Source organism: Prionailurus bengalensis, chromosome E1, assembly GCF_016509475.1.
Source record: "Prionailurus bengalensis isolate Pbe53 chromosome E1, Fcat_Pben_1.1_paternal_pri, whole genome shotgun sequence".
Classification (NCBI taxonomy): Eukaryota; Metazoa; Chordata; class Mammalia; order Carnivora; family Felidae; genus Prionailurus; species Prionailurus bengalensis.
This window is the reverse complement of record NC_057347.1, coordinates 4,013-567,899: the sequence shown is the minus strand read 5'-3', so window position 1 is coordinate 567,899 and position 563,887 is coordinate 4,013. Positions and strand designations below refer to the sequence as shown.

The window sequence follows — 563,887 nt, the reverse complement described above, 5'->3', positions numbered from 1 at the left end:
GCCCCGAGGCTCACCTGGCCGCGGCCGGACAGCGAGAAGGTGGCGTGGCTGGCGAAGCGCGCGGTGCCCAGGCGGGGCGCGCGGCTGGGGACGCCGGGCGCGGGCGGGGGGCTGGGCGAGCCGGGCGAGCCGGGAGTTCCGGGCGCGGGGGACGGCCCGGTCGCCAAGCCCAGCGCCTCCACCTGCCGCGTCAAGCGCTCGAGCTGCGCCTGCAGCCGCTGGTTGTCGCGCTGCAGCTCGGCCACCGTGCGCGCCAGCGGGCCGGCCAGGCGCAGAGCCTCCGCCACGCGCCGCTCCACGCCGCGCTGCAGCCCCTGCATGTCCTCGTGCAGCGCGCGCACCGCGCCCTCCAGCGCCGCCTCGTAGCGGCCCAGCGCCTCGCGCACCGTGCGCGCCTCCTCGGGGTCGGGGCCCTGCTCCATGGCCGAGCGGGCGCGCCGTCCGAGCGGGCAGAGAAGCCAAGCTCCGCAGCTCCGGGCCGCGACTGGCCGCCCCGGGCCGGGTTCGCCGGAGGGGCGACGGGAGGGGCGGGCGGGGGCGGGGCCGAGGGCGGTGGGCGGGGAGGGGGCGGGGCCTTTGGCGGCGGGAGGGGCGGGCACAGGGCGGGGGCGGGCCCGCGAGCCCCGCGACTGGGCGCCGCGCGGGGGCGGGGCCTCGGGGGCGGGGTCTCGGGAGGCGGGAGAGGCGGGCACCGAGAGGGGCGGGGCCTCGGTGGGGGGAGGGGCGGGGAGTCGCCGTAGGGGCAGAGCGGGGCTCTGCTGCCCGGTGGGGCGGGGCCGCAGGGGGAGCGCGGGGTCCGAGAGCCCCCTGACCCCGCCCCAGAGGAGCGACGTGCGGCCTGGAGAGAGGCTGCGGCCCCCGAGGGGACTTTACCCCGGAGACCACTGACGTGGGCTGTGGGTCACCGGGCTCTCCCCCGCAAGGCCAGGTCCCGCTGGGGGTGGGAACTCCCCCACTGGTCGGGGAGACCTGAGGGGGGGAGCAGTCCCCAGAACTGTCTGGTCCCTGCCCCCCTCCCATCACAAGAAAGGGAAGAATGAAAACAATTGTGCCTTAAGGAGGACAGGATGATGGGCAAAGATACTCTCCTGTAGTTGTAAACTGTAAACTGACTTAAATTGAGAATGGGAGGAGCGCCCGGGGTGGGGCCGGCGCTCAGCCGTTGAAGCATCCGACTTAGGCTCAGGTCATGATCTCTGTCCGGGAGTTCAAGCCCCGCTTTGGGCTCTGTGCTGACAGCATAGAGTGTCTGGAGTCTGCTTCAGATTCTGTGTCTCCCTCTCTCTGCCCCTCCCCCCCCCCCAGAATAAACATTAAAAACTTTTTTTTTACTGTTTAAAAATGGGAACATCCCACCTTTTGCACAGAAATTTTTCCTGACTAGGCTTCTCCTTACCAGGCCAGGCCCACCTGAAGGAGGCCCAGTGCCTGGGCAGGCACAACCAGATGACCTCAGGAGCACGAGGTCTGAAGGGCTTGTTCCTGTCGTGTTAGGCATTCAGACAAATCTGGAGCCACAGACCTCCTGGACTGGTCCACACTGCCCAGATGCTCAGATGCTGAGAGCCAATCCCTCCACCCCCCACCCCTCCCCGTGCTCCCCTCCACCGTGGGGACAGGAAGGAACGCTGGGTTACCTAATCCAAGGAGCCTTCCAGCAATTATTTCATGAGAAAGTCAAGTGCCAAAAGGCGTGCGTGTTGCATGTGTGTGTGAGTGTGTGTGAGTGTGTGTGAGTGTGTGTTCCAAGAAGCCGTCGGCACAGAGTGAGCCAAACCACTCCCTGCATTCTTTCTCCGGGTAGAACCTTTGATAGAGGCTGGGAGAGACACTGGCCCCTGCAGGTCTGACCACGGGAGCCTGGAGATCAGAGACACCCCGTCTCAGCCAGAAAAGCCCATTCTATTCTTCTGCAGGACCCACGGAAGAGCCATGTGGGAAGGCCTGGGAGGCGTTAGGCAGTCTGACCCCTGGCCCCACAGCCACAGTACACCTGGGCATGACCTCCCCTGGCAGCATCGTGGGGGCGGGCACGGGGAGGGGTCCAGCCTTCCGGGCCATCCTCCAGCAGGCAGGCTGGCCAGGTGTCTGGGGCTGAAACCCTACAGGAGGAGGAGACAGTAGACGGCAGAGAACCATCCCGCTCCCACCTCGGGTGTGTTATCTGCTCTGTCCCCACCCACCAGAACATTCGGAGGAACCACCGCAGGCGGGACAGGGCTCCGTCTGCCGCCGAAGTGGGGCCTCTGTCGAGGGCAGAGATGGCAGGCACTGTGGGTTCTGGGAAGGCAGACAGTACAAGAATCAGGCCTTCCCCGTTGGCTCCTCTCCCTCAGCAGTCAGACCACAGAGTGGGTAGCTGGAGATGAGCCTAGGAGAGGAAAGATACACCAGGAGCTCAAAGAAGAGGGGCGCAGGGGCAGGGAGGGGGGAAGGGGTGATTCTGGGGTGGAGGGGTGGGACCAAAGCGGGCTCTAAGACAGCCTGGGGGGGAGGGGCGCCGCTGGGCTCCAGCCCCGCCCCCCAGCTCAGCCCCCACCCTGTACCAGGCCGTGAGGGAGGCCAGCGCTGCCTAATGAACGGGGCTGAACTCCCTTCACATTCACGGGCCCTGATGTCAGCGAGCTGGTGAGGCTGACCTCCCACCAGGTCCCAGGGGCTCTGGTGCTTCCGGCTCCCCCTCACCTGGCTCTGAGCCCTGCACTGCGGGCTGGGCCCTTGATCTGCTCTTTTCCTAGGCCAGAAGCAGGCCCATCCCAGCCCCGCTGCCTGTCACTTCTCAAAATCACATCCTTGCTGGGCCAAAACCATGAAGCCAGGGAAGTCGGTCACGGAGCTGAGATGGGGAAACTGAAGCCCCAAGAGGAAGAAGGACTGGCCCCGGGCCACACAGCAAGTCAATGCAAAGACAGGACCAGAACCAGGGCCCTGTCCCCGGATCTGATACTTGTCCCAGCGTGCTGGTCCCAACACAACTCCCTGGGCAACAGCCACATCCAGCCAAGGGTGGGCAGCTCCCCACTACTCCTGGGGCTGGCTGGAGGCTCCACCCCCCTGGCATTGCTCCCCAGAGGTCTCCAGCACCCCCACCCATGGCTCTCTGGAAGTAGACCCCCAGGACCACATCCTCCTCCTCTCTCTCTTGACTCCCTCTCCCGGCCTCGCCCTCCCAGTGACCTTCCTGACTGACTGTTCTCTCCCTCATCCCTTAAACATGGTGGGCCCCGGGGTCCTGAGCAAAGCCCCTGCGCCCCTACACGCCCCCTACCCACGCCTCCCTGGGTAGACTCACTCACCCCTACAACAGTGCTGATGACTCCCACTTCTCCGCCTCCAGCCCAGCCCTGCTCTATACCCACCGGCCTCCAGCCTGCTTCCCCCCTCCCTGACACCTCAGTTCCTGAGATCGCAGGTCAAGTCAGGCTTACTGGGTGGGGGAAGGACGTAGGAAGTGGAATGGACAGCCGTCACACTCCTCTGCCCACCGGCTGGTGCCGCCCCTCCACCCCTGCACCCCAGGTTCACGTGCATGGGCACCGCGTGCACATGTACTCAGAGAGCAGGGTCTCTCTGTCTCCACCCATCTCCACTGGGATCAGCAACTGGCCTTGGAAAGTGCTCGGGAAACCCTGGGTGACTGAATGCCGGGGCAAAGAGGGCTTGCTGGTGAGCCAGCAGGGCCAGGAGGGATGATGCTAGGTGGACGGACGATGGGCAAAGGGAGGGAAGAGGGGCGAGGGTGGTCCCCTTGCTGGCTGGGTGCCTGGGGGGTAGGATGGGTCACAGAGAGGGTGTGTGGGAGGGAATGGCGAGTCCTGGGGACTTACAGGTGCGGCCCACGGCCCACGTGCTGGGTCACATCAGCCTTTGCGGCTAGGGATCCCTCCAAGCCCCTCTGTCCAGAATGGTTCAGGTGAGAGGGTCACAGGCCAGGCCAGACCTGATCGGCCCTGCACACCCTGCCTGCAGCCCTCAGCTCACAGGGCGGCTAACCGGCCTGGCCATCCAGCCTTGTGACCAGGGAGTGAGTGAAAGTGGGTCCACAGCTGCAGGCTCCCAATGGGAACCAGCTAACAAGAACCCACTCCAGGCCTGGGGCCCCTGGCAAACATCTCATCCCAAATCCTGAAGGCAGCCTCCGGCCTGGAAACCACTGCCTTGTAAGAGACCCACAGGGGTGGCAACACGGGGCTTCTGTTTCCCTCGTCCTGCCTGGTTGTCGGACCCCGGAGCCGAGCAGGGCGTTGGGACCCTGGTAGACACTGTGCAGGAACAGAAGTCCCAGGTGGGGGGGCCTTGGAGTCTTGCCTCCAGCAAGGACCCCGGAGGGGGCGCATGGGGCTCTGCCTGCTGGAAGCTGCAGCGGTGGGGGCTGATCCTGGAGCCCGGTGGCCCCTGGGAGGCTGGGAAGGGACTCCTGTCCCCGGGTCACTCCGACCAAACCTCAAACTTTATCCCTCCTTCCTAGGGGACGCTCTGCCAGCCACACAGAAGTGTGCGATGCCCATCCTAACCCCCGTACATCTGAGGGCGGGTCTGTGCACGCACCAAGCTCGCACGTACGGGTTGGGTGTGTCTGTGGAGAGGAGAGGTGTGGGCACGGCGGAGTCTGTTGTATGTGCGCACGTGCCTGCAGGGTACCGTGTCTGCAGGAGGGATTCTTGCGCATTTGCTCGTGGGTGGTGAGCATACGTTTATGCACACACGTATGTGTGTGTGCCTACAGGACACGTGCCGATGTTGACACTGGGATGTGTCCTCGGCCGCTAATGCACACATGCATATCCTTGCGTGTCCGTCCTGTGTCTACACAAGCTTGCCTAATCAGATGTGTGTGGTTGTGTGAGCTCCATCATACGTGTCCCATGCTCCCGAAAGTCGGTCTCTAGAAGGTGCAGATCCCGGGTGTCGGGGGCCACTCTGAAGACCCCAGCGCACGAAATGCCAGAGGTGCCCTGGTTTGGGGAGGCAGCCACACTGAGCAGCGCTTCCCGCCTCCGGGACCTTGCTGGGCCGCTGGGTCCCCTCCCACGGGCCTCTGCTGGGGCACGGGGCCCACAGCACAAAACACATCCGCCCTGGTGTGGAGGGGCTTGCGGTCCTGCCCACGGAGGCAGGGGCTGTGCGGGGCATGCAGTGGAGACAGCTGTCTCCCCCCTCCCCTCAACCCAGAGAAGGTAGTAGGGCTCACATTTTCTATCTCCAGGAGTCCCAGCCCCTGAGCCCCGGCCGCAAGGCCTGGAGAGGCCTCCCCGGCTCACCCTAGCTCCCTGCCCGCACTCTGGGGACTGTGGCCCCAAGAGGGGACACTGAGGTCTGGGAAGAGTCAGCATCGCTCCCCCCCCCATTGTTTGTGCTGGGCCCCTGGGTCCCTGGGGAAGTGGTGTCTAGGGCAGCGCACCCTGGAGCCCTCCCAGCTCTTGTCCCAACCCTCAGGCCTCCAGACACCCGCCCAGGAAGGCCCCTCCCTTTTATAACACGAGTCTCTGAGCGGGCACTCACTCTGCCCTGCTGACCCTGGCCGCTGCGGCCCAGGGGACCCCGTGAGGCAGAGGCCCAGCTGTTGTCATTTGGGGCAGAGCTGGGCCTCCAGCTCTGGGCTCCTCCTGCCTTCTCCCCACCCCCTCCACACCTCCCACCCGAAGGCCTGGCCCCTCCAGCCCTGTTCAGCCTGCTCCCCTCCCCCTTCCCGGACTATTTATAGAGCCTGGCTCAGTGGCCTCCAGGACAAGAGGAGCCAGAGGTCCAGGGCGACGGCTCCCGGCTCCTCGGCCTTCCCCAGGGGCCCCGCAGGCTGGCCAGTGTCCGCTTTCAGCCCAGCCAAAGGCCGCTAGCTCAGAGTGAGCAGTGGGGGTGGGGAGGCCAGGCCGAGGTGCGGGGCCTGCCCAAGCCGAAGCCGTTTGTAGACCAGCCGGCTCCCTCAGGAGCGTTCTGGAGACTCACTAGGGCCGGGGCGTCCACGGGAGATCTCAGGGCCCGCCGGCACCTCCTCGCCCCCTCCCCTGCCAGCCCCCAGAGGCCCCTTGCTCTGACAAAACCATCCCTCTGACCCACGGACCCCCTCCACCAACAGGGAACACCTTACAGTGCCATTCAAGGCCCCTCCAGTAAAATGCGCAAAACTCACTCGTGCACTGATGCCTGTCCTGGTACCTCTGCCTGAACCACCCCTTCTGCTGGCGGTCCTGTCCGGCAGACCCCCCTTCACTCTCCATTCACATCTTCAGAGCGCATCTTAAATGCCACCTCCTCTGGGAAGCCCCCCTGAGGTCCCCACTCACCTCCCCTCCCTGTCCCACTGTGCCCGTTGGAATACGTCCCCTCTCTCCTGCCCTGCCTCCCTCCTCCCAAGTGCAGCTTCTGTCTTAAGGAATGATCTCTGTTTGGGGTGTGGGCTGGGGGTTCCTGAAAGGGCAGGACCCTGACTCGCTCATCCTTCTGCCCCTGTGCCCAGCTCCATCAGCCAAAGCTACTGCAGGGGTGAAAGAGGGGGTGCACGGACCAGTGGCTGAACCGAGGTGGACACAACAAGGGAGGGGAAGGAAGCAAGAAAGACCCCCCCCCCCGCCGTGTCCCCTGAGCCCCGATTAACTGCCTGGTGTCCCTGGGGCGGGAAGGCGGCAGGGGCAGCCCAGGCCAGGTCTCAGTGGCACGGCGCGGCCCTGGGCAGCAGCCAGATTGGTCACCCTCATTCTTTCCAGATCAAAGTTCCCCCAGGGAACAGCCTGGAACCTGACACTGGCACTGGGGGGCTGGGCCAGCTGGCCCTGTCCAGGAGGAGGACGTGGGGGAGCGGGACACCTGTCTCCAGCTCCAGGGACGTCAGGCCAGCAGCCAGGGAGGGGACCAGACACACGCACGCGCACCTGCTCCGGCCCCAGCCCCACCCCCTCACGAGGGCCCAGCCCTCTGTCCCAGACCCCCAAGGATTCCAGGCCCCCAGGGGCTCAGCGCCTTGAGATGCCACCCCTGCCGGTGACCTCTCCCCTCCCCCAGAGAGACTTCCATCTCAGACGCCCTCTGGGTACATTTCTCTGTCTCTGCGCCCTGTGCGGCTGTATTTCTCTGCATTTTCTGCTCTCCCCTCATAACCCCATGTCTCTTTCCATCCTCTGTCTCTGGGAGGGGGGTAGCCATGGGGTGGTGTGTCGGCCCTTGCTTCCAAGGATGAGCGGTTGTCATGTTCCTCTCCATTGTCCAGATTTTCCCTGATGGAGGAAGAGGGGGAGAGGGGAAGAGGGCAGAACCCACCGCCCCTGCTGCAGCCAGGCCTCTTTGATGGCCTCCGGCTGCTAGTCTGAACCGGCGGGGAGGAGGTGGGCAGACCTGGTCGAGGCTCCTCTGTCCTCCGTTCTACTTCACTGTGGAAAGTCCTGCCATCTCAGAGTGTGACTTCACGCCCCTGTGTGCAAGCAAGCACGTGCAAACACATGCACACACGCACGGACATGCATGCACATAAGTGCACATGCCCACACAAGCACCCATGCATGCACACGCACGCCTGCACACACACAAATAGAGCACACACACAAGCACACACATGCACGCCTGCACACACAAGCACCCATGCATGCACACACACGCCTGCACACACGCAAATAGAGCACACACACAAGCACACACACATGCACGCCTGCACACACACAAGCACCCATGCATGCACACACACGCCTGCACACACGCAAATACGAGCGCACACACAAGCACACACACATGCACGCCTACACACACACAAGGACCCATGCATGCACACACATGCCTTCACACACACAAATACGAGTGCACACACACACGCCTGCACATACACACACACCCATGTGTGCACATGCACACCTGCACACACCCAAATACAATCATGCACATGCACACACACATGCATGCCTGCACACAAGCACACACGCACAAACAAGCGTGCACGCGCGCACATGCACATACACACATACGTGCACATGCGCGCACGCGCGCACACATGCACACGGATGCACACACGTGCACACAAGCACCCATGCATGCACGCTCACGTACGCCCGCACACACATGCACATGCATGCACACCTGCACACACACACATACAAGCGCACACACACGCGTATGCCTGCACACACACATGCGCACACATGCACACACACAAGTACGTGCACACACAAGCACCCATGTACGCACACGCACGTATGCCTGCACACACACATACATGCACACTCGTGCACACATGTGCATACACGCACACACACACGTAGACAGGACTGGCTAAGAGCCCTGGACTCTGGATCTTAGTCGTGGCTCACTACCTGTTGTACCTGTTTTCTTACTTGTAAATGGGGATTATGGTAAGACTTTCTGCATCCTAGGATTGTCTCTGTTGTAAGGCCCTTGTGTCAGGCACAGAGCATGCGTATGAGTTAAATAAGCTCAGCAAGTATGTAGCCATGCTTCAAACTTGGCTGTCAGTGAACAGGACAGCTCCTGTCCACCAACCTTTACGTCTTGGCTCCAGGCTGAGCCAGACTCGTCACCAGCAGGTCCAAACGGCCTGATGTGAGCCGTTGTGACTCGAGCCAAGGAATGACACACAGCCCACAGGTGTGATTCTGCAGATCCTCTGTGGAACCACATTCAGTCACCAGTGTCTGTGCCACACGTGGCAAGGTCGCCTTCTCCTTAAAGATGTCTAGAACCTTCTGCTACAAACCTGAGACGTGAGATTTTCGAAAGTTAATAACATGAGAGGACATGTTTGTAGATAAGAAACGGAGACCAGTTCTTCAGAGAAAGGAGACAGGAGGCAGAGGCTGGCAGTCCATGGGGGACGGGGTATGGGCCACGGCATAAGTGCTGAGCTGGACGGGGCCGCGGCCCGGCCAGCGTGGGGACCAGCACCACCTGTGAATGAAGATAAACCAGACAGGCACGTTCACCCTTCAGGGCCATGGCAAACACCAAAGGCTCAGCAGAGCCACCAGGGTCTGAGGGACTGTCCCACAGATGCATCAGTCACATGACGTGCAGGCCCACAGCAGTCACTTCTGGGGAAACCCTGATTGGGAGCCCAATGAAGGCGGCCAGCAGGTGGCCTTGGGTTTTATAGCATCTCCGAGTGACCACATGACCAGGAATCACAGAGCCCTGACGAGGCAAACAAGTCTGCCAAACGGAAGGACCACTAGCTGAGAAAACCGAGTTTTAGAGCAATTCGAAAAGCACTTTAAAGGAGACATCGGCAAGGCCCTCAAAGAAACCGAGGGGGTGGCAACCATGAAACCACAACGGGAGGACGAGGTACGAGCAGGTCAGGTAACAAAGTCCATCAGAATATGGGAAGTTAGAGTTAGAGCTGAAAAATTGAAAAGGTGGGCTATCTTCCCGGAGCAGAGCGGGACAGAGTCACCGTGGATGCCAAGACTGACCTGAGGAAACACCAAGGACGCAGCCCCAAGAGACCGAGAGAGGAGGCTGCGACAGAAAACACTAGGCACAAGGAGACAGAAACAGATGTTTCCAGAGCAAAGACATAGAAGGGCAGACGGAGAGAAACTACAGAAGAATTGACGGCAGAGGGTTTTCCAAAAACGAGGGGAAAAAAAAGTCCTTAGACCGGAAAAATTTTCATCACATGCTAAGCATAACAGACAAACAAATCCGTGGTCATTTCATGTTTTGGTGAAACTTCAGAACATCAAGGATCAAGGGGAAAAAAAAAAAAAATCCCAGACCCGGAAAACAAGATTACGACGCAGAGTCCTCATGGGCGACACTAAAAATCAGAATAAAATAACGTTTTCGAAGGAACGAAGGCAGCACGGCGAGCTTTCGCAGAGCTGTGGGCACAGCACCTTGAAAGAAATGGTAACAACTACATTTCCGGGCATCACGTGAAACGAACTGGGGGGGACAGCTTCCCCGGCAGTCAGGAGGCCTGACTCCCACCGTCCCGCGTGTCCGCCAATGCTGCAGCCGGCATCCCGTCCCTGTCCCCGTCCGTCTGTCCCTCCCTTGCCCACCACGCCCCCCCCCCTCCTGTCCCCAGGGCTGAGCTGACAGGCCCTCACTCCCAAGTGTTTCACGTTCTGCTCCGGGGCGTCCGCAGTCACTGCCTGCAGGGATGGGAGCTGGCCGCAGGTGCCTGTCCTGCCCACCCCTCAGGGCCTCACAAGGTCCCCCAGGAACTGAGCCCAGACTGCCCACAAGAGGCCTCAGGAACATACTCACAGTGGCCTTCCGGCCACCCTCCCTGTCCCGGCGGCCTTGACGGCCATGGTGCAGGTGCACGAATTCGGGGGGGGGGGGGCATCAAGCAAGGGGGGACGCGGTTTGTGACAACACCTGATGGAAGGGGGGTTTCCCGGGTCCCCAGTGCAGGACTCCAGTCAGCCCTGCACCTGACTCAGGCTGGAAGTGGGGCAGCTGAATCTGCAGAAACCGTATTAATCACGGTGCCGAGTCTTAGCCTGGATGGAGGAGCGTTGGTCTGCCCCTCCCACCTTTCCATCCCTCCCCTTCTTCCCTGGCCCCCCGCCAGACCCTCACCCCTTCCCTGCAGCCCCAGCCCAGCACCCTTCTATCCCTCAGCCCCTCTCCAGACCCCAGGCCCTTCGGGACAGTCTTCCGTATCCTCAGCACCCGTCCCACCCACGTCCCCCCCTTTCCCACTGTGTCCAGCACCCCACCCGGGACCACAGGCTGGAGACTCTATCCAGCACCCCACGCGAGACCACGAGCAGACCGCTTCCCAAGCGGCCGGATACGAGTAAAACACAAACAAAACGTGATGCCACCTCCAGCCTCCCCGAGCCCCAGTGAGGAGGAAAGGTGGGGTCCCCCAGGCCCCCTCTCTCTTTCCACCCCAAGCAGGATGACAGCAGGCTGACAGGGTGGGTGGGGGCAGGGACCGTCCTGCAGCCAGGGAGCTCTAGGTCCAGCCGGGCGAGGGTCCCAATCCCAAGGGCTGCTGCGCAGGTGCTCATGGTCAGGACCTGTTTGCGGGAGGCCTGCGATTTATCAACATGGCCAGCCCCAGCCACCAACTCCCCCAAACTCCTCTCAGCCCCCAGACCCCCCAGGACCCCCAGCCGCCCACACCTCCACCAGCAGACAGGACAAACGGCCACGACTAGGGCTGGTTACCATGTGACAGTTTCTGTTTGGGGAGATGAGCGAGGCCCAGGGGCGGTGGGGTTGGTTGCACAACGTTGTGAACCTGTTTAATGCCACCCAGCGGCACACTTTAAAATGCTCACAATGGGGGGCGCCTGGGTGGCTCAGTCGGTTGAGCTTCCGACTTCGGCTCAGGTCACGATCTCACGGTCCGTGAGTTCGAGCCCCGCGTCAGGCTCTGGGCTGACGGCTCAGAGCCTGGAGCCTGTTTCCGATTCTGTGTCTCCCTCTCTCTCTGCCCTTCCCCCGTTCATGCTCTGTCTCTCTCTGTCTCAAAAATAAATAAATGTTAAAAAAAAATTTTTTTTTAATGCTCACAATGGTAAACGCTATTTATATTTTGCCACAATTTGGACACGTTTAAAGATTTTCTCTGCAGGCACCGTTCCCTGCCCCCGCTTCGAGCCCAGCAGCCCAGCCAGCTCTCCCGTCCCTCTGATTTCCCCCAACCCTCCCAGCCCCTCCGGGCCCCCCACCCACTCAAATCACTCCCCCTGGGTCCCATCCTCTTCTCCTGGCCCCTCCCTCCCAGAGCACCCCACACTTGCCCGTCACATCTACCCCACCCCGCAGAATCTCTCCGCCGCCCCTGCTCCAGGCCCCTGATCCGGGCAAAATTTTCTGTGCATCCCAGGAGCTGAGTTTCCTCTTGGGGCTTGTAGGAGTTGGGAGACAGGAAACCTGCCTGCAGTGGTTTAAACAGGTACAACAGGATACGGGAGAAGGACTGGTCTTGTCTCCGTGCTGACTGAGACTCGGGGACAGTAGGTGCCGAGGACTCCCGCATTCCAGAGTGGGGACACCCACCAAAGCCGGAGGTGCTTGAGAAGCAGTTTTGGGACCTGAGCCGACCACCCCACCTCGAGTCACAGAAGAGGTTGGAGAAGTTGAGAGCAATTAGAAATAATCAGAGATATCACTTCTCAGGAGAGAAGCGGTTCCAACCCCTCTCAAGAGGTGGGGGCGTCCTGCACCCCCCCAGCAGAGGGAAAGAGGTGGGGGCGTCCTATTCCCCCCAAACAGAGGGAAAGAGGTGGGGCGTCCTGTCCCCCACCCCCCACCCCCGCCGATGGAAAGCAGGTTCACCGGGATCTCTGAGTCAGTCAGTAAACCGTCCGCTGATCCGGGAACGGGGGTAACTTAGAGAACACAGGACACTGGTCTCTGACCTGATCCTCAAAAATCTAGGAGGGAGGACTTCCCCTTCTGCCCCAGGAATGGCGCCCTCCTGCCGTGAGCAAGTAGAAGCCAGGAGAAAAGACAGAAAACGTACTTTCTACAGGCAGCACAGACTGTGACCCCTGTGACCCCGGGACGGGAGGACACGCAGTGTGAATGCCCTCGGCTCTGTGGCAGCGGGGCCCAAAAGCAGCCCACAGTCTCACTGAGCCAAGGCAACAGAGGCCATGTGCCCAGGAGGAAGGGGCCTCCGGAGACAGACGCAGCTGTCTGCAGGGGGGTTCCAGGAGGTTTGGGCCGAGAACTGACGGCTCACAGGTGAGAGGAAACCCCCCAAGGCTAGGGAGAGAAGCACCACGAGGCAGCCGGGCCAAGCAACATGTGGGGCTCACGCAGGGGTGGGGCCGTCCCCGCTTCCTCCGTTGGAATGGAGAGACCTCACGATACGTCGAGCATGGGGAGAGTCTTCAGAAGGGGCATGCCCTTCAGCATGAAAAGACAGAGTCGAGAATGGCAGAAAATACTTGCAAGCCACGTGCCTAACAAGGGGCTAGTGCCCAGAATATATAAGGAACTCACAGCTCAGTATCAAAGAAGGAAATAACCCATAAAAGTGGACAGAGGACCTGAATAGACGTTTTCCCGAAGCAGACATGCAAATGGCCAATAGGTACATCGAAAGGTGCTCGACATCGCTGATGAGCTGAGAAATGCAAATCAAAACCACAACGAGCTCTCACCTTACACGTCTTCGGGTGTCTACTATCAAGGGGACGTGAGGTAGGGGTGTCTGGGTGCCTCGGTCGGTTGAGTGTCTGACTGTTGACTTCAGCTCAGGTCATGATCTCATGGTTCGTGGGATAGAGCCCCATGTGAGGCTCTGAGCCCGAACAAAACCCATCATTCTTTTTAAAAATTTTTTAACGTGTATTTATTTTTGAGACAGAGAGAGACAGAGCATGAACGGGGAGGGTCAGAGAGAGAGGGAGACACAGAATCCGAAACAGTCTCCAAGCTCTGAGCTGTCAGCACAGAGCCCGACGTAGGGCTCGAGCTCACGGACTGCGAGATCATGACCTGAGCCGAAGTCAGACGCTTAACCGACTGAGCCACCCAGGCGCCCCCCATCATTCTTTTTAAAAATAGAATGCAGCACTCAACAGCATAAAATTGAGAATATTCAGCTCTACTAGAAAATCACCAGACCTGGGGCCCCTGGGTGGCTCGCTCGGTTGAGTGTCTGACTTGGGTGCAGGTCATTTCGAGCCCCACGTCGGGCTTCAAGCTGACAGTGTGGAGCCAGCTTGGGATTCTCTCTCTCTCCCTCTCTCTGCCCCTGACCCGCTTACTCTCTCTCTCTCTCTCTCTCTCTCAAAATAAATAAACTTAAAAAAAAAAAAGACAAAAAAAATCACCAGACTGACCCATACGTTGGAGAAAAACCAATTCCTAGAAACAGACCTGGAAACGCTGGGATGATGGAATCCGCAGATAAAGACTTTGCAACGGCTGTTTTAAATCTAACAGACATAACGGAGGAGGAGTTGGACGTGACGAGGAGAGAAATGGAAGACGCACCAAAGGGACTGAAGTGAAATTTCTGGAGCTGGAGAACACCACCCCCGAAATGAAAACACACTAGGTGGGGCGGGGACCAGATGAGATTTTCCTGGAGAACGGGTCTGTGGGTCTGACGGAAATGCGGTGTAGCTACCGGAAATCAACCCGGAGAGAAAGGCCGTGGAGGAAGATGTCAAGAGAGTCACCGCGGGCCGTGGGGCAGCACCAAGGGGCCCAGCATAGGCGTAGCTGCAGTCCCGGGAGGGGAGAAAGTCAGGGGACGGCAATGGAAAATTTGTCAATACATCACGGCTTAAAATTTTCCAAATGAGACGATGACAACCAACCCATAGATCCAAGAATCTCAACAAAATCCAAGCGGAGAAGCAAAGAAAGTCACACCAACCCACATCACAAATTGCTTTAAAAAAAAGGAAAATCTCAAAAGAAGTCAAGGAGATGCCACCTGTAGCCAAGACGGAATGACAGACTGAATTGTCCCTCTTACCAAAATGATCTAAACACAGACAAGACATCAAGGCACCTGGTGTCAGGTGACAAAGTACAGTGATCTCGGAAAGGCGGGGTCTTCCGCTGCCCCAGCTCATGCTTTGGGTTCCCACAAGACGTGAAATGGCACAGAGTCACCCCTACAGTGGTGACAATGGGCTGCGGCAGTCACAATGCAGTAGCACAAGCCCTAAACAATCAGGGAAACAGCAAACAAAAAGCCAGAGTCAATGATCTAACAAGAGACAAAAGTGGAATCATGAATGATATTAGTTTGACCCGGGAGAAGTCAGAAGAGGAAGTAAGGGGAGGAAGTCAAGCCTGAAATAAGCAGAAGAAAATCATCAATAGAACAGCAGAATTTAATTAAGCGGAAGACAGAAACACAGTGAAGTCAATTATGCCAGAAATTAATCCAAAAGCCGATTCCTTGAAATGACCTATAAAATGGGGGGAGAGAGGGAAACTCTAGGCAGACTGATCGGGGGGAAAAACACATGAATCGTCAGGAGTGAAACAGAGGACATCTTACAGACCCTACAGACACGAGGATGATGAGGGGATACTGCGAACTGCTTCAGGCCAATAAACTTGACTAAGTGAAGTGCATGAATCCCTCAAAAACACAAACCATCAAAACTCACTCAAAAAGGATAGCTAACCCTTCTTACTAAGAAAGCTCCAGGCATAAATTACTGATGATTTCTACCAAACATTTCAGCAGGAAAGGTTAAAAGAAACATTTAAGGGGCGCCTGGGTGGCGCAGTCGGTTAAGCGTCCGACTTCAGCCAGGTCACGATCTCGCGGTCTGTGAGTTCGAGCCCCGCGTCGGGCTCTGGGCTGATGGCTCAGAGCCTGGAGCCTGTTTCCGGTTCTGTGTCTCCCTCTCTCTCTGCCCCTCCCCCGTTCATGCTCTGTCTCTCTCTGTCCCCAAAATAAATAAACGTTGAAAAAAAATTAAAAAAAAAAATTAAAACTGACGATACCAAGTGTTACCAACTGGAATTCCCATTCCTTGCTGATGGGAATGCAAAACGGAGCAGTGACCTTGGAAGGCAGGGTGGTAGTTTCTTGAGTCAGCCATACATTTATTTGCCCTACAGCCCAGAAATCCCACTCTTAGATCCACCTAAGAGGAATGAAAACATGTGTCCCCACAAAGGCTTGCACACGATTGTTTACAGAAGCTATATTCACAATAATAAAATTTTGGAAACGATGCCATCTCTACCAATGAACGAATACATTCTAGTGTGTAGATGCAATGAACACAGCTCACCAATAAAAAATAAAAATGCTAATACATGCGACAACACGGGTGCCTCTCAAAGGCTTCTGCTAAGTGAAAGGAGTCAGATAGGAATGATTATATGTTGTATGATTCCATTGGGAATGCACAAATCCCCAAAACAGGATTCCTTTGGTAAAGGCAAACCCGTGGGGATAGAGATTAGATCGGTGGTTGCCGAGGGCCAGAGGCAAAAGGTGAGGCTGAGGGCCACAAGGAAACTTCCTGGTGACACAGATGTCCACCTTGATCGTGGTGGTGTTGGAAAACGGCCGTATACGTCAAAATCGGTAAATTTTACTTTATGGACACGACGCCTCAACAAATCTGGTTTTAAAAATGGAACGCATGGCGGACTTGCCGGCCAACGGTAGTTTTGAGAGCAAAGAGAAGACACTTAGCCGCATGGGAAGCTGGCACCCCTAAATCTCTGGGGGGAAGGGCCGGGCGCCTGCCTCCCGTGGACCAGGTGCGCGGAGACTGTCCACGCGCGCCCCCTGGCGGGAGGCGAGACCCTGACAGCCCAGCAGCCAAGCGGCAGCGGCCAGGGGGAGCGCGCGTGGTTCATCCACCTGCCACCTGCCAAGGGGGTCGTGGTGCGGGCTGCCGGGTTTGGGAAGGGCTTCGAAAGGGCCCGACTTAAACAGAGGAGTCAGCTGCAGACACACACCAAGCCCTGAGAGGCTCTGTGCTGGCCGAGGCGGAGTCTGGTGTCCATCAGAGGACCTTTCTTGCCCCTCCCCCCCCACTTCTTCCCCTCCCCCCCCTCCCTTCCCACCCTGGAGGAACAGTCTAGGGGGTGAGCTGGCGAGCAAGTCTGAGAGGAGTGAAATCAGACACACACACACCCTCCAGTCTGTCTCATGCACACGTGCACACACGCTTGTTTCCCTGTTGCACTGTCTACCCAAAACAGACGGAGAAGGTGCAAGGGAGGGGATTTTAACTCTGAGTGAACTTTTACTTTTTGTTTTGGGAGGGCGTATCCTTTTTTTTTTTTTTTTTTTTTTGCATTTTTCATTGTGGTTAAAACATAGCTAACATAAAATGTCCCGTTTTAGCCATTTTTAAATGTACAATTCAGCAGCACCAAGCAGACTTAACATTGCCGGACACCCAACCCCAGGGACTTCGCATCATCTCTACCTGCAACCCCCCCCAGCCGCGGACAGTGACTCCCCAGTACCCCTCCCCCGCCCTGGTAAACACTATTCTACCCTCTGTCTCCATGAATTTGACCATTGCATAGTTTTCTTTTTGTTGTTTTATTAAAACAATTTTTTAATGTATTTGTTTATTTTGAAAGAGAGAGAGACAGAGTGCGAGTGAGGGAGGGGCAGAGAGAGAAGGAGACGCAGAATGTGAAGCAGGCTCCAGGCTCTGAGCTGTCCGCACAGGGCCCGACGTGGGGCTCAAACTTGTGAAGTGTGAGATCACGACCTGAGCCGAAACTGATGCTTAACCAACCAAGCCCCTCGGGAGCCCCTTGTGTGGTTTTCTCAATTGCGGTTAAGAAATTAACCCTGAGGAGCCAGCGCCCCTGGGGGGTGTGGGCAAACCAAAGGACAACAGCCCCTGGCCATCCCGGCCCCTCCCGGCCGCCAGCTTGTGAGGCGCCTGATACACGTGTCTGTGAGGACTTAATCCCGGGTGTCAGGTCTCTGGGGGGCCTGACTTGGTTGGCGTTTGACTGGGGGGGGGGAGGGACACCAGGACATCTGCACCTTCACAAATTGCCGGGGTGTGATAAGCAGCGGTATCTGTATCGTAAGGAAGTGTTGAACCACCAAACTCTACACCTGAAACTAATCTTACATTGTATGTTAACTGACTGGGATTTAAATTAAAGCTTTTAAGAGAAGGAGAGGGTTGCCCCTTGCAAAAGTCGCTAGCAGAAGGCTAGGAAAGGCAGCCGTTCGCAACTGTTACTACACATCAGAACACCCGGACGACTACAAAAAAATACTGATTAATCACCAACCTAAAGATTCCGGTTTAATTAGTTAATTGGTCTGCCCAGGTATTAGGCGTTGTTAAAGCTCACCAGCAGATTCTAATGTGCAGCTAACGCTAAGAGCTCGAGTTGATGAGTCTCCAGTCCTGTACTTCAGTCCTAAAGCCGTCCGTGGAGGGGGAGGGGGGCGCTGGGGGTCTTGCTGGGTGTGAATCCTCCAGACCATTTCTGCATTGTGAGATTGAGGCCCTAAAGCAGAGAGGAAGTACATTGCTTCCTGGACCCAATTCCCATAGGGCAGGGGCGGGTTCCCACACCCAAGCCGTTCTCCTGCCCCTCCACTCCTTTCTGACCCCACGTACCCGGAAAGAGTGTCAGAGTCCACGGGCTAAGGGTTCGGTCCTACGAGACTGCCCACCCCCCCCCCCACCCCGCCCCACCGGAGGGGCCAAGTGCAAGGCCAGGCTGTCGGCTGTACTTCTGACTGACCGGCTATGGGTCAGAGGTCCCCACGGCCCCCTCCTCGGGTCCTGCCGTCCACTGGGGCGGCCTCCAGAACCCGGGGAAACACCGCACTCCCTGCCTCACCAGCTTCTTGTAAAAGTTCTCTGAGCCCCGTCCTCTGGGGTTTTCCTGGAGGCTTCGCCGAACCGCACGGCTCATCGAGTCATTGGCCACCGGCGACCGACCGGACCTCCCGCCCGCCCCTCGTGGGTCCCCAGAGGTCAGGGGGTGGGACTGGAGGTGCCAGCCTCCGGTCACGTGCGGCCTGCTCCTGGCCACGGCCCCCCCTTGGGTGGGGTCCAGATGCCACCTCCCTAACAAACAAAAGGCATCTTGAGGGCTCTCTGGCATCTAGGAGATTCCAGTGGTTTTAGGAGCTCTGGGCGGGAACAGGATGACCAAATGTGTATTTCTTACTGTAAATCACACTATCCCGGAAAGGAACCCATGTTTCTGAAGGGGCTACTTCATTCCAGGCACTGGCCTAAATGCTTTCAGTGTATTTCCTCGTTCAATTCACACCTCAGCTCTGGGAGGAGAGATGTCGTGACTCCTATTTTCAAGTGGAGTCAAGACTCCCAGCGGTCAAACCACTTGCCTGCGGTCACGTGGCAAGTCAGTGGCAGAGACGGGACTGGATCCAGGTCTCCTGAAGCCGACCCCACTCCCAGCCCCCACGGAAACAGCCTGTCAGCCCAGGGAGCCACCTGGCCTGACCACCACCCATCGCCAGAGCCTGCCTAGCATCTAACTGGAGCTTGGCTGACAGGTGTCTCGGGTGGGATGGGGTGGGGGAGCCGGGGCAGTGCTGTCCAAACCCAGAGCCTCTGGAGTGAGAAAGACCACATCAGGAAGGGTCCCGGGACCCAATCGGGGGAAGTGGGGGTCCCAAAGAGCTCGTCGGGGCCTAGTTGTAAGAGCAGAAATGTCAGTTCACAGGGGCCCAGGCTGAGGTGGAAAGGACATGGGGGCCGCACAGGCTCGGACGGTTCCCCACTGCCCCTTCTTGGGCGGGACCCATCTTCATTCTGAGATCATACCTTCCCAGAGAAAGGAGAGCCGATGGTCTTTGTGAGCGCCCCACAGCCTGGGCAAAACTGAAAGGTGGCCTCCCTCTGCCGGTATCTCCATTTGGTTAGTTGGCTTTTTATTGGCCGGAGAAATCAGACACCCCGGAAACCGGCTCCGAGTGAGCTGAGGCGAGGGAGTGGAGGCAGCCGCTGTGCGTGGTTCTTTGTAGACCGATGCTTCTCGGAGCATCGTCAAGGGATCACCTGGGCGTTTGGAAGGCAGATTCCTGGGCCCTACCCCAAACCTACAAAGTCAGAATCCCTGGGAGGGACCGGCAGTCTGATTTCACAAACCCCTTGGGTGACTCTGCAGCTCGCCAAAGGGAGAGAGCACTCCGCCTGCTGGTGAAAAGGCCCAGAGAAGGTGGGGAGTGGAGGAGAACCATGTGGGATTGAAGGATGATTTCTATGGCGGTTGTTTTAATGTAAAAAACACTTGAGCTTTAAAAAAAAAAAACTTTTGTGTTGAAATAAAACCTTCAGGAGCTTGGGGCGCTCTGGTGACTCAGTCAGTTAAACGTCCGACTCCTGATTTCCACTCGGGTCATGATCTCGCAGTGTGTGGGTTCAAACCCTGCCTCGGGCTCTGTGCTGACAGCTCAGAGCCTGGAGCCTGCTTCGGATTCTGTGTCTCCCTCTTTCTCTGCCCCTCCTCTGCTTGCACTCTGCCTTTCTCTTTCAAAAATAAATAAACATTAAAAAAAAAAAAAGAAATAAAATATGCTTCCAGAAAAATGCGTGTGTCCTGCATGGAGAACGGGATGCATCTCCCCCATCGGCACCGTTGGGTAAGCAATTGAGATTAAGAGACGGATCGTCACCAACGCCCCAGATCCCAGCGGCCCCTGTCCTGCCTCCCCCAGTCACCGCCTGCCCTGTGGTGGTCACAGCTCCTTTTATGTGTTCCTGCCCTTTATGTCATGGAAGCAGATAGAACGTGCTCCTTCATGCCGACTCTGGCCCGTCACCGTGTTTGTAAGATCCATCTGACCTATCGCATCCACCCGAAGAGCATTCAGTCCTGTGGACACACGGCTCGCTCTACCCAGAGGGCGGGTGTGACACGTCCCAGCGTGGGACTGCTGCAGTGTCTACAGTCCTTGTGCCTGTCTGTTGGAGTCTCTGTGGTCTTGACCATGTGGACACATCGAGAAGGAACCAGTGGGGAAGGTCCTGGAGCTGCAAGACAGAAAGAACCAGTGAGGAGGGGTTCTGGGGAAGCCGGAGGCAAGAGTGGGGCGCCTGGGGCCAGTCGGGGGGGTCCTGGGGCCAGTCGGGGGGGGTCAGGGGCCAGTGAGTTGGGGGTCCCGGGAAAGCCAGAGGCAAGAGTGGGGGGCCAGAACCAGAGGCAGGGCCTGGCTTTGCCATTGCAGAGGGGAGGAGAGAGCCCAGCGCAGGTGGGTTCGCAGCTGGGGTGGCTATGAGGGGCTCCTGCCGTGGGCCTGGATTTGGGTCCGTGAGGTGGGAGGCAGGGTCACCCGCTTGGGCGTGTGGGAGGGTCGGGATGTGGGGCAGGGGAGATGGAGGTCTGAAGTGGTCACGGGAGACTGGTCAGCCCAGGTGACTTGAGAGCCGAGGCTGGGGTCCACCGCACTCCCGCAGCACCTTCCGGGCCGTGCCAAGTTGCCCTGGAACAGGTGCTGGGGAACCGCCCCAAGAGGTCTGCGGTGCCACCTGCTGGGCAAGAGCCACATGACGCCCAGGGAGTCCCCTTCCCCGCCCCAGGGGCTCCTCCCCAGACAGAGAAATGCAGACCCCAGCAGACGCCAGACATGTCCACACCGGGACCCGGTCACAGGCTGAGCCCTGACCCAAGCCACACCGAGTGCTGAACAGGCCAGGGGATCCCGTGGTTGCGTCCCCAGAAAGGCAGGGGTCGGCGGGGGTCCTGGGTCTCCGGGCTGCAGCTGTGGCCCCCCCCTCACAGAGCTGCTCCCCCTGACAGGCTCCCCAGCCGCGAGAGCCCCCAGGCCCCGTGCCCTAGTGGAGCAGGCTCACACGCAGCCTCCCTGGCTCCATGCCCTGCCCAGACCTGTTCTAGAAACACACCACCCTTCCCCACGGCTGCCTCCACCTCCCACCAGCCAAGCGCAGGCGAGGCCGGGACTCAGCTGGGAAGGCCGGCAGGCAGGAGGGCTGGGGTGGCCTCCGTGGGGCCATGGAACCCACAGCAGGGCCCGTGCTGTACCGACAGCTGCAGCTCTGGGATCCAAGCTTGGAGTCCGGGCAGGAGGAGGAGGAGGAGGAGGAGGAGACCTCGGAGCTGGTCGTTCCTGATCCCCGGAGGCCCCAGGACTCCTCTAGGTGAGTCAGGGAGGGGTCTGGGCACCCGGCAACTCGGGCCTGAGGCTGGTAAGTCCCTCCCTCTGGAGCCCCTAAGGTGGGGGCAGGTGTCGGACCGCCCCACGCCTGGCTCGGCTCCAGGAAGTTTCTGGGTGAACAGGGGAGGAGCGGAGCTGCGGCCCCAGACCTGGCCTCCGAAGGGACATCTGTACGAGGCCGGCCCGGCCAGCTGCTCTGCCAAGGGCTCCCAGCCCCCACTCCTGGTGCACCTGCCAGGCAGGTTGGATCCGGGCCGCACCCAACTAGGCCCCGCTCCCCACCCAGCCAAGCCCACCTGCGGCCTCCCTCCTGCCTCTCCAACCTCCTCCCCAGGGGCTCCCTCCCTAGCTGTCCTCGGTGTCCCCAAGCTCCTTCCAGTCGCCGTGTCTCGTCCACGCCCTCTACCAGGAGGCCTTTCTCCTTGGCAAAACTGTAGTCCTCACACAAGTAAGACCAAGTTTTGGGGAAACGTCCCCTGGGTCCTCTCCGGGCTCTTGGTGGCCCTCCCGCCCCGGTCCTGGCTCAAGACACCCCTCTCTGCAGGGACGAGGCCGGTGGGCTGCCCGGGGCCTGGGCCCGCCTGGTCGCGGCCCTGCTACTCCTGGCCGTTGGCTTCTCCCTGGCGGTCAGGCAGCTCCACGCCAGCAGCGGCTCTGCGGCCCCTCCTCCCAGCGGGCACTCCCACCACCCCGGCGTGTACCACCACGGGGGCGTCGTCAGCCCTGCAGGTCAGAGCGGGGAGCCGCTGGGGGAGGGGGGACGGGCCGGGGTCACGGTCCCGGGACGGCCGCCCCCCCGACGGTCTCTTCTTGCTGCAGCCACGTGCTCCCACCTGGGCCGAGAGCTGCTCGTCGCCGGGGGCAACGTTGTGGACGCCGGAGTGGGAGCTGCTTTGTGCCTGGCGGTGGTACACCCTCACGCCACGGGGCTAGGTCAGTGACCCACAGCCCAGGTCTGCTCTTGGGCCCTGACCTTGGGGCTGCTTAGTGGCAGGACCTAGGACTCAGGCGGTAGCCCCAACCCTGGATCGTGGCCCCTGCTCCCACATCCGTGTGGTCTTGACCCCTGTCTCCAGGCCTAGTGAGCAACTCCTGACCTCAGGCCGAGTCCGTGACCCTTCACCCGGGCTACCGAGTCCCCCTGACCCCCGTGCCCTGACTCCCGTGTGACCCCTTCATCTCCTTCAGGTGCCACATTCTGGGGCCTCTTCCACAATAGCACCTCGGGCAGTTCCACTGCCCTGACGCCAGGTCCGGCCCGGACGCTGGCCCCCGGCCTGGGGCTGCCATCCGCTCTGCCGGCCCTGCGCCTGCTGCACGCACACTTCGGCCGCCTGCCCTGGCCACGCCTGCTGGTGGGCCCGGCCTCGCTGGCTCAAGACGGCTTCCTGGTGGATACAGCCCTGGCCAGGGCCCTGGCCGCCCGGAGCACGGAGGGCCTCTGTCCACTGCTCTGCCACGCCGACGGGACCCCACTGGGCCCCGGGGCCCGCGCCACCAACCCCAAACTGGCCGCCGTGCTACGTGGGGCGGCAGTGGCCCCCACCCCAGACCTTGCCGGGGACGCCCTGCTGAGTCTGCTGGCCAGAGACCTGGGGCTGCGGGGACCCTCGCCTGGGCCCGGGCCCACCCTGGAGCCAGCCCTGCAGCTACCTATGCCCCAGGGCATCCTGTCCACCACCCCCAGCCCCTCAGCTGGCCCAGAACTGCTGGCGAGGGTGGAGGCGGCCTTGCGCTCTGGAGGGCCCAGCCCTGACCCCTGCCTGTTAGTCCCACGAGCGCCCGTGACCCCCGGGAGCGGCGTCCTGGCCACCATAGACAGCAGCGGCTCTGTGCTCCTCCTCACCTCCTCACTCAACAGCTCCTTTGGCTCCGGACATCTGTCCCCAAGCACCGGGGTTCTGCTGAGCGACCTGGTGGCCGAGTCTGCAAGTGGGGGCTGGGCTTGCCCCCTCGTCCTCCATGGTGGCTCTGATGACACAGAGGCTGATGTGTTGGGGCTGGTGGCTTCAGGAAACCCCGTAGTGGCCAGAGTCACGACTCACGCCCTGCTCAGTCACCTGGCGGGGCCCCAAGCCCAGGCCCAGCAGCAGCAGCAGGGACCAACACAGAGCCCTAGCATTTGTGGTCAAGGGACCCTGCTCCAGGTAGCTGCTCATGCAGAGCATGCTCACGTCTCCAGTGTCCCCAGTGGCTGCTGCACCTTCCAGGGCTTCTAAGTGTGGGGCAGTGGCCAGCAGGGCGTGGACCGGGTGGGGGTCTCCAGCCTGGAGGCAGGGACAGAGCAGGTCCAGCAGTGATGAAGTGCACACAGAGCACACTGCCAGCTCAGGCCCACAACCTCTGGCCTGGACTGGAGTTAGTTACCTGGACTGGAGTTCTGGCTCTTTTTTTTTCAGTTAAGGAACCCAAGGACAATGAGGAAAGAGCCCCAGGCCCCGGGGCCAACCCTGAGTTCAGATCCAGCCCTGAGAAGGACAGGTAGAAAGACGCCAAGCCCCTGCCTTGGCTCCAGGCCCCACGGGCAAGGCTGGCAGAGCCCGGGGTACTGCTGGCCTCTCTGTCCTTCCCTTCAGGCCACCCTCTGCTGATCTGTGTCAACGGGGCTGGAAACAAAATAAAGATCAAGTCTCCTGGATGCCTTGTGCCATTCCTGTTCTTAGTTTCCCATCAGCCTGTGAAGTGTTCGGTGTGGCGGCTTCCCCCTTGGGCAGCACAGCTGACCTGCACCCAGACAGGCAGAGGCTGGGCCCTGCCTTTCAGCTTTCCCCTGCTCTGCTCACCTCGGGCCCCCTGGGGCACCATGTTTTCATCTCATTTTCCAAGACAGGCAGCAGGGGTTGAGAGGAGGGACAGGAGATACCCTAGGGGCCTGGGTCCAAAAGTGGCTGCAGCTGGGGTGTGGGATTTGGCTGGGGGACGGAGCGGGGTGGGGTTTCGCCCTGACATTGCCTGCCTCCCACATCCCCCCAGGGCTGGGGTCCCTCGGGACTATAACCCTCTAGAGACAGCTTCTCCAGGCCAGAAGCTGGGGAGGCCCTCTGTACTCCCGCCTGCCCTTGGAAAAGTTATGTCTGATTTTGTAGAACCCTTGATCAGCAAAGAGAATCCTCCCCCAGCTCAGTGGATGGTACCACCATCTACCCAGCTATTTTAGCCCCAAACCTGGCATCGCTCTCTTTTCTGCTCCCTCACATCCATCCCTCCTTACCAGCTCCAAATTAGCTGGAATCTGACCTCATTTCATATTACACTGCGGTCTGTCTCTAACGGTTCTTCCTGCTTCTCCCTCGGCAATCCGACAATCCATTCCCCACATAGCCACAGAACAATCTTTTAAAAATGTAAATAAGATCAAGGCTAGCCCTTGCATAAAACCCTCCAACAACTTCCCATCCACGCTCGGATTAAACCCAGTAGCGAAAGTTCCCCCCCCCACCCCGCCCCCCCCCCCCCGGGCCGGGCTGGCCCCGCCCCCAGCCGCCATAGGCCCCGCCCCTCCCAACGAGACCCCGCCCCCCCGCGGCCAGTCCAGTGCGCACGCGCGGCGACCTGACCCGGAAGAGGTCGTCTTCAGAGCCCACGTGTTCGAGGAGCATGGCGGAGATGGAGAGTCAGGACGTCGCCGAGCCCATGGCCCCCGGGGAGGCGAGCAAGAGCGGCGCCCGGCCCGCCGACCGTGAGGGCCTGCTGAAGCACAGCCGCGAGTTCCTGGACTTCTTCTGGGACATTGCGAAGCCTCAGCAGGAGACGCGGCTGGAGGCCACGGAGAAGCTGCTGGAGTACCTGCGCGCGAGGCCCCAGGTACGGTGGCGGGGCCCGGGGCAGGGGGCTGCGTGCCTGCGGCGGAGAAGCGGCGGCGGCGGCGGCGGCGGGAGCTGGGCCCGGGTGCCCTGGTGAGCGCGCCCCGAGGGGCGGGGGTGGGCCCGCGCGGGACGGCTCCACACTGGAGGATGCGCTTGGGTCCGCAGGGAGCCGAGATGAAGTACGCCCTGAAGCGCCTCATCACTGGGCTCGGGGTCGGGCGAGAGACCGCCCGGCCCTGCTACAGTCTGGCCCTGGCACAGGTGAGGCGGTGGCTCCGGGAAGGGCCCAGCCGTGCTGGTCGGAGGCTGAGGGGTGAGGAGGGCAGTGGTCTGAGCGGAAGCTGGGGGCGGGCCGGTGGGGGGGGGTGGGTGGACCGGGCAAATGTCCTCACGTGGAGGTGGAAAGTGCCTCAGCAAGGCCCGTGTACAGAGAAGCCCGGTCAGGTGGAGGAGGAGGATGGTAAGTGGGTTGTCCAGCCCCCCCCCCCCCCCCCCCGGGTGCGTCTGCTGGGCATAGTCAGCTCTGGGCTGGGTTCTGACCTGGGCAAGGCTCAGGGCTCTTTTCAGCTGCTTGTAGACCACCCCTTGAGGAACGTGGGCAATGAGCGGGTGGGGGACAGGTGCGAGGGATAAAGTTCCAGTCTTTTAGGAGGGTCGTGGGGGAGCTCAGAGCAGGCTGTGGAGACAGACTGGGAGTCTCAGGCATTCTAGGCGCCAGAGGAGGTACTTCCTGAGCCCGGGGTGGTCATGAGGCAGAGGGGCAAGATTCTGGTTCATCTGAGCAGCGGTGCTCCAGACGAGCACTCTTTTGGGGGAGGGGGTGCGGCAAGCAGTCTCAGAGGCAGCCTTGGGGTGGGGGCAGGGGCCCAGGTCCACTGGGCAGAAGTTGAAGGGAGTCGGAGAAGGCTGAGGTCTGTTGGGTGGGGCTGGACATCCCCCTGACCCCTGTCGCGACCCCCCTCTCCCGCCAGCTGTTACAGTCTTTTGAAGACATCCCCTTGTGCAGCATTTTGCAGCAGATACAAGAGAAGCACGACCTGCAGAAGGTCAAGAAGGTGAGAGTTAGCGGCTTTAGGGGGATCTCAGCCCCTGGGTGGGGACCCTGGGCCCTTCTCACTCGCACCTGAAATTCTTTTCCAGGCAACGATGAGACCTGCTCTGTTTGCGAACCTGTTTGGGGTGCTCGCCCTCTTTCAGTCAGGCAGGCTGGTGAAGGTAGGAGATTTGGCGGGGGACTGCACTGGCTGGGGAGTGACGGGGGGTTGGGGCGACAGCGGCACGCCCTCCTCATGCCCTGTCCCCTCTGTGGGCGCCAGGACTCAGAGGCGCTGATGAAGTCAGTGAAGCTGCTGCAGACCCTGGCCCAGCACCACAACCACCTGCAGGAGCAGCCCCAGAAGGCCCTGGTGGACATCCTGTCGGAGGTACGGGCTTCACAGCTGCGGGGCCTAGGGTAGCGCTCCCTGGTACCCGAGCACAGAGAGGAAGCATCAGAACGCCCTCGAACAGCATCGGCCTGCAGAATCGTGAGAGCGTGCAACTTGACGTTGATTGGGACCTGAAGTAAAGAGCGAAACGGGAGCGAGCGTAGTTTAGTGACGTGTGTTAGTGAACCTAACGTGTTTAACGTGTTTGAGCACGCCATCAGTGCAGAAGGTTGCAGAGTTATCTTACGTTCTCCATCGAGTTTCCGGAATCCAGTGTGTAGGTTATACTTAATACGCGTCTCGACTTAGGTCAGCCCGTTCTAAGAGCCCGGGGGCTGCCGTGTTGGACGGTGCGGTTCTAGAACAGTCCCTGGCACGTGGCAAGTACATTAAACGTGCTTGCCGTTGTTATTTTGGATAGAGCTGGCCCCCCAGGTCTCTGCTGCCCTGCCTGGGACGTGGAGGCGGGCTAGTCCCTGGAACTCTTTGCTCCCGAGCACAAGACAAAGACTGGCATAGTCCTGGCTCCAGAGCTAGGAGGACCAGGCTTCAAATCTCAGCTGTGTACTCAGGGCACCTTGTATAACAGATGAGCTAATCCAGAAAAAAACAAGGAACAATTAAGAGGACTCTCAATTAGCGTCAGCTGGGTAGTTGTTAAAAACCCAGTGTCCTGGGATTGGGGGTTTGAGCTTTTAAACACCTGGTACTGGTGCCGATGCCTCGTGGTGGGTCGTGGCTGCGCCACCTCAGACTGGCACTGTGTCGGGGCCTCACGGGAGCCTGGCAGGTGGAAGGGGGAGGGCAAAGGATGCTGGGAGGGGGCCCCTCCCCCAATCCGCACCTCCCGTGCCCAGGTCCCAGAGGCCACGCTGCAGGAGATCCTGCCGAAAGTCCTCAGAGCCGACCTGAATTCAGTGCTCGGCTCCCCCGAGCACCTGGAGCTCTTCCTCCTGGCCCGGCAGAAGGTGCCCCGCAAGCTGGAGGAGCTGGTGGGACCAGTCAGCCTGTTCTCGGATGAGAACGTCCCCAGGTATTGGGGTGGGGGGGCGGGCAGGCAGGGCACTGCCCCTGGCCCCGCACAGGTTGGTGGTGTGGATGGGGTGCTCCTGCCGTCTGAGTCCCCGCACCCCGTCCCCAGACTGGTGAGCGTACTGAAGATGGCCGCCGCCTCCGTGAAGAAGGAGCGGAAGCTGCCGGCTGTGGCTCTGGACCTGCTCCGCCTGGCGCTGCAGGAGGGCAAGTTCCCGCGGTTCTGGAAGGACGTGGTGGAGCAGGGGCTGCTGAAGAGGCAGTCCTGGCCAGCCAGGTGCGCGTGGTGCCCGTCCTTGCCCCCTCCCCTGCTTGCTGGCGGGGCGGGCTCGGGGCCCCACGTCCGCCAGGGCGGCTGGACTCTGACAGGCTCCGCCGTGCACCCCGCAGCTACCTGTGTTTCCGCCTGCTGGGCGCAGCCCTGCCCCTGCTGTCCGCAGAGCAGCTGCCCCTGGTGATGCGGGGGGACCTGATCCGGCATTTCGGGGAGCACATGGTCACCGCTAAGGTGGGTATCCCCCCCGGCAACCCAGCACTGTCAGCATGGGCGGGGCACCGGGGTTCCTGGTGGGGAAGAGGGGCGGGCCTCCTCTGGGATCGGCCGGCTTCTGGTTTGCTGCAACATCCAGGGGTCTTCCTGCCTCAGTGGTCTCGCTTGGGAACTGGGGTTCTCTTCCCTCTGGGTGATGGGAGCTACCTGAGTTCCCCCAGGCCTCCCCCTCTGAATGGAGTTTGGGCAGGGTCAGTTGTTCGGCCCTCAGGCCCCTCGGCAGAGGCACGTGCAGCCCTCAGCCCCCCAGGCCTCCCCCACCCCGGCTGGGGAGAGCCCTTGTCCCCCACTGGTGTGCCCCACACTAGGCCCAAGCAGTGGACGGGAGAAGCAGGTGCCGATTAGGAGTTCGGGGTCAGGAGCCAGGGTTTGTCTGCTGGCTGAGAGCAGAGGAGCCGTGTCCCCCTCTGCCGCTGTGAGGACAGTAGGGGGAAAGCCCATGGAGGTTACCGCGCCAGGTGCCCAGGAGGTGCTGCTGTGATGCAGTCCTCCCCTCCGGACCGCCAGCTTCATGCTTCTATGGGGGCGGGCCCAGCTCCAGAGCGGAGGGCGGCCCACGTCCCAGTGCAGACGGTTGTCGTGAATGTGACACGAATGTGTTGTGCACCCACGAGGGAAGTGCTCAGTTTTGAGCCCCACGGTGACAGCTGGGAGCTGGAGAGCTGGGTGTGGACCCAGGTCAGGTTGGTGGCCCAGCCTGGACTCTGCTACACCCTCGGTCCAGACTGGACAACAGCCCGTCCTGGTGCAGTGAGAGGGGGGAAGGAGGGGCCTCCTGGGGCCGGGGCCCTCGGATGGGGCCTGGCTGTGTGCGGGGAGGAGGCGTGCCAGGCCTCAGGCGCGCCTGTTGGACAAGAGCTGTGGGACCCTCCTGGCGGGTGACCCCAGTGTTGGGCCTGACTCTTGCAGCTCCCAAACCAGTTCAAGTTTGCTCCGGAGATGAACGAATACGTGGGTGCCTTCCTGGAAGGCTGCCGTGCTGACCCTGAGCGGCAGTTGGCGGTGGTGGTGGCCTTCACCTCTGTCACCAACCAGGGCCTTCCTGTCCTGCCTACCTTCTGGAGGGCCGTGCGGTTCCTGAGTCCCCCCGCCCTCAAGGGCTATGTGGCCTGGCTACGGACCATGTTTCTCCAGCCCGATCTGGACTCCTTGGTGGACTTTAGCACCAGCAACCAGAAGAAAGCCCAGGATGCTTCGCTGCACGTGTGAGTGGGCCTGCTGGGCCGGGGCCCCGGGTGGGGGCGGGGAAGAAAGGGCCGCAGCCGAGCCATGGCTCCCAAGGAAGGCCTCTGTTTCCCCTTGTTTTTCCGTGCCGGGGCGGAGCGGGGGGGGGGGGGGGGGGGGGATGTTGGTCTATCTGCGGGGAGGGGCAGAGGAGGACCGTTGTGCTGAGTGGCTCCCTGCCTGGCTCTCCCCCACCAGGCCCGAGCGCGCTGTGTCCCGGCTGCGGAAGTGGCTCATCCTGCGCCTGGTCAGCATCGTGGACACCTTGCACGTGGAGAAGGAGGAGGATGTGATTGAGGAGGTGGCCAGGTGTGAGCAGGCTCTGTCCCCAGCTCCCTGGAGGGGGACCAAGAATATGGTCTTCTGGAGCCAGAAGGCTCGGGTCAGGTCATCGGGTGGAGGCCGGCCATTCTCGCCCCTTAGGCAGAGGGGGTTTGGGGAACATCCTTGAGAGGCCCCGTAGGGAGGGAACCCAGGGAGTGTGGAGCTGTGAGGCCACAGGCGTCGGCGATGTCAGGGAAGCCCCCCGCACTGGCCTCGTCTGCCGCCTCACGCAGCCCTTGTTTGCAGAGCCCGTGCTGTGACTTACTTGGTGGGACGCAGCCGCGGGTCCGCCTCCGTTCCAAGGGCCAGATCCTGCTTCTGTTCCCAGTTCGGGCCCGGTTATGTTCAGCGGGAGGTCCAGACTTGGGAGACGTTCTCTCTGCCACCAGGCCCTGGGTGGTGCCCTCGTGGGAGGGGGCCGCTGAGACCTGTGCTCCCCCCACCCCCACAGGTTTTGCTTCTTCCACTCGTTCTTTGAAGCGAAGAAGCCCACGTCCCAGATCCCAGAGACCGAGCAGCGGTTCTCCTTTCCTCTGGAGAGTCGGACGCGGGAGGTGGTCGGCAGCGCCTTCTTCAGGTGGGCGGCTGTGGAGAGGGCAGGGCGGGCGGGTGGCCCCGAGAGCCCTCGGCCCGGCTGGTGACCCCGGCCCCTGCACTCCCCCAGCCTGCTGCAGACCCTCAGCACCCAGTGCAGGCAGGCGCCCGAGCAGACCCAGGACAGCCAGCCCTGGACCTACCGCCTGGTCCGGTTTGCAGACTCGCTGCTGAACCACAGCCGGAACGTGGCCGCCCTGACGCCCTTCACGGCGCAGCAGCGCCAGGCCTGGGACCGGTGAGGGGGTGGGGTTTCCCGGGGGGCCGGTGGGATGCCCTGGGGTCCGGAGGGCAGCGGCCTGAGAGCGTGCCCGGCTCCCCCCAGGATGCTGCAGAGTGTGCGGGAACTGGAGGCCACCTCCTCGGGGGCCGGGGCCAAGGCCGCCGCCTTCCAGCACCTGCTTCTCCTGGTGGGCATCTACCTCTTCAAGGTATGGCACTTGGGGTCTGGGGCACCACAGCTTTCCTCCCGACGGGGCGGGGGGTGGGGGGTGCTCTGGGTGGACCACAGCCCGAGAAGAGTCGCTCCGTGCACCTCATGGCCAGTTGTGTCCTGAGCTCTCTGTGCGGCGTCTCTGATCTGTGACTGACCCCCCCCCCCCGCCAACTGGTGGGGCGAGTAGCGCTCAGGCCACACACACAGCTGTTGGCGGGGGTTCAGATACCAGGTCTGACCGCACGGCCCCCCCAGGCCCCCCAGCATTGCCTCACTGAGCAGAGGTGGTGGGCGTGGAGGGGAAAGTGCCTCCTTCCCAGGAGGGCCCGACTCTGGGCAGGCCTGTCCCCAGGGGCGCTGCTGTCCTCTCTGATGCCCGAGGACAAGGTCCTGCCTGTGCTCCTGCAGCCTCTCCCGCGGGAATCCAGGGCGGCCGGTGGGGTTAGCGTGTGTTCCTGTCGCCGCCCAGCCCGCGGTCATGTGCCGCGTCGCTGTGTCCCCACGTTGGTTCTCATACGCCAGACCGAGGTGTCTCTAGATCCAGTGTTGTCTCCCTTTCGGTGCTGGCAACTCGTGACCCTCCTGCTTCCTCCGGTTTCTCAGGAGCTTTTTCTTCCCAGGCCACGGGGTGGGGTCGGGGTTCCTGCCTCTGGCTGCTGGGCTGTGGTGGTGGTGGTTTCTGCTTCCAGGCTGTAGACGCTCTGAGCGTGGCCCGTAGGCGAGTTGTGTGTGTGCGTGGTGGCCACGGTGCCCCTCGAATGCGTGGCAGCAGGGGCCCCCCCTCCCCCGCTGGTTACGGGACACGCTAGATGCCTGCCCAACCCCAGGGCCTCTTAGCTGGACGAGGAGTGAGGTGCATAAAGGGCCGGGTGTTGGGCTCTCGTCTGCCTTTCTGGTACCACAGTCACACTGACCATCTCGGGCCCCCCAACTCACTGGGCAGTGGCTGCAGTCCGGGCTTAGCCGGGCAGGTGGGGTTAAACTGGATTTGAATTCGCTCAGGTTAATGAATTTGGGTACTTTGTAACAGTGTGGAGGTAGGTGCGGGAGGAAAATCTAGCTTTGGGGATCCAGCTGGGACAGGTTTGTGGCGACCCTGAGCTGGCTGACCTCGTCAGACTCCATGGCTTCATGTGGCTCCCGGGGTCCCGGTGAGGGACTGGCTGAGGCAGGCGGGGGGGCCCATCTGACACCCAACTGCTCCCGCTTGACCAGCCCCTCCCCTGGCTCAACAAGGCCTGGAACGGGCCCGGTTTCTGATTCTGTCCTCGCCCTGCCACAGTCCCCCACAGAGAGCTGTGACCTCCTGGGTGACATCCAGACGTGCATCAAGAAGAGCCTGGGAGAGAAGACCCGCAGGACCCGCTCCAAGGCCACCAGTGGGTCACTGTCCCCGGGGCAGGGGGCGGGGCATGAACCATGGAGGTGGGGGGGGGGGGGGGTGGCAGGGCCCGCCCAGGCTCAGCCTGTCCCATCTGCAGACCCCCAGGAGCCGCCGTGGGTGGAGGTGCTGGTGGAGATCCTGCTGGCCCTCCTGGCCCAGCCCAGCCACCTGATGCGCCAGGTGGCCCGCAGTGTGTTCAGCCACATCTGTTCCCACCTGACCCCACGTGCTCTGCAGCTAATCTTGGATGTAAGTTGGGGCCTCTGGGCAAATGGGTCCCGGGATGGGGCCTTGCAAGCACCAGGCTGCATCACGGCTGCCCTTCTGTCCCGTCGGTGTCACTGTAATGTGTTCAGACCGCCACTGCACACATGGGCCGTTCCCTGGGGTGCACCGAGGGTCCCTGGGTGTGGGTGCTAGGCGCGTGGCCTTCTCTCTCGGGCCCCGTTTTCCTCCCTGAAATAGGGACCTTTTGGCCCAGACCGCACAGGGTGTGGTTGGAGGTCTGGGGAGGGTAAAGGCTCTGCGATGGGGCGGCCGTCTGGGAATCCCTGCAGGTGCTGAACCCCGAGAAGAATGCGGACGAGGACAGCGTGGTGGTCACGGACGGCTTGGAGGAGCAGCTGGAGGGCGCAGAGGTGCGTGCCAGCGTGGGGCCGGGTGGGGCGGGCGGATGTGTAGACGCGCGTGGGAGACCGGAGGTACAGCACAGTGGCCCCCGCAGGACAGGAGCTCCGACGGCGAGGACGACAGGGCCTCGGCCGGTGAAGAGGACAGTGGCGAGGACAGTGACGACGACAGTGAGGAGGAGGACCGCGATGCGGACGTGGACCAGGGCTTCCGGGAGCAGCTGATGGCGGTGCTGCGGGCGGGAAAGGCGCTGGTGAGCGGCGGGGCGGGGGAGGGGGGGGCCCGCGTCCGTACCCAGAGGCCAGCCGCTCACGGGCGTCGTGCGTCAGGGCGCGGTGGACGGTGAGGACGACGACGACGGTGACGAGCTGGGGGACGAGGCCATGATGGCCCTGGACCAGAACCTGGCCAGCCTCTTCGCCGAGCAGAAGCTGCGCATCCAGGCCCGGAGGGACGAGAAGGATAAGCTGCGGAAGGAGAAGGTTCTCCGGCGAGACTTCCAGATCCGGGTGAGCCCCAGAGCCCCCGGCGTCGCGTGGCCCGCCCTCCCCGCGACGTCCCCGCGCCCGCTGAGCCCGCCCCGTCCTGGCCGCAGGTCCTGGACCTGATCGAGGTGCTGGTGACCAAGCAGCCGGAGAGCCCGCTGGTGCTGGAGCTGCTCGAGCCCCTGCTGGACGTCATTCGGCGCAGCATGCGCACCAGCAGCACCAAGCAGGAGCAGGATCTCCTGCACAAGACAGCCCGTATCTTCACGTGAGCGCCGGCCCTCCCGCTCAGCTGTCCCGCGTCCCTCCTGGCGCCCGCTCTTTGCCAAAACCGTGGTCCTGGGGACCGCTCCCTGCCCTTGGGGTCCCCGCATGGAGGAATCAGACCGACGGTCCAGCAGTGACGCCCCGGGGCTGTGGCAGGGGGCGGGTGGGAGACCGGAGCACGGAGTGGTGGGGCCCAGGGGCCCCTCTTGAGGTACCAGGGAACCCTTGCTGGGAAAGGGGTCCTCAGGCCTGGAGGCCCCAGGCAGGGCAGGGAAGGTGGTCTCTCGACAGGAGCTGGTCACACACAGGTGGAGGAAGGCCTGGTGGCCCGGAGCCTGTCAGTGTTGGGGGTCCACGGAGCTGTTCTCGTCAGCAGGAGCTCCCGGGGGGATAGTTTGCGTTTAGGAAGGGACGATGAGTGGGTGGGTCGTCCCGGAGCAGGGGGCCCGGCAAGAGAGACGACACAGGTGGGGGGTGCAGACCTGCCTTCCGGAGCAGAGACGCGGCCTAGCTTAGATGCGAGATGCCGAGCTTAGGTCACAGAGGAATGGGGGAGAGCGGGACAGACAGTGCCCCAGGTGACGCTTCCTGGCTGTCCCTGCCACCTGTCTGGGCAGCGCTGAGCTGGTTGAGTGACCTACTTGTCTTCCCCCGAGGACACCGACCCTCACGTTAGAAAGGGCTCAGGGGCCACTGTCCCACGGGGGATGGGGGCAGACGGGAGACGTGGACCGGGTTTCCCATGGTGCAGCCTTGTCCCTGGGGGCTGGTTTCTCTGGCTCGTGCTCGGCAAATGCAGGTGGCCCTGGGCCGCCCCCTGCAGCTTTGGTCGCGTCCCTGTTCTCGGCAGGGAGGGTGGCGGAGGTGGTGACCGGCTCTTCCCCCACGTCCCCACAGACACCACCTGTGCCGCTCCCGGCACTACTGCCACGACGTGGGACGCCTCGTGGGGACCCTGTACGCCCAGGTGGAGCGGCTGGTGCAGCAGGCCGGCCGCCAGGCCGACGCCACCGTGTCCCTCTACTATTTCAACGCAGCCCTGTACCTGCTCCGCGTCCTGAAAGGCAACGCTGCCGGCAAGCCTGTGTGCAAGGCCCCCAAGAAGGAGAAGGCCGCCTCCCAGCCCAAGGGCCCCGAGGTGAGTGGGCCCCGCCCCGGAAGTCGCAGCCCACGGCGCACCCAGGCAGCCGGCCGGGGCCGCCTACCTGCTTCACAGATGGGGAGTGGAGGCCACGACTCCCGGGGACCCAGCTCTCAGCCTTCCGAAGGCGGTCCGGGCTCTGCCCCGTACCGGGGACCCTCTGCCCCGCGTCACACGGGCTCTCTCTCGGGTGGCCCAGGCTGCCGGCGGCTTGGATTTGAGCCTCGTGACCCCGATCTACTCATCGGCGCTGACCTCCTTCCTGACCAGGCGCAACAGTCCGCTCACCGTCACTATGTTCCTCAGTCTCTTTTCCCGGCACCCTGTGAGTATAGGGGCCGGCCCGCCCCCGGGGCCCCTGCTCAGCCCAGGCCCCACCTCACCGGCCTGTCACTTCCTCCATAGGTGCTGTGTAAGAGCCTGCTGCCCGTCGTGATCCAGCACGTGACGGGCCCAGCGCGGCCCCGCCATCAGGTAGGGACTTCCCAGGTCCCGGCCCCAGGCCTGATTTACCCCCCGTGACTCACCATTGGCTGGGTGTTTGTGAGGCCCAGGAAGTGCCCGGGCCAGGACGGGCCCACCCCTGCCCCTTTGACCTGGTCAGCCCCTGCCCCACCGTGTGCACAGGGTCACGGGGAAAGGGGAGGCTTTGCTCCCACCACGGCCACATCCCGTGGCCTGAACCCTCGGGCTCCTCCACACACACACTCTGACCTTTGCGGCCAAGGCCCCTAGCTGTCCCCGGGCCTGGATGGGTGGGACAGGGGCTTGTGAGCCCGGAGGAAGATGGCCCTGAGCGAGTGAGAGGGCCGGGTACTGTCCCAGCTGCCCCCTCTGTGCCACGGGGGCCGTCTCTGCTCCTGGTGGGGGCCGGGCCCAGGAGGCTGCTGAGGCCAGGGCTACAGGGCCGGGCAGGTGGGACCCGCAGCAGTGGCTTCTCAAGCTCGGGGCCTGCACGCTGAAGCCCCCGTGACCACACCCCCCTAGGCCCAGGCCTGCCTGCTGCTCCAGAAGGCCCTGCCCACACGGGAGCTGCGGGTGTGCTTTGATGACCCTGAGTGGGAGCAGCTGGTCAGCCAGATCCTGGCGAAGGTCACGGAGGTGAGGGCCACGGTGGGGGTGGGGTTGTCGCCCAGATTCCCCGTCCAGGGTGATTTTCTGGGGCTCTGAGCCTCGAGGGGAGGGGTCGGGCTGCCCTGCCCCCAACCCCGAGACCTCCCCTCCCTCGGGGTCCAGCGTCCAATGGGCAGTCCTGCAGAGCGGCTCAGCTGGCCGTCTCTTCCCCTAGAACCTGCAGACGCTGGGTGAGGCGCAGACCAAGTCGGAGCATCAGAAGGAACTGTCATCTTTGGGGCTGCTCAACACCCTCTTCAGGACCATTCACCAGGAGGTGGGTGCGGGGAGCATGGGCAGGGTCGGGGTGAGCCGAGCTCACGGGAGGATGTGAGGAGGGTCCTGGCCAGCACGTTTCTGGGCCTGGGGAGGGGTGGGCCTGCGAGCGAGGCGCTTATGGGCCGCCAGGAGCTGGGGGTGAGTGGTTCCCCAAGTCCAGCCCTGGGGGGTGGGGGGAGGGTCCAGGAGTCCTTAGCGAGGATGCTGGTCAGAGTCCACAGGCAGGGCAAGCTGGCAGGGCGTCTCGGGGAGCAGACTCCTGGGCCAAGGCTGCGCAGAGCACAGGTGCACCCGGGGGGCAGTGGGTTACAAAATTAATCTATTCGCTGCGTGGCAGGGAGGGCACAGGGGGGCTCTGGGCAGAGAGAGGCCTGAGGGGGGTCGAGGAAGGGGTGGGGCCTTCTGGCTGCGGGAGGGGGGCTCTCCTTCCCTCCCAGGTGACGGAGGCCTGATGCACAGGCAGGAGGGGTGGCAGGACGGGGACCCAGAGCCAGGCAGAGGCCCTGCCTCCCGTCACCTTTGCGGCCACCCTTTTCCCTGTCCCCGCAGAAGCTGACCGTGGACTTGACCGCCGTCCTGGGCGTGCTGCAGAGCAAGCAGCAGAGTCTGCAGCAGAGGGAGTGTGCGGCCGGGTCCAGCCGCCTCTACGACCTCTACTGGCAGGCCATGAAGGCGCTGGGAGTCCAGTACGTGCCGGGCGGGGCGGGGGGGGGGGTCCCTCCTGGGGCGTGTGCCTCAGGGTGGTCCTGGCAGGCCACAAGGGCCCTCACAGTCCAGTGGGGGCCCGCGGGACCCTCGTAGTGTGCGTTATCCCGGGGGGAGCTCTTGGGCAGCTTTTGTCCCTCCGTTCCACAGGGGTGGGTTCCCTTCTCTCATTTTGCTCCCTTGCAGGCGCCCCAAGTCAGCGAAGAAGGAGGCCAAGGAAGTCCCCAGCGTCACGCAGGACCCCGTTAGCACGAAGAGGAAGAAGAAAGGATTCTTGCCAGAAACAAAGAAGCGCAAGAAGCCTAAGTCAGAGGGTCCCGCACAAGAGGAGGGTGCCAGGCCTGCAGCTGCTGGTGAGCAGCAGCCCCCCGGCACAGGCAAGAAGAGGAGGAACAGGAGGAAGGCCACGGTGCCCGCCCAGGCCCAGGCGAAGCAGAGGCCGGCCCCGGAACCCGCTGCCGCCATCACGGGCCCCGGCACCCCCGCCAAGACCCCAAAGCTGAAGAAAAAGCGGAAGCTGTCCCAGGTGAACGGGGCCGCTCCCGTGTGCCCCGGGGAGCCTGCTGGCAAGAAGCAGCCTCAGAAGGATCTGCCCGAAAAGGGGCTCTCCGGCAAGTCACCGCAGTCCGCGCTGCCACGGAAAAAGGCCAGGTTGTCTTTGGCCAGCAGGAGCCCCAGCCTCCTCCAGAGCGGGGCCAAGAGGAAGAAAGCGCAGCTCAGGAAGGCCCGAAAGCCCTGAGCGCGGGCCCCGCCCCAGAGACCCCAGTGTTTTCGCCGTGATCTTAACGAGCCGGAGGGAGCGTGTGGTGCCCCGTGTCCCCCGCCCCCGGGCTGCTCTGCTGGGGGAGCCAGCGGGCCATGATTTAAATAGGTTTATTCCTTCATTTACAAGAGGAATATATTTGGTTTTTCTCTTAAGACTCTGAGATTCACAATCAGCAGCTCTAAAAAATAAAGGAGGAGTTTGGCTTCCGGAAGGAAGAGGAGGCGAACTTGGACCTGGTTCTTGTACAACAAGAAAACATCGCTGGGGCCCCGGTTGAGGCTGGGGTGGGAGGCGGCCAGGCTGGTCTCTGGGGGTCCCACCCCCTCGCAGGTACCCCAGAGCTGGGTGAGGAGCAGGTGCCTGCTAGCTTGCACACACTGAAGCCACGCCGGCGGGAACTACGGGGCAAAGCGTCGCCTAGGCTGGCTCTTGGGGTCTCCTCGCCACCTTGATTCCAGCCAGTGTGCGGGGAGCGTGTGTGGAGCGGGGGGGGGGGGGGGAGTGGAGGTGCCCTGGGCACCGTGGGCACAGGGTGTGCGGTCGGGTCCCTGCCTGGGTGGCCCTCACCTAGGAGACCGCCAGGCCGAGCGCCAGCCCCGGCAGCAGGGACCAGTGTCCTCCGGAGGGTCGTGCCCAGTGCCCAGCAGCGCCCCCGAGGTCAGAGCCTGAAGCTCCGCCCCGAGGCCTGGGCCGCCCCTTCTCCGTGCAGTCCAGGGTCTCCGAAGCTGCCACGTGGGAAAGTCCAGCCACCCAGGACCATGTAAGGTGGTGACGCCCCAGGCTCTCCCCACACACGCGCTGGGGGCTGCGTCCTCCCTGGGCCCCAGCGGCTGGGAGTCTGTCCGTCCGTGCGGCTCCCCCACACGCAGCCTTCCACGTCAGTTGAGGACGCGGCCTCTTGGTGCCACGGCCACTCGGCAGGCCCGCACCAGAGAGGGTGGGTGCCCAGCCTCGGGTCACATAGAAAGCTTCGCGTCAGCCCGGCAGGGCCGGGATGCCCTGGGACGCCTCCCAGGTAGGGCAGCGGCACGGTCTCTTCGCCATCCTGGGGGCACCTAGAGAGAGCGAGGCCAGGTCACGGGCGGGGCTCCCTGCCGTTTGAAGAAAGAGGCCTTTCTCAGGGCTCTGGGGGCAGCAGGGGACATGGGGGTGGTGACCCTGGATCCCGCACTGCTGGGAAGCGTGGCCCCTGGAGGCCAAGCCCAGGGTCAGCGGAACGTGCCCAGGGAAGGAGGTGCCTTTGGAGAAGCTGTTCCTGCTTCCAGAACATTCCCCAGGGCCCTGCAAGGTGCTCCCTGACCCCGCCCCACCCCCCAGGGGCCCCTCCACCCGGCTGCACTCACGGCCTCAGACTTTGACGGGTGCGGGTGGCATCACCAGCTGGTTCACCCTGGGGGAGAGACGGGCGGGGGTCAAGGTGGCGGATCAGCTGCGGCCGGGCCCGGGCACTGCTCTGGCGCATCGCATCTCGGGGGCCGGCTGGCCGGACGTGCCGGGCAGGGACCTCGTCAGCCCCAGGGGAAGGTGGGAGAGCCCAGGGGTGGGGAGAGAAGAGGCAGGAGTGAAGAGGAAAAGAGAGAGAAGTCAGAAAACTGGAGGCGGACCTGCGGGCACCCCCCCCACACACACACTCCCCCCCCGCAGCCCACCCGGCCCACTCACTGCTGCTCGGCCTTGGCGCGGTCGCCCAGGAAGAAGAGGGCCGTGGCCAGGAAGAACATGCCGCCCAGGACCACCACGAAGGGGCAGAGCATGAGGGCGTAGCCCAGGCTCAGGAACTCCCAGAGCGGGGAGTCCTTGGTGCTCTGGCGGATCAGGTCGGAGATCTGTGAGGGCGGGGACGCGTCAGGGGGCGCCTCCCGAAGCCGCCCCCACCCGGCCTCGCCCCTACTCACAAAGCCGATGAGGTAGGGGCTCCCGGCGTCCCCCAGCAGGTGCGACGTGAAGCTCTGCAGGGCCACAGCCGTGGCCCGTCTCGTGGGGATGACCACGTACTGTGCGAGAGGCAGCAGGTCAGAGGCCACATCCCCGGGGCCACCGCACCCCCTGCCCCCGCCCCGCGCCGGAGGACAGGCCGCTCGAGGTTCTGCACGGGGCTTGTGCTGGGTGCCGTGGTCCTGGGAAACTGAGGCCCAGGGCACACGGGTGACACACGGGCCGCGGCAGCGCCGGGACCAGAACCCTGGCCTTGGCTTCACGTGCCCGTGAGCTGAAGGCCACATGGGTTTCTCCCCACGAAGACCCAGCAAGGCCCAGGCTGGCAGGGGAGGGGGTGAAGCTGGTCTGCCTGGACCGGCCTCCACTCCCACCCACTGGTGCCCCCAGCTCCCCAGGCCAGAGCCCAGCTCCAAGTATGCAGGGCCCCCCTGTCCCCGCAGCGGCCACGCCCTCGGGGACCCTTGTAACAGGGCTGGGGGAAGGGCAGCTGCATCCGATGGGATCGCGTGGCCCCGTTTCCAGCACTGATTAGTCATGTGGCTGTGACACTTAATAAAATGGGACGTGATTTCCCTGGGACCCAAACCCTGCCTGCAGCTGGGGCCGCCCCTGGGGGGCGGAGGCAAGCACAGGGGTCCTGCCCAGCACCAACGGCTTCACCTCCCCCTGCCACCTGCCTGGCTCCACGCTGGGCCACGGGGCTGAGTCAGACCCCCCCTCCCCCGCGCCCCGTGTCCCCCGGCCCACCGATGGAGGTGGAACAGGACAGGCTTCCTGGAGACCTGGCAGGGCCCCCGGCACCAGGCAGACTCTGATCTCTCCGGCTGTCCCATATAGTGGCCCCAACCCCCACGTGACCCCCAGGAGGTCTGCCCTGGCGGCTCCTGGACTCTCCCCACTGTAGACCCCGCGTGCCCTTCTCCCACCCCTCCTGGCCCTGGCTGGGAGGATCCCTGGGAACAGGAGCAGCGGTCACCCTACCCCCAAACCACCACCCCTCAGAGACAGCAAGTTAGCGGGGCCGCACCCCCTCCCGGTTTCTCCAGGGACACAGCCCCCGCCACTGCTCTGACGGCCCTTTGTGCCCGGCTGGCTGGTCTGGAACCCATTGTTGGCCCTGTGAAGACGGCCTCTGTCCACCCGGCCCAGCCGCCGGCCCTCGGGCAGGCGCGCCTGGGACCCGAGCTGGGCTGGGAGGGCAGGGCCTGTGGAGCTCAGGCCAGGGGAGGGGGCTAGCCTGGCACTGCCGGCCTCCCGGCCACGCCGAGCCTGCACACGTCCCCCTCCCCGCCAGTCCCACGCCCGTCCCTCCCACTGGCCCAGCCCCCGGTTTCAGCCCCGAAGCCTGATCCCTTCCCTGCCTCCAGGCCCACCTTCCCCGCCAGCCTGGCTTCCTGCCCACCCCCCCACCAGCCCCTCTGGCCTCCCGTCCCTTCACCGCCCTCTCCAGCTGCCCCCGGAGACAAGAGGCCCGGGTTGTCACGAGGGAACTCTGCCTGCCTCACCATGAGGATGTCCGCGGTGATGGCCCAGTTAGAGAACAGCAGCGTCTCCCCAACAAAGATGCAGACCTGCCCAGGAGAGACCGGGCAGCCGTCAGGGCACCCTACCCCCACCCCCAGCAGCCCCACGCTGTCCCCAGACCTGCCCAGGAGAGACCGGGCAGATGTCAGGGCCCCCCGCCAACCCCCAGTAGCCCCATGCTGCCCCCAGACCTGCCCAGGAGAGACCGGGCAGCCGTCAGGGCACCCCACCCCCACCCCCAGCAGCCCCACGCTGTCCCCAGACCTGCCCAGGAGAGACCGGGCAGCCGTCAGGGCCCCCCGCCAACCCCCAGCAGCCCCACGCTGCCCCCAGACCTGCCCAGGAGAGACCGGGCAGCCGTCAGGGCCCCCCACCCCCAGCAGCCTCACGCTGCTCCCTGTACCCTGACAGCAGGGAGCCCCCCAAGCCCCCACACCCCCCTGGGGGCCCCGCATCTCTCAGCAGGAGAAATTCCTCAGGCTCAGAGCAGTTGACAGGGTCCAGGAGGACCCCAAGGCGTGCCGGTGGCCTGGACGGGCCCTGGAGGGAGCAGGGCAGGCAGCGGACTTGAGCCCGCCCCCCCCCCCGAGGGGAGGGGGCCCGCTCGCCCCACCACCTGCGCACCCCCGTCACACTCACGTAGGCACCCACGATGCTGCTCTTGGCAGCCACGAAGATGAGGCAGACGAAGATGGCCGAGCCCAGCATGCCCACGGCACACACCAGGGGGTCGGCCCGCTGGGTTCGCAGGCGGCACCATCGCGTGGCTCCCGCCCCCGTGACGACACCCAGGAAGCCAGTGAAGCAGGTGATGGCCCCGAAGATGAGGCTGTGGGGACAGAGGGCAGGGGCCGTGGGTTGGCCGGGAGGGGCAAGGCTGGGGGGGGGGGGGGCGGAGGGGGCGGCGCCGGGCACGGCTACCCCCCGCCCCCCCGCCCGGCCCTACCTGTCCTTGGCCCCGCACGGCGGGCTGCTGCACGTGTCTGCCGTCTTCTGCACGACCTGAGCTCGGTGCAAGTACAGCGGGATCCACATGCCCAGGGCCCCTGTGGCGAAGGACACGGCCGACGTGGCCAGGGAGGAGAAGACGTAGCTGCGGCTGGGGAGAGGCCAGGACGTCACGCGGAGCCGGCCCCCCCCCCCAACCCCCAGCAGCCCTCCCCGCTCCCCCTCAGGCTCAGGCTGCAGGGATAAGCATCAGGGGCCCCAGTGAGCACCGTGAGCAGCAGGGAGCAGGGGGGCCGTGCTGCAGGGGGGGGCCCCGCCCCTCCCCCCCACCCTGCCAGAGCCCCCCCCCCCCCCCCGGCAGTGCTCACTTGCGGATCAGGGCCTTCATGTCTCGGAGCCACGAGGTCCGCACCTTGAGCTGCCCCCCGAGCTGGTCAGCGTGGCCTCTCTTGGTGGCCGGGACCAGGATCAGGATGAGTGTTCCTGTGATCATGCCCACGATGGGGGACACCTGGTAGGGCAGGAGTAGGTCAGGCAGGTGGGGCCCCAGGGCCCAGGGGGCTGTCACTGTTTCGCCAGGAGCAAGCCCCCAGGAGGGCCGGGGTGGGAGGGGGCGGAAGGAGAGCGAACTGACCACCGGGCGGACGAACGGAACGGGTGCAAAGACAGCCTGACAGACTCTGGAATCGAGGCTGGGGCCTGGGGGCCGGGGCTCTGGCTGCCATGAAGCCCCAGCTAAGGGATCGGGTGGGTCTGCCCCGTCGTGGTCGGGAACAGAGCCGCCACGGCCCCGGGCCCTTCCGGGTGGAGGAGGACACCCTGGCGGCCCGCATTCCAAGACACCAGCCCCTCAGCCCCTCCAGCAGCTGGAGCCCAGGGAGGCCCGTCCCCACCCCCGCGAGCCCAGGGCGGAGGGAGTTCCTCCCCATGCCCCCGTCAAGAAATTCCACGGAGGCTGCTTCCTTCCTGCTTTTGAGGAAAAAACACTTTGTCTTAAGCTTCCGTTGCTCTGTGAGACTGGGGATCTCTGTTTCCTCCGATTGCACTGTCCTGGGGCCTTGGCAGACTTGCCTGAATCCTCCCTCGGGACAGGAAGGGGCTCCAGACCCCCGGGGGGCCCCACACAGAGGTCTCCTCTCAGCCCTGCCCTCACACAGCGCCAGGCTCGAGCAGGATGCGCCTTCGCGGACCTGGAACTTCCTGACACGTGGGAGAGTCCCTTGTCCCGTCCTGGGGCCCTGAGGCCGCAGGGCCACTGGGTCTGGCCCCCCAGCTCCCCGTGCGCACGGATCCACGGACCCCAGACTGGGGTGTCCTTACCCGCAAGGCCCAGCGCCAGTCTCCAGCCGCCTGCTTCACGCTGGAGCCCGTGATGTAGCCCAGGCCGCTGCAGACAAGACAGCGCGGGGGACGGTGTGCTCACCAGCCCGGGGGCAGCCGGCCGCCCAGCCCACCCCACCTGCTGGCCGCCACCGCGCGTCCGGGTCGCAGAGCGCCAACTTCGGGGACGGGGGTACCGGGACGCGCGCGGGGACCCTCACCTGCCCAGCGGGATGGCGAAGTAGAAGACGGACAGCATGAGCGTGCGCGTGTTCTTGGTGAAGAGGTCGCCGATGATGGTGGGCGCGATGGTGGAGTAGCTGGCCTCGCCGATCCCCACCAGCCCCCGCGACAGGACCAGCAGCCAGAAGTGCTGCAGGAGGCGCACAGAATGGAGGCCGCTGGCTCCTCGGCCCGACCCTCCCGGGTCCCCACGCTGGCCCGGGAGCCGACCCACGGGATGGAGCCCAACGCCGTCTCAGCAGCGAGGACACCCAGGCCCCTGGGCCCCTCCACACAAGCCCGGCACGGGGTTGGCACTGGTCTTCTGCAGGTTGACGGCTGTAAGTGTGGCCCACGCGGACACCTCCTCCGGGGGCCCTGGCCCCACCTTGGGAGCTTCAAGTCACCCCACTCACGTCCCGCCCCGGGCAGGGCAGCTGGGCTGACCCTGGCAGCACTGAGGACCCTGCGTACACGAGGAGTGGGCAGTGCCCCCCCTACCCCCGCCACACATCAAAGCGGGAAGCCCAGTTGAGCCAGGAAGGGTGGGGCCGTGCCAGCTGCCAGGGCCCTCCCCCTTTGATGTGGACCCGGGCCCTCCGGCCCCCCAGCTGCCCAGGGCCTGAGAACCCAGCCTGGCCATCTTTCCCCGGCCCCACCCTGACCACCCATCCGGCCGGCCAACGCCGCCCACAGGCTACCGTGCTCAGTCTCCCGCTTCCCTCCCTCCATCCGCCCGTCTCCGTCCGGGCCGGCCCTCTGCATCGTCGACCTGCCCGTCCAGCCCCGCGCCTCTCCTCCGCCTCTGTGCCCCCCGCCTGCTCGCCTCGGTCCCTCTCTCTGGGGGTCACCTGCCCGCGTTGCTGTTGGGTCGTCCTGTATCTGTTTCCATTAGCCTTTTACACATCACGTGTGCCGATCCTTTGTTTAATGTGACGCCTCCAGCCACCGATGGCCTCTGGACTGCACATCTCGCTCAGGCCCCATCCCCAAATGACAAAAATACGCTCTAACACGCTGTTTGCGAGACGCTGGAGGCGAGATTTCCTCCTCGGCAGGAGAGCAGGTGGACAGGACGTCCTGTGGGTCCCCGGGCCTCCCCAGGAACCCCCTCCTTGTGCGTGTGTCATGCTTCCTCCCTCCCTGTTCCCGCACACGCACGTGCCCCCGCATGCTTTCCAAACAGGGACGTAAAGGGGACGGTTCCGTGCCTCCTGCCCCGCACCTCGCCTCTGCCCTCGGTCACGCGTTGTGGAAGCGGGCCCATCGACGGCGGCTAATAAAGACCTGTTCACGCTTCTCCTGCCACGAAGACACCCCGTCTTTCCGGGCGTGCACCACACGGTCCCGCTGTCCTCTGAGACCGTCACAAACGCCCGTGTGCGCGTGTGCCGCTCCGCGTGCACGAGCCGGGGATTCTCTCTCGGGTACACACCTCGAAGTCAGAGGCCGGGCCCCGGGCCGCGCGCCCGTGGCACTCTGCAGGATCCTGCCGCTCTGCTCTCCGCAGAGGCCCCGCCAATTTGCACCGCCAGCAGCAGCTTCAGTAACACTTGGTGTCCTCACCTCCCTAATTATTGCCCATCTGATGGGTGTGAAGTGTTATCTCGTTGTCGTCTCAATTTGCATTTCCCTGCTGACTTCAGACCAACACCGGGCACCGGCTCCTCCTGGGACGGCCGGTCCTCGTCCTCCGCCCACTTTCCTACGGGCTCGTCCGGCTTTTTCTGGCCGATTTCTAGCTCCTGGTTTTTAGACTTTGCTTTTTCCCTTATTTTCGCCTGTCTGGAACTTATTTTGAAGCAGGGTTTAGCTTTCATCCAGGTGCACGGTCAATCCTCCACAAGCCCCCCGGGCACACCTGTCACCCCCACAGAAGGGACCGTTTCACCGTCGGCCTGCTGCTTTGGTTAAGCGGCCACCCCGTGATGACCAACAGGGCAGGCCACCTCCACGGCCGCTTTTCACAATGTTCCGGGACGTTTTCTCTGCCAAATGAACTTCAGGATCCCACTGCCGAGGCTCGCCAACGCCCCTCCCCCCCACGGGGCCCGGACCGGGGCGGCCGTGAGTCTACAGACTAACTGGGGCGATCCGTCTCAGTTCTGGGGCCGCCTCCGCTGGCCCGCCCTCCCTCCCACACCCCGGCACCGGCGTCGCGGTCCCCAGAAGCTTCTGGTCCAGGCCCCATTTTCGACCGTGGCCGGCAGACTCTACTGACACTCTGGCCCGACCCTCCTCCGTGAAGCCACGTTGTACCCGCAAACCTGCCTGTTCCTTCCGCCCCTGCCTCTGGCCTCTTCTGGGCCAGCGTCAACCTCCGGAGGAAGCCCAGACCCTGAAGTGCTCCACCACCTGGCCCCTGCCTTCCTTTCCAGCCAAAACACTCTCCTCCGTTGTGGACCCACCGACACGCCCACCGTTAGTGCCTCTGTGGGCTTGCTCCCCCTGCCATCCTGTCCACCAAAGGCCTCATCACCCTATTCCACCTGCCTAGCTCAAATGCCGCCTCCTCCAGGAAGTTCTCCCTGGCCCCATGGATTTCAAGAGACTGCTCTCTCTTCGGTCAGGGCTCTCGGCACTTTGCACATCTCAAAGGCTGTGAACGTGGGGTGCCTGTCACATCTTCCCGCACCCAGCCCGGGAGCCCCCAAGGACGGGGAGAGGGTCTGCTCCTTTATGCCAGAGGCCAAAAGCTCCTTGAAGACAGATCTTGGTCTTTGTTCCTTCTTCCTCTATTTCCCTCTACGGCAGCCACCATGTGATTGTCCTTCCTCCGCTCGAACACTCCTGCCGATGGGAGACTCACTACCTATCAAAGCAACATATCTCCCTTGTGGATCAGAAGAACAGAAGTGACAGTTGGTTGAATGCCGCCACGGTCCGCCGTCTGGGCACTCATCGGCTCGGCGATTTCCCACAATAAACCTTCCGGCGGGGAAACACTAGTCCCATTTTACAGATGAAGGAACCGAGGCTCAGGGAGATCTCTCCAGATCACAAGGCTGAACGGACAACAGAGTTGGGACATTCGCACCCGGACTGTGGGAGCTGAGTAAGAAACACCTTCCTCATGTTGAAATGATGTTTGCCGCCCTAGGACTCTGACCCAAGGAGTCAGCTGGTTGTTGGGCAAAGAGCAAACGGAGCGGGGCGCCCGGCCGGCTCAGTCAGTACGCGTGTGACTCTTGACCTTGGGGACACGAGTTCAAGCCCCATTTTGGGCGTAGAGTTCACTTAAAAAAAAATAAAGTAAAAGGGCGCTGGGTGGCTCACGGTCAGCTGAGTGCCCGACTCCTGACCTTGGCTCAGGTCATGATCCCAGGGTCACGGAATCAAGCCCCACATCGGGCTCTGCGCTGAGCTCGGAGTCTGCTTGGGATTCTCTCTCTCTCTCTGCTCCTCTTTCTCTCTTTGCCCCTCCCCCATTCACACTCAACCTCTCTTAAAAAAAACGAAAAGGAGGAAACCGTGCAAGGCACAGAGAGGGGCCGTGACTCACCTGGGGTCACACGGCAAGGTGCTGGCAGAGCTGGGACTAGAATAAAGGGCCCTGCCTCCTGGACCAGACTGGTTGTGCCGTTCCTTGCATCGTCCCCAAGTCAAGGCAGGCTCGGCTAGGCTCGCAGCGGGGAGGCCCTTTCCGTAGCCAGGCCAGCTTACAAAAGCAGCCACGACGCCCCCCACCCCACCCCACCTGCCCTGGGAAGACAGCGCCTGAGGCTCCAGCAGAGAGGCGGGAACGAAGCCGGGCGAGGGGGGGTGGGGGGGCGGGGCAGAGGAGCCGACGCACCTGCCGGGGGATGAAGGAGCTGGAGAAGGTGACCGCCGACCAGAAGAAGACGCCGCAGCTGAGGATCACTTTCCTGTTGAAGCGGTCACCCAGGTAGCCGAAGATGGGGGCGGCCACCATGAAACTGCAGATGAACACTGCGGGGAGAGGAGGCCGTGACACGGGGCCGGAGGCGACCCCACGACCCGCCCGCCTCCCCGCGGGCCCAGCTTGTCCAGCGGGTGACCCTCGGGGGACTTGAGCGACAGAGGACAGATTCACTGAGCGGTTGACGTGGCGGGAGCCACGTCAGGAGCTCACCACCTGGGGCCTTGTGGGTCCGTGCAAGGCCACCTCCTCGCAAAAGAGGGGAGGCGAGACTCGCCCGAGGCCCCACCGGCGGCAAAAGCCCCGCGGGGACCTGACCCCCTGTGTGTCCGACCCCGGAGCCACTGTCCTCCTACCTGTCACGCTGCTGTCCTTCTCGTATTTGGGAGAGAGGTTCAGAGAGGGGAAGGGACCCGCCCAAGGTCACACAGCAAACCGGGACGGAACAGGGCCCGGAACCCCAGTCTTCCACCTGCCAGGTCACACTCACTCCTCACTCCCCACGGGATGGACACACTGTCGTTCACTCGCTCACTCCTTCACTCGTTCAACAAACCAGGCAAAAATTCCTGCCTTCCTGGGCAGGAGAAAGAAACCATAAAATGAAAAATCGAGTACATCAGATGGCGGCAAATGCTAAGGAGGGGGAAAGGGCAGAGACGGGAGACAGGAAACGTGTGTGACACAGAGAAAGAAGGGCCAGAGAGGTGACATTTCAGTGAAGACCTGGAGGAGGTAAGGAAAAAAAAATCATGCAAATACTGGGGCAAGTGCAAAGGCCCTGAGGCAGGAGTGTGCTTAGCACATGTGAAGAATAGCACAGAGGCCAGAATGGCTGGAGCAGAAGGAAGGAGGGAGGAAGGCCGGACGAGCCAGGGCCTGTGGCCCACCGTGGGCACTGTGGCTTCTACGGCTGAGAAAGGGCACAGAGCAGGGAGTGATCTGACCTGGTTTTGTTCTAGAACGAGACAGAAGACTCCATGGGGAGCGATGGGAGGGGCCTTGGGGCCCCAGGTGGGACCTAGAGGCCCAGCAAGGCAGGGCAGGCCCTAGGGGTCAGGGAACAAGGAGCTCCCCCAGGCCTCCCCCTGCAAGGCGGTCCCACAGCTGACGGACAGATGGCCAGACAAAGGCCGAGGGTGGGCAGACGAGGTGGCCAGTTGGCCGGGCTCTGACCGCCAGGCTGAGTGTGCACACGGGCTGGGCTTCTCCCTCAGACAGAGGCGGGGAGGGGAGGGGAGGAAGGATGGACTCGGTGAAGGAGGGGAGAGGGCCGGGCCCGAGGAGAGTGACTGTCTCCCTCTTGTCCTAGTGAGCAGGACGGGGTGTGGCCGCAGGGGAAACTGGGGCTTGGGCAGCATCAGCACAGAGGGGCGCGACCTGGGCCCAAAGTGAGCTCTGATCCTTCCCAGCTGGGTGACGTTGAGGTCACCACCTCTTGTTCTCAGTTCACTGGTGTCCTGATAAACGTCCAACGACAGACTCCAATAAAGGGGGGATGGGGGCGGGGGGAGGGATGTGGTGTTTGCCAACTGTTGCCAACTGTCGAGGGATGAACACGCCCGCCGTGGCTGCGGTGTGATGTCACCGACCGGAGTCACGGGAGGTGGGTCTCGGGAGCACCTCGAAGGCAGATCGATTGCGTAAATAACCTCAGGGACACAGATAATGGTAGAATGCAGGGACCTGACTAGGGAAGGATGCGTTCTGAGTATTTACTACCTTTGTTTTTAACACAAGATGTTTAACCACAAGCGTACATAATTCAGTTGTCCCTAAGGGTCGTGTTCAGCTACGGCTCACACGATGCCTGAGAATTAACACACAGCCTCTCGAGGGCTGGTCGAGGCCGCCACCCCGCCAGCTTCCTCATCCGCCAAATGAAGATAAAAATAGCAAGGCCCCGGGTGCCGGGTGCCGAGCGCAGCGCGAGATAAAGCGCAAGGTGCTCTGCCACGCCCCGCCCGGAGCACGGCCTCTGGTCAACACCGGGTCCTTGTTTAGATTCATCCACACAGAAATTACTTCCTCGTATCTAGAAAAAGAACTTTTCCTGCTGGGCCTGCCTCACAGGACCTGCCTGAGATCAGACCAGGATGCGGGCAGAAAAGCAATGTGGATCCTTCAGGACTTACGCACATTAGGGGGAGGAGGGAGGACGGTTCCCTCTGGGCCTGTCTGCGCCAAGCGGGGAGAGGGCACAAGGAACCGGAGGAAGAGTGACCCCTGTCCGGCCGGGGGGCAGAGCCTATCCGTGGGCTGCCCAGCTCGAAGGGGCTAGGATGCCAGGAAAGCCACCGAGAGGGCCGACTCCTGCCAGGATGGTGAAGAGAGGCTTCGCAGAGGCGGCGATGTCAGAGCTGGGCATTGAAGGGTGCACGGGAGTTTGCCAGCGATGACGATGCTTAAAACCAAGAATACATACTAAAACATAAATCACAAATCTTATAAGCAATACCGTGCAACGGTTAGGGGGGCACGATGCTCACGGCTAACGAGAACCTTGGTTGTCGCTCACGGAACACTTGTAGACAGGCCCGAGCGCGCCCTGGACGTAAGCACAGGCTTCTCACTTGCCCCTCACGACTACCTTCATCCCACAGAAAGGTGCCAGAGGCCGAAAGGAGTTTGTCCAACGCCAGGGTCTAAGCCACACTAGGACACGGCATGTCTGTCCTCCTGCAGGGGTGGACGGGGCCCGGGGGGAGAGCCAGGCCGCCGTCCCCACCACCCGGCCTGCGGCAGAGCAGGAGGGTGGCCCCGACTTCGTGACCCTGGCTCCCTGCCAGCCATCTGAGTCGACCGAGTCACGGGGGACTCCGGTGGGAGCAGGTCCCCACCCTCACCGCTGGGTCCCAAGCACCCACCCGTCCCCACCATGTCGTCCCATGTTGGAGCTGGGCCACTGACAGCTGGAAGAACCTGCCCAAAACTACACAGTGACCCTCCTGCCCCCAGACGCCCTGCACCCTCAGCACTGTCCCCTTGGAGACAAGGGCGTCCAGGGTCACGAGGGAGAGCAGCCCTCCCCTCTGCTACGGACAGACAGGTAAGAGGACGTTCCCAGGCCCTCAGGTGCATCACAGGCCAGCAGAGGGGCCTCAATGCAATCAGGGCAGGGACAAGAGGAAAAATGCTCCTGGCAGAAGAAACAGCAGCGGCAAAGGCCTGGAACCTTGTCCCGGCCGGGCTAGAAACTTCCACTGCCCCCCACCCCAGCCCTGTAGTCTTTGCTGGAAGAGAGCTTTCCGGGCGGCCTGGCTGCCCCACCCAGACCTCGGTGGGGGTGGCCTTCCCAGCAGCTCCCGCACAAGGACATCCTGCAGTCAGGGCATGGGGAAGCCCTGTCTTGGCTCCCGTGTGCTGAGCCCACAGGACGGGGACAATGGGGCTGCGGGCGGGGGCGGGGGGGGGGGGGAGTGAGCCAGCCCACAGGATGGGGACAATGGGCCGCGGGCAGGGGGGGGGGAGGGGGGCAGCGTGGGAGGAGCCACCTTGCAGAACGACTTCATGTGGTGTCCCCGCCCCACAGGGATGCCCAGGGGCCTTCTCCTCTGGGGCCCTCAGAGGGTCCAGCCCCCAGAAGTCCAGAACCACCCCACTGAGGACCCTGTGACCCTCTGATCCCACCCGGGAGCTGCTCCCAGGGTGCATGTGGCCCTGTCCGATCCCAGAAGCTGGTCCCGGGGCAGGGGCAGGTGAGGCCTGAGCTGCGGGAGCCCTGGACGCCCCGTCAGTGGCCTCGGAGCTCACGTCCAGCCCCCACCTCAGCCTGGGCTGAACCAGGGCTATTTTTACAGAGTCCAGATCCGGCCGACCTGTCATTCGGGGAGATATGCCATCCTGCACCTCCCGTGGGCGGGGAGGGTGTCGCGCCGGCTCTGCCCACAGGGTGTGGACGGGACGCCCAGGCAGCCAGGCCACGGGGAGGCCCCATCGCCGCCTGTAGGGCCACCAAGCTCGGACTTCCTGTAGGAAGAAGGGGGCCGCTCCTCCCTCCCACCGCTCAGGATACAAGCCCTGGGACGGCCCCTCGGGCCTCAGGGAGACCGGTCCTAGGCCCCCCCCAGACAGGCTGGGGGAACCGCCACGGGGGCTGCCTGACTACGAAGCAGGCCACTGCAGAAGTGGGGAGGAGAGCAAGGCCAGCAGGACACTCTACCCGAAGCAGGGCCGCCGTCTGGTTTCGGTCTGAGCTGGCTCTTCCTCTGTCCTGGCACGTCCTGGCACGTCCTCGTGACCCCCCCAACCCCAGCCCTGAGCTGCCTTCCAGCGCCCTCCCCCCCCACCCGCCCCAGAGAGAGCATCCCCACGCAGACGTCTAACGGGGCCATGCCTGCCCCAAAGCCTCCTCTGGCTCCCTACTGCCCCAAGACCAAAGCCAGAGGCCCTTCACGATGTGCCCCTGTCCCCCGCCCAGCCTCCTTCCTTCTGGGGGGAGGGGGGCAAACACGAGTCCCCAGAGCCTCCAAGCTGCTCCCCTTCCGCAGACCCGGCTTCTGATCCGCTTATTCTCTCTTCGACTGGGTCTACACTGCTGACGTCCAGGGCTCACGGTTTTCACTTCCAGAATTGTGAATTCAGCTTTTCAGCCCCTGTTCTTTTCCAATAGGGTGCTATCCCTGTCTTAGAAATTCTACTCTTTCTTTGGAACCGTGGAAATGAAGCACATAGGACGTTAAAGTCTGTTAAGGCAAATCTACAGCCTGAAATGCCTCGGGAATCGGGTCGCCTGCTTTCTGGGATCCGTTGCCCCTTCCCACAAAGGCTTCCTCCTCGTGGGCTCTGCTCACGCTCAGTCTGCCTTCAGTGGGCACTGTCATCTGGGCCCCACACGGGCCCTGGGGCACAAAGGCTCCCGTCAGGAGCCGCATCTGCAGAAGGGGCCGCAAAGCCCGGGCCGCACGGAGCAGGCTCTCGGCACACAGCCAGAGCCGGGACGGAGATCTCACAGGCAGAAAAACTGCCCACGGGCCCGCGGGCACAGCCAGAAGTCAGGGGGCTTGCCCTGGGCTCGGGGTGGAAATCGCGTCACCCCCACGATGCTGGACCCCAAGCCTGCACAGGGCCGACCCTGCAAGAAACCCCCGGAGCCCGGACGCTGGGCCGGAGTGGGCGGTCGATCCCTGGATGAATCTGGGTGACAGCTTCCCGCAGCCTCGTCGCGCTAGTCTCTTTACTCTTTATGTATATTTAAAATGTTTCATCATAAAAATGTTTACACTAAAAATACCGTAACAAGCTTCTGTGACAGATACTGGTCCCCAGGCGCCCTGCACACTTGGCTTTAATGCCAGCTTCCTCTCCTGCTCCCTGGTTTAATTCCCTGGGAATCCCCCTGCCAGTCTTAACTTTCAAGCTCAGCTATGTAATTTAAGTGTTTTCTTGGCATATTTTACTCAGCATGGAGTGGGGGGGAGGGTTTCTCACATCTGCTCAATCTGACACACTGACTGTAAGCCCTATGCCCTGAACAAACTCTAACACGTCCTTCAAAGCCCCACTCAAATGTCCCCTCCTCAGGGGAGTCTGATCCACCTGCCACCAGGCAGAGCTAGGTGTGCCCTCGCTGCTGTCCCCCCAGGCTCCCACGCACCCTGGTCCCCCCCCCCCCCGCCCCCGTCATGCCTAGGTGGTGACTAGATAGGTTTTCTGTCCCCAGTGATGGGGGGAATCTACTGGAATGCAGGGACAGAGGCTATGGCAGAGCCCAGCAGGACCTGCCCCTCTGGGTGTAGGCTGTGGAGACCTGGGGCCCCGAGACACCGGGACCAGGGCTGGAGCTCTTCTGCGGGCTTTCCCAGAAGCTTCTGCAGGGGCTCGGGGGCCTGCTCGGGGCTGCCGAAGGCAGGCTCTTCCCAAGCCAGGGCTCACGGTCTGGTCCCAAGGGGAAACAGCAGAGGCAGGCCCAGGCCTGACTCTCAGCCGCACCCCCTGCCCTGTCTCCGGGCCCAGCAGCCCCTGGTGCCCACGAACGAGCAGACAGCCCGGCTCTCAGCCCTGGCCCTTTGATCTGGGCAAACACCAGCACCTGGCTGGCGCCCTCCACCTGGCTCCGACCTTATCAGGGGCTTGGGGAAGAGACAGGTGCCTGGGGCCCAGGCCAATTAGGTGATTTTCCTGGTCGCCCACTGAGTCACATCCTGGTCTAGCTGGCCTGGCTCCTTGGCTCAGGTGGCTGAGGGGTGAGGACACTCAGGGAGCCAGCCCGGCAACGCCAGGGGCAGGTGGTAGGGTGGAGGCCACGGGGTAAGGGTCCCTGAGAGACCACGGCCCAGGGGCGCCCACGCTGAGAGCACAGAGACGCCAGACGCTGAGACACGCGGCCAGGCCTTCCCTCCCCAGGTGGAGACGGCGGCACGCGTGGAGCCCCAATCCTGGGCCCGCCGGCCTCCCCGCACGCGACCCCCTGTGAGTCACCAGCAGAGCTGACCTCTGTCCCTTCATCTGGGAAGTGCAGCTGCCCAGGGAGGTTGTGGGGGCAGAACCGACCATGCTGGCGGGGGTGGGGGGGGGTGGGGTGGGGGGGGTGGTGTCCACCTCCAGCCAGGTTGCCAGGGGTCAGTAGGGGCCACCATGACTTCTCTGTCCACTAGGAAGGCGGCCAGGGACACCTTGCAATAGGGACAGCACTGCTTGGGGTGGCTGGAGGCTGGGGCGGACCCTGGACACCCCATCAGTCAGCAAGGCTGAGGCCCAGAGGGGACGGGACCAGGGGCCACAGAGGGAGGGGGCTGGAGAGCTGGGCTGTCTCCTGCCCTCTCCCCACTCCCCACATCTGGCTGAAACTCTCTTCCAGGCTGTGAGTGGCGGTCACTGTGGGCTCAGAGCCCAGGAGGCTGGGGGGGGGGGGGGAGGGCCAGGGGACAGGTTTGGGCTCCTGTGCTGGGTGAGGGATGTGGGCAGAGGCAGGGGCCGGCACCCCTCAGGGTTCTGGGTCACACAGCCTTGCCCCTGTCCCAGCTTTCTCAGCTGTCTGTTGGGGCTGCACCCTGCAGCGATCACCTCGTCTGTCTGAGCCCCAAAACCACCCTGGGAAAGGATCACAGGCCGCAGGGCCTGGCTGAGTGGCTCATGGAGGCTGGCACAGCACATTCTGGAATGCCACCTAGGCAGGTCAGGCAGGTTCCGGGACATAGCCAGCTCGCTCCACTCCTCCCTCCCAGGAGAGCCCAGGCAGGGGAAGGGGTTCACAGGCTGGAATGCAGACCACGGACTTCCTCCCACACATCTGACCGGGCCTCACAACCACACACCCTCCAGGGCCAGAAGGAATCAGAGCCAAGGAACTGGGCCCTCGGCCACACAGCAAGCATGGGGCCAGGTAGTGGGTCGGCAGGGACAATGGAGACACAGGCCCCCCTGCCCCAGCCCAGGGGGCTCTGGCCCTGCCCCTCCCCACCCCCACCAGGGAGAAAGCTTCAGGCCCAGGACTAGCCCAGGACCCAGGCATTCAGGCGCTTTCCCCGAGTTTGGAAATGGTTCCCGGACTGGCCGTGGGGATTTCCTGCTTTGACATCTCAGAGACCGTTCCCAGGCTGATGGCGACGGAGGAAATGGGGGCGCATGCCATGGAAACAGGGTCACCAAAGGCTCTGCCGCTGTCCTGCCTGGAACCTAAGGAACTCCCTTCACCAGCCTCAGGGCAGACCCTGGGCCCCTGGGCCCTGATGAGGCCCCAGGACCAAAAGAAGGGTCCCCTCTAAGGACTCGGGCCTGTGGCCTCCCAGGGCGCCGCTGGTCTGTTTGCAGGGAGAGCAGCAGAGGCTGGGGAAGCCGGTCTTCTTGAGTGAGGTCAAGAGTGAGGTCTGGACACAAAGCACATGTCCCTTCCAGTGAGTCAGGACCAGGGAGGAGACCCCGCAGGGAGACCCAGCAGGTGTGGCGGGGGCCTGGCAGGGGAGTGGGCCTCACCTGACTGCAGCAAGCCGGCGCCTCGGTCCTTGACCCCAAACTGCTGCTGGATGTCCAGAAGGACGCCTGGGAGGGAAGACAGAGGGTGCTTATGTCTGATGCCCGGGGCCCCTGTCCCCCACCCCACCTAGGAGACCCCCAGTCTAAGCCCAGGCCGCCCAACCCAGCCCCTTCCACAGAAGGCCACCTCGCCCAGTCTGGCCAGGCCACTGGGGAATCTGCAGGCCAGGCTATGCTCACCCTGGGGGCATGGGATCCTACCCCCCACTCAGGGACCACTCAGGGCCACTGCAGGGACCTGAGGACAGATGGGCGGGACTCGGGCAAACGCGTGCTCGCGCTCACTCAGCTGTCCTCGGGGTTGTAACCAGGACCCCGCTTTTCCGATGCCAGAGCTGAGACACAGAGGGAAGCGGGTAGGGCTTCTTGGGGGGAAGGGGATCCCTGGAGGTCATGCCTGTCCTCCTCCTGAGTCCCCACCATCTCTGCTCTCCCGTTAGGACTTTGCATGTTAAGAGGACTATAACCAGAGGCCACCAACAACCACGGACAGACAGAGCCACGGCTGCGTGGGGGCTGGCAACCTCCTGGACCCTCCTCACCTCTCACGGCGCCCAGCCCCCCACCCCGCAGGCCCTGGGGGCCCCCACCTCTGCTTATCTCCAAGGACAGCAGGGGGCTGGGCCACAGGCAGGAACCCCACCCCACCCCCACCCCCCCACCCCTGGCCATGACACATCTGCACCGAGAAGGGCTAGGGAGCCAGGAGGAGGAGACAGAGCAGGTTGCCCCGACAGCCCCCCACGCAGGGCACAGAAGAAGGGACCTGCCCTCGGGGGTCTCCCAGAGCTCATCAGGATATGGTGATGGCGCACATCACTGAGCAGGAACTGGGCAGACAAGGGAGCTGAGCACGAGAGGTTAAGCCTGCGCCCCAGGTCGTACAGCGGCAAGGTGGCCAAGGCGGCCCCCGGGGCCCCGGAGGAGGGTCCCGCCTGGAGACTGCCCCCTGAGCCCCAGGGCCGGGATGCTGAGCCCTCTTCCGGGATGCAGCCTGACACCGAGAGACACTGGCCTCCTCCTCGTGAGTGCCGAGTGGATTCACCCTAATTACCCATAATGAAGAGGCTGTGCGAGGCCCAGTTAATGACTTAATAACTAAGGCGGGCCGTGGTCGTGCCCCGAACGCGGAAGCCAGGGGCCTGTCCCTGTGGATGGAGGGGCCACCAAGTGGGGCCTCCGCGGGTGGCACGGTTGGGCCCAACCTTAGGGCATCACTTACACTCACCTCCCAGCCCCGCAGCCCATTTGCCCCACTTCTGAGCCAGGGCCGCCCTGCCCCTCTCTCTCCCCCAGAGTCAGCACCTCCCGTGGCTCCCCAGTGCCTCAGACGCACACTGGCCTCCACCAGGCCACAGGGCTGCAGGATCAGCCCCTCCAACCCCGCCTCTGGCCTCCCTTTCAGAACACCCCCGCCCCATGCTCTGGACCCCGACTGCCCACAGGTCCTCTACCCTGATTCCTGCCGCTCCTTCAACACTAGTTCAGGTGCCTCTTCTTCTGGGAAGTCTTCCTTGGCTTCTCCCCCTCCTGTCACCCTCAATAAGGCAGGTGCCCCCACATTCCCCTGGCACACTAGGATCAGTGACTTCTGAAGACACGTAGGGACGTGGGTAGGAGCTCGCTGGGCCCACGGTGGCTAAGAGCCACGAATTACTGCCCCCTGCTAAGTTCTAGGTACCCAGTGAGGCTCTGCAGATGCGATTTCTACCCCTGCTGCTTCGTCGCATTTTTCACTCCATTTTACATATGAGAAAACGGAGGCCCTGAGAAGTGAAGTAACTTGTCCTAGGGCAGGCAAGGGCCCCAGTGAGATTTGAAACAGGCTCTGTTGTCAAAAACCAAAAATGTTTTCTTCTGCCATGCCGCCTCTGCACGCACTTGGCTCTTGCGGGCCCCCGGCCCAGGCCCCGGCACGCAGCCAGCCCCCAGCGGCTGTTTGTGGACAGAGACGCCCCATCCCCACTGCAGTGAGAGCCCCCTCAGGGCAGCGTCGTGGCGGGGCATCTCCAGAACCCAGAACAGACGCCGTCACATGTTAGGTGATGGACAGGTGCAGGTGGGAGGTGGCAGGAGGGCGAGACGCCCCTGGGTCACTGCGCAGCGGGTGCCTGTCCACAGCCAAGAGCAGGGCACATCTGGGGAGGAAGGCCGTATCAGCGTGGTCCTCATGAGGCCAGCAGGGGTCCGCCGCGCGGAGGAAACGCCCTTGCGTCCCCTGCCCCGCCCCAGGCATCTCCTAGCCTCCAGACTGGACATGCTCCACCCCCTCCAGCACTTCAAGCCCCAGTGTTTGCCTCTGCCTCCAGGAAGCCCCCCTGACCTCCTCCGATACACAGAGCTCCTGGTAAGAGGGAAGAACATTTTTGCACCTCCAGATGGATGTCCTGGGAACTCCTGGGCAGGCCAGACCCCAAGGGCCTTAGGGGCCCTCACCCCAGCACCCTGGAGCCAGGCCTTGGGTCCACCGCCTGAGCTTCAGGCAGAACCTTCCCGGGGCCTGGGGGCAGGGCCTCACTGCAGCCTGGTAGGGGCTGTGGCCACAGGCGGGTGAGAGCCGCTGGCCGCTGGCTCGGGAAGCATGTGTCACAGCAGCTCGCCAGCCGCCTGGATGTTCCTCTAGGCTCCCGCCTGGCCTGAGCCCACGAGCCCCTCCCTTCTTCCCACCACGACCTTATTTTTAGCCTCTTTCCTGGAGGCTGAGGTTTGGTGGGTCACAGGACGGGCCTCCTGCCCGGGAGCAGCCTCCCACAGCTGAGGCCAGGCCCCTCCACCAGCACCGGGCACGCAAGGTGGGGCTCCACACACAGCCCCCAGCCGCCCACGGCCACAGCTGAGTCGAGCCTCTCCGGACCCACAGCCAGGACCACCCTCTGCCCACGGGGGTCCCCCTCCCTGGAGCAGCCCGAACATTCTGTCCCACCAACCCCCAGTTACACCTCTCTCTCTAACTCAAGCCCCCAGGGTCTCGCCTCTTGTCCCAGGCCAGCTGTCCCTCCTGCTGCCCCGGGAGCCGGCCCTGGGGCACGTCGGCTTGGGCCTCACTTCTGTCTCCTGCGCGTCAGCTCACAGACACGCGCCCCTCTCCGGCCCCTCTGCCAGCCCCTCAGATTCTCTCCCCACTCAGGCTTCCAGCCACCCAGACTCCCGTCCATGGCTCTGCCGCGTCCTCCCCGGTCCCCAAGCCGCAGCATGGCACTCCCCAGGCCAGACGGCCCTCGCCTTCCTCGGCCCCCGAGTGGGGGCCTCCAGAGAGTCTCCTTCACCCCCCGGCCCCCTCCTGGCGCCCCAGCACCCCTCCTGCAGCCTGCCTCACGGGCACTTAACCATCTTCTCCTAAGTCCTGGGCGGCGGCTCCAGAGAGCACAGCCCGTCTCTGGACTCAAGGAACAGGTGCCGCGGCCCAGAGGCTATCAACTCTGGCTGGAACTCAGAGTCAGCCAGGCCCCTGGGTCAGTAACACCCCCGACGACGACGACAATGTGGGCACTGACATGCGTTCAGGGCTTACCGCTTGCCCGACACGGTTCGCACGGTGCTACCTGGATTAGTTCACCGAGTAGGGCTGCAGTCGTGCTTTGTGGATCCCCGCTGCCATGGAGCCCAGACTTCTGGCACCGGAGGCCTCCGTGACCCAGGTCTGCACAACCACCTGGCCTCAAGGTGAGACCCAAGAGTCACTGACACGCTGCCTGGGTGACCTGAACCACCGGGCTGGCCAGTCCCAGGCCCCTGTGGTGTGTACATCACAGCCTACAGGCCTCGGAGCCTTGACTCCAGCCAGGCCCTCTTCCCAGGGAGTCTGTCTACACCGTCGCGGTCTACCGCGTCCAGGGGTCAGACCCAAGGGTGTCTACGAGGGTGTCCCCCTAACTCTCTCTCTGCAGCTCTTGTTGAAGAGGTGCCCGTAACCTCGAGAGCTGGCTGATCATGGATACTCACAGTGCCACCCCCCGCCCCCCCATCGTGGCTGGTCCGTTGGTAGATCCCAGAGAAGCCAGGTCCAGATCCTAACCTGCTGGGGTCACGCAGGCCTCACAAAGGCCACGACAGAAGAAGAAACTCACACTGACCTCGGGAGCCCCCAGCCCAGCCTCAGATGCACGGCGGAGATGACAAGACCCTGCGGTCTCTTCCTGCCCTTGTCAGCCAGGCCAGCGCACCAGCTCTCAAGTTCACGCCCTCAAACACAGGCATCATCACCCCACATTCGCCCTGCCTTTTTCGGAGCAGACAACCCAGCTGAATCCCCAAGAGCGTGGCCTCCAATACCAGACCATCTGGGTTCGACCGCACTTACCCTGCTGTGTGACCTCAGGCAAGTTACTTAACCTGTCTGTATCTGTGTCTTCCTCTGCAATGTACCTTAATTTTAAGGTCTGCTTCATATGGTTGTTGTGAGGTTTAGCTGGGTTAATCGATGTAAAGCGCTTAGGATGTTGTCTGGCACAGAGTAGGTAGTCCATAAACGTTAAAAATGTGACCACAGATCACTAAGCCGCGGGGTAGGAGCCCCAGCCATGACCGGAGGGCAATCGGAACTCCCACCTCAGTGTTCTTTTCTCTAAAATGGGGCAGATGCCTGCAAGGACAGGGCCTAGGGATCTGAACGGATGGGCCACGGGTCCCGGGGAGGCCTCAGAGCTGGCTCACTCTGGAAGGATCACCCTTCTCCGACACTCAGCCGCAGCTCCCGCCCCGGTAATTACAGGAGCCTGAGGGCCTGGCTCTGCTGACCTGGCCCTGCAGGCACCCCCCCCCCCCCCGCCTCCACCCCCCCCCCACTCCCAGCCGAAGGGGACCAGCCAGGGCGGTCCCTGAGCCAGGACCGGCTCTCAGGCACACTCACCTCTACCTGCCCCCTCCCCCAGGGACAAGCAGAGTGACCTCTGGGAGCATCTGGCTCTGCTCTGAGCCCCGGGCTGCCCGTCTGAGAGCCACAGGGTCCCCATACGCCCCACACCCACCCCGAATCCCAGTCACGTTTGTCGAACCTACACCGACCCTCCCACCGCGACGCCACCCGACAAACCTGGGTCATTAATGTCAGAGGGGCTTGGCGCTCACCTCCACAGAGATCCCGTGAGGCCCCCAGCGCCGGACCCCAGCCCCTCAGGGAGACCCCACTCCTTTTCTAGAGGGCCCGGATTCCAAGCCTGTGCCCCTAAAGAACATTGCAGCTGGGCCTGAAACACCCCTCCCTCTCCCAGGTCCTAGAGAGGAGCCCCCCACCCCCACCCGGGGCTCAGAGCCCTCCCTCCTCCCACCAAGTCTCCGTGCCCAGAGTGGGCGGGGACAGGCAGCCTGGCCTGTGTCCTGTGGTTCTAGTCTATCATTTGGGGCCAGTTTTCCTGGAACCAGACTCGGCCTTAGTAATTTGGGGGCTCTGCACAGCCGCTCCTTCCCTGGAGCAGCCCCCGCCCCACCCCTGTCCCCGGCTGTGCCCTGGCTCGGGGCCTCCCAAGACCACCAGGGCTACCCTTATCATGATCCGCAGACCCAGGATGAGGCCGGGGCGTGGGGGAGAGAAGCCCACAGACGCTCAGCTGTCCCCCTGCAAGGCCTCATGGCCAAGGCCTTGCTCCTGACCCTCAGATGGCAGACTGAGAGTCAGAGGGTGCCACTGGATAGAGGCCCCAGAGCCAGGCAGGACCTGGCCTCCAAGCCCCCAGACTGGCTTGTGTTCCCCCTTCGCCCACCAAACCACAGGAAACAGGCTGTAACCAGCCTCCTCTCAACGTCCACACCAACTGCCCTGGCGTGGATTTGAACCCTGCAACCTAGGAACGGTGAGTGACCCAGTAACACCACCCCCGGGGCCCCACACTTCACAGTCTACGAAGCTGAATCGTCCTCCTTGCTTCCCGGACCGTGTCTGGCAAATCCACGCTCGCCGGTGAAGGGACCACGAAGGCCTCACGGAGGTGCCCGTCTGCAGGGCGCAGACCCACAGGGAAGCCCCCCCCCCCCCCCCCGCGCTCCGGCTGGCGCGTCACCCCTGCTCCCGTCTTGCTCTAACATCCGTGCTTCTGCCCTTCACCCGCCGCCCCCAGGCCAGCGGGACAGAGCCAGGCCCAGAGCAGGCCAGCATCCGCAGGACACTGCTGTCCAGTGTGACCCGGGCCCCACCCAGCGCTCCAAGTGCCCTCTGCCCTCACAGCAGACCCGGCAAAGTCACCTCAGAGCCCTCCTGAACGTGCGGAAGCCGTTCTGCCCGGCGTGGGGGTGAGGAGACCCCTCCATCGGGGCTGAGGGCTGGGCACGCAGGGCCCATCCTGACCACTTTCCCAAGTCCCTCCCGGGGATGCGAGGCCCACGGCTCCCTGTGCGCCATGGTCAGGACTCAGGCCCCCGCCTCAGCATTGGGGCCTGGTCCTTCTCAGGGTCGTCTGAGCCTACCAGCGCCTCTTCCGCCCGGGAGGATGGGCTGGGGTCAGGCAGGCCGGGGTCAACCCAACCCGGCCACCCAGTCGCTCCACAAGGCCAAGCCCGGGCCAGCCCCACGTGCATGCTGAGGCGCCAATGGCCAGCGGGAAACAGCCCTGGGGAAGGCGGGTGCAGGCAGAGCTGGGGAGGGGACAGCAGACAAGAGTTCCCGGGACCAAGTGCCCCACACTAGCCTTGGGAGCAACATCCTGACCACAAAGTCACCTGTTGTGTGTCCAGGGCTCAGAGAGGGCCAGGATCTGCCTTAGGTGACAGAGCAAGTCTGGCACAGCCAGGAACAGGAAACTCAGCCTCGCTCAGGGCCCAGTAGGGAGCTGGGCCCCGGGAGCCTGAGGATCAAGCCAGGGTTCTCGGTCTCCCTGGGTCCCATCCCCCTTCTGACCTCAGGACTTCAGCAGCACCCCCCCCCCCCCGCCTCCCATACACACACACACACACACACACACACACCCAGGCGGAAACAAAAGCCACTTCCTGTCTGGGGAAGGGATGGGACACCTCTCTGAGCAGCTCAGGCCAGGCTGTAACGTGCAGCCCTCCTGCCCCTCACAAAACGGGAAACTAAGGCACGAGCTGGCCGGTCACGCCCTTGGTCCCAGACCAAAGCACTTCCTCTGACGGGTCAACAGCACGCCAGACAAGGTACCTGCAGAGACGGGCAGCCGGTGGTTTGTCATTAGGGCGCTGGCTCTCCAGGCCGGTCGGGCCTCTCACCTGGGCGCTGACCTGCCAGACAGCCACCTTGGAAGGCGGCCCTGGACGCCCCGCCCACCCGGCAGGACCGAAGTGGTGCTGACACTGCAGTGGCCAGGGCAGGGCCACCCGAGGGGACAAGGCCACTGGAGGGGGCGGGGCAGGGCTGCTGTTGGCCATCCGCATCCACCAAGGTGGCCACAGAGCTGGGAGCTTGACGTGGCCTCCACCCACCCAGGTGACCCTGTGACAGGCCCTGGGCGGACAGACTCAACCAGGCGGACACCAGAAGAGCCAAGAGCCCCAGGCAGGCAGCCCCCTCCTGCAGCCAGCTCAGGTATGCGGGGAACCCCTAGGCCTGCCGGCCCGTGTTCCCACCTGGTCCCTGTGCTCTGCTCTCCCCGGCTTTGTGTTAGTGAGCAGTTGCCATGGATACTGGTCTCAGCTTCTTTGGCAGAAAAGGGCTCCCCCAGGGCAGGGCTCTGCCTCTCCTCACCAGGCTCTGCCCCGCCCAGTGCCACCAGCTGGATCAAAGGGAAAGAGCTCAGGAAGGCACAGGTGCCCCAGAGAAGCTGGGGAGGGGGTCTCAGCTCCCAACAGCCATTCTCCATTCTCTTCCTGCTGGGCCTGGCTCCAGCCTCCGTCCTGCTCCCATTTCACAGACAGAAGAGTGGGGGCCCGGGGGCCGATGGAGCTCCGGCACCAGGAAGCAGATCGGAGGAGACGGTGCCGGAGCCCTCACCTTTCCCCTGAGCTGGCAGCCGTGACTGGGCTCCAGCCGTGGGAGCAGGGGAAGCTGTAGCAGCCTCTGCTCGGAGGTCTCGTGCCCTGGCCAGCAACAGGGCCAGGCACCCCTGCCTGCACGGAGACAGCAGTGTCCTGGGGGGTCCTGGTCCCGCTCCTCTCGGCTGCGGGAACTTGGGTGAGCACCTGTGCTCTCTGGCCTCCAGCATCCCCATCCACAGGAGGAGATGTGTGCAGGGGTAGCCCTGGGCTCCTTCCCTTCCACCCCCCTGATAAGCGCCAGAGCTGGGACTGGCCCTCCTCACCTGCTGCCTGTGCCCTCAGGGGGTTCTCAAGGGGAGGAGGGGAGGCCGTAATTGGCTGGGAATGCTGCTTGTTCCCAGGATGGAGACCCGGCCTGGTGGAGGAGGGAGGGGTCCTCAAAGGGGCCTGAAAGGGACTGACCGAAACAAAGAAACACGGGAAGGACAAGGTGGCCGGGGGCACAGCTTGCACAGAGGCGAGAAAGGGAAAGAGGCTGGCATCTGTGCGGCTCTCCTAAGGGTGCGTGAAAACACTCATTCACTCCGGCAACCCGGGAGGCACCCAGGAGGCGGTGATAACCCAGAAGGCTCAGGTGACACCCCCCAGGTCACCCAGCTGGGGGGGCTGAAGAGCCTGAACCCAGATCTGCACTGGCCACTGCAGCGGGACCCCAGCCACCGTGGCTGTGGCTGCCTGAGCCATGGCCAGTCCCGACTGACCCGCGCTGTAAACGGAGAACACACACCAGGCTGCAAAAGTTAGTATGAAAAAAAAAAAAAAGAGCAAAATATCCCATTAATAGCTTTTATGTTGATTACACGTGCAAATACATTAGAAATGTGAGGTTGAATAAAATATATGAATCGGTTTCACTTATTTCTTTTTACTTTTTCAACGTGGCTCCTAGAAGTATTTAACTTATATATGCGGCATCATATTCCTCTTGGACAGAGCTGGTTGATCTATACCATAAAGATAGAAACACACAGCACAGATTTCAAGAAAGAGAGTGGGAAATCCACTGCTGAGGGTCCCAGGAGTCAGGTGGGTCGAACATCAAAGGTGACTGAGCCGTAGAATGTCTGCCCCCTCACCCACCCCCCACCCCCACCCCCCCCAGCCAGCAGCAGGTGGACTCTGGCCTGGGATGCCCATTCCCCTGCCCTCCCCCTCCAAACACATCAGGCCATAGCAGTTGTCATAGAGACAGTAAATCTCCCTAAAAACTGGACCTGGGGCAGGGGCGTGGGGAAGCCTGCCATAACGAGAGGGAGAGGGAGCCAGGCTTATCCGGAGAGGAAATCTGTGTACGTTGTGTGTTGGGGGTGGGGCGGTGCCGGGACAGGGAGGGATGCATAGCCCAGGCGGGTGTTTGCACAGGGCTTTCCGGACCTTCCTCCCGACGGCCCCACACCCCTCTGAGCCACCGCTCCCCATCCCCCCTTACAAATTCCCTCGAATTTCCTATCTTGTTCTCCCATTCTGACTCTGGGACCCAAGTAGGATGGGAGGCAGATAAGTTCCAGACCTCCCTGATCCCACCCTCTCCCCTCAGTCCCTGGCAGGGTCAGTCTCCCTGAGGATACCAGGGAGGGGTGGGTCTGGGGCCGGGAGAAAACAAGTTGTGCAGTGTCACAATGCCAGAGACAGCACCAATCACCGTCCAGTAGAGATGTGGGAGCCCTCCCAGGCCAAGGCTTGCTGGTAGACCTACCACCTGCCTTCTCGGCACTTCCCAGGCCGTCCTGGACAAGGGGTGCCCAGGGGCCTTGGTCTCCTCCTGTGCACAGAGTCCACTTTGCACCGACCACAGATCCCCGTGCTCGCTGACCTCCCCCCACTTTATGGTGGCACCGAAGCTCCCAGGTCCCAGACAGCACAGCGTGGGGGGCCGGTGCAGCCGGGTGTTCCTGCGTCTTCCTGTTCCCCAGACCACAGTAAGAGCCTCCTGTGGATGGCCCAAGTCAGAAATGGGCGCTACTGGTTCCCAGTGCCGCACCCCCCCCCCTTTGCCGCCCCCGCAGCAGAAGGAATAGAGAGCCAAGGGCTTTTGAAAGTGGGAGAGGGGGAGGGGGAACCCATCAGAGTTCCTTCCTTCCACCTGACACAAAACCCTATTCGGCAGAGGAAGACTGAGGCCAGCAGGAGGGAAAGGGACCCAGGTGACACACGGTGGACGGTAGGGCCCACCTCTCTCCATGGCCCCACAAAGTTCTGTTTAGAGTCTGTCCAAAATTCCTCCCGCCACCTTCCCTCCCTCTCTCTCTCTCTCTGTCTCTCTCTCTCTTCAGTTGTTCCAGATTTTACTGAGCTGTGGCTAGTCAGGTTCTGGGCCAGCGTGCCATGTAGACAGCCACTGCTCTCCTCCTGCAGGGAGCCCCCCGTACCAGCCTGCCCACAGAGCTTTCATTTCAAGGTTACCCTGTTCTCACCTACAGGCAGCTCAGTCCACGGAAGGCCCTACTCACAGACCCCCCCCCCCCCGGGGAACTGGGGGAGGGGGCGGTGAGCAGCCGGAACCCAGTCCATCCCCCAGGGGCCCAGAGATTCTCCACCGCACAAACGGGAAACAGACTTAAACACGAGCTGGGACTGGCCCAAGGTCACACACCAAGCAAGTAAGGGGCAAATCTGGGACTAGAACCTGGCTGTTCCACAGACCCCCACCCGGTCCCCAAGGCTGGTTCCCAGAGACGCTCGCACGGGATGAGGCAGCCCCCTCTGCAGCCCCGGTGGTCTGCGCTCTACCCCAGGCCCCCAGCGCCACAGAGCTGGGGGAGGCGGCTTCAGGCCTCCAGCCAGGGCCAGCTGCAAACCGCATCTCGGGTCCCCAGGCGCCGCGGACCCGCCCCGCCCCTCCCTCCGCTCCCCGCAGCCCCGAGCCTTTGTCAGCCACGCGCTCACACACGGATCCGCGCCGCCCGCGCGCACACACCCGGGCTCCCCTGGCGCACACCCGCAAGGGGCGCGCGCGCTCGCCGCCCGCACGCAGGGGAGTGGAGGCGCCGGAGGAAGGAAGGAACTGACCCGCTACGGCCCGACAGACGGCCTGGGCTGGGGGAAGGGGAAGCTGGGGCCGGGGCGGGAGGGGGCGCGGAGGCGAGGACGCGGAGAGACGCGGAGGAGACTCTCGGAGAAGAGGACAACGGATGGGACGTCAGGGCTGGCGAGGACGCGCGGGCTGCTCCGCGGCTGGGGACCCCTCCAACCCCTGGCCCGGCGGGGCGGGGGCGGGGGGCAGGTCCCCGATTGGACCCGTGATTCACGGGCCGTCACTTGCCCAGCGTGCCTGAGCGGAGGGCCCTTAGACACCCCGCTTAAGGCTTGAATACAGGGGCCCTGGGACCAAAGGCTCCCCGGGGAACCTCCAGGCCGGGGGGGTTGGGGGGTGGGGGCTCCTGGCTCTCGGGCTGGGTGGGGCGCTCGCTCACCTGCTACGGTGTACCTGTCCAGGTAGTTGAGCACGTTGCCCAAGCTGAGGATGGCGGCAGCGGCCCCCCGTCCGCGGCCCAAGCTGGCCGGCTTGGGCTGCTGAGCTCCGGGGCCCTTGGCAGCGGCCGCGCAGCCGGGGGTGCCGGGGGTGCCGGGGGGTCCGGACGGCGCCCGCCTCACGCTGCCCGACAGCGTCTGCACCTCGTCGTCCGCGGCCGCGGCTCCCGCGGCGCCCACTCCCCGCGCCCCGCAGCAGCCGCCGCCTCCAGCCCCTCGCTGCGCCCCCCGGCGCCGGCGCCGCCGCTCCGCGTCCGCCTCCTCCTCCTCCGCGCCGCCCGCCGCCGCCGAGGCGCACTCCAGGCACATCATGCCGGCCGGGGCCGGGACCGGGGCGGCGGGGGGCGCGGGGGGCGCGGGGCCCAGCCCGGGCCCACTCAGAGCGTGTGCGCGCCGCGGAGCCGCCGCTGCACCATCGCGGCCGGGCCCGTCGGCTCCTGCGCTCCGGCCCGCGTTCCGCGCTGCGCCGCCGCCGCCGCGGCTCTGACAGCTGCGCCCCGGTCCCGCCCACCCGGCGGCGGCCAATCGGCGCGCGGCTCTGCCGCGGCCCCGCCCCGCACGTGCTGCCCGGGGCGGCCGGCGGGGGCGCAGTGGGCCGCGCGGGGGCGGGGGCGGGGGCCCGGGGCGCGCGGCGTCCCGGAGACGGGGCCCGGCCCGCGGCTGCTCACCGCCCGGATTTAATCAGTCCGGGGAGAGCGCGGAGTGTGACCGGCGGGGGCTTGGCGCGGACCCCCGGCCTCGGCCAGGCGCACAGGGCTGTGTGGCCCACCTCCGCAGGGAAACCCAGATCCAGCTCCTGACGGCTCCCGGCCCCTATGCCTGTGCGCGCGCCGAGACCCTACCCCCGCCTCCGCAGAGAGGCGGCCCCTGGCGGGGGAGCCGGGCTCCTGTGGGGCCCACCAGACGCAGGGCATGCCTAAGGGGCCTCCCCAAGCATCAGACTGCCAGCTGCGCCCTAGGGAGGGGGCGAAGCCCAGGATGGAAGACGGGAGGCTGGGTCGTGTGTGGCACCACCCTGGGCAGACCCCTAACTCTCTCTAGGTCCCAGTGTCTCTCCCGGGGCGGGGGTAGATCGGAGGACAGAATTCAGCCCGGAAGTCTATGAGCGGTCACTACCACCCTACCTGGGGAAGGGCGAGTCCTGTGTCCGATGGATGTGGCAGGGTCGAGTACCTTCTGTGTTCGCGGCCACAGTCACTGCCCTCGCCCATCTCAGAGGTGCCGTGGTTCCGTGCCCCGGCCCCAAACCTACCCTCTTCATCTGTCTGAGGCTTTGACTGTAACTCAAATCCTATAGAAAGTGCTGGGGACCGAATGTTAGCACTGGACATAGCCTGGGAAACCAGAATTACCCCCATGTTGCACAGACAGGGCCCAGAAAAGACCTCACCGTGGACCTGCAGATTTGGTGCTGACCCGGGGCTCTGATACCGGTCCCCTGGGGTTGGGAGCTCAGTTCCCCCAAGTGCAGGGGCAAGTGCATCCCGTGAAAGCATCGGCTACCGTGAGTCACGGCATAGCCAACGGGTGATGCCGCACGAGGCACCCCCTCCCTGCCGAGAGCAGAGTTGATCCCCAAGCTGGTGTTTCTTGGCGCCTTCGAGGTGTGTTTTAAATTCTGCAAGGTGACTAAAAATATGCTTCAGTGTGTTGGGCATGGATGGCTGTCACGGGAGGGCCAGGAAACACACTCCATTCTAAGTTCCTTGCTGCCTCTTTCCAGCTTCAAGCCGGATAAGGAAAGTTCTGCTGGCTGTCCCGGTGCTTAACAGGCCAGCACAGACCCAGGAGCTCCATGGGGTTGGGGCCGGGCCCTGGCAATGCCCCTCGCCACCATGGGGTGGTGCCAGCTAGGGGACAGTGCCCAGCGGTGGTTCTGTGTCTGGCTGTGAGGGAGACACAACCACGGCTCAGAGCCCCACCCCAACGTCCCCTTCCTACTCAACAAAATTCCTCCTCCTTTCGGCCATAGCCCTGCCCAGGGAGAGTTTTAGCTCCTGACCAGAAAGGGGGGCACTCCCTTTGCAGCCCCCACTAGCCTAGAGCAGGGGAAGATGTCAGAGTTTGGAGCCTTTCGAGTGGGGGGGGGGGGCCTCTGAGCAGCTATTCGTACAGTGTGGGTTTTTCTGGGATGTTAACTCAAAGCCACTCTCTAGAGCAAGTCTCTGGGTAGCTATGGGGCACCAAGGGCAGGGCGACAGGAAGGACTATAGCGCTTTCTGGCTGCGTAGCCCTGGCAAGTCACAGTGGTGCCGAGAGCCTCTGGCTGGACCACGAGACCACCGGCCGCAAGACTCACAGGGCCCTTATCTCCATCCCGCCAATGAAGAAACCGAGGCTCAGGGAAGAGAAGTAATGTGCTCAAGGTCGCACACCTGGTGGACACTGGGCCTTGCACTGAAGCCAGGTGCACCTGCCTCTGACGCAGCGTGCCCTCTGCTGCCCCACAGTGCTGCTCTTGGTTCCTCCAGGACTCGGTTCCGCGGCAGCACGTGGTGCCAGGCCGAACTCCTCCGTTCCTTTGTGAGGCCTAGACCACAAAACAGTGGGCCAGCATCCCCAAGGCAAGTGTATTTGGTTTCCTGACTGAGGGACTGGACTTTTCAGAGCCTTTAACCTCAGAGTGTACGCTGTGGGGCTCCCAGGCAGAGGTAGAGGCTGCGGTGTCCCCGTGTGTACTTGTCAGGTGTCCAGAGCTTTGCAGAGCACCGTCTGAGACACATGGGCTTCCCCAAGGCTGATGCCCGGGAGCTCAGCCCCTCTGCCCATCCCCCAGGACTCGGGCCTCAGTTTCTTCCCTTCTCACTGGCCGTACTCGCCCTTAGCAGGCTCTCGGCCACCATCCACATGCCCTCGGCACCCCAATCTCCATCTGTAGATGTGGCCTCATCTGCAAGCTCAAGGTCCATATGCACGCCCACCCGCCCCGTATATCCTGCAGCTCCTTAAACCCAGCACAGTCAAAACTGAACTCATCGTTCCCTTAAGCCTGCTCCATTCTGATGTCATTTCTCTCTTGGCAAATAGCACCATCGTCCTCACTGTCACTGAGCAGGACAGCGGGGGCCATCTGGGACTCCTTCTCCCTCAACTCCTACATCTAGGGCCTGTCCACTTTCTTTTCTTTAAAACCCACAGACTCAGCTCAGACCTCTCCTGCCTCACCTTTTTAAAATTCACCACACCTGCCCCAACATCCCCCTCCAGGCTTTTCTCCGTATTTCTTGCCAATGACTTTCTAAATCACCCATATGACCCCATCCGTTCCTTGCACGTAACCTTTCCATGCCTCCCCACTGCCCACAGGATAAAAATATCTAGGTTCCAAGACCCATCATGACCCTTCATGACCCATGCCAATCTCCAGCCTCAGATCCTACTGCCCGGCTCTCAAAATCGGAGTCCACCACACTGAAAACAGAGCTCCCTGAACTCGTTCAGGGCTATTACACTTCCTGGAGCCTGGAGGGGTGATGGGGATGGGGGGAGCCTATCTATAGTCCCTGCTGTCCCCTCAACGCAATGCTGTTCAGGACCACGGAGAGCGTCACGTGGGAGCCCCCCTCCCCCTGCCCCTAGTCGGGCTCTGGGCTCTGCCTCGGTGTCTACCCAGCTCACCCTCTCGACTCGCCCTCAGAACCTCGGCACAGACCATGACTTCCTCCAGAAAGCCCTCCTCAACCCACCTGAAAACTGTCATTTCCTCCTCTGGGCTACCTGAGTAGCCTGTGTGTGCCTCCCTCTCACCAAAGCCATTGTGCTCATTGTGTTTCTACATGAGTCCACCCCCCACCCTGCCCCACAACCCACTGTGAGCCTCGGGGGCCCATACCCTGTCTGATTCATCTCCACAGCCCAGTGCAGAGGCGCTCAGAGAATGTTTGTTGATTGAATGAGTAAATGACATTTAGCAGGTGCTCAGGAAGTGTGTGTTGATTTGCATCATGTATCTGTTGCTCTGAGTGACTCAGAAACCAGCCGCATTCCTCTCCTGGCTCCTCTGGAAAAGGCATTTTTCTCCCTGACCGACTCCACCCTCCCTTAGCTTCCATGTCCCATTTGCCTCCACCCTTTGATTACCTTTCCCACAAGTCGGCACCCACCGTGGGGGGAGACGGTGCCCCCTCTCTGCTCCTGCCATTGCCAACAGCGGACTTGTCAGAGCCCCTCCACCCCCCAGCCTGGGCCTGCCTTGCCAGTTTTGCTCAGAATGCTCTGTCCCTGCCTCTCTCTCCTGCTCAGAACAGATGGCTCTGAGTCCCCACTAACACAGAAGTTCCTGTTCTGTCATTTGAACATTTTTAACGCTTTCTAAATTATAGAAGATTCAGTCTCCTTTGATCATGGACTCAGACTATCAGAAACAAAGAATCCCTTGAAGGATACGGCGCCCAGCGTCTTCCCGGTCCTGCCAAGACGCTGATCTGAGAGAGCGCCAGTGGCCCGCCCAAGGGCGTCAGGATGGACGCCATCTTTGTTTGGTTTTCCTTCCATTGCTGTTCAGAGCCCATCCCCCTCCCCAGCAGCACCTGGTTTCCTGCTCTTAATGGAGCTAAAAAGCAAGGAATGACCGTGGGGTCCAACTGGACTCTCTCTCCCGGGGCTTTAAATCTCGAGTAGGGTGGCGAGAAAATAGGGAAAATTGTTTGGCGCTTTGGTGAAGGTCCCCAGTAAGACGGCCCAGGAGCCCTGGCTTCGGAATCTGCAATGTACTCATCAATTCTGTGAGCCCCTGACGCGCTTCCAACAAATCCCTTTCTTGCCTAAGTCACTCAGTTTCTTCTGCACATCACCAGACAACCCTAACCGATATAGTCACACAGGAGGAGCACGTGCGGTCACACAGCTTCCTGGTGGCCTCCTCCCGCCTGTCTCTAGAGGCCGCATTAAGCCAAAAACCCTCACAGTCCGCCTCAGACATGGCGGAAAGACAGACACTTTAGGGCATGAAACGGACAGAACGATGTCTGGTGATGCAGGGGAGCAAGCCAGCGTCGGGGTGATCATCCCAAAGCCCGTGCCCGACCCTCCGAGCCTGAGGTCAGGGTGGAAGAAGAAGCTCACCCCCGCCCACGCTCTCGCGTGCCCCACGCGGACCAGCGCACCTGTGTGCCAGGATCACACCGGGAGCTGGAAGGCAGCGGCTTGCTCGGGGAGCGGTCGGCAGGCTGAGTGGGAGGCTCGGCTTGAGCGCCTCGTCCTGCTGACCAGAAGCACATCCTCACCCGCATTCCCAACACCGAGACTCTCGGGAGTATCAGGGCCTGGGATTGCTCAGAAGTGACCTTTAGGCCAGACAGGTGTGATGGATTGACCTCCCCGGCCCCAGCGGCTGGGCTCTCACGGACCCACACCTGTGACCCCGGGGCAGTGAGGCCTGAGCAGACGCGTGGCCGGTCTCTCACTCCTGGCTCCCGCCAGCCCAGGCCCCGCCCCGCCCACCCCCACCCCCCAACCCTTCGGATGATAACACCCTGCAAACTCCAGGCTGGGCGTTCTGTCCCAAGTCCTAGCGAGCACCACCCTGCCCAGCCCAGCAACCCAAACACCAGAATGCACTGAGTCAGAAGGAACTACTCTGGATTCAGGGTTCGAGCCCCAGCGCCTCCTGGTCCCCCCAGTTTCTCCGGCCTCCCCCGTTCCCCCAAAGCATGCGTGCGCGCGCGCGCGCACACACACACACACACACACACGCTCGAGCGCGCGCGCGCCTCCGAGCCGTATCAGATACCTTTATCCGGCTCTCTCCAGGGGAGTTCTCCTGCTTTGCCCCTCCGGCCCCTCCCCGCACCTCCGCAGGGTCTCCTGGGGGACTTAACGCCCACAGGTGGCCTCACTCAGCCTGGTGCTTCTCTGTCATGGGCTGTGAGGTCCAAGGGCGGGTTTGGAGTCAGAGTCACCGCCCACAATCAAGATGGGCACCAATGATACCAACACCTGTTCCTGGAACTTGCGGGGATGTGGTCTCTGACCTCTGACCTTTCCCCCCAGCCGCTGGACTCTGGGCTGGTGGGGGGGCAGGTGGCTGTTCTGACTCATGGGAAGCCCTTGCCCGTGTTCTGGGAATGGAGCCTCACAGGGGGCCTTCTCAGGGCTGCAGGGAGGAAGGTTCAGACCCGAGAGCAGGGCATCTGTGGGTCCAGACCCAGCCAGTGAGAATCACACAAGTGTGGGCTGGAAAAGCCACATTCGACGCCCCTCTTAAACACAGCAGGGCCCCAAGGGGGGCCATGGCATCCTGGCTCCCACACAGACCAGGAGCCTCCTTCTCAGGAGAAAACAAGGGGATCCTGTGACCTACAACAGGAAATACATGTTTGGTCTTCATCCTGTTTCCCGCTAGAGCTCCTAAAACCTCTGGAATTTCCTAGATGCCAGAGAGCCCTCAAGATGCCTTTTGTTTGTTAATGAGGTGGCGTCTGGACCCCACCCAAGTTGGGGCGTGGCCAGGAGCAGGCAGCACTGTGACCAGAGGCTGGCACCTCCAGTCCCACCCCCTGACCTCTGGGGACCCACGAGGGGCGGGCGGGAGGTCCGGTCGGTCGCCGGTGGCCAATGACTCGATGAGCCGTGCGGTTCGGCGAAGCCTCCAGGAAAACCCCAGAGGACGGGGCTCAGAGAACTTTTACAAGAAGCTGGTGAGGCAGGGAGTGCGGTGTTTCCCCGGGTTCTGGAGGCCACCCCAGCGGACGGCAGGACCCGAGGAGGGGGCCGTGGGGACCTCTGACCCATAGCCGGTCAGTCAGAAGTACAGCCGACAGCCTGGCCTTGCACTTGGCCCCTCCGGTGGGGTGGGGTGGGGGGGGGTGGGCAGTCTCGTAGGACCGAACCCTTAGCCCGTGGACTCTGACACTCTTTCCGGGTACGTGGGGTCAGAAAGGAGTGGAGGGGCAGGAGAACGGCTGGTGTCTAGAATGGCTCGGGGTGTGGGAACCCCGGCATTTGCTGTAATGGGGTACAGGTCCCTTGCCAAGTAGGCTTTTTAAAAATAATTTCAGGGGCGCCTGGGTGGCGCCGTCGGTTAAGCGTCCGACTTCAGCCAGGTCACGATCTCGCGGTCCGGGAGTTCGAGCCCTGCGTCGGGCTCTGGGCTGATGGCTCAGAGCCTGGAGCCTGTTTCCGACTCTGTGTCTCCCTCTCTCTCTGCCCCTCCCCCGTTCATGCTCTGTCTCTCTCTGTCCCAAAAATAAATAAACGTTGAAAAAAAAATTAAAAATAATTTCAGGGACAGTCTGTTTTATGAGCTTCACGTGTCAAATGGTGGGTGGGTGGAGGGGCTGGCCAGCTTGGTGGTGGGCACTCCTGACAAAGGGCTGAAGAGGGGGACAGGTGTGGGCTAAGCTGGAGAGCCCAGCTCCTGGGGCTTGTCCATCCAACAGGAGGACAGGGAGGACAGCATAGGAACGCAGGGAGGGAGGGAGGTGAGTGTGAGTCTGATGGGAGGCGGGCCCGGCAGGACCAGGGGAGGGGGAGAGGAGCTCATGCTGGTGGGGCAGAGAGAACATGTGCCCCCCACTGCTGCCCACCTGGAAGCTGGCGGCCTCCCGCAGGGCCCCCTGCGCCCAGCTGCTCTGAACCCAGGGTGAGTGCAAGTCCTACAGAGCCAGCCTTCCCTGCGGGCTGTGCTGGGGTCAGAGCATGAGCCGAGGGGGGGGGGGGGGCCAGGGTGCGGACACCCCCACTGTGGCTGCAGGGCAGTGGAGTCTGTGCTCGACCCCAGCCCTCCTCCTTGGGGAGGCTTGAAGCCACATCGGCACCAGAGTGCAAAGCCCGGCCTTTTGTTCAGAGGGTGACTCAGGCCAAGGGGGTCTTGTGCCCTCCTGACCTGCAGAGTGGCGGGCCTGGGTCAGAGTGAGACGTCCGGGGTGGGGATGCCTAGGGACCCTGCAGCCCTGCACCCCCGGCCAGGGCTTCCTCTCCACCCCCTCCCAGCAGAGACACCTTGAGGCTGTAAAGAACACGCTCGTAAAAGGCCTGAAATCCACTTTTAATCGGGGCCCACAGGCAACCAACCGGGCTGAGGACCCGGGGCTGGGCGGGCGCAGGCCCAGGCCTCCCGCCGAAGGCGCTGACAGCTCAATTCCCGCCACAGGCCCTGCCAGCTCTCTGGCTGGGAGGGAAGAAATGACAGGTGCAGCTCGGCTGGGGGCCCTGAGCCACAGCCAGAGGGGGACAGGGCCCTGATGCTGCGGCGGCCAGCGGGAGGGGTGCAGGGAGGCGGGCAGGAGGGCGGGGGCCTCAGGGGTCCTCTGTGGCGGTGCCCGCGCCAGAAAGCAGGGCTCGCCTCTCCGTGTCCTCGCTGTCCGGGGTCCCTGCGGGAGGAAGGACGCTCAGCCAGCCCTCAAGGAGGCCCAGGCTCAGCTTCCGCTGGCAAAATGAACTCCAGATGCGACCCTTCCCCCAAACTTCAGTGCCGTCACCAGGGTCCTGGCCCCACTGCTTTCCCCGGTGATGGCAGGGCCTCCCGTGACCTCTCTGCCAACCCTCCAGTCTGTTCTCTTCTGCACGGTAAGACACCTCGGGGTCCATCTGTGGCAACCACACAGTGGCTCTGTCTCAGAGCTAAGGCCACGGGCCCTACAAGGCCCTCAATTGCCTGCTCTGGCCTCCTTTCTGCCACCTTTGTCCCCACCCCTGTCCCCTGTGTTCCTGCCCCAGCCACACTGGCCTCCTTGCCAGGCCTCAAACACATCAGCTACATTCCCACCTCGGGACCTTTGCACTGGCCGGTCCATCCTCCAGATAGCTGCAGGGCTCGCTGCCCCACCCCAACCCTTTGCTTCAGTGTCAGTGTCACCTGTGCAGTGGGGACCCTGACGACAACAGTTTCAACTTGCCCCACGTGTCTCTCTCTCTCCCCCACTCGCCTAGTTGGAGCTTCCCTGCGGCACTGACCACCCCGAACAGTCTCTCTCTTGTGCTTCCTGTCTGGCTCCACCTTCTAGAGCCTCAGCTGCACGAGGGCTTGGACTCCGTGTTTCCCCCCTACGTCTGGCACATAGCAGGGGCGTAATGAACGAATGAGCAAATTAAAAAACAAACAAATCAGCCGGCTCAGGGGGCGGCCAGCGCCGCTTGCCCCCCGGGAGCCCAGCCCCGCTCCTGGCGTAGGTGATCGGTGTGCAGTACAGGGTACCTGTGCCAGGCGCCCGGGCCCGGGCCTGGTCCCACTCCAGGCGCAGCGCCGTCAGCAAGAAGCAGCCCCCGCCCAGGGCAATGACAAATGCACAGCACAGGAAACTCTGCTGGAGGCTGAGGAAGGCCTGCAGGTAGGAGTCTGGGCGCCCGGCCCTCAGGGTGCTGGACACCTGCAGAGAGAGGCCGGCCTACAGGTAGGAGTCTGGGCGCCCGGCCCTCGGGGTGCTGGACACCTGCAGAGAGAGGCCGGCCTGCAGGTAGGAGTCTGGGCGCCCGGCTCTCGGGGTGCTGGACACCTGCAGAGAGAGGCCGGCCTGCAGGTAGGAGTCTGGGCGCCCGGCCCTCGGGGTGCTGGACACCCGCAGAGAGAGGCTGGCCTGCCGGCCTTGGTGGTTCCCCCCCCCACCGCCATGCCCACCGAGGAGCCACCCCTCCCCTCCACCACGCCCACCGAGAAGCCACTCCTCACCAGTCCAGTAAGGTAAGGGCTGCTGGCGTCCCCCAGGATGTGGCCCACTGTGATCTGCAAAGCCTCTGCTGTCCCCCGGCACCTGGGCACCACCACGGACTGCAAAACACAGGACACCGGGGCAGCCCCCAAGCAAGGGCAGAGTGTGAGTGCCTCTGGTCCACCCCCCCCCCCCCCGCCCCGCCAAGGACCTGCCTGGAGGGCAGCTGGGCTGGCCGAGCGAGTGGGAAGGAAGGGGGTCAGCAAAGCCCCAGCACTAGGACGTCAGGCCCCTCCGAGGGATGGGGGCGCCGAGGCCCCTGATGAGGCCTGCTCTCGAGGGTTTGTTCTTGGATGGGGCAGGGACCAGGCCTGGCTCTGACTCGTGGTGACGGGGCCGGGGCGTCCCAGCTCAGGGCCCAGGAGGCGGGCCTGCCTGGCCGGGAGAGGACGCACGGCCGGGTGTCTGTGTGCGTGGGCGCTGGGCTCAGTGGCACCAAGGGCTCAGCCCCTCTCTCGGGAAGTTCGAGCCCCGCTGGGTGGACACACAGTGGCACACAGCGTGGCTGGAGAGACCCCCGCGACTCCATGGAGGGAGGTGGGGGGTTAAGAGCGTGAATTCCGAAGTCAGGAATGTCTGGGTTCCAATCCCACTCGCTGGCTGTGTGCCTTCAGGCAAGTCACTGTGCCTTTCTGTGCCTCAGTCTCCCCATCGCCACACGGGGATGATAACTGTAGCTGCTGGAGGGATGTGCTCGTGGCCATTCTTCCTCTGGTACCGGGAGGCTTCGTGGGGATGTCAGACCGAAATAGTGCCCTTTGGCCCCAGGTGGCAGAGGGTTTCCAGACACTTGAAGGTGGTGTGGCCTCTGCCTGCCAGGCCCTCCCCGCTCAGGTCCAGCTGGAGCATCTCCACCGGTCCCTCGGGACTGAGCTCCCAGAGGTCAGAGGCCTGCCCTGAGCTCCCACAGCCCCCGAGCGCACCCCTAACTGAACACACAGCCCCCACGCTGGAAGGTTCCCCCTTCGTCCCCCCCAACACACACCCCTACGTCGTCTGGACGGCAAAGCCCCTGTCGGAGTTCTCTGGAGGTTCCTGGATTACAGCAGGGTGCCAGGCCCAGAGCAGACTACGCGAAAGTCTGCCAAGCAAACGAGTCCGGTAGAACCATCTGGAAGACCAGTCCCAGGACAAACCCAGCCAGAAGCCAGGGTGGCAGCAGGGGAGGGGAGGGGAGGGGAGGAGCAGGAGGAGGGGTCCAAGCAGAGGCCAGGCGGTCACACAGTCCTAAAGGGGAGCTCCCCACCCCAGAGCCCCATCCCCGACACCTAGCGGAGGATAACAATTAGCATTTATTGAGTGCCTCGTGCATGCATTTTATGCATCTCATGTATACATTTTACAGATCCACTCAACCACCCCACGAGCGAGGTGTGATCGTCATCCACGGGTCCCAGATGAGGAAACTCTCCGCAGGAAGGGAAGTGACCTGTCCGCGGTCACCCAGCCAGGAAACAGCAGGACAGGCATTTGAGCCTCCGGGATCTGACCTTTGACCACTTGGCTGTTAGGAGCAGGGAGAAGCCTGTCCAGCAGTGTCTGCTATGGGACACTTGGAAACGCGGAGGGACGAGGAGGGCAAGCTCACGCAGCCCTGCACGTGGGCAACTGGCAGAGAGAGCAGGGAAGGGCGTCCCAGGCGGGGAACAGAGTGAGCAGAGGTGTGAGGCAGGGGCCCAGCGCCTGGAGCCACAGGACGGGCAGGCAGGGCCAGGCAGCAGGAGTGGGTGACAACCGGCTGCCCCCGGTCACTGACACTGACACTCTGTCCAGGTGGCGAGAGAGGCTGAACCTCTAACCCTGACTGGGACCTGCCGACGGGCCAGAGAAGGAGCTGACCGTGGCTTTGCACCTTCAGGGAGTGCTTCCCCCTTGCCTGTAATTATGTGATTACCCACGGGTGGCTCTGGGGGGACAAGCAGGTGACTCCTAGAGGGTGGGCCCCGCATGTCTGGAAAAGTCCTTGCCAGCTGCTTGGACCCTCAGAGTAAGGTCCAGACAGCTGGTCCTTCCCACACCCCCCAGGAGCTCCTGGGCCCAGACCAAGACAGGTCGGTCCCCTGCCCGTTCTGGGTCCTGCTGCCTCCATGTGGGGGGGCCAAAGCTGGCCCTGCCCACAGCTGGAGAGCCCAGCAGGTAATTTTAGACGTTACAGGCTTTGGCTTCCTAAAAGTGCTCACTCTATTCTGAGACAAAGCGCCTCTGTTTCTGACTTTCCCTTCTCAGAAGAGCTGTTCCCTTTCCAGCCTGGGACATAACCAGCATCGGCCAAGGGCCCACAGAAAGTCCGAGCGGCAACCATCAGGTGCAAACTCCCTGGCAGCCTGCCTCCTGCATCCCCCCTCAGCCCTCACCCCAGACTCACGGGGGAGGGTGAGACAGACGGGTGGGCAGAGCAGGGAAGCATTGAGACAAGGGCCCAGAAGAACAGGAGGGAGATAACCCTCGAGGGGGTGGGAGAAATCTGCTGAGGAGGTGGGGGGTGCGCCTGGTGGCTGGGTTCCAGGACCACAGAGGAAGAGGCGGGGAGTTCCATTTCTGCTTGACTCCCTGCTGCCAGGGGCAGGTACCCCCGTGGGGCCCACACGGACAGGAGGCTGGGAGGGAGCTGGAGGTGCCATCAGCAGGGGGAGCTCAGCCTGGGGACGGGGGCGGACACAGGCTGGGCAGACCAGATCCAGGGGAGCAGGACCCTCTGGGCAGGGCGGGGGTGCTGGAGGCGTGTCTGGGGCCAGGGGGTGAGCTTCCCGTCCAGGGGCTTGGGATCAAGGGACCGACTGTGCCAGTCAGAGTCCCGCAGGGGTTCACAGCCTGGGGAGTCGGGCACGTTGGACCAGTGTTCTCCCAGGGTTCTCTGAGGAGCCTATGGGCACCACGGGGGGCGTCCGTTAGAAAGGCACAGCCTGGACCCCAGCATGGACCCACTGAACCAGACTCTGAGGACAAAACGTCCCCCACACCTGGTTCTCACGCTCACTGAGGTCTGAGAGCCCCTGGACCACACAGCTGCTGAGGTGTCTTCCCCGGCCTCTGGGTTGTCGTGTAGATAAGAGGGTCAGAGAGAGCACCGTCCCTCAGCGGGACTGACGTGGGGCCGGGGAGCCCACACTGACCCCCAGGAACAGGCAGGTGCGGGATGCCAGCAGAGATACGGGCCTCCTCGGTCCCGGTCCCCGGGGCCTCCTTGGGCCTCAGGAGCCAGCACCTGCCAGCAGATGGGACCTCCGTGCTCTCCCTGCCCAGAGCTCACCCCGCTGGGTCTGGACCCGTCTCCACCACCCTGCCCTGCCTGCCCCTGGGGGTGCTCCTGTCTCACCTCTGGAAAAGCATCAGCAGCTTCCAGCTACCTTCCAGCTCCCTCCCTGCCTCCCTCCCTGCCTTCTCCCCTGCCGTTCCCCCTGCCTCTGTCCCTCCCTCCCACCCCCCCACCTCCCTCCCCTCTTCCCTGCCCTCCAGCCCCTGTCACCACCCATGCCCACGCCTTGCTACACGCACCCTGTCACTCACAGCCTACTCCCCACCTGCACGTGGCCCAAGACCACTCCCTCCCGGAGCCCCTACTTTCCCTGTCGGGGACTGCGCTCCAAAGTCAGCAAAGTTGGCCCAGCTTTGGCCACTGACTGTCTAACGTCAATCCTTCACTAAGGGTTTCAGGAAGGTGGGAAGCAGGGAAGGGGGCCAGGAAAGTCTCCTGGGGTGCCGAGACTTGCTAAGCTTTGGGGCCGGAGGTCTCCAAGCCAGGGGAGGAACAGAGGGAGCCCCAGGCCACACCTAGCACAGCCCCCAGGGCAGCCCCAGCCGGCTCCCAGCAGAGCCCCAGCTGGGTCAAACCACGGCTGGCTGGCCCTGTCGCCCCTCCCCTGCCCCCAACACACACACACACACACACACACACACACACAGTGCCACAAAGAGCCTGGCTCGGCCAGGTTAATCATTCCTGCAAACACAGACACTGGGGTGCCCCGGGCACGGCCCTCACACATCTGCGGCTGCCATGTGGAAAGGGACAGTGCCCTGGGGGGCGGGTTTCAGCTCCACCCGAACGCCCAGATGTCGGGGTGGGGGGTAGTCAGGCTCCCGGTGCCTGAAAGTGGGCCACCCCCCGAAGAAGACATTTACGAGGGCTTAGCCGCCTCTGCCCCGCTCTGCCTGCCAGGCCGGACAAGGAGACTGAGGCCCAGGGCCGTTCATCCTCTCTGTGGCCGAGTCTGGGCTGGAGGGAGGGGCAGAAATGACCACCAGCCCTGCAGCTGATCCGCCCCGGGAGTCAAAGGGCAGCACGGGCTACACCTGCCGAGCCTGGGCCGTGGCGGGGGTGCAGACCATCTAGGCCATGTGTGAGCAGGCCTCGTGGGCTCGTTAAGTGATCGTGCCTCCCCACAGCCCCCTCGAAGTCGCGTGGAGGGCACAGGACTCGAGAAGGCGGAGAGGGCTCTGTGGAGCCCCGGCCAGCATCCTGCCAGAGCTTCCCTCGGTCGCTTCGTTCGCCCTCACAGGAACCACGAGTATTTCAGAGTTTTTCACCCCACTGTGCACACAGGGAAACTGAGGCTCGGACACACGGAATGACTTGCCCATGACACACACAGCTAGTAAGCGGCAGGAGTGGGGCTGAAAGCTAGGCGTCTCCTGCGTCCAGGACCAGGCCCGGCACCTGGTCACCACAGGACAGCTGTCAACCTGTCGCCAGGCTCCTGGGCTCCCCTGTGCACGGTGTCGGACTATGCCAGGCTTTCAGGGGGCAGGAGGGCTCGTAGGGGTCCCCAGGTCTGGGTCCCACAAGGGCACAGCTCACCAGTGTTCCAAGTGCTCTCATGATGGCTCCCGGAGGGAGGCAGGGAGGCTGGGCGGAGAGTGTGAGGCTCAGGGACGGCCACGCTGGACTCTGGACATAGTGGAGTCACGTGGTCGGGCCTCACTTTAGCCTGAGCCGGCCCCTGGCCTCGCAGACCGTGACATGGGAGCCGAGGCAGCCTGGACCCACCTGGCTTGTGGCTGTAACCCTGAAGTCCCACATCCCCGTCCACACACCCAGAGCCTGCTTGTGGACAAGTACAGTCAAGAAAGAGGGAGGGGAGGCGTCAAAAAAGCCTAGGCCCCTGTCCTGGCTCGGTGCCTCTGCATGCTGGGCAACTTTGGCCCGGGTGCCTGCCTCCTCTGAGCCTCCGTTGGCTCATCTGCAAAATGCAGCCAATGGTCGAAGGATATGTTTGAGAGTGTCAGGAAGGCCCCATCCAAGGAAACTGTCCAATGACTTCAGTCCCCCGCCCCATGGTCTCTGAAGCCCCTCCCAGCTTCCAGGCCACCGGACAGCAGAGACCCAGCCCCACACCTACCAGCAGGATGTCGGCAACCACCGCCCAGTTGCAGGACAGAAGCAGCTCCCCGAGGGCCAGGAGCACCTGTGGACAAGGACCCTGGTCACCGACCCTCCCTGCCTGGTCTCTTCCTGCCTGCAGAGAGAGACCGAGGCGGCACAGAGAAGGGCGCCATCAGATCTGCTGGGGGAGGCGAGGCCTGAGCTGCGTCTTCGGTTCTAGCAGCCTCCAGGGTGGGCAGACATTCCCGTCTGGGCGGGCTGGCGGCCATGACCCAGAGGAGAGCGCCAGGCCCCGGGCCTGGGAACAGCCTGCTCCCTGATGGACGGCCCCCAGGCCCAGCTGCTGAGGTCCCCCATGGGGCCCCAGGAAGAGCCAGCCAGGACTTCTGGGCCACTTGAAAGCTGGGAAAACAGACTGGAGAGGAGAGAGGCCCAGGGACTGAATAGTTTGCTCACCCCTCCTGTGTTCCCCTAAGGCCTGCATACGCTGATAAGGTACACACAGTGGGCCAGCCCACCTGCCTGGCCCGGGCACCCCATCTACAGCCCCTCCCAGGCTACCTCCTTCCCAGGCCCCTCGAGCAGCACAGGGGAGGCCAGCAAGGCCGAGAGCCGGGGGCAGGGCCAATGTTTCCCAGAGGTCACCGGCTGGCCCAGGGCAAAGCCAGCCTGGAGCGTGACTCCTGGGCCCTGGCCAGCGGCCCACCCCCTTCCCCGATACCTGTGGGGCTGGTTTAACTCTGTGTGCCCCCCTCCCTGCCCCACTGTCTGCCGGGGACCAGGGGCCACTGTGGGCCTGCCCCACCCAGCAACCTGAGTCCCTGCCTCTGCAGAGGATTGGGACAATCCTCATTCCCCTTGCTCAGGAAGAGTTTAATGAAGCGGCAAGAAGGGGAAAAAAGGCATTTCTCAGAGCTTCCAGGAGCTTATGCTGGAGTGGAATTAGTCATTCCTGGAGTCACGGGGCTGTGCTGGGGCGGCCCAGGCTCTGGTCCCCAAAGGCCCGTGACACTCAGGGCAGAGGAAGTGAGGGAGCCCGGTCACCTGCCACGTACCGGGCGCGTCCGCTCTCGCGACATCCACCCACGCCCTCAGCCACTTCGTGTGGCCCGTCCCCAGGCCCGCCTCACACATCAAGCCTCCTGCAGGTGAACCCCTCACCCCTGCGCCGGCCCTGTGCAGGTCGAGGCTGGCAGAGGAAGTCGGAGGAAAGGCCAGGATGGGGAGGGCCTGGGGGGAGGTGGCGCTGAGAGCAGGGGGGAGGCAGGATCTGCGGAGGAGCCCCCCAGGGAGGCAAGAAGCTGGGCTGCACCCACCGCCTGGCCTGGCCTCCACCCCAGCCTGGGGAGCTGTGCGGGCGGAGCAGATCCCCCCCCCCCGCCACCCCCCCCCCCCCCCCCCCCGCTGGGCCTGGGGCTGGGCCTGGTGGGAATCAGGAAGTCCCCGGGGGCGGGTCCGGGCCGCAGACCCGCATTCCAGCCTGACAGTCTTGCCAACCCGGCCTGTGGGGCCACATGAAAGCCCAGGGCGCTCTCACGCCCTCCCCTCTGCTTCTCGGTCTGGGCCTCCGCCTGGGCGGCAGTGCCCTCCTCACATCCTGCACCACGGCCGGCCGGCCGGCCGTGTCTCTCCCCTGCTGCCCCACAGCCACACGACACACGGAAATACATTCTCCTTCCTCCGGCTGCGGCAGGGTGGATCCCGACCCCAAAATAGAGCCCGCAGAGGGAGGCCGCGGCCACAGGCCGCCCCGGGATGCCAGGTTTCCTGAGACACACCTGGAAATCCTCGAGGGGCGAAGGCCGGGCCGGGAGAGGCTGGCTTCTTCCTCACCCTGTAATTACCCGGCCTCCCCAGCCTCCAGGAGGGCCGGCCCGCCCTGCCCCACCCTGTCCTGCCCGGCCACCCCAGAGGTCACCGCCCTCTGGGCCTGGGTCTCCCCGGTACCACGTGGTGAGGGCCCAGGTGCCTCCGGCACCCCCGGCCTGTGCTTCTGTGTCCCCAGCAGGCTGAGTGCAAACTCAGAGCTCAGAGGCTCCCGTGATTACATCAGACCCCGGCTCCACAGGTCAACAACCAGCCCGAAAGGGCCCTGGTTCGAGGCCAAGCCAGCAGGAGGAGGCGCCGGCCATTCAGAGCCCTGCTCCGTGGGCGCCCCAGCCCTGCAGCCCCAGACACCACCCAGACACCCTCCTGTGCCTCTCAGCGGGCCGAGTCCCCCAGCTCGAGCTGGTTCTCTCCTCTGGCCCCTGTCACCCAGCGTGGCCGAGCCAGCAGGACAGGCCCCAGCATAGACCGGCCCCCAGCAGCTCCCTCTCCTCTGGAAAAGCCTGCTGTACCCTGTCACTCGAGCAGGACACGGGGCCATGGGGCTCCTGCATCCTCAATGCCCCTCAGCCCTGCCCAGTCCTCCCGTCCTCTCCTCCTCAGCAGTTTCCCAGGCCCCACCATCCCTCCCAACGCCAGCCCTGGAGGGGACTTCCAAAAGGGAAATCGGACCCTGCCCTCGTCCCCTTTGCGCCTGTGCTGGCTTCCCTGCACGCTGACTTAGTTCCTCGGGAGAGAGGGCCTGGGAACGCTGCCCGGAGCCTGAGAAACCAGGAGCCCCTCGGCCTCTGGCCGCTTCCATTTCAGACTCAGGAGGATTTCCCCCTCGAGCTGGGGCAGCGGTGGTGAATATCCCCAGCCTTAGTCACCCCGGTCAGAGACGCACGCGCACGCTGTGACACGTGCACACGCACTCACATACACAGACCCACACACGTGCACGCTTACATAGACGCTCGTAACCTGGGACACACACACACACTCACCACAAGTACACGCATGTGCCGCGAGCAGGGATGACTCTGGAGGCGACACCACGTGCGGTAAAAGCACCCGCCGAACAGTGGCCTACGCGCTGGGACAGGCGTGCCGGGGTGAACGAGCACGCACACCTGTGTCCTTGTGGCCTCCCAACACGGACAGCAAGTTGCGCGCACACATGTGCACGTGCACACAGGCACGCCGACACCCCCCTGCTCATGCACACACGCGCACGTGGACGTGCACACACAGGTGGGCTTGGGGAAGGAGACAGTGAGGACGGAACAGCAGCCCCGTGGCAGGGAGGGCCGGTTACTGGGCTCTGAGACGCGAAGACTGGATTCTGGGCCTCGCCAGAAAGGGAAGGGAGGAATCCCCATGGGCTCAGAGGCCCAGGGCAGAGCCCAGACGCCATGCTGCCCTTTCTCGGATCAACTCCGTCCGTGCCCAGTGAGCCTGAGCCGGTCGGGACAGGCCCTGGGCACAGACGGGCCTCCAGCAAGCTGCCACGCCGCTGGCACACGTCGCCCCTGGGCCTGCCAACTGGTAATTGCAGGGACTGGCTTCGGGCACGAGGGCACCACTCGGCTCCCCAGGGCTCGCCGCAGCCCAGCAGGCAGGTGAGGCCTCGGAGCTCCGACATCCTCCGGGGTGATTCGGCAGACCGTGGCCTCCCCGGGTGGACGCTGCTTCCCACCCACCAGGAGACGCCTGCTGGGTCCAGGGACGCGTGGCCCTGAGGGGAAGGGCAGGTGGGCCTCCCCCGGGGGCGCTGGTTACTCCAGCAAAAGGTGCGAGGGGAAAAGGGGAGAGCCCCCAGAACCGGGGTGTCTGCCCAGCACATCTGGCCCCCGCAGGGGCCAGAGAGCAGGCGGCATGGCCACCCCAGAATCCTTAGCTGCCCCTGACCACAGCCATGGTGGGCACACATCCTTGCTGTCCCTGCCCGCCTCCTTGTGGGCCCCCGCCATGGGCGGTGGTGGGGCAGACACGTCTAACCCTGGTCCTTGCTCAGGAATCTTCAAGGCTGGGGAGGGTGGCGTCCACTCCCGGATGTGAAGGCCTTGGTGACAGGAAAGCTGGCTCTCATGGGGCCAGATGATCTAGTTTGGGCTGGAAGGGGCCTTAAACATCATCTGGGGCAACTTCTGTGTAAAGACAGAGAGGGTCAGGCTGTGTCACAGACTTTCCTTCCTCCCAAAAGTAAAAAGTAATAACTCAGAAAAAAGTTGTTCTTCCTCAAAGAAAAGAACAAAACCTAAGGAGATCAATGTTCCATACCGGCAGCCAAGGGAAGATGCAGACAATCTGGAGCAGAGTATGGAACTTCTCACCTCACCACCCCCCACAAGCCCCCGTATCTAGAGGAAAGTCAGCTGAGTAGGGGTCCCTTGTTCCCGCTCCTGAGAACCAGAGGGGAAGATGCTGGGAGAATCGGGGGAAAGTGGAGAAAAGCAAACAATGACCCAGTTCTGCTTCCGCTCGAGGCCAATAAGTTAAGTAGAAGGATGGCCACGCACATGAGGGAGACTCTCCGCACGCCCAGAGGACGGCCAGCCCAGGGGGGCTCACGACGTCTCCTCGCCGCCTGGCAGAGCCCTGCAAGCCTCTCGGGTGACAGAAAACCCAAAGCACAGGCTTCAGGCTGTAGCCCCTTTGAGGGGAGAATGTCCCCAGGGAAGGCTGGAGAGCCAGGGCAGAACCACCACGCGGGGGCAGGGCAAGTTCGGCACAGAAGGAACGAGAGGGAACGAGACGGATCGACAGACCTGGCTAGCGCCTTCCCAGCCCACACGCTTGAAGGCATGAGCTGCTGGATGAAAGGGGCCCACGCAGCAAGCAACAGCGGCGAGGGGCCGAGGTCCTCAGCCCGCGACGCCCCCGCATCCGAGTGAAGCCAACAAGCACTCGGTGAGCTGGGGGTGGGTCCCTGCCCGGTCGGGCCTTCAGATGAAACCACGGACCCGGCCAACACCTACCGCGGCCTGTGGAGGACCCAGCTGGGCCAGACCGTACACGTGTGTTATCTTGAACTACTACGTTTGGGGATGATTTGCTTCAATTCACGACACAGGATAACTAATACACTGGTTGAGCCGTGAATTTCAAGAATAAATAATGAAATCTCCAGGCATCCAGGTGGAAACAGTGAGTCGGCATTCAGGGCTTTTTTGAACGTGAGGCAAACTTTATTCTCCACGGCAATATTTGTGGCCAAAAGACAACAGAGCAAACGCAAAGCTACAGGGAAGTAACACGTGACCCGAGAGTCTTAGACCCAGTTAGATGATGTTCAGGTGAAGAATCAAAGGGAAGATGGCCCCACAGATGGGCGGACAGAAGACACACGATCTCTCTAGGCACAAATTACTTGACCCCAGAAACCACCCAGGTAGGGGCTGAACCCGAACAAAGACCAGGAACGGAGGGTCCCCGTGAACAGACGGTTGGTGGGTGCTGAGCCCATCCCATCTGGGACCCCTCCCAGACGACGGTGAGGGTCACGCTTGGACAGCAGGCTGTGGGGGGTGTAACTCCAGCAAAAGTGAAAAGTCACACACGCCAGGAGCCTGGGGAGAGAAGAAGGGGGCGTACGAGAAGGTAGGGGCTCCCTTCCACGGTCGGATTCACCAGTAAGTCCAAAATCTTAAAATCGATGTGAACTTAAACAATCACTTCAAGTTCTTCAGGTAAATTCATATAAACGTATTAGACATATTGTAGGATTCCATTTATAGGAAATATCCAGAATGAACAAATGTATAAAGACAGGAAGTAGATTAGTGGTTACCCACGGCTGGCCTGGGGGCAGGTTGGGGGCAAATGGGAGAGACTGATGAACAGACATAAAAATTCTTTTTGGGGTGATGAAAATGTTCCAATATTGATAGCGACGATTGTGCAGTTCTGAATATACAAAAGGCCAATGAAGTGTACATTTTGAAGGGGCGACTGGCACATCTCAATCCACCTGGTTTTAAAATTATATGACTATGGGGCACCTGGCTGGTCAGTGGGTTAAGCGTCCAACTTCGACTCAGGTCATGATCTCGCGGGTTCGTGAGTTCAAGCCCCGTGTCGGGCTCCGTGCTGACAGCTCAGAGCCCGGAACCTGCTTCAGATTCTGTGTCTCCCTCTCTCTCTCTGCCCCTCCCCCGCTCATGCTCTGTCTCTCTCCCTCAAAAATAAATAAACATTAAGAAATTTTTTTAAATAAATAAATAAAAGTAAAACAAAATAAAATTACATGACTATATGGCCTCAGTTTAATAAGAATATTTCTAGAAACATAAATGGGTGTACATATATAGAGAGACACACATGGAATGATCGTCACCTGATTAGATAACCAAAGCAGCAGGAAGTACTTAGAGTCCAGCCGTGGTTCCCACCCCCCACCCCCCACCCCCGCTCCGTCCACACACACCCCTGGCCCACCCCTCTCTGCCTCGCGGCTCTGCCCGACTGCCAACACTTCTCTCCTGAGCTTCAGACTCAGATCGCAACGTCTCCAGCTGACGTCCTAGGAGGCATCTTGAGTTTAACATGTCTAAAATCAAATTCCTAACCCACCAGTCCGAAACAAGGCCGCACCTCCCTCAGTCTCCCGGGTCAGTGAATGGCAGCTCGGCCTCTGGTGACTGGAAGAAACCCGGGGTCATTCCTGCTCCTCCCGCCCCTGCCCTGATACCGACCCACCAGGAAATCCTGTTGGTTCCACTTCCAAAACATACCGAGAATCTGACCACTTCTCCACTCGCCCCGCCCCACCCTGGTCCCAGCCAAACCAGCCCGTGCCCTTCTTAGGAAGCCTCCTAACCGGTTTCCCTGTTTCTGTGTCCTTTCTTATCCTTTCACAACACGACAGCCAGAGAGACCCCGTTCAACCACGAGGAAGATGGTGGCAAAGTGGCCCCCACATCCTCGTGCATCTCGACACCCACACCTTGCACGGCCACGGCGAACCCGGTTGGCCCGTACCTCGCTCTGGCGGGCAAGATAGGGCAGCGGGGCCGCTCCTGACCTGGGCCTCGGGAGACTTGGCCGCCTCCCCCTTGTGCCTTCCTGGAGGCTGGCGTGAGGACCCAGGAATAGACGGATGTGAGGAGGCCAGTGTGGACACCCCGTCTGCCGGGTGCAGGCTGCCACGTGAGTGGGCGCAGGCAGGACCCGCCAACCCGCTGAATCGTAAGAAACAATAAATCATCGTTGTTTGGGATGATTTGTTACACAGCAGCAGGTAACTGATACAAAGCCACGAGTCGGATCATCTCACACCTGTGCCAGAGGGCCTGAGGGATTTCCCACTTGGCTCAGGCTGGAGGCCAAGGTCTTACGCGGATAGGGCTCTACGCAGCCTGTACCCACGGGGGTCGCCTCTGATCTCGCGTCCCGTGCTCCTCCCCGGCTGGCCTGGCTCCGCCATGTTGGCCCAAACACACCAGCCATGCCTCCCGCTGGGCGTTTGCACTGGCTGCTGCCCCCGCATCAGGCTTCCCCTCACTGCACCTCGTGTCCACCCGGCTCCTTCCCTCACCACGTCTCAGCAAGGCCTCGCTGACCACCTGGCCCTGCCCCGGCCCCTCCTCGTGTCGCTTTCCCTGCTCTGTTATTCTCCCCACCTAACGTATCGTTTATCTTGCAGGGTTCGTATATCACACGCATCTCCTGCCTGATCTGTTCAACGGTGGATCCTCGGAGTCTGAAACGGTGCCGGCACACAGGAGGAGCTCAGGAAGGAGGAGCTCGGGTGACAGGAGGAGTCACCGTGAGGTGACTGAAGGTCTCTGCCCGTTCTGGCTGGGACCCGCTTCCCAGCAGCCTTGCGCCTCGGAGCCCAGCAGGGCTTTAAGGGTGAAACCCCCACCCCAGGGTTTCTCGCCTGAGCGGCCAGAAGAACAGGGCAGACCGGGGGACCCCGGGTGGCCCACACCTGCGGGGCTTCGTGGCTGCGTGCCCGGACCCCTCCCCCATGGCTGGTGGTCAACGGGACCCAGAGCACAGTGGGGGAGGAGCCCAAAACAGCCGCTGTGGTATCCCCACGTGCTTTCTCAAAAGCCCCAGAAAAGACCGAATCCCCCCCGAATTCTGAGCAAGCAGTTGTGACTGGAGCAAAGAACCCAAAGTAGGAAAGATGATGCTGTGTAACTGTCGAGGGTAGGGCACACACAGCAACACGGCGTCACCTGGCTCTCTCTGGACGCTAGTCCTCGGGGGCCGGCCACCATGTTGTGAGGAAGCCCCGGCCACGTGGAGAGGCCACGGGCAGCCGGTCCGGCCACCAGCTGCAGCCGAGGCTCAGCCGACGGCCGGCATCCAGCACCCCATCCTGACCAATTACCCTCAAGCAGAAGAGACAAGTTATCCCCAGTCCCAACCTGCCCAAACTGCAAATTCATGAGCAAAATGAGTATTTTTGTTGCTCGAAACCGCTGAGTGTCATCACATTCCCCTAGTAACCAGAACAGGCACAAAAGAAGGCTCCTCGGTGAAACCAAGAGGCCAGCTCTAGGCCCCGCGTCACAGAGAATCGGGGCTCGGCCAGGCCAGGGTCTCACCCCGGCTCACACAGCAAGTGCAGAAGCAGAAACAACATCCAGACCTCCCTGATGCCTCGAGGCTCGATGCCTGCCCACTCCCCTCCCCTGACCCCGCCCCTCCATCGGGACCCCCCTCCCCCCGGGGATGTCCTCCGGCCACGGGGCCGGCAGTGCTGGAGCCCCCGCCTTGGGCTCGGTCCGGTCCGTCGGCTGAGTACCAGACCTTCTCCTCTGAAGGGCAGTGACTCTGGGAAGGAGGCCAAGGAAGGGGGTGTGTGCCAAGCCCTGCTGTGCGTGTCTGGATCCTAATTAACAGCTGAGAAGCCCACTTCCCCTGCCAAGGACCCGGAAGGAGGGAGGGATGGAACCCTCGGTGCCTGCAGGTGGGTGTCCAGCAGCAGGGGTCCCCAGGGAAGGCCCCGGACCAGACGCCATAAGGTCAGGAAACCTCACCGCCATGAAACACACGGCACAGGCTGGTCCCAGCCTCAGGCGATGCGGGGTGGCACAAAGTGCCGCCCCGATCCCTCTCCGCTGAGCTACACTCAGCGCGTGTGCAGACGCACGTGTGCATACACGTCCGCACGGTCATCCGCTGCCCTGAGACACGTGGACGTGCACATTCACTCACAGACCCATATGCGAAACGGCACACGCAGACACGTCCCCACACATCGTGCGCGTCCAGGGAAGACACACATCTGGGCTCGTACAGAATGAACACGCGTCCATGCACGTCCAGGCCGAACACACGTACGCGCAACCAATGCACAGACCGATCGTGAAGGTGCCCGGAGATGCACACACGGAAGCACAAGCGTCCACACCCGTATTCACAGACCCGCATACATCCACCCCGAAAAGCACACTCACATGGGCACACACACCCGCATTTCCACGTGCCCTTCCCAGGAAGTCAGACTGGTCTCCCTGGATGGCAGAGGTGGTGCAGGAAGAACCAATGTGGTTTCTGGGATCTGAGAAAGTGAAGGGACACACAGCCAGTTGGAGCAGACACAGTGACTCCGGATTTTGAACAGAAGTCAATTCCTCAGTCGCCTTTGGACATCGTTTCGCTGTTGTTGTTTTAATGTTTACTCATTTTTGAGAGAGAGAGAGAGAGAGCACAAGCAGGGGAGGGGCAGAGAGAGAGAGGGAGACACAGAATCCGAAGCAGCTCCAGGCTCCGAGCTGTCGGCACAGAGCCCGACGCAGGGCTCGAACTCACAGACCATGAGATCGTGACCTGAGCCGAAGTCGGACGCTTAACCCACTGAGCCCCCCAGGCGTCCCTTGGACATCGTTTCAGACGCCGACCCTGTAACGTCCCCCAAACCTGATGATGCTCCTGCATGGTGAGCCGCAGCCATCTCCCACCCGTTAAGGTTTTAGGGGTGACGTCGTGTCCCGTGGCCCCAGACTCCATGTCTAACTCCCCACAGCCCCCTCCCCCAGGATGCCGGCCTGCTGTCACCACACCCTCCCCAAATCCACAGCTCCTGGCCAGGGTCCTCTCCCTGGTGGTGGCCGCACAGGCTGGTGTCTCAGAGGCCTCCGCACCCCCTCCTTCTCTCGCACCCCGCGTGGACTCATCGGGAAATTCCTCCGAGATGTACCTGGGATCCACCCGCTTCTTCCGCCTCCAGGGCAGCGGCACGAGCCCACACCCCGCGTCACCTGGATGGGGGCAGGGGTCTAGCCCCACCCACGCCTATGACCACAGAAGCCGGACTGATTCCACCGAACATGGTCCGATAACAGAAGAACAATAGAGAAAATCAATACAACAAAGCTGGCGGCAAAATGGATGAGGCTTTCATGACACCGACCAGGAGGAAAGCACAGAACACTCGGGTCCCCAAAACCAGCAATGGAAGAGGCACGTCCCGCCAACCTCAGGGAGCCGAGAGGGGAAAAGGGAATATACCAGGCACAACTATACCCCAACAAACCAGACACCTAGACAAAGGCACAGGTTCTCGGAAAGCCGCCAACTATCAAAAATGACATAAAAGGAAATCAAAAGCCTTAACTGATCTATAACAAGTAAATATTGAGTCAGTGATCAGAAAACTTCCCACAACAAAAAGCCCAGAACCATATGGCTTCACTGGTGAATTCTAAAAATGTCTAAAGATGAATGAACACAAGTCCTTCCCAAACTCTTCCAGAAAATCAGAGAGGAAGAAGCACTTGTCAACACGTTCCTTGGGGCCGTTATCCTGATGCCAAAACCGCAAAGACCACATTCCTCGTGAACACGCAGCAGTCAGTGCGCTGAAGCAGATTTGATGAAGGACAAAACACACGGTCGTCTCCACAGACGCAGAAAACAGGAGCCAGATGCCCCCTCCTCAGTGCAACCCCCCCAGCCCTCCGCAAAAGCTGGACCCACTCTCTGCCCCTCCCCCACTCGTTCTCACTCTCTCAGGAATATTTAACATTTGGGGCGCCTGGGGGGCTCAGTCGGTTGAGCGTCCGACTTCGGCTCAGGTCACGATCTCGCGGTTCGTGGGTTCGAGCCCCGCGTCGGGCTCTGTGCTGACAGATCAGAGCCTGGAGCCTGTTTCAGATTCTGTGTCTCCCTCTCTCTCTGCCCCTCCCCTGCTTGCACTCTGTCTCTCTCTTTCTGTCAAAATAAAAAATAAACATTAAAAAAAATTTAATAGAAAAACAAATGAATGTTTTGGGTGGCTGGTGATGCAGCCATCCACTCAGCAAGCGGTGACCCCCCCACCAAGTACCTGGCGCTGTGTTTCAGGCCGAGAGCTGAGGAAGGTGGGACCCCCCGGGCCCCTGGGCTGGGACAGGGGTCAGAGCATAAGTAACTGTGGCCTAAGGAAGACCTCACAGAGAGCAGGAGGGGGGGGGGGCAGGTGAAGCCCAGCAATTCCGGAGGGTTCCACGGAGGAGGGGCGCGGAGGGAGTCAAGGGAGGGTCGGCCGGACAGACGTGGGGACCAGGAGGGGCCCTGGCGTCAGCACTGCAGGGGACATGGCTGGTCAAGGGAGTCATGAGGGGCTTCAAGTGCCACGAGAGGAGCTGGGCTCAGTTCCAGAGGCGTCAGGGGCCCCGGAAGGTCCACGGTGTCTCTGGCAGTGGGCAGGTGAGCAGACCAGGAAGGGGATCCTGGCACCGGTCCCACAGACAGACGGCAGGAGCCGTGCCAGGCGGAGGGCCCGAATCTCAAGCCGGAACGTCAGTTAGAGGCACAGACGGAGCCATGGAAGGGCTTCTGCTCAGGAGGCCCGGAAGGTTCCGCGCTGCTCCTGGAAGGCGGGAGCCTGGCCGCTGGCTTGGTGCCGCTGGGTCCCACGCCAGGCCCACACACGAGTCACGGAGGGAGCAGCCTCCCAGCATCGGAGGGACGCGCCCCCGGCCTGCCCACCATCCGGCCCGCAGCCCCTCACCCCTGCGGCAGGCCCAGAGAAGAGTTTCTCCGACTCTGTCAGCCGGGACGCAATGTCACTTCTAGACGAGCCATCCAGCCCTGGAGATGCGCCAGGCTGCAGAGGGGGAGACAGCTGTGTCCCCTAAACACAGCCAAGGAGCCGCCTCCCAGAGCCAAACAGGACGGTGGCAGAAGCAGAACTGGCAGGGGACTAGGCCCCAGCCGATGCAGGGACGGCCTTTGACAGACCTCCGTCTGCCTGCAAGGTCAGGCCCGCTGAGCCCCAGCAGCCGGGACTCTGGCCCCGCTCAGGGAGCTGCTCCCTCGGCCCGGATGCCAGTAAGCATGTAGGCACTTATTAGCACCTACTGTGTGCCGGGCTCCGTTCCTCCCCCACGGGAGCGACAAGGGTCAGCAGGGCATGAAGGACACAGACTACGGGCTGGCTCTCGGCTCTGTCTGTCCCACTATCTGTGTTCTGTCTCCGGGCCCCGGTCTCCCAATCTGTAAGTGGGGGTGAGAAAGCCCTTCCCCCCCCCGTTAGCAGCGCTAACAGGACCCGTCTGTCCTCCGGGAATTTCGGCAGAAGCCCACCCAGACCTTCAGAGACACGCCATCCTCTCCCTCAGGACCTGGGGAGAGAAACGATGGCCCCGTGTGGCCCCCTCCCCCTGGCTTCTAGAGGGAAGGCCGCAGGCGTGGGCTGGGGAGGGTTAACCTGAAGAGTAGGGGAGCTGGCGAGGGGCTCCGAGCGACCCAGCCACAGACAGAGGACACGAGCCAGCGGAGTGCCGGGGCCGCCTGAGTGGAGCTCGCACAGGGCACCGTGGGGGCACCCCTTCGTGTCACCCAGGGGCACGAGGATGCCGGCCCCGAGCCCCTCCCCAGGGCATCCAGGGTCCGACAGACGCCAGGCAGAGGAGGCAGGCCTGGGGGTCACGAGAGGGGAGCCCCGGCGGTGGGTCCGGCAGGACCAGCTGAGCCGAGAGGAGGGAGGCCTTGGAAGACGGAGGTGACGGTGTCACCTGCACCAATAATTGGATGTTGCAAATGCCGGGGCTCCACAAAGTGCCCCCAAGAGAGCGACCCGTGCTGGTCAGCCAGCATCTGGAATCTGGCATCAGGAGGACACGGACACTCGGGGAAAACCCACTCTGGGCACGGTAACACGTGCCCCATTTCAGGCCGTCCTTCCCGCCTGCCCAGCCCGGAGCGGGGCCAGGGACCAGGGCAGAGGTGGACCGAGGAGAACCAAACGGACCGCAGATCCCTCTCGCCCCAGTGCAATATCTGGGCCTGGACAGACACTATTTGGAAGCAGGACCAACGTGTTGACTTTCCAGTTCGCGGGTGTGACAGTGGGCTCTGGGCGTGGGTAGTTCTGGTCTCAGTCTGCTCGGTGAAGCCCACCTGTGTGTCTGCGTGGGGCAGCTGTGTCCACGGTGGGGTCCCCAGGGCCTTGGGACGGGAGAGGAGGGGAGGGGAGCCCATCTGGCTGGGGCTAGGCTGGCACCAGCTTCCCAGAATCCCTGGCCCTTTCCCACTGGTGAGACCATCAGGGCTGGGGCTTTGGGGAGCAGGGGGTGTGCATACAGCCCCACCCATACACCACGGTGCCCGAGGGACCCAAACAAGCATGGAACCCAAGCGGGAACGGTGAATTCTGACAGGAGCACGGGACGGTCTGGAAAGGCTTCTGGAGACGCAGCGTTTGAGCTGGGCCTTGCAGAAGGAGCTCAAGGGGGAACCGTGCCCCTGCAGAGGGACGGGCACAGCAAAGGCCGGCAGGTGCGAGCCCGTCACTGGCACGGCCACAGGGTGGGGCACACGGAGGGGTATGACGGAATAGAGCCCGGAAGACGAGAGAGCATCCGATTGCTGCCTTTACAGCGGCGTCGGCACGGGCCGTGGCCGATCTGGGCTTCACTCCCCTCACCCGTCAGCCCATCTCTCCTGGCTCTCACAGCACATCCGAGGAACAAATGCGTCCCACCGTCTCCCATCAGAGCCTTCACCAGCAGCTCAGAGCCAGAAAGGCTCAGGCTCAAACCGCAGTTCTGTTCCTCCCTAGCGGTGCCACTCTGGGTAAGCCTCAGTTTACGCATCTGTAAAATGGGGGTAGCGGGCTGTCCCTGGACGGAGCGATAAACATAACGTACGTAAAACCTGGCCCGGCGTCGGCCCAGCGAACAAGCAGCACCCGCCCACACCACCAGCGGGCACTCACTTACATAGGAGGCCAGGAACGCGGTCGGGGCCAGGATGAGAGCCAGGTAGAGGCAGGGGGCTGCGACCAGAAGGCTGCCGGCGCAGAGGAGGGGCTCGGCCCGAGGGTTGACTTTCTTGTACCTCCTGGAAGCCTCTGCTCCCACGACAACTCCAATGATGCCAGTCACGACAGTCAGCGCCCCAAAAATCAGGCTGATGGGAAAGAGCAGAGCAGGGTTACTCGGCCAGGTGGGGGTAGCCCTGTCCTGGGGCTCGGCCCCTGCCCCGAGTGCGTGATCGGGTACCTGCGGGGAGTGTGACTGTGGGCCCCCTCCCCTCCCTCCTAACCAATGCTCCTGGGTCCTCAGGGCCCCTCCCTCCATTTTCCTTCCTGCCCCGTCCTGGGGAGGTCACTGGCCACCAGGGTGGCTGGCCCAGCAGGCCTCACTGCTCAGACAGCCCCTCCTAACTGCACTCCCTGCCCCTACTCCCGGACGCGCTTCCCCTACACCTGTCCCCCTCCTGCACCTGCTGCCTGGGGAAGGGTTCCTCAGACCGAATTCCAAGCAGGTCCCCAGAGGGTGCTTTCTAAAATACAGGTTTGAAAAAATAATAATACAGAGTGCCCACCCCCTGCCTAAAACTCCCCACCAGCTCTCAGACACCACTGGGTTTGGTGCCAACTCGTCGCGGCCCGTGTGGCCCTCCGTGGTCTGACCCTGGCTGACCTCAACCCCACCCCCCAGCTCCAACCTCTGCCCCCAGATGGGCTCTTGTCCCCACTTCATACTTTTATCCCTGCATCCGGACACTCCTCACTAGGTTTCCCACCCACTGAACTCCTACTCATCCATCAAGGCCCATCACAGGATCCCCTCTTTGGAGATGCCTTCCTCTGTCCCCTTGCTGATTCCTTCACTCCCTTCAGTTCCCAGATCTGCTTCTGTGTTTCTACCATCAAGGTCATTCACTAGCCTGCTGATTCCTGGAGGACACAAACCAGGTGCGCCTTAATCTCCCGACTACGCTGGCAACACAGAACCTGGAGTACGAGAGACAGTCCCAGAACTGCCGGGCAGACAGCCGCAGGGGGCAAGGTGGAGGAAGGATAAGGCAAGGTCACTCAGCTAATGCAGCAGCAGAGCCAGGATCTCAATGCCCACCTGCCCCCCCGCCCAGCCTCCTTTTAAAGGGGTTCAAGCGACCCTGACCTAGACGAACCATGGATGTAGTCGGGGCCTCTCCAGCGCTCGGTGGCCTCCCGTTGTCCTCGGGCCAGCTCTGCGGACCGGCCTCTGCTGCCCGTGTGGCATCTCGCCCTTCTCTCTCCACCCCCACCTCTGCACAAATGACTGTGGGTTCTCCAGACTCACCCATCTTCCGGCCCCCCTGGCCTGGAGCACCACTGCCCCACCCACCCCCTCCCGCTGCCAGCACCCCCTCCTGGCCCAAGCGTTTCCAGAAGTGCGCAGATGGCCTCCGGTATGGCGGGGTGATGACCATTCGCCAAGATGCAACACGACAGGTGCGAGACTGGGCTTACTGACAAACCGAGTCTCCCCAAAACCGCCTTTCCTCTAAACAGCTTCTGTGAAATATCCATCCCACAGGCTGAGGACGGTGGGCTAATCCCCCTGCACCACCCCCTTGGTGAACAGGAGGGAGTGTAGGGCCCAGAGAGGGCAGGGACCTGCCCCAGGTCACACAGCCCCTCACTGGCACAGCCAGGGCCTCCTGACGAAGCACGTGTTGGCCTTAGGCAGCTTAAAGGTGCCCAGCGACCCTTCCCAGGCTACAAGCTGCACAAGGTTCTGGCTCAGGCCAGTCGAGTGACCCCGAATCCTGGAAGAATGCTGTCTACCTTGGAGTCCGGGTCTGAGCTGGCCCTAGAAGGTTCTGGAGACCTTCCTGAGACTTAGGATTAATTATTCAGACAGGGCCCTCCACTGGCCCCCACAAAGGAGGTGTGGCCAGAGGACAGGTCCAGCCGCCAAGCTACCCCCAACCCACAAGACCTTCCCAGAATCGGACTCTCAGAGCCAAGAGGGTCCTTAACGTCCTGCAAGTTCATGCTGACCCTCTGTACAATAGCCCTGGCAAGCAGCTGTCCAACTCCCACTTACATGCCCTGAGGGGCGGGAAGCTCACTACCACCACACATCCCCTTCCACAGGGGCCAGCTCTGAGTGTTGGAAGTTCTCCCAGGGGCTAAGCCGGCATCCTTGTCCTGAAGCTTCCCTCCCTCGACGCACCCTCACCGTGGGGCCTACCCTAACCGCAGAGGGTGTGTTAATAGCTGAGGTCCATGCAGAACCCCAACACCAGGACCTTCTACCTACCCTGTGGCAGGCTGAGTAATGCCCCCCAAGATGTCTATGCCCAATCTCTGGAACCTTTACAAAGGTGATTGCATTAAGGGTCTTGAGAAGGGGAGATTAGCACCCATTAACCGAGGCCCTCCATTTAATCGCCAGCATCTCTATAAGAGGGAAGCGGAGGGAGACGTGAGACACAACAGGAGAAGGCAACGTGACCACAGCTGTGGAGACTGTGGACGCGGCCACAAGCCAAGGGACACCAGCAGCCCCCGGAGGTGACGAGGCAGGAAGGACCATCCCCTGGAGCCTGGTAGGGCACGTGGCCCAGTGCAACCATCTGGACGCGAGGCCTCGGGCTCTCTGACAAAGGGACTCGCTTGCCCAGGATCACACAGCCACTGAATGCTAGACACACAAGTGAGTCCCGTGTCCCACGTTTTCAAGCTGCTGCGGGACTTTCAGGGCCCAGTCTTTGTGTCCAGGGAGGTGACAGTCTGGCTGTAGCTGCAAGGCCAGCATCACAATCCGTGTGGTCCATGCATTCACTCATGCACTGCTGCCTCCTCCCGGCCCCCGCGGTGCTCCAGGAAGCGCCGCCAGGAGGTGCGCAGATGTTCAAGTCCAGCAGGAACCGGCGTCTCCAGAGGCGACAGGACGTGGCGCTAAGACCCCAGCTTTGGAGTCCGAGGGGCTTGAACCTGCCTCCGCCACGTGCTGCTGGGACAAGTCACTTAATTTTCTGAACTTCTGTCTCCTCATTTGCAGCAGGAATAATCGGGTTTGTTATTACAACACCTCTGAGGATTCTTCACGTAAAACGCTCAGCTAACGTTAAAGGTTAAGAAGTAACGATGGGAGGACGGAAGGGGACCTACGGGCAGAGGGCCCAGCTCGGGCATGGGGCATTCCGGAAATCACACGAAGCTCTCTCTGTGTCCCCAGAGAGGAGGCCAAGGAGACAGGGACAGAAGCATCGCCCCACGGGCCCTGCAGAAGCCTCACCCGCCTGCCAAGTGCCTCCCGGACCCCCACAGTGACCCAAGAGCGGGGAGACTGGGGCCCAGAGGGGACGAGGCTGCCGCCTACGGCCACCGGAGGTACAGGAGCTCAGCCAGAGTGGGAACCTGGCCTGCAGTCTGCCAGCAAGGCCCCAAGTCCCGGGGCACGTGCCCGCCCAGGGCTCCCAGCGGCCCCTCACCTGTCCTGGCTGCTGCACGGCTCCTGGAGGCAAGGGCGCTGCAGTCCATGCACCACACGGGCCTCGAACAGAAATTTGGGGGCCCAGAAGCCCAGAGCTCCAGTCACAAAGGCGATGGCAGTCACCCCAAGGGTGGACCACACAAAGCTCCAGCTGCAAGAGAAAGCGCCCTGGCTGACACCCCCAGAAAGGGCTGTGGCCGCAGGGCCCCTCTGCTCCTGTCGCTGCCCTCCCAGCTCACCCAGGCTCCGGACCCTCCCCGCCACAGCCCCCACCACACCCCCATTCTCGCTGGGCCTTCCCCCCTCCTCTCTGCAGGACCAGCTCTCCCCGTCCAGGAAGGCCCCAACCCAACAGCACGTTCTCCAGGAAGCCGCCCCCTGCCCCCACCTTCCTCCCAGCGCCCCCCCCCCCAGTCGCATGGCTCTGTATCAAAGAGAGCCGGGGCCTGTCCGCACCCCACATTCCAGTAAGTCATGAGGCCGGGAGTGCAGTGGACTGGGGCCGCCTCCCCGCCCATGCCTGGAACAGAAAGAGGATGGACGCACTCCCACGAGGTTTGCAGAGGTGAGTGATTAACTCCCAGCATCCTCCCGGCAACCCGGGGAGAATTATGTCCACTGAATAAATGAGGGGAGTGAGGTTCCAAGTCTCAGGTCACTCGGGGATAAGGCCCTGGCAGAGCTCACTCTGCCTCCCTCCCTCCCTTCCGGTCCCCATTCTGTCACAGGCAGGCAGGCAGGCGCAGGGGGCCTCCAACTGAGGGAGGGGCACCTCAGTTGGTGACTGGGAGCTCAGAGGAGGAAGAAGGCTGTGAACACTGGGACAGTCACGGAGGGCTCCCTGGAGGCGGAGAGAGGCAGGTCAGCAATGCCGGGGCAGACAGGGTTTTTGGTGACATGCAGGGAGGAGCAGGGACACTCACTTCCTCCCCAGGTATCTGACGTCCTCCCACCAGCTGCTCCTCGGGCCCCCCATGGCCACCTCCTCCTGCTTCTCAGCAGCTCCCCGGGGAGGGTCTGGAACCAGCACGATAAGCAGGACCAAGGCTACAGCTTCCAGGCAGGGCATGACCTGGGCACGGAGGACCCAGGATCTCAGGGCCACACATACACCCCTGCGACCCAGGAGATCCTGCACGTGGCTGAACCATGTGGCCCAGGCTCCGGGAGTCTCTGTGCCCTGGGAGGGGTGGGGCAGGGGGCTCATTTCCTGACTGCCCCTCACCCCTCACCCCTAGGAATGCAGCCTCTCTGGGGAGTAGGGTCCCCCTGGGACTTCCCTCCATACGGTCTGTTCAGTGATTGCTCTCTTGGGGTCTGTGAGCCCACGTGGCTGAGGACTGGCACCGACTGGGGTTCTCACCACCTCCACCTGCCAGGCCACTTCTGCCCTGGGATGTCCCCACCCTTGTCTGTCCACCTCTGAGATTCCAGGAGGCAGCACGTACTGCCCCCGCTTTGCAAGCCACTTGCTTGAGCTCACGGCCTGAGCAGACCCAGCGGCCAGCATCTGAATCCAGGGCCGTGACCTCCACAGTTCACGTTCTGTCAAACGTCTGAAGCCGCCAACGTCTGACCACCCCCCACGGCGCCAGCTACCGTGCCAAGTGGCGAAGGCCACTGGAGGCTGGAAAGTCCCTGCCTGCCCAGGGGGATCAGAGGAAGAACAGGAGGCTGGACTCACTCGGAGGGCCCAGCGCCAGTTCCCGGTCAGCTGCAACACGGCCGAGCCCAGCATGTAGCCCAGACCACTGCGGCAGAGGATGGACAAGGGGGTGGGCAGTGAGGGGGGGGGGGTGGGGCGGGGCAGTGGGGGGGAGGGGCAAGGGGATGGGCAGTGGTGGGGAGGGGAACGGGAGTGAGGGGGGAAGGGCAAGGGGATGGGCAGTGGGGGAGGCCCAGCCTGAGCCCAAGGCTGCAAGGCCAGCCTGAGCTGGGGCGCCCCACCCCAAGGGGCCGGCTCTCTGCTGCTCACAGCCCTGTCACAGGAAAAGTGAGCCACATGAGGCCCAGATGTCCACTGCCCTTGGTCAAGTCACCTGTGACCTCTGGCTTCAGGCCCGTCTCCAGCACCACTGCCCCTGCCTCCCTATCCAAGGACCCAAGGCTCAGCCCTGCCTGAGTCAGGCAATGCCAGGAAACCTGGCTCAGAGCTCTTGGGCCCGACTGCAAATCCACTCTGACCTCCCCCACCCAGGGGAGCCCGCCCCGGCCCCACACGCTTCCCCAGGCAGGCCTTCCCAAGCGTCCTACGGGGTAGGAGGCATCTTTATTCCCTCGAACCCTCAACACAGCCCAGCAGCCAGTGTTCTTGCCCCCCCCTTTACAGATGAAGAAACTGAGGCCCAGGGTGGTAAAGGGACAAAGCGAGGAAGGAGCCCTCCTGGTCTGATGCCCTCCTACCCCAGCCCAGACTATTCTGGCTCCTTTGGGCCTCAGTTTACCACCTGGGGAAGCGGGTCCTGGGTGGCACCAACCTTCCGACAGGGATAAAGATGTAGAAGATGGCCAGCACCCGGGTCCGCTGGTCCCTCACAAAGAGGTCGCCCAGAATGGTGGGCGCGATGGTGGAGTAGCTGGCCGAGCCGGTGCCCACGACTCCCCGGGACAGGAAGAACAGCCAGGAATACTGGGCAGGCAGGCACAAGACCCCAGTGAGCCCCAAGATCACCCTCGGGGTGAGGGACCTGAGCGAGTGTCAGAGGCCCAGGTCCTGGTGACAGGAGCCCCCCCCCCCCCCCGGGGTGGAGGAGGGGATCTGGGCTCACAGACGCCTGGCTACCCACCCAGCCCAGGTCCCCACATCACACGGGTGCCCCCTGCTGGCGCCTGCAGCCACTGCCTCCCCACCCACTCTCCCACCGCCCAGGGGAGCCCTTTTTCTGGGCCGTGCCTTTGCCAGCCAGGCATGGGCCCCCAGACAGTGGCTGTCACCTCCACCCGCCCGCCACAGGCAGCAGCGGGAGGTGCAGGAGAGGAAGTCTCCCGCTGAGAGAGTCTAAGGGAGTCCTCTCTCCGCCCTGGATGGCGCCCCTGCAGCCAGCCTGGAGCCCATCATGTTTTAACGGGAAGGAGCAGGTGGTGGGAGCAGGGGGCAGATCCAGGGCGCCTTGCAGGGAGGAGGGCACCCACCTGGGGGGAAATGAAGGAGCTGGAGAGGCCCGCCCCTGACCAGAGCAGGATCCCAATGCTCAGCGTAGCTTTGCGGCTGTGTCGGTCGCCCAGGTAGCCAAACACAGGTGCAGACAGCAGCAGGCAACCTATGAAGACTGGAGGGGACAGGCCGGGGCCTCATGCATTCCCCCGTGGTGGTGGGCGCGCAGACGGGCCTCCGGGCCCGCAGAAGAGGCCTGGCTCAGGTGCCGCAAAGCTGGCACCCTGGCAGTGGGTGGCGGCCACACGACCCACGGCCCCGAGTCAGGGGAACTGGGAAGGGGGTGGAGGGAGCTGGGCCGGCTCAAATCCCGGCTCTGCTGCAGGCTCGCTGTGCAGCCTGGGGTTACTAACTCCACCCCTCTGAGCGTCCCCCGAGCCGCCAGCGCTCGGTGCACGCCAGGCCCCGCGTCTCTGCGGAGCTGTCCGTCCCCTTGCCTGGCTGGGCCAGGTCCCATTTTGCCGTCACACCCCTGCTGGGGGCGGGAGGCAAGGGAGGCCTGCCCGGGCCTGCGGTGCAGAGACCTGCAGGGTTTAGACTGAGTGCAGTCGTTCTCGGAGGCTGGAAAAAGGCCTGGTTTTCCTAAGCAGGAAGAACATTCCCCTGGCACCGTCGGTTGTACTTGTTCCATTTTTTTAAAGTAAACCCTTCTGAATTGGGAGACCGGGTTAACGAACGCGTTTGCTACTCTGTGAAGACAAAGAAACTGCCGCGTTTTCGCACGACTCTGCACCCTCGCAGCTCGAGTCCCTCACCTGAAACCGTCTCCACCCTCCGAGGGGGGGGGCGTGTCCGCGGCCGCAGGTGAGCGCGGCGTCCGGACCCGCCTCCGCCCGAGGCCCCGCCCCACGCCTGGGTCCGCATTCGCTGAGCGCGCGTGATCGACATTGCCTGAGCCTAATGAGCGTCCAGAATCGTCCCAGCCCCTCCCACTCCGCCCCACCCGCTCTGGTATTGCAGAAATTAGGCCAGTTTTGACCTACAAAAAATAAGGCAATTTAAAATGGTTCGACCTAATACTCCACAGAGAATGGTCTTTGGTGCCAGGGACATTTATAATTTTAATAGCTACCTCCAAAATAGGCCTCCAAAAAAGGCTGTATCCGTTTACACTCGTGCGGAAGCGCGTATCTCAGCTCCCTTGATATGATCAGTCACTTTGTTCCTCGTAATGGTTGAGGCACAGACGGTGTCTCGCTGATGTTTTAATCTGCATTGTCCTTATGTCAGTTCCTGTGCTCACACTTTCTGCCCATTTCTCTCTTGGGCCCTTGTGGGAATTGCAAACAATTTCTCCCAGGCCTTCACGTTTAAGGATTTAAAATGCAAATTCTGGGCTCGCATCCTGACCCAATGACTGCTTAGCTGTGTGACCTTGGGCAAATTCCTTAACTCTTCTGTGCCCCTCGAATCAACTATATAATGAGATAGCATTGTGCTTCCTGTAGAAGGTTATCGAGAAGATTCAATGAAGTTAAGCATATTAAAAAGGCAGTGACTAGCTTTATGTTAATGCCTAATAAACGTCATCCATTGTTGTTACTAACTGCATTTATAGTTTCAATCATGTCGAGTTTACCTTCTTTACCTTGGTGTCCTCAAATGTGTCAATACTCCCCGTGTGGTGTTTCTTGTCTCCTTAATGCATCTCTTCTCTACCCAAAGGTTATAAAAATACTTCCCCAAAAGTTCTAATACTTTTATGAGATTCGGGGCAGGGATCCTTTATAAGATCTAAACACCTTAAACCCACAGATGCCCTGAAATGGAGAACCTTGTCCCCAAAGGAAGGCACACTCACACACACACACACACACACACACACACACTCCTTTGTTCCTATAGCATCCAATGACTTCTGTGACAAATGGGAGCGATAAAAGAGAAGCGGGTTAAGAGGACTCCACAAGAAGCTGCCTGGATTTGATCCAGCTGTGTGACCTTCAGCAAGCCCCATAGCCTCTCTGTGCCTCAGGTTCGGCATGCATAAAATGGGCATAATAACAATACCTGCCTCGTGGGTTTGTTGTAAAGATTAAATGAGTTAATATCACAAAACACTTGCGATAGTGTTGGGCACATGGTAAAGGCCACATCATTAAATGTTATTAATCGACGAACTAACTCCAACAGCCAGTCTGTCCCTTTGGAAGGGGAGGGGGTCTGACCACTGCTAACCCCCACCCTCTGCCCCACTCTTACAGCTCAGCCACGGCTGAGTCAGGGGCTCCCTCCCTCCTGCAGACACAGGGTGGGTCTCAGGCCATTTCACGACAACCCAGAAAAAGGCGAAGACTCACCCGAGGTCACCGGAGACAGCCTGGTCATCTGGTCATCAACCCCACTGCCTTCTCCACATAGCCTTTGGGCTGCTTCTGCAGAGTTGAGCCTCCCTTCACACACCCCCAGGCACACGCACATCCTCTCTACACACTCACACACATACACGCACGTACTTTCTCTCTCTCTCTCTCTCTCTCTCTCTCTGCCCCTCTCCCTCACCTGCACAAACTCCTTCCATGACATCTCATTTATCACCGCTTTGTAGTAATAATCCTGTTCACCAGGGAGAGGACCAGGGGGGCAAATATCGACTCACCTCCCATTATCTGTTTAACCTAGAAGTTGCGGGTATCGAGCTGAGATGGTCTCGCTTTGGCTACAGAAATGACTGGAGACCAGCACCGGCCTCAGCCCTGAGACAAGAGCAGTCAGAACGGACCTGGGACGGTACACGGTGGCCTGCTAACTCTTCCTCCGGTGCCTTTTAAAGACGTTTGTAGAACTACGTACCCCTTCATGCGTTTTCAGCCAACATTTACGACGTTCTCATCCTAAGTTTAAATAATTGCTAAGGATGTGATTTCCATCGTTATTGTATTTTTTTACACGATATTTTCATCTAAACCCTTGGGGCCACAGAGGGGTTCATTGCATTCGTGGGAAACGTCTGCCGTCTACAGACATCGCTTTAATGAGCAAACCGGTCTTTATTCGCCGAATCGATCCAACAAATCAGGATGATCGCCTGTGAGAAAGATACTAAATATTTCAAAGATATCTGAAATCAATGTGTTGACACCCATCCCTGAGACAACATCTTGCCTCTGAATGCTAAATTAGAGATAAATAGTAGACTGTCACGCCAGCAGGAAGACAGACAAGGCTTGGCATTTGGCCACGGGTCTGTGGCCTGGAGGAAACACCCCCAGTGGGTTTGTACTGACACCCTCTCTGCTATGCTCCCACAGCCTCGCACGGGAGCCCAGCATCTGTGAAGGGTCCCGTCTGCATGGCACCCTGGAGGCTTCCACACCCCAGGGCTGGGCGTGGAAGAAACATAGAATAGGGAAGAGGGACATTTTCCTGCTTGGAGGGGTGAGGTGGGAAAGAGGAACCAGGAGCTTTCTCTCAGGCAGGTCCATTTTAGGAAAGAAAAACACAGGCTTGAGGGTCCGTAAGCGGATTCTCTCCCAACTCTGCCCGTGTAGCCCCTGAAAGGTTTTTGTGTATCCCCAGGGGTCCCACTTGTCGCAAGACTGTTGGGGGAAGGAGGGTCCACAGAGAGGGGCACACGGGTGCCGGTTACATGTTGGGTGTGTGCACACGTGCGTATCCGGTGTCGTGACAGCGAGTGTGCCCATGGGGGCACGTGTGTGTCACCGTGGATGGAAGGTGTGGCTGGTCCCCACCGCTGGACTGTAGGCCCCGTGGGCCCAAACCCCATCTGAACACATGTGGGAAGTATGTCTGTCTGTCTGTCTGTCTGTCTGTCTGAGTTCCGGGGGCCAGATTCTTCAGGCCCACAGGGGAAAGCACGTGTCGGGATTTCTCAACCCCAGCCCGTCTCTGGCCCCGGCCGGGCTGCATAGGCACAAGAGAGCACGCCACAGTCACGATCTGAAGCTCAGGGGCCTTCTCCAGCCGTCCTCCCCGCTGCTGCAGCGTCTCCGCTCAACGCCGAAGTCTCCGCTCAGGCACCGGGCCCACCTGCTCCCTTCTCCTACCCACACTGCCCTCGCGCCCAGCACCGCCCTTCCTCAGCGTCCCCTCCTCTGTGCCGGGGGGACTCAGCGGGGCTCAGCCTGGCCCCCATTTCCCAGCAGCTGGAACGAGGTCCCTCCCCAGCATGAGCCCAGGGCCCCAGCCCCACCAGGGACTCACCCCTTACCTGTCTGAAGCAAACCAGCGCGGCTATCACTGATCTCAAAAAACTTCTGTACGTCCAGCAGCACTCCTGTGGACAGACGGACAGCGCTCAGGAAATGGGGAGTGGCCCGCAGGGCTTCTAAGGGCAGCTCCCCCTGCGTCCGGGACAGGGCCCCAGCGGGCCAGCACAGGGGGTGACTCGGGGCCCCCGGTTTCTCTTCCTCTCTGTCCCACACGCACGTACAACCACACGCGCACACAGACAGGGGAGCACGTCCGCACGCCCGGGAGCACATATCGCAGAGGCCCAAGTGTGTGTACGCGTTCGGGCACATATCGTACACCCCGGGACACAGACGCACGCGCACACTGACACGTGCACAGAGAGGCGCCCACATGTCCCACACACACGTGCCAACCTGCCACCATCGTCAGAGTGACGGGAGGCTCCCCGTGGCTGCACAGCTGCTCGCTCAGACTACCGGTGGGTATTTTTGTTTGTTTTGTTTCCTTTTAATTTGTAGAGAGAAAAAGAGCACGCAAGCAGGGGAGAGGGGCAGAGGGAGAGAGAATCGAGGGCAGGCTCCAGGCTCAGCGCAGAGCCAGACGCGGGGTTCGATCCCACGACCCTGGGCTCACCACCTGAGCTGAGAATCAAGAGTCAGACGCTCAGGCGACTGAGCCACGAGGGCCCCCCTAGACCACGGTGTTAATGGAAGTCCCTGGGACTGCAAGGCCGCAGCCCTGCTCGGGTACGCGCACCCATGCGTGAGCATAGGCGTGCAGAGACACATGTACACACGCGTGTTCTCCCAGACGCACGAGCAGACAGTCACGACAGTGCATGTGAGTGCTTCGGAGACAGGCCCCACTTAGGTCCGACCTCGGCCCGCCTCCCTGAGGGTGGCAGGCCCTCCAGGGTCTTCCTAGGCCAAGGCCGGTGCCATGGGCACTCGGCTCAACCCAGAGGGAGGAGACGGCCTGATACCAGGCTCCGATCCCCGAAAGCACAACTTCAGGAAGAGGTCGTCCAAGCGGAGGCGCCTGGTCGTCCGAGCTGTGAGGCCCTGGCCAAGTCCTTAGAAAGAAAAGCAATCGTCGGTCTCGTTGGATTATGAGTTGGCCGAGGCCCAGGCCCCTGAGCGGGGCCCTGCGCCTGTTTCCTGAGAGGCGGGGACTGTCACTGTCCCCCCCACACACACACACGGATGAGGCGCCCTCCCACCAAGTGTTGCCTGCAGAAGCGGCCACACGGTGGGGAGGAAAGCCCCACACCCACACGGCTGAGGCCCGTGGGCAGGTAAAGAAAGACCAAAGAACCAGACAAGAGAAGAGATTTTTGTAGAGACATTTGCTTTGGCCCCAGATGCACAGCGTCTGGGCACGCCACGCTGTATGTGTTTCCTTCCTTTTGATATCTTTTTTGGTTAAGTTTATTTACTGGTATTTTGAGAGCGAGAGAGCGTGCCAGCTGGGGACAGTCAGAGAGAAAGGGAGAGAGAGGATCCCAAGCGGGCTCCAGGCTGCCAGCGTAGAGCCCGACCCGGGGCTCGAACTCATGAACTGTGAGATCATGACCCGAGCCCAAACAAGAGTCTGACGTTCAACTGACTGAGCCACCCAAGCGGCCCCTCTTTTTCCCCCCTTCTTAGTATTTTTAATTACGTGAATAAGATGTATTCGTTGGGGAGAAAAACACTAATAAGTCAATAACTACACGAAAATTCTGTAGGATCACACTGGTCTCCATCTTCCAGGGTGAGGACTGGGCCCTAGTTTGGGATCCTCCCGGCCTGCTTTTCACCTTTCGGCCATCTTCCCCCAGGGCATCTGGCTGCCTTGAAAACCTCCTACCCCCCAGCAGCCCCGGGCACCTCTCCGCATGGTTTCACTTCTCCAGGCCTCCTCCGTCCGGTCCCTGAGGCCAGAGGAAGTGCCCACTAGAAAGGGGCTCCCCAGCCTGCAGGCCTGCAGGACTCCAAACCAGTGACTGACCCGCCCCCAGGCCCTGCACCCCTGCCCGGCCTCGGGCCCTCCACCCAAACCCTCAGCCCCCTTAGCCCCGGACTGGCCCCCTGTCTTGTTTGCACCAATCTGAGCATCTGAGCATAGTCCCCCCCGCACCCGACCCAAAAAATCATCCGTGGCTCCCCATTGCCTCAGCAGAAAGCCCCAGCTCCCAGCCTGGCAACCAAGGAGCCGTGATCTGGCAACAAGACTCTTCTAGAACAGTTCCCTGCGCTCCCCTCGTCAGCTCTGACCACACCACACACTTCCGCCCCGTGGGCCTTGGCCCACGCTGACCCTTCACCCAACCCCCCCCCCCCCACCCGCCGGCTCCCTGTCTTGCCGATCTGCTCGTCCTTCAAGACCCAACCCGAGTGCCCCCTCCTCTGGGTCCCGCCGGAGCCCTCAGTCACCGTCCTGGGGCCACCCTGCTGACGTCCCTCCTGCCCTGTCCGGTGCTGCCATGTCCTGTGATCCTCCGAGCTCCGCCCCCTAAGCCCCCCAGGCTGGCCTGTGAGTCCCTCTGCCTTGCAGGAGTCCCGGTGACGAGCTCCCCCCTCTGCCCCTCGAGGTGGCCATTCCGGAGCTCAGGAACCACCAGGTGGACCCCTCCCCGGGTCTCCAAGCCTGTAGTTAATGTTCCTTCAGCCAGTTGTGAATGAGTCCGTGATGCAGAGAGAAAAGGTTAGATCTTGAAGAATAAAGGAATGAATGAGTCGGTGAATGTGCCAGTAACAGGCAAAACAGGGTAGCCCCGGGGCCTCCAGGAAGGAAGTCAGAAAGTGCAAGGTTTGCACACAGCCCGCTGGCCCAGAAACCCGGCTATTCTGGGCCAGGCTGCCGGTCTGCCATCCACACCCTCACGGGGCACCCCCAGAGCCTCCGGGCCTTCGCCCTGCTGCCCTCACCCACCCACCTCCTCCCTGCACCCACAGCTGTGTGCATACACCCCGTTTGGGGCTGAATTGGGAACTCGATGCCTCCCTCCCCGGTTCGGGCCTGGCTGAAACCGCCCGCCCCTCCTCCAGGGGTGAGAGCGGCTGGGACGTCTCCACGAGAAGACAGTTTGCTGGGCGGTGGGTGCCGTGCGTCCACAGCGCCAGCAGGTGGCCGGGAGCTGTGAGTGACAGCAGGTGCAGCCCGGATGCCCTCCCCCCCCCCCCCCCCCCCCCCCCCCCCGCTCACCTGGGATGATGAACCAGTGCATGTAGTTCAGGAGGTTGACATAGCACAGCACCGCGGCGGCCGCGTGAGCTCTCCAGAGGGGCAGGCTCCAGGGGGCGGATGTGGTCCGAGGGGGGCACTGTCCCAAGCCCGAGGCCCCGGGGAGACCGCCTGGGCCCGGGGACGGCCCCTGAGGCTCCTCCGGCCCGGGCTCCCCGCACTCCGCGGACATGCCCCCAGCCTCACCCGCCTGTAGCTCCTGTCCCGGGACGAAGGCGCATCAGCTCTGCACCGACTCACTTCCTGTGGTTTCCCAGCGTCCTGACCTCAGAACAGCAGCCCCAACTGCACAGGTTCCTCCTGAGCCCACTGCGGCCTCGCTGGCGAGGTTTCACCACCCCAGACTCTGAGGCCCGCGAGGGACCCACCCTGGGGGACGGGACGTTATGGTCCCTTGACCCGGCCTGCAGCTTCGGTGGCCGCAGTGAGGAAGTGAGATGGGACAGGAAATGAGAGGACTCTCCAAAAGAGGGTCTGGCTGCCCAGACAAGACACGGGCTGCGAGTGCGGGAGGTGAACGGGGTCACATCAGGAAGGCTGGATGCCGGCCAGGCGAGAAGCCCCAGCAGGACTGTGCACGAGGCCACCACGGGCTCCGGGCTGGTGCCCCACCTGGAGAAACGAAGGTGGCGGAGGGGCGCGTACAGGAGGGCAGGCTGTATCTGTCATAGATACAAAACCCAGGGGGACGTTGTGATGAGGGGCGAGATATCAGCAGGGTCTCAAGGCGTCTCTTTACAGTTTATGAGTAGCGGGGTGCAGGGGGAGTAACCACACCGCACGGGAATCAGGCGACATCTCAACCAAGGGTCGAATTAACACCACCAACCAGGTCAGGGGTGTCGTGCTCCTCCACGTGAGGCCCCGAGCAGGCCAACGTCACCTAGGGGTGACCACATCTAATGAGGAAACGTCACACCCGAATTGAGGCACGCTCAATTTTAATTTTTAATACACTGTGTTTTAGGAAAGTTTTAGCAAAATCGAGCAGAAGGTTCAGAGGTTTCCTGTATACCCAGCCCCCACACATGCAGAGGGGGACGTCGGTCACAACTGATGAACCCACAGTGACACCATCACCCAAAATCCACCCCTTACGTTAGGGTTCACTCGATGTCGTACGTCCTGGAGTTCAGACAAATGTATGATGTGCACCCACTCTCACAGTATCACACAGAGAAGTTACATTGCCCTAAAAATCCTCTGTGCTCTGCCCCCCGCCCTGCCCACCGCTGACAACCACTACTGTGTTTACTGTCCCCATAGTCGTGCCTTTTCCAGAAAGCTGTAGAGTCAGAATCACACAGCAGGGAGGCTTTTCAGACAGGCTTCTCCACGTAGCAAAATGCATTTAAGGTGCTTTTATGTCTTTTTAGGGCTTGAGAGCTCACCCTTTTCTGTGCTGAATAATATTCCACTGTCTGGATGGGCCACGGTTCGTTTATCTGTTCGTCTACTGAAGGACATCTTGGTTGATCGCAAGGTTTGGCAATTTAAATAAAGCTGCCCAAATCATCTGTGTGCGAGTTTTTGCGGGCACTGAAGTTTCAACTCCTTTGGGTAAGGCTGGTGATTGCTGGATTGTATGCTAACTGTACGGAACACTTTGTTTTGTTTTGTTTTGTTTTTAAGGAACTGCAGTATTCAAAAGTGTCAAAGTCATAAAAGACTAAGGAAGGCGGAGGGATTGTTTCAGAGTAAAGGAGATGAAGATCAGTGCATACACGAGACTGTGTCCTGCCCTGGAGAGAAGGGCACTCGTGATCGGATACACTGTGTCCTGCCCTGGAGAGAAGGGCACATTCTTGGATCAGCTGATGAGATTGGAACTCAGAAGGCAGACCAGGAAGAAATACACCAGCATCCAATGAACTGAAGTTGGTAACCGTGCTGTGGTTACGTTTATGAAGTCCTTCTACTGAAGTGTTTAGGGGTAACGGGCCACCGTGTACGCACCTTACTATCAAGTTGTTCAGGAAAAAATTAAGAGACGGTAAGAAAGCAAATGGGACAAAATGGGTAACGACTTTGTGGGTTTTGGGGCGCCTGGGTGGCTCAGTCGGTTTAGCGTCCGACTTCAGCTCAGGTCATGATCTCGGGGTTTGTGAGTTCGAGCCCCGCGTCGGGCCCTGCGCTGACAGCTCGGAGTCTGGAGCCTGCTTCCGATTCTGTGTCTCCCTCTCTCTCTGCTCCTCCCCTGCTCGCACTCTGTCTCTCTGTCTCTCAAAAATAAATATTAAAAATAATTAAAAACTTAAAAAAAAATAGGCGGCTGACTTGAACAGGTATCTCCGAAGAAGACGTACACATGGCCAACGTGCACATGAAAAGATGCTCACTTTCACTAGTCATTAAGGAAATGCCGATCAAAACCACAATGAGGGGCACCTCGGGGGCTCAGTCGGTTAGGGTGTCCAACTCTTGATTTCGGCTCTGGCCATGATCTCACAGTTCATGAGATCAAGCCCCATGGCGGACTCTGCACTGAGAGCTCAGAGCCTGCTTGGGATTCTCTCTCTCTGTCTACCTGCCCCTCTGTCTCTCTGCCTCTCTCTCTCTCCAAATAAATAAGTAAACTTACAAAAAACCAGAATGAGAAACCAGTTCATATCCACTGAGATGACAAGAATTAAAAAAAAAAAAACCTAATTTAAAAAAAAAAAAAGAAAGAAGAGAACAAGTTTGGTGAGGATGTGGGGGAAACAAGACCCTCGTACATTGCTGGTGGGAATGGGAAATGACTCAGCCCCTGTGGAAAACAGTATTCCAAAGGTCAAACTTAGAATCACCCTATGACCAGCAGTCCTCTTCGTAGGTATAAACTCGGCAGGATCAAAACCAGGGACTCAAGCGAACGAATGTCTGTAGAAGCGCTATTCGTAATTCACAACATGCGGAAACAACCCCAACGTCCATCAGCTTACAAACGGGCGAACCGAATTTGGTGTGTGAGTGCAGCAAAGCAAAGGGTTGAGGTCCTGATCTCAGCTACCGTGCCCACCCTCGAAAACATCATGCTAAAAAAAAAAAAGGAAAAAAAAAGAAAACATCGTGCTAAGGGAAAGAAGCCAGACGCAGGAGGTCAGACGCTGTAGGATTCCATTTATACGAAATATCCTGAGTAGTTAAGTCCCCAGAAGCAGAAAGCAGACCTGTCCCTGCCAGCGGCCGGCCGGGAGAGACAGGAAATGCCTCGTGGGTTCGAAGTCTCCTCTGGGGGGTGAAACCTTTTGGAGCCAGACAGAGGTGACACCGAAAGCACCAAGTGCCACTGAAGTGTGTGCCTCGAAATGCTTAAGATGTCATGTGAATTTCGCTTCAACTTTTTAAGAGAAGTCCAAGCAGGGGCGCCTGGGTGTCTCAGGCAGTTGAGCGTCCAGCTCTTGATTTCAGCTCAGCTCATGATCCCAGGGCCGTGGGCTCAAACCCTGATCCAGGGTCTGTGCTGAGGGTGTGGAGCCTGCTTGGAATTCTGTCTCTCCCTGTGACCCTCTCCCCCGCTCACGCTCTCTCTCTCTCTCTTTCTAAAAAATAAAATTAAAAATAAAAATAAGTAAAAAATTAAAGCAAACCAAGAAAGAGCCAGTCTGGAGACATGACGAGAATGTGAGCTTTGCATCCTGAGAGGCCAGGGTTCAAATTCCAGTTTTGCTTCTTCCGAGCTGAGCCGTGTGTCTAAGGCAAGTCCTCCACCTCTCTGGGCGCTGTGTGTCTAAGGCAAGTCCTCGACCTCTCTGGGCGCTGTGTGTCTAAGGCAAGTCCTCCACCTCTCTGGGTGACAGAAGGTCAACTGAGCCCAACAACCGAGACAAGTGCAGCCTTCCCCGCGGGGCCAGGGAGGGGAGGCTGGCCTCTATTATTGCTGTCAGGGTGAGGCTCACCCTCCCGCCCCAGGGGGTGGTCCTGGGGAAACAAGGAGGGCTGGGAAGCAGGTGCTCCCGCAAGAGCTCCCACAGCCCCGCAGCTAAGGGCCTGTCCGAGCCCCGGCCATCTGTTCTTAGGCCTGACTCAGCTCTCTGTGCCTCAGTTTCCTCACCTGTAAAATGGGGTAATAACAGAACACAGCTCCTAACCTGCTATGATTGCCGTGCGGTAAACAAGGTCACGTGTGAAAAATGCCCCGAACTTTGCCTATTGAGGAAGCGCTGTGGGGTTTCCCTGGCACACGTACGGGGGACTTTGGTCCCGGCCCCGCCCTCAGAGACCAGTGGCATCCCCGGGTATGAGTGTGCGAGTACAAACGGAGGTGCACACACTCGTGCAAGGCACACAAGACCTTTGCCCCTTGTGAGCGCGAGACGGGGCTGCTCACGGTCGCCCCGCTCCAGAGTCCAGCCCTCACTAGGCAAGGCCGGGACGCCACCCCTCCAAGGACACGGGATTTGTCCCCGGGGGGTTCTGTGCCCGGAGGCCAGCAGGGCGACACAGTCACAGATGTTCGGGTAAGGCCCGGATTCCAGCACCGCGAGGTGCCACCAGGACGCGTCCCTCCTTCGTCTTCCCTATTTGGGGAAGCGCTGGGGGGTACCCCCCCGTGTGAACCCCGGTGCTCGTGGTGGTGCTCGTGGATGGCCCTGTGAACCCCGGTGCTCGTGGTGGTGCTCGTGGATGGCCCTGGAAGGTCCGCCCAGCTTCCAGGTTGGGGTGTGCGTCTGGCTCTTGGCCGGGCTGAGGCCCCTCGAGGGCAAGTCTGGAAGTGCACCCCGCATACGCTGATGCTTTGCCCCAGGACCCGCGTCCTGCTCCCAAGAACACAAACACTTCCCCACGACAGCCACATGAAATGCTGTTTTTGACGGGTGGGGCAGACAACTCTGTGACTGACCTGGAGCCCCCAGTCACAGGAGGACGCGGGCTGGGGCTGGGACCCCCCGATGGCTGCGGATCCTTCACCAGGGAGCGGGGGGGACCCCTCCCAGGCACAGCAAGAGCCAGGGTGTCTGCAAACAGAGGTTTAACATGTTCGAAATCACTTTCCCTTGAAGTAAACGTGCACCCCTGGGCACTAGCCCGCAAGACTTGGGAGAAGGGACCCCGGCAAGTACTTCACGCCCACGTTCATGGCAGCACGAGAGGCGGACACAAGCCAAAGGGCCACCAGCGAAGGAACCTACAAGAACAATGTGGCCCCTCCACACGGTGGGGGGGGGGGGTGTCATTCGGCCTCATAAAGGGAGAACGTTCCGACACCTGCTGCGACAGCACGGGTGCCCCTGCGGGACGCGACGCTGAGTGCAGTGAGCCGCCACGGAGGACAAGTACTGCGTGATCCCGCTCAGAGGAGGGACGCGGCCCAGCCACAGTCGTAGAGACACAGAAGGGACGCTGGGCGGGGGCCCGTGCTTCACGGGGACAGCGCTTCCGTGTGGGAAGGTGGAGAAGTCCTGGGGACGGACGGCCGTGGCGGTTTCGCTGGTGAATGAGCCCCATGCCCCTGAGCCGAACACCTAAAAGTGGTTCAGGTGGGAGCACCTGGGTAGCTCAGTCGGTTAAGCATCCGACTTCAGCTCAGGTCAGGATCTCACGGCTCGTGGGTTCGAGCCCCACGTGGGGCTCTGTGCTGACAGCTCGGAGCCTGCTTGGGATTCTCTCTGTCTCTCTCTCTCTGTCCCTCCCCAACTTGTGCTCTCTCTATCTCCCTCTCTCTGTGTCTCAAAAACAAATGAACTTTAAAAATGATTAAAATGGTAAGTTTTATTTTGTGTATGTTTCGCCACAATTAAAAACAGTAAATGCGGTATCACACTCTCAGAAAAAGCGGTGACATTCTAGACTCCAGGTTTCAGGGGACTGGTCAGATAAGTGATGGAGCCCCCGACAGTGCTTCCCGTCCTGTTGGTCTGCATTGATCTGAAGTGTGTTCAGGATATGGCAGCGAAGTGTCCATCAGAGACTACAAAAAGCATGTGCAGTATGACCCCGCTGGGTAAAAATTATAAAAGTGAATACAAAAAAGCCTTAGGAGTTGGCCGGTCACAATCCCCTCGGCTGTTTGTCCCCATAAACCCTGACGAATGCAGTTTATTTGGGATTATCTTCAGCACAGGCCCTTCCAGAGGGGTTCCCGTTGGAGTGTGAATTTACTGGCTGTCCCAGCTCAGAGTCTCTCCTGAGCCCAGTGAGGCGTCAGCCATCGGGACCGTAGTCATCTGCAGGCTCGACCGGGGCTGGAGGGATCACTTCCAAGGGGGCTCACTCACAGGGCTGGCAGGCTGGATCTGGTGCTTGGCTGCTCTCCCGGCAGCGTCTGAGCGTCCTCGGGCTGTGGTGTGTGTCCTCGAGTGTCACAGCGTGGTGGCCAGTGTCCTCCAGTGCCTCGCAAGACCTCTCCTCTGGGCCACCCGGGCCAGCCCGGCTTGCTGTGGGAGGGGACCGCAGAGGGCATGCATGACCACAGGAGGGACGCTCCCTGGAGACCCGCTTGCAGGCTGGTGAGCCTTTGCCTGGAGGCTGTCATCCCACTGGTAAGAAGGTTCACGCGTGTCTTTCCCCCAGGACCCACCGGCCAGGGAACCCACATGCCCCGCCCCCAGCTGCCAGAGACGCCCAGGGTGGGCAGCGTGGGGGACTGTGAGTGAGGAAGACGGGCAAGGGAAGCGGCCTGCGCGTGAGCAAGCCCCTGCCACAGCCGGCCAACCAGCACAGTGCCGCCTGAGAGGGTGGCACTCTCCCCCGGGGAAAAGGGGCGTCACTGGACCCTTCATGATCGGAGGGCTTGACAAGTGCCTGGTGTGGATTCCCCTCTGGGCCTAGCAGGTGGCAGATGCCAGCAGCTGTCCTGAGCCGAAGCCCCCAGCTAGCAGGAGGCGTGGGGACGGAGAGCCGTTGGGCACGGGAGCCCAAGCCCAGGGGCGCCTCGCTGAGCTCCACGCGGTTCAAAAAGCCCCAGGAGCCTGAGCTCCAAGCGGCTCAAAAAGCCCCAGGAGCGTGCGCCGCCCGCGGACCCGGTTTCTATAGCGACACCCTGTGGCCGCACGAGGTAACTGCGGGCACGAACGGCGCCTGCCGCGCTGGGCCCTCTAGACTCCGGGTCGCTCGGTCACTCGAGGTGGGGGGGGGGGGGGGGGGCTCTTGCTAATGAGGCAGTAGCGAGCAGGGCCTGATGGGAAACCCCGCGTCAGGACCGTGTGGGCTCGGAACCGACCACCTGCACGGCGCGTGCACACGGGGACCACCGAGGAAGGGCGCCCCCCAAGGGGTTCATCGCCCTCGTCCCAGCTCACAGAATTACAGGTGATGTTTTCCCCTTCTCCTTTCCTTTTCTTTCTTTTTTTTTTTTCTTTTCTTTTTTTTACTTTCTTTCCTTACAGCCGATAATGACATTTGCAAATACTAACATAGCACCTACCATGCGCTGGGCGCTGCAACCCCCACGGATTGGGTGTGACGATTATACGGACTTTTCAGGTGAGGACACGGGCACGAAGACTGAGTGGGGGCCCCGTCTGGCTCTAAATGTGCTCCTATCCCTGGAAATCTACCTTCTTGTCTTCTATGTACCAATGTTTCTGTAATAGCATTTAAAAAAAAGGAACGAAAAAGTAGTGGCATGCAGAGTTTTTAGAATCCCACACAAAATAACGCGATGGGTATATGTTAACTAACTTGGATTGAAATTTAAAAGTAAACTCGGGGCGCCTGGGTGGCGCAGTCGGTTAAGCGTCTGACTTCAGCCAGGTCACGATCTCGCGGTCCGGGAGTTCGAGCCCCGCGTCAGGCTCTGGGCTGATGGCTCAGAGCCTGGAGCCTGTTTCCGATTCTGTGTCTCCCTCTCTCTCTGCCCCTCCCCCATTCATGCTCTGTCTCTCTCTGTCCCAAAAATAAATAAACTTTGAAAAAAAAAAATTAAAAAAAAAAATAAATAAATAAAAGTAAACTAAAAAAAATAATGTGGGGCGCCTGGGTGGCTCAGTCGGTTGAGCGTCTGACTTCAGCACATTTATGATCTCGCAGTTTGTGGGTTCGTGGGTTCGTGGGTTCGAGCCCCGTGTCCGGCTCTGTGCTCACAGCTGGGAGTCTGGAGCCTGCTTCGGATTCTGTGTCTCCCTCTCTCTCTGCCCCTCCCCCGCTCAACTCTCTCTCTCAAGAATAAACATTAAATTTTTTTTAAAAAACAATGCAATGGAACAAAACAAATCGCGCTTGACTATGTGCTGCACCTGCCTATGGGTCACCTATGGGACACCTCCTATGGGTCACCTCCTCCAGGAAGCCTGCAGGCTTGGTTCAGTGCTTACTTTTTATCATACTTACTGCTCATTTTTGGGATTTTCTGTCTCCCCCACAGGTCAGCAAACCCTTCAAGGGAGAGGCGATGTGTGAGCCCTTTCCACCTCCCCCGGGGTCTGGCCCGGGAGACTTGACCAGAGCAGGAAGGCAGACGGACATTCTGAATGAGTGAATGAACGTTGCTTCTCAGGCCGGCAGCCGCACAGCCTGGGAGTAATGGTAGGTCTCCGTTTCCACAAAGGTGTTTTTGTCGCTCTAGCCTTGACCAGAAAAATAGCTAGAACTCTGTCGCTTTTTGAAAGCAGGACCCCACACACTTTCTCAGGGACCATGCAGAGGGAGTCCTGTTTGTGCAAGGATGTCTCCCCAGTATACTGCACTCAGGCTCTCTCTGCACACAGGGGCGTCTCTCTGTGGGTGGGGGAGGGGGGAGGGGGCGACAGCTAAAGGTCATAGGGCATGTTCTAAAGTTGACCGTGGTGATGGCTGCACATCTCTGAATAGATCAAAAAGAAAACCACCTGAATTGTACATTTTGTATATTTATTTTTGAATTCTGCATTTTATTTACTTTTTATTTTTTTAACATTTATTCATTTTTGAGAGACAGAGAGAGAGAGAGAGGGAGCATGAATGGGGGAGGGGCAGAGAGAGGGAGACACAGAATCGGAAGCGGGCTCCAGGCTCCCAGCTGTACCACCAGTGCCACAGTGCGTGGCACTCGGGCCGAGCTCAGTCACATTCCGATAGGGAAAGGGATGCATTGCTGTGTGGTTTCAGGCGGGTCAGTGCTGTTCTCTGAACCCTCTCCGTGGAATAAAGCCAATATGCCTGGGGGCGCCTGGATGTCTCGGTCAGTTAAGCCTCCGACATCAGCTCAGGTCATGATCTCCCAGTCTGTGAGTTTGAGCCCCGTGTCAGGCTCTGGGCTGACAGCTCGGAGCCTGGAGCCTGCTTCCGACTCTGTGTCTCCTTCTCTCTCTGCCCCTTCCCTGCTCATGCTCTGTCTCTCTCTCTCTCAAAAATAAAAGTAAACATAAAAAAATTAAAAAAAAAAAAAAAAGCCGTGTGCCGGGCTAAGCTCTTTGCTTCTGAAGATGAGTCAGCCTTTAAGGGGCGCTGGAGCTGGGGTGAACAGAGACCACCAGGTGTCGCCAAACACCAAGACGAGCCCCACCTTCGCCCACAGCAGTTCCCCGGGAGTCTGGACATCAACTCGCCACTGAGACAGGCTCCTCCCGGGGCCGACCCCGAAGTGGGGGGTCTCCACGGCTCCAGGGACTCCGCCAGCCAGGCAAGGACCAAAGGACTGGACCCCAGGTTATCTCTGGGCCTCCCTCAGTCTTCCCATCTGCCCGTTGGGCATAGACTTGCCATCCAGGTTCTTCTGGTTCAGACCCCTTCTCCGTGGCGGCATTGGGGCGGGATGAAGGAGCACTGGAAAGGAGAAGGGGGTCCGCCTTTGTTCCCTCTGTCTCATGGGGCAGGGACGTGTCCTTCCCGGGGGGCGTTCCTGGTGCGCTCACATTCAACGAGAAGTCGTCTCTGACAGGGCACAGCTTTGCCATTATGCCCGTGGTGGAAGCCATCACAGCCCGAGGAATCCCTCTCGGGGGAGCCAGGGAGGTCCTGGGGGAGGGGAAATGTGTTCTTCTAAAGAAGCGAATGTTAGAACCATTCTGAGCTCAGAGTTCAACCAAAACAGGCCATCGGCCATACCTGCCAACAGGCCAGAGTCTGCAGACCGACCCCCTGGGTGAGAGGAAACCCCACGACGGGCCCCTCGGGGTCCCTGGCGTCTGTTCACAGAAGAGCCTCAGAGACCTGCCCGAGGCCTTCACTGTCTCCATTCAGATAAAACACACACACGTATGTCAACAACTGGGGTGCGCGAGGTCAGGGGAGATGGGTTCGGGCTCTGGGAGACGGGGCCAGGGCCAGGGGCGAAACGCCGGGGGCTGCAGGGCGACACATCCCAAGAGCCCGAACCTTCGGTGAGAATGAACTCCACTGCGCGTGAGGATCCATCACGCCTCTTGCGAGGACCCCCACCCTCGTCCTGATCCCTCCCAGCCCCAGGAGAGAAGGGGGCCCCCTTCCAGTGGCACATTCGGACACCGGGCCAAGGAAAGACGTGGGAACACAGCCCCCCGGTCCTTGTCAAACACGGAGGGCAAGCGGACGCCCAGGCAGGATGAGACAGGTGAGTTAGTACGCATTCGCATACATCTCAGCTTATGGAAATAGAACCCACGTGCCGCACAATTTCACCCGCTGGAGTTTCATAATCAGTGCTTTTGAGTACATTCAGTTCTGCAACTCACCACAACGAACTGCAAAACACAGTATCGCTGCGGGGCCCCTGGGTGGCTCGGTGGGTTGAGTGGCTGACTTGTGTTTGGCTCAGATCATGATCTCATGGTTTGTGGGTTCAAGCCCCGTGTCCGGCTGCTCGCTGAGAGTGGAGTCCGCTTGGGATTCTCTCTCTGCCCCTCCCCTGCCCTGCTTTCTCTAAACTAAAATAATATATATATATTTTTTAATTTTTAAAATTTTTTTAATGTTTATTTATTTTTGAGAGAGAGACACAGACAGAGCGCAAGTGGGAAGGGTCATAGAGAGAGGGAGACACAGAATCCAAAGCAGACTCCAGGCTCTGAGCTGTCAGCACAGAGCCTGATGTGGGGCTTGACCCCACAAACCGTGAGATCATGACCTGAGCTGAAGTCAGACGCTCAACCAACTGAGCCACTCAGGCGCCCCTATTTAAAAATTTTTAATTAAGAATATGTCATCACTGCAAAAGCAAAAATAACCCCTCCAGCAGCCCTCCCTTCCATCCCCCCACGCCCCCCCCACCCCCGGCAGCCACCCCGTCTGCTTCCCACCTCTACAGAGTCGCCCGTTCTGGACAATTCATATAGATGGAGTCAGACAGGAAGTGGCCCCTGGTGCCTGGCTTCTCCCACCAAGCACGGTGTTTCCGAGGCTCGTGCGTGCCGATGCGTGGACCGAGACCTCGTTCTTCTGACGGCGGGACCGTCCGGATGGTGCACCGTCCGGACGGACCACAATTTGTGTATCTGCCCACCTGTTGACGGACCTTTGGGTTGTTTCCTGCTTTGGTCTATTACGAGTGATGCTGTTATGAACACTGATGCCCAAGTCGCCGGGTGAACCTGTGTTTTCAGTGACTTTGGCCTGTGCCGGGAGGTAGACCTCCATGCTCAGCGGCTGGGGACCCCCCCCCCCGGTGTTTTCCAGCGCGTCTGCGCCCTCTGTGTCCCCACGGCTGACAGCTCCAGTGCCTCTGTGTCCCTTGTCTCCTGTCTTTGGGATTCCAGCCGTCCCAGTGGGTGGGAAGTGGGACCTCAGCGTGGATGTATGCGCTTCCCTGACGGCTCATGATGCTGAACATCTTTTCAAGCCCTTCCTCAGAGAAACATCTGTTCAAATCCTCACCCATTTTAAAATGGGGTTGCCTTTTTATTGTTACGTCCGACGAGTCCTTTGTACATTCTAGATAGAAATCCCTTATCAGGCGCATGACTTGCAAACATCTTCTCCCGTGGCCAGATTCTTCTACTTTCTGGGTGTCTCCTTTACGTTTTAAGGATCCGGGATCAGGTAATACAACTTGAAAACTGTTTCCGCTTGCTAGATCATTCCTGTAACCATGATGTGGACCCTCTTGTTTTCCCTCACGAATATTTTCTGTGTTAAATAATATTTTGTTTGTTATTTATTTTTTTTTTTAATGTTTATGTTGCGGGGGCGGGGAGGAGGGGAGAGGAAGAAAGAGCACGAACAGGGGAGGGGCAGAGAGAGGGAGAGTCCCAAGCAGGCTCCGTGATGTCAGCACAGAGCCTGATGCAGGGCTCAATCCCACGAACCGTGAGATCATGACCTGAGCCGAAGTTGGACGCTTAACCAACCGAGCCACCCAGGCGCCCCTTTTGTTTGCTATTTATGGAGATACACTGGCTTTCTTTTGGTTAGTGTTTTCTATTTACTTTCAACCTTTTATATCCTTGTTTTAGGGCTTGCTTGCTTGCTTTCTCTCTTTTTCTTTCTTTCTTTCTTTCTTTCTTTCTTTCTTTCTTTTTCTTTCTTTCTTTCTTCTTTCTTTCTTTCTTTCTTTCTTTCTTTCTTTCTTTCTTTCTTTCTAGAGAGCCAGCAAGAGCAGGGGGAGGGGCAGAAGGAGAGGGTTCCAAGCAGGTTCCATGCCCAGTGTAGAGCCCAACATGGGGCTCAAAGCCACAGCCTGGGGATCATGACCTGAGCAGAAATCAAGAGTTGGACGCGTAACTGGACTGAGCCACCAGGCGCCCCTGAATCTGAACTCTTTTTAAACCCAGTCTGACAGCTGATGTGGCCCAGTTGGTGGCCTCACAATGACGGTGACTCAGGCTAATCAGCGGTGCCCACACTCCGCCAGGAGCTGGCCAGGGGGAGGGAAAAGAAACTGCTGTTTATCCACGTGTGTCCCACAGGTGGCCTTGCTCAAGGCTCACACTGTGTCTCCTGTTTCACGGAGAGAGATCAGGGCTCTGCCCAGCGAAGTCACTCAAAGTCACCCAGCTAGTAAGTGGCAGAGTCGGGGCTGTCCCTGGGCTCCAGACCCCGTCCCCACCATCTGCAGGGGCAGCCGGAGCCCTCCCAGAGTGGGCAGAAATCCAGCTGTCCCAGAGTGACAGAGAAGGAAACAGGTTTCCAGGCAAAGGGAACAGTCACAACCTGATGCCAAGGTGCGTCAAGGTCAAAGGGTGGGGCCCCTTCCCACGTAACCGAGCCACCCACAGGTGTGGAAAAACCTGTGCCCACCCGACCCCACCCCCCCTGCATTTCTCCTGCCCATGACATGCACGGTAGGGTCAGGCTGAGAGCTTCCAGAGAAATCTGGGAAACAACATGATCCGTTCCTCTCCCACTGATGTGCAGGGGGGAGGTTTAGCAGCCACTCAGTGGGAAGGGGGTCTTGGGGCTTTTGCCAATCACGTACTATGAGTACTGCCACCATGCCAAACTATCAACGTCACTAAGCACACACACTGGGAAGATGCACAGACAATCCCCTCTCACAAGGCGGGGACAGCCGACTCCGACTCCGGCCCACCACCCTGCTTCCCTGCCGGGGAAGTCTGCCAAAGGGGGGGGGGGTGGGGAATGCTGCTGGAGGCTGTGCCCTCCCACGGGGCAGACATAGTTCATGCCGCCCCTCCTCCCCAACCCCTCCTCCCCGCCTCCCCTCTCCTCCTCCCTGCCTCCCCTCCCCCAGCTCCCCTCCTCCCCTCCCCCTCCTCCCCTCCCCCTCCTCCCCTCCTCCTCCTCCTCCTCTTCCCCCTCCTTCTTCCTCCTCCTCTCCCTCCCCCTCCCCTTCCCCTCTCCCTCCTCTTCCTCCTACCCCTCTTCCCCTCCTCCCCTTCCCCCTCCTCCTTCTCCCCTCTTCCTTCCCCCTCCTCCTCCCCCTCCCCCTCTCTCCTCCCCTCCCTCTTCCCCTCCCCCCTCCTCCTCCTGTCTTTCCTTTCCCCTTCTCCCCCTCCTCCCCCTCCTCCCCCTCCCCTCCTCCTCCTCTCCCCCTCCTCCTCCTCCTGTCTTTCCCCTCCCCTTCTCCCCCTCCTCCCCCTCCCCCTCCTTCCCTCCCCTCCCCTCCCCCCTCCTCCTCCTCCCCTCCCCCTCCTCCCCTCCCACTCCTCCCCTCCTCCTCCTTCTCTTCCCCCTCCTTCTTCCTCCTCCTCTCCCTCCCCCTCCCCTTCCCCTCTCCCTCCTCTTCCTCCTACCCCTCTTCCCCTCCTCCCCTTCCCCCTCCTCCTTCTCCCCTCTTCCTTCCCCCCTCCTCCTCCCCCTCCCCCTCTCTCCTCCCCTCCCTCTTCCCCTCCCCCTCCTCCTCCTCCCCCTCCTCCCCCCTCTCCTCCTCCCCTCCCCCTCCTCCTCCTCCTGTCTTTCCCCTCCCCTTCTCCCCCTCCTCCCCCTCCCCCTCCTTCCCTCCTCCTCCTCCTTCTCCTCCCCTCCTCTCCCCCTCTTCCCCTCCCCATTCTCCCTTCCCCTTCTTTCCTTCCTCCTCCTCCCCTCCCCCTCCTCCTCCTCTCTCCTCCCCTTCCTCTCCCCTCCCTCTTCCCCTCCTCCCCTTCTCCCACCTCTGCCCCTCCCCCTCCTCATTTCCTTTGCCCTACTCCTCCCTCCTTCTCCCCCTCTTCCCTCCTCCCTTCCCCTCTCCTCCTCTTCCCCTCCTCTTTCCCCTCTTCCCCCTCCCCCTCCTCCTCTCCCTCCCTCCCCTTCCCCCCCTTTCCCCTCCCCTCCCCCTCCTCCCCTCTCCCTCCTCCCCTTCCTCCTCCCCCTCCTTCCTCCCTCCCCCTCCCCATTCCCCTCCTTCCCCTCCTCCCCTTCCCTGTGCAATGAGATCCTTCAGGTAGGGGTCTATAGATGCATCTGTCAGAGTTGGAGAAATTGAGGCTTAAAGAGAGCTTGCCCAGCCAGTGCAACCAACGCACCTGTGAGTGTCTGTGTGCACCTGTGATGCACACACAGTCCCAGGTGCTCCTGTCCGTGTCTATGCGCACTCTTCTGGGCCTAGGTGTGTATGAACACACCCATGTTTTGGGGTTGATCTCGAGGTTAAAGCAGAACACAGACCTGTAAGTGGTGAGTTTTTAAATGTGATGCTTTAAAAACATACCCATGTGTTCATTCTGTCCACCATTATGTCCTACGCTGTTCATTACGAACAGCTTTTCTCTGCCTCAGCGCTTCTGGACCCCTTCCCGCCTCTGTCCCCACGGACATGGGGGTCCCACATAGGGCCCAAGACAAACCTAGAAACCAGCCCGGGGGGCGGTGCTGGCTGAAGCGTGGTGGGTGGGTTCCGACTGGACCTTCGGGTGGGGGAGTCACGGTCAAGGAGGGCAGCGAGTGGGAGGAAGCCAGCGGGCCTGGGGCGGGCTGTCGGCAGCAGGTGGGCGAGGTCATGGCAGAGCATCCGTGGTTCGGGAGGGGGACCCTCAAGGCCGGTGGAAGCACCTTCCGGCCCTGCCTGCTGCGCCCTTGGCCCCACCGCACAGAGGCTTGTCGGAGGCAGTGGACAGACACATGTCCAAAATAGCCCAAGGGACCGGGGCCCGCCGGCTACCGGCTGACTCCATCGCTCAAAAACGGACAGCGCTTTCTTGGTTCCAAATCCGTTTGCGCTGGCCGGTGCGCGGAGCCCCAGAGGGAGGCTTGATCCTCGCTGGCCAGGGAGAGACTGACTTCCCAGAAAGGGAACCGGGGACGGCTGTGCCTCTCAGCGTCCCCAGACGGAGCTCCGCTCACCTTGTCCCCACGGCTCCCTCCCCCTCCCTGCCCAGCTGACTCCATCCACCACTGTTCAGAGTTCTCCCGGAGGATGGTTTGCATCTAGGGTCACCGTGTAAATGTGCATCTGTAGTGCAAGCACGAGTCCTGCGTGTGTCTGTCCACGTGGTGCACACTCATGCGTGGCTGGATGTGCGCGAACACACCTGTGCCTCGACCCTGCAGCCTATTTTGCTGGTTTCCATATACCGCCTACAATGCCTGTGAAAACGACCGTCCCTTCCAACTGAAAAGTCCCTTAGAAGTCATTTCTTTCAATCCTACCAGCGCCTCTCAGAGGCTTGTTCCTGTATGTGGGTGGGACAATTCTTTTTTTTTTTTTTAATGTTTTTATTTATTTTTGAGACAGGCAGAGACAGAGCATGAACAGGGAGGGTCAGAGAGAGGGAGACACAGAATCTGAAACAGGCTCCAGGCCCAGAGCCCGACGCGGGGCTCAAACTCACGGACCGTGAGATCGTGACCTGAGCCAAAGTCGGACGCTTAACCGACTGAGCCACCCAGGCGCCCCGGGGACAATTCTTGATGTAACCAAATGTAGCGTCCTTGCTCCCGAAACTCCAGCAGGCACAAAACGTCGGTGGCACCCCCTGCTGTTGTGGCCACCTGACTCCGGCCGCTAGGGGCAGTGGACCCGTGGACCTCCAGGTGAGAACACCACAGACTTTGTCAGCGGCTCAGTTTTCTCCACAGAATCTCTGGAGAGGTTCAGGCCTCTGTTCTTAAAGGCCCAGGGATTGCTGGCCGGCTACGTCCCGAAGCCTCTTGCCTGGTCTAGGTCAGCACCATCTGGGGGTAAGCCCCACCACAGTCCTACCTCCTCCCTGGGGGGACACTCGGGTGCTGACCCCACTTGCCTGGGCCGTGCTGCCAGGGGGCCAGCCTGGAGGCAGCAACTGCTGTGTGCCGGGCCTCACAAAGGTGCAGGCACGGCTGGTAGGCTGGTGGGGTCCTTGAAGACTCAGGGGGCTCCCCCGCAAAGAGAAGCAGCCCGACGCACCAGCCAGAAAGCTGCAGAAACAAAGTGCATAGCGTCCTGAGCGTGGCCACGTGGCAGCTCTCAGGCTCGAGGCTTCTGGATGCGGGTGGTGTTCCCGGATCCCGAAAGTGGTGCCTTCTCTCCTGCTGCTGCCCCCCTGCCTACTCCTCCCCCCCCCCGCCCCCACCTACCTGTCTCTCCTGCCTGCTGCTTCTCCACTCCGGCAGGCGAGCCCTGCAGCCAGCAGCTGGTGGCTGGCACCCTGTGTGGCATGAGGTGGTTGAGGGCACGAGCGAGTGGGGGACCCGGGGGGCTGCTGATGCACGCTGATGGTCCCCTGCACCCCGTTACCTTGGGTAGCTGCTGAGGAGTACGGGAGCTGGTTACGGAGCGGACTGTGTGTGGCTTTGTAGAAGCCGCCGGAGGCTTCCCAACATGGTGGTGCCGACATCCACAGCCCAGCACACTGCCCGGTGGTCCAGTGGCTCCGTGGCCTCCAGGTGCCTTTGACAGATGCGATCCAGAGGGCCGGGTCTCACTGTCCAAATTGTCCCACCCCTCACCTGGGGCAGAGCTGTCTCGCCAGATGAAGGTCCTTGACCCTGCAGTAATTAGCATTTGTGATCAAAGTGCCTGAGAGGTTTTAAGCAGACTTTATTGAGACGAAGACTTTGTCCAGAAGTTAGGTCTATGTACAAACAGCCCTCCTTCTGGCAAACAGACTAACGGTGCTTACCCAGATTCACAAAATCCAGTCTGACAATGACTAATTTTTTTTCACACCAAAAACTTCTACTCAGAGGGAATGGTCCAGTTGGATCTTTCCCAAGCCTCTCCCTTTGCAGCGGCTTAGAAGGAAAACCGGACCTGCCGCCACCCGGTGTCTTAGGCCTTAACACGGTTGCACCTGCCACAGAGCTGCTTAGAGGAGAAAACCGGGCAAGAACAAAGTCATCAAAACAGAGACAGTTTTGTGTGGGGACTGTCCATGGCCTCACTGGGCACGTGCACGTTCCTTCACAGCTTCTTAGTGAGGGTTCCTGTGGGGCCTGGAGTGCGCCCCTCCCCTCCTTAACTGGAGCACGAGCACACACACACACACACACACACACACACACACACTCAGCCGCCCTGGCCCAGAAAAACAACCGCAGGTGAGATGTTGAGGCAAAGGATCGGAAAATAAGGCTTGATTTACTTAAGTCTCATTGTGACCGCATTTCCCAGGCCTCCCCACGAATCCCTAACACGCAGTGAAGTGTCTCGCCCACTGGGGGATCACTCATCGGGGTGTCACAGGTGGAGCCGGAACCCCTCCTTAGCAGGTGGGTGGGAGCCTCTACCCCAGGAGCTGGAAGGGGATAGGGGGAAGGAGGGGGTGGGCCTGGTCTCTAGCTGGGGGGGGGGCATGACGGGATGGGGGCAGGGGGCGAGGGGGTGTGGGTGTCCACCCTTGGAGCACAGATTGGGGGGAAGGGTGCAGGTCTCTACCAGAGGTGGGAAGGGGGGCTGTGGATGGAGGAGGGGTGGAAGGCTCTACACCAGGAGCACAGATGGGGGCAGGGGGCGCAGGTCTCTACTCTGGGGTTGTCCAGGCTGCCCAGGGGTCCTGCGGCCCCAGTCCCCACCCCCACCCCCCACTGCTTCCCTGGTTATTCCGGCTGATCACGTGACACCCTCGGGTCACGGTCACAGTGGGGAGCCGCATGAGTGACCGGATCACTACCCAGAGGTTTGGGGTTCCGAACCACCTGAATGTCGCAGGTCCGAGTCCAGCCTGTTCCACGTGGGGCCTGGAGGGTTCGCCTTCCCCTCCTGCCCGAGTGGCCCTGGAAACTGTCTGTGAGGCCCCGGTCGGCCTGGGTTCCTGCCAGGAGCTTGGACTCTGGAGCCAGAGGGGCAGGGGCTCCTCAGGGGCGGCAGTGGCTCTACAGGGCGGGCCTGGGAGTGGTCAGGCGTCCAGGCTGTGTCCACCCTACGTGGGACCGCTGGCAGGGGTGCCGGATGGAGCAAATTTCAGAAGGGGATACCCAGTTACATTGAATCTCGGATAAGCAACTTTTTAAAAAATGTAACTACGTCCCATACAATATTTGGATACATTTATACTAAAAAATTATTCATTATCTGAAATAGAAACTGATGTGTCGGCCCTCACAGACTGGGAGCTTCTGGCGGTGCTCCTGCCGCCTACCGGAAGTCTTCATTTGGGCTTGGCATCTGTGGGACAGACAGGGCAACAGTGGCTGCGAGAAACACGGGCCAAAGTCAGAGAAGGATCTAGAACACAGGCCTGGAAAGGGCTAACCTGCTCTCAGGTCAGCCGGAAACACACCCTCGAAGCCTGATTGGACCCCAGTCTCCCTGTCCCCCACCTCCAGCCTGCTTCTCCTCCAGCTCCAGCTGGTCTGGCCACCAGGCCCACAGCGCACTCCCCAGGCCACACTGCCCTAGGCCCCAGGGACGGAGCAGGTGCCACGGAAGAAGCTAGACCAAAGCAGTAAATCAGGGGCACAGCTAGCTCTGCTAATTGTTCTCCAGGAAGCCAGGTGATGTCACTGCAGAGAGGCAGGAGCAGACACACCCCAGAAATGACTAACCTGCTATGGCCAGGCGTCCCTCAGTTGGACACGTGACCACTCCAGTCCCATGGCCACTGGAAGGACCTCCACCCAACAAACCTTTCCTCATCTCCTTCGTCCATCCCACAGGCAAACTCCAGCTCACCCCTCTCACCTGCCTGCCTCTCTCCCTCCCCCTCCTCCACCCCTCAGCCCTGCATGGCCACCTCTGATATACCTCAGGGTCTGTGTCCCCAGCCCCCACGGCGGGGCTCAACCGAGGCACTCACCTGAACTGCTGCACCCTCGTCGCCTCAGCTCTACTTCCCATAAAAGCCACTCCCCTGCTGCAGACCCGTGGTTTGCATCAGAGGCCAAGTCCCAGCCCTCGGGGACAGAAAAGCAGGACAGACCAGGGTGCCTGAATAAAGCCTGCCTCTTCCAGTCACCCAGGAGAAACTGTTACTCATCCCAGGTGAGGGGGCAGGGAGGAAGGCTCTGGGGAGGGTGGAGGGCGGGGCCACTCAGCCACCTGCCATCTGCTGGGGGTGGGGGGGGGCCACAGCGGTCCGGCCTGCGGCCTGCGGTGGAGGCCAGACCCCCCAGTCAGTTACAGTCTGCTCCCTGGGTTCCTATCTCAGATGCTCAGCCTCATTCAGGAAATAAGAGATGTAGAGACAAGGTACTCAGATTTGCTCGCGAAACAAGAAACAACAAAAGCTAAGCTCGCTGGCTCACCAGCACAGGCACCAGCACAGGGTGTTAGTGGGGAGACTGTTGGTACAACCCCTGTGGACGGCAATTTGGCGACATCTATCAAAAAAATTAAATAAACCGGGGCACCTGGGTGGCTCAGTCAGGTGTCTGACTTCAGCTCCGGTCATGATCTCACTGTCCATGAGTTCGAGCCCTGCGTCAGGCTCTGTGCTGACAGCTCGGAGCCTGGAGCCTGCTTCGGATTCTGTGTCTCATTCTCTTTCTGCCCCTCCCCCACTCGCACTCTGTCTCTCTCTGTCTCTGTCTCTGTCTCTCTCAAAAATAAATAAACATTAATTTTTTTTTTTAATTTGAAAAATTAAAGAAAGCAACTCAGTCCAATTCCACTTTCAGAAATTTACCCCCAGGGATCTGTGCCCAAAGACACACACCTTAAGCACCAGTGGACTCACTGACGTTTGGAACCTGAATGGGAGGCCAGTGAAATAAATGATGCTCCAGTCATGCAATTAAATACTATATATCATTAAAAAGAATAAGGCGGCAAGCCACGAAAATTAAAGGATCATAATTAACATTTGTTACGTGCAAAATCCAAGCAGAGAACAGTGAGTACAGCATACAAAGTTTCTGCTTTGAAACAAAGTGGCTGTTTGCTAGCATCGGGTGTCCCTGGAAGGATCAATAAGAAACAGCCAAGTGCAGTCAACCCTGGGGTCCTAGGTGGGTGCTGAGAGACCCAGGATAGCAGCGGGAAAGAGATCTCCTTTTCTGTGCCCTTTGAATTTTGCGGAATACTATTAAATTAACCAAAATGTTATGAAACACCTATTTCATATATGTATATGATGTACGTGTGTATATGAAATAACTTAAAAGGTAGGTCACTTTTCAGGGCGCCTGGGTGGCTCAGTCGGTTAAGCGTCTGACTTCGGCTCAGCTCACGATCTCGTGGTTCGTGGTTTCAAGCCCTGAGCTGGGCTCTTGGCTGACAGCTCAGAGCCTGCCTGGGAATCTCTCTTTCTCTCTCTCTCTGCCTCTCCCTCTTTCTCTGCCCCTTCCCTGCTCTCGTGTGTGTGTGTGTGTGTGTGTGTGTGTGTGTGTGTGTGTGTGTGAAATAATAAATAAACATTAAAGGAGAGGAGGTCACTTGTTATCACAGTGCTGCAGGACCCAGAGGGAAGCCCCATCTCCTCCCAGACCTCAGTGTTGCATCCACAGGTGGGAGTTTGGAGCCAGGAGATGATTCCTGCACAATTCCTGAACGTGACAGAGGACCAGCCAAGTGGGTGCTGGGAGACAGAATAAACCAGCACTGATGAGATCCAGACGCAGAGGGACAGGGTCACTCCTCTGGCTCCCAAGCAGGTGACCCTGGGCGAAGCTGAATCACCTTCCCAGAGGGAGAAGCCGGCCATCTCCCTCAGGTGCTCCCCAGCCTTCCCAGCGTCTTCCCTCCCATGACCTCTCTGCCCAGGAGGCCCTGGGCTGGGCTGGGAGGAGGAGGGGGAGGGGCTGCAGAGGGCACCTGACAGGTTCTGTGCAGCCAGGGAAGGTGCCACTTCCCCTTTGACTGACGACCTGGCCTCCCTTGGGTCCCTCCCTACAGGATTGGGCTCTGCCTGGGTTAAGGTCTGTCCTGGCTCCCCTCCCCTCCCCCTCAAGCCCTGGCTCCCCTCCCCTCCCCTGTCCCCCACCAACCCTGGCTCCCCTCTCCTCCTCCCCCCCCCCCAGCCCTGGCTCCCCTGCCCTCCTCCCACAGCCATTCAAAGGAGGCAGCTCTCGTGACCCACCCAGCTCCTTCCTGAACAGAGGGTGTCTGTGCGGGAGGCTGGGGACCTCAGTTGCCCGGTGCACTGAGCCTCCCTGGGAGGTACCAGGAAGCAACCTGAGCCTCCCAGTAAACTCACAGCCCACCCCACCCCCTTCCATTCTTCCCATTGCAGCCCATTGCAGCCACCTCTCTCCACAGGCTCCTGCCAGGGGCAGTACTGGGTTTCTCTTTTCTTCTCACGATGGGAGCCAAAGGGACTATGACAATAAAAATTAGACGAGTCACAGCCAGACGGGTTTCCTGCCCCTCACTCTCTCCCCTCTGCTCCCCGGTCTTCAGATTGGAGGACCTGTGTTTGTGTCCTACATCAGCCCTGGCTCCCTGACGCAGTCACTCTCCGGCCTGGGGCCTCATCGTCCCCTCCACGAACAGGGGCTCGGCTGTTCCTGATGCGGGTGGTGGGTGTCTGCGATGTGGCAGAGAGGTTTCGTCTCATATTTCTCCGGAAGGTGCCCTCAGAAGCCAAGGGTCCAACCTGGCGAGAGGGGGGCTGGGAAACTGTCTTGGCGTGTGGCACACGGGTTTTCAAAAGGTGCTGTGCGGGGTGCCTGAGCGGCTCAGTGGGTTGAGCGTCTGTCTGACTCTGGATTTGGCTCAGGTCATGGTCTCACAGTTCCTGGGTTCACGCCCTGAGTCGGGCTGCATGCTGACAGTGTGGAGCCTGCTTGGGATTCTCTAAATAAATAAATAAATAAATAAGCAAACAGACTTTTTAAAAAAGATGCTGGGTGACTGCAACATTAGCCAGTCCACCATAAACCCTCTTTGGGAGAGATTATTATTTATCACCGTTTACGGTTGAGGAGACTGAGACTCAGAGAAATTAGCCAGCTGAGCGTCACCCTGGGGTTCAGCCAAGGTCCTCCTGTGCCCATAGCTTGAGCCAGGGTAGGTGGGAGGGATGGAGAAAGTGGTGCCCCACCCTTGCTGGCCCCTGTCCCATTAAGACGTTGCTCTCTCTTTGACCCAGAGGGAAAACCCCGTAACTGTCAGGGACGGGCTAGTCCACACTGCCTGTGCAAAGTCAGCCACAGAAGTTGCAAACAGTGAGTCACGTTGTCTGTCCCATGACAGTGGGAATGTCACAGCTTTTTTATCAGAATAGAAGCTAGAAAATAAAGAAAAATCAGACTGGTGTACCTCTGGATGGAAGTCCCCAATACCACTGAAGGGGGGGGGGTCTGAACAAAATCCAACCCAACTCCGGTTAAATCTCTAGATCCGACCACCACTTCCCAGAACACGGAGGGAACAGGACGTGTGAAATGATACCCTGATGACATCATCAGTAAACTCGAGATCTCAGGAAACCATAGAGGAACAGGTGGCCAAATTTCTTCAACAAATGAACTGCAGGGAGAGACAAAAGGGACGGATTAAAAAAAGGCTTGAGAGACACATAACCAATCCAAGGACGTGGACTTTATGTAGACAATAATTTGGCAAACTGTAAACTAATAGTTTACAGTTTTAAGCAGTAATAATGAAAAACTATAAATAATGGTAATGATAATAATAACTAGGGGCTCCTGGGTGGCTCAGTCGGTTAAGCGCCCGACTTGGGCTCAGGTCATGATCTCGCCGTCCGTGGGTTCAAGCCCTGTGTCGGGTTCTGTGCCGACAGCATGGAGCCTGCTTGGGATTCTCTCTCTCTTCCTCTCTCTCCCCTTACCCCGCTCATAAGCGCTCTCTCTCTCTCTCTCTCTCTCTCTCTCAAAAATAAATATTAAAAAAATTTAGGGGCACCAGGGTGGCTCAGTGGATTGAATGCCCCACTTCGGCTCAGGTCACGATCTCGCAGTTTGTGAGTTCGAGCCCCACGTCGGGCTCTGTGCTGACAGCTCGGACCCTGGAGCCTGCTTCCGATTCTGTGTCTCCCTCTCTCTCTGCCCCTCCCCTGCTCATGCTCTGTCTCTCTCTGTCTCTCAAAAATGAATAAACATTAATATATTTTTAAAAAATAATAATGAGATAGTGATGAACACTAAATATTTGGTGATGTTAAGGAATTATTAATTTGTTAGCTGCACTGGTGATATTATGCTTATAAGAAAAAGTCCTTGGGGCGCCTGGGTGGCTCAGTCGGTTAAGCGGCCGACTTCGGCTCAGGTCATGATCTCGAGGTCCGTGAGTTTGAGCCCCACGTCGGGCTCTGTGCTGACAGCTCAGAGCTTGGAGCCTGCTTTAGATTCTGTGTCTCCCTCTCTCTCTGCCACTCCCCCGTTCATGCTCTGTCTCTCCCTGTCTCAAAAATAAATAAACGTTTAAAAAAACTAAAAAAAAAGAAAAAGTCCTTATATTTTAGAGATATTGAATACTATAGATGAAATCATATATTTGGGTTTTGCTTTAAGGTAATTTGAGGTGGAGTGGATACATGGGGCTTCATTATTCTATTCTCTCTACTTTTGTGTATGTTTGGGATTTTCCACCGTAAGAAGTTATAAACCAACAAGGAACTTCATGGTGTAGACAATGGCACCCCTACCAGGTTGCACTCAAACCTCACCCCCACTTTGGATGCAGAACCTGTCTCTGCCTGAAAGAGTCCCGATTAAGTAAAAGTAATAAAGTGTGCACCAAATTTAACCTGTAGTCCCCTTCCTCCCACGGGGCTTGTGAAGACAGCAAAAGAGATGCTTCAGAGTGTGCTGCAGGCTAAATTACTTTATGGGAGTACGAGAGAGACTCTTTCTGATACTGAGTATCAGTTGGATTTCAAGGGCCTTTGTTCATACCTGGCGTTGTGGCCCCCCCTCCCCCGGCTCCGGCTTCGTTTGGATCCTCTCAGAAGCAGACCCCGAGGCGAAGCTTTGAATGCAAGAGGTTTATTTGGCAGGATCCAGGAATACCTGTTGAGGGATGGGGGGCAGTGGGGGAGGGGCGGAAAGCAGGGCGTGAGCAACAGGGCCCGAGTCTGGCCGCTGGGGCCAGCATAGGACTGGGAGGGCTGAGGAGGGCGGGCAGAGAGCAGCTCCTGCGGGGGCCCGAGGGGCGTGTTGGGCCCTGCCTGCTGGCAAAGCCGACCCCAGCCTTGCAGTGCCTCGTCCCATGGGCCTCGCGGGCCCCGAAGAATCCGCTGCACTTCCTTTTGGAAGAAGGACCATTAAGTGTTCTGATCACACAGTTACATGCACGTACAAAACAGAGCTAAACAAGATAGCCAGATGCAATCATGCTTTTCTTTGGAGGACGGCGTGTGGGACTCTGGCGAGAGAAACAGGCGTGGGCTTGCTCCCACACAATCCAGCATGCGCCCCCTGGAGTGGCATCATGGGGGCGGTGGGGTGGGGGGACACGCTGCTCACGAGGGGTTCTGCCGAAGGACCTAGCGGACTGTGTATGGGCCAGACCCTCTCGGCCTTGGTTTTCTCCGGGGAGGATGGTCTCTCAAGGCAGGACTTAGGTCTGCGAGTACGCAGTTCTGATTGCCCCTTACCTCAAGCCTGCCCTCGTCGGCTGGCCCTGGACGAATGCGTAACGGGAGGGAGTGAATAGGCAGATGATGGTCTGGGAGGGAAAGTGAGTGTTTAACTGCGTCAGGAATATAACAGGGTCATTTCTATCGACCTCCTCTGTCCCCTTGAACATAAACCGTTTTCACAACTGGGGTCTGTTGTTTAGAAATGGTAAGTTCAGCCGGCACAGCCCTCAGGGTTTGAGCGTTTGAGAAACCAACTCACGGCCTCTTTCTCTTCCTGCGTCTCCTTTATCCGTGTGTGTTTGCAGCTGTGATGCAGGAGAGGACACTTGTGTTGGGCCCTCAGGGGCCGAGCGAGCGGGGAATCTCTGAGCACCTGTGCCGTGCCCAGCCCGTGCGGGGCTCTCCCGTTTTCCCTTCACGGAAATCCCGCCAGCTTGCACCCCTTTTATTAGATGAGAAAATGCAGCTGGCCGCCAGGGAGGAGGGGGTCGGCGTTGGGGAGCCGGCCTCTGGTCTCAGCCCGGGGCCGGGGCTGCGTACCACCGAACAGCCGGAAGCCAAACCCGGACGGGGCCTCCTCTGCCTTGGGGATGGCGGCTGTGGTTGTCACTGCGTCTTGGGCTCCTGCGGTCTGTGCAGACTCCGGGAGTTTGCATGATTTTTTAGTTCACGTGGGACGGACGTTTCTGCTCACTGCAGTCCACGGTACGTCTGTGGACCTGAGACGTCATCGCCAGTGCCCCAAGCCACGGGCCCTGGCTTTAGCCCTTCCTCCCCGCTTCAGGGTCAGAAGCCAGGGCCTCTGTGAGCCATCGGTTTCATCACCTGCTCACAGAGCTGGTCTCTGATGGAGGCTGGTGCTTTCCCGCCGCGTCCCCCACGGCGCAGGGCCTCAGAGCCACACGTGCTCCCCTGGACTTGGTTCTGGACATGAGAAAGCCATGAAGGTATATAGTAACTACCAGGCAATTTGTCAAAGGAAGCTTTGGCCAAGAATTCGTACTGGGGGGCTGGCAGAGTCGGTGGAGCGAGTGACTCTGGATCTCGGGGTCTTGAGTTCGAGCCCCACGTGGGATGTATAGATTACTAAAAAAAACAACAAAATTGTGTTGGGAGATTTACCGAGGGCAGAACGTTTTCCTCATTCACTCATGCAACTCGTGTTTAAGGAGCAAGAACCAGGCCTTGTTCCGGGCCTTGGGCTCCGTGGTGAACAGGCATGGGGACACGCTGTGCACACGGAACGTCCGCTCTTTCTCGAGGCTCACATTCCCCAGGTGATCGTCAGTGACAAACAACAGCACTTCTGGGGCGCCCGCGTGGCTCAGTCGGTTGAGCGTCCGACTCTTGATTTAGGCTCAGGTCATGATCTGGATCTGCTCGTGAGCTCGAGCCCCGAGGGGGCTCCGTGCTGGTGGTGGGGAGCCTGCGTGGGACTCTCTCTCTCTCTGCCCCTCCCTTGTTCGTGGGCTCTCTCTCTTTCCAAATGAATGCATCAACTGAAAAAAAAATGAATGAATCACAGCACTTGCTGTAATGCACTTAAACAGGAGAGGACTTCACCGAAGGTTATTTGGTAGCATGCTGGGTTCTGGGACGGCCGGAGGGTCACGCCGGGAGGCTCGAGATCCGGATCCACATTGGATCCAGTGTCCCATAGAGCAGCCACTGGCCACGCCAACACCCGAACCGTGGCCAGTTTGAACTGAGGTGTACTTTATGTATTAAATACACACTGAATTTCAAAGATTTAGTATTGGAAAGAATATAAATTATCTCATGGATTTTTTTTTTGTATGTTGAAATAATAACATTTAGGATATATTGGGTTAAATCAAATATGCTATTTGAATGATCTCATCTTTTTTAAAAATATATATATATATTAAAAAAAATTTTTTTTAACGTTTATTTTTGAGACAGAGAGAGACAGAGCATGAACGGGGGAGGGTCAGAGAGAGAGGGAGACACAGAATCGGAAACAGGCTCCAGGCTCTGAATCGTCAGCACAGAGCCCGACGTGGGGCTTGAACCCACAAACTGTGAGATCATGACCTGAGCTGAAGTCATGCTTAACTGACTGAGTCACCCAGGCACCCCACTATATATATATATATATATATATATATATATATATTTTTTTTTTTTTTTTTTAAGTAAGTGCTACACCCAACAGGGGGCTCGAACTCACAACCTCAAGATGCAGAGTCACATGCTGCCCTGACTGAGCCAGCCAGGCTCCCCTTAACATTTTTTAGCTGTGGCTATTAGGCTATGTAAAATTACTTCTGGGGCTCACTGGGCTTCTGTGGGACAGCTGGTGCTGCTGTCCCCACAGCCCTGTACCCTGAATTCAGGCCTGGGGGTGTGTGTCTGATGGCCTGTCCCCACAGCCCTGTACCCTGAATTCAGGCCTGGGGGTGTGTGTCTGATGGCCTGTCCCCACAGCCCTGTACCCTGAATTCAGGCCTGGGGGTGTGTGTCTGATGGGTGGCCAGGTTGAAACTTGGGGGTCCTTGCTGCAAAAGAGGTCCGGCAGGTGAGTCCCGGCATCTCCCTTTGGGAGGCGAGAAGTCAGCCACAGAGAATTGGGTTCAGGAGCAGTGGGTGGCTACACGGATACTCAATCCTGTGACAGGTGCCCACAACCGTTCCGAAGCAGTTCTGTGTGGCACGCGGATCGGCCGGCCGTGGAGTCCCCGCTCACGGGCACGACAGTCCTTGAAAGAACCTGGTCTGAGCTTTTCCATCAACCTGCAAGAGGCTGCTTGGGTCTGCAGTAGCACTGGCTCCCGGGGAGTCACTCCCACCCTCGGGCATGGGTCCCGCACCCTCCACATCCTCGTGTCGACCTCTGCGCAGGGGGCACCGCCGAGGGACATCTCCCAGGTGGGCGGGTGAGGGCCCTCCTGCCTGCGTCCCTGGCCAACGGTGCCCCCTGTTCTGCGTCTTATGCCACCAACACCCCATCCTCGTGCTCCCGCCTCCTGCCCCCTGCTCCCAAAGGAAGAAGTCCTCTCCTCCCTGCTTAGGGCCTCCCTGTCCATCTGTGCTGTGGCCACGCCTCCTGCCATCCCCGGGCAGCCTGCTCAGCCCACAACCCTCCTGCCCTCTCCCTCACCCACCCCTGCTCATCCCCTACTCCCTCATCCTGCAAGATAACACAGCCAAAACCCAATGACAAAAGCCTCTCCTTTGGCCCAGACTTCTCGTCACCGCCAGCCATCTTTCACCTCCTCGATGGTCGGTCGTATTTCTCAAGAAGGTCACCTGTGGTCAGTCACCCCCTGCAGCTCTGTTATCGGCATGCCTCCTGGGACAACAACACCCTCCCTGTTGCTAAGGCTGGTGAACACCTGAGACAGGTGAGGAGGGTCAGGCTTCCGGGAAGCCAGGTCTGGGACTCAGGTTCACGTTTCCGGCCACCGTGTGCTTTGTGAGGACAGCAGCAAACCTAAGCTGAGCCTGAGTTCCTCGTCTGGGCTTCTCTCTGCCCCCCTGGGAGCTCGAGAGGCCCCTTCCCCTCTCTGATGGGACCGGCAAGGTTATGGTGAGGATCCCAGCAAACCCAGAGGGTGGGTGGGTTGCTCTGCAGCCCGCAGAAAGCTTGGGGTCCCAGCAAATGTTTTCTTTGAGGGGCCCGAAGGCCCTACACTCAGCACCTTCTGCAGGCACACGGGTTCATCCCATTTTACAGATGGGAGAACGAAGGCACCAAGGGATACGTACGTTAATTAGCACTTCGGGGGACTGGGAGTGTACAGATGTTTGCATTGTTACTTAACCATGACCACAAACAAACAGAAACGTGTGAGCAGCTGGGAGGGTGGGGCCTAAGGCGGGCACGGACACAGATAACTTAAGACAAGGTCCCTGCCATCTTCAGGGCAGTGCACACATATCCCTCCCTGAGCTGCTGCCCTACCTCTTTTCTCTGTTGTGGTCAAAGAGGAGAGCCTCTTCTAAACCCCCCAGTGCCTTCCTGCTGCAAACAGAATACAGCCCACTGCTCACCTTGTCCCCCGCTCCGCCTGCGTCCCCGCCCCAAACCTTCTGCGTGATCTTATGCCAGCCTCCTTGGAACCTCTCGCGGCTGCCTGCTCTTCAGTCTCAGCTCAAATGTCACCGCCTCAGAGAAGCCCTCCGGGACTGCCTTAGCTGGGGTAATCTCCCCAGTCAGCCTTTCCTGACACCCCGTCTTATTTTCCTCGCAGCACTTCTCGGTGTCTGCGATTATCTTTTTGTTGACTGAGCTACTGACTGTCGGTCCCCGCCAGAACGTGAACTCCTTGCAGATTCTATCTTGCCTTTTCTTGTTGACCACCGACTCAGCAGTGCCTGAACCAGTACTGGCACATAGTAGGGCTTCATAAATATGTGCTGACTCCGTTCATCCACCACCGTGGCCCATTTGTCCTCGGCCTGTGCACCCCTCGCCTGGACCCGCACCGTCCCGGGACCCCGCTCTCACCAGGGGCCCCGATAGCGCTGTCACCAAGGGACAACCCATTTTTTTAACCTCTGCCCTTAACCCTCACCGCCGTCTGTTCTGGTTTTCATCCTCTTGAGTTTCTCCCGGGGCTTCCCGGACTTCCTGTCCACCTCCCCGAGGTCAGTCTTCCCGAGCGGCTCTGTGCCCTCCCTGAAGTCTGGTTTTCTCCTCTGCTCCAACCGTTTAAATGCCACCCAAGTTTCCTCCATCTGGAACGTGGGCTTTCTTCTGGCCTCCCTGAGCTGGCCAGTATCTCCAGTACAGCTGAGGGCTGTGGGCACAGCCGTCCCGTTCCCGCTCTCATGTGAGGGTGTTTCGTAGTGGCCATTTAACAGGTTAGGGAAGTTCCTACCTATTCCTCATTTATTCAGACTTTTTATAAGAAAAGGACGTCGAATTCCACCCAATGTTTGTTCTGTGCCGAGACGCCTCTCCCCGCCCTGCCCCTAATCTGTTAATGTGGCAAATTATACTGATTTCCTAACGGAAACCGAACCATACGCCCCGGACATATCCATCTCAGACGTGATGTACCAGTTTTTACGGGTCGCCGGATTCAATTTGCTAATTTCTTCTTTAAGGTTTTGCATCCATGTTCATGGTTTACACTGATCTGCAATTGTCCTTTTTCATACTGAGCTTATCAGGTCTCAATATTAAGATTATACTAGTTTTAGGGGCGCCTGGGTGGCTCAGTCGGTTAAGCGGCCGACTTCGGCTCAGGTCATGATCTCGCGGTCTGTGAGTTCGAGCCCCGCGTCGGGCTCTGTGCTGACAGCTCAGAGCCTGGAGCCTGTTTCGGATTCTGTGTCTCCTTCTTTCTCTGACCCTCCCCTGTTCATGCTCTCTCTCTCTGTCTCAAAAATAAATAAATGTTGAAAAAAATTTAAAAAAAAAGATTATACTAGTTTTATAACATGTGCCCTCTGTCCCTACTCTAGTCTGTGTGAGATTAGTATCAGTTGATCTTTGAAATTTGGTAAAACATCTCAATAAAACCATCTGGCCTATAGTTTTTCTTGTAAGAAGATATTCAACTACAAATTCCATTTGTTTAAAATAGGAATGGGATTCTTTTTATTTTTTAATGTTACTTTTTTTTTTTTACATTTTAATGTTTATTTATTTTTGAGGGCTCATGTGAGTGGGGGGGGCAGAGAGAGAGAGAGGGGAAGAGAGAATCCCAAGCAGACTCCGTACTCAGTGCAGAGTCTGATGTGGGGCTTGATCTCATGAACTGGTGGGATCGTGACCTGAGTCAAAACCAGGAGCTGACAGTTAACCGACTGAGCCACCCAGGCACCCCGACTTTTTTCCACTTTTTCACTATTATGACTAATGATGCTGTGAACATTCCTGTACGAGTGTTTTTGTGTGAACAAGTGTTTTCGGTTCTGTTGGGCATATACCTAGGAGTGGAATTGCTGAGTCATATGGAGATTCTATGTTTAACTTTCCGAGAAACTGCCAGCCTGTTTTCCACAGTGGCAGCACTATTTCACACGTAATGCCCACCACGTGGGAGGGTTCCAGTCCCCCATGTCTGTGACACTTGTTAGCATCTGTCTTCTTTATTCTCTCCGTCCTGGTGGACGTGAGGTGGCATCTCATTGTGGTTTTGATTTGCATTTCCCTGAGGTTAATGATGTTGAGCCTCTTTTCATGGGCTCACTGGCCATTTGTATGTCTCCTTGGGTGAAATGTCTATTCAGACCTTTTGCTCATTTTAAAATTGGGTTATTTGTCTTTTTACTGACTTGTGGGGGTTCTTTGCGTAGTCTAGATATGAGTCCTTTATCAGACACAGGATACGTAAAAATTTTCTCCCATGTTTAGTTTTCTTCTTACTTTCTTGTTGGTGTCCTGAGAAGCACAAAGTCTTTAATTTGGATGAGGTCTGATTTATCTACTTCTTTGGTTGCTTATGGTATCTTGTCTAGGGAACCGCCTGCCTAAAAAGATCACAAAGATTTACTTTCATGTTTTCTTTTAAGCATTTTATAGTTTCAGCCCTTATCTTTAGGTACCCGATCCATTTTCAGTTAATTTTCATCTAAGGGGTCCAGCTTCATTTATTATGACTTTTTTTTTTTTTTTTTGGTATGTGGCTATTCAGCTGTCTCGTCCCATTCTTTGCGCTTAGTTTGCTAGTCTGTTTCTAACGTTTTACAATAAATGCTTAGCTCATTCAATTTTCAGTCTTTCTTCTCTTCTTCTTCTTCTTCTTCTTCTTCTTCTTCTTCTTTAATATTTTATTTTTCTACACCCAACATGGGGCTCGAACTCATAACCCTGAGATCAAGTGTCCCGTGCTCCACCAACCGAGCCAGTCAGGCGCCCCCTTTCTTCTTTTCTAATATAAGCATTTAAAGTTATAGATTTACCTTTAAATACTTTTTACTTTTTAATCTAGAGAAAAACGAGCAAAATTAAGAATCCAGGAGAGGCTTATTCTGTAGTTTGAAGAACACATTGGCACCCCCCTGTCTGTACCACCCTCTGCCAGGTATACAAACCCACACTGAATAAGCATAGGCCTATAGTAATCTTGAAAGACTATCCAGCTATGGATTTAACAGAGTCGATGTATCCACCTGACAGATATGTATTGAGTGTTTATTGTGCAGCATCAGTATATCAAGTTCCGAGAACAGAGGAGGAAAGTCCTGCCATTCCAAATCTTACAGACAACTGAGAAGGAAAAAAAAAAAGCAATACTGTATGATGGATGCTGGGATAGGAGATGTAATACAGGCTGGAACTGGGAAACAGAAGTAAGATTAGTTTTGAGATTGAGAAAAGTTTTCTGGAGGAAACTGCTTCCTCCAAGGACCGGCAAGATGAACGAGTAGGAGTTCTCCATGTGGACAGGAGCAGAGAGTGTTAGGAAGAGGCCTGAGGTGAGAGATTCAGGATAAAGCTGGAGCCTGGGCGAGTCCCTGAAACTACACAGTGAAAGGCAGACCATAACAGGGAGCTTAGATTTTGTCCTCAAATAGGTGGGGGGGCCGCTGTGTGTTTTAAGTAGGAGTGAGACAATAGCAGGTTCGCCTTTTGAATATTTCACTGTGGCTGCAGAGAATAGCGGAGGGGAGAGAGAGTCAAGACCAGTGGCGGTGAGACCCTCATGGAGGTTTTGGCATTTGCCCAGGCTTGGGTCAGGGAGTGTCCATGGGAATGGAAAGGAGCAAACATTTAGGCCTCGGTGACAAATCAGACGTAGGCTGACCCTCCTGTTTCTGACCCGGGTGAGTGGGCACCATGGCTCATGACAGAGCAGGTCTGGGCAGGAGACACTGAGCTCCGATCAGGGTGGTGGGAGGAGCTTGTGGGCGCCCCTCCCCCTCCTGGCCTCATCTGAGGACTCAGGCATCCTCGGCCCCTCAAGGGAAGGCTGTCTTCACTCACCCTCTACCAGTCTCAGTGCTGGCACGCTTAGCATCGTCTATTTCCGTTGCTGCTTTCCAGACTTTTCTCTTTTTCCCCCTAACCCTAGCTCTTTTGAGGTTAATGCCATCTGGCTGTACCACTGAGTACTCCCCTTATCCCTACTGCCGATGGATCCATTCACCAATGGCTTTGGCTCCTGCTTCCCAGGCTTCCTATCCCACTCTGGCCCTCGTCCTTGGGGACTTAGTTGCCCATGTGGATGACCTTCCAGTACTCCTGCCTCACCTCCTTGACCGACTCCCTCCTCCCCAGCAGCCAGCCTCTCCCACATTCACGTCATAAACATATCACAGCCGAATTCTGGATTCCAAGCCACCCACCCTGACCAGCATTTCCTGTCCTTCCAGCTTGCTTGGTTTCAGTGCCTGCACCACACGATTCTTCAACCTCACCAAGATCCCATTATTTGTATCATTTTTCCACTGTCCGTCAGCCCCTTCCAATTTTCACTTCCTTCTCTGCTCGGACAAGAGTCCTCCGCTGTGGTCGCTCTCTTCGCACACCCTCGACAAACTTGCCCATTTCCATCCCCCTCTGCGCCAACTCACAGGATGCGCCCAGCTGCCAGCCTTCTCCATGTGGGCACCTGAGCAGCGGGGCGTTACCAGAAACACAGTTACTGAGCCGGACCTCGTGGGTCCACTTTCAGGTCATGCCCACAAAACGCGTGTGGGCCCTGGGTGCCGAGTCCCACGCCAGCCTTTAGCCTGCCGTGCTCCACCAAGGTGAGCAGTGGGTGCCCAGGTTCAAGTTTCAGCCCTCACCTCTCTCTTCTTCTCAGCAGCATGTGGCCGTGGACCGTTCCTTCCTCCCGGAACATGTCCTCCTATCTCCGGTTTTCTCCTTTTTGTCCACCTGTCAGCCTTCACTGCTGGTTTCTCCCCCTCTACCTGGCCTCAGATGTCTGGGTGCTTCTGGGCTCGTTTTTAGGCTTAAGGAAAAAAATCTTGGGGCGCCTGGGTGGCTCAGTTGGTTGAACGTCTGGTTCTTGATTTTGGCTCAGGTCATGATCCCAGGGTCGTGGGATTGAGCCCTGAGTCAGGCTCTGTGCTGAGCAAGGATCCTGGTTGAGATTCTCTCTCTCTCTCCCTCGCCCGCTCCCCTGTTCTCTCTCTCTCTCTCTCTCTCTGTCTCTCTCTGTCTCTCAAATAAATAAAATGAAAAAACAAAGAAAAAAATGTATCACACTCTCTCTCTAGGAAGCCTAATGCTGCTGTCTCCAAATCTGTATCTGTAGCTTTGTCCTCTTGTCTGAACCCCAGTCTTAGGTATTAATTTGGCATGTCTGCTGGGAGGTCTGATAAACAGCTGAGACATTTCTGACCCAAATAGATATTCCCCATACCAAAGCCTGTCTTCCTGCCCCCCTTTTCCAAATCAAGCCAGTCATTCCAGGGCCATAAACCAAGAGCCATGTTCCCCATGAACCCACAGTCAGTCTGTCAGCAAACCCTTGCTCTCTTACTTTCGAGATGTATCTCAGATCCATTCCGTCCCCCTTCCCACACCTGCTTCGGCATCCCTGCACCCACCCTGGTTCAAGCCACCATCATCTCTTGCCTTCTGATTGGTCTTAGACTTCTGATTGGTCTTCCAGAAAACACTTCTCTTTCCCATAGGCACCAAAGCGAACTTCAGACCACGTGGACTAGATTGCACCCCTCCTAAGGCTTCCACTGCAGCAAGGCTAAAACCCAAACTCTCTGCTGTGGTCGACAAGGCCCTTTGCAAGATGGCACCTGCCTGCCTCCATTTTGTCCTCTCTTCACCCACCCATGAGGACCTGTCTAGTCTTGGACAAGCTGTGAGCTCTCACCTACCTCGGGGCCTTAGCAGTAGTGGCTGCCTCGGCCTGGAATGCTCCTCCCCAGGATCTTCAAATGGCATCTCCTGTTTGCAATGCAGATCTCAGCCCAAATATCTTCTGTTGAGAGAGGACTTCCCTGACTACCTTATCTAGTATAGACCCTTTTTCTTGAGTTATTCGCTCACCCTATTTATTTCCATCACAACACTTATTATAATCTGATGCTGAATTGTTTAATATTTGTTTACCTTGTTACTGACTGTCCTCTCTTACTGGATATCAGTGCTATGAGAGTAGGGGCTTGATTTGCCTAGACTACTCCTGGACCCCTCGTCTTAAAAACTAACTTTAGCTCATAGTAGGTGTTCAACAAACACTTGTTAAATAAATGAATACAGAGTTAGACAGGTGAAATTGCCAATATAAGCCTCTGGTGGAAAGATCTGTGCTGGAGATAAAGATTCTGGAATTATTATAAAAAATAAATCTTAATAAGCAAGGTATAGGAGAGAACTTCCTTAATCTGTTAAAAAAAAAGATCTACAAAAAAAAAATGCAGCATAAGGCTTAAGAGTGAAACACTGAAACAGTCCCTTTAAGAGTGAATAGAGACAAGGGTCCCCACCACCACATCTTCTAGACAACTCTGCTGGAGACCCTAGGCAGCATGGTTAGGCAACAAAGAGAAATAGTGTTTCAAAAGGAATAGAAATGACATTATTTGGACACATTCTTTTTGTAGAAAATCAAAATAATCTATAGATAAGTGATTAATTTAGAGTTTAGTGAGGTTTCTAGATTAACATACAAATGTCAGTGGCTTTTTAAAATAATTTTTATAGGGGTACCTGGGTAGCTCAGTCAGTTAAGTGTCTGATTCTTGATTTTGGTTCGGGTCATGATCTCATGAGTTTGAGCCCCGTGTCGGTCTCTGTGCTGACAGTGTGGAGCCTGCTTGGGATTCTCTCTCTCCTTCTCTCTCTCTGCCCCTCCTCTGCTCTCTCTCTCTCTCTCTCTCTCAGTAAATAAATATTAAAACAAAAAAAAGAAAGAAAGAAAATAATTTTTTATATATGAGGAAAATGCAAACTATGTCATTATCCTATGTTTACCTCTCTATATAAATGAAAACGTCTCATCACAAAACTCACTGTGAGACTGTGAGCACTGAGTTAAAAAAGAGAATACACAATAGACATAGCAAGGCCTGTTATAATACCTTAAAATACCAGATGTAACAAGAAAGTCCTACAAATATCCAAGAAGAAAAAAAAAATAGGTCACCTAAAATGGAACAAGAATCAACAGCATCACTGAATGCTAGAAGACAATGAATCAATACTTTTGTATTTCTGAAGACAAATAATGATTTTAAACATAAAATTCTATACCCAGCTAAGCTGGCATTAAATTATAGATGTTTAAAACTTTGGCATTTTTGGACATATAAGGACTTGGAAATTTTGCCCTATATATATTCCTCAGAATTATCTGAGAATATGCTCCAGCAAAAGAAAGGAGTAAACAAAAAAGAATTACACTTGAGATCCAGGATGAAGTAGATTGAGCCCAGAAGAGTGGTCAAGGAGAATCCTAGAAGACTTCTATATGGCAGGCATCGCTCAATGCAACAAGCCCAGATGAGGGGGGTAATACAGTCTTCCAGAAGGGAGATTTCTAAGAAAAAGGGCTTGATAGAATAAAGTAACAAGGGGTGGGGTAGGGAAGGGAAGGGAAGGATATTGATTATAATTAAGATAGCACAAGAAAAATAAGCATAATTAGAAACCCTAGGCCACAAAAAGTCCATGTAAGGAATAAATGTAATTATAGTCCATTATAGTCAATATTCATAAACTCACAACAGTGTAAAAACTATTGATTGATATAACAATCATTGATATAAAAACTGCTCATTGATATAAATTTGATGATTTAATGATATTAGGAGAATAAAGGAATGGAAGATAGCATAAGATAATGAAATCCTCATCAGTTACAGCAAGAATAAATATATGAGGTCTAGACTGGGTAAGTCCAGAGAAAGCACTAAAGCATATTATTATTATGATTATCATTAGAGAAAGGGAGAGAGTGGGAAAGAGGGAAACAGAGAGGATCTTAGGGAGGGTCCATGCTCGGCATGGAGTCCGAATTGGGGATCATTCCCTCAACCCTGGGATCATGACCTGAGCTGAAATCAAGAGCTGGCCACTGAACCGACCGAGCCACCCAGGCACCCCTAAAGTATATTTTTTAGAGTAAATGGAGGTAACTACCAGAAGAAACTGCTAAGAGTGTTAAAAGGCATTGCATGTGGCAAGCAGGATTTAGGAGTGGGTAAGAGGTAGACGAAGAATGTTTTTCAATATAAGCCTTAATACACTGTTTGACATGAACTGTGTGCATTTATTACTTTGATAATATTAAACATTTATTTAAAAAGAAAGATTTTTTAGGGGTGCCTGGGTGGCTCAGTGGGTGAAGCATCTGACTTGGTTTCTCGGGGCATGGGGCTCTATGCTGACAGCTCAGAGCCTGGAGCCTGCTTTAGATTCTGTGTCTCTCTGTATCTTCCCTGCTCACACTCTCTCTCTGTCTCTGTCTCTCAAAAGTAAATAAACAGAAATTTAAAAAGAAAGATGTTTAGTCCAGAAAGGAGGAGTGTTTTCAGAAACTGATTTTTTTTTTTTTTTTTTTTTTTTTTTGAGCCCCTCTGAGGACTGGGATTAGTTCTGGCTCAGAGGGGGAGCCATGCTGTAACTCGGTAGCATTTCTGATCCTGTAGAGAAGGACTGATTCTCCCATCCTACAGCTCTTTACGGTTTATTTTCTCATTCTAAATAGTAAATCATCTTCAAGCCTTCCTTTTTATTCTTTTCCTTGGAGGGAGTCCTTCAAATTGGGTAAACTTCAGGCCTCACAAAACCTGGGTTAGACCCTTGGGTTTGTTGTCCTGAAGGAATTAGGATTCACTCTTAATGTTTATTTGGTCCTTTGAATTCTTTTTCCAGGGGGAGGCTGAAGACAGTTTTTTTTCAGTAGTTTTTACAATCCGGAAAACGGTATTGGAACCTGCTCCCCCTCTGGCTATTACCGGGAACTCATACTGTAAGCCTTTGGGGGGCAGGGAGAGAGCTGGACTTTTGCGTGCCTTCCGCAGTCCAGGTACAAAGTTAGTACAGGTTCAGTACTTATCTGTTCAAAACACAGATGGACTCAAGCGCCATTCGGAGAGTTTGGAGAATTTATGCGCGGAAGAAGGTTGCGGCGAAGAGGCAGGCGAAGCGGGCTGAGCACAGCTGCTTTCCTGAAACCCTAGGGCACCCTTCACTTTTGCTCAGGAGACGCCTTTCTGCACCGCAGTTTGAGTATGTCAGAGTCTGCTAATCTCAGCTGTCCTTACTCATAGATTCCTACTATCTACACTTAGTCGGTTCGTAGTAGGAGGTGTGCAACATTTTGTTTCAAGAATCTTTCTGTGCATGCTTTCTGTGGGGGGACTTAACATTCAGTCTGTTTGGGGGGTTTACTTAAAATGGGGCACACCGATAAGTCCGGCTTTGACAATGACTAATTCACACACCACGTGCGGACTGTTAGACCACTGCTGGGTGGTCGCCAACAACCGGCCGTCCACCGTTCCACGCGACCCCTGCGCTCCCAGACCACCTGCTGCAACCTCGAGGCGCAGCCCGGACACGCCGCGACCTCTCCGACATGGCGCCCGCGGGGCGTCTGCAGGCGGCGGCCCAGGAGCCAGACGCGCCAGACCTTCCCAAGATGGCGGCGGCGGCGGCGGCGGCGGCGGCGGCGGCGGCGGCAGCGGCGGCGCGCAGGGGGCGGGGTTCCGCCGCCGGGGGCGGGGCAGGCCAGCCAAGGGGTCGGGCTTGCGGGCGGGCCCCACCGAGGTGGGCAGCCCCAGCGCGCTTGCGCGGAGCGGCCCTGCGCGCAGTGAGGCAGTGGCGGGGGAAGGCACCGGCGGGGCCGACAGGAGGCTTGAAGGAGGGAAGCGGGCGAGCGGAGTCCCAGCGCGCGCCGCGGCCGCCCGGGCGCCCTCCCCTTCCGGGCGTGAGGCGCTGTGTGGAGCCGAGCGGACCCGCCGCCCCAGCCCGGCCCTGCCCCGGCTCCAGCGCTCCCGTCGCGGGGGCCCGCGTTCCTCAGCACACCCGGCTCCAGGCGCCCCCAAGAGCCTGCCCCCGGCCCTCCGAAAGCCCCGGCGCCGGCCCGGGCCCTCGGCGGGAGGATGACGGAGCTGCAGTCGGCGCTGCTACTGCGAAGACAGCTGGCAGGTGAGAGCGGGCTGGCGGCCGTGCGGCGGGCCGGGCCGGGCCGGGCCCGGGCCGCGGGGAGCCGCCGCCGCCAAGTCCTCCCTCCTCCCGGGCGGGCGGCCGCTGGCGAGCCCGGGGCGCCTGTCCGGCCGGGCCCGGCACTTGGCCGGCGTCGGGAGGGTGCCGGGGGCGGGGACGCGCCCCGCCGCGGGGACCAGGACCGGGCTCGGCGCCCGCCCCCTCCCCCACCGCCCGGTGGGACGTTGCGGGGGAGGGGCTGCGGGTCTCCGGAGGGGCGGGCCCGGGCTCAGGTGCGGCGGGGGCCTCGGGACCCCGGGGCCGGGCGGGGCGCGCGGGCTCGCGGGGGGGCCGCGGCTGCGGGTCGGGCGGGGCCCGGGAGGGCGAGGGGAGGCGGCCCCCCGGCCGCGGAGGGGAGGCGCGCAAAACTTCTGGCCGGCCGCGCGGCGCCGCGGAGTTGGGGCGGACAACAAAAGCGCCGGCCTCGGCTGTCGCGCCGCGCGGGTGCCGGAGAGGCCGGCGGGTGCGGGACGCCGCCCGGTTGCCTGCGCCTGGCACGGGCCCCGCCGCCCTCCCGCGGAGGGTGGGAGCGGGCTGGGGAGCCGCTCGCGGCCGGCCCCGGGCTTTGTGCTCCGAGCGCCGCGGCCCCGGCCTGCGGAGCCCCGGGCTGCGGCCCGCGAGCCTGGCCTGGGGCGTCGGCCGGGGCGGCCTCCCCGGAGGTGCCTGCGTCCCCCTCCCCCATTGTCCCGGCCTCCGGCCGTTTGCGGCTTCCAGGTTGACTTTTTAGGGGGTTGGCTCCGACTCCGCTAGGACTGGGCGAGCGGGGCATGCGCACTGGAGGCGGACGTGCGCGGAGTGCGCGCGGGGGGGGGGGGGGGGCGGGCTGGTGGCTTCACAATGCCGCCCCACGTGCTGCCAGATTTAAAGAGAAATGGGCCGGCGGCGAGTCCCGCGGTGCTCCGTCTGCTCCGGCGGGTCCTCTCCGCCCCCCAGGCGGCCCGCAGCGCCCGGCCCGGTGCGCCAGCCAGAGGCGGGCGTGCACGACTCCGGGCTTGACACGGGCTTCCTGGGGGGGAGTGAGGTGTTGGCTAGATCACCTTTATGGCTTCTTAAGGAAAAGGTTGTCAGGGGCTGTAACAGATTGTATAATTAGGTTTATTATTAGACCATGAGCAAGCAGGTTTGGACAAGTATTAAAGTTCTGGATGCTCAGGAGGAGTGGCGTCAAGTGAATGGAGAAGTTCTAGCGACACTTAAGATTCGCCAGGAATAATGTATCGGGAAAGCTATGAAACAGTAACCGTATTGCATCTTGTATTTGCAAACACATCTTAGTGTTTGTGTATTGTTTTGGTTTATTTTGGAAGAAGGAATTAAGATTTTTTTTTTTTTTTTTGGTCTCGCAAAGAATTCCCTGATCAGTGTGTTTCTTACGTGCTGAACTATTAAGCAGTATTGGAATACGAAGTCAGTATTAAAACAGTACTCAACTCTTACATAATGGGAAAGATAGAGATTTTAGAAGGTGTAAGTTAACGCAGTTACTAAGAAAGTGAAGTATGACTAATAACAGCAGCGTTTCAAAACTATTTTCCTGCTCAGCTCTAGATTTTGCTGGCCTCTCGGTTCAGTTTTGCACTTTTTGGCCAGTTTGTTGATAAACTGTTTTCCAAAGCTATTTATTAATGGTTGACTTTTTAAAAGATTTTATTTTTTTTTAAGTTTGTTTATCTTGGGGGAGAGAGCGCGTGTGCTAGTGAGGGAGGTACAGAGAGAGAGAGGGAGAGAATCCCAAGCAGGCTCCACACAGTCAGCGAAGAGCCTGATGTGGGCTCTGAAGTGAGGAAACCGTGAGAATATGGCCTGAGCCGAAACCAAGAGTCAGTTGCTTAACCGACTAAGCCACCCAGGCGTCCCTTAAGGTTTTATTTTTAAGTAATCTCTACACCCATGGTGGGGCTCAAACCCACAACCCTGAGAACAAGAGTCACAAGCTGCACCCACCTAGCCAGCCAGGTGCCCCAGGGGTTGACTTTCCATAAGGCACATCAAAACATGATTTAAGGTTGGAGGAGAGTATGTATTAGTTGGTAATTTTTCAAGCTCAATTATAAAGTTACTTAACTGCTGATTAATTTTTCTTGCCTTCTTGATCAGAAATAATGGACTGTTCTTAATTTCTTAAATATTTGGAGGATTTTAATTAACAAGTGCAAAATATTAGGCCAAGGCAGTGTATTGAGAGTTTAAATATCCCATTCATTGGAAAGCCTTGATAACTACTCACTAAAATAAAGGCCCTGTTTGTATGTTAGTAGTACATTGTTTGAGTTTTGTGGTTCTTCAGATATCATTTGAAAACAGGAAAGAATGGTAAACTGTAATCTCTTGAAATCATTTAGAGTGAGCTTTGAAAGGCTTAATGATTAAAAATTTTGAAATGTACTGGGGCGCCTTGGTGGCTCAGTTGGTTGAGCGTCCGACTTCAGCTCAGATCATGATCTCACAGCTTGTGGGTTCGAGCCCTGTGTCAGGCTCTGTGCTGACAGCTCAGAGCCTGGAGCCTGCTTCAGATTTTGTGTCTCCCTCTCTCTCTGCCCCTGCCCCCCCACCCCCACTCACATTCTGTCTGTCTCTCTCAAAAATAAATAAACATTGAAAAAAATTAAAATTTTTTGAAATGTATTGAATTGAGTAGACGCAACCTGTAAGCCATTCTGGCTGCTAGAATTTCAGACACTTAATAACAGTAGTCAACAATGGTTATGCATATTGAGGTCAGCCCTTAAAGGGTTTTACTTCATTACTTGAGGGGAGAATTGTGTGTGTGGGTGTGTGTGTGTGTGTGTGTGTGTGTGAGTGTTATTTGTTTTGTTGGTAATTGTAATGAAGAACCTGGTTCCTTTGGTTGAAGAGTTTCTCAGACTTGGGACTACTGACGTTTTGGATGGATATTGTGGGGGCCTGTACTGGGTATTAGAGAATGCTTAGCAGCATTCTTGGCCTCTACCCACCAGATGCCGGTAGTAGTACACCCCCTCCGTTGTGACAACCAAAAATGTCTCTGTTGCCAGTGTCCCCTGAGGGCTTAGAATCAACCTAGGTTGAAAGATTACTGGTTTAAAGGTGTTTTAGTCAAGACCATTATACTATTGTAAAGCAAGTAGGGACACCTGACTGATGAAATCAGATAGGTTGTGTGTTTCTCCCTGGATATTATTAGACTCTGACTTACTCCTTTGGATTCAGCAGCAGCGCATAATGCTACACCCTAAGAAATCTGATACACCAGAGATACTTCACAATTATTTCAATTTTGGGGAAGGTATTATAAGTCCTGGTTAAAAATACAGAGCATAAAATGGTATAGTCTTTCCACTCCCTCCAGAGAACCCCGTGTCCTTTTCTTGGAAATAGCCTGGCTATCATTGATGATTTCCTGTGTGCCTTTTCAGAGATTCAGATTATTGTATATACATTTAGTGTGTATATATTTTTATTGAGGACTAACATGTACTGGTCACTGTGCTACTTTACATATATTATCTCATTTAATCCTCCCAATAAGGAAATAGTGACTTAGGTTGAGTTACTTGCCGAAAGTCAAGTGGTAGTAAGTTGAGTGGTAACTGCTACATTCAGGTTGAGGGCCTTTTTATTTTGGAGACATTGTTTTTATTTATTTAATTTTAATTAATTAATTAGACTTTATTGTTTTAATTGCCTATATTGCCTCCCAGGAAGCAATAATTAACACAAGCGTGAAATAGCGTTTTATAAATTTAAGTATTAAGAGTTAATTTATCCAGTAACTACCAAAATGATTATGGAAATGTTCCCATCTTACTTAAATTTTTTTTTTTTTAATTTTTTTTTCAACGTTTATTTATTTTTGGGACAGAGAGAGACAGAGCATGAACGGGGGAGGGGCAGAGAGAGAGGGAGACACAGAATCGGAAACAGGCTCCAGGCTCCAAGCCATCAGCCCAGAGCCTGACGCGGGGCTCGAACTCCCGGACCGCGAGATCGTGACCTGGCTGAAGTCAGACGCTTAACCGACTGCGCCACCCAGGCGCCCCCCATCTTACTTAAATTTATCGTATAAAATATTACGTACACATTAAGATCTAAGTGACATTGTTTTTTTCTTTAATGTTTATTTTAGAGAGAGAGAGCGCGAGCATGCGCACATATGCGGGGGGGGGGGGGGGGGGGGCGGGCAGAGGATCCGGAGTGGGCTCAGCACTGACAGCAGAGAGCCCTATGTGGGGCTCAAACTCAAGAACTGTGAGATCACCACCTGAGCCAAAGTCGGACACTTCATGGCCTGAACCATCCAGGTGCCCCGATCTAAGTGGTATTCTTAAGGTAATCATAAAAAGATATTTTAGCCATTGTCAGCTTCAGGCCAGCGTCATAGGCTGAAGGAAGTGCTAAGCTTTTTGGTGTTGGTGGTTAACTATGAGAAAAATTTTGGGCTATTTGCACTTTCCCTCTTCAATCATACTAAATTTTATGGTATGACAAACATAAGGAATAAGAACATGATTTTGTTTTTAAGATCACTGGAGTTTGTTTTTTTAACTTTGAGAATATAGGTTTTCAGTAGTTAGGGTTTTATAGACACCTGTCATTCCAGAACTAGGAAGAAGAATCCTGTTATACTTTAACAATAAACTAATTGAGCTTCTTTTGCTGTCGAAATTTTGATTGTTAATTTTAAAGTAATCTGGAAAATTCCCAAATCATCTTCTCCTTGGCTACCCATGTAAGTAGGTTGTTTTGATGAGTTAGTTATGTGTGTTTCTCAGACTCAAATGTGCAAGGGAATCATTTGGGAAATACAGATTCCTGGTCTCATGCCCAAAGATTCTATACATCTTGATGCTCAAGAAAATCCACTTTTAAATTTTATTTTAGTTTTTTTATTAAAAAAATTTTTTTTAAGATTTTATTTTTAAGTAATCTCTGCACACAACATGGAGCTCTGATTCACAGCTCTGAGATCAAGAGTTGTAAGCTTGCCTTGCTGAGCCAGCCAGGTGCCCCAAGAAAATCTAATTTTTAGAGGAGTACTGTGGGTGGCTGTGAGGCCAGGGATTTGGAGCCATACTGCAGTGGGTGCTCTGAGCTGTTTCCCTGAGCCAGCTGCCCGCACTTCCTGGTTTTGTGATGTGCTGTGCTATTGGCAGCCCTGGTGTTTGTAAGATATTCAAAGAGTACACTTAAAAGGAGGAATAAGAAAGATTTAATATTTTTTGGCCTTTCTAGAATATATTGGCACACTGACATACAAATTCCATTGACAATTTTAAACCAGCAGATATAGAACAGTTGGTTATTGACAGGAATACTCTAATATTCTGGGTGATGAACATAATATTTAATATATATTTTTAATATTAAGTATTAATCTTTTTTTTAAACATTAAAAAGTTGTTTTTAAGTAATCTCTACTCCCAGCGTGGGGCTCAAACTGACAACCCTGAGATTAAGAGTTGCATGCTCCACCGACCCAGCCAGCCAGGCTTCCCTTAACCATTAATATTCTTAATAGTTGTTAACTGATGTGGAAGAAAATGTTTAAAAATATGGAAATGGAAGGAAAGTCTAACAGTAAATGTATAGTGCATCATACTACTAATTGTTTAACAGTTTGGGAGTTTTTATATCCAGAAATAATTCCTCTATTATAGCAATAATGCAACTTTTGCATATTTTACTATGTTGTCAGAAAAAAGAGCGTACGTGAAGCAAATACAATATGTGCTGAGGTTGAGGATGCAGCATCGGGTAGGTTGCATTCCCTGTGGTGGAGGAATCCTGTGTCTGATGTGTTGTATTACAGAATCTGAAGCAACCTCCTTTTGCTGTGTATATGTGTGTCAGATCATTCTGTTGTGCACCTTAAAAGTACACAATGTCATATGGCAGTGGTATCTCAATGAAACTGGGGGAGAGTCTTAATATTTTAGTGAATAAGTGAATTTTCTTAACATTAGGGCATACATGATTTTTAACTACTAATTTCTATCATTCAGTGAACCTTTTTGATAATGCAGTGAAATTTAGTTTTTTATAAATAATGGTAGTTTAATTTGCTATAAGCTACTTCAGAATGAAACATACTTTCTACATTAGTCTTTTGGTTTTTAAGTTTTTCAATTTATTTTTTATTTTAAAGTTTATTTTGAGAGACTGTGCTTGCATGTGGTGTGAGTGGGGGAGGGGCAGAGGGAGAGGGAGAATCCCAAGCAGCCTTCCTGCCATCAGCACAGAGCCTACACCATGTGATCATGACCTGAGCCAAGATCAAGAGTCGGTTGCTTAGGTCGCTTAGCAGCTTAGCCGGCTGAGCCACCCACGCGCCCTTATCGTAGTCTCTTGTAATGGTTGACTTCACTTTCTAAAATACTGCTGACTATATTAAAATATTAAAGTAAATTCTACAATTGTAGATATTAGCGTTTAGTGTAGTCTGTATTTGCCATGATGTAGTCCCAAAGTATATAGTTTTATTATGTAGTTTTCTGTGTTAATACACATTCTATTTGGTGATACGTCTGTGTGTAGTCATGAAATTAAGACGTCTTGATGATTAATAGAGTGGTATAGTGTTGGAAACCTGGAAATTCATTGACTCCCACTGTATTGTTGCTTTTTTTATTAAAGATTTTTTAATGTTTATTTAATTTTGAGGGAGAGAGAGAATATGAGCAGGGCCGGGGCAGAGAGAGAGGGAGACACAGAATCTGAAGCAGGCTCCAGGCTCCAAGCTATCAGCACAGAGCCGGACACGGGGCTTGAACTCATGAACCACGAGATCATGACCTGAACTGAAGTCAGATGCTTAACCCACTGAGCCACCCAGGTGCGCCTGTTGTTGCTTTTTGATTTCCTTTTCTTGGGTGGAGTGTTTGTTTACGTTATCAAGATGAGTTTCAATCTTTAGATTATTTGGTTTTGGGTTCCTCAGTGCAAGGTTTTTTGGGGGGGAATATACTAATTTTATGGTTAACTGTAGTGCGGATGTGTTCTTGCTTCAAACAAGTAGATACTAAGCGTTCCTTTGTTTTAATGGACTCTGTTCCATTTAGGATGAAAAATTTTGTCTTTCTTAATTACTGAGAAATATTTTTGTTAGAATTTGAAACATGAAATGACCTCCAACGTTCTATTTAATGCCATCTTTGGTTGGTTTATGGGAAGTGACTTCTCAGAGAGAAAAGCAGAGAATATGCATATGGAAATGGTCTGGCAAGGTAAACTTAGCGTAGTTACATCTGGTTGATGGCATTTCAGGTACAGAGACGTACAAATAAGAAAAAGCAAATCTTGGGGCGCCTGGGTGGCGCAGTCGGTTAGGTGTCCGACTTCAGCCAGGTCACGATCTCGCGGTCCGGGAGTTCGAGCCCCGCGTCAGGCTCTGGGCTGATGGCTCGGAGCCTGGAGCCTGTTTCCGATTCTGTGTCTCCCTCTCTCTCTGCCCCTCCCCCGTTCATGCTCTGTCTCTCTCTGTCCCAAAAATAAATAAACGTTGAAAAAAAATTTATAAAAAAAAGAAAAAGCAAATCTTTTGCAAATGGTGGTAATGAACAGATGAGAATGATAAAATGCATTTTTAGAAAATAAGATGCATGCATGTTAAAATACAGCATTATAAACTTTCCCCCTAGTGCAAGATAGTATTAGCCTTGCTCAAGCAAATTAGAAATTTTTATCAGTGCTGTTCCACTGTCAGATTCTGGCACTCACCGTAATTGTTGTTACCGTAGAGGTGTATACCTCTCCTTATGATGTGAGGGTCTAGAAAGTAAGTGAAGAGGTAGTTTATGTAAGAGAAAAACTTCACCTTTTTATTCCACCAGTGTCTAATAACTTAGCAAAACAGCTACTGTTCCTTCTTTGCCTTTTGTCTACTTCTCCATTGGTTAGGGGTCTGTTAAAAGTGTAAACAACAGAGGAGCCATTTAAATTTTTACCTGGCAGCTGTTTTTGCTTTAATCTTGTGAAGTAAGCATTGCTTTTAAAGAACAACTTACCACATTTGGGATTTTTTCCTAAATGTTCTTTATGATAGGAGACACTGTTTTGATTTGATTTTGAAAGTGCTTATATATACTCTTTGTGCTTCATTTCATCATTCTCTTATTCTTATGTGTGGTGCGCATATTAGAGTTTCTAGTTCAAGACCGTGTGGTGCTAAGTGAAGTTTTATGGAAAGCATGATGCATGGAAGGATCTGTTGGTAAACTGGGTGTCATCAGCATTGAAAAGTTATGTTTGCGAGAGACAACTGAAAAGGCAAGCTACAAACGGGAAGAATAAGAATATTTGCAATCTAAATATCTGCTGAAGGATTGATGTAGAATAAATGAAGAACTCTCAGAGTTCAATAGTATGAGAAAACGGTCCTTTTAGAAAATGAGCAAAAGATATGAACAGACATTTCAGATGGCATATAAGCAAATGAAAAAATATCCAGTGTTATTGACCGTGAGGGAAATGCAAATTTAGACCACACTAAATGATCACTACATACCTACTAGAGTAGCTATAAATAAATAAATAAAATAAAATAAAATAAAATAAATAAATAAATAAATAAATAAAACACCAAATGCTGTCCAGGGATGTGGGGGAACGTTCTCTCTCATGTGATGTTGGTGGAAAGGTGAAATGGTACAGCCAATATAGAAAACAGTTTGTAATTTCTTACAAAACTGAATAGGCACTTACCTCACAACCCATCAAGTGCACATTTGGGCATTTATTTTAGAGAAATGAATCTTATGTCTTTGTAAAAGTCTACATGTGAACGGTCAGGGTAGCTTTATTAGTAATAGCTGAAAACTGGAAGACAACCCAGGTATCCTTTTGTGGGTGAATCAACTGTGGTACATCCCTACCGTGGAGTAGACTTATCAGCGATACAAATAAACACACTGTTGATACACAGAACAACTTGGATGATCTCAAGGGAGTTATGCTGAATGAGGGGAAAGGAAAAGCTAATCTCAAAGGGTTACATACTGTACGATTCCATTTATGTGAAATTCTTTTTATTGTGATAAAAAACAAATTTGACCATCTTAGCTATTTAAAAAAATTTTTTAATGATTATTTATCTTTGAGAGGGAGACAGAGCACAAGGAGGGGAGAGATAGGGACACACAGAATCGGAAGCAGGCTCCAAGTTCTGAGCTGTCAGCACAGAGCCCCACGAGGGGCTTGAACTTGTGAACTGGGAGATCATGACCTGAGCCAAAGTCGGACACTTAACCGACTGAGCCACCCGGGCGCCTCCCCCACTTAAAAAAATTTTTTTTAATGTTTAAAAGGGGAGGGGCAGAGAGAGAGGACCATCTTAACTATTTTTAAGTGTACAATTCAGTAATGTTAAGTGCATTCACATTGTTGTGGAACATCTCCAGAACTTGAAAAACTGAAGCTGTTTACCCATCAAACAACTGTCCCTCTCCCCTCCCCCTCCCCCCTCCCCCCTCAAAACCATCATTTTGCTTTCCGTTTGTATGAGTTTGATAACTTTGCCTCCTGCAGATGGAGTCCTACAGTATTTGTCTTTTTCTGACTGGCTTATTCACTCAGTGTAACGCCCTAACGTTCACCCACATTGGAGCATGTGACAGGGTTCCTTCCTTTTTAAAGCTAGATAATGTTCCCTTGTTTGTGTCTGCCACGTTTTGTTTATCCCTTCATCCAAGATGCGCATCTGGGGCACCTCCTCCTCTGGGCTGTTGTGATTATTGCTGCCGTGAACATGGGTGTGCTGATGTCTCCTCAGAATCCTGCTTTCAGTTTTTCTGGCTGTAAATTCGGAAGTGGGATTGCTGGATCGTATGGTAGTTCTGTTTTTTTTTTTTTTTTTTTTAAGTAGAGTATTTTTAGATCAGCTTTAGGTTCACAGCAAAATTGAGCAAACAGGACAGAGATTTCTCATACACCCCCAGCACTCCCGCCACATGGTTTCCCCCATCATGAACACCCCATGAGTGGTGACTGTGTTGCAGTTGGTGAGCCTACCCTGAGCAGTTGTGTCTTGTTTTGAGGAACTTCATATTTTGCACAGTGCTGGCATTAGTTCACCCTCCTGCCAGGAGTGCAGAAGCCTTGCGAATTCTTCCCACATCCTCGCCAGCACTTGTGATGACCCATTGTTGTTGTTGTTGTTGTTGTTGTTGTTTGACTGTAGACGTCCCGATGGGTGTTAGGTGACAGCTCATGGTTTTCATATGCATTTGTCTGATGATTTGTGATGTTGAGCAACTTTTCATGTGCTCACCGCCCCTTTGAACAGTTGTCTTTGGAGAAATGTCTGTTCAAGTCCTTTACCCATTTTTGAATCAGATTATTTGATTTTTTTGTTGTTAAATTATAGGAGTTCCTTCATTAAAAGTTTTTTCAATGTTTACTTTTGGGAGGGGGCGGGTAGGGAGGGAGACAGAGTCTCAAGCAGGCTCCACGCTGTCAGTGCAGAGCCTGACCCAGTAGGGGTGGGGGGCTCGATCTCAGGAACTGTGAGATCAAGACCTGAGAGGAAATCAGGAGTTGGGTGCTCAACCAGGTGAGCCACCCAGGCGCCCTAAGGGTTCTTTTGAATGTGTGTGTGTTTTTTAAGTGGGCTCCACGCCCAACTTGAGGCTCAAACTCACCCCAAGATCAAGAGTCGCACGCACCACTGACTGAGCTAGCCAGGTGCCCCTGTCTGAGTTCTTTGTGTACTGTGGATATTAGCCCTTTATCTGGTGATACATACGATTTGGGAGCATTCTCTCCCTTCCGCAGGCTGCCTTCTCTCTCTGCTGTGTGCTCTGACGCACAGTGGGTTTTGAGTTTGATGCTCTGTGTGTCTGCGTTTGCTTTTGTTTCCTCTGCTTTCGTGTGGTGTCATCAGCCTCCTGTGTGCTCTCCTAGTAGTTTTATAGTTTAGGTCTTAGGTTTAGATCTGTTAGCCATCTTGAGTTAACTTTTGGTGCACGGTGCAATGGAAGGGTTCAACTCCAATCCTGTGCACACGGACGTCCGGTTTTCCCGTCACCATTTGTTGGAGAGGCTGCCCGTTCCCACGTGAATGGTCTTGCTACCTGCGTAGGATTCTTGAAATGACACGGTTCTGGAGATGGAAAACAGACTTGTGGTTGTCAAGGGTTAGCGGCCGCCGTGGTGTGTGGCACGAGGGTCTCGGTGGCTGTGGCACAGTTTTGTGTCTCGTGGTGGTTACACAAACCTGCAGATGTGATAACATTGCACAGAGCTGTCTGCACAGCGAGTGATGAAATAAATCTAAATTAAGCGTGTGGACTGTGTTGCTGTCGATTGCTTCGGTTTGATGTCCCGTAGTGATGAGGCTACTGACATCCTGGGCAAAGCGTATCCAGGGCCTTTCTGTGCTGTTTTTTCCGTTGAAAGTATAGATCTGTATTTCAGAATAGATAGCTTTTAGAATGTCACCTGTAGCCAAAGCATTTTTACCAATCTTTTTTCATGTAGAGAACACCCGTTTTAAACTTACTTCGTCATTACAGACAACAACATAATTGTCACATTAACACTTCCAAGGAACAGGAAATTGAAAGAGACTGGTGTAGTTTGAGATAGAAATTCCATCTTACTTTTGAATAATCCTTTTGTAGACTTGTGCTGCCATTTGGAAAGTGAACGAAAGGATCAGCATAAAAGTTGATTTATTGAGCTCTTGTGTGCCGCTGCATGAGAAATGCAGAGACAATCTAGTACTCCTACCTTGAGGTGCTGTGTTTAGTAGAGGTTGATGGGCATGTAAACAAAAGTTCAGTGCATATGATGAGTGCACACAGATGTGTGGAAGGAATGGAAGGTAGCCCCGAGAAAGGAGGGAGTAATTATGGGGGAGGGGAGCACGTGAGGTCAGGGAAGGCTTCCTAGGAAAAGGACTATATTTGAGGACATCAGAATCTCTTAAGAGCATTAGGTTATATACTTTTAAGAGATCTTTGCATTTGGGGCACCTGGGTGGCTCAGTCAGTGAAGAGTCTGACCTCGGCTCGGGTCATGATCTCATGGTTGGTGAGTTTGAGCCCTGTGTTGGGCTCTGTGCGCTGACCCTGTGGACCCTGCTTGAGATTCTCTCCTCCGTCTCTCTGCCTGTACCCCATTTGCGTGTGTGCGCGCTCTCTCAAAATAAACTTGAAGAAAATCTTTGCGTTTGTCATGTAAAGACAATAGTAATTAGAATTAGTTGATACGATGGGCAGAAATGTAAAACAAATAGATGTTTCTGAGACAGCCAACCCTGTTGAAGATTTCCAAGCAGATAGTCTGAACACAATTTTTAAGGGATGGCGGCAATTTGTAATTTAAGAAGGACCTAAAATGTATGTATGTAAGATATATAAACTGATTCAAAAGAACGAGGAGGGCAGGAAGGAAAAAAATCAGTGAGTGCTTGTAATGTACTCTTCCTGATCCTAGGACTTTCCATGTGTGGTCACACTCAGTTCTCACAGCAAATCTTTGAAGTAGATGCTACCACCTTTTTGAGATAAGGAAATTGAGGTTTACATTCGATCTGGTAATTTCCCCCAGGCTAACCCTGATGGAACTGGGTGGCAGACATAGGGCTGTCTGCTGATGAAACCTGAGCCCTTTACCGATCAGCGGTTTCTTAGGACTTTTGACAATTTAATAAGAGTTAAAGACCTTCTCCTGAGAAAATTGTACATACACAAGTTTGGGTATAATTTCAGAGAGTTTTCTGATCTCTTGAGTGAAGCTCATTTGTGTATATGTAATGCTGTCTCTTACATCCTTCATTCAACAAATTTGATACTGGTTTTGTTTTCGTGTGCTGTAGGGATGCCAAGTGAATACGGTATTGTTCTTTTGTTTCCAGTCACTTGTATTCTGTAGAAATCCCCTAAGAGGCATGCTTTAAAGTATCAGAGAAAGTCTAGGAATGGTTACTTCTTACCTGTCTGGTTCATGGGCGGTTTTGAGGAGTTGGTGGCATTTGTGCTTGACTTTAAGAGCATATGTAAACTTTGATCACATATCTAGGAACATATTTAACACTGAGGGAAAAGAACAAGCAAGACAGAAGGTTTGTACTGAAAACAATTCAATGTGGTTGGAGTATGTGATAAACTGAACTAGTGGGAAAACAATATTTGGAATGGTGGGTATTTGTGGAAAATCTTGAAAGTGTTGCAAGTGTAAAATTCTATTTGAGGAGGGGGGAAGTGGTATGATCAAAGTGCGTTGGACCTGTGCTTCTTAAGTTATCTGTGATGAAAGAGCAGCTTTTTTTTTTTTAAGATTGTATTTTTTTTAATATATATATATATATTTTTTAATTTTTTTTTCAACGTTTATTTATTTTTGGGACAGAGAGAGACAGAGCATGAACGGGGGAGGGGCAGAGAGAGGGAGACACAGAGTCGGAAACAGGCTCCAGGCTCCGAGCCATCAGCCCAGAGCCCGACGTGGGGCTCGAACTCACGGACCGCGAGATCGTGACCTGGCTGAAGTCGGACGCTCAACCGACTGCGCCACCCAGGCGCCCCTTAATATATATATTTTTTAACGTTTATTTATTTTGAGACAGAGAGAGAGCATGAACAGGGGAGGGGCAGAGAGAGAGGGAGACACAGAATCTGAAACGGGCTCCAGGCTCTGAGCTGTCAGCACAGAGCCCGACGCGGGGCCTGAACTCACAGACCGTGAGATCATGACCTGAGCCGAAGTCGGACACTTAACCGACTGAGCCACCCAGGTGCCCCTTAAGATTGTATTTTTAAGTAACCTGTACACCCAGTGTGAGCCTCAAACTTAGAACCCCGAAACTGAGAGTCCCATGTTCCACCAACTGAGCCAGCCAGACACCCTGAAAGACCCACTTAAAAAATTTCTAATTAATTATGTAATGATACTTAGAAAAACAATAAAAAATGAATTAGAGAGAAATTAAAGAGACGTAAATTTGAGCCTACTTTATAATACTAGGTTCATATGCAGTGACTGCATGAGTTTCTAAATGCTTGCTTGGCATCACGTGTCACGGACCAGTAACGGTTTTCTGGATCAGCGCCAGTTAATGGAGCATATTTTGAGTCTCACTGCTCTGGACAGGGTGGAGAATGACATTTAGATGATGTTCTCTCCATGAGGACAGAGATTATTCAAGTATAATTCACATGCAGTGTTACACTTCGGTCGTAGGATACTGTGATTCAGCAATTCTATGCGTTTCTCAGTTGCCCATTGTGCTCATCATGACAAGCGTGCCCTCAGTCCCCTTCACCTGTTTCCCCATCCCACCACCGAGGACAGAGGGTTTTGTTTTTGATTTTGACATCACAGATGCCTTAGAAAGGTGATTGAAACATAGCATAGCAGGCAACCAATAAATTATTGAATGGATTAGAACTACCTTACTGGGTCCCTGCCCCGCCCCCCCCCCCCGCCCCCCTCCCCTCCGCCCCAGGACTTCAGGACACGTGAACTAAATCTTTTAAGATAGGAAGCAAAACAGTTGGAATGCTTCCATTCAGTAAACAATTCTTTCTGTGTGCCTGGCCCTGGGGTTACATGACACAATCCCTGGCTTCCCTATCTAGTGGGGAAGGCAGAGATTTATAGACAAATATTGGTTAATAGACATTGTTGCCCTTTTTACAGGTATAGCTTTGACCAAATGACTTTTGTTGGAATGCCTTCCGGGCCTCAGCAAGGTCCTAATTTTTTCTCTCAAAGCAGTTTCTTTAATGGACAGTTCTACCTACTGTGGCTGTGGTTTTCCCAACTCTATAAATTGCCACAAAAACGAAGGTGTCCTTTCCACCACCACCCCTGGCTTTTGGCTTTTCTGTTTGCTTTTTTTTTTTTTTAAGTCTTTAAAGTTTCTCTCTGGTCCTTTACCTTAGCCACCTTAGGCTCCCTACCCAGGTGGCTGACCACATTTTCCAGAAGAGGAAACTTAAGTTTGGCTTATTCGCAATAGCAAAACCGAGACAATTAGATTTCTTTAATCTCTGAGGCTGTCTTTAATAGTATTTAAACTAGATCGACGTAGAGAATATACCAATGGGTTGATCTGGTTAGTCCTTCCTTCCTTAAGTCCTAAGGTGTCTTTGGGGTCACATGTTCCTTTGATTTTCCTTTCTGAGGGTGAGTCAAATGTATTTAGAATAAATCTTTGGTGACCCAAGTCAAGACATTCTAGAGGAAAATGGCATATGTATGGTTTAAAATAATTTTACTAATTACAGATGAACATGATTATTGTAGGTTTGAAAAAGATAAAGCATATGTAATGTAAATATCCGCCATCCCTTTGAAGCCTCTGTTAACATTTGATTCTTTTTCTTTTTGTTGTATTTTGCTTTTTTTAGGAAACTGAAGTTCTGGAAGGAAGGTCCTTTAGTGTTAAGAGATTCAGTGAAAATCTTAGTCTTTGGAGTTGAGTTCATTAAGCTTCCGGTTATATACTCATTCTCTTTCGGGAACGTAGCCCAGGATCCAGAAGCTGTTTTTCCAGATCCGTTTAGCAAGTAAATGGCAGAAATAGGTTTCCACCCAGGTCACCTTATTCCTAAGACTGTGCTAGTTATAGAATGGCTTGCTGCTTGTTAGACTGTGGGAACTTGGCGACTTCTGGAAGGGGAGCTACTGTTGCTCATGGCCTCACCTGATGTTTTGGGTTTGTCTATTTCTCATCTGTGCTGGAGCATTCTGAAACTAAAGTATCTATTTGAGGGCTTATGTAGAGAGGGATGTTATTCTGAGACCTTCCTTAATACTCTTTTGCCGGAGGTAAGTAGAGGATGATGTGTGTATTTTTATTTAACAGTGCATAGGACAGTTTATATTGTCATCATTAGAAGTCCGGGACTTCATAACATCTTTTTACAAACTGTTGTGAACATTTATGGTGTGGTCGTTCCCCTGAGAAATCTTGTATTTTTCAGTGTCCTCCCTGGTTGTTTCTATCTCTCCCTTAGGACTATACCCTTGCTGCTGCTTCTGCCCTTAGCATTTGCTGGGTGGAACAGAACCAAACTGCCATCCCGTTGGTTTATATTTAACTCTTGCAGGTGCACTGGTGGCCTGGGTGAGAGCTCTGTACTTCCTGCTGCTCTCTTTGAGGTGCAAGGCATATGGTGTGTGGCTGTTGGGGAAGCAATACCATTGTGATAAGCTTTTTTTTTTTTTTTAACTTTTAATTTTAGAACAGTTGTAGATTTATTAGAAAAAGCACAAAGATAGCATAGAGAGTTCCTATATATTCTGTACCCAGTTTCCTCTGTTTGCTAACATCTCACGTCAGTATGGCACATGTGTTACAATTAATGAGCCAGTACTTTTACAGTATTACTGTTACTTAAAAAAAATTTTTTTTAAGGTTTATTTATTTTTGAGAGAGAGCGCGTGACCAGGGGAGGGGCAGAGAGAGGGAGACACAGAATCCGAAGCGGGCTCCAGGCTCCCAGCTGTGAGCACAGAGCCCGACGCGGGGCTGGAACCCACGAACCGTGAGATGGTGACCTGAGCGGAAGTCGGACGCTCAACCGACTGAGCCACCAGGCGCCCCATTTTTACATTCGTGTTAACTAAAGTTCATACTTGAGGTTTTCGTAGTTTTTACCTGCCTTCCACTTCTGTGTCCCAGGAGCCCATCTGGGACACCACATTGTGTCTATTGTCCTGTCTTCCTAGTCTGCTTTGTTGGGTGAGTTTTCTGTTGGCAGAGTTTTATGGTTTTTCATGGCTTTTCTAGTTTTCAGGAATACTGATTAGGTAAACTGTGACTGTCTCTCAGATTGGGTTTGTCTAATGTTTTTCTCAGGATTAGACTGGGGGTATGGGTTTTCAGAAAGAATACCGCAGAGGTGAAGTTCCCTCCGCATCACGTTGACCAGTGGCCCTTAATTACCACACGACGGCATCGGTCGTGTGAACTTTGGCCACATGGTTGAGGCAGTGTTGGTCAGGTTTCTCTACTGTAAAGTGAGTTTTCCCCCTTTTCTGTCCTTTTCTTTGTAAGCTAGGTCCAGCCCCCACTCATGTGGGAAGGAGGGACTAGGTCCCACCTCCCCTCGGGGAGAGTCTTTACTTAACATTATTTGGAATTCCTCTGTAAGGAAGGCTTGTCACTTCTCCCCTATTTATTTGTTTATTCAGTGATTTATTGTGCATAGACTTTTTAAAAAATTTTAAGTAGGCTCTGTGCCCAACATGGGGCTTGAACTGAATACCCTGAGATCAAGAGTTACGTGCTCTAGTGACTGAGCCGGCCAGGAGCTCCACAGGCTTGTGTGCTGTATTTTTTACTTTGGGTTAAAATTTGTATTAGTAGGGTTCTCCAGAGAAACAGAACCCGGAAGGATGGAGATACACATATGTGGTATATATGTACGTGTATGTCGTACTTATGAATCATGGTGCGTGATTGTAGACGCTGACAAGCCCAGAATCGGTAGGGGAGCTGGCAGGCTGGAGCTCTAGGGAAGGCTTCATGTTGCAGTTCAACTCTGAAGGCAGTGTGTCGGCAGAATTTCCTTTTGGGGGGAGGTTGGTCTTTGAAAAATTAAGGCCTTCAACTGATTGGATGAGGCCCACTCACCTTATGGAGGGTAATCCGCTTTACTCGAAATTTACCGATTTAAATTATGATCTTGTCTGAAAAATACCTCCACAGAGACATCTGGAGTGCCGCTTGACCAGGTGCCTGGGTTCTGCGGCCTGTTCAGCTGGACACCTACAGTTAACCGCCGCCTGCTTTGTTCCTTTCTTCCATCGTGCATGCTGTTCCTCAGCTTCTCCGGCTCTGGTCGTTGAGAGTTCTTCGAGCGTGGCCCCAGTGTTCCTTTGACAGGCGTTCATCCTTTCAAGTTTTGAGCTCTCCCTTGTTTTCTGATGACTGGAGAATGCCAGACCTGTCTTATATTTTCTCTGTTCCGGCCCTAGGATCGGCTGGTTTTCCAAGAACTTGAAATGTGGTATCTAGAAACCAAGATCTGGGCATTGGAAGTGCTTGTGCCACTGGAATGTCACTACTTTGTGGGACGCTTACACTCTCCCAGGCCTGCATGCGTCCGTAACGTTGTGTAATCCATCTGTCTGTACAGTAAGCGACACCTCGGTTCCTCCCGGGGTTTCGGACTCTGATGCAGGTACTGGTGTTGATTCTCGCCTTCCCTTCTTGTTTTTCTGTAACTTACCTCTCTGACAGTGAGAAACGGCTCCCACCGGGTGTTTAAAAGTGGTTTCAGAATTGCTGAGCCAGACCCTTGTTGGAAACAGATTTACAGCCAGAGTACAGCAGTTAGGAGGGTTCCTTCTGTGCCTGCCTTCTCGGTTCTAGGCAGAACATGGGATTTCCAGCGTTAACTTCGGCAGCTCCTTTTCCCTGAAACCCATCAGTAAGGTTTTGTCATACATTTTTTTTCCTTTCTTTTCTTTTTTTTTTTTTTTATAAATAAGCCTTTTTAATTGATTTTTTAATGTTTATTTTTGAGAGAGAGACAGAGTGCAAGCTGGGGAGGGGCAGAGAGAGAGAGGGAGACACAGAAGCTGAAACAGGCTCCAGGCTCTGAGCCATCAGCCCAGAGCCCGACGCGGGGCTCGAACCCATGGACCGCGAGATCGTGACCTGAGCCGAAGTTGGACGCTTAACCGACTGAGCCACCCAGGCGCCCCAGGACACAATATAATTTAAAAAAATGTTTTAATATTTATTTTTCAGGGAGAGAGACAGAGACAGAGCATGAGCAGGGGAGGGGCAGAGAGCGAGGGAGACACAGAATCAGAAGGAGGCTCCAGTCTTTGAGCTGTCAGCACAGAGCCCGACGCGGGGCTCGAACTCACAGTCCGCGAGATCATGACCTGAGCCGAAGTCGGACGCTTAACCGACTGAGCCACCCAGGCGCCCCTTGTCATACATTTGTGATACAGTCAGTCATTTGTCATAGTCTTCATTCCAGCCTCGTTGATTTTTTGAAATTTATTTGCATATATTGCAGTTCATCCTGTGGGCTTTGGCAAGTGCGTGAGGTTGTGTGTCCACCACTGCCGGACCATATAGAATAGTTGCATCACCTACAGTTCCCCTGCGTGTCCCCTGTTGCAGCCAGTCCCTCCCTGCCCCACCAGTCCTGGCAGCCACCTGTCTGGTTTCTGTCTCTATAGTTTTGCCTTTTCCAGAATAACATACATAGCTCTTAGGTTCTGGCTCCTTTCACTGAGCAATATGCATTTAAAATCTATCCACGTTGCTGCATGGATCAGTGGTCTGTTCCTTTTTATCACTAAGTAGTATTCCCTTGTGTACCTTCTGCCGTATACATTCCATCGTACCACAGTTAGGGTATCTTTTCCCAGTTGAAGGATATCTTGGGATCTTGGTGTTTCCAGTTTTTAATGATTATGAATAAAGCTGTTGAAAACATTCGTGGACAGGTTTTTGTGTGAACGTGTTTTCAGTTCACTTGTATAAATACCTAGGCGTGTGAATGTGGATTGCATGGTAAGACTATGTTTAACTTGATAAGAAACTGCCAAATTATCTTCTTTTTAAATTTTTTTTAATGTTTATTAGTTTTGAGAGAGAGAGAGAGACAGCTCAAGAGTTGAGGGGCAGAGAGAGAGGGAGACAGAGAATCTGAAGCAGGCTCCAGGCTCTGAGCCGTCAGCACAGAGCCCGACGCGGGACTCGAACCCTTGAACTGCGGACCGTGAGATGATGAGCCGAAGTCTGATGCTCAGCCGACTGAGCCACCCAGGCGCCCTCCACGTTGTCTTCTCAGGTGGCTGTACTGCACATTTTATTTTAAACACATTACCGTCTTAGTGCATTATTCTTAATCTTGATTTTTCACTTAAAACAGTGTAGCCATCTTTATGTATTTGCACACACAGACTTAACATTGTTCTTTGAAACCTACACAGTATTCTACTGTATGGCTAAAACATAATTCTCTTTTTTTTCAATAAATTTATTCATTTATTCAACATATTATTTTAACATTGCATGTCCTACACTATTTATTTTTTCTTTGAATTTTATTTATTTATTTATTTATTTATTTATTTATTTATTTATTTATTTATTTATTTATTCTTCATTTACTTTTGAGAGAGACAGAGACAGAATGTGAGTGGGTTAGGGGCAGAGAGAGAGGGAGACACAGATCTGAAGCAGGCTCCAGGCTCTGAGCTGTCAGCACAGAGCCCGATGCAGGGATCGAACTCACGAGTTGTGAGATCATGACCCGAGCTGAGCCACCCAAGCGCCCCTATGTTTATTTTTATTTTTATTTAATTTTTTAAATTTACATCCAGATTAGCGTACAGTGCAACAATGATTTCAGGAGTAGATTCCTTAATGCCCCTCCCCCACCTAGCCCATCCCCCCTCCCACAACCCCTCCAGTAACCCTCTGTTTGTTGTCCATATTTATGAGTCTCTTATGTTTTGTCCCTCTCCCTGTTTTTATATTGTTTTTGTTTCCCTTCCCTTATGTTCATCTGTTTTGTCTCTTACAGTCCTCATATGAGTGAAATCATATGATACTTGTCTTTCTCTGACTGATTTCACTTAGCATAATAACTTCCAGTTCCATCCACATAGTTGCAAATGGCAAGATTTCATTCTTTTTTGATTGCCGAGTAATATCTCATTGTGTGTGTGTGTATGTATACATATATATATATATATATGTATACATACACACCACATCTTCTTTATCCATTCATCCATCGATGGACATTTGGGCTCTTTCCATACTTTGGCTATTGTCGGTAGTGCTGCTATAAACATGGGGGTGCCTGTGTCCCTTCGAAACAGCACACCTGTATCCCTTGGATAAACGCCTAGTGGTGCAGTTGCTGGGTCGTAGGGTAGTTCTGTTTTTAGTTTTTTGAGGAACCATACTGTTTTCCGGAGTGGCTGCACCAGCTTGCATTCCCACATAATTCTTTTTATTAAAACAGTTCTTTAAATTTTGAAAGTGGTGCATATTCATGGCAAAAAATGTAAGTTCTACTGAAGAGAATAGAATGAAAAGTTAAGTCTCTTACCCACACCTTACTTTTCCCACTCTCCAGAGGGAATCAAAGAGTTCATGTGCATGGTTACCACTATAATTTACATGCTACCTTTTAATTCGTGAGTTTATTTAACTTCTTATTGTGAAAGATAAAGATTTTAGTGTAATGACATCCTTTCCTAATTTTTACCACATATTTGTAGCTTTTCTGGTTGTCTTTATTTTTGTTAATGAAGTGATTTATCAACCTTACATAGGAGTCCCTGCTATATAAAAGGTAAATTAGCTCATTTCCCCTTCAGTGATTTCTCCCCCCTCCTACAGATTTTGCTAATTATATTATTTTTTATATTGTCAAGGTTTATAATATTTATATTCTCTTTATAACTGAAGTGGTCTTCAGGGCTTGTCTAGTCTCAAAAAAGGAAAACCAGAAAACAGCATTTATATGGTTGCTACTGTAATACCACGTAATGATTTTGGACCTAAAGAGGAAGTATAATTCTCATCACTGAAACTTTGTTGGCGGAGAATCTCTAAGCCCCCGAATCTTTCTTCCTTCTGCCCCCACCCACCTCCCATTTCTCTCCTTGTTATAGTATTTCTTAATTTTATGACGAGTGGGTGGCAGTTGTGAGTCCTTGCGTATTGAAGAATGCCTTTATTTTGTCCTAACATTTGATTGTTAGTTTTTTTGGGAATTGAATTCTGGCTTCAACATCTTTTCCTCACAGAACTTGGATGTCATTGTCCCATTGGCTGTGGCGCCCAGAATTCCTCAGGAGCAGATAGTAAGAGAAGAGCGACTCATGTCAGTCTAATTTTTGTTCCTGTGTAGACACTGTTTTGAAGTTCAGAGAGTTTTCTTTATACTTGGGAGTTAGAAAGTTTTACTTTCCATGTGTGTCTCTTAAGTACAACATTTTTTTCATTCATTGTTTTAGTCTCTACATGGGCTCTTTTGGGTTACAGGCTTAGTTAGGTCTGTCTTTAGCTCAGAAGTTTCCTTCTTTCACTTTTTTGTCGTCTGGATTCTCCAGCATTGTCTTTGGAGCTTCTACTGCTCGGGTGTTTGAACTCCCTAATCTCTTTTCTTTGCCCCTTTATTTTCATATTGGCTATTTTCTATCTCTTGTTAATATATTTTGGAGATTTTCTCTCCTTTTTTGCCATATTAGTAACTTGGTTTTATAATTTGGTTTGGTCACTTAATGTTTTATTTGGCAATTATATTTCTAATTTCCAAGAACTTACTCTCTCCCTTTTTCCCCTAGAACCTTATTTACTTCTTTATTTTTAAGAGTGGGGGAGGGGCAGAGGGAGAGAGAGAATGTATTAAGAAGGCTCCACGCCCAGTGCTGAGCCTGGATGGTGGGCTTGATCTCATGACACTGAGATCATGACCTGAGCCAAAATCAAGACTCGGACGCTTAACTGACTGAGCCACCCAGGCGCCCCAGAAGTTTATTTTTTAAAACAGATTTATTGAGGTTTAATTTGCCTACCATAAAATCTCCTTGGTTTAGGTGTATAATTGTGTGCTTTTTGTACATTTAGAGTTGCATCTATCATCACAGTGTCATTTTAGAACATTTCCATCACCTCAGAAAGAACCCTTGTACCTGTGAGCAGTCACTTTGCCAGCCTCAGTCAACCACTGGTTTACTCTTTGTCCCCATGAACTTGCCTTTTCTGGACATCTCCTAGAAATGTGTCTGGCTTCTTTCACTTGGCATATTATTTTTTAGGTTGATCTATGCTGTAGTACATTACATCTGTTCTAGCATTTGTGGAAAACACTGTAATTTTGCTCTGAATTATCGTAGAATTTTGTTGGAAATCTGTTGAGCAACCTGTCGTGCAGGTCTCTGTAGGGCGCTGCATTCTGTTACACCCGTCTGTGTGTCTGTCCTCCAGCCTGTGTCAGTCTCTGGACTGTTGTTATGTAGTAAGTCTCGAAATTACATAGTATAAGTCCTTCAACTTTGTTTTCCCTTTTAAAGATTGTTTTTGCTTTTTGAGGTCTTTTCAAGTCAGTTTGAGGATTTCCAAAAAAAGCCTGCTATGATTTTGAGTGGAGTTACAGTGAATTTGTAGACTGATTTGAGGAGAATGAACATTCTTAACAGTATTGAGTCTTCTGTTCTGTGAACATGGCATACCTCTTCATTTTTTTATGTCTTTTTACATTTTAGCAAAGTTTGTTGGTTCCTTTGTGTAGGTCTTACACCTGTTTTATTGAATGTATCCATCAGTATTTCATGTTTTTAAACACATTTTATTTAAATCCACGTTTGTTAACATATAATGTATAACAATGGTTTCAAGAGTAGAATTTAGGGATTCATCACTTACAGGTAATACCCGGTGCTCATCCCAACTAGTGCTCTCCTCAGTACCCATAACCGATTTTAGCCCATCTTTCCACCCAACACCCCACCAGCAACTCTCAGTTTCTTCTCTGCATTTAAGAGTCTTATGGTTTGCCCCCCTCTCTGTTTTTATCTTATTTTCCCTTCCCTTCCCCTATGTTCATTTGTTTGGTTTCTTAAATTCCACATGAGTGAAATTAGGTATTTATCTTTCTCTGACTTATTTTGCTTAGCATAATACACTCTAGTTCCATCCACATTGTTGCAAATGGAAAGATTTCATTATTTAAAAAAAAAATTTTTTTTAATGTTTATTTTTGAGAGACAGCATGAGTGGGGGAGGGGTAGAGAGAGAAGGAGACACAGAATCCGAAACAGGCTCCAGGCTCTGAGCTGTCAGCACAGAGCTCAACACGGGGCTCGAACCCATGAACTGTGAGATCATGACCTGAGCTAAAGTCGGAAATTTAATCCACTGAGCCACCCAGGTGCCCCAAGATTTCATTCTTTTTGATCACTGAGTAATATTCCACTGTGTGTATGTATATATACACATATACATACATATGTGTATATATATATATACACATATACATACATATGTGTATATATATATATATATATACACATACATGTATACACACACACCTTATACATACACACACATATATACTATATGTATATACATACACACCACATCTTCCTTATCCATTTATCAGTCAATGGATATTTGGGCTCTTTCCATAGTTTGGCTATTCTTGATAGTGCTGCTATAAAGATTGGGGTGCATGTGCCCTTTTGAATCAGTACTTTTGTATCCTTGGGATAAATACCTAGTAGTGTAATTGCTGAGTCATAGGGTAGCTTTATTTTTAACTTTTTGAGGAACCTCCATACTGTTTCCAGAGTGGCTACACCAGTTTCCATTCTCACCAGCAGTGCAAAAGTGTTCCCCTTTCTACTTATCCTTGCCCACATCTGTTGTTGCCTGAGTTGTTAATGTTAGCCATTCTCACAGGTGTAAGGTGGTGTCTCATTGTGGTTTTCATTTGTATTTCCCTGATGATGAGTGATATTGGGCATCTTTTCATGTGTCTGTTAGCCATCTTGGTGTTGTCTTTTGAGAAGTGTCTGTTCATGTCTCTTGCCCATTTCTTCACCTGAAGAAGTATGTTTTTGGGGTGTTGAGTTTGATAAGTTCTTTATGGATTTTGGATACCAACTCTTTAACCTATATGTCATTTGTAAATATCTTCTTGCATTCTGTTGGTTACCTTTTAGTTTTGCTGATTGTTTCCTTCACTGTGCAGAAGCTTTTTATCTTTATGAAGTCCTAGTAGTTGATTTTTGCTTTTGTATCCCTTGCCTCTGGAGACATGTTTAGTAAGAAGTTGCTGTGGCATGGGTCAAAGAGATCATTTTTGAAAATGTTGTCATAATTTAAATCATAAAAATTTTATTTTCCAATTCTTGCTTATGTATATGTATAGAAATAAAATATTTTTTTGTATTTTGACCTTGTATTGTGCAGTCTGGCTAAACTGAGTTAACTTTTTTTTTTTTTAATTTTTTTTAACATTTATTTTCGAGACAGGGAGAGACAGAGCATGAACAGGGGAGGGTCAGAGAGAGGGAGACACAGAATATGAAGCAGGCTCCAGGCTTTGAGCTGTCAGCACAGAGCCTGACGCGGGGCTAGAACTTACGGACCGCAAGATCACGACCTGAGCTGAAGTCGGCCGCCTAACCGACTTAGCCACCCAGGCGCCCCCAAGTTAACTTTTTGTACATTTTCTGTAGTATTTTCTGCATACACAGCGGTCTGCAAATAAACACAATTTTTGATTTGTGCACCTTTATTTTATTTTTCTTGTTACATTGGCTGTGATCTGCAGTACAGTGTTGCATACAAGTGGTGTAGTGATTTCTTCTTGGTTTCACCTTTCTGAATCCGGATAGCGGTTGCTGTACTGTTCTTGAACTCTTAGCTCCAGGGGCTGTTGGTGGGTCAGTTCTGTGTTTCTCTGGTTGTCTTCCTGGAGGTTCTTTCTCTAACTTATTCCTTTAGCCCTTCTAGTAACTTTGTAAGCATCCAGTTCCTCATTAAATTCCTTCTCCTTAAAACACCTAATCTGTTTCTGCTCTGAACTTTGACTGATACACTTTAATTTACCATATGGATCATTCTTAGGGCTCTTGGGAGACTATTTCTTTATGAGTAGAGTAATAATTAACATTAGGGTAACAAAAATGTGTTCTGGCCAGTGTCCTTTTTAATGGTTCCCTCGTGATCTGATGATACCACTTTTGAGTGGACTACATAGAAGCATTTTCTCTCTCCAGAATGGGAAGACGGCCTTATGATGAAGATGATGTGGTTATATTATCTCAGAGTGGTTTAAATAAATTACAGTGGCCCTGCCATTTAATTAAGCTGCTTCTTTCAGCCCCTTGGTGCTCTTTTTACAAATAGTTTAGTTTGGAGAGTACAGCAGAAAGTAACACTGCTCAAAGTCAGACGTTCTGTGAATGCTTTATTATGTATTTGGAAATGTTAAAAGTGGCATTTGGATTTAACTGCCTTGACAGTGTTCTCAGCTGGTACCTGAGCCACACTGTATGGGGTAGAAGTTTGGTCATTTGTGTATCAGGAGATGGTAAAATTGCCGAGGCTGATTCACTTCATCAGAGGTAGCCTCGCTCTTCAGGGACGTATTTGGGCGCTGACCTGAAGTGCAGTTGACCCTTAAACAGTTCAGGGGTTAGGGGGGCCCACCCCCTGCACAGTTGAAAATCTTCTTGTGACTTTTGACTCCCCCAAAACTTAACTAGTAACAGCCTGTTGTTTACTGGAAGCCTTACTGACAACATAAATAGTTAGCACATGTTTTGTGTGTTGTATGTATTATATACTGTATTCTGACAACAGAGTAGGCTAGAGAAAAGAAAATGTCACTAAGAAAATCGTAAGAGGGATACCATGTGACTCTTGATCTTGGAGTTGTGAGTTTAAGCCCCGTATTGGGTAAAGAGATTACTTAAAAATAAAATATTTTAAAAAATTATAAGAGAAAATACACTTACAGAACTGGAGTTTCCCAAGTCTCCAAAAAAATTTCCAGGTATATTTATTGAAGAAAAATCCATGTCTGTGTGGACCTGCACAGCTCAAACCCCTGCTGTTCAAGGGTCAGCTGTGCTGTTGGGTGTGGAAGACCTCGGAGAAAACTGCCTTTTTTTGCCCCACTCCCCGCCCCACCCCACCTGGTTCCCCGAGAAGCTGCTGCTTGTAGGAAGTGTGTCTGCTGGGCAGGAAGACAGACACGTGTAATGGCCATAAAATGTGAGGGTCGTACAGCAGGAGGAGGTGGGGAAGCATCACTGTGGAGGCGATGGCTGAGTCTAAGAGTAATCGGTAGGAACCGGCCAGATGTTTGAAGATGCCAGGACTTTGGAGGCATCTGAGAGTCCAGAGTGTTGGGGGCGATGGTGGATGTCCGGCAAGAGTGTTAAACCATCGTAGGTGATCGCTGGGACGGTCTGTGCTGGGGTTTCCCTCTATTGTCCACACAGAGGGTGCGAAACTGCACTCCGGGTATCTGGCCAGCGAGTGCAGTCAGAGATCAGTTGCTACCACACTCAATTAATTCTACTTGGATTAAACTCTCTTTTTGACAACTGACTAAGGGCTCTGCCGTCCACCCTTCTAGAGGCCTTGGATAGACATTGTAGTCTGGAATCCCTTGAAATTGTATTCAAAATTGTGCGTTTGGTGAAGGGAGGGGAGGCTCTGTCTCTTGATTTAGATTTTCATAGGGGTTTGAAACCACCTACCTGCTGAACTCCCTTAACTCCCCCTGCCCCCAGAGAGAGCTGCACACCTCCCCTATGTGGAGGGGTCTTTACTGAATTGTACTTTGGATGCCGTCACTGCTGTCTCCACCTATGGAGGTGTGCTGACAGCTTGGAGCCTGGACCCTGCTTCAGATTCTGGGTCTCCCTCTCTCTCTGCCTGCCCCCCCCCTCAAAAATAAGAAACATGAAGAAAAAGGGGGGGTACCTTCAGGATTAAATTCACTCTTTTTGTTAGCAATGCAAATAAATCCCTTTAATCTGTCAGATAATTTTTTTTTAAATCTCAGTGGCATTCAGTTTGCCTATCTGATCATACTTCCTTTTTCATATAAGCTGTTAGAAATCTTGAGTACGATGAACTAGTCATTCATCAAAAGTAAGCACCCAGTAGCTTAGAGCTGAAATTGTAGGCTGTTAACTCTGTGAATGTAGACGATTCATAGGCATTTTTGATGCATTTTCATAATGTCCATATTTTTGATTCCATTAAATGTCCCTCATTGTCTCTCTTTTTCTCATGTAATTTATTTTGTATTTTATGTATCTCTGTAATGCATACTATACTTGGGGGCAAGGTAGGATATTTAAAAATAAACCTTAAGCCATCTGTGTTTAGAGATTTCCCCTTGGGAAAAATGTTTTTCTCTTTTGTTATGTACTCCTTTTCCTATGTAACACATACTTTTTACTTGGGACTTTTCTTTTTCCTATCTCTGCTTAGAAAAATACACTCACCCTTTATGGTAAAGGACTAGTTTAAATGCTTTTGCTGCTTAGATGTCTTATCCAATACCCTGACCCTTGCAAAGTAGTTTTCAAGTCTGTTGGCATTGAGAATATGTCTAGATTAGGGCCTGACATTTTTAGTGAACTTCTTCCCTCTCTATGCAGTATTTTTTTTTTTTAATGTTTATTTATTTTTGAGAGAGAGAGAGAGAGAGAGAGATAATGCAAGCAGGGGAGGGGCAGAGAGAGAATCCGAACCAAGTAGGTTCCAGGTTCTGAGCTGTCAGCAGAGTCCCACGCGGGGTTCAAACTCATGAACTGTGAGGTCATGACCTGAGCCAAAGTCGGACGCTCAACCGACTGAGCCACCCAGGCGCCCTGTGATGTAGTGTTTTGTTTTTTTTTTATCCTTAAGGCATTTATCATTTTGTGCTTGGCTATGATTTTTATATACGTGTTTGCCCTCACCCCTTCGTGTGATCTTAACTGGTCAGTCCAGTATTAGTATCCTATTTTGTAATTCCCATCCCCTCCTCCTTCCTCAGTTGTGTGTAATCTTTGTGGTGATTCTCTTAAGACACTTGACAGGATGGCTCCTGGGAGCCAGTGGAGGCCTGGATGCACACGCAGGTGAACAGTTGTAATCGTAGTGGTGATTTGGTTGGTTCATATTAGTCATGGTGGATATTTACTGGTTTGCATCAGGGTTCCTGAACTTGATCAGAGTCCCAAAAATAGTCCCTTGGTTGAAGCCATTGCTGTATATACTAAGTTTGTAGGAATCACAGAAATTGAATAACCATTAGGTTGGTTGATAAAATCAGAATTTAGAGTTTTCTGTAGTTGGGCAGAAAATTTGCTGAAACAGCAATAGTAGTTATTTGTCTTTAAAAAATTGCCAGCATGAGGTCAGGGAAACCCAGGTTAGCAGTAGGCAGCTTGTGAGAAAAAGACCTCTATCGATCACTTTTTACATTAGAATGGGCTAGGTCATGTAGTGGTTAAACTCACATATGCGCACACGTACACACGCCTAAAGTCCCAGTGGCTTAAAATACAGAGGTATTTTCGGTATTTTATTTGTCATTGGCTCAGGTTGGCAGAGGTCTCTGCTCACGAGGGTGCTTCGTAAGAGTGCCGCTCGCACATTGCCAGAGGAAGGCCCTGTTTTTCTGGAGGCTCTTCCACCCAGGAGGAGTAAAAGCTCTGGCCAGAAGTGAATGGATGCACTCCCACTTACAAGTCATTGGCCAAATGTAGTCACATGGTGCCTCCCCAATCACAAGGGGGCTCGGAAATGTACCCTTAACTGTGCCTGCCAGCCACACTGACGACTGCTCCATCCTGTTCTAGCACGTGACTGGCTGGTTCAGCTGTACTGAACGCTCGGTACCATTCTGTTCAGTGGATGGGCCCCTGCTAACTTTGCATCTAGAGAGGGAGTTCCTTACAGATGGTGTTACGACTCGACGGTCTTTTGTTTTGGATTTCTACAGTTGTGTTTGCTTCCTCATTGATACCTTTTTTTCTGAAGCATCTTTATTATTTTCCTCCGTTTCTCCTTTCTTGACTCCTTTTGAGGGTACAAGTTGTATAAATGAGGCTGCACTGTCTTACCTGCTTTGAGGGACCATGAAATCGACTCTCTAATCCATATATTTAGGGTTGTTTTGGTTTAGGTCTGGATACAACGTTTATACTTGTTGACTAGCGTTAATATTTGATGTTCATTGGGTTAGTATCAAGAGTGATCTGCATGTAAAGCCTTCTAAGATGAGAACTAATACTGGTCTTCACAGATTGGTGGCAGTAGATGCTATTTGTATTTTAAAGGAGGTACGCTCATTTTTATGAGGATCAGAGTTGTAAGTTACGTGGCAATTTTGAATACTGTGCTAAACTCTCCTGTTGGCCGTCCTGATGTGAAACTAGTTTGAGGAGTGCAGTCCTGAATTTTTCAGTACCGTGTTTTCAAATTAGCAGAAACCATCTTGTTTTTTTTTTTTTTTTTTTTTTGCTTTTGTTGTTTTTGAATAGTACCGTAGGTTGTTTTCTTAAATAAGGTTGACTGTGTTTTTCCTCCCCCTGCTCAATTTGAGTCTCTGGAGCCTGTTCTATTTTTACTTGTGGATCCGGCAGGCTGAGGCGGTCTCTGATTTCATGCTCTGCAGATCAACAGGAGATCTCTTGTAAGATGAGAATTGTGTAGTGGGTGACTATTTGGAGAGTAAACAGCCCTTAGTAGTTGGTAAACACTTACTGAGATATGTTTTCAGTAACAGCAATTTTTAGCAATGTCTTTGGTACTGTGACTAAAGATAGTCACGAATAAATTCAGTAGTTGGCTTTTTGCTGTAAGGAATTGTTAGAAGTAATTTTTTGAAATATTGTTGAAGCTTTATCTCCTATATGTTTTATTTCTTAACTGTCTTTAAGGGATCACTGAAGGTAATTTATGTGGAATATTTACACATTCTTGGGAATAAGCCAGGACTGTTGAATTAAAAAAAAGTTTACAAAAAAGTCTTGCAAAATCATTTCATTATAAAATGAAAGTAAAACAGTACCGTTTAAAGTTCAAATCCAGCAGCATTTATTCTTCCCAGCGCATCAGAATCTGCTTGGGGCTGGGGTTGGAAAGATTATTTGATTATTGTTAGATTACCTTTGGTAAACATTGCAGACAAGGCCTAATGACACTTCCCCCCTCCGAGTGGTGGACATTTAAGCTGCTTGTTATGAGACTGGGCCTGTCTTGCATTTCTGGCTCTCTGCTGCTGGCATCTACTTGCTCCTTCCGGGTCTCTGGGTGACCTGACGGGTGTCCGATTTCAGTTTATGAGTCCATTTACTTTGCAAAACTGAGTCAAGTTTTCAGATAGTTTTGTTTTAAAGTTGAAGTCTGATCTTTTATTTCTTGGGCGGGTGAATGAACGCGGTAGAGCAGAGCTTGTTTGAATCGCAGGACATTTCTAAAGGCAGCTGGGATACTTCCCCACCGTTTTCCCACACTCTAACTCTTCCCGCTTGTACAAACTCTAAACTCTTGGTTGGTCTGTGTATTCACAGTGTATTCTCTGACATTGGTATGCCCGGTCCTTTTTTTTTTTTTTTTAAGGTATGATTTTCTTTTCCCTGCGTTTTCCCTGCTCGCCACTGCTCCTTTTTTCCTTAATCTGTGCCGAATTAGACGTACCCGACGTGGTGGAGTGCCGCATGGAACTGTGTTTGTTGGATAGACAGTTGTGTATTTATGTTGACGTTGGAGCACCAGGGTGTTGATAGGAAGAGGGGCCACAGGGTGTGATAACATATTTATTACTGTTTCTCACTAAATGGAACCAGGGCTCCATGGAGAAATGGCTGATTTGCCTGGGGTTGGAAATGTTCAGAACATCCTGTTTAGGTAACAGAAAGCAAGAAAGCAATCAAAGATCAATGGGCAGGCAGCTCTATCACTGGGCAAGGTTCCCATTGCATAGATTGCTCGGTGGGACATTTTGGGTGGATAAAATGAGTAGAAGTCACGGATTAAAACACAGAACTGTGTTAAAATCCGTGACTTCAGGGGCGCCTGGGTGGCGCAGTCGGTTAAGCATCCGACTTCAGCCAGGTCACGATCTCGCGGTCTGGGAGTTCGAGCCCCGCATCGGGCTCTGGGCTGATGGCTCAGAGCCTGGAGCCTGTTTCCGATTCTGTGTCTCCCTCTCTCTCTGCCCCTCCCCCGTTCATGCTCTGTCTCTCTCTGTCCCAAAAATAAATAAAAAACGTTGAAAAAAAATTAAAAAAAAAAAATCCGTGACTTCATAATACTAAAGCCAATAACAAACAACAGCAACAGCAGTAATAACAAAACACCTAACGGTCACCTTTGGAAGATGCTGTGCCACCAACTTATTCTGAAGGTAAGAGTAAAGAATCAAGTATTTGTCTTTCCAGATTTTCCTAGGTAACTGAAGAGTTGGTAAAGAGAAGTTTCTCTTTATACATTGCAGCTAATCAGTGAAAGAATTAGAATGTCGTCATTTTGCAGCCTGTAATGAAACAGATGTAGGCAGTGATGAGTAACCGCTACTGAAGCCACAGCGTGACACGGTGGCAGCTCCTGGACCCACACCTCATACAAAGAGGGGCCGGCCAGACAGGTGCTTCCTCGGGAGAGGCAGTGGCCCCCCGTGCCTCTTGATCTGCCAGGCTACAGGAAACACGAGGTATAGCAGAACGTGTTCAGAGACCCGGTGAGAGGACACACTCTGTAAAATCTAGACGTGAATTCTGTAGGACGGGTGTCTTGGTTTCTTCCACACATGAGTGGCCAAAGAAAAAGGCTTAGGGAACCTGTAAAGAGACTTAGTAGCCAAATGAAATGTGGGGATCTTATTTGGGTGGATCTTGATTGTAACCAGCTAATTGTGAGTCTCGTGGAGCCAAAGGGAGAACGTGAGTATAGGTGATACTAGCAAAACGTAAATCTTTCTTAGGATGTAACATTGTGGTCATGTTTTAGAGCGTATATTAAAGTTTTGACAGATGGGAGTACGACAGCTGGTGTTCCTTGTGCGCCGCGGCCCCGCGGCCACAGCCGAGAGTGCGCTCAGGCTTCAGGAGAGGCTTTGCCTCCGGTGTCTTGTGTTGTGGCAAAGAAGTCTGGTTGGACCCCGGGAGACCAGTGAAATTGCCAGTGCCTGCTCCTTCCAGTAGATTTGGAATGGGATCAGAGGTGGACTGTCCGCTCCCGGCTCAGTGCCGGAAAACCAGCTTGGGCATGTGCTCGAGTGCCCAAGAAGGTGACCTGGACCTGCACAGTGGCACGTAATTTTACTGTCCCACTTTTCTGCTGAAAATTCACTAATTTTTAAAAAAAATTTTTAAGTTTTTTTTATTTTTGAGAGAGCGTGCTGGAGCACGAGCGGGGGAAGCAGAGAGAGAGACACACACAGAATCCGAAGCAGGCTCCAGGCTCCGAGCTGTCAGCACAGAGCCTGATGCGGGGCTCGAACCCACAAACCATGAGATCATGACCTGAGCTGAAGTCAGATGCTTAACCAACTGAGCCACCCAGGCACCCTGAAAATTTGCTAAATTTTAAAAGTCATATATGTTGATGCTTTGATCCTAACTGAATTGAATAAAATTCAGCTTTGTGTGGGGAAATGTGTTTTCTCAATTGTTAAGTTTTTTATTTTGAGTTGCTTACTCAGACTAAGACCTGTAGAACTTTTGGTGATGGTATTTATGGTTTATAATTTGAATTATCTGTGAAACTTGAATTCATGCCTAATTTTTTCAAACGTAATATTAACTCTAACTTATCATCAATTCATGATTGTCTAATGGTGTGCATTTTACTAGGGTGTACCCAAAACTACAGGAAAAAACATGGTACCCCCCTGAACTACAGATTTACCGAAAGATTTAAGAAAAACCATGAATATTGAATTAAACAAGAATATATTAGAGGGTTAAAGTGAAAAATGTGCCTTAATCTTTAAGATAGAAAAGATTTGAGGGGCGCCTGGGTGGCTCAGTTGGTTAAGCATCCAACTTCGGCTCAGGTCATGATCTCACGGTTTGTGGGTTCCAGCCCTGCGTTGGGCTCTGTGCTGACAGCCTGGAGCCTGCTTCGGATTCTGTCCCCCTTGCTCTCTGCCCCTCCCCCACTGATGCTCTGTTTCTCTCTGTCTTAAAAATAAATAAATATAAAAAAATTTAAAATAAGAAAATATTTGAAAGAAATTAATGTTTGAGGATCTTCATGATTCTCTGTAGAGTTTTATTTTGTCACCTTCTTAGTTTATTTATGTGTCTCCTGGTTGGGCTAAGGATTTTTTTTTTTTTTTTTTTTTTTTTTTTTTTGAGAAAGAATGAGAGAGAGAATCCCAGGAGGGGCAGAGAGAGAGAGGAGTGGGGCTCACCCGAAGCAAGCTCAAGCTTACCTGATGTGGGACTTGAACTCACCAACGGTGAGATCATGACCTGAGCTAAAGTCAGATGCTTAATGACTGGGCCACCCAGGTGCCCGTGTTTTGTTGTTGTTGTTGTTGTTGTTGTTGTTGTTGTTGTACTATTAGGATTAAAATAACTTTTGAGACCCATTTTTTTTAATGTTTATTAAGGTTTTTTGTTGTTCTTTTGAGAGAGGAAGGGCACAAGTGAGCAAAGAAAGGCAGAGAGAGAGAGAGAGAGAGAGAGAGAGAAGCAGGGCTCACCCAATGTAGGGCTCAAACTCACAAACCATGTGATCATGACCTAAGCTGAAGCCAGATGCTTAACCAACTGAGCCACCCAGGTGACCCGAGACCCATTTCTTTTAATTAGATATTTGCTTGAGTACTAGGCAAGCTGTATTGAGAACCTTTGTTCATATATATTTTTTTAAGGTTTGTTTACTTATTTGAGAGAGAGTGCACATGCGTATGCATAGGGGAGGGTCAGAGAGAGAGGGAGAGAGGGAATCACAAGCAGGCTCTGAGCTGTCAGCACTGAGCTCCGTGTGGAGCTCAGTCTCATGAACTGTAGGGTCATGACCTGAGCCAAAATCAAGAGTCAGATGCTTAATTGACTGAGCCCCCCAGGCACCCCTTTTTTTCATAATTTTGATTGGGCTTCTTGGTTGTAAATTCTTTGAGGTACAGACCGTATGTTGTGTGCCTAGTGTTAATAGACATAACTAGCTACTCTTTATTGCTTGCTTTCCTGTTACACTGTTTATTCCTCACGCTGACTTGATTTACTGTTGAGGATAACTAACCTTGGCTCTGCCTTCAGTAAACGGGGGACTCAGTGCTGGTTTAGAAACCTGCTGGGGACCAATGAATTTGTTTGCGTCAGTATTTTTCTTGGGCTAAAAGTCTTTGCTGCGTTTTTCCAGAGGAGCCCTCGGAGCTTTAGTCCCCAGACTTTACATCTGTTGCAACTGCAGAGAAATTTACCAGTAATATACATTTTTTTCCTTTACGGAAAAAAGCTTTGAAGAAGAGTATAGTAAAATCTCTTACCCTCTTACATAGGGAAAGAGGGCTTGACCTTGTTTGAAAGTTGTATAGCTTTTCAGCCATAGGATCATGAGAATTACCTTAGATAACACTTAAAGTGCTGACATATCAGATTTAATCTTCAAATTTAATTCTGCAGTCATTTAACAAATATTTGAGCGCCCACGTCTCTAAGAGTAACACTTAACAGAATGTAAAAATCTTGCACAGAGTTTACATTCCGTGGGGGCAGATAGGTAATAAACTAGATAATTAAGTTAAAAATGTGGTGTGTTAGGTCGTGATAAGTGCCCGGGAGAGAAAATAAGGCCGAGAGAATGGCACGTCGGAGGTGGTGTCTCCGGGCTGAGGGAGCGACCTTGCGGCTCCCAGGTGCGGGGAGAGGCTGGCAGAGGGGCAGCTCGCGGCGGGTGGCGGCCCGGCCTTTACAGCAGTGAGACTTTGGTTCTGACTCTGAGGTGAGACCAGCCTGTAGAAGTTCTTCGGCAGAAGAGTGACATGATCCAGCTTACGTTTGAACAGGATCACTTGGCTTGCGGTGCGAGCATGTGGCCTGCAGGGAGATGAGCGGAAACAAACTGGTTGGTGGTTATGAGGCTTGAGTGGGAAGGCGGGTGGGCGCGATGCCTGGTGGCTCGGACCAGGATGCTGGCCGTGGAGATGATAAACGGTTGAACTCTTGGTTACATTTTCTAAGTGGAGCTGTCAGGATTTACTGGTGAATCAGATTTTTTTGGAGTGGTGCGTGTGTGCGTGTGAGAGAGAGAGTTTTCAGGGCGCCTTCAGGGTTTTTGGCCTGAGCAGCTGGAAGGGCGGACTTGGCACTGACTGGGGTGGAAGGACCGTGGGACCAGGACATTACCAGGGGCTCGTTTTGAACACACAGGGTTGGGATGCTCGTTAGACATCGATGTGGGGGAGTCATGTAGGCAGCTTATCACATATGCTCAGGAATTCCGTGAAGAGCTTTGGCTCGGAGACCTCACCGGGCAGCTGTGTGTAGATCGTATAGAAACCACGAGGCTGGCCGGGATCAGTAAGCAGGGGATCAAGGAGGAAGGTTTGGCACGCCGGCATAAGCAGAGAAATTCTCAGAAGCTCGTGATGGGGCTAGGAGGGGGCTGTGAGGAGGAGTGGTCTGGGAGATAAACGGGCAATCAGAACATGGCAGCTGTCAGCGGCCAAAGAGAGTTCCAAGGAGGGCTGGGGGCACCTGTGTTAAATGAGAGGTCAGGTAAGATAAGGACTGATAAAGGTCACTAGAGGTGATGGGTGACTTGGAGGACGGTTTCTGGGCTGTGATGGGGGCAGACGCCAGATCAGTGGGAGCCTGAGAGAGTGGGATGGGGGAAGTGGAGGCAGACACGCAGAGCAGCCCTCTGAAAAGCTGGGCTGTGAAACGGGAACAGAGATGGGGCAGTAGCTGGAATGAACTTGGCTTCCTGTTTCTTGTACCGATTGGAGAAATGATTGCATGTTTATTGATGGGATTGAATTCAGTAGAGAGGGGTGCGTTAGGACACGGAGAAGGTAGGGTGATATGGGTTGAAGTTTAGGGAAGAGGGTGGGTCTGTGTAGAGTGTGGAGAATCTTGGAACTTACCTCAGGTGTTTTTTTTTTTTAATGTTTTATTTATTTTTGAGACAGAGCATGAGCAGGGGAGGGGCAGAGGGAGACTGAGACACAGATTCCAAAGCAGGCTCCAGGCTCCGAGCTGTCAGCACAGAGCCCAACGCGGGGCTTGAACTCACAAACCGCGAGATCATGACCTGAGCCCAAGTCGGATGCTCAACCGACTGAGCCACCCAGGCACCCCTATTGATATTTTTTTAGTTCTGTTTATTTTCTAACTTGAGTTGAATGCTTAATACATTTAATTTTAATTCTTGATGAGTTGACGGTAGTTAGATTTGGATCTTTGGGAATAACTTTATTTGTGTACCGAAGACTTTTATATAGTTAGTTTCTTATAATTGCTATTTACTAGGTAATTTGTACTAATTTTTATTTCCTTTTTATTTCCTTTTTTTTTAAATTAAAAAAAAAATTTTTTTTTTCAACGTTTATTTATTTTTGGGACAGAGAGAGACAGAGCATGAATGGGGGAGGGGCAGAGAGAGAGAGGGACACACAGAATCGGAAACAGGCTCCAGGCTCTGAGCCATCAGCCCAGAGCCCGACGCGGGGCTCGAACTCACAGACCGCGAGATCGTGACCTGGCTGAAGTCGGACGCTTAATCGACTGCGCCACCCAGGTGCCCCTCCTTTTTTTTTTTTTTTTTTTTAAGTAAGGTCTGTGCCCAGCGTGGGGCTCAAACTCAGGACACCGACATCAAGAGTCGCATGCTCTCCCGACTGAGCTGGCCAGGCAGGTGCCCCTGGATTCCATCTTTGCATGGAATAATTCAGCGAGAGGTAGCACATAGATGGTCAAGTCCCCTCCCCGAAGTGGAGTAGTTTGCTGAATTTTGAGCTGTTGTGGCCTGAATAGACGATCTGCTCTCATTCTGTCATGTGTTCAGCCATTTTATTATTTTTGTCTTTTGATCTTTCAGGACTGAAACGGTGATGGCCTTCTATGTTTACTTTGCCCAGTTGTCTTGTATTTAAAGTTTTGGCTGTGAGTATATGTCTTGAAGTTTTATAGTGTACATAGTTTTATGAGCATGTCTTCCTTGTACCGTGATCTTCATCGTTATGGAAGGTGGCCCTTTGAATTGCACCGGTTTTGGGAGGGTGTTGATACTTGCCTGGTGTACTTTTGCCTCCCCTTCACTTTTAACGTTTCTGAGTATGTTTTGTTTTTGGCTGTCTCATGGAGACCCTGTGTCGTTGGATGAAGGTTAGTCTTTGCGGACCCAGTCAGTGTGAGTTGCTTTGCATTCGTTTTCGTTAGTGTTGCATGTTTGGTTTTGCGTCTGTAACACTGCTTTTTCATGCCTGTCATTTTGCTTATTTCTTCTTCCTCTTAACGTTATTTTCTTGATTTGCTGTCCCTTACCTCATTTGGTAAGTCATGTATCCTGTTTCATTACGTGTATGGTACCATTAGTGGTAAGATGGCTCGCCATCCTGATCACCACCACTGTGGTCAAGTGCTGCTGAAGAAACGCGCATGCCATCGATTGTGATACACGTGCTGATTTCAGGTACACTAAAAAGTGAAAAACGGTGCAGGGGCGCCTGGGTGGCTCAGTCGGTTGAGTGTCTGACTTTGGCTCAGGTCATGATCTTGAAGTCCGTGAGTTCGAGCCCTGCATCAGGCTCTGCGCTGACAGCTCGCAGCCTGGAGCCTGCTTTAGGTTCTGTGTCTCTCTCCCTCCGTCTCTGCCCCTCCCCTGCTTGCGCTATGTCTCCGTCTGTCTGTCTGTCTGTCTCTCTCTCAAAAATAAAAAACGTTAAAAAATGATAGAATGATCAATAAAAGATTTTTTAAAAAGGTGAAAACCGGTGCATCTTAGATGAAATAAGGTGGTTTGTTTATAGTTCTGTGGTTACTATTAAAAAGTTGTAGCTTTCATATACTTAAATCTGTTATGTTCATTAAATAGATTTTGTTTGAGGAGTGGTTTGTTGTATTCTCAGAGTTCTTGTCTGTTTAAACATGTCTGTCAGTGGCTTTCACAAGTGAAACGATATTTATTAAGAGTTTTTGAGCTACGTTACCTTCCCCTTGATACCCAGTAAACATTACTTAACTCCGTTACCTTCTGGCATCGAGGGTTACTCTAGAGAAATCTGGGGCCAGCCTGACTTTTTCCCCCTTTGTAGGTGACCTGCTTTTGCCTTGGGTGTTGGTAGACTTCTTTGTTCAGCCTGGGAGTTCAGTGACTTCGTCGGGATGAGCCTCCGTCTGGGTGTGCCTCCCTGTGACAGGGTCCTGCCACACGGTGAGCCATTTCAGTGTGTGATTCGGGGCTATTTCTGACACCCCTTTTTCTTCCGTTCTTGTTCTTGCCTCAGGGAGGATCAGCTTGGTGATTGTGGCTCTTCGTTTCCAGTCATCCGTTTATTATTTTTCCAGGTGCTTCCTTTGTGCTTTTCCTCCGTGTTCTGTGTGATTTCTTGAGATGCTTTCAGAACATTGTCTTTGTCACATCAGGTCTGCCTCTTCCTTTATATGATGTGGTTTTCACCTGGCCAGTGGCTGCAGTACATCACTCAGTCTTACCTATTTATGTCTGTGAGCAGCCCTTTCAATTTGTCTCATTTATTTCCCTCTTTTTAAAAAAGCCTTTGCTTCTTGTGGTAAGAACAGGTAAAACCACATTGTTTTTGCGAAGATGGGGAAAACCAATTGCAAAGCAGCTAATAGCAAAATACATCCTCCAAGAACACAACTAAGCGACTCGGAGGTGGTTCTACCAAGATACGTTGTTACGCTCGTTTGCAGGCTTAAAGATGTTTGTTTTTGCAGTTGGATAAACTCCTTCTTTTGTGCACGGTAGAAATCCGTTGTTGCCAGGTGTGCTTTTGTGTACGGGGAGAAGTATTCAAAGGCCTTTTCCCTATTAATTATTGAAAATCTGTTGAAGACTTTTTCGTCGTCCAGTGAGTTGTAATGTGGACTACAAAAAAGTTCACTGAAACCGTGACTGATGGGGGCGCCGGAACAGACCCGGCGTGTGAGTTTCTCCTTCCTGCCGACTTGTTCTTGTTTTATTCTGAAGAAATGAAGGTGACCGACACTGTGCCCCTTGACCTTCGTTCAGGTTGAAGGACGTAGTGAAACTGAATGTGCGCAAATTGTGGTTACTGGGAGTGAGACTTTGTGGCTTCTGCACTTTGAAGCTTGTCAGCTGCTTAGGGAATAGGTTCTCCCTTGGTTCTGTTTGTTTTCAACGGTGGTGGACACACAGCTTCCTTTTTGTTACTGTGGATGCTAACAAAGGTTGTCTTAACTGTTTTCGTGGGCTTGCACATTCAGAGTGGCACACAAGTATGCTGGCTACATACTCAGTATTGTGAAAAGCCTGAATTTACTGCTTGAGAGTCTAAACCGAAGCTTATTTCTGTAATTAAAATGATCAGCTTCCCAAGGGTTTCAGACTTAAAACTTAAACACACACTTAAGCTGTGCTCGATTGCCCGTAATGTGGCATCTTCCTAAGATACATGTATTTTTACTAATCCGTGAGTTCAGCAGATAGTTTCTGAAGGCTGTAGCACGGAACGGATGGGGTCCCTGGGGCTACACCAGTAAACAAACATCCGCACGGCCGATTCAGAGCCTTGTTCTGGTGGTGGGGGGGGTGGGGTGGAGGAGATATACAAAGTTAAGAGGAAGGTGTGGAGGGCTATGGGGGTCGTAAAACAGGGAGAGGGGATAAAACAGGGAGTGTGTAAGCACGGGGGGGGGTGTAATTTAAAATAGGGTGACGGCAACGAATCGAGTTAGGTGAGGAAGTGAACCGTGGGACGATGCAGCAAGCAGGGAGGGAGAGGCAGGAGAGCAGTGGGCGAAGGCCAGCGAAGGAGGCAGCAGGGGGAGGCTGAGGAGACGGGGGGGGGGGGGGGGGGCAAGGTCTGGAGATCGTGAGCTGAAGCCCGGGAGACCCTCACTGAGAGGGAGACAAGGCACAGGCTCAGAGTGGAGACGCGCTCCAGACTCACGTGTGAGAACAGACACCCTGACAGAGGGGTTGTACGTGGCGTCCCACGTGTGTAAGTAAACATTCGTAACTGATAGCAAAGCTTCACCAGTGCTGTCCCTGTTGTATGTTTTCTTTTTATTAGGAAAACAGATGCTGCTGGTGTCCCTCCCTGCGCATGTATGTCACGACCACATTTCTTGTGATTGAGAAACACTGCTAAACGAGATACGGCCTCTGCCATGGTGGGAAGGAAGAAAAGAGAGCGTAGGGCGTTGTGTGTTAAAGGAAAATGATTAAAGTGCGAAAATATAAAAGAATAGAAACCAATATCAAATGCACCCTTAGCTTAAAAAATAATTAAATACGAGGTCTACAAAGGCCTAATAGTGAAGAGCCTCACCCACCAGAGGCGACTATTTAAAAAATTTTTTTGGGGGGTGCCTGGGTGGCTCAGTTGGTTAAGCGCCTGACTTCTGCTCAGGTCATGATCTCACGGTCGGTGAGTTTGAGCCCCGTGTCAGGCTCTGTGCTGACAGCTCAGAGCCTGGAGCCTTCTTTGGATTCTTTCTGTCTGTCTATGTCTCTCTCCCTCTCTCCCTCTCCCCCCTCCCACCCCTCTCTCACTCACACTCTCTGTCTCTGTCTCTCTCTGTCAAAAGTATATAAACATTACAATTAAAAAAAAATATATTTCTGGGGCGCCTGGGTGGCACAGTCGGTTAAGCGTCCGACTTCAGCCAGGTCACGATCTCGCGGCCCGTGAGTTCGAGCCCCGCGTCGGGCTCTGGGCTGATGGCTCAGAGCCTGGAGCCTGTTTCCGATTCTGTGTCTCCCTCTCTCTCTCTGCCCCTCCCCCGTTCATGCTCTGTCTCTCTCTGTCCCAAAATAAATAAACGTTGGAAAAAAAAAATTTTTTTTAAAATATTTCTTTAAATTTATTTACTCAAAAGTAAATAAACATTAAAAATTAAAAAAAAAAATTTTTTTTAAATTTTTCTTATTTGAGAGAGAGAGAGAGAGCAGAGGAGGGTAGAGAGAATTGCAAGCAGGCCCCGTGTTGTCAGTGTAGAGCCTGATGGGAGGCTCGAACCCACAAACCATGAGATCATTACCTGATCCGAAACCATGATGCTTAACTGACTGAGCCACCCAGGCACCACCCCCCAAATGTTTTTTAATGTTTACTTATTTTGGGAGAGCGAGAACTAGCGGAGGAGGGCAGAGAGAGAGAGGAGGACAGAAGATCCAATGCCAGCTCTGTGCTGACAGCAGAGAGCCTGACGTGGGGCCCGAACTCATGAACTGAACCGTGAGATCGTGACCTGAGCTGAAGCCAGATGCTTAACCAACTGAGCCCCCGAGGCTCCTCAGAAACAGCTATCTTAAAAATATCTTTTTGCTGCAAATTTCTTGGGGCCCCATGTTTCTAAATAATACGCTTATAGTGTGTATTTTTTGTTTACCAACTTCAGGCATCCTCTGTTGACTTATTGCTGTGACAGATGTTCTCAGTCTCATTTCCTACTGCTGACAGGCTCTGGGGTTCTGCCCAGAACATTAGCTGCCACCTTCCCCCTTCCCCACCCCTCCCCACTCCGTTCCTCCCTGCAGCTCCTCTGTGAGTGCCCTGTGCTGCTCCCTGCACTCTGCCTGATCAGTTTGCCCTCTGCCGCCCATTTTCCATCTTTCAGAACCGTGGGCAATCTACCTGTCTTTTTTTTTTAGTGTTTGTTTATTTTGAGAGAGAGAGAGCACGCCCGCCCAGACGGGGGTGGGGAGAGTGGGGAGAGAAACCCAAGCAGGCTCCCGTGCTGTCCACACAGAGCCTGATGTGGGTCTTGATCCCACGAACCATGAGATCATGACCTGAGCTGACATCAAGAGTCGGACGCTCAACCGGCTGAACCACCCAGGCGCCCCTACCTTGTCTGTAAACAAAATATTTTCACTTAAATGGTTATTTTAAAATTTGGTTCGATAAATATTAGGAAGGAAAGGAAATGAACATGTGGGGTCACACTGGTGCCGTGAACTGGAAGATAGATTGGAGGTTGGCCAGAGCTTTTTGTTTTGTTTTGTTTTGTTTTATTTCTTTTTTTCTTTCTTTCTTTTTTTTTTTCCAAAATGTTTTTATTTATTTTTGAGACAGAGAGAGACAGAACATGAGCAGGGGAGGGGCAGAGAAAGGGGGAGACACAGAATCTGAAGCTGGCTCCAGGCTCTGAGCTGTCAGCACAAAGCCCGACGCGGGGCTCGAACTCACGGACCGTGAGATCATGACCCGAGCTGAAGTCGGACGCCCAACCAACTGAGCCACCGAGGCGCCCCTTGTTTTGTTTTAAAATGTGTGCAGTGTGTGCTTTTTTAAGAGTTAGAGATATATTTACAATACTTTATCTTTTTAAAACAAATTCTAAACGTTTCCCCGTGTCATTAAAGTACTTTGAGTAGTTGCATAGCAATTTTCCATATCCTGGTACCATAATAGTCCCCCAAATTTGACTTTCAGGTGTTTTTAAATTATAAATAATTATAAACTATTTAAATTACAGCTAATGCTTCCATGGGTTTTCCTCATGAACAATATTTACATGTTATGTTGGATTGCTTCGCTTAGGATAAATATCTAGGGGTACTCCTTGCTGCATCAGAGAAGATAAACGTTTTTTGAGGTTCATGTTTTCTTGCCGTTTTACTGAGACGCAGCTCACATGGTACACGTTTAAGGTGTGCAGCGTCCTGACTTAGACATATTGTGAACCTCCATCACTGGACAGAGCTACAAGAAAAAAGAAAAAAAACTGTGTTTGTGCTTGGTTCTGTTGTTTCCTTTTGATGAGAACTTCCAGGCTGTGCTGTCCTTGTAAGTGTCAGGTATGCCGCACGGCTGAGTTAGACACGGCCATGATGTTGTACCTGACTCACTTTATAGCTGGACGTTTGTCCTTTTTGACGTTCTGTCTCCAGTTCCCTTCTGGGAAGGCTGTGTTCTTTTATATCCCCACTCTCACTGAATTAAAATGCCACCTTTTACTGTGTTCTCATTCTTACTGCTTATCAGGGACTTCTGAAAATGTTTGATTCTGACAGGTAAGAAGAAATTTTATTTTAAAAATTCCCAGGGCGCCAGGGTAGCTCAGTCGGTTAAGTGTCTGACTTCAGCTCAGGTCATGATCTTGCCGTTCCTGAGTTTGAGCCCCGCGGTCGGGCTCTGTGCTGACGGCTCGGAGCCTGGAGCCTGGAGCCTGTTTCCGATCCTGTGTCTCCCTCTCTCTCTGCCCCTTCCCTGCTCATGCTCTGTCTCTCTCTCAAAAATAAGTAAACGTTAAAAAAAACCCCAAAACTTAAAAATTCCCGAGAAAGTTGGAACACTTCCTGACATTTTGGAAGTTTGTTGGTTGTTTTAGAGGTTCGTGACAGCAGTAACTTGCCTTTTAACTTTTTTGGGCTGTTTTGGTATGGAAATTGTTTTAGTTGTCCAATTAATTAGTCCTTCCTGTCTTTTCTTCCTTTTCTGTGACACTTAGAATGTTTCCTCTTTGTAAGATCAGATAAGACTATGGAAAATTTGAAGGTGGCTTTGAAATGGGGGGGGGGGACTTGACAGCAGTGTTTTTAAACACGGCTGGCCTTTGGTCTGTGCTGAGAGATATCCATCATACTAATTTAATTTTAGTGTGTTGCTACTCTGCCTTGTACTGTGGAGGTGTTAAATTATTACTTTATTTTTTAATTTTTTATTTTTTTAAATTACCTTCCAAGTTAGCGTGTAGTGCAATAATGTTTTCAGGAGCAGAATCCAGTGATTCATCCCCTACAAATAACACCCAGTGCTCCTCCCCTGTGTCCTCCCTAATGCCCCTCCCCCACTTAGCCCATCGCCCCTCCCACAACCCCTCCAGTTTGTTCTCCGTATTTAAGAGTCTCTTCTGTTTTGTCCCCCTCCCTGTTTTTAGATTATTTTTGTTTCCCTTCCCTTATGTTCATCTGTTTTGTCTTTTAAAGTCCTCCTGTGAGTGAAGTCGTATGATTTTTGTCTTTCTCTAATTTCACTTAGCACAAAACCCTCCAGTTCCGTCCCTATAGTTGCAGTGGCAGGGTTTCATTCTTTTTGATCGCCGAGTAGTACTCCATTGTGTGTAGATACCACATCTTCTGTATCCATTCATCCGTCGATGGACACTTGGGCTGCATCGAAGTACTTTATAACGTGTAAAGCTTTTTGGACCTATGAGGAGCTACTAGGACTGGTGGCAGGCAGCCCTGGGCAGTCTGGGCTGATAACGTAAGCTTTCTCTACTGAGTCATGGGGTGTCACCAGGGAGTCTGTCACTCTGTGGCGTAATTCCATTAGGAACTTCTGGTGACAGGTTAGTCCTTCTGGGGGAAAAATTAACTCATTTAATTTTAGACCGAGAGCGCTTTTACTGACATTTTAAGCTCTTTGTAAGTAGCAACATGGTATAAAAATGTTTTAAAAATAAGTTTTAACAAGCCTCCATGGGCAGTGGGCCAGGCGGCATAGTAAACAAGGTCATACTGAGAAGAGAGAAATTGGCTTATGAATTGACTACGGGGTATATGGGTCCCATGGACGTTTCAGTATTACTTTGAAGGGATCCTTGTTTTCTGTGGTTGAAATCCTTAACCACTGTAAAAATGTCTTGGACTTTCAACGCATTAAAATCTTTAACCTACACAAGTAAATTCCTGTTTCTGAGATGTTGATTATCAGTTGTAGAGCGAGATTTCACTTCAACACGATACTTATGGTTTTGGTGTATTTTTTTCTACAACTTTTTTTTTTTTAAGTTACACACTTTTTTTAAAAGTTTATTTCTATTAAAAAATTTTTTTTTAATCTTTATTTTTGAGAGGCAGAGAGAGAGAGAGACAGAGAGAGAGAGGACGCAGGGAAGGGGCACAGAGAGATGGAGACAACAGAATCCGAAGCAGGCTCCAGGCTCTGAGCTGTCAGCACAGAGCCTGATGTGGGGCTCGAACTCACAAGCTGTGAGATCATGACCTGAGCCGAAGTCGGATGCCCAGCCAACTGAGCCCCCCAGGGGCCCCGTTTTTATTTATTTATTGTGAGAGAGACACAGAGAGCATGAGCAGTAAGAGGGGCGGAAAGAGTAGGAGAGGGTATCCCGAGCATGCTGCGTGCTGTCAGTACAGAGCGTGGCTCAGGGCTCCCGACTCATGAACCGCGAACCGCGAGCTCGTCACCTGAGCTGAAATCGGGAGTCGGATGGATGCTCAACTGATTGAGCCCCCCAGCTGCGCCCCCAACCATTTTAATACACATTTGTTTCCACATCTTGGCATCACGTGTGTGTCACCCTCCTCAGGAAACACGCTCTGTTAGGATGCAGCCATGTCATTTCTCACTTACACTTTTTTGTAAAAGTTTTCATTGAATTCCAGTTTTTCACGTAGGTGCTCAGGTTTCCTGTGTACATTTCAGTAACTACGCAGAAAGTGTCAGAGTCTCACGGGTTCTTGGTGTGCCCAGCAGTGACGCTGGGGGCCGAGAAGCAGGCACTCGGGCCGGGCTGGGCCCCCACCACTGTCCCTCTCTCTGGTAGTCAGGGCACAGGGCCGGGAATTCTGACCAAAATCTTAGGCTTCGCTGAAATATTTGCTACTTCCTTTGACATTTATTGCATCCATTATCCACCCCCCCCCCCCCCCCGCCCCGCAGTAAATGCAAGAGCTTTTGGTATGCGTGAGGTTCTAGACTGCTTTTGCAAAAACACTTGGTATGTCAGTATTCTGAAGAGTGTGAAATAATTGCAGCTTTGTACATTTATTTAAAAAGTTAGTTTGTGAAAAGCGTATCTAGGTTTTTTTTAAGCCAACACTGGCTCTTCACGTTTTGGTTCTCAGCTGGAGGAACCAGACTGGCGGTTAATTTTCTAGTCCAGGCTGTGACTTCCTACTCTGTACAACTAAAGGCCCTCACCATGGTGGGATTTGGTATCTCTTCTAAACCTAGGCGGTCTGGGGACCCATCTGGGGTTGTTTCTGCCCTCGTGTCTTTAACAGTGACAGTGAGGACGCTGGCTTCCTTGTGCGTGGCAGGGACTCCCTCCCGTGGACGTTTTATCTCTGGAAAAGTAAAGGAGAACACAGTCCCACGTGGGAAGAGAGGGCACGTGTGTTTCAAAGGTCATGCGTATCAAGGCAAGGTTGGCGAACGTCTCATGACGTGTTTGTTTGGCTGGAGTGGCTGCTGAGCACCTGGTGAGAAACGTTGAGTTCCACGATCGGTGATCGACGGGGCCTCCCTCGTGCGGCACCCGCCACGGGCTTGACGTGAGTGGGCACAGTGGTACCTGCAGTCTGCTCTTGGCTTCCCTTTGACAGGGTCCACATTTACCTGATTTGTTTATTGGGCTTTTGTGTTGTGATGAATACATGTAACAATTTGTTAACCACAGGTGTGGAGTTCATTGGCGTTAAGCACATTCACATTGTTCTGGAACTGTCACCGCTGTCTGTATCCAGAACTTTTTCATCCTCTGTACCCATTAAACAATATGCCCCGTTCGCTCCTCCCCTGTCTCTGTGGATTTGACTAGTCGGGGTGCCCGGTGTGAGAGGCACACAGAACCTGTTCTTTTGCGTCTGACCCATTTCGCTTGCTGTAATGTCGTGCTTCCAAGGCTTGTGCGTGTTGTAGCATGTGTCAGAACTTCTTTTTAATGGCAGCGTGCTATCCCACCAGCTGTTTCTGTGTGTCGTGTGGCCCCTCCTCTGCCAGTGGACGCCGGGTGTTTCCTGTTGTTCACCGGCGGCGAATGATGCTGCTGTGGACGTGGGTGTGCCGATTATCTGTTTGAGTCTCTGCTTTTAAAACGTATTTATTTATCATGAGAGTGAGACAGCAGGAGCGAGCCGGGGTGGGGGCAGAGAGAGAGAATCCCAAGCAGGCTCTGCCCCGTCAGCGTGTGACCTGTGAGGTCAGGAGCTGAAACCAAGAGTCGGACACTTAAGCGATGGAGCCACCCAGGTACCTCTGAGTCTCTGCCTTTAATCTTTGGGGTAGGTACCCAAAAGTGTCGTTGCTGGGTCATACAATAATTGCCTTTTAAATTTTTGGAGGCACTCCTGTACACAATCTGTAATTTTGTTTAACACTCCCACTAGCAATGCGCAAGGGCTCCCAATTTCTCTACATCTTTGTTAGTAATTGTTATTTTGTTATTATTATTTTTTTAAAATGGTAGCCAGTCTAATCCGTGTGAAATGGTGTCGTCTTGTGACTTTGGTTTCCTTTTCCCTAATGGTGAGTGATGTTGAGCGTCTTTTCCGTGCTTCCCTCAGTGTGTGTTCTTTAGAGATGTGTCTGTTCAAGTCCTTGGCCCGTTTTTGAGCTTTGATGTGTGTGTGTGTGAACGTGTATAAACTTTGCACGTTCTGGACGCCAGTCCCGGGTCAGGCAGGTGATCTGCAGGTGTCCCCCGCTCTGCGAGTGCCCTTTGACGCATAGGCTTTCGTTTTGATGAGGTCTGATTGATCTTTTCCCCTTCTTTGGCACTTCTATAGAGCGCTGTCAGTGGAAGACTCTGTCCTGTCCCCAGCGAGCAGTCTTGGTCCCCTTGGCGAAAATCCTGTGGCCATTTGTGTGAGGGTTTATTTCTGGGCTTTTATTCCAATCCATTGGCCTGTGTGTCTTTTTATGCCACCACTACACTGGTTGGAGTATCACAGCTCTGTAGGAAGTTCTGAACTTAGAAAATACGAGTCTTGAGGTTTTCACCTTTGTTCTTTTTCTGGATTGTTTTGGCTACTTTGGAGTCCCTTGAGACTCCTTACGAATGTTAGGAAGGGTATATCTTCTTTTGTAAAAAGTGTTTTCAAAATTTTGATAAGGATTTTATTGAATCTGTAGATCTCTTTGGGTGGATTTTATATAATTTGAACAAAAAATTCAGTTGTTTCAAGGCCTCTTTAAAAAAAATTTTTTTTCAGTTATTTCAAGTGTTTGTCCTTTTTACTTTTATGCTGTATGTCTGTGTATATAGTGTGTGTGTGTGTGTGACACGTGGTTTTAAGAGGTACATATGATGCAGGTTGTGACTGCTACTCAGGTGAAGAAATAGTTGTGTGAAGTTTTAAAACCACCAAACTAGAGCATGGATAAGCAAATGGTTACGACTTCAGCTGAAGTCATAAAACAGGACCGTGTTACTGAGGTGCGCCGCGAAGAATGCGGCAGTAGGTGCATGTCATTAGCTGCGCCTGATCGGAGCCCTGGTGCGCGGGACGACGTTTCCTGGAGAGCCTGGTGGCGCGTCTAGAGTAGGGACCCCTGAGTGCCGAAGTCCGAAAGCACCACTCTGGACACCAGGCAAGGGTCTCAACTTGTCTGTTCTGTGCAGGATTATGAAGGAAGGGGGTTAAGAGAAGTAGCTAGAAAGCAGTGCCTGTTGAAGCCGAGTCGTATTGGGACAAGAATTAGAACTATTTTGTTCTTGATTGCCGCTCTCAGACCCCACGCTCTGCGTAATTACAGTCCAGTGTGATTGTGCACCCACTGGAACTGCCTACGTTTGTTTGTTTGTTTGTTTGTTTGTTTGTTTATTTATTTATTTATTTTTTAAAGTTTATTTATTTTTGACAGAGAGAGAGGCAGAGAATGAGCAGGGGAGAGGCAGAGAGAGATGGAGACACAGACTTGGAAGCAGACTCCAGGCTCTGAATTGTCAGCACAGAGCCTGACGCGGGGCTCGAACTCACAAACTGCAAAATCATGACCTGAGCTGAAGTCAGATGATCAACCAACTGAGCCACCCAGGCGCCCCGGAACTGCCTAGGTTTAAATGTGGCTTTGGCGAACGGCGATGTACCTAATACAGACTTTCTGTGAATCAGCAAGTGCTGTATGAAATCATGTACATAGCTTGGTTGTTTAAAGTGTGGGGTTTATGCTTGAGGGTTCAGATGTTAGAGCAGTCAGGTGACTTCTTACATGTCCACTACCCCAAATTAATGGCTCTCCTTGAGCATTTTACAATATAATTGAGTTATAAAAACAAACCTAAAGTAATTTATGTAGCCAGAATATGGCAAACTTGGTAATACACGGTGCCAGGGATCACAGCCAACAACTTAGCTTATATTCTGGGTTTGGGAAGATTTTAGGAAGCTCTGACACTTGAGGCAGCTCTTTAAGGTCTGATAAGTTTTCATGGGGCGCCTGGGTGGCTCAGTCAGTTGAGCGTCCGACTTTGGCTCGGGTCATGATCTCACGGTTTGTGGGTTCGAGCCCCGTGTCAGGCTCTGTGCTGACAGCTCGGAGCCTGGAGCCTGCTTTGGATTCTGTGTGTGTCCCCCTCTCTCTGCTCCTCCCCCACTCATGCTCTGTCTCTCTCTCTCAAAAATAAACAAACATTAAAAATAAATGAATACGCTTAAAAGAAAAAAAAGGATCCCTAGCAATTGTCTCTGGTCCCGGGTACTTTCTGGCTGCGAAGTGAAGGAATTAGGGGAATGCACAATCAGGACCGGGGAGACGTGGGGCATCCTGACCACAGCCACCCTCCCCCCTCTCCTTGGACTGGACAGTATGGGGGGTTTTAGACTCACCCATCGTTCCTGTCTGCGTCAGGTCCCCCAAACTCCGTCCCTACCTGAGAGCTGTGCCCCCAGGATGCCCGCTCCCAGGGGCACTTGGCACTGAATGGTTAGAATGGACTGAACAGCAGGTAATAGGTGTAGGGGCTGTGAGTCCCCCTACTAGGAAGCAAGGGGTTCTTGGGGCGCCTGGGTGGCTCAGTCAGTTAAGCGTGGACTTCGGCTCAGGTCACGATCTCACAGTTGCGCAGTTCCTGAGTTCGAGCCCCACGTGGGGCTCTGTGCTGACCCCTCAGAGCCTGGAGCCTGCTTCGGATTCTGCGTCTCCCTCTCTCTCTGCCCCTCCCTACTTGCGCTCTGTCTCTCTCAAAAATAAACATTAAAAAAAAAAAAAAAAGATTTGGTATGCTTTCAAAAGCAGAGGTAAGGGGCCGTTGAAGTATGAATTTGTGTTTAAGGATGGGGGTTTGGCCTGAAGAGGGAGGTCAGATCTGGTTTAAGAGGAGTTCGGTGGTGTTGGAATCATGAGCGCCCCTGGGGGTGTGTTCAGGGGTGCAGGGCAGGGGATAGGGTAAGAGATAAAGATGGAAAGATTTGTTTTGAAGTCGGTCATAGAGGACCAGAATTCTGTGTGAGCAAGAATAATCTGGTGGTGGTTTGCGGGTTGGGTCGCTGGGAAACAGACCCTGGGGGACGTCTGTGGGAGGCAGGTTGGAGGGAGGTTATAGCTGCAAGGCTGGGTGAGGGCAGGGGAGGGAGTGATGGGAAGTCAGATGGAAGAACAGTTTGGGAGGGACCAGGTTGAGCCCTGCTGAAACCCTCAGAAGTTCGGGAAAGGCACCCTTGGAACCCCCCTTCAGGAGGTAGAGCTGGAAGGCTTCGGTGTGTGTGGGTGCCCGGGGCGAGGGCAGGTGAGCAGACAGAAAAGGGCAGATGGTGGGATGTTCTGGGCTGGGCTGGCACTGGGCGGGGGGGGGGGGGGGGGGACGACCCGAAAGAAGGGGGAGGGGCTCCCAAACCTGAGGGAGGGAAGCGGGAAAGGGGGGGAGTGTAGTTCCTGAAGCCTGCCGTTGACAGCAGCAGGATGGAACTTCCTTCGTCTGAGGAACTTGGTGACCCGTCACGAGGGGAGGGGGTTTCGCCCTTTCGAAGGGCTCTGTTGAGTGGGTGTAGTCGCGGTGCGTCATTCACATCGTTGTGCGTCCACAAAGGTATTTGAGTAGGGAAAGTCTGAAGTAAAGGGCTGCTTACATAGTTTCTAGTTGGAGGATTTGATTGGACTGCCCGTTTTTTCTCTCTTACTCAAAAAGTGGCTTGTGATGGCTTGTGGGGATGCTTGGAATCCCTCAGCGTGTGCGTGCGCTCCAGGCTGCGCAGCCCCGTCCTGCTCTCCTCGCGTACACCGAGGTGCTTTTCTTCCAGAAGGCATCGCCACTTAGCAGCGCACTTTAGATTCGTTGGCCGTCTTTCCCCGCCAGAAGGAAGGACCCGTAAGACTGTTCTCTCCCGACCACAGGGAGCAGTGGCTGTTTTGCTGTTTGGTGTGTCTCCAGTATCTAGCACATACTCACATTAATTTTTGAGTAAATGAACAAGTTTAGGAAAGTTGACACCGATTATTAGAAGGGAGAGCTGTGGTTCGTGAGTTCAAGCCCTGTGTCGGGCTCTGTGCTAACAACACGGAGCCTGCTTGGGATTCTCTGTTGCCCTCTCTCTCTCTGCCCCTCCCCTGCTCACTCTCTCTCTCAAAATAAATAAATAAACATTGAAAAAAAGGTGGGGGAGAACAAAAGGGAAAAAAATGGATACAGGCATCAGGTATTCATTAGAGTTAGCTTATGATAAAAATACATACCAAACAATTCTTTGTTCTTAAATATTCCCACAGCCAAAATTTAGAGGCAGATTTGATCAGTTACACAGTTTATGGAATAGAGATGATAAGATAAGCCATATGCTCTGAAGAGTCTACGCATTCCTGAGGTCAGAAAATTACTTCTCTTGAATGCCTTCCTTCATGAAAAAAATTTTTTTAATGTTTATTTTTGAGAGAGAGCAGGGTAGGGGCAGAGAGAGAGGGGGACAGAGGATCCGAAGCAGGCTGACAGCACAGAGCCCGATGTGGGGCCTGAACTCCTCAACCATGGGATCATGACCTGAGCCGATGTTGGATGCTTAAGGAACGGACTGAGCCACCCAGGCACCCCCTGCCTCCGCCATTGAATGCCTTCCCTCATAAGGAAGGTACTATTTGAATATAATAAATACCATCCTCAAAACACATCCTTCTGGTAAATACAGAAAACAGCTTTCTGTATGGGTGGGAAACCGTTGGGATGGTTTTATTGTATTTTCGGGTTAGACCTACGCTAATGGTGTTAAATGGTAGTAATGCTGAGGTAGAGAGATGCTGGGGACAGTTGGGAAGGAGGGAGGGAGAGTCAGGCACAGGGACTAGATGGTCTTTATTTACGTGGAGCCACTGGTCCTAAATGGAAGGGATGGTCAAAGAGGAAGTCTTGAGCCTGTGTGGTTGTTTTAGGAAATGGGGAGGTTGAGAAGGGAGAGTGTGTAGGCTGAGACTAGACCCAGTACCTCTCCTGCCATGGAAATAGCTTCATTTTCTGGTTATAAAAATAAGAACATGCTTTTTAAGAGTGCCGGCCCCCCCATCCCCCCCAAAATACTAAAAAAGTATGTATAGAAAAAAATATTTTGTAACATTGTCTTAAGTGTTGTATTTTTAGAGCATACCAACAGGCTTTAGGGTAGCCTCTCTTGTAACTTTTCTGTGTGTAAGCGCTGTTAGCCTGACATTTTTTCTTATGAAATGAAAGTATAAGATGGCTTTGATTTCCAAAAAGCCTATTTTCGGGATTACAAATTTGCTTCCAGCTCTTACCATATTTATTAGTAGCTTTCTACAATTCACTGGGAAAATTGTGGTAACCTCACTGTCCGCAGAAGCTTTTCAATGATGCTTAATTTGCGTATTCTTGCACTGTTCATCAATGACCACCCGGAGCTTGCTTTGCAACGGACTTTTCTGTGGAACCCTGCTCTTCTCTGTTCTCGCCCTCACCCCTTCCAAGATACCAAATGCCTGTTGCGGTGTCCACACGGTGCTCGGTGGCGTCCCTGCTGACTCTGGTTATGCATCTGTTGTCCGGAGTCTTCCTTTACTTTTCGGAAGAGCAGTGGCCACGCCTGCCCATCTGCCTCGTCTGGCGTGGAAACAGTCTCCGCGTGGTAGAGGGAGGTTGTGGTCACCGTCACGCTCCTGTCTTGGTTCTCTTAACGCACCTTGTCGCGTCCGGGGGTTTTGTTTGAAGGTCGGTGCTCCTCTGGGCCTTTGCTCACGCTCACCTGTGTTTACACAAGACATCCTGTTATCTTAGAAGCCACTTTGCTCAGTGTGGACGTCACTGGAACGTGTGATGGGCCTTCCAGTGAAGTTCATGTTGCACCCATTCCACCCACTCCACTTCTAATGATGCAGCAGCGTTTCCTCGTCTTGCTAATATGATTACAATGAACACAAAAAGCACAGACAAATAAAGTAAAGAGTAGTTAGAATTCAAAACACATAATGTTAGTACCACCCTAGGGAAAGGTTTGAAGAGGAGTTTAAGGTATGGGGAGATGCACCAGAGAGTGAACTAATAGCAATCTATCACTGCTGTTTCCACCTGCTCACACGTGTTCTCTTCCTCTTGGGAAGAAATCTCGGCCTGGCCTGATGCGTGTGTTTCTCCCTGGGGCAGGTGGGGACCGGGCCTACTTGGGGAAGTGGTGGTAGGTGCAAGAATCAACGTTGTGTAGGGTGCGCTCGATGTAGCGTCCTGTCCTAGTTTTTACTTTGTGCGTTGCCTTTTCTTTTGGTACTTGTTACATGCACCAAAAGTACATTAAAATCTGGTCATATGTTAGTCATTTTTTTTTTTTTTTTTTTTTTTTTTGAGTAAGCTCTATGCCCAGTGTGGGGCTTGACTCACGACCCTGAGATCGAGAGTCTTATGCTCTACCAACTGAGCCAGCCAGGCACCCCTAGTAATTTTTTCTTTTTCTTTTTCTTTTTAAAGTTTATTTATTTTGAGAGAGAGTGAGGTAGGGGCAGAGAGAGGAGAGAGAGAATCCCAAACAGGCTCCACACTGTCAGTGCAGAGAGTCCTATGCGGGGCTCGAACTCACCAGCCGAGAGATCATGACCTGAGCAGAAATCAGCAGTCGGATGCTTAACTGACTGAGCCATCCAGGCGCCCCAGTCGTTTTTTTCTATTGTTTCGTTTCTATGTACACAAAGCTGTCATTCTGACTTGGTTGCACGAGTTTTGCATTTCAGGTCTTGCTTAGTCCAGCTAGAGAACAGCAACAACAACAAAAGATAAAAGATAAATTATTTAGTAAAGCTTATGTAATGTATAAATGTATAATGTGAGAAAAGTTTTGGACTTACTCCCCTCTCCCCCAGTGGACGGTTCTATAAATTCCCAAAGAGCCTGTTTTTGTCTAGCATGTTGTATTGACTGGTTTATTCTGATACTCCTCTCACTTTGTTTCAATTACTCCATCATACAAATTGTAAACCTTTCTGTTTCATTTTGAGCCTATTAATAACCCTGATAGCTAAATCTAACTGCACAGAAATACTCTGGCCCTGGGGGGTGGAGGGGATGGGCAGAGGGTGAGGAGGCGTGGGAGACACGGGCTTCCAGTCAGGGAATGAACAAGCCGCGGAAATAAAAGGCACAGCATAGGGAATACAGTCCATGATACCGTCATAGCCTTGGATGGTGACAGGTCGGAGCTACACTGGTGAACACAGCATCACGTCAGAGAGGTGAGTCACGTGTTGTGCACCCGGAACGAATGTACCATTGTGTGTCCGCTATACTCAAATGAAAACATTTATTAAAAAAGAAAAGAAGCACTCTGGACCAACCCCAGAACGGATGCCCGCATCCTCAGTAAAATCTTAACAAGCTGAACCCTGCAGAACAGTAAGTGACCAAGGGGACTCTTGTCAGGGATGCGCCCGTGATGCTTTCCTGTTACTGCTAGGACTGTGCATGAAACCCCTAAAGAACAAATACACCCATGTGATTGTGGATCCGCAGTAATACACACGGATGTCAAAAGGCATTTGAAAAAAAACCCGCTTTCGTTCTTTATCTTAAAAAAAAATTTTTTTTTAGTGTTTATTTTGAGAGCGTGCATGTAGGCACGTAGGGAGGGACAGATACCGGGAGATAGAGAATTTGAGCCGTCTCCAGGTGTCAGCCTGGAGCCCATGCAGGGCTCGATCTCATGAACCAAGAGACAAAGATCTGAGCCGAAATCAAGAGTCCAACACTTAACCAACTGCACCGTCCAGGCGTCCCTTATTCTTCACGTTTTAAAGACAAACCAAACAGCAACAACAAAAAAAAACCAATTTAGAACTGTAGGAAAAGAATAAAAATGCTTTAATCTTTAAGTAATAGTTGTTGAAAATCAGTACTAATTATATGAATATTTAAAAGTCAGGAATAACAAAAAGAAGTATGTCATATATTTTTTAAAGATTTTATTTTTTATTAAAAAAAATTTTTTTTTTTAATTTTTTTTTTCAACATTTATTTATTTTTGGGACAGAGAGACAGAGCATGAATGGGGGAGGGGCAGAGAGAGAGGGAGACACAGAATCGGAAACAGGCTCCAGGCTCTGAGCCATCAGCCCAGAGCCTGACGCGGGGCTCGAACTCCCGGACCGCGAGATCGTGACCTGGCTGAAGTCGGACGCTTAACCGACTGCGCCACCCAGGCGCCCCTATTAAAAAATTTTTTTTAATGTTCATTTATTTTTGAGAGCGAGAGAGAGAGTGCATGAGTGGGGAGGGGCAGAGAGGGGGAGACACAGAATCCGAAGCACCTCCAGGCTCTGAGCTGTCAGCACAGAGCTCGATGTAGGGCTCGAACCCACGAGCAGTGAGATCATGACCCGAGCTGAAGTCGGACGCTCAACTGACTGGGCCACCCAGGCACCCCTGTTAATCACATCTTTAAAGTAAGTTTTAGCCAATACGGGGGAAAAAAAGACAAAAAGTAAGGCACAAATAATGGAAACAAGGAAACCAAATGTGTTATCAAAGGAAGATCCATATGAAAAATCCAGGAAAATCAACTTCAAGTGAGAAATGAGGGCTAAGATGTATATCTGAATATAATATTTAAGACTTACTTATTTTGTTTATTTATTTTGACTTTATTCATTTGGAGAGAGAGGAGGAGAGAAGGAATCCCAAGTTCGTGGGGCTCAGAGTCACAACCCTAGGGTCATGAACCGAGCAGAAGTCAAGACTCGGGGACGTTTAACTGACTGAGCCACCCACCTGCCCCGATAATTTTGTTTAATAAGTTAATTAAGAAAAACGAAAATCTTAAAAAAAGGTAAATTACAGGCACTGCATGTTATTTAATTGTAAGTAGCTCATAAAATAAAGCTCACCTCACTAATCATTTAACAGTTACATTTTTGCCTACCAGATTAGCAGAATACAAAATGTTTGCAGCTGTAGTCAGTTTAAAACTGTGTAAATAGGGACTTCACTAAATAAAATTTAGCTCATATCCACAATAACTTATTTTAAACTCTGGGGTGTATTCTACACTGATATAAACACTTAGGGATGAAATGCCTGCCTACGCGTTCTCACCTTGAGGAAGGCCGTGGAAGGCCATGAAAGGACTTGCTGCTGCACCTGAGCGCTGGGTGGGTGGGTGCTGTGCAGAGTTCTCCCTGATGATTGGGAGCTGCTTATTCAGATTGATAATGTTCTAAGAAGTGGCTTACTTTGTTTCCTTTTTCTTTTCCTTTTCTTTCTTTCTTTCTTTCTTTCTTTCTTTCTTTCTTTCTTTCTTTCTTTCTTTCTTTCTTTCTTTCTTTTCTTAACAAGAAAGAGTTAAGGACACAGCAGTTGAGTTTGACGTTCTTTCTTTCTTTCTTTCTTTCTTTCTTTCTTTCTTTCTTAACAAGAAAGAGTTAAGGACACAGCAGTTGAGTTTGACTTTCTTTCTTTCTTTCTTTCTTTCTTTCTTTCTTTCTTTCTTTCTTTCTTTCTTTCTTTCTTAACAAGAAAGAGTTAAGGACACAGCAGTTGAGTTTGACTTTCTTTCTTTCTTTCTTTCTTTCTTTCTTTCTTTCTTTCTTTCTTAACAAGAAAGAGTTAAGGACACAGCAGTTGAGTTTGACTTTCTTTCTTTCTTTCTTTCTTTCTTTCTTTCTTTCTTTCTTTCTTTCTTTCTTAACAAGAAAGAGTTAAGGACACAGCAGTTGAGTTTGACGTTCTTTCTTTCTTTCTTTCTTTTCTTAACAAGAAAGAGTTAAGGACACAGCAGTTGAGTTTGACGTTCTTTCTTTCTTTCTTTCTTTCTCTTTCTTTCTTTCTTTCTTTCTTTCTTTCTTTCTTTCTTTCTTTCTTTCTTTTCTTAACAAGAAAGAGTTAAGGACACAGCAGTTGAGTTTGACAGTTCTTACATGCTGGTGTGTCAGATTTGTAAAAGTTGGCTGCCAGCTTTAGTAAACAGTGAGAGTTTGGGTGCTGTAAATGTCAGGTGCCTTTGGTCCCAAGTCCCACACCCTTCTGTAACATTGAGGGTGGAGTTTATCAAGGTGACTGGGGGTGGGGTAGGGGAGATCCCATTTGGAAGGGGACAATACATGGCTCAGTTGGTGTGTTCTCCGAACCATCTTTGTGAAACTGTCTCCCCTCACCCATTTGAAGCCAGTGGGATGTAGTTAAGGGAAACCACTGGTTAGCAGAGGAGAGAGTTCACTTTGGATGCAGCACCTCCCTAAATGCCTAAGAACTACCTGCTTTCTGTCTAGATGGTCAGCGGCCATCTGCCTCAGTCCTCAGTACCTCTTCCTGTTTTCTTTCTTTTAATTTATTTTTATTTCTATTTTATTTTTGTATACTTTAGTTTCTTTATTTCCATCTTTTTCTTTATGAAATCTGTTTGTTCCCCCCAATTGGAAATAGTTTACATGTCTGACTGTCCTATTAAATTTTTTTTTTTTTTTTTTAATTTTTGAAAAAAGAAGGGGCACCTGGGTGGCTCCGTTGGTTGAGCGTCTGACTTCAGCTAAGGTCATGATCTCGCGGTTCGTGAGTTCCAGCTCCGTGTCGGGCCCTGTGCTAACAGCTCAGAGCCTGGAGCCTGCTTCAGATTCTGTGTCTCCATCTCTCTCTACCCCTCCCCCACTAACGCTCTTTCTTTCAAAAATAAACATAAAAAATTTTAAAAAAGAATAGAGTAAATTTAAGGTGGTTTTTTTTTTTTTTTAAGTTTATTTATTTTGAGATAGAGCACAAGCGGAGGAGAGGTAGAGGCAGAGTCCCAAGCAGGCTCTGTGCCATCAGGGCTGAGCCTAACGTGGGGCTCGAACTCATGAACTGTGAGATCATGACTTGAGCTGAAACCAAGAGTTAGATGCTTAACTAACTGAGCCACCCAGGGGCCTCGTTTTAGATCTCGTTTAAAAAAGAGATCAAACGGGGCAATCTGGCTGGCTCAGACCCTTAAATAACCAACTCTTGATTTTGGCTCAGGTCACGGTCATGGGGTTCGTGGGTTGGAGCCCCATGTTGGGCTTCATGCTGACAGTGTGGAGCCTGCTCCAGATTTTCCCTCTCCCTATCCCTCTCTCTTTCTCTGTGTCTCTGCCCTGTACCTCACTTGTGTGTGCTGTGTCTCTCAACATTAAAAAAGAAGATATCATATTGCAGTAACTTCTTTGAGACTCTTTCTGAAGTCTTTCTGGATTTTATTAGGTGGTTGAAGTAAACTTGAAGTGACTTGGAATGGAGCTCCAAAAACCTCATTATTATACGAAGAGATTTTTTTCTTTTTAAAGCTTATTTTGAGAGTGAGCAAGAGGGAGAGATAGAGAATCCCAGGCAGACTCCACACTGTCTGCACAGAGCCCTATGCGGAGCTTGAACTCACAAACCGTTAGATCATGACCTGAGCCGAAATCCAGAGTTGGCTGCCTAACTGACTGAGCCACCCAGGCATCCCTATGCTAAGAGATTTAAAAAAAAATTTTTTTTTGTTTCCCTTTCCCTTTCCTTTCTCTTTCTTTCTTTCTTTCTTTCTTTCTTTCTTTCTTTCTTTCTTTCTTTTCTTTTCTTTTCTTTTCTTTTCTTTTCTTTTCTTTTCTTTTCTTTTCTTTTCTTTTCTTTTCTTTTCTTTCTATCATGTTTATTTCTGAAGGAGAGAGAGACAGAGAGTGAGCAAGGGAGAGGCAGAGAGAGAGGGAGACAGAGAATCTGAAGCAGGCTCCAGGCTCTGAGCTGTCAGCACAGAGCCTGACGCGGGGCTTGAACTCACAGACTGTGAGATCATGACCTGAGCTGAAGTTGGACCCTCATCCGACTGAGCCACTGAGGCGCCTCACTGTGAATTTCTTTATACGCAGTTGATGACAAGGAGAGATGGTAAGGAGAGGGAACCCTCCCTTTGAGGTTGCTGCGGCCACAGAGGGGTAGGTGAAGACAAAAGAGAGCAAATTCCTGTATTGATACATGAAGTAGAGTAACTTACCTGGTTTTATTGTGCAAAAGTAAGTAGATAAGGAGGCGAGACCTGTTACATATTAAGTAAAGGAAAACTTGTGCTTGAAAATTTTATACCCAGAAGCCTGGAGCAACACTTAAGAAAATCAGGATTCAGTGAAGGGTTAATGATTCTCACCCTGCGTTGGTGGTGGGAGGGACCGCCTTCCTCCTCGTCCACCTGCCCTGGCGGGTTGGGGGCAGGGGTGGTGATCATGTGTTGCTGTCCCTGACGAGAACCATCTGTGTCCCCCAAGTGATGTGGTTCAGTGTGAAAGGGAAGGGGAGGGCCGGCCCTGCCCAGCCACCTTCAGGGCGAGGGGCAGAGGCTGACACCGTCCACCGGATGCCAGCTCGGAGATACCACTTTCTGAAAGGAGAAACAAGCACCCTCTGTTGGAAGGGCTAGGAATTGAGCTAGAACAAGTGTAGGTGAGCAAGGAAATTTGACTTCCCCAAAGCTATGAAGGGCAGGAGTGGTGCCGGGGGTCGGGAGCTAGAACTCTCTTCCTGTGGCTTGGCCCTGTTCATCCACCTCCATATTGGCTGCGTTTTCTCATGCCGCCTTTCTTTGCTCCTTGAGATTGGAACTTGGCTTTCGGCAGCTCTTAGGCTTTTATGGCACAACTTCCCCTTGGGTTGGGACTCCTTTTCTTTAATTCCAGTTTGAAAAATCCTCTAGAAGATCCCATTCCCCTGGCTTGAATCGTGTTCATTCACTCATTCTTCTGGGCCCGCGTATTGGGGCCTTGCTTGACGGTTCCTACTAGAAATAAATAGGTGGCTGTGAAGTGTTGGATGGGGGGTGGGTAGTATTTCTCCAAACCGCAAAATTCTAAAGAGTGTTGACTCTTCCTTTTGTCGTCTGTGGCCCAGTGAGTGAGCAGTTTTAAAGGAAGAGAGCAGGTTTGCAGAGTATGTTGTTTGACTTGCAACACTGTCATGGATTTGACCAGGCTTAAAGATGAGGAAAATGAGACAGGGGAAGGAAAGAAGGGAGGGAGAGAGGAAGGGAAAGGAGAGGAAGAGGAAAGAAGGAGGGAAGAAAGACGGAAAGAAGGAGGGCGACAAACCGGGAGGGAGAGTGGACATCCAGCCTCGGTCTGCCGGGCGTCCTGCCACACTCGTGCCCCCAAAACTGGGTGCAGATTTTCTGTTGTGAAATGAAATTCAAAAGCCCTCCCAAATCTTGTCTGTATATATAATTTTTTGTCCCCAAACATAACAAAGTAGGTGGAGGTTTATGTGAAACCGCAGAGGGCGGAGTCAAGGCCTGACTTCGTGTCCGGTGAGGGTGGCAGATCCCGGCAGAGATGTGTGAGGCCACTGCTGTTCTTGGTCTAAGCACAAGCAGCGATCTGCTTAGGACCCCGTGTTCAAGAAAGCTCAGCTGAGTGTGTGAGGAAGATGTCGAGGGGCGGTGCTGCAGGTAGCCGAGCTTCCTCGAGTGTTGTTCCAGGAATGTGGTCCAGAATTCTCCAAGCGCATCTTTTCGGAAACACATTGGCAACATCTTTGTGAGAGATGTGATCTCAGGCTTGTTTTGCTTCTCTGCTCCCTATTCCTTGTTTTTGAAACGTGGCAAAAGAAAGTGGTTGGAAATGTTTGGGGTTAGGAAATCACCTAGCTCTGTAGCCCATGGCAGGGTGTAAAGAAAAAAAAAAATCTCATTTTAATAAGCAAACTTAGTTTGCCCAAATCTGTAAAGATGATTAACTTGATGCCTCTTAAAATCTAGACAAAACGTAAAGAAACTGTTGTAGTTTTTTGCTAATACATTACCCTTGTCAATATTGATTAACTAATGGAAACTTGGAGGAAATGAATGTTTTCTCTGTTAATTTTAAGTGACTTGGTTTGTACTGATCTAAATTTTTAAAATTAATATGGCCGTTTATTCTTATAATAAGGTCAAAACTATTTAAACAAACCATGTTGACACTTAGTATCTGGATAAAGGTTCTGTTGGTGATTTCCAAGGTTCAAAATGAAGCCAGTGTAGAAATCATCACTTCATAGAAATGCCCCTCACAGCTATGTGAGGTGTGACAGGAGCACACATTCCCTGGAGCAGGATGCCACAGCCACCCCGACTCCAAGGAGGATCCGTGCTGGGCTCTAAGTACCAGTTTGTGTTTGGCTTTGTTAGCCGTAGGGTTAGTCAACCGTTGGGCTTGGCAAAGTGGATTACCGTGAAAGCAGCACATTGCCCTGAGAGTCAAGTATAACATGTATAGTTGGGTCTTTGAATGTTGACCTCGTATTTTTGCAGAGGCTCAGTGAAGGTTTATTTTCATGTGATTGATAAAAGAAATGATAAAACATTGTTTTAGAGTACAGTAACTGCCTTTTTAGCATTTTTTTAGCTTACTAAGAGAAATTGTAAACATATATTAATGCTAAAGTAAACTGATGGGTACAGTGAATCTCCATGGACTCACATAGCCTCAACAGTTACAAGGTTGTGAGAAGTCACGTTTTATCCATCCCCCGTGATTTTGAAGCACTTCATAAACATCATACATCATTCATCATTTGTCTGTAAATATTCCATAATATATCTCTAAAAATGGGGTTTAAGGGGCTAGCAGATTACCATTACCACATTAAAAGATCAATAATTATTTAATATTATTAATGTGATAGTAATGTTTTAGTATTGTCTAATGTCCAGTTAGTCTTCAAATTTTTACTTGTTTTAAGTAAATTTGCAAATTTTTTAAAGTTTGAGTTCAGTTCTTTCGTTTCCCTCATGGTGTGTTTATTGAGTTTACAGGCCCTGCAGTGTGGTCTCTGATGGTCATGTGTGTCCTTGGGTGTCCGTAACCATATTTCTCCGTGTGTTCCGTAAATTGGTGATTGTGTCTGGGGGTGTGGACGAGCTCAGGCTGGTAAGTGAGGCGAACATTCCTGAATGGTTTGTTTATCAGGAGACACATAATATCTGGTTGTTTTTCTTTTTTCTTTTTAATTTTTTTTTAAATGTTTATTTTTGAGAGACACAGAGAGACCGAGCACGAGCAGGTGAGGGGCAGAGAGAGAGAGGGAGACACAGAATCTGAAGCAGGCTCCAGGTTCTGAGCTGTCAGCACAGAGCCTGGCATGGGGCTCTAACTCACGAACCATGAGATCATGACCTGAGCCGGAGTCGGACGCTTAACCCGCTGAGCCGCCCAGGTGCCCCTTTTTTTACTTTTTACATTTTTTTTTAATGTTTATTTTTGAGAGACAAAGAGAGACTGAGCATGAGCCAGGCGAGGGGCAGAGAGAGAGAGGAAAACATAGATTCTGAAGCAGGCTCCAGGCTCTGGGCTGTCAGCATAGAGGTTGACACAGGGCTTGAACCCATGAACCGTGAGATCATGACCTGAGCCGAAGTCGGACGCTTAACCGCCTGAGCCACCCAGGCGCCCCTTGACAGCTTCCTTTTTATTTAGTAAGTATGAGATGAACCTAGAACATGTCCCGCCCCAGACCTGAACTCAGCCGTTTCTCTGGAGATTCCCGCTCCCTGTGGGTGGTGCATCCTGTTTGGAGCCATATCCTGAGCAGTAGGGATGCACATTTGTACCGGGTTGGTCGTTTTTCCTAGACCTTTTCCGTGGACAGAACTCAGAATTTTTTTAAAGTACTGAAACTTGCAATTTGAATTCAGTACTGTAGGGTTTGCATTTGTATTTTTATTTTAATATTTATTTTACTTTGAGAGAGAGGCAGAGAGAGAATCCCAAGCAGGCCCCACGCTGTCAGCACGGAGCCCGACATGGGGCTCGAACTCACGAACCGTGAGATCCTGACCCGAGTCAAGATCAAGAGTCAGAAGCACAACTGACTGAGCAGCCAGGTGCTCCTAGAGTTTTTTAGTCTTCGTGTGCTCTCCCCATTCTCCTTTAGTTTTATCCTTGAATAATGATTCTGTCATAAAAGTCTGCTCGTGCATCAGTTCCCAGACTTCTGCCTATGCAGATCCTTTTCCCCAAAGCCTTGGTTTGCTTTTTGTTCATTTTTTTGTAGACCACTCTGGCCCACAGTGATTTCCAGACTCACCACAGGTGTACATAGCTCTCATTTAACAGCGATGGGACACTCCAGGATTTACTGAGTTTTAAAAGGTGAAGCATAGGAAAGTACATACGTACTTTGTACAGCGTGCCATTACCAGGACCCCTGAAACTCTCCCCGACTGCTACCCTCATTCCCCTTGCAAAAGAAAGAGAGAGAGAAAAAAAAAAGACAACTAGTGTCCTGATTTCAGATACTAATCATTAGTTTTTCCCGTTTTATTAGAACTTTAAAATTTTGCTTTCATATTCATGATTTGTGGGAAAGAGAGCTCTTTCCAACTCATTGTGTCCAGGTAACGTTCAGAAGGATAAATTTCCATGTTTGCCCCATTGAAAACTTCTCTGATCCAGGCAGAAACCCAACCACGGGCACTTCTGCGAAGTGTGTGTCTTCCACCAGCCAGAGTTTTGTGTTCTTAGCTGTGTCCTTCCCGCCATGTACTGGTACCCTTTGTGTGTTCCCCTTTCGTTTGTATTCGGCACATTAGCCTTTTACCTGTAATGTTGCAAATAGTCTCTCTGTTCTGGCCTGTGTATTGAGGCTTTATTGTGCTGGATTTAAAATACTTTGCGTAGTATAATTTGACTGTTGAGTTTTTTGGCCTTCCTGAGCCACCTCCAACCCAAGATTATGTAACAGAATTCTTTATTTTCTTTAAGTTTTGTTGGTTATTTATATCTTGTGGTCCATCTGGATTTGAATGTAGTGTGAAGACGTATCACTGTCCACACAGATAGGATGTTGAAACCTCTTTCTTTGGCCTTTCCCATTAAAAAGCTTGCTGGGCTTTTATCTCTGCATGGCTACTACACTTTTCCATCCACAGACTTTTGGACTTCTAGAGAAAGTTTCCACTTGTATTTTTCTCCTTCACCTTCTTTTTGTCAACTTGGTGTTGTTTGCCTGGCCCACATGCTACCATTATACTGAAACCAGTTACGCCTGAGGCACCCTTGACCTTCTTTTTACTGAACCCAGTGGATTTATTTTATTTTATTAATTTTTAATTAAAAAATATTTATTTGAGAGAGAGACAGAGAGAGACCGTGCGAGTGTGGGAGGGGCAGAGAGAGAGAGAGGGAGACACGGAATCTGAAGCAGGCTCCAGGCTCCGAGCTGTCAGCACAGAGCCTGATGCGGGGCTGGAACCCATGAATCCATGAACCCGTGAACCTGAGAACATGACCTGAGCCAAAGTCGGATGCTTAACGGACTGAGCCACTGAGGCACCCCTGGTTTAGACCTCCTGTTTCTTGTGTAGTGTGTATTTATTATGGGCAACTTTCTCCTTTGGCTTCTCTGATAAAGCTTTTTCTTGGGGTTCTTCCTACTTCTCTGTCTTCCCCTTCTTAGTCACTTTTGTGGCCTTTTTTTTTTTTTTAATCCTCACAATAGAGGTATTCAGTTAGGTCTTCTACATAGGGTTCACACTTAGGCTCACCCATGGGTGATACCATCAGTCTTATGACTTAAGTTATCAATAATATTCTGATAACCCCCAAGTCTCTCTCTTTAGCTAAGAATTAAAACAAAACAAAACATACTTGTGGCCGTATGTTTTTCAAATGAATCCTATCATCATTTCTTTCCCTCGCCCCTCAAATTAACACAACTTCCTGATGCTGGCTGGCCGATTCTGGGGGCCCAGAGGGTCCCTGGCTGCCCGGCATCAAAGTCAAACGTGAGCCGGCAGGAGGGACGGCAGAGTTTTGAAGCTACAGACAGTAGGCAGGTGCAGGCACAGTGTCTGGGAGACTCAGAAAGGAAAAGAGAGGGCATCCCGTCTTTGTTCGGGGCCTAGGGGTTGTTACTGAGGATTGTGGTCCGGTGCACGTGCCCTGTCAGGCATCCGGCAGCAGGTTGGAGCAAAGACCGGGCCCGGGTGTTACTCCCCAGAGCAGCGGCTGTGGTCTGGGGTACGCGTAGATGGCTTCCTCTGGTCGTTCTCCCCCGGTCCTTCCTTCCGTGTGACCTGTTCTGAGAAGTCCCTGACTCCTTGTCCCCTACGAGGAGGACGTACACTGCATGCTGAGGCTTGTGGAGAGAGGGGGTGCAGGTCCTAGCGGGAACAGGAGCGGGAAGAGGAACAGAAAGCGGGGTTTCACGGGTCTTCAGCGTCTCTGTCTCCTTCCTCGACGTCCCATTTCTGAGAATGAACAGACTTCTCGACCCACTTGCTCTGCAGAGAAGCCCGTTTGCCGCTTTTAAAAAGTGACGGGACGTCGGGTAACACGCAGTTAGCTGTTGTGAGGTTCAGTGTCCTCGGCGTGCTCGCAGTGCTGGTGCAGGCCGCGTCTCTCTAGCTCAGAACGGTGCTTGTGCCCCGCGAACGCCCCTCGTGCACACCCCCTGCCCCCCCCCCCCCCCCCCCGCCCCCATTCTGTTGTCTCTGTGGACCTGCCATCTCTGCCCTCGGAGCCGCGTCCGGTACGTGACCCTGGGTGTCTTGGGGTATATGACGACTCTGTGTTTAACTTTCTGAGGGGTTCCGTGTCGTTTTTGACATGTTACTTCAATCCCCACGTCACCAAGTTGGGTTGATTGATTCTTTCTGCTAAAAGCCCTGTTTTCCGTCGTTATTCCCGCCGGCATGTCCCGGCACACTTTCCAGGGTTACTTTCGTGATTTGCTTTTTGTTTGGTTTCTTTGTCACCACTACAGCCTTATTCTGGGTCATCTTTCACACTTGGCACCATTCGTTTTTGAAAATGTGAATCTTATGGTCACTTCGTTGTTTTAAAAACAAAACACACACCTTCTAATGCCTGCCTTTGCCCTCTGGCTCCAGGGCCCACGAGATCCTTCGCTGCCGAGCCTCCGACCTTCTTCTGCTCCCCGTCTGCCCCCCTTTGCTGTAGCCGTCTACCCACCTCTGGGTGTGCACGGGCCCCCCGTCTCAGCCTGCAGCCTGTGTCCCATTCGAGATGTCTCCTCTCCTTTTTGAAGCCTTTTCTGTATCTTCACGATGACCACGCGTCCTCCCTGCCCCGCGTAGTGACTGTGCCGGTCAGGCACACCTGCTGTGGTCTGCTGTGCCCGCTTACCTCCGTGGGAAGGAGGGGCTGGCGGTCGAGCGACAGGCGACGTAGTGCCGACTAAAAGTAGCATTACTGGGAACTTAGCAGAAGCCGGAAGAAGACTATTTGCTAAATTATTTAGGGAAGGCCTGGTGGAAGAAGGCAGCATTCGTAAAGGTGTGTGACAGAGCCTGTCAAATACCCATGGGTCTGGGTCCTGGAGGCCCACACTAGGGGCAGAAGCCAGGCCAGAGGTGAGACAGCGGGCCTCTTCGCCGTTGCTTCAGCCATACTCACCTGAGACAGACAGTGGACATACCCGCTCCTGTAGAAGAAAAGCGCGGAGAGAGCGTGCAGAAGAGTTTTAGAAATTGTGGTGCATTGACCGGAGTGAGAAGCAGTGATGTGCTTCATGGGACCCGAAAGCAAAGTCTCAAGGGTAATTTTGACCACATATGCTGACTTCAGAGCTTACCCACCTCCATTTATAAAACATGGAAAATGCAGCAAGAGTATGGTTTCTGGATAAACTGTAGAATCTTCCACAAGACTTGAAAACAGTGTTGAAGAAAATGGTCTGAGAAATACAGTGTTTGTCCAGGAAAAGACCGTGACTGCCCTTACCTCAGACTGTGCCCCCCCCCCCCCCCCCCCCGGCGGTCACTGCCCCAGCATGTCTGCAGCAGTGTGGACGCTCAGTGAGTGCTCACACACACAAACAAAATGCAGTTCCTGCCTCAGGCCTCTCCATTTTCAGTATCTTTCTTAAAAAAAAAAAAAAAAAAAAGCCTTAGGGGCGCCTGGGTGGCTCAGTCGGTTGAGCGTCCGACTTCAGCTCAGGTCACGATCTCACGGTTCATGAGTTCGAGCCCCGCGTCGGGCTCTGGGCTGATGGCTCAGAGCCTGGAGCCTGCTTCCGATTCTGTGTCTCCCTCTCTCTCTGCCCCTCCCCCATTCATGCTCTGTCTCTCTCTGTCTCAAAAATAAATAAACGTTAAAAAAAAAATTTAAAAAAAAGCCTTAAAATAGCTGTTTAAAAGTAAATGTACAGGGGCTCCTGGTGGCTTAGTCTGTTGAGCGTCCAACTTTGGCTCAGGGCATGATCTCACAGCTTGTGGGTTCGAGCCACACGTCGGGCTCTGTGCTGACAGCTTGGAGCCTGGAGCCCTCTTCAGACTCTGTGTCTCCCTCTCTCTCTCTGCCCCTCCCCTGCTTGCACTCTGCCTCTCTTGTCTCTCTCAAAAATAAATAAACGTTAAAAAAAAATTTTTTTTTAAAGTAAGCATGCATTTCTTTGGTTTGAGATATAGTACGATTTAAAACTTTAGATAAGTCTACTTGGCCTTTTAGGCAAAAATTTAGGCTTATGAAAAAATCTTTCAAATTTTGAGTAAATAATCGTTTTTAGAGAGGGCGAGAGTGACTGCGCTCGTGTGTGCGGGGAAGGTGCAGAGGGAGCGAGAATCTTAAGGAGGCCCCATGCTCAGCGTAGAGTTCAGCACAAAACTCAGTCCTACGACCCTGGGATCATGACCTAAGCCGAAATCAGGAGTCAGACGCCCAACTGACTGAGCCACCCAGGCACGCTATCCCTCCCCTCCCCCCCTTTTAAAGTAGGCTTCATGCCCAGCATGGAGCCCCCGTGCAGGGCTTGAACTCATGACCCTGAGATCAAGACCTGCCCTGAGATCAAGAGTTGGGCACTGAATCTATTGGGCTACCCAGGTGCCTCCATTCATATTTAAATATAAATAAAATGTGACTTTTGGCTCTGTGTTTCACTGGCGCGTTGGGGTGTTAGATCCTAGCTGTTGAAATAACACCACCTCCTTAATTCCTTCACAATTTGAGGTCTTGGTTACTGACACACTGTTCAGTCTCGTGTATAGCATTCTGGTTGTATTACGCTTTCTTTTACCATCAGGCCGAACTCTTGAGTCTGATGGCAGAACACCTGTTCAGGCCCCCAGCACATCCCTTCCCACCTGTTCTCTCATGAGGGCTTGGCTGCCACTTCTCAGAGCCAGTCCGTGCTCCCCGTCTGAGCTCTCCGTTGGTGATTTCTATATACAGTGTATGTGGATATTTACTGCCAGGATTGTGTTGACTGCTTCATAGGCATGTAGGTGTATCAGTGTGTGTCAAATTTGACAATTTATGAATGTGCATTCCTACCGAATGTCAGTTATACCTCGTTAAAGCTGTTGAAAATTCGTACATAATATATACCATCAGTAGGTCATTAGGAAGCCCGGTGTCTCCAGGAACCATCAGACTGTGGATTCCTCCTCACTTGGCCCACTGAGCTCCCTTCTTGGCCTGCGTCCTCTGGCCTCCCTAGTCCTTCGCTTCCGTCATCCTCTCTCCAGGCCAGAGCACTCTTTCTGGAAGAGAAGAATCTCACGATGCCACTGCCATTTCTGTAGGGCCCCAGCTCTTGTTGTGAGACCACTCCTGTGTGCCAGAAGTTCTGGCTGGCCAAAGGGGTGACACAAACCAGACACGTGGGGTCTTTGCTCTCTGCGTGCTGAGTCTGCTGGGCCGCAGGAATGGTGTACATGAGGGTTGGCTAAGCTCAGGGATTCCAGTGAACCGGGTGAGGTCCTCTGTTGGTGCTTCTAATAGGGCACCCTAAAGACCACAGTGGAAGCCTGATCCGGCTTCCCCCTGAGCCGGGATCCGGGAGGGTGGGCCTGGATGCCTGTGTCTTTACAAGTTCTGTCTACCACTGTAGGGTTACCCAGAGGGTGAGAACCTGGCTGGAGTCCAGGGCGGGAATAAGAGGTTTGGAAGGGGGTCATGTTTGCTTCCCTGTGGGCCTCCTTGTGCTGCAGAAATGGAAACGTTTTGGCCGTCAGGTAGCATTTTGCTGATGGATCCACGTCTATCCGTCGAATAGCGTAGAATTTGTAACGTGGTATTAACGTTCTGTGATTTATCTGTTGGGTGAAAATTGTGTGCTTAAAAGTTTTGATCAGTTTTTTTTCTTCCCCCACAGAACTCAACAAAAATCCAGTGGAAGGCTTTTCAGCAGGTTTAATAGATGACAATGACCTTTACCGATGGGAAGTCCTTATCATTGGTCCCCCTGACACACTTTAGTAAGTACCATGGAACTGACACTAAAATAGCTCTCTTAATTGAAGTATAAACTGTTTTGGCAAACTGAAGTGAAATTGTTTAGATCAGATGGAGTGGCTGTGGTTAGGTGAACTTGTTTGTATCAAGTGAGCATGTATAGGACTTACGAGTTCTGCCTGAAACTCTAGTGTCTAAAGCCTGCTGCTTTCTTAAATAGATAATAGTTTCTGAAATGTAGATGTTTTTAATACCTGGAATAAATTTATTACAGAAAAGCTATTTTTAAGGTAAAGCCTCTTATAGGTCATGTATTTTTTACTTGTTTCTCAGATATGGGGTTAATATTGGCCGGATAGGAGAAAGAAGAGAATTCTTGACTGAAATGTTTCTGCCTCTTCCTTCTGTGCCTCACCCCCAAAGGGAACCCCGTAATTTCAGAGATCAGGCTTTCCCACCCTCAGCACTTTGTCCGTTTGATTCCAGTGTCGTGATAACCTGGGAGATTTCCTTTCAGGACACAGGTCACACATCAGCGTCTTCACGTGGGAGAGAACTTTCAAAGTCATCGGTTTAGTGACTCTTCAGTTGGGTCCCCCCAGAAAACTGACCAGAGCCAAGATGTGTTGACGCTGAAATGAACCAGTGTTTACCTTTTCTCACTTTATAAAAGCGATTGTTACAGCTAATCACTTTTAGTTACTCCTTATTAACAAATGTCAGTTAGAAAACAGAATGTAGTGGTATGAAAAAAATAACGGAAAAGGAGATGAGATTTCTTAAATATTTTATGTCCTACATTTTATTTTAAGATGTTTTCTTAATGTTTATTTTTGAGAGAGAGACAGAGTGTGAGTGGGGGAGGGGCAGAGAGAGAGGGAGACACAGAATCCGAAGAGGCTCCAGGCCCCGAACTGGCAGCACAGGGCCCGATGCGGGGCTCGAACCCACGAACCGGGAGATCACGGCCTGAGGTGAAGTCAGATGCTTAACTGACTGAGCCACCCAGACGCCCCTTCTGTCCTACATTTTAGATTCAAAGACCACAGTCTTTCTGCTCTGAATGTTTGCAGACTAACTTAAAGCTACTAATATTTAATGTTTGTTTTTTATTTTTTAACAGCAGGTAAAAGTTTATTAGAGTATAAGATCAGAAAGGAAGAATAGTACGAAAGCTCTCTTTACAGAGAGGGGACATTTGAAAGTGAATGCCCATGACTGTAGGCAAGGGTCCTTGTTTTGTAAGGTTCTGGTTGTCCCGCCCCTTCCCCCTGGCTCCTCCTTGGCTTAATAGCACTGGGTGCTGGGTCATTTCCATCATGTGAGGTGTGGTCTGTGTTCACACTTAGGTCTTTTGTGAAATTCCCGAGTCCAACCTGAGGGGAGTAGGCGGGGTCTGTTACGTTCTTAGGAACCTTACCCCTGGGGTGGGGAGGGTTTGCTGTTGTCACGCACTCCCAGCATTATTCCAAAATCTGTCTTTCCCCACCCTTTCCCTCTGGTCCTACCCTTTCCCTCTCTGCCTCTCTTATCGGATCTTTTTCTACCATAGTCTTCCCACTGAACGCATGACTTCTAACTGCGTTAGGAATCGGGGGGCAACGACCGATCTTCACTCCCTCCTGCTGAAAGGAGGCATTGAGGGGCAGGTTCCGAGGTCGATCCAGAGGTCCGAGATAACGGGAGGGTGTTTGGAACATTTGGGCTAGCAGGATTTTCTTGGAGGCCTTATTTTTCTGGCATATCATCGGCTTCTACAAATGACATACATAGACTATTAGACTAACAAGCATTAATATTCCGAACGCAATGCCTCCTAGGGAGGAGACCACACCATGGGAAGGAAAGATGCATTGTAGCCATCCCAAAAGTCCCTGACATGTCTGGTCATTTTTTAAAAAATGTAACCACAAGTTTTCCTCTCTCTTCCATATTTATTTGGATCTTGTGACATTGTTGGTTAGAATAATTAAGCAAGTTAACAGTTTTTGGTTCTCGATCCTCGAATCTTCTTTGGCCATCCAGTTGCCACAGGAACAAACTCCACGAGGAGTATTTAACTTTACCTCTCCAATATCCAGGTTACTCTAAGTTCAGACAATTATTTATCCGTCCTGGAGCTAGTAGCACCGTCGTCCCTAATTCAGTCATAATGTCCCTTTCTAGCAAAGGAGTGGGGCTCTCTGACTTTATCAAAAAAGAGGGCGGAAAAAAAAGAGTCTCCCCATATGCACCCCAGGGGCTGAGAGAAAAATTTAGTCATAAGTTTTCTGGAGACGCCTCTAAGAGTTACGCGGCATTTGGATGGTTGGCCGGGGAAAGGACGGAAAAGGCAGTTGAGTGTCAAGAAGGAACTCAAGCGGTTTTCCTTCCGTTTTCCAGAGTTACCCGAGGCTCTGGGTTTCAGTGGACAGTTGGTTCAGGGGGGCCACTGTGATGAGCCCCAGGACCGATCCGTTCCCTTCAGGGACACCGGGTATCTGAGCCCTTGCAGACTGAGGTCCCCGAGGGCATCCGGATCTCCAGCGACCGTCTCCACACAAGGGGCCTGGCTCATGGGGTTTCGACTTCGGTTGTCCCCTCTGAGAACACTTGTGTTTCCAGTGCCCTGAATGGCCTCGGATATGGCACTTGGTGCCAGGACCTTGGGAAGTCTGGTTCGACATAGTATGTAAGGCCGAGACTAAGGCCTTAGATTTTTTTCTTAAGCCTCCTTTCCTGTTCCTTACTTTTCTCTTGATCTTGGTTGTCATATACCCAATTGGCAGCTTGTAAAAGCTCCTCCAGGGTCCCTTCCCAGCCAATAGCCAACTTTTGTAGTTTTCTCCAAATATCTGGGGTCGATTGAATGAATGATGAATTTGTCCTTCAGAATCATCTCTGCCTCAGGGGTCTTAGGGGAGATAGCCTTATATTTAATGAGAGCCTCCCTTAACTTTTCCAGGAAGGCCACCAGGGTTTCATCCCGTGTCTGTATAATAGTGGCTCATCTAGTATAATTTAAAGGCTTAACCTTAGTTCTTTTTAATCCTTCCCAAGTACAGGCTTGGAAATGGCAGTACCACCATTCCCAGTGTGATTATCATAGTCCCAAGTAGGATCTTGGGGTGGGACTGCCTGAGCTTCAGTAGGGAATTCTGGAAAGCCTTTATATACTTATCCAGACCATCAGAAAATGTACCTAGATATCCTTTTGCCCCTCTTAAATCTTAGAGCGAAAAAGGTACTTGTAATCTTGTCACGGTGGTGCCTCCCTGGGTTTCTCCTTCCGGCGCTCCAGCTTCTTTTAGGGGAAACACGCCTGCCATGCTACGGGGAGGGCCTGGGTAAGGTGGGCAGCAGGGAACAGAAGTGCACGTTTGAGGTCTGGGTATATGGATGGAGGACCCGAGGCAGAGGCTGAGGTAAAAGCCTTCGCTTCCTCCCTCTCTAGGTCTGCTTTGGGTACAGGCAAAGGGCCCTCAGTTGTTTACCCTCCTGATGACTGGACTTCAGAAAGGGTTGGCCTGACATCTACCTCGATTGTCTCTTAAGGCCTCCAAAACACTGAACATAGGGACTTCTCCCCATTTCCCCTCACATTTGCAGATCAAGTCCAATCGTTGGATGGCATTATAATCGGTATTTCCCTCGGGCGGCCAGGTTTCCTCCTCCAATTCGCACTGGGGCCAAGCCTCGGGGCAAAAAGAAAATGAGTTGCTTCTTCTTCAGGGTTTGTGGATCAAAGTCATCCGAGTTTTTCAGAATGCATCCCAAAGGGGTATTGGCCTTGGTTAGGGAATTGCCCATCTATAGGAAAAAGAGAAAAAGGCATCCCTTATAGCTGGCCAGGAGAAACCTCATCTTCTAATCCCACATTTTGGCTGGCTACGGGACCGGCAGCCAGAAGCCCAGTCAGTCTCTCGAGCTGCTGGGAGTAGTTGCTCTTACCCAGGCTTGACCCTACTTCCGAGAGCTGACCTGGTCTTCCCTGATTTCTCCTACCCGGGACCTTGGGAGTACGGACTGTGACCACGCAAGACTCTCCTGGTTTTGGAAACGTGTACTAATTTTATTTTGACCCAACAGTAATTTACATATTGATCATCGGTCATTGTGGGGGGCTAAAAGGGCTAAAGATGAGGTCTGTTCCCCTGCCTTTTTCAGCAGTGCGCAAATAAATATGTTCCAGCCGTGTGGGTATCCATTTTTGGCATACACTGGGCTAAGTTTAGCAAAATGGCCCACGTATCCCAGTAAAAGCCCTTTGTATATCATGGTCATCCCTCGTGTGGCACAGACGTCCATTCCTGTGCTAAATGGGCCCAACAAACATGGAGCATTTGGAGGCTGGCACCAAGGGTATCGAGGGTATCGCCGTTGTTTTCCAGTCTTTGGATCAAGGGAGGGTCAGTTTTAATCTTAACCTCGTGTACTTTTAAAATCCGTTCATTTTAACCTTAGTCCTTCTTGACCACACATAAAATTCCTTTCCAGAGATTTCCCTTCACAACCCTTCTACAACTTTCCTTTGCATTCACATTTTGTCCCAAGCCATTTCTCTCCAAATAACCAGACAAAATTACTTTATTTTGCCTTCCAATAAAAATGTATTTCCTTTCCTTATCTTTCTTACACTTCTACTTTTCTACGTACTGAGTTGCTTTCCTTATTCCCATCTGCCTTAACTACATTTAGCAGAATTTTAACTCTTCGAAACCACAGTCTCCAGTGAAAACTTGGTAACCAATTGTGAACTGTCACACCAGAATTCTTTGGATGGCAAATTCGTGAGCCACTTAAGCACAAAGCATGTCTACCAACAGACCCAAATAGCCTTAGTTTTTCTGCGATGAGAAGTCAGAAGCTCAAACCTATGTTAGGTAATCAATGCTTTAGCACTCCAGTCTGTTTGGAAAAGACCTGGACGTCCAACGAATTGAATCCCATTTATCATGCAAACAAAACTTCATACAGTTTCAGGGTACCAAAGACTGGAAGGCATCTTAACAATTACCCATGAAAACTTTGAGGCAGAGTTTACCATCATTTTAGTCATCTTTTTGCTAACAAAGTGGAATGGAGATAACATGAACCTATTTGACCTCCAGGAAACCTAGATAGAATAAAAAGTTTTATATTTAATACTGATAAACTGGTCTATCTCAAACCAACAAACTTAAAATAGCCTAAACATTGAAACTCGAATGAGTTTTCACCTGCATTCACCTAAAAGTCAATCAGTTTGTTCTCCGTTGTCAGTTTTTATCTGGGGCACCAGTGGGGAGATCTGAAGTGGGCAGTCCAAGTGGGTGCTCTTTGCTCCTTGACAGGAGGGTGAGAGGAGGAGCTGGTGGTGCCTGGGACACTGAGGATGGTATAGGAGACAGTTGGTAGGCTGCACCCAAGGAGGTGCAGAAACAGGGGGAGGGCGGGGAGGGCTGAAGAGGTGAGATTCGGCCGGGAAGCCTGGAGGCAGATAAAAGCCCAGAGGACAGACAACGAGACACCTGGTCCGAAAGCCTGTCAGCTTGGACGGATGAGTAGATGCACATTTTTTTTCCACCACTGTGGGAATGGGGAGTCCATGTCGGGCCAGAGAGGACAGGGACGTTCCCTGAAACAAGAGGAGTTTGGGCAGCTGCTAGGGAATATTCCTTCAAGTCTCTGTCCTGAGTAGACTAAGCAGAGCCAGTTGGTTCTTATTTGCATCCGCATCTTGTGGGAGCCTGCCAAATGTCTTCTCTCCCATCACCACCGTGGGCATCAGGGGCAGGAGGAGGGTGGTGAGCCCAGAAGGCGTTGAAGCAAGTCCTGCTCTCCGCTCCACAAGAGATGTTTGAAAATGAAAGGTAAAAAATGAGACCTGGGCAGTGAGCCGTGGCCGGAGTGTCGGAAGTGGAAGCAAGTAGAGGGCCACCGTCCACTGCAGTTGGGAAACCCGTGAGGGAGGACCCTTTGCAAGTCTCCCAGATCACTCCTAGGAGGATATGCGAGGGATCAGTCCTGGGCTTTTCCACTCATTTCCCAAAGGAAGAGGCTGGCCATAGAGAATTCTACCAGCTACCCAAGCGGGGCGGTGAGGGATCCGGTTTCGCCGACGGCCTTCAGGCATCCACCAGACAATAGCCTGGGTCAGGGCCCATCGTTTGCTGTTTGGTCTCCCTTGAGTCCCATGCATCCAGAGGGTTTTCTCAAAAGGAAACTGGGGCTCCACCACACCAGTGTTCCCGACTGCATTGGGGGATCAGCTGGGGGGGAGACCCAAGGAGCTTGTCAGCTGAGACTTGAGAATGGCAGTCACTCTATTCGCCCTCAACTGGCGGACGGGTGCCTGTTGTTTGGTTCGAGAACTTTATTTAGGTTGGAAAGAAAGGGGGTACCAACTGCCCTTTACTTACAGTTAGAATATGTCGATACCCCGGACGAGCCCCCAAAGAAATGTTGCAGGATTTCTTATCAGAGTACCCGGGGTTCGTTGTCTTGCTGCAAAGAATGAAGGGGTGGACACAGAATGAGGGGTGGGCAAAAGTTCATGAGGGTATAGGATCAGAAAGGGAGAATAGTAGGAAAGCTCTCTTGACAGAGAGGAGACATTCGAAAGTGAGTATTTAATGCTTTATAAGATGGATTGTGACTATCTGATGTCAGTGGCTAGTACAGGTTCCGTACTGTTTTTAGAAGTGGGGGTATTGGGACAAAATACTGTGACCTTTTGTATCTCAGAGCCATATACCTGAGGAACAGAGCCATGGGTCCGTGTCCGAGTTTCTTGGGGACTGTGCTTCCTTATTCTGCTGTGGTCCTCCATGGCTCTAAGCAGGTGGGGATTTCATTTTAGGTGTTCAAAGATGGGGACTCCTCCACCCCCTAAAACACCTGGTGGAGAAGAAAATTAGGGCTAATTGTTACCAGAGCTGGTACAGTACATACAGGGTAAGCTGTAGGCTGTAGTGTGGACTTGGGGCTTTCTGTTGTCTGGAAGAGTGATTGTTTTGTCACGATTGTTTCCGGTCAGAAATTTTACTGATGTATTTGTCAGGGCCATGTTGGGATTGGTGATCACCGCACACCGTAGGAACTCAATTCGGTCACTCCACAGGGAAAGTTCGGGTCGGTAATAGTAACCCTTGAAAAACATCTTTGAGGTGTCCCCCATTACATCCTTAATATTATTTGCAAGCAAATAAAACCATACATACAAGCCCGATGAAGTGCAGATTTTCAAACTAAATACGTTGCATGAAGCTTTACTGGGGAGACATAGTGACATTCCAATGACAGAATCTTGTACTCTGGCGATAGAGTATTTCTTCCAAATTGCTGTCTGTGTAGAGGAGTAATTAGCACCCAGGCCCCAGCTTCATCTCTGAGGACCCCACAGAGCTCTGGCCTTTTCTCTAAAGGCTCTTGGCGGGTCCATATATACATTGTATGCCTTCAGCTTTGCTAAGGGGAACCATTTGTTAATAGTCCCCGCACTAATTAATAGTCCCTTTTTTTCCCATCAATTAAAAACTCGTTCCTGGCCTTCAGTACACATTTAAACAGTGGTGGCCGCTCCTCTGGAGTGTGGGCTTCTGGATGAGACAGTTGGGCTGTAGTCTGACTTCAGTGCCACGTGCACCTTTTTTTGTTTGTTTAAGTTTATTTATTTTGAGAGAGACAGAGAGAGAGAATCCCAACAGAGAGGCTGTGCGTTGTCAGTGTGGAGCCTGACAGAGGGCTCAGTCTCATGAACCATGAGATCATGACCTGAGCTGAACTCAGGAGTCAGGCACTCAACCAACTGAACCACCAGGGGCCCCCAGAATATTACCCAAAGGACAAAGAGGGGGTAGTTTGTTTGTTTCTCTCTCTCTTTCTCTTTCTTTCTTTCTTTCTTTCTTTCTTTCTTTCTTTCTTTCTTTCTTTCTTTCTTTCTTTCTTTCTTAAAAAGATTTTTTTTTAATGTTTATTTATTTTTGAGAGAGACAGAGCACGAGCAGGGGAGGGGCAGAGAGAGAGAGAGGGAGACACAGAATCCCAAGCAGGCTCCAGGCTCCGAGCTGTCAGCACAGAGCCAGACGCGGTCACGAACTGAACTCACGAATCATGAGATCATGACCTCAGCTCAACCGCATGAGCCCTCCAGGCACCCCTGAGGGTAGTTTCCTCTTAGTTTCAGGTATTTTATATGCAGTGTAGACACTTTTTTTCCCTGGAAGCTCTCCTGCTGACTGGCTCTTGTCTCATCGGTCAGAATTAAACCACTTGCTCATTTCTTCCCAGGAGCTGGTAAGATGGGGGAGATTTTGCCGCAGTGGGTTTAGAGGAGTTCCTCTGGGCTGGAAGGGATTTCGAAGTGTTAGCAGATAGGGTAAGAATTAACTGGATGGAGAGGCTCCTGGGTGGCTCAGTCGATTGAGCATCAGACTTTGGCTCAGTTCGTGGGTTCGAGCCCCGTGTCGGGCTCTGTGCCGACAGCTCGGAGCCTGGAGCCTGCTTCGGACTCTGTGTCCCCCTCTCTGTCTGCCCCTCCCCTGCTCACGCTCTGTCTCTCTCTCAAACATAAATAAACATTAAAAAAAATTAAGAATTAACTGGGCGGATATTCTGGCAAAGGCAGAGAGAGGTGGGGTAAATGGAAGGGGAGCCACAGATGAATAATTTCGTAGGAGGAACAGAATGTAATTGGGCCTAGAAAACCAGGGGTGGGACCTGGAGTGTGGCAACAGTAGTCAAACTGAGCATATGGGACCTCAAGAAGAGGGTGGATAGACGGGGTTGAGTGCTAGGTGAAGTTTATAAACACTGCTGAAGAGTTTGGGTTTGTCTTCTGTCCTGACGACAAAACCTAACCATTGAGGGATTTTATGCCAGGAGTTACCAGTCAGGAATTTGATGCACATCCTCAAGTATAAGCCCTGAGTATCATGACTTTGGGATCGCAGATTTTATTTTCCTTCACTTTACTTGTGTTTTATTTCTGCAACAGAGATTTGTTTTTCACAGTGTTACTCTAAAAGCTTCTTTGTAGGTGGAAGAGCTGGGCTGGGAGCTGGGGCTGAGCCGGGTGGCAGTAGGGAGACGCACGGCCTTTGCCCAGGCGGTAGAGTGAGGAGGGCTGGGCAGATTAGCCAGGAAGGGGCGGGGTAAGGAGAGGAAAGTGTGTTCAGAAGTCAGCATCCTAAAATGGCACCAGGTACCGAGAATCGAGTATTTCATGTCGTGTGCTGGCTTAGCAGGAAGGAACTTAGAGGTGTCCAGCAGCTGAAGACGGTAGACGCATCTCGTGTGGGGGTGCCAGACCTCCGGTGTACATCACTGCCCACGGGGAGGGACTGAGGCTGACAGTGGGGATGTCGGGCCGGAAGTAAGTTAATGTGGGCTTAGATGGTGCCTAAACCTACCTGATGAATTCACCACCGGATAGATCATTTATGTAACGATGGGAAGAATTAACGAAGTCTTACATTTTTTAGACGCTCTCGTGTTATTTTGTGCGGCGTCATTAGCCTTCCCTTAGTCACTAGAGGGCGCTGGACCCTTCAGAGTGACGAGGGCACTCAAGATTCTGTAAGACTGAGAGTTGCCACGAGGATTAATTTAGCCGCTATATTTATCGCTCTGTTACTGCTCTGTCCATTAATGAGTCTTCCTAGTGGTGTTAAGGACAGATTGTCTCGGTGTCTTTCTGTGAAGGACACCGAGCTGGCGTGCTGTACCTGCTCTTTTCAGCCTGCCGGTTATCGGGCGTGTGGACGGCCAGCCATTTCCACGGAATGAGAGATTTCAGGGAAAGGTGGTGGCAGATTTGTGAAGGACGTTGGGAGACTCAGGGATCACCATATAACTTTAAATTGTATACGTTTGTGTTAGTGAGTGGCGAGTGTAACGTTTGACCTCTTACTCTCTCTGTCTTTCCTCAGCCACGGCTAGTCTGTTCAAAGAGCATGCTTTATTTTATTCCTCCCCACTGGCAATGGGGTGGAAACTTTGTAGGCTGTTAAGATCACGCATGCTTTGTCATCGTGGATGTAGGACCCGACGGACTCTGGTTAGTACCATTTTACAGTGAAGCATGAGCCATGTGTCCTGTGATGAGCGAACCTTGTGCTGCATGATCAGTGCAAGGCCACGTCACTGACTGTTCAGTGCTCAAGAACAGGGGCTCGGGGGCCTTTGTTTACCTCCCCACCTTGGCCTCTTTCATTGGCCATGCAACTTTGAACAATGATGCAGACTTTGTCTTAGCAGTTTCATTTTTAGGGTAAAAACCCGATGCCCAGGAAGCGTTTGGAACGTTCAGTGTTCTATTGCTTGTAATAGCAAAACAATTGGAAGCAGTCAAATACCTTATGAGTGTGATAAATTGTTGAATGTGGCAGATAAAATGAACAAGAAACCGGTAACAACAGGAGTGTTGTTTTTTTTAATCTTTATTGATTTTTGAGAGAGAGAGAGAGTGAGCAAGCGAGCAGGGGAGGAACAGAGAGAGAGGGAGACAAAGAATCCGAAGCAGGCTCCAGGCTCTGAGCTGTCAGCCCAGAGCCTGACGCAGGGCTCGAACCTGTGAACCGTGGGATCATGACCTGAGCCGAAGTCAGACTCCTAACCGACTGAGCCACCCAGACGCCCCAGGAGTGTTTTTATAAGAACAGTGTTGACCAAAATTTAAGACAACAGCATAAGCGTATCATTTATATAAAGTCAATATGGCAGAATGAAAGGATCTGACGAAATAGAATGATGGGATCCGGTCCTGGTAAGATTTTTATAACGTAGTACAAAACAGTAAGTGGGGCTAATGGAAGAAACTTCATCTAGGCTGAGAAAAGGTTCTCAGCCTTTTCAAATGGGAGGTTTGCACCCACAAGCTGGGGCCACACAACTCGGGTTTTAAAAAAACGGGTAGGATTCTATAGGTGAAAGACGTTAAGGAGTCCAGCTCTAGGAGGAAACCTAAACCGTGTTAAGGCGTAACATGGGGTTATTGGTTCAGAATGGGGAGTGATCTGTAGACAGTGAAAATTGTGTGCTTTGAACCTTTGGGGATAATTCTGTCAATAAAACCTGACGTTTTAAGGATGAAAATAATTTAAGACAGTTTTTCATGATCGGGATTCCAGTGAGCTGACATAAAGTGGGTCCAGTCAGTCAGACTTGAGGGACACGGGGAAGCTACCTTAACATTGAGGAGCAGCCTCATCGGTGGAACAAAGTGCAGGGCTTTGGGGCAGCTCTTCTGATGTCCTTTACATAGATTCTTGGCTGTTTTCTGTGTTTGCAGCTTTCAAACTGCCCCCCCCCTCCCCCCCCCGCCACAGCCCATAACCGGAAATATTTTACATGGTGACCTGATGTATACTCCTGTGCATACGTTTTAGTGAGTAGCAACATGCATGTAGGTGACTTCAGTGAAACAGACTGTTTGTGATAAGCGCCTGTGTTTTCTGTTCGATTTTGATTTGTCATAAAAGAGAACTGTTTAGCAACTCACTCGGTTGATTTTGCAGCCCCAGTTTGAAGAGGAGTGCATCCAGCTGCCAGGTGCCATGGCCGGTTCTGGCGCTGGCTCTGGCAGGTGGGGTAGCACGGGCGAGGAGGTGGCTGCCGCGCCCGTCAGGGTGGTGGGTCCGTCCCAGCAGCCGTCCCAGCCTGCTGTTTGCCCAGGTCTGCAGTTTCCCCCCTTCGAGGAGTCCTTCTGGGAGCCTCGCAGATGGAGGTCATGCAGCAGACATAAAAGTTGTCCTTTTTCTTCCTTCGTACCCTGGGTGTCTGCACTACGTTCAGTCCGGCTTTCTTCCAGTGCCAGGGAAGCGATGTTCTTTTTCTTGATTAAGCCCCCTTTCCCTTGTTTTCTCTTTCTTCCGGTCACTCAGTTACTGTTTCTCTAGTGTCCCTGGTCTTTCTGCCAGCACCTTCCCGTCTCCTTGCAGACAAATTAGTTTCGTTCCTCCTTTTAAAGCCTTTCATTTGTGCTCTTTCCCCATCTGGTTACCCCGTTCTTTAACTGTTGGGCTTTTCAAGTCGTCCTGCTCGTCACGCTTGCACCTCACCACCCCTCTCTCGTTCACCCTTCGCGGCCTCCTGTTGGCTTTTACTACAGTTGTGTTACCACGGTTGCTCTCTCTGCTGGGAGCCCGTCGGCCTTCCCTGGGTCTTTAGTATTTGGTGTTCATGATCTGCCTGTCTGTTGTTAAGCCCTTCCCCAAATCTTTTATGATCAGAAAAGGCAATACAGATTGATACTTGCTTGTGGTTAAAAATTGTCTGTATCGACATGTACAAAGCAGTGAGTAAAAGATCCTGTGTTCCAGAGTTGACCGCTGCTATGTATTGGTGTCGTGTTCTCATACAGTTTTCTATTTGTACATAAACATGTCCCCATGTTTTTCTTCTTAAGACAAATGGGCTTATAGTAGATACTTGGTTTTTTTAAAAATTTAGTTTTCGATTGCTCATGTTCCAGTAGTTAGGACGGATATTTTGCCTGATATTTTCTTCTGCCACCAAATGGTAAGTGCTGGGAAGAAAACAATGATCTCTGACGTCTTCTTCCGTTATATTACTTTACGTAGAACGGTGCCTCACGCAAATAGGTGATCAGTGTGTCTTTGTTCAGTCCCGCGTACGGAGCTGACAATTGCATTTCTCACCGATCTCAGCCAAGCATAGTCACGTGACCCTGCTCTGCCGGAGTGCGCGCTGAGCAGTAAAAGAGTCAGATGTGCCAGGGGCACACGGGTGGTTGAGGTCTGATAGTCAAAGCGAGGCCTTTGTCAGGAGGGAACGTGGCAGCCGAGCTCTAAGTGATGACAAGGGGAGAAGGTGTTTCAAACAGAGGGGTGGCCGCTACCGATGACACGGGGAGGAACTTAGTCATGTGCCCCATCAGGATGACTTGCTCTCCTTGGTTTTTGTTGTGAACATAACGGCTCGTTGTCCTGTTTTGATGGTTCTTCAGAAACAGTTTTTAAGTAAATGGCGTTGACCTAGGACCGTACTAATTCCGCAGTCACTGGCCACGTGTGCTACTCAAATTGAATAAAATTGAATAAAATTAAAAATTCAGTTCCTCAGTTGAACTGGCCGTATGTCAGGTGTTGTGGACAGTGTGACCGTGGACCAAGCCAGTGTGCAGAAAGCTGTCCTGCGCAGCGCTGTTTTGCAAAAGCCACAGAATACAGACTCCTTGGGAGACTCTATACCCTGTTCCAGCTGTTCGTGTCTGATGTGTGAAGGGCGAGGAAATACTCGTGAAACGACAAGATGAATAAAGGAGTGGAAGGTCCGCGCGTCTTTCCACACAGGGAACAACCCAGTTAATGTGTGTGAGCTCTGAGAGGGGAGGGGGCTGGTGGGGCTTGAAGAACGGCGGGAGGGCTGGCTGCCGCGGACGAGAGTGATCGCTGGAGACCCCCCCAGGCAGAGCGAACCCTTCTGGACGTGGACTTACGTGCAGCGGGCGGTGGTGGTAGGGTCGTTAGCACCGCAGTGACGGGACCTGATCAGGATGCCTGCTGTGCACCAACTGTTTCTTTGATTTTCCTCGCCTTCTGAGAGTTCAGTAGGAGGGTGGGCGTGATGGTCTATTGAACTGAGTATTGGAGTAAGTAAATTATCTGCTTGAGACCCAGGTTACGAACTCCCTTCATTTACAGTGTTAGCACTGGCACCCTTGTTTTATGTTTGTTGTAATAATTGTCTACCGATAAGCGGGAACTTATAGGCGAGAACTTGTTTTTGTTTTTCTTCCAGTGAAGGTGGTGTTTTTAAGGCTCATCTCACTTTCCCAAAAGATTACCCCCTCCGGCCTCCTAAAATGAAATTCATTACAGAAATCTGGCACCCAAATGGTAAGTTCATCCAGCTTTACTTTTACGTTTGCAAATATGACGGCCTGCCTCTGAGGTTTTCGAGGTCAAAAAGAGAGACGGTTCTCAAGGAAATCACTTTGGGATTTTTGTACTAAGCTCACTGTGTTTACTATGCACATGGCCTTGTATTAGTTCCTTTAGGACAGCAGGGGGGATGGACATCTATTTATTTGCTTAGTTTTCAGCTCTTTTCGAGACTCCTGATGTTCCGAACCAGAGGCATGGTTACTGGGTGATATTCAGCATGAGTAGAGCCCTCACAGTTGAGCAGATCACTTCCGTGGTATCGGGTGACTCATTGTCTGTTCCAGAGAGGGGTAATTAAACCTGGATTTTAAATTTCTATTTCTCTTCTTCACTCTTAGACCGTGGGCAGCTCTTAACTTTTACCTTTATTCTTTAGCTGTTGAAAAGGGAGCGTCCTACCTGCCTCGTAAGGTGACTGGTGGGGTCAGAGGAGATGTGGTGCTCTGTGTTTTCACCTTCGGAAAACATCCAGTCCTGCAGTGCCTGAAATGTGGTGACATTGGCTTTTTTACCCAAAGATGTGTCACCATTTAAAATCCACTTTGCAAGCCAGAGGTTGGGCTGGGTAAAGTATGTTTGCACACCGCCTCCCCTGAACTTGGCCTCGTTTTGGTGACGGAGCTGGCGGGTGTGTCTTCTCTAAGTTGTCGGGTTTTCATTTCTGACGACTGTGCCCGTCTGCTTCTCCTGGGACTTCGCGTCACCAGGAAGAGAAACTCCTGGGTTAGTCTAAGCAAAAGTCCGTGAGCAGAAATGAATGAATAAACGAAGGCGTTACTCCAGGGGTCTGGAGTGTGGACTCACACCCGGTGGCTTGAGAAATGGGTGGGAGTCTCTCTTGGGAGAGACTCGGGGTGGCCGACGGAAAACTTGCAGGAACCGAGGGGGCCGCTGTATTTCATCACGTCTGAGGAGGCGGTGAGCACGGGGACGCGTCACCACGTCGGTGGTGGAATGTGCCAGAGGGGGCCCCGCCTGGCGTGTGGATGCGCGAAGCGACAGCGTCTGCCCCCTGTTGTGTTGATGCCTCTCTGCTTCCTTCCTGGCGTCTGGGTCTGCCAGTGTCTCTTTCCTTCACTTGGATTATTTGGTGTAACGGGCAGTGTCCTTGCACCTGTTTCCAGAGAAGACGCAGCCAAGCTCCGAGTGCCGGCTCCACCACGGATTAGCTGTGTGGTCGCAGGTGAAACCTCTCTGAGCCTCGGTCTCCCCGTGAGAGCACACACAGGCAACACGCGGGACTTGTGAGCCGGAGGAGAGCCACGGCCCAGTGGTCTAAGAGGGCAGCCGTTGACGCGCGTGTTTCAGGTGGAAGAGACTTCATTTTGGGGCCACGAGGGGGAGGAGTTAGCGAGACGATTGAAGCATGACTGGAGAGAGGAGGGACTTTGTGAAGGAGGGCACCTGAGGATGTGGGCGGGGATGGCAGGTGTGGGGACAGAAGGTGCCAGGAAGGTGCCAGAGAGCGGCTGGGGAGGTGCGAGGAGCCCTGTGGAACCAGGTGGGGCCGGGCTGGCACTGGGGCTGGAGGTGGTGAGCGAGCCGCGGGCCCTCCTGCGGGAAGGGAGACACGGAGAGGACCGTGTTGTTGCAGGTAGAGGGGTCGGGGGTGCTTCCTAGAGATGTGGTGCTTTTTTTCTTCTTCTTCTTTTTTACTTTTTGGTTTTTTTAATGTTTATTTATTTTTTTTTGAGAGAGCACGAGTGAGCACAAGGTGGGTAGGGGCAGAGAGAGAGAGAGAGAGAGAGAGAGAGAGAGAGAGAGAGACTGAGAATCTGCTTTCAGCGCAGAGCCTGATACGGGACTTCAACTCATGAACCACGAGAACATGACCTGAGCCAAAACCAAGAATCGGACACTTAAGCAGCTGAGGCCCCCCCCCCCCCCCCCCCCCCCCAGAAGCCTGCACTAGAGAATGTGATTTTTAAAAAAATTGTTTTTATTTTTTAATTTTTTTTTCAATGTTTATTTATTTTTGGGACAGAGAGAGACAGAGCATGAACGGGGGAGGGGCAGAGAGAGAGAGGGAGACACAGAATCGGAAACAGGCTCCAGGCTCTGAGCCGTCAGCCCAGAGCCTGACGCGGGGCTCGAACTCACGGACCGCGAGATCGTGACCTGGCTGAAGTCGGACGCTTAACCGACTGCGCCACCCAGGCGCCCCAAAAATTGTTTTTTTTTTTAACATTTATTTATTTTCAAGAGACAGAGACAGAGTGCGAATGGGGGAGGGTCAGAGAGAGAGGGAGACACAAAATCTGAAGCAGGCTCCAGGCTCTGAGCTGTCAGCCCAGAGCCCTCTGCAGGGCTCGAACTCACGGACCGCGAGATCATGACCTGAGCCGAAGTCGGACGCTTAACCGACTGAGCCACCCAGGTGCCCCTAGAGAATGTGATTCTTAACAGGATTTTGAGTGCGTGCATGCCTGGCTTAACCTTTTTTCTTTAGACTTTGGGTTCTCCTTAAATTATGGTGCTTTAAAGCTGTTCGGTGGGTTCATCGTGACTGCGTGATCCAGAGGGAAGGATAGCGTCCGTGGAGGAAGGGTTGGGAGGGGAGCCAGACTGATCTTCGGGGGACGTGCAGATGATTTTATCAGTGCTTCCCGTGAGAGACCGTGAAAGCTTGAAGTGACAGTGGTTCAAGGAGGGGAAAATGGAGTTGTGGGTGGGTGGTGATTGTGAGGTCAGGGTTCGGAATCGATGGGCCACATACAGAATAACCACAGGATCAAAACCACACAGAGGTACTTTACAGCTGCTGGGATGGCTGGAATCAGAAAGGCAGATGAGGAACCAGTGTCAGTGAGGACAGCGAGAATTTCAAGCCTCGTGTACTCCTGGCGAGAACGCGAAGGGCAGCCGCTTTGGAAAACAGACTAGTCTGGTGTTCCCCAGAAGGTTCAACGTGGTCACCTCGTTCGTGGCCGTGGGATTCCATTCCTGGATGTGGAACCAAGAACGGTGGGAGTATGTCCACAAGACACTGAGGCTTGAGTGTTCGTGGCAGCATTGTTCATTAAGGGCAGAAAGTGGAAGCAGCCCAATGTCTATCGGTCGACGAGGACAAAAGCAGTATGTAACGTGTCCACGTTGTGGGATGACGCACCGGCTCGTGCTGCAACACGGAGGAACCTTAGAAACACTGAGTGAACGAAGCCCGTCACAGAAGGCCACAGAGTGTATGATTCCATTTACGCCGGACTGTCCAGACTCGGCACATCTAGAGAGAGAGAGACGGCTAGGGTAGGGGTTGCAGGGGGCTCGGGGGAAGGATGGGAGGGAATGGGGAGTGATTGCTGGTGAGCGTGCAGTTTCTTTCTGGGGTGATGGTCGTACAACTTTGTAAACATGCTGGAGACTGTTAAGTTGTGCACCTCAGCTGTGTGAATTCTAGCTCCATAACGCTGTTCTAAGCGTTATTCTGAGGTAAAAATTAGCTTCATGTGGCTTAGATGCATTCGTTTGGGTTGGTTTTTCTTGAGATCCACCCAGAGGGTCGGGTGAAAGTGGCCCATCCAAAGCTCAGCAGGGAGTGCAGGGCCTTGGAAGTTATCGGCATTGAGATGATAGTAACACCGTGACATTACCTTGTCTTGCATGGAGTTATCCGTCAGTTACAAATCAGTAAAGCGTGGGGACAAAGGTGAGGGGTAACATTGCGGTGTAAAGAATGGGTTAATGTCCCCATGGAAAAAGGTGGATGGAACGTGCTGGAGAGTGGGATGGCATCAGAAGTCAGGCTAAGGGAGGCTGGAGGGGGAGCGAACAGTTCACGAGCCTGTGGCAAAAAGTGTGTCACGGAGGCCGAAGCGGGGAGAACGTGTGCGTAGTCGTGGCCCAGCATGGGTGACTTTGAAAGCATCCAGGAGAATGTCGTTCTGGCCACCTGGTGAGCAGCCATGGCATCCTGATAAGGGGCAGAAGCCTGCCTCTCCAGTGAGGGGATGAGAGAGAGAGAGAGAGGGAGAGAGGGAGAGGGAGAGAAAGGGAGGCAGGGAGGGAGAGGGAGAGAAAGGGAGGGAGGGAGAGGGAGGGAGAGCAAGCAGGTTTGCTCATTCCAGACGCACGGCTTTAAGGGACGGGGTGGCTGGGAGGGTGCACATGGCTGGGGCTCAAGTAGTGGCTTTGTGTGGAGAGTTGGTTTAGAAAGAGGGGGACCAAAACTCCAAATGGACAAAAAGTTTCGAGTGGCTGGGGCTTGTAAATGAAGCCTGTGCCAGTGAGAGGGACGAGGTCGTCATCGGGTCTTGAAGGAAGAGGGCAAAGTAGCGGCACAGCTTGGCGTGGGGAGAATGAAGCAGTTTGGCCGAAGAAACTCGGTGGGGAAAGGGTCAGAGGGGTCATTGCACTGGAGGAGACGTGTATTTTCCGCACGTGGAAAAACTTCACCCCCAGAATCATCTAGAAAAACCGAGCTATATTTCACCTGTATTTCACGTTTTATTTTTTTTTATAAATTTTTTTTCAACGTTTTTTATTTATTTTTGGGACAGAGAGAGACAGAGCATGAACGGGGGAGGGGCATCGAGAGAGAGAGAGAGAGAGAGGGAGACACAGAATCGGAAACAGGCTCCAGGCTCTGAGCCATCAGCCCAGAGCCTGACGCGGGGCTCGAACTCACGGACCGCGAGATCGTGACCTGGCTGAAGTCGGACGCTTAACCGACTGCGCCACCCAGGCGCCCCTGTATTTCACGTTTTAAATGTAATTTGGTAATAGGTATGAAGCCTAAAATCTTTTCATTAAGAAAAAAAAAATTAAACTATTGTTAAAATGAAGTGACCCAAGTTTAAAAATGTAAAGGTGCTAGATTGTAACAGTAATCTTCAAAAGAAGGAAGATGATTAAATTGATTGTCACTGATAGAGTTTTATAGAGGCATTTAATACTTTGTGTTCGAAGACAGTGACTTGGAAAAAAATTCTTATTTGGGGAGCCCTGACTGTAGAAAAGCCCCCAGACAAGGTGTGGAAGCCCCGGCCTGGCCCGGCACGCACCCATGGTCACGGCCGCATTCCAGACACGTTTGTCCGAGTGTGGCAGTGTGAGGGTCCTGAGTTTGTAACAACATGGGAAGTGCTTCCCAAGGTAGGAGGTGGAAAGTAAGCTTTAAAATCATGCCCATCACACGTTTCTTAGACTTCAGGCAGGAAGTTAGGAATGAAAGAGATCTACATGTTGCCATTGGTTACTTACGGGATTTGGAAATTTGGTTGAAAAACTTGTTATGCCAAGAATTCTTATATTTTTCTGTGATTTCCAGCATTTTCCCAGTAAGTATACTTTTATTTTATTTTATTTTATTTTATTTTATTTTATTTTATTTTATTTTATTTTATTTTACTTTACTTTACTTTACTTTTTTACTTTTTACTTTTTACTTTTTACTTTTTACTTTACTTCACTTTTTTCAGTGGAGAAAATTACTCTGTAAAACATGAGTGATGATTTTGGTAGGTTTACTAATGAGTGTTTGTGTGATCTGAGTGAGCTGGTGGGTTAGAACTTCACCTTTGTGTTGGTCGGGAATTACTCTGTGACTTGCATTTTAAATCTCAGTTTCATAGAAAAGATGGCATCATGACTGTCATTTTATATTGATGAATTTTCACTGGTGATAGGACATGTTCTTTTGCGAATCCGAGTTCACTCCTTTCCTTGAAGATGGGATTTTGCCTTTATGTGATTTAAAAAGTATATTATGAGGTTCGTAGGAATGTCTCTGGATGTTTGACTGTCACCAATTTCAATCAGGAAGTTAGCGGGGAATCTAGGAAATTATACAGAGATTCGGTTCTGGTCTTTCAATCGTATACTTTGTACAAAAAAAGAACAGATTGATGGTATTTACTGCATATAAATGCTGGACACCACCTATGTGCCAGGTATCTTGACGTTTTGCTTCTGTTTCTGTTGTTTTGTCAAATGGATCGATCCTATTTGGTAAAAATCTGTGGTCTTCCTAACAAGTTAGCGGGTTCCATTTTGGAAATCGTCTGTATGTGTTCAGCGTTTATAGCGGACTGTGGGGGTCCGGGTCACTCCTATAATCGGTACTTTATGTGTAACCACGTTGTTTTAAATACCTTAAACAGGATTCTTACTGTCTAATTTTGCAGTTGATAAAAATGGTGATGTATGCATCTCCATTCTTCATGAGCCCGGCGAGGACAAATACGGGTACGAAAAGCCAGAGGAACGCTGGCTCCCTATTCACACTGTGGAAACCATCATGATTAGTGTCATTTCCATGCTGGCAGACCCGAACGGAGACTCCCCTGCTAACGTGGATGCTGCGGTAAGGTGGTCACGCACACACCTCCCTCCCTGTTCATTAAACTCGATCACAACCGCTGCCTGCGCGTGTGTGTGTGTGTCTCTACACTCTGTTCACGTACATTTATTTTTCTCCTGAATCTGTACAAAACTAAGTTACAGATACAGCTAAGTTTTACCTCTTACGTACTTGAACCTGCATCTCTTAAGAATAAGGATACTGTCTTACTTGGCTATAATATTACTGTCATACTTAAGAAAATTTAATATCCAGTCCCTACTAAAGTCTATGTTATTATTCCTGGGCTTTTATTTTCAAATTTTTCAGATCTACAAAAGTTGCATTAGTTAAGTAAACACTCTTCGCCTGGATTCACCAGTTGTGGAGATTTTACAGCATTTTTTTTCCTGAACTGTTTGGGACACTTTGCAGATGCCCTAACTCTCCACGTGTAGGCCCTTCAGTGGCGTCCCCTGAGAATTCAGGGTGCTTTCTCGCAAGCACAGCACAGGTGTCTTCATCGATAAGGACTGTTGGATGCGTACGCAGCTCATACGCACGGTTCCTAACATGGTTCTTTATACCTGCTCTTTTTTTTTTTTTTTTTTTTTTTTAAATCTGGGAGACCACATTTTATTTTGTGTTCATGTTTTTATTAGTCTCCTAGAATAGTCTAGTTCCTCAGCCTTCTGCTGTCCTTGGGAAAGCCTTTGGTTCTAATTTTTGTTCTTGGAACTGTTGTTAGTATGTATTGAAGCCAGGAGATTAAATTCACCTTTCTTCTTGGGTTACTTCAAACCTATAGAAAAACTTGGGCAAGGTAGTAGCATATGCAGGGAGACACCACGTCCATAAGCCCTTTCAAATGTATGGCTTTGACTTTTTGAATTTAGTAACCAAATTGAAGTAAAAACTGGCAGAAAACTGTCCTGGCCTTTTTTTTTTTTTTTTTTTTTAAAGTTTATATTTGAAGAGAGAGTGTGAGCAGGGGAGGGGCAGAGAGAATCCCAAGCAGGTTCCACATTCAGTGCCGAGTGCGACGCGGGGCTCAAACTCACAAACCGTGAGATCATGACCTGAGCCAAAATCAAGAGTCTGATGCTAACTGACTGAGCCACTCGCGTACCCCCGCCTCAGCCTTTTCTGTAGCCAAGTTTCAGTCTGAGCGGTGCAGGAGATGGTGAGGGAGAAGGGAGAGCTGTGTTTTTAAAAAATCCCGTGGAATCATTTTGAGAGGGAATTGTTTGATTCATGCTCAGCTGTAACTCTTGAATAAAACGAGAACTGACAAATTTTATTTTAATCTTCGTAAAGATAAAATTGATAATTAAGAGCAAATGCCTGAAAGTACGAATATGCAAACATTAGTAACCCTTCAAAGCAGCTGCGTCCTGAAACTGGGGGACCTACTGAGGAAGGAGAGTCATCGCCTCGAAGCCAGTGTGACTGTCAGGGTGGAAGCAGGCCTTCCCTCCAGGGCTCCATACGCCAGTGTGACCTCTGATCTGAGTCCCACAGGCCGTGTGCCATCTGTCCCGTTAACGTCTTGAAACCCACGGCTTCTTTTTATGATTTAAGCAGTTGGTCGTCTTGTATCTAAACCAGAACTTTCTCGTCCACATGTTCAGGCAGACTTTCGTATTTGCTTTGCCATTTTCATGTTTTTTGTTAGTTTGCTTCTCTGACATCTCACTCGACGGTACCTGTTCCAGGAAAACCACATTCTTCTTGGAGACCCCTCTCCTGGACCCTCCACTTTTGGCTCCTGGATTAGGGGTGGGCTCAGACCGCTGCACGCCGCCTGCCTGCTCTTCTGGGCAGGATCATCTGTTTCTGCATCCTGTTCCTTTTTTCTTGCTTGACTCCTTCCCGTGGTGCTTCATCTGAGACTCATGTTTCAGAAAGGGTTTGTGAGAATTAACATCTGGTCCTTACCTGCCTGCGAGTGTTTTCGTCTGGGCCTTATTCGTAAGTGACAGTTTGTGGAGTTCTGGGGGACACGTTCAGACTTCTACAGGATTTGTCTTTTATCATTTGTTGTTGCTGACAAGGGAGTTGATGCGAGGCTGACTCTTCACCACTTGTGGGTGACCTTTCCTTTCTTTTTCTCCCTGCTCCTTTAGGTTTTTTTCTGATTCTTGGTGTTTAAAATATCACATTGTTGTGTAAGGTGTAAGACTTTCTGTTTCTGTACAGTTGTCCCCCTTGTCGGTGAGAGGTACGTTCCAAGACCCCCGGCGGATGCCTGAAACCAGGGATAAGTACTGAACCCTTATATATATTATTTTTTTGTCCTGTATACATAGACACACGATAAAGTTTGATTTATGAATTAGGCTCAGTGAGAGACCTACAATGGTTGCTGATGATAAAGTAGGGCAGTTATAAAAGTCATGTGACTGTGGGCTCTCCCGTGTCTCAGTGGCCCGTACCTGCCCTCCTCGTGAGGATGGGAGGGGTGTGACGCGCTCGGAGGCTTCTCCTCTTGACCCTGTGATGTCACGACAGAAGGGGGGCCATCTGCGCCGCGACGGACGCGGTCGCCTGTGGCGGAGGGGCTCCCGTGGTCGATTTGCGCTTGTAGGATGTCAGTTCTGGGAAGTTTCCCATTTTCACCACGTTGAGAACGTCCCTGCGTATCGCACTCCTAATTAATTCTTCATTTGAGTGCAGCCGAGCCACAAAGTACACTCCTTCCCTGTTTGGGCTCGCGGCTGCCGCCTACGTCGTCGGTCCTTGTTTCGTCGGGGTGCCTGTGGGTGGCGACTTCCGCCACCTCCTTCCTCACTGTGGCGGTGTCGCTGTTTAATGAACTAATAGTTGTTCGGTCTTGGGCGAGTTCTAATTAGAAGTGTGTGTAAAGTTAAATTCTGAAGTCTCTTTCTCGGAGGCCCATGTTTTCTCGTGTTTCTCCTGCATCTGGGAGCCCGGGCTCTGGTGGGAGCGGCAGCGTGCGGGTCTGTGGGCACCGGCCTGACCCCGACCTCGAAGGTGAAGAGGCCGTTACGTTCAGTCCTGGTACCCACGCGAGGGGCCCTGATTCTAGCACGTAAAGTGTAGGTATCGCAGTTGGCCGTATTTCAGGAGAGTATTAGCATTTTGGGTATAGTGGGAGGAAGATGCCACATCTCTGTTTTCATCCCGCGTCTTACCGACTCTTCTCGGGCCGGACGTGTCTAACCTGCGCCCTCTGTTCAGTCGGCCCTTCCCCTCCTCTCTCTGCTCTGGTTGCAGGGAGACTTCTCGGGGCTGTGCTTTCTCTCTGCGGCACGTTTCTTACTCTGCCGTGCACTTCTGGTCTTCCAGAAAAAGTTCCCACCCACGTGGATGACTCTCTTGCCATTTCTTTGACGTGGAGAGTCTGCGCCTCACACAGATTCCAGTCTGATCGTTTCAGGAGGGTGTCAGGAGAGGAGAGGCGTGGGCACTGTGCCCCCTGCTCTGGTGGGTGCACAGGCTCTCCGTGAGGAGAATGCAGAGAGGACACAGGTGACCTGTGTGCTCGTCCCCAGTGTGGCTGGGGTAGCTTCCGCAGTGGCTTGGGGCCCGTCACGCACCAGCCCGCCCTCTGGCGGGAAGCCACCCTCATGCAGTTGTGTGCCACCGTGGCGTCTCCGGGCCTGTCCTCCTGGGACCGCCTCGCCCAGGCCCCCTACCCCCAGCCTCCGTTCTCTCAGCTCCCTGCTCTTTGGAGGAGATTCTTGTTCCTCTTGCCTGGAATGGCTCTTTTCTTTTACTTAAGACTTGATGCCGAAGCGTTTACAGGTTTTGTGACATTTTGTCCACAAGAACTTCAGACACATCCAGGGCTCTACACGTCTGTGTGTGGTTTGTCACCTAAGTTATTCTAATCACTGGCTTCCTGACGAGGGCAGAAATTTCAACTCTCCTCTGTGAGGAGGGCAAGGGTTGAAGATTTCTCGTCTTTGCCGTGACTAAAGGCTGGGCATTTTGGTGAGAATTTTCTGCTATTTACATGCTAGATAAAAGCAGCTCAATTTTCACGTGAGACCCTGCTGGTGCCACTTGTGTCTCATTGTCACCCCCCCCCCCCCCCCCCCAGCGTGCAGTGCCCTGCTCCTCTACCGGGGCGGAACCTTCCGGGGGCGGCAGGCAGGCTTCCCAGTGCTTCCCGCGCCCGAGTAGCTTGCCTGTAGGTCGCAGCTGCCTGTCCCAGTGGACAAACCGGTCCCGTCCTCCCGGATGTCTCCTTCCTCCAGGAGACCTTCCTGTGAGGTGACTGGCGGGTTCCGACGGAGGGAGTGCCTGTCCCTGGCGCGAGTGGTTTCTGACGATTCTTCTGCCTTATCAGCTTTTTAACATCGTAAAGGTGTACACGTTGCCAAAGTGTTGCATTCAAGATGAAAACTCGCATTTGAGATAAGAAGAACTTGCTGCGTTAACTCACTAAATGCTACTTTGTGTCTATAGAAAGAATGGAGGGAAGACAGAAATGGAGAATTCAAAAGGAAAGTTGCCCGCTGTGTAAGAAAAAGCCAAGAGACTGCTTTTGAGTGACATTTATTCAACAGCTGTGACTTCACGTACTTCAGGGTAAGTTCATCGTAAAATCCTACTCCCCTGTTGCTTTGTTACAAATGGCACATACGCTGTTGGAAATTGTGTGGTTTGGGAATTTGAGTCGCCCGTTCTCATTGGCTTCGTGTTTAGTGGGGAGCCCCGTGGTCAGAGACCGTGTCGCCCGCTTGAGCTTTGCTTCAGCAGGCCCCGCTGTTTCTAGATGCTCTGTGTTAGCTCGCTCTTTCTTTCCACTGGTGGTGACGTGATCACGTATGTGCTGCGGGTCCTTTCTTCCATCCTGACCACTGCTGGGCCCTGAGGTTTGTGTATCTTAAAGGATGACTGAAGTGTTCATTTCTTAATTTTTTTTTTTTTTTTTTTTACAGAGAGAGCATATTTTGTAAGAAACTGCCAAGACCATTAAACATCTACCTTCTTTGCCTTAATCAGTCTGAATCTCCCTGTTCGTTACTGCTAGGGCCAGTCGGAAAAATTTCCTTTTATTGTGTGCTGTCTGTCCACAGGCTTACCTTACATCCAGTAAGGGTCCACGATAGAAGAGGCCACATGTAGACAGTTGACCAGACGCGTGACATTCCTGTTAAGCAGTTTCTTTTTTAATTAAATGTTGGGGTGGTAAAGTTGCTTATGAAATGTGGCGTGTGAAGAATGACCTGGAACGCTCCACCTACTTGACGAAAGAGGATTGTGTCAGAACCTCTTACGCTCCCCGTACCCCTCTTCTGCCCCAGCCTTCTCTCCTGTCCTCCGGTTCACATGTACCGTTGCTTTTCTTTGTAATTTCGTCACGTTTGTGTTACCCTGGGCAACGCACTGTATGACGTTGCTCTGTGTACGTGGGATTACAACATGCACGTTCTTTTGTGACTTTTCTTGCTCCGCATTATATTCTTGAAATTTGTCTGTGTCGGGTGTAGTTAGACTCGTCTGGTTTTCGTCTGTTGTGTGGGGCTCGCTCGGTAAAGGACCTGCCTGCTCTGTGTGCTCCTTGCAGTTGTGTTGTCCTTTGGGGAGAGGGTTCGCGTTTGTTGGTTTCACTTTGTGTTGGCCGTCACAGGGAGTGTGGCGCATGTCCGTGCTGAGAGCCTCTCTGGGGCGGGTGCGTGGGAGTGTGCTTGCTGACTGGCGGGTGTGTGCCCATCATTGGACTAGAGAATGCCAGATTGTCCCCAAATGCTGCACCTGTTCATACTCTTTTGGCAGGGGCAAGGGTTCCATTCACTCCGTATCCCCCCCCCCCCCCCGCAGCGTTTGATCTTCCCGGACCTCTGTGACGTGTTCCGTCTGGAAGGGTGCGGCGCGAGCCCTTGCTCTGGTACGCGTGGCCGGTGCCACAGAGGAAACTCCTGTCTCTGGGCTGTTGTTCCGTTAGGTTCTCGATTCGTACAAAGTGCACTGTGTTCGTGGTGTCTGTGGATGAGCAGACGCTCTTAATGCAGTTGGATTCGACCTCTCCTGTATTCCTGTACGGATTTTCCTTTTTGGGGTCTAGCTTCTCCTCTGTCATCAGTCAGACAGCTCCCATTGTATCTTGTCCTGTAAAAGCTTTCATAGTTTTGCCTTTGACACGCGTGTTCAATCCCCTGAAAGTGATTGGTGTGTGGTGGGAGGCTGGAGTTCAGCTCTGCTTGCCCCCCACCCCCGCCCCCACCAACCCAGGGTAAATCCGCTGGCTGCATCCATTGTTGGCCAGCCCTTTCACCACTGACGCTCTGGGGCAGTCGTGCTAGGAGGTGACACTTCCAGTTATGTGTTGCTATGTGTCCGACCTTTTTGTGTTTTATTGGCTGGCTTGTCTTATCCCTGAACGAGCATCACATTGTCTTAATTTCTATTTATTATTTGCACAATGAAACGCATCAAACGCAAAGGTACAAATCAGAAGTGAAGCGGACTGGACCCACCACTTGTTCTGGTTCCATGTTTGATAATCTCTAGCTTTTGAAAAGACTCCTCTGTCTTTCGGATCTCCTTGTAATAACCTGAAATGCTGACAATCAGCCTTACTTCTTTCCGTTACCACCAGGAACAGCAGTGAACTTGCAGTCTTCAAGTTATTCCTGTTTTCCTCCAGTTTGCTCGTTCTGTGTTGCTTATGTTTTGTTAATAATCCTGTCCTAATTTCGTTACCATTATACCTGACCTTCTCTCCTGTCTACTCAGGGATCCTACTTTTCTCCTGTTTGGCCTCTGATTTCCACCGCCTTAAATCAAGTTCTCGCTCAGGGCCTGCTGTCTCAGTCTCCCGGGATCGGGCATCTCTCCTGCTTGCACTTCATGCATGTGCTTGTGTCCCCACCGTGTCTGTTTTCGGCTCCGCTCATTGACTGGTGCTTCCGTGGGTGTGATCGTGTCTTTAGGGGTCGCTTACCCGCACTGTTTCTCAGGCACAGAAGAGTTGGACAACGACAAAAAATTGCAGGCACTGAAGCCCAAACACATGATTTCGTCTCGTAAACAGTTCTCCGTAAATGCAGGAAATGACCGAGAGGTTTATTATATTTACCTTGGTAGTATATTGCCAGTTAGTTAAGTAAATAGTAATGATGTGTCACAAATTTTCTAACGGGATTACTTATTCTTCGCTGGTGGGATTAGAATTAATTTATAGTGGATTGTAACGTACACATGTGTTTAAAGTATACGTACCAAGACTAAAGTTCATTTATCAAGAACATGGAGGCAGAAAATACGTTGAATCAAAATGCCTCATTGTAAAGAATAGGTTAGTTGAAAAATAGTGTGAACTCCTGTGAACGATGACACTAAACTCAGAGCTTAGAGTTAAAGAGGAAGGAAGCAATAATTGGAAATCTTGACCAACACAGGCCAGCACTGTTCACACGTCGGTGACAAAACACCCTTGTCAAATGTCGCGGGTCCTCCAGGTGCATTCCACGCAGGTGGTAATGGCTTTGCACTGTTGCAGAGGCCAGGGCAGCTGCAGCCCTTGGTAGGGCGAGCACGTGAGCGGGGAGGGGGTAGAGAGAGGGAGAGAGAGAGAATAAGCAGGCTCTATGCTGTCAGGGGGGAGCCCGACAAGGGGCTCGATCCCACAAACTGTGAGATAACATCCTGAGCTGAAGTCAAGAGTCAGACTCTGAACCGTCTGAGCCTCTCAGGTGCCCCGATAGAGCAGAATTTTAATAAAATTACTACACTGCTTTTATGAATGAGGAATTGTAGTTACGATCCCTAACTTCTTACTTTACTGTTTAAGCTCAGGCTTTTGTGTAAACAAGTTGGAACCCTTGAGGTGTGTGTCTTTCGTTGATAAGAATGGAATAAAGGGATTTGTGTTTTGTTGTCACTTTGGAGCTCGTCAGAAGGACCCTTGGGCTGGCTGTGGGCAGAGACACTGTTTGGGAGACACTGATGCACGTGTCCTTCAGGCAGACCTGCCAACCCAGCACTCAAGTGCCTGGTCCCAGGTGCCGTCTCCCTCTTTGTCCCTGGGTGTCCGCTCTCTGAGGCCTTCTTCCCGGTCACGCAGCAGGTGCCTGAGGGCCAGCCGGGAGTGAGCCGGTCTCCACTTCCGGGGTCTGGAACGTGTCTCCTGTTCACTTTGCTGCTTCTGGCGACAAGGCCCATGCCCATCCCCACCCCCACCCCCCCGAAGCCTGGCAGCACGTCACCGATGAGTGTTCTCTGGCTCCTCTTGTCGCCTACGGTACATGGTGGTCGGGACCGGAACCCAGTCCTCCACCTGGATTACGCTGATAGTGACATCATTTGAAAATTGGATTTTTTAAAAGTCACATCCAAATCCATGACTTGTATTTTCTAAAAACGGAAATATTACTGTCCAAGAACTTGACCCAGACTTTATTTCACTTTTTAAAAAATGATGGTGAAACCCATGTAAGTTTGCCTTGTTAGCAGTTTTTACATACGTTTCAGTGTTCCTTGTATGCGCACCGTTGTACGGCGGGCCCTCTAGGGCTTCTTCATCCCGCGTCACTGGAAGTCACTGGAGGTCCGTGCTCCCTGGAGGATGACTCTCTGGTCCCCCCAGCCCTGGCCCTGGCGGCCACTGTTCCGCTGTGTGTGTCTAGGAGTTTGACTGCCGTGATGCCCTCTTGTTACTGGAACCATGGAGTACTTGTGTCTTTTTTTTTTTTTTAATTTTTTTTTTTTTAAGGTTTTATTTATTTTTGAGACAGAGAGAGACAGAGCATGAACGGGGGAGGGGCAGAGAGAGAGGGAGGCACAGAATCAGAAGCAGGCTCCAGGCTCCGAGCCATCAGCCCAGAGCCCGACGCGGGGCTCGAACTCACGGACCGTGAGATCGTGACCTGAGCCGAAGTCGGATGCTTAACCAACTGAGCCACCCAGGCGCCCCAGTACTTGTCTCTTTATGTCGCTTCTCCTTGGTGGTTATGCCTTGTCCTCTGTGAAGACCTCAGTGGCCTTCCCTGTCTGCCGGTTCAGGTGCGTGACGGGAGGGAGAGAGGCAGCGGGGAGAAGCGAGTCCTCCAGCCTGAGGAGCAGCGTGGCCGCGTTCTGCGCCACCAGACAGGAAAAGCCAGTCCTTGTGTTCCGTGCTAGGGCTGGTGGGATTGTTGTAGTTCTCTGGTGCTGTTACAAATCGTCTCAAATTTTGTGGCTTCAAACAACATTCGCCATCTCCTAGCTTCTAGAGCGCGGGGATCTGAGTGTGACTTAGCTGGGCCTTCTGGCCCTGGGTCCCTCACGGTACTGCAGGCAAGGTGCTGGTGTGGCACCGCGCTCGCCCGGAACCTCACCCGTGGCGGGTGGACCTGCCTCCAGGTTCACTCAGGTGGTTGCTGCAGGGTTCTGTTCCTCACTGGCCGTCGGATGGAGCCCTCCCTCAGGTTCTCTGCCACGGGGACCTCTCCGTGGGTCTGCTTGCGCTGTGGTGGTGGCTTCGTGGGAGGGAACGGGTGAGGGTAGGGGCAGGTGCGCTGGGTGTAGAGCGTGGGTGGTTGCCCTCCACCAAAAGAGGTGAATTGCTCAAGTTAGTTAGTCCCTTTCCTGGGGTTACCCACGTCCAGTGACAGGTTGGGGTGAGGGCTCGGAACACCGGCTCTCTTCTCTCGGTTTGGGAATTCTCCAAGAGGCTGTTCCGGTGCGGGATTGACTAAGGCCTTCGTTCACCTGCGTGCTGCCCTGTTAGTTCATTTCTGCTTCTGCTTAATCCCGTTTCTTTCACTCTTGTGTTTGGAAGCACTTCTCAGTAAACCTCGTACAAATAAATCCCTGCCTCCGAACCCATCTCCTAGGAGTCCTGACGCACGACTCTGGGCGTTGTACAACCCAGCACGATGCAGGAGCCCTGCTGCCTTTGCGTGGCCGCAGGCGTGCGTGTGCGGGTCCAGAGTCCTTTCTCACCGATAGGCGTCTGTGCGGCTCTGTGAATGATGCATTCTGTCTCCCCACTGCTTACTGAGACCGCATCTGGAGTAAGTGATCACCCCAAGCGGACCGCATTCAGGTCATTGAAGGACCAGCCCCCGCATCTCACCCAGGGCTTCTGAAAATGAAGGCTTCTGCCATGGTGAGCCGTTCTGATCTCTTGGGTTGCGGTAAGGTGGCCCGATCTACTACAGGGGCTCCTGTACACTGTTGCACGGTGGCACACTGCTCCAGGGCACTCTCGTCGCAGGCAGCTGCAGCGACCTTTGTTAACTGTGGTGGGGGGAGACCAGGCCGTCTCCAGTAAGTCCGAAAACAGAAGATAGAAGTATGAGAAACAAAACCATTACAGAACAAGATAAAGGAGAATAACAAGGTAGAGAAGTGTTTATTAGCACAAAAAACACACCTGGAGAAGGAAAAATCAGTAAATCTGACTATGTCAAAACTGAAAACTTAAATATTATGATAAGACAAAACCGTGGGCTGGAAAGAGATCGCTCTATATTCTGATCTTCAGGATTTGATCTAGCACCTACACCAGCTTGTGCAAATCCGCAAGAAAAACCGCACCAAGGAAAAGGATTTGCATAAATAATAAACACGAGCGGGAAGCAAGCTAGTTGTCATGCACGTGAAACATACCTGAATTTGTAATCAGAAATACAGAGCTACAGGGAGATGACGTTTCATCAATCAGGTTGTCAAAAATCAAACTGTCCGAGAGACGCAAGTGTTGGTAAGGGTTTGGGGACACGGTGTACTTGAATGCTGGCACGAGTGAAGTTGTGTCGGCACTGGGGAACAAGTTGGTAGTATCTAGTCGGGTTGGAGAAAGTCTGGGACGTGTGTACAAGGAGACCTGAAGGCAAGGCACAGCGCTGTGGGCGATTTTTAAAAGGCCCATCAGCGAGGATTGATCAGTTAGGGTTGATACACCGGAACGTTACCCAGCAACTAACTGTGCACCATAGACACATGGCGAAATCTCAGAGATGGTCTTGAGTAGGAAAGCAATGTGCAGAAACATCGAGTGTGGCGCTGCTCCCGTGAGTTAGCACAGACACTGTCCGTTCACAGCTGTGCGGCAGAGGGAGAGGTTTTTAAAGCAGAGACTTGAAGGGATACGTTAGAGGTCGTAACATCCTCAGTGGTACTTCACTTTGGGAAGGAAGAGGGGCTGGGAAGCAGAAGCCTTTGCCTTTCCCCCTAACCATCTGTTTCCAGGCACGTTTGGCTCATCTTCTTTCTGTCCTCCCCACAGTAAACTAGACCGAGGACACAGCCACAGCCACAGGCTTAGTATAGTTTTGCGTCTTGATCTCTGTGTCGTTGGACACCGTTGGCCATACCTCTGGTAGGGTCTTCTTCCTTGCCCGTGCGTGCCACGGCTCTGTCGCTGTCCCTCCTCAGCCTGCTGCTGCCTGCCTGCCTCTTTATCGCTGTCCTCCTCCCTCCTGTCCCCAAACGTCAGGGACAGAGTCTGCAACACAGAAGCCTATCTCCCTTTCCGGTGGCGGCCCCCAGTTCTGTTCCCAGAGGTGACCACTGACAGTAGCTTAATCTTCAGAAATCCGACTGCCCCTGACACACCATGTGCACACGGTGATGTGTGTCTGCTCATATAACACAAGCGTACACATGGTGTATGTTCTGCACTTTTAAAAAATCACATGGCCTTTTGATATTTTGTTCAGTGTGATTTATATCTATCAACATGATAATATAGATCAGCTTTCTTTTTAACAGTTGCTTATTGTTAAGGGTTAAGATTTGTATCTTGAAATGAGAGGTAACACCAAGAACAGGTGACCCTGAGCTCATTTCAGTTCTTGTTAATGAATACTTGTTAGTTTCCTGCCATTTACAAAGGTGGTGTTCTCTTGGGAGGTGTTGGGATAAATGTAGAGCACCATAGGTGAATTATCCTGTTCATCTGGCCAGGCAGACACATGACTCATGTTGATTGTGGAGGACAGAGGTCGGCATAGGGCTCCTGCTGAGATCGGCCGTCTCCAGGGTCTCCAGGGTAGAGATGAGGTGGGGCGGGGAGGCAGAAGGAAGAAACAGAAGCCCGAGGGCTGGTTGGTCCCAGGAGGAGAGCCAGGTGGTGGGAGGTGCTGCATCCTCAGAAAGGAATGGGGTGTGGACAGTCAGCAGTGCCACAGCACGAGAAGAAAGTGGCCCTGTGAGGGGTGCTGCTGTCTAGCAGGACACCGGGTGGCTGCCGGAGGAAGAGTGGGGCTGGGGGGACGTCGGGGCATCTGTGTGAACGGTAGTGGGAAACTTCCCGACACAGGCCGTTTCCCTCATGGTCTGCTTTCAGTGAAGAGTGGCTGAGATTATTGGAACGTTTATTCCTGAGCAAGGAATTATTTTTATTACTTTCCTCAACATCAGAAGTGTTTGTTATTTGGAAGCACGCCTGTCTGATTCGTACTTCTTAGACTTTTTAAAAAATGATTTTTAATGTTTTATTTATTTTGAGAGAGGGAGAGAGAATGAGAGCGCATGCGTGCTTGCAGCAGGGAGGGGCAGAGAGAGAGAGAGAGAGAGAGAGAGAGAGAGAGAGAGAGGAAGAGGAAGAGAGAGAGAATCCCAAACAGGCTCCGCACCATCAGCACAGAGTCCCGCTTGGGGCTTGAACCCACGAACCATGAGATCTTGACCTGAACTGAAACGAAGAGTCAGATGCTCAACCAGCTGAGCCACCCAGGTGCCCTGATTTGATTCTCATTTCAGAAATAAATACAATGAGACAGTTATGTCCTTTGGAGGTGAACCGTCTGCAGATTTGTAGGTTAAAAATCGGGAGTAATACTAAGTTTTGAGGTAAAAAACAGATACTTAAGTGATTTCATAGAGACATACAATTGATATAATTTCAGTTAATATAAAACGTGTGTGATTTTAACAAGCAGATACAGTTTCAGTTGGAAGTGAAATTTGCTTATGGAATTGGCCCCATCTGTTTGGAGCGCCATCAGCAGACTTGCTTTTCTGTGCTGAGGCTTTTTGTCTCTTTGTCTCTTTAGAATACATTTTATTCAGGGGGGCAGGGAATACATTCTTCTGTTTCTGCTGAAGAAGTCTGTGCTGTTAAAGCTGGGCTCTCGTGAATGACCCGATTGCCTGATTTCAGGTGTTTACTGACTCAGAGCAGTCGGTCCCCCGTGGAGCCTTTTTCTTTTTAAAACCTTGCACAGAAACCATTTTTAAAGGATTCTTTCATGGTCTTGAAATTTCTTGGTCACGTCCTAGGGGAACAATTACTGAATTTCTGCACCCAGGTCTCTGTCAGTTCTGAGGGATTAATTGGCCTGGGACTAAGTTGGGTGTGGTCTGGCCTTCGGAAAAACATTCCGATAACATCACCAAAAAATTACAATACCTGTTCTGTAACCACAAGTCTTGGTTTCAGTGACGTCTTTAGATTTTCCAGTACAACACGTGTGTCCGTTTGTGTGTCTGTGTGCTGGGGAGGGTGATCTACCCGTTTCGGGAGTGGCCTGCGGGAGGTGGTCTTGGTTAAGTCAGTGAGCACAGGCGGGGCCGCCGGTGGGCCCACAGCAGAGCTTGGGTACGGTCGAACGTGGGTGATTGTGAGGTCTTTCAATTCACTTGGGGCTTGAGAAGACACATGTCTGGTGTGACTTCGGTACACTTGGCTTCCTTGTTAGGGGTTTAAAATGACACCCTCGAATTTCCAGTCATCTTCCATTCAGGCTCTTCGTGCCCAGCACTGTGCTTGCCAGACAGCACAGGTCCACGGGTTTCTGGAGCAGCTGACCCGGTCCAGTAAGAATAGGTATTCTCCCTGCTCCCTCCCCTTGCTGCCCTGTGTACTCAGAGCACACGGCGACTGAAGGAAAGTCCGGTCGTTAGACTTGTTTTTTTAAAACTTGAATCTGCTGTTTTTCTCACTTTATGAGCAGGAAGCCCTGCCCCTTAGTAACTGTGTGACTTTGTCTCACTTTTCTCTGTAAAATAGCGGAAACTCCTTCATCTGGTGATTACGAACATTGCACGAGATAGGTTTGTAAACTTGCTTGGCACGTAAGTGCTGGGCGAGATGGTTGTTTTCATTTAGAGGTGGTTCTTCTAGGCTCACGGAGGGCATGGGCCCGGCAGAGACGAAATAACAGGAATGTGCCCTCGGGGGCAGCTTCACGGACAAAATGGGTTTGGATGGAACCTGCAGGGTTGGATCAAATTCAACAGGTTGAAAAGGGTGATGGTCTTAAGTTGTTTCTTTGAATATTCTTAAATATTCACAAATTTCCAAATCAGTTGGCTTGAAAGTGGTTCTTCAGTGTTTGACTTCAGATGTGATTAATATAAGTTGAAAGACATTGGGGATCTATTGAAAACAATCTAAATTAGGGAAGTATACTACGACTTTCTACGCTGATGGAAAGAAATCTTCTGTGTCTGTACTGTCATCCAGTATGGTAGTCACTAGCCATATTGAGCACTTGAACTGAATTTTAAATTTTATTTACTGTCATTTAAACTTGAAATAAAACGGCCATATGCGGCTGCCATGTTGGAGGAGCACAAAAGTGAGCTTAAAATGAAATGAAGAATTCGTTTCCAAAGAAATAGAATACAAATAAAAATTGCTAATCAGTTAATTCTTTTGTGACTTGTAAATTCATCATGTGACGCTCTTTGCTTTGTTGTAGGGTCTCCAACTGAGAAACACGGCACTGTTTCCCTGCACTCTACCCACCTATCGCTGGACTTCTGTCGTAACAAGTTGGCAGACACTGGCTGGAAGTGGGCTGCGATAGAACATGCCAGTATCAGTGCTGACACAAGAGCCTAACAAGTGCCAACTTACAGATGATTACGCATTTTGAATTCTAATGAACTGTTTTAACCTTCAGGAAGAATTGTAAAGACCTGTACATAGCACAACATGATCCGGATAATATATATACTATTCATGTACATCCACAGATACACCTTGTACCAAATAATGCTTTCTTGTAGTAGAATAAGAATCGTGTAAATTCTAAAAGATTTTAGCAGGTTTTCTTTCCCTATTCATTGTTTCTTATCAGTTTTAAAAGACTCCTTAAAGCATGTCAGATGAAAAACAATTAGGATTACAAGTTTCCATTTAATTTCCTTTAAACCATTGAGGCTTCATTAAACTCTTTTCACTTACTAAACTTTTGTATCTTCTTTGTTTTGACACACTCCCCTTTGCTTTTATCTCTTCTATCTGCCAGAAAGTTTTCGAATCATTTAGTTCCAATACTGAAATACTTAATAAGCAACTACTTGATTTTTAATGATGACTTCAGAGGAGTGGTCATCACCAGGTGCTTTGTCCTTTTGTACCCTAGTTGTACCGTCTCTTGGGTTGGTTGTAGCAATAACATGTTTTGGCTGTTGAGAGCTCTTGAACTCAGTCATTATCCCTGAGAACTAAAAAGAGTCAGTTCAGAATCCAACTTAACTGAAATTTGCCCCACATGGTGCAGAAGTCTGGTTTGGTTTTGCTTTTGCCCCCCAGTTCCCTGCCGTTAAGGTCGGGTGGATTACGGTGTGCACTGCGCAGGCTTTCTGCGTCACTTGCGGGTTCGCAAGGACAGACGCTGTTGACCCCGTGTCCCCTTCTCCTGAGCCCTTCGTGTTTCTTTGCCTCTATTCTTCTATACTGCAGGTTTTTTCTCACTTATTGTACAAAGAAATTGCGATGTATATTTTCATGTAATTTGATTTTGGAATTCTGTCACCTTATGTAGTGAGTTCTTCCAAAATACAATTTTTTTCCAATAATTGTCAAGTTGTTGGCTTTTATTGTATTGAATGAAGGTTATAATACTGAATGCCAGAGAAATGCAGTTTAGAAAAATCTCAGGTTGATTCCTTATGCAAACAGACTTATACTTGAAAATCCCATGGCCGTGGCAGTGGATGTATTGGGCTCTATCTAGGTTCTTATGCGGATCTCAAAGCACTACAGGGGTGTGAATGCTTTGCTGTTTGACATATAGATTCTGTCACTGACATAGTGCACTTGGATTTTATTAATGTTTGAGCATAAGCATATTTCATATCATGTTTTCTAAAACAGCTTCAGGAAATGATGAAGTGAACGTGTGCAGTGTTAACGGCAGGCCCAGGTTCCTCTATGTTGGGTGTGAGGTTGGGATTGGGAAGTAGTAGTTGGCTTGTAAGAGACAGAACTCGAGACGGTACCAGATGGGACACAATTCTGTGAGAATTGGTGCGTCTCTGCTCTGTGGGGCTTGGAGAGACGCTTTGGCAGAGAGTGAAGGGATCCCTATGAGTAGCTCCATCCTCTGTGGACTCTGCAGGTCCTTTTTGAAGCAGAAGTAAAATGGTTGAGGATGTAGACGCAGTAGAGAGTGATTTTTCTAAACACCTGTCTGTTCCCCACTCTGAAGCATTATAAAATCCCATACATGTGTAATTGCTGAGTGTGAAAATTGTTTGATTTGATTTACTGCAGCCAGTTTTCTTCGAGAACTTCATTTGGGACTCCCCCCCCCACCCCAAAATTCTAAAACTTGTTGCCCCAAAGTGCTGGTAGTGCACACACGCCTGGGATTTGAATGCAGTCCCTCTTACTCTTACATCAGAAACTGTCCACATGGTGGCTGCTTGTGGCAGAATGGAGTCTGAACTTTGCTCTCCCGTTGCTGTGATTCTGCTAGTGATCCGTCAAGTTAAAACCTGGGACTTGACTCTTCAGGGAGCGGCAAATGACCTAGTAACTCAGGGACAACTCTTACTGAACTTTAAGTGCCACTTAAATGCAGGTACCTTGGAGTAACCATGTGTGTTTTGGGGCTAGATCCTGGGGAGTCAAAGGGGGAGCCAGGAACGAGGGCCCCTCCCTTCCCGCTCTTTTCCACCTGGCGCCCTGGCGTGCTGCACGTGGACACACAGGCCTGGGCGGGGGAGGGTCGTGTGTGACTTCTTCTCTGCCAGGGGCATCACCTGTGCCTTTCCCTGTGTTCATCTGACAGTGTGAACTTAGCGCCTCCATATTTGATATTAAACCACTCTCAGGTGACACTGATCCAGGTGGCTTTTGCCCCACCAGTGCCTCATCACTAGTGTGAGGTGAGTCCTCTCTGTTCTAGGAAAAGGATTTTTCTCCCTAACTCTGTGCCAACTGTCAACAACATCTACACAGTCTTACGGGTTTTGGGACTGTTGGCCATTTCCTAAATTGATTCCAAGTTCTGGTAAAGGCTTCCAGATTTCAGTCTGTGCTCATACGGGATGTATGATCTCAGTGGCTTTCTGGCCTCCTTCTGTGAGTTTAAAATCCACGAGAGACTGGTTCCCTTGTCATTACGAGGCACTCTCTCTGTGAGGGTATTCCACTCGTTCTGTGATCACGTAGGTGTCCTGGTATCCCTAATGGCCTTCATTCTATTTCATATGCTCACCACCCTCTACGAATCTGCACACTTGGGGTTGTGGTGCTTGTGGATCTGTTTTTTGCCTGTCTGGTCTCCAGTCGGTGGAATTGCCTTCTTTGCACTGCCACTTCTCAGCATCTCTGAAATCTGACATAATGTTGCGTCATTCCAGTTTTTTGTTGTGGTTTTTTTTTTTTTTTTTTTTTTTTTAGTTCTGTAACTTGTTGATTGTATTTAACTATGTGAGTTCTGTTGTGATGTTTGCTGTATTGTAAAGCACCTCCATCGTGTGGTGGATGCTGTGTAAATCAATAAATGATCACTTAGAGGCTGTATCACGAGCTATTTTGGTTTTAGGATGCAGGTCTCAAAAGCAAGTTGTGGGATTCTTTCGAAACAGCACATGATACCAAAAGGTCCACAAGGGAATCTTGATAAAGGACTTTTAAAACTTCATTTCAAGAAGGAACCAGAGGGTGGGAAGTTGACTTCTGACCTGCTACAATGGTCTTAAGATTTCCAGTACGGGGCCAAGCAGCATCCTTCACCAGTCAGGTACCTGCTGATGAAGGGCCTTGAATGAAATGAGTATGTGTTAGCGTGTTTCGGGGACTTTGTCTTTAGCCTGAAGCGGCTCTATCACAGACATAAGCTAGAAGGCGGGGAACCCAGACCTGAGCGTGGACCGGAAGAGCCCACGGGCACCACCTCAATCCCACCACCTTCCCTCTTCCACACGGATGGGCGAACGTGGCCCCAAGTAGCACCAGGCTCACTTAGCAAGTTAGCGTAAAAGGGGCAAGACCGAGCACTTTTTCCCGCCCTTGAAAGGGTGTCCCTGTCTACCTTTCTACCCTGTGCCCTCACGTGGAGTTCACGTGGATTTACAGTGTGAGGTAGTGTTTGTGTTGATGAATGCTGCCAGTGGCCGCCAAGGCCTCCTCCTTGCGACCTGGGAAAAGAACAAGAAGCCAGATCTCTTAATGAGAGCTGAGTTGGAAACAAGAAGAAAATCCTCCTTGAAAGCAGTGCGGGGAAGGTTCGGGGTCATTTTCAGAGTTTAGTTTTACTGATAAAAAATTTTTCTGGAGGACTGGAAGCCCCAACAGGGTTCAGTTTGCAGAGCAAATTATTTCCAGGATAAGCTACTTTTGGTTGCTCCGTTTCAGATGTGTGCAACATGACTGCCAAGGTAGGGGTAACTTTTTTCTTTTCTGGTCTCATTTAGTCTGCATGCCCCACTGAGCCATAGTGACATGATGAAAGAATTCTGCTTCCTGTTCACACAGGTGGAATAAATCAGGAGAAGGAAGAAGCTTTCACAAAAGGCAGCAGACACAGCTTAGACCTAGGAGCTGCTCAGAGAATCCTAGGCAAGACCCTTGATATTTCCCCCTTGCCGGCAGCATCCATTAGGAGGAAGCAGGAGAGCGCTCCGTGTGCCCAGCAACACCTCGTTTGTTCCCAAGGAGCGACAGAAACCATATTCCTACTGATGGAGCTTGCACTTTATGGCAGGCTGGTGCAAGGCGCATTCTCACAAGGGTCCTCCAAAGTAGTAGTTTCTCATGAGGAAAACGGGTTCGGATCAGCGTGGCGAGACTGCAGAGCGAGTACGTTTCCAGCGAGGATTCGGTTCCAGGGCCTTGCTTCCTCGCTTCTGTGCTGGGTGCTGCTCCCTCCCTGTCAGGTGGTTCTTCCTTCCCAAGGTCACCCGGGGGCGCACGTGTTGAGGCCCGTACTGGAACCTAATTCGCTGGCCCACGGGTCCAGTGGTTCCCTCCCTTCCCCTCTCTACCAGGACCTGGCACCTCCTCCCCGGGAAGAGCCTGTGCCCTTGTGCCCTAGGCGGTCTGTGGTGACCCTTCACGCACCTTGTGTTCCCCGTCCCGGACAGCTCCACGCCGAGTTCCTCCTTATCTGAGCAAAACCCGAGTCACATCTAAAGTGAACCATGTTCAGGCGCTCAGACATCTTGCCTGACCTTGCGAGCTGCCGGGAATCCTGTTGGCTGCTGGAGTTGCCTGATGCTTTGTCTCACAGGCTCTGTAGCTCAGGGGTTTCCAGCCAGTAGGAGTCCCCTTGGAAGACAAGGGCCCAGATCAGGTCAGAGATGGAGTCCTGGTACCAGCATCTCTAGGAGGAGGGCTCTCACCTCTGAGAGAAGGCTTGGTGAGGGCAGGTCATGGTCACGACAAGGAGGCAGACAAGCCCTTGAGTTGACTAGGCCCCTTAGGGGAGCTTTCATTCGCTGCAGGCATCTAGTCCAAGCAGGCGGGAAGGGCACAGATTTGTTTCTTCCTGCATGTGTGCTGCTCTCCCTGGTTTCCATCACGTTCTCGGGTTTGTGACCCTCTGGATGTCCTGTCCCCCTGTAGAAACTGCTGTAGGACCTGAGAGGGCAGCTTGCAGGGTCCTGCCCTGATCAACACAGCAGGTCAGTTGCAGAGTCCGATGTGAACCCCGTCCCCCTGACTGCTGGTGTAGCTCGTGGCGGGAACGACTCCTCAAACATACTGAGCACCTGCTGCGTGTCACATGCCAGGGTGGTGCTGGTGGGACAAAGACACGTGGTCTGATGCAAAAGCAGGCACCGGCTGTGGCAGAGTCCCCAAGCACTTTTAGGTCATCGGTAGGGCACTCAAAGCAGACGAGCTTGGCAGGCCACACTCATGAGCCCAGTGGCCCGCCGTGCGGCACCTCTAAACCACTGTTGACAGACTAGGAGGCTCTTGAGCCATGGCAGCTCAGTAGCCTGGCAAATTCTCCCCTGCCCACGTGCCCACCCCAGCTGGACATCATGTCCCTGAGCACACCACTGACCTGACACATTCGCCCTCTCCCCTTCCATCCCCTGGGGACCTCAGGCAGAACTCCTCCCCCTTCCTCAGAACCCGAACCCTGGGACGTTGTGGACTCCACATTGCTCCTCTGCCAACCTACAGATGCTAACCCTCCGTAGCACTCAGGCTTCTCCCCCTTCGGACGCTCCCCCTCTGCTGTTCTGACCCCTCCTCTCACCCACGCTTCTTCCTCAGCTCTTGTCCCCGGTCACCACTTCCCCTGCAGTCCTGGATGCTTCTAGGAATGGGGACCATCAGCCTTCCTTGGATTCTCCTCTGTATGACAGTCTGTTTAGAAGGGTCTCCTGCTGTCTGCTTGCCATAGCCTTTAGCCCTCTCTCCTGCTGTTGGTCACCCCATGTTCCCTGAAGGCTTTGGTTCCTTGGCTCCCTACCTGTCCATCCCAATACTGAATCTGGCCGGCTTCCCTGCTTCTCGCTTTCACTGCGCTGGCGGGTTCCACGCCCCGTCCTGGGCCGTGTCAAGCCCCAGCACTACTGAACATAGGAGTCCAGTTTGCCACCCCAACAACAGGGCCCACCCGGGTCCTCGATATGGCCGAGACCCAGGTTTCAGGTTTCATGACCCCTACTACACCAGCCCCTGCGGTCTGCACCTGAGTTGCCTTCGCAACTCACTCCCCGCCTGTGTGGCAGGAGACCTCGGGCACCGGGGAACACGGTCATCTGCACTCTCAGCGCCTGCAGCCAGGCGGGGTTCTGCTCGGAGGGTGCCCGTCCACACGCACAGGAGACACGCGGGGCAGCCCCTCTGGCCCGACGCCTCTCCCAGATCACTCGGCTCTCTCCGGTCCCGTGCCACCAACTGATGTCATCGAGCGGCGTCCTGATGTCTCTCCGCCTCTTCCGTCCGTCTGCCTGCACGCTTGTCCTTGGTCCCAGGGGTTTACCCGAGTAAGCCCCTGCCCCGGGGTCCGCAGTGGGGCCCGCACGGAGGCCTGGGTGTGGTGCGCGGTGGGGTCCAGAGTGAGCTCCGCGGTGGGGCCGGGGTGGGGTTCCCGGTGGGGTCCGTGGTGGGGTCCGGGATGGGGTCCGCAGTGGGGACCACGGTAAGGTCTGGGGTGAGATCCGAGGTGAGGTCCAGAGTGAGCTCCTCGGTGTGGTCCGCGGTGGGGTCCGGGGTGGAATCCGGGGTGCAGTTCTGTGTGGGGTCCGGTGTGGGGCGTGCGGTGGGGTCCAGGTGCAGTCCGCGGTGGGGTCTGGCGTGGGATCCGGGGTGCGGTCCGGGGTAAGGTCCGCCGTGGTGTCCGGTGTGAGGTCCGCGGTGGGGTCCGCAGTGGGGTCCGCACGGAGGCCTGGGTGTGGTGCCCGGTGGGGTCCAGAGTGAGCTCCGCGGTGGGGCCGGGGTGGGGTTCCCAGTGGGGTCCGCGGTGTGGTCCGGGATGGGGTCCGCAGTGGGGATCACGGTAAGGTCTGGGGTGAGATCCGAGGTGAGGTCCAGAGTGAGCTCCTCGGTGTGGTCCGCGGTGGGGTCCGGGGTGGAATCCGGGGTGCGGTCCGCGGTGGGGTCCGCAGTGGGGTACGGGGTGCAGTCCGCGGTGGGATCCGGGGTGCAGTTCTGTGTGGGGTCCGGTGTGGGGTGCGCGGTGGGGTCCAGGTGCAGACCGCGGTGGGGTCTGGCGTGGGATCCGGGGTGCGGTCCGGGGTAAGGTCCGCCGTGGTGTCCGGTGTGAGGTCCGCGGTGGGGTCCGGGGTGGGGTCCGGGGTGGGGTCCGCGGTGGTGTTCGGGGTGGGGTCTGGGATGCGGTCCGCGGTGGGGTCAGGGGTGGGGTCCGTGGTGGGGTCCGGGATGCGGTCCAGGGTGCGGTCCAGTGTGGGGTCCAGGTGGTGTCCGGTATGGGGTCCGCGGTGGGGTGCGGGGTGGGGGCCGCGGCGCAGTGCGCAGAGGGTCTTCTGAACTCCGTCCGCGGTGGGGTCCGCATCCAGTCCCTGGCCCGGTTCCCGCCTCCTCTCCCGCAGCCTCGGCCCCTGCCCGTCGCCAACGCGCCGCGAGACCACAGAGTCACGCTCCCGACCGCCTCCCCGCCAGGTTTCTCCAAGGAGCAGGGTCCGCTCGCCGTGTGCATCCCGTCCAGGGCCCTGCCTGGGCCGCGGCCACGGTTGGCCGCCGGCGCGCACCCGCGCCTCGAAGGTGTGAGGAGCGGAGAGGCCTCCGCCCGCCGGCCGCCGCCGCCGCCGCCCGCCCGCGCTCCCTCCGCCCTCCCGCTTCCCGAGACTCTCGCGAGACCCGCGGCCTCGGCTCCGCGCCGCCCCGCTTGCGCGGCGCACTTCTCGCGAGGCTGCAGCAGGGCCGGCCCGACATGGCGGAAGGTAGGGTGTGTGGGGGGCGGCGCGGGGAGGCGCGCAGCGGTGGCGGCGCTGCAGGCCGGGGCGACGGGGCCTTGCGCGGGCCGACCGGCCGGCCGTGCTCGCAGGGGCGCGGCGGGGCTCGCGGGCCGTCCTGCCCCGCCTGTGTGAGAGAGCCGCGGAAGGGCTGGCGGGTGGGCGTCCTGAGCGCGGCTGCTGAGGCGACGCCCCTCGGGCGCCCCCCACCTCGCGGGCCGCGGCGGCTGCCGGGCGGGGGCCGGGCGGGGCGCGGCGGGCGGCCCCAGGGACTCGCCGCGCCGGCGGGGACGTCAGCTTCTCGGGAAACCGAAACTGCTGTCCTGGCACGTCCCGCATCCGGCCGGGCTGGGCTCGGTGCGCCGGCCGGGAGGCTGCCCCCAGGTGGCGGAGGGGCCGGCCAAGGTCACGCCGCGCGGACCTCCGCCCTGTCGCCTGTCCTCGGGTCCTTCCCTTCTCCTGGTGCGCTCTTTAGGGCGCTGCAGGCCGGCGGTGGGGCCTCTCTGGCGCTGCCTCCCTGAGCCGAGCAGAATCGGAGCCCTCCTTGTCAAAACCGGGTCGTGCAGGTGCAGGTGCGGGGCGAGAGGCCAAGATGGGCACCGTCGCTTCGCCCATTAGCCTCATTGTCGGAGGAAAATGCTCCTTTTGTGCTTAACGCTTATTGAGTGACCGCGGAGTGCTGGTCCTGAGCTGAGCTTTGTCTGAATCCATCTTTCCTTGGATCTTAAAATTGGGCGGCGCATGGCAGTTTGCAGGCTTTTCTCATTTTGGACTAGACTTGCGCACAACCTTGTGAAGGAGGGCTGCGCGTGTGTTACTTCCACTTCGTAGACAGAGAGACTGGGGCCAAAGCTGTGGAGACGGCCGGGACTGGCACCCGGATTTTGCCTTGGGTCTTTACCCTGTTCGACGTAGTAACTCGAGGCGAATATCGAAGGCAGAAGAGGCATAAAAAGCAGAAAGAAAGTGCAGGTATCCCACGAAGCTGGTTTTTGGGTAAATCACAGGATGTTGGGCGCAGGCAGCCAGTGGAATGGAAGGGCAGGATAGACGGCAGGAGGAAGGCCTTCGGTGGGTGCTTCTGTGCTGGAAGAGAAGTGGGGAGTGTCGGGGAGCACGTTACCAGGACTGAAGTGTGCGGCTGCAGGCTTAGCACTCAGCAGGTTTGCTGAGCACCTGCTCTCCTGTGCAGTCAGGTTCCAGCCACAGGGATCTCCTGCAGGCTGAGTGTGACGATCGGTCATCTTGCAGGCGCGTTGAGGGCCATTTAGCTAGCGGAGGATGCACCTGACCCAAAACGTCCTTTCAGGGTTACATTGGCAAAGAGATCATGGGTAGGTAAGAAGCATAGGCTTGGGGTTCTGACTTACAGCTTTTCTTGTGTTCCAGTTTGTTCTGGTTTCAGCTTTTGGCAAACAGTGTTGCAAAACTTCAGCTAGGAAGAATGAGTGAAGCATTCTAGTCCAGTTAGCCCCTTGACCTGAAGGTGTGTGTTCTGTGGAGGAGGGCAAGTGCAGCTAGAAAGGGCTTCTTCTTGTGTATTGTTGTTTAATGCTGCTTGTATCCTAATCAGAATTTGTCAGAACTGTCCACGCTTGTTCTGAAAAACTCATTTAAATGTAAACAAATAGCAAAAATCTCTGGCCTGTAACAGGTGGATTATCTGTGAGCACATCCTATGGGAACTCCCTGACAGTGGGTTTTGTTGGTGCCGCGAGTGTGTGAACACGCGGGAGATGGGGCCTCGGAATAGTAAACAGAACCTGGAGGGGCGGAGCCCACGCTTTTCTTGCAGTGTGACTCTTTGAGAAACCAACCTTTTTCCCTTCCGTCTGTCCGCGGTATTGGTTTGACCAGAAATATTTAGCTAAAATCTGTCCTGAAACTGGTTTCCATTTCCGCTCTACGCGTGTAGCTGTAGTGCTGATTTAAACTTGCTTCGTCACTCAAACAAGTCCTTCCGGCTTTGCTTTTTCTCCTCGATTGTGCTTACTCACAGCCTCCTTTTACAGCTTCCAGCGTTCCCTTTAAAACATCAGTCGGAGGGGCGCCTGGGTGGCGCAGTCGGTTAAGCGTCCGACTTCGGCCAGGTCACGATCTCGCGGTCCGTGAGTTCGAGCCCCGCGTCGGGCTCTGGACTGATGGCTCAGAGCCTGGAGCCTGCTTCCGATTCTGTGTCTCCCTCTCTCTCTGCCCCTCCCCCGTTCATGCTCTGTCTCTCTCTGTCCCAAAAATAAATAAACGTTGAAAAAAAAAATTAAAAAAAAAAAAAAAAAAAACAAACATCAGTGGGATCCCATCTCTTTCACTCCTCTCCATACACCTGCCCTGCACACCCCCTCTCCACTCCCGTGGCTCTCCATGATCTTGAAATATATTCCAGAGCCTTCCAGTGCCTGTTCCAGCAAGGTCTGCCCCCGGTTAGTAGAGCAGCCTCGTTCCCCGCGTCTTCTCAGCCACCGTGCTCCAGCCATGCCAACCCTCGCTGTTGTTTGTGCGTTCCCAGCATGCTTCTGCGTCTCCCATCTTTGTCCTTGTGGCCCCCACGGCCTGGCACGGTCTCTCAGTTTCTGCACACAGCTAACTGATCTATTTGGGTGTCTGTTCGGTTCTCACCTCTTTGGAGATCTTCCTTAGTTATTTTTTAAATTGCTTTACTAGAATATAAACCTCATGAGGGCGGGGACTTCTGTCTCGTTCACTGCTGTCTGTCCCGACTTGGAATCACGCATTGGAAGGAACCGTTGATCTATTGAGCGTCATTTACTGGACATCAAGGGAAGTTGCCTGGATACATCCTTCGTCTCTTGGCAAGGCAGCAGGCTGGTCCAGCTTTTAACGTGCTCTGAATAACATTAGTCTGCCCGGAGCTCCCTAACCTACTTCTCACCCAGCCCAGCCTGTTTAAGTTTTAGCAGTTGAAGTGTAATGCTTAGAGCTCAGTCAGCTCAGTCTGCAGTCGGACGAGGGTTTGAACCCTAGTGTCACCAAGCTGTGTCCATGGGCAAGCTACTTAACTGCTCTCGGTCTCTGTTTCCTCACCTTCAAAAGAGGGGTCATTTCTGTCTCAAAAGTAGCTGAGGGAGGATCAGAATAAATGGTGCAGAAGGACACTTGCAGCCAGTGCCTGACATTTTGACCCTGACTTACAGCCTGTTTCTTGCTCTCCTGTTAAACGGGCTCCCTTCCTTCCTCAGCAAAATGAAGGTGAAAGTTGGAAAAAAAATGTAATGGTTTATTAAACAGAAAATTGATCATGGACTTTTATTAGCTTACTGGAATTTGGTCAGGAATATATTCTTGACAACAATGCAGTTAAGGTGAAGACATTGAATATTCTGGACAATCACTGGCCAATACAGTAGTCACCAGCCACATATGACTAGTTAAGTTTGATTAAATTAAGTAAAAATAAAAATTCAGGGGCACCTGGGTGGCTCAGTTGGTTAAGCGTCCGACTTCGGCTCAGGTCATGATCTCACGGCTCGTGGGTTCGAGCCCCGTGTTGGGGGGGTGGGGGGCTCTGTGCTGACAGCTCAGAGCCTGGAGCCTGCTTCGGATTCTGTGTCACTCTCCCTGTCTCTGCCCCTCCCCTGCTCGTGCTCTGTCTCTCTCTCTCTCTGTCTCTCAAAAATAAATAAACATTAAACAAAAATTTAAAAAAAGATAAAAACTCAGTTCCATAGTCACAGTAGCCTAATTGCAGGTGCTTCATAGCCGTGTGGTTGGGGCTCCCATCCTAGCAGACGGCACAGATGAACAGGACACGTGTATCATTCCAGAAAGTGCTGTTGGCTAGCACTGTTCCAGAAAATGCTTCATCAGTATAGGCTGTAGAAATAGGGAAAGAAGAAAGTGCTCTCTTTTCAGTTTTCTAATTTTGCTTCTTGTTTTATTCATTCAGCAAGTGTCTGTCCCAGGCCTTTGACAGTGACGTAGCCTCTGGAGACCTCTCAGCCACTGTCCCTTTCTGTACCATTCCCGCCTGTTTTCTGCCTTCCCTGTTGCTTGCTTCTGTCACCAGCAGTGCCTGTTCCCTTTCTCCTTGAGCTGTGTTTTTTTTTTTTTTTCCCCCCCATGAAGAAAGTTCGGAGCTCCTGGCTGGCTCAGTCGGTAGAGTGTGTGACTCTTGGTCTTGGGGTTCTAAGTTTGAGCCCTGCATTGGGTGTAGAGATTACTTAAAAATAAAATCTTTAAAAAGAAAGAACGGAAGGAAGGAAGACCCGTTCGCTGCAGTGGCCGTGGATGTGCCGGGAGAGAGAGACAGGTTCAGTCACTGGCAAGGCAAGTTGCTGTGGTCGAGACATGGTCATGATGATTGACATCATGCCCAACAGAATGAGAGTTCCTAGGGTCAGTGTCTCTTGCTGAATGACGGTGGGCCAAGGGCCTGGGGCATTTATTGAACTCTTACCTGGCAAGGCACGGCAGGGTGGAGGATGGGATGAGTTTGGAGGGGAGGGTGGGGGGAGGGAGTGGTGGCGTTAGAAAAGAGAAGCCAGACCTAGAGCTTCTCTACAGGAGTTCTGCAGTCCAGGAGGGAGGTGAGAAGCACGCACAAGAAACTGTACTGAAGGAAGTATGGAGTGGCAGGAAGCATGTTTGGGGAGCTCAGGGCAGGCCTTAGCTGTGATTTGGAAAACAGAGCTCTCGGGGAGACGGGAGTGGGGAGCGGTCACTCTTCGTGATGGAAGGAATAGCCGGAGAAGTGTGTTGAGGGGCAGGTTATGAAGGGATTGGCTAAGTGCTTGGGTTGTACCCTGTTGGTCATGGATAGTGACAAGGTGGTGGCACCACTAGAATCCTTGGAGGCGCGTGGGCATGTCTGCAGGGTAGAGGGTGACCTGGGAGGAGGGGGCTGGTGCAGCCTGCGGCGAGTCCTACCACAGGCGGCACCGCAGCTGGCGAGAACTGATAGGAGCGACGTTTACAGAAGGCGGGAAAGACAGGACTTCTGAAACCTGTTTGCATGTTGACAAGAGACACAGTAAAGATGACTCGAGGGTTCTGGGTCTGGATGACTGGGATTACGGCTGGGCTGTTAACAGGAGGAGGAAGAGCAGGTTCGAGGACCAGCGTCTTGACCTCAGGGTTGGACATACTTCGCCGTGTCCAGCGGCTATGTCTTCGCGAGGAGTTAGAAGCGTTTGCAGTCGGCCTGGCATTTGGGTGAGAATTAGCTAGTTAGCTAGTATTTACTGAGTGTCCCTGTGATCAGGGCTGGACAGAGTGAGGTTTTGGAAGATGTATGTCATGCCACTGATTTGTGGCATTTGTGACAAGATTTCACAGAGCTGGGCTACATTCAGGGAAGTGTATCTCCTTCCTCTTGGGCGCAAGCCACTGTGCTGGGGTGACAGTCGCAGCCTTAATGGGACTGTGGAGCGGACGGGGCGGCACAGCCTCTCAGCAGCGCCTGCCTGTTGCGCCTTGCGGTCACTGATTTTCTCTTGGTTGACGACTGACGGCACCACCGTCCCGCCACATCGTCAAGCCAGTGACCTGCATTCGGTCACCAAACCTGTGCGGCTCTGACGCGTTCCTCTCTGCCGCCGCGCCTCCATCCGTGCGCACTAGTGACTGTCAACACGGAGAACCCTGTGCCCTAGAGTCCCCGGGAGCTTTTAAAGACCCAGGTTTGTGCATCACTCAGCTTCAGTGCGGAGCAACATGCCCCACAAAACATCTCTCCCAGGCTGAGGCATTATTGAATAAAACATGGTTTCATTGAATCCGTTTTTATGTTTTTATTTATTTATTAATTTTTTTTTTAATTTTTTTTTTTCAACGTTTATTTATTTTGGGGACAGAGAGAGACAGAGCATGAACGGGGGAGGGGCAGAGAGAGGGAGACACAGAATCGGAAACAGGCTCCAGGCTCTGAGCCATCAGCCCAGAGCCTGACGCGGGGCTCGAACTCCCGGACTGCGAGATCGTGACCTGGCTGAAGTCGGACGCTTAACCGACTGCGCCACCCAGGCGCCCCTGTTTTTATTTTTTTTAATGCTTCTTTATTTATTTATTTATTTGGGGTGGGGGCACAGAGAGAGAGAGAATCCCTAGCAGGCATGGAGCCCAACACGAGGCTCGATCTCGACTGTGAGACCATGACCTGAGCTAAAATCAAGAGTCGGATGCTTAGTTAGCTGACTGAGCCCCCCAGGCGCCCGTAACAGTTTACTAGATATGTATGTGTGTGTGGATCCACCTATCCATGTGGAGATACGTGGTGCGTGTGTGTGTGTGTGTGTGTGTGTGTGTGTGTGTGTACTTATAAATACATGTATATTAAGGTAATCTTTCCTACCTAAGGAGTCCTGGTTAGAAACTTTCATCTGTAACTGGAGTAAAAGGAGGTTTTATTTTATTCATTATTTAAAAAATTTTTATTTTAGTTTTTAAATGTTTATTCATTTTTGAGAGAGAGAGCGTGTGCGAGTGGGGAGGGGGCCGAGAGAGAAGGGGACAGAGGATCCGGAGTGGGCTGTGCACTGACAGCAGAGAGCCCTACGTGGGGCTCAAACTCATGAACTGCGAGATCATGACCTGAGCCAAAGTCGGACTGTCCACCGGCTGAGCCCCCCTGGAGTCCCCAAAGGAGTCTTTAAAGCAAACTTTGGTTAAATAATGGCTTTTGGCCTTTTCCAAAACGTTCAAGTTATGACTGTTACAATTGCTAGGTTTTTTTAAAGGGCAAAAAGTCAAAATATTAGATATCTCTTAGCACCATCATATTTTTGATGATATGCAGACGGTGGAAGAGAGAGAAGTAGGAAGGTGCAGACTGGAAGGGGTACTATGGCCCTGACTCTCCCTTTGTGTGCTCAGGTGGTAATGACCTCTTTGCCTTTTCCTTTCCTATAGGGTATGTTGTGAATCTGAGTTCCCAACAGTAAATACACTCACTTATTTCATATTCTCTGCTAAACAGTTGTCCTACATTTATCACTTAAAAAAAAAGTTTTTTTTTAAAAAATATTTATTTATTTTTGAGACAGAGAGAGAGAGAGAGAGAGCATGAACAGGGGAGGGTCAGAGAAAGAGGGAGACACAGAATCTGAAACAGGCTCCAGGCTCTGAGCTGTCAGCACAGAGCCCGACGCGGGGCTCGAACCCACGGACCGCAAGATCATAACCTGAGCCGAAGTCGGACGCTTAACCGACTGAGCCACCCAGGCGCCCCATTTATCACTTTTTAAATGTTTTTTATTTTTGAGAGAGTGCAAGAGACGGGGGGGGGGGTGGGGCAGAGAGAGGGGGACAAAGGATCTGAAACGGGCTCTGTGCTGACAGCAGTGAGCCCAATGTGGGGCTTGAACTCGCAAACCATGAGATCATGACCTGAGCCAAAGTCAGACACTCAACCCACTGAGCCACCCAGGTGCCCCTAATTTACCACTCTGGATTAATGAATGGCTGCTAACCCCTGTTAGAGAAAATTCCCATGTGCATTGGAACAGGTACAGAAAAGTCATAGTGGTGGTAATTTACCACCAGTGAGGAACTTATCTGTTCTAATGCCAAGAAGGACGATAGCATTTTCTGAGTTGATATTTTGATGTAGAAAACCTGAAGATACGCCTGAAACACAAATTATTCTTGAAGTCCTCAAAACAGGATGTTGCCACAGCTTTTATAATTATTTTTTCTTTTAGCTAACGGACATAAAGAGTAGAGATAAAGTCACTTAGTCATTAAAGAATTATACAAGAACACTAATTCATTGATAAAATTGAAGCTGGAGTGTAAGAACCGTAGAAGTATGATCATCGGAAATGTCAGTATTTTGTTCATCTAAAAAGACTTGATAAGCACAGTTTGGTTTATTTTATTTATTTATTTATTTTTTTAAGAATATTTATTTATTTATTATTTTTTTAATGTTTATTCACTTTTGAGAGACAGAGATAGACAGAGCATGAGCAGGGGAGGGGCAGAGAGAGAGGGAGAGACAGAATCCGAAGCAGGCTCCAGGCTCTGAGCTGTCAACACAGAGCCCGACGCGGGGCCCGAACCCATGGACCGTGAGATCATGACCTGAGCCAAAGTCGGACGCTCAACCGACTGAGCCACCCAGGCGCCCCCGCAGTTTGGTTTAGAATTGGAGTAAGCAGAGGGGCATAGAAATTGCATTTAAGATGGGGAATGGGCTGAACACATTCAATTCCTGCTTAATGAATTAATAATGTGTTTGCTTTCCTGATACTGGAGCTGAAATTAGGCAGCATGGAACAGTGGCGTGAACATTGGCTTTGGCTGAGGATCTTAAATCTTGGGTTGGCCTTTCGCTAATTGTAGAGTTTTAGGCAATCCACTTAACCTAACTGAATTCTGTTTGTTAAGGACTGTACTATTTGGGATATGTTGGTCAGACTATGAGATGATGAAGAATTAAGTGGTACAGGAAATGTCAAAAAATATCAATTCCTTCTTTTTATTGCAAAATGTTGCAACTAGATTTTGTTCACTATGTAAAACTTTGCTGTTGACATGAACGTGGCAGGAAGCTGTGAGGGCTTTGAAATCTTTTGCTGCACAGAGTCTTTTGTTTGTGAAGGTGAGTGTGTTAGTTTCCTACCGCTGCTGGAAAACATTTCCCCCAACTGGGTGGGTGGCTTGAAACAACAGAAATGTATTCTCTCGTGGTCCTGGAGGCCAGAAGTCTAAAATCAGTATCCCTGGGCTGAAAGGAAAGAGCCCCCCAGCTCGTAGTCTCCCTCTAGAAGAGAATCTTTTCCTTCTTCCTGCTCCCAGTGGCTGCCAGCATCCCTCAGCTTGTCAGTCTGCAGAGCCAGCATCCTGGAGTCTCTCTGTCCTGTCTTCATATGGCCTTTCCTCTGTGTGTCAAAGCTTTCTCGGCCCCCCCCCCCTTTTTTTTTTAATTTTTAAATTTATTTTGAGTGGCAGAGGCGCATGTGAGCAAGGGAAGGGCAGAGAGAGAGGGAGAGAGAGAGTTCCAAGCAGGCTGTGCACAGTCAGTGCAGAGCCCAACACAGGGCTCGATCCCATAAACTGAGATCATGACCTGAGCTGGAATCAAGAGTTGGACACTTAACTGACTGAGCCCCCCAGGCCCCCCTCCCTCTGCTCCTTCTTACAAGTTCATGTGTACTTGCATTTAGGTCCTGCCCGCATAATCCAGGGTAATCACTCCCGTCTCAAACTCCTCAATTCAATCACATCTGCAGAGCACGCTCCCTGCCCCCCCCCCCCTTTTTTTTTGCCAGGTAAAGGTAACATCCCAGGCTCCAGGGATTAGGACGTGGATATGAAACGGGGCATTTCTCAGCCTACCACAGTAGGCAGTGTCATGTGGTTTGCTCTATTAAGTCGTAAGATTTCTAAAATTTCTCCATTCGTGTGCGGTTTCTGAAAGCTCAGAGACCATGCCACACAGTTCAGAGTACTGCAGGATTAGTGTGAATAGCAGAGCTGTACAAAGTAGAATACAGAGATAAGCAAGACACGTCCTACCCTCCAGAAACTTCTTAGAGGAGCCGGAATGCCCCAGAGGGAAGCTTGTACCTTTGTCGCCGGTGGAGAACCGGCTGAAATTGTTGGGCTGGAAGATCGGTGGCTGTGTGTGGAGCGGTGATGAGGGAGGTGTGAGAAGGGTGGTGGTTGCGTGTGTGTGAATGGTGCAGGCCTCAGGGAAGTGTTGGTGTGATGGTGTGCAGAAAGAAGCGTGTCAGGGTGCATCCCGGAGGGAGAGTGTGGTTAGTTTTATGAAGGCATGATCGACAAATGGTAAAAGTCACCAATTTTAACTTGTCAGTGAACAGATGTTCATGGTAGTGGAAGCACACTGCCGTCATGATGCAGAACATTTCTGCAACTCGACAAAGCTCCCTTGGACTGCTTTAATCCACTCCATTCCTGGGCCTCCCGCAACCACTGGCCTGCTTTCTGTCCCTGTGGCTCGCCTTGTCTCCGCCTCCCTCTGGAATTCTGTGGCCTGTCGTCTCTGTGTCTGGCTTCTTGAACTCGGCATGCTGCTTTCGAGGTGGTGAGAGCCCGTGGTCTGCGTCTCCTTGTGGAAGCGTGGTATTCCGTTATATTTCCGTAGCGTGTTTGTGTCCATTCGCCAGCTAGACATTTGAGTTCTTCCCTGTTTGTGGGGACAGGTTCTCATTTCTCTTGGGAACTTAACCTGGGAGTGGAACTGCTGGGTCACAAGACAAGTGTATGATTAACTTTCTGAGAACCCGCGGGACTCTTGCAAAGTGGCTGTGCCGTTGTGCGTTCTCACCTCTCCCATCTCTGCCGACGCGTTCGTTGTAGCCGCCGGGTGGGTGCGCAGCAGCACGTCAGTGTGAGTTTAATGTGCGTTTCTTTCCCGACTCATGGTGCGCGTCGTTTTATGTGTGTGTTTGCCGCGTGTTTGTCTTCTTCGGTGAAGTGTTCAAATCTGTAGTCCTTTTTTATTGAGTTGTTTTGTTACAGTGGGTTGTAAGAGTTCTTCATTCACACAGTCTGAGTACAAGTCCTTTGTTGGAATACACTACCCAGGTGTCTTCTGCTGGTCTGCGGCTTTCTATTCATTTTCTGTATGTTCAAAGAACAGCGGTAAAGATGTCCTAAGTTCCAGTTTATTTTTTCTTCCATCGTTAATTCTTTTTATCCACTTTAAGAAATCCGTGCCTCATCTGAGCTCACTAATGTTACTTTTCTGTTTTTTAGTGTAGAGGTTTTATACTTTCAACCCTCGCGTTCAGGTGAGTTAACTTTTGCATAGCGTGGTGTGCAAGAGGTGTTCACTTGTTCTGAACGGATGCTCGGTTGTGGCTGTCCCGTGGCCTCTCCTCATTCCCTTTTGAAGTCCGTGGCACGGTTGTCAAACCACCTGTCCAGGCCGCCTGCTGCCCTGAATGTCCTGATGCCGGTACGATGTCCCAGCCACTGCAGGCACGTGGCAAGCCGTGAAATCAAGTCACGGAAGTGCTGCACCTGTCTTATCCCGTCCACCCCTGCAAGTTGCTTTGGCTACTCTGGGCACTTTGTGTTTCCATGCAAGTTTTAGAATCATCTTATTATGGTCGGCCAAAAAATCTGCCGAAATTTTTATTGGGATGGTGTCGGAGGGTAGATCGGTTTGGGGAGAGCTGATGTCTTAACAACACTGAACCTTCTGCTCCGTGAGCGTAGTATACCTCTCCGTTCATTCAGGGTTACTTAATTTCTGTCAGCAACGTTTTGTAGTTTTCAGTGCGCAGGTCTTGCATCTGTTTTTGTTAAATTTACCTCTAAGTAGTTTATATGCATTTATTACGCTATTATAAGTGGATTATCAGAGTTTATATGTAGATAACTCAGGGATTTCGAATCTGGATAACAGTTGAAATGGAAGTAGGAAGAGGAGTTTGATTTGAGGAAGATGTGAAGCTTGATTTGGGGCTTGCTGAATCTCTAGTACCGATAGGTTGTCTTCCAGTGGAGCTGTGGAGATATTTGGGGCCATTTACAGGGAGGTGACAGTAAAACGTGAGTGTGCATGAGACCTTTAGGAAGGAAAGTTTAGTTCTAGGTCTGAACCTTGTAGGACTGCTTCCTACAGAGTGAGTAGGTAGTCGGACTAGAAGGTAAGAAAGGTAGGGAGACGTGGAGTGCCGGGTAGGGAGCCGGAACAGAAGGGTTCCAAGAAGAATGGGCCGATTGAGAGTCGGACGCTGCAGACAGGTGGAGAACCTGGAAGGATAAGGAAGAGGTCGTTGAGATGGGTGACTCTGCCATTCTGACTGGGACCGCTTCCGTGCAGGGGTGTGTGGGTAGAAGCCGCATTTCAGAAGATTGGGGAGGTACAGGAGGAGGCAGTGAGTCAGGCAGACTCTTCAGAAATTGGCGCATTCAGTCCAGAGTGTGGCAAAGTGCGTTTGGGATGGGCTAGGAGAGTGTGTTTTCGAGGGTGGGAGGTGAGCCTGCAGAGTGGGGTGTCTTGAGAAAGGTGCCGTCATCATGGTTCAGGGCTTGGTCAGGGGAGGTTAGAGGACGTACACTTCTAGGCTTTGGGACAGATTAATGCTTTCTTCTCTTCATTTGGTTCTGGGCACCATGTTGATGTACTAATTCTTTCGAAGTCGTCTAGAACAGGGGTTGGTAAACTATGGCCTCTTTGCCAAATCTGACCTGAGATGATAGCTTTGTGGACAGCCCTTGAACTAAGAATGAATGAATGGATGAAAATGAATGAATATTTTTAATGGCTGAAGAAAAAACTCAAAAGACTATCTCATGGCATGTGAAAATTAGAGGACATTCCATTTTCAGTGTCCATAAACAAATTCAGGGAGAACAGCCATGCTTGTTCATTTGTGCTTTTATATTACAACAGCGGAGTCGAGTAATTGCCCCAGAGATCATACGGCCACAGAGCCTAACGTAGTGTCTGGTCCTTCACTGAGAGTTTGCCAAGTTCTGACTCAGAAGAAGAGTCTTACACGGACCATTGCTATTTTGTTTTCTGACTGTCCCATGACTTTACTGATTAAATACGCACGCACACGCACACACACACGCATACATATAATTATTTTAGGCTCTTCATCGTGAATGCAGATTTTTTTGTCTCAAGCATTTTTGATTAACTCAAGACTGATGAACTGTCAGAAAGCTCATCGAGATGCCTGACCTCAGACTGTACAGAGCAGATGGGTGCTTATTTTCTGGACAGAAACATAAAATTATAATGCAAGCTGCTGACAGCCTTCACCAGTACTTAGCATAGCTCCGTTGGTGAAACCATTATATGTTACGTACATTTCTAGGCTTATCTTTTGAAAGGAAAGTTGGAGGAAGAGAAGGAAGGAACTTCTCCTGAAAGCAGCCACGTGATGAATCAGAAGGAGATAGTAAACCTTTCAACCAGACACTGTTCTAGAAGATTCAGCGTGACTTGATTTCTCCTTGGCAAAACTCTGAGATACTACTATTATTCTGATTTCTACCAAGAAAACCCAAGTGCAGAGAGTAGTAACTGTCCAAGGTCACACGGCCAGCAGGTGGGCAGGCTGGGGCTGCAGCTCAGTCGTCCGTGCTCATGAGGACTGTGCTGTGGTGCCTTTCTGAGGATCGCAACAGCAGCAAAATGTTTGCTGACCACACATTGCAGGGTGGACTCATCTGGGGTCGTTACAGTGGTCACGACATACGTACAGGTAAGAATGAGGCATGTGGCTAAGGCGTCCCAAGTAGAAAGTGTGGGACCAGGTAGTCCTGCCCCAGAGCCTGTGCCCTCAACCTTGCACTGTGCTCTCTTCATCATTGCTCAGAGTGCTGATCTTCCGCTTCTTCCTGCGAGAACTCTCACGGCTTGGTGGCCTTCCGGGGACACATTTGCATCGTGTGCAGGCAGACAGTGTTCCCACGGAATGACGTCTTGGCCGTTACTAAGAAATGGTGTGCTGCTTGTGATACCACTGATGGGTGTGCTTGTGGTCTGGTGTCCCTGCAGAAGATTCTGGGCAGGGGAGCATCTGTGATTTTGCGAAGAAGAGCCCTAAGTCCCCCTGTAGCCCTTTTTTAATCTGGCCTCTTCTCTGCTGATAATCTTTATGTCTTGTGTGAGTGTCCAGGCGGCCAGGATTTTTGTGTCAACAATTCTTTTTTTTTTTTTTTTAAGTATTTATTTATTTTGGGGGGGGCTGTAAGCAGGGGAGGGGAAGAGAGAGGATCCAAAGTGGGCCCTGTGCCAACAGGCTGACAGCAGTGAGCTGGACATGGGGCTCAAACTCACGAACCATGAAATCATGACCTGAGCCGAAGTTGGACGCTCAACCGACTGAGCCACCCGGGCGTCCCTGTGTCAGCAGTTCTGGAGAGAGATTAGGGCTGTTGCTGTAGATTGTGGAATTGTGTGTGGATAACTGATACCCAAAGAAATTTACAGGGATTCCTTGAGAAAATGATTGGAGTGGAACTTTTATGACCTCCTCATCTAGGCATTAGAAAAGGAATCAGCACCTTTCTACTCTTAAAGACAGATGTCGTCATCATTCCCCCCACAGTGTCTGCATTCTTGGTGACTGATTAGTTTTTGCCCCTCTGGTCTGAGTCCCTTGTCGGTCCTCTGTCGGTGCTGCATTGTCTGGAAGAGGCACAAGTGAGACTGCCTTTCCAGAACTCTCCCAAGAGGCAGTTCCCGATGTGCTATAGTGCTTAGCACGTAGTAGGTGCTCCATCAATACTTGCAGATTGCTAGTTCAGTGAAACAGAAACACAGTTGTTTCCTGATGCCATAGTCTGGGAAGGTTGGTGCTCTTGAGGAGCGTTGGCTGGGATACTGTGTGGCAGGTGACAGGGTCCGTGCGCTCTGTGAAGGAAGAGTCAGCCGTCCGCAGGCCCAGGCCGCCCCGTCTTTCAGGCAGGTGAGATGGGACTGTAACCACCAGATGGAACTCGCAGGATGAGGTAGCCATCCTCTCCAGGGAGCTTAGGCGGAGGCTGGGGGAGCCAAGTACCCTGTCTGCCCTACAAACCTGTTGCCTGATAGTGGTTTAAAAGGAGACTCTGACCAAGAAAGTAGGAGACCGAAGCCTCTTCCTTGCATTCTCTGGACCCAGTATGCTACAGACGCTTGCAGGCTCGACTTAAAAGTAAAACACCCCTTTTCTGGGACTTCTTCCCTTGCTCTCGCTTAAGCCAGGGACTCTTGCTTCGTGATCTGCTTGTACCCCTGTCAGAGCGCCAGGACAGTGTTACCTTGGCATTGGCGCTACCTGGGCGCTTCGCCCGTCTTAACAGGTGACACACGTGACGCAGCTGTCTTATTCAGGGTGAAAATCCCCGAACAGGTCAGTGAATGATCAGAACAGTGTGATTCAGCGGGTCTTGTATCTTACCAGTAGTATTCCTAGAGCAGTCTGTGTGCGTGTGACTTGGGCAGCTGCTTGCTGGGTGCTCAACCCTCTCTCCAGGGCAGTCGCTCCCGTACGGGGGCAGCCCCCCCCCCCCCCCTATCTCCTGAGTAGTTCGAGCTCTGGCTCTTGCAGACAGCCTGGGATGATGTCATCGGGCAGAGCCTGGGAGGCGGGGTTGGTGGGCTTCTGCTGCTGGCTTTGCCACTTCTGCCCCTCATGTGTATCGTGTGGGAGCTGAATGCAAAGATGTGGTCTTTTTTTTTTTTTAATTTTTTTTTTTTTAACGTTTATTTATTTTTGAGACAGAGAGAGACAGAGCATGAACGGGGGAGGGGCAGAGAGAGAGGGAGACACAGAATCTGAAACAGGCTCCAGGCTCTGAGCTGTCAGCACAGAGCCCGATGCGGGGCTTGAACCCACGGACCGCGAGATCATGACCTGAACTGAAGTTGGATGCTTAACCGACTAAGCCACCCAGGAGCCCCTGTTTTCTGTTTCTTTTTAAATGCTGACAATCTCTGTATTTTATTTTTTAATTTTTGAAAAATTTTTAATGTTTATTTTTTGAGAGAGAGACAGAGCATGAGCAGGGGAGGAGAGAGAAAGAGGGAGACACAGAATGTAGAACAGGCTCCAGGCTCCGAGCTGTCAGCACAGAGCCCGATGCGGGGCTCGAACCCACGGACCGTGAGATCATGACCTGAGCCAAAGTCAGACGCTTAACCGACTGAGCCACCCAGGTGCCCCTCAAAGATGTGGTCTTAAGGCTCCTTCCCACCAGAAAGTTTTGTGATCTACAAAAACCCTTATCCTTGGGTATTAGGGGTACCTAATCCTTAAAATGTGCATAAAACAATATATTTTGTTTCATAAGTGTGCATAGACTTAAAACTCAAATATTACGTGATTTATAACAAAAAACAAGTTCTGGGGCACATAGGTGGCTCAGTCGGTCAAGTGTCCGGCTCTTGATTTCGGTTCAAGTCGTGATCTCATTGTTCATGGATTCGAGCCCCGAGTCAGGCTCTGCACTGACAGCACAGACCCTGCTTGGGATTCTCTGTCTCTTCCCCTCCCCTCTCGTATGCGTGCTCTCTCCCTCTCTCGCTCGCTCTCTCTCTCTCTCTCAAAAATAAGTCAACATTAAAAAAAAATAATAAGTTCTGCCCCGCAGTCCTGCTCCCCAGACTACTTTCTGCTCTCACATGTTTATCTCTAAGGGGTTGCACTTCTGCTGCTGTTTCAAGGTTGGTCCCTGTCGACCCCACTGACTTTGTACTACTGTTGCAAGTCAGGAGTTGCCTTTTTGAGAATTTTGTTTAGAGCACAGCCTAACTTGCACTTCTTCCAAGTGAACAATAGTGAGCTTTTTTTTTTTTAAGTTTATTTCTTCATTTTGAGCACACAGCACAGCAGGGGCAGAGAGAGCGAGAGTGAGAGAGAGAATCAATCAATCAATCAATCAATCAATCAGTCAATCCCAAGCACGCTCCGAGCTGTCAGCAGCACAGAGCCCAATATGGGACTTGAACTCACAAACCATGAGACCATGACCTCAGCCAAAACCGAGAGTCAGACGCTCAACCAGCTGAGCCACCCAGGCGCCCAATAGTGATGCTTTTTAAAGAATGTTAGGCTTTGCTTTTTGGTGTGGGAATCGTCAGTGCAGACTTGCTGTCTGAGGGGACACAGTATTTAAAGTAGCTCGTTGGTATTTGTCTGTGTTCAGTCGTCTGGTTTTCCTTTTGTCACTTCACGCTTCTCATGATGTCCTGTGCATTTGCCATGACTTTCGTTGATCAGTTTTAGTTCCCAGTAAAACATTTGCATTCCTTTCTGCTTTTCATGACTCAAAATACAGTGTGTAAACTGTTAAAATATTTTAAACTGTTTGTCCAGTGGTTATGTGACTGTGCAGGCGAGTGGGGACGTGTGCCAGCCACCTGCCTTGTGATTGAGTCCCTCCCCCAGCGTACGGATAGACCGAAGCTCTGAGTGATGAACTTGCCCACCGCCCCGTGGCGCGTTGCTGGAATGATTTGGACCCCTATCAGTTTGACTCCAGAACCCACTATGGGCATGTGTCAGTTCGGTTTTAACTTTTTAATTGAAACGTAGGGTATATGCGGAAAAGAGCAAATCCTGAGTGTAGAGCTCAGTGAATTCTCAAAATCAAATGTGCGTTTAACTACTAACTTGTTGAGGATGTTACCAGCACCCCAGAGGCCCCCACGTTCCCTGCAGTGACTGCCCTCCTCCTGTTCCTTCAGCGGTGACCGTACCGTGGCCTCTGACGCCATAGATTCGCGTTCTACCAGTGGTGACCGTGAACAGAATTTTCTGTGGCTCTTATTTAATGGTGCGTCCTTTTACGCTTTGTCTTAACACACCTGGAAATTCATGCCAGGTTTTCTGTTTCCTTCTCTGCAGAAAAGAGTGTAAATTCCGTACCTTACATGAAATTTAATATCTTACTGCTTTGTGCTACATACTTCCCCCTTTGAGGTAAATAATTGCAATTCTTGGTTTGTTTAGTCTAAGTCACCGTGAAGGACTCTTCAAAATCAGTGACTGTACATTTGTCACACCAGAATAAAAGTATAAAACAGAGTCCTGCCTACGCAGTTTTGTGTACTTGTAAATGCTGCTTGCTGAGATCATTGCCGTGTTGTAATAGGATCGTTGTAAGTGCCGCTTTCCTTTAGCCATTGGCTTTTAAAGCAGTATTTTGTTTAAATACGCATAGGCCAAATAATTGTAGTGTTTTGGGACGAAGTGTTATTTACAGGGACCCTCATCCGATATGTAGCTCACGCGCGCACTGAGCAGTTCAGCAGCTGGAGGCGTATTTTCATCTTGCAGGTGTCTGCTGCTTTGTTTCTCCAGGAATAGTGATCACATCTGAGACTCACACCCAGCTTTGCGACTCCAGGCATGTGTGTAAATGTGGAACTTCGGGGAGAGAAGAAAATGTTTCCTACTTTGTACGTGAAGAAGATAGTCTGTTAACATTTGTACAGATTTCTCTGAAAATACTTGCTCTAATTATGAAAGCAGAACACGTTTGTTCTAGAATACCTGAAGTGTGCGGAGGAGTGCGGTAATCCCGCGTCTCAGTGAGATCTGCTCAAATTTCGTATTGTCTTTTACTCCTCGTACGTGTGAATATTTACAATAAAAATTGGAACGATAAAATACGTTTAGTTTCAGTGCCTTTTTTCTGTTAATATATTTATCTTTGAGTATGCACATTTTGAGTTACATGTTTCTTTGAAAACATTAGCTGCATAATAACTTCAGAGTCAAGTACCACGCTTCGTTTATTTAACCACTCTTGTGTTTTTGAACCAGTTTTTGATGGTTTCCATGTTATAAAGAATTAGCTTTTAGGCAGCAGGTGGGGAAAGGATGAAGTTGAAGAGAGGAAAGGAATCCTGTTTTATAAAACTGAATTGATCAAATATTTAGTGAGCCTTTGTGTATCAGGCCCTGTAATAGGCTCTGGGATGCGGTGGTGACTCTGTTCGCATTGGAGATCAGGTACGACGAGCGAGGGCCTGAATTTAGTCATAGTGGGGGTGGGGATAGAGAGGACCTGAAGGGTTCCAGGGTCTTTCCCAGGGAAAGATGATTTTTTTTAAGTCTATTTATTATTTATTTCGAGAGAGGGGCAGAGAGAGAGAAAAAAAAACCCAAGCAGGCTCTGCACTGTTAGCTTGGAGCCTGATGTGGGGCTCGAACTCACAAACTGTGAGATCATGACCTGAGCTAAACCAAGAGTCAGATGCTTAACCGACTGAGCCACCCAGGCACCCCAGGGGGGAGCTGATTTTGGAGTTGGGGTAGGGTTGGGGCCATGTGACTGAGGGGGAGACATTTAGGATTACTCCCGCATTTCTCCTTCAGATAATAGGCTGCACAGTGGTGTTGTGATCAGTATAGGGACAGTACAAAGGCAGAGCAAATTTGCTTCGCGTTTTGTTCTGGGCATAGTTAACTGGAGGTCCCTCTGGGCCACTAGCGAGCAATGTCTGTTAGGCAGATGGACGGAGGAAGCTAAGAAGAGAACTATGGGGGTGGGTCTGTGGATCACTGGCACTTAGATTGTGGCGTCAGCCGCAGACCTTGACCTGGTGTAGCTGCCTCGGGAGGGTGTACAGTTGAGAAGAGGGTCGGGGTAGATCCCCGGGGAGCATCGGTGATCAGCGGTGGGAGGGAGGCAGAGAAGCACGGGAAAGACCGAGAACCAGAACTGGAGAGAGGGTGGGGTGTTGCAGTCACAACAGAGGTGTCGCAGAGAGGTGGGGTGTGCAGGATGAGAATCATGGCAAGTGTCTGTTGGATTTGGCAGTTAGGTCATCGGTGAGACGACGGTCAAGGGAGTGGTGGGGACAGGGCAGAATGCCTGGGGACTTGGGGTGAGGAAGTGGCGAATGGCACCTGGGGACAGAGGGCGGAGGCGGAAGGACGGCTTTGTCTTAATAGAGTCTGGCACGGGCTTCTGTGGTGAGGAGAAGGACCCAGTTGAAAGGGACTGAACTTGCAGAGAAGGGAGGTTGATGCTACAGCGGAGGGAGGATCTGAGTGCCGTGACGGGTTTGGAGTTCGTCATCGGGGGGGACCCTACTTGGGCAGGGCGGAGGTACTTCGTCCCTGGGAAGAATTGCTGGTAAAGGGCCCTCCTGAGAATGAAGTGGGCTGGGGGGACGGTGGGCTCGAGGGCAGTGTCTGGTGAGAGCAGAGGGGTGAAGGCGCCGAGGCCCAGAGAAGGGGGCCGACAGCCCTGTGGTTCCGTGGCTGAGACCCGGATTTATAGAGGTGGCGATTGGCACGGTGCTGCGAACCCCACCGAGGCTCAGAGCCAGGTAACGAAGGAGGGAGGTTTCCTGACTGTGTACTTGGTCCGAGAATCCTCCCTGCGTCCTAAGTTAAATTGGTCACAGGTTCTCACACCTCTGTTCTTTCCTTCTAGGGCTCCCTGGAGTTCTGTGCTTGATTGTTAGCATGGTCATTATGATTACAAAAGTTTACTTCCCCCAGAAACTCAAAGCTCTGAGGAAAGATGCGTGTGAATTTGCTTACCATTGCGCAGTCTTTAGGACCTGGTAGTCACTCGGCAAATATTTGTTGAGCTTAACGAATCCAGTGTGGTGGTTCTCCACCTGTTCAGTGCGCCCCAGCATGCCTATGGAGTGGGACTAGCTTCTGTCCGAACCATTATGACTGCCCCGCTTCCTTCCTGAAGGAGGGAGTGTCGGGTCGTGTGGGGGAGCGGCTAACACTGGCCCTGGGCTCTTACCCAGCCCCACATCTCACCAGCCTCAGGACCACGGGCACACTCTCAGTGTCTCTGTGACCTGTGCAGTGTGGCTTGTGACAGTGCTGCCCTCGGGGGGTGGTCCTGCAGCTTGTGTGAGAGAGCTCACGTAGAGCTTATAGAACGCGTGACATATAAAAATCAGGTTTCACTACAGTGGTTTGAAAAAGTGTCCTAGGTGATGCTGACAATCTTTCCTTGAGACCTCTGGCTTTACGGTAAAGGATTTGCAGGCCAGGTACCTGTTAGCATCTTGTGTGCGTCTGTTCCTTGTCATTTATTGGCCATTGGTCTTCAGAGAAACCGAGAAGAGAAAGCCCTGGACTGGGAGGGTCTTCCTGGCCCGGGGACACAGTGCCACCGTAAACAAAGCCATTCTGGGTCCTGAAGGAGCATCGCTAAGAAATTGTCACCTTGCTCCATCCTCTCTGTGGGGGGAGAGCTTCGTGAGTACTGTTTGCTTCGCGCCTGCCACGATAAACAGGGATCTCTGTCTCCCTTGCAGAGGAGGTGGCCAAGTTGGAGAAGCACTTGATGCTTCTCCGGCAGGAGTACGTGAAGCTGCAGAAGAAGTTGGCGGAGACGGAGAAGAGATGCACCCTCTTGGCCGCGCAGGCGAACGGCGGGAGCGGCGGTGAGTCCTTCATCAGCCGCCTGCTGGCCATCGTGGCCGACCTGTGCGAGCAGGAGCGGTACAGGTGAGCCCCTGGACACGGCCCTGCCCTGGCTTCCCCGGGCCACTGCGTCACCTCTCCTCTTCCCGACGCTCTTCCCAAGTTCGTGTCTCTCCAGCCAGGATACTAGCAAACCTCTAGTCCCTGGGATGTAAGCTCTTTGGGGAAAGATTCTGCTGCTTTTATTTCCTCCTTAGCTCTGGCGTGGAGCGTGCAAATTGCGGATATTACTGCCGATGCAGACAGGGATTAGCCTGCATGTCCGGGGGTTCTGAGGGGAAAGGTCACTTTGTCTTGGGAGAATCAAAGAAGGCGGCTTGGAACCAGCGGGCAGGGTAGCACGATGGTCGAGGGGGGACCTGGAGCCACACGGCCTGCGTTAGAAGCTCAGCTGTGTGTGACAGGCTTCAGGCTGCTAATCTGTATAATGGGCACACTGCTGCATATAGTAGTGTTGTTGCGAGGGTTCAGTTAGCGAGTACGTGTGTTAAAGCCCTCAGACCAGGTTCTGGCACCTAGTAAGCGCTCAGTTGTTAGCTGTTGTTATGAAGTAGGTTTTGGGGTAAATGTCAGAGGCTGGGCAGGACTCAGTAGATGAAGACAGTGATGTTGCTGGTCGAGGGAGCCTGAGAACAGGCGGGGACATGGCAACGTGTGCAGGATTTAGAGGACGGGGAGGGGGGTGCCGTCTAGTGTACACGTCACATGTCAGGCCCTGGAGGAGGCGGGGAAGTTGGGTTGTGTGCGCTGGGAGGCCAAGGGGAGAGACTTGGACTTGAGCCTCTAGGAAGTGAGGAGCAGGCACTTGGCTGTCGGGCCTCCAGAGCCGAGGTGGTGTTTCGGGAAGACGAACCTGGTAACATCGTGTAGAGAGAACTGTGAAGAGAAGGGCGCAGGGGTGCGGTGGGAATGTCGTGCAGACTGCAGACCAGAGATGAAGATGAGCTGGGTTGGAGTGGCGGCAGCGGGAATGGAAAACCGGATTTAGCTAAGCCTTCGGGAAATTCCAGAATAGATTAGGGCATTTAAAACTGATCAAAATCCAGAATCGCTATCTTCCGTATTACTCGTTTATAAGACAGAGAAAACCTAAATGCCGAAAAGATAGGACGTGTGTACTCTGAGGGAAGGACAGCCCTTTAAATTGAACGGATGTCACTACTTGTAAAATATCATTCGTTCATTGTGTCTTTTCTTCCCCTCTTTTTTCCGTGGACAAGACAAAGCCATGTTTCTGCTGGCACCGGGAAGCCTGACCTATTTCTGGTGCACGTGTGTGTCCCCTGCCCCGAGGCTCTTCCCTCACAACTCCCACCATTCGCTTTCTCTCACTTACCCACGGAGGGTACCACTATCCTGCGGTCCCTCTGGGAGACCGTGAGAGTGAGCCTGGTCAAGGCTCCAATGGGCCTCTCCTGGGCTTCGAAAGCCTGTCCCTTACCTGGTGCGGGCCGGATACCAGATGGGGAACAGCGCTTTCAGAAAGGACTTGAGCTTTTTTTTTTTTTTTTTTTTTTTTTATTTTTAAATTTTTTTTTTTTTTAAACATTTATTTATTTTTGAGACAGAGAGAGACAGAGCATGAACGGGGGAGGGGCAGAGAGAGAGGGAGACACAGAATCGGAAGCAGGCTCCAGGCTCTGAGCTGTCAGCCCAGAGCCCGACGCGGGGCTCGAACTCACAGACCGTGAGATCGTGACCTGAGCTGAAGTCGGACGCTCAACTGACTGAGCCACCCAGGCGCCCCAAGGACTTGAGCTTTTGAGTGGAATGCCTGAAATTGGAAAATCTGTTTCTAAAGCAGATGATGCTCTTTTACCAAAATAAGAAGAAAAAAACCCACAAAAACCCCACAAAAACTTTGTCCTATAAACAAACATTTTGTTGTATTTAAATATATATATTTTTAAAGTAGGTTTCACGCCCAGCGTGTGGAGCCCATTGCAGGCCTTCCTTGAACTCATGACCCTGAGATCAAGACCTGAGCTGAGATCCAGAGTCAGACGCTTAACCGACTGAGCCACCCAGGCACTCCCCACCCCCGCCCCCCCCACTTTGAATAGTATTGTGGTGCATCTCAGTAAGTGGAGTGATTAAAGAGTAGGTATTAACAAGTGTTTAAATTGAGAAATGTGGGAGAAATTGGTACGTTTATTTTTACTTAAGTTCAGGAGAAGGCTTTTGCCCCTGAAGATAGTTAAAAATGATCATATGTAGTTACTCACTGTACCCTTCTTTTAGATCAGGGTTACAGTTTTTTCTGTTAATGTGTTTGAGAAACTCTAGCAAGAGCTCTTTATGCCTCTTTAGTAACAACATTTGTATTTTACAAGGAAATGCACTTTGATTGGAATGAAAATTAAAAAAAAATTACTGGCCTCCTAATTGTTTCTGTGTAGGGTGCTCAGAAAGTTAGCCGTCTTCCATTTTTGAATTGCATTTTTAGAAATTGTTATTATTAGAAATTATAGTGAAATCCTTGTCTGGATTTCCCTTTGGCATGTTAGACTACAAGAGAGAAAACAATTTGACCTGATATTCATGAATATATAGAAACATTCATTTTTATAATTTTGTGGCTAAGACAGGAAACAGTCTTCATTTCAGTTAATGGAATTTAATACTTTATACATGAATTTAGAGCTTAAAAATAATTTGTGCTTTGTAAACAGCTTCCTGTTTTCATTGAATTTTAGAAATTTTATCACAGGATGTGATTTGTTGTATCTAAAAGTATTTTTTTAATGTTTATTTATTTTTGAGAGAGAGAGCACTAGCTGGGGAGGGACAGACAGAGAGGGACAGAGGATCCAAAGTTGGCTCCTCAGCTGTCAGCACAGAGCCCAACGCGGGGCTTGAACTCACGAACCGTTCGTGAGATCATGACCTGAGCTGAAGTCGGACACTCAACCGACTGAGCCTCCCAGGCGCCCCAGATCTGTTCTGTCTTAAATAAAATATCAATTCCATTTCTTTTTTATTTATTGATTAACAGTGTTTGGTGCTAACAGTAGTTTGTAATAATTTGAAATACTGAGTATCCTATTTTTCTGATCTAACGTGATGAGTTGCAGCTTGGTCTTAGAACTACAGTTGCTGACATGCTTACATCACTATAAATACGTTCTAGACACAGCGCTCATGGAGTAAACCGTCTCTGTGTCACGCATTATATAGAAACAGTATTCTGCTTGGGTTTCCTTTTAAGTGGATGCGTTCATTCCTATGATAGATATTTATTTTATTTTATTATTTTTTAGAAGACTTTTCATTCCTCATTAGTTTTGTCACTCTTTTTTTATGTTTATTTATTTTGAGAGAGCATGTACAGGTAGGGGAGGTGTGGAGGGAGAGGGAGAGAAAACCTGAAGCAGGCTCTACTTTGAGCACAGAGCCCAACTCAGGGCTCGATCTCATGAACTGTGAAATCATGACCTGAGCGGAAATCAAGACTCAGATGCTCAAGTGACTGAGCCACCCAGATGCCCTTAGATTTTTTTTTTTAAATATAGTAATTTTTGTATTTAGTTTGTAAAGATTCCCAACCTAACGCATTTTTGGAGGGGAGTATGAAAATAAAAGAACATGTGAATACACAGAATGATGATAATTAAGGACTTCGGATTGCTGCGAATGAAACCATATGGCACATTCTCGTGTCAGCCCCAGCGGGTCATCCTTAGGAATTTATTAAATGGCCAGACGCTTTCCTCCCTCAGCAGTTGACATTTCAGAGTCAGACATGTTAACTGTTTGGAAAGGCCTATTTCATGTAATGGCTCGTCATAAGTATGGAAACATGTTTGGAGAAAAGGTTTCTCCTACCCCATTTCTTTATAAATGGTTGAGTGAAAATGTCCAGTAATAGGTCTGAATGTTTCTGTGGAGGACAGGAATATAGATAGTGGGCCTCATATCCTTGACTGCTTTGTCAAAGCCAATTTGTTTGTGGTTTTGCTGCACAACCTTGATTGTGGGCTGGTGCCACACTGCGTGCAGCCCCCTGGTCTCCAGGGCTTCTGCACAGTGTTCGTGCTTTCCGTCCTTCTCTCCCTGAAGACCTGTCTTGATCTGCTCTGTGTGAAACCTCTTCTGTGTTCACCGAATATTAATGATCCTGTTTAACTGATAGGTTCACCGCCCTGAGAATCACATTAGGGAATGTCTTTGAAGCGGAACATCCCATGTGAACTGAAACCAGAAGTTAGAAATCTAAAACGTGTCTAGCAAGATAGTGTAAACATGACCCATTAGAATTCAGTGCTAACACAGAGAAATAACTTTGCTGTCACTCTTTTTGCAGATATATGTTGAGCGGTCAACACCCATACGTTTATCATTTGTGAATCCCAGCTATATGTAATTATGATGACATCTTTCTTTTTGTGTCATCAGCGATCTGAAGATAAAGGTTGGGGGCAAGCACATCAATGCTCACAAGTTCGTCCTGGCGGCCCGCAGCGACAGCTGGAGTCTGGCCAGCCTGTCTTCCACCGAGGAGCTGGACCTGTCAGGTGAGCCTCTGGCCTGCTCAGGGCTTAAAACCACCAGAACGAGAACTGTTGGCAGAAGATGATGTGTGTCATTTTGAAATAGTAGTGGTTTAATGAAAGTAGAAAACCTTTTTTTAACCACAGGGTTTTGTGGGTTTTTTTTAAGCCTTTTCATGGTTATTTTTTTATTTTGAAAGAGAGAGGGAGAGAGAGACTCCCAAGCAGGCTCCACACTGTCAGCACAGAGCCTGACACGGGGTTCTGTCTCCGGAACCTTGAGATCACGACCTGAGCCGACATCAAGGGTCGGACGTTCAACTGACGAGCCACCTCGGTGCCCTGAAAGTAGAAAACTTTTCTTATCAATTGATGGCGACCGTGAACTAGTTAAATAGTGAATCAGTGGGTTGGACTTAAATACTTCTGCTTGGGGCGCCTGGGTGGCGCAGTCGGTTAAGCGTCCGACTTCAGCCAGGTCACGATCTCGCGGTCCGTGAGTTCGAGCCCCGCGTCGGGCTCTGGGCTGATGCTTCAGAGCCTGGAGCCTGTTTCCGATTCTGTGTTTCCCTCTCTCTCTGACCCTCCCCCGTTCATGCTCTGTCTCTCTCTGTCCCAAAAATAAACGTTGGAAAAAAAAAAAAAAAACTTCTGCTTAATACTTGACTAATAAATTGTAAATATTTGAGTATCTGCAATATTCTTACAATTTATATAATATAAATATCTGTCCAGAAATTCTTTTCATATAATATTAGAAATATGGGAGTATGTGCAGAAAAATATTTTTCTCCCACTCCTAGAAAAAGTCCTGGTGTTCAGTTGCTTAAAATTTAATCATTGTTGCCAAGTACTTTTCCTGATGTTCAGGAATTGGACTCAGAATTAAGAGTCACTCCAGAAAACAGGGGTTGTCTTTCTCTAACACTGAAGGGTGACCATTAGGCTTCAGAATTTGAACAGGTGCACTGAGCTTTTTAATGTTCGATTTCATTGTTTTATGCCACATTACGTTGCTTAGAATTTCGGTACATGTGGTGGTGAGTAGACTTTAAAAAAATCATTTTCAGAAGTTTACTTCAGAATTGCATTTTCATTTAGTATTTACCTAACTGCTTTAAAAAAAAAAAAAGGAAATTTTACATTTCAGTCTGTTATTAATAGTCATGAGAATTATAACACATGGTAAGGAGATACCCAGGCAGTAAGATGATGAATCACTTGCAGAAGTGATTGGCCGTGTGAAAATTCTGAATTACGTCTTCGTTTGCCGGTTCAGAAGGTACTGTTTGCCCAGCAGTGCCAGAACACTGAGATGGTTGTAACAGAGTCCTCGTCCTGTGGAAATGGATCGTTCGAGGCCAGGGCAGGGTGTTAATTGCTTTGTCTGAGGTAGAGAAGACCAGCGCGGGCCGACAAGGAAGGTGTCCGAGGGGCTGACACGTGAGCAGTGCTCAGAGGTTAAGTGGACATTTACATCAAGGGTTTAGGGGAGCAGGTGCTCGTGCTTCTCCACTGTGAGTGAACTCTGTCTCTGCAGGGCCATTTCTAGCGTTTAATCTGAGGTCCGTAGTTCAGAGTTGCAGACACACACAGATCTGTGCGTGTGTACACATGGCCGTGTGCATCTGTGCCTATGACAACACGTCTGCTTGGGAAATGGTCTTCGCTGGAAGGACCATGCGATTGAAATCTCTGCGCAGAGAGCTTTTCTCTGAGGCCATAGCTCTTTGATCCCATATATAACAGAGCTGTGGATAACTTTTAAAGCCCATTAGATCATGAAGTGTTCTTTACAAGATGCATGATAGGATCTTAATCACATGACCCGATAATTTACAAAGACCAGAAGAAAGTATATGATATGGGAAATACTCAACTTGGGTAGAAGAAAAGTTCAGAATAAGTTGCCATCTTTTGGTATCTATCAAAACATTATCAAAACTTGATGATCCCGGTAGCTTGAGCTTGTGAAATTGGTACCCTTGCACATGGCCAGTCACATTATAAACGACTCTGATAGTTTTGGAAAACAGCTGAGCTGTAGAACAGTCTTACTTTCTTTTAACCTCATCATCTGACTTTGTCAGATGGATTCTGCCTTCGGTAATTCAGACCGCGTAAGTGTTTATCGTAGTTTCACGTGTCATCATGAAGTGCCGAATGGAACCAAATGAGTAAGCATGGGAAAATGAGATATGACTGCTTTCCAGAACAAACAAAACTATGTAAAAACGCAGAAAATTGCATTAAGTTATAAGGAGCCTAATGCAAACTTTTAAAATTTAAATTTTAAATTTCAAATAAAATTTTACGTTTAAAATTTTGCTTTTCCTTTTTTAGTACATCGTAACATTTAAGAGCAGCTGTAACTCAGCGACTGACCACAAGATTGCATCACTGAGAATCAGGAGGTTAGAAGAGGTTTAGTAAATGTCCCTGGACTCCTTCCTTCCTGTTATAAACCGTAAGCCTAGTTTGGTCCCTGCTATGCAGTCAGCTGTCAAGAGCTTTGGTAGATGAGGCACTTGCCAGGACAGCTGACAGTTAAGCCTGTGTCATCGTGACTTTCTACACACGGTTTATCCATGAAGCGTGTCCTGGGGGCGGGTTCCAAGGAGGTGGAGGTGTGGGTGGACTGGTTCGTGTTCATGTGTGTGTTTTGCCCAGCAGTCCTGCTGCGTGGCCTGGGCGGGGCATGGGTTCGGTCGCCCGAATCAGGTTATAGGCAGCAGCCAGTGCCCCCGAAGCCTGTGTGTTGTGCGGTACCTGAGGTGCTAACCCTGTGCGGCTGGCCGGCAGTTTGAGGGAGACTGGGCGTAGGCTCTTGTAAACACGTGCGTGAATAGCATGCAGGCAGTGTTTTTGTGGCTGAACTTTTCCACACTAAAGGAGTTGATAAAATCATTTTACGAACTTACTGGTGTTTTGTTTCTTCAAAATGATTTCATCCGTATCACAGAGGGCAGACACTTTTCAAGGTGCTAGGGATACAGCAGTGAACAAAACTAAATTCGTACTCATCACGGAACGGACGTTCTTAGGTGGACTTTCCGAGCTCACATTTTCTTTGGAAGTGCTTGTGTAATTGGTAGTTCTTAAAATTCAAGGCAAGCACTTGACTTGTGTGAATCACTGTAAGAATTTCAGCACGTGTTGGTGAAGATACAGTCGGGCATTAAATGCTAAGTACTTAAAACATGTTTGGATATATGAGAGTTTTCTTGACTCATGCCTTGTTCCAAAGAGCACAAGGTTTTGTGCCTGCCACGATGTGCTGATAAAGGCACAGTGATTTCTGTAGGATTTGCCGTAAACACATAACCTCAGTGTAACTGTGAGAGAGTATCAGACAAACCCAAGTTGAGGAACATTCCACAAAATAACTGGCCCGCGTACCTCAAATCTGTTAAGGTGATGAAAGACAAGGTAAGAATCTGTTACAGATTGGAGGACAGGGAGACAATGAAATGCAGTGTGGATTCTGAACCATAAAAAGGACACTAGTGGGGAAATTGGCAAGATTTGTAAAGGTCTGTAATTAGGTAACAATATTGTATCATTCCTAATTACCTGGTTTGGATTATTGTACTATGAGTCATAAGATGTCAGCACAAGGGGAAGACGGGCAAAGTGTGTCCGCGAACTCTGTAACTTTTCTGTTAGTCCGAAATTATGTCAAAATACAAAGATAAAAGGGTACAAATTTACTTCTTCTTTCTTTATTATTTGAAGTATAAAGATGCTGACTTGGTAAAGGTACTGATTGATCAGCTCGAAAGAGAAAGACTAACCAGTAGCTAACATGGTGTAACGAATCTCAGGACCAGGAGGAAGAGCTTTGCGAAGTAAAATGGTTTGTTTCTGGCAAAGCGACTGGTTCGCAGCCGCTCGGCTCACACTGTGAGAGGCCCCAGTGCATTGGATCGGCCGTTTTGAAGACAGAGTTTCCTGCGTGCTTTCTGTAGCAATGACCTTGTGTTTCCCTAGCGTCAGTGTTTATGGGGAGTCGCTCAGCTGGCCTGGGGTGTGTCCAGGGTCACAAGCCGTCCAGAAACCAGAAGGCATCCTCCTCCCTCCCGTTCGGTCTGGCTGGGCGAGCTGGGCGGGAGGCGGCCCGTGCAGTGGCGCGTGCACCGGGCCCCAGGCTCTGCGCGAGGCTCGCGGGGGCCCTCAGCCGACCCCCAGGGCCCCGCGTGCCGGTCTGTTTCAGGAGAAGGACGGCAGGGCTTAGCATGTGCTGGACACCCTGTGAACGACAGTCTCCTTCCTGGTGGCTCTGTCGCAGTGTTAGGGCACTCCTTCAGACCATACCCATGGTGGTTATAAAGTATGGCCATAAATTATTTGATATTCCTCCCTTGAGAAGCGGCGTCCGGGGCGCCAGGCCGGCGGGGCCAGCGGAGCAGGTGAGGCCTGATTGCGGGGTTGTGTCGTGCCACACGTTGGGTGTAGAGATGACTTCAAAATAAAATTTTAAAAATTAAAAAAAAAAAAAAGGTGGGGTCCTAATTCCCCTCCCCCTGGTTTAGGCTGACCAAGGTAAATGGTAGGTTGTGGCAAAGTGACAACACGTTACTTGAGAGACAGGCTTGGGGAAGGCGTCCTGACTTCCTCTTGGGTCTTTCAGAGAAATTAGCTGCTGTGTGGGCAGGAGAGCACACGGCCTGGCGGGCTCTTGCCAGAGATCTCTTAGAGCCTCAGAAAATCTGTTTTATCTGTGGTTATATCCCGTTACCCAACCCTAGTGTTGCTTTTGTGTTTTTCTAACTCTTGGTTCTGCTAACTTTGTGTGTTTGTTTCAAATAGTCTTTTTTTTTTTTTTTTTGTAATAATTAAAGTGAACCTTTTTATTCTTCCTGTAGTTTTTCAGCAAATTTTGCTCCTCTCAGTAGCATTTAAAAAAAAATTTTTTTTTTTTTAACATTTATTTATTTTTGAGACAGAGAGAGACAGAGCATGAACAGGGAGGGGCAGAGAGAGAGGGAGACACAGAATCGGAAACAGGCTCCAGGCTCCGAGCCATTAGCCCAGAGACTGACGTGGGGCTTGAACTCACGGACCGTGAGATCGTGACCTGAGCTGAAGTCGGACGCTTAACCGACTGAGCCACCCAGGCGCCCCTCTCAGTAGCATTTTTAAAGACATAATTAAAATCATAAATGGCACAAACCTGGCTTTTTAAATTATTTTATGACGTCATGTCAGGAATGCATAGCACTGTCCTTGTTCTTTATGCATTTTCCATTTGGGGGTGAGGGCTGTTCCCTGAGGGGAGACGTCTTGTTCCCTCACCCATCGTCAGGTAGACTCAGATACACTGGCCCTTCCTGGTTCTAGTCCCTGTGAATAGGGCTTTTTTTTTTTTTTTTTTTTTTTTTTTTTTTAATTTACATCCAAGTTAGTTAGCATATGGTGCAACAGTGGTTTCAGGAGTAGATTCCTAGATGCCCCTCCCCCATTTAGCCCATCCCCCCTCCCACAACCCCTCCAGTCACCCTCAGTTTGTTCTCCATATTTATGAGTCTCTTCTGTTTTGTCCCCCTCTCTGTTTTTAGATTATTTTTGTTTCCCTTCCCTTATGTTCATCTGTTTTGTCTCTTAAAGTCCTCCTATGAGTGAAGTCGTATGATATTTGTCTTTCTCTGACCGACTCATTTCACTTAGCATAATACCTTCCAGTTCCATCCACGTAGTTGCAAATGGCAATATTTCATTCTTTCTGATTGCTGAGTAATACTCCATTGTATATATATATATACGACACCTTCTTTATCCATCATCCATCGGTGGACGTTTGGGCTCTTTCCAGACTTTGGCTCTTGTCAACAGTGCTGCTGTAAACATTGGGGTGCATGTGCCCCTTCGAAGCAGCACACCTGTAGCCCTTGCATAAATACCTCAATGTAATTGCTGGGTCGTAGGGTAGTTCTGCTTTGAACTTTTTGAGGAGCCTCCGTACTGCGCTCCAGAGCGGCTCCACCAGCTCGCACTCCCAACAAATAGTCTCCGTGTCACCACAGCAGCACTGAGGTGTAGTGACTACTGTGTGGGAGTAGAGCCCCTCGCGTCCGGCCCGTATTCGCGCCCTTACCTGCGGGGTGGCATTGTGGGTGAGCACCGTCGTGTGCCTGCGTCTCACAGACAGAAACCGAAGCACGGCGACGCTGAGCAACGCACACCAGCCGCACGGCAGTTAAGTGTGCAGGCCGCGGGTGGAAACCCATTCGGCCTGGCTCAGAATCCACACCAGTAACCACAGTGCCTTGCCGCCTCTCACTTTGGCTTTCTTTTGCTTCCAACTTCATGGAGGTGTAAAGGGCGTGAAATAAACTGCCCACCTTAAAAGTGTACAGGGTGATTACTTTTGATACAATTGTGAAACTGTCAGCAACGGAACGACAAACATTTTCACCTCCCTGAAAGTTCTTCTTGTGTCTTTTTAATTCATCCCTTTTCCATCCACATCCCCAGCCGACCACCTATTGGCTTCCATTCATTGTAGATTAGCTTGCATTTTCTTTTCTTTCCTTTTTTTTTTTTTATGTTTGTTTATTTTTGAGAGAGAGAGAGAGAGACCAAGAGCTCATGCTGGGGAGGAGCAGGGTGGGAGGGGGACAGAGAATCCAAAGCAGGATCTGGAGCAGGCTCCATACTGACAGCAGAGAGCCCTATTTGGGGCTGGAATTCGTGAACCGTGAGATCATAAGCGGAGCCAAAGTCAGACTCGCAACCAACTGAGCCACCCAGGCACTGCGATTGGCTTGCGTTTTCTAAACTTTTGTAAAAACAGAATGGAATATATAGGACCTTTTTTTTTTTTAAGTTTATTTATTTATCTTGAGAGTGCGCGGGCACACACATGAGCAGGGGAGGGGCTGAGAGAGAGGGAGAATCCCAAGCAGGCTCCACGCGGGCAGCGTCGAGCCAGATGCAGGGCTCATTCTCATGAACCTCAAGATCATGACCTGAGTGAAAATCAAGAGTCAGGTGGCTTCATTCCCTCAGCTTAAAGATTGAGAGATTCGTCCAGAATCTCCGTATGTTATGGTTTCCATTGTTTGTTCCTTATCACTGCTGAATAGTATTCCATGTGTGCACACACCACAATGTGTTGTTCGATTTACCTACGTTTGGCTGTTACAAAGATCAGTATGCTCAATTGTGTGTCTTTGTGTAGGCACGCGTTTTTGTCCCTCTTGGGCAGATACTTAGGAGTGACTGTTTGATTTTAGGAAACAACCCACCCATTCTGGGAACGGACGTTTCGTTCACACCCCATCGGCATTGTGTGTAAGAGTTCTGGTGGCTCCAAGTCCTTACTGACCCTTAGGCAGGTTGTTTCTTGTTTATAATGTTCACCACACAAAGGGATGTGGAGTGCATCGTGGTTTTATTTTACATTTCTCTGAGGACATTATCTCACGTGTTATTGACCATTTGTGTGTCTTCTTTGTCAGTTTGATTCACATCTTTGGCCCTTTTATTTTATTTTTATTAAAAAATACAGTTTTAGGGGCACCTGGCTGGCTCAGTTGGTTAAGCGTCCGACTTCGGCTCAGGTCACGATCTCACTGTCCATGGGTTCGAGCCCCGCGTCGGGCTCTGTGCCGACGGCTCGGAGCATGGAGCCTGTTTCAGATTCTGTGTCTCCCTCTCTCTCTGCCCCTCCCCCGTTCATGCTCTGTCTCAAAAATAAATAAATGTTAAAAAATAAAAATAAAAAAAAATATAGTTTTAGTGTTTATTTCCGAGACAGAGCGTGAATGGGGGAAGGGCAGAGAGAGAGGGAGGCACAGAATCAGAAGCAGCTCCAGGCTCCGAGCTGTCAGCACAGAGCCTGACGCGGGGCTGGAACTCACGAACTGTGAGATCATGACCTGAGCCGAAGTCGGACGCTCAACCGACTGAGCCACCTAGGTGCCCCTCTTTTGCCCTTTTAGAAATTGGGTTGTCTTCTCAGTTTTGAATTGTAAGCATTCTGTATGTAATCTGGATACAAGTTATTTGCCTGGAAGCGAGCATTCTTGCCTTGTTTCTGATCTCAGAGGGAAGCAATGAAGTCTTTCATCGCTGCATGTAACTTAATTGTTGGGTTTTCATAGATGTGCTTTATAAATTTGAGGATTCCTAGTGGTTTGAGATATTCTAGGACTTGGATTTGAATTTTGTGACTTTTTTTTTTTTTTTTTTTTTTTTTTTGTATCTACTGAAATGATTCTATAGTTTTTCTCCTTTATGCAGTTAATGTAGCAAACTTGCATCCCTGGTCCACATCCCTTGTAGTCCCTGTACTGTCGTCCAAGTTGTGGACTTTGCAGCTTTCTCTTCTTATCCTCTTAATGTGGATAGCAGTGGTGACTGGTTTCGTTGCTGGTATTGGTGATTTATGTTCTCTCCATTTTTTTTCCTTGATCAGTCTATTTAGAAGTCTGCCAGTTTATTGATCTTTTCACAGAATCAACTTTTTTGGCTTCATTAATTTTCTCTTTTGTCTGTTTCCTGTATTTTTAATTTTTGCCTTTTCCTTCCTTCTACATACTCTGGATTTACTTTATTCTTTTTTTCTTTCCCCCTAGTTTCTTAAGGTAGAGCCTTAGATCATTTATTTTTTATCTCTTTTCTGATGTAAGGGTTTAAAAGCTCCACGGTTCCCTCTAAGCACCGTTCTAGCTGCGTTCTGCAAATTCTGATACATTGTGATTTAGTTCAGGCTGTGTTCTCATTTTCTTTGTGATTTTTTTTTTTTTTGACCTGTGAGTTATTTGGAAGTATGTTGTTTAATTTGCAGATATTTGGGTTTTCCTACATACTTCATCATGACTGATTTCTAATTCTGTTATTGTCAGATAACATACTTGATTTTGATCCTTTTAAACTTATTGAGACTTGTTTTATGGCTCAGCACATGGGCTGTGTGCTGAATATAAGTGAACTTGAGCAGGAATTGTACTCTGAGATGGTGGTACATAGTGGTTTGCACGTGTCTGTTAGATCGGGGTGTTTGAGAATACTGTTCAGACGTTCTGTATGTTTTCTTTTTTCTTTTGTGTCTGCTTCTGTCTGTCCCTAGAAGGCGGGTGCTAACACCTATAATTTCAGGGTTGTCGAGGTCTCCCTTCAGTTCTGTCCATTTTTTCTTCATATATTTTGGGCCTTGTCACCATACACATGGACGTTTCTAATTATAGTGACTTCCTGATGAAATGTGGCTTTTATCATGAAATGATAATTTTTATTTCTGGTGATGCTCTATGTCATGAGATCTATTTCTGATGTGAAATGGTCCCTCCGGTCTCCTTACACTTACTGTTCACATGGTGTATCTTTTTGTATTTGTTTTGCTTTAACCTCGTCTGTGTCTTTATATTTCCATGTGTCCTCTGGACAGCATCTAATGAGGGCTTGCCTTTTTATCTCTGCTTTTTAAGTGGAGTGCTTAGACCACTAATATTAATGTCATTATTTTTATGAAGAAGGCTACCATTTGATTCGTTTTGTTTGTCCCATCTTTTTTCCTGTTCTCCGGGTTCTCATTTTCTTGCTTCTTGTGGATAATTTGGACATTTAGTATTCGATTCAAATTTGTTGACTTCTTGACTGCCTCTCTTTGTATTGTTGTTTAGCGATTGATCTAGGGCAGAGTTCCTCAGCCTCAGCATTATTGAGATTTGGGGCTGTTTAAGTCTTTGTTGTGGCAGTTTTCCTGTGCATTGTGGGATAGTTAGTAGGACCCTTGGTCTCTACCCCCTTCATGCCAGTTCTGCTCCCCCAGTTTTGATAACCAGAAATACCACTGGATGCTGTGAGACATCCCTCGGAGGGCAGACTCGGCCCTGGTTGAGAACTCCTGCAGGGCTCACATACGCCCCTCACTTTGTGTGGAGGATTTATAGTCTGTTTGTACTGCATCAGGTAAAGTGTGAAACTTGTGCGACCATACAGGTCCCATTAATGCCTTTACCACGGGCCTTTACTTATAGCTGTCACACGTGTCCTGTGGGCAAGCATTGAAAATCCCACTGTGAACAGTGGTATGTTTTTCAGCAGACTTAGGAGTAACAAGTTTATATTTGCTCAGATATTTCCATTTCTTTACTTCTTCCTTCATTCATCAAGATCCATGTTTCCATCTGGGATCATGTCCCTTCAGCCTCAAGAATTTCCTTTAACATTTCTTCCAGACCAGGTCCGTCAGTGAGACTCTTCCCTCATCCGAGGATATCTCTCCTTTGCTTTCATTTCTTTTTTTTTTTTTTTTTTTTTTTGAGTTTATTTATTTGAGAGAGAGAAAGAGCACAAGCAGGGATGGGGCAAAGAGAGAGGGAGAGAGCATCCCAAGCAGACTCCGTGCTGTCAGTGCAGAGCCCAGCACGTGGCTGGAACCCACAAACCTGGAGATCATGACTGGAGCCGAAGTTGGACGCCCAACCGACTGAGCCAAACAGGTGCCCCTGGAGTTTCTTGATTTCAAATGTAAAACCTCATATCTGTCACTGAATTTGGAATAGTCTTTTTTTTTTTTTGGAATATTCTTGACCATCATTTATTCAAACATTTTTCTTCCTTCATCTCTTCATTCTCTCCTGAGGCTCCAGTGACAGACACACGAGACCAGGTCTCCTCGATGCTCTTTTTTTCCCCTCCCAATTTTATTTTTCTCTGTTCTTCAGACAGGATAATTTCTGTTGGTCTGTGTTCAAGTTTGCTGACTTTTCTGTTGCCATTTTCATTCTGCTGTTGAGGACATTGAGTTTTCAATTAAATATGTGTGTTTCTCATCCTGTAATTTCCATTTGTTCTTTTTATAGTTTATATGCTGAAAATTTCTAAGATTTTTAAGTGTGTTTTCCTTTACCTTCTGGAGCATAGTTATCCCAGATATTTTCATGTCTTTGGTAAATTCAGTATCTGGGTCATCTTGGGGTTAGAATATGTTGTCTCTTCCCTTGAGAAATGGTCATATTTTCTTGATTTTTTTTTTCCTATATCAAATGATTTGGATTGTATCCCAGACATTGTGGTTATATTTTGTAGGCTCTGGGTCCTGCCTGGTCATTGTGACTATATTTTGTAGGCTCTGGGTCCTGTATCGTCCTCTGGAAAATACTGGCTCTCCTTAGCTGCAGACTGAAAGTCGCCCCACCTTTTGTGGGTAGTGGCTCAAATCTCACTTCAGTTCTTGAAGCTGGGCTGGGCCATCCGTGCTCCCAGGGGAGCCCAAGGCCGTGTGCATTCATATGCAGGACTAGATCTCCCTTACTCCCCTGCTCCCCTGGGCCTCTTTTCCGACTGCATCTGGCCAGAAAGAGGGTGTTTGTGATAGAGGGTTAGGGGTCCACATGCTCACCGCACCAGTGTTGATCTCTGACTGGGGTCTGTCCTCAAGGCAAAACCACAGGGAAGGCATGGGGACACTCATCCAGTGCGGTTGCCTCTTCACGTTTGGCCTCTCTCTACAATTGTACAGTTTTGTGTGCTTTTCCGAATCCTCAGGTGACTGTTTTCTGGTGCTCTGTCTAGAGTTTTTAGCTATAATCAGTTAAAATAGGACAGGTTGTTACCCTGCCATGACAGAACTAGGACGTGTAAACTTTTGCTCCTTTTGACACAGGGATTATTTACAAGTGTGGTTTGGAGTTTATTTCCAAGAAATTATAGTTAAGCGTATATGGTTAAAGTGACTAAAGAGGATGCTTTTACTGGGGCACCTTGGTGCCTCAATCGGTTAAGCGTCTGACCTTGGCCCAGGTCATGATCTCACAGTTCGTGAGTTCGAGCCCCGCGTCAGGCTCTGTGCTGACAGCTCGGAGCCTGGAGCCTGCTTCGGATTCTGTGTCTCTGTCTCTCTTTCTGCACCTCCCCAGCTCGTGCTCATACTCTGTCTCTGTCAAAAATAAATAAACTTAAAAAATTTTTTTTAAAGAGGATGCTTTTACTGATGAAAGATGCAATCTATCACAATTTTGTAATTTTATGAATCAAAAACTTGGGTAAAGTAAATGAAGTAAAAATAGTTGGCAAGTTGAAGACAGTTCAGTTGGAGTCATAGGAGGATATTCAAAACACTTGGCAGTTTTTTTTAAGTTTATTTTGAGAGATGGAGAGAGCTTGGGTGTGGGAGCGGGGGAGGGAGAGAGAGAATCCCAAGGAGGCTCCACACTGTCAGCACAATCGGCCGCGGGGCTCAAACTCACGGAATGATCTGTGAGATCATGACCTGAGCCGAAATTGAGAGTCTGCCGCGGAATGGACTGAGCCGCCCGGGAGCCCCAGTTTTTTACAGATTAAATACCGGATTTAAGTAACGAAATTAATTCCCTCAGTATGCTTCATTTAATGGCTAATTGCCTACTGACAAGTTTATTCCCATTCTTTTCAAATGTCTTCTAAAACATTTATTTAAAATCAAATCAAAACAAAAAAACGGGGCCACATAGAAAATCTCCAGTTCTCTACAAAGTTGGCTCTGCGCCTGGACTGCCGTGAGGTCAGAAGTTTCGTGCGTGCGGTCACCGTTTCAGCAATCTGTGTGCTGGGCCTGCCCAGGGGTGAGTGGCTCTAGGGGCAGGTTTGCCGTGCGGGTCGCAGAGCGCATCCCGCACCACTGCTGCTCTGTCCCAGCCTCAGCGTGGATCTGTTTCCAGTGTAGTTTGCAGACTGAGGAAAGAGTCAGGGCCGGAGTGGGAACACTCGGAGATCACTTGAACTTTACTTCATGTGAAATTTTGAGGGCGCCCAGGAAATGCCTGCTGATTGTGGGTTTTAAGAAAATCGTTTGGGTTTTGGTTCATCAACTGTCAGGTTTATTGGTTCGGACGATTGAGGGAGGGTTATTAAAGGAAACCAGCCAAACTTCAAAGCAGAATCGAATTACCACAGGGAGGCTCGAGGCTGTGTTTGGGCCCTGGTCGGTAGGCTGAGCTGTCGTGTGCAGCGAGGGGGCACACGACACTGTGTGAAGGCCGTGGGGATGCAGTTCCAGCATGCTGGTGACTCTCGACAGGTCGCATGGCCCACACGTCTTTCCTTGAAGAGCCCACCGACCCATTAAGCCCAGTTTACGAAGCCAGCCTAGAAGCTGATGCTGCTTCTGAATACTTTAGACATAGTTGAAGGACTTCTTCAAGGAGATTAAGTAAATCTAATTAGATTTTCATGTGATTTAAAAATGTTTTTTTCTCCCAAAACATCTTAAAAGTGCTATTATTCCTTTACCAGGTACGAGAGAAAGGCAAAAATAAACTGTAACGTAACCATGGTTAGAATTTTGGCATGTTTTTTCTTTTTTTTTTTTTTTAAACATTTATTTCTTTTTGAGAGAGAGAGACAGAACGCACATGTGAGTTGGGGAGGGACAGAGAGAGGAGACAGAATCTGAAGCAGGCTCCAGCTCAGAGTCCAGCACGGGGCTTGGACCCACGAACCGTGAGATCATGACCTGAGCTGAAGTCGGACACTTAACCGACTGAGCCACCCAGGTGCCCCTCTTTTTTTTTTTTTTGTAAGATTTTATTTTTTTAAGTAATCTTTACACCCAGCATAGGGCTCGAAGCTACGACCCTGTGATCATGAGTCACACACCCCACAAGCTGAGCCAGCCAGGTGCCCCGGGGTGTATTTTCTTTCAGATTTTTTTTTTCTTTTTAAATTCTTTTTTTTTTTTTTAATTTTTTAGTGTTTATTTATTCTGGGATAGGAAGAGAGAGCATGAGAGCATGTACGCATGTACGAGAAGGGGAGGAAGAGAGAGAGGGGGAGAGAATCCCAAGCAGGCTCCGTGCTGTCAGTGCAGAGCCCGTTGTGGGGCTCGATCCCACGAAACTGCGAGCTCATGACATGAGCTGAAATCAAGAGTTGGGACGCTTAACCATCTGAGCCACGCAGGTGCCCCACAGTGTTTTTTCATTATGCCTTTTTTTTTTTTTTCCTTTCCATATCAGGCTGTTTTAGGGAATGATGGGTAAATCAGTGTGGAGCAAATAAGTCAGGAGCCTCTGGCCACCCAGAGCCACCCAGGCATTACCCCCTTCAGCCCTCTCCTCCTGTATTTGGAAGAGAAGGGGTTAATAAGCGCTAATCATTTGTTGCCTAATTACCAAGTTAATAAGAGGTTCCTGGCTTTTGCTGCGCCTTTCCTAGACAATCAAGAACCGAGCTCTGATTCCTTAACCTTTAGCCAGCCAGAACCACACGGAGGAGGACGTGTTAAATAAAAGCCAGATGCCGCCCCTCCCCAGAGTTTCCGGTTCAGCAGGTCTGGGCAGGGCCCAGGAGCTTCCGGCAAGTTCACGGGTAGTGCTGATTCTGCTAGCTGAGGACCACCATGATTTTAATGACCTCTCATCTCCACTGCCCTTACTCTAATCAAGGCTTGCCTCTAGTGGAAATCATAGTTTTAGATATTTTATACTATAGTTTTCATCCCAGGAGTTTCCCCAAGTTTCTGTAGAGTCTTTTATTTTAACTTAAAAAATTATACAAGTAATGCATGTTCATTAAAAATCAGGAAAATGAAAAATAATCTCAAAGAAAAGCTAGTCATAGGTTCTACCAGGGTTATCTTAGTCTGTCGTTCTGTTGTCTCAGTAGATAGACACCTGGCCAGCTCAGTCGGTGCAGTGTGTGATTCTTGACCTTGGAGTTGTGAGTTCAAGCCCCACATTGGGGGGTAGAGATTACTTTAAGAAAATAGGTTGATAGTCTGTTTATGGCCATACCTCCCTGGATGTCCTCAGTCTTGTCTGACCTTAGAGGGTGAGTGGGCTTGGACCTGGTTAGCATGAGCGGGCGAGCCCCAAAGCCGCATGTGTATGTGTATGTGTATATGCATACTCATACACATATACACACACAAATATATTGCAAAAAAAATGAGATTTACTACATGTATTTTTAGCTTTCTTTTTTATTTTTATTTTTATTTTTTACATTTATTTATTATTTTTGAGAGACAGAGTGAGACAGAGCACAAGCAGGGCAGGGGCAGAGTAAGAAGGAGACACAGAATCTGAAGGAGGCTCTAGGCCTCAAGCAAGTGTGCGGCACAGAGCCTGACACGGGGCTCGAACCTACGAAATGTGAGGTCATGACCTGAGTCAAAGCCAGTCACTTAACCGACTGAGGCACCCAGGCACCCCTTTAGCCTTCTTTTTTAAACCAATATAGTGAGTATTTTTTTTAGGTTGAATACAGATCTAAGTAATTTTAATTGATGCAAAATTTTCCGTTTTGAGTATTAATACCATAATGATTAGCTTTCCAGTGTTGGACTCTTCAGATTCTTGTTCCAGTTTTTTGCTATTAAAAATAATACTGTGTTGACTGTCTTATTGCATATATTTCTCTGTATTTGCTCAGTTATTAGGATTATCCTAACCTATGTGTATAATTCCTGTGTAACAGTTTACACATTTTTAAGAATCTTTGCTTGCTGAGAGATGGAAAAAATGTATTGTAGTTTAAATTTGTGTTTGTAGTTACTGGTAAGGTTTACTGAGCATTTTTATTTATCTTTGTGAATTACCACTTCTATCCATTGCCCATTTTCCTGTTGGTTGTCCATCCTTCCATGTTTTTTTTTAATTACTTATTTATTTTGAGGGGTGGGGGTGACAGGGAGAGGGATCATCCCAAGCAGGCTCCGCACTGTCGGCGCGGAGCCTGACGCGGGGTTTGATCCCACAAAACATGAGATCATGAGATCATGACCTGCAGCGAAATCAAGAGTCGGACACTCAACTGACTGAGCCACCCAGGCACCCCCATCTTTTCGTGTTTATTTGTAAGATCTTTCTTGGAATGTAAACTCTTTGTGATGTGTTTAAAATACGTTCCCCAACTTATTTGACTTACATCTTTAGTAGTTCACGTCTCCTACTTCCTTCCCTTTGCAAAACAACATTTTTCTGGAGTCAGATGCTTCCCAGAATGCTTAATTGCCATTTTTGATGGCGGCATGATAATTATTTGAGTGGAGGGTACCAGCATTTGCCTTATTTGCTTCATTAGCCTCAAGGTTTAGGGACCCTCCTTTAGTAGGCTTAAGGCTTCAGTGCGCCATCGGTGTGTCGTATTTCAGCCTCTCTCTTTCCCTCCCCAGATGCTAACCCTGAGGTGACCAGGACGATGCTCCGCTGGGTCTACACGGACGAGCTGGAGTTCGGAGACGACGACGTGTTCCTCACTGAGCTAATGAAACTGGCTAATCGCTTTCAGCTGCAGCTCCTCAGAGAGAGGCAAGTCCCGGCTGAGCTGGTCACGCGCCTCCGGTGGTGGTGGCTGAGCTTGAATTATGTGCCAAGCTCTGCTAATGTAAATAACTTTTGCAAGGTGTTCCTCTGAAAGCAGTAGTGGAGAGAGGACTTTACCTCCCTTGCTTTGTGTTCTTGTAAGCGAAATTCTGCCAAAGCTTTAGGTATTCTCTTTCCTTTCACTGATTTTTTTTTTTTAACCTGAGATTACATAATTGTGTGTATATTATGTAAAGAATATAAGAGAGATTACGGTGTCCAAATGCTCAGCTTTCCCTCCCGTATGTCCGTGTGTCCACTTCCTGTGACATTTATTCTACTTTGTAATAATGTAGGACCTTGGGTGAAGTTCTTGGTCATGTTCCTTGTGTTAGAAACACATTAGCGCCTAAGTCGGGGTGCCCGGGTGGCTGGCTCAGTCTGTTGAGCGTCCAACTTCGGCTCAGGTCACGATCTCGCAGTTTGTGAGTCCGAGCCCCACGTCAGGCTCTGTGCTGCCAGCGCAGAGCCGGCTTCAGATCTCTGTCCCCCTCTTTCTGCCCCTCCCCTGCTCACGTGTGTGTGTGTGTGTGTGTGTGTGTGTGTGTGTGTGTGCGCGTGCGCACGCGTTCGCGAGCTCTCACTTTCTCTCTCAAAAACAAATAAAAACATTAAAAAAAAAAAAAGAAACACATTAATGCCTAAGTTAATACACAAGTGTACCGTTCAGGCGGTTTCGTAGCCAGTGTTTTTGGGCTCTTCATTTAGGTTCCCAAGGAGGTAGTCTGTGTTTTTTATATTGCATTTTCTCTGCTGCTCTCCCAAGTTGGCCTTCTCGAGCAACGGGAAACAAATGTCACCCCAAGTGATGTCAGGCAAAATGCCCTTTAGTTTTAGTTTCTGTTGGGGGTGTGCCCCTTGGTGGTCAGTTTGGCTGGTGGAGTGTCTTTTATACCATTTAGTGAGCTTGTGTATTCTCTTGGGGATTGCAGGAATGGCTTTTCTCCCGGGTGAGCGAGGCCCTGGTTTTAGCTGACAGCCTGCTGTTTGCCCTGCGGGGCTGGTGCTCCGGGCCCACCTGCCCATGCGAATTGGTGCACAGGTTCCTCCTAACCCTGGGTGCCTGAGGTCAGCTTACGTGCATTCTAATGTCTAAGTCCAGTTACTAGAAACCCCAAACAGGTCTGGGCTTTGTAGGCACGTGCGGTGTTAGGTCAGCGAAGCCAGCCTGACCGTGGGGGCCTCGCGAAGAGCTGTTCCGTTTGTCGGCATGTTGCAGCGTCTCAGGGGGACCTGGGAATGGTTTTAAGTAGACCAAATGTGATTTGTATCCTTTTTTTTTGTTTTCTAGATCTCCTGAGCTTTTTTCCATTGATCTTGTCAAACTTGCTTGTAAATTAAATTGCATTGATAAAAATGCCCTGGGGTTGGAGTAGTGTAGACAACTGTAATCAGTGTAATGGATTCTTTAATTAAAATATTTGTTGCTAATTGACTGGCTTAGGTTTCTTTACCATCAGTATTACCAGATGCTCAATTTTGTATTGTTGGATGTGGGCATTGAGTTTTATCTGTCGTGGCTTTGTGGAGGGCTGGGCTGCTAGACTCCCAAGCGTGGGGTCCAGCGTGGGCTCTTAAAAGGTCGCAGAGCGCCCACTGCTGTGCGCAGGGGAAATCACACGTCCCAGGTAGTGCAGGGATTGGGATGTCACAAATGTGTGCAGTTCCGTTTGGGGCGGCGGTTGCTTGGTTTTGTAACGTAGGGATCTTGGAGGGTTGGGAATGCTGTCACGCATTTGATGAACAGGAAGTTTTGGGGGGAAGTGTTATCAGAAAGATACTTTTTTAAAGGAAGAATTCGTAGTATATGCCAAAAATTGACAGTTAATGTAATCATTGTTTTCCTGACTGAATACAAGCTCAGTGTGTGTCGTTTGGGAAATGCAGAAGTCGCCTGTAACTCCACCAGGTAGTGCTTTGTTGTTCCTCCTGTCAGTACGTTTTCCACGTCTCCTGTTCGTGCGTGTGGGAGTGGCGCTGAAACTAGACAGGAGTCTGTGAGATGCTGGAGTACATGCTTGATTTTGTACTTTAAAAATAGTCTGCTTTTCTGCATCTATATCCTTTTCTGTGCTGTAAAAGGAAAAACACGTATTAACAACCACAAAATTCCTCCGGAGGAAAGTTTGTCTCAGTACTTTTGCAAGAGAAGACATGCATTGAGGATCTGAATTTTTAAGTAAGATAACATGGTCTTCAGCTGTGTAAATCATGTCAGTTACTAGCTCTAGGCCATCCAAATAGTGGCTGGCTTTCTGGAGATCCCAGAGGTAGGCGGAAATGAAGCGTCTGCCAGTTGTAAGGAAACGTCAGTGTCCACGAGACGCATTTGAGTCCCGGATACAAATGTCATTTGGCAGTAGAAAGCAGGAGAGTGGGATTTTCAGACTCAGCATTTGTCTGTGAAAGTGCTTTGCAAAGGGCTCTGAAAACGCGTGTGCTCCCTGAGGTTGAGCGTTAGAGCGGCCGTCCGGGGTGCTTGCGGCCGTAAAATCGAGAGGTTCCATACGTGCGCCACAGAGGACTTTGCCCCCGGGGCACTCTGATTTCACGGCCAGGTCAGACCTTGCTGAGGTGTGACGGGCACGGGCAGACACGGCACAGACGGTGGCTAGCGGCTCACAGAGAAGCGTGGTTGCTCATCGCGGTAACTTGTTTAGGTGCCGTGACAGTTGGGCTTACAAAGTGCCCGGGTGCCTGGAGGGCGGATGCTTCTTTACACCAAGTCATCCTGTCTCTTGGAAACAAAGGACTCGAGCGCTGGTCTTGGAACGAAACAGGCGCCTGCGTCGACTACTGGATGGAGGACTGCGAGATCGTTCCTCATTCCTTCCTCCTTCCTTCAGTACACAGTGTGTACTGTGTACTGTGTGTGTACCGTGTGTGTACCGCGTGTGTACGGCGTGTATACTGCGTGTGTACTGTGTGTGCTGCATGTGTATTGGGTGTACTGTATACTGTGTGTACTGTGTGTGGGCTGCGTGTGCTGTGTGTGTACTGTGTACTGTGTGTACTACGGGTGCAATGTGTGTGTACTGGGTGTATTCTTTGTGTACTGTGTATGTACTGGGTGTACTCTGTGTGTGCTGCATGTGTATTGGATGTACTCTGGAAGTACTGTGTGTACTGCATGTGTACCATGTGTGTACTCTGTACTGCATATGTACTGTGTGTACTGGGTGTGTACTGTGTGTACTATGGGTGTACTCTGGGTGTGCTGTGTGTACCGCGTGTGTAGTATATACTGTGTATACTGGGTGTGTACTGCATGTATACTGCGTGTGTTCTCTGTACTACATATACACTGTGTGTACCACATGTGTACTGCATGTGTCCTGTGGGTATACTGTGTGTGAACCGCGTGTGTACTGTGTGTATAATATGGGTGTATCGTGTGTATACTGCAGTGTTCTGTGGGTGGACTAGGTTGTACTTGATGAAACTCAGTTGTCTACATACATGATCCATTTGTGTGTGTGTGTGTGTGTGTGTGTGTGTGTGTGTGTGTTGTGTGTGTGTATTTATTTTTGGGAGAGAGAGAGAGTGCACGTGCGTGGGGGTAGGAAGGGTAAAGAGAGAGAATCCCAAGCAGGGTCTGCACCTGCAGTGTGGAACCTGACCTGGGGCTCAAACTCAAAACCCATGAGATCATGACCTGAGCTGAAATCAAGAGCTGGATGCCTAACCCACTGAGCCTCCCAGGTGCCCCTGCGGGATCCATTTGGTAAGTGGGGTTGTAAAAAGCAGCTTTATCGAGGGGCGCCTGGGTGGCTCAGTCGGTTGAGCGTCCAGCCTCGGCTCAGGTCACAATCTCACGGTCCCTGAGTTTGAGCCCTGCATCGGGCTCTGCGCTGACAGCTCGGAGCCTGGAGCCCGCTTCGGATTCTGTCTCTCCCTCTCTCTCTGCCCCTCCCCCACTCACACTGTCTCTGCCTCTCGAAAATCAGTAAATGTTAAAAAAAACTTTTTTTAAAGCAGCTTTATCGAGTGATACTTCACGTACCATATAGTTCACCTCTGGGAGGGGGGACTTCCAGGAGATCCTTATTGAGGCCTAGAGCTCATGTCTGCAGCTAATCGATTACTAAGCCTTGCTGGTTGTGTAATGGAGATGTGCTGGTGGGAACTGCACGCAGGTCCACACCACACAGTTACATACCAAAGGAGCGAATCTGACCCATCGAGTGTGTGATGTTGCAGGTGCCTGTGTATGATCAGTGAGTTCCATGGCATTACTTTCGAGGCAGTTGGGGGGCTGGGGTTGACCATTTAGAGGTTATTTTGATTCTGACCAGAACGGTCAATGTGATACAATGAGATGCTGGTACTTCTAACACACGGCACCTCTGCTGGAACCGATCCATCACTCCTCTGCTTCTCCCTGTGCTTCAGGGTCATTGGACACGGCTGGCCAGGACTCAGATCGCAGCTTTGGTTGATTAACTTGTGACTCTCTTTGTCCCAATGACACCGTTCATCACTAACATTCTCTCGTAGATGTGAGAAGGGTGTTATGTCTCTGGTGAACGTCAGGAACTGTATTCGCTTCTATCAGACCGCGGAGGAACTGGGTGCCGGCACGCTGATGAACTACTGTGCGGAAATTATCGCCAGCCACTGGGTGGGTGAGAGATGGAGGGCTGTGAGCAAAGCACCCTCGCGGCAAGTCAGAACGTCTTGTTGTTGCTGTTGGTCTGCTGGGTCCGTTCTGCTTTTCACTGGCCTTCTGTCCTCAGGACGACCTACGGAAGGAGGACTTCAGCAGCATGAGTGCCCAGTTGTTGTACAAAATGATCAAATCCAAGACTGAGTACCCGTTGCATAAGGCTATCAAAGTAGAGAGAGAGGACGTGGTCTTCCTCTATCTGATTGAAATGGACTCACAGGTACTGTAGCCGCTTTTTCCGTTTTTCCTACCTTCTCTGAAAACCATGCGTCGCTTGTTTTTCTCTGAGTGTCCCCTGCTCCCTCCGAGCCCTCACCGGCGCGCTCTCTGATGTGCACGTGTCTCCCGGGAGTCCCTCCCTCCAGCACAGTCTGCGCTTTTTCCGCTACGCTCCTGCGAGATCTTCCAGCCTCTGCCCGTGCCCACGTGTAGAGCCACGTCCACACGTTGAGGTAGTGGCTGCAGCGGTAGCTGGCTTCCTTCCCGGCACCCACATCCACCTTTGTTTTCTTTTGCTGCTCTAGGCAATTGCCACAAGCTAGTGGCTAACAGTACAGATGTGTTACCCTACAGGTGTTGCAGGTTGGAAGCCCGGCCCAGGCATCGCCTGTCTCAAACCCGGCTGTCGGCAGGAGGCTCTAGGGGAGGGTCCCATTTCCTGATTGTTTGGGGTATTGACAGGATTCACTTCCTTGTGGTTGTAGGACCAGCTGGCTTAACCTGGGGCTCTCTTGACTTCTGGAGGCCACCACATCCCTCCCGTCTCAGAGCCAGGGGCAGCACAGCCAGTCCTCCTGTCACCTCTGTCTCGTCTGCCCTTCCGCTCCCCCCTTTTCACTTTTAAGGACACATGGGGTCTGACGGGTAGTCCAGGATGTGGTCCCCGCTCCGGGGTCCTCAATCTTAGTGACATCTGCAGAGTCGCTTTTGTTGCGGACGGTGATGCAGGTTCCAGGGGTCGGGACGTGGACGTCTCTAGGGGCTGTGACTGTGCGGACTGCGCTGCCCGGTGAAGAAGTGAAGGTGGCAGTGAGGGGTGCTGGCTCGTGGGTGTCCCGTGTCTGCGAGGGGCGTTCCATGTGGAGCCGTAGTCTTTGCGAGCACGTCAGCTGTTCCCATCCTCTCTGCCCTCTGCCCTGGCCTTTGTGCTGCTCCCGCACCGTGCTCCTTTCCCTGTTGGCCCCGCGTTGCCTTCCATGGTGTTGTGTCCGCTCTGTGACCCCCACTAATTCTGTGCTCCCTGAAAGGCGTGTGCCCTTCAGAGGCCAGGCAGAAGGTGGTCAGTTCAGTGGAATTTGTCGAGCGAACAGTTAGCGGCATTACAATTTGGCATCTATGTGAGAGAGGGTGTGTAAGGGTCCGGTGGGGAGACGTCAAAATCGCTTGTATGGTCTGCCAGCTGGGTGCTGATTTACAAACCTACCTGTGCAGCTCCCTGGGAAGCTGAACGAAGTGGATCACAACGGACACCTCCCCTTGGACCTGGCCCTGTCACGGCGACTGGAGAGCATTGCCGCCACGCTGGTTAGTCACGGAGCCGATGTGGACATGGTGGACAGGAATGGCTGGAGCCTGTTACACAAAGGAATCCAAAGAGGTAGGAAGAAGCATGTCCCCCTGCAAGCGAGTTTACTTTAACCCAAGTAACTCTTGAAGCCTCTGCCCCTGTTGCACACATTCCGAAATGCTGCTTCAGCCTGCTCGTGACGTCGAGTCTGTGGTCGGTGGGGAGGAGAAGCTGCTGCTGCGCCTTGTCTCTCGGGCTCTCCTGGTGTCGGCCCTGCCGCAGAGGACCCTTCCTTGTAGGCACGGGACGTGTTCGCATCTTCAGTGTATCGTTTCTCCAGGGTGGCGTTAGTGGCGCTTGTGTTTGCGGCTGGAAGAGAGGGAGAGCATCAGAACCACACATGTTTAAACATAGTCTTGGATTCGGAGTTTTCACTTGTTCAGCTTAGACTTCTTTCATGGCAAAGGGATAAAGTTTCCTTCGGTCGTAGGAAGGTTAGTTGGAATCGTAGCTATATCTTGAGCCTATTGTTGTTAATAGTGGGAAGAATATGGAAGTGATAGAATGAAGGTCAAAACACTTTACTCTTAATTAAATTACAAGAGAAAAAGAACATTCGTCTTTTTTGTTTTATTTTTCCCATGGTGTCATCAATCGTTAAGTCCCAAATGGATCCTGCTTGACTCTCCTTTGCGGTAATTGTTTTTGACAGAATGAGAAGCTGTCTAGGGGCAGAGTTCCCGCCCCTGGAATGAGAGCTTTCAAAAATGCCAAGTCTTAATTTTGTAGAGGGATAGATGACTTGGCTGAAGTACTTGGCCATGGCTGTTTTTATGTTTACATGCAGACGTCAAAGGCAGGATGTACCGGGGCACCTGGGGGGGGGCTCAGTCGGTTAAGTGTCCGACTTCAGCTCAGGTCATGATCTCATGGTTCATGAGTTGTAGCCCTGTACCTGGCTGACAGGCCAAGAGCCTGCTTTGGATTCTGTATCTCCTCTCTCCGCCCCTCTCCTACTCACACTCTGTCTCTCTCTATCCCTCAAAATAAATAAACATTAAAAAAAAAAAAAAAAAAAAAGACAACGTACTGATTTCCCCACATCTTAATCCTGTGTATTCACCCTTCCGACTATGCAGCCATTTTTATCATTATGCCTTGTTGCTCTACTATTATCGTACTGGTGCACTGTCACTCCTTTATTTACTCTCATTGTTACACTGTCGCCATGTGTACACTCACTCATTCACAGGTTGCTCCTGGTTGGTGGAACTGGTTTCTTCAAATACAGTCCTGTAGGCAGCCGTGGCTTTGCTCTTTTTGGGCAAAGGTTTTAACCTAAATCTCCCTCAAAGCCCTGCATTAGGGCGTCAAGCTTGCTGGCTGATGGAGAGGAAAATGCTGCTAGTGGTCGGGAAGGAACTCTTGGGATTATGTCCGCGTCCAGGGCAGATGCATTTCCCAGGCGCCACCCTGTGCTGTGCAAAGCCGTTAGCACACTGGGTGTGTGTACAGTGGGAAGAGTTCCCACTGCGTGGGGAGTTAGCTTTTCCTGGCGTCTAGTGTCTGAGATGTTTATTTTGGAAACAAATCTACTTCTTACCTTAAAAGAAAAAAGTCTCAAGAATTATGTTTCTTAAGGAGTTAAATTCTTACGTGCGACGAGAAAACATCTTTGACGAGTTATTGAATACTTTGGTGATTGCTTAGTTGTGAGAGTTCCGACGAATTGGCAGTGCATTTTCGATGCTTGTTTTCAGGCAACGAACCTTCCACTCTGAGTCGGTCGGTTGCCTGCAAGTCTGTGCAGTGTGGGTGTGAGGGTCTACACTGCTGCCGGCCCTGGGCGGTGGGACGGCGTGGTAGGCGGAGCGCTGACGTCGGGGCTTGGGTGGGCCAGGCTTTCAGTCCTGGCTCGTGCGCTCATTCAGTGCCTTGGACGGGCCACTTGGTCCCCTCTGGGTGTCCTTTCCCTCACGTGCAGGGTGGGAGTCCTTCTGCTTTCCAGTGTTCCCAGCACGCGCGGCACCGTCCTGCCAGGGTGCGCACTGGCGCGCCGGGACCAGCTCCAGTTCCCGAGGGAGGGCTGTCCCTGTCCCTTCTTCAGCTCCAGCTGTCGTCCATGGACCTTCCCAAGTGGTTGAACTGAGCAACGTAGTTAAATTCAACTGTCAACCTTACTCTAAGTTCACTGTCATCTGCCTGAAGAGCTTTGCTGTGTGAGATGGGGGTCTGGTTCCGGACACCCGCTGGAATGTGTGCGGTCAGTTCTGTGAAGAATGAAATGGGCAGCCAGTGTCTGTGGACGAGGCCACAGGAGGCACACGTGTGGCCGGAGAGCGGCCGCCTCCTCCGACGAGCCGGGTCTGGGCCAGAAGGTGAATCCTTGCTGTTGAACATCAGCATCGACCTTCGGAGAGTCAGTGCCGGTCAGCGGGCTTCTGAGTGGGCCCTCCTGTCTCCCTGCCTGTAGTCCGTGCACCGTGGGGCCTCTCCCGGGAGCAGCGTGAGGCCGTCCGTGGGAACACTGCAAGCTTGTGGGACCTCCTCCCTGCACGTGGCTCCGTGTGAGTACCCCAAGGGCCTGGGGCCCCCTCCCTGCGCACACGGCTCCAGCCGGGAAGCTGCACTGAAGGAGACACTGATGTGGATTTTAGTTTGGTGTTGGTGTTGTTGGGAGGACGCTCGTGTGGACGTCAGCGCAGTGACTCCTTGTGCGCCGGGCGATGCAGCCGAGCCAGGTTGTAGGAATAACCAGCTCGTAAGCACCAAACGGTTTTTACTTTAAATGTTTTTGATGGAAATCTTTCTAAAATGTTTTGGATGTTTTCTTACTGACAGAAACTGTAAGTGGTGCTGTTGGTGTTTCCTACCCCCTCCTTTGTTCTGCTCCTTCGTTGTCCTTTTCCCTCTAGGCTGTGTGCCCAGGGGCTGACTTTCTTTTCATGTAAAACATCACCGATTTTCAATTTCCAATAATTCCTAAATAACTTTGGGGGGGAGCAGGGGTGCATGTATTTATGTGCATATATTTGTCTAAGTAAAAAAAAAAATCTCTGGCTCTTATTAATAAATTAATTTAAAAGCTATAATTCTTTTAAGAGGGCTTAAGGATATAAAGTTCTGGTGTCTTTTTTATCCATCCCTGTCCAGCTGTTGATCGGCAGTCCTGGACCCTTGTTTCAGGGGGCATGCTTGCCCGGTTTGTATTCCCCCGTGTATTGTAAGTTTTGTATCAGCCTGTGGGGTCTTAGCTTTACTGTGCTTCTCTCTTCGTTTGGAATCTGTGCTGAGCTCAAAGGTGTGAAAACGCCACACTTCTCCCCCAGCATCGTGTACATCGGTCTTTTCGTTTCAGGTCTCTCTGTCCCAGCAGTCCCGAATTTTCTTTCCACTTCCAGAATATAGGTGGCTTTCTCTAGGATATTGTATTCTGTTGTTAATATTTGTATACATTCTGTCTTAGACTGAATCCCTGTGGGGGCTGCTCCCCCTGTCAGAGCCTACCAGAAGCCCACTGTGTATATGTATCTATAAACAGCAAAGTCCGACCCAGTCTCCCCCCTGATATGCAAATTAGTTGCTTTCACACCTCTACCAGTATCCTGTTGTGAAGAAATCTGATTTGTGGTCCTTTTTGTGTGTGACTTTGGTAAAGATTGCACTTTCCTCTAGATGCCAGGAAAAAAAAAAGAAGGGGCTGGTTAGAGAAATCTTAAGTTAACCTGAAGTCATAATTGATGGGAATCAGAGCCAGTCGATTGGTTTTCTTCCCAAACATTTCCCTGGTGCCTGTTTTGTAGAAGACAGTGGCAGTTGCAAGGATAAATCAGACATGGACCGGTGAGCATCTCAGGGGCCTGTGGGGGCCTGACCACCTCCACACCAGCACTCACATTCTTCAGCAAATTGGGTCCTTGGAAGAAGGTACAGAACAGATGAGAGGTGCTGAAAACGAGCTGATTTTGAAATTCCATGTCCGCTGAAGACCAGAGGAAACCCCTACCTGCAGATGAAAAAGAACTTAGGAACACAGATAACAGACATGAGAGCTTTGCCACTCCAGAAATGCCAACCCCCATGCTAGATGTTGAGACGCAGAAGTACAGTTGAAGTCGATGGATGATGTTGCCGGATATCAAAGAAAACTTTTCATGAGTGACTTTGTAAGAGAAAATCGTCACGTAGAAGTTGTGATTCAAAGGAGCCCACATCTGCAGCACTAACAGATTCAGGCACAGGTGCACGTGTCTGGCTGCAAAGATAAAAACAGGTCAGCTGTGGAAAGAGCACCATCGCCAATGATGTGTATAGTGAAGAAGTTCCATAACGCCTTCCACAGCCTGGTGTCCAACCCAAGACTGCCAGCAGACTCCAGTACTGCAGGCCGTCACGGCACCAGATGAACCTGGGGGGTTGTTGTACGTTTTGGGGATCTTCCAGCTGAAGAAGGATGTGATTTGTACGAAATTCATCCTGTAGACCTTGAATGGAGACAGAGTCTACAGAAAGTACCTCTGAATCCTTGGCATGACTTAGCTAAGTGCTGCGGCACACCCGGAAGTTAGGTCTGGCCTGTCCCGGGAGGGGTTGGCTCATGGGCGCACTGCCTGCAGACCCCAGAAGAAACCACCGCCTCCCACTGCAGCTAGACAGAAGCCTCCGTGCGAGCACAGTGCATTTGTAACTGGGTGATTCCTCTATTCACAGTTCATTACCTTAGGATGCATTGCTCTTTGTGCCTTATTTTCTTAAGGAATGTTAATTTTATGTATCGGAACTGTTTTTGCATGTTTTAAGATGTAAGTGGAACTAAATCCAAGGTGAATTGAACTTTAAGTAACCTTCTATGACACATTTAATTAATCCCTATCACCTTCCAAGTTAGACAAGTCTGCTTCAACTGGTTTTCCACAAGTATTTTTAACATTAAATTGCCACTTGTCAGATTGCTTGGTTCTGAAGGTCCCCATGTATTTTCAGAATTGTATACCTTTAATATCTTTACGTAAACTTAACTCTTGGCCTTTTGTCAGGATGTCAGAGTAGTTTCTGTTTTTCCTCCCACCGAGCGCTGCATAGTCAGAGACAGTAAGCAGTTGGAGCTGTTGAACTTGCTGGATTCTGCAGAAGTTATTCAGACTTCGTTTGGGACTTGTACGTTGCTCTAGGCAGACTTCCCTGCCTATAAATTCTCCAAGAATTAAGGTGATGGAGGGGACTTAGGAAGAAGTTTTGTTTTTACAACCGTTTAGGTTACCAAGTGAAGTTCTTATAAATAGCAATGTGTGCAGATTATTTGTCCAGATATTTAGTTGAAAACTTGTTGAGACTGTTATGTGTGTATGTCACAAATTGAGAAGATTTTAAAAACGTGTGTGGTAGCAGTCAGCGAGGTGTGGTCCTACTCTGGACAGGAACCTGTGCGCGAGTACAGCACGCTGGCGGTAAGACTGTGCTCAGGAGATAAGGGAGCGACACGGATCGTGTTGAGGCATCTAGAAACCCTGTCCGAGAGGTGGTGATCAGGAGTGGCCTCTGTGCCTGGAAGCCTGGAGTACTGGGGTGGTGGTGAGAGGTAGGGGGCCGCAGGTGACAGCGGGTCCGCAGGAATTCAAGCAGGTGACTTTGTGATCTTGAAGGTTCTGCGTAGACATGCCCGGTGGTCCCTCTTCTTTGTCTGCGGTTCCTGACTTTCCGAGGAGTGTTGGCCAGAGTAGGTCGCCCTGGCGTTGTCGTGTGTAACCATTTTTTCTGTTGTTTCTTTTCAAGGAGATCTCTTTGCCGCCACCTTCCTCATTAAGAACGGGGCCCTGGTCAATGCCGCCACGTTGGGTGCCCAGGAGACACCGTTGCACCTCGTGGCGTTGTACAGTTCAAAGAAACACTCCGCGGACGTGATGTCGGAGATGGCCCAGATCGCAGAGGCCCTTCTGCAGGCCGGTGCCAACCCCAACATGCAAGACAGCAAGGGCAGGTTAGTGGGGTCACCGGGCTGCTCTTAGCGCTGTTTCCAGAACAGTGTCTTATGGTGGCACGTGACGAGCAGACGGGCTCGCTATTTAATCTGGTGTTCGTGGAAGTCCCAGACGTTGGTGTATTAGGCAGATGAGAGGCTTGACAAAGCCCAGAGGCGTCTGGGGACATTGTTTCCGTGCTGGGAACCGAGGCCCATGGATTTGCAGGGGTCACTGGTCCAGCTCCTCCATGGGCACCCTTTGCTGGCACCTGGGTCAGAACTGGCGGGGGCGCTCGGAGGGGGATGCGCCCCATCTCACAGCCGTCCCCAGTGTTTCCGGGAGGTCACATTGTGGGGTTTTCCCCTCTGGTGCGTGTATCTGCCTCATGCAGCGTGGCACACAGCAGAACAGGAAAATGCGTGTGACGGATCTCACACTCAAGTAACGTGGGTCTCGTGAACTCTCAGCATCGTTTGATAACTACTCTGTTTCCCCAGATGACTGCATCCTTTTTTTCTTGTGTTGATTCTTTACGTTGACTTTCCCCAGGCGCGGTGAGTCTGGTGGCCGGGCCTCTGGGACAGGTGCCAGCAGCGGGTCCCCTTCGGGGCACTCGAGGGCTAAAAAGAAGCCGCTTTAATCTGTCCTGGCCTGGGATTCCAGCCTGTTGCTGCTCTGACTGTGCTTGTGTAGAACAGAGTTACAGGAAGAAAGGCATTTCTTTTCAGAATTGTGGAGGCTAGGTGGGGAAAACACGCGTACGTGTGCTAGAAACTGCTGGTGTGAGAACACGGGTAGTGAGTGAGCGTCAGCGTTTAACGGGACAATGTTTTCTGTCTCTTCCTTCTGTCGATTCTTGTCCTTCTGGCTGCTGACTGAATGATGACAAAGAAACAGAACCATTTTCGTCCTCTGACATTTAGTCGTGATTTTGGAAGGCCGTTTGCCGAGGCGCAAAGGCACGCTGTTGGAGGAATGTGGGGTTCCTGCTGGTGGTGGTCCGGCCTGGGGTTCTCCTGCACGGAGCCCGTTTCTGCGTTAACCCCTCTCCTTTCCCCCCGTAGGACCCCCTTACACCTGTGCATCATGGCGAGGAACGAACTCGTATTCAGTCAGTTGCTGCAGTGCAAACGGTACGCATCAACGGCATCGAGAAGACGGTGGGGCGGGGGGGGGGCGTCGTGAGGGGAAGGAATTCCCTTCAAGCGTCTTCGCCGTCGAGCGTTGTGCATTTCAATAAGTAAAAGCAGAGTAAAAAATTGTCATTCGAGATGTGCGTGAGGAGAGAACGAGGCTGTTGGCAGCGCGGTGTCGGGCGGAGGCGACGTTTGTCGTCACATCGCTTCCCTCTTCCAGGCTGGACCTGGAGCTGAAGGACCACGAGGGCAGCACCGCCCTGTGGCTCGCGGTGCAGTACGTCACGGTGTCTCCCGACCACTCGGTGAACCCCTTCGAGGACCTCCCGGTGCTGAATGGGACGTCGTTTGATGAAAACAGCTTTGCGGCGAGACTCATCCAGCGCGGCAGCAACACCAACGCACCCGACGCCGCGACAGGTAGAGCGTGGGCCCCAGGGCTGGGCTCGGGGCTGGAGGGGCCACGAGGCGTCACGCCAGCCCTTCCGCCAGACACTGAGCAGCCGAATGGCGTGCTGGTGCGAGTGAGGCTGTGCTTGCAACCCCAGCAAAGGCCCAGGTTTTCGTGTCATCTTATGCTTTAAGAAGTTTAGCCAGGGGGCGCCTGGGTGGCTCAGTCGGTTAAGCGGCCGACTCTGGCTCAGACCATGGTCTCACGGTTTCATGAGTTCGAGCCCTGCGTCGGGCTCTGTGCTGACAGCTCAGAGCCTGGAGCCTGTCTCAGATTCTGTGTCTCCCTCTCTCTGACCCTCCCCCGTTCATGCTTTGTTTCTCTCTGTCTCAAAAATAAATAAACGTTAAAAAATTAAAAAAAAAAAAAAGTTTAGCCAGGGGGCGCCTTCGGCTCAGGTCATGATCTCAGGGTTCGTGGGTTCGATCCCCGCATCAATCCCTGTGCTGACAGCTCGGAGCCTGGAGCCTGCTTCAGATTATGGGTCTCCCTCTCTCTCTCTCTCTTCCCCTCCTCTGCTTACGCTCTGTCTCTCCCTCTCTCTCTCCCTCTCTCTCTCTCTCTCGCTCTCTCTCTCGCTCTCTGTAAATAAATAAATAAACATTAAAAAATAAAATAATAAAATAAAAGAAGTTTAGCCAGACTGCAGGTCGGTTAAGCAGAAACACTTCCATTTGTTTGGTCCGGTGAGTCTCAGAACTGCTTTTACACTCTTAGAAATTAGAGCCCAAGAGCTTTGGTTTCAGTGGGTTGTAGCTTTGATATTTAACATGCTAGAATTAAAACTGAGAAATTTTTAAAAGGTGTATTAAGTTAGAAAGTAACAAACTATTGTATGTTTAGCATATAGCATTTTTTATGAAGGATAATGTTCAAAAGAAAACAGTGACTGGCTTCTTACATCTGCATCGTTGCAGCCTTTTGACGTGTGTTGTTTGGGTTAAAGTGTGTGAAGAAAACATACCCTCCCACAGTTAACGTAGGTGGAGAAGGGTGGCGTGTTTTGGAGCCTTCTCAGATCATTGCGGACGGATTTCTTTACTTCTACAGCCAGCAGAGATCCCCAGTGAGTGTGAAGTTAACTGCAGTGTAGAATCTGAAACCAGATCAATGAACTTTTCTGACTCTTAAGTTAAAATCCATGGTTCACTTGTGCTTTGGATGGACCTTTTCTCCATATGTGATTTTATAAACGTCATGATTGAATTATTTGAAAAATTCTGGTTTGCTGACTTGAGCAGATCTTCCAAATCTTTATTTTAGAATCACATTTACTAATATCACTATCGATCTCATCAGGAAGGTATTCCAGTGTTGAGAAGCTGTCAAAGTAGCAGTTTTGGATAAAAGGTTTCCAAAATTCTAATATTCACTTGCAAGGTCAACTTTTATCATTTGGTACAAATACTGCCAATTGTTTCCTTAAAGAGAAAAGCACACTTCGTTCGTTTTCAGCAAAACGTCCGATACTCCTGTTTGGGTAAGCATGGTTTGCCAATCAGTCATTCTTTCACAAAGCTGGTGTAGCCTGAGGAAAACTTTAGTGTTGCAGCCCAGGCAGTGGCTCTGGGCTTTTCCTCGAGGCTCCTGTACTTCATCACACGGGGCCGGATGCAACTCCCTGCACCCTCATGATTTTGTCACAGGGATTGCGAACAGGCACTCATTGTTGAAATTGAAGAACTTTAGTAATTTTTACTGCTTTGTCAAGGGCCACCCTGAGTGAAGGTGCTCTCGTTTTGATGGGGTCTGTGGTAGTCACCCAGGGACTGCTGCTACATTTGGGGCCCCTCCTTTATTTGTGTTCGGGTCCAGTTTGACCATGAGCAGTGCAGATGTCAGTGCAGGGTGACAAGCAAATATCAGGGGTGGTTGTTACAGAAATAATTTTGACCTCACGGACCCCCCGGAAGACGCGCAGGAACCCCTAGGAACCCTGAGATCACACTCTGAGAACCACTGTTTTAATGTCAATACTTCCTTGATTTGACTACATAAATTGTGGGGATTTTTAAGGAGAAGGATCCCACTGTGATCAGTATTGCAATGTATAAAGCGTGTGTAGATGCCACCGATGAGGGAAACTGGCCAAGAAAAGATGGATGTTAAACAGCCCTTTCCCTGAAAGAAGTTAATAATTTAACTAAAGGTCAAATTAAAGATTTTTTTTTTAAGTTTATTTATTTTTGAGAGAGAGGGAGAGAGAAAGCGTGCACATCCACGACCAGGGGGAGAGGCAGAAAGAGAGGGAGACACAGAATCCAAAGCAGGCTCCAGGCTCCAAGCCATCGGCACAGAGCCCGACCCCACGAACCGTGAGATCGTGACTTGAGCCGAAGTCGGACGCTTAACTGACTGAGCCCCCCAGGCATCCTACTGATTTCTGATTTAATCGGAGCATCACATTATATAAGAAATTGGTTCTTTGATATTTAGGACTTGAACGTTAGGTTCTTACAGATCTGGTTTTTACAGAAGCGTGACATGTACTTGGAAAGAGGCATCTTTTCATTGTGGGTGCACCGTGCTCTGTTTATGTGCGTGCATCGGGCTTGTTCATCACGCTGTGTGAATCATACACAGTAACTGACTAACTTTTGGACTGCTTGACCTATCAGTTTTGGGAATATATTAAAATTCTTCATCGTGATTATGGGTTTATCTGTTGTCTTGCTAGTTCTGTCAATACTTTATTCTTTGAGTTTTAGTACAAGTTCAGGGTTATTTTTCCTTTGTTCCATTTTTCAGTATGCGTAGAATGGCTGGCCTTAGTGCACTGTTCCTCAGCATTTCTTTTGTGTCCGCCGTCGAAGGTCATCTTTGCTCGATAGGGAGGCCACGTTTACGTCTGGTGTGTGCCAGAAGGACCACAGGGCGCTTGTTAGGGTCTCTGGGTCAGGATGGCTCATGCCTGGGGTGGAGTCACACTCTCCCTGAGAGAGAAGGGAAAACAGTATGAAAACAGTGTTTGTCCCATTTCTTTACCTATTTTTAGGACTGGAGTTTAATTTGAGTTTTCAAATAGCATAGCTGGGGACACCTGAGCGGCTCAGTTGGTTAAGCGTCTGACCTCAGCTCGGGTCATGATCTCACAGTCTGTGTGTTCGAGCACCGCATTGGGCTCACTGCTGTAGGCACAGAGCCTGGAACCTGCTTCAGATCCTCTGTCTCCCTCTCTCTCTCTGCCCCTCCCCCACTCGCGCTCTCCCTGTCCCTTTCTCTCTCAAAAATAAATACATATTAAAAAAAAAAAATTCAAAGAGCATAGCTGTAGAACATGATATTTTGTATTTATCCAAAAAGGAAGAGGATTTTAATAGAGAGACACTGCCTTGGGGCTAAAACCATTTCACGAGGGAAAGAAGAAGAGAATTTTGCTTCTTTCTAAGATTCTTGTTTATAAGACAATGCTAAACAAAACATTTCTAAGCCAAGAACAAATACGTTTAGGACCTTAGGAATGAAAGGCCTTAGGCATGATGTTCTGGTAGAACATCAGCTCACAAGGTCTTCAGAGTGGTCATTCTAAGCCCAGAGGTTCTCAGACAGCTGCCCCCCTCTCCCCCAGACATTTGGCGACATCTGTGGACGTGTTTGCCTATTACGGCAAGGTCGGGGATGCCGTTGGCATCTAGTTGTCGTACAGTGTGCCGGACAGACCCCTGACAACAAAGAGCTCTACCTGGCCCGAAACGTCAGGAGCGTTGCTATTGAGACCTTGGCGGGAGACGTAGCTTCCCTCCGGTCCTGGTGGCGTCTGGAGGACAGCTCTGGGAAGAGTGAACGTCTCCTGACGGCCAGACCAAGCCTCTGCTCCTCCCAGGCCCATGCAGTGTCTGCGTCCACCTGTAGGGAGGGCCTGTGTGGACTTCCCACGTGGGCTCGTCAGTTGTGGAAGGTGGCGAGGAAGGGCTTGTGTCTCTGCCCGTTGTCTCCCAGGGAACTGCTTACTACAGCGGGCGTCCGAAGCAGGGAACGAGGCAGCTGCTCTTTTCCTGGCAACCAGCGGAGCCCACGTCAACCACAGAAACAAGTGGGTAAGTGTGACGCTGCAGCCCTGTGGTCTGCGGAAGGAGTGGCAGTGGTGGATGTGCAGGGAAAAAAAGCTTCTGTTTTTTAGTTTGTGTTACATGCCCTTGGTGCAAAAGCCAGGGTGAAACAGGTGTTTTATCCCCAAATATTGGCTGGTTGATTCATTCAGCAGCCGTTTGCTAAGCATTTGTGGAACGTCGGGTCCTAGAGTAGATCCTGTGGACCTGGTGGTCTAGTAGAGAGTAACAGACACGTGCACAGAAACTGGCCACAAATGCATCTCCGTGATTTACGCGCTTTGCGTTTGGAGTCTGCTCTGTGAGTGCGGGTTTAGTCTGTGTCTCGGGGTGGGACCGCACGCTCTGCTCGCAACAGGGCCTCAGGGTGAGGCCCCTTCTCATCTTGCCCTGCGTGATCTTAGGCTTTGCGAGCTTCTGTTTCCTCATTTGTGAGGTGGGCTTCATGCTGATGTCACGGGGTGCGGATTAGCACGCTCTCTGGGACGCTGGAGACCACGTGATGTTGTTTTCACTTTGCCATTTTCATGTAGGGAGGCTGTGCTTCTCCGTGAGGTCACATTCATTTCGTGTCTGCTTTGTGTTAAGAGCTTTGGGGATATCAGCCCTTTTAACCTGAGAGTGGATCTGGACGTTTTTGGCACCCACAAATCCCTCATTTCAGGGCAGAGAACATTGAGGTTCCAAGAGGCTCCGTGGCTCTCGACAACGGAGCCGGTATTAAGACTCGGGTCCAGGGTGGAAGGGTGCATGTGGTCTCAGCTGCGCCGGAAGGCAACGGGCAGTCGGCCTGAATGGGAGACCCACCGAGGTGTCTCGAAGCACAGGGAGATGGCAGCCCGCTCCCCCCACCATTAAACCTGCTCACCTCTGTGCCCCTGCATCTGCGCACAGCCTGCTCTCCAGCCGCATGGCGTGTCCGAGTGCAGTGGTGGCCTTCTTGACTTTGCTTCTGCCATCATGTGTCTCTGTGTCTCTGTCTCTTCCTGCGTCGTCATGTGCCTGCTGTCCACTCCTGATAGCGCACAGTCATGCCCTGTGCCCCAGCTTTACAAAATCCTTTCTGGAGCTCACACGGTCTGCCAGCTGTCCCTTGTCTGGTGCCCTTCGTAGCAAAACCGGGAGAACCCTAAGATGCGCCAGGAGAGACCCGCCTTGAAAGCAAGTGAGCGTGACATCGGAGAAGGGTCTGGAACGCTGGTTGAGTTCTTTGGGCTTAATCCTGAGGGAAGAGAAGACCCACGTGAAGGGTTTTGAGTAGACTGGCGGTGTGGTCATTTGAGTTGAGAGAGCCTACTGGGAAGCTGGCGGGCCGGGCGCACCGCTGAAGTCGAGGCCGGGGCGGGGCCCCTGAGAGTCATCTGGACCAGGAACGACCTGTCCTGACCTCAGACGCTGAACCTGGCGGCGCAGAGACCGCGTGCAGAGGAGTTGCAGAATTGCACTCCTACCGGCTGTGGCTTTCAGAAGCAGGGGCCGCAGAGGTGGGGAAGCTCTTGGGCCCACAGAGGGAGAGAGGATTTTGCCAGGAGGAGGGACTGCCTTGGGGACAGTGATTTCCGTGACGTTCTTTAGGGGGGGATAGTTGGGCAGTGGGGGCAGGGCACGAGAGGAAACTTGTCACATACGTTCCTGTCCTTTTGAATATGGAATCAAGTATGTGTAAGGCCAACCTGAAATGTTTTTAATTTTAAGAAGTGCGAGAAGGAGGTCTTGATGAGAGTTCAAGATGGGGCTGACGTGAGCCGGTCAGAAAACCCGGTGGGGAAGGGGGGGCCACGGGGCGTGGTGGTCAGACTGGTGGCTCTGTCACCGCAGGGCTGTGGTTCCGGCTCTTCCAGCCTCCGTGGGGCTTATTTCCGTGGCGCTTGGAGGTCGTCTGTTGCTGTCGTTTAATTAGTTGTGTCTATAATTAGCAAGATAGTTACAAACACAAAGTGAAGGGTGGCTAATTAAGAAGGTCCTCGGACAACAGGAAGCACAAGGCTGTGTGGAGGGCACAGGGGAAGACATTAAAGAAACAAAGGGTGATGGCACAGGGATGGGAGGGACAGACCAGGCGTGTGACGAGTCACAGCTGGTGACAGACAGGGTGGGCCCGGGGCTGTGGCTGCCCCGGGGACCTGGGTCTCGGCACACAGGCTGTCCTCAGCCCTCTGACGGAAACCCCCGGCACGAGTGTGCCCTGAGTGGGCCGTTTGCTTCCGTCCAGGGAGAAACCCCGTTGCACACGGCCTGTCGGCACGGGCTGGCCAGCCTCACCGCGGAGCTCCTGCAGCAGGGGGCCAACCCCAACCTGCAGACCGAGGAGGCCGCGTCCCCGGCCGGCTCAGGGGACGGCGTCTACCTGCAGACCCCATTGCACATGGCGATTGCCTACAACCATCCGGACGTGGTGTCTGTCATCCTGGAGCAGAAAGGTAGGCAGCTGGGGACTGCCTCTCTCCTTGACCTTGAACAGTAGGTGTCGAGTCGTCAGTTGCGGAGTTGATGTTCCTTCCAGCTGTGAGTTTTCTTACTGCAGATCCTCTCAGGTCAAACCGGAGAAGCGCGCAGTCCGGCTCCCGATGGCTGTGTTTCCCCGTGTGCGTTTTCGGGATGGGGCCTGCCCGTTCCGGCTCTTAGGTTATGGTGTTAGAGCCTTGGACTGCTTTCTCTCTAATGTTGGGTGTTTTCCCAAAGCTTTGCCTCGGCGTGAGCAGTGTCCAGGGACGCCCCGGCCGCAGGTCCCGCACGAGCTGGTTGGTGCTCCGTGTGCCTCAGTCTCCCTGGCAGGCGGGCCAGGGGAGCCCCTGGACGGGGAGGCCCGCTTCCCTCAGGAGGTCATCCCCAGGTTCTCCTCTTTCCTGCCCCGAAACCTGTCTTACTCTTGCCTGCGTCCTTGTCAAGGCCAGCAGTTTTTAGCCGCGTGCTTGTGGACAGAAGTGGGACTCTGGATAGAATGTACTTTTTTCTTAGTCCTCCCAGCAGTTGTAAGGTGGTAGGAGTTACGCGTCAGGGGAACGTTGCTGGGTGTTGTTCTGAGCCTCTTGTCAGCAGTCAGGTAGCACGTGTGTGTTTTCATAGCAGCGTTTTCCTTTTGAGAAGGTACAGTATTTTAAGCTTTAAAACCCTTATTTTCCCGTAAGCTTTGCTCGAAAACACCAGGTTTCTGGCTTCCACTCCCCAGCAGATTTATGAATTCTCTTTGTGGACAGGTGATTGTGTTACAGCCAGTCAGTCAGCTGGAAAGTGAACTCTTACTGTCTTGAGTTCTTCAAATGTGATCCGTGGGATGGTGAAATCCAGTGTTCTTTTCCTTTAAACATTTTAGCTAATGCGCTTCATGCTACCAACAACTTGCAAATCATTCCGGATTTCAGCCTCAAGGATTCCCGAGACCAGACTGTGCTGGGCCTGGCATTATGGACCGGTAAGGGGAATCAGAGCTGCCCAACTCTGGGCAGAGGGGAGGGGCGGGGAGCGTGAGGGCTGAGCCTGTACCACCTGGTGGAAAACCGGCCTTGAGAAGTCGAGGGGGCGTGTTCGTTGCAGGGACACGTTGAGGGAGTGGGAGGCGCTGAGCCTGGGTCCGTTGGGGCCTGTCTGTTTCCCAGGCATGCACACGATCGCAGCCCAGCTGCTGGGTTCCGGCGCTTGCATCAACGACGCCATGTCGGACGGGCAGACCTTGCTGCACATGGCCATGCAGCGGCAGGACAGCCGGAGCGCGCTCTTCCTCCTGGAGCACCAGGCAGACATAAACGTCAGGTGGGTTGGGACTGCCCTCTCTGCCGCAGCACCCCAGCCATCTCGTTGACCCCCTCCTGCACCTATTGCACAAAGCTCATTAAAAGAACAGTCTAGAAGCAGTTGTTCAGATGGGGATTTCGTATATAACCGAGAACATTCAAACACATGAGCTGTCAAAAAGGCTTGCGGGGAAAATGCGGAGTTAAGTTGGTGTTGGTTGTGTGTTCTCAAAAGGAACGTATCTTTATCTCCAACGTCAGGTGACCCTGAATGACTGAGTGGTAAAAGAAGGGTTTTGTCACGTGGGCAGCCGGGGTGGCGTTTTATTGAGATGCTGCTGGGAGCAGCTGTGTGCTCGAGAGGTTTCAGCACCCTTGGGAGGGGGTGGTCAGCTATCTTCCTGGTGCAAGAAGGGGCGTGGCTCTACTTCCTAAGAGGCAGGCGGGGCAGATGCTGCCGACAGGCCGAATTGCCGTGAAAGCACATTCACGTGAGTGAAGGGGTTTGAGGGACCCAGCGGGTTCTGGCGTCTGGGACGCCCACAGGGACAGGGTTCTCATCCGAGTCCAGCTACAGACGTGCGTCTAGGCGTGCATGTCCTCGCAGGACTCAGGATGGGGAGACGGCCCTTCAGCTGGCCATCAGGAACCAGCTCCCACTCGTCGTGGACGCCATATGCACGCGTGGAGCGGACATGTCCGTGCCAGATGAGAAGGGGAACCCCCCGCTGTGGCTCGCGCTGGCGAACCATCTGGAGGACATCGCATCCACCCTGGTGAGACCAGCTCAACTTTAGCCTCTGTTTACAAGTGGGGACGTTTCGTGTCAGAGACTCGTTTGGTGTCTGCAGAGCGGTGGCAGAGCGAGAGGTCTGCGAGCCGCAACCTGGGTCGGGGGCGAGCGGTTGAAAGTCCCGTGTAAGACACTGGGGAGTTCGGCATCCTCTTGGCCAGCGCTGGTTTTTAGGCTGTCTTTGTGGGAACTGCCTCCAAGCAGCCAGAGAGCGGAGGCGTCTCCCCAGGAGTCTTCTCCTGAGAGGGTACCTGGTGTGGGCTGCCCTTGCTCTCACCACGGCGATAAGTCCCCAGACCTCTGGTTTGCCTCCCTTGCTCAGAGGACAGGCCCCAGGAAGGCCTCACTGAGCTTTTCTGGGATGACGTTAAGGGATCGTGCACCTGTCACGGGAGGACCTTTTCATTGCAGGTGTGTTGCCAGGGGCGGGGTAGCTGGTGTTTTCTGTCCCTCCTGGGACACGGCTCTCGAGGACACTGATAAACCTATCTGTCTCGTATTTCCCAAACCCGTCTCACAGGACCTGCTGTAAGAACTTTCACAGAGCACGTTTTAATGAGTGTTTGTAGGACTAACGAATGATACAGATTAAAGTCATCGGCAGCCAATTATCCACTGTATCGTGCCTGAAACAATGCATGTGATGGGGTACATAGAGAGTTCAGAGATGGTAATAATTTACTGGCAGTCTTCGTGAGTAACGTGTGTTTTCTGCAGGTCAGACACGGTTGTGATGCCACGTGCTGGGGCCCAGGGCCGGGCGGCTGCCTTCAGACACTCCTGCACAGGGCCATCGACGAGAACAACGAGTCTACTGCCTGCTTTCTTATTCGCAGGTCTGAGAGGCCCACATGTCCCTTCGTGCCTTCTTACTGCGGCCAGCCCTCCTCTCATTTCATCCGGCTGCAGTCCTGGCAGGCCCGGCAGGCCTTGGCTGGTCTGACTTTCCCCAGCTAAGGCTGTCAGGGGTCACTGCCCTGTCAAGCCAGCCGGTTAAGGGAACTTGAGTCCCTTGCGAGGAGAGGGGCTTGTGTGCCCATATAACAGACAGGAAGTTGAGCCAGCTTCCTGCTCGGGGGGCCACAGAGGCTCCCGTAGTCCAGTCAGACCAGTTGACACAGTGCAGCCAGGAGGCCGGGGTGGAGGAAACCAGATGGCCTCTGCAGGACCCCACCTAGTGCATGAACCCCGGGAGGCCCATGGCTCACCCAGAGTGAAGCATGTGTGGAAGGGACCTTTAGAGCAGTGCTTCTCAAAGGTTATTGATGTTTTACTTTTTCACTTTAATTTTTTGAGAGAGAGCGCAAGCATGAGTGGGGGGAGAGGAGTAGCGGGAGAGAGAGAAAATCTTAAGTGGGCTTGATCCCACAGCCCTGGGATCACGACCTGAGCTGAATCAAGAGTCAGACGCTCAACTGACTGAGCCCTCCCCCCCCCTCCCCCCCCCCCCCCGGCACCCGTTTCTCAAATTTTAAATGCATACGAATCTCCTGGGGAGCTTTTAGGAGTTCTGTTGCCCAGGCTGCCCCCAAGACCGAAAAGGAAATCCAGGGGGGTGGGGCCCAGCATTCAGTATCTGGGGGCAGCAGCGTGTCTGTTGGATTGTGTGAGGCCGCTGCTGTGACATTTATCAGCTTGCCCTCGGCTGCCTCGGGAGCCTGCTCTTGAAGCCTGCCTTTCATCCCCCTGCTTTCAGCGGCTGCGACGTGAACAGTCCCAGACAGCCCGGTGCTGATGGAGAAGGGGAGGAGGAGGCCAGAGACGGGCAAACGCCCTTGCATTTGGCAGCTTCCTGGGGGCTGGAAGAGACGGTGCAGTGTCTTCTGGAATTTGGTGCCAGCGTAAACACGCAGGTACGGAGAGTTTCCTTCTCGGGAGGTAGATGCTGAGCCCAGAATTTGGGAAATCTCCGAAGGCCGGGGGTCTCGCAGACTCTGGGTCCTGGGCCTCGGCCTGGCCACGGGTGGGGCTAAGGGACACACGGTGGGGGCAACTTCCTCTGGGTCGTGCAGCCTGCTCAGGGTTTCAGGTAAGGGTTTCAGGTGAAGACTCCCACTTTGTGCCTTTGTTCTTTCTATAGCACGAGAAGGGTTTCTTCAGTCAGCTTTTCTTTGCCTTTTATCTCCGTCGGTCATATGTTTCCGTTGAGTTTGTCCTAGTCTCCCGCTGAGCACTGTGTTTAGGAGAATGTTCCAGTAGCTCAGTTGAGCCCCCGTGAGTTACGTGTCCTGGCCTGTGGGGGATGACATTTGCTGCCCTGCAGCCAGAGAGGAAGTGGGGTAACTTAGAGGCGGGCTGACCACGCGTCTTCTAAACGAAGTGTGTCTGTGCCCCGGGTCACTGGAGCATGGGGTCGTGACAGCGGCCTGCAGTCTTCTCTGGGCCTGGCCTCTTCGAAAGTTCATTTCCAACACAAGGTGGCAGCATTGAATCCCAGAACCCAGTTCCGTCCGAAAGTTCTTCTCCTTCGTGCTTCTCCCAGGTCCCCTTTCGTTTGTGCCTTGTCCCCACAGGATGCGGAAGGAAGGGCACCTGTCCACGTGGCCATCAGCAACCAGCACAGTGTCATCATTCAGTTGCTGATCTCCCACCCTGACGTCCGCCTCAGTGTCCGCGACAGACAGGGGCTGACCCCCTTTGCCTGCGCCATGACGTACAAGAACAACCGGGCGGCCGAGGCCATCCTGAAGCGAGAGCCTGGGGCTGCCGAGCAGGTGAGGGACCCGCACCCAGTGCCCTGCCTGGCGCCCGAGCTCAGCAGGACCTGTTACGTGGAGACCAAACAGAAGCCCCCTGCCACACGGGCCCTTCACACGTGAAGACCTTTGTGTTGAAATTACACTCCCTTCCCTTGAGGTCTGGCCGTTCAGACGGCCTGTCAGTACCTGTGAGATTTGGTGCTCTGCCCTGTGTGCCTGCCACGTGGTGGTGCCACACGCACGGGGAGGTTGCAGGTGGCCCTGTCCTGGCCGAGGAATTCTGTGGTGTCGTACGTGACGTCGTGCGTGCCTCTGCCTGGTCTCAGGGCCCTAGGAGTGAGTGTCTTGCCAAGATCTGAACGGGGCTCGGGCTGTTGCTGTGACGTCGCGGCAGCTCTCTGGGGGGAAGGTGTCTGAGGACTTGTCATCGTCCGGCTGAGCAGGCTTGGGCCTGACCTTGTCGGTGGGTCTCCAGCGGGTGCTGGGCCTGGCTGGTGACCTGCTGCCCTGGGGGTGGGGCGGGTGGGACGTGGCCCCTCCGCCCCAGCCCCTGGCAGGTCCGAGGCGGGACTGGGGTCTCTGTTGGCCTGGAGAGCACCGCCAAGTTCACGAGTAAGCCCCCGATGACAGTGATGTGGAACCAAGCGAAACCGTCTCCAGCACCGGTGTCTGCTTGGGACGGACCTGTGTGGCTGCTGGCCTCACCCCTGCTCGGGTGGTGTTGGGTGCTCTCTCGTGCCCCGTGTGACACGGGCCCCGTAGCTGAGTCCTTGGGAGACATGCTGCTTGTGTTGGTCAGCAGCCCGTGCTGGGGTCACACGTGTGTGAGGCGTGGGCGTGGGGTGCTGCTGCCCCTCACGGTGCCCCGCGTGCTCACACTGACCCACAGCTCCTGTCTGCCCCGTGTCTGCGGAGCAAAGTCTGTAGCATACGGCTGGCCTGTCCCCCATAGTGTGTCATCTCCTGCAGCTCCGTGAACAGGAAACTTTCCAAAACCGCTCAGCGGTCAGGCTGGTGTTGCAGTTGTGGCTCTAGGGTGCCGGGTGCTTGTCCTACCAGAGCGGGGGGGGGGGGGGGGGGGGGGGAGGGGCTCCCAAGGCGGGTCTCTGCCTTTGCCCCTCCTGGAGCACCCCTTCCTCCTTCCGTCCCGCACGTGGTCTCTTTCTTAACTTTCCGAATCCATACTTTCTGCTGCCGGAAGATGCCAGGGCTCCCTGTCCCCTGCCAGGGGGGGTGTGGCCATGCACACATAGTCGGGCACACGCGTGTGCAGACAGGGTCTGTCGTGTGTGTGTGTGGTGTGTGTGCCGTGTTGGGTATTGGGAGGGAGCCTCCTGGAGCTGAGGGGTGGCCACACTGGCACGTCTCCTGTGGCCAGCACAGCTCGCAGGTGCTCAGCAGGCTCCCGCTTGTTGCCTTAGGTGGATAACAAGGGCCGGAATTTTCTTCACGTGGCAGTCCAGAACTCTGATATTGAAAGCGTCCTGTTCCTGATCAGCGTCCAGGCTAATGTGAATTCCAGAGTCCAGGACGCCTCCAAGCTGACCCCTTTGCACCTTGCTGTCCAAGCAGGTTCAGAGATTATCGTCCGCAACCTGGTAAGTGTCCCCGAAACGTTGCATGCAACACGTGGACCGCACGTGTCGTGGTGCGTGCGGAAGCTCTCGTCACAGGTGTTTGGCCAGGTTTTGTGAGAGGCCAGCACGGCTTTGGGGAACTAAGCCAGTGCCCTCGGGGAGAGCAGCTGTGTCGGTGGGCAGAGTGTCCTCAGAGCCCAGCAGGCAGCTTGTGCAGGCAGGTGTTGGCGTGAGGCCTCGATGGAAGGCAGGACTTGGGTGGCCGCAGGCGGGCTGCGGCATGGGCTGGGGGCCGGGCAGTGAGGGGCGGGGCTGCAGGACCGGCCTGAAGTGGACGGGCCGTCGGTGCACCCTGGAGTGTCCCAGCTGTGCAGTGCGAGGTGGGGTTCCGGTCCCCAGACTCCGGAGGCGGCTCCCTCTCGCGGAGGTCAGAAGCAGGCCCAGATGGTCAAAGTTAAGGTGGTGGCTGGGTTGGTTGGCTGGTTTGTGTGACAGAAAAGGTGTTTTAAAGCTTTTTTACAGTATATGCAGTAAGCTTTCTTCTCTATCAAAAAAAAAAACAACAGTGTTTTTCCTTTGGATGAACACGTAGACGTGGAATTACTGGATCGGATAGTTATTCTGCCTCTAACGTGTGGAGGAGCCTCCACACTGTTCTCCAGTTTGCGTTCCCAGCAGCAGCACATGACGGTCCCTGCCCACGTCCTCGCTCACGGTCAGACTTTCTCGTGTTGTGGGTTCAGTCATTTTGAGGTGACAGCTAACCGTGGTTTTGGTTTGCGCTTCCCTGGTGATGAGCGATGGGGAGCATCTCTGTTCGCCTGTCTGTCGGCCGTCCGTGTGTCCTCTCTGGAGGAATGTCTGTCCAGTTCTGCCTGTTTTTAAGTTGTATTTGGTGGGGTTTTTTGCTGTTGAAATGTATAGAGAGAGAGATTGAGAGAGAGAGAGAGAGAGAGAGAGAGAGAGAGAGCGTGTGCGGGCGCATACAAGCATGGGAGGGGGAGAGAGAGAAGCCCAAGCAGGCTCCACGCTCTGCACAGAGCCCAGTGCAGGGCTTGATCCCACAACCTTGGGATCACGACCTGATCTGAAATCAAGAGCCGCATGCCTAACCGACTGAGCCCCCAAGTGCCTCTGTTTTTTGTTTCTGTTTTTGTTTGCTATTGAGTTGCAGTGAATTGTGTATTTTGGATATTAGCCCCTTACCAGATACATGATTTGCAAATATTTTCTTCCATTCAGCAGATTGTGCCTTTTCATTTGTTAATGGTTCCTTTCTTGTGCAGAAGCTTTCTAGTTTGTGGCCCCACTTGCTTATTTTTGCTATTGGAGTCAGATCCAAAAAATCACCACCGATGCTGATGTCAAGGAGCTTACCACTCTTAATTCTCAAAAGCAGAAAGGTGTAGGAAAGTTTTTACATTTTACAAAGGAGAAGATGTAAGGTCAGAAAGAACCCCCCCCCCGCCAAGACTGTGAGGGAGTCGGTAGCGTGGCTGGGATTTTAGCCACTTGTGCCTGACTCCAGAGCCTGCCTTTTCCCAGAGGACACGCTGCCACCGGGCAGGGGAGCGGTCTGAGCCAGGATGCGGAGCCTGGACAGTGCGTGTGGTGTGCTTTCACCAGAAAAGTGGTTGAAATTTGGGGAGAGTGTAGGAGATGTGGTTGGAGAGGCGGGTCGGGACCAGATTGTAGAGGGTGGCATTTCAGAGCAAGAACAGGGAGCAGCCTTTATCCTTTCAGCAGCGGAGAAGCCAGAGCGTGTCCAGAGCTATGGGCCTGGCGTCACCTGGGTGGCTCCTAAATGCTGTGGTTGCTGGTGTCTCCTGTCAGCCCCAGGACGTGCTGCACAGCTAGCCTTCAGGGCGCTTGACCTATTAGATAATATTTATTTATTAAATAAATAAGAATTTGGGGCGCCTGGGTGGCGCAGTCAGTCAAGCGTCCGACTTCAGCCAGGTCACGATCTCGCGGTCCGTGAGTTCGAGCCCCGCGTCGGGCTCTGGGCTGATGGCTCAGAGCCTGGAGCCTGTTTCCGATTCTGTGTCTCCCTCTCTCTCTGCCCCTCCCCCGTTCATGCTCTGTCTCTCTCTGTCCCAAAAATAAATAAAAAACGTTGAAAAATAAATAAATAAATAAATAAATAAATAAATAAATAAATAAGAATTTATTATTTTTTATTTTTATTTATCTTTATTTTTTAATTTTATTTATTTATTTATTTATTTATTTATTTATTTTTAAGTGTTTATTTTTGAGAGAGAGCAATGGAGGGGCAGAGGGAGAGGGAGACACAGAATCCGAAGAGGCTCCAGGCTCTGAGCTGTCAGCACAGAGCCCGACACGGGGCCCGAACTCACACACTGAGATCATGACCTGAACCGAAGTCGGACACTTAACTGACTGAGCCCCCCAGGTGCCCCTATTTTGTATTAGGAAAGCTCTCTGCCCAACGGTGGGGGGGGGGCTTGAGCCCCCAACCCCATGGCCGAGAGTCCACGCGCTAGTGATTGAGCCGTCCAGGTGCCCCTCTGCCATTTTTGTTTTTGAAAAGTACTTTTTCAGAAACCTTCATGACTTGTTACGTGTTAGAGCTGAGAGAACATTGACCTTTGTGGTGGGGAGTGAAGGCATGGGCAGGGTCACCGGCGCAGGGGCCGAGGGGAGGCAGTGGCCGTGAGGTGGGTCGTAGAATGATTGGGTGGGGGTGGCGGGGGGGCCTGGTGGCACCAGGCACAGACTGGGTGTGGGGACCAGCCAAGGAGGTAGACGTGGGCCTCGGAGTAGTGGGGAGTCGGGCCACGTGTCCATCTGTCCAAGAGCCGGGAGGTGAGAGGGTCACGGCCTCTTCACCAAGGCTCTGCCGCTGCGTCACGAAGGCTTGAGCTCGCGGAGGGTAGGAGTCCCTAGAAACAGCTGGCCTTGCCAATAATGGCCATGCGGTTTAGTGTTGGAGCCGGGTCGTGTCGAAACAGCACCTTCACCCAGACTCCCCTGCCTGCCGGTTAGCCATCTTCAAGGTTAGCTATGATCCCCAGCACACGCAGCAACCTCGTGCCCACGAGCACCCTCCGCATGTGCTCCTGGATCTGTGTGTGGTTTCAGTGGGCGCCCCGGGGTCTGGGGAGGCTGGGACCTGGAAGTCAGGGTGTGAACCAGAGCAGCTGACCAGTGCCTCCACTCTCCCAGGTGGCCTCAGGCCTCGGGAGAGGCACAGACTAGATTCTGTCCTGTAGCAGCTGTCTCGGAGCTCTGTCAGAAAGGGGAAGGTTAATGAGGCGGCAGGACCATGTCTGAGGGGCCTTTCTGCTTTTGGTTCTGTAATTCTCCGGTTAATTTCTGTCTTCTAAAAAGCAAAATAGAAATAGCACATGCTTATTGTGGAAAAACCGTACGTGCGTAAGGGTATAAAGCTGGTGGTGTCTCCCTTTCACCCCCAACTGGAGTGAGTGTGGTGTAGACGCTTTCACACGCCTTCAGGGAGTGTGTGTGTGTGCACACGTTTCTCTCTCTCTGCAGAGGAATCACACTATCATGCCGTCTGCTAACTCGCCTGTTTTTGACTTACTGTGTCACAGACATCCTTCCACGTGAAACCACACATGTCTGTCATCCCAGTGGCCACCTGTTGTGTTGTTTGGTTGCAGTAGTTTTCATGACTGAACCCTTCCGGCAACCCGGTTTTACTACCGTAAGCAGTGGACGTCTGCATGTGGAACAGTGAACTCACTGCAGCCCCGCGTAGTTTCATGTCCTGAATCTTAGAAGTAGAGTTCCTGTGTCCTGAGGAATGGATTTCTGACATCCTGCTGATTGCTGGTTTCGGCCTGGGACGGGTTTTGCTGTCTCCTGCCCCCCCCGGGAGTGTGTGTGAGACTGTGCTGCTCCCGGCCCTGCCGGCCAGGCAGACGCGTGGGTGTCAGGAGGCAGGCAGGCTCGGGCCCCGTAAGTGGGACCGTTGCTGGTTGTGCAGGGAGGCTGCTCACGTAATGAGCCTCAACAGCTTCTTGCAGGAGCCAAAGTGAACGAATTAACCAAGCACCGCCAGACTGCCCTGCATCTCGCCGCCCAGCAGGACCTGCCCACCATCTGCTCCGTCCTCCTGGAGAATGCGGTGGACTTTGCTGCTCTGGACGAGAATGGAAATAACGGTAGCTGCCAGGCATTCCCCTGTGCCCCGTGCCGAGTGCCCTGAGCAGGCCCCCCAGTCCGGAGGTGGAGGTGCCCTGCACCCGCGGGCCTGCTTCCCTCAGGGAGGCTGGCTCTCGCAGCAGCAGAGCTGTGGCAGGGAATGCTCTGGGCGGGGCATCTGTCCTGCCACCGACCATCCCCAGGCAGCCTCCCATCTTCGTGGTACCCCTAGGAGCCTACAGCGGTTTCCCGTAAAACCAGGAAGTCTCACCTTGGGGTAGCCGTGGAAAAAGGAAGCAAAGTGTTACGAGGTTGCGTTAACGACTGAGTCTTGGGGGGTGGTGAAGACCGGACGGGATGGCTCTGTGAGTGGACAGTGGCTGCTCTGGCTGTGTCCTGTTTAGAGGGAGGTCCGTGAGCACTTGAGATTTCCCACGTGGGCTTCTGGGCTTGCACAGTAAGAGGGTTTACTCTCCAGCTCTTCACCTCGCGGTCATGCACGGTCGGCTCAACAACATCCGGGTCCTCCTGACCGAGTGCACCGTGGACGCCGAAGCCTTCAATCTACGGTGAGCGCCGGTGTTCCGGAGCAGAGGCCTGGGCTCCGCGTCACCTAGTGTGACCCTTAGGGCTGGAGGTCACTGCGCCTCGCAACAGCCCCAGGTGCATGCAATACAGCTAACCGGCCACTAGGGCACTGGACCAGCTTCGGTACCTTGGACGTTTTCATTTTGGAAAATGCTCTGTAGGAAACCTTTTATGACCTGTTTGTTACGTGTCCTTGACTGTGTCCGGCATCACAGGTCCAGAGATCGCGTCTTTTGTGCGTGGTGACCGTGGCGGGTCTGTACCTAACTTGTCCACCTTGCTCCCTCAGAGGCCAGTCGCCGCTGCACATCCTGGGTCAGTACGGCAAAGAGAACGCAGCCACCATCTTTGAGCTCTTCCTGGAGTGCATGCCTCAGTACCCTCTGGACAAGCCGGACGCGGAAGGAAACACGGGTGTGTGATACGGTGCTCGCGTGTCCTGGAGACACAAGAGCTGGGCACACGGCCACAATTGAAGGGCACTCTGTGGGTGCACGTGGCAGGTTCTGTGAGCAGCTGTCACCGCTGCCTGGGGTGGAGTCTGGCAGTGTCTGATTCGGGGCACGCGTGCGTCTAAGTGTCCCTGGTGCTGCAGAGCCGTGCCCGGGTCCAAGCAGGCCTGCCCGTCTCTTCTTTTTTTTTAATTTTTTTTAATTTTTTAAATTTATTTTTGGGACAGAGAGAGACAGAGCATGAACGGGGGAGGGGCAGAGAGAGAGGGAGACACAGAATCGGAAACAGGCCCCAGGCTCTGAGCCATCAGCCCAGAGCCCGACGCGGGGCTCGAACTCACGGACCGCAAGATTGTGACCTGGCCGAAGTCGGACGCTTAACTGACTGCACCACCCAGGCGCCCCCTGCCCGTCTCTTCTGACAGCCCTCCTCTCTCTGCTGTGCACCCTGCAGATGCTCCAGAAGGGGGAAGTGTGTTGTGCGTGTGTTGACGGGCTGTGAAAAAGTGGCAGGTGACAAACAGACGAGGCCCCTGTCCTGGTGCTGCTCTAGCTACCCGGTCACTGTGCTAATTTGTATGGCTTCAAGTCATTTTGTACACGTACTTCTGCATTTGTGTTCTTGTTGGATGCGCACAGCCACCCAGAAAGTTAAGCGGTGTGGGCAGTGCGTCCCGAGTTTTCACGTAAGGAACCAGCGGTGAGGCCCCGTGCTGCCGCCATGTTCCCGGTCCCCCCCCTCCTGCCACACAGAGCCTCCTTGGCCTGTGGCAGAAGCGTTGTTACCAAGGAACGTCCTGAACCTTAGCACAGGACTGAACATTTTATCGTTAGTTCTTGGCTTCAGTACATGAATGTGTTGTTAAGCTGGCAGTGACGAGCCTGAGCTGGAGGGAGTCGGCCCAGGAGTGAGCTGGGGGCCCAGCACACCCTCCGGCCGCTGTCCGGGAGGCGGGAGGCCGACGAGCAGGCGCGTCACGTCTGTGCTTCTGAGTTGCACAGACCTGGTTCCGATCGCCTAGCTCTGTCCAGTTCCAGCAGGCGACCCTGGGTTCGTAACCTCTCTGTGCCCCTTTGCTCATCTGAAATAATAACCCTCGTCCGCCTGGACTGTTTGGAAAGTCATGAGAAGGAGTTGAAGTGTGGGGCCCAGGAGAGGGAAGCAGAAGGGCTGCCGTGGGCGTAGCGGGCGGCAGGCGGGAGGGCCTGGCCGGAGCCGGGCGCCCACGGGGTTCCCTGGGTGGGCCTCCAGATTGAGTTAGGTCACGCGACAGGGGCTTGGGCCGGCCAGGCTTGTGCTGGAGGAAGGCAGGTGGGACGGCGCGTTTTTCCTTCAGTGTCTGGTCCCTGCTCTGTGGCTCTGGAGCGTGTCCTGGAGCTGGGGCCGCCCTGCGCCCCCCGTGGCGGTCAGCGGGGCTCCGCTGACGCACGTCCTGCCGCCTTCCGGCGGCGGCAGTCAGGGCTCAGGTGGAAGGAGCCCTCCCGTGCTTTTGTTTTCCAGTGCTGCTGTTGGCTTACATGAAGGGGAATGCCAACCTGTGCCGTGCCGTCGTCCGCTCGGGAGCTCGCCTCGGGGTCAACAACAACCAAGGGGTGAACATTTTCAACTACCAGGTTGCCACCAAGCAGCTTCTGTTTAGACTGTTAGGTGAGTGGCTACTTGCTGCTCATCCAGCGCAGACACGGGCACGGTGTCGGTCGTTCACGTGCCCCGGTGACCTCTGAACCCAGAATGACCCGAGCCGGCCGCTTTCCAGGGTGCTCCAGGGCCCCTGTCAGCCCTACGTCCCGGTCCTACCGGAGGCCCATAAAGGCACCCGCGCATCGGCTCGTGGGGGGGGCGGTCACCCCTCCACGGCTCTGGCCGCTCATCTGTCTGCACGTCCTTTGTGCTTCCGTGGATCCGGGTTCTCCGCATTCTTGCGAGCGGCCTTCTGCTCCAGCCCCTGCCGGCTCCCCCTCTGTTCCCTTGTGGCGAGGAGAGTGGCACCTTGGTGGCTTGCTATTTGCAAGTGCCCTCCCTTACCCTCGAGGTGGCCGCAGAGTGGGCTTCTCAGCCCCGTGGTCTGGGCAGAGGAGCGAGCTCTGCGATGTTGGCGTGGGTGACATGCCCGGCGTCGCTTGGCGGACGGTCTGTAGCCCAGCCGGTGCCTGCGTGCGGCGCTTCTGTGGCGCCAGCTGGAGCCGCCCGCGGGCCAGCGTGGCGGGCGCTGGGCAGACACCGGCTACGTGCCGCCTCCTCCCCGCGAGCTCGGGCGACTTGCGTGGGCGCGGCTCTCAGAGCCGTGCGGGCAGAGCTGGCGTTCAGCGAACGGAGCCAACGGTTCCCGGCCCGAACGCGCCACGCTTCCACGAGCCCCGCCACGGCCCCTCGCGCTGTGCTCTCCCCCATGTCCCTGCTGCTGGCGCCCACACCACAGACCCAGCCGGCCACGGCGCCACTTCGCCCCTTGCTCTCGCCCTGCTCGTCCTGTCCCGCCCTGCCCGCTCCCCCGCCGTCCCCTTGCCCTTCGGCCCCTGACGGTCCTCTTGGCCGCCCTGACCGCCCGTGTCCCCTGCAGACGTGGTGCCGTCTCCCCAGCTACCGCTGCCACCCCCGCCCCTCCCGGCCCCGGTCTGCCTGGCACGGTCACTCTGACGGGCCCTTCTCTCTGCCCGTGTTACAGACATGCTGTCCAAGGAGCCTCCGTGGTGCGACGGCTCCACCTGCTATGAGTGTGCGGCCAAGTTCGGAGTCACGACGCGCAAACATCACTGGTAAGGCCCCGACGTCGTCTGCGGGGTCGGGGGGTGGCTCGCCGCTCCTGCCTTCTCCCGTGACCAGCGGGAACCCGCCAGCGCCCCGCGCGCACGCTGGCCAGGTGTGGGGTTGCGTGCCTGTAGCGGGGGGGGGGGGGGGTTGCTGGGGGCCCAGGCTCCCTGCCCTCGCCGGTGGTGCGCGTCTCCCCCCCCTCCCAGCACCGCGGAGCTGGGCTGTTACAGCCAGACTCCCCCGGCAGCAGCCAATGCCTGGGTCTCCATGGACTCAAACGACGCACATGTCGGTGCCACGTGGCGGCCACTGCACACCCGGCCCGGCCCTGCCCCGGCCCTGCCCTGGGAGGCGGCTGCCCCTCGGGGCCCCCCTCACGCCCCCCGCTTTGCCTCCACAGCCGTCACTGCGGACGCCTTCTGTGCCATAAATGCTCGACCAAGGAGATCCCTATTATAAAATTTGATCTGAACAAGCCCGTGCGAGTTTGCAACATTTGCTTTGATGTGCTGACTCTGGGGGGCGTCTCTTAGTGAGCCCCCCGGCCGCACCCCGGTCGCCTCCCGGGGGCCGCTCCTCGTGCCAGCCTCACCCACCCAGAGCAGGGCTGGCCCTCCCGTCTTCCTGCGGCAACAGACTGAACCATTAAGGACCCGCTGTGATCAGTCCCGTTCCAAGGATTCCGCGTGGTTGTTGGCGTGTCAGACTGTGGTCAGGGCCACCGGACGCCTCCCACCTTAGACCAGGCCGTGTGCCTCGTGGCCCCTGCGATGGGCATCGGGCCCCACTCTGCTTGCAGCACAAGGACCCTGGGAAAACCCTCCCCCTGCGGCAGCGTAGTGCCCGCCGGGAGTGCGCCCGCAGCGGGAAGCTGGCCTCACTCGAGGGTAAGTGGCTGTGGACTTCTGTGCGCAGTTTTCATAAAGATTATAGGATCCTCTGGCCCAAAGTCTTTTTTTTGTTTTGTTTTGTTTTGTTTGAAAAGCTAAGCTGTGTTTTAGGGAGCTAGCCCTTTAAAAAAGGCGAAATCTTTCTAAACAGGGTTCAAAGATGAGAGCTGAAAAATCGTGGCCTTAACTGAAAGCTTTACCGTATCCCTACGACTGGGTGTCGGGAGGGCAGTGTCCCGTTCTCTGTCCTGCCACATCCTGTCTGCAGAGGCCTCGGTCACTCTGCCGCTGGGGCGTGGTGGCGGAGACGCGCTCTTACCGCGACGCGCTGTTCCAGACGGCTGCGCTGCCCACGTTCAGAAACGCCCCCGCCTCCAGCAGCCCTGGTTCTGATGGCCAGCTTGCATCGGAGCTCAGCGCACACTTCCTGCGAAGAGTCCTTCCCCGGGAGGGACACCGTCACTAGGCCTGGTGACGGGAGGGGCAGCGTGCGGCCTCGGGCCGGTGGCTGCCGGGTCGGCCCGCGTGTGCGAGCCTGCGGGGAAGATGCTGGGCCGTGAGCGGAGTGAGGTCCTCGAACTGACCGGGCCTCAGTCGCTGCTCGTGTGCGTGCTGACCCCGCAGCGCTGAGCTTCTTTTGAAGGTTTGGCCGGTTTAAAAAAAACAAAAACAAAAATGTACATTTAAAGAGAAACTTCCACCACTGCTTTAAGAAAACTAACTCTGAGGTCAACACAAGCGTTCACGAGTTTTTCTCAGAGATCGACCGTCTTAATCGTAATACCGATTTCTTCTGACGTTTGATAACCACTGCATTGTTTTTGCGTTAATGAAAATGGATATGTGTGTAAAGGGACTAAGTATTTTTTTGCAACAGCCTGGTTGTTTTGGTTTGTTTCTTCGGATAGTGGTATGTCCTCTCTGTTGCTGTAGGTTTATACATTCTCTTGCCTACATATGTGTGTAACATGAGCTGATAAACCAGAGTGCTACTTTTTAATATTTCTGTGATTTATGAAATATATATGCTTTCTATGTTAATAGGAGCTTGTGCACAATGTTTAAAAGAAAAAATTAATTACAAGAGTTTTCCTGTCCCCTAAAGTCTGTGACATATTTCATGCAGAACCTTTAGGGAGAAGCACCTGGTCTTGGCAGACGCCTGCCCACGTGAGGCCTGTGGTCGGTTTCCACGTGCGGGTGCCTGGACTGGGCCCCGAGGAAGTGGGGCGTAGGCAGGTGGCTTGACTCCTTAGTTGGAAAGTAAGATAGTTATGCTTCCGATGCGAGTCGAGGTGCTCGGTACGTTTACACCTGCTCTTTCCACGTTCACGGTGGAGAGTCAGTCGGGGTGTGGCCGGTTGTCTCGCCCCCGCCCTACCGTTCCCAGTCCCAGTAACAGTCTCGCCTCCGATTGCACATAAAATCTTAAAGTTGTGCCGAAAATGTGCGACGTGAAGCTTCCATTCCTGCACAGAGTCCAGGGGCGGCTGTGGTGCTGAGCAGAGACGTGGGGGGACGCTTGGGGAGTCCTGCACTGGCTTCAGGGGCGTCCTCGCGTGGTACACAGGGGCGGCCTGCCCACAGTGTCGGGGTGCTCGCTGGCCGCATGCAGTACGTCCCGTGGTGGCTGGCCGTGGGACGCCCTCGTCACTGCCCAGGCTGGGACCTCACACGCTACAGAACTGCCTAGCTCTTCGTGACAGTTTCACCCATAGCTTAAATGCTAGTAGCAAAGTCTCAATTTTACCCATTCAGAAAATTGCCAACTGTAAACAGTAGAGTGGGAAGAATAAACCTCATGAAATACAATTTGTGCATCAGTGAATTAGCTCTAACTGCTTCCTGCTCATCGCCAGGCTTCCCGGACTGTGCACTCGTAGCCGTCTTTCCCTTTTTTAAATCCTTCCCTGTGCAGTACAAGCCATGCGCTGTGTGCAAGGCCAACGGCTAAACTGACTTGCTGTGATCCTCTAACGTGGGAGTTCCCCACCAAACTTAAGTGCCTACACCTAGGAGTTTTTAGCTCTCTGTGATTTGTAGTGGTGTCTCACAGAATGATGGACTAGAACACGAGTTCCGTTTGCAGTTTGCTGCCCGCACTCGGTCAACCCCAGTCCCCAGGCTGGTTGAGGCTGGACCAGACCGCTCAGGTCGCCTGCCGAACCCTCTCCAGGAGTGGGGGTCCCCGTGACCGCCCGCCCTCTACCTCAGCCCTGGCCGTGCCCACTCCTCTCCCTGCCCGGGGGCCCTGCGAGGAGCCCAGTGGGCCGGTGCGTTCACGACCACCGCACACTCGTGCCCCCTGCCTGTTACGCCGAACGGAGTTGTGCTGACCTTGTCCAGAGGCGTGGAGTGGGGGAGAGCCTAGGGAGGGGAGGGCTGTCATCTCCATCTGGGCCGCTCGACGGGAGAGAAAGAACACTGTCGACGACGTAAATGCTCAGGCCTGAGAGGCGCACCGGGCCCCTAGGTGACAGGAGCCAACGCAGGTGAGTGTGACGCCGTCACGACGGGGACCGAAGGAGCCCCTGGCACAGCTTCTCCCACGACTGGGATTGCTGCCCTCAGGACGAGCCCCAGGAGGACTGGGCACGGGACCCCCTAATCTGAAGCACCCCCGGCTGCGGAGACGTTCCTGTCGTGTGGGAGCAGTTCGGCGAAGAGCGGATTGCTTGCCGAGACGCGCTCAGCACGTGCTAAATTACCCGGGGTCGTCAGATGCCTGAGAGACTGTCTTTGGAAGCTCATCGCCTGTACGGTGCCTCTTCTGTGTGGCGTAAATAACGTGCGGCCTGTCGCGACAACGTTGGCTTTCCGTAGCGAGGGGGGGTCTAAACCGCTTGACCCCGTGACTTGTCCTCTTTGGGCAGGTGTGTGCGGCTGGCTGTTCCCGTGACACCCGTGTGACACCAAGGGAGGGGCGGAGGCTGGAGGTGCACGTTTGGGCTGGAGGTGCGCCTCGGTTTCCAGGCCGTTCGGGGTGGCACTCAGTGTGGGAGGACGGCTCCGTGTGTGGGACCATGACACTCCCATCCGCAGCCCGTGTGATGGAATGTATGTCTCGAATACCGGTATTGGCATTTTCTGTAACAATTCCTCATAACAAGGTAAAGTTGTGCATTTAACGTGGAAACTTTAATGAGACGATTGTAGTTACTTTTTAACGCGGAGGTACCAATAAGCATTAAAAGCAACCTTTTCAAACTCTTGATATGTGAACATATTTCTGTAACAGCTCACCTTCTAGGAGAGTTTGACTCGCCAGCAACACTTTCCAGAAGCATGTTGTCGACAGCAGTCCAAGAGTAGCTATTGTGGCGTAGCCGCCCGGCTCCTCCCTGGGATCCGGCCCCGGCGAGGTCTCTCGGGAGCTGACCTGGCCCTCGCACGCTCTGGGACCCGCAGCCCCCTTCCTCTGTCTTCCAGCTTGCTCTCCCTGGTGCACAGGCACCGCTGAGTGCCGCCACAGGACAGTCCCAAGTAATCCCAGCAGCTGTCCTTGCGGGGCACGCCAGCCAGAGCCCGTGGGCACACACAAGGACTGGGCATGGGCACACTCCAACACGGTTGCCAGGGAAGCACACTGGGTTTTTGTGCTTTGTTACTGATTAGCGGACGGTATTGGGCCAGTTTCCTAACGTCTGTGCCTTAGTTTCTGCGCCTGTCACACGGGAGTGCTGACCACGGCCCCTCCTGGCTCCCGCACGTCCCGAGGAAGGTGATCGGAGGCAGGGAGTAGGCCCTTCCTCTCCTGCGAGGACACCGATGGCGGTGTGCATGCTGAGAGTCCCCTCCAGGGAGGGCTGATGGGAGCGCTGTGTGTGGTTTTCCTGCAGGAGTGAGTCTAGGGGCTCTGGTGGTGGGAGGGCTCTCAAGGCAGGGGTTCGGTTTGTCCACTGCCAATTTCTGAACAGACACAGCCCCAGGCTGTGTGTGGGGTCTCTCTGGTCACAGCTGTCCCACAACTGAGCGAGGGATGGGGCGTGGCCCCTCTGACCCCAGGCTGTCCACTCTGGGGGGGCAGCTGCCCAGCCTGGTCAACACAGCCCTGCTCACGAGGCTGGCGGAAAGCAGACGGTGGCCGCTGTACCCCTTTGCTGGACTCTCTCGAGGCCACAGAAGCCCCCTGCCCAGCATCCTTTCCGACTGCCAGCACATCTTACCTGCCTGGGCCGCACCGCGTGTGGCATCCATCACCAGGGACCCGCCTCCCTCCGCCATAGGTCTGCCCGGGCCACCTCTGCTGGAGGGGGAAGGATGGGGATTTCTCCAGTGACCACTGGCTTCTTCATGGCGGAGCCCTTCAGCCCATTAAGCTGACAGCCTTCTCTCAGCGGAGCCGTTTGAAGATTTGCCTGGGGCCCCACCACGAGGAGGCTGTTCACGGTAAAGTACGTGCTTGGTGTCAAAGAGGACGTGAATTCTTTTTGAGCAGGAAGTGAGTGAGCAGCCTGCAGGCAGAGAGTGGGCGCCCAGGGCCCTCTCTGGCCACACTTGGCTGGGGTGACAGTAAGGGGGCCTGGTTTTGCTTCTTTCCATTTTCAGTTTGTTTTGGAGGGGTCTGAACTCCTGTGGACCCGGCACCCACCCTGGGCCTCGTTCCCATCCCGAGGATGGCCTCTGGGGCTCTAGCTGGCCTCCTGCCCCACACTGTTAATCCCCGAGGTCAGGAGCCTCGCTTGCCCCCATCCCACCCCATGGTACACAGGTGCCCGTAGACAGCTGCTGACCACGGGGGGCCAGATCAGTGGCTGTTCCCACCAGCAAGGACAGCAGGCATGCAGCCCAAGGGCCGCGTGGGTCTCAGGATAGGAACCTGGAGTTCGAGGCCCAGCTCCACTGCTCTGTGCCCTTATTAGACTCTGAGCGCCTGAGTTGCCTCATCTACAAACTCAGGGCTAACTCTGTGCACCTACTATGTATGCACTGGATACTGTGGGTGTGGGACACGAAGCTGGGTAACTTCGGTCTCTGTCCAGGGAGGAAGGCGGACAGGAAACTCATGAGTAAGAAAGAAGGCGGCTGTCACGGGCCACATTAGCACAGGCTCCCAAAAGGTGCTGACTTAGCAGAGCTGTGGAGAGGTCAGAGGTGGACAAGCTCAGCACAGGAGGAAGCACAGCCTGGTGCAGGCCCCGCAGGCACCTGCAGCTAGGAGGAGGCCGGAGGGAGCCGTGCACGAAGTGATGGTAGGAGAGCCACGGCTGGAGGGTCCCAGTGGCCAAGGAGTGGACGTGGGGGCCACCCTGGTCATCCAGGGGGACTGCTCGCAGCAACGCGGAGGGCGGGGAAACCAGGGACCTGGGGGTTGGGTGGGAGGAGCAGAGCAGCAGAGGAAGGCATCCTGGATGGCTGCTGGGGTCCTCACTTGCTGTGACTGGGTGTGCACGGCCACGGGGACATCACCAGGGAGGAGAGGAGACTGAATGCCGGAAATGTGGAGTCTGGGTGCCTCGGAAGTGCTCTGGGGAGCCTATGGGCCGAGAGGGGCTCCTGGGGGAGAAAAGGGAATCAGGCAAGCACTAAGGGAGGGTTCCACTGAGGCCCTCAAGTGTGACGGGTCCGGGAAGGCTGTGGCTGTGGGATTTGCCAAGTGCAGAATTTGCCCTGCTGTCGAGCTGGCGACTGATGCGGGGTGAGCGGGGCTGAGAAGCAGGGGCGGCTTTCAAGGCTGCGGCGGGAAGTAGCTCAGTGCTACAGAGTGGTGTTTCCTTCGTGACTGGAGGGAAGCCGGGGTTTACCGCACGCTCGGGAAGAGCCGAGGCAGGAGGGGGCAGCGAGGGTGGTCGTGGGGTGTCCAGGTGCCCCCTACTGCCAGGGGAGGGGAGGCAGCCTCCGCTTTCTAGTGGGCGGGTCTGGAGAGCTAGCGAGTTAATGACGAAGGACGGCGAACGTTTAGGAAGAGCTGGGGGGACCAGGAGACCCGGGAAGAGAGACATGAATCTGGGACAGCACCAGGCTCCATGGCCTCGCCTGAAGGTGGGAATCTCCTCCCCCACCGGCTCGACCGGGGTACGAAGCTCGTCGGGTCGGCCCAGGAATTACAGGTCGCCCTGGACGCACAACCCCCTGGGAAAGGCGTCCGGGGTGGGAAACCACTTTTTACGCAGGTGTGGGCGTCTCCCACACCTAAGCGTTTAAAAGAGAATATCCTCCCTTCAAATTGTTGCTTTGTTCAGAGGCCTCTGGATTTACTGCCTCCGTATAAGCAAAAGCCCGTCCACTTCCAGAACCAGCCTCCCTGGTTTTATTGTCCTGTCTCGTGGTACTGACTGGGCTCAGACCAGTGGCTCAGACTTGTGGCTGTGGCTCCGGGCAGGGGTCTCAGACATACAAAAAGTGGTTAAGAGTCAGGGGTCACAAGCTTAACCAGTGGGGAACACTGGGAGTTACGCTGACGTGTTAATTTACATGGCTTCTCTGGACCTGTGTGCCTGTCTGAGTCACAAAGGGAAGATGTGTCCCCTCTTCTGCAGTGCCCCCAGCGCCCTCACCGGCCGCGGGGAAGGATGCTGTTGGAGCCCAGAGCCTGTTTCCTGGCCTGGCAGTCCCATTAGTTTTGAGGTTGGTTGGCCTCTGAGGGCTCTGACGAAGGCGGCAGGCGGGTCTGGGGGAGAAGTGGCACGGACGGGCAGGCGGGCCGCCACGCCGGGTCCCAGGCACAGAAGTGTGGGCAGATGCTTCCAGGCGCTCCGCTTCGTGTCGGGAGCCACGAGTGAGTGCAGCAGGCAGGGCTGTCTGTGACTAGCCCGGTGGGAAGGAGCAGGTGACGGCCAGTGGGGGGCAGCCTGCATACTCCTCCAGGTTGGGGTGATCCAAGTCCCCACGGTTTGTGTGCACAGGGAGGCCCTGAGCCTGGTCGCTGGGGGGTCCGCTGGTTCTCACGCACACACAGTGGGGCTCCTTGGCACCTGGCTTATACAGCTTCCTGGGGACACCGGTCCAGTCTCTGCTCACACCTCCGCTAGGGACAGAAGGACAGGGGACTCTTAGCGTGAATGCGGGATCTCTGCGGAGGGGGAAGGAGTGATGTGGCGTCTTCCCAAGGTGGTGGTCTGCAGCCTGTGTCCCCCGGCCCTTCACACTCTCCCAGTTCCTCCAGCATCCCCTGCCGTGGGCAGAGTCCGCCATCCAGTCCCGTGCCTTCCCAGGGGCAGGTGTTCCCCCACTGGCCTGGGAACTTTCCAGAAGCAGTGTCTGGACCTGATTCTCTTCTCCACTCCCCGCTGCAATCCTAGCACAAGGCCGTGTCTCCATCTTAGGGTCTGGGGCTCATGGCTGAAGGTGGGCAACCGAGGCTACGACCCAAGGCTAACGGGTCACACCCTGCGAGAGGCCCCATCCTAGGTGTCACCGGGCTTCAGAGGTGGAGCATTGCGCTCTGGCCCAGCGTGGGCCGGTCCCCGTGGGCTCACAAGGAAGGTGAGAGTCTGGACCTGGTGCCCCGTGTACATCCCAGTGTCTGGGACCAGGACCTGGTTAGAAACCACCCTGCTAGTGGCTCCCCCAAGAACAGGCTGTCAGGGCTCGGAGATGCCCTCCTTCCAGCCTCCTTCCTCCCAGGGACCCTTACTTCACACCCAGTCCCTATATGAACAGATGGGGCCGAGGCACAGGCGTGGGGAAGGCACTAGGGCAAGAAGGGGCCACAAAGACAGGGCTGGGCGGGGGAGGCAGCCTCCCAGGGGACCACTGCTCTCTGGGACCCCTGCGTTCAGGCCCCCGTGTCCCAGCCTGTCCCCTCAGGTGGGCAGGCCGTGTCTCTTCAGAACTGGACGGCGGGAACTTTCCTTTGGCCACGGTGCCTCTGCCTCCGGTGAACTGAGCCGGCCCGGGCCCAGGGTAAGCGGGTGGCTTTGGCTGTCTGCTCTCTGCACAAGGAGTCGGCCGTAAGCAGGGCAAGAAGGCCTCTTCCCGCAGAAGAGAGGGAATCTACACGGTTAGCACTCCGGGAAGTGGCTTCCCTACCCTTCCCAGGGAGAGCTGGGCTCCTACTGGGAGGCCCTTGAGGCTGGGTGCGTGGGGGATGCCTCTTCCGCACCGCAGCCGAGGGGGCTGATGGCTGCAAGTGCATTTATGTCCAGGCTGGCCTGATAATCAGAGCAGAAAAAGACGTTTTGTCTCCTGCTCCTCAAACAACCCGGGATAATCCCCGCGGCATCTACCCGAAGCGGGCTCACCTCACGTTATTCCTGCGGGAAAGGCTGCACTTCCTCGAGTCACTCAGAGGTTGTAGCGTCTTTAAGACGGCATCTCAGGTCATTGCCGCCAGGGGCCGTCCCCCACCGCTTCACCCCTGTCTCCTGTAGGCAGGAGTGAAGTGTGCGGAGGAAACGGAAGGAGGCCCTCGCTCGGATGGGTCGACAGGCCAAAGCGAGCAATGGCACTCGGGCCTTCCCACGCCCAGGCCAGGGTGTCTGGGGAGCTCAAACAGAACACAGGCCCAGGTCCCAGCCGTCCCTCACGGTCAGCGATGTCGGTCCTCAGGAGGCTCCAGCACGGAGCCGGCATCGAGGATTGCTACCCAGAGCGTGTGGACTTTGAAAAGTCCCCCTGGGGGAACAGCTGGGTCACGGCTTCACCGAGTCCCAGCAAGACGACCTGGAGGGAGGCGGAGAGGGCACGAGGGGAGCCTGCTTACCTCTCTGGGGAGCACCAGAGCCGGCTGCCCCTGCTGGAGCTCCACTCGGCGTTGCACGGCGGGAACTTGCGCTTCTCCTCCAGCGCCCGCCGGCCTGCCTCCGCGCCCCGGGTGATCACGGCTTCCACCTGGGCCAGTTCTGGGGTCGGGAGGCCATCCTCTCCGTAGAACCTTCCTATCACCCTTCCTGCGGTGACGGGAGAGTGGAGGTCAGAGTCACGCGGGAGGGACGCACGAGTAAACGCCTCACCTCCGTGGTGCAGTGTAAGTCCCCAGGGTTTCTGGGTTGCGGACTGAGAACTCCTTAGTGTCTGGTGAGACCCCTGCTCTAGCTGCGGACGCCTCTAGCAGGGAGGCCGTTGGCTTCGCCTCACGTGCTGACGCCGCTTCTCCGAGGGCGGCGCTGCGAGTGACCCATCCTTCCGTGCCCCGCAGTGCCCGAGGCGCCTGTCAGACAAGCGGCTGGCTGGTCAGGTAACATTTCTGTGGCTCGGTTCTTCCCCACGTTCAATTATTTTGTCCGGGAGAACTACGAACAAGTCATTTATTGAGCATTTACTCCGTGTCGGGCGCTGTGCTCACACTGCCACCGTTCTGCGAATCCTCTTAAGCACCTATGGGAGAGGAGCTGGGGTCCCCACTCCCAGAAGAGACACGGGAGGCTGAGTGGCTGGGGGGCCCGTGAAGCTAGGGCTCACGTTCTCCACCCACCACCCTCTTCCCGCTCGGTCTCAGTCCTTGGTGCACTTTTAGATTCTTTCAGAAGAGCCAGCGAGTGGTGCGTGGGCCTGTGGGCCTGAGCCCGAGCAGTCAGTTGTCCTTCGGGGCAGGGGCTTTCTCGAGTCCCGCCGTCCTGCACCAAGGACAAGCAGCAGAAAGTACTCTCAAAGGGATGACCTGCCCCCGCTGTGCCCGGACTCCAGTGGCAGCTGTGTGCCGCGTGCCCAGCGTTCGGGCCACCCCTCGGGTCCACTCAGCCCGACTTCGGTTCTGTTCACGTCACTTTTGTGACCTGGCTTAGGAGCCGCCACTCCGTTCCAATACAGCACGTACTTCCCTCTGCTCGTGTCCGACCTCTAAAAGACACGGCGATTCTGCCCGTCCCGTTTCCACTGCCCCCAGCCTCACCCGAACTGTGGACCCCAGCGGTGGCCTCCCACCTGCTCCGTCCACTTCGGTCCATGCCTCCCGACTGTTCTTCCTGCACAAAGCAACCGAGCCATCTTCATAAAACACGAGTCACGTCCTGTCACCTCCATGCCTGGTCTGGCCCTCCAGTGGCTTCTGGGAGCACATGGATCAAACACAGACTTCTTGTCAAGGCCTCCAAGGCTACACATCCGTCCCTTCCCCCCTCGTGTGCTGCAAGCTCCGGCACACGGGCTTCTTTCTCTTCGCGGACCATGCCTTGGCACCGCCGTTTGCTCAGCCTAGAACGTTCTCTCTCCAGACCTCAGTGTGACTGCCCCTCACTCCCAGCCCCTCCTAGAGGCCTCCCCGACCGTCTGCTCTAAAGGTGCCACAGGCCCCTCCCCCATCACACTGGTTTTAGTCGTACACAGCCCTATCTGGAAACGCGTCATCGGTTTCCTTATTTACGGCACGTCTCTCCCACCGGTGAAACCCCAGCACTCACAACAGCTTCGTAGGGAACGTTCATCTTAAACGCTTACTAGAACAAACGGAGGGTCGGGACCAGGCTTGCAGCCTAGGAGTCGGCCTAGCAGAAAACTTTCTCCTAGAGGGTCTCCGTGCAAGGCGACCAGCCCGTCGTGGTGGGTTTTAGAAGTGAGACCCCAACAGAGAGCAACAGTAATAGAGGCAACAGAGAAAGACTTGTGGGAGCCGTGTCCTGGGAATGGTGGTCACCACCGGCTGGGTCTCCACACCAGTGCTGTATCCAGAACACAAAGAAAAGAGATCTCATCTGCTCGTGCAGCTGGGCCACGTGGCTGCCAAGGTGGCTTCCCGTCTTCACTTCCGTGCGCGCAGCACAGAGTGAACCTTCATCCTCTGACGTGGCCTGAGGGTTTCTGGGCCCCTAAAGAGCCTAACACGGCCCACGGCCCATCGAGCGAGCTAACAGCACAGGAGCTGCACCAACTCATCGCTGGCCCAGCTCCCACCAGGACGGAGCACAGCTTATCCATCGTAGGTATTCAGATAGACGCCGACTGTAGCTAAAATCTATCTGAAGCCTCTCGAGACCACATCCCTCCCCTGCCCTCACACGCACACTAACACTCTTCAGACAAGGCTGGTTCGCTCATGTACACAAACACATCAGTTTGCTCCCCAAATGTCAGGATGACGTGTTTGCTCTGGCACCCTTTGCCCACTCTCAGAGCTCTGTCTTTATTGTTTTGTGTTGAGATTTCTTGTCCTTATTAACCAAAATGTTTCCACCAGCCTCCTGAAGGTCTGCAGGGAGGTCAGTTCCTTCAGTGGAACAGAGGCCAGACACGGTTGTGGCGTCGGGAATGACCCGGGGCAGACTGGGTGACAATAAAGAAGGGGTCTGCGGGCTGGGAGGACAAGAGCCCACCAAGAGTGTGGGGTGGGGACTGGAAACAGAAAGAATGTGGATGGTATGAAGAAAGGCCTGATCAGTCAGCTGTGGAGGGAGCAGAGGAGTTAGTACAGATGGCAAGGTTCTCAGAAGAGGTGACCCGGGTAGTAATGACAGAGCACATATTCAGAGGTATTAGGGGCAGAGAAAGAATGCCTCCAACTGAGACCCGTCCTGGTGGTGAGGTGACACCGATGTCCCTCAGGAGCTCAGCTGCGTCCAAGGTGGGTTACAGTGAGAGGTCAGGGCTGCAGGGGACGAAAAGAGCCCAACCCCCCAATGTCCAGTGTTTACAAAGCCATCTAGTGTTTAGAGTCTAACATTTCTTTAGGACACCATTGGTTGTCTGTTTAAAAGGTGATTCCCTCAAGCATCACAAGTAGCAAGTGCGGTGCCCTATGTGACCGGCTTTAACAAACGTGGGATTAGCCTGACCTCTACCCGGGAGACGGGTCCTTCAGGATGGACACAGACTAATGTTTGTCTGTCTCCTTACAGAAGAAAATAAAACAGTATTTGTCAAAATGGAATACAAACTGAGGCTTCAAGCCTTCCTGACGGACGGGGTGCTGAAGCCCGACGCCTGGGGCACAGCGAGGCGCCTGGAGCTGGCTGTTCAAGGGTGGTGCAGGCAGTCACTAGCTCCGGGGCAAACAGAAGCCAAACTGAATGGCTGTGCCATCTTCTCCCAAGATTAAGAGTGAGGGAAACCGGTGTCCCAGCCACGTCCTTCTGGGACGCATTGCCACACTAACCACCAGAGTTTAAGGTGAAAGATCCATGGGTATTTTACGGATTTTAACCTCGAGTCCAGTCCCCTGAACTCCAACCCTTTAGAAAACTGCAAGCCCATTCGTTGAAGAGAATCTACGGAAATGGCCTGTGGGATACCTACCAACGAACTCGTAATTCTTCTCGTAGAACGACAGCCAGTTTTGAAGCGTCAGCAGCTCTGAAAACGACAAGTCGGACACATCGTCCACCAGGCCTGCTGCAGAGTGGTCCCCTGTCACAAACGCCCTGGACGCGTCTCGGCCTGCAGGAGAGAGGGGCCCACATAGATCAACCTGCAGATCACTGGCACCGCAGCGACTCCAGAACCTATCTTCTGAGAAACACCCGACAACCGCCACTCTGCATCTCCAAGAAAAGCTCGTCTCCCCTCCTCTGGGACACATGCTCCCGGATCTTGGACACGTATTTTGGCGCTCATCATCTTCTCTGTTTACCTTCAGCGGCATTAACGTGTCTTCTGGCTTCCGTGACACTACATTCCTGGCCTTCCTCCTCCCTCTCTAGCTTATTTCCTACCAGCCGTAGGGATCAATTCTTGCCTCCTCCTCTGCTGTCCACTCCTGTGGTTTCACAACCACCTCTACGCCAAGGATTGCCAGACTTCTCCTCAGCCCTAGACCGGTGTATCCAATTGTCTACTCAATGCCCCTTAGATGTTTTACAAGTGTCACGAGTTCAAATGTCCACACTACACCAACGAGCACCCCCACCCCAGGAAACCTGCAGCCATTCGAGTGTTTCCTATCTCGGTAAATGTCAAACAGTTCCTCAGTGCAGAAATGCAGTCTGCAACACCTCCTTTATCCCTCACGTCCTTGAGTGTCTTCCTTTTTTTTTTAAATGTTTGTTTATTTTTGAAGGAGAGAGAGACAGAGTGAGAGTGGGGGAGGGGCAGAGAGAGAGGGAGACACAGAATCGGAAGCAGGCTCCGGGCTCTGAGCTGTCCGCACAGAGCCCGACGCGGGGCTCGGACCCACGAACTGTGAGATCATGACCTGAGCCGAAGTCGGACGCTCAACCGAGCCACCCAGGCGCCCCCTTGAGTGTCTTCCTAAGTGGTTCTTCTATCCGTGTGTCTTTCTCTGTGTGCCACTAAGCTGGCCCAAGTGGCCACTGTCGCTCATCCGAACTACTACAGTAAACCCCTAGCAGCTCTCCCTACGTTTGTTCCTTCCCTACTGTTTTTCATACATCATTTACACTGGTATTTTAAACATGAACCGATGTCATTCTCTTGATTAAAAACCCTCAGGGGCTACTGGGGCACCCGGGTGGCTCAGTCGGTGGAGCGTCTGCCTCTTGATTTTAGCTCAGGTCGTGATCTCACGGTTCCTGGGATCAAGCCCCATGTCGGGCTCAGCGCTGACAATGCAGGGCCTGCTTGGGATTCTGTCTCTGCCCCACTCCCGCTCATGGTCTCTCAAAATAAACAAACTTTAAAAAATTGAAAAAAAAATCCTCAGCGGCTTCCTTTTAGCCTAGAACTATATCCAGATTCCTTAACACAGTACTCAGGGCGCTACACTGGCAGCCACCAATCCTGCCTTGCCCACTGTGCTCTCTTCCTCTCTCTCCTCCCCGTTAGGTTAGGGCCTCTGGTAATACAAGTGTGTTTTCCCTTTAACATTGTCACAAAAATAATTAATTGTTTACGTGATAACTATTTAATGTCTGTCTTTTCTACTAGTCTGCAAGTTTTATCAGGGAAGAGAACATACCAAACTCAGGATTGATTCCCCAGTGTCTGGTAGGGCCTAATCTTTAGTAATTATCAATAAATATTGGCTATCTGAAACCCATGCATTTATAATCAATTTTCAATAAGTCAGTTATCAATAATTATTTTCAATAATTCAGGGGAGGAAAGAAGTTATTTTTTTAATGTTTATTTATTTATTTGGTTAGAGAAAGCCTGTGTGCACGCAGCCAGGAGAGGGGCCCAGGAGAGTGAGAGAGAGAACCCTAGCCTGGAACCTAGACCTCAGGGCTGTGAGATCGTCATCTAAGCTGTAATCAAGAGGATACTTAACGGACTGAACCACCCAAGTGCCCCAGGGGAAAGAAGAGTCTTTTCAACAAATGGTGCTTGGACAACTGGATAGCGAGATGCAAAAGAACACATCATATATAAAGTCAACTCAAAACGTAGCAAGGACCTGAATATATGGGCTAAAGTATAAACTCTTAGAAGAAAACATAGGTATAAATCTTTGTGATCTTGTATTAGGTGATGGTTACTTAGATGAGACACAAAAGGCACAAGCTACCAAAAAATAAACGGACTAGACTTGATCAAAAATTTAAAATTTTGTGCATTAAAGTAAACAATCAAGAAATGAAAAGCCAACCCATGACATGGGAGAAAATATCTGCAAATCATGGTCTGATAAAGGTCTAGTATCCAGGGTTTATAAAGAACTCTCACAACTCAATAAGAAAAAAAACTCAATTAAAAAATGGACAAAGGATTTGAGCAGACATTTCTCCATGAAAATAAACAAATGGTCAGCAAGCACAGAGAAAGATGTTTGACGCCTTTAGTTATTCAGGAAATGCAAATAAAACTACGATGAACTATGACATCAAAGCCACTGACTATGATAAAAAAAAAGACAATATAAAAGACAAATTTGGCGAGAATGTGGAAAAACTGGAAGTCTAATACACCAGTGGTGGGGATATAGCCACTTGAGAAAACCACGTGGCAGTTTCTCAAACCGTGAAACACAAGAGTCACCACATGACCCAGGAATTTTACTCTCAGGTATACACCCAAGAGAACTGAAAACATGTCCACACGAGTGTGTCCACGTATGTTCACAGCAGTGCTCTTCATAACAGGCAAAAAATGGAAACCCAAACGTCCAACAAATTATGAACAAATAAACAACATGTGGTACATACATAAAATGGAGTATCATTTGGTCATAAAGCAGAATGCAGTACTGATACATGACGATACAAGCGGAACTTTGAGAACACTGTGCTAAGTGAAGGAAGCCAGACACAAAAGGCCATGCGTATAATTCCACTCACGTGAAACGTCCACACAGAAAGTAGACAGTGGTTGCCAGAGGCTGGGGGGTAGGAGTGGGGACTGCCAGTGGATATGGGGGTTTCCTTTGGGGGGAATAAAAACGTCTGGAATTAGATTGGGAAGATGTTTGCACAGCTTTCTGACTATATTAAAAACGACGAGTGCCTGGGGGGCTCAGTCGGTTAAGCTCAGGTCGTCATGACCTCACGGTTCGTGGGTTCGAGCCCCGCGTCGGGCTCTGTGGTGACAGCTCAGAGCCTGGGAGCCTGCTTCGGATTCTGTCTCCCTTTCTGTCTGGCCCTTCCCTGCTCATACTCTGTCTCTGTCTCTCTCAAAAATAAACATTAAGAGGGGCGCCTGGGTGGCTCAGTCGGTTAAGCGGCCGACTTCAGCTCAGGTCATGATCTCTCGGTCCCTGAGTTCGAGCCCTGCGTCGGGCTCTGTGCCGACAGCTCGGAGCCTGGAGCCTGCTTCGGATTCTGTGTCTCCCTCTCTCTCTCTGCCCCTTCCCTTGCTTGCGTTCTAGAGTGCGCACTCTCTCTCTCCCTCTCTCGAAAATAAATATTAAAAAAAAAAATTAAAAACTACTGAGTTGTATGGTGTAAAAGGGTGGATTTTGTATTATGTGATTATATCTTCACATAATAAAAATATTGACTGGACGAACAAATGAATAAAGGAACATATCTGCTAGACCCTCCCAGACTGTGTGGGTGGTGGGGAACGTTAAGTTAATTTGATTCCTCGGCACCCGGCACGAGGCGGGCTGCACAGTAGTGGTCAAGGAAGGGATGTTGGACGAGTAACGGGCACAAAGGAACTCAGCAGACTGTAGACACATTGCAAGGGGAAAACCACCCCAGAGACGAAAGGGTCTATGCTCACACTTGTGCTTCCCACCAGGGCAGCTGCAACAGGGGTGTGACGGGGCCCGGCGCCACCAACTGCCCCTCCCCTGACAGCAAGTGAACCCTGACTCCAGTACCAGCTCTGCTTCTAGGTCACGGGGCGGCTCTGGGGAAGTCCCTTCCCTGCCTGGCAACACCGACTGACCCCAATTCCTGCTCGGTGGATGCTTCCGGTTCCCGGAGTTCTCCCTAGAGACACGGAAGTCACTTGTATTTAAGCACCAGACGCGGCTTCCCCATTCCCCAAGACTATGACAAATGGAAATGCTTACTTAATACCAGCCGTCAGTGGCCTTAAGCTCAGCATTTTTTCTCCTCCTTAATCTGGGAGGCGGTTATCCCTCTGGGCTGGGGGGACAGCATCTCTCAGAGAAAGAGGCTGGAGATCCTGGCCCAAGGCCTGTCAGCACTTAGTTGTGGGGGCTTCAGGCAAATTCGTCAATCCCCTCAACTGTAAAACAATACATTTCATCCGACAAACGTTCCAGGCCTAACATATACGCAGCTCTGTTGAAGAGCTGTGAAGCTGAGCAGACCCGTGCCGTGCGTTCCTACCTCATAACCTTTAACGGAGACAAGCGCACCTGTACTAGAAGCGAGAACAACTTACTATTTTCAGGGGGAACTTGGGAGTGGGAGCAAAGAAAGGTTCCTTGGGATAGGAGGCGGCTGGAATGGGTCGGGGAACTCTGAGGGCAGGGACAGGTCTCACTCATCTCTGCCCTGAGTCACGCAGTGTGGCACAAAGCAGGTGTTCGGAGGCTGCGGCCGGTAGGCAACTGGAGAGGCAGGAGGCCTGCTTCTCGAACCTACGCCGCTAAGAACGGATGGGACAGACGGGGGTGGGGGTGGGGGTGGGGGGTAGGTACAGGCTGGTGACAGTCGGCCACGGCCCCGACCGGGCCAAAGAGACCAGAGAGACGATGCAGCGGAGCACGGCCCCCGCACCGGTGTGAGGAACGTGGGGACACCAAGGCCGGGGAATGGATGAACGAACGAACGAACGAGTGCACGAGCGAACGGCGCAGAGGCGGCTACGGGCCCGCGTCGCAGCAGAAAAAGGCGTGAGCCGCCTCGCTGATACCTGCGAAGCCGCTATAGTGGGCCCCAGGCTCGTAGTGCCTCCGGCCGGGGGACACGTCGTAGACGCGCCCGAGCAACGCCAAGTAAAGGCCCGGGTCCCCGGCGCCGCCGCGGTAGCGGGCCAGCTCCTCGGGAACGAAAAGGCGAAGGCCGGCGCGGCCGCTCCACCAGCCCAGCCACCGCGCCGCCGCCGCCGTTGCCGCCACCGCCGCCGCCAGGCCCAGCCAGAGCCCTCGCCCGCCGAGCCCCGGCATCCAGGCCGCCGCAGGGCCCCGGCTCCTCGCCAGCGGCCGCCCAGCCATCCGCGGTCAAGATGGCGGCGACGCAATTGCGACGTCACCGGCGCGACGCCCTCTCGCCCCCGTCCGCGTCACCAAAGGGACAACGGGGGACTGAAGGGGAAAAGGCTGTGGCGAAAGGTCACTCCCTGCCTCCGATGCCTTTCAGTCATTTTTCAGCGTAGCCAGCGAACGTGGAGAGACACCGAGTAAGGAAGCTGAGGAGGGCCTGGCCGCGCCGGGCGCCGCCCCCAACAAAAATGGCGGCAGAGGCGGCTGCGGCATGACGTAGACGCGAGGACGCACTCGCCCTCTCGGAAATCGGGGCTCCACCCTCTGTCCTCCGCGTGCTGTCTGTCGGCATCTGGTAGAATCCGCTTGACGGCGCCTTTGCGACGGCAGTCCTCGCTTGACGGCGACGAAGCCGGAAGCTCCAGCCGCCGCCGTCGTCGTCCCCTCCCTGTCCCCGCCCGCCGGGTGCCGCCGGAGGTTGACAGGTCGAGGCGGGGAGGCGGCGGCGGCGGCGGCAGAGCCGGACGCCCGAGACGGAGACCCCATGGGGAACGCTCCGAGTCACAGCAGTGAAGACGAAGCCGCCGCCGCCGGTGGCGAGGGCTGGGGCCCGCACCAGGAGTGGGCCGCAGACTCGGGCACGATCCCCGGCCCGGGCCCCGCGGCGCCCGCGCTGCCGCCCGCCGCGGCGCTGCTGGAGCCGGCCCGGCTGCGGGAGGCGGCGGCGGCGTTGCGGCCCGCGCCGCCCTGCGAGTCTCTGGTGTCTAGGCACCACGGCGCGCTGCTGCGCTGGCTGGAAGAGCGGCTGGGCCGCGGCGAAGAGTCCGTCACCTTGGAGCAGTTCCGGGAGCTGCTGGAGGCTCGTGGCGCCGGCTGCTCGGGCGAGCAGTTCGAGGAGGTCAGGCCCGGCTGGCGACCGCGGGGGCGGGGGCAGGGCGGTCGCCCTCTAGGGCGTGAAGAGGTGGGCGGTGCGGCTCTAGACGGGCCAGGCAGGAACCCACAAGGTCCGCAAGTTCGGAGGATGGGAGCAAGGGGCGCTCGCTTCCAGCCTGGACACTCCGGGGGACGGCTGCGAATCTCTTTAACCTTTACTAGAGGTGCGGAAAGCCCAGACTAGGCCGTTCGTGCTTGGAAGAACTGGACGAGCCAAGCCCAGATGTCTTTGCATGTGGTAGTACAGACATTTGTGCCCTGGCCTGACGCTGGATCGGTTGCTCTCTGGATCTCCCTTATCAGGCTCCGGGACAGTGTAAGGGAAGGGAGGCGTATAGGGATCGAGGGAGTGGCAGTGAACACAGAAAACCATTCTGTTTTATTGACCAGAGCACCTTCCGAATCCAGTGTGGGCGCCTAACAAATGTGGGAGGAAACTGACACCCAGTGGAAAATCTCACATTCCAGCAGCCATTCTCGTCGCACAAAAACTAGCGTTTCCAAAGTACACGTTTGTTTCCAGATAGTTGAAGAACCGTATTTTAGACTCAAGCCTCCGCGTAACCTGAAACTGATAGACAAATGTCAGGTTTCCTGTAGATACTTGTAATTATACAGCCTTTGGCCTAAGTCACCAACATCATCTCTAGTAAACGGTTAACAGCCAATTGATACGGCAACAATGTTGTTTCTTCAAAGAGAGTTTAGGAATCACCTGTACCGTTTCATTGTGGAGTTAAAAAGAACTGAGCCAGGGTCGTGCACTGAGTCATTGGCAACCTATCACTCAGATCCCTTGATTTTTCTGGTTTCTTTGTCTTACGTCCCACTGCCTTCTTCTTGGGACCCTATTTCTTTAACTCCACAGCGCTATGACAAAAAGATGCTCATTTTGTGAAAATGAGTAAGCCATGTAAAATCTTCAGTGTCGGTGAAGGGTGAGTATATAAAGCAGTAAACCGACAGCTAGTTGTAATGACGTTAAAAAGTGATGTATGCTTTACAACAAGAGGCTCTTAAAGTATTTTGAGAACGTTTACTGTGTGTAGTCAGAATTCAGATACTGTGGTTTGTGTGTTTTTTACATTTTCTTTCAGAAGGTACCTGTAAGATATCTCAGTTCTTGACAATGTGATCATATTAGTTAGTGAAGGGTCTCCATGTATATATTTTCTTAATTTCAAGAGTTCACATAATACTTTCCACTCTGGCTCTCGGCGTGTTAAGAGAAAATGAAGTGGTCCCAGAAAGGGCCGTGCAGATCAGTTGAAGGAGTTGGCACATTTCGGAATCGTCCAGAAGGGAATGGAGGGAGAGTATTTACATTGAGAGTGACAGGAGTAGAGCTGTGAGTGGAGCTGGCAGGAGCCCTGTAATGTAAGGTCAAGAAATCCTCAGGGTGTTGTCCAGAGGTCACTCGAGGGCTGTGGCATTGTTCACCGAGCAAATGTTTGTTGAACGTGTGCTGAGTGCCAGGCTGCTGGATGACTGTGGAAAAAGCAGGTACTTGCTCTGAAAGGGTGTTTAGCGCCGAAGGAGACACACGTGAGCCCAGCAATTACAGGTGTGGTGAGTATTAGCCAAAGGAAAGTGCAGGGAAAAAAAATAGCAAGAGTATTTAATCTCCTCTGGGAAGCCAAGGAAAACTCATGTGGAGGGTGACATCTCAGCTCAGAGTCGAAGGGCGAAAGCAGGCAAGGATCAGAAGAAGGGTTAACAGTGTTTCAGGCAGAGGGAATCACGTGCACCAAAGTCCAGAGAATGGAGAGTCTGGAAGAATAGGGTGACGAATGAGGCTTAGGCAAAACTGCTTCAAGGGACAGAGAAGCCCGTGCGTTGGTGGTTTAAATAGTAAACAGGCTTCGTATGGAAAAGTCCAGGTGGGTAGTCCAGCTTTGACGTGGCAATTTCAGTCATCGGGGACCTGGCTCCGTCCATCTTCCTGTGCTGTCATCATCCACAGGCACCTTTTACTTAGTGACCCAAGTGATGCCTTCCGCTGTCACTTTGCACATTATGCCAGCAGGAAAGGGAAAAGGGAAGGAGAGGGCCATATCTCCTTTCTTAAGGGCAGGGCTCACATCCCCTTGGCTCAAGCCCAGTGACATGGCCACGCTTAGCTGCAAGGGAGGCTGGGAATGGGCGAGATTTTTATTTCATGGCCATGTAATTTGCTGAAAAATAAGTATGTAATTACTGTGAAAGAGGAGAGCAGATATCACATGATAATTGGTAGTCTTTGACTCATGTGGCTCGGTTCCTGAAGGCTGAAGGAGAGAGCAAGGCTAGAGGAGTAGGCAGGAATCAGCCCATGGGGAGTCCTTTGCAGCCTCTGTGAAACGGGAGTTTGGAAACGAGTTTTAAGCAGGGTGCGTGATGGTTGTGGCTTCCTTGTGTAGAGCTGCTTGGAGAAGTGGATCCAAGCAGATCAGCTGGAGGCCGTGGTGAACACTTTTGAGAGGTGTGCAGGAAGTAGGACAGGCAGTCCTGAGTCCGAGTGGAGGGTTAGAAGGAGAAAGGAATCAAGGATGGCCCCAGCATTACTGGCTTAAGCAGTCAGAAAAGTGACAGTGCTGTTTATTGACAACAGAAACCTTTTCAGGAGGGGACGATCCGAGACAAGATGAGTTTGGTTTGGCCATGCTGAGCTCAGTGTGTCCATGGGGCAGCTAAGTGGAGGTGTGTCTTAGCCTGTTGGGCGTTGGCGTCTGGAGAGTCCTGGGAGAGAAGACCTGCCTGAGATACAGGGTCATCTCCTTGTTCCAGTGAGGAAATTGCCGCATTGTTGCCTCCTAGTCTGATGTATGTGATGTCTTTTCTTTCTTTTACTTTCCGTGACTGAAAGTCAAAAATATTATGCTCGATGAGGACTTAGATCCCTTCGAGGTGATCCATGGACCATTGAGCATAGTTAAATCCGGAGGTCACTCCGCCCCTGTAACTGAAGAAATACCCGGGAGGAAAAACCGAATGGTGGTACCTTCCTGTTATGAAACACAAAGTCCCAGTAGTCACCTATGTGGCAAAAATAAACATTAAGGAGCTGTAAGCACAGCAGTAAGAACTGGTGACTTGTAAAATGTTGCAAGTTCTCGTTTTTGTAAAAATCCCGGGTACCATCTAGGGCCGTGGCATAGAGCATTGAGTGTCCGTAGACCGAAGTCACAAGATACGTGTCGGGAAGTCTTCGTTCACCTCTGTGTAACTGTCTCCCTCCTTGTCTACAATGTATTCAAACACTTGGTATCTGGTGACTTTGGCCAGCCGTGCAGGGCCGGTGGGTGACAGCAGCCACCACACTGAGGAGGAGACTGAAGACTCTGCAGGGTTCAGGGACTCACCTAAGAAGATTGGAAGTTATGTTTGGGTAGTGACACTCAAGTGTGAGTCTTCTGTCGCTGAAGCCTGTGCCCTTTCTCCTTCAAGGACCTGCTTCTCTGTGATTGTTATTCTGTAGTCTCATCATTCCTCTTAAGCTTTAATTCTTTTTTTGTTTTAATGTTGCATTTATTTTTGAGAGACAGTGTGAGCAGGGGAGGGGCAGAGAGAGGGGGGCCGGGGGACTCTGCGATGACAGCGGCGAGCCCGATGCTGGGTTCGAACTCACGAGCTGTGAGATCGCGACCTGAGTCAAAGTCAGACGCTCAGCCAAGTGAGCCACCTAGGTGCCCCTAGCCTTAATTCTTTAATTCTCCCCTATGTGCTAAGGGAGGCCTGGCAAGGATAATTCAAATTTGAGAAAAAGCATGGTGTATTTTTCTTGAAGTCTATTTAGCTGTATTAGATTGGGTGTGGGGATAGTTGGGGCTTTGCTTGATACTAAAATCTGGTGACTTTCCCTCTGTACTGGTTAGCACTGGTTAGTGAAAGAGAGCAGGTCTGACTCTATGTGAAGGCTTATTCAGATTGGGGGGTGCCCTGGTGGCTCAGACCTACTTTGGCTCAGGTCAGGATCTCGCAGTTCGTGGCTTCCAGCCCCGCGTCAGGCTCTGTGCTGACTGCTTGGAGCCTGGAACCTGCTTTGGATTCTGTGTCCCCCTCTCTCTGCCTCTCCTCCACTCACGCTCAGTCTCTCACTCTCAAAAATAAAAAAAATAAAATAAAAACCTGACTGGGATAAGCTCACAGTGGTTGTTCTGTCCATAAGTACAGGGTAATTGTATTAGTAATATCCCAAGAGTTACGTGTTAGCCACGTATGTGATTCTGTGCTTTAAGGTGAGTCTGTCCTTTGAATTGAGTGTGGAGACATTTCTGTGTCTTAGTTAATTCTCCCCTTAAGCTGGTGAAAATGTATTCTGATACTTCCATACAAGTGTAAGGGTTTTTGTGAAAGAATAATAAAATGTCTTTGTGGTAGCAACTAAAATGATGAGTTATTTCTCTTCCTCGAGCACAGTGGAGCAGGTTCATTGGCATACGTTCCTATCACACGGCTGAGTTGCCGAGCTGTGTATTTGCTCTTGGGCTCCAAGTCTGCATTGCCGTCTGCATCCACCCAGGTGCCTTGCCTTCACATTCCCACGACCTTGGTTGCTTGAGGTGGTGTCCTAGAGAAGTTGCTGGAACTGTATTACAGACCAAAGTCTGAAGCGTTATCATTTTACAGTGTGACATACCTTTTCTCGTGGTAGGTGTGGTCCATGGGGAAGGATTCGGTCTGTTCTAGGGAGCGGTATCTAGTTGACTTCTATGCAGAAGAGCGGTAGAGTTAAAATTAAATGTCTGTTTGACATCAGAGATTAGAGATGACGAGTTTGTGCTCTCGGCATGATAGGCTTGCAGAAGATCGCGTAGAGTCCAGGGCAGGAAGAGGTGCTGAACACAGAATGGCAGCAGTCGGCTGTTAGGGGGGAATTGAGATGAATGGGTCTTACTGTATTAATTTGACATACTCACTTTGGTGCTTTGGGAAATTCATTGGGCTGTAAATCTGAGGGAAGGACCGGTTTTATTTACTTATCATTTTAGCACGGCCCCGGCTCACAGCCAGGGCTCAGTGGGTGTTCTCCCCTGTAGGGACCTCACGTTGAGTCAACAGATTCAATATGGTGCTGCCCTCATTCTCCAGCCTTGTGTTTTATCTTCAATCTGTCACCTTACGGTGATGTATTTTTTGATGTTTGAGGAAACAGTTAAATATAGCTTTAGTGAAAACTTAAAAAGGTTCTTAGTCACTGCTGGGTTTTAGAGGAAATTTAGAGAAAAATACCATTTGTCATTGTGTCAACAGTATTAATCAGCTAATTGAGAGTGGCCCTGAGCCCACGAAGTATGCGGACAGAACTGTGCAGATGTCATTCTCTACCCTTTCAGGGCACAGAGGGTTAGATTCTTGTGGCCGCACCGTGAAGATGAAGCAGGCTGCGGGCACCACTGACCCTTAGCTCAGAGCCTGCAGGGACTCCCTACTGCCTGAAAAGTCAGGTGCATATTCCTCGGAGCGGGTTGGAGCCCACAGGCCAGCCCGTCTGCCCTTACCTGCGCGAGCCCTGTGCCCTAGCCGGTGGGACACCCACCTTGTCCTGTGTGTGGACCTTGCTTCTCTCAGTTCTTCGAGATTCCCTGCCTTGGCCCTGTCACCTGGTCAGGACCAAGCTTTTCTTGTGACATGATACAAATGTCTTTTGTGTCCTTCTGATTCAGCCCCGCCCTTGAGGCCCTTGTTTCCTGTTCTGTACACGTCGTTGGGCACTTAGGAGCTCACTGCCTGGCCTCGTTCAGCAGTTAGGCTGCGAGGCCCCCACCCACCTGCCTTTGCTGCTGCAGCACCCAGGAAGCCTTCCGTTAGCGATGGCCATGGGTGGTGAAGAGGCAGTGCGGCAGGGGAGGGTGCTGGCAGAATTGGAGGTTATTTTGGCGCTGTGTGCTTTTCTGGGTCGGGGATGATGGCGTTGGCTTCTTCCGGAGAAATTCTTGGTCTCAGAGAGCTATATGGAGGAGCTCTGTTTTAATTTCCCGGATTTCTGAAATGCCACTTCATCGGGTGCTGTCTTACTGTAGAAATTTCAGTGGCTCCCCATTGCTTTCACAATCAAATGTTGGGCTAACCTTTAGGTCTTCGTACCTTTCCACGCTCATCTCCTGGTATTTTCAGCCAGACAAGCCCATTCACAGTTTCTCGTATGTGTGGGGATTTTGTCCTCTGCTCCCGTCGACCCCTGTAGCCCTCTGCCCCACCCTGAGCAGTCTTTCAGGATCCACAGAGGAGCATTTAACAGCAGCATGGAGTTTGGGAAAGGCTTCACCAAACCAAGGCTTGAGAGGCCGGAAGAATTTGCCTGGCAAAGGAAGGAAGGGATAGAGTGGAAAGTTGTGGCATGTGCAGATAAATTCGCGTGGGAGAGTGTGGCCGAGTTTGGGAGTGACGCTCCTTTGGCATCTAGTCTAGAGTCGGGGGGCAGGGTGGCTTAGTAGCCTTTGCATGCAACCTGTCCCCTCCCCTTCCCCAGTAAAGGGGTCCCTTCTGTAACACCCTGGACAGATGTGTAGTGAGTCCACTAATGGCGTCAGTGAGCTTGCTGTTCTGTAAGTCCGCCCGTTCCACTGCCCTGAGCTTCAGACTTGGGCCCTGGGGTCAGCCTGCGCACGGGCAAGTCCTGGTCCCACCACGCCTAAGCCGTGTGACTCACACGAGCACCCTGCGTCTCAGCTGCCGGTCCTGTATCTCCCTTATCTAGTAACCCTGAGGGTTAAATGAATTAGTTCCCGCAGAGCGCCTGGAACAGTGCCTGGCACGTGCTTGCTGCTGTTTCTGGTGTCACTTTTCTCTGGTCCCAGCTCTGCACTAGGACCGTGTGCTCCGTCTTCTGTGGACTAAGCCTTTGAGTACTTCACTTAGACGCGGCTGCAGCACTGTCCCACGGATGGGCAAAGGGAGGCTTCAAGTGAGAGGTGAGCCTCTCAGCCAGCAGGTGGCAGTACTGAGACCAGATCCAGAACTCTGATGCAAGCATGTTTCTCCCAAATGGAACCAGTGTGCCACCTTTGTGTGGAGCCTGACGTGTGCCCTCTGGTCCTTGCCCCGGTTCTGGTCTGCTGTGTGTACCATGGTCTTGATCCCACTGCTGGTTCAGGCGGTTAAACAGGATCGGTCTGAGCCCCGTCCCGTGTTGCCCTAGGCCAGGGCAGATGGATAGAAACGTGCAGCCGGCCAGTGCACTCTCGTGTCTCTCGTCTGCGAGGTGGGTACTAGATTGTAGTGACAGTTCTCTGCACTTTGCCAGGCGTGGTTTTGTTCCTGAAACCTTTGGATCCTCATGGCAAGCTCTGAGGACAGGCTGAGCAGGAAGAGGGGTTGAGACTTCGGGGCCCAGAGTTTTGTCCCAGGCTCACGGAGGAGAGGCGGCGAGTCTGGCGCCATTCGTGACTCCAGACTTCCTCTTAGTCTCACTGTGTTGCCCTCGTTGTTTCTCACACGCTGCGTGGCCCAGGGCCTGTACTCGGGTGCTGCCTGGGCGGTTACGTTGTGGCTGGCGGAGCAGGGCGGGTGTGGTAGGAGGAGGCCTGACGCGGGGGAGGAGGACGGGGAGACTGCGGGCCGCGTCCCCGACCGCCTGGAGATGGGTGTTGGCCCCTGGAAGTAGGGGGCACTGCTCCGTTTTTAGATCAAAGTGGACTCATCCCCTTTGCACAGCTAGGGCCAGACCTAGTGTACCCACTTGGGTTTTGGGCCCCACGTTCCAGGGCGTAGAGTTTCAAACCGCTAGAAATTTGGTGAGTGTCTAGTGAGTGTTAATTTGCATATTAAACGTTAAACAGATCAGAATGGAGTAGGAAAGATCAGAGCACCTTGTATCTGATCAGAGAAAGTATTCCATCGTTTCATGATACTTTTGTGTCAACATTATGGACACGGGGGCGTGACATGAAACGTGCTTCATCCAGCGGCTCGGCCAGTGAGACTTCAGAAGCTCCGCTCTGAGGTCATGTTGAACTGGAGGGTCCCCCAGGGGACAGGCAGCGTGGCAATGAGACGAAAGCCGTACGAGATAGAAAACTGGCTGAGGGAGACTCGGTGCCAGACGATCACTGTTTTCAGTGGTCCGTGGGCCGTTTGGGGGCACAGGGCTCGCGTACGTTCCGCACGCCCACAGGTGGTGACGTGAAGGCGGCGCGTTCCCTTTCGTTCTGTGGAGAAGAGAGTCGTTGCTGTCAGAACCGGCCAGAAGACAGGAGTTTCCCATCCCCAGTGTGTGTCCCAGAGACACTGGAGAAGGGGTTCCAGCTGTACAGAGGCACATCTTCTAAGAGATTTGTCAGTCCGTTCCAGTTCGAGCGCTGACAGAGATCGGGAATGACTGGCTCCCTCCACCCTCGATATTCTCCGGCGGCCTCGTGGTCCCCTTACCGTGAGATTGAGCTCTTCAGCCTAATGCGCCCGGCTCTCTCCATCCTGACCTCCGTCCGGCTCTTCCTCTGCCTGCCTCGGTTGCAGCCACACCAAGCACGTTGTCGTCCTCTTGGTTTTCCCTGCACTCTGTCTGTGCTCACACTCCGTCCCCTCTACCTGGCATGGCTGCCCCGTCGTCATACGCTTACAGATTCCTAGGTATTCGTCAAGGCCTAGTGCAAGGGTTGTTTCCTCGGGGCCGTTTTCCCCGATCGTCCCTCCCGCTCTGGTGCTTCTGGTCTCTGAGTGTCTGTTAGCTCACGGCACAGCCGTTCCTAGTGTGGGGTCCCAAATCTTAATAGGGTTCAAATCCAAGCAGCGTTATTTACTGCCACTCATCATGTGGACTTGAACCAAATACGTAACCTCTCTGTTGCTCATTAGTGAGAAGGTAGTACCTACGTTTGGGGCTGTTGTGGAAAATGCGAGTCGACGCACGTTAGGGCCTTAGAGCTCTGCCTGGTGCTTAGTAAATGCTCAGTAACTGTTAGGTACGCGGTTGTTCATCTGTAATTTCGCTGTTACAGTGCTCACACACCACGTTGCTGCCGTGGGTTTACAGTCTGCTCTAAGGCTGCGAGGGTTTTAGAGGGCAAGGCTGTGCCCTGTTTATTTTCGTATGTGTAGAGACGAGCGCAAGTTGTCGGGTGTAGTGGCTGCTTATCAGAGAGTGTTGAGCAAGCGCACGAGCAAACAGATTCCGCGAAGTCCTGTGAGACAGACGAGGCGTTACTGTTCGGTTTGAAAACCTGTACGTTTCTTCTTCTCCTTTTTAATGTGATTCCCTCACCTTCGGTCTTTTTTTTTTTAATTAAATTTGATTAATTAGTTAATTATTGTTATTTTTTCATTTACATCCAGATTAGTTAGCGTATAGTGCAACAGTGATTTCAGGAGCAGATTCCTTAATGTCCCTTTCCCATTGAGCCCATCCCCCCCCCCCCCCCCCCCCCCAGTAACCCTCTGTTTCTTCTCCATATTTAAGAGTCCCTTGTGTTTTGTCCTCCTCCCTGTTTTTATATTATTTTTGTTTCCCTTCCCTTCTGTTCATCTGTTTTGTCTCTTAAAGTCTTCATGACTGAAGTCATATGATTTTTGCCTTTCTCTGACTAATTTCACTTAGCATAATACCCTCCAGTTCCATCCACGTAGTTGCCAATGGCAAGATTTCATTCTTTTTGATTGCCGAGTAATACTCCATTGTATGTATATACCACATTTTCTTTGTCCATTCATCCATCGATGGACATTTGGGCTCTTTCCATACTTTGGCTATTGTCTATAGTGCTGCTATAAACATGGGGGTGCATGTGTCCCTTCGAAACAGCACACCTGTATCCCTTGGGTAAATACCTAGTAGTGCACTTGCTGGGTCGTAGGGTAGTTCTATTTTTAATTTTCTGAGGAACCTCCATACTGTTTTCCAGAGTGGCTGAGCCAGTTTGCATTCCCACCAACAATGCAAAAGAGATCCTCTTTCTCCGCATCCTCGCCAACATCTGTTGTTGCCTGAGTTAATGTCAGCCATTCTGACAGGTGTAAGGTGGTTTCTCATTGTTGTTTTGATTTGTATTGCCCTGATGATGAGTGATGTTGAATATTTTTTCCTGTGTCGGTTGGCCATCTGGATGTCTTCTTTGGAGAAATGTCTATTCATGTCTTTTGCCCATTTCTTCACTGGATTATTTGTTTTTTGGGTGTTGAGTTTGATAAGATCTTTATAGATTTTGGATACTAACCCTTTATCTGATATGTCGTTTACAAATATCTTCTCCCATTCCATCGGTTGCCTTTTAGTTTTGCTGATTGTTTCCTTCGCTGTGCGGAAGCTTTTTGTTTTGATGGGATCCCAATAGTTCATTTTTGCTTTTGTTTCCCTTGCCTCTGGAGATGTGTTGAGTAAAAAATTGCTGTGGCCAAGATCAAAGAGGTTTTTGCCTGCTTTCTCCTCAAGGATTTTGATGGCTTCCTGTCTTACATTGAGGTCTTTTATCCATTTTGAGTTTATTTTTGTGTCTGGTGTAAGAAAGTGGTCCAGGTTCATTCTTTTCTACATGTCGCTGTCCAGTTTTCCCAGCACCACTTGCTGAAGAGATTGTCTTTATTCCATTGGATATTCTTTCCTGCTTTGTCAAAGATTAGTTGACCATACGTTTGTGGGTCCATTCCTGGGTTCTGTATTCTGTTCCATTGCTCTGAGAGTCTTTTTTGTGCCAGAAAACCTGTACGTTTCTTTGAGGACAGTTTCCGAGTGTTAGGAAATGACTTATTTATTTGGTGAAGCTGTTAGTCATGCTGTTCTGATTTTTTCTCTCTCACCCAAAATGTCTTTGTTTTTGTTTGTTTCAAAATTCTTCTTGTTGTATTCATTAACTATTGACAGACCAACAGAATCTATGAGGAATAGCAAAACTGTCGTCGTTTTTATAACCTTACTTCTATGGGATTTTTTTTTTGTCTGTCATCAGCACAGGAGTTGGGAAGCAGAGAGCACTGGAGATGCAAGAAACAAGGAGGAAGCCAAGAGCTTTAGTGGATGTAGGACTTGAGTGCCATCTTGAGGTTTAGAGAAAGCGCGTCTCAGGTTTAAGGCTAATTCTGAGTAAACGTGGGCATGAGGTGCTGTTGGGGAAAGAGAAGGGCTCAAAGAGATTTTACGTCCTCAGTTTCCAGACTGCAAGAGCCCTGGGCCTTCTCTGAGCAAAGGAAGGAGAACACAGTCTTGAAGAACTAAGTCTGGAGTCTCGGATTCCAGTACTAGCTGTGTGACCTCAGGCAAGTTATCTGACCTCTCCGTGCATCTACAAAGTGGGGCAGTTAATACTAAGTGCTACTGCTGCCGTTACGAGGGATAAGTGGTGTTACGCAAAGTGCCTGGAGTTTAGGGATGCTCAGATGTTCGTTTGGAGCTTCCCAAAGCATATGTCCTTCCCCGTGGGACGGGCTGCAGTTGTGCTGATGCCCTCAGACCTCGAGTCCTTATTGTGCCCTGCCGGGGCCAAGTGGGGAAGGGCTGTGCGCGCTGTGGTTGTCACACGGTGGGGTCTTGGGGCAGACGGAGGCTGTGCTTCTGTTCTGTCTCCCTCCACGCCCATTGGCTCCGATTTTTATATCAGGCTTGTGTTCTCATTTCCTGATATTTAAAAACCCCCCTCGATGCAGATCGTCATGTTACTGCCATTAGCAAACACTTATGCTTTCAGGTCTTATTTTGCACACACACGTGTGTTTTCATATTTGTGTGTCTGGGGCTTTGTACTAATGTGCAAAGTGTGTATATTTGGTTTTTTAAAACTATCGTGAGACTGCTCTCTGATATTCTTTCGTAGCCTACTTTTCCAGTCCGTGGCCTTCACCTTTCCATGTCAGTTCATGTCTGTGTCATCTGATGTCCATATTCACGCCTTTCCGGTTGTCCCAGAACTCTTATTTGTGGTTGATATATCCAGTGTTTACAGAGGAGGAATATCATGTGACTGAAAAAGCTGTAAAACCACTGATGCAGTCTATCCTGTGCCTGAAGCAGACACTCAGAAGTTTTGATTTCCCTTGTCATCACTCACGCGGCATCGAGCCCACGGGTCGTCCACGCCCCTGCGCAGTGTCTCACTGTCCCCGAGTTGTCACTTGGCCCCTGCAGCTGGTGCTGGTAGGTCCCCGAGAGTCACCAGATGTCATGTTTACATTACTTTATGAGTTGTCAGTTTTTAGGCCATCTTATTCCCCCCACAGAGCACGCGTCCTTAGTTGTCCTTTGCCGTCCTGTCCTCCCCCACACCCACACACCTGTCCCCCGGCAGAGTGTGTCTGCTGTGTTTAGTTCGCTCTCGGTGTGTGTGTTATTAAGGCGACATGAATCGTGTGTGTCGCTGAGCCGTTTATTCCGCTGCTGCTTTTCCTCGTACGTCTTTCCTCCCACGTTAACAGCTGAATTGGTGCTTTTTGGTCCCTGTCATTAATTTAGCTCCAGATTCTCTGCCGGTTTCCTGAATGTCTTCTCACACGTTCAGTGTGTTCAAGCACACAGGAAGGAGTTGCATAGACTCATCTTCTCCAGAGCTTTCCGACCTGCCTCATTCTGGACGTGTGCTGTGCAGCACCCCAGGGACTCGTCCACTCTCTCGGTTGGACCCCATTCTTCCTCTTTCTCCGTGTGGTCTTTATTCAGGTGACCACACCCTCTGGTCGCTTTCTGACTAAGGGAGCATGAACTAGTGTGTGTTTTGAGAGCCTTGTGTGTGGAAGAATGTCTTTTTCCGCTCTTTCACAGTTGGTGGTATTTTGGCTACATGCTGACTTTGGGGTTAGAGAGGACCTCCCCCCCCCCCCCCCCCCCCATATGTGGAGGGCCCAGCTCCCATCGCCTTCCATCTCCCGGCATACCTGCGGAATTAGCCTCTGGTTCCCGGCCTCTGATACGGACGCTGTGTCTCCTCCCTGCAAGTAGGAACTTCTCTCTGCTCAGCGGTGTGAAATCTCAGCACCGTGTGCCTTTATCCACCTGTAGGGTATTCAGCCTCTTCTGTTTCAAAAGTCACATCCTTCAGTTTGGGGAAATCACCTCGAATCGTAACGATTGTCCTTTCTCTCCCTGTGCTGTCTGTGCCCCTTTCTTCCGGAACTCCGAGTGTTTGGATAGTGGGCTCCTGGACTGGCCTCCTGGTTGTTTTCCTCTTTTCTTTCCCAGTTTCCGTCATTCTGTCTTTTTGCTGTACTCTCTGGGCACCTCAGTCAACTGAACTTCCAGCCGCTTGAGATTTCTCTTCCAAAATCTATTAAGATTTTCGTTTTGCTGTGATATGTTAACTTTCAGGAGCTTATGAAAACATTCTGAATAGACTGGCTTTAATAGTAGTCTCCTGTTCTTTCATGATGACACAGCGTCTTTTTTATTAGCTGGTGGTGGCTGCTGATATATGGTGGCTCTGAATATACTAGAACCCACTAGGTTGTGCACTTTAAAAGGGTGAGTTTGACGGTATGTGAGTTACACCTTAGTAAAAGTGGTATTGAAAATATCTTTTTTTTTTTTTAAAATTTTTTTTTTCAACGTTTTTTTATTTATTTTTGGGACAGAGAGAGACAGAGCATGAACGGGTGAGGGGCAGAGAGAGAGGGAGACACAGAATCGGAAACAGGCTCCAGGCTCTGAGCAGTCAGCACAGAGCCCGACGCGGGGCTCGAACTCCCGGACCGGGAGATCGTGACCTGGCTGAAGTCGGACGCTTAACCGACTGCGCCACCCAGGCGCCCCGAAAATATCTTTTTTTAAATATTTGTCTGAAGATACTGATGATCACCTTTCTGACGGTCTTGTCTCCTTCTCCTTTCTTTTCTCCAAGTTGCTTGCTCTGTGTTTCATATTAAGCCGTTCCTCAAACGTCAGTGGTCCTGGGCTGCCCCCACTCACGTTAAAGAGCAGGGTACTAAAGAGGTGGGGGCTCCATGCGTCTGGCTTACTGACAGCTGAGCCTCACTGGAAGGTGCTGGGCCCTTGCGGGGGGCGCCCTCCAGTGCCAGTGTCTCCAGGTCTGTCCTCAGGGGCTTGTCCAGCACCCCCAGAGAAGAGCCCCCCAGTGTCTTGCCCGGAGAGTGTGAAACTGGCTGCCAGCACTCGGAGAGCCCTAGAGGAGGGGTGAGTCTTACAGACCTTGACCCTTGGGCATTAGTGCCCCGTTTTCAGTACAGTATTGACCCTTTCAGCCGCGCCTGGTATTTCCTAGTCCGGAGACTCTGTGCCACGCTCTGGAGGAAATCAGCCCCGCACCCCAGCTTCTGACTGGGGAGAGGATCTGGAGACCTGTTACGTTTGTATGTTCGTTTGCTTTAAACCTGAGAAAACAGAGGTAAGAGTAGAATAGAATGAACTCTCACAGACCTGTTCACCAGCGCCAACAGCTACCAACTCAAGGCCAGTTTTACTCTAGACTCCACCTGCTTCTCCTCCAAATTATTTTGAAGCAAATCTTTCCCGCCACAAATATTTCATTGATTAATCTTTCATTATGTATCTTTAAAAGGTAAGAACTCTGGAAAAAAACACACAATCTCACTGTCACGCTTTTCCCTTAAAAAGAAACCCACGGTGATTCCTTAAGATCGGCGTCTATCCAGTCTGCTTTAACTGCTTTCCGAAACAGACCTCCCACGGGTTTCCCTCCACCTTCGGCAGCACCCGCTGCTGCTGGGTCCTAAGAAGGCTTTGGGCCCCTCAGCGCGAAGCAGCCTGTGTCTCCGCTTGCCCGCTCCCGGCTCAGGGGCCTCTTTCTGGCAGACAGTGGCGTTCACTAGGCGTCTGTTTGTTTCTCAGCTTCCACAGTTTTGTTGCTATTGCATCATACGATATTTGCTTCTGTCTTTGTGCTTTAGGAAAACATCCCCGTGTGATGTTGTCTTGGTGGGATTTCGGGAGGAAGTGGAGGTAAATGCCTTTGTTGGGACACTCGTGGTGGCTGCTTGTGGTTTGCTCGGAAGCCTGGAGGCCTGGGCCTTCCTTCCCGGAGGCCCTCAGCCGTCTTTATACCCCACGGGCAACCGACGAGTCCGTCTTCGTGAGGAGCTTTTCCCTCTGACTCTTATCTCACGACCTTAATCCTCGCTGACCCTTCTTGTGACAGCACGTTGCAGGCACCTGTTCTGCACCCTGAAGACCATGGTCCTGCATCTGCCCTCACAGGCAGTGTCTTCTGTCCATCACGGTCTCTTTCCTCTCATCCCTTCCATTCCTTTCCCTTTTGGGGTGGAGCTTCCGTAGTAAGCTATGGGTCTAATCAGAAAAGAAAAAGGTATTTTCTTCTGTTGAACATTGTTTCTTCATTACTGTAGTCTTTGATCCTGTTAACTTTTTGGATAATCTGGCGAGGTTGAGGAAAGGCCAAGAGAATGCGGCAGCTTTCTCTCACACTTGGCTCCGAACTGTCCCCCGTCCTGCACTGAATGCCCATGGTTTTTAGACATGAACACTGGGATTTGTTACGTCCCTGTGAAACACTGCATCGTTTAGAGGTCCGTGACAGCAGTGGGTACTTGTATCAGTCATGAAACCTCAGTGGGAAATCTCCACATTTCATGACGGAGGGAAATAAGGAAAAGGCAGGAGTTTGAAGGAAGGGAGAGAAAGACCTGGAAAAGAAGGTGGGGAGACTCTCAAAGTATTTCATGGTGAGGGATGTCTGTGCGTGGTGTATCGTCAGGAAGAGGGAAGCCGCTCATGCGGCGGAGATTGAGTTCTGGGGAGCTGGGACAGTCGCTAGGTGAGGGGAGTCTTGTAGAATGTGAGAGGGAGTGGTGTCAGGGACACAGAGGGAATGACAGTGCAGGTTAGGAAGGAGAAGGAGACACTTTGCACTCTGATATGCTTTCACTGTGTTGGACTCTGTTCAAATGTTACTTAATCCAGACGGCAGCCTGTGAGTTTGGTAATATTTGCTGCATTTTTCAGATCAAGGAGGTAAGGCTTTTGGAGATAAAGGAATGTGTGGACAGTCACATAGCTGGTTAGTGACAGAGCAGGATTCAGACCAAATCCCACATTGTACCCAGTTCCCCAGATGGCCCGACAAGGGCAGGGAGCAAGTGAGAATACGGTCAAAGGTTAGTGAAAACAGGACTGTGGAGTTGATAAATCAAGTTGGGTCTTGCGTCCAAAGAGCGTTTGAAAAGAAAAGCCCGGCTGACCCAAGGTGTTGCTCTAAGCCAAGTCTCTGATTCTAGCTTTGTGTTTGGCACTTTGTAACCAGTTGGAAAATGCTGCACAGGTTGCTTTCTGCAATTGTTTGGGAAAAGGGGGTTAATCCCATGAAAAAGATGAGAGGGTAACCTTGTGTGTGCACGTAGTATACTTCTATACATGGTGCCTTACTATCCCGAATTTATTTGGTCTTTGAATGATGTCAGTGGACTCTTCCTGCAACCACAACAGTGTCACCAGCGGCAAAGTATCCATGATTTGGAACAGACGTGATTTTATTATATCTCTTGTGTTGTAGGCCTTTGCCCAGTTTGACGCCGAGGGTGATGGTACAGTGGATGCCGAGAACATGCTGGAGGCCCTCAAGAACTCCAGTGGGGCTAACCTCCAGGGGGAGCTAGGCCACATCATCAGGCAACTGCAGGCCTGCTCTCTGGTCCCAGGTAAGGCTGTCATCTGAGTGCTGAAGGCCGGAGGGTGCTTTTGCTGTCCTGTGGGTTGTCATGAGGCAGGCTGAGGGTGCCATGGAATAAACGTGCTTTTCCAGTCGTGTCTGTTAAGCCCACGGTTGGAGTCCGTGTTCTGTGTAATCATCCCTCTGGGTCCCCAGTACAGCGATGCTTGAGCAGATCTGCCGTTTTTAGGAACTTTTGTCGTGAGCCTGCCTTCCTTAGTGGGTATCTATTTCACTCTCTCCAGAAGCCGTCCCTGGCCCCACGTGTGTGTTCTTGGTATCCTGCCTTTGTCTTTGCCTCATGTCAGCGCTGTGATTAATTAATTAATCGTTCATTTATCTGTAAATGTCTGTCTTTATTCTTATACTCTGAGCTCCGTGAGGACAGGGACCTTCTATTTCTGCTGTGCCCTCACATTTAACGTATCTTTGGTAGATGGTCGGTGCCCAGTGTTTGTTTGTTTTTGAAAGCTACCACTCTGAAATTTAAGTAGTAATAAAAACAGCATGAAAGTAAGCAATACTTCTTCTAGATTGTCCCTCGGAAAAAACTTTGTGTTTTTGTATGGTTTCTTCTAGGGACTCCGAAGACAGAATCAAAATTAAGTTACCCTCTTTTTTCTCCAGTGAGAAAACAGTTGAGTTGCAAAGGAATAAAACTTTGCTTATTGTCCTTGTGCCCTCAGCTTGTCTCAGAACTTTTCCTACTCTGCTCGCGGTGTCCTAACATGTAGCGCAGAGCCTGGCGGGAGCAGCGGTGGAGGCGGGTAGACTTGGTAGACGCACCGATGTAAATGGGATTGCCCTTGACCTCTCTGACTTACCGCGGAGGGCGTGCTGAGCTGGGAAAGGACGACGTGTGTATATTGATGAAGAATGCAGCTTTCCGTTCTTCCTCAAGTTGTCTTCAATTGTATAATCTTGGATTTAAAAAAATGTTTATTTTTGAGAGAGAGAGAGAGTGAGAGAGTATGAGCAGGGGAGGGGCAGAGAGAGGGGGAGAGAGAGTCCCAAGAAGGCTCCACGCCGTCAGTGCGGAGCCCGACGTGGGCTCAGTCTCATGAACCGGAATTCATGACCTGAGCTGAAATCAAGAGTCGGACACTTAACCAACTGAGCCACCCATGCGCCCCTAATTGCGTCATCTTTATAGCGTCGTAGGTAGTCCATACATGTTAACTTTTTTCCTACTCTCATGGCAGTTAAAAGTGTGCTTTGAATTACGTTTCGCTAAGTCATATCTCGGCATTTCCGTATCACTGCCACGTGTGCGTTACCAGCACCGGTAACATCGGGAGCTGTATGTGGACGCCTCGAGCAGCTGTTGGGGAGGGGAGGAAGGGGCGAAGACCAGGGAACCCACCTGAAATAATACTCAGTGCACCGTTGTTCTGGGGGAGGGGAGATAGAATTAGAAAGACTCGGGGCTCGGAGCCCAACGTGCTTACGTAGCAGGGTGGTGACTAGGACTTTTTACTCAAAATTTTCTATCAACCTCCAGTGTACAAAAATTATTTTCTCACAGTGTTAGGACAAACCCTGGTAAGCTGGACTCACCTGTTGTGGGATTTGTTCCTTGTCGCTCTTTCTGACCAAGATCGGAACTTGTCCCTTTCACATCTCACTGTGCTGGCACTAAGCGTTTGCCACGTCCGCTGCCTGTTTCCGCGTGTCGAAGAATGTCCCCATTGCCAGAGTCTGGGTGCGGAGCACGTGGGTGTGGCACCAGCAGTGTCATCACGTGAGGGTGGTGCTGCCGTGGAGTCTGCCCAGGGAACAGACACTGTACAAGGGGGGCAGGGGCGGCACGGGCTGGTGAGTCTTGGGAAATGGAGCCCGTGTCTCCAGGGTTTGTGTGGAGGGCGCAGTCAAAATCGGCCACTTCCAGCACATAAGTTCTCGTCAGTCTCGTGTCTTCTCTTAAAAATTAGTGCAGAGTTTCATTCTTGAATGTAACCTGTTTGTTTGTTCAATTTATTATTATTTTTTAATTTTTTAAATGTTTGTTTATTTTGAGAGAGAGGCAGAGTGCGAGCGGGGGAGGGGCAGGGAGCGAGGGAGACACAGAATCCGAAGCAGGTTCCGGGCTCTGAGCCGTCAGCACAGAACCTGACGTGGGACTCGAACCCGTGAACTGTAAGATCATGACCTGAGCCAAAGTTGGTCGCTTAACAGACTGAGCCCCCCAGGTGCCCCTAACCTGTTTGTTTTACACTTAAATAATTTCTGCTAAGACTTTTGGGGTCTTGCGCTCGGTGCTGCATACGTGGGGTGTTCAGTTTGTGAAAGTTCATCAGTCAGTACACTTGTAACATAGGTACTTTTTGTCATGTCCAGTTATGATTCATTGGAAAGTAAAAAGAAAAGAAATTTCCCCCAAGCCCACGAGTGTATCTGAGCTCTGGGAAGAGGTGCCGTGTTTATCCTCTCTCCACTTATTACTGGGTTATGGACACCTGTGTTCACTGTAGGTTATGCGGAGCCATGGGAGGATGTTAAACAGGGGTAGACATTGTGTGACTTGTGTGTTTGTAAGATTGCTTGGGTTAATGCCAGACAGAGGACGGCTGGGAGAGCCGCTCAGGAAACGTGGGTGGGTCAGCACGAATGGGAGATTTTGAGGCCAGAGGGATGGACGGAGTGGGCAGACTCCAGGGAGCTGCACTGGAGAGAGCACTGGAGTGGGGGCCAGAGCCTGCACGCCGTGAGATGCCACCGGGAATCGTGGTCAGGGTGGTGGCTGCACCGTCGTCGTCATGGTGTCCTGTAGTTTCTTATAAAAACAGTTACTCTTTCACTCGCAGAGACGATAAACTTTATCCTGAGCCCACGTTCTGTCTATACAACACGTTTAAGAACTTCTGGTTGGGGCGCCTGGGTGGCGCAGTCGGTTAAGCGTCCGACTTCAGCCAGGTCACGATCTCGCGGCCCGTGAGTTCGAGCCCCACGTCAGGCTCTGGGCTGATGGCTCAGAGCCTGGAGCCTGCTTCGGATTCTGTGTCTCCCTCTCTCTCTGCCCCTCCCCCGTTCATGCTCTGTCTCTCTCTGTCCCAAAAATAAATAAATGTTGAAAAAAAAAATTAAAAAAAAAAAAAAAAGAACTTCTGGTTAGTATTTTGGTGCTTATACCTTTTTAAAGTTTGGATTGAAACAGATAATCATTATTCAAAGTCTTCTAAAATTTTATTAAACGAAAGGAATTTTTTTTTTTAATTTTATTTTTGAGTGATCTCTACACCCAACACGGGGCTCGAACTCACAATCCCGAGGTGAAGAGGCACGTGCTCCACCACCTGAGCCGGCCAGGCGTCCCATGAAATTAATTTTTAAGTTGAGATTACCACTGGTTCATTTCTTAAAAGTTGCTTAGATTTTTAAATGATCAAAACTTAGAGTATCAGTAAAGACCCATAATGGCTGCTTTTCACTCAGCCAGTCGAGGTAGGCCACCGGCGGGGGTGTGGGAACACTGTTGTGGCGCATTCCTGAATCACCCAAACTGGGTTTTGTCTGCCTAGGTTTTATAGACATATTTTCAGAGTCCAAGGAGGGCCTGGGTGTTCACGCGTCCCTGATCCTGCGTTTCCTGCATCGCAACCGGCTCTCCGGCATGGCCGTCCCCTGCCCCATGTTGGACCACTGCAATAACATGTGCTCCATGAGGGTTTCGGTTCTGAAGGAGTCCCTGGACCAGCTGGTACAGAAGGACAAGGGTACGTGCACGTGTGTGGTGGGGGCTGTGGGACCGCGTTCTGTCGTCATTTCTTCCAGATGCACTGTGAGCAGACCCTCCTCCCTGCCTTCTCTTCCGAAAACTAGAACAGCAGCCAGTCTGTAGCATAAGAATGTGGTCTGCTGGCTTTCTCTGTCTCTCCCCTCCCTCCCTCCCTCCCTCCCTCCCTCCCTCCCTCCCTTCTTAGCACAACTGGCTTCTCATTCATGTCTCTGTTCAGATGTGACCTCGGGGAAGGCTTTCCTCATTACCCCATCTAATTTAATGCCCCCCCGACCCGTACCATTCCCCACCTTCTAGTCACCGTCACCTTTGTCGGTTTAATGGTCTAAGTGGCACTTACTACCTGAAGCTGCAGCGTTATTATTTCTTTGCATTTTGTCTGCCTCATTTGTGTCATTATCCTTAACACCGGGCACTGTGCCTGCCACATGGTAGATAGTCTGTGAGTAGTAGTTGAGTACATGCGGAAGGCCACCCCGGACTCCCTCCGTGACACCGGCAGTTTGACAGTGTGGACAGACAGGTCCGTGGAACACGATAGAGTCAGGAAGTAGCCCCAAGTACGTGTGGGAATATGGTACCAGGTACAGTCAGCATTGCTTTGTACAAGGTAGAGAGGCGAATCGGTCAACAAGCGGGGTGGGGGCAACTGGCCAGCCATTTGGAGAAGTAAATAAAGCTAGATTCTCATCCATTCCGTTCACTGAAACAAATTTCAGGTAGATCAAACAGTTCAGCTGTAAAGAAACCGTAAAGGGGCGCCTGGGTGGCGCAGTCAGTTAAGCGTCCGACTTCAGCCAGGTCACGATCTCGCGGTCCGGGAGTTCGAGCCCTGCGTCGGGCTCTGGGCTGACGGCTCAGAGCCTGGAGCCTGCTTCCGATTCTGTGTCTCCCTCTCTCTCTGCCCCTCCCCCATTCATGCTCTGTCTCTCTCTGTCCCCCCCCCCCCCAAAAAAAAAATAAATAAACGTTGAAAAAGAAACCGTAAAGTGCTAGAGGCAAGTAGTCCTGCTCTGTACAAACGCTTGACATGGGACACCTTGCTAAGCAAGATGTGAAACTCAAACTACAAAAGAAGAGATTAATAAATTAGACTTTATGCAGATTTAAAGTTCTGTACAGCAGAAAATATAAGCAGAGTCGAAAGACGAATGATATTCAGGGAATAAAAATGTATTTTGTAACACATCGTGACAGACCTAATATTTTACTGGCTCTGACCTTGGGCGGTTACTTACTCTCTGAGCCTTAGATTCCTCATTGGTAAACCGAATTAGAACATAGACAATCTATAGAAAAGTGGCGCACAGGGAACACTCAGTAAACATCACCTGTTCTGTGCGTGTGCGTGCGCGTGCATGCGGGCACATCATATAACATACAAACTGGTGAGAAGACTTGTGCTCCACAGAAAATAGTTGAAGGGAGGACCAGGCCTCACTCAGAAACACAGGTGGCTTACAAATGAGTGGGTTAAAAAATCTCACGCACAATTAAGGAAACGTGAGTTCAGACTGTAAGGTTCCATTTTCCGCCCTCAGCGTGGTTCTGCTCATGTCTCTGGGGCTGCACTGCAGTGGCTCACGGAGCAGTGTGGCCAATTCCTGCTTTTATGTTGGTACTTCGGAAGAAGATTTTAAGGAACGCTTATTTTTCGAGGACCAAGGTACCAAGCATATTTGTGTTAGGTATTTTAAATGATCCTTTTTTCCCTTTGTGAAAGAGATGTCATGTGATGGAATCTGATTTTCCCTGCAGAGAGCCCTGGAGACCTAACTAGGAGCCCTGAGATGGATAAACTCAAGTCGGTGGCAAAGTGCTACGCTTACATAGAAACGTCCTCCAACCCCGCGGACATCGACAAGATGACAAATGGAGACACGGCGTCATACTGGCAGTCGGACGGCAGTGCCCGCTCACACTGGATCCGGTGGGTGGCGCCACACCAGCTGCTGGGCGACCCGCGTGCCCATCTCATCAGTGCGCTCAAAATTACCTTCCATGCCATAAGAATCAAGTCCAGGGGCTCCTGGGCTCATCTGTCCGTAAACACGGATAATCCCTTTACTTGGAATTTGGGGGGAGAAAATAGTATTTGACTAATATCTTGTGATACTGATTTCAGATCTTTTTCGCTAGTTTCTCAGGAAAATTAATATCACAAGGGGCAAGTACTTAGATGCGATTTTACATTTTAAGATCCTCTCTGTGCATTTAATAAACCCGTATGCACCTATCTTGCCGCTGAGGAAGCGAGGGGATGGGATGAGCAGGGACCCGGGGGTGGAATTGACGACTATCAGCTGGGACGCTTCTGGTTCTCAAGTTTCTCCTGTCTCTTCAGAGGATGGGCTCCTTTCAGTTGGTGCAATAGAAATAATCGTCTTGTTTTCTCATAGGGAGTATATGTGACCTTTAGCCGTCTAACTTACAGCCGAGGGAGTATATTCAGTTCTTTGGATGCAGTTTAGAACTTGTTTCTCAGGTAAAGCGATGTTTTTTAGGATGTTCGTATTGTACTTTCCTGCCTGTATTAGTAGCTTAAGAGGAAACGTAAGATTAATCTTGACCCGAGAGGAATTTTTGAGATGAGAGGCCATAAGGACTTTGAAACTAATAGCGTTTCAAGTTGGTTGCTTTTAGGACAGTGAGTCTTTGGTGACATCAAAGACCAGGTCTTGGAGATGGGACTTGTGAATGCTGCCGCTTCTGACCTGTGTAAACATTTGCAGTTTCTGCTCCCGTGTTTTCCAGCTTAAAAATGAAGCCAGATGTTGTGCTTAGACACTTGTCCATCGCAGTGGCTGCCACAGACCAGAGCTACATGCCGCAGCAGGTGACCGTGGCTGTGGGGAGGAGTGTCGGTGAGCTCCAGGATGTCCGCGACGTGCACATCCCCAGCAATGTCACCGGCTACGTGACGCTGCTGGAAAATGCCAACATCAGCCAGCTCTGTGAGTCAGCCAGGGTGCACCTTGCCCTTCTAATTAAGGGGTTTGGGATGGAGGGAAGAAGGAATATTTTTTAGCGGGAAGACTTCTAAAGTGGAGAAACCGTTAGATTCTCTCTGTAGGTTTGATTGGCTACTCGTGATGCGCGTGAAAGTCACATTATTTCATCCATTTGGTGTTTTTAAAGTTATAGAAGCCTTTTTTTAATTAGAAATATTCTTGTTTCCTTACCGTAAAACTACAAAATATAAGCAAAAATTACTCAAAATCCCACCACCCAGGGATAATCACTGTGAATGTGTTAGTGTGGAACCTTCCAGATCTTTTCTTGTGTGTGTGTGCATGTGCGCGTGTGTGTGCGTGTGTAAACATGTGTGTACACACGCGCACACACACACCTTTTAAAAATAAAACATAGGGTTGTGGGTGCATATTTACAAAAATGGTGATACGCTTTCCACGCTGGTTTGTAATTCTTTAGCGCGTTGTCCTACCGCGTGTTTTTGCACACCTTTATTTAGCGTTGTAAGAATTTGCCTTAGTTTTATCCAGCTCTTTATTCTTGGACATTTAGGTTGTTTCCATTTTTATAATATTATAACCTTGTGTCACAGCTAGCATTTTGGAAATAATCACAATTCTGTGATTTCTTTCCAGGCTTTTTTCATTCAGGGAGCCGGAATGCTTCATGCTTTGTCTCATTTCTTCTAATGCTCTCCTGGGCCAAAAGAAGTGTTCTTACTTTGCTCAAAGGAACTGAGGCCTAGGGAGGTAGAGTCTTTGTGTCTTGCCCGTAGGCAGAGCGGTAGTTCAGCTCCTGGAGTAGACGCTTCCTGTCTCACTGTGCTGGGCTTTTCTCTAAGTTGTGTCCCTTTTAACTTCTCACCTCCTCCTCTCCAACCCAAATAAGAAATTGTGACACCTCTTAAAAGTGAGTCATGCCTGCGTCCCCTGTTTGGACTTGATTATCAGAAATAAATTCTCACAACTGCTGTGAGCAAGCTCCTGTTTTTAACTCAATTGAAATTTCAGAACCCTAGCTGTAGAAGTTTTCTTACCATGGATTTAGTCAGGATTTAAAAAACGATCTTTGTGTTAGTTTTCAAGACACGTAAATTTCTAAGAAACTTTGCAATGGAAAGATTTTAAGCCGCCCTTAAATTTACCCATTGTTCTTATGACTCCTTAATTTGGTTGATGCTTTTTTGACGAGTTTATTGTATGCTAGCTGCATTGTACACATTATTTCTGGTATCAGAGTTATTTCAGAATTTTCTTTTCAAAATGTGAATTGCTATTTTGCTTTTAGTTGGGAGCCTAGCATTTGCTGAACTAAAGAACTTAATCCAATACTGAATTTGTTGTTTGCGCTTGACAGATGTCCAGATTAACATAAAACGTTGTCTTAGCGATGGATGTGACACTAGAATTCATGGTCTGAGGGCTGTTGGCTTTCAGAGAGTTAAGAAGTCTGGGGTCTCAGTGTCAGATGCTTCTGCAATCTGGTACTGGTCTCTGCTGACATCTCTGGTGACGGCGTCCATGGAGACAAACCCCGCCTTCGTCCAGACAGTGCTGCACAATACTCAGTAAGTCACCCCCTCTGCTTTCCAACCCTCCGCGGCCCCTGTCGTCCCCTCCCCCTGCAGAGCATGGCACTTAGCAGCCCTCAGTCACTGAGACTCAGCGTCTCTGCCTCGGGTGCCCCGGTGTTTCCTGTTGGTGCTGTCAGCTCCCGGCTGCTCTGCCCCTTGCCCGTCGGTGGCAGTTGGTCACACTTATGTAGCGCTTGAGATCAGATAAGCTCCTTCAGGTGCTGTGTGTCATTTACCTCCTCGTACTGTGAAATGTACACGTAAAACTTCTCCCCAGGTGACAGGTGAGGACCCCGTGGCGTTCCCCAGGGCCCATCGCTGGGCAGGGATGTGTCAGGTAGGGTCTAGGCCTCTGGACTCCAGGTTGAGGGCTCTTTTCGCTCCTGATGGAAATCTGTTCAAGGGTGCTAAATGAATTCAGTTTGAAATGTAGAGCACCTTTGAAAATTAAAATGGAAAAAGTAAAGGTAAATTAAAATTGAATTAAAAGTTAAAATTAAACAATTAAAATTGAATCACATTTAAATTAAGAAAATTAAAAGTTAAAAAGTTAAAAAAAAACCTGTGAGGGCACAAAGTCCCAGCCGTAACATACAAGGCAGAAAGTGGTGAGTGACGTGCAGCCTTAGGAGCAGTGAAGTGTCAGAGCCCTGCGTTTAAGTTCAGTGACTGATAACAAGAGACTGTTGGTAGATGTCCTCTCGAAGTCTTTTGAGATTGTTGGTTATTGCTGTTGAATAAAACTGCTCAGCCAGTAACACTGCGGGCAGTGCCAGATGTGAAGGGCAGTATTTGGCCATACTCCTGTCTTGCTTCCTGTTTAAAGTTTTTTTTAGAAAAACGGTCTGTGACTTAGAGTATATTTCAAGTGCAATGCAAAGAACTTTTATTTCCTTCTGAGGTGTCGGAGAGAAATTTGCAAACCTGGTGCCCCATTGTCCCTAATACATTGGCGTGTATATCCTGTGAATAAGAACACTGTGCTACAGCCATCAGGCCCAGGGGATTGACGGGCACTTACGGCACCATCCTTTCGGGGCTTGTGAGTTGGCCCAGTAGTGTCCTGTGTGGCACAGCGATCCAGGCCAGAATCATACTTTATTTTGTTGCCGCGTCTCTTCGGTCTCCGTCAGAGTGGACCAGTTCCTCAGTCTTCCCTTGACTGTACGGCTTTGACACGTTTGAAAATTACAGGTCAGTTATTTGCAAGAGTGTCGTTCGGTTTTGGTTTATCTGATGTCTCATGATTAAGTGTAGGTGTTGTATCTTTAGCGGGAGCATCACAGAAGTGATGACGCGCTCTGGTTTCACCCCGTCAGCTGACACCCCACCTTAGGTTGTCCGGTTACTGGTGCTGTTCAGGTCAACATCGATCCCTGGATGGAAGGGTGGTCTCTTAGATTTTTCCATTGTAAAGGGACTTTTTTTTTTTTTTTTTCCTGGTAATTAGTATTTTGTGAGGAGATGCTCTGAGACAACATATCCCATTCCTCCTCAAACTTGGTATTGGTGTGGACGCGTGATTCTTAACGTTGTTCGCTGGGTTATAACTGATCACGGTGTTGATGTTTGCATTGGCCCAGGCTTGGCCTGTGGGAACTCCTTCAGTCTGGTTCATGGGTCCTTTGACATGTCTTCATTAACTTGGAACACTTCCTTACTTTCCAGAACAACAAAATACTCCAGGCCTGTCTTGAATGCTCCCTGCCTTCGTCCTGCAGTGAGCCATTTTTTCTGCAGAGTCATCGTCCCTTTTAGTGGAGAATTTAGGAAGTGAACACGCAAGGGATGCCTGGGTGGCGCGGTCAGTTAAGCGTCCGACTCTCGATCTCGGCTCAGGTTGTCATCTCACAGTTTGTGGGTTCATCTGTGCTGATGGCGTGGAGCCTTCTGGGGATTCTGTCTCCGCCCCTCCCCCACTCGTGTGCACGCACACACGCGCACATTCTCTCTCAAAATAAATAAATAAATGTAAAAAATTTTTTAAAAAGAGGGGCTCCTGGGTGGTTCAGTCGGTTGAGCGTCCGACTTCGACTCAGGTCATGATCTCGCGGTGTGTGGGTTCGAGCCCCGCGTCGGGCTCTGCTCTGACAGCTCAGAGCCTGGAGCCTGCTTCGGATTCTGTGTCTCCTTCTCTCTCTGCCCCTCCCCTGCTTGCACTCTGCACTCTGCCTCTCTCTAAAATAAATAAACATCAAAAAAATTTTTTTAAAGGAGAGGAAGAAGAAAGAGAACACACTGAACTCATTGCAGGTGGGGTGTGACTTCTCTCCTCTGTCTCCATGGGCCCCACTGGGAAATACGTGTTTGCACGGAAGTGACGTGCACGTGTGTGTACATTGTGCACGTTTACACGCATGCTCATTTCTGTGAGCTCCCTTCCGCGCTCACTTCTGACCCCGTGTACAGACGACCCTGCCTCTGGTTGTCGCCCTCGGTTTGTGCTTCCCTTATCTGACGCTGAGAAACCTGCCGCCCGTCCTCCCACGTGACCAGGCTCCCGTCTCCTGCCCTCATCCGGACCCTGCCCTCACCCCACTCCCGCCCCAGCATCTTTTGCAAGGCCACTGCTGTGACCATCCCCACTCCAGAACCCCATTGTGGGCCACCGTGGTGCCTGTCCTCCTGCCCAAGCACAGCCCTGCTTTAGGGACTAAATTTTCAGGAAAGAGAAGAAGGGCTTTCTACCTAATTTTTGTGAAGATAAGCCAAGTGGTTGACAAGTGGAGATAATTTTGTTAAATTTAAATTCAAGTTAGTTAACATACTGTGTAGTACTGGTTTCAGGAGCAGAACCCGGTGATTCATCACTTCCATACGACACCCAGGGCTCATGCCAGCAAGTGTCCTCCTAATGCCCATCACCCATGTAACCCCCCCCCCCCCCGCCATCAACCCTCAGCTTGTTCTCTGCAGTTAAGAGTCTCATGGTTTGCCTTCCTCTCTACTTTTATTTTTCCTTTCCTTCCCCTGTGTTCATCTGTTTTGTTTCTTAAATACCACATATAAGAGAAATCGTGCCATATTTATCTTTCTCTGACTTATTGCACTTCGCATAATACACTCTGGTTCCACCCATGTTGTTGCAAATGGCAAGATTTCAAGGAATGGATATATTTAAAGCTTATATTTCTAAGAAGCTGTAATTATTAATCTGCAATTACATTTCCACTCCTAATGTTTACATGTCAGTGATCTAAAACTCCTATAAAATTTTTTGGAAAAATCAATGAAAATCAATGAGGAAAATAAAAAGTATCATGAAACAAAGTGTTTGCTTGTGCTGCATCCGCGTGTGTGACCTCGGTGGCCTCCTGCATTTGCAGCTCTGTGTAGAGAGAGGGCGAGAGCTGAGGGCACAGTGGGAGCTGACAGAATATTAGCTCTACCGTGCTGTCTCTATTTTGAAACGTAGAAATAAAGTTGTTTCGGAGCTTCTCATTACTGCTGCCGTAAGATGATGGTCAGTTGCAGAATCTTGAGTTATTTTTTGCACACCTTCAAGTTGCACACGTAGCACGATTGCTGGTGCAGAGGAGGACCCAGTAGTTTTGGGTTGTATCGGTTTGTTGGGTAACTACTAGTTTGGAGGAGATAAAGCTTCGGAGGGGTTTCAGAAAGATAAACGTTAGTGGAGACGAGAAAAGAGAAACATTGAAGCAGGCATGAAGGTAGAAAGGCTAGAATAGCATATTTTAGGAACACGGGCGAGAATAGAAACGGTGATGGGTGCTGGTACGTTTAGGAGAAAAGAAAATTCGTGGCACGTCTTTAGATACCGTAGACCTAAGATCGGATGTGTGAACCGAACCGTTTCCTGGGCCCCAAGCTGCTCTCCCTCCGGGGTCGGGTTTTGTACAAAGTCTGGGGTTTTTCTGGAGAGTACGTGTGTCTTTTGCCCACTCTGCGTAGAATGAGTACTTGATCCCAAAGAGTGTGGAATGAGCCTTTGCAGAGGGCAAGGGAACTCTTGAAAGAAGAACTAAACAAGAAAGCAACCCCACGACAGGACCTGGCACCATGACTCCGGGGGAAGCAGATGTCACGCTGTGTGTCAGGCTCTCCGTAGGAACGCTGTTCGCTCAGGAGGGATCAATCCAAACGAGCTTCTAGGCGTTCAGTTTTTGTTTCGTGTTCGTGAACTGATGTGTCCGCCTGGCCACAGGCGCTGTTCTGACCTCCACCTCCCACTTTCAGGAAGGCGCTGCAGCACATGCCTCCACTTTCCCTCTCACCAGGATCCACGGGTTTCTCGACTTTCCTGTCTCCCAACGTTCTTGAAGAAGTGGACAGCTTCCTCATAAGAATAACGAGGTAAAATCAGGGTTGATGAGGTGGGGCTTGTAGGGCGTAGAGGGCATCTGTGCTTGTTAAGTCTTCCTTAAAAAACTTTTTTTATCTTTCATGGATTACCACTAAAAACAGCTCATGGTTCATGATTGAAGAAGAAATGACGCAGTCATTCACCTGTGTCAACTCCATTATCTTGGGATGCTACCTGACCTTAGGAGGTGGGGGTGGGTGGGGGGTTCTCTGCTGCAGCCAGAACCGGTGTCCCTCCGTCCCTCTGCTTACGTGGTGGCCTTGGGCGGCATCCGCTTGCCTGCCTGTACAGCCGCTGGTCCACAGGCCTGGCCGAGGCCCCGTAGTAGCTTGTCGGCGGTCTTGCTTGCCCTGGCACACTCGCTCTCTTCGCTCTGTCTCTCTCAAAAATAAACAAATAAACATTTAACAGGAAGCAGTTTGTACGTGATGTGTTTAAAATGACCGAGAAGCATACGGTTCAGTACGTCTAAAATACCCTGTTGGTGTTGGAGGACTGAGCTCCCAACCCAGTCCTCACCCAGTCGTCATTCTTAGAGCAGCGGCTTCTTGTAGGAGCTTCTTTATTTGTGGTTTATTTACTTATTGTTTGATTTGTTAAAGTTGATACTGTTAGTGTTGTTTAATGCTTACAGATTAAGGAGACAGAGGTGAGCATTTAATTTCCTAGTCCTCTAGGTTGATTTAATTTTTCTTCAGGTTATCTTGAGGATTTTGAGAAAGTATTTCTGGTAAACGTATAGAAAGCACACCATGGGTCGGTTTTACTTCTGGGGTCAATTACGTGGGGTTCGGGCTACCTTGATGTGCTCATGTTTTTAAGAAGTGAAAAGTTTTTTGTTCTTTGCTCATAGCTGCTGTTCGACTCCAGAGGTGGAGCTGACCCTTCTGGCTTTTGCACTAGCAAGAGGAAGTGTCGCCAAAGTGCTGAGCTCTCTGTGTGCCATCACTGACCACCTGGACACACGCTACGAAGCCTCGTCCCTCATCTCCTCCATGGCATCAGTCAGGCAGAACCTGCTCCTTAAATACGGTAAGTGACGCAGGCTCCCGGGACGGACAAGCCAGAAAACCACTGTTACCGAGGGGCGCATGGGGGGCTCAGTCGGTTGAGCGTCTGACTCTTGATTTCTGCTCCCGTCTTGATCCCAGGGTCATAGGATCGACCTCTCCATCGATTCTTGGGATTCTCTCTCTCCGTCAGTCTGTGCCCCTCTCTCCGTCTGCCCCTCTCACGCATGCTCTCTCTCTCTAAAATAAAACAATAGCAAAAAAAACCCCATCATTAACGTGGGACTTCCTGGCATCTTATGTCCTCCGGTAGTTTGTGGATCAGGTCACTGTAGTTACACCGCGTGTGTAGACCAAGAGGGTTGGGAAGTTGGACTGTCTCCCCTGTGGAGGAGGAGAGAACCGGATCCTCGTCTTAGACGGCATCCCTCTGCCTCCCGTGAGCTCCACAGGCCTGCCACCGCTTTGCCCACCTGGGCCTGTCGTGACATTGTCTGCCGACCCTTCTCAGTTGGGCTGTGAGGAACAACTTCTTTGCCATCCTGGCTTCTGGTGCTGCAGTTTCTGTCTGCAAAGTAGAGTAGTGGATCCCATCCCTGTAGTAATGGGCAAACTGTGCTGTTTCTGTCATGATCTTTGTACTTTTGCCTTAATACGACCTAATAATTTATTTTATGTTTAATTTTTAAAGGCAGACAATTAATGTGTTATAAATCCATTTCCCCCCCTAAATTTTCAAAGATAATTTTTTGGTTGGGTAGGGGGCCCATAGCAGGCACAGCTGGATGAGGGGGGGATATGTAGTGTCTGGGAAATACTCTCCAGGACGCTTTTCAGTTCAGATGAGCAGTTGTTTAGGTAGGGAACGCTGGGTGGGGGCGTAAAACGTGAGGGAATGTTTATTATCGGCAGTGTTCTAGTTCTGGGTTGGAGTACAGGTTAGTGGGTTCTCACTACAGTATTCTTTAAATTGTAAAAAAAAAAATTTTTTTTTTAACATTTATTTATTTTTGAGAGAGACAGAGACAGAATGCGAGTGTGTTGGGGCAGAGAGAAAGGGAGGCACAGAATCTGAAGCAGGCTCCAGGCTCCAAGCTGTCAGCACAGAGCCTGACACGGGGCTCAAACCCACAAGCTGTGAGATCATGACCTGAGCTGAAGTCGGACGCTCAACCGACTGAGCCACCCAGGCGCCCCATCACTACAACATTATTAACACAAGAGAAAAAGGAAAAGCTTTCAGGTCATCATAGCAAATGGTGATTTTTGTAATTTTTAAAACTTTCAAAATTTGCCCGCAGGTGTATTAAAGAAACAAAACCCCAAAGCGTAAGATATTATTTATGTATTTAAATGCAGTTACAACAAAATTAATTATTGGCTCCAAAACACTATCTTAGAACTCCCTCTCCCAAGTATGTTGAACGTCTGCTGTTACCCTGTCTTACAATATACTTTGTTTCTGAATAGTGGTGTTTTAGAGACCTCTTCATGGAATCACGTAGGGACATAAAGCTGTACTTGGTCTCTTTCAGGAAAGCGCATCTTTTGTCCAGCATCGCTTCTCTGCTTTAGTTTTTCAACAGGTACATTTTTAGTAGTGTGGTGTCCACAGACGCTCCATTTCCACTGATGTGTCTGCTAGTCTTTATTTTTTTCATCGTGCTGGGTTAAGGCTCTCGTTCTCTCTCTTGTCTTTGATCAGGTAAACCTCTCCAGTTGATCCTTCAGGCCTGTGATGTCAAAGGGAAGGAAGAGAAATCAGGGCCTGAAAACCTCCTCGTCGAGCCGTGGACGAGAGACGGTGAGTGGTAGGTGTGTCTGTGTTTTGTGAGTGGGGAGGGCCGCGGGCACGTGAGACCACGCGTGGGGTTCTGGGGTGCTCAGAACACGCAGGCTGCACACCGTGTTGGCCTCTGTTGAGTGGTGGTCCTTGAACCGTTTGTGTGCCTTCATTATCATGGCCCTGTAATCTGCTAAGGGCCAGTCGCTTGTAACAATTTCAAAGTAGTTGAGAGCCTTGAGTTTTGAAAAGCAAGCGTTCTCCATCTTGGAATATAAAAAGTTAGCGTTTTCAAGTTCAGATTATGTTCCTATTGTGTCATCTTAAAGCAGTAAGAGACTCAGCAGATCGAGGCATATAGTATTGCTGAGAACATAATTTAAGGGAAGGGTATTTCTTGGTGTGGCTCATCTGGTGTCTGGAGCATCTGGAAGGAAGCCTCACTCCTTCCCTAGTGCTAACATGGTAGTGGCTGACGTGCTCTTCACGTGGCGGTGGGCTCTCTTCCTCGTCCAGGGTGTTTGTGTCTTCCTCACCCGTCTTACTGGCCAGCCAGTCCGTCATCCGCACACGCCCCACTTGTGCTCACCGTACTGCTTGGAACATTGCCTATTTGGTGAAGAAGGGGAATGTTCTGGAAGTTGTCAAATGAGTTAACAAATGAGCCAGTCATCGTAACTTCAGTGTTTCCCTTTTGCAGGGTTTCTTACAGAGACTGGAAAAACCAGAGCAAGTACTATTTTTTCTACAGGAACTGAATCTGCCTTCCAAGTTACACAGATCAGAATTATGGTAATTCCCATGCTGCCTTCTTCAAGCAACGTTACTACTATTTTAAAAGTAGGATTATGGGGGCGCCTGGGTGACTCAGTCGGTTAAGCCTCCGACTTCAGCTCAGGTCACGATCTCGCTGTCTGTGAGTTCGAGCCCCGCGTCGGGCTCTGGGCTGATGGCTCAGAGCCTGGAGCCTGCTTCGGATTCTGTGTCTCCCTCTCTCTCTGCCCCTCCCCCGTTCATGCTCTGTCTCTCTCTGTCCCCAAAATAAATAAACGTTAAAAAAAAAATTAAAAAAAAAATAGGATTATGTAGGATGCCTGGGTGACTCAGTTGGCTAAGTGTCTGACTTCAGCTTGGGTCATAATCTTGCAGTTCATGGGTTTGAGCCCATGTCAGGCTCTGTGCTGATTGCTTGGAGCCTGGAGCCTGCTTCGGATTCTGTGTCTCTTTCTCTCTGCCCCTCCCCTCCTTGTGCCCTGCGTCTGTGTGTCTGTCTGTCTCTCTCTCAAAAATAAATAAACATTTACAAAAAAATAGAATTATGCTTCAGAGGTCTGTGACACTGGGTTTTCATCGATTATCTAATGATTACTCTGTGCCAGGCCTGTAGCCGAGGACAGGGACACAGAGATGAATAGACTGTTGTCTGGGAAGGTGTGAACATAAGGACTGAGAAAGAGAAAGAATCCTTTCTTAGGAAGCAGCTTTTTTTTACTCTTAACATATTCAAAAATATGTGTATATTTTGTTGGTTTGATTTTGCTTTAAGCTGTTTGAATTTCACCGTATTTTTTGGAAACAAAGCAGCCACAGGACCTTAGCACCTTCAGCGTACTTCATCTGGATCTCTGTTTCCAGGTTCGACGTGGTGGCATTGGGGCCCAGTGCGGGTTGGTGTTTGCCTACAACTCATCTTCTGAGAAATTTCACGCAGAAGAACACTTCAAAAGGTTTGAAAAGTATGACAAATGGAAACTTCAGGAATTCAGGCAGTTTGTAAAAAGCAGGTAAGGAACAGAATAAAAATTTTTGTAGTTAATAAGACTGTATGCCTTCTCCTATTGGTAAAATACGTGTTTATGTCTTCGTAGATGAGGTGCCCCTAAGCCATCCTCAGTGGCCAAGAGCATTCATTGCTTTCTAGCAGCATCTGAAGACATGTTTTAATTTGTTCGTAGACCCTAACCCATTCCTTCTGTGACCAGGTCGAGGCATCTCCAGAATGGCTGGGTGCTGATACGTGTCCGGACTGTCTTCAGTCGCCCAGCCACCCGGAAGTTTACATGCCCCAGCCTCCCTCCTCCTAATCATGCTTTTATTGGACATGTTTTTAAGCACCCAGCCCTGCACTGGGCCTGATTCTGGGTGCCAAAGAGACACATTGAGCGCGTTGGCGCAGTCCCTGTTCTGTGGTGCTGTCCTCTCAGATGAGCAGTGTCAGTGTTGTCCGCACTGGGCAGGAGAGGAGGGATGGGGGTTCTGGGAGAGGAGACCCCGGAGGGAGTACCGTCAGTATTAAGAGCTAAGGATGACGTACAGGCGATCAGCCGCTTGGAGAAGTAGAAGGAGAGATCTTGAGCAGAGAGCAGAGCAGATTTGTGAACTCATAGGGGAAGCACGGAGGGGGTGGGGGCTTCAGGGTCCTGCAAGTGCCACAAGTACTTTGGGGTGGAGAGTGGCGGAACGTGGAACTGGAGGGCCAGGGAGGGGCCGAGTCTCTGAAGGTCTTTCTGTCTCTGGGTCAGGGCTTGGACCGTATCCTTTAAGCAAGGGAGGGCGGTCGGTGTAGTGTTGAGGCGTTTCAGAGAGAAGGACAGAGAGCCTAGATGTGTGTTTTACCAGTACCGTTCTAGACCATGCTGTGTGTCGCATGGGCAGGGGAGACCAGCGTGGAGGCAGGGTGGGATGGGTCACTTTGGCCAGAGCCCTGGCAGTGATGGAGAGGTGGCGACCCACTGGGAGACCGCCAGAAGGTCACTGAGTGTAGAGCTGAGGAAGGAGTATGGTGTGGGCGTCAGGGAGGCCTGGGAAACAGGTCTGTGGGGAAGGTGGTGAGCTCCGTTTTGATCCGTTTGAATGTGAGGGTTAGGGACACCTTGAGGTACTTGACAACTAGTTGGGTAAGTGTGTCAGGAGTCTGGGAGAGGCGTATTGAAGCTACCGATAGATAGAGACAGTTAAGTGATCATTTAAGTGAGTTAGATCGTTCTGGAAGAGTGTGTGGGCCAGGAAGAGAAGAAAGACCGTACAGACCAGCATGCTGAGAGGCACCAGCATTTAAGAGGCAACGGAGAAAAAAGGAGCCCAAGAGACAGCCAGCGAGGCAGTAGGAAGGCCTGCGTGTGTCATCGTGAAGCCAGGGGGAGTGATGTGAAAGCAAGCAGGGGGTGGGCAGCGGTGTCAGATGTGACCCAGGGTCAGTGGGATCAAGTCTGCGCGTGAACCTGCCACATTTAGCCGCAGGTCATTGGTGACCCTCGGGCCGCGTTGCCTCCCTCACTCCTAGTGGCGGGTTAGAGCTCACGGAGCTGAGCCCCCGACTTGCTGATCTTGCTACAGCGCGTCTTGGGTGACAGGGTGCTAGAGCTCACGGAGGGCTCTAGCTGTGGTCCAGTAGTGAATGCGAAGTGTGCGTGGTGTTCGGTGTGGATTCTGATCCGGTGGTTCTGGGCGGGGTCTGAGACTTTGACCTGTAGGAAGCTCTCAGGTGACTGACGCTCCCCACCCACGGACCACACTTGGAGTATCCGGGATCTAGAATAACTCCCTCTCCCTGCTGTACTTCCTGTGGTGACATTCCAAGTGCCACCAAGACAAATGGTCATTCAGTCTCTAGAATACTCTTGAGGACGGAGAGCTCACGGCGCTTCAGTAGTTAGATTATATTCAGTTGAGATCCACATTCCGTGCCCTTAATTCCAGCCCTCCAAATATCCTTCACCCCTAAAGTCTCCCTCCCCACCACAAATGTATGCCTTTTTAAAAGATGCCTTTTTTTTTTTTTTTTTAATGGTAACTAGAGATTACACTTGTTTTTAAGCAGCTCTCTCCCATTCTTGGGACATATTAAAAGAAGTTTTTCCCTTAAACCTGCTATTAAACAGGATCTTTCACATATAGGATTTTTTTTTTATAACTTAAATGTAGCCTAGTTACTACACCCTTACTGATTTTTAGCTTCCGGTTCCAGCCTGAACTACTCTGAAATCCGGCTTTGGCTAGCCTCTGTGCTACCAGTCTGTCTCCAGTTTGGAAATCAAAATGTTAATGTACATGCATCTGTCTTCTTCCCCCCCTTTTTTTTTTTTTTTCCTCTGTCTCTCTGGCCGGATGTGGATCAGTCAGCACGCCCAGAGTCCGCTGTCTGATTGCTGTGTGGTGCACTGAACGAGGTTGCTTCCCTTTGTGTCAGACACCCAGACAGCTGTCTCTCCATCTCAAAGATTTTCTTGATGGCTGCCACAGAGTGAATTAAAAAATTCTCAAACACAATACTGATGAAACTCGTTGAAGTGGTTTTGGGTTAAGACAGAATACCACCTGTCCCATTGGGTTTAGGGTTAACGAGGTCATGAAAGGTTTATGCTCAGAGGGGCTTAAGCTGGGACGTCTGGGTGGCTCAGTTAGTTAAGTGTCTGACTCTTGATTTTGGCTTAGGTCGTGATCTCATGGTTTGTTGGATTGAGCCCCTGTGTTGGGCTTTGTGCTGACAGTGCAGAGCCTGCTTGGGATTCTCTCTCTCCCTCTCCTCTCTCTCTTTCCTTCTCCACTCACGTGCACTCACTCTCTCTCAAAAAGGAATAAATAAACATTAAAAAAAAAAAAGAAAGTGGGGCGCCTGGGTGGCTCAGTCAGTTGAGCGTCCGACTTCAGCTCAGGTCATGATCTCGCGGTTCGTGGGTTCGAGCCCCGTGTTGGGCTCTGTCCAGCTTGGAGCCTGGGGCCTGCTTCGGATTCTGTGTCTCCCTCTCTCTCTGCCCCTCCCCCGCTCAAGCTCCGTGTCTCTCTGTGTCAAAAATAAACAAACATTAAAAACAATTTTTTTTTTTAAAAGAAAGTATCTTCTTGACTTATGTTAAGAAGAGAACATTTTTTGTGCCTGTTACAGAACCTACCCCGAGTCCTTAATCTTTTCCCCCTTCTTGCCATGAATGCCCACGTTCGCTTCTCACACAGAGTACTCCCGTGTTGCCAGCTTGCCGGCTGTATTACAGATTAACTAGTGGAAAGTTTTAGGAGTGTTACCTGAAAAAGACTGCCTTTTTCTCCTTTGGTTATTTAATTCCTGAAAAGGGAGTACGATTCAAATGTCTAGTTTTTAAAAAGAGGTGGCACAGAGTTGTGCGTCTTTAGCCTGAAATGCTTTCCTGGAAGGAACTTTTAAGGAACAGGAAGAAATGACAGAGGCTGAAGTTTTCCTTTTTCGGAGCTCCAGGGTCTGAAAGCTCCCTGCCTCTTACCCTTCGGTTGTTGAAAGGGAACTAAACCGCAGGCTGGTCGTATGTATATTAGCCAGACCTCGGGAGAGAAAACCGAACCTCCCTCTCCTTTGGATCTCTCTAGAAGCACACAGTGGCTGTTGTATCTTTCCTTATTCCTGACCTGCTCATCTAAGACACCTTGGGTTTGTGTCTCATTCTTCACATGTGCCGGCTATCTAGAGAAGCAAACTTTCTCTTCAGTGCCCAGATTACGTTTGGAGGCTGAGGAGTGGGGAGGAAATCACCACCAGCCGCTTCACGTGCTTAGAGACGCAGGTGCTACACCCGCTCCCTGGTTGTCACTTGACAGGTCGCACATGCAAGTTAATGCCACTCAGACCCTTGAGGAGCTTAGAAGTAGGACGGTGTTTTGTGATCACCCTTGTGCTTACAGGGCTGGTTGCTCACCTGGTGACCTTGGAGAGGAAGACCCTGTTGGCTGGTTTGAGCTCGAAGAGGAATGGGACGAAGCAGACGTGAAGCTGCAACAGTGCAGAGTCGCCCAAGTAAGCAGTCGCGGGTCGTGGCCTTCGCACGCGTGCCCGCCCCCTCCTTTCACCGCGTCCGTGTTGACGGAGGGGTTGGCGCGTGCCCGCCCCTGAGCCAGCTGTGCCTGGGACCGATGGGCGACACTACGATGGTGGGACGTTCGGGGGCTGTGCCCAGAGGAACAGCGTCCTGCCCCGCCCCGCCTGGAGGTCACCAGGGAAGGCTTCCCAGGAGAGGCGGTGTGCCGCCACGTGTGGAGAGCCGATCACGTCATCGCCCGGGGCCAGGCTGGCACGTGCGGGGAAGGGGCGCGCAGCTGGGCGAGCGGAAGGTGTGCTGTGCCCGCGGTGCGGGAGACACGACGACTGTCCGCTTCGTTTTCTTAACTAAAGCTGCGTGTAAGTCTTAGTGAGAAGCTTCAGTGAGAGGAATGAGAACTGTCCGTAGGGCCTGTACGCGCTGGGTAGACATTTATGCATTTGAGTCGTGGAGTCTGGATGGCTCTTGGCAGAAGAGCTTCCACGGTAAGAGGCCGATGTTGCATAGGAGGTGAGCTTGCGGGTGGCTTTGGCTTTGCGCGGACAAGGCTGTATCCCGGGCCGTGGGTTGTCTGTGTTAGTTGGGGGCTTTGAGAGGATTCCTTAGGGCATTTGTTGTTGACTCTTGTCACCACATACCTGATCTCTCTTTCAAAATAACTGGGCCACAGAGCACACGTACTTCCCGGATTCATCCCGTCTTACCCTGTGTTTGCCCTGATGAGAGGGGGTCATGCCATTTCCCTTACTGTGATCCTTCCCCAAACCTGACTTGGTTCGGCACTCGTATTGTCTTCTGTTTCTGTGGATGTTGGACTTCTGTTTTGTGCCTTGTGCTAGGCAGAGTGGGACCTAGTAGGTTGTTAACGTCACCCCTTCCATTTGTGTTCCAGCTGCTGAGTCCTCCCCCTTCAATCTGTCTTTCCTTTCTAGTATTTGATGGTGAAGTTCCTCTGCACCCGCCAGGAGTCGGCAGAGCGCTTGGGAGTGCAAGGCCTCAGCATCAGTGGGCATCTCCGGCCGGCGAGAACCGGGGCAGAGCAGCACGTCGTCTGCACCCGCTGCGTAAAGGACACGGAGGACAGCGTCTGCGGGGCCACCCTGCTGCTCAGGACCCTTCAGTTCATTCAGCAGCTCGCCCATGACCTGGTAGAGTTTTCTCAGTTGTTAGATCTCATTCTTTTGGGAAAATCAATGGTGACGTTGAGGGAAATGAACAACCGGTGAAACCTGACCCTGCTGAAGCGTGCAGAGTGAGCGTGTGCAGCGGCATTGTGCTGCCTGGATGACCCCGGAAGAGCCGGGGAGTGAGGTGCTGGGCGTTGGTGGTGGTAGACTAGGGAGACACGGCAGGTTTATGGGGTTTACGTCTTCCTTAAGTCCTGGGAGAATTATTTCTGAAGTACAGGTGAATTCTGCTTATTCCCTAAAAGTACCAAAATGTCCAGATGTGAAATCATTTGTGTTTTCGATACTGACTTGTACACTCACTAATAAAAACACAGAGACCGCTCACCCCAGGAAAGATTCTAGCCGCCACCCCCATAGAGGTGGTGACTTAGCTCAGGGATCGGCGGGAGCAGCCGCGTCCACTGTTGGCCTCCGTTCTGCCTCAGCACGTTTGGAGGCTGTACCTCAGTTTATCTGTGTTTGTTTGGTCTTTGTTACTCAAGCTGTCCTGTCACAGCAGGAAATAGCAAAGGAGAGGGGCTGCTTCGGAGCAGCGGGAGTGTTAGTGCACAGCTCCCCTTCGGGCCTACATGCACGCAGGCGCGGGTCTGAAAGGGTGCTCCTGGGGAGGGCTCTTCACCATGTAGAGACTCACTTATGTTCGTGTGTGGTGTTTGTGGACCTGGACTCTGGTTGGGGGCCGGTGGGGGTGGGGCGTGTGCACGTACATTACGCGGACGTGTACTTTCATACACAGACACACACGCACATATGTATCGTAGAAAGTTTCACACCAAAAGTCGTTGTTCACACACTTTTTAGTCGTTAAGAGTGAGCATCAGTTACATGGGAGTTTTACGCATGTGAGCCACCTCCTTCTTTCAGATCAAGGAGGAAATGAGCCATTACGGTATTTCTCTAAATGAATTTCTCCATTTTATTTGTAACTTATTTTTTATAATTTTTTAGGTGCAGCAGAAGGAAAGTGGCTTAAAATACAAATCTTTTCTGGACTTCGCGGGTCTTGATTTGCAGATCTTCTGGAATTTTTACAGTAAATTAAAGCAAAAGTAGGTCAGAATTTGTTATAAGGTGATAATCATATAAACAAAACTGAAAACACTAAGTTTTGCATTCTAAATAGACCAGTTTTTCTTCCAAGATTTTTTGACTTCTCACAAGTTTGTTTATTTATTTTTTGAACATTTGTTTATTTTTGGGAGAACACAAGCGGTGGGGGGGGCGGGGGGACACACAGGATTCGAAGCAGGCTCTGGACTGTCAGCGCAGAGCCCGATGTGGGGCTTGAACTCATGTACCGTGAGATCATAACCTGAGCCAAAGTCGGACGCTTAACCAACTGAGCCACCCAGGCGCCCGACTTCTCACTAGTTTATATTCTCACTTGAAATATCGGTTATTGTTAAAGATAACACCTCCTGTTTCTATAACATATTTTGGGCAGTGTTTCTGCACACATTTTGACATCAGACCCTTATTCCGGCCCGGCGGGGTGAGCAGCTAGAGTATTGTGGGAGAACCGTCACTGTGCAGGGGAAGACGTGGGCTCCCGAGTGCCCACTTGCCCCACAGGGGCTGTGTTTTCAGCTGCTACCTGGTACAGCATTGATTCTGTTCTGCCTCTCTTTCTCCCGCCGGCACTGTTTTTACTGTGCCCCATGGGTCTGGGGAGGCCTTTGGAGACAGCTGTTGGCTTTGGAGGGTAAAAACAACCTCCCGTTTTGCTCTCTGATACTCTGTCTCTCTGTAGTCCGAGGGAAGAATGCATCTGTGCCCAAACCCTGCTTCTGCGCCTCCTGCAGAGCTGTTTCTCCGTGCTGCGGAGCGACGGGCCGGCCGCCTCTCAGGACGCAAAGGCTCCCCGGCAGAGCCCTGCAGGGGCGGGGGCTGCCAAGGAGCTCCACATGCACTTGTGTGACGGTAGGGAGTGTGCTCATCTTTAACGGGACCCTGTGCTGGCACAGCCTCCCACTATAGGAACAGGGTCCTGTGGTCATGCAGGCTCAGGAGAGGGATCACTGCTTTAGAAAAGGACCGTTTCCTCGGGTCCTATGTTGAGCTCAGGATTTATTCTCTGGTCGGTGGTTTCCTCCTGGTTTCTGACATATAGGGGTGTGACACTGAGAGTGATCACTGTCATACTATTCAGTCTTTAGTGAAGACACCGGCCTGAGGGAGAGTGATGACAAACTGAGGCTAAAACCCAGGTGGCCATGAGAAATTACTTTTAAGGCTTTGCCGAGTTGTGTCTCAAAAGGACCCGGAGATAATGAAAAAGAACCTGGTGCATGTAGTCTTTATTTGAGTTCGTGTAACGTCCTCACACTGCCTCGCCTGGGCAGAGGTGCTGAGCACACAGTGGGGAGCAGGGAGTTTACAGGCTGGTTAAAGCACACGTACGTGTTGTGAGTGAACAGAGGGACATGTTAGAGCTGATTCCTTGTTCATTTTCATCAGTGGTGGATAGGCTGGATGGAGACTCTGTGCCCATGGAAACATTAAAACAAGAAGTCAAGAACACCCTTCTTAATGGGGCTGCCATCTTCTTTCCCGATCGACAGACCCGACGGGACCACCTCTTTGCCATGATGGTGAGCATTCACTCAGACGTTCGGGTGAAATTGACTAGTCTTTGTTTCCTCTGAATACCTCCCAGTTTCAGTCTTCCAGGTGTGTGTTTAACACTCACTGTCTGCAGCGTTGTGTGTGGGACATGAACGTCTAAGGACAGAGCTCCGTCCTCAAGGTGGGGACGGCGGATAATTCCAGCTCTAGTGCCTGGCCTGTTGTGTTACAAAGAGGAAGGAGCCTAGTTCCTTCATCTTCCTGATTTGCTTACAACCAAGCATTCTTTTCAACAGTCTAACTTTTTATGATGGGAAAAATCTGAAACAAATACAGAACTAGACTAAATATAATACCTCCTACCCTGTATGTACCCATCACCTCGGTTCAACAGTTGTAAACTCGGGCTAATCTTGTTTCCTTTGTGATCCACCTTATCTGCTCTCCCTGCCCTTCCTCCAGTATTATTTCAAAGGAAATCCCTGACCCATTCGTCAATACTTCAGCTTATATCTGTGATGAAGTAGAATCTTCCCAGACCCCTTCTCCTTGTCACTCATACATTAGTAGTGGGGAGTGAAAAGTGCTTTTCATGTTGATAAAAGTTATGTTACCAAGTGGAATATCCTGTACAAAGATCCAGATTTTTAATTCTGAAGGTGGTATTTCTGTGTGAAAATGAGTAGGAGTCATGAAAAAAAAGATGTGAATGATGATGTGAGACAGAACAGAAATTTCTCTAAGCCCCACCAAAGACCCAAAGACCTCTAGGTCAGGAAACTCCAGGGTTTCCAGTATTCCAGAGATGGTAAAATACAGGGAGACATGAATAAAGACTATGTAAGAAAGCAGAATTATAGGCTAATCTTACTTGTAAACAAAGTTAGAAAAATCCTAGCAAAGTGTTAGTGAATCAGTCCTATAAAATATCAACAAAACCCTGACTGAGTTGGATTTACCCTAGGAATGGAAGGGTGGTTTTAACGTTACAAAATTAATAAATGAAATCAGAGGAAAAAGTTATATCAGCAAGTACAGAAAACACCTTTAAAAAAGATTAAATTCTGATGATGATGAAAACCACAAAAGCGTTAGCAAACTCAAAACAGAAAGGAGCTCCCTCAGTCTGGGGGAGGGTGTATATCCCAAACCTTTCATACATGATAGGCTGAATGGTGGGTCACTGGAGGCATCCCTTTCAGAATGAGGAGCAGGACAAGGATGCTTACTGGTCACTGCTTCTCTGTGATGTCGCATTAGAGGGCCTGGCCAGTGTGGCAGGACAAGGGAAAAAAATTTTAAACTACCATAGTAATTGGAAAGAATAAAACAAATAATTACTTACAGGTGATATGGTTGTAGGTTATTTTTTACTGTCTGTGAGGACAAGCACCTGCTGGTGAAGTTACTGGTAGGAATTTAATGGGGGAAACCAGATACAGAATTTCAGAAAGCATTTCTCAACGCAGCAGTGAATTAGCAGGTGTAGTGAGGTGCTCTGTGGGCTGCAGGTAAAGACAGGAGGAACAGCAGAAGCATCACGTGTGGTCCCCGACACCAGAGGCCCGCCCTGCCACGAGGAAAAAGTGGCCGCACGTGCGTCACGTGTTTCGAGGAGAATCGTGTTGGGGCCAGGTGGTTGTGGATGGTTTCAGAGAGGAGGAAGGGTCTTTGGTTGTTTGCAGCTCTCTGCGGAATTCGCACATCACCTGGAGGATCCGTGTTCATGCCGAGTCGTAGCCTCTGACGGCATCCGCCGGCCTGACCTGCTGGACTGTGGCGGGACTGTGTCCTGCTTGATTCCTAGAAGCATTTGCCAGGCAGCTGTGCAGTGATGGTTTTTGCTAGCTTGTGTCCCACACGTCAAAATAGAGGACATATGGCCTCTTGAATGACATTGCTGTCCGTTAGCAGAGGAGCTCTGTCACTTTCCCTCTGCCCGCCCCTTCTGACAGCACTGGCTGAGGGCTCTGTGTTCCCTCCTCATGCTCATGGATTGAACAGCGTCTCTTGTCTCTCCCACCCTCCTTTGCCCGGCTGCACCCTCCGTCTTAAATCCTCTGGAAATCCCCTTCAGTGCCTCACATAATGGTAGACGTTGAGTACGTTCACGGAATGAAGAAAGTGCCCCTAAAGTAGCCCAGCAGCCCCATCAGCAGATGTGATTCCTGGAACTGTCACTGTAGCCTGTCTGGCTTGTATAGAGAGAGCTTAGATCCTGGTAAAAACAAACAGAAGATTCACAAGAGATGCACTGTGTCCCTGCCTTTCCTCTTACAGTGTTGTGCCCAGGGATGGAAAATGTATCTTCCTAAACATTTGAATCAAGATGTCCTGCAGGAGAGCTTGAAAATGTTAACTTTAGCAGTGGACAAAAGCCAACCTGCCATCTTTCGTTTACACAGGTGGTCTTGCTCCCGCCGAGCACCAGGCCACTCTCAGTTGGGTGCCGTGAAGTGTATGCCCCACACCTGCAAACCGTGGGCAGTGGCACTTCCTGGTGCTCCAGTCTCTGGAATGTTGTGGAACAGGTTCCCCGACTGTCCGCTCTCTGGTCTTCCAGATGAGGGTCACCGGGCAGGTTGTCTGACTGTGCGCTCTCTTTTTTTTTCTAGAAGAATGTCACCGAGCAAGAGCACAAGCAGTCTCTGCAGCTCACCTTCCGGTCACTGTGCACATATTTTAGGTATGTTTGCAATTCCTTTCAGTTGTCTGATGTTCCAAACGTTTGCCATTTTCTTTAGCCATCCCCTTACTCTGCTGAGCTGGGTTTCTAGAGTGAGACACCACAGGTCACGGGAGGGACAAAAACAGTGGTGGGATGATAATCTTGTGAACAGCTTACTCCACGTCTCCTTCCTTGTGAGACTGTTTAGAACAGAACCCACTGAGGCTCTCTCTAAGCACTTCAGTTTCTAAGTGATTTTTGAAGACAGAAACAAGCCAAAGGAGTTTGGGGTCCTGTGGTCAAGTCTGAGAAGCCAGCAGCACAGAATGGTGGTTGAGCAAAGGAAGTGTGGGGAGGGCAGGACCTGGGCTTGGGCTGCGCTCCCGGAGGCGTGGGCTCTCGAAGGAGGGAGGGAGCTAATGGCCACAGCTCCTGCCTGCAAGTCAAGTCACGTCTGCTGTGGACGGCAAACGTGTGTTCAGATTCGAGTGTCAGGTGGTGGAAGAATCTGGGAGGCCATGTGGGGACATTTGAAGACACAGATGTTTGGCTGTGGTTGTCCGGTTGGCCGTCGTGAGATTAGCTGTATTTCCTGCTGGTCATCAAGGTGATTTACTCATCAGATTTACTTCTCAGAATCTCTTCTAAGGACATGAGGATTTTCGGGCCTGTGCTTCTTAAGGACGTGGGGATAGACCGTGGCACAGGCCCAGCTGGGACGGGGCCCTTTTTCTGACCCAGACTGCTCACGTCCCATAGAACTGACACTGAAATCTTGCTTGGTTTCTTTTTATTTTTTTATTTTTATTTTTTTTTAATTTTTTTTTTTTTTCAACGTTTATTTATTTTTGGGACAGAGAGAGACAGAGCATGAATGGGGGAGGGGCAGAGAGAGAGGGAGACACAGAATCGGAAACAGGCTCCAGGCTCCGAGCCATCAGCCCAGAGCCTGACGCGGGGCTCGAACTCACGGACCGCGAGATCGTGACCTGGCTGAAGTCGGACGCTTAACCGACTGCGCCACCCAGGCGCCCCGCTTGGTTTCTTTTTAGAAACTTGTAAGACAAATGCCTGAAAATGCCCTTTCTGAAACAAGGTGTCGTGACCGATTTGTGTCCTTTCAGTGATAAGGATCCAGGTGGCCTTCTGCTCTTGCCCGAGAAGGGTGACGTGGCCAGCATGAACAGCAGTGACGTGCTGGCGGTCATGAGCGTCCTCCTGTCCGTCGCTGCTCGAGAGGTAACTAGTGGCCGCTGTGCTTCCTTCCTCCGTGCCAGGAGGTGCCGATGGTCCAGTGATCGTGGTGCCGCCTCCATCAGCCTCAAGTCACAGTGTGCACGTGGCCTGTCCCTGTGGCCGTTATAGATGCGCACAAACGTTGGCCAGCCTGCCTTGGCTCCTGATCACCTGCCAGGGAGGGACCCTTGCCTGTCCCCTGGTCGTCAGCAAGCAGAACATGTGGGGAAAAGTCGTTAAGACTTTCTCTGAGAAAGAGGAAGGGGTTTGGCGGTGTCCCCTCTGGTGCACTTCCGAGAGCCCAGCGCTTCGTGTGTAACTGTGGTGTGGGTTCTGTGGAACTTTAGCTTTTTTTTTTTTTCCCCCTTTAGTTTAAGATTACTTAGCCAACTCATAGGCTAATTAAGTCCGAAAAAGTAGACTCTTTTTCCTCTGCTAATGATATTTTTAAATTTTTACTTTATTTTTTTTAACACAAAGGATTCTGTTTTTCAACATGTAGTCTGTGTGTCCACTTGGTCAGCTTCACCTGGTGAATTTGATCAGAAATTTGGGTTTCTAGGCCCCACTGCAGGCTCCTGGTTTAGAGCCTCTCGGGACAGGCTTCAGGATCTGCATTAGACGAGGCACCGCTGGGACTCTGACGGGACCGACCCCTGTGACTGGGGGACTGAGAATTGCTCTCTGGACTAGACATGGACCAGGGCAGCTGTGGCCATGGGACAGGCAAACCGCATCCTTGGGACATTTAATGACGGCGACGTCACGATAACTTGTTTTTTGTGGCTGAACTTTAGTGTCTTTGAGTCTCCTACGTGTTTTTTTGTTGCTGCTTTCCTGTTTCCGTGTTGCTGCCTGAGCCACACTTTCATTCATTCCCGGCTGCTTTGCTCTTAGGGAGAGAGCTTGGGCTGTGCTGGGTTGTCACTTGCCAGGGTCGCCCTGCGGCAGGCCACTGTGCTGACCTAGGATTACTTGGAGTCCAGGGATGTTGGTCTCCCGCAGCGATGCCCATGTTCTTTACGGCAACGTGCTGACCGCCCAAGCCTTACCTGTTCTCGGTCAGCACTCTGCCCGTGGTGTCACGTGAATGTTCCGTTTGGCTGCTTTCTGCCTTCTATCTCATTTCCAGACTCTTTGGCCCCTCTCTTGAGTCTCCCTTAAAGGTCCCCACCTGCTGCTCGTCCGTGTTTGCTGTGTCTGTTAGCCTCCCTCGTGCTCATCTCTCTTTCTTTCCACCACATCCACATTCGTGCGTGTGCTAAAGGCCACTGACGAGATGGGCAGAGGCTGGTATTTGAAGAAGAGAACGATCATGGATAGACTTAGAACATGCTGACTTTGTGGCTCCGGCAGGACTTGAGGTGGCAAGAGCTCCTGGACACTCAGGAGCTGAGTCAGTGCTGAAAATTCCGTAGCCGTTGACCAAGAGCTGAGAGCCCAAGCCGTGACTGCGGTGCCCGCCTGCCCCCCACCCTCACCCCGCCCACCTGTGGGCGTCTTGAGGAGCATTTCACTAGAAAGGCAGCCAGGAGAGGAGGAAGGAGTGTCAGGAAGAGATCCTGGGAGACAGAAGCCCAGGGAAGAGGGAGTTTCAAGGATAGTGGTCAGGAGAGCCACTGACGTTAAGGTTGAGTGATAAGGTTTTGTTCCCTAGGTGGTGGCTGATGCCTCCTGGGGAAAGGCAACTTTGGAAAACGGAGCTCACCTACAAAAGAGGACCTACCGACAGGCAGTTTAAAGACCACCTGTCCATTTTAAGAACTAAACAGTCCGGGTAGTTTTGAAATCTCCTTGCCCACCCACATGCCTGTCCATGGCTCACCATCCTCCTTCCTCGCCAGGCAACCACCCTTCTGAAGTTTATATTGATCATTTCCTGGGTTTTCTTTCTAGCTTTTCAAACACAGCAGCTTTGTTTTACCTGGCGTCAGCCATTAACGGAGTCACATGGCGTACGCACAGTCTTCTGGGACATGCTGTTTTCCCTCAACGGCGTTTTTGAGACTCGGCTGTGATTTATTTATCCATTTTCCTTTGCAGGGGTAATCGGGTTGTGTCCATATTGGGGCAGTAACACGGAAATTGTGAAAGGAACACATCTTGGGGTTCTTTTGCACATGAATTTATCCCTAGAGGTGATAAATCCCTAGGGTCTCTCTCTTCAGAGAGCCTCTGGAGAATAAAGTTGCTGGCTAGAGGGCAGTGGAGGGTGAGGAATTATTTTTAAGGTGGGAGAGGTGTGGGTGAAGGGTCAGGGAAGGAGCCAGAGGGAAAGGGGGTTTGCAGATGTCAGAGAGAAGAGGTGACTGGTGGAATGAGTCTTGTAAGGGGCTGAGGGGAGGGCACATGCAGTGAAAACCACCTGGAAAGCCGGAGGGCGAGAGAGGACCTTTCATAATGCCGTTTTTCGTGCTTAGTTTCGAAAAGCTGAAAGCTCTTTCTTAGCTCTTCCCCATTTCCCTAGAATTTTTTGCCAGTGCTTCCTGGTCTCCCAGAACGCCCATGCCTGTGTTCTGTGAAGACCTGGCTGTAAACATTGTATCTGTTTCCTCCCTCCTAGTGTGAGCTGTTGGTGCTCAGTGGGGCCCAAGGGGAGGCCGGCTCTGTGCTCTTCTCCCTGTTCTGGGCGGTCCAAGGCAGCCTGCTGTCCTGGTGCTACCTGCAGCTGAAGAGCACGCACTCCGGAGCCCGAGAGCTCGCCGCGGACCTCCTCGACCAGTGTGAGTGTCGGTGCTGGACACGCGAAGCCATGGGAAGAGAGAGTGTCTGGGTTTTGACTGTCCTCTTTAGTGCCTCACGCATGGAGTACGCGTATGGTTTTCTCTTCTTTGTTACTGGTTATATCTGTCTCTGGGTTGTTTTTTTCTTCTTAAAATAGAACTCTATGGCATGTCTTTTGGCCCAGAATTTTCTGCTGAATGTGATAGTATGCCTAAGTGGGTTAAAAAAAAAATTTTTTTTTAATGTTTATTCATTTTTGAGAGAGACAGAGACAGAGCATGAATGGTGGGGGAAGGGGGGTGTGGAGGGCAGAGAGAGAGGGAGACACAGAATCTGAAGTAGGCTCCAGCTCCAAGATGTCAGCACAGAGCCGGACGCAGGACTCGAACCCATGAACTGCGAGATCATGACCTGAGCTAAATTCGGATGCTCAACCGAGTGAGCCACCCAGGCGCCCTGCCTAAGTGTTTTTTGTTGTGGGATCAGATCATTTCGCAGCCTAAACATTGCTCCTGGATGTGCAGCACTCTTCAATTGAGTCTGTCATGTCCATTTTAATCAAGTTACCCAAAAAAGAAAATCCTGAATTTTTAAAATCTAAGGTATATGTGAGCCCTGCTGTGGTCTCTGCAGATACCGAAAATCCTCATACTCATGTTCTGTAAACTCACAGAGAATTAATTACGTGACCGCCAACAGGTTCTGAGAACCGCGGGTGTGGAAAATTCGGCTCTCTTACATTTGGTCTCAGCATTGTGACAAAACTGCTGATGGAGTAGAGTCCTGGGGCCACCGAGCAAAGGGAGAGGCCGCCTGGCGGCCGGGTCGGTCAGCCAGTAACCCTTCACTCACACAGGTGCTGTCTCCACCTTGTCAAAAAGTAGTAAAGACAAAAAAAAAAATTAACCCACTTTATTTTTATTTTATTTTATTTTTTTAATTTTTTTTTCAACGTTTATTTATTTTTTTTGGGACAGAGAGAGACAGAGCATGAACGGGGGAGGGGCAGAGAGAGAGGGAGACACAGAATCGGAAACAGGCTCCAGGCTCCAAGCCATCAGCCCAGAGCCCGACGCGGGGCTCGAACTCACGGACCGCGAGATCGTGACCTGGCTGAAGTCGGACGCTTAACTGACTGCGCCACCCAGGCGCCCCAAAATTAACCCACTTTAAAAGTGATCTTTCTTGAGATTTGCACTGCTTTTCTTTCCCAGAGGGAAACATAGTGGTCTCGTGGTCTTTCTGACGTGGAATCCCCCTACAGCGTCTGTGACCCTCTCCAACTCTGTCCTTGAAGACGACCAAGCAAGTGACGTTTCTACCGTGTATAATATTAATTACTGTCTCTATGTTTTGGTAGATGTGGCACAGTTTCTGGCGAGCTTGAGAGTGATTTTGGAATCCCTTTTGTCACAGTATAGTGGAAAGACCCTTGTAGAGAAATTGTGTAATTCCGTGTTTTCGATGGCATCTCGTCAACTGGTAAGACACGGTGACGGCCTATGTGAAGCAGGAGGGGTCGGTGGCCCGCAGCCCTGGGCAGAGTCTGAGGCAGGCGCCCAGTGCTTTGTTACTCTTCCTTTTAGGTCATCTTTCTCCTGGACTTCTGCACTCTGGACATTTCGCACTGTGTGCTCCTGAGAGAGTTCAGCACGCTCCCAGAACTGTTGAAGCAGCTGTGCAGTGACCCTGAAGGAGGGCCAAATACGGTAATTCGAGTGGGCATTTGAGCCCCTCCGCGTCCCCTCTTGAGAGTGATATGATGCTGCTGGACGAAACCTACATCATGCACATCTACATGAACAGACTGCCTCTGGGAGAACCCCGCCCCGAGTTCTCTCGCTGGTTTGCTAACAAGGATAAAGGGTGGCCCCAGTTGGTCTGGCCCGATCAGCGTCCGAAAGGAAGCTATATGTAGGTTAATTTCCTTTCCTAGCACATGAACTTACATAAAAGCCGTGTAAGTAAAAACCAGATTGAAGTCTAGAAGAGAGAACGTATGTCGAAAGGCAAATTCGAAGGTTGGGTATTTAAAAGAATTTTCTCCCTCCTTAACCTTACAGGACACAAAGATTTTTCACTATCTTCTTTGGGTCTCAAAACAACTCTGTGGAAATAGAAAGGGCATGTATCATAAAGCCTACTTTCAAGGTGAAAAGGCAAAGACGAAAACACAGGGAGGGAGAAGAGGAGATGAGCTCAGGTTTGCCAAGGTCCCAAATTCGGTGGTTTTTTTCCCACTGGAAATTCAAGTGGATAGTGAGTGGTCTCCAGGAAACAGCTCTGCCCCAGCCAGAAAACCGAAGCTAATCACGGAAGCACTGTAGTGCCCTAAAAACCACTGCTCAGGGGGAGACGCGTGGTGACCGGGGTGCACAGAGGGAACATCGGGATACCTTGAGTCCGTGCGGCAGTTTGTGTCGGCTGTCCAGGCCCCCTGCCCGGGTGCTGACGCGGAAGCCCCGTTGCCTGCGTGTCTGGACACGAAGTGATGGACGCTCTCTTGCTTGCTTGTTCGTTTGTGCAGCTCGATGTGGAGCCTTGGCCACAGGAGCGTCCGGTGGTGTTACACACGTGGACGAAGGAGTCTGCACACAACTATGAGAACAACTGCCACGAGGTGTCCGTCTTTGTTAGCCCGGGCGCAACCTGTTTTGAGGTGGAATTTGATGAGCGGTGTGAGACTGAGAAGCGGTAAGACGCTCATGCTTCCCCCTAGTGGAAACGCTTAACGTGAGCGAGGGCAGGTAACAGCGATTCTGCCTTCACAGGTACGATTATCTGGAATTTACCGACGCTAGAGGTGGAAAGACACGCTATGACACCAAAGTCGGCACTGACAAGTGGCCCAAGGTGAGTGGTGCTCCCAGGAGGAGGTGGCGTGTGCACTTCTGCACCGAGCCTCCGCCGTTGGCAGCCCGTGGGGGGAAGGGCGGCTGGGTGTTGAAGGGAAGTGTCGGTCACGCTCTGGTAAAAGGGAGGGCTGGTGTCAGAGTTCACAAACGACAGCCGGTCGTCTGTTTTGTAGATAAAGGTATCTCGGAACGTGGCCTTGCCCCCGTTGGTTCGCGTGTCGTTTCTAGCTGCTTTGGTGCTGCAGTGTAGAGTTGAGTGGTCGCAGCAGAGACCACACGGCCCCAGAGGTCTAATAATTTACTGTCTGGCTCTTCACAGGAAACTTGCCAATCCCTGGTGTGTGTCACATTGTCCAGTGTGAACGGGGAGTTGGGATCCTCAGCGTGCAAGGGCCAGTGGGTCCCGGAAGGCCCGGAGCATGTGGGGAGAGCCAGGAGGGCCCCACCGCGGTGGGGCCCGCACGACCTCTGGCGCGGGGTTTCCTCTCCGCTGTCGGTGGTCTTGGCAGGGTGCGGAGGGACGCACAAGCACCGTTTCTGGCCGAGATGGGCGTCTGGGGTTTAGAGAGCCTCACTAGGTGCAGGGGCGAATTTTCCGTTCCAGTCGTTGCGTTGTACGTTTCTCCTTCATCACCTCGGTGGGCGTGGCAAGACAGAATGGCGAGAATACAGACTGGCTTTGGATTTAGATTTTTCAGTCTTGGAGAACGTGCCTGGTACTGAAGTGGCGCTTTCTCGTGGCTTCTGTGTTTCTCTCTAGAAAGTGACCTTTAAGGCCGGCCCGCGGCTCCAGTTCCTCTTTCACTCTGACAGCAGTAACAATGAGTGGGGCTACAAGTTCACAGTCACGGCCTACGGTCTGCCCGACGTGGCCGTGTCGTGGGCGTCAGATTTACAACTGCTTGTTTCCCGGCTGCTGGGACGCCTCGCTGCCCAGTGCATGGCGCTCAAGTCTACGCACAGTGAGTCCGTGGGGGAGGGCCAGGTGGTGCCCTGTCACAGGGCCCTCTAGACCAAACCGGAGTGAACCCAGTGCCCACTGGGTGTTATTTCCGTAGTTTCTTGACGTGGACTTTGGAGCCTGTCACAGAGGGCACATGGGGCACGGGGCTGGTGTTCAGCAGCATTGCTGTTGTTTTTTTCGTTCTTGTTAGTGAAATCTGGAAGCCAGAAATAGAATAAGCTCTATATCCTTTAACCACATGAGTGTTTTTGTTAAATATGAGAATGTGGATTTTGCTGTAAGGTGATTTTTCGGCTTAGTTATTAAATGCATCTAAGAAACAATAATTGTAGAATAAAACTTCCTCATGTATTTCATTTCTATTTCACTTTTTGAGGCTTTCCGATTGTAAAAGTAGAATGTCATAGAAATTGCATAATGGGAAAATCAAGGAGAAAAGCCATTCCTAGTGGGGAAAAGTATTAACATTTTAATATATCTCCACCCAGTCTTTTTTTACATCTGCTCATAAGCACACAAGGGTGCGTATTTAATTCTCATTTGTTTTGCAAACCAAAGCTTACACCTTGTGAGCATTTCCCGTGTCACTGAACACCTGTGCCCGGTCTCCAGCAACGCCCCAGAGCTGAGGCTGTGGCACAGGATGGGTTCACGGTGGGGAGGGGTGTTTATCAAGTGCCGCAGTCATGTCGCGGTAACTGCGTGGATCCCTTGCCCATCTTCGAGCGCCCAGTGGTTAAAATCTCCTTTTGGGCAGGTGACAGACTCTCGGTGTCGCCGGGAGAACAGAGCTCTCACGAGCCTTCTTCTCTTTCCAGAGTTAGGGGGCCACGTGGCCGTGCCCCCGGCAAAAATGGCGGCGGTCCTGAACTCCCCGCTGTGGAAACCGGTCTTCCGGCATCAGCTGTGTCTGGAGCTGGGATTAGCAGCCAGCTGGCCCACTAGCCCGCGCCAGGATAGTAAGGAGGTATTTACTGTCCTGGCGTCTTTCTACCTGCAGTGGAGTCCGCTCGCTCACCGTCGCCGCTTTGAATCACGAACGCCTGTGTTTGCGTCCCCCCCACTCCCCCACCCCCCGCCAGCTGTTAGCCCCTGGAAGGCAGGGTCCACCCCTGGTTCACCTGGTGTCCACACTGCACGCTCGGTGGGTGGTGGGTGTTCTTGACACGGCGAGGGAGTGACCCCAGCCGGGTGGCGTAGGTGCTCAGGAAGGCTCTCTGCACGGAGCTGCTGAACCGGCCCGTTGAGTCCGCCGCTGGTGCCCACTGAGTCAGACGGAGTGAACGATTCGTGTTGCACTCTTGTCCGTGAACAGCGGCGCTCGTGGTATTTCGTCAACTAAACAAGTTTGCCTCTCGCCCCCCTTCCGTCGCCCTGCCCTCTGTCCCTGCACTACCTCTTGTCCCTCCCTCCCCCAAGTCACTCGGAGGTTAGCGGAGGGTCCAGGGCCTCTCCCCCGCCATCCTCTCTCTGTAGATGTGGCTTTTTAGCTGCGGCATCATCTTACCGTCCCTTGTCATCCCATTGCCGAGCACCAGTAGTGGCTCCCAGTGCCCACAGGGTGAAGTCCGAGCTCCTCGGTATGGCGGTCGAGGCTCTATCCCATCTCCTTTCCCCTCGCCACTCTGCCCTTTTCACCCCCACCCACCGCCCAGCCCCGGGTGAGACTTCAGGCCAGGTCAGTCTCGCCGCTGACTCTTAACTCCGGCTCAGTCTTCAGGGTCCGGCCCAAAGCCCACTCCCGCCCAGAGGCTCTTCTTCGTGACATCAGCCGCCCTGGGGGCTCTGCCCGGTGGGCTCTGAGCATTGGGCATCCCTCCCTGGCATTTGGTGCTCGATAACCTTTTGCTCTGTGGTGGCGCTGGGGTTCACGCCCTCACCGTCTACCTACGTTTGCCCTGGTTTTCAACCCGTGTACCTGTGTGGTTTCCCCAGAGCACCCCGTGTTTTGTCCTTCTCCTCCGGCCCGGCAGGTGCTTGCCGAACCGTACCCCTCGAACGGCTGCGCTCACTGGGACCCATTGTTGTTGTTGTTCCAGGTCACGTGCATCCCCGAGGATCCCTGCCGCCGTCTCCTTCTTGAGTTTGTACAGGCAGACCCTGCCCAGAGCTGCTGTGGGCCACTGTCAGAACTGTGCAAGGGACTCATACAGGCATGTAGAAAACAGGCCCCAAAGACAGATAGAGTTGCTGGTTCCACTATTGATCAAGCTGTGAACGCCACCTTTGCTGCTCTGGTGTGTCGTACTCCAGACTTATATGAGAAGCTGCAGAAATATGGTAACTTATACTACAGGGAATATTTCTCATCCGAAGGCCAGTTGCTAAGTTTTAAGAAAGCCTATCTTAAGTGAAAATTTTAAAATATTTTCAAATATGAACGTGTTTCTACCACCGTAGACTTCATCTCATTAAGTCCTACTCGTCAAGAGATTCATGACCAGTTTATAGTCAGTGGATTGTCGTGCGTCTCCTAATCGACAGGTCACTTCTTTCTCCACAAATCTCACGGAAAACTGCCAGCAAGTTTAATGGGAGGAAACCCTGACTTGGGTTTAGTCTCAGGCAAAACTGTAAACTGGGGGCCGGTGGCTCTGACCTTCCAAGAGGTGCCAGTTACGCCCGGACCCGTTGAGGTCATTCAGTGTGCTGATAATCAGGGACGGGGGCGGAGGTGTCTGCTCGCACCTGCACACAGAGCTCCTGTAGCGTCGGCCCTGCTCAGCCTCCTCTGTGGGCAGCACGCTCCTTGCCGCCGCGTGCACCTGTGTCCACTGTGCGTGCAGCCTGCGGCCTCATAATAATCTCCCTCCTCATCGTCTTTCAAGGGAAGAACATCTCACACTCTCCCTAAAGACGACATGGGGTGTCCCCGAGCACTTCCGTGGCGCAGATGAAACGAGTGGGGGTGGGTGGTTTCTCCCATCTGAGCAGGTCATTGACGGCTGCTGTTACCGCGATCGCCACGAGGGTCACCGCTGCCCCTTTTGCCCTGTTCATTGGAGCTCACTTTGCAGAGTTTATTTCCTGATTTCTAAAACATCTCCATTAATCCCTCCTCCTTCAATTCTTAACTATTTCCTTTAAGAAGCTGCTCAAGTAAACAAAATCTACACGGAGGCACGAGTGATTTATGAAAACAGCCATCCCATGGAAGAGTGTATCTCTGCTAGGGGGTGGCGATGTGTCCTGTCAGGTCTTGAAGCAAAAATCCAGTGTATGTTTTCACAATCAAATTATAGTAAGAGAGCTGGACCGTCTCAGTAGATGGACAAAAGCCTTGTGAGTTAACAGCTAGGAAGCAGGAACACCTGGCTGGTTTTGTCGGTAGAGCCTGCGACTCTTGACATCGAGGTCGTGAGTTCAAGCCCCACGTTGGGAGTGGGGTCTACTTAAAGTAACAATTAAAAAAATAACCAACAAACCCTGAGAAACAAAATTTTTGGCTGGTTGCCAGTTCCCTAGCTCTTTTTCAGATTGTGTTCAGATATCACATATCTTATTTCAGGAGAGAAACACACAGTCTGATGTGGGAACTTGAAACACTTTGCCGAATATAGGCTGTTCCCAGGATACCTGCCACTCGGGCTTTGGAGGCACCGTTGGAGGCCCTCACTTCCTCAGGGCTGTTCACAGGTCCTGTGGGATGGGCTACTTTAAGGGTGGCCCTTGTCTAGATCATTTGGTCACCTTTGTGTAAAAGTTGGTCAACTTTTCGCACTAGAAATATATGGCAGGAGTCTTTCACCTAGACGGTAAACTACGTGAGGGCAGGGTCCAGGTCTGCGTTCGTCAGCATTGTGTCCCCAGGGCCTGGTATAGAGCCCGGCACATCCTGCATGTTCAGAAAATTGTCCTCACATCATATGTCCGCTTGCCAGAAAGCATCATGCTGTTCTGACACATTCTCCTTGGGTTTTTACAAGACAAGAAAGAAGCAGGGCTCATAGGTCTTTCTTTTAAACAAACAACTTTTTTGTTATGTTTCTGATTATAAGAATAATACCCATGTAGGAACTTAAAAAGTACAGAAAAGCTTAAAATAACGATCAATTATAATCTCATCAGTTCAGGAACAAGTCTATTAACATATTTCTGCATATCTACCTGGCCTTACGGTATATATGTACCTACGTGCACACTGTGTTTTAAATACGTATGTTCTTTATAAATAATTTTGTTTACACTGTTTCAAAGCTGACCTTTTTTTACTTAATTTATACCGTGAACCTTTTTCATGTCGATAATAATTATTTTTTAATAACTATTTTTATCCGCTTTTAATACTCTATTTTACTTTTAATATTTTTGATAATTTACTCTCATATTTTTACTTTAAATATTTTACCCCGTTTAATAGTGGGTCCGTTTCAGATGTTGTTCACTTGAAAAGGGTTAGTTTGAAGTAACACAGAGAACCCATTCCAGGTATTTGTGGCTTAACTGATCTTTATTACGCCCAAGTGTCTTCCTGCCCGCAATGTGTGTGCCTCAGGGAAAAGACTCTGTGTTAGTAGTGTTAGGAGGTTTAGAAACTGATTGGTGCATAAATTTGATTTGGTCGCATCATAAACTGATTTGGTCGCAGTAGTGAATTGAGCTAACTGAGCGCCCTCTCCTTATCTCCTCTCCCCAGTAAAAAGTGGGGGCCACACAGCCCTGAGCGAGGAGTTTGCACAGGTGTACTATTTGGCAGATGGGATTCGGATATGGATGGTAAGATTTTCCTTGCATGGGACCTTTATGTATTTTGAGTTTTTCCCACCATGGTTTCGTTGTCATTAAGGTGTAACAGCCCTCTTCTCAAGAGCATAACCTTAGGAATTTTTTAAAAACTTAAGTTCAGTGACAACACGAAATGCCGTAAAATAATTTAGAACCCTTGAAATCGTAGTGTGGTGAGCGCGAAGGATGTTCCGAGGAAGCAGGGTGCGTGTGGGGGGCTGTCACCCCAAAGGCCACCCTGCGGGACCTCGTGGACCAGGTGGAAAAGCACCGTGGTAGATACGGGACAACCACGCGGGGCTTTCAGTGGGGGAAAGGCCACTGTCAAAGGGGGGCCCTTTCTGCATGGTGGAAAAGTGGTTCCGTAGTGACCGTTCGTTGGTGACAGCCACGAACTGGAGGGACAAAATGTGCACCGGTAGGAGGACGGACGGCGAGACCGTGCGTTACCTGGCTGCCTCAGCCACGCTGCAGCGTGAGACGGTCACGTACGGCTGTGCCGCAGCGAGAGTGAGTGAGGCGAGCCACGTGTGTCAGCTCACACACGGGTGACGAGCAGAAACCAGTCCGAGAGGGAGGTCTGAGTGCGCTCCACCCCAGGTTAAGTTGACACGCAGCCCGGGTCTGTGGCGCGTAGTGCAGATGCACAGGAATGGCGAGCGCCGTGCCCGGGAGATCATTTTTCTCAGGTGTGGAGAGGGACCCTACATGTTATCATTGTTTATGTGTTCACAGTCGTCTTAAACGCTGTGTAGTGATTGGGAGGAATCCTGAAATCGTGGAGGAGGGGATGGACAAGGAGACGGAGTGCAGGAGACTGACTGTGGTCCCTAGGTAAACGTGACAGCTGCTCCAGGGGTAGGATGGTCAGGCTCCGTGGCCGCTGTTGAGGGGTGCACAGTGGTGTGGCGTCCAGGACCGTTCCCGCGCTCCTGCCTTGGTGACTTGCTGGAAGCATTGACCAGACGGGGGAAAGCGCTGGAAGCGTTGACCGGACGGGGGAAAGTGGCCTTGGGTCTTTGGGAGTAGGGGGTGAGTTCAGCCTGGGACGTGCTGAGGATGAGAACATACGGGTTATCAGAGACGCCTGGCGGTAGGGTTCAGCAAACGTGGAAGAATCTCACTGGTGCTTCACGGAAACGTCAAAAGAGGGATGACGATAGCTTCACGCCATCGGGGATGTTTTTTTAAGGTGTGAGTTTACCCGGGAACAGAGAGGCCTGACCAGGATCCATAGCGATCGGAGCATACACACCAGATGGATAGATAGATGGGGACCAAACGAACAGATTCTCAGAAGAAACTGAGAGGTCCTGCCCTCAGAACGGTGAGAGGAGGGCCAGAGCAGCGCTGGCAGAGGAGACGGGGCAGGCAGTGGCAGTCGTTGAGGACAGCGTGTCCGACACAGGCTCGTTCCACAGGCGGCTCAGGTGAAAGGGTTTGGCAGTGGACGAGGCACAAGGTAGGCCACGCTTCTGGTCTAGCGCAGCACAGACTGCCGATAGCCGGACAAGACGCCAGCCTCCTTCCCCAGACCTTGGCCTCTCGGGCGGCACGGACAGCCTGCCGCCTGGGCTGTACGCACTGTGGCTCCCGCTGCGTGACCACCGCCCCCTGCCCAGCAGGCTCGGTATCACTTACGAGTGTCCCCTCACGCAGACAGAGGGGAGGTGAACTTTTGGTCCAACTTCAGCAGATTGGAGGTGTAACCCTAGCAAGACCCTTCGCTCCTCTAGACCTCTGCTGCCTTAGCTGCGCTTGGTCAGCTCCAGTGTTCACAGTTTTCGAACAACAGGGTTGGGGTAAAACCCCCTCCAAACAACGCATAGTTGAAAAGAAAGCAGTGTTGCACATACACCTGCAGACACATCCATCTTTCAAAGTCTGGCTTGCTCCCAGGACAAACAAAACCAACTCAGTCCCGTGTCCTTGGTGGCTGGACGGTAATGGTACGGTTCTCCGTGACGTCAGTGCTGCTGGGTGTGTTTGAAGTGGCATCCTGTGGCTGTTCTGGCAGCCTGGCCCGGACAGTGTGGTCATGTGGCTCCACCTCTCCCCCCAGCTAGAGATGAAGCAGAAGTCCCTGATGAGCCTGGGGAGCGAGGCAGAAGGAAGGCATGGGTCCGAGGCTGCCGAGCTGAACCCCGAGAGCCTGGGTGAGTGCGCCACTCAGCCTTCTGTCTGCGTGGCCTGGGGAACCGATGACCCGTCTTCTGGATTGTTTTAGTTGAAGGCGTGTTGGCCTGAGGAAAGTAGGAGGACAGGAGCTACACGTAGTTTCCAAGGATGGTCACAAAGAGAAAATGCCAGAGGAGTAACTGTTTATTCTTTTAATTTTGTTTTTTAACATTTATTTGTTTGAGAGAGACAGAGCACGAGCAGGGGAGGGGCAGAGAGAGACACACACAGAATCCAAGGCAGGCTCCAGGCTCCGAGCCGTCAGCACAGAGCCCGGCACGGGGCTCGAACCCACGAGCCGCGAGATCATCACCTGAGCCGAAGTCGGACGCTCCACCGACCGAGCCACCCAGGCGCCCCAGGAGTAATTGTTTATTAATACGACCCAAATGCTGAATCTTTCTGATTACTTCTCTTAGGAGAGAGACGTCAGGTGTTTCTGAGCTACATCTTGTTAATGCGTGCAAAGTGTGCTCTCACTGAGTGTTCAGTAGATTAAGGAATTACCTGCTAATTTCTTAGTGATATCGTGGTCAGTTTAAAAACTCTTACTGCTTTAAGCACCTGGGTGGCTTAGTCGGTTAAGTATCCGACTTCGGCGCAGATCATGATCCCTGGTTCTTGGGTTCAAACCTCGCATCCAGCCCTGCGCCAACAGCTTGCTCAGAGCCTTGGAGCCTGCTTCGGATTCTGTCTCCTTCTCTCTCTGTCCCTCCCCTGCTCTCTGACTCTCAAAAATAAATAAATGTTTAAAAAAAGTTTTTTTAAATAAAACCTCTTTTATTTTAGAGAAATGTGTTGAAGCGTTTAGATGAAATAGTGTGATGTTGTGGTCTGCATGGAAATACTCCAGGGAGGCAGCGGCTAGCGAGATGAGACTGGCCTTGGGCTGGCGTTAGGGGTGCACAGTGGGGTCCTTATACTCTTCTCTCTGCATGTTAGAAAACATCCACGATAAAACTTTAAAAAAAATTTTTTTTAATGTTTATTTACTTTTTTTTTTTTTTTAATTTTTTTTTTTTCAACGTTTATTTATTTTTGGGACAGAGAGAGACAGAACATGAACGGGGGAGGGGCAGAGAGAGAGGGAGACACAGAATCGGAAACAAGCTCCAGGCTCTGAGCCATCAGCCCAGAGCCCGACGCGGGGCTCGAACTCACGGACCGCGAGATCGTGACCTGGCTGAAGTCGGACGCTTAACCGACTGCGCCACCCAGGCGCCCCAATGTTTATTTACTTTTGAGAGAGAGAGAGAGAGAGGGAGAGAGACAGTGTGAGCAGGGGAGGGGCAGAGAGAGAGGGAGAGACAGAATCCGAAGCAGGCTCCAGGCTCCGAGCTGTTAGCACAGAGCCTGACGCGGGGCTCGAACCCACGAACGGTGGGATTGAGACCTGATATGAAGTCGGACGCTCAACTGACTGAGCCACCCAGGCGCCCCAATAAAACTTCTTTTTAAGTGTGATGACAGTGCTGGGGAGATTGTGACTTGTACAGTGAGACAAAGGTTTATTTTTTCAGTAGATGTGTATATCACTGTGGTAACCGAGGTATTTCTCGTCTTAAATTACAGAGTTTATATAGATTATTTTCTCTCCAGAAGTAAGCAGTAAGTTTAGTTTTGACTTTTTTCACTACCTTCCTTGCTGTTTGCATTTAGCGAAAGAGTGTATTCAGAAGAGTCTCCTGTTGCTAAGATTTTTGCCCATGGGAGTGAGTTCAGAAGAAAGCCGTGACAAGTTGGTGGCCACGGATGACGTGGATCACCTGCAGCCACGTGACAGGCGCCCGAGGACGAGCTCTGTGGTGGAGGAGCATTTCCAGGCCTCGCTGTCTCCCGTGGAAGCGGCCACACCTGCCGTGAGGGACGGGGGTCCCGGCTCGGAAGCACAGCCACACCTGCCCCCCGGCAGCGGCCCCCCTGCCTCAGAGGTGCCCCCTGCCGCCCCTGAGGAGCCCTCGTCACCTTCCGCTCCCACCCGGCGGCCTCCCTTCACCCGAGGGCGACTCCGGCTGCTCTCCTTCCGGTCAGTGGAGGAGGCCAGACCGGCGCCCACAGTGAAAGAGAAATACCCCCTGCTGAGGGATGTCCTGGACTTCATCAAGGACCAGTCCCTCTCCCACGAGAGGTGAGCCGGGCAGCGCCTTCCCAGCACCTTCTCTTTTCGAGCTGTAGGCACCCGGGCTGGTCAGAGGCTTGAGGTTCATGTGAAGGCAGGCAAGTTGATACTTGAAAGAGAGATTGAGATTTGTTCTAGAATGTTCAATGAAAAATAGGGTGATTATTTTTTTTCTTTTAGAGGTGTAGTTTGTCATTTCAGATTTGCGCGTTACACTGTATGAAAATTGCACCTCAGTAATGTCCTGTTAGGGTGCAAAGAAACATTTGTTATGGTGGCTGTCGTTCATAGATGTGTCTTTTTTAATTCTGGGAGAAACTTAGGATTTGATACTTTCTGACAGAATTATACACCTGTGGACCTACATCTCTGGAAGTATTGCATTTGCATGTTTTAATTTCCCATCCTGCGAGTTAAAACTTTGTCTCTGGGGGGCAGTAAAGAGCCCCACGTTCCTTTTTGATGACTGATTTTGTTAGTCTGGGCTGTGGGGCTTCTGGACAGTTGGCTGGAGCCGCTTCGTGTTGCTGCTGGGCAGTGACTAAAAGTAGCCAAGAGGTGCTGGTCCCCCTCCTGAGTGACCTTTCTGACGCCCTCGCAGCAGTCCGTCCGTGTTGTTAACATGCCCCCGCTTGAGCTCTCTCGGTGCCCCTGACTTGGGTTCTGTGTTCAGTGTCGTGAAGGTTCTCTCCTGGAGGAGAGCCCAAGCGCAGAGCGTCCTCCAAGTCCTGAGGGTAGTTCAGCACTGCGCGGAGTCCCTCGGGCAGCCGCACTGCTTCCAGCCGCCGTGCATTCTCTTCCTGCTGGAACTTCTGACCTGCCAGAAAGAGTTTACCAAGTAAGTCCAAAGTCCATGCCTGCAGGGAACACAGGCAGGGGTAGTTTTAAAGACACCCTGATTGTCTTGTTTAATCAGTAACTCGTATTTCCGTGGAGGATGCAAATGTATGTTTTTGGTCAGTTCTCTCATCCTGTGGAGAAAGGGGTTCTATCCTTTTAGCGAGGAGTTCGCTCCTCCTGATGAGTTTATCAGCTCTATTTGACCAGACAGTGAGGATTGTATTCCCTGTACCCGTGCTCATCAGTCGGCTCCTGGAAGCTGTGAGCTGACTTTAATTTTCTTCTACAGTAAGGACACGAAGTGTTTCACAAGGTTGTTCTCATAGCTCAGTCAGTATTTCCTGAGCTCTATGCCAGGCGCTGTTCTAGGTGATGTATGTGTAGGCAGGCAGGATTCTTGTTCTGATGGAGCTTGTATTTTATGGAGGAGAGACAGACAATAACAGAAGTCCATCCATCCATCCATCCATTCGTCTATGTAATCTGCCCGTCCTGGACGGTGATACACAGTAATCCGGTGAAGCTGCTGGCGTGTAGGTGGGGCGGTCAGGGAGCAGGCTGAGAAGACGGCCTGTGAACCGAGAGCTCAGGTTGAACTCAGGGAAAAGCACTAAAGGCCGAAGGAATAGGGCAGAGGCCTTAGGGCAGGGGCTTAGCCCGAAGAACAGAACGAAAGCCAGCGTGCCTGAGTGAGGGAGGATGGGAGGAGACCCGCTCAGGAAATTAGGCAGGGCTCAGGTGATGTACATCTTTGTAGGACATGATTTAAGGTGTTTGGGTTTCATACTGAGTCGTAGATGGGGGACCCCAAGCCCGGGAGGAGCATACTGGCATTTGCGTTTATGAAAGACCCTTCTGGCTGCTCTCTGGGAAAGCGTGGGCAGAAGCAAAGTAGTTGGTGGATGGTGATGCGCTTTCCTGAGGGGAAGAGAATGGAAAAACAGATCGGGGAGAAGACCAAAGTTGTTTGGTGTGTGTGGTTTGAGCTGCCTCTTTCACATCCACATACAGATATCCAGGCAGTAAGGGTAAGGGTCTGACGTTCTGCAAAGAAGCCAGGGTTAGGGACAGAGTCTCAGCACATAGGTGGTCTTTAAAGCCGTGAGACCGGATGGCCAAGAAAGAGGGCAGAGGTGGACAAGAGCGGGCTCAGGACTGAGCATGAAGGTCATCTCTTTATTCAGAGCTGAGGAAGAGGGGGTCAGCTGAGGAGATCAGGAAGGAGTGGCCATCAGGAGCGAACACTGGGGGTGGTGGGTCATAGAAGCTGAGAGAAGAATGTGTCGTACGCTGATGTGGGAGGTTGCACCACGTGAAAACACACTGGGTCTGCTGCAGTCTCATCGGGGCCATGGGGCCGAAAGCACAGGCGCACCGGGTTGAGAGGAAAATGGGGCGTGTAAAATGGAGGGAGAGACCACAGACAATCATTTCGAGAACTTTGGCCTCAAAGAGGAGCAGAGGACAGGGGCAGAAATGCAGGGGAAATGGGATCAACGGAGGGTTTTTAAGAGGTGTCAGAGCGTTTCGTATGCTGGCGGGAGAGCATCAGTTTGAGGCGCACTTGATGCACGGCAGGTACCGCGTGACTCCAAGGGGTCGGCTTGCACAGAGCCCAGGAGGCCGTCTGTGGCTGCAGGGGGAGTCACAGCATGGATGGAGGCACAGAGACGGGGGACGCCCGTGTGACCTTTCCGTTTGTAAACAAAACGGCAGAGTCATCAGCTAAACATGAAGGGTTGGGAGGAGTGGCGGCCATTTAAGGAGAGGCAGGAGGGGTTGAAGGTAACACCAAGTGAGAAAGGCAGGCTGACTGCCTGAGAGCTTTGAGCGCTTGTTTGAGAGGTGCCTCTTCCAGCGACGCTGTGCTGTGCGGTGCTGGCGCCTGTGTAGGGTTCCCAGGCGAGTGTATGGTGAGGGGGGCGTGGGGTCTCAGCTGGGTCTGCGGCCCAGATCAGGGAGGCATGGGTGGCAGTGGGCGCAAAGTGACGTCCTGGGTCATCAGGGAGGAGTAGGTCCTGTGGTGTGTAGGGCTCCTTGGGGCTGAAGTCGCTGCTGTGGGGGTCGGGTCGCAGAGAGGGTGGGCAGGCTGCTCTCAGGTGAGGGTCTCAGAGGTGATGACATCACCGTGGTGACAAGGGTCAAGGTGGAATCTGTGAGGGGAGGCGAGGGTGGGTGTGGCTGACGAGGGCGGAGTACTTAACCCAGAACCCGAGACCCTCGGTGGTGGTGGCCAGCCATCAGTTGGGGGCAGGTTTATATTAAGAGAGAGAGAGAAACGATTGCCGCCCCTCACTCCTGGCGCCTGGCGCCAGCCCCCCGACCCCCCCACCCCCACCCGTGACCCTGCTTTGCCGTTGCTCCCAGCGACTGCACTTGTGCCCAGGTCCCCGGCCAGTTTGTGCGGGCGCCGTGTCTTGGCTCTTTTTCCTGTAAGGAATCACAATTACTAAGTAAGCGGTGGCTTGGCAATCAGGTGATCAGTGTTTTCCTCTGTCTCTAGTTATTTTGGGCACTTGGAGGGCTGTGGCGCAGACCTGCACAAAGAGATGCGAGACACTTACTACCAGTTTGTTCTATTTTTGGTCAAAGCGGTTAAAGGATTCAGCAGCATAAACGACAGGTACTGTATAACTGCGCCATTTCCAGAGAAAGCGTTCTTCCTACTTTTTCTGATTTTAGAAGAAATACGTGTTCAGTGTTGAAAATACGGAAAAACAGAGTTAAAAAAAGTTGTGGTCCCTGATCTTACCATCTTGAGCTCATTGCCAACCTGCTGTATACTCTGTCCCAGCTTCTTTCCTGTGTGGTGTGAGCGTTTTCAAGGGGATGGTTCTCGGTCCATGTAGGGATTTCCAACCTGTCATTTGAGTTTCAGATGTATTAGGTGCAGTCTTAGAATTTGAGTAGAGAGCCCTTCCCCAGGCGCCTCCACAGTAGGTGCTTCAGACAGAAACCTCGAATCAAACGGTCTCCGTCTCCTCCTATGCTGACCGACCTGGGCTAATTCGGGACTGGCCCCCATCTTGCTGCTTATTGGGAGGTGATCTTTACGGCTCCGTCCTTGACCGTAAAACGCCCCCCTGAGGTAGGCCTGGCAGGGCAGACGCCTCACTTCGTGCTTCTGGAGCTCTTGCTGAGCTGTGCTTTGACGAGGGCTTGTGTGGGGTGTGTGCAGTTTGGAAGGACCAGCCGTCCCGTCTGCTCTCCACCTGCAGACACAGTGGGTCGTGACTTGCATTGTCTTGTCCCCCTGGCGATGGACAGCGTCCACAAATTGCACCGTCATGGGCTCTCTAGGTCCCTGCTGCCTGCCTTGTCCTGTGTGCAGACAGCCCTGCTTCATCTTCTGGACATGGGCTGGGAACCTGGCGACCTCGCTTTCTTTGTGGACATTCAGCTACCAGATCTCCTCATGAAAATGACACAAGAGAACATAAGTGTCCACGACAGTGTGATCAGGTAAGAACCCGGTCCTGCGTCTGCAGCTCCTCGAGCGGATCGTGAGTACTGGGGTCGCAGCTGGGTTCCTCTGGTTAGGCTCCTCCCTGTGTAGTGTCCTGGCTCGGGCACAGACCAGCTGGGTGACTTTGAGCAGGTACTCGGAGCCCGCTCTGCCTCAGTTCCCTCCTCCTCCCGCCTGGAGATAATAATGGTACCTACCTCCCAGGATTGTTGTGAAGGGCAGGTGAGTTCTGTTTCTCAGGGGTGAGAACAGGGTCTGGTGCGAGGAAGCGTATGTGAGTCGGTGGTGGTGGGATTGGGAACTTGGAGGACAAGGACCCTCCGCACTTTTGGACACCCTGGTACCGCTTGTGGAATCAGAGAACCCTTTTCTCTATTCTTTGGTTATGTGCATATAGGGTTTTAGCCACTCTACCCTCTTGCGTATTGTAAAGACTTAGTTTAGGAGAAAAAAATAGTATGCGGATTTTCTTTCCTTTCCACTTTTAATGTCTCCTCCCTGCTCGAGTCCACTTACCCAGGAGCCAGTCGTGTCTGTAGAAAAGACAGAACAAAATGAGAGAAGGAAGGCAAGGGGAGAGCTTCGCTTTGTCAGACATTCTGGGGACGGAGGTGGCGCAACAGCCGTCTCCTCATTCCCCAGAGCCTGGCGTCGCCCTCTGTGAGGGGACGCAGCCGCGGTGGGGGTGAGGGGGTCAGCCAAGTAGTCCCACCCCCCCACCCTGCCACTTCCCTCCGTGCCCCGCCCACAGTGGAGTCTGTTGTGTTTGCATTTAGCGGCGAGCAAATCCCTTTGTATGTAAAATTCTGGTGCTAAAACAAACTACGAACTGAAGTTATGGAAATCTATAATTTTTTTTATCTAAAAGGAGCCCATGGGAGTATCTGTATGAAATTCTTCTTTGAAAGGAGGAAACTGAGGGGCGCCTGGGTGGCTCAGCTGGTTAAGCCTCTGATTTCGATTTCGGCTCAGGTCATAATCTCACAGCCCCTGAGTTCGAGCCCCACGTCGGGCTCTGTGCCGACAGCCGGGAGCCTGGAGCTGCTTCGCATTCTGTGTCTCCCTGTCTCTCTGCCCCGACCCCGCTCACGCTCTGTCTGTCTCTGTCGAAAATAAATAAACGTTAAGGAAAAATGTCACGAAACGAGGACACTGAGCAGAGCGGAGTGTGGTGCCAGGGCCTCAGAGCAGCTGACGGGAGAGGCAGAGCCCGGGTCTCCCGCCTGCCTCTCTTGCTGGAACTGAAAAAGTTCGCTATGGCTCCAGTGCCTGGCACAGAATAGGGTCACCACGAATGGCTCGCAGGTGCACTTGTGCCCTGGGGGCACACCTTTCAGGCTCCGGCTCCTCACCCACTGTCGTCTGTTCCTTCTCACTGCTGTGTACCTCTCGGCAATCTGGCGGTCCTGGGACGTCTTCGCTCGGCAGCGTGAAGGGGCCAGTCTGCTCCCCAGCGTGCTTTTCTCTCTGTGTCCTTCTTGCAGCCAGTGGAGTGAAGACGATGAGCTTGCTGATGCCAAGCAGAACTCAGAATGGATGGACGAGTGTCAGGATGGCATGTTTGAGGCCTGGTATGAAAAAATAGCCCAGGAAGACCCAGAGAAGCAGAGGAAAGTAAGACCTCTCAACTGGAGTAATCTGAAGTGATTTGCTGGGAGTTTGGAGAGGAGAGTCTGCCCGGGGGGTGCCCGCAGGCCGGCTCCCGAGGGTCCCGGTGGTACAGCCTGAGGGGCCCCGAAACCCGGATTGACCTCCCTCCGAGTGCAGCTCCCTCCTGGAGAACCGGACTCCCAGAGCGTGGGCTCGCGAGGGGCCCACGTCTTCCTCCCTCCACCGAGAGAAGTGCTGAAAGCCCTGGGCCCCGGTGTCCTCGGGCAGCACACGCTCTTCCTGTAGGCAGGTGACGTGAGGAGCCACGTCGCAGTCGTGGGCCGCCCGGCAAGCTTGGGAGCAGCCCAGCGCCCAGTCAGAGTTCCGTGGTCCAGATGCGCGGAGGCACCAGGCTCCGACAGCCTGCCGTGTCTGTCTCCGCGTTCACTGCCACACTGTGCCAGGCATCTCCTGCCTCAGATTCGATCGCTTTCTCAGGATCACGTGCCTACTGTGTGCCAGTTAACGGTGGTCACGTAGCATCTTTGTGGTGCTCAGGTGGGGCACGCCCACGTGGCCTCAGCGAGTTTTCTCTCTCCTGTGGTAGTGGCTTACCGAGAGCCATCAGTAGCTCTAAGGTGGTGTGGCTTGTGTGCTCTGATTTACTTAGTGATTTACTTCCTGCTCTCCAGGCGGTCCTGAGGCCTGCAGCTCCTTTCCAGTAAAACCAGTGCTTTTGCTCATGCCGCGGTGCCCCTGCCTCCCCGCCCCCCATGGAAGGTTTCCCTTTCACGCACCTGCAAACAGCGCGTCCTCGGCAGTGTTTCCTGTTTCTCTGACGCTGCTCCGTCCAACCAAGTACCCAAGCTAGAAATCTGGATGCTGTCCTTGACCTCTCCCTTCCGCAGCCCCGCGTCCGGTCTGTCCCCAAGGTGCCGCACCTCGGCCTCCCTAGCGTCCGTCAGGCCTGCCCGCCTTTCACCGCCCTTGTGTCACGGAGCTGCTTTGACAGCCACTCCCGTGGCCAGTCTGCCGGACTGTGGTCTTGCCTCTTGCAGTCCATCCCCAACTCGGTAGCCAGAGGAACTTTTAGAAAGCTCAGAGATCGTTCCTCCACCTGCTTCCCCCGCGTTTTACCGCCTTTTACACTCAGGTACTGAATTACTGACAGTCCTATGAACCACCGTCCACGGTCTCATTCCCTCCTGTAGAACTTGCTACTGATGGTGTTTGTCATGCCTGCCATGCTCACCCCCACCCAGCTGACACCTGTTTGTCCCTCAGGTCTCAGCCGAGGACTCCCCTCCTTTGAAAACCCTTCACGCCCTTCCCAACGGCCGCTGATACCCCCTGCAGGGTTCTCTCGGCCCCTGACTTTGCCCGTTGGGGCTATCGTCAGTCTGTATCGTCACCAGAGGGGGTTCCTGAGTAGACGGCAGTCCCTCCCTCTTCTCTCCCTGGCACCTGCTGCAGGACGGAGCACTCGCGAACCTCTCCCAGGACGACTGGGTTAATGGGCAGCGGCCACGTTGGGAAGTCCATCGGCTAACTGCGTTGCCTTCACCTTACAGATGCACATGTTCATTGCCCGCTACTCTGAGCTGCTGCACGTGGACATTTCCTGCGACGGGTGTGACGAGATCGCGCCCTGGCACCGCTACCGGTGTCTGCAGTGCAGCGACATGGATCTCTGCACGACCTGCTTCCTAGGTACGCGCCGTGGTCCAAGCGGGCCTTGCCCAGAAGTGATAGTCGTGCTGTTTTCCGTGACCGGGTCGGTTTTTCTCACTCCCCTTGTGCTGAATAGAAAGACTGCCCGGGGTGTGCTCTGACTGGTTGGCAGATAGGAGTCTCATCTCCTGGGTGAATGAGAAGCTCCAGAGCTGTGGCCTGACGGGCTTCTGGCTTCTGTCAGGCTGGGTGTAGTCACTCAGTAAACACAAAGGACCCACGAATGCACAGTCAGCTGAGTCTGCAGAACATTACTTTTCTCTCCGAATCATGCAGCGTGTCCAAGTGGTCGAGTACATAGAATCAGACCTCAGAAATCCTTGAATATGCCTGATGTGCAGGTGCTGAGGGAAAGCACATTGACATTCGTGGGCATCTGAGTGCTCTGTACACATGGCCTGGTCCCAGAAGGTATAGCCCCGTCCTGGGAAGCAGCTACAGTTTTAGCAGGAGCTAAACGGGACATGCCTACAGAATACATATCCCAGGACACGAATGCTGAGTTCCTGATGAGTGACCGAGTGTTCTGGAAAAGTTCAGAGGTCATAGTAATCGGTGTTGCAGGGGAGGCTCGTGAGGAAGTGTGAATTGTGGGTTGTGACTTCGTCTCTGAAGAAAGTCAGAGCTGGGCGATGTGAAGGTGGTGCATCACTGCCCAAAGCAGAGCAAGTCCGGAGACAGAGGAGTGAGCACCTGTAGTGTGTCTAGAGTCTTTCCAGCTGAGTGACGGACCGAGGCAGGCGAGGCCCAGGCTGGGGCCCTGGGGTCATTGGCTGGCGTGTTGGAACAAACCTACAGACAGTGGGGTGTTGACACAATCAGATCTCTCCTGGAGGGAGGTGGCTCCGGCCTTATAGGAGTTTCCCTTGGGGACTCGGTCTCAGCAATGACCAGGGGTTGTTGCCTGGACCAGCTTCGTGGTGGCGGGAGCAGTAAGGGGTCAGATGTGAGGAGCGGCGAACAGGGTGTGCGATGGGGCACGGAAACCCACGGGATGCAAACGCTGTTTCTCACTCACAGGGTTTGAGATTGTGGGGTCTTTTTCCCTGTGTGATTCTGGAACGAAAAAGTGAGAGCACAGACCCGAACACTTCTCAGTGCTTGTTAACGGGAATACACAGTAGATGCTTCATGTTTGTCAGAGGAGGGGGTCACACAGGAGACAGCTCGCCGATGGGTACGCGGTCTTGTTTCTGCCAGGTGGTGGTCACAATGGGAATTTGTAATACACTCGATCAGGCTCTGTGTGGCACCGGGAAAGGGGGGGATTGATCCGTGGTACCATGGCTAAGAAGTTCTGTGCTGAGCGTACTGTTGATGTGCTCGGAGCCACTGGGCGGAACAGCCTGGTGACTCCTGACATCTGAGCGGTAACTCGGCAGAGCCCTGCTTCTAGATTGGTTTGTGTTTGGAAACTAGCCCTTGTAAGAGCCCTTTGCCTGATCCGCCTCCCGCGGCTGTTTCCCCAGGTGGGGTGAAGCCCGAGGGCCACGGAGATGACCACGAGATGGTCAGCATGGAGTTTACCTGTGACCAGTGCCAGGGTTTGATCATCGGCCGGAGGATGAATTGCAATGTGTGTGACGACTTCGATCTTTGCTACGGGTGCTATGCGGCGAAGAAATACTCCTATGGGTATGCCTCCTTTTTTTTCTTTAACAGATTTCAAACGTGCCTACGAGTAAAGAGACCAGTACGCTGAATCCCCACATACCCATTACCCAGATTTAACAGTTAGGGAGATTTTGCTATGTGTGCTTAGCTTATTCCGTTTTGTTCTTTGTTAAAGTATTTTAAAACAAATCACTGATCTTAAATTATTTCCTTCGTTCATACTCCACATCCATTCTAAAAATTATAAACATTCTTTCACGTTACCAAAATGATACCACACTTCGCAAATGTCACAAAAGGAATTCTACATCAGCTAGTTTGCCTGGAGAGTCTTTTGCCAGGGAGGGGGTGAGGGGGTGTGAAATCCTGAAAGGGTATCACAGTGTTTGTGTTGGTTCATTTTCCTGGGGAGAGGGCTCGTACCTGTCTTTATGCTTTCAGTTAGCACGGCCTTGGAGGTCACAACGCCCAGCAGTGACCCCCCCGAGGGGGGTGCACGCACCCCCGCTGAGGCCCTGTTTCTCGATTCGAGCCTCACAGAGGCCCGTAGGCCGTAATTGTGTCTTCTTTGCAGCCATCTGCCCACCCACAGTGTCACGGCTCATCCGATGGTGACCATCCGGATCAGCGACCGGCAGAGGCTCATCCAGCCTTACATCCACAACTACGCCTGGCTGCTCTTCGCCGCGCTGGCTCTCTATAGCACCCACCTGGCCAGCGCAGAGGAAGCGGGCGGTGAGAGGCTGGATTCCCGGGCCCGCAGCAGCGCCGCGGCCCTGCACAGCCAGTGCATGCAGCTTGTGGGGGACTGTCTGATGAAGGCTCACCAGGGAAAAGGTGATTGTCGCTCGTGCACCGAAACCAGACCAGCTCCCAGCCGCTTGTGCAGGAAAAGCCTCACTAGCAGTGAAATGCTGTGCTCGGTTAGAGGCAACCCAATCCACTTTTGCACGGGAGACGCTCACCCTGGTGTGGAGCTCATTCCAGACTCTCACATGCGTTTGAGGAAGATTGTCACATTAAAACGCACTTAGTGCCTCTAAAATATTTACACGAAGTTGAAAAAAAAAAAAAAAGACACAAAAGCTACCAGTTGAAACTCGTACTGTCTGTGGATGAAGTATCTAGTGTTTGGATCTGCCAGACTTAACTTTGCCAAAGGAATAGTTTTTAGCCCGGAGCACACATCCGCTTCACGCGACTGCGTTCTGGATGAGAGCACTTTGTAATTAAAGTCGTTCGCCTCATAAAATCTCTAGACGATTCTGACTTGACTGCGGAGTGCTAAGGAGAACATAGCGTGAATGTTACTTCTGACACGTTCCGGTCCTTTCACAGTAAGGGACTCCCTCTTCTAGAAAACGCTGAGGACATCAGACCTGTGTTGGGTGGCAGGGGGCAACACCAGTGCTTTGGAGCCGTCTTGTTACCTGTTTGCCGGTGGGAGTTTAGCAATCTAGTTGTGTGGGGCATTGGTTTCCTGGGTAGACAGTCCTGTTGTGTCTCCAGTCTTCTGCTGTTAGTGAAGCACAGGCCTTCGTCACTGTTTAGGCTTTTGGTGCCTGAGGTCAGGTGTGGGTGCCGGAGAGCTTCGTGCTCTGGTTTGCTCTGTGGAGAGCCTGGCCGTCTACTTCCATAGAGGAGCAGTGACTGTTGGCGCCTGCGGGAATTAACCCTTGTTGTAAAATGTGTAACCATTCCCTTATTTGTTCCCCTCGTAGGTCTGAAAGCCCTAGCTCTTCTCGGGGTACTGCCAGATGGTGACGCTAGTCCTCAAAGTCAGGCCCCGCCCGTCGCTGTGCCCGCCCACACACCGGAGGAGGAGAGAGCGGTCCGGGTCGCTGAGGGCCCGTCACACACTGGCCCTTCTCCGCACGACACTGTACGTCACAGTTCGTTATTGTGCACCATGTCGGGTCGAGAGGGGGAGCCATTCTGAGCGGGGAGCAGAACAGAGAGGTTAAGGCCGCAGACGCTCTTGACCCAGGTGTCCCGGGTTCCGGCCCCTGCCCTGTCCGATCCTGGGCATGTTACCACCACGTGTCCTCCACTTTGTCGTCTGTGAAGCGGGGTGAGAATAGTAATACCTGCTTCCTAGGGTTGTTCTGAGCATTTGCACACATGACACGGTGAGCTGATGTGCGTAAAGTGCTGGAAACTGTGTTCACAGTACTTTCTGTGTCAGTGTTAACGGCTCCTGTCGCCTGCTCTGGCGGGGTCCCGAGGCCGGAAGGTTACGCACCGAAAGGGACTTGTTCCTGCCCGTGGCGAGCCCTGTGCATAGGAAGCGGTGTTCACAGTCGGCCCCCAGGCAGGGAACACGATGTGCTCTCTGTGTGCCAGGTAGACACAGTGGTTCGCGAACGTCTAAGTAGAGGGGAAGGCTTTCTGGACTCACTTGGAGCCAGTGATTGCGATCCGAAGGATGGTTTTGTGGAAAAGCACCACATACCTTCTGTGATGCTGCCTCCGAAGCTTGAGTTGGTGCCAGGAGTGCCCTTGACTTTGCCTCGGGAGCTGCTCATGTTTCTGTCCTCTCTGTCATGCTCACCAGTTCAGGGATCCCCCGTTTGATGGTTGTGGCTCACCGTGATCCCATTGTCCTTTAGAGGAAGACGAAAGTAAAGATGGCTGGTGAAAACTTGAGAGTTTTGTCAGCTTCACTCAGCCAGGGAGCCAGCACAAGACAGGCGACACAAGCTTCCGACCAGTCTCTGACGTGCTGACGTTTCTGACCACAAATCTCTGGGCAGCATGTCAACCACCCACAGATGGTGGTGGGGCAGAGGGGACGTTGTCAGCAGGGATAGCCTCCACCCTGAGCCTGGGGCAGTTATGTCTTCCTGTGAGCTCCTGGCATCTCAGGACAGGCTGCCTTGAGCTCTCTGCTCCCTGTGTATCCTCCTCTTCCTTTATTTGCATCAGAATGGCCTAGATGAATTTTTTTTTACTCAGTGGATTAAACGCTGTTATTTTGGGGGAACCTAGCCAGCTCAGTCCGTAGAGTGTGTGATCATTGATCTCAGGGTTGTATATTCAAGCCCCACGTTGGGTGTAGAGCTTACTTAAAAATAAAATCTAGGGGCGCCTGGGTGGCTCAGTCAGTTGGGCAGCCGACCCAAGCCGAATGGGTTTCCAGCCGCGGCCTCTACACTTACTACTGTGCGGCTGGTGTGCATTAATTCGGCATTGCTGTGCTTGCTTCGGTTTCTGTCTGTGAGATGCAGGCACACGACGGTGCTCACCCACAATGCTACCCTGCAGGTAAGGGCGCGAATACGGGCCGGACGCGAGAGGCTCTACTCCCACACAGTAGTCACTACACCTCAGTGCTGCTGTGGTGACACGGAGACTATTTGTTGGGAGTGCGAGCTGGTGGAGCCGCTCTGGAGCGCAGTACGGAGGCTCCTCAAAAAGTTCAAAGCAGTGGCACCTGGGTGGCTCCGTCGGTTGGGCGTCCGACTTCGGCTCACGTCATGATCTCACAGTCTGTGGGTTCGAGCCCCGCGTCGGGCTCTGGGCTGACAGCTCGGAGCCTGGAGCCTGCTTCATATTCTGTGTCTCCCTCTCTCTCTCTCTATCCCTTCCCTGCTTGCTCTCTGTCTCTCTCTCTCTCTCTCTGAAATAATAAACATTAAAAAAAATTTAAATAAAATAAAATGTATGAAATATATTACTTTCCATTACACGTCTTTTTTTTTTTTTTTTAATTTTTTTTTCAACGTTTATTTATTTTTGGGACAGAGAGAGACAGAGCATGAACGGGGGAGGGGCAGAGAGAGGGAGACACAGAATCAGAAACAGGCTCCAGGCTCTGAGCCATCAGCCCAGAGCCTGACGCGGGGCTTGAACTCACGGACCGCGAGATCGTGACCTGGCTGAAGTCGGACGCTTAACCGACTGCGCCACCCAGGCGCCCCTCCATTACACGTCTTGACGCTCAGATTGTCCCATGTTTGGCCCGTGGAAGCGCCTTCCTGCTGGCCTCTCTATCCTTCTGATGTGTCTTCTTCTTTGAGCACTTCCTTAATTTTTGTTGCAGAAAGGTGTTTCAGGCTCTTCTTAGAGGCTTTCCCTGGCCCAGGGGAAAAGGCCTAAGGAAACACCGGTCGAGGGCTGTCATCCTACCGATCTAGGCAGCTCACTGCCTGACTCTTGAGCCCAGGAAAGCCTCGCGGCTCCAGCAAGAGCCCCCTTAACAGGGCTCCTTGCCAAAATAAAAATCTCAGAAATGTAAGCTCAGTGCTCTAGAAGGACACTTTCTTTTTTTCTCTTTCCCAAGAGAAGGACTTTCTGTAAGTGGCTTCTAAAAGCTAAGTAGGATGGGGGCACCTGAGTGGCTCGGATGGTTAAGCATCCGACTCTTGACTTCAGCTCAGGTCATGATCTCACGGTTCTTGAGATTGAGGCCTGAGTCAGACTCTGCTGATGGCGTGGAGTCTGGGATTCTGCCTTCTTCCCTCTCTGACCACCCCCCCCCCCACACACACACACTTGCTCTCTATCTCTCTCTCAAAATACATAAAAATAAACTTACAAAGAAAGCTAAGTAGAATGTACTCGAGGTTTGTACTATGGCCATTGCTAATGGAACTGTGGGCTCTGATGCAAGGGCATTTGGGAGACGTTTGGGGGATGGGTTGCAGTGATGGCTGTCTTAATTAGAGCACAGATTTATCGTCAGAAATGAGGCACATTTTATTAAGGAATTCAAAAGTATTTCAGTCCATAAAGACTGGCTAGTGATTTTAAAAATTGAATCGTATTACAACATTAATGAGCAAACTTAAAAAAAATTTTTTGAAGCAGGGGAGGGGCAGAGGGAGACACAGAGAGAGAGGATCCCAAGCAGGCTGCACACACAGCACAGAGCCCAACACGGGGATCAGTACCACAACCGTGAGATCATGACCTGAGCTGAAATCAAGAGTCGGACGGACACTCAACCATCTGAGCCGCCCAGGCACCCCAAATGAGTAAACTTCTATTAGAAGAAACCTTCATTCTTTTGCGTTTTGTTTTCAGGGAAAGAGAGATGGTCACAAGGTCAGACCTTTCGACTGCAAGCAGAGGAGTAAGGAGGACGAAGGTGCATCTTTAATGAAGGATCCCGCACGCCAGACTCAAGTTTCAGACTCCCCTGCAGGGCTTCCAGGTGAAGATTCTTCGATCACGACCTTGATCTCTTTTATCTGAAGTGCACACAGACCCATCCCTCGGCTGTTTGTTGCACACGGTTTCAAACTGGCTAGCAACCAAGGGCGCACGGTTTCTCATTTTGTATTGGATGGTACTGCTGACACTTTGCCTGCTTTCCTCCTTTGTTATTCCCTAATTACGGAGGGCCTTCCGTGTGCCAAGCCCTGTGCTAGACTGTGGGGGTGCGACAGGGACCAAGTCAGACAGACACGCGGGTCCCTACCACGGTGCTTGCAGTCTGGGAGGGTGTCGAGCACGGTGCGGTGACTGTAATTGGAAGGGAGACGTGGCTCTGTCCAGAACAGAGGTGTGAGCGGTGGCGACCGGTGTCTAACCGGAACAACCGTATCCACAGGAAGCCTTGTAAAGGTCAGGCTGCGAGGGACCTCAGCCGTGCTAGGACCTGCTGTGGGGAGAGACTTGGAGGGCAGGCGGGACAGTAGCAGATCAGGCCCCAGAGTGGGAGCCGCCAGGCGACTGGAGGGGAGCGTCCCGCCGGCAGACAGGCGTGGGTGGAGGAGAGCCCTAGGGGTTGCTGTGTCCTCTACTGAGGAGGGCCTCGGCCGACTGCCCGGGGCTGGCAGCAACAGGGTCGGAGCTGCGTTCCCAGAAGATTGATGAGCCCAGAGATGGAGGTGCGTGCTCTGGGCTGCAGAGCCTCCTTGTCGGGGCGGCCCCAAGGGGGGGAGGGGGCAGCGAGTGTCTCCCTGGCCTGCTCCGTGATGGAGGCAGGAGTGGGCACCGGGCATCCTGCCCCGTCCATGGGGCCGGCCCTCAGCAGGGGCTGATGGGCGTCTTCGCGGTGCAGCCGGCTGACACTCCTCATTGGCCCAGGCCCTCTTTGGTCTGCACAAGTGCCAGCGTCCCGGTCCACATACAGAGTATTCATCCATCAAGCGTCCTCTGGGCACCTGCTATGCTCGAGAAACATTTCTGGGTACCTGTGACGCATCACTGAAGGACAGTAAAAATCTAGAAGGGAAGACATAATAAATACCAGCGATTGGGTTTGTTGAAAGGTAACCAGTTAGCATGAGCACAGACTAGCAGGGTCAGGGGAACGGCGACTGCAGAGGCTGGGCGCCCTGTGTTTTAGGAGGGCAGTCGGGGGGCCCCCTTGAGTGTTCAGCAAAGTCCAAGTTTCGTTCTCTTTCGGCTCAGGGACGGTGCAGCAGCTTACTTGCTGCTTGTACGTGCACAGAACCTGGCAAGACCTGAAAGTTTGATGTTTTACAACTCAGATGCTGACACTTCAGTCGTGTCCTCTCAGAAGCCCATCGAGGAAAAGGCAGTTACTCCCAGCCCGGAGCAGGTGTTTGCCGAGTGTTCCCAGAAGAGGATCTTGGGATTACTAGCAGCCATGTTACCTCCCTTAAAGTTGGTAAGGGACAGTGGTACTTTCTTTTCTGGAAGAGGGGTGGTAGTTTTGTGGGAGAGACCAGCTGTTACTAGCAGTCATCTGTGTGTCCCTGAGAGTAGCATAATAAGTTCGAAGTGGGATTCTAAGAGGATACCTGAAGGGGTATTTGGTGGCTCAGTTAAGCGTCCAACTTTGGCTGGGCTCGTGATCTCACAGTTCGTGAGTTGCAGCCCCACGCGTCGGGTTAACTGCTATCAGCACAGAGCCCTCTTTGGATCTTCTGTCCCCTTCTCTCTCTGCCCTTCCCCCACTGGTGCTCTCGTGCTCTCTCTCTCTCAAAATAAATAAATAAACTTAAAAAAAAAAAGAAAAAAGATGGTACCTGAGAATGTCTTTTCTCGCCTGATTGTGTGTAGCTGTTGAGGGAAGATACCGCGTGGCCCCTGTGTGCTAGCCAGGTGTACCTAGGACGTGAGGGGTACGGTGTGCAGTTGATGAGGTTACACGGGCTCCGTGTTGAGTAGGTGTTTCTCCTTCTCTTGGCAGGACCCCGCGGTCCCCGTGATAGACCTGGAGCGTGCCCTCCCACTCATGTTTCAGGTTGTCATCTCGAACGCAGGCCACCTGAACGAAACCTACCACCTCACGCTGGGTCTTCTCGGCCAGTTAATCACCCGCCTTTTACCAGCAGAGGTGGATGCCGCCGTGGTGAAGGTCCTCTCCGCCAAGCACACCTTGTTTGCAGCGGGGGACAGTTCCGTCGTGCCAGATGGCTGGAAGACCACCCACCTGCTCTTCAGCCTGGGAGCCGTGTGTCTGGACAGGTAGCCCCCCGCACCCTGTCCCACCTTGCTGTCCATTTCCTTAAGTCCGTGGTCCGGCCCTCGATTCACTCCCGTGTGCTGTTGTCCAGGCATCTCTTGTGAGAATAAAATGAGTTTGATTAGAAATAGTGTCACCTGACATTCAAATTGTCCTTAAAACCCACATTAAAACAGCTGTGTGGTCGGGGCGCTGTCTGCTGATTCAACTTTCTGATGATGTATACATTCTGGTGGTTTTTCCCTGGCAGCAGTAAGGGTGGGCTTGGAGGTTGAAGCAAATAGGTCAGTTTTTACTGTAAAAGTAACAGTCACAATTCCAAATTTGGAAAACAGAAAAGGAGAAAAAATCACCCCAGCCGCACCGTCTTAATGCACCTGCTACTGTTTCAATATATTTCCTTCTGAGCTCTTTTTTTCTGTGTGTGAATGTGAGTGCACAAGTGCACTTGGACGTGTGACTGTTTTTACAGAGTTTTTTTTAAACGTAGCCGTAGGCTGAGCGTGTAGGTAACAGAGGGGTCGTTCGGGTCGCTTAAACTAACGGGCGAGTGGCTCTCGGGCAGGCGGCTGCACCTGCCGCGGAGTGTCGCGAGCTCTGCTGAGTTGACTTTAGAGCCTACACCACCTAACAGAGCTCTCGCCTTCCAGCCGGGTGGGCTTGGACTGGGCCTGCTCCATGGCGGAGATCCTGCGGTCCCTCAGCGGTGCCCCCCTGTGGCGTGACGTCATCGCCACCTTCACGGACCACTGCATCAAGCAGCTGCCGTTCCAGCTGAAGCACACCAACATCTTCACCCTGCTTGTGCTGGTTGGCATCCCCCAGGTACGCCTCTTTGGAGGCTGGGCCACGTCTTCCCACCCTCCGCCCGCACGGCAGGGTCTCTGCAGCATGTGTCTTGGGGAGTTTCCTCCCTTCAGGTATATGATTTGCATGTACAGGATTGCTGGGTTTTCAAGATTATGGGATGGTCTGTTCTGCATTTTTAACAGGTTAGGCATTTGACTCACTTGTTAGCCAGTAGCTGGCTTTGACTAGCAGGTAACTCATGGGTGAAGTTACACAGAACCTCAGGGTAGCTGTCTCTCGGGTGGGCACTGACCTTGATCTTTCTGAGCCTCACGGCTTGCAGTTGGTTGGGACAAAGGGGACTGTGAAACGTGACTTCCTCCAGCAAGCATGTAAACCACTTCTGTGCTGGGCCCTGGACGTAGGAAGCCCGTCCTTGAGGACTTGCTGGTGTAGGAGAGCCCGTCCTTGAGGACTTGCTGGCGTCCGGGGCACCAGTAGGGAGGCGGGGGTGGGGCTGGTGTCGGGCTGTGGGCCTGTTCCTGTCCCCGTGTCCTTCTGAGTTGCCTCTTGGTCTCTGTCCTGCTCTAGGTCCTCTGTGTGGGAACTCGCTGTGTGTATGTGGATAATGCCAATGAGCCCCATGACGTGATCATCCTGAAGCACTTCACTGAGAAGAACAGGGCTGTCGTCGTCGATGTCAAAACCCGGAAAAGGAAAACAGGTGCCAAGCGTAATTGCTTTTTCTAAGAATGAAAGGAAGTTGTCCAACCTCTGTGTACTCTGAAATGCGTAGAGATACCTTGGTTCTTACCCTTGCCTATGGTTTTTTTAAAAAAACAAGTTGTGAGTCTCTGAGCTTCTTTTTCTTCATCTCTGAAGAGATGTGGTTGAGTTAGGGTAAAAAAATTTTTAAGTCTGTTTATTTTATTTGAGAGAGACAGAGAGAATGCAAGTAGGAGAGAAGCAGAGAGAGAGAATCCTAAGCAGGCTCTGCATGATTGGAGTGCAGAGCTGACACGGGGCTCGAACTCACGAAACTGTGAGATCATGACCTGAGCCGGAATCGAGTCAGGCACTTAACTGACTGAACCACCCAGGCGCCCCAAATTAGGGTAAATTTGAAGGCCCTTGCCATGCTGTTATTTTGTAGATATGGCTCTGTGCTTTTGGTGGGACACATTTAGGTTCTGAACATGTAATTTTTCCATTTGCCAGTGTTCTTGCTTTTCTAGTGGGTAATTTAAATAGATTGTGGAGTCAGATGTCTAAATGAGTGTGAAATAACTTTGAATAAGTATGTTGACATTCAGGTCGCTTTCCATTTTGCTCCATCAGTAGAAGAGTGGAAGTATATCACGAGTCACCTTTGACTTAGTTTGCCAAACCCTAAACAGCTTGCGAACTCTGGAGTATTGTAACCACTGTGTGCCCAGTTCTGCTTCTGAAGTAATGTGCTTTCTCGTTCAGCTTCAGCATCAGGCCCTGGCTGTGCTTTTGTGTGTGGTGTGAGGTAAAGGTCAAGGTTCTCTTTCTTTCTCCTTTGTTTTTCTTTTTTGCATATCAACATCCAGTTGTTTTAGGACCATTTGTTTAACAGACTTCTTTCCATTGAATTATTCTGACACCTTTGTTGGAGATTAGTTGACACCCGTGTGTGTGTGTGTGTGTGTGTGTGTGTGTGTGTGTGTGTCCATTTATCGGTTCTGTCTTATTCCACTAATCTATGTATCCGGCCTTACTCGAATACCGCATTCTCATGACTATTGTAGATTTATGCTAAGCCTCGAAATCAGGTCCTCCGGCTTTGTTATTCTTTTGTCAGCATTGCTCCGGGTAGTATAGTTCCTTTGCCTTTCTGTATAAATTTTAGATTCAACTTGTTAGTTTCTCTTAAATAACCACTGAATCTGCATATCCGTTTAGGGAGAACTGACATCTTAACATGACCCATGAGTACTGTATACCTCTCCATTTATCTAGGGAATAAATTGAGGTCTCTAATTGCCCTTCATCTGGCACAGCTCACTTCTCTCACTCCTGATTTTGATAACTTGTGTCTTCTCCTTTGTTTCCTACAGTGTCTCGTCAGAGCTTGATCGATGTTATTTGATCTTTGCAAAGGACTAACTTTTGGTTTCGTTGATTTTTTTGTTGTTATTTTTCTGTTTTCTGCTTCATTGATTTGTCTTTGTCATTAATTTCCTACTTCTTGCTTCGGGTTTAAATTGCTACTTTTTTTTCTTGCTCTAATTTTTTTTTTCTTTCTTTAATTTCTTAGGGTGGAAGCCTAAATCACTGATTAGAAATTTTTATTATTTTTTGGTAGCAGCGTTGTAAATGCTATGAATTTTCCTCTAGGTATAGCGTTAGCTGCATCCATATTTTTTTTATATAATTTATATTATTTTTATTCAGGCCATTACAATAGAATATTTTCTATTTATCTTATGAGTGTTTATTTATGGATTGTTTAAGAACTTATTGTTGAATTTACAAATATTTGGGGGATATTCCAGAAATCTTTGGTATTGATTTCAAGTTTAATTCTCCTGGCATCAGCGAACATACTTTGAATTATTTCAGTCCTGTTAAGATTATTGAAACTTGTTTTACGGTCCTGAATTTGATCTGTTTTGAATCAGGTTCCATGTGCACTTGAGGAGAAACCTATGCTGTTCTGTAGACGTCTTTTTTAAGTGAAGTTAGTTGATAATGTTGTTCAAGCCTTCCATGCTCTTACTGAATTTCTGTCTGTTCTAATGATTACTGAGAGGAATGTTAAGGTCTCCAACTGTAATTGTGTATATGTCTGTTTCTCAATTCAGTACGAAATGTCCCTTTTTTTGAAAAATTTTTTAATTATCTTATTTTTGAAGGGGAGAGAGACAGAGCGTGAGCAGGAGAGGGGCAGAGAGAGAGGGACACACAGAATCTGAAGCAGGCTCCAGGCTCTGAGCTGTCAGCACAGAGCCCAATGTGGGGCTCGAACCCATGAGCCATGGAGCCAAAGTTAGAAGCTTAACTGGCTAAGCCACCCAGGTGCCCCATGAAATGTCCCCTTTTCATCTCTAATATTCCTTGTTCAGAAATTGACTTTAATGTTGATGTAGCCTCTCTAGCTTTTGTTTTATTCAAAACATTTGCTTGGTGTGTATGTCCCATCCTCTCACTTAACCTGCCTGTGTCTATACATTTAGTGGATTTCTTGTAGATAGCATGTAGTAGAATTTTCTTTTTAATACACTCTGACAATCTCTGTTTTTTGTTTTTGTTTTTTCAGGATCACATAGTATTTATTATGAAAATACGCTTAAGAAGGAACAGCTTTCTGTTCAGTTCTTCATTTTGCAACATGGTTTTAAATTATTTGGGATTAAAGCAGTGATTCCAGGATAGTGGTCACCATTCTTATTTCTTACTCTGCTGATTTTTAAAAGTAGATCCTACTATATCTATTGGGTTTGGTAATCCCTCTTTTTTTTTTTTTATATGAAATTTATTGACAAATTGGTTTCCATACAACACCCAGTGCTCATCCCAAAAGGTGCCCTCCTCAATACCCATCACCCACCCTCTCCTCCCTCCCACCCCCCATCAACCCTCAGTTTGTTCTCAGTTTTTAAGAGTCTCTTATGCTTTGGCTCTCTCCCACTCTAACCTCTTTTTTTTTTTTTTTTCCTTCCCCTCCCCCATGGGTTCTTGTTAAGTTTCTCAGGATCCACATAAGAATGAAACCATATGGTATCTGTCTTTCTCTGTATGGCTTATTTCACTTAGCATCACACTCTCCAGTTCCATCCACGTTGCTACAAAAGGCCATATTTCATTTTTTCTCATTGCCAGGTAGAATTCCATTGTGTATATAAACCACAATTTCTTTATCCATTCATCAGTTGATGGACATTTAGGCTCTTTCCATAATTTGGCCATTGTTGAGAGTGCTGCTATGAACATTGGGGTACAAGTGGCCCTATGCATCAGTACTCCTGTATCCCTTGGATAAATTCCTAGCAGTGCTATTGCCGGGTCATAGGGTAGGTCTATTTTTAATTTTCTGAGGAACCTCCACACTGCTTTCCAGAGCGGCTGCACCAGTTTGCATTCCCACCAACAGTGCAAGAGGGTTCCCGTTTCTCCACATCCTCTCCAGCATCTATAGTCTCCTGATTTGTTCATTTTGGCCACTCTGACTGGCGTGAGGTGATACCTGAGTGTGGTTTTGATTTGTATTTCCCTGATAAGGAGCGACGCTGAACATCTTCTCATGTGCCTGTTGGCCATCCGGATGTCTTCTTTAGAGAAGTGTCTATTCATGTTTTCTGCCCATTTCTTCACTGGGTTATTTGTTTTTCGGGTGTGGAGTTTGGTGAGCTCTTTATAGATTTTGGATACTAGCCCTTTGTCCGATATGTCATTTGCGAATATCTTTTCCCATTCCGTTGGTTGCCTTTTAGTTTTGTTGGTTGTTTCCTTTGCTGTGCAGAAGCTTTTTATCTTCATAAGGTCCCAGTAATTCACTTTTGCTTTTAATTCCCTTGCCTTTGGGGATGTGTCGAGTAAGAGATTGCTACGGCTGAGGTTAGAGAGGTCTTTTCCTGCTTTCTCCTCTAAGGTTTTGATGGTTTCCTGTCTCACATTTAGGTCCTTTATCCATTTTGAGTTTATTTTTGTGAATGGTGTGAGAAAGTGGTCTAGTTTCAACCTTCTGCATGTTGCTGTCCAGTTCTCCCAGCACCATTTGTTAAAGAGGCTGTCTTTTTTCCATTGGATGTTCTTTCCTGCTTTGTCAAAGATGAGTTGGTCATACGTTTGTGGGTCTAGTTCTGGAGTTTCTATTCTATTCCATTGGTCTATGTGTCTGTTTTTGTGCCAATACCATGCTATCTTGATGATTACAGCTTTGTAGTAGAGGCTAAAGTCTGGGATTGTGATGCCTCCTGCTTTGGTCTTCTTCTTCAAAATTCCTTTGGCTATTCGGGGCCTTTTGTGGTTCCATATGAATTTTAGAATTGCTTGTTCTAGTTTCGAGAAGAATGCTGGTGCAATTTTGATTGGGATTGCATTGAATGTGTAGATAGCTTTGGGTAGTATTGACATTTTGACAATATTTATTTTTCCAATCCATGAGCAGGGAATGTCTTTCCATTTCTTTAAATCTTCTTCAATTACCTTCATAGGCTTTCTATAGTTTTCAGCATACAGATCCTTTACATCTTTGGTTAGATTTATTCCTAGGTATTTTATGCTTCTTGGTGCAGTTGTGAATGGGATCAGTTTCTTTATTTGTCTTTCTGTTGCTTCATTGTTAGTGTATAAGAATGCAACTGATTTCTGTACATTGATTTTGTATCCTGCAACTTTGCTGAATTCCTGTATCAGTTCTAGCAGACTTTTGGTGGAGTCTATCGGATTTTCCATGTATAATATCATGTCATCTGCAAAAAGCGAAAGCTTGACTTCATCTTTGCCAATTTTGATGCCTTTGATTTCCTTTTGTTGTCTGATTGCTGATGCTAGAACTTCCAGCACTATGTTAAACAACAGCGGTGATGGGGCGCCTGGGTGGCGCAGTCGGTTAAGCGTCCGACTTCAGCCAGGTCACGATCTCGCGGTCTGTGAGTTCGAGCCCCGCGTCAGGCTCTGGGCTGATGGCTCAGAGCCTGGAGCCTGTTTCCGATTCTGTGTCTCCCTCTCTCTCTGCCCCTCGCCCGTGCATGCTCTGTCTCTCTCTGTCCCAAAAATAAATAAACGTTGAAAAAAAAAAAAAGTTAAAAAAAAAAACAACAGCGGTGAGAGTGGGCATCCCTGTCGTGTTCCTGATCTCAGGGAAAAAGCTCTCAGTTTTTCCCCGTTGAGGATGATGTTAGCTGTGGGCTTTTCATAAATGGCTTTGATGATGTTTAAGTATGTTCCTTCTATCCCGACTTTCTCAAGGGTTTTTATTAAGAAAGGGTGCTGGATTTTGTCAAAGGCCTTTTCTGCATCGATTGACAGGATCATATGGTTCTTCTCTCTTTTTTTGTTAATGTGATGTATCACGTTGATTGATTTGCGAATGTTGAACCAGCCCTGCATCCCAGGAATGAATCCCACTTGATCATGGTGAATAATTCTTTTTATATGCCATTGAATTCGATTTGCTAGTATCTTATTGAGAATTTTTGCATCCATATTCATCAGGGATATTGGCCTGTAGTTCTCTTTTTTGACTGGGTCTCTGTCTGGTTTAGGAATCAAAGTAATACTGGCTTCATAGAATGAGTCTGGAAGTTTTCCTTCCCTTTCTATTTCTTGGAATAGCTTGAGAAGGATAGGTATTATCTCTGCTTTAAATGTCTGGTAGAACTCCCCTGGGAAGCCATCTGGTCCTGGACTCTTATTTGTTGGGAGATTTTTGATAACCGATTCAATTTCTTCGCTGGTTATGGGTCTGTTCAAGCTTTCTATTTCCTCCTGATTGAGTTTTGGAAGTGTGTGGGTGTTCAGGAATTTGTCCATTTCTTCCAGGTTTTCCAGTTTGTTGGCATATAATTTTTCATAGTATTCCCTGATAATTATTTGTATCTCTGAGGGATTGGTTGTAATAATTCCATTTTCATTCATGATTTTATCTATTTGGGTCATCTCCCTTTTCTTTTTGAGAAGCCTGGCTAGAGGTTTGTCAATTTTGTTTATTTTTTCAAAAAACCAACTCTTGGTTTCATTGATCTGCTCTACAGTTTTTTTAGATTCTATATTGTTTATTTCTGCTCTGATCTTTATTATTTCTCTTCTTCTGCTGGGTTTAGGCTGCCTTTGCTGTTTTGCTTCTAGTTCCTTTAGGTGTGCTGTTAGATTTTGTATTTGGGATTTTTCTTGTTTCTTGAGATAGGCCTGGATTGCAATGTATTTTCCTCTCAGGACTGCCTTCGCTGCGTCCCAAAGCGTTTGGATTGTTGTATTTTCATTTTCGTTTGTTTCCATATATTTTTTAATTTCTTCTCTAATTGCCTGGTTGACCCACTCATTCATTAGTAGGGTGTTCTTTAACCTCCATGCTTTTGGAGGTTTTCCAGAGTTTTTCCTGTGGTTGATTTCAAGCTTCATAGCATTGTGGTCTGAAAGTATGCATGGTATAATTTCAATTCTTGTAAACTTATGAAGGGCTGTTTTGTGACCCAGTATGTGATCTATCTTGGAGAATGTTCCATGTGCACTCGAGAAGAAAGTATATTCTGTTGCTTTGGGATGCAGAGTTCTAAATATATCTGTCAAGTCCATCTGATCCAATGTCTCATTCAGGGCCCTTGTTTCTTTATTGACCGTGTGTCTAGATGATCTATCCATTTCTGTAAGTGGGGTGTTAAAGTCCCCTGCAATTACCACATTCTTATCAATAAGGTTGCTTATGTTTATGAGTAATTGTTTTATATATTTGGGGGCTCCGGTATTCGGCGCATAGACATTTATAATTGTTAGCTCTTCCTGATGGATAGACCCTGTAACCATTATATAATGTCCTTCTTCATCTCTTGTTACAGCCTTTAATTTAAAGTCTAGTTTGTCTGATATAAGTATGGCTACTCCAGCTTTCTTTTGGCTTCCAGTCGCATGATAAATAGTTCTCCATCCTCTCACTCTCAATCTAATGGTGTCCTCAGGTCTAAAATGAGTCTCTTGTAGACAGCAAATAGATGGGTCTTGTTTTTTTATCCATTCTGATACCCTATGTCTTTTGGTTGGCGCATTTAATCCATTTACATTCAGTGTTATTATAGAAAGATACGGGTTTAGAGTCATTGTGATGTCTGTATGTTTTATGCTTGTAGTGATGCCTCTGGTACTTTGTCTCACAGGGTCCCCCTTAGGATCTCTTGTAGGGCTGGTTTAGTGGTGACAAATTCCTTCAGTTTTTGTTTGTTTGGGAAGACCTTTATCTCTCCTTCTATTCTAAATGACAGACTTGCTGGATAAAGGATTCTCAGCTGCATATTTTTTCTGTCTAGCACCCTGAAAATCTCGTGCCAATTCTTTCTGGCCTGCCAAGTTTCAAAAGAGAGATTAGTCACGAGTCTTATAGGTCTCCCTTTATATGTGAGGACACGTTTACCCCTTGCTGCTTTCAGAATTTTCTCTTTATCCTTGTATTTTGCCCGTTTCACTATGATATGTCGTGCAGAAGATCGATTCAAGTTACGTCTGAAGGGAGTTCTCTGTGCCTCTTGGATTTCAATGCCTTTTTCCTTCCCCAGTTCAGGGAAGTTCTCAGCTATTATTTCTTCAAGTACCCCTTCAGCACCTTTCCCTCTCTCTTCCTCCTCTGGGATACCAATTATGCGTATATTATTTCTTTTTAGTGTATCACTTAGTTCTCTAATTTTCCCCTCATACTCCTGGATTTTTTTATCTCTCTTTTTCTCAGCTTCCTCTTTTTCCATAACTTTATCTTCTAGTTCACCTATTCTCTCCTCTGCCTCTTCAATCTGAGCCGTGGTGGTTTCCATTTTGTTTTGCATTTCATTTAAAGCGTTTTTCAGCTCCTCGTGACTGTCCCTTAGTCCCTTGATCTCTGTAGCAAGAAGATTCTCTGCTGTCCTCTATACTGTTTTCAAGCCCAGCGATTAATTTTATGACTATTATTCTAAATTCACTTTCTGTTATATTATTTAAATCCTTTTTGATCAGCTCATTAGCTGTTGTTATTTCCTGGAGATTCTTCTGAGGGGAATTCTTCTGCTTGGTCATTTTGGATAGTCCCTGGTGTGGTGAGGACCTGCAGGGCACTTCCCCTGTGCTGTGGTGTATAACTGGAGTTGGTGGGTGGGGCCGCAGTCAGACCTGATGTCTGCGCCCAGTCCACCACTGGGGCCACAGTCAGACTGGTGTGTGCCTTCTCTTCCCCTCTCCCAGGGGCGGGATTCACTGTGGGGTGGTGTGGCTCGTCTGGGCTACTTGCACCCTGCCAGGCTTGTGATGCTGGGGATCTGGCGTCTTAGCTGGGGTGGGTAGGCAAGGTGCACGGGGGCAGGAGGGGCAGGCTTAGCTCGCTTCTCCTTAGGTGATCCACTTCAGGAGGGGCCCTGTGGCAGCGGGAGGGAGTCAGATCCGCTGCCGGAGGTTTGGCTCCGCAGAAGCACAGAGTTGGGTGTTTGCGCGGAGGGAGCAAGTTCCCTGGCAGGAACTGGTTCCCTTTGGGATTTTGGCTGGGGGATGGGCAGGGGAGATGGCACTGGCGAGCGCCTTTGTTCCCCGCCAAACTGAGCTCTGTCGTCCGGGGGCTCAGCAGCTCTCCCTCCCTTTGTCCTCCAGCCTTCCCGCTTTCCGAGGAGAGCTGCTAACTTATGTCCTCCCAGACGCTAAGTCGCGCTTGCTGTTGGAACACAGTCCGCCCGGCCCCTCTGCTTTTGCAAGCCAGACTCGGGGGCTCTGCTTGGCCGGCGAGCCGCCCCTCCGCCCCGGCTCCCTCCCGCCAGTCCGTGGAGCGCGCACCGCCTCGCCGCCCTTCCTACCCTCTTCCGTGGGCCTCTCGTCTGTGCTTGGCTCCGGGGACTCCGTTCTGCTAATCCTCTGGTGGTTTTCTGGGTTATTTAGGCAGGTGTAGGTGGAATCTAAGTGATCAGCAGGACGTGCGGTGAGCCCAGCGTCCTCCTACGCCGCCATCTTGACTAGAATCCAATCTCTGTTTTTTAATTGGGATGTTTAGATGATTTACATTTAATGTAGTTATCAAGATGATTGAGTTTAAATCTACTATTTTCTTGATTGTTTTATATTTGTCTCATTTGTTGTTCCTTTTTTCCCCCCCACTTCTCTGCCTTATTTTGGATTGAGGATTTTTGTTTTTGTTTTTGTTTCTTAATGACTCCATCTTATTTTCAGAATTGGCTTTTAACTATCTCTTAATTTTTTCACTGGTTATTCCAGAGTTTGCTATAGGTTATTTGCAGCACCTGGGTGGCTCAGTCAGTTAAGCGTCTGACTTGAGCTCAGGTCATGACCTCATGGTTTGGTTCATGAGTTCAAACCCCCCATTGAGCTCCCTGCTGTCAGCACTGAGCCTGCTTTGGATCTCTGTCCCCCCTCTCTCTGCTCCTCCCTCCCTCGTGCCCTCTCTGTCTGTCTGTCTGTCTCTCTCTCTCTCTCTCTCTTTCTCTCTCTCTCAAAAATAAACATTAAAAAAAGTTGTTAATAAAATGAGAAAATAATATCTTTTATATTTATTTACATACGCATTTACCATCTCTGGTGCTGTTCATTCCTTTGTGTAGGTTTGGGTATCTATCTGGTATCATTTTTCTTTGGCCTGAAAACAACATTTCTTGAACGTCAGGTCTGCTGCTACAGAATTTTTGTTTTGGTTTGTCCTACCAAGCCAAAGAAATATTTATTTTGACTTTATCCTTGAGAGGTAATTTTGCTGCATAAAAATTTCTAGGCTGAGCATTTTTTTTTAATACTTTGTAGTTATTGATCCATCGTCTTCTGGCTTGCATAGTTTTTGCCACAAAATCTATGGTATACTTTGTTACTCTTCAAATATCTTTTCTCTAGGGCCGCTTTTAAGATTTTTCTCTTAATCGCTGGTTTTTAGCATTTTGATTATAATGTGCCTTGGCATGATTTTTTTGTTTCTTCTGCCTGGGGATTTAATGAGCTCCTTGATCTGTGGATTTACAGTTTCCGTCAAATTCAGAAAAATTTTAATCATTATGTCTTGAAATAATTGTTCCCACCCCACCCCCACACCCCCAACTAGCATACTTCCACTCTCACTGGTGGGAAGACACAATATTCCCAGGTCTGTGTGAGCTCCAAGAATTGTTCATCCTACAGCTTTTTGGTAGTTCTTTCATAGAACTGGGTGGTTTCCTATCTAGGAAGTTTGCTCTCGACTTCACGCAGATCATACTTCCAGAGACTCACGAGGAAGCTTCTGTGGCTTTTCTAGACAGGTCTCCCATACCCTCTCTGTCTCTGTGCCTCTCTCTTCTTCATGATATTCTGCCCCCAAAATTCTGGCTACCTTGACTTTCCTGAACTCTGACCTCTTTCTCATCAGTTCATTGAGACTGCGGGACTCTGCTTGGATTTCCAGCGTCTGTTCTGCAGCCTGTAAATTGTCTCCAGAAAGCCAGGCTGTTGGAAGACTCCCCTGGTTTATGTCTCTTCTATCAGGGATCATAGTCCTTTACTGCTTGTTGCCTCGTGTCTGCAAACCATTGTCTGCGATTTTTTTTTTTTTTTTTTTTACATTTTGGTTGTTTAAGATAGGAGAGTAAATTCAGCCTGTCTTAGTTTGTCTGGGAGTGGAAGTCCCTTCTGTGTACTATATTAAGTTCCTTTAACACTTTTGGAGACAGCCTGTGTGTGCACAGTAGTAGGAATGTAAATTGTCTCTCCCAGTTGCTCGATGGATAGGTGGCCCAGTGCCATTTTTGTGCTCACCTGCAAGCCAGCCTTAATTATGATGGCTAAATTGAAGCCAGGGAGATTATGTTCTGGGGCCTGCTGCTCTTACCTCAGTAAAGGTGTGTTACTAGGGAAGACACCTCGCTGCAGGAAGCACTGACCAGACTTTTGTGCCTTTTCTCTTCCTGCCTGACATCACCCTCCAGTGAAGGACTACCAGCTGGTCCAGAAAGGACAGGAATGCAACGACTGTCAGGCCCAGCTGAGCCAGTACTCCCAGCACTTTGCCTTTATCGCCAGTCACCTCCTGCAAACCAGCATGGAGAGCCATTGTCCTGAGGCAGTGGAGGCAACTTGGGTCCTGTCCCTGGCCCTCAAAGGACTGTATAAGACACTGAAGGTAATGGTGAGCTCCTCCCATTTGCTAATGAGTCTGGCTGTGATTTAACATCTGCGGGGCATCTGCATCAAGGAAATGCCATCTGATTTCGGTAGATGGTTAACCTAGGATCTTGATTATTTTTAGGAATGTATGGGGTCTTGCAAAAGGATAACTCAAAGGGAAAAACAGGTTTTTCCCAGTAGTTGGTTCTTTGTATTATTTCAGTACTGTTTCCCAGAACCAGGTATTTGCCTAATGAGCACATAACCTTTGAAGATGGGAAGAAACTAGACCAAACTGTTTCTCTCTTCCCTCTGAACCACAGCTCCTCCAGCCCATCAAAGGACAAGAGGAAGGGGAGAGGACTAGCATCCTACGGGACTTTGAGTGATAGGCCTGGTGGTTGGGGTGGAAGGAGGGAGACATGTGAGGATATTACCCCTGGGTGGTAACAGGGGTACAGATGAGAAGCCTTGACTTTTAGGGAACATGGTTCTTCTGTTCTGCCACCTGAGGGGCCTGACAGGGGGAAGGAGCGTTTTTAGGACCCTACCTCCCCACAGAAATAGCCATGAAAGAAGGGTTTCATTTTAAAAGTTTGTGAGTGCCTGGACTTTGGCAGAATTGCCCAGGGGACCACAGAAGGACCCAGCAGCCCAGGGAGCCAGCACCGAGGGGCTTCCAGCTCCAGCCCAGCCCTGAGTGCTTGTAGGGAGGGACAGAGGCCATGCATGATGTTTGTTGACTCCACGGCATTTGTCACGGTCTGAAAGAAAGAAGAAACTTTCTGAAGGCAAAGACCATTTCTTTTTTTTTTTTTTAATGTTTAGTTTTGAGAGAGAGAGAGAGAGAGAGAGAGAGAGAGAGAGACATTGTGAGTTGGGGAGGGGCAGAGAGTGGGAGACACAGAATCCGAGCTGTCAGCACAGAATCAGAGCTGCACAGAATCCGAGCACAGAATCAGAGCTGTCAGCACAGAGCCCGCCCGACATAGGGCTCGAACTCACAGACTGTGAGATCATGACCTGAGCCGAAGTTGGACGCTTAACCGACTGTGCCATCCAGGTGCCCCAAGGCATAGACCATTTCTGTCTCTGATTCCCAGTTTTCACAAGTATTGTTGAGCACTGAGAGCCATGTAGCACTGAACTTGAGAAAAGGTGGAGCTTACAGCCCAGCCTGCAAGACAGACAACACGGAGTCTGCAAGGAAAAGTACCACGAGTCAGAGCAAGCCTTTCTGCGGAGGCGAAATTCGAGGTGGTAGAGAGGGAGTCTGGGCAGAGCGATGTGTGCAGGGGGAGCTGCAGACGCCAGGCCCAGGAACAGGTGTGGTCGTCAACAGAAGCAGCGCCTCCAGGCCTTCAAGGTCGTGCCCGAGAGGGAAGCAAGACCAGAGAAACAGGCAGAGAGTCCACAGTGCCCCGTCCGCCCTGACTGCCACGGGTCGGGACTTCGATTTTCGTCTGAAGACACTGGGAAGCTTTGGGAAGGCAGAGCGCAGGAGAGGGCCGTGAAGCCCCTGCCCTTAGCATGGGACGTGGCACACGGCGTGTCCTGGGCTTCAGAAGTGCTTGTGGAGGGCGCACTGGGGACAGAGCAGACAGACTCTGGTTAGGGCTGAGGTTCAGAGTCTCATCCTTCCTGCCGATTCTGGAATCTTCCTGACACGGTGGGCTCTGAGATAGGCGGTCCCCTCCCCACACCAGCTGCAGGTCACCCCTTCTGTGTGGCAGGCTCACGGTTTCGAAGAGACCCATGCGACCTTCCTTCAGACGGATTTGCTGAAGCTGCTGGTGAAAAAGTGCAGCAAAGGAACTGGTTTCAGTAAAACGTGGCTCCTCCGGGATCTAGAGGTAAGGGGTGGGCGTGCCTCCCGCCACCACTGCCACCTGGTGCAGGTGCGGGCTGCCCACCCGTGAGTGAAGATGGGGCTAGCCCAGCGCGTGCTCATTCTGTACTGTGGTTGGACCACGTCTTCCGTTTGTGTCCCTGTTGGAAACAGGGACTGTGACACCTGCCCTCCGTGTCAGGGAGGACGAGTTTGATGTCTGTTCAGAGAACACTGGAGAAGTATTCTATGGAAACATGCGGTTGGCCCTTATCATGGCAATAAAGTGTTTCCTTGGATCATTATTTCCCTTTAAAGCCCCTTTGAGCTAAAATCAGTTTCTGAGTTTGTCCTTGGTTATGTTTATTTTATGTAGGATTTAGTCAATGATTTTCATCTGATTACTATTCCTTGTAGGCCTTAGGTTTTTCTTAGTGGAATTAGTGGAATTACTGTGGTTCTCTGTGGAGTTTCTGGACCAACTGCTTCAGGTCCAAGACGAGCTGCTGCTGTGTGGGAGCTGGTCAGCCACCCGTCTCCATCACACAGGCCTGAGCATGAGGACACAGCTCTCAGGTCCCACGAGAGGGTTTGCTTCGGTTGCAGGAAAATGTGCCAAAGCATAGTAACAGGGATAATCTGGAGAGCATCTGGGCTCTCAATCTGAGGAAACATTTTAAATTAAAAAAATTTTTTTTAATGTTTATTTATTTTTGAGGGAGAGAGAGTGGGGGAGACGCACAATCGGAAGCAGGCTCCAGGCTCTGAGCCGTCAGCACAGAGCCCGATGCGGGGCTCGAACTTATGAACTGGGAGATCATGACCTGAGCTGCAGTCGGAGGCTTAACCAACTGAGCCACCCAGGCGCCCCTAAAATTTTCTTATTCTTCAAATAATAGAACCACATTGCAGAAAATTCGAACTATAGGAAAGGAAGAAACACTTTCAAATTTCACCTCACACACAGCTCCTGTTAATATTTTATGTATGTCCTTATTCTAGTGGTTTTCTTTTTTTTTAATTCTTTTTTTGATATATTTTTCTAACATGAAATTTGTTGTCAGATTGGTTTCCCTAGTTGTTTTCTTCTGCATCCGTGTTACACGTACAGCCTCAAATGCAGGGTGTGCGTGCAGTGGCCTCTCCCTCGGTCACTAGACAGTTTTCCATGTTTAATGGCTATAAGTGAAACACGAAGGCAGGTTCCAGCCTCATTGACCATAACGTAAGTGTAACTTCTTGCACATTTTATGTTATTCCCAAGGCGAGTTATTGGCTGGGTTAAAGGCAGTAGACGTTTTTATAGCTCTTTACCATTCAGCAAAACGAGTTCCAAATACCAGTCTGCATCGTTAGCAGCAAAGTTAATAAACACAAAGGTCCCTCGTAGTTTTAGTTATTAGCATTTCTTTGATTACAGGTACAACTGAACTCTTTTCACGTTTTTCTTTTTTTACTCGTTTCACATTCTTTTTGTGAACCCGTACATCTTTTAAGGAGGCCCGATGTTTTCCACCCTCTGAGGGTTAAAGATCTGTGTGACATTCCCACCCACTGAACCCCCACACCACCGCCCTGCCTGGTTTTCTGCCCATAGATTTTGTCCATCATGCTGTACTCCTCAAAGAAGGAGATCCACACCTCGGTCGAGCACACAGGCCTGGAACCCGATGAGCGAGGGGATCGAGGGGAGGATGCAGAAGGCGTGGTCAGCAGCCCTGGAGAGCAGGAGCAGAGGAAGCTAGATCCTCTGGAAAGCCTGGATGAGCCCACCAGAATATGTTTCTTGGTGAGTTCTGGGGCCGTGGTGTGGACGGTGGAGGGGCTCCACAGGATGGAGTCCTTTTGGCTTGCACCTGGCTTTTGCCTCTGCGAAAATGCCTCTGTCTGACGTGCTGGGAGATCACTCCCTGAAGACTCGGTTGGAATTGTGTAGAATCGGTCCGGAAGGATGGAGAAGCCCTTAGCACAGTAGTTCTTAAGCCTTTTGAGCCTAAAAGCTTTTGATCTTCTGTCCCGTGAAATACACACGTGCAGTCGTGCTCATGGTCTGCGGCCCGTCCATTGTGTCGCCCCGTGGCTTCTGAGACGCGCGCTCTCACAGTCCCTGGGGAGGCGCTCTTCCTCGGATCAGTGGCCGCAGGAAGAGCACACAGGTATGGGCTGGAGGTCAGGAAAGCAAGTTTAGTTTTCTCAGAAACCAAAAGGAAGTATAGCCTTGGACTTCCGGTGCCAGCGGTCAGACGGGGGTACGAGGCAGCTGGAGAGAAGCCGGCAGTGATGCGGTGGCGATGGCAGCTCTCGACCGTTAGCACTGCCTTGGGGGGCCTGGTATTTCTTTTGGCGTTTCCACGCTTTATGTTTTCCTTTGAATTTATAATAGGTTCCACGGTCCGTGGTTTAGAGTTTATAATTTTGTTTGCTTTAAGTGACCACACAATATTCTGAAATTATAACCTGTGGTAACTCTAGAAAGAGTTATTTTCTCCCTTTTGCGTTCAGGTGATCCGCGATGTGCGGAAGCACTTTTAAATTGTCTCTCTTCCTCTGCAGATGGCGCACGACGCCCTCAATGCCCCTCTGCACGTTCTCCGGGCCATATACGAGCTGCAGATGAAGAGGACCGATTCTTTCTTCCTGGAGGTTCAGAAGAGGTGAGGACCCTGCCAGCAACACGTGGGTAGAGACTCCCGGGAGGCCACGACGTGGAGCTGGCCCGTGGTTCTTCGTAAGTGATGTGAGAGCTGACTGCCGCACGCCCGCGTCATCTGAGTGGCGGTCGTGTCCCTCGCGGGGGTGCCAGTTGACGCCGACGCCAAGGTTCCTTTCCTACGTCGTCCTGGGGCAAACAGCGCAAAGCAGGGCCTTCTAGCCAGAGTGTCGTTTGCTTGTTCACCGTGCCACATTATTTCCATGGCGTTCCCCCAAGGATTCTCATAGAATTTATAATGCTCCCTTTCTCTTGCTGGGAAGTTCAGGGCCGGATCTTGGGCCCAACTCCCACATGTGTGTGCAGCTAATCTCCCCCTCTGTCCCTCATAGCCTGGTTTCGACTTCCTGTTCTAACTTTCTTCTGCGTTTTCATCCCGTATTTCTATTTTCCCGTACGTATTTCTTACGTAGCGCCTCGAGTCCTTTGTGAACCGAAGCAGGGCACTGCTGGAACTAAGAGACCCAGAAATACCGGGTCAAGGAAGATAGCGTTTGTTTTCCCTCTCGTAGACTGTCCAGGGAAGGTGGGCAGCTCTGCTCCTTGGAGTGGCCCTGTGCCACCAGATGGCTCACCCGTGCGTGCCACCTCTGTTCCGGCCCGGGGGGAGGGGAAATCATAGAGAGAGGGGTGCGTCCTCACCCCGGCCGCTGGAGGGTGGGCTCTGGAAGCGGCCCACGTTACCTCGCTGGCCTCCCGTGGGCGCGAGCCCGGCTCACCGCCGCATCTAGCTGCGGGAGGGGCTGGGCACCACATCGCCGGCTGGGGGGCTGTGTATCTTGCTACAGCGCTGGGGAACTTTGTTTCTAGGCTCCAGGGAGCGTGGATCCTGAGGGACGCCTTGCATTCTCTGCCGCAAGAGTGTACGTGCACGTCTGCGTGCGTGAGTGAATGAGCGCGGTGAACTGGTGTCGCAGACTCGGGGGTGTGATGATGTAATTGCAGAGTCCCAGGAAGACACCTCCCGTCAGTGTCCCTGACAAGTTGCACTGCAGGCTGAACTCTTCCCTTTCGGTACCTTTGTGCCCAGGTTTGATGGGGATGAGCTCACCACGGACGAAAGGATCCGGACCCTGGCTCAGAGGTGGCAGCCCAGTAGGAGTTTGAGACTGGACGAGCAGAGCGCCAAGGCCGTGGACACAGACATGATTATCTTACCGTGTCTGGTACGTTGCCGCCACCTTGGAGACGAAAGGTCGGCCCCTGGCCCCGCACCCCAGCCAGTTGGGGGGGGGGCCGGCTGCCGTAACAGTGGTCTTTGGGTTTGCAGTCGCGGCCCGCACGCTGTGACCAGGCCACTGCCGAGTCCAACCCCGTGACCCAGAAGCTGATCTCCAGCACGGAGGGCGAACTGCAGCAGAGCTATGCCCAGCAGCGCCGGAGCAAGAGTGCTGCCCTCCTGCACAAGGAGTTGGGCTGCAAGAGCAGGAGGGCCGTCCGCGAGTACCTTTTCCGTGTGAACGAGGCCACGGCTGTCCTGTATGCCCGCCACGTGCTGGCGTCCTTGCTCGCTGAGTGGCCTGGGCACGTGCCCGTGAGCGAGGAGACCCTGGAGCTGAGCGGCCCGGCCCACATGACCTACATTTTGGATATGTTCATGCAGCTGGAAGAAAAGCATCAGTGGGAGAAGGTGATTGTTTACTGGGTCAGGCTGGGTCCTCGCCCTCACTGCGCCTCCTCTGCGCCCCCACGTTTGAACATGCTTCCTCCGGATGCAGCGGAGGCTGGCCGTGGGCACGGCTGGGCTCTCGCAAGTCCCGGCCCAGGGCGGAGGTCACAGCCTTGGCAGACTTGGTGTGCAGAGAGCGCTCGGCCCGCCGGTCCCGTGGAGCGTGACTCTGCACACTCCCCGGCCCGTCTCTTCTCGTGGCGCCAGGTCCAGAGGACAGGGTGAATTACGGCCCCTGGTGTGTTCCGGGGTACAGGACGCCTCCGGGGTGGTTTGCGTCTTGTTCCTGGAACATTGGCCCCGGGACACTCGCACCTGCTGCAGTGTAACCCGCAAGAGTTCTGTCGTGAGGAAGTGCAGCCGGGGACCTGTCCGAGGCCCCCGGCCTCTGGGGGGCAGGTGTGGGGTCTGCATCCTCACCCCACACTCTGGCTCTCAGTTTCCAGGCCTCTGGTTCTGTTCTTATTCTTTGATTTGAATTGATTTGATTTTTTTTTATGTTTATCAATTTTTGAGAAAGAGAGCATGAGCAGGGGAGGGGCAGAGAGAGAGGGAGACACAATCCGAAGCAGGCTCCAGGCTTGGAGCTGTTGGCAAAGAGCCTGACGTGGGGCTGGAACTCACGAACTGTGAGATCATGATCTGAACCAAAACCAAGAGCCAGATGCTTAACCGACTGAGCCACCCCGGCACCCCATTCTTTTCTTTCTTTCTTTTTTTTTTTTTTTTTTTCTTTTTAATGTTCATTGACTTTTAAGAGAGAGAGAGAGACAGAGAGAGAGAGAGAGAGAGAGAGACAAAGCATGAGCAGGGGAGGGGCAGAGAGAGAGGGAGACACAGACTCCGAAACAGGCTCCAGGCTCCGAGCTGTCGGCACAGAGCCCGACGTGGGGCTTGAACCCACGAACTGTGAGATCATGACCCGAGCTGAACGAAGTCAGGCACTAAACCACCGGAGCCCCCCCCCAGCACCCCTGGTTTTGTGTTTATTCTTAAGTCAAATCTTCAGCTTTGTCTCGAGAGTACTGTTGGGGTAGCAAGGCTTCCCAGGGTGCACATACGTGAGGAGCCTCGTCGCAGAGCTGGCCTGGCCTGGGTGGCGGGAGCTGTGGGCACCACCTCCGGCCGAGCGGGATGGTTTTGTCACCACCTTACCAGATTCCAACGTTTTTTATTTATTTTTGGGACAGAGAGACAGAGCATGAACAGGGGAGGGGCAGAGAGAGAGGGAGACACAGAATCGGAAACAGGCTCCAGGCTCTGAGCCATCAGCCCAGAGCCCGACGCGGGGCTCGAACTCACGGACCGCGAGATCGTGACCTGGCTGAAGTCGGTCGCTTAACCGACTGCGCCACCCAGGCGCCCCAGCCACCTTACCAGATTCCAAGTGCACAACTCTTGAGTCACATTTACTGCCGCCTTCTTCATCCCTGTCCCCTTGGCGCCCACATACATCATGTACCCTCACCCACACACATGCACGCCCTACGCGAGGACTCCTCAGGACGTGAGTTCATCCTCTTCTCCTTAATTTGCCTGTCAAAGACACCACCAGTCTGTAAGTCCTGGATCTGGCTCCAGCCACACGGCCTTAGAGGTGCGGGCGGCTCTGCTGTAGCTGCACCTCTCATCTGCGAGTGGCAGAGGGGAACGCGGCCTTCCCCACCCTCGCCCCGAGGAGCCCCCGGTCCCTCACCCCCTCGGCATGTGGCCTGTTGTGCTGTAATTGTCTGTCCGCATCCCTCCCCTGCTGGTCTCAGGACTCTTCAGGGCCCGGGACCACCCCTGATAGGTTCTGCTGGCTCCCTCAGAGCTCCCAGAAGTGGTGTTTTCCAGAAGGAAAACCAGCATCCCAGTGTACAGGAAGTTCCCCCTCTCCCCACCCCCTGCCGTGACAGGCGGCTGGTGAGGTCGGCCTCTGCGGTGACGCCAGCCCCTCTGGACAGGCCTTGGGTTGAACTGGGCTCCTCCTCCTTCCTGCCACCGGCAGGCCCTGACGCTCGCCGCTTCGTGTCCCGCCAGATCCTGCGGAAGGTACTCCAGGGCTGCCGAGGGAGCATGCTGGGGACCGTGGCCCTGGCTGCCTGCCAGTTCATGGAGGAGCCTGGGATGGAAGTGCAAGTGAGGGAGTCCAAACACCCGTATAACAATAACACCAACTTTGAGGTACGCGCCAAGACGTGTGGCTGGCTCCCCGCTCCCCACCCCTGCCAAGTCCCGGCCAAGAAAGGGCCTCCTTGGTCCCAAAGCCAGGGAGTCTTTACCACCCAGTCTTTTTTCCTGCTGACCTGGTTTTAATGGAAAAAGTGGGCGCGCAGGCCTGGGGTGGGGGGTGGGGGTTCAGTTTCCCTGCAGCTAGCTCCTTGCAGGGAATCCTTGGCATCTTCTGGAAGTGCATCTGAGTGTGGGCCTGGGTTCAGCCCTCGCTGCACCATCTCGATGACGTGGCCACACCTTGGAGACCCCTGTCCTTCGGTTTAATTCACGTGCGCATGTTCCTGTCCCACCAGACCGAGGGCCGGGGAGGGCAGGGCTGACATTTAACCGTCTCACATTTGCAGGATGTGGCATGAGGCAAGCCCTCAGGAGTGACAGAGGTGTCTTTCTGTCCCCTCCCCAGGATAAGGTCCACATCCCTGGTGCAATCTACCTCTCAATCAAATTCGACGCGCAGTGCAGCACAGAGGAGGGCTGTGACGAGCTGGCCATGTCCAGCAGCAGTGACTTCCAGCAGGATCGACACACTTTCAGTGGGTCTCAGCAGAAATGGAAGGATTTTGAGCTTCCAGGTAATAAATACTTGGTCATACGGACTCTTACCATGAAGTATTTAAACTCAATAACGAGGAGCGCCCGGGTGGCTCGGTCGGTCAGATGTCCGACTCCAGTTCGGGTCGTGATCTCACAGTTCATGGACTCAAGCCCCGCGTCGGACTCTGTGCTGACAGCTCGGAGCCTGGAGCCTGCTTCGGATTCCGTGTCTCCCTCTCTCTGTGCCCCTCTCCTGCTCATACTCTGTCTCTCAAGGACAAACAAACAAACAAACAAACTCAATAGCGAGAGAAGGGACGTGGAGGGATGTCACGTGGGGCTTAGTCTGTTGCCATTCTCTGTTGCTGTGGTGTCCTGACCTGTTTCTGGTTCTTGTGTGACCCAGGAGATACTCTGTATTATCGCTTCACCTCTGACATGAGCAACACGGAGTGGGGCTACAAATTCACTGTGACGGCTGGACACCTCGGGCGATTCCAGACAGGTGTGTGCCCCGGTCTTTCTGTGTGTAGGATGTCCCTGCCAGGGACGCTCGGGGGAGGGGTAGGTGCCATTATGTCACGGATCTTTGTTAAAGTCAAAGCAGGTACTTTAATACCAGCACGCGGTCGCCGTGATGTGCTGTGGTGGTTGGCTGTGCTCTTGCATGGACGGGTAGAAGAGGCACCTGTGGCACCTACAAAAGACACGTCTTCTCTTGGAATTTGCAGGGCGGTTTGCGAAAGGGAGGAGCTGGAAATGTTGGTCCTATGTTGCTTTTATAAAAGGCAAAATTTAAATAACTGTAGTTACTTTCTCATATTTGTTAAACATAAGAGTTAATAATACAAGAGTAAATACAAGAGTTAATAACTAAAATATCGGTGTTTTGTGGTTGTGGGCCAGGGTTCGAGATTTTGAAGCAGATGTTGTCAGAAGAAAGAGTTGTGCCACACCTCCCACTGGCCCAGATTTGGGAATGGCTGGTGGGTGTGGCTTGTCGCCAGACTGGCCATCAGCGATTGAAAGCCATTCACCTGCTTCTGAGGATCGTCCGCTGCTGCACCCACAGGTGAGCCGCTCTCCGTATGTGAGTCCTTCGCAGGGAGTTTGTGAACAACTGTGAATATCTCCTCCCATTCTGGCTTGCCGTTCCTCTGTACTGGAGTCTGATGAAAAGAAGCTTCTAATTTTGACATCTTGCCGTTCATCAATCATGTTTTATGGTAGTGCTTTTGTTGTCCTGTTTAGGCGGTTTCCGCCTCACTCCACCTTGGGGTGGTGAAGGTGCTTCCTGTGTTCTAGAAGCTTTTGTTATTTTTTCTTTCACTCCTAGCTGTACGCTCCACACGGAATGACTTCTGCGCAGGACGTGAAGTGCAGGGGGTCAGGGTTAATTATTCGAATGTGAGTCTCCACCTGACCCCAAAGACCACCTTGTCCCTCACCTCACTCCAGCACCCTGTTGGTCACAAAGGAGGTGTCTGTACAGATGCGTCTGTGTCTGGTCTCTGCTGCTCCAACGCTCTTTATGGTTCTCCTGGTGCCACTACCACGCTGTCTTGACTACCGTGGCTTTCTAATGAATTCGCGTGTCTAGTCGTATAAATCCTTTGCTCTTCAGCTTCCAGGCCATCTTGTCTATCTTTGACTCTGCATATCTATATACATCTTAGAATTGGTTTGTTTCTCTTTTTTTCCCAGCTTCGGGGAGGTGTAATTGACAAAGTTGTAACATATTTACAGGCTAGAGGGGATTTCTTGTGTGTCCGCGTTGTACAAGGGCCCCCACCAAGTTCCTTAACACACCCAGCACCTCGTGTTACCTTTGTTGTGCGTGACAGCAGTTACGTGCGCCTCTCTACGATCCAGTATGGTACGCCGTCATCTCCTGTAGTCACCGTGTCATTCATTAGATCCTCAGACCTTGCTTGTCTTACAGCTGAAAGCTTGTCCCTTTGACCAGCCTCTCTGTTTCCCACACCCACGGCCTCCAGCAAGTACCGTTCTCCCCTCTGTGTCTATGAGTTTGACTGTTGCTTTGTGTGGTTTTGGTTTCCACATGCGAGTGAGGTCATCCAGGGTTTGTCTTTCTCTGGCTTATTTCACTCGGCACGATGCCCTCCAGGTCTCCCTTCTTTCTCATGACTTTCCTTCTCGCGCATACTCCGCTGTGCATATATATATGCACCACGTTTGCTTTCTGCACTCCTCCATCGATAGGACACTTAGCTTGTTCCCATGCCTTGACCGTTGTGAATAACGGTGCAATGAACATTCGAGTGCAGGTATTGTTTTGAGATAACAATTGCATTTCCTTTGGATATAAACCGGTAGTAGGATTACTGGATCATGCTGTGGTTCTGTTTTGAATTACTCGAGAAAGCTCCATACTGTGTCCACAGCGGCTGCACCAGTTTGCGTTCCCACCAGCAGTGCACGAGGGCTCCCCTTTCTCCACATCCTCGCTGGCACCTGTTACCTCCCGTCTTTTGGATACCAGCCACCCTAACGCGTGTGAGGTGACAGTGTGGTTTTGACGTGAATTCCCCGACGCTGAGTGATGTTGAGCATCTTTTCTTGTTAGCCATATGGATGTCTTCTTTGGGAAAATATCTGCTCAGGTCCTTTGACCAGTTTTAGTTGGGTTACGTGGGGTTTTCTGAAATGGAGCTGCATGAGTTCATTGTGTATTTTGGGTATTAAGTCCTTACCGGATATGTGATTTACCACTGTTTTCCCCCATTCCGTGGATGCCTTTTCATTTGTTGATGGTCCTCTTTGCTTTTGTTTTGATGTCGTTCCTTCCACTCGTTTATTCTTGCTTTTGGTGTCCACTCCAATGGCAAGGAGTTCACCTGTATGTGTTCTTGTAGGAGTTTTATAGTTGGTGGTCTTACATTCAAGTCTTTAATCTATTTTGAGTTAATTTTTGTGCATAGTGTGACAGAGGGATGCGGTCTCATGCTTTTGCATGCAGCTTGTGTCAGGTTTTCCCGACACATTTGTTGAGGTGACTGACTGTCCTTTCCTCGTTGCATATTCTTGGCGTCTTTGTCAATTAATCGGGTGTCTACGTGTGGGTTTATTTCTCGGCTCTCTGTTCTGTTCATCGATCTTTGTGTCTTCTTTTATTCCAATACCATACTGTGTTGATCGCCGTAGCTCTGTATTGCAGTTTGGAATTGGGATGTGCGAGGCTTCTAGTTTTGTTCTTTCTCGAGATTGACTTGGTTGTTTGGGGTCTTTTGTAGTTCCTTGTGGATTTTAGGATTGTTTTTCCTATTTCTGTGAAAATGCCATTGGGATTTTGATAGGGACTACATGGAATCTGTCTGTATATTGCTTCCGGCCGTATTTTAACAGTATCCTTCTGGTCCTTGAACAAGGAACAGCCTTTCCACTTGGTTGCGTCTTCAGTTTTTTTCATCAGTGTTTTACAGTTTTCAGTGTACAGATTGTTGATCTCCTTTGTGAAAATGTATGTCTGAGTATTTTACTCTATTTTATCCTGTTGTAAATGGGATTACTTGTTTGTTTCTCTTTCTGATAGCTCGTCATTAAGCATATAGAAATGCAGGTGGGGGTTCCTGGGTGGCTCAGTCAGTTGAGTGTCCGACTTTTGATCTGAGCTCCGGTCATGATCTCAGGGTCATGAGTTCAAGCCCCACGCTGGACTCCCCGCTGGGTGTGAAACCTAGTTTTAAAAAAAGAGGAGAGGCAGCTGGTTTTTCTATATTGATTTTGTGCCCTGCGACTTCACTGGATTTATGAGTTCTAACTGTTTTTCTGTGGCGTCTTTGGTGTTTTCTGTAGAGAATGTCATCTGCAAACAGAGACATTGCTGTCTTCTTTTCCAGTGTAGATGCCTTTTATTTCGTCTTCTTGCCTAACTGCTCTGGCTAGAAATTCCAGTACCTTGTCGTGTTCCTTATCCGCTTGTGTATTTTCTGTTCACACACATATGCACATACCCCCTCTCACCTGATGGGGTTTGGGTGGACTTCAGAGCACTGAACCCTCTATGTTGATTCCTCTTCTCTGCGATCCTCCAGTGCTCAGGTCTGAGTGATGTTTCTATGTAGAGGATTTCTATTAAATTAGATTTATCTAACGTTTTTGATGATACTGTAATTGGTGTTGTAGAATTCTTTTTCTTCATTGTTTCTGCTCATATATAATTCACTTTTGTGTATTTTCCTTGCATCCAGTGACAGTGCTCTGTTGCCTAACTTGGAGAGCTCACGTGTCGCTATTCAGAGCACAGTCACGTTATCTACAAAGAACCGGTTTTCGTTCCTCCTCTCGGTCCTTAGAAATTTTTTTTTTCCTTTTTGCACTAGCCGTGACCTCCCCAGAGTACTGAGTAGAAGTGGAGGTTAAAGACCCGCTGTCTTGTTCCTCACCTCAGAGGGCAGGTGTTGGCGACGTGTCCCTCACGCGCACGGTGTCAGTGCGCCTCCCTAGCAGTTTCCAGGCACACAGACACAGGATGCCGCCAGAGTGGAGAGGTGACGTTCGAGATAGCACGCCATCTTCTGGTGTAATATGGAGCTGTTATTTAAAAAACAAAGGGCTCTCCGAGTCCTGGAGAGAAAAGGATGTCAGGTTGAGTCCGTCTGCGCGCAGGCAGGCAGAGAGAAAGCCAGCCATGGTTGCCGTTAGCGCCGTGTCCTCGTGTGCGACGAAGGCCCCTCAGCCCACAGGGGCTCCATTCTGTCCTGTTGAGAGCAGCCTGCAGTGAGAACCACGTGGTGGTTGAGGGATGGGCATGAAACAGTCTTCAGACGGGCGGGTCCTTCCCTGCTGCACGTGATGCACCTCTGCGGTTTGCCGACCTTCCTCAGTCCAGACAGGCCGGGCAGAGGCGAAAGGCGGCCCCAGGGGAGGGGTGGCTGCCAGTGGCCGGATGAGCCACGGATGAGCCACGTAGGAGCGCTTTCCTGAAAGCTCAGCTGTAGAGCTGTCTCTTTAGATCGAGCCAAGTTTTCCTGGTGCTCTAGGAAGACTCGCTCTTCTGGGAGAAAATGATGGGCTCCAAGAGTAAATGCGCAGAATACTTCGTACAGTCATACGTGAAAGAGAAAAAGCAAAATTTAGGATTATAAATATATAAAGTCATGTCGTAAGGCTCAGAATATCATTTCCTGACTTTTCTTCTCGTAAGGACGTTGAACTGGAAACACAACACGTCCTCCCTCAGAGTGAAACACGCAGTGAGTCTCCACGGAGGCCGATCCAGTGGAAAAGGATTCTGCTCTACTGGGAAAGGGTTCTGGCCCGAGCGACCTCACAACCATATTTCTTGTGTTTCGTGAGCCTAAGATTATTATAGTGGCTTTCATTGCCTTTTAACTGCCTCTTTTTTTCTGATTGTTAAAGCAACAAGTGTTGCAGAAAATCTAGAAAACGGACAGAGACAACAACTGATAACATTTTTGATATATTTGTTCACTGTTGTGTTTAATACAGTTACACGATACCATATCTGCAGTTTTATGCCTCCTTTTTTCCACGTAACATTTATCTCGAGATTTTTCCACGAGGTTCTTCGTAACAACCGTTTAGAGGCATGCCGCTGATTTACAGGCCTGGGCTTCGGGGTCTCCTGCATCCTTGGAGTCCTGTTCTGAAGTTTAGGTTCTGCCCCTTTCCCTGGTTGCCACTGGTGGATATTTTTGGCCATTTGGGGGGACAGTGACGACTTTACTGGGTGTGGGGGGAGTCAGCTGGCCTCTGTCTCACGTCTCACCCCCTCCCGCAGCGACCTCTGTGACCTGACGCTGCTAAAGCCCCTGTGGCAGCTCTTCACGCACATGGAGTACAGCCTGTTCGAGGACGTGACACAGCCTGGCATCCTCCTCCCCCTGCACCGCGCCCTCACGGAGCTCTTCCTCGTCACCGAGAACCGCGCCCAGGTGAGCGGTGAGGGCCCTGCTGGAGCTCCCCCGCTGCCCGGGCTGAGGGCCGAGCCGTGGGGCGTCGTCTGGGTCGGGGCAGACCTGCGCAGGGGGCAGGCGTGGCCTGAAGTACGCATCCTCACCTCCGCCCGGCCCCCCCGGAATGCTGTTTTGTCGGGCCTAAAGCCACAGGGGAAAAACTGCCCCGGGTCAGTGCTTGACAGTAGTGAGTTCTGGAAAATAAAATGGACGGGTTCTTCCTTCTTCCTCCTCCTTCTTCCCACGAGCGTAGTAGGCTCATTGAACATGTGAGATGAGAAGGTCTTTCCCAGTTCTTTAGCTTACCCCTCATTTTCTACATGAGGAAACCGACCGGAGCACCCTGTGGATGAGTCGGGGCAGAGGGCCCCCCACTCCCGCTCCCCCCCGCCCCTTCCAGAACTGGGCACCTGGCTGCTCCCGGTCCAGCTCCTCCCATGGCTCTCGAGTGAGGTAGTGCCGTGAGGTGCCCGCGGAACCAGGAGCGATCACCCATGCGGGACTCCGTGGTGGTGGGAGGGTGTCCCCTGGGCGGCGGTCCCCTCCAGCCACAGCCATGCTCTCTCTGCAGGAGCTGGGGTTGCTGCAGGAGTACCTGCTGGCCTTAACCACCGACGACCACCTTCTCCGCTGCGCGGCACAGGTATGCCTCCCCTCCCCCCCGCCCCGCCCCAAGCTGGCCGCTGCTGCCTCCCTGTGGCCAGATGGCCCCATTGCCATGGACGGAACCCCCCTGGGGTTCACCCGGGGCTCTTTCCCAACCCCATCGCATCCTTCCAGTGTCTGAGGAGGGAGTTGAGCCCCTTACTCGGTGTCATTCATATCCAACCGTGGGCTTGGAACACGATAGCGAGAATTTGTGTCTTTGAAACCAAAACAACCAATGCCTTAAATTGACAGTTTGCCTGAAGTTTCCCTAGAGTTAGATTTCAGTTTTTTCCCTGGTAGGAGAACCCCTGACAGTTTGGTCCCAGGATGCCTTTCCACTTTTCAGTTATTGAGGGTCCCAAAGAGCTTTCATTTGTGTGTTGCACATATCGATAGATACCATTAGAGATTAGGTTTTGAACTTAGAAATTAAAACACTTAAGCACTTAATTATCACTTTAAGAAATAGTACACTTACTCCGTGTTAACATGAGTAACACATTCTCTGCAAAACAGCTGTATGTTCCCAAACAAAACCATCCTTGAGGAGGCGGCTGTCGTCCACGCCCGCCAGACCTGCGTCCTGCTGCTGCAGCTGTGCTGTCCTGCACCGGCCTCTGGGAAACTCCCCACATGCTCCAGAGCGTGAGGGTGGCAAGGCACATAATGTCTTAGCATCACCACGCGGAGCCCGGAAAGGGTCTTGGGAACCCCCAGGCACAGGCGCATGTTGAGAACCTTAGACCCGCAGACCCCTTGAATATCACAGAGCATGTGGTCCAACCCTACAGTGGACACAGGGGGACACTAAGGCTGAGAAGGGGGAGGTTTGCCCAGGGTCACGCTTGAGTGGCTGTCCAGCCCGAGCCCTGCACTCTGTTCCTGCAAGTCTGCTCGGTGAGCACACGGTCCTCTCACAGGAAAGGGTCCTGCCTGCGGAGAAGCAGGAATCCCCCATCCACTTGGGGCATCTGTACAAATTCTCCTGAGACCCGTAGGCACAGTAGAACCTCCCTCCCCTCCTAACAGGTGCCTGCCCCCACCGCCCCGAGTACCCCTGCTTCTGTGACACGCAGCGAAAATTTGAGATTTGACCATATGGCACCGAGCGCTCCATATATTTCCTGTGGGCTCTTCCCTCTCACCTGCCCCTGTGCCCAGTGTCACCCTCGTCCTGACCCTCCCCACAGCGCATCACCGTGCCGGACCAGGGCTCTGCCTCGTCCTCCCCCAGCCGCCTTCTGCTCCTGCTGCATGGAGCCCGCACCACGGCCTCGGCCTGGCTCTAGGGCGTCCTCCTTCCCAGCAAGGACCCTTCCTACACTGTGGCCCAGCCCTGGCTGTCTGTTTCTTCCCTTCCGCACCTTTGTGCTCCTCCCTTTCCCTAAAGAGCTTGCCCACACACCCCGTGGGCAGCATCCTCCGGGTCGACTGAGCCCACCAAGCTTTGCACCCGCCCCTCTTACAGGGCAGTGATGCTCTTTCTACCCTATGTTTGGAGCTTCCGTGTGGTTGAGAGAATTTTTCTCTCTCTCCTCTAGACTGGTGCTCTGGGTGAGGGGAACCACGTTTGCTTGTGTCTCCCTTGCCCCAGCCCCACCCCCAGTGCTCAGCTGAGGCTCTTGTTCAGTCCACACAAAACGAGTGAGCAGTTGAATGGTTCTCGACATTGGCAGTGACCCTTTCTCCCTCCACAGGCTCTACAGAACATCGCTGCTATCAGCCTGGCCATCAACTACCCAAACAAGGCAACTCGCCTCTGGAATGTCAAGTGTTAGCCCTTGGTTTGGTGTGCATGGACCTAGCTGATGTGTCCACACGGGTTTTAGAGCAGACGTCTAAACTCATTCAGGGAAATGCCCATGCTGTAGCGTCCGGCCCCCCTTGAGCTCCCCCTTTGCTCCGAGTAAGTACAATGCCAAGTAGTCACGCCTCCAAGAACTTGCCACGTCACAAGCTAGACACCTACACACACCATAGCATATGAGAATGAGTATGAATAACTCAGAATTATTCGGGAGGGCAGGCAGGGGCCCTTGAGAAGGTTGTTCAGAGACCAGCTTGGAAAGGGTTCTGTCTCCGTCGAGCCGGAGCCGGCGGCTGAATGCGGCGTCTGCCCGGAGCTGCGTCCCTCAGCAAGACCTCCGGCAGCGGTGGCCTGGCCTGGGAGCTCTCCCTTTGCTCTTGCTTCTTGAGACTGGATGGTCCAAACCAAAGCTGATGAGAGCTCGTCCTGGCTGCCACCTGGCCCCCGAGCACCCACGCAGCTGCCCCGCAGAAGTCATCGGTGACAACAAGTGCCCTTGGAAACGGCCAGCGGGCCTCCCACGTGCATCGCTCGTGCACCGGTCCCAGCACATCTGCGTTGAGTTGTTTCAACTTATTCCAGTTTCCACCTCACATTTTTAGAGCAGAACAACATGACTCCCTTGAAAGTCCCCACGGGAGGCCCGGCAGAACGGTCACGCAGGGGGACACGCTGTTTGTGGAAGCAACAAGTTGAGGAATTCTCTTTAGCTTCTGTACTTAAATACTTGAAGTGTTATCAGATGAGATCTTATTTTAGAAGTAAAAACAAAACAAAACAAAAAAAGACAAAAAACCAAATAAACAAAAGACACATGATTTTATTTCTTCTCCATGGTCACGGGCAGCCCAACATGTCCGCCCCAGGGCCCCACCTGCTTCTTCGGCCGTCATTTGTCTGGCTGTGAGTGTGCCAGGTCTCGCGAATGCTGTTTTCCATTTTTCTTTTTATGATTGCGGTCTTGCCCTGAAGTGCCGACGATTCTCTTTCCAAAGCCATGCTTTGGAGCGTGAGGGCGGGGTGGGTACCTGGGCTGCGCGCAAGGCTCGGTGAAGAGCGCTTGGGGCCGCTCTCGTTTCAGGGCGGGCGTCCCGGCCTGAGCACAGCCTGCTGCACGGGGCCCGGGGAAGGCCGAGGGGAGCAGGTCAGTGCTCCCGTGGCCTCTGAAGCCCCCTTCGCAGGGTCTGCGGGGTCTGGGGTGGAGGGGCCCGAGAGTGCAGGTCCCACGAGTGTCTTCCTGCAGAAGCACTTTTGCCTTCTTGGTCAGGAGGCCGAGGGGCAGCAACCTCATGCAGCCTCAGAGTTGGATTCTCACTCAAGCCCCAAGCTACACGTTGAGCCAGCGTGTGGGGGACAGTTCAAAGGAGATGCAAACCGAGGGGCCCGTCCTGAAACTTGGTGACGTCAGGCCTGGGGCCCCGGGCTCCGTCTGGTCCCCCATAGTGTCGGGATGCAAGCTCCGGGCACTGCGGCTTGGAGGAAACCGTCCTCAGCTTTCAGAGAAGGCCCCACGCTCCCTACCACCCAGGCCCAGGCCGGTCTCAGTGCAGAGGGGGGCCTGGAAGATGGACGAGATGGTGTGCTCACCGCTTTGCCTCGCTGCCACCCACAGCCCTCGTGCCCCAGACCGACTGACCAAAGCAGGACAGATGGCGGGGCGGGTTCACACCTCCTGGTGTGGTCACTGCCAGCCGTGTTCCCCATCCTGCTGGGAGGCCCAACTGTGAGTAAATGTCAGCCCCCGCACCGCCGCTGTCTCACGCCGCCCTTGCCGTTCTGGCCTCTCTGACTTTGCACGGAGTGAACCCGGGGTCTGCTTCGCACACAGCCGCTGCTCTCCCCTGCTCAGCCCGCCCCACCCACCTGGGCCCCTGGGCCCCACCGGCCCGCAGTGTCTGGAAGAACGGACACCACCGAGACCAGCCTGCCTTGATCCTTCTTGGAGGCAGAACTTCCAGGCAGGAGATAAAACTGGCAGGAATAAAGGTGTTGTGGAAACATGTGCCTGATTTATAAAGAGATTCTGACCCAAATCCTATATATTGTACAGACACTGTTCCTAAGGGGAGGAGTGACTTATTTTCATCATTGTTTTTAATTTGTTTTCTTACGGGTTTACGATTTTGAATTTTTCTTATTTGTTTGAAAGAAAGAATTTTGATTATATCAAGCTGAGTGATTTCAGCCTGTAAAAAGGATGTTGAGTTGTGGGTAAAATATGCAAATGAAGAGAAATATATTGTACAAATTCTATATAAAAAAGTGCAACTGTGTGTGGGGTTTTTCTTCCTTCTGTCTTTCTTGTGAGGATCATACTTGCAGCTTCTGCCCAGCCCAAAGGGATGGAATTGCTGGAATCTCAAGGACTTGTGGTTGACAGGAACCAAAGGTGTGAGACACAAGCCCGCTGCCCCAAGCTAAGCGGGGACGCGGAGACTCCGAGCGCAGTGAAGCGAGGCTCTGATCAACGTTCTTACAAGAGCGGGCGTCTGACGGCGCACTCCGAGCGGTTACAGCAGACCATTTATCTCCTAGCTGAAGTCCCTCCCCTGCTTCCTCATTGGCTTCGTGCTACAGAGGGTACAGCCTTACGCCGACGTGGCCTGGGCCCGCCCACGGGAGGCACAACGTAGTCTGATTAGAACGAGTGGACGTTCCCTGGGGCGACGCAGAGACGTCAGTTCGGTGGCGCGTGCTCATTGCAAAGCCTTTGAAAAAGAATCCCGCCAAACGGAGGCTGGTGGGAGAACTAGGAAGTGAGGTGTCTAAGGGTTTGGGACCCCACTGTGGGGGTGGGGAGGTCCGTGCAGATTTCCAATAGGCCGGAAACTCCTGTTAACCAGATAGCCCAGCTTTTAGTTGGTACTTCTGGAAATGAATCATCTCCCTTAGTTCTCACAATCCCGCCTTTTCTAAGTTGATTCCATTTTCATTTATATTTCCTTTATTTTTGAGGTCTTGCTCAAACATGCTCAGGAAGTGTGGGCTTTCCTCACAGTCAGGTTTATCTTCCAATAATAATAGGTTATTTTGGACATAAGGCACAGATATTTGTTTCTTAAGAAGAACCTTACGCCCAAGGGGGTTTGCTGTGGTCAGATGCTCCCAGCATTTTTCCAAAATATGTGTTGTTGTTGTTGTTTTTCCACCCAGGGGTCCCAGGTCCTAACCGTTCCTTCTCTGCCTACTGAATCTCATCTTTTCCTATCATATTCCCCACTTTGAATACATGACTCCTAACTGCCGTTAGGAATTGGGACAACGATCGATCTTAACTCCCTCCTGCTGAAAGGGGGCAATGACCGGGGTATGGCAGTCAGGGCAGGTTCCGAGGTCGATCCAGAGGTCCGAGATAACGGGAGGGTGTTTGGAACATTTGGGCTAGCAGGATTTTCTTGGAGGCCTTATTTTTCTGGCATATCATCGGCTTCTACAAATGACATACATAGAGTATTAGACTAACAAGCATTAATATTCCAAACGCAATGCCTCCTAGGGAGGAGACCACACCATGGGAAGGAAAGATGCATTGTAGCCATCCCAAAAGTCCTTGACATATTTGGTCATTTTTTTAAAAATGTAACCACAAGTTTTCCTCTCTCTTCCATATTTATTTGGATCTTGTGACATTGTTGGTTAGAATAATTAAGCAAGTTAACAGTTTTTGGTTCTCGATCCTCGAATCTTCTTTGGCCATCCAGTTGCCACAGGAACAAACTCCACGAGGCGTATTTAACTTTACCTCTCCAATATCCAGGTTACTCTAAGTTCAGACAATTATTTATCCGTCCTGGAGCTAGTAGCACCGTCGTCCCCAATTCAGTCATAATGTCCCTTTCTAGCAAAGGAGTGGGGCTCTCTGACTTTATCAAAAAAGAGGGCGGAAAAAAAAGAGTCTCCCCATATGCACCCCAGGGGCTGAGAGAAAAATTTAGTCATAAGTTTTCTGGAGACGCCTCTAAGAGTTACGCGGCATTTGGATGGTTGGCCGGGGAAAGGACGGAAAAGGCAGTTGAGTGTCAAGAAGGAACTCAAGCGGTTTTCCTTCCGTTTTCCAGAGTTACCCGAGGCTCTGGGTTTCAGTGGACAGTTGGTTCAGGGGGGCCACTGTGATGAGCCCCAGGACCGATCCGCTCCCTTCAGGGACACCGGGTATCTGAGCCCTTGCAGACTGAGGTCCCCGAGGGCATCCGGATCTCCAGCGACCGTCTCCACACAAGGGGCCTGGCTCATGGGGTTTCGACTTCGGTTGTCCCCTCTGAGAACACTTGTGTTTCCAGTGCCCTGAATGGCCTCGGATATGGCACTTGGTGCCAGGACCTTGGGAAGTCTGGTTCGACATAGTATGTAAGGCCGAGACTAAGGCCTTACATTTTTTAAAAATTATTTTTATTATTTATTTATTTATTTATTTGAGAGAGAGAGAGACAGAGAGAGAGAGAGAGAGAGAGAGAGAGAGAGAGGCAGAGTGTGAGTAGGGGAGAGGGAGACGGCAGAATCCGAAGCAGGCTCCAGGCTCTGAGCTGTCAGCACAAAGCCCAACTCAGGGTCCGAACCCACGAACCACAAGATCATGACCTGAGCTGAAGTCGGACACTCAACCAACTGAGCCACCCAGGTGCCCCAGATTTTTTTTTTAAGCCTTCTTTCCTGTTCCTGATTCTCCTCTTGATCTCGATAGTCATATATCCAATTGGCAGCTTGTAACAGCTCCTCCAGGGTCCCTTCCGGACCAATAGCCAATTTTTGCAGCTTCCTTTGAATATCAGGGGCCAATTTTGTCTTTCGGACAGATTTGTCCTTTAGAATCTTCTCAGCTTCAGAGCGGGGAGGCCTTTCCAGGAAGGCCACCAGGCTCTTGTCCTATGTCTGTAAAATAGTGGCTAACTTAGCATAATTTAAGGGTTTAACCTTAGACTTTAATTTCTCCAAAACACAAGCTTGGAAGTGGCAGCGATACCAATCCCCCAGCGGGATTAACATAGTCTCAGTTTGGATCTTGGGCTGGAACTGCCTGAAATCCAGTAGGGAACTGGGAGTTCCCTGAAGGACCTCCAGTCCCATGGTAATTAGTTAATGAGTTCCTCATCCCCACATCTTTCAGCTGCTGCCAGAACCCCACATTTCTCTGTCTCATTAAGAGTCTGATTCAACAAAAGCATTATATCTTTCCAGGTCAATTAAAAAACGTACCTAATATTCTGAAAAGCCTTTATATACTTATCCAGACCATGAGAAAATGTACCTAGATATCCTTTCGTCCATCTTAAATCTTACAGTGAAAAAAGTACTTGTAATCTTATCATGGTGGCGCGTCCCTGGGTTTCTCCTTCTGATGCTCCAGCTTCTTGTAGGGGAAACACGCCTGTCATGCTACGGGGAGGGCCTGGGTAAGGTGGGCAGCAGGGAACAGAAGTGCACGTTTGAGGTCTAGGTATATGGATGCAGGACCCGAGGTGGAGGCTGAGGTGAAAGCCTTCGCTTCCTCCCTCTCTAGGTCTGCTTTGGGTACAGGCAAAGGGCCCTCAGTTGTTTACCCTTCTGATGACTGGACTTCAGAAAGGGTTGGCCTGACACCTATTTTGATTGTCTCTTAAGGCCCCCAAAACACTGAACATAGGGACTTCTCCCCATTTCCCCTCACATTTGCAGATCAAGTCCAATCGTAGGATGGCATTATAATCAGTATTCCCTCTGGCGGCCAGGTTTCCTCCTCCAATTTGCACTGGGGCCAAGCCTCGGGGCAAAAAGAAAATGAGTTGCTTCTTCTTCAGGGTTTGTGGATCAAAGTCATCCGAATTTTTCAGAATGCATCCCAAAGGGGTATTGGCCTTGGTTAGGGAATTGCCCATCTATAGGAAAAAGAGAAAAAGGCATCCCTTATAGCTGGCCAGGAGAAACCTCATCTTCTAATCCCACATTTTGGCTGGCTACGGGACTGGCAGCCAGAAGCCCAGTCACTCTCTCGAGCTGCTGGGAGTAGTTGCTCTTACCCAGGCTTGACCCTACTTCCGAGAGCTGACCTGGTCTTCCCTGATTTCTCCTACCTGTTTCCCGCCCACGGGACCTTGGGAGTATGGACTGTGACCATGAAAGACTCCCATGGTTGTTGAGGGATGCATTACTTTAACTTATCCCAATAGTAATTTATGTATCGATCATAATAAAACCGTTCCTCTTTACAAATCTATTTTAAAAGGCTAGCGAAAACCATTGGCCGCCCACCCAAGGATAAATTGGCCATCGAAGGGGGGCTAAGAGGGCCAAAGTCGACATCTATTCCCCTGCCTTTTTTTCAGCAATGCCCACACAAATATGTTCCAGCCATGTGGGTGTCCATTTCACAGTCACTAGATTGGTACAAGTTGGCATATACTGGGCTCAGTGTAGCAAAATGGCCCCATGTATCCCGGTAAAACCCTTCTCATATCTTAGTCACCCAACCCTCATATGGCACAGGCATCCATTCCTCTGCCTTGCAGAAACAACACAAATGTGGCACGTTTGGAGGCCGGCAGCAAGGACATTACCACCATCTCCCAGCCTTTGGATCAAAGGAGGGGCAATTTCAACCAAGGCTTGAGCAAATCAACTCAAAAGGGCGTGCTGTCCTGCTCTTTTGGTTAAAATCATAGTTCTTTCCACCTTTTTGGGCAACAGAGGAAGAAAAAAAAACTTTATTTTTTTTTCCAAAAGCAGACCAACAATCCAAGAAAACTTTGTCTTTTAACAGAGAGTAAATCAGAATTTTAATCTTATACCAGTGGTTTCGCTGAAGTGAAACCAACCTGAGCATCTTATCAGGCATCTGAGTTATCACCACTAGTTTGTCACCTTAGCAACAGGAAAGTTCTAGAAGAGCCAGCCTTGTGGTATCTCCCCACAGAGAGGTTCTGTCTCCCAAATAGCAGAAGTGCTTCACCCCAACTACGCAGGCATGGCTTGCAGGGCTCAGGGATGCCACCAGCCAGCTGTGGCACCAGGGGCGAGTTCCCTGGCTAGCCAGACCACCCCATAATGAAGATCAGATAGGGTCACTTACGTCATGAGCAAGGAAAGGGCCTGGCTGTGACAGGCTGTCTTAGGATTCACCATTGTCGTCCTGGACTGCTAGGCATGGAACATCGTGTGACCAACATGAAGGTGACCCACTCCACCCTCACACACTGTGCTGGGCGGGGGGTGGGGGGGTGGTTAGCCTCGGGGGTGACAGCCCTTCTGTGACACCAGCTTTGCTAGCAGCCCTCCAGGTATGTTCACACCCACAGCCGATGGTCGTGATGATGACATGAACATGCCCACACTCACAGAGGGCTTTGTGCCATTCAAAGATTCCAGGTCAGAATTCGAATTACAAGTGGCCACCTGTGTCATCAGCATTGTGACAAGCCATCCTGTGCCTTCTCAGTTCTTCTCCCAGCCCACTGATGGAGGGTCACGTTCCCCTCCCACAGACAGCAGGATCCTGCCAGGAGCCCAGGCTCAGCAGAGACATCCTCACCATCCCCCATGTTATCACCATGACAGCTCAGAGAGGTGGGTGTTGTCCTGTCCATTTTACAGACTGAAAATTTGAGTCTCAGGGCATTAGATCCTCCTTGTTGGCAGGAAACACAGTCTGAAATGATACCATGTCACCCCCTTCGCCAAAGACCATGACTAGAGACAGCAGACAGAATTCAGACTCTCCAGGGATGACCCACAGAGCACAGAGAAGAGCCATGCCAGCTTTCAGCTCCCAGTGCTAGGGGCACAGTATCATTGGTCAAATGTCTCCCACCCCCACTGGGAGCCCAGCCCTCCACCTACTTCTGGAGGCCAGGAGAGGTGGTTGCCTTGGGGGCTGGGGAGAAACTGGAGAGTGATTTGGCCAGTCGTCCAAACTAATATGTGGAGACAGAATAATCCCCCCAACAGGCATCTCTGGGGAGGACCTGCCAACCAGAGATGGGGTGCACTTTGGATTTGGGGTGTGGGGTATAAGAGCTCCCTCTCTCGAGCTCTCCTATTTATAGTGGCAAGTTGGTAGTGATAGACACAGGGGTACCAGCCTTCCCTCCATCTGGTCCTCACTCTCTCTGCTGTTCCTCCCCCACAGAGCCCCAGTGACCTGTGTCACAATAGGATCTTGTAGACATGACTGTGACCTCCAAGCCTGGGTCATAAAAGACAATCACCCTGCCAGGCTGTCTCTGAGAGCAGCCAGCCACCATGCCCTGCAGATGCCCAAGCAGTCCTGTGGAGAGCCATGTATGGAGAGGAACCAGCCGTGTGAGGGATTGCCGGGGAAGGGAGTCTTCTGGCCTCAGTCACACCTTCAGATGAGACCACAGCCCCAAACACCCACCCAACTGCTCCCAAATTGCTGACCTCCAGAAACCAGGAGAGCTCATATGTGTTGATCGTTATACGACTGTAAGTCTTGGAGTACCTAGTTGTATAGGAGGAGGCAGCTAGTGGTTCTGCCCCCTGATGATGAGACGGGACAATCATATTGTCACCTATATGTACCCCACACATGCACACAGAAGTTTTTTTTTTTAATTTTTTTTTCAACGTTTATTTATTTTTTTGGGGACAGAGAGAGACAGAGCATGAACGGGGGAGGAGCAGAGAGAGAGGGAGACACAGAATCGGAAACAGGCTCCAGGCTCCGAGCCATCAGCCCAGAGCCTGACGCGGGGCTCGAACTCACGGACCGTGAGATCGTGACCTGGCTAAAGTCGGACGCTTAACTGACTGCGCCACCCAGGCGCCCCAGCACACAGAAGTTTTTAAATGGGACTGTACATCACCATATTTAAGCTAACACCAGCTGCTATCTTAAATAAATCCTAAAGTCTGCACAGCTAACACAAGAGGGAGGACATTGTGGAGGACACGATGTGTCTGGTGGTTCTCCTCCAAGCAGGAATTATGGACCCAAGACCTCTCTCCCCTGCTGGCTCTCCAATTCAGTCCGAAGATGGGGACAGAGACCACGGGAAGGTCACAGCACTTCTAAACCCTCTGGACTGGAAGTGGCACTTGCTGGACCCACTCATGTTCCACTGGTGAGAGGGGGCTGAGTGCTGAAGATGGGCTCCGGCCTGGGAGCCCCTGCCTGGCAATAGCACCATTCCGTAGAATCCGTGTCATTAGCTACCCATGTCTGCTGTGTTCCTATTCTCTTGCTTCTGAAAATTAGAAGCTGTGTTGTGGACATTGTGGCAGATAGACTTCAAGGTGCACCCAGATCTCTGCCTCCTGATATCCATGGGAACACAGCAGAGGTGATAACACATATGTGATTATGTCCCATAAGAGTGTCACAGTGTCTCCAGTAGACACATCCCCCAGGTGGCCTGAGGAAACCCGTGGCCATGCAGAGAGGGTCTGACCCACATGGAAACTGAGCAGCCTAAGGCCTGAGTGGGGAGGCAGGTCCTGCCTTGGGGGAGGCCTCAGATGGGACCCCAGCCCCAGCCCACACCTTCGTCTCAGGGGACCCAGCTGAGTTGCTCCCGGACTCCCACCCACGGACACCATGAGATAGTAAATGTGCCTTGTTTCAAGCCCCTCTGCACGCACCCGTGTGCCCCCTACATGTATCCACTCACCCCAATGCCCCCCTTCCTGTACCCATCTTCCCCCCTGCACCCACCCGCCCACCGTCACTCCCCCTGCACACACCCACCTGCCCACTTACATGCACCCAACCACCTTCACCTCCCTGCACACACCCACATGGCCCCCCCACACACCCACCTACCTCCCTCATGCACTGCCCTACCCCACTGCCCCTCTCTCCGCACCCACATGTCCCTGCATGCACCCCCACCTGCCCCCTGCCCCTCTGAACACACCCACTGGCCCCCTGCATGTACTCACTTCCCCCCCCTCACGCACACACCTGCCCCCCTGCACACAGCCAGGGGCCTCTCTCTTACATTTTCCTGACATAAGCCAGGATGTATTTTCGGCTCCTGGGATATAGTCTCTGAGATGTGGGTCTCTTGTCTTCATGGTGTTGTCATTACTGAAATGAATTACTTTCTTGTGTCATTTCCACTCACATCTCTGCCTTTGGATTCTGTTGGCATCGAGTGCCCCCACCCGGGGCGCTGTTTGGTGACCCTGGATTGGAGATCTTGCCCCCCTTGGCCCTGTCACAGGACACTGAAAGTTGCAGGGGAGAGATGAGGCCGAGCCCTCCTGGGGAGACCTGGTGCACTGGCAGGGAAGAACCCCGGGCATCACCTCCCAGGGAGGAAAAAGGGGAGCCCACGCCTGCAGCAGGTGCGGCTGAGCCCCTGACGCCCTGAGAGACTGCACAAGACTGGAGCCAGGGAAGCTCTCATCCAAGTTGGAATATGAAGAGGAGAGTTCCCCTCGGGATCTTTCTGGATGCAGATCCTACATTGCTGGAGGTTTACCTCAGAAGAAACCCCAAGAATGGAACTTCTGACTTGTTGTCCTGTAATGTCCTCCCTGGAGGGAAGGTCTGCATGAGTGACAAGATGGTTCTTCCACGTGGCTGTGGGCAGCTGTGGGGCCTCCAGGCAGGTGCTGCTCTGCCCTCAGCGGTGTCCCTGCTCCGCGCCTGTCCTCCCTTCTCCTGGTGTCTGTGAAACAAGCAGAGAAATGGAAGAGCCGGTGAAACTTGGAAGAAGCCGTGTCCCTTTACGTGTTTGGGACCGTCAGACCTGATGCTCACGGGATCGCTATTGTGAGTGTGGGCAGAGGAAACACCCACGGGCACTAAAAGGCTGTTGGCACGAATCATTGCTAACAGTCACAGAATCTGCAGTTTCAGGGCCTGGATCAGGTTAGGGTTAGCCCTCCTGAGACACACCAACATGTCTAACGGCCCCTCTGCCCATAAAGGTTCACGGTGGCTGGGAAGTCACCGCTTCCACCCGACGGACGGTGATAGCACCTCTTGAACCCACCTGCTCAGAGCAGCCCAGGTGGCAGGGACCCGTTTCCAGCTTGGCCTCCCTACTCTACACAGCACCTGCTCTCCAGCGTCTTCCCTGTTTCTGAGTCTCTCCTCGCTTTCCGTCTGCCTTTCCGTCCCCTGTCCCTAACTTCCTGCGGAGTATTCCTACAAGCCAACAGTTCAGCTCGGGCAGGGGGAGGTAGGTGGCCAGGAGAGGCTCGCCACACTCAATGAATTTCAGGACATTCTGGCTATTTCCTCCCAGGCCAAAAGACTGCCCAGCTCCCTGGGAGCATCCTGGCTGTTTACTGGCAATGAGGGCACTGTTGAAATCATCATTATTTTCAAATAACAAGTATTGACGAGGATGTGGAGAAGAAGGAACCCTCCTGGTGGGAATGCAAACTGGTGTAGTCACTGTGGAGAACAGTATGAAGGGTCCTCAAAAAGTTAAAAATAGAACCACCCAATGGTTCATAATTCTACTCCTGGGGATTTACCCGAAGGGAAGGCAATCACTGTCTGGAAGAGATCTCCGCACCCCCACGTTCATGGCAGCATTGTTCACAATGGCCCGTCATGGAAACAGGTTAAGTGTCCATCCAGCGAGTGATGCCTTTATGAAGGAATATTGCTCAGCTGTAAAAAAGAACAGGCAGATGTGGAGGACGTTATGCTGAGTGAAATAAGCCAGACACACAAGGAAAAGGCTGCGTGGTCTCACTTACATGTGGAGTCTGCTGAACAGGCAGAAGTCGAGTCTTACGTGTGTGGAGCCCCTGGCACCCCACTCAGGCCTGCCGGGGCCCAGGGAAATCAGCGGGGATCTGCTTACCAAGCACAGAATCGTGCAAAACAACACATGCCGTAGCCTCCATCTGGGCATCTCTGTGGTTTGGATGCAGTGGTGGGTGAGCCCAGCAAAGTCTAGTTCCGTGGTTCAACCTCAGCTGCCCTAGACAGCATACATCCCTGTGGCCCTCTTGCCAGCCTTGCCCTCCCCAGAGAAGCTTCTAGATGTTGGGAGGGTGTCCTGAGGGTGGAGGGCCGGGCAACGGGTCTGCTCCCTTTGCTCCAACAGGGCCTTGGACCCCCAACAGCCCAAGATGATTCTCTTTGCAGTGGCCCCAGCAGCCCCCTAAGATGCAACGCAACGTCCCCGGTCAGCAAGGGCAGCCACCATAGTCCTCAGTGACCCAGCCCAGGGCCCATCAGCGCTGTGGCCGAGACTTGGGCTGCAGAGGCTGGAATGTGGCCTCTGAACAGCCTGCTGTGCACAGGTCAGGCCCTGTCTCTGTTTCTCTCTCTCAGTCTCTGTCTCTGTGTCTATCCCCCACGTGGTCTCTCTGCTGGGTGCCCTCACAGTCCAGCATGTCACATGGACACTACTTGAGCAGGTGTCCCAAGAGAAGCAGGTACAGCTGCACGGAGCCTCAGGAGTCCCATGGGCCACAGAGCCCACCTGGGGAACTGTGGGAGCCCAGGAAGAGGTCGACTGTCCAAAGCCCAACCCCCAACCACCCCAGGACACAGCTGCCTGGCCAGGTCCCCTCCTGCCTGCAGGTGGCCTCCACAATCCTCAGGGTCGGTGGGCAGCTTCCCACCTCTCTTCCATCTGGATGTGACACCCTCCAGGCCCCTTGTCTTCCATGAGTTGCTGTTAGGTGTGGTGGTGGTGGGGGGTGTCTAGATATGGCTTCTAATTTCAAGCAGGGTCTATGTTCAGGGCTCCTAAATAAGTTCAGATCTCGATTCTGTTTGGATTAGAGAAGGAAGAACATGAAAACGTGAGCAATGAAGCCAACAATAACCCATCATTTAAATCCTGCTTCTCACACTTTGTCTTGGAAACAAAAGTGATCCAAGGAATTCATGCCCAGTCTCCACCCAACAGAACCCTGCTGAGGCATCGATGGCCTTGCAGATCCTCTCCAGCAGGTAAGATGAGGCCAGGTGGATGCAGGCAGGGCCGGCTGCAAGGACAGCTTCTCCGGGAGCTCCCCAAAGTGGGGATCAGCCCGCACATGGGACTTCCAGCTAATCTGGATCAGAACCCTGTGCCCATGTGTCTGGGGACTCATCTCCACCTATCTGCAGGGCCTCCCAGGCTGGTGTGGTTCCTCCACCAGAAATGTGAAATCTTCTGTCACCATATACATTTGGGAAATGCCAGGAGCATCTCCTCAGGATTCAGCCCCAAAACGGATGGGCATGCGCACTGGGCAGGACCCAGCAGTGGAAGCTGAGTGCCAATGTGAGTGTAAGTGGTCGGGCCACCCGGCAAGCATCTGGCAGCTTCCCCTGGAGGGAAGCACTCACCCGGCCTATTAACCGGGACAAATGAAAATACATGCCCCCCACCCCCGCCAAGGCCACCTGCCCCTGTTTGGACAATCACCTGTCTGGACAAGGAGGCCAGCACATCCTGCATGTTGGTGCGGGGGGGTGGGGGGGACTCAAGCCCCGGAGTGTCAAGGGCACAGCGCTGGCTGCCATCCACCTCTGCCCACTGGGAATGCTCTGGGGAGGGGCCTCTAACCAGACTTGATAGAACATATAGACAGCACACTTTTGTGTGGACTCTTGACACTCAGAACCATGTCTCAGAGATTCATCTGTTTCCTGGCGTGGACCCTTCATTTTCTGTGGCTGAGTGGTGTTCTACCATGTGAACACTCCGGGATTCCTTTGTCCGCTTGGATGGTTCTTAATTTGAGGTTACAATATAGCTGCTATGAACATTTTTTTTTTCAATATATGAAGTTTATTGTCAAATTGGTTTCCATACAACACCCAGCACTCATCCCAAAAGGTGCCCTCCTCAATACCCATCACCCACCCTCCCCTCCCTCCCACCCCCCATCAACCCTCAGTTTGTTCTCAGTGTTTAAGAGTCTCTTATGCTTTGGCTCTCTCCCACTCTAACCTCTTTTTTTCCTTCCCCTCCCCCATGGGTTTCTGTTAAGTTTCTCAGGATCCACATAAGAGTGAAACCATATGGTATCTGTCTTTCTCTGTATGGCTTATTTCACTTAGCATCACACTCTCCAGTTCCATCCACGTTGCTACAAAGGGCCATATTTCATTCTTTCTCATTGCCACGTAGTACTCCATTGTGTATATAAACCACAATTTCTTTATCCATTCATCAGTTGATGGACATTTAGGCTCTTTCCATAATTTGGCTATTGTTGAGAGTGCTGCTATAAACATTGGGGTACAAGTGCCCCTATGCATCAGCACTCCTGTATCCCTTGGGTAAATTCCTAGCAGTGCTATTGCTGGGTCATAGGGTAGGTCTATTTTTAATTTTCTGAGGAACCTCCACACTGCTTTCCAGAGCGGCTGCACCAGTTTGCATTCCCACCAACAGTGCAAGAGGGTTCCCGTTTCTCCGTGCTAAGAGCATTCTTGCACACGCCTTTTGGTGAACATCTGCCCTCAGTTTTGCTGGGTAAACGCTCAGAAGAGGGAGTGCCAGGTTAGAGGGCATGTGCCTGTCTGCCTCGAATGGTGCTGCTGAGCCGATTTCCAAAGCAGCTGTACCGTTTCTGGTCCCCACCAGCTGCTTCACATCCTGGCCAGCACGGAGTATTGTCAACTCCAGAATTCTAGTGGGCGAGTAGTTTAAAAGTACGTTTATTGCAGTGTTAGTTACACTGGAGCGTTGGGGGCAGTTCCTAATTTGGCACTCCTATCTATTTCCCTTTCCTTAGTGTAGTACCCTTGTAGCTGGGCTCGCGGTCACTCAGCTGGCGACTGCACGTCCCAGCTTCCCTTGCAGCTGCAAGTGGCCCCGTGACTAAGTTCTGGTCAATGGTATGTGACAGAGCTGATGCGTGCCACTTCCTGTCCCACCGAATCTGTGAGCATGTCCTTCTTCCCCGCAGATGCCACGCTGCCCACGGTCTGCCTGTCCACCTCTGGCAATGTTATGTTAGAAGTAAAGAGACGTCTACCTTCGTTAAGCCACTGCATTTCAGGTCTCTTTATTACGGCAGCAAGCCGTGCCCCCAAAGGATGCACCGTGGTTGCACATTCACCTGTGGCTCTAACACAGCGACACCTGTGCTCATTCTGTCTGCTCAGCACCATCCTTTCACCAGGGTGCTGCTCCCACCCAGCCCCGAGGTTCTGTGAAGTGATGGACCCACCCTGCCCGGGCGCAGGTAGGTGGCCCAGGTCTGACTGGTCGTGGTTCCCCATCCTGTTCGGGGTTGTAATTTCACGGGTTGGGCATGAGACCCAACTGTAGTCCTCCCATTAGACTCTCAGTATGGTGAGAGAGAGTCTTTGTCATTATTGTGCATTGTGGCGGGAGAGGGAAACCAACCCCAAGCAGAAACAGAGGCAATCAGAGAGAGGGGAGGAGGGAGTCCAACAATGGCGTCTCAGCCCCTGGATCTAGCTGTACCTGCAGCACCTTTAGATGTAAGTGACCCACGATTGTGAGCTGAACTTCTGTCACTTGCAACCAAGAGTCCCATCTCCTTCCCTAATGATAAACACGTTTGGGAGTGATTTTATATGAGCATCATGCTAAGTGTGTATATAAAGTCTGGACATACCCCTTAAAATGATAATTCATTTTTGTTAATGTTTATTATTTATTTTGAGAGAGAGCATAAGTAGGGAAGAGGGGCAGAGGGAGGGAGAGAATCCCAAGCAGGCTCTACGCTCAGTGGAAAGCCCGATTTGGGGCTTATTCCCATGACCCTGGGACCGTGACCTGAGCAGAGATCCAGAGTCAGATGCTTAACTGACTAGGCACCCAGGCACCCATAGAATAGTAATTCTTAGTCTGGAGAGAGTTTGGAGGCTCTATCCAGATGGAATCGATGGGGTTTTGAATTGTGCAGGTCTGCTTAGATGTTGATTTTTTTAAAAGTTTTTTTTTTGTATGGATTTTTAAAAAACCATACCATACAGTCCTGTAAATATGCTTTCTCTTATGATTTCCTCAACGACACTTTCCTTTCTCTGACTTACTTTATTGTAAGAATTCAGCATATGATGCATACAATGTGCAAAATACATACTAATCGACTGTTGATGTGACCAGTAAGGCTTCTGCTCAAAAATAGCTATTAGTGGGGCGCCTGGGTGGCTCAGTCAGTTGAGCGTCCGACTTCAGCCCAGGTCATGATCTCACGGTCCGTGGGTTCGAGCCCCGCATCGGGCTCTGTGCTGACAGCTCGGAGCCCGGAGCCTGTTTCAGATTCTGTGTCTCCCTCTCTCTCTGACCCTCCCCTGTTCATGCTGTGTCTCTCTCTGTCTCAAAAATAAACATTAAAAAAAAATTAAAAAAAATAGCTATTAGTGGTTAGGTTTGGGGGACCCAGTCATAAGTTATTCATGGATTTTTGACTGCGTGGGGGGTCAGTGCCCTAACCCTCACATTGTTTGAGAACATATCAACATTGGTACATGTAACAGATCATTTTTGGAAGGAATAAAACTAAAGGAGAAACAATGTTTAGCAGAAAAGCCCCCAAACCCCGTCAAACCAGCGAGTGAATAGGCATTAGCCTGAAATGCACAGCTGACACATAATCCCACCAGATGTTGATGGGAGACAGATGGTTACTGTTCTTGTGTCTTTTGTATAAGTTTTGACAGATGTACACACCTGTGAGACCACCTCCACGATCCAGGACATTTCCTTCACCCCCAGAGTCTCCTCATGTCCATTCAAAGTAACCCCCTCACCCCATGCCAGACAAGTTCACATCTGCTTTCCCTCCCTGGCCACCAGCTTTCCCTGTTCTTGACTTCGGGGTCGTGGGATGGGACAGTCACTCTCTGCAGGACATCTGAACTTCACTGTGATGCGGGGGGATGCACATCAGCGATTTGCTCATGTCCGTGTGGCCTCTCATATGCACGGTCCTACCTCTTGTTTCTTCATTCACTAGTGGGTACACATCGGGTGGTTTCCATGTTTGTGATGGTTGTAAATCAATGCCTTTAACAGTGGATAGTGTGAGTTTAGAAGAAAAACGGATGCATATTATTTTCTGAAAAAAGTAAAGTATGCTCATACCACACATAGAAATTAGAATAAAGATAAAGAAGCAGTATTTCTTCAGAGTCCCCACTACTCAGTTGTAACCTCCAGGCTATTTTGCCGTGTTTCTTCCCAAACTGTGTCATGTGCGTGTATGCATTTATGTATGTACATAAAATCGTGGAATTTGGGAAAGTACAGCAAATGTAATTTTGGTTCTTGTCTTTTGTAATGAACATGGTTGTCTTAGTGTGGGTTTTCCAGGGAAGCATAACATATATTTATCACAAGGAATTGGCTCACAAAGTTATGGAGGCTGGGAGTCCCCTGACGTGCAGCCTGCCTGCTGCAGACCCAGGAGCTGGTGGTGGGGGTCAGCGCCCGGGCCGGGAGGCCGGAGAGTGCATGCACAGCAGGTGCACATTCTGGTCCGGGGGCAGAGAACACCGGGTCCCTCTCAGCAGCCAGGCGGAGAGGGGTTTACTACCCTTTCTGCTGTATTCAGGCCTCAGTGCACTGGACGAGGCCCACCCTCACTAGGGAGGGCAGATTCAGGTGTGAACCTCACCCAGAAGCACCTCACAGATGCACCTAGAATGCTGTTTGGCACACAGAGAGATTGATTTCAGGACAAATCATTTACACAGATAGCCATGTGGAAGGTATTCTGTTGCTAATCCGCCTTCTCAAAGACGGATTTTGTCTGTAAACTTCAGACCCAGAAAATTGACTGTTGTGCCAACATGAGACGATTATCTGTCCTCCCTGAAGCAGAGTGCTGTTTCTCTGGAGCCCCGCCTCGCCGTGTGCCTGTGCTGGACGCCGTGTGCACAGTGAAGCTAGAGGCCCCCAGAGGAGACCGCCAGGAGCCTCATGCAGACACACAGGAACAGAGGCGGGGCAGTGTGGCACTGTGTCCAGAAGGGGCCGGTGGAGCCCTGACCAGAGAAGCCTCCAGGCCTTCCTCCCTTCTGCTGTGGTGCAGGGGGCAGAGCTCACAGCCTCGCTGGGAAGTGCTCTTGCAGAGCATGGGACGGGGGCTTGCAGCATGAGAGAAGGAAGCTAGTTCTGAAAGCCTCAGTCTCCTCCCTGTGCCTTCACAGTGGGAGACCGAACATTCACGCAGCCTTGTGCCCACTGGGAAGAAACATCACCACGTAGACCCCCTTCCACTTCTGCACAGGGCACGCACTGTCTCTTGTTTCGCTGCTTCTCAAGGGCATCCGGGCTCCTGGAGAATCTCTCAGGACTGCATTGTGGGAGCACCTTGCGAAGCTCAGAGTCCTCAGGCAGTGGCACCTGCCCTTCCACGCATGCCGTGCTGCCTGTGATGCTTGAGCCCTGCATGCTGCCCACATCCAGGAAGTTTGAGGATTTTGCCCAGACCAGGTTGGGGAGGGGAGCAGCACCACAATGCCATTTGGCCTGGACCCTGGAGACACCCCCCACACCCCCACCTCACCATCTGCATGTTCTGTGGGATGTTGGTGTAGGGGGCACCCTGGCTCTGGGTGACACACCCCAGGACAGTAGAGAGCAGGGTCTGGCTTAGGCTGGGGCCTGACCCCGAGTCCAGGCAGTGCAGAGCCTTGCCCAAGGGGCTGCATGAACCCCTCAGTCTTCTCCTCATGGGGACAGGGGGCATTTATTTGTGCACCTCCTCTGCCCTCAGTGAGTAGTGAGCCCAAGTTCAAGATGCCCACAGATCAGGTGTCTGTGAGAGCATGTTTCCTGGCTCCCAGAAAGCACCTCTTAGCCATGTCCTCACTTGGTGGAGGGGTGAGCGAGCTTTGTGGGGTCTCTTGTAAGGGCCCCACTCCCATCCATGGAGGATCCATCCTCCTCAACTAAGCACCTCCCACAGGCCTCTCTCCTAACACCATCATCTTGGGTGCTGGGATTCTAACACGAGCTTGGGGGGCACATGACCATTCAGACCATAGAGGTATGGCATCTCCAGCCTCACTCCCAGCTGTCTCATGAAGGGGTCTCCACCTTCCACAGACACTGCCTTCGGAAGTCCCAGATGAACCTGTCCTCTGTTCCCTGCAGTCATGTCTTCAAAGCCACAACCTTCCTTGTAGCCTCTCTGTTGGGGGTCAAGCTGCTGCACTGGCATATATTTCAGGTACAATGTAGGCCAGGTGTTCATCTGAGCACTCAGGGCTGTGCAGGTATGCTGTGACCAGGAACCCTTGTCTCCATGCCTGTGTGATGGAGCCAGTGTGTGCCATTTGACCCGGGCCCTTCTGGTTGTGGGACTTCTGGTCAGACTTGAGCCCTGGTCCCCACAAGCAGGAAAGGCTAATGTGACAGTGAGACTGGGCACGTTAATGTTTGCACCCCCGGGATCAGGTAATGTGCTCCTTCTGTCTCATACCCTCTGCTTCTCACTGTGCCATTCGAATTTACTTAAAGAGCCGTGTGATTCCAGCATGCTAGTTTGGTCGATGAGCCTGCGTGGTCCATGACCTCTGGGGTAGCTTGTCCGGCAATACACCTGGCGGACACAAAGCCGTGTCTTCACCACCTCCTTCAGCTGCAGCTCCTCCCAGTGCTCCAGAGGTGGAAGGAGACTTCCTGCCTGCCTTCAAGGGACTGGTTATGGAGACAACTGGCCCCAGCAAACAAACCCTGTGTTCTCCTACCGTGAGTCGGACACGAGGTCTAGGCTGGCCCAGAAACAACAGTTCCTCATGGTCGCCAGCCTCAGGAGATTAAATGTCACCTGGTGTGTAGAGCTGTGGCCTCTGTAAAATCAAACGTTATAACTCAAATAAGAGTTAGGCACAGTCCGTTGCTCACATGTGTGCATGTGACCATGTGGCATGTGCATGGGTAACCCAGACATCCAGGAGGCCCTAAGTAGCCACACGACGTCCAGACAGTCACCGTGATGGCATGACTTTGCATGCAGGTGCAGCCCTCAGGCACCGCCTCCTGACTGCTTGCTCTCTTCTCTGCTGTGCTCTAAAAAGTGAAGCTGCAGGATGGCTGGAACATAGACCATGGAAGGTAGGAGGTGGTTGCTCTTGAGGAGAGGCATGCTGGCCGCAGTGACACGAGCAACAGATGGGGAAACCGTGAGCAGCAGATCCAAGAAATAAAAAAGCCAGTAGATGGGGCAGGGGTGTCAGGGCTGCTTCCTTGGGAACCTCATTGCTTTACTGTTCAATGAGCCATGGCCTGGCCTTGCAGACATGTGTGCCAAAGCCCCAGTGGGACCTGGGATCGCCCAGGCATCTCTACCGTGTGCTCATCAGCCATAACTCAAGCTTGTGTCCTTCTCACCTTCTGAGGATCAAGGGTATCGGTGGTCCTTGCAAAGTACATCCTATGTCTTCACAAGTTTGCAAACATCACAGTTCGCAAAGGGATGACACTGGGGACCTGGATTCCCGATGCAGTACTTTCTGACTTCAGGATGCTTATTCATTGGCAACCTGGTGAATTCTGTAAATAGGGCCCATGTTTGTTAATTCAGCTGCATCAAAGATAATAAGATCAAATAAGGTCCTTTCATAATACATTAGTTGGCATAAAATCCAATTAGATATTTCTGAAAATCTTGAGTTGACAGAGAAGGCTGCCCCCACCAGTGAGTTTTCCAGAAAATGAGCCCTGACTCATGGAGCAGCAACTCAAAGATTCATCTTGTAGTTGAGACCCTCCTGTAAGCTCCCCTCCCATGGCTTGTGTCAGGTCTCCTGCTGCTGCCAAGTGGGGATCAGCCCCAGGGTTGGCCTCCTTTCCATGACATTGCACTTGGCCTCAGCACAAGCAGATGGACTGCTGGTATGGAGGCTGGAACTGGGAACTAACAGAATCTGATCCCAGGTGTAATTTCTAAGGGGATCCAGTATGCAGAGCAGAGCCACCAGGTACACGGGGCTGGTGTAGAGAGATGTCCATGGTTTTGGAACAACCCCTAGACGCCCTCATCCCACCTCCTCCTGCCACCAGGAGATACTGAGAGATTCTATTACTAGGTGAGTGAGGGGCATCAGCCTAGGGACACGGAGGGCAGCAAGTTGTCCCCATCTCTGACTGCTTCCCACTGTGGGCCCATCCATGGCATCATCAAGACATCTTTGGCCTCAACCACTGTTTCAGGAAAACGCTTGAAAAAGCCAATTTCAGCATTTATTTCCAAGCTTCCAAGACACATCTGAAGAAGGAAAGATCAACAACAATGCAAAGACAGCCTCTCAGCCCAGCCCTGCTCACCAGCCCTGAGCTCCAGGGGTCTAGGGGTCCAGAGGGAAGGACTCATAGGGTTGGGGAAGACAGATTTCTCAGCGTTTACTCTAAAGGGGTGTCACTTTCTTGGTTTATCCTCCTCCAGCCTGAAGATATCCAACAGAATATGTGGGCTTTCTGGAAACTTGAGGGCTGTAGTGGGTGGTGCGGACATTCTAAGCCTGTGTTTTTGAGGGAAGATGCCACATGGTTAAGACCCCAGGCCTGGGTGCTCTGGGGATGGGCCGGCTGTAGAAGTGTTCAGAGGTCATGGCAATGCTCAGGGTTCTGTGGTCAGTGGTGGGCCTGGGGTCAGTGGGCCCCCTGCAATGCCCTTCCTTCTCTCCATTCTGCTCCATTGGTCTTTCTGTCTCTTAGCCCATAGCATACTGTTGGTTACTGTAGCTTTGTAATATAGTTTCAGATCAGGGAATGTGATGCCTCCCGGTTTGTTCTTCTTTATACAGATACTTTGGTTATTCATGGTCCTCTGTGGTTTCATACACCTTTTAGGATTTTTCTAGTTCTAGTGCAAAATGGTACTAGAATGTTCATCAGGAGGGATTACATTGCATCTGTATATCACTTTGGGTAAAATGGACAGTTCTATAATATTCATCTTTATAATCCAGGAACACATAATATCTTTCCATTTCTTCATCAATGTCTTATCATTTCCATGGTATAGGTTTTTCATGTCTGTGGTAAAGTTTTTTCCCAATCGTTTTCTTAACTTCTGTTGATGGTCCATTATGAGTTTGTCCAATGTAATGATTTTTGTATCTTGATTTTGTATCCTACAATTTCACTGAGTTTGTTTATTTGTTTTAACTTTTGTTTTCTTTTTGTTGTTTGGTGGAGTGATGTGGTGGAAGATGGGAACTCAAAATGGCATGTTTCTACCATATCGTAGGTCATCCACAACATCTACAGCATAGCGGCCACTAATATAATTCTACCACAGTGTCCTTTAGTAATATGTTGCATCTTGTGAGCTGTGTCCAAGTAGGGTTTGGCCTCCATCACGAAGTTTGATGTGTTCTACACTTTTCTGGTATGTTACTAATATAGTTGTTTTGAGAAGTAATGCAGTTTCCATGAATTTCCAACATATAGAAAGTCTGCAGGAGCAGTAGAAATACTCTTTATCGCTACACTCAGTTTCACCAGCTGTCATTTTACACAGTTGCCACTTCTTTTGACGTACTTCTTTGTTTTTTATTCAAAACAGGACACCTTCCCCAGGAACTGCCATAGAACTCCCAAACAGGGAAATCATTATGGTTTCCTCATTATAATCGAATCCAGAGGCCACTTCAACTGTCATCACCTGCCCGAACTCTGTGACAATGACTCTTCCTGCTGTGACCCCCTTTACTGTTCTTGAGACTTTCACTCACTTCACAACCATGATGGATCTAAAGATCACAGAGGGCTGGGCAGCCTTTTCTGTGTGGCTTCTGTAATTTAGTATGTTTTCATTCTTCGTTCATGTTGTGACATGTTTTACTACTTCAGTCATGACTTTAATTGTGGTTCAATTTACAAAACATAATAGTGACCATTTAAAAGATTTTTTAAAAAGTTTTTAAATGTTTATTTATTTTTGAGAGGGAGGGAGAGAGAGAGAGAGAGAGAGAGAGAGAGAGAGAGAGAGAGAGAGAATGGATAGTGGAAGGGTGGAGAGAGAGAGAGACAGAATCTGAAGCAGGCCCCAGGCTTTGAGCTGTTGGCACAGAGCCCAATGCAAGGCTCGAACCCACGAACTGTGAAATCATGACCTGAGCCTAAGTTGGACACTTAACTGACTGAGCTACTCAGGCGCCCCTAAAAGATTTTAAGTCTACAGTTGTATGCCACTAAATATATTCCCATTGTGCACACATCACCACATTCCACCTTGAGAATGTTTAAATTTTGACGAAGGGAAAGTCTGTGTATACTAAACATTAACTCCCCATTCCCCTCTCCCCTCTGCCTGGCAACCATATTTTACTTTTTGTACGTGAATTTGATTATTTTGGATACCCCAAACAAGTAGAATCTTGTAATATTCTTTTCTGTGATTGGATTATTACCCTTGCATAGTGAATTCACGGTTCATTCATATTGTGATATGAATCAGTACTTTAGTCCTTTGCATGGATGGGTACTATTCCATTGTGTATACACCACCCATTCACCTTTCAACGGACACTTTGGTCAGCTTAGCCTTTTGACTATTGTGCATGATGGTGCTACAAATTTGGGGAAAGAAATACAGAGTGAGTCCCTGCTTTCAAATATTTGGGGTATATAGCCTGAGGTATATCAATTAATTCTATTTTTAAGATTTTGAGGAACTCCCATTAAGTTTTCCTCAGTAGCTGCACAAATTTATTTCACTTCTTGATATGTTGGAAGAACATTTCAGTTTATGGATCTACCCCATGTTATATATTCATTTACCCTTTGTGGCATGTTTCATATTTTGTACTGTTTTCCAATTGTGAATAGTATTGCTATGAATATTTATGTTGGCTTTGGTTATGATTATGGTTCTGGTTCATGATGTGTGGATCATGGTACATGGTTTATAGATTGTGGCTTTAGGATTCTATTGTTTAATGGTGTATGGTTTTGGGTTTATGGCATATGGCTTTTTGGTCACACACCCTTATGATTTGGGTGTTTTCGTGTGAGAAGGTGGGAAGAAGAGTGTTATTGGGTTTGAGACGAAATATTTTTTGTGGGTGAGTGGATGAGGGGGTTAGCTGGTGGATGTTTGTGGGGGGAGGGTTTAGGAGGTTCAGTGGATGGTGTGTGGGACAGCTAGTGGGTTCAGAATTTGGAGGTGATGGTTTAAGGGTGGGTGAGTGAAGGTTTGAGAGGGTTTGAGAGGTTTTGAGTGAGGGTTGTTGAGGTGGCAAGGGGATGACAGTATTGGGTGTGGGTTTAGAAGGTTTGGGGGATGACTGCTTATTAGTCGAGTGATTAGAAGGATCAGGTGGTAATGGTTTAGGGAATGAGGGTTTAGGAAATGAGGATAGGAGTTAGGTGGAGCCTTGAGTCATTGGAGATAATGGTTAATGTGTTTAGGCTGGGGTGGTGGAAGATCCAAAGAGAACGCAGTTGTCCAGAGGACTCATTAGGGAGAGCACTAGACTAACAGGTTTGTGGGTTCCAACCTAGAGGTAGAAGACCTTGAGAGCTAGGGTTTAGCATCAGGGTACATTCTGAATTCAGATATGTGGTTTGCAAGTATTTTCTCCCAGTTTGTGGCTTGTCTTTTGGTTCTTTGAACACAGTTTATCAGGGTAGAAGTTTTAATTTTATAAAGACCGTGTTATCAATTTTTCTCTTTTTTGGATTGGTATTTGTGTCTGTACTTTTTTTTAAATGTTTATTTATTTTGAGAGATTGGCGATGTCTGCACAGAGCCCAATGTAGGGCCGATCTCACCAATCAGGAGACCATGACCTGAGTGGAAGAGGCATTTAACCGACTGAGCCACCCAAGTGCCCCTTGTGTTTGCATTTCCTTCCTTCCTTCCTTCCTTCCTTCCTTCCTTCCTTCCTTCCTTCCTATTTTTTCATGCAAAATGGTGATTTTATTAAAGCACGGGAACAGGACCTGTGGACAGGAAGAGCTGCTCCGGGACCATGAGGAGAGACTGGTTATATACTTTGGGGAGGTAAAGTCCAGGGGAAGTTTCCAGTGAGATTTTCATATGCTAAAGAAGACTCACAGGATATTGGAGGCCTAGCTATTGTCAAGCTAAGGTTGTTTTTCCCCCTAGCAAAGCATTAGCATTAAGACAGTAGGGAGTTCCTGGACAAACATTTTACTCTGCCTGCCTCAAGTATTTGCCAACAGGATGCAGGTTATAAGGAAATTTAATTTTATCTGCCATTTCCTTCTGCCTTTATTTTCAATATCATTCCCCACTGAGCAATTTTGACCCTTAAAATCTTTCAGGTTCCTTCTGTAACTTCTTCCTGCTGAGTAGGGGTGTAGAGATGTCCCTACCTATGGATCAACATTGGTCAGTTGGGGAAGGTATTTATATATAGGAGTTACCACAAGCAGAGGCAGCCAATCCAAAGTAGACAACATATATGAACCTCCTTGAGTAGAAACGATCCTCTGTCTCCTAGAAGTTATGGCAGTGAAGGAGGCTTGGCACCAGGCAGGAAGACACAGGAAAAGACAACAAAATAAAGCTCATATTATGGGAAAGAGAAGCCTAAATATAAAAAAAAAACCAAACAAACCCTTGGTAATTTTCCTTCAGTCCATTACTGTCATTTGAAGAGGGATTTGAGGCCTTCCACTGGTTCACAGGAATAAGAAAGCGTGTCAGCTTGCATACTAGATTCCTATGAGGAAGGTTCAGGTTTAATTCTTGATATGTGAGTCCATGAAGGATGACCTTCTAATTTTACTACAGTGGGAGTACATAATACAACCCGGTAAGGGGGGTTAAAACCCCTGCTGTATTAGACTTCCAATCCTTTAAATGCATCATGTCTCCTGGGTTTATATGGGGTGGGTTTCTAGTAACTGTCAGATCAGGTTCAGGAAGGCTATGACTTGTATATTCATTTAGAGACATATCAATTAACCCAGCCTCAAGTGAATAATTAAGAAAACCACTTTGGTCTATCTATTGATAGGTCTACAGTGAGAAAACACTTTCCATATGCAGTTATTGGAGGAGTCCATCCCATTTTTAGTTGTGTAAACAATCATATGCCCATGGGGTCCTGTTTCTATCTGCACAGAATAACAAGCAAGAAGATTGTCCATATCTGTGCTATTGTGACATTTTTTTTCAAGTGTATCTCAAGTTGTCCAGCTTAGGCAAACAACATTTATAGACTATCAGAACGAGAATTTTACATCCACAAAGGTGCATTATTGAAACAGTTTTTCTCTCTAAAAACCCTTATTTACAGAGGAAGCCAAATCAAGACTAGTTTGTTTGTAAAACAAGTCCAGTTTTCACATACGTGGCTTAATTATTTACATAAGCTCAGCAAGACTAGTGATTGATCATATAGACCTTTGAAAGTTTGTTTTGCTGGAACCTTTCATAAGGAACCTCTAGATTGAAATTTTAGTAGCCTCTCTAGGCCAGAAGCCAAGCCAAGTACTTGCTGTCAGACCTGCCGTCAATACCTGCAGATTTCGGCAGATTCATCTTCATGAGGTCCCCAAAGTATCCTGAGGTTCCTGTACCTGCCAGGAAGTGACATTCTTAATGCACCTGGTAAGGCTACTGGGAACTCTGTAAGCAAGGTACCCGGCCAACATTTCCAAGGGGTTTTATTGGTGTCATGCTCCATAGTCAATCTTAGTTCATTACAGATGTTACCATTCTGGCCAGGGTGGTAACTTCCAGTCATAAGGCAGGTTTCTCCTCCCCATAGAGTAGCCACGGTTGAGAGGATGGCAGCCTGAGCGATCAACATGAAAGTGTTCCCATAAGACAATACTTCTCAAAAGGCCCTGAAATGAGGGTAAAGTAAGGAAAGAGTACTCATCAAGTTTTCACTGGCTCTGAGTCCAGATGAAAAGACTCATTGCCCCACACGAGGGGCGCCATATAAATGATGAGGCTTTTAGGATGATAGTGGGGTTCGCCGGGTCCGGAGCCCACGACCAAGAAAGAATTCTTCAAGACATCTTTGGTGGAAAAAGGTGGTTTTATTAAAGCAGAGGGACAGGACCAGTGGTCAGGAATAGCTGCCCCTTGTGTTTGCATTTTAAATTTATCTACAGTTTCCAGTGAATTTTGCTGTAGCTTGTAAAGTTTGTGTGTACATTTCATTTCATACGGTTTCCAATTAATTGATTCTTAACTATTTTCGGCGAAGTTGGGGAAAGTGGGCTCCACTTCAGTTCCAGTTTCCAAAATGTAATTGATTCAGCGGGCGGCCAAGAGAGGGCGCTGCCTCCTCGGACCTGTGAGCCCAGCGTGTCCTGCACTACCTCCACCGCCTGCAGGGGGCGTCCGAGCCCCTCTCCCCGACGCCTGCGCGCGCACGCGCATTCAGCCCGCCTCCTGCGGAACAGGAGCTCCGCTTCTTCAGGACCCGCTGTGGGGACTTCCGGGGGATGTGGGGCCGCGGCCACAGAGACGGGAACGGGTCTCCTCCGGACCCGCTGTTGAGGCTTCCGGGCACGTGGGCCCACGTTCACACCGACAAGAACCTGGTCTCCTCAGGACCCGCCGCAGAAGGAGCAGGTGGGGAGAAAACGAGGCCGGCGGAGGAGGAGCTTCCGGAGCGGGGTTGCTTCCACGTTTGGGCTGCTGGGAAGAGGCTGCTATGAACCCGGGAACAGGAATGTCGGCCCAAGGCTTCGCTTTCAATTTCCGGGCGTGTGTGCAGAGGTGGAGTCTGTGTTAGCTTCCTGAGGAGCCACTTACTGTTCCCTGCGGCCGCGCCGTGTTACTTCATTCGGTGTTCAGGGGACCCAGCGGGGAAGGGGCCCGGCGCGGCTTCGTGCGCGGTGACACTGTGTCCCCCGCGGGGCTGCGCGCGCGGCCGCCGGGTCTTCCCGCTCCGGGCTCCGGGGCCGCGGGGCCGCGCGTCCCTGTTCCTGCCCCGCGCCGACTCGGTTCCCGCCGCGTCCTCACGCGGTTCGCGGTCCGGGAGCAGGTGCCCGGGCGGTGCTCGCGCTCCCGCCGCTCTGGCCGCGCGGGGTCCGTCCCGCCTCCGCGTGCGGGTCGGGGCGTCTGTTCCGTGTCTGCGACGGCCCCGCATCTGCAGGTCGCTCCGGGCAGGACGGACGTGGTCACAGGGTCGGTTCCTTCACCTCCAGGAGCGCAGAGTAGCTTTCCGTCCCCTTGCGTCTTCCTCCGTTTCTGTCCCCAGTGTCCTGTCCTCAGAGAGCAGGTCTGTCACCTCCTTGCTTAGATACCCCCCCCCCCCAGCCCTTCGTTCCTTGTGATGCGGTTGTAAATGGGACCGTCTCTTACTTTCTCTTTCCGACGGGTCGTCGGGAGTGTGTCGATGTGCACGTGGTGTTTGTGTGTTGATCTCGTGTCCTGCGAGTGCGCTTACTGATTAGTTCCGTTTACCTTACATATAACGCCACCGGTTTCTACCAGCAACAATGGGTTTATTTGGAAAGGAGAGTATTTGTCTTGCAGCCTGTTTCCCTCAGCATGAAGACTTGCAAGGTTCAGTCCGTGTCGTGGCAGGTGTCAGAATTCCCGCCCTTGGGGAGGCCGAGCCCATTCCGTCGCGTAGAGACCGCATCGTGTTTATTTATTCGTCTGGCCTCGGTCGCTCGGGTTGCTTCCACGTTTGGGCTGCTGGGAAGAGGCTGCCATGAACCCGGGAGCAGGCATGTCGGCTCAAGGCTTCGCTTTCAATTTCCGGGCGTGTGTGCAGAGGTGGAGTCTGTGTTAGCTTCTCAGTCTGTGTTAGCTTCTGTTCCCTGCGGCCGCGCCGTGTTACTTCATTCCTTTACGGGACGGAATAATATTGCTGTTCGTGGGTCTGCCCCAGTTTGTTTATCCGTTAACCCACCGAGGGGCATTTGCATAGTTTCTACCATTGGGCTACTCTGAGCAGTGCTGCTGTGTATGTTTGTGCACGTGCTCTTTTTTCAAACTACTGTTTTCAATTCATCCGGATACACATCTAGGAGTAGAGTTGTTGAGTCATGTTGTAATTCTGTGTTTTTATCTTTTTGAGGAAATGCCAAACTATTTTACACCTAGCCTCCACCATTTTACATTTCCACAAGCACGTTTAAGGGTTCCAATTTGTCAACATCTTTGCCAACATTTGTTATTCTGTAGTTTTCTTGGTGATAGCAATTTTAGTGTAAAAGGGTATCTACCTATGGTTTAAATCTTCATTTCCATAAGGACTAATGATGTTTAACATCTTTTCATGTCTATTCACCATTTGTATGATCTCCCTGGGGAAAGGTGTGTCCAGTTCCTTTGTCCATTTAAAAACTTTGTTGTTGATGATGATGAATTGTATGGCTCTTTATATATTCTGTATAACAGACTCTTACCAGACGAACAATGTGCAAATACTTTCTTCCATTCTAGGCATTCTCTTTTCACATTTGGGATAGCACCTTTTGATGTACAAAGGTTTTTAATGTTGAGGAAACTAAATTTATCCTTGTTCGTGCTTTGGTGTCAGCTCCGAGAACATTGTTAAACTCAATGCTCAGGAAGATTTATCTCCATTGATTTCTTCTGGAGTTTATAAGTTTACCGCTTGCATTTAAGCTTTTGATCCACTTTGAGTTAATGTTTGTATGTGGTGTGAGGGTAAGGGTCCAATTTCATTCCTCTGCATATGAATAGCCAGTTGTCTAGCACCCTTTGTTGAATAGACCTTTGTTTCCCCAATGTTATGTTGTCTGCCTTTGTCAAAATTCAGTTGACCATAGATTAAATGGTTTATTTATGGGTTCTCAATTAATTCCCACTGATCTGTACGTGTACCTTTATGACAGTATCACAATGTTTTATTTATTGTTGCTATGTTTTAAGATTCGAAATTGGGAAATATGAGCATCTACCTTTGATTTTTTTTTTTTTTTGATTATTTTGTTTATTTTGCCGCCCCTTGATTTTCCATATGACTGTTAGGATTGGCTTGTGTTTTTTTTTCTCAGAGGCCCTTGTGAATTTTCCTGGGATTCACATTGAATCTATATGTTGCATTGTGTATTATTGCCATTCAGCAATAGTATATTTTAGATTGTTTTTAATATCTTTCGGCAGTGTTTTTGACATCTATTCCAAAGTATTTTTTTGAGTGTTGATGTTACCTAAAATGGAATTGTTTTCTTAAATTCCTCTTCATGAGATTCATTGCTAGAATATACAAATCAGTGAGATATTTGTGCATCAATATTTGTCTTGTAACTTTCCTGAATTAGGAGTTAGGTGACCAACTCCAAACGTTTTTGTTGATTCTTTAGGAAGTACTGTATATAAGATGATGTCATCTTAGGATTCTAAATAGATGTAGTTCTACCTTTTCTTTTCATATGTGGGTTGGGGGTTAGGACTAGGGCTAGGGCTAGGAGGTATGGATAGGAGTTAGGATAGGGGTTAGGGTTCAGGGTTTAGGGGTTAGGGTTAAGGGTTTGGGAAGGGTTCGGGTTTGGATTAGGGGTTTGGGTTGGGGTCAGGGGTTTGGCTTTGGGGTGTGGACTTGGGCTCAGGCTCAGACTGGGATAGGTCTGGGGATAGAGCTGTGAGCACCCTGTGCAGCTCCGTCCGGGCTTTGGAAATGATGTGGTGATGTTCCATGCTCCATGCCGAGTAATCCTGCTCCGCTTCTGGGCCCTCTGTGCCTGGCATTCTCAGAATTAGGAATTGGGTCCCCTTTGGGAGAGAGCCTGAGCTAGGGTTAGGAATTGGTCCTGGGACGTTACCAGGGCCAAAGGGACACCCAATTCCTGGATCTCCCCGGAGGGCTGAAATGAGGGCCATGCGTGGGTGCGGGTCATGTGTGGGGTTAGGGTGGGAGTTGGCTGAGGGTTCGGGGGAGGGTTAAGATTGGGGTACCAGTTAGGGTTAGGTCCCAGGAGGCTCCTAGTGCCGAACTCCAGCACTGCAGTGGTCCACCCAGAGGGCTGAGTGTAGGGCACAAGGGAGGATGCTGTTCAGCTTAGTCTTGGGTTCCAGGGCCAGCCCCTCTCGTGGGCCACTGTATGGTTGGACCTCAGGAACCCCCTTGAGCAGCTCCATCGGAGCTTTGGCAATAACATGATCATGTTACACATTCCATATTGAGTAATCCTGCCACAGGATTAGGGTTCAGTCCAGGGACGTTGACAGGGCCAAAGTGAAATGAGTTCCGTATTCTACCTGGAGGGCAGAAATGCGGGACCAAGCATGGGTGCGGGTCAGGTGCAGGGTTATTGTGCGGGTAATGGTGAGGGTTCGGTGGAGGGTTACGGTGAAGGTCCCGGTTATGGTTTGGTCCCAGGAAGCTCAAGGCACCGAACCCCCGGCCTTGCAGTGGTCTCCCTGACAGCTGAATGTAGGGCACATGGGAGGGTGCCTCTGAGGCTTACTCTTTGGGTGCCAGGTCCAGCCTCTGTATTGTGCCACTCTTCCGTTGGGCCTCAGGACCCCCTTGTGCAGCTCCATCCGGGCTTTGCCAATGACATGGTGATGTTCCATGTTCCATGCCAAGTAATCCCGCATTGTTTCTGGCCCCCCTGTGTCTGGCATTCTCAGAGTTAGGAATTAGGTCCCCATCAGGAGAGAGCCTGAGCTAGGGTTACGGTTCAGACCAAGGACGTCGCCAGGCCCAAAGCGACACCAGTCCCATGCTCTACCTGGAGGGCTGAAATGAGGGCTCATGCATGGACACAGGTCAGGTGTAGGGTTAGGGTGGGAGTTAGGCTGAGGGTTCGATGTAGGGTTACGGTGAAGGTACCAGTTAGGGTTAGGTCCCAGGAGGCTCTAGGCGCCGAACCTCCGGAAGTGCAGTGGACTACCCAGAGGGCTGTAGAGGGTGCATGGGAGGGTGCCACTCAGGTTTACTCTTTGGGTGCCAGGGCCAGCCTCCCAAGTGGGCCACTCTTTGGTTGAGCTTCAGGAACCCCCTTGTGCAACTCCATCTGGGCTTTGGCAATGATATGGTGACCTTCCATGTTCCATGACAAGTATTCTCTACCATTTCTGGGCCCCGTGTGCCTGGCATTCTCAGAGTTGGGAATTGGGTCCCCATGGGGACAGAGCCTGAGCTAGGGTCAGGGTTCGGTCCAGGGACATCACCGGGGCTGAAGAGACACCAGTCCTGTGATCTCCCTGAAGGGCTGAAATGAGGGTCAATGCGGGAGTGCGGGTCATGTGTAGGGGTAGGGTGGCTATGAGGGTGAGGTTTCGGTGGAGGGTTACAGTTAGGGCTCTGGTTAGGGTTAGGGTTAGGTCCCAGGAAGCTCCAGGTGCCCAACCCCTGACAGTGCAGTGTTTTCCCTGGAGAGCTGAGTGGAGGGCGCACGGGAGAGTGATTTTCGGGGTTATTCTTTCGCAGCCAGGGCCATCCTCATGTGTGGACCGCTCTTCAGTTGGGCCTCAGGAACACTTTTGTTTAGCTCCATCCGGGCTTTGCCAATGACATGGTGATGTTCCATGTTCCATGCCGAGAAATCCCGCACCACTTCTGGGCCCCATGTGCCTAGGATCCTCAGAGTTAGGAATTGGGTTCCCATCGGTTAGATCCTGAGCTAGGGTTAGGGTTTGGTCCAGGGATGTCGCCAGGGCCGAAGCGACACCATTCCTGTGATTTACCTGGAGGGCTGCAGTGAGGGCCCAGGCATTGGTGTGGGTCAGTTGTAGGGTTAGTGTGTATGTTAGGATGAGGGTTCAGTGGAGAGTTATGGTGAGGGTACCAATTAGGGTTAGGTCCCAGGAGGCTCCAGGTGCCGAACCCCTGGCAGTGTAGTGGACTCTCCGGAGGGCTGAGTGTAGGGCTCATGGGAGGGTGCTGCTCAGGCTTAGTCTTTGGTTTCCAAGGCCAGCCGCTGGTGTGGGCCGCACTTCAGTTGGGCCTCAGGAACCCCCTTGTGCAGCTCCATCCGGGCTTTGGCAGTGACATGGAGATGTTCCTTGTTCAATTCTGAGTAATCCCTCACCACTTCTGGGCCCCGTGTGCCTAGAGTTCTCAGAGTTAGGAATTGGGTCCCCAGCAGGAGAGAGCCTGAGCTGGGGTTAGGGTTCGGTCCAGGGACGTTGCCAGGGCTGGAGCCACACCAGTCCCGTGATCTACCTGGAGGGCTGAAATGAGGGCCCATATGAGGGTTCTGGTCAGGTGTTGGGTTAGGGTGGGAGTTAGGGTGAGGGTTAAGTGGAGTGTTAAGGTGAGGGAACCTGTTAGGGTTAGGGTTAGGTCCCAGGAAGCTCCAGGAGCTGAACCCCCGACAGTGCAGTGGTCGCCCTGGAGGGCTGAATATAGGGTGCATGGGAGGGTACAGCTGAGGCTTACTCTTTGGGTGCCAGGGCCAGTCTCCATTGTGGGTCACTCTTCAGTTGGGGCTCAGGAACCCCGTTTTGCAGCTCCATCTGGCCTTTGGTATGAAATGTCCATGTTCCACATTCCATGCTGAATAATCCCACATTGCTGCAGGGCTCCATGTACCTGATGTTCTCAGAGTTAGGAATTGGGTCCCCATGGGGACAGAGCCTGAGCTAGGGTCAGGGTTTAGTCCAGGGACGTCACCAGGGCCTTAGCGACACCAGTCCCGTGATCTCCCTGGATGGCTGAAAAGAGGGCCAATGTACGGGTGCGGGTCAGGTGTAGGGTTAGGGTAGGAGTTAGGGTGAGGGTCCAGTGGAGGATTATGGTTAGGGCACTGGTTAGAGTTAGGTCCCAGGGGCTCCAAGCGCTGAACCCCTGACATTGCAGTGGTCTCCCTGGAGAGTATGAGTGCTGGGCTCATGGGAAGGTGATGCTCAGGCTTACTCTTTGGGTGCCAGGGCCAGCCTCCCAAGTGGGCCACTCTTTAGATGGGCCTTAGGAACCCCCTTGTGCAGCTCCATCCGGGCTTTGACAAGGACATGGTGAAATTCCATGTCCATGCCGAGTAATCCCACACTGCTTCTGGGCCCCGTGTGCCTGGCATTCTCAGACTTAGGAATTGGGTCTCCATTGGGAGAGAGCCTGAGCTAGGGTTAGGGTTCGGTCCTGGGACATAGACAGGGCTGAAGCGACATGAGTCCTGTGATGTACCTGCAGGGTTGAAATGAGGGACCATGCGTGGGTGCCGATCAGGTGGAGGGTTAGGGTAGGAGTTAGGATGAGGTTTCAGTGGAGTGTTATAGTGAGGGTACAGGTTAGGATTAGGGTTAGGTCGCAGGAAGCTCCAGGAGCCGAACCCCTGGCACGGTAGAGGTCTCCCTGGAGGGTATGAGTGGAGGGCACATAGGAGGGTGCCACTGAGACTTACTCTTTGGGTGCCAGGGCAAGTCTCTGTAATGGGCCACTTTTCGGTTGGGCCTCAGGAACCCCTGTCCAGCTCCATCCAGGGTTTGGCAATGACATAGTGACTTCCCCGTTCCTTGCCCAGTAATCCCACACTGCTTCAGGGCCCTGTGTGCCTGGTGTTCTCAGACTTAGGAAGTGGATACCCATCGTGAGAGTGACTGAGCATGTGTAGTGTTCGTTCCAGGGACGTCTCCAGGTCTGATGCGACACCAGTCCCTTGATCTACCTGGAGGGCTGAAATGAGGGCCCATGCATGGGCATGGGACAGGTGTAGGGTTAGGGTGGGAGGTAGGGTGAGTGTTGAGGGTACTGGTTAGGGTTAGAGTTAAGTCCCAGGAGGCTCCAGGCGCTGAACCCCGGCAGCACAGTGGTCTCCCCAGAGGACTGAGTGGAGGGCACCTGAGAGGGTGTCACTCAGGCTTAGTCTTGAGGTGTCAGGGCCAGCCTCTAGTCGGCCACTCTTTGGTTGGGCCTCAGGACCCCCCTTATGCTGCTCCACCTGGGCTTTGGCAATGACATAGTAACTTCCATGTCCCATGCTGAGTAATCCCGCACCGCTTCTGGGCCCCGTGTGCCTGGCGTTCTCAGGCTTAGGAATTGGGTCCCTGTCAGGAGAGAGCCTGAGCTAGGGTTATGGTTCGGTCCAGGGACTTCACCAGGGACAAAACGACACCAGTCCCATGATCACCCTTGAGTGCTGAAATGAGTACCCATGCATGGGTGTGGGTCAGGTTTAGGGTTAGGGTGGGAGTTAGGGTGAGGGTTCGTGGAGGGTTATGGTGAGGGTACTGGTTATGGTTAGGGTTAGATCCCAGGAGGCTCCAGGCGCTGAACCTCTGGCAGTGTAGTAGTCTCCCCAGAGGGCTGAGGGGAGGGCACATGGGAGGGTGCCGCTCAGGCTCAGTCTTTGGGGGCCAGAGCCAGCCTCCTGTGCGGGCCACTCTTTGGTTGGGCCTCAGGAACCCCCTTGTGCAGCTCCATTTGGGCTTTGGCAATGACATGGTGATGTTCCATGTTCCATGCTGAATTATTTTGCACCACTTCTGAGCCCCGTATGCCTGGCTTTCTCAGACTTAGGAATTGGGTCCCCATCAGAGAGAGCCTGAGTTAGGGTTAGGGTTCGGTCCAGGGATGTCACCAAGGTCAAAGCGACACCAGTCCTCTGATCTCCCTGGAGGGCTGAAATGAGGGCCCATGCATGGGTGTGTGTCAGGTGTAGGGTTAGGGAGGGAGTTAGGGTGAGGGTTTGGTGGAGGGTTATGGTGAGGGTACCAGTTAGGCTTAGGGTTAGGTCCCAGGAAGCTCCAGGTGCCAACCCCCCAGCTGTGCAATGGTCTCCCTGGAGGGCTCACTGGAGGGCCCATGGGAGGGTGCTGTTCATGCTTATTCTTTGGGTGCTAAGGTCAGCCTCCGGTGTGGGCCATCCTTTGGTTGGACCTCAGGATCCCTCTTAGGCTGCTCCATTCTCTCTGTGACAATGACATGGTGACTTCCATTTTCCATGCCTAGTATTCCCCCACTGGTTCTGGGCCCTTAGCACCTGGCATTCTCAGAATTTGGGTGCCCATCGGGAGAGAGCCTGAGCTAGGGTTAGGGTTCGGTCCCGGGACGTTGCCAGGGCCAAAGTGACAGGGCAGTGCGAACCCCTGACAGTGCAGTGTTCTCCCCGGAGGGTATGAGTGGAGGGCACTTGGGAGGGTGCTGCTCAGGCTTATTTTATGGGTGCCATGGCCAGCCTCCGGTGCAGCGTATTGTTCGGTTGGGTCTCAGGATCCCCGTTATGCAGCTTCATCCAGGATTGGCAATGACATCGTGACTTCCACGTTGCATGGTGAGTAATTCCGCACCACTTCTGGCCCCCGTGTGTGTGCCTGGTGTCTCAGACTTGGGAGTTTGGTTCACATCAGGAGAGAGCCTGACCTAGGGTTAGGTTTCGGTCTAGTGATGTCACCAGGGCCGAAGCAACACCAGTCCTGTGATTGCCCTGGATGGCTTAACTGAGGGCCCATGTGCAGGTGTTGGTCAGGTGTAGGGTTAGGTTGGGAGTTAGGGTGAGGGTTCGGTGGTGGTTTCTGTGAGGGTACCGTTAGGGTTACGTCCCAGGAGGCTCCAGGCGCTGAACCCCCTGCAGTGCTGTGGTCTCCCCGAAGGCTGAGTGGAGGGCGCATGGGAGGGTGCCACTCAGGCGTAGTCTTTGAGTGCCAGGGCCAGCCTCCTGTATGGGCCACTCTTCAGTTGTTCCTCAGTACCCTCCCTTATACAGCTGCATCCGGGCTTTGGCAATGACATGGTGACATTTCATGTTCCATGCCGAGTAATACCCACTGCTTCTGGCCCCTGTGTGCCTGGCATTCTCAGACTTAGGAATTGTGTCCCTGTTGGGAGAGAGCCTGAGCTAGGGTTAGGGTTCATCTCAGGGACGTTGCCAGTACTGATGGGATACCAGTCCTGTGATCTCCCTGGAGGCTGAAATGAGGTCCCATGCACGGGTGTGGGTTAAGTGTAGGGTAAGGGTGGGAATTAGGGTGACGTTTTGGTGGAGGTTTATAAAATGAGGGATTCACCGCAAAAGAAAGAACAGGAAGAAATGATAGGGTCGTAATCAGCACAGATATAAGCAAGATGTCTGAACTAGAATTTAGAACCACAATAATAGGAGTACTAGCTGGGGTGGAAAAAATTATAAAATCCATTTCTTCAGAGATAGAAGAAATAAAATCTGTTCAGGATGAAATTAAAAATGCTAAAACTGTCATGCAATATCAAATGGATGCCACCATGGCATTGATGGACAAAGCAGAGCAGTGAATCAGTAAAATAGAAGATAAAATAATCAGAATAATGAAGCAGAAAAAAGGAGGGAAACTGGCAAAAGAGCATGATACAAGAACTAGAGAACTCAGTGACTTAAAAGAAAAAAAGGAATAACATCTGAAAAATAGGAGTCCCAGAAGAGGAAGACAGAGAAAAATGGGCAGAAAGTTTATGTGAACAAATTATAGTGGTAAACTTTCATAATCTGGAGAATGACACAGACATCAAAATCCGAGAAGCACAGAGAACTCCCATTAGTTTGAACAGAAAACGACAACTGCCAAGGCGTATTATAGTCAAATTCAGAAAATACACAGACAAGGAAAGAATTCTGAAAGCAGCAAGAGAAAAAATGTCCTTAATGTACAAGGGAAGTCAGATCAGGTTTGCAGTGAACCTGTAAACAGAAACTTGGCAGGTCAGAAAGGAGTCACAAGGTATATTCAGGGTGCTGAATCAGTGAAATATGCAGCCAGAATTCTTTATCTAGCAAAGCTGTCATTCAAAATAGAAGGAGAGATAAAGAGTTTGCTAGACATTCAAAAAGTAAAGGAGTTCACTGCCACTAAACCAGCCCTACTAGAAATTTTAAGTGGGAATCTTTGGAGAAAAGACAAAACAAAACAGAAAAGACCAAAAGCAACAAAGATTAGAAAGGACCAGACAACATCATCAGAAACCACAAATCTACAGGCAACACAATGGTACAAAATTCACATCTTTCAGTACTCAATCTAAATAAATGTCAATGGACTAAACAATCAAAAGACATAGGACATCACAAGGGGTAAGAAAAAAAGATCTATCTATATGCTGCTTACAAGAGACTCATTGTAGACCTAAAGATACATGAAAATTGAAAATAAAGGGATGGAGAATCATCTATAATGCTAATGGTTGCCAAAAGAAAGCTGGAGTAGCCATACTTATACCAGGCAAATTAGGTTTTAAAATAAAGACTGTAACAAGAGATGAGGAAGGGCATTGTATCATAATTAAAGGGTCTATCCACCAAGAAGATCTACAATTGTAAACATTTGTGCCCCCAACGTGATGGAACTCAAGTATATAAATCAACTAATTACAAACATAAGGAAGAAAAATGTCAAATACACAATGCAACCTTACACCTAAAGGAGCTGGAAAAAGAATAGCAAATAAAGCCCAAACAGGCAGAAGAAGGTAATAATAATATTAGGGCAGAAATCAATGATATCGAAATCAAAAACAAACAAACCAGCAAAAAAACAAAACAGTAGAACAGTTCAACAAAACCAGGAGCTGGTTCTTTGAAATAATTAACAAAATTGATAACCCCCTAGCCAGATTGATCAAAAATAAAAAGGAAATGATCCAAATAATTAAAATCATGAATAAAAGAGGAGATACCACAGCCAACATCACAGAAATACAAACAATAAGAAGACCGTACTATGAGCAATTATATGCCAACAAATTGGGCAATCAGGAAGAAATGGACATATTCCTAGAAACATATAAATTACCGAAACTGAAACAGGAGGAAATGGAAGCTTTGAAGAGATCCAAAACCACTGAAGAAATTGAATGAGCAATCAAAAACCTCCCAACAAAGAGTCCATGGCCAGATGGCTTTCCAGAGGAATTCTACCAAACATTTAAAGAAGAGTTACCACCTATTCTTTTGAAGCAGTTCTAACAAATTGAAGTGGATGGAAAACTTCCAAACTCATTCTATGAGTCCAGCATTACCTTTAATCCAAAACCAAAGACTGCTCTACAAAGGAGAACTACAGACCAATTTCCCTGATGAAGCTTAATCGAAAAATTCTTAACAAGATACTAGGCAACTGGATCAAGCAATACATTAAAAGAACTATTCACCACGATCAAGTGGGATTTATTCCTAGGATGCAGGGCTGATTCAATATCCACAAATTAACCAATGTGATTCATCACATTAGTAAAAGGATACAATCCACATGATCCTCTCAATAGATGTAGAAAAAGCATTTGACAAAATACAGCATCCTTTCTTGATAAAAACCCTCAAGAAAGGAGGGATAGAAGGATCATACCTCAAGATCATAAAGGCCGTATAAGAAAGACCCACAAATAATATCCTCAATGGGGGAAGACTGAGAGCTTTCTCTCTAAGGTCTGGGCTACAACAAGGATGTCCATTTTCACCACTATTATACAACATAGTATTGGAGGTCCTAGCCTCAGCAATAAGACAATACAAAGAAATAAAAGGCATCCAAATCAGCAGGGAGGAAGTCAAACTTTCAGTGTTCATAGATGACATGGTACTCTATGTGGAAAACACAAAAATCTCCACCAAAAAACTGCTAGAACTGATACATGAATTCAGCCAAGTCGCAGGATACAAAATCAGTATTCAGAAATCAGTTGCATTTTTATACACCAATAATGAAGCAGCAGAAAGAGAAATCAAGGAATCTATCTCATTTACAATTGCACCAAACACCATAAAATACCTAGGGATAAATCTAACCAAAGGGGTGAAAAATCTGTAAACTGAAAACTATAGAAAGTGCATGAGGGGCGCCTGGGTGGCGCAGTCGGTTAAGCGTCCAACTTCAGCCAGGTCACGATCTCGCGGTCTGGGAGTTTGAGCCCCGCGTCAGGCTCTGGGCTGATGGCTCGGAGCCTGTTTCCGATTCTGTGTCTCCCTCTCTCTCTGCCCCTCCCCCACTCATGCTCTGTCTCTCTCTGTCGCAAAAATAAATAAACGTTGAAAAAAAAATTTTAAAAAAGAAAGTGCATGAAAGAAATTGAAGAAGACACAGAAAAATGGAAAAACATTCCATGCTCGTGGATAGGAAGAACATATTGTTAAGATATCGATACTACCTAAATCAGTCTACGTATTCAATGCAATCCCTATCAAAATAACACCAGTATTCTTCGCAGAGCTAGAACAAACATTCCTAAAATTTGTATGAAATCAGAAAAGACCCCAAATAGCCAAAGAAATCCTGAAAAAGAAAACATAGGCTGGAGGTATCACAATTCCAGACTTCAAGCTGCGTTACAAAGTTGTAATCATCAAGACAGTATGGTACTGGCACAAAAACAGACACTTAGATCAATTGAACAGAATAGAGAACCCAGAAATGGACCCACAAACCTATGGCCAGCTAATCTTTGACAAAGCAATAAAGAATATGTAATAGAAAAGACAGTTTCTTCAGCAAATGGTACTGGGAAAACTGGACAGCGACATGCAGAAGACTGAACGTGGACCATTTTCTTACACCATACACAAAAGCAAACTCAAAATGGATGAAAGACCTAAACATGAGGTGGGAAGCCACCAAAATCCTAGAGGAGAAAACAGGCAACAACCTCTTTGACCTCGGCCGCATCAACTTCTTACTTGCCATGTCTTCGGAGGCAAGAGAAACAAAAGCAAAAATGAACTCTTGGGACCTCATCAGGATAAAAAGCTCTTGCACAGCAGAGGAAACAATCAGCAAGCTAAATGGCAATCAGTGGATTGGTAGAAGAAATTTCGAAATGACATATCAGATAAAGGGTCAGTACTCAAAAATCTATAAAGAACTTACCAAACTCAACACCTAAAAAGCAAATAATCCAGTGAAGAAAAGGGCAAAAGACATGAAAGATACTTTTCCAAAGAAGACATCCAGATGGCTAACAGACACATGAAAAGATGCTCAACATGACTCATCATGAGGGAAATACAAATCAAAACCACAATGAGATACTCCCTCTCATCTGTCAGAACAGATAGAATTAACAACTCAGGCAATGACAGATGTTGATGAGGATGTGGAGAAAGATGAACCCTTTTGCACTGCTGGTGGGAATGCAAACTGGTGCAGCCACACTGGAAAAGAGTATGAAGGTTCCTCAAAAAAATTAAAAATAGAAGTACACTATGACCCAGAAATTCACTACTAGGTATTTATCCAAAGGTTACAGGACTGCTGATTCAAAGGGGAACATGACCCGAATGTTTATAGCAGCACTATCAACAATAGCCAAAGTATGAAAAGAGCCCAAATGTCTATTGACTAATGAATGGATAAAGAAGATGTGGTATATATATACAATGGAATATTACTCATCAATCAAAAAGAATGAAATCTTGCCACTTGTGACAGTGTAAATGAAACTACAGTGTATTATGCTAAGTTAAATAAGTGAGAGTAAGACAAATATCACATGATTTCACTCATGTGGAATTTAAGAAACAAAATATATGAACATAAGGGAAGCAAAAATAATATAAAAACAGAGAGGGAGACAAATGATGAGACTCTTAAATAAGGAGAACAAACAGAGGGCCACTGGTGTGGTGTTGGATGGGATGGGCTAAATGAGCAAGGGGCATTAAGGAGGACACTTTTTGGGATGATCCCTGGGTAGTATATGTAAGTGATGAATCACTAAATTCTATTTCTGAAATTAAAAAAAAAAATAGATTATTTGTAATCTTTCAAATTAAAAAAAAAATTGAAAACAACTGCCATACTTTTTAAAAACCTTATTTGTGATAAGAAAAAACATTGTAAATTGCAACCTAATGCATATGTAGATACAGAGCAAACAAAAGTTAACAAATATTTATTCTAGCAAACAATACATTCTGATTTTTTTTTTACTTCATTTACTTCAGTTTTAATTTACTTCATTTGTTTTCAGTGCCATGTGCAACCTATGGAAATGTCCAGCAATAGAGAAGTGATTGAATTATTCATGGTATTTAATGTCCTATAATTTAAAAAGATGATACAGATCTTTTTATTTGTAACATTAAAATATCACAACAATATCTTATTAAGAGTAGAAAGCAGGGTGGGAATGAATATACATAATATTATCCTATCTGTTAAAAAACAGTTTGAAAGGAAACATATGCCACAGGCTTAATATTTCCTTCATTTCTTTTGTAATAGTTGCTGCATTTTCTGAATGTTTACAATCTGGACATAAAGGTATATAGCTAACATTTATTGAGCATTCACTATGTGTGCCAGGCCCTGGACTCAAAGCTTTATATGTTTTATTATTTCATTTAATTCTCTTCAAACCTGAGATGGTGTAACCATCCATTTTATGGAGCAGAAATGGAGGCTTAAAGACTCCCAAGTAAATTGTCTGGGGTTGAAGTTAATGAAAGGATGGAGCTGGAACTCAAATCCATGTGTATCTAACGACAGAGATCATGCTTTGAATGTTAGGTTGTGCTGCCTCATAGAGAGGAGAATGGAGGATGTGTACCAGTTAGGATGGGCTAGATGTTACTGTGGGTAATAAATAGCCCCAAAGTCTTAATGGCTTATAATAAGGGAAATCTCTTCCTTGCTCATGCCACATGTCCACGATGGTCCTCCTGAGACAAGGATAAAAGAGCACCCACCATAGGTAACTACCAGGTGCCATAAGAGATGGACAGAGAGGTGGCCAGACCCAGTTGTTCCCAAGTGTTGTGTTCGAGGTGGCACACTTCGCTCCCACTCACATTTCACTGGTCAGAGCACGTCACAGGGCTGCGTCCAGCTTAGCGGGTCAGAGGACAATGTGACATTCGTTGTGGAGCCTAGTGAGTCTACCATATGGTACCAGCCTGAATAGGATGTGTTTGCTTCATCCTTGACCAGGTGAAATTTGTCACAGAGCTGCCCAAAAACATCACTGACAAAATTAAAGACGTGAAATTCAGAAAAAGGAGTTTGGTCAGATGTAATCAGTAAACATTCAGAAACCACTATGTGATCTTGGCCAAATCCTGACCGCCTCAGTTTCCCCACTATGGAGAGGATGAGGAGGGAATGTTGGGCGTTGTTTTGTAAGAGCATCAGGAGTGCCCATGATCCAGCGTTTTTGTTCTTTTAAATTAATATCAGTTATTCTCCTTCCTCCAAGTCCCTGAGTGAGTGCTCTGAATGTGGCCTGGGTAAGAAAACACTGACATCAGCATCCCATGTGACCTCGTGTTGTGCTTTTATCCTGTGAATGAACTGGCACTAAATGCTGTCCCTCCATGATTCTCACCAAGTCCCATCAGAGAAGATTCCAGGGCTAGATTCTCCCTCCTGGTTCCAGGGGCCCTGGGTGACTCCTTATGCCCATTCAACAACTAGGACACAGAGGTCATAGGGGACACTCCTGTGGCCCCAGATGTCTGTCTCTTCCTGGCTTCCCCATGCCCTACTGGAGGGTAATGCCAGGGCCAGGGCTAGTGAGGTGGCTGGGGAAGGGGGAAAGGGCCGAGGGCAGCCCAGTGTGGTGATTCCACTTGCTTGCAAGACTGTGGCTCACGTTCCATCCACCATCCCATGGATCTGCTGCCTCTGAATGCTGCTGCTGCTTCTAGGCCCCAGCCTATATCAGCACAGGTGAGTGAGGGATCTGCCCTTTGGGGACTCACGAGTCCTGCAGGACTCCTCTAGCTCTTTCCCGGTGTGCCTAATCCTGCATTCCTTCCATGGGTCCCAGGAGCTCTGTTTCCCCAGCCCTCCCTTGGGGCCCCCACTCACTCACCCTTCCCAGGGCCTAGGAATCCCTCAGCCTCGCCAGGGGCCACTCTTTGTGACCACCTCCTGCCATTTGTAGCCCTCCCAGCCCCTGGCCTGTGATCCTGTGAGGTAATCCTTCACTCCATCCGTCTACACCACAAGGCATGGCACCACAAGGGGGGACACTGAAGGGTGGGAGAAAAACGGGCAGAAGTAGCTGAGCCTGAGGGTGGGGGAAGCACATATTGTTTCTTGCTCCCCCCCCCCCCCCAGGAGTCACCCTTGAAGGGCCCCCTCTGCAGCCGCTTACTTCTGAGCTGCACAGACACACATGTGCAGAGGAAGAAACAGACACCACAAGCTCAGAGACACACAGGCATGGAACCACCCACAGCCTCATCTGGGGATTCAGGTATGGGGCTCATGGACAGGCTCACACACAAACCCACACAGCAGACGTAGTCAATGACATCCTGAGGGGAATGCACACACACACTCAGGGCCACATGAATCAGCCCCATAAAGCAAACTCCACACATACTAGACACACACACAGAAAACACACACACATTCCCCACAGGTATGATCAAGAACACTCAAAGGGGCCTCAAATTCACACATACAACCAGTACACACACAGACATGAAACAGAAACAGATACTCCCATAGGGACACATATACCCGAGAGGTACAGATAATGCAGTCACACACACACAGATTTGTACAGTGGATATGCTCATTCAGGGACAGACACAGATACACATGCATACAGATAAACACAAGAGTAAAACGTGAAAACAGCCACAAAAGAGGAAACTCAATATACTCACAGAAACAGAACTCAGGGTCACAGGTGCATCATGTAGATTTACACACACACACACACACACACACACACACACCACATTCCACATAACTCTGGCACGCCAGTGAAGGCCAGCCCAGGCAGATGGAATGCACAGACCCTGGCATGACCTGTTCCATCTAAGTTGTCATGGGAGAGGGTATTTTCCTGGTCTGGTTCCAAACCTGTGCTGGGTATCTGTCCATGCCAGTGGCTTAAGGAGGGTTGTGCCCAGGCCTGGATTCCAGAAGGTGGCCAGGGTAGGGTGGCCATGAGGACAGGGGCACAGGGTAGGGACAGGGTACACTTGGAGCAGGGGTGTTTCATGGGGCCAGGTCAAGTGCGGGAGACAGGTGAGCCTTCCCAGGATCCCTCCTCCTGTTTCTCTACCACCTGGGGTGCGGCCTGCATATTAGACTTGGTGCCTCTGGCAGCACTGGCTCCTTCTCTACTCATCGTCAAGGAGCAAAGAACTCCCTCCTGGGCTTACGCCACTTACTTCAGATTTGCAGCTGCGGCCTCAGGTAAAAATTGACAATGGGGAACAAACTGATTGACTTTTTAGTGGGTCCAGGTGGAATATATATGGTATTTAAGCTACGTTTGTTGGGTTAATGAAGATGGACGTGTCTTTGGAGTTGTCAGCATTACATATAAAACTTTTATTCTACCAACGTGTGCAGAAAGTCAAATAAGCTTGTGTTATTTCTGTTGCAATTTGTTAGCAAAAAGATGACTTAAAATGATTCATAATTTTGTCTGTCTCAAAGTTTTTTTTAGATAATTGTTAAGATAGCTTTCAAAGTCTTAACTTGAAAGTTTTGCTTGAGTGATAAATAGAATTGAATTCATTGGCCATCTATGCCTTTTCCAAATAGGACTGAGTGCTGTAGCATTGGTTACTGAACATAGGTTTGTGCTTTTGACTTCTAACTGCAGAGAAGCTGAGGGTATTTGGGTCTGTTGGTAAACATCCTTTGTGATTTATTAAAAGATTGTACTATGGAAAAATATGTTTTTTTAATTATAAAATGTAATTATAAATTTTAGATCTAGAAGAATTCTGGTATAACAGTTCACAATTGATTACTACTTAGTTTTCACTGGAGACTTAGGTTCTAAGAGTTAAAATTTTTCTGCTAAATGTAATTAAGGCTGACAGAAGTAAGGAAAGTAACTCTGCATGTAAAAAGGAAGATGTGTGTAAGAAAGATGTGAGGAATGAGAATACATTTCTGTTGAGGTAAAAGAAAGTAATTTTCTCCTAAAATGAGACTGGTTGTTTGGAAAGAAATGGCTTGGGAGAAAATCTGAATGCTAAAGAAAGTTGTAGAAGGTTTGTGAAGGGAAGACTTTGGACAGCAATTTTATATGAGGTCAAGACACAATAAGGTTGAAATGAATGGATTTTATTTATTTTGTATTTGAGAGAGAGGGAGAGTGTCTCTGTGCGCGGGTCGAGGGGCAGAAAGAGAGAATCTCAAGGAGGCTCCACGCCCAATGCATACCCTGACTTAGGGTTTGATTCCATGACTTGAGCCAAAATCAAGAGTGGGATGCTTAACTAACTGAGCTACCCAGACACCCCAAAATGAATGGATTTTAAAGGTACACTGTTAGATGATTGAAATTCTGCTTTCTGTCTTCTAAAACAAGACAAAGTTTTCTTGGATTGCTAGTTTACGCTTGATAAGAAAATGTAAACAAAGTTTTTATCTTTTTATTTCCTTGCCCAGAAAAACCAAAGTTTCTGTGTTTTGTCTTTATCAGGTCTTTGGTTTGTTAAGAAAGTTAAAACTTCACAATGTTAAAGGAGCTAAGTTTTACTAACAAGTATATTACCCTATCTATTCGCCTTTGTAATCTTGGTTAAATAAATAATTAAATTTCAAGTTTTATAATGATCCACAATACTATTTAAACATGAACTTTAAAACTTTACCAAGATTTGAACTGTAAATGAAGTCTTTTTGATCAACCAGCCTTGTTTATTTTGTATGTTAAGTTACATGGAAAGTACAAACAAATCATGATAAACCCTAGGTTGTATTGCTTGGGTAAATGCTATAACTGTTCATATAAGGAGAAAGATATAGATATAGATTTGGATATAGATAGATATAGATGTAGATATAGATATGAAATTCCTGACATTTTAATATCATTTGATATTCTGATTATTAAAGTGTTCTGTGTCACAGAAATAACTGAATTTTCTTAACAATTGCATTGTGGTCTTTTGTCATTTGCAAAATGAGTTTCATCTTAAACCAGATTCATAAAAAGGACTTTTTTTTTTTTAACAAGTGCAGGGTTTTGATATCTTTAAAATCATAAAACTGGGGCATCTCGATGACTCAGTCAGTTAAGCGTCTGACTCTGGGTTTTGACTCAGGTCATGATCTCATGGCTCATGAGATTGAACCCTGTGTCAGGCTCTGCACTGACAGTGTGGAGCCTGCTTGGCATTCGCCCTCTCCCTCTCTCTGCCCCTTCCCTACTCGTGCTTTCCCTGTCTCTCTCAAACAAATAAATAAACTTAAAAAAATCATAAAGCTGAAATGGGGAAGACTTTCCAGAACTAATGAAAAGCTACATTCAAACTGAACAAGAATTAGTAACATGGAACTAAATGAACTGAAGAAGATGATTATAGTTTTTGTGACTCTTATTTGCAACATTGCTTGTTCTCTGATATTTGCTCTTCCAGGTTAAGGAAACTTTCTCTTAAGATGACTCTCTCTGACTTACAGAAACATGGTAAAATATTCATTTGTGAACAAATTGAAGCATCTAACTTTCCTCCCTAGCTGAACCCTCTGAAATTCAAAAGCTCTCAGTGAATATCCTTTCTTTCGAGGCAATTACAGTTGTTTGCATAAGTTCAATAAGAATCTGTCCTCCTTGTAACAGGACACCATTGGAAATATTGGTTATTTTACCAAAGCTTTGACTGGAATGTCATATTTCAGAGAAGCATACATAGACTCAGATATGACCATACAGCTTTAAGGAACCAAGGTTGCTTTTATGAAACATAAAGCCAACGGACCCCTGGGTGACTCAGTCAGTTAAGCGTCTGACTTCAGCTCAGGTCATGATCACAGTTTGTGAGTTTGAGCCCCACATCCAACTCTGCACTGTCAACACAGAGCCTTCAAGGATCTTCTCTCTCTGTCTCTCTCTGACCCTCTCCTACTCATACCCCCCTCTTTTTCTCTCAAAAATAAACATTTAAAAAAATGAAACTTAAGCCAGCAAAGCCCCTGTTGGCCCGATACCTTGCTTACAGATTTCCCAACAGCCTTACCACGTGAGTGAAGAGTATCACTTCCTGGCTGGTGCAGGAACATGGCAGGATATTTGGGGGGAGGGGGGCTTAAGAAGAGGAATTCACCCACATCTACAGGTACTGGCGGAATGTCTGATGCCAAGTATTTGGCTTGTACTCTGGCCTAGAGCAGCTACTAAAAGCTCAGTCAACATTCTTTATAAAAAGTTCCAGCAAAGCAAATTTGTAAAGATCTATATGACCAGTCACTATTCTTGCTAGGCCTATGTAAATAATTAGGCCAAGTTTGTTAAAGCAAACTTGTTTTTCAAATGAGTTAGTTTTGATTTGGCTATCTCTGGAAATAAGGTGATTTGGAGAGAAAATTATGTTTCGGTAACACATCTTTGCAGGTGTTAAACTCTAGTTCTGATTGCCTTTGAATGTCTGTTGTTTGCTCAACTTGTGGTAAGCTTCAGAGAAATTGGCACAGTAGCTCACGTATGGAGAATCCTCTTGCTTGCTATTCTCTGGGCATAATAACAGGACTCCATGGCCATATGATTATTTGAACAGCTGGAAAATGGGATGGATTCCCCTGAAGTGGTAAATTCAGCTATCACCTTGGCCAATTCTGTGTGGCTGGGATGACTAGAGTGTGTCCCAGTCCATGGGGTTAACTATGCTTGTGGAGATAATGGATGGCCCCACTTTCCTTATGCCTGGATTGGGTGATACACTTGGGGGTGTCCTTATCTCCTAAGGCAGGTTTTCTCCCACTTGCCAGTGATTCCTCATAATTAGGATATTGTTAAAGTTAGACATCAAACAAGGAGGGCTTATTGGTGGTTTAATCCCTTAACCATATTTGCCCCAGGGGCCACCTCTATTGATGTAAAATTGCAAATAGAGGCTTTAGCCAAGCATACTGTAGCCATCTTAAAAGACCCAGCTCAGCTTAAAAAGTGGCCCTCCAAAACTGAATGGAGCTTGATATCCTGACTGCAGCCCAAGGAGGCACCTATGCTTCATTAAAGCAGGGTTGTAGGTATGTACTCCATATTATCACAAAAATAAGACAGGGTTACCACCGGACACGTATACTCAAATTAAGGCTCCACAAAATTCTTCCCTCTCTTTCAAGGACTGGTTAAGTTCCTGGTTCGCAGGAGGACTATGGTCAACTATTAAGGGTCTCTTTGTTGGACTTCTCATTCTTATATGTTGCCTTTTCCAGAGTTTCTGTGCTTGGTGCCAAGACTCCATCACTACAATAACTTCAGGTTGACAGATGGTCCTTACCATTCACAGAGATATTTCTTTGATGTCCACAGCAGACTTGGCTGCCTCCACTTTTCCTAACTCCCCTGTACACTCCTGACTAATCAATGTTGACCCATTAGGTAGGGACATCTGTAGGTCTCTATTCAGCAGCAAGATGCTACAGAAGATGAAGACTTCCACCTGCCTTCAACAGTCTTAAAGATTTAAAGGTCAGAATTGTTCAGGGAGCAGGGGGCACCTTGGTGGCTCAGTTAAGGCTCTCGTTCTTGATTTCAGCTCGGGCCATGATCTCATGGTGTGAGTTCAACCCTGCATCGGGCTCAGCAATATGAGAGTGGATGCTGCTTGGGATTCTCTCTCTCCCACTCTCTTTGCCCCTCCCCTGCTCACTCTGTCTTTCTCTCAAAATAATAAACTTAAAAAATTATTCGGGGGCGGGGGAATGAGGAGAACAAAGACAAGAGAACCATAATCGAAATTATATTTTCTCATAACTTGCAGCTCACTGATAAATCCCTGAGACATGCAGAGCGTGACCCTGCTCAAAGTGCTCATGGCTGCCTTAATGTTGATGTTTTTCTAGAGACTGAAAGCAACTGGCTTCACAACAGCCTGAACTCCAGGATCCCGTGACTCTTCTCTAACATGCACAAATCCCTTTAGAGACTTAGGTTATCTCTACTTTCCCCATCCCCCAAACTTAAAAGTATACAATCAGTCATTCCTTACCTTCCAAGTACAACTCTTTCTGCCAATGGGTCCTGTCCCTGTGGTATAATTAAAACACCTTTTTGCACCATAAAATGTCTCAAGAATTCATTCATGACCATTGGGCTCGATGACCCTGCATCACATAGAGATGGTGACACTAATATGCAAAGGTGCTTAGGACGTGGCTTCCTCCTGTCCATAGCACAGTTATGGACACAGGCATGGACACGGAAGGACACCATTTTACCGAAAGAACACAGCCCAGGGTCACACAGCTGGTAAGCAGCACACTGGATCTCAAACTCTAAGCTCCTGGCCCTGCCCCCAGGGTCCACAAAGGGCTCTCCAGATGGGAAGCTGATACTGGCTTTGGGGACACTACCTTACCTCCATGAATGATCTCACCTGTTCAAGGCCCCCAATCTCTGTTCACTGCTGTTTCTTTCCCTGATCCCTGCTCCATTTATAATTGGGGTGACCCTGGCCACCTGCTAGGCCCTCCCTGCCCAGCACACCTGGTGCTGCTAACAATATGGGTGTTGTCCCAGGGCCTCCAAGAGATAAGCTGATGAACTATTTATCTTAAAATGCTCTCATTCCTACAGATCCCAGGAAATGCCATGAGAGTCAGCTTGGATTATTCCCCCTGTGGGGTTCATAATGTAAAGTCCAACCTAATGGGTAGGAGGGTCACATAGACAAGTGAGAGATCGACCACTATTTGAGATATTAAAAGGTCTAGGCCAATTAGAGATGATTTGGGGACCAGACAGCCTTCTCACACCAATATTTCAGGATATTCCAGGTCTGGAGACATATTTGATTATAATTTTATCATGCTCATTCAGTCAAATATAGCTCTTTTTCTTTGGGATTTCTTTATTCATATTTATAGAGGGACTTCTCAATTACTAAACATATGGGAATTTCTAGTTAGCTTTTTAGCAGTGATTTCTAGCACATTATATTACCAAAAGATGCTCTGTGTGTTTCATTCCTCTGGAATATATTGAAATTTCACGTATGGCCAAGATAAGTAGTATGAGTTTTTGTATCAGTATCCTATGTGCCTAAAGTTAATGTGTCCTCCACAGTGTTATATGTAGATGTGAACACATATATGGATATCGCCGTGGGATTTCAGATGGTTACTAGCAAGATCTATATCTTATGGATGTTATGTCTTCTTTGAGTTATTTAGAGAGGGTTGAAAACTCTCATTCTGCTTATGTATTTCATTGGAGTTCTGAAAGGAAGGAGAGAGCTCCGAGAAGAGGGGAAAGGGACCTGGGTTGGGAGGGACCAGAAACCAGAAGGTCTGCCAGTATTCCAGAGAGCAGCAGTCGTTGGGATGGCATGTGGTGATGTGGTAGGTGAGAAGTGGCTTTTTAAAAAATAAAGTCACGCTGGGTGTCTGTGTTGATCTACCAGGGGTGAAGGGAGCTGATTGGGCGAGAGAGAGAGAGAGAGAGAGAGTATAAAGGTTACAGGCTGTTAAAGCAATGCTCAGAGAGTTGAAGGCTTGAACATAGATGGATCCTCCTCTGCTCCAGCTGCTACTTGTGTCCTGCTCACCTAGTGATTTATTGACCCGCTGACCAACTAACCTGTCTGAACCCCCCCTCCCTCTACTCTAGTACTTGATCTAATCTTGGTACTGTCCCTCACCTCCTTCTTCTCCTGACACACCCCCTCCCCAATCTCACCCTTACTGAAACACCACCTCCAACTCCAATTCCCACCCCACTGCATTCCCACCCCACCTCCTCCCTGGTGCCCCTGTGCCGCCTGATACAACCAGGACATGAAGGTACAGAAGCTGTTTTGTCTGTCTACTCATGCTCTTTTGTCCCAGTTACTCAAACCCAAATGTGAGTAATCATGGGACATCGGTAGATTCTTCCTTCGTATTGAGTTCATTCACACTGTGGTTAAACAACAGTTTTTTCATGGGGTTCTTGATGGGAACTTCAGAAGAACTTCAGTTCTTCCTGAAGACTGAGGACCACAGGGCAGGTTTCTCCACCAGCCTGAAGTAGTTGTGGCCACAGCTGTCCACATCCTGTTCTGGGTCTAGTCTGTGCTTCTTGGACCAAAAAGATCAGCATTGACAGGATGGAAACCTGAAAAGAGTATATTCATAATGTCAAGAAGGAAGGATTTATGAAGATACTAAAAGCCTCTGAGATCTTAGTCTTCAATAGGGGCTTATATGATATGTGAATTATATCTCATTAAAATTGTTTTAAAAAATGTCACAAACTCTTATTTAATAGCATCTATGCACATTAGATTGGCTCCTGGAAGCCCTGTCAAGATCCTGATTCAAGCCATGTAAGTTTAGGGTCCATCTTAGATGTGATTTGTTTTCCTATCAGCACACTGTTCATATTTGTGAAGTTTGGTAGCCCTGGGAACAGTGGTATCTGAAGCATTGGTGTTTGTACGAGAGGGTTAAGAAGTGAAATGTCCTTTGTGCTCTGTGCTTCCTGGTTTGTTGGCTTTTAAGAACTTCTGGTCAGCCCATTCTTTGTGGTTTTGGAGGCTGCCCCTAGGTACTCTGTCCCACCTCATTGATGGGAGTTCTGAGAAGCCCAGCAGAAACTAGCTGCACCCTGCTGGGACATGTACAATAAGTAAATCACTAGGAGCAACCTGATCAGGAAGTGAAGGAGTTTGTCCTTTCTTTAGCCATCTATGTGCAGAGTGTTGAATTACCCAAAGGAAAAAGTTTCCAAATGTCTGTAGGATTTTTTGAATATAAAGATATACCTGGATCCCAGTGTGAATGTTTCACTTACTCATGAAAAGGCAAACCTGTAGGACACCTGCGTGGCTCAACAGTTAAGTGTGTGGTTCTCGATTTTGGCTCAGGTCATGATCTCATGGTTTGTGAGATTGAGCCCCGTATTGGGCTTTTCACTGACAGCTCAGAGCGTGCTTGGGACTCTTTTCTCTCCCTCTCTCTCTGTCCCTTCACCACTTGCATGGTTCCTCTTTCTCTCAAAATACATACACATTTTTAAAACATCAAAATCTGTACCCCCCAGGGGAGAGAGACAGGGAACACCCATAGAAATAAGTAGACTTCTTTAGATTGGCAGGCACCAGATTCATAGAGCTGGATCTGGAAAGCCCCACTAGTCTGGAATAACCCTTGTACTGAGGCAGACTCATCCCCCATGAATAACTCTAGTCAAAATAGAATCTATTCTGTTTCTTTTGAGACTACAAAGGAGGAAATTTCTTGGTCGTCTTTATTAGAATTTTCCTCCTCTACCTGGGCTGCATCTTATAGATCAGTTCAGCTTTCTCTCCCTACCCATCTCTGAGTTTTGCATAAACTAACTTTTCTTGAATTTCCCACCTGCCCCTGGTCATGGCCCATGGTCTGTGAGAATGTAGTGAAGAGACTGGACAGCAACATGCAGAAGAATGAAACTGGACCACCTTCTTACACCATACACAAAAATAAACTCAAAATGAATGAAATACCTAAATGTGAGACAGGAAACCATCAAAACTGTAGAGGAGAAAACAGGCAACAACTTCTTTGACCTCAGCCACAGCAATTTCTTGCTCCACACGTCTCTGAAGGCAAGGGAAATAAGAGCAAAAATGAACAATTGGGACCTCATCAAGATAAAAAGCTTCTGCACTACAAAGGAAACAATCAACAGAACTAAAAGGCAACTGACGGAATGGGAGAAGGTATTTGCAAATGACAGATAAAGGGTTAGTATCCAAAATCTGTAAGGGAGTTACCTAACTCAACACCCAAAAAGAAATAATCTAGTGAAGAAATGGGCAGAAGACATGAATGACATTGTTCCAAAGAAGACATCCAGATGGCTGACAGACACATGAAAAGATGCTCAACATCACTCATCATCAGGGAAATACAAATCAAAATCACATTGAGATACCACACACTGGTCAGAGTGGCTAAAATTAACAACTCAGGAAACAAGAGATGTTGGCAAGGATGTGGAGAAACAGGAACCTCTTGCATTGTCAGTGGGAATGCAAACTGGTGCAGCCACTCTGGAAGACAGTGTGGAGGTTCCTCAAAAAATTAAAAATATAACCGCCCTACAACCCAGCAATAGCGCTACTAGGGATTTATCCAAAGGATACAGGAGAGCTGATTCATTGGGGCACATGTACCCCAGTGTTTATAGCAGTGCTTTCAACAATAGCCAAATTATGGAAAGAGCCCAAATGCCCATCAACTGATGAATGGATAAAGATGTGGGATATATATATATATATATATATATATATATATATATATATATACACACATATATATATATATATATACACATACATACATACATACATACATACATACATACAGTGGAATACTACTTGGAAATGAGAAAGAATGAAATCCTGCCATTTGCAACAACATGGATGAATTGGAGGGTATAGTCAGAAAAAGACAGATATCATATGTTTTCACTCATATGTGGAACTTGAGAAACTTAACAGAAGACCATGGGGGAAGGGAAGGGGAAAAAATAGTTTCAGAGAGGGAGGCAAACCATAAGAGATTCTTGAATGTGGAGAACAAACTGAGGGTTGATGTGGGGGGGGGGGGAATGGGAGAGGGGGAAAATGGGTGATGGGAATTGAGGAGGGCACTTGTTGGGATGAGCACTGGGTGTTGTATGTAAGCGATGAATCATAGAATCTACCCCCAAAACCAAGAGCACACTGTATACATTGTCTGTTAGCTGACTTGACAATAAATTTTAAAAAAGAGTCAATTACTAATATTAACATGTAGACAGCTGCCAGATGTTTCAAGGGTACCCAAGACTGAGGATGGTTTACATTCATATCAATATGGCCTGCCTTTGGTGCATTTGATCCCCATGATCATTGTGCTGACAGCGCCTGCTCTCTTTCAGACAGTGGCCACTCAAAGACGGTGTGCATTTCCCACCAGCATGCATTTTAGTGACCTCAGTTTTGAGAGCTGAAGAAACAAATGGTATACGTTGTGGAGGCTACTTTCTAGAAAGGTTCATTTGTACAAAATTAAAGCTTCGTATATGAATTCGTGTGAATTGCATTGTGTGTGTGTTTGCTCCTAAAATAGAGGTAAGTCTAGTTTTTGTAAAATGATACGTTTGTTTTGATGACCATATCCAGGACTTTTGTATTCTTTTAGAAGTTAATTTTCATAGTTGTTATTGATTGATTTAGGTGCAATACTCTGAAATAGGAACGTGAATTCCTTTCATTGGCTATTTGACGGGTGTAATCAAGGAACTTAAAATCTCATAGATATCATCAGAATATATAAGATCATCTGATTATGCAAATCTTTATTTACTTCAGAAATTTGACATTTTGGGCTGCGATTCGGTATCAGAGTAAACATTGAAAGAAAATGTCAATGTGTTTAGGAAGCGAAAAAGAAGTATAATTTGTTTGGGATAATAAACCCATCACTCGCAGTTATGTCCCTATCTGTAAACATCTATCTATATAACATTCTCATTTGTATCTCTAGTTACTTTCTCCCATTCTTTCATAAATTTTGGGCATATTTTTGGAGATATTCAAAAGGAGTTTAGGTACTTTATGAATGTACATTAGAAGTCATTGACTTCTTATCGATCATATGTTTAATATTATGTATTTTTCTATTTTAAGTTGGTTTATAAATTCTTAGGTTAACTATTTAGAAAGTATTTGGAATGTGTTTGTCAGCAAAATAAAACCCTAAGTGTTGTCCATTCTAGTTTTGCTATAGCTTCAGTGTGGTGTAATTTATGTATAATAACACCTTTTTAAAGGAAACGATTTGTTGATATTTGACATATAAGGAGTAATGAAGCTATCAACACCGTAAGAGAATAAACACACTCCATCACTCCCAAAGTTTGCTCCTGCTCCTTTCTAAGCCATCTGTCCTCCTCCTTTGAGGAGGCATTTGAAAGTCTCCTGGAGATTGCTTGAGGGTTTGTAAAGATGATTCTTTGTGACAGATATATTGTAAATGTCTTTGATGGATTCCTCGTTGTCTCCAATATTATTTCAGCTTCTCCATATTTTATCCTACCATTTCTCTCTTGGCTCTGATGTGTTTGGAATTCTGTGGAAACATAACATTATCACCGCCCCCCTGGGAATTTGTGCATTTCTAATTTACCTCTGGAGAACTGTATTTGCTGTTAGTATACTAAAGTACCTTATATTTTTTAAATCATAAATAAGCAGAAAATTTTATACTCACTGTGCCTTTATATGCACTCAGTATTACAAATTTCCTTCTAATCTGTTCAATTTTCACTGTCATGTAGATTGAACTATTTAAAAATTTCTGTAGAAATGTCTTCTTTGACCCATATATTTTTAAAGTTCAAGTGTAATGTACATACAATGTAATATTAGATTCAGGTGTGCATTACAATTCTACAGCTCTTTACATTTCTCAGTGCTCATCACCATAAGTGTACTCTTGATCCCCTCTTTTGCCCATCCTCCCACCAACCTCCCCTCTAACCCATGTGTTCTTTAGAAGCTTATTTAATCTACAATGTTTTTGTCATTTTCCAGCTATCTTTCTGTTCGTGAGGTCTAATTTGACTCATTTGTGGTCTGAGGACATACTTCCTATGATTTCTGTTATTGTGGCTGATCAGATGTATCTAATGGCCGCAAATATGGCCTGTCTCAGTGAATGTTCTATGTGAGCTTGACAGGAATGTATAATCTTCTGTTGGATGAAGTATTCTACAGATGGTAATGGATCCAGTTGATTGGTGGTGCTGTTCAGGTCATATGTGATCTTACTGAATGTCTGTATGCTGGATCTGTTGGTGCCTGATAGAGGGTATTGGATTCTCCAGCTCTAGTAATGGATTCAGCTCTTTCTACCAGCAGTTCTGTCAGTGTTGGCCTTGTGTATCTTGACACATCGGCATGCACATTAGAAATTGTTGCATCTTTTTGGAGAACTGAGTTCTTTACCATTGAAGTAATGCCAATCATTATCCCTGACAATTTTCCTTACTCTGTAGTGTGTCTGAAGGATACTTTCACTGGCTACAGACAGTTTGATGTTTAACACTTGAAATATTCTCTTCTTCTTGATTGTGTGGTTTATGAAAAGAAGTCTCATATATTTCTTATCCTTGTTCCTCTTGGGTAAGGTGTTCTTGCTCCCTTCTCTCCTTACACCCCCATCCCCTGCTCCAGATTTCCAAAGCTGTTTTCATTATCTGTAGTTGAATATTATACATTAAGTGTAGTTGGTGGGTTTTGTTGTTGTTGTTGTTGTTAGTTGTTTGTATGTTTGTCTTGGGTATTTGTCCTGCTTTTGATTTTTTGAGAATCCTGGATCTGTGATTTGGTGACTACTATTTACTTTGGAAAATCCTCAGTCATTATTGTTTCAAATATCTCTCTTTTCCATTGTCATGGTATTCCTAATGTGTGTGCTACACATTTTGCAATTGTCCCACTGGTCTTGGGTTTTCTGTGCCATATTTTTAACTTTTTTCTTTGTGTTTTCTTTGTTTGGAAAGTGCTCCTGGAATTTCTTTAGGCTCAATGATTATTTCCTCAGCTATGTTGAGTCTGTTAATCCATCAAAGGCATTTTTTATTTCTGTTTTGGTGCTCTTGATATCTCGAATCACTTTAAAGTCTTAGAGGTTCATCTCTCTGCTTACATTCACCATCTCTTTTTGCATGTTGTCCACTTTTTTTCATTATCTGCATTATCATAGGAATGGAAGTGGTTTTAAGTTCCCAGACTGATAATTCCTACATCTCTGCCATAGGAAGTGTGATTCTAGTGTGTTTGCTGTCTGTGTTCAAACTGTGTGGTTTTTACTTTACTATGCCTTGTAAGTTGTGTTGAAATGTAAATGTTACGTGCTGGTAAAGAAACTGAGGTAAATAGGACATGAGTGTGAGGTTTTTATATTTATCTGGCTAGGGGTTAGGCTGAATTTACTTCCAGGTGAGACAGGAAGGAGAGAGCCCTGGCGTTGAGTATTTTCCCTCACCTATATTGCTTACTCTTTGGGAAATCCCCAGTTAGTCTCTTAGCTCCTCTTGAGGGCAGATCTTTTCTGGAAGAACAGAATACTTTGGAATTTATTTCTAAATGAGTATCTCCCCCTCCCCCTGCCACTGTAGAACACTTGCCTTCACAAAGAAACACAACTATTAAGTATTTTGTGTGTTCATATTCCTTTTCACTTCCCCAGCCCGTGGGGCTGGGTGACAAGGGACAGGGAAGCTCAGAGGTTCCTAAGTGGCTTTTTGATAGCATGATGATATTCCAATATCCTGGCAAGAGTGTAGGGCTGGCCTCAGCCTCTCATCATCCTTTAAAACTTTAGAATGGGGAACTATGTTGATGGTGTCAAAACAGGATCATGCCTAGATTTGATTGGGCTAGAATTTATCAAGGGTGACTGAGGTCTGCAGAGCACTTTTTGTTCTTTTTTTTGAAACACTAGCTGTCATTTCTGTTGTTGCTTGTGCTTTAGCTGTAGCCGTGTTTTATTCTTTTTCTCATTTGGTGGCTTCTATTTCGTTTGTAGCAGTCTGGAAAAAATCATGGCACCTGATGTGCTATAACTCTGTATGAATTAAGTAAACAGCCAACTCCATGTAAGATTTCAGAAGAGCTTTCTAGAGAATGAAAGAGGTATATCTTAGCACAAAGGTTTTGCTCTTCCTTCCTTCTCTCCCTCTCTCCCTCCCTCCCTCCCTCCCCTCCCGTCCGTCTGTCCTTCCTTCCTTCCTTCCTTCCTTCCTTCCTTCCTTCCTATTTCTTTATTTCAGTATTTAAAAATAATCCTAGTTCTAAACTTCAGTGTGGATACTGGGTTTAAAAAAAATAAGTGAGGGAAATGATGATTTAGTGCATTTTTTAAATGTCTGTATTATCAATGGTCAAAACTGAATAGGCCAAATGTTCATTTAATATAAACAGATTTTTGGTTCAAAAAAAAGCTATTTACATGGTGCTCTTTAACAGAAATTGTGAAGTACCATGACTTAAATAGGAAGTTCTAACTTTTTCTTATTTTTTAATCCTGTGAATTAATTATGCAAAATAAAATTATTGTAATTTAATTGGATTACTATTTTGCTGTTTATCAGGAACTATAGGTTTTTACTAATAATATGTTTTGACAACAAATTTAATTTTGTTTTTTCCCCTCTTACAGCCTCGAGAATATCATGGTAAGAATTTAAGCTTTAGTTTTCTTTGCAGTATTTTCTCAGTACCGGTGTTTGATGTGGGTTTTTTTTTGATGTTTATTTTGAGTGAGAGAGACAGAGTGTGAGTGGGGCAGGGACAGAGAGAGAGGGAGACACAGAGTTCGAAGTGGGCTCCAGACTCCTCGCTGTCACTACAGAGCCCGATGGGAGTGTAGAACCCATGAACCTTGAGATCATGACCTGAGCCAAAGTTGGACACTCAACCAATTGAGCCACCCAGGTGCCCCTTGATACGCATTTTAATTTTTTTTTTCCAACGTTTATTTATTTTTGGGACAGAGAGAGACAGAGCATGAACGGGGGAGGGGCAGAGAGAGAGGGAGACACAGAATCGGAAACAGGCTCCAGGCTCTGAGCCATCAGCCCAGAGCCCAACGTGGGGCTCGAACTCACGGACCGTGAGATCGTGACCTGGCTGAAGTCGGACGCTTAACCGACTGCGCCACCCAGGCGCCCCTGATACGCATTTTAATTCAACTAAGGATAAATATGGTGACTTCTCATGTCTAATTGACTTGTTAACTCTTGAAATTCATCTTTCTCTTCCCTGTTTGGAGCCTAAGTGACAATGTGCAGGGAGTTGCCATCTCTTAAGACATCAGGAGGAGGAACACATCACCAGAGTAGAGGGAATGAAATGAGTGTAATTTTACATAGAAATGGTTAGGAAACAAGTGATGATATGGGCCTGAGGTTTGGAGTGAGTACTTTGCCATGACCTGGCTCTTGGTGACATGTGAAAATGAGAAAAGACTCTATCTACAAGCCTATCAAGAAGCCTAAGCTTAGAGACGAAGCTAGATATTGCCAGGTAGGGTGTGCGTCACAAGAGAGGTTTAAACCATGGTTTGAGTCTGAGGTGGAGGGAGCTGTTCATGCCAGGGGAGAATGAGTGGAAATGAATTTGTTGCAAATGGGGGTAATGTACTCTGCATGGGCTCTATAGACTGTGGTGATTCTATGGTGCTGTCTGTTGAGAGCCAGGGTGGCTGCCTGACACTTAGAAAGCCCTCAAATTGAGGCTGGTGTTTATCCCTTTGAATGCAGCGGTGGTGGCAGTGAGAAGAGTGATCTCAGGGCATGAGAGCTCTCACACTGGGCCAACAGAAGAGAAGTTTGCACTTTATGGTCGGATGAGATGATTAATCCCGGTTAAAGGAGTCTGTTCTAGAGCTTACATGTGTTATCCACCTGTAATTGGGTGCTTCATGTGTGTTGAATAATATTTCTGTAAGGTTGGAGGGTAACATTCTCATGTTGGGATGAAACAAGTTTGTCTTCTAGGAATTGCCATTAATCCAGATCCTCCAGCCACTAAGTGTAAAGCTGAGATGGTACTTGTATGTTTGATTCCAAAGACCTTGTCCTCCAGGGCCCCCAGTCTCGGGTTCATGAAAGGCAATCTGTGAGCAGCAGGAAGTCATCCAAGGCCTTTGAGTAGTCAGTCAGTCAGCAGTTTGAGCTTTCCTTGTGTGGAATTCCAAATAGCAGCTGGGGGGTCTAAGTGGCTCAAATCGAGACTACATGATGGTTTTTTGTTTTTGTTTGTTCCTTTATTTGCAGGGACCTATCTATCTGTACCTTAATAATTGGAGGAGAGAAATGTAAGTTGATAGGATCTGATTTTTCTGTTTCATCTCTGGTGGTGACCTAAGTATTTGAAGTGATTGAATTCTCCAAGAAGGGTGCTTCCAGATGGGAGAAAAATTAGAAGATATTTTATTGTGTTTCTCCATTTTGGACAATATTTTAAATAGGAATCTCATTGAAATAAGGTTTTCTTAGGTTTAAAATGCTGCTAAAACTTCATTTCTTCAGGCACAACGGGAAAGCTAAAATGTTAGTTACACCCACCTGTCAGATCCTGTGTCTGTGCTGCTCATACATTGGGATTATTCGATGTCACTGGTTTGGTAACAACCTTAGAAAATGTCTTATCTCCTTTTAGTTAGTTTACAGTGAATAACTGAGAAGATCAATACTTTTAAGAAAGAAAACAGAGAACTCTACTTGCTGAAGAAATATCCATTTGGGAACAGAAGGTAGCATTGCCCTTTCAAATATTTTTTGTGATTTCATTTTGGTTACTTCCACTCTGGAAGATCATCCTACTGACCTATTTCATGTGTTTTGTAAACAGTACCAATTCAAGACAAGCTTCACAAATGTAAAGAGCTACCTCTTTATTTGTGAAAGGAGTCATACATTAGAAGACAGGTTTATCTAGCACTATGCTTTTTTTAAAAAATTCTGATTCCTTTTTCGTGTTTTATACAACAGTGAATTAAGGAAATGTCTTCAGGAAACTAAGAGAGAAAGTAAGTTTCTCTCTGATGAAGCTCTTAAATTGAAGGTAAGAATCACTTCTTTGCCTGGATTGCATCCTAAAAACACAAGTAAAAGTAATAAATTATTATTACTCATTCAACATGTTTTGTTGAAGGAGAACATCAAAATAGTGGAACACTTTAATGAAATTAAAAAAAAATAGTGTTTATTAATTTTTTGAGAGATAGGGAGAGACAGAGCACAAGAAGGGGAGGGGGTAGAGAGAGAGGGAGACACAGAATCCAAAACAGGTTCCAGGCTCTGAACAGCACAGAGTCCGACACAGGGCTCAAACTCACAAACCACGAGATAACGACCTGAGCTTAAGTCGGATGCTTAACTGACTGAGCCACCCAGGCACCCACTTTAATGAAATTTTAAATGACACCTTCAAAGTGCACTTGCTACCTTGCAAACTCAGAGAGAGAGAGAGAGAGAGAGAGAGAGAGACAGAGAGAGAGAGAGAGAGAGAGAGAGAGAGGGAGGAATGTGAAGAATCAGGAAGTGGTAAGAGCTGGCTGCTGAGTTTTACTGTAATTTGGCTTTGGAGGCTTTTTGTTCATTGGGTGAAGTGAGCACAGCATATTTGCTTGCCATTTACCACAGTAGAGAGTGGGCCTCTGGGAGCCAAACCTCTTTCTGAACAATGAGCTAGAATTTCACTAGGACCACCAAGATGAGTTTTGCTATTTCAAGGACTAGGAGTTATCTTTTATTTTCACAACTAGGTAATTATCACATCATTCCATTCTGCCCTCCAAGATATGTAGAAAATACCCAAATATAGTTGAGAGAGAAAGGGTGATAGCCAAAGTGTATAATCCTTTCCTTTTAAAAAATATTTTAAAATTATTCTTTATGAATTTTTTAAATTTTAGTGAGAGACGGCATGTGAATGGGGGAGAAGGGCAGAGGGAAAGAGAGAGAATCTTAAGCAGGATTCATGCTCAGTGTGGAGCCCAACACAGGTCTGGATCACATGATCCTAGAATCATGACCTGACCCAAAATCAAGAGTCTGATGCTGAACTGACTGAGCCACCCAGGTGCTCCATAGTCTCTTTCTCTCTTAATGCTGAACTGTGAATTTTCAATGTAAATGGGGGAGGGGGGATACACACAAACACATACATACACACGTGTATATAAATATATATATAAACATGTATACTGCTAAGAAAGCCATTTATGAGTTGTTAGACATGAACTATTTTCCACCATCTTTGTCTTCTAGTTATAGTCATGCCTCAAGGTCTTTGTTTATTGCAATGCAAGATCCTGCTGTGTGAGGTACACTCAAATTGTTGTGCGATCAAGTTTCCGTGAAAGTCTTCTCCTATGTGTCTTAACCACAAGTTGCAAATGTTGAATTCAAGGATGTAGAGCTAAGAGCCTTGAGGTCCAATAACTGTCAACTGGAAGGTATATTTTCTGTTGGGGAGAAATCCCCATGTGATGGCAATGACTTTGCATTGGTAAAGGAAAGAATACCTTCATGCCTTCATGGTTCTTGCCCTTTTTCTGTCTCACCAAAATCAAGACTCAGGTCATGTGCACGTTTATCAAGAAAACACCTTTTTTTTTTTTTTTTTTTTTTTTTTTACAGAAAATAAAAAGGCCCTGGAAGACAAGTGTAATGCATTGAGGTCTGTGAAAGCAACAAAGGAAGCAAAAGTCAAACAGCTGAAGGAGAAAGCACATAACCTGGAAGAATTCTATGAACAAAGAAAAGTGCCTACAGAAAAGTAAGATGTTCATGTGAGAACTGTCACAGGACTGCATTGTATGAAAGAATGTGGCGGCCAGTAGAGATAATTATATTTCTTTTGGAATGGGGTCCAGAGTATTTTTGCCAAATGCATTCAGTAGAATTGTGCCTGCCCTTCCTACCTTGCTTTCTGTAACATAACCTGCATTTTCCTTTCTTTCCTAAGTGCTTGTCACACATTGTGTCATGTATTTGGGGTGGAAGAGGGAAGGTACAGCATAATAATATTGATACCTGGATCCACTCTGGATCCACCTATAGGTTTCAGTCCCATCACACTGTTTTGTCATCCAGCAATTAGGTCATTTTTGTTTAGGACCAGACAGGGGTCAAAAATGTGTGGGGAAAAAATTGAATTATCTTGCTGCAGAAATAATAGAAAGTGGAAAGTTGGAAAGTGGGTAGGGGTGCCAGCAGTACTGGATCCCTGCATCCGTTCTGCCAGTGAGATTGTTCACTGCAGGCCCAATCCCTAAGAAAGTCGAGTTGTTTCCTGTCCCCTGATTTTTTAAGTGTAACTCCTCTGAGTCTTGACCAAAGCCTGCAGCTTCACTAGAGCTCATCTTTGCTGGCCGCCCCTGAACTACACTTGTTTACTTCTAAGTCTGTGCCCAAAAGTTGTTCAGCTTCTTTGCTGTTCAAATGAATGCCCCCCAAATCAATGATGAGTCCTAGGGAGAGTGGGTCCAACTGCCAGGCTGGCTTTGTCCTGGGCTTCCTTCTTCTCCATCTTGGTCTTGTGTGTCTTTGTGGGGTTGTTAGATATTTGGTGCATTCAGTCACATGCTTCCTCCTTTGTACAGTATTTCCTTTTGTTCTCAGGAGGAGATCGGGGACTTTAGAGTCCCTCATTCATGTTGGAAAGTGAACTCTTCCTTCTCTTCCCTGGAGACTCAGCTTTATGTTAGTCCTTCCCACACCTGGGGTTAGGGCCTGCTCTGTCTCACTGGCATCTTGTTTTTTTAATTTGTAAGCTCTTTCTGTGAGTGGGTACAGCACCCTGACCACCTCTCTATCTTCAACCCCTTACAACAGAGCCACTACATTACAACCACTCCAGAAAGCATTTGCTGAAGGACTGCCTGAGAGGCCAGAAGGAAATGCATGTGCCTTTCTCTGTCTAGTGCTTTTGTGTCAGTTTCCAAGAGATACTCAATTTTGCATGTGATTCTTGAGTACATCAAGTGTCAAGTTGAAACACTCTAAATCAACACCACAAACAAAATAGTCTGAGGGCAACACAGCAAACCAGCTTTGCCAAGCATTTCCTTTTGCTGCCTTCACTATCAATGGAATGAGTCTTGTTAAAGTAGATTTGGCTCCATGAAGTTGAGAGTTTTCCATCTGAAATCTGTTTCCTGGAAGTAAACCCAGACTGTGACAGTTCATATCAGGTTGTACGTCAGGAGATGATGTTGTTCAGGAGATGTTGCCGCTCTAAGATTGGCCTTTTCCTCCACCAGGATAGGTGAAGGTGGAGGCAGGGGTTGTAGTCCTGAACTCTAGCGATATCTGGGAGTGAGCTGCAATGTTGGTGAAGCCATATCCTGGAAGGTCGTCTTTCAGGGTGATTGTCTGTGTCATGGTACAACTTTTGGACTGAGAATCAGGGCTCCCCATGGAGGTGTAAGACTAGTGATGATCCCCTGCTTCATCCTAATGGGTACAGTTGGTCAGACATGGTTTTTCACTCACTGATGAAATGAGTCTTCACCATCTCAAACAAAAGACCAACTCTGGGAAGGCATAAAGTACAATGTTATTTGATGACTTTATGATAAAGGAGAGGAAACAGAGAACTAGAAAGTTCTGATAGCAGAGACGTGGCAGCAGACAGAAGTTGAATTTTCTTGAACTTAAATGGGGTGTTCATTTCTCTGATTGTGTTGTCAGTCTGTGCATTTATGGGAGAGGTGGGGGAAGGGATATTTGCATAGGCCTTCAAGAGTGCTGGGAGGTAAAAAGGGGGAACTTCTGGACCTTGGTCCTGACTGTGTATATATCTTTCCTATCTTAGGAAGCTGAAAATGACACTGTGAACTGGCGGCAAAGAAGAATCAGCTGCAGGTAAAATTTGAAAATAGCTACAGAAGGGGAGCCTGGGGGGCTCAGTCATTTAAGTGTCCAACTTCAGCTCAGGTCATAATTTCACAGTCCGTGAGTTTGAGCTCCATGTGAGGCTCTGTGCTGACAGCTCAGAGCCTGGAGCCTGCTTTGGATTCTGTTACCTCTCTCTCTGTCCCTCCCCTGCTCATGCCCGCTCTCTCTCTCTCTTTCTCTGTCTCAAAAATAAATAAACATTAAAAAAAAGAAAATAGCTACAGAAGAAATAAACAAGTACGAGTTCAGCTACTAATTACCAGAAGCTCATGAGGCCTCTGTTCATTTTTTTGTTTTTAACCTTTTTACAGTGTGTAAACTCAACATAGTAATATAAATAAAACTTCAGAGGACATATGCATAGAGTATTAACAGATAAAAAAGGTAAGTTTTAGAAAGAACAAAACAATTAAGTTTCTAAACATTTGCAGATCTCAAGCAATGGCCAGACTGTGTGGAAACTTTGTCCATGCCAACGCTCCTCGGGGGTGGTGTCAATTGTCATAATCTATAGGAGAGCAGTGTGTCGTACCATGAATCATACCCATCAACATGGTAGTGCCATTTCATGGCCCTTGTCTTTGCAACCCTGGGAAACATGGTGAGGATATAAGTTAAAGAAGAATAGAGTTTTATGATAAAAGACACTTGTCACATGATGAATTAGGGAAAGATTGAAAATGGGAAGGAATTCTATGAACTCTGAACCCTACGAGCATGGAATAATGAGTAAGGAAAGGATGTAACAATAGCTTTGATCCTACTGTACATTTATAATCATGTGAAAGTGTTTCATGTGTAAGAATAAATTGTATCGGGACAGATATGAGGTTGATGGGAACGTGGGAAGATTATTTAAAATCATACCCAATATTGGGTCTTATCTGACAAGAGCAATTGTAACTCACAGGCCACAAATTGAACAAACACGGGAACAGCTGCAGCAGGCAGAGCTCACCTTTAGACACCAGGTAACCTGAGTTCTGCCTGACATACTGAACCCTTAGCACCTCACGCAGGTGAGTGTAGTGGCCCTTGGAATCCCTAAACATGGGCTTTTCATTGTTGGCTTTTTCAGCTCGCAGTTCATGAGAAGAATGCTTAGGACAACTAGGTTCTTATTTCCTCCTCTTTCTTTGGTGCGCACAGTCTGGCACGACTGAAGGTGGATGTGTTTTTTCTCCCCCAGATCAAGACTCGGAGATGGTGGAGCAGGGCAGGGAGGTCGCTTACTTGAAATACAGGTGTGGTCATTTGACTTGCGTTTTTATGGGTGTTTCCAGGGATGATGCCTGCACTGTTAGTTGTCTAGTAGACGACGTGGTGTTGCAACTCTTATAGAAGTCCATATTTTTCTGTATCCAAGACTGGACGGGATGGAAGCAAAGAGGCTGCCTGAGGGATACACAAGGCAGAAACCAATGGCTGCAAGACCAGAGATGCAGAACCCTCCAAAGAGAGGTAAGAAGCACGTTGTGATGTGTCCCAGTCTAATTTCTGCTGTGCCCCCTGTTCCTGTGGGTGATCATCGTGTGGTCTGGAAAGAATCACAAGCACTAAGGACGGCAGGTGGTCTGAAGGGGTGACAGAAGGGTGTTCTCCTCTGGTGCCACAGACAGTGAGGCACTTGTCCCTGTGACTGGTGGAGCTCATGCCCCTCCTCTGACGGTGACCCTCCCACCTCCTCTAGCATCCCCCTGTCTGAAGAGCCTGGAAAGGATGACAGGACATGGACCTCATCCTTCTTCCCACCCGGACTCAATGTGAAGACTTTAGTTTATTTGAGGAGAAGGTCATTTATTCACTATTTTTAACGGTCTTTATTTTTGTGTGTTTTTGGGAACTGTAGCCCTGCATCCCTCAATGCAAATTCCATAGAGCTTAGCTTAGTCCTCTGATGGTATCAGTGCAACTCTGCAGCTTCACTGCTAACTTCTCATAGTTTTCCTTTTCTCGATAGTGTAAAATCAGTCTTTTGTTATAAAATAACTGCTCTCATGTGGAAGGCAGCTTGTAGATAAGCTGAGAGATTGAACAATTCGCCTGAAGTCTGAGGAAACGCACCCTTCTTGAGGATTCATTGAGGATATACACCAAACCAGTATGCTCAACTTTATTCTTTTTTTTTTAGGTTTATTTATTTTGATAGAGACATAGTATGTCTGGGAGGCATAGAGTGAGAGGCAGAGACAGAATCCCAAGCAGGATCCACACTGTTAGTGAGGAACCCAATGCTGGGCTCGAATTCACAAGCTGTGAGATCATGACCTGAGCCAAAATCAAGAGTCGTGTGCTTAACCCAAGCATTAGCATTGAGCCACCCAAACGTGCTCATATTTATTCTTAATCTGTAATGAAATGGTGATTCCCGTGATGTATACTGAGAAACCTCTGTTTTACTGATGAATTCTAAATTGCTAGTTGAGCCTGACCTGTCCATAGTTATTTGATTAATTATGAAACAACATGGACCAGGACACCGTGAGGTCTTTATCAAGGTGAGGGGATGGTTCTCCCCCTTATCCTTGGGGGTCACTCAAGGCATGTGGGATACCCTCTGCCTCTGGTCAGGGACCTGAGTGTAGGGAAAAGTTTAAGATATTTGAGGAATGAGTTGAGGGATTGTTTTCATTCCACACAGTCCTCTAAAAGCAGAATAAACCTCTGTCCCTTCTAGGGTCTTTAGTAGATCGAGAAACTGCTGAAACCTCTGAGTTAGAGCAGCTCTGACTGTACCAAGAATGCAGACAAGGACAAGGTAAATGCTGGGGCCATTCTCAGTTGTAACTCTTCTGGGAAACTCTCATCTTTATGTACAGCACGCTCTCCTGGCCTTGTCTCGTTTTGCGTGTTGTGTGATATGTCTGTTTTCCAAACGCACGCTCATAACCCAGGAGCCCACAGGCTTCTCAATTTTTAGTCTGTCAGCTTTCTGCAGTGAGTTTAGAAGCCAAAAGTGCTCAGAGACTGAGTACCTTAAGGTTTTTCTGTGAGTTTCAGGAAATAATGAGAGGAGGAGGAGTGCACACTCCAAACAGATGTCTCCCGGCCTGGGTGACCCCTTCCAGACCTCACCTCTGTGGGAACAGTGTGGCTGCTGTGTCTTCCTTTCTTGATTCTGGCTAGGAGATGAACCTGTTAGAAACGACATCATGACTCCAACTTTATATTTTGTGCCCTGTGCCATTTAGAGTGGTCCTAGATAAAGTCAGTGTCATCACTCATCACCTTCCCGTCTTTGTTGGTAAATGAGTTGTCTGGAATCCTTCCAGCTATACGTTAGGTAAAACTAGTTTGAACACTGTGTCCTTCATATGTGTTTCTATGAGCAGCTTCTGGTTGTGTCCCCAGTCACTGTTAGAGCTGATACAGTCTCATGACACATACCAGGAGTTTTATACCAAAACACTTGCATGAAATCTGTTATGTGAATTTCTCCTCTTTTTTTCTGTTGCACATAATTACTCTGTGTCCTGTAGTATGCTTAAAGTCAGAATTCCCTATGAATTAAGATGAACACATCTGAGCTTTGTAGACCTTCACCACAAGTAACTTGTTCCTCACAGAAGACTCTCATTCCTCTGCAAGATTCCAGGCATCCTCCACTCCCCAGAGGTCTCAGAGGCCTTTGACAACACTTCCAGAGGGAAGACTCCTTTCTCAGGGAGAGGAGCAGAGGAGGCACAGCGAGGGTCCGGCTGCAGAACATTTTGCCAGGAGTGGCTGTGATTCCATGAGCAGAATATGAGCCATGTATTCCCACTCATTTTTTTGTGTTCTGAATATACCAAAAGCAGAGCATCTGGAGTCGCCGTAGAGGAGGGATGCAGGGTGAACCTGGACATCGATGGCTGTCTGTCTGGAGAATGCTACTTCATTAGTCTGTAATTATTTCTGTTAACCCTCTAGGACAGGACCCTTGCCAGTTTACTTCCGCAGACATGGGCAGTGGTGTGTGGTGGCATCCAGTGGCAGGGACAGAGTTTTCAGGTACTGATGCTACACTCTTGGATCCTGGTGGCAGAGAAGGTGGCAGGTGCTGACACATTCTTCTCTGGGTTACAGCTGCTTTGGTATTGGTTCTCTTGTCTGGCATATGGATGTAGCTGTGACTTCTGTTCTGCAGGGCAGTCTGGATCCTGGGGACCTCCTCCGTTAACTGGACGATTCTGCATGCCCTACCCTGGAGACGCCCCGCCCCCATGGACTATTAGGCACGTCCACCTCCTGAACCTTAGTGGCCCTGAGGCCACCCAGAACCCCTCCACCTGCAACACTTGGTAAGATGATCTGAGCACTAGGAGTTGACTTGTAAAACACACTCACCTTATTTTTGTTGCTGTTAGGTCTTGGGCCAAGGTGCAGAGGAGGTACCACAGACCATTGTGATGCAAGGGGAATGTCTGCTGCCATTACCACATTCCTCAAGTTTCTCAGGATCTCATCTTTGTCATTTCCCCCTCACGGGTGGGTACAGGCGTCTCTTATGGAGAAGGAATGGGGCCGTATGCAGCAAATCAGACATAGCGCTTCAGCAGAAATGCCCTGTACACAGTCCACGTGCTGGGATCTGTGAGGCATGAGGCACAACGTAACGTATGTCCATCTAGTTGTGCCCCCAGCCATCCGTAGTTGTTCGCTGAGTGATGAATACATCTGAATCAGGGCTTTTAGGAGTCTTCATCGAGTTATAAGGGACGGTTCTTCAAGTTCTTCTTGGGGATCACCAGAGGCATGTGGGACACCCTGTGCATGTAATTTGGGATCTGACTGGGGCAAAGAGTTTAAGTTGTTCGAAGTATGAGGGGAGGGTTTTTTGTTTTTGGTCTCCAAACAGTCTACTCAAGTCAGAATAAACCTCCATCCATTCTAGGGCTTTTTGCAGGTCCAGGAGCAGGTGTCACACCCAAGAGTGACATCGACACTGGCTCTGCCAAAACTGCCGAGAAACACAAGGTAAATGCTGTGGCCATTTTCAGTTCTGTCTTTACGGACATCCACATCTTTCTGTACAAGACACTCTCCTGCCATTGTCTCTGGTTTGTGTGTCATATGGTATGCCTGCTGTTTTTGTTTTTTTCCCAAATGCAAAACCTTTACCGCCGAGTCTACGGGCTTCCCAGCTGGCATCTGTTTGTGGTAAGTTGAGCAGCGAAGCGTGTCTAAGGGTGGGGACCATAGGGCTTTTCCAGTGTGTTCCTGGAATAAATCAAGGAGGATGACACCACCCTCCACTTGGAAGTCTCCTACTTTGGCTCATTCTCTGTGGATCTCCTCAATGTGGAACCATTACTCTTGCTGTTTCTTCCTCTCCTGTTTCCTTCTATCGAGGGTTTTAACGTGGTCAGGAAAATCTGTGGGTATCCTTACAATTTGAAAATGCGAACTGCCTTCACTCCAACTTATATTTTTGTATGTGTCATTTAGAATGGTCTTAGACAAAGTAAATCTCATACCCATTAGCATTTTGGTAAACATGCTGTCCAGAATCCCTTCAGGTGTGCCCTGGGTATAAATACTCTGAACTATAAGAGGTGGCATATTTGTCATAGAAAACGTGTACTGGAACTTAAGTTGTGAAGAGAAAAAATCCAAAATTACCCGTGTGGCAAGTCCCCACAGTGTCCTTCACTTGTGTTCACATGAGCACGTTATCTCGTGTCCTGTGTCACAGGTATCAGCTAAAACATGGAAACTTACACCAGACATCAAAGTGCATTTGTGTTAATTTTGTCTTTTAGAATTTCAGCTCATTTTTCCAGAGGACACAATTACCCTGCAAAATGTACTGTACTTAAGCTGAGAAGTACCTCTGAATTAAAAGAAATTAGCTGAACCCAACTAACATGTATAGGTTACCTGTTTCTCTAAGAGCATGCTCTCCCAGGTCCTCTACAGGCCCTCAGGATCCCCATCTCCCCATGTGTCTCTGTGCCCATGGATAGCACTTCCAGAGAGGAGACCCCATTGTCGGGACAGTAGTTTGGGCACAGGCAGGGGCTTAGAGGCAGAGCTTTGAGCCACGAGGGCTATGATTCCATGTGTGGACACTGGCATTGTCATTCCTTCTTATTCTGTAGTTCTTCACATACACATAAGCAGCCTCTTTGGTGGAGGGGGATGAAGGGTGCAGGGTGATCCTGGACAGAGATGCCTTCCTATCTGGAATATGCTACTTTGCTAGTTTGGTATTCAATCTATAAATCTTGTATGAAAAGAGCCCTTGCTGTTTCTACGTTTCCAGACACGTGGAGACACTAGTTTACCCCAATCACATCCATTCCCCACCCCAAAGCTGTAAGTGGAACCCAAAGTATGGGTAGAGATTTTGGCGCTGATGCTGCCCTCTTGGAACCTGGTGGTGGGGAAGCTAGTAGGATATGAGCACTGCTGCTTTGGGTTTCCGCTTTTTGCTGGTGTTGGTGCTCTGTTCTGTCCTATGAACATACCTTTCATTTCTCTCCTGCAGGCTATTATGTATTCAAGAGGGCCTGGTCCTTTCCCAGGATCGCCTTGCAGGCTGTTCCCCATGGACCACCCTTCACCACCAGTCATGGGCTATAGGCCACGTCCCCCTCCACCACCAGCTCCTCCACCTCCTCTATTTGTTAAGATGACCTGAACCGAATGAGAGGCTGGTAAAGTATATTTATCTTCTTCACGATTGACTTTGTGGGAATGATGTAGAGATGGCTGTGAGTCTTGGCAATGCAACTACCAACTGCCTGAGGACACTGTAGCATATCTCAAGTTTCTCAGGACATACACACAATGGGCAGTGTCATTTCCCTGTAATACAGTGAGCTATACATTTCTCTTGTCAAATGAAAGAGGATTTTTTACACAAAAGCAGACGTATCAGCAGCACTGGTGCATATTTTGGAGACACAATGTTTTGGGTTCTGTAAAGAATGAGGCGCACCCCTAACTTTTAGAGCATCAGGTGTCCTGTGTGAAAGAGGGACATGCATTAAATGACGCAGACCTTGTGATCACCATAATGGAAACACCAGTGAAGGATCCAGTGAAAAAATGGGGGAACCTTGAATCATACAGGAATAGAAGGGAAGTTGAGCACAGTAAGCAGAGTTTGAGGAGGTGCAGAGGGGAGGGTGTTGGGGTTAGTGAGATGCAGTTGGAGGTCATTCCTGGCCACAGCCTGAGCAGGGAGTGTGAGGTCCACACAGAGCTGCTATGTGGGGTCGCTCTCAGTGCACAATGCAGTGTTCATCTCCAAAATGTCAGTGTGTTGCCAAAGTGCACGCAGGTAATCATTTAAAAAGATTGTCTCCCTGGATTTTCCTGAAGGTTCTGGGTATTTGTGGGGGAAAAAAAGCCCTGGAGATATGGGGAATTTAACTTGGTGTTATGAAAATGCTGTATGCCCAAGTTCATATCCCTCAGTGAGACTAAAAGTGGAGACAGGATCTAGATCAGCTGAGTGCCTGCATTGGCCTTCAGCCTGAGTCAGACTCAGGCCCACTTAGTGGGTCAACCTACAATTCAGGGTTGGCCAGAAGCTGCCCCCGCTGGACCCCTGTCATCTCCTCAGACTTCTCTCACAATATCCTGAGGCTTTGCCTGTGTTCCTGCTGTCTCAGCCCTAATACCGGTTCTCAGTGGGACCTACACAGAGCCTCAGCTGTGTTTTCTGTGAAAACAGGGGTAATATTTGTTTTTAAGAACATTTTAAAAAGAAGACATTATATACATAAAGCATCTGCAAAATCTCTGGGAAGTGTCCACTCACCCTTCTCACAGTTTCAATTGAGATATCTCCACACAAAGATCCTCCAAAAAAGATGGTCACGGGAGTTCATTAAACTAAGACTGTTAACAACTCAGCCCAGGGATTGGGAATCACGGTTTTAAACAATAAGGTAAGGTCCCTTGTTTTTCTATTAAAATTCGGGCCCTGCCAGACAAAGAAAGAAAAGATAATTATGAGCCTGTGTACATTCAGAGATCCAGATCTGAAGACAATCATTTTCCATTACATATAATCTCACAGATGCATCCACACACTCAAGTGTTCATCTGAGGTCACAGCCACAGATAAACTACAGAAGACAGAATGCATGTAGGAAAACATAAGATCAGAGGGAAATAAACCAAAATCTTTTTGCCTTATAGGACAACTCTTTTGAAATTTGAAGAGGACTGTGCACGGTGACAGACTATGGTGTTGTGTTTGTATATACATTTTAAGAAGGTGTCAGATCTGCCTGAATGCTTTCCCTGCCCATCCTGTCCCCTCCACTTTGTCCTTCCTACTGTCCCCTAACCCACCTTTCATCGTTTTCTGTGTCGGCGTCTGCTTCTAGACCCATCTACTCTCACTCCCCGAGTGCACACAGTGGGGTTCCTGTACACACAGGTAACAAACTGGCAGAAATAGAGGATAGAAGATCACCCTTTGTGCAGGGGAGCCCGAGGGAGTTTTCTGGGGTGATGGGACCTTCCTATATCTAGATTGATGGGGTGCTTATGCTCATTTATTTAGAAATATTCACTGACTCCCTGGTGCCTTGGGGTCAGATAGACAGGTATCTGTCCCTGGGAAATGGCGGAGTTCTAATGGTGGGGAAGGATGAGGGACCAGCAGTGACTGTGGGAGAGGAGTGAGGAGGCCACAATGGAGTCAGACCCTAACCCAGGATGCCAGGTCTCCACAGACAGCACCACGTGTAGGAGGGCTCTGAGGAGCAGAGATTTCTTGATCAGACCTGTGAACTACATAATCCTCCTGCAGTTTCCTCACTGAGGGATGGACAGGGTAGAGGCCAGCAGCTGGAGGACACCCTGATCATGGCTGGATTGGAGCAGTGGGACCTGGGGGATTGAGTCAGAGAAAGGGACAGGCAGAAGGTAGTGACAGGGAGTTTGAGAGACAAAGGGAAGGGAAGAGAAGGGACCTTTCTCTGCTGACTTCACCTACATTTCTGTGTGACCAAAAGGAGACTCTTGTCTCCAAGGGTAGGGAAGAGGGCTGGCAAAAAGAGTGACATTTTCAGCTCAAGTGCCCAGGATATCTGCCTTGCTCTTGAGTACCTAACACAGGAAGCCCATGCTTTCTGTCATGATTGGAACTGCAGCTCATACCATTTAGTGAAAATCAATCCAATTATGAATCCCTCAACATTAAAGTACTGAAAGAAAATTAAGTGAACAGACTGAAAGATACAGCACAGGATAAAGTCCAAAGGTACACTGACTGCAATACTTACAGGAATATAGTCTATCAGAAAAGAAGTTAGGTACCCTAGTGCAGTCATTCAGACACCTGGGCAATATCTGAAAACGTTAAAAAAAAAAAAAAAAAAAGTAGTCCTTACTTCAAAAGCAACATTAGCACTAGACACAAAGGGATCATGATTTAAGGTTTAGAGAGAAACCATATGACTTCATGGTGCTGTACCCATGAGATCAAGTCTCATCAAATTATACCCTTTAACTTGAGGCTATTTGTTATATGTAAATTATACCTCATTAAAGAGAGTTTCAAAACATAAAATACTAGAAGCAAATGTGGGAAAGTTCCTTTCTAATCCTGAAGTGCGTGCGTGATGGGAGTGTGACCATATCTCAACAACCCGAAAGATGAAGACATTTAAAAAAATTAATATTAGAGTAAGAGGACCCTGAGCTCACCCTGTCCCATGTTTTCAACTACATAACATCCACATCCAAGTCCATAACCACAGAGCGATCCAAAGAGTGGCAGAACAAACTCCACAACTAAATAGAAGAAGCTGTACCTGAAAGGTTAGGAAGGTCAGAAAGGTGGAGGGTGGCTGCCTGCAGAGAGGGCAGAGAAAGTGAGCCCTCATACCAGGGAGCTCACACAGGGAAGACTAATCCCCAGAACCTTTGGCTTTAAAACCCAGGGGGGCTGAATTCCCTTGAGTTTGGATCCTGGAGCTTTGGAGGTCAGGTGACCCAGCACTGGGTGATCCAGAAGGCTGAATGGTAGCCTGCAGGTCCCTGCCTGTGTAGAGAGGCAATGTAAACATGGCATTTTACACAGTGCCAAGGCAACAGGAGGCAGATCTGTTCATGCTGACTTCTGAGTGGTGGGGGTACTTTTCTAACAATGAGGGAGCTCACAGGGACCATCCCCCCCACCCCCAGATTCAGCACAGAGGCACTTACCAGGGAGTGGACCTACAAAGAAGCTTGCTACCCTATGTGCTAGCTGTGTGCCAGTCCCAAGAGTTCTCTGGGGGACTCACCCACGCCAAGCCTGCTGGCCTCAGGGCATACTGTTAAAACCACATGGGCACCTTATCTGGCCAGCTGCAGGCAAAGCTGCCACTGCACACTGTGCCCATCTGTACCGCACCCAGCTGTGCACCCCCAGCTACCCTCATCTGTCCCACCCCCCCCCCACCCCCAGCCACTGACGCACTCTGTGCACAGCCTTGAGCCCCTGGTTGCCCTGGTGCATAGCTCCCAGCCACCAAAGGACAGCTATGATTTGTCAACAGAATCTTGGCAAGTCAGAAGGAAGTGACATGACATGTTCAAAGTGCTGAATGGAAAAATCAGCAGCCAAGAATATTCTATCCAGCAAGGCTATCATTCAGAATAGAAGGAGACAGAGTTTCCCAAACAAAAACTAAAGGAGTTTGTATCATTAAACCAGTCCTGCAAGAAATATTAAGAGGGACTGAGTGGAAAGAAGAGACCCAAAGTGACAGTAGAGAGGTAGGAAACACAAATCCAGTAAAAATGAATATTTCTGTAAAACATCAGTTGAGGAACTCACAAAAATGGATGTAAAATATAATTATATGTACCAAAACATAGGGAGAAAATAATGAGTTCAGAGGTAAATGACCATCAACTTAATACAAACAGCTAAAAGCAAAGAAATTATGTAAAAACCTAATGGTCACCATACATCAAAAACCACTCATATGCAAAGAATAAGGAGAAAGAAATCAAATCACTAAAGTAAATCAACAAAACATGAAAGAGAAAGACAAGAAAGGGTTGAGAAAATCATTAGAAACCATAACAAAACAGGTAATAAAGTGGCAATACATACATACAAATCAATAATTAACTTGAATGTAAATGGAATGAATGCTCCAATAAAAAGACATAGAGTGTGGGGCGCCTGGGTGGTGCAGTCGGTTGGGCGTCCGACTTCAGCCAGGTCACGATCTCGCGGTCCGTGAGTTCGAGCCCCGCGTCGGGCTCTGGGTTGATGGCTCAGAGCCTGGAGCCTGTTTCCGATTCTGTATCTCCCTCTCTCTCTCTCTGCCCCTCCCCTGTTCATGCTCTGTCTCTCTCTGTCCCAAAAATAAATAAAACGTTGAAAAAAAAATTAAAAAAAAAAGACAGAGTGTAAAAATGGATGAAAAAACAAAACAGATTTATATGCTGTCTGCAAGTGACCCATTTTAGACCTCAAGACACCTACAGATTGAAAATGAGAGGATGTCAAGAAACATCACACAAATGAAGGTCAAAAGAAAGCCGGGGTAGCAATACATGTATCAGAGGGGAAAAAAAGAGGACTCAAAGAAAATCACAAATGAGAGGGGCACCTGGGTGGCTCAGTCGGTTGAGCCTCCGACTTGGGCTCAGGTCATAATCTCACACCCTGTGAGTTCAAGCCCCGCATTGGGCTCTGTGCTGACAGCTCAGAGCCTGGAGCCTGTTTCAGATTCTGTTTCTCCTTCTCTCTCTGACCCTCCCCCATTCATGCTCTGTCTCTATCTCAAAAATAAATAAACGTTAAAAAAATTTTAAAAAAAGTAAAATCACAAATGAGAGAGGAGAAATCACAGCCAACACCTCAGAAATACAAAAAATCATAATATTATGAAAACTTGTAAGTCAAAAATTTGGACAATTTACAAGAAACAGATAAATTCCTAGAAACATATAAGTTACATAAACTGAAACAGAAAGAAATAGAAAACATAAACAATAGCCAGCAAACAAATTGAGTCAGTAATCAAAAAACTCTCAACAATCAAAAGTAGAGGAGCAGGTGACTTCACAGGTGAATTCCACCAAACAGTTAAAACATGGTTAAGACCTCATCTTAAGCTATTCCAAAATATAAAAAAGGATGGAAAACTTCCAAATTCATGCTATGAGGCCAGCATTACCCTGATACCAAAACCTGATAAAGAGTCCACTAGAAAAGAGAACTCCAGGCCAATACCCTTGATGAACATGGATGCAAAAATTCTCAAATACTACCAACCAAATTCAAAAATACCTTTAAAAAATCATTCACCACAATTAAGTGGGATTTGTTCCCAAGCTGCAAGGTGGTTCAATATTTGCAAATCAATCACTGTGATGCATTACATCACAGGAGAAAGGGTAAGAACCATATGATCAGGGCTCCTGGGTGGCTCATCCCTTGAAGCGTCCGACATTGGTTCAAGTCATGACCATATGGTTCATGATTCAAGCCCTGTGTTGGGCTCTCTGCTGACAGCTCAGAGCCTGGAGCCTGCTTCAAATTCTGTGTCTCCCTCTCTCTCTGGCCCTACCCCACTCACATTCTGTCTCTGTCTTTCAAAAATGAATAAATGTTTCAAAAAAAAATACGGTCATATCAATACATGCGGAAAAAAGCATTTGACAAAGTACAACATCCATTCATGATTATAACCCCCTAAAGTAGGGTTACAGGGAACATACAGCAATGTAATAAAAGTTATCTATGAAAACCCCGCAGTTAACATCGTCCTTAGCGGGGAAAATCTGAGAGCTTTTCCTATAAGGTCAGGAAGAAGACAAGGATGTTTACTCTCACCACATTTCATAAACATAGTACTGGAAGTCCAAGCCACAGCAATCACACAAAAAACAAATACAAATCTGGAAGAAGTGAAACTTTCACACTTTGCAGATTACATGACACTATATATAGAAAACCCTAAAGAGTCCACCCAATAACTGCTAGAACTGATAAATTCAGCAATGTCACAGGATACACATTGTACAGAAATCTGTTGCATTTCTAGACAACAATCATGAAGCCATAGAAAGAGAAATTAAGAAAAGAGTTCCATTTACAGTTGCACACCAAATAATAAGATATCTATGAATAAATCTAACCAAAGTGGTGAGTGACCTATACTCTGAAAACTGTAAAACAGTGATGAAAGAAATTCAAGATGACACAAAGAAATGGAAGGACATTCCATACTCATGGATCAGAAGTACAAATGTAGTGAAAATGTCTATACTTCCCAAAGCAATTGACACAATTAATGCAATCTGCATCAAAATACCAACAGCAGTTTTCACAGAACTAGAACAGTCCTAAAATTTGTATGGAACCACAAAAGACCCCAATCTTCAGAGTAAACATTCTTTATGTGAAGTGATAATTATGGATGGCATTATGCCTCTGGATCTTCTGCTCCAAAACACATAACTCTGGCCTAAGCATATGAACAAACGTTAGACATATCCCAACCAAGGATCATTCTACAAAATACATTCTACAAACGTACCCTCAAAACTTTGCAGATTATGAAAAATATGGAAAATCTAAAAATGTTTGTGACCAGGTGGAGCCTAAGGAGACAGGATGACTAAATGTAATATGCCAGCTGGGATGAGTCTGGAACAGGAGAGGTTAAAACCAAAGAAATCTGACTAAACATATAAATTTTAGTTAATACTACCATATCTCTTTGGGATATTGATTATGATAATGTACCAACTCATATGACATCAATAGTCAGAAAACAGTCTGATGTATGTGGAGACTCAGTACTATCTTCCCAATTTTTTATTGGTAACTAGAAGCCCATCATGAATGAAAACATTAGTAATCATGGTTTTACTTTTCAATACATAATATTATATAACTAGTTCTAGTATTAGTTACTAGTGATGGCCATGTACCTATTCTTGTTGTTCTTACTATTAATTTAAATAATAGCATTCATGGTACAGAAAACTGAATGCATGATAAACACTTCATAGAAATACCTACTTCACATATCTTAAGATAATAACGTATGTATATACCACTGTATTATGTGGTATGTAAATTAAGTGTTTTTCTGATCTTGAACGAGCATGTCATTGAATGGCTTTCCATAAAGGTGGTTATCCTAGATAATGAATGATACTCAGATTTTACAGGATGTACGTCACATCATGCCTGAACATTGTCAAAAATAAAAATATACACATGGCCAGATGAATCATTGTGACTGGCTCACTTATTGTAAAGAATCCTTGCTTTAATATTTTCACGCATATTTTTGGCAGGAATACAAGAGAATCAAATATTTCCAAATCAAAGAGATATTCAAAGACTGGAAGAATGATAGGGAGTTCAAGGGTTTCAGAAGGAAGAGATGTGACCATGAGTGGGGAGTCACAGGCAAGCAGCTTTCTCTGGTCCACACTGACATGTTTGCATGAGGATATGTGACTTGCCAAAGGGTAAGACCCAGAATTACAAGAGGGAAAGACAATGCTTTAGGAAGAAGTGACTTGGAAAGGGTGCTTCTGTGCCTAAGTGATGGCTCAGCAACCTGGCTGCGGGTCCCTGGGTCAAAGACTTCAAAAGACCAGCGGTAACCTAGACTAATGAAGATCTTAGTAACATAGATCAAAGTAACTTAGAGCCACAAAGACTTAGAGCCACAGAGTTGATCTTCACCTATGATTGGGACATGGCCACAGTTTCACAGGACATGATCATTGGGCCGGCAGTAGATGGCTAAAATATTATTTAGGGCTATACATTTAATAAAAAAATGTATGTGTAAAAATTTGGGTTTGGAATGTTAAGAAAAATCACAGGCCCAACGTTACTTATGTTAAGACCCCATGTCACTAAACCTAATTTCATTCCTGCAGGAATGTAACCTTTAACCAGTCAGCAATGAATTTCGTAGTCAGTGCTGGAAATTTAACTGATAGATCCCTGCCATTCCCCTCAGAGAGGCAGTCTTGCCTAAATAAGGTATTCCATGCCACTAAGTTTTTTTTTAAAGTTTATTTATTTTTAGAGCGAGAGAAAGAGAGTACATGCAAGGGAGGGGCAGGACGAGAGGGAAAGAGAGAATCCCACAACCATGAGGTCATGATCTGAGCCAGGATCAAGAGTCAGACACTTAACCAAGCCATCCAGGCACCCCGAGATTGTGAGGTTTTAAAGGTTAGCAGGCTTGCTGGGATACAGCCCCGAGGGCACTGGCCTACTCCTGAGGAGAAGGCAGCAAACAACTTGCAGGCAGATGGCATGGAAACAGTGATCTGTACAACGCCTGTTGCACACAGTGGGGAGATTATGTACTCATCGTGGAGAGCATCCCTGAGAAGCAGTGTTCACAGTGAGGGGACAAAGAGCTAGGACAGAGGAGCTGCGTGGTGCCATTTCCCTGCTCTGCCCCCGCTCCCCCTCCCCCCCTCCCCTCTGGCATAAACACAGAGCCATCTGCTGGAAACAAAGCAATTCCCACACTGGCTGCCCAAGGTGCTTACACCAACCCCAACTTCCTGTGCTCTGGAGAGACTGGCCTTCTAGGTCATTCAAGCTTGCCTCAGTCCCAATGGAGCTGGCCCATTCCCCAGAAGACCAGTGGAAGCCCATGACCACACCACCTCTCTTGACCAGACAGTTATGCAGGACTTCACTTCGAGTGGCAGTCATTTCAAGTCTCATTAACAAGCAGATCAGAGCAGACCTAGACAAGTCTCACCACATTCTGGCCAAGGACCATACGTTGCCCATACAACTGGCCTGAAGGATAGTGTGGCCAGAACACAAAACAGTGCATGCAACACACACCAAAGACAATCCCTGATGTGCCAGGCCCTGGACACTAGATGATCTCCTCTTCATAAAGCCATTCATCTCACAGGCAGGTAACATAATGAGCTTTGGTAACATAGAGAAGACAAATACTCAGCTAAAATGCCAAGACAAGAGGAAGGCATCCCAAATGAAAGAACAAGATAAGGTCATGGCCAGAGAAATGAAAGGAACACTTCCAAACTCATTCTATGAGGCCAGTATGGCCTGAGTCCAAACTGGACAAAACCCCACTAAAAAGGAAAACTACAGATCAATTTCCCTGATGACCCTGGATGCAAAAATTCTCAACAAAGAGTAGCAAACCAGATCAAACAATACATAAAAAAGAATTATTCAGCACAATGAGGTGGAATTTATTCCTGGGATGCATAACTGATTCAGTATCTGCAAATCAACTGATGTGATACATCACATTGATAAAAGAAAGGATAACAACCACAGGTTCCTCTCAATAGATACAGAAAAACGTTTGACAAAATGCATCACCATCCTTTCTTGATGAAAAAAAAAACAAAACTCATGAAAGGAGGGATAGGAGTATCATGCCTCAACATGAGAATGTCCAGATATGAAACAGCTAATATCATCTTCCACAGCTAATATCTTCAATGGTGAAAAACTGAGAACTTTCCCCCTAAGGTCAGGAAAACGACAGGGATGTCCACTCTCAGCACTGTTATTCACCATTCTGTTGGAAGTCCTAGCCTCAGCAATCAGACAAAAAAAAAAAAAAAAAGAAAAGAAATACAAAGTGTCCCAAGTTGGCAAGGAGGAGTCAAACTTTCCCTGCTCACAGACATGATACTCTCCGTGGAAAATCCAAAAGACTCCACCAAAAAACTTCTAGGACTGATACAGCAATTCAGGAAAGTCTCAGAATGTAAAATCAATATACAGAAATTGATTGCATTTTTATACACCAATAATGAATCAGAAGAAAGAGAAATCAAGGAATTGATCTCATTTAAACTGCACTGAAAACCATAAAATACCCAGGGATAGATCTAACGAAAGAGGTAAAAGATCAGTACACTTAAAACAATAGAGGGGTGCCTGGGTGGCTCGGTCGGTTAAGTGCTGACTTTGATTCAGGAAATGATCCTGCATTTGTGGGATGGAGTCCCACGATGGGCTCTGTGCTGACAGCTTGGAGTCTGGAGCCTGCCTTAGCATCTGTGTCTCCCTCTCTCTCTCTGCCCCTCCCCTGCTCATGCACTCTTGCTTGCGCTCGCTCACTCTCTCTCTCAAAAATAAATCAACATTAAAAAAAAATTAAAAGAACAAACCATACAACATCTATAAAAGAAGTTGAAGGAGACACAAAGAAATGAAAAAAAAAAACCCATGCTCATGGATTAGAAGAACAAATATGGTTAAAATGTCAATACTACCCAAAGCAATGGACACATTCAATGCAATTCCTATCAAAATAACACCAGCATTCTTCACGGAGCTAGAACCAACAATCCTCAAATTTGTATGGAACCAGAAAAGACCTCAAAGAGCCAAAGTAATGTTGAAAAAGAAAAACAAAGATGGAGACATTACAATTCTGGACTTTATCCTGCATTAGAAAGCCTCAATAATCAAGACAGTATGATACGGCACAAAAACGGACACATAGATCAAAGGAACAGAATAGGGAACGCAGAAATGGATCCTCAAATATATGGCTGAGTAATCTTTGACAAAGCAGGAAAGAATATCCAAGGGAAAAAAAGTGTCTCTTCAGCAAATGGTACTGGGAAAACTGGACAGTGAGAAGTATGAACCTGGACTATGTTCTTAAACCACACACACACACGCACACACACACACACACGCCAAATGGATGAAAGATCTAAATGTAAGACAGGAAACCATATAAATCCTAGAGAAGAAAAAAGGCAACCTACCTCTTTGAACCTGACTGCAGCTTCTTCTTGCTTGTTATGTTACAGAAGCAAGGACAATAAAAACCAAAATGAACTATTGGGACCTCAAGATAAAAAGCTTCTGCACAGCAGAGGACACAATCAGCAAAACTAAAAGGCAACTGAACGGAATGGGAGAAGATATTTGCAGGTGACATATCAGATAAAGGTTAGTATCCAAAATCTATAAAAAATTATCACACTCAACATCCAAAAACCAAATAATCCAGTGAAGAAATGGGCAAAAAACATGAAGAGACACTTTAAGAAAGATGGCATCCAGATTGGTCACACATGAAAAGATGCTCAACCTCACTCATCATAAGTGAAATACAAATCAAAACCATAATGACATATCCCCTCACACGTATCAAAATGGCTAAAATTAACATCTCAGGAAACGGCGGATGTTGGCAAGGATGCAGAGAAAGAGAACGCTTTTGCAATGCTGGTGGGAATGCAAAGTGGTGTAGCTACTCTGGAAAATAGTATGGAGATTCGTTACAAAAACCAAAAATAGAACTACACTAGGCCCCAGCAATTGCACAACTAGGTATTTATCCAAAGGATACACTAACTCTGACTGAAAATGACACATGCACTCCAATGTTTATAGTGGCATTATCAACAATAGCTAAATTATGCAAAGAGCCCAAATGACCATTGACAGTTGAATGGATAAAAAAGATGTGGTATATTCATGCAATGGAATATTACTTGGCAATCAAAAGGAGTAAAATCTTGCTATTTGCAACAAAGTGGATGGAACCAGACTTTATTATGCTAAGCCAAATATGTCAGATAAAGACACACATCCTATGATTTCTCTCATCTGTGGAATTTAATAACACTGATGAACATAGTGAAATGAAAGCAAAAGTAAGATACAAACAGAGAGGGAGTCAAACAATAAGAGACTGTTAAGTAGAGGGAAGAAGCTCAGGGTTCCTTGAGGATTACTGAATAGGGGTATGGGCTAAATGAGTGATGGGAATTGGGGAGGGCAATCGGGATGAGTATTGGATATATATTGTAATTGACGGATCACTAAACCCTAACCTGAAACTGTATTCCACTATAAGGTAACTAACTTGGGCTTCAATTTTAAAAAAGAAGAAATATTTTTAAAAAGTAAATAATGTACTACCAGTCAAAAGAAAATAATATTTAAATCAGACTCTTGGAGTGGAAATGAAAGACCAAAAGGGTGTCAGACAAGAAAGGATCAGAGAAAACATCAAGAAACAATGGCAAAAAAACTAGTAGAATGGCACTAAATATATGCCTATCAATATTTATTCTGAATGTAAATCGACTAAATGCTCCAATCAAAAGACATTGGATAGGGTGTCAGAATGGACCAAAAAAAAAAAAAAAAAAAAAAAGGAAGAAAGAAAAAAGAAAACAAAAACAAACAAAAAAACAAGGCCTATCAAGATTCTACCTCCAAATCTTGATCCAAATTCTACCTCCAAAGCCTTAATTGGACTTAAGTCACCTGCAGATTTTAATTGAGGGAATGAAAAAACATTTTTCATGCCAGTAATGTCAAAAGAAAGAAGAAAGTCACTCGCAATACTTATATCAGGCAAAATAAACTTTAAAACCAAGAGTGTAGTTTGGTACCCTTTGGGTCAACACCTAGTAGTAAAATTGCCTGCACCAGATATTTATACCAGCATCGTCACCAGTAGCCAAATTATGGGTAAGTCCAAGTATCCATCAACTGATGAAGGTATAAAGAAGTTGTGGGGTGAGCGTGTGTGTGAATGTAAATTACTCCTGACCAGCACCCTCACTTGTGTACTCCACTCAGCCCTTCGTGGAGACAAATGCTCTTCTGTGGGGTCACAGGCTCTGCCTGGAGCCTCCTGGGACCTAACCCTAACGCTAACTGTAACCCTAACCATAACCCTCAACCTACACGTAACCCTATCTATGTCACTAAGTCACACATGTGTCCTCACTTCAGCTCTTCATGGAATTCACAACACTGGTGTTGCTTCGACCCTGGTGACTTCTCTGGATTGATCCCTAACCTTAGCTAAGGGTCTCTCCACATGGAGACCCAATTCAAAAGTGTGACAATAGCACCCACACGGGTTCAAGAATTGGTAAAGAAATACTTGGCAGGGGACCTGGAACATCACCATGTCATTTGCAAAGTGTGACTGCAGCTGCACTAGAGGATTCTGAGGCCTAAACGAAGGGTGGCCCATATATTTGTCGGGTTTGGAACCCAAAGACTAATCTTGACCAGCACCCTACCATGTGTACTCCACTCAGCCCTTTGGGGAGACCACTGCTCAGAGGTGGGGTCAAGCCTGGAATCTCCTTGGACCTAACCTTAACCCTAACCATAACCCTAACGTATAACCTTCAACCTTCACCTAACCCTATCTATCTCATTAAGTCTACACCAGACCCACAGCCGCGCATGTGTCCTCACTTCAGCCCTCCATGGAATTCACAACACTGGTGTCGCTTCAGCCCTGGCACTTCCCTGGACCGAACCCTAACCCAAGCTAAGGGTATCTGCCCATAGGGAACCAATTTCACGGTGTGACAACAAGAAGCACACGAGTGGAGAACCGATACAGAAAATCTGGGCTTGGAACATGGAACATCACCATGTCATTTCCAAACGCGACTGCAGCTGCACAAGAGGATTCCTGAGGACTACAAGAAGGCTTACCCATACATTTGTCTTGCTTTAGAACCCAAATACTAATCCTTACCAGAACCTTCACTTGTGTACTCCACTCAGCCCTTTTTGGAGACAACTGCTCGGCTGTGGGGTCAGTGTCTGGAGCCTCCTGGGACCTAACCCTAAACGTAACCGTAACCCTAACCCTAACCATAACCCTCAACGTACATGTAACCCTATCTATCTCACTAAATCTACACAACACCCACAGCCCCACATGTGCCCTCACTTCAGGCCTCCATGGAATTCACAACACTGGTGTCGCTTCGGCCCTGCTGACTTCCCTGGACTGAACCCTAACCCTAGATAAGGCTCTCTCCCAATTGGTATCCGATACAAAAGTCTGACAACAGCACACACACTCAAGTCTGAGAATTGGTGCAGATATACACGACATAGAATCTAGAACATCACCATGTCATTTCCAAAGCGCAACTGCAGGTGCACGGTAGGATTCCTGAGGGCTAACTGAAGGGTGGCCCACACATTTGTCTGGGCTTGGAACCCAAACACTATTCCTGACCGACACCCTCAACCTACACGTAACCCTATCTATCTCACTAAGTCACGCATGTGCCCTCACTTCAGCCCTCTATGGAATTCACAAGACTGTTGTCACTTTGGCCCAGGAGACATCCCTGGACCAAGTCCCAACCATAGCTAAGGCTCTCTCCCCATGGGGACCCAAACCAAAGTGTGACAACAGCACACACATGGGGTCGAGAATCGGTGCAGAAATACTCGGCATGGAAGCTGGAACATCACCATGTCATTTCCAAAGCACGACTGTAGCTGCAGGAGAGGAATCCTGAGGCCTATCCAAAGGGTGGCCCATATATTTGTCTGGCCTTGCAACCCAAAGTCTAAACTTCCCTGGCACCCTCCCTTGTGAACTAGAGTGAGCCCTTTGGGGAGACAACTGCTCTGCTGTGGGGTCAGGGCGTGGAAGCTCCTGGGACCTAACCCTAACCATAACCCTAAACTATAACCTTCAATCTACACCTAACCTATCTATCTCACTAAGTCTACACCAGACCACAGCCGGGCATGTGCCCTCACTTCAGCCTTTCATGGAAATCAAAACCCTGGTGTTGCTTCGGCCCTGACAACTTCCCTGGAAGGAGTTCTAACGCTAGTTAAAGTTCTCTCCCCATGGGGGCCCAATTCTAAAGTCTGACAAAAGCACACACACAGGCTGGAGAATCGATGGAGAAATTCTCAGCATGGAACCTGGAATATCACCCTATCATTTCCAAAGCGTGACTGCAGCTGCACGAGAAGATTCCAGAGGACTATGCGAAGGGTGGCCCACACATTTATCTGGACTTGGAACCCAAAGACTACTCCAGAATGGGAACCTCCCTTGTGAACTCCACTCAGGCTTTCGTGGAGAAATCTGCTTTGCTGTGGGTTCAGTGCGTGCAGCCTCCTGGGACCTAACCCTAACCCTGACTGTAACCCTAACCATATCCCGAAACCTCCACCTAACCCTATCCCTAACCCTAACCCTAGACTTGACCTGCACCCTCGCATGGGCCCTCAATTCAGCCCTCGAGGGAAATTATGAAACTAGAGTTGCTTTGGCCCTGGCAACGACCCTGGACTGATCTCTCACCCTAGCTAAGGTTCTCTCCCCCAAGGGACCCAATTCCAAAGTCTGACAACAGCACACACACAGGTTGGAGACTCAGTGCAGAAATACTTGGCATGGAACCTGGAACATCACTATGTCATTTCCAAAGCGCGACTGCAGCTGCAGGAACGGATCCCAAGGCCTACTGGAAGGGTGACCCATACATTTGTCAGGCCTTGGAACCCAAAGACAAATCCTAACCAGCACCGTCCCTTGTGCCCTCAACTCAGTCTTTCGGGAAGACAACTGCACTACTGTGTGTTCACCCCTGGAACGCCCTGGGGACAAACCCTAAACCTAACCCTAAATTTAACAAGAACCCTCAACAGAAACCTACCATATCTCGAACCCTAACCCTACACTTGAACCACACCTTCTCATGGGACCTCACTTTACCCCTACAGGGAGATCACGGGACTGGAGTTGCTTCAGGCCAGGCAATGTCCTTGGACCGAACCATAAGGCTAGCTAGGGGTCTCTACTCATGTAGACCCAATAACAAAGTCTGACAACACCACGCACCTGGGATCCAGAAGTGGTGCATGATCACTCAGCATAGACCCTGGAATATCACCATGTCGTTTACAAGGCCTGGCTGCAGCTGCCCGAAGAATTACAGAGGCCTCCACGACCAGTGACAATACAGTTGTATGACCTTGGAAACCAAAGACTAATCTTAACCGGCAACCTCCCTTGTACCCTCAAGTTATCTCTTTGGGAAGACAACTGCACTGCTCTGGGATCAGCGACTGGTGACTCCTGGAACATAACTCTAACCCTAACCGTACTCTAACCATAACCCTAACCCTAACCCTAAATCCTGACTCTAAACCAAACCATAACACTAACACTACCATAACCCAACTACAACACCAACCATAATCTTAAACCTAAACCCTACAACGTAACCCAGAACCCTGATCCCAAATCATAATCCAAACCCTAAACGTAACCACAAACCAAAACCCTAAACAAAACCCAAACCTGAACCCCAAAAACCATAACCCCGAAAACCCTAAACCTAAAAGAAATATTGACACCGAGCCTAACCCTAACTCCTAACCCATAACCCCGAAAACATAACCCCTAAACCCAAACCCTAAATCCTAAACTGGAAACCCTAAACCCTATCCCCTGACCCTGACCCTGACTGTGACCCTAACCCTGATGCTAAATCTGACCCTAACCCTAACCCATAAGCCCTACCCTAACCCTAACTGTCACCCCAACCCTAACCCCTAAACCCTAACCCTAATCTTCACCCTAATCCTAACCTTCTAACTCTAACCATCTAAACTAACCCTAACCCCTAATCGCTAACCCTAACCCCTAACCCTACACCCTAACCCTAACCCCACAGACAGTCCTTCATCACCAGTCATGAGCTATGAACCACCCCTCCCCCCCACCTCCTCCGTTTGGTAAGATAACCTGAACTGGATGAGGGATTTGTAAAGCATATTCATCTTCTTCGTGAAACACTTTGCGGGAAAAATATAGAGATGGTTATTAGGGCTTAGCAATTCAACTGCAAAACTGCCTGAGGACTTTGTAACATATTCAAGTTTCTCAGGACGTATGTACAATGGACTGTGTCATTTCCCTGTAATGAGGTCAGCTTTAGGTTTCTCGTCAAAAAGAAAGAGGATTTTTACACAAAGACAGATGTATTGGGAGCACTGGTACATATTTTACAGACACAATGTTTTGAGTTCTGTGAAGGATGAGATGCACCCCTAAGTGTAGGTGCCTCAGGTGTCCTGTGTGAAATGGGGCACATACATTATATGACACAGACCTTGTGGTCACCATAATGGAAGCACCAGTGAAGGAGTGGGGGAAACTTGAATCACACAGGAATAGAAGGGAATTTGAGGACAGAAAGCAGAGTTTGAGGAGGTGCAGAGGGGAGGGTCCTGGGGTCAGCGAGATGCAGTTGCAGGCCATTCCCGACCACAGCCTCAGCAGGGAGCATGAGTTCAACATGGAGCTGTATGTGGGATCACTCTCAGTGCACAATGCAGGTTCCTCTCCGAAATGTCATATTTGCCAAAGTGCACCTAGGTGATCATCTAAAAAGGTTGTTGTCTCCTGTGTTGTCTGAAGGTTCTGGATATTTATGGGTGAAAAAATGCCCTGGATATATAGGAAATTTAACTTGGTCTTAAGGAAATGCTTGTTTGCCTAAGTTCATATCCCTCAGTGAGACTAAAAGTGAAGACAGGATCTAGATCAGCTGAGTGCCTGCATTGGCCTTCAGCCTGGGTCAACCTACAATTCAGGGCTGGCCAGATGCCACCCCTGCTGGACTCCTGACATCACCCTGACTACAGCTTTGCATGTATCTCCTTAAACTTCTCTCACAATATGCCGAGGATTTGCCCGTGTTCCTGCTGTCTCAGCCAGAATACCAATTCTCAGTGGGACCTACACAGAGCCTGAGATGGGTTATCTGTGAAACAAGGATAATACTTGTTTCTAAGGACATAATGAAAAGAAGACATTGAATACAGAATGCAACTGCAAAATGTCTGGGAAATGTCCACTCACCCTTCTCACAGTTTCAATTAAGATATCTCCATACAAAAGATCATCAAAAAAAGATGGTCACAGAAGTTCATTAAACTAAGACTGTTAACACCTCAGCTCAGGGATTGGGGATCGCCACTTTAAAGAGTAAGACAAAGACACGCTTATTCTATTAAGATTCAGGCCCCACCAGACAAAAAAAGAAAAAGATAATTACGAGAATGTGTATATCAGAGTTCTACATCTGAGATCTGAAGACAATCCTATTCCATTACATATAGACTTGCAGATGCATCCACACACTAAAGTGTTCATCTGAGGACACAGATTAACTACCGAAGAGGGAATGCATGTAGGAAAACATAAGACCATAGGGAAATAACCCCAAATCTCGTAAATCTCACTGCCTTATACAGCAACTATTTTGAAATTTGAAGAGGACTGTGTGAGGTGACAGAGTATGGTGATTATATATCTTAAAAATGTGTCAGATCTGCCTGCATGCTGTCTCTGTCCACCCTGCGCTCTCCATTTTGTTTTTCTTAGTATTCCTTAATACTACTTTCACTGTTCTGTCTCTGTTTCAGTGTTTGCTTCTAGGAGGACCTACTCTCACCCCCCATCGAATGTACACAGTGCGGTTCCTATACACACAGGTAACAAACTAGCAGAGATTGCGGTGATGGAGGATAGCAGCAAGATCGCCCTTTTTGCAGAGGAGACCAAGAGAGTTTTCTGGGGTGATGGTAACTTCCTATATCTAGATGCATGGGGTGCTTGTGCTTATTTAGTTTAGAAATATTCACTGACTCCTGGTGCTTGGGGTCAGATAGACAGGTACCTGACCCTAGCATATGCCTGATTTCTAATGGTGGGTAAGGATCAGGGACCAATAGTGACTGTGGGAGATGAGTGAGGAGGCCACACATGGAGTCAGATCCTCCCCCAGGATGCCATGTCTCCACGGACAGAAACCTTGTGCAGGAGGGATCTGAGAAGCAAATATTTCTTGATCACCTGTGAGCTGCATAATCCTACTCCAGATTTCCCACTGAGGGATGGACAGAGCAGAGGCCAGCAGCTGGAGGACACCCTGATCATGGCTGGAGTGGAACAGTGGGCCTGGGAGATTGAGTCAGAGAAAGGGAAAGGCAGAAGGTAGCAACAAGGATTTTGAGAGATAAAGGGAAGACGAGGGAAGGGAATGTTTTCTACTGACTTCACCCACATTTCTGTGTGAACAAAAGGAGATTCTTGTCTTGCAGGGAAGGGAAGAAGGCTGGCAGAAAGACAGAGTGACATTCTCAGTTCAAGTGCTCAGGATATCTGCCTTGCTCTTGAATACATATCACAGGAAGCTGTGCGTTCTGTCATAAGTGGAACTGCAGCTCATATCATTTAGTGAATATTAAAGCAATTATTAAGACCTTATCATTAAAGTAGTGCAACAAAAGTATGTGAACATACAGAGAGATACAATAGAAGCAAAAGTCCAAAGGTAGACCGACTGCAGTAGTTTTGGGAATATAGACTATCTGAAAAGGAGATATGCCAATGCAGGCTTTCAGACACCTGGGCAATATCTGAAAACGTGGGGGAAAAAGTCCTTACTTCAAAAGCAACATTAGGATTAGACACAAAGGGATCGTGATGGAAGGTTTAGGGAGAAACCATATGATTTCATGGTGCTGTACCCATGGTCCTGTATCTTCAAGTCTCATCCAATTATACCCTTTACCTTGAGGCTATTTGCTATATGTAATCATACCTCATTAAAGAGAGTTTCATAAAATACTAGAAGCAAATGTGGGAAAGTTCCTTTCTAATCCTGAAGTGCATGGGTGATATGAGTCTTTCTGCTCATGTCTCAAAAATACAAAATAGTAAGACATTTAAAAAGTTAATAATAGCAGAGTAAGAGGACCCTAAGCTCACCCTGTCCCATGTTTTCAACTGCATAACATCCACTTCCAAGTCCATGAACCAGAGAGTGATCCAAAGACTGGCAGAAGAAACTCCACACCTGAATGGAGAGAAGCTGCATCAGAAAGGTTACGAAGGTCAGAAAGGTGGAGTCTGGCTGCCTGCAGAATGGGCAGAGAAAGTGAGCCCTCACACCAGGGAGCTTACACAGTGAAGACTAATCTCCATAACATTTGTCATTAAAACCCAGAGGGGCTGAATTCCCTTGAGTTTAGATCCTGGAGTTTTGGAGGTCAGCTGACCCAGCACTGGGTGATCCAGGAGGATGAGTGATAGCCAGGTCCCTGCCTGTGTAGAGAGGCAATGTAAACATGGCATTTTACACAATGCCAAGGCAACAGGAGACAGATCTATTCATGCTGATTCCTGAGCGTGTTGGAGGACTTCTCTAACAATGAGGGAGCTCACAGGCACCATTCTTCTCCCTCAGCCTCCCAGAGTGAGCATAGAAGCACCCACCAGAGGGTGAGGCTGCACAGACACTTGCTACCTAACCCGTTAGTAGTGCGCCAGTCCCAAGGGTTCACTAGGGTGACTCACCACACCAAGCCGGCTGGTCTCAGGGCAAACATTTTTCAAACCACTAGGGCACCCTGTCTGACAAGCTGCATGCATAGCTATCACAGCACGCTGTGTACATCTGCACCTCACCCAGCTGTACATATCCAGGCACCCTCATCTGTCTCAACCAGCCACATGTCCCCAGGCACAGATATGCTGTGTGCATATCCTCAAGCCCCTAGCTTCCACTGCTGGTCCACAGCCCCCAAGCACCAAAGGACATTGGGAAATCTGGCATAGGAATAGTAGCCCTGTGCAATTTTGCTAACACTCCTGCCCTGTTCCCAAGTTACCCAGCGGGCATACCAGCTGGCCTGCCTGGGTCCCACTAACACCACTGAGAGCAAGCACATCCCACAACAGGCACGCAATCAGTGCAGACACCTGCACTAAAAGGAAAAGTAACCCAGACACAGCAGCAGGCCATGAACAATACCCATACGACAGCCTCTGAAGTTCCAGGACCTATAAATGGAGACGTGAACTACTGAGGTCTCCAGGACCTCTTCTTCATAACGTTATTAGTTTCAAGATCAGAAGGCACAGCTGACTTTCTTAACACAGAGAAATAGAGCCAGAGAGACAGACAAAATGGACACACAGATGTTTATCCACAATGAAAGACCTAGTCAAAGCCACAGCCAGAGATAAGCCAAAGAGATATGAGTAACATACTTGATACAGAATTGAAAGCAATGATCATAAGGATACTCATTAGACTTGCGCAATGAGTAGAGAGTGAGACCCCTGACTAGAGTTAAGAAATAATACAGTAGTCATTGAGGACACAATAAAGGAGAGACAAGCTTGCTGGAACGAACAGAGGGATGGAAGAAGCAGAGGAACAAAGCAGTGACGTCAAAGACTGAATAATGGAAATTAAGCACACTGAACCAAAGAGAGAGAACAATTCTCCAACGTGAGACGAGACTAACGGAACTCAGTGACTACAGCAAACCTAATAATATTCATATTGTAGGAGTCCCAGTAGAAAGAGAAAATGGGGCGGAAAATTTATTTGTGGAAACAATAGCTGAAAACTTCCCTAACTGGGGGAGGGAAACAAACATCTACATCCGGGAGACTAGAGAATTCACATCAAAATCAACAAAATCAGGCCAACACCCAGACATATTGTAAGCAAACTTGCAAATTACAGTGACAATAAAGAAAAACTCTTAAAAGCAGCAAGACAAAGAGACCTTCACTTAGAAGGGAAGACCCATAAGGCTAGCTACCCGATTTCTGAACAGAAATTTGGCAAGCCAGAAGCGAGTGACATCACATATTCAAAGTACTGAATGGAAAAATCAGCAGCCAAGAATACTCTATCCAGGAAGTCTATCATTCAGAATGGAAGGAGACACAGATTTCCCAAACAAAAACTAAAGGTGTTTGTACTACTAAACCAGTCCTGCAAGAAATATTAAGAGGGACTCTTTGAGTGGAAAGGAGAGACCAGAAGTGACAGTATAGAGGTAAATGACACAAATCAAGTCAAACATGAATATTTCTGTAAAAAATAGTTAAGGAACTCAGAGATATGGGTTTGAAATACAATAACATCTACCAAAAACCTAGGGAGGAGAAAATAATGGGTTCCAAGGTAAATGACCATCAGCTTAATACAAACTGCTAAATGCAGAAAAGGTTATATAAATAACCCAGCAGTAACCATATATCAAAAACCAGTCACAAATATGCTAAGAATAAATATAAAGAAATTAAAATACATCACTAAAGAAAATAAGCAAAACATGAAAGACAGACAAGAAAGGATCGGAGAAAATCATTAGAAACCACAAGAAAACAGGTAATATAATGGCAATACATACATATATAGCGATCATTTCTTTGAAGGTAAATGCAATTAATGCTCCAATCTAGAGATGTAAGGTGTAAGAACAGATGAAAAAACAAAAGCTGGAGTAGCAATACTTGTATCAGAAAAAATACACCTAAAAAACAGTAAATAACAAGAGACAGAGGAGGATGTTATATAACAGTAAAGGGTACAATCCAAAAGAAGATATAACAACTGTAAATATATCCCACAATTAAGTGGGATTTATTCCCAAGCTGCAAGGGTGGTTCAATATTTGCAAATCAGTCAATGTGATACAGTATATCAACAGGAAAAAGGATAAGAACCATATGATCAGGGCACCTGGGTGGCTCAATCCTTTAACAGTCCAACATCAGCTCAGGTCATGGCCCCATGATTCGTGAGTTCAAGTCCCACATCGGACTCTGTGCTGAAAGCTCAGATCCAAGAGCCTCCATCGAATTCTGTGTCTCCCACTCTCTTTCTGCCCCTCCCCTGCTCACATTCTGTCTCTCTCAAAATTAATAAACGTTAAGGGAAAGCACCATATGGTCATTTCAATACATGAAGAAAAAGCATTTGACATAGTACAACATCCATTCATGATTATAACCCCCTAAAGTAGGTTTACAGGAAACAAACATCAATGTAATAAATGTTTTCTATGAAAACCCCGCAGCTATAATCAACCTTAATGGAGAAAATCTGAGAGCTTTTCTTATAAGGTCAGGAAGAAGACAAGGATGTTTACTCTTACCACTTTTAATAAACAGCACTGGAAGTCCAAGTCACAGCCAGCAGATAAACGAAATGAAACAAAACAATGTAAAGTAAAATTAAAATAAAACATAATATAAAATAAAATACAAACAAATCCAAACGTGGAAGAAGTGAATCTTCCACACTTTGTAGATTACATGACACTATATATAGAAAACCCTAAAGAGTCCACCCAATAACTGCTAGAACTGATAAATGAATTCAGCAATGTCACAGGATACAACATCATTGTACAGAAATCTGTTGCAATTCTAGACAACAATAATGAAGCAGTAGGAGAAATTAAGAAAACAGTCCCATTTGAAGTTGTACATCAAATAATAACGTATCTATGAATAAATCTAACCAAAGTGGTGAGTGACCTATACTCTGAAAACTATAAAACAGTGATGAAAGAAATTCAAGTTGACACAAAAAAATGGAAGGATATTCCATACTCCTGGATCGGAAGTACAAATTTCATGGAAATGTCTATACTTCCCAAAGCAACTGACATAATTAATGCAATCGCCATCAAAATAGCAACAACACTTTTCATAGAACTAGAACAGTCCTAAAATTTGTACGGAACCACAAAAGACCCCAATCTTCAGAGTGAACAACCTTTATGTGAAGTGATAATTATGGATGGCACTATGTCTCTGGATCTTATGCTCCAAAACACAGTAACTCTTGCCTAAGCATCTGAACAAAGTTAGCCATATCCCAACCAAGGATCATTCTACAAAATACATTCTACAAACGTACCCTCAAAACTTAGCAGATTATGAAAAATATGGAAACATCTAAAAATCGTCATGGCCAAGTGGAGCCTAAGGAGACAGTATGAGGGTAATGTACCAGGTGGGATGATTCTGGGACAGAAGAGGTTAAAACCAAAGCATATGAATACAAATATAAACTTTAGTTAATACTACCATATCTCTTCAGGATATTGATTGTGATCATGTATCAACTCATAAGACATCAATAGTCAGAAAACAGTCTGATGTATGTGGAGACTCAATAATATCTTCCCAATTTTTCTGGTAACTAGAAACCCATCCCGAATGAAAAGATTATTAATAATCATGGTTTTACGTTTTCAACACATAATATTATATGACTAGTTCTAGTATTAGTTACTAGTGATGGCCATGCACCTATTCTTGTTGTTCTTACTATTGTTTAATTTAAATAATAGCATTCATGGTACAGAAAACTGAATGCATGATAAACACTTCATAGAAACATCTACTTTACATATTTTAAGATAATAACATATGCATATATCACTGTATTATGTGGTATGTAAATTAAGTGTTTTTCTGATCTTGAAAGAGCATGTCATTGAATGGCTTTCCATAAAGGTGGTTATCCTAGATAATGAATGATACTCAGATTTTACAGGATGTACTTCACATCATGCCTGAACATTGTCAAAAAAAAAAAAAAGTACACACGGACAGATGGATCATTGTGACTAGCTCACTTATTGCAAAGAATCCTTGCTTTAATATTTCACGCATATTTTTACCAGGAATACAAGAGAATGAAATATTTCCAAATCAAAGAGATATTCAAAGGCTGGAAGAATGATAGGGTGTTCAAGGGGTTTCAGAAGGAAAAGATGTGACAATGAAGTGGCAGTCACAGGGAAGCAGCTTTCTCTGGTCCACTTTGACAGGTTTCCATGAGGGGATGTCCATCACAGCATGTGATCTGCAAAAGGGTAAGACCCAGAAGTACAAAAGACAAAGACAACGCTTTAGGAAGAGGTGACTTGGAAAGAGTGCTTCTGTGCCTAAGTGATGGCTCAGCAACCTGGCTGCGGGTCCCTGAGTCAAAGATTTCAGAAGGCCATCAGTAACCTAGACTCACAAAGATCTTAGTAACATATATCAATGTAACTTAGAGTCACAAAAATCTTAGAGCCACAGAGTTGATCTTCATCTACGATTAGGAGATGGTCACAGTTTTACAGGATATGATCATCGGGCTGGCAGTAGATGGCTAAAATATTATTTAGGGCTATATTTTTAATAAAAAAATCGATGTGTAAAAATATGGGTTTGGAATGTAAAGAAAACTCACAGGACCATCATGGAGTTACTTACGTTAAGGTCCCATATCACCAAACCTAATTTCATTTCTGCAGGAATGTAACCTTTAACCAGTAAGCAAAGAATTTCGTAGTCAGTGCTGGAAACTTAACTGATAGACCCATGCCATTCCCCTCAGGGAGGAAATCTTGCCTAAATAAGGTATTCCATGCCACTAAACTTGTTTTAAGTTTATTTATTTTGAGAGAGAGAGAGAGAAAGAGAGCACATGCAAGGGAGGGGCAGGAATAGAGGGAGAGAGAGAATCCCACGACCATGAGGTCATGATCTGAGCCAGAATCAAGACTCGGACACTTAACCAAGCCATCCAGGCACCTCGAGAATGTGGAGTTTCAAAATTTAGCAGGCATGGCTGAGATACAGCCATGAGGGCACTGGACTACTCCTTGAGAGAAGGCAGCAAACTACTTGCAGGCAGATGGTATGGAAACAGTGATCTGTACATTGCCTGGTGCACACAGTGGGGAGATTATACACTCATCATGAGAGCATCCCTGAGAGGCAGCATTCACAACGAGGGGACAAAGGAGCTAGGACAGAGGAGCTGGGTAACGCCATTTTCCTCCTCTTCCCCACAGCATAAACACAGAGCCATCTGCTGGAAACAAGGTCATCCCCACACTGGCTGCCTAAGCTGCTTACACCAACCCCACTTTCCTGTGCTCTGGAGAGACTGGCCTTCTAGGTCAATCAGGCTTGCCTCAGTCCCAATGGAGGTGTCCCTTCCCTAGAAGACCAGCAGAAGCCCATGACCACAGCACCTCTCTTGACCAGACAGTTCTGGAGGGCTTCACTTCGAGTGGCAGTCGTTTCAAGTCTCATTTAACAAGCAGATCAGAGCAGACCTAGATAAAACTCAGCACATTCTGGTCAAGGACCATACATTGCCCATACAACTGGCCAGAAGGATAGTGCAGCCAGAGCACAAAACAGTGCATGAAACACACACCACAGACACTCCCTGATGTGTCAGGCCCTGGACACTAGATGACCTCCTCTTGATAAAGCCATTCATCTCACAGGCAGGTAACACAATGAGGTTTGGTAACAGAGAGAAGACAAATACTCAGCTAAAATGCCAAGACAAGAGGAATACATCCCAAATGAAAGAACAAGATAAGGTCATGGCCAGAGAAGTGGAAGGAACACTTCCAAACTCATCCTATGAGGCCAACTTGGCCTTGAGTCCAAACTGGACAAAGACCCCACTAAAAAGGAAAACTACAGACCAATCTCCCTGATGAACCTGGATGCAAAAATTCTCAACCAAAATTAGCAAACTGGGTCCAACAATACATACAAATAATTATTCACCACAATGAATTGGATTTATTCCTGGGATGCACAACCGATTCAGTATCTGCAAATCAACTGATCTGATACATCCCATTGATAAAAGAAACCACATGATCCTCTCAATAGATGCAGAAAAAGCATTTGACAAAATGCAGCATCCTTTCTTGATGAAAAAAAAACCACTCATGAAAGGAGGGATAGAAGGATCTTGTCTCAATATCAGTATGTCCAGATACAAATGTCCTACAGCTAAATATCATCTTCAATGAGGAAAAACAGAGCTTACCACCTAAGGTCAGGAACATGACTGGGATGTCCACTCTCAGCACTGTTATTCACCATTCTGTTGGAAGTCCTAGCCTCAGCAATCAGACAACAAAAAGAAATACAAGGTGTCCAAACTGGCAAGGAGGGGTCAAACTTTCCGTCTTCACAGACATGATACTTCTATGGAAAATCCAAAAGACTCCACTGAAAAACTGCTAGGACTGATACAGGAATTCAGGAAAGTCTCAGGATATAAAATCAATATATAGAAGTTGATTGCATTTCTATACACCAATAATGAATCAGCAGAGAGAAATCTAGGATTGATGTACTTTACAACTGCACTGAAAAACACAAAATACCCAGGGATAAACTTAACCAAAGAGGTAAAAGATCAGTACACTTAAAACAATAGAGGGGAGCCTGGGTTGCTCAGTCAGTTAAGCACTGACTTCAGCTCAGGTCATGATCCCTCACTTGTGGGTTCGAGCCCCACAATTGGCTCTGTGCTGACAGCTTGGAGTCTGGAGCCTGCTTCTGAGTCTGTGTCTCCCTCTCTCTCTCTCTCTGCCCCTCCCCTGCTCATGCGCTCTCTCTTTCTCTCTGTCGCTCTGTCTCAAAAATAAACAAACATTAAAAAAATAAAGGAACAAACCATACAACGTCTATGAAAGAAATTGAAGAAACACAAAGAAATGGAAAAACATTCCATGCTCATGGATTAGAAGAACAAATATTGTTAAAATGTCAATACTACCCAAAGCAATCGACACATTCAATGCAATCCCTATCAAAATAACACCAGCATTCTTCACAGAGCTAGAACAAACAACCCTAAAATTTATAGGGAGCCAGAAAAGACCCCAAGCAGACAAAGTCATGTTGAAAAAGAAAACAAAGCTGGAGACATTACAATTCTGGACTTTATGCTGTATTAGAAAGCCGCAATCATCAAGAGAGTATGATACAGGCACACAAACGGACACAGATCAATGGAACGGAATAGGGAACCCATAAATGGACCCTCAGACATATGGCCGAGTAATCTTTGACAATGCAGGAAAGAATATCCAATGGAAAAACAAAGTCTCTTCAGCAAATGGTACTGGGAAAACTGGACAGTGAGAAGAATG

The 563,887-nt window shown here is 51.3% G+C and overlaps 9 protein-coding genes and 4 long non-coding RNA genes across 25 annotated transcripts in view; 7 read left to right on the top strand and 6 right to left on the bottom strand.

Moving 5' to 3' along the window:
* Positions 1 to 518, bottom strand: part of SMTNL2 (smoothelin like 2) — an 18,835-nt gene extending 18,317 nt beyond the window's left edge. The window contains exon 1 of the mRNA XM_043582720.1: positions 15 to 518. Coding sequence (XP_043438655.1) covers positions 15 to 422 — 408 coding nt within the window. The 5' untranslated portion in view covers positions 423 to 518. The remainder of the gene's footprint in view (positions 1 to 14) is intronic.
* Positions 519 to 21,149: 20,631 nt separating this feature from the next.
* GGT6 (gamma-glutamyltransferase 6) lies at positions 21,150 to 24,177 on the top strand. Its single transcript, XM_043582719.1, has 4 exons — positions 21,150 to 21,524; positions 22,086 to 22,270; positions 22,361 to 22,474; positions 22,730 to 24,177. The coding sequence occupies exons 1-4, from the start codon at positions 21,379 to 21,381 to the stop codon at positions 23,758 to 23,760; spliced, it is 1,476 nt and encodes a 491-aa protein (XP_043438654.1). The 5' UTR covers positions 21,150 to 21,378; the 3' UTR covers positions 23,761 to 24,177.
* Positions 24,178 to 25,107: 930 nt separating this feature from the next.
* Positions 25,108 to 37,930, top strand: MYBBP1A (MYB binding protein 1a). Its single transcript, XM_043582715.1, has 26 exons — positions 25,108 to 25,345; positions 25,513 to 25,608; positions 26,319 to 26,402; positions 26,488 to 26,562; positions 26,664 to 26,771; positions 27,632 to 27,807; positions 27,916 to 28,083; positions 28,197 to 28,314; positions 29,266 to 29,561; positions 29,779 to 29,889; positions 30,356 to 30,481; positions 30,569 to 30,736; positions 30,824 to 30,929; positions 32,217 to 32,313; positions 32,416 to 32,567; positions 32,876 to 32,956; positions 33,043 to 33,201; positions 33,278 to 33,457; positions 33,544 to 33,701; positions 34,598 to 34,838; positions 35,032 to 35,166; positions 35,247 to 35,315; positions 35,829 to 35,942; positions 36,130 to 36,231; positions 36,783 to 36,919; positions 37,125 to 37,930. The coding sequence occupies exons 1-26, from the start codon at positions 25,139 to 25,141 to the stop codon at positions 37,675 to 37,677; spliced, it is 4,017 nt and encodes a 1,338-aa protein (XP_043438650.1). The 5' UTR covers positions 25,108 to 25,138; the 3' UTR covers positions 37,678 to 37,930.
* SPNS2 (sphingolipid transporter 2) lies at positions 37,796 to 67,346 on the bottom strand. 4 transcript variants are annotated; one of them, XM_043582717.1, is made up of 13 exons: positions 66,850 to 67,346; positions 55,451 to 55,516; positions 47,450 to 47,586; positions 43,656 to 43,807; positions 43,435 to 43,501; positions 42,483 to 42,625; positions 42,113 to 42,265; positions 41,806 to 41,995; positions 41,148 to 41,213; positions 39,600 to 39,698; positions 39,367 to 39,530; positions 39,048 to 39,239; positions 37,796 to 38,759 (listed from the first exon to the last, which is right to left on the bottom strand). In XM_043582717.1, exons 1-13 carry the CDS (start codon positions 67,217 to 67,219, stop codon positions 38,363 to 38,365), a joined length of 2,196 nt encoding a protein of 731 aa, XP_043438652.1. In that variant the 5' UTR covers positions 67,220 to 67,346; the 3' UTR covers positions 37,796 to 38,362. The 4 variants fall into 4 exon arrangements, 3 of the variants coding, with proteins under 3 accessions (XP_043438652.1, XP_043438651.1, XP_043438653.1); XM_043582716.1 differs by having other exon boundaries at positions 39,367 to 39,509; positions 66,850 to 67,299; XM_043582718.1 differs by having other exon boundaries at positions 38,642 to 38,759; positions 39,048 to 39,094.
* A 7,529-nt stretch (positions 67,347 to 74,875) lies between these two features.
* Positions 74,876 to 110,311, bottom strand: SPNS3 (sphingolipid transporter 3 (putative)). Of its 2 annotated transcripts, XM_043582712.1 has the most exons (12): positions 109,838 to 110,311; positions 106,668 to 106,733; positions 102,475 to 102,611; positions 101,820 to 101,971; positions 101,027 to 101,093; positions 100,266 to 100,414; positions 99,341 to 99,493; positions 95,848 to 96,037; positions 81,894 to 81,959; positions 76,515 to 76,613; positions 76,044 to 76,215; positions 74,876 to 75,219 (listed from the first exon to the last, which is right to left on the bottom strand). In XM_043582712.1, the coding sequence occupies exons 1-12, from the start codon at positions 110,046 to 110,048 to the stop codon at positions 75,146 to 75,148; spliced, it is 1,536 nt and encodes a 511-aa protein (XP_043438647.1). In that variant the 5' UTR covers positions 110,049 to 110,311; the 3' UTR covers positions 74,876 to 75,145. The 2 variants fall into 2 exon arrangements, with proteins under 2 accessions (XP_043438647.1, XP_043438648.1); XM_043582713.1 differs by lacking the exons at positions 100,266 to 100,414; positions 101,027 to 101,093.
* Positions 110,312 to 148,603: 38,292 nt separating this feature from the next.
* UBE2G1 (ubiquitin conjugating enzyme E2 G1) lies at positions 148,604 to 254,787 on the top strand. Of its 4 annotated transcripts, none has more exons than XM_043582709.1 (6): positions 148,604 to 149,011; positions 218,852 to 218,954; positions 232,654 to 232,751; positions 238,922 to 239,100; positions 243,511 to 243,633; positions 253,683 to 254,787. In XM_043582709.1, the coding sequence occupies exons 1-5, from the start codon at positions 148,966 to 148,968 to the stop codon at positions 243,595 to 243,597; spliced, it is 513 nt and encodes a 170-aa protein (XP_043438644.1). In that variant the 5' UTR covers positions 148,604 to 148,965; the 3' UTR covers positions 243,598 to 243,633; positions 253,683 to 254,787. The 4 variants fall into 4 exon arrangements, with proteins under 4 accessions (XP_043438644.1, XP_043438645.1, XP_043438643.1 ...); XM_043582710.1 differs by lacking the exon at positions 253,683 to 254,787 and adding an exon at positions 243,987 to 244,046 and having other exon boundaries at positions 148,623 to 149,011; XM_043582708.1 differs by lacking the exon at positions 243,511 to 243,633 and having other exon boundaries at positions 148,623 to 149,011.
* A 6,715-nt stretch (positions 254,788 to 261,502) lies between these two features.
* On the top strand, positions 261,503 to 341,808 carry ANKFY1 (ankyrin repeat and FYVE domain containing 1). Its single transcript, XM_043582705.1, has 25 exons — positions 261,503 to 261,579; positions 282,266 to 282,458; positions 286,830 to 286,948; positions 303,027 to 303,162; positions 307,714 to 307,837; positions 307,953 to 308,102; positions 309,314 to 309,479; positions 315,162 to 315,366; positions 316,414 to 316,482; positions 316,706 to 316,905; positions 320,876 to 320,973; positions 323,198 to 323,405; positions 324,299 to 324,397; positions 324,582 to 324,735; positions 325,324 to 325,492; positions 326,227 to 326,345; positions 327,206 to 327,362; positions 328,023 to 328,223; positions 329,630 to 329,806; positions 333,789 to 333,936; positions 334,395 to 334,485; positions 334,794 to 334,918; positions 336,458 to 336,604; positions 337,623 to 337,713; positions 338,109 to 341,808. Exons 1-25 carry the CDS (start codon positions 261,570 to 261,572, stop codon positions 338,239 to 338,241), a joined length of 3,489 nt encoding a protein of 1,162 aa, XP_043438640.1. The 5' UTR covers positions 261,503 to 261,569; the 3' UTR covers positions 338,242 to 341,808.
* Positions 319,537 to 320,876, bottom strand: LOC122484770. Its single transcript, XR_006297705.1, has 2 exons — positions 320,619 to 320,876; positions 319,537 to 319,869 (listed from the first exon to the last, which is right to left on the bottom strand). It is a non-coding gene; the product is annotated as an uncharacterized LOC122484770 (long non-coding RNA).
* Positions 341,809 to 344,825: 3,017 nt separating the features above from the next.
* On the bottom strand, positions 344,826 to 356,176 carry LOC122484769 (neuferricin). The gene is made up of 4 exons (XM_043582707.1): positions 355,636 to 356,176; positions 350,707 to 350,847; positions 347,243 to 347,429; positions 344,826 to 345,565 (listed from the first exon to the last, which is right to left on the bottom strand). Exons 1-4 carry the CDS (start codon positions 355,934 to 355,936, stop codon positions 345,346 to 345,348), a joined length of 849 nt encoding a protein of 282 aa, XP_043438642.1. The 5' UTR covers positions 355,937 to 356,176; the 3' UTR covers positions 344,826 to 345,345.
* Positions 356,177 to 356,272: 96 nt separating this feature from the next.
* On the top strand, positions 356,273 to 466,612 carry ZZEF1 (zinc finger ZZ-type and EF-hand domain containing 1). Of its 4 annotated transcripts, none has more exons than XM_043582702.1 (55): positions 356,273 to 356,822; positions 373,237 to 373,381; positions 376,911 to 377,105; positions 378,887 to 379,058; positions 379,883 to 380,082; positions 381,458 to 381,668; positions 385,872 to 385,988; positions 386,852 to 387,030; positions 388,714 to 388,812; positions 389,492 to 389,583; positions 390,427 to 390,575; positions 394,444 to 394,555; positions 395,510 to 395,725; positions 396,716 to 396,816; positions 397,518 to 397,687; positions 398,225 to 398,358; positions 400,951 to 401,018; positions 402,125 to 402,239; positions 404,800 to 404,959; positions 406,321 to 406,442; positions 406,547 to 406,669; positions 407,488 to 407,654; positions 407,732 to 407,813; positions 408,576 to 408,777; positions 409,598 to 409,746; positions 410,819 to 411,059; positions 413,416 to 413,495; positions 415,567 to 415,660; positions 417,342 to 417,810; positions 418,475 to 418,639; positions 421,145 to 421,264; positions 421,909 to 422,103; positions 423,592 to 423,721; positions 425,269 to 425,407; positions 426,898 to 427,063; positions 427,617 to 427,879; positions 428,764 to 428,924; positions 432,068 to 432,197; positions 433,483 to 433,622; positions 434,148 to 434,425; positions 435,074 to 435,248; positions 435,804 to 435,936; positions 446,810 to 447,003; positions 448,721 to 448,840; positions 450,413 to 450,604; positions 451,369 to 451,469; positions 452,556 to 452,691; positions 452,796 to 453,155; positions 455,217 to 455,360; positions 455,815 to 455,983; positions 456,352 to 456,450; positions 456,852 to 457,017; positions 461,710 to 461,863; positions 462,456 to 462,527; positions 464,230 to 466,612. In XM_043582702.1, the coding sequence occupies exons 1-55, from the start codon at positions 356,469 to 356,471 to the stop codon at positions 464,308 to 464,310; spliced, it is 8,901 nt and encodes a 2,966-aa protein (XP_043438637.1). In that variant the 5' UTR covers positions 356,273 to 356,468; the 3' UTR covers positions 464,311 to 466,612. The 4 variants fall into 4 exon arrangements, with proteins under 4 accessions (XP_043438637.1, XP_043438636.1, XP_043438639.1 ...); XM_043582701.1 differs by having other exon boundaries at positions 400,948 to 401,018; XM_043582704.1 differs by having other exon boundaries at positions 356,274 to 356,822; positions 421,942 to 422,103.
* Positions 466,613 to 471,727: 5,115 nt separating this feature from the next.
* Positions 471,728 to 478,003, top strand: LOC122484765. Of its 3 annotated transcripts, XR_006297703.1 has the most exons (6): positions 471,728 to 471,875; positions 472,438 to 472,754; positions 473,251 to 473,392; positions 476,383 to 476,540; positions 477,028 to 477,198; positions 477,358 to 478,003. It is a non-coding gene; the product is annotated as an uncharacterized LOC122484765 (long non-coding RNA). The 3 variants fall into 3 exon arrangements; XR_006297704.1 differs by lacking the exon at positions 473,251 to 473,392 and having other exon boundaries at positions 471,734 to 471,875; positions 477,033 to 477,198; XR_006297702.1 differs by lacking the exon at positions 473,251 to 473,392 and having other exon boundaries at positions 471,741 to 471,875.
* Positions 478,004 to 513,639: 35,636 nt separating this feature from the next.
* On the bottom strand, positions 513,640 to 517,433 carry LOC122484764. The gene is made up of 2 exons (XR_006297701.1): positions 517,382 to 517,433; positions 513,640 to 516,009 (listed from the first exon to the last, which is right to left on the bottom strand). It is a non-coding gene; the product is annotated as an uncharacterized LOC122484764 (long non-coding RNA).
* A 13,110-nt stretch (positions 517,434 to 530,543) lies between these two features.
* On the top strand, positions 530,544 to 536,205 carry LOC122484763. The gene is made up of 4 exons (XR_006297700.1): positions 530,544 to 530,802; positions 533,468 to 533,808; positions 534,227 to 534,297; positions 535,811 to 536,205. It is a non-coding gene; the product is annotated as an uncharacterized LOC122484763 (long non-coding RNA).
* The last annotated feature ends 27,682 nt before the right edge of the window (positions 536,206 to 563,887 follow it).

Excerpts from the sequence above, each read along its gene's own strand:
- UBE2G1 (XM_043582708.1), top strand. The coding sequence starts at position 148,966 with ATGACGGAGCTGCAGTCGGCGCTGCTACTGCGAAGACAGCTGGCAG. Across the intron at positions 218,955-232,653 it reads GGTCCCCCTGACACACTTTA|TGAAGGTGGTGTTTTTAAGG; the intron begins GTAAGTACCATG and ends TTTTTCTTCCAG. Across the intron at positions 232,752-238,921 it reads AGAAATCTGGCACCCAAATG|TTGATAAAAATGGTGATGTA; the intron begins GTAAGTTCATCC and ends CTAATTTTGCAG.
- SPNS3 (XM_043582712.1), bottom strand. The coding sequence starts at position 110,048 with ATGTCCGCGGAGTGCGGGGAGCCCGGGCCGGAGGAGCCTCAGGGGCCG. Across the intron at positions 106,734-109,837 it reads GCACTGGTTCATCATCCCAG|GAGTGCTGCTGGACGTACAG; the intron begins GTGAGCGGGGGG and ends GTCTGTCCACAG. Across the intron at positions 99,494-100,265 it reads GTCAGATACCTGGGGAGGAA|CTGGAGCTTTGTGTGGTCCA; the intron begins GTGAGTGTCCCT and ends TTTCTCTTGCAG.
- ZZEF1 (XM_043582701.1), top strand. The coding sequence starts at position 356,469 with ATGGGGAACGCTCCGAGTCACAGCAGTGAAGACGAAGCCGCCGCCGCC. Across the intron at positions 397,688-398,224 it reads CCACATGCACTTGTGTGACG|TGGTGGATAGGCTGGATGGA; the intron begins GTAGGGAGTGTG and ends CATTTTCATCAG. Across the intron at positions 406,670-407,487 it reads CTGAAGGAGGGCCAAATACG|CTCGATGTGGAGCCTTGGCC; the intron begins GTAATTCGAGTG and ends TCGTTTGTGCAG.
- LOC122484769 (XM_043582707.1), bottom strand. The coding sequence starts at position 355,936 with ATGGCTGGGCGGCCGCTGGCGAGGAGCCGGGGCCCTGCGGCGGCCTGG. Across the intron at positions 350,848-355,635 it reads CCACTATAGCGGCTTCGCAG|GCCGAGACGCGTCCAGGGCG; the intron begins GTATCAGCGAGG and ends TCTCTCCTGCAG. Across the intron at positions 347,430-350,706 it reads GAAGAATTACGAGTTCGTTG|GAAGGGTGATAGGAAGGTTC; the intron begins GTAGGTATCCCA and ends CCGTCACCGCAG.
- ANKFY1 (XM_043582705.1), top strand. Across the intron at positions 286,949-303,026 it reads CGAGGAGCTGGACCTGTCAG|ATGCTAACCCTGAGGTGACC; the intron begins GTGAGCCTCTGG and ends TTCCCTCCCCAG. Across the intron at positions 316,483-316,705 it reads CAGTTGCTGCAGTGCAAACG|GCTGGACCTGGAGCTGAAGG; the intron begins GTACGCATCAAC and ends TCCCTCTTCCAG.
- MYBBP1A (XM_043582715.1), top strand. The coding sequence starts at position 25,139 with ATGGCGGAGATGGAGAGTCAGGACGTCGCCGAGCCCATGGCCCCCGGG. Across the intron at positions 26,403-26,487 it reads ACCTGCAGAAGGTCAAGAAG|GCAACGATGAGACCTGCTCT; the intron begins GTGAGAGTTAGC and ends ATTCTTTTCCAG. Across the intron at positions 35,316-35,828 it reads CAGCGCGGCCCCGCCATCAG|GCCCAGGCCTGCCTGCTGCT; the intron begins GTAGGGACTTCC and ends ACACCCCCCTAG.
- GGT6 (XM_043582719.1), top strand. The coding sequence starts at position 21,379 with ATGGAACCCACAGCAGGGCCCGTGCTGTACCGACAGCTGCAGCTCTGG. Across the intron at positions 21,525-22,085 it reads AGGCCCCAGGACTCCTCTAG|GGACGAGGCCGGTGGGCTGC; the intron begins GTGAGTCAGGGA and ends CCCTCTCTGCAG. Across the intron at positions 22,271-22,360 it reads GGGCGTCGTCAGCCCTGCAG|CCACGTGCTCCCACCTGGGC; the intron begins GTCAGAGCGGGG and ends TTCTTGCTGCAG.
- SPNS2 (XM_043582717.1), bottom strand. The coding sequence starts at position 67,219 with ATGATGTGCCTGGAGTGCGCCTCGGCGGCGGCGGGCGGCGCGGAGGAG. Across the intron at positions 55,517-66,849 it reads GGACAGGTACACCGTAGCAG|GCGTCCTTCTGGACATCCAG; the intron begins GTGAGCGAGCGC and ends CTTCCCTCCCAG. Across the intron at positions 47,587-55,450 it reads CGCCGGCTTGCTGCAGTCAG|TGTTCATCTGCAGTTTCATG; the intron begins GTGAGGCCCACT and ends CTCTCCCCGCAG.